Source organism: Bubalus kerabau, chromosome 7, assembly GCF_029407905.1.
Source record: "Bubalus kerabau isolate K-KA32 ecotype Philippines breed swamp buffalo chromosome 7, PCC_UOA_SB_1v2, whole genome shotgun sequence".
NCBI lineage: Eukaryota > Metazoa > Chordata > Mammalia > Artiodactyla > Bovidae > Bubalus > Bubalus kerabau.
The window spans coordinates 7970463-8547178 of NC_073630.1; the positions used below are offsets into that span (position 1 = coordinate 7970463).

Consider the following 576716-nt stretch of genomic DNA (forward strand, 5'->3'; position numbering starts at 1 on the left):
CTGGATCATCGAAAAAGCAAAAGAGTTCCAGAAAAACATCTATTTCTGCTTTATGCCAAAGCCTTTGATTGTGTGGATCACAATAAATTGTGGAAAATTCTGAAAGAAGGGAATACCACACCACCTGACCTGCCTCTTGAGAAATATGTATGCAGGTCATGAAGCAACAGTTAGAACTGGACATGGAACAACATGGAATAAAAACTGACCTTTTCCAGTCCTGTGGCCACAGTTAAGTTTTCCAAATAGGAAAAGGAGTACGTCAAGGCTGTATATTGTCACCCCGCTTATTTAACATAAGTACATATAAATGTAGAGTACATCATGAGAAATGCTGGGCTGGATGAAGCACAAGCTGGAATCAAGATTGCCAGGAGAAATATCAATAACCTCAAATATGCAGATGACACCAGCCTTATGGCAGAAAGTGAAGAGGAACTAAGACACCTCTTGATGAAAGTGAAAGAGGTGAGTGAAAAAGTTGGCTTAAAGCTCAACATTCAAAAGACTAAGATCATGGCATCTGGTCCCATCACTTCATGGCAAATAGATGGGGAAACAGTGGAAACAGTGTCAGACTTTATTTTTTGGGGCTTCAAAATCACTGCAGATGGTGACTGCAGCCATGAAATTAAAAGACGCTTGCTCCTTGGAAGAAAAGTTATGACCAGCCGAGACAACAGAGACATTACTTTGCCAACAAAGGTCCGTCTGGTCAAGGCTATGGTTTTTCCAGTAGTCATGTATGCATGTGAGAGTTGGACTATAAAGAAAGCTGAGCGCCGAAGACTTGATGCTTTTGAACTGTAGTGTTGGAGAAGACTCTTGAGAGTCCCTTGGACTACAAGGAGATTCAACCAGTCCATCCTAAAGGAGGTAAGTCCTGTGTGTTCATTGGAAGGACTGATGCTGAAACTGAAACTCCAATACTTTGGACACCTGATGCGAAGAGCTGACTCATTTGAAAAGACCCTGATGCTGGGAAAGGTTGAAGGTGGGAGGAGAAGGGGACAACAGAGGATGAGATGGCCAGATGGCATCACCAACTCAATGGACATGGGTTTGGGTAAACTCCAGGAGTTGGTAGTGGACAGGGAGGCCTGGCGTGCTGCAGTCCATGGGGTCGCAAAGAGGCAAACATGACTGAGTGACTGAACAGAATTGATTTTAAAATGCTTAAAAAAAAATGGCCTGTAGTATAGCACAGAAATCCTCATTATGGCTTCCAAGACAATTCACACCCAAACAATTCTTGGAGCATCCTCCCACTGCCAGCCATCAGTGGTCCCCTTCCTGCTCTCACAGAGCCTCCCTTAGAGAAGTCTGCCACTGGTCTTGCTCATTTCCTCTTCTATGACCCCACCCATACCTGCTTCATGCATTAGACTAGTAATAGTCTTTTATAAACTATTGTTTATGTGTCTGTTTGCCTTGCTCCTAGAGAGAGGCATCATAGTTATTTTTAAACCTCTGACGCACAGCATAGTAACTCTGAGTTTGACCAAAACACTCAGCTTCTGTGAACTTCATAACCCTCTGTGATGACTTGCTATCTCTATTTTGCCATCTCTGTTTTACCAGCTCACAGTGACCTCCAAGCCTCATGTCACTCTGTATGTAAGCCTGGATATGAAATTTCGAACCTATCAGAGGATCCACAAGTAATCTGATCCCTGCCATGAGTTTCTCATGATTTGCACAGTCTGTCCTGAACATTTGTCGGGTCATGGGGATTGAGTTCATAGCATCCCACTACAGGTTCATGTCCAGTACTTAGGTACCCTGCCTTGCCCTCTACTATAGCTTTTTGCCTTATTATTTTTATTTTACTTTCTCTTCTGCCTTTTTCCACTTTGTATTCAGTCTCTGTCCTTGATTTCCAAACATTTATTCCATTATGTTTTTGGAGTACTGCACTAATATCATTTAGGAAAATTATTTTTTTCTCCACTGGACCCAATTTGATCGAAAGTGTCCTGTCCTGTCCTAGACAAGGAACAACCTTGTGATCCAAACCAGGCCAGTTGCACTCTCCTTTGCTGGAATTTGATCTTCAAGCCAACAGAGTGCCTTGAGGAGGCAGTGGCTGCTCTATTGGCCCCTTAAGATTGACCATGCTCTACAGCTTCCCTGTTATTCATGTCAGTAACCCATATCTCTCCAATCAGTTCTTTAAGTCAGCTAGAGTTAGTTTCTCTAGTTTAAAACAAAAGAATCTTAACCACAGATGCGGAAGATAAAGCTCAGAGTTTAAGTCCATGGTCTTGTGAAGAATATATGTACATATCCAATTGCCCTTTTCTTTATTATATTTTAGAAAATCAAAAGTAGCATTGGTGGTAGCCTTAATATAATGAGATGAGTTAAGTCAAATGTTATGCTTCCAAGTCTGACAAAATATTACCTAGGACCATTGCACAGTACATTTTAATATATTTTAAAGGGGAAAACACTGTAATACAAATAAAATACAATTATTCATTTGAATTTCCTCCAAAATCTGACAAAGTCCCTTAAGAAAATATTTTAATGAAGCAACTTTGGGAAAAGTTCCAATGAAAGAAAACCACCAAAGCCCATGTCTAATTTCCTTATTTCTTTTGATGAAGTACCTGCTTGTATATAACTGATAATTTACATTTTAATAGGTTGTTAATAAATAAATTATAGGAAATAGTATTCCTTTGTGAAAGCACTATACCAAATGGGTTCTGCTTTAAAAATCAGTGAGATGATGGTGCTACATTCCAGCAAAGTTAAACTCTAGCATTGTAAGCTTTGAGTTATTCTGTAGCAAAACATTAATTCAAATACAGTGCAGCTCCTCAATGAGAAGGTAAGGTAAAATTCCCAATGGTTTCAAAATTTTCTGTCATCAATACATTTTTGGACATTTGGCCAGTTCTACACATACCCTAACTCACATCTTGATAATTATCTATTTTGGATGCTATTATTTATCAGTGCCATTTTACTGAAAATTTCTTTTGTTTGCATAAAACTGTACTGTGTGTGGCATGATGGGAGGGTAATATCAACCCGAGGCAGTTCCTGTTGTTTCTGGGGTCTAAGGAAAAATATTCTAGCAGCTGTGGGGAGAATACATTGAAGCCAGGGGAGACTAAATCTCCTTTTAATTTCCAACCTATTCCTTGGCCCCTCAATGTCTCTAGAAGGTATAAATATTCTCTTCCTTCCATAAATCACAGGAGACAGTCAAAATTTGGCAATTTAAATTGAGCAAACTATAATGATGTTCAAATATGCTAGCAAAATTTTGTAAGACTTTTATCAAAATGTATTATTTCAATAATTAGCAATGTAGACCTGTTTTCCCCAAAAGGATAACTAGGTTTTAATTTATTTTTATGGTATTCTTAGTTTAATAGGGCTCTACCAAACAGTATGGCGTAAGTGTATATTTCTCATAAAACATTAAAGTTAACCCCACGATATGGATCAATCACTAAGATAATTTACAAAGTTAAAATGAATTTTTAACTATAAGGAAGTGATAGGCCAATGTTTCTGATATAACTTTTATTTATATTCATAAATTTAATTTTTCCAGGTTTATATGTTTTTCAAAAGAAATTATCATTAACAATATTTAGCAAATTTTTAATTTATCTTTGGACACTAATTCTTGCTTTGTTACCAAATAATTTAGCATCTATTTTCTTCACCCTCCACTGATTGCTTTCCAGTAAAATGAAAAAAAAAAAATCAGGTAAAAATAAGTTTTCTTCCCAATAGGAATAGTTGAGATAGTTTAAGAGCTTTTATCTGAGGTCTTATAAGAGATTCACTTTTGTCAAATAAGAATGTAATGAGTGAGCAAATTTTGTAGAAAGAGCACTGAACTTGGTGGGTTGTTTTTTCTCCTGATAACTTTCTGAAAGTTCTTTTGCACCAATAAACATGCCACCTGAGTGTATTGCAAATTCTTTATAAGCAATGATTGTAAGGATGTTACATGGCAGCTTGTAAAACTTAGCGACAGTCATGCCAGTGTGGCATTTACACATCCTAGGATTGAGAATTGCTAGACTAAGAAGCAGAACTCAGAGTGTGGTAAGCTTTAAAACACTGTTCTCCCATTCTTATCTAAACTGACCTCTTCACAATCTTCTGATTTTACTAGACTTTGACAAGGGGAAGGAGGCAGTTAGCAGAAAGAGGGTTTATTAGTGAAATGGAAAAAAGATGACCTCAAAGAACGTCCATCCTCTGACACTCCAGGAACAAAACCAATCACCTTCCCTTCACTGGGAACTCCAGGAACATTACAGCCAGAAGTTCCTTATTCTCAAGTGTCACTGTCTGAAGCATTCAGGTCCTCTTTGGTAAATTAACAGCCCATACATAACTATGTCATAATCATCAACCAAGCCAGCAGGGAACGCTTTTCTGAAAAAGGCCATCTGTGATGGCTCTTTATGGGATAAGGGTCATCAAGTACTTTTTTGAAGTTTCTGTCTTGGCGCACATTTCACGGCCTAAGATGCTTCTCCATGTTCCTTACTAGCATTACGTTAGCTCTGAAAGTCCACCCAGAAAGGGGCTCCCTCTGCTCTGATTCTTCACTTGAAATCACTGGGCTTTCTTTTTCCACTCTTTATAAGCTTTCTTAGGAAAAAAAGCTTCTCTTCTTTCTTCAACTTTTCATCCACTTGAAATTACTGTCTTTGGTTTTTTGAAGATATTTCTTGGCTAAGAACCTGCCTCAACTGACCCAGCAACCACAGTGTTGGACCACGTGGTCCCCCCTGACAGGGTCAGGCCTCTAATCCTAAACCTTCCACACGGCTGAGAGCAGCTCTCTGAGCCAGACTGGCTCCCAGCAGTCAAAAAGGATCCTCACGTTGTGAAGAGACAACGATGAAAACCGATGTACCTGCTGAAATCTTATACCATTGCAGATGCTCATGTGTGTATAGCTACAGCATCTATATATCTATAATATCCATATAGCTACAGCGTATCTTTAAAACATGTTTTGCAAGCTACACTGTAGCTGAAGAATATATTCTAGATGAATTGAGAGGTAAAAACCTTAAAAGTGATATTGAACATAATAGAAGAAAGGAACAACTAAAAACATCCATAGATTTGGTCTACAAATGCAATCATAATCATGTGGACACCACAACATCGTATGTGGTATTAACATGTAATATATTTAAATATTTTTAAATAGCATAAATATGTAAACTTAAACTAGGAAAACACATACACATCAAATATGGTGAACAATTGGCTCATATGCTTAATATTTATTTAATAAATTTTTAATTTGTAAGCAATTTTGTCACTATCAAAAAGGTTTACAAAACTTTAACATGATAAGAAAATATAATAATAATATAACTTTTTAATTTTTTATAATATAACGTAAGTAAAGGAAAAAAGTGCCTTTTCAGCAATATGGTAGCAGCTAATTTGCACATTTCTGAGCCTGGCTTGGCTATTTGCTATCATAATGATCCTTACATAATTTCAGTTCTTATTTTTGCCAACTTCAGTCTATGATTTCATTTTGAAGGATCATTTGGAAATTTTGGCATGATCTATTGTTAGGCCATATCTAAGTTCTTTTGCTTTCTGATAAAGCGAAGTAGAACACATCTATGATCCCCAAAATCTGGATTAGTCAGTCAGTTCAGTCACTCAGTCGTGTTCAACTCTTTGCGACCACATGAATCTCAGCATAACAGGCCTCCCCATCCATCACCAACTCCCAGAGTTTACTCGAACTCATGTGCATCGAGTCGGTGATGCCATCCAGCCATCTCATCCTCTGTTGTCCCCTTCTCCTCCTGCCCCCAATCCCTCTCAGCATCAGGGTATTTTCCAATAGTCAACTCTTCGCTTGAGGTGGTCAGATTATTGGAGTTTCAGCTTCAGCATCAGCCCTTCCAATGAATATTCAGGACTGATTTCCTTTAACATGGTGCGGTTGGATCTCCTTGCAGGCCAAGGGACGCTCAAGAGTCTTCTCCAACACCACAGTTCAAAAGCATCAATTCTTTGGTGCTCAGCTTTCTTCACAGTCCAACACTCACATCTATACATGACCAATGGAAAAACCAAAGCCTTGACTAAACAGACCTTTGTTGGCAAAGTAATGTCTCTGCTTTTTAATATGCTATCTAGGTTGGTCATAACTTTCCTTCCAAGGAATAAGCGTCTTTTAATTTCATGGCTGCAATCACCATCTGCAGTGATTTTGGAGCTCAAAAAAATAAAGTCTGACGCTGTTTCCACTGTTTCCCCATCCATTTCCCATGAAGTGCTGGGACCAGATGCCATGATCTTAAGTTTTCTGAATGTTGAGCTTTAAGCCAACTTTTTCACTCTCCTCTTTCACTTTCATCAAGAGGATTTTTAGTTCCTCTTCACTTTCTGCCATAAGGGTGGTGTCATCTGCACATCTGAGGTTATTGATATTTCCTCCGGCAATCTTGATTCTAGCTTGTGCTTCTTCCAGCCCAGCATTTCTCATGATGTACTCTGCATAGAAGTTAAATAAGCAGGGTGACAATATACAGCCTTGACATACTTTTTTTCCTATTTGGAACCAGTCTGTTGTTTCATGTCCAGTTCTAACTGTTGCTTCCTGACCTGCATACAGATTTCTCAAGAGGCAGGTCAGGTGGTCTGGTATTTCCATCTCTTTCAGAATTTTCCACAGTTTGTTGTGATCCACACAGTCAAAGGTTTTGGCATAGTCAATAAAGCAGAAATCGATGTTTTTCTGGAACTCTCTTGCTTTTTCCATGATCCAGCGGATGTTGGCAATTTGATCTCTGGTTCCTCTGCCTTTTTTAAAACCAGCTTGAACATCAGGAAGTTCACAGTTCACATATTGCTGAAGCCTGACTTGGAGAATTTTGAGCATACTTCGCTAGCGTGTGAGCTGAGTGCAATTTTGTGGTAGTTTGAGCACTCTTTGGCATTGCCTTTCTTTGGGATTGGAATGAAAACTGCCCTTTTCCAGTCCTGTGGCCACTGCTGAGTTTTCCAAATTTGCTGGCATATTGAGTGCAGCACTTTCACAGCATCATCTTTCAGGATTTGGAATAGCTCAACTGGAATTCCATCACCTCCACTAGCTTTGTTCGTAGTGATGCTTTCTAAGGCCCACTTGACTTCACATTCAAGGATGTCTGGCTCTAGGTGAGTGATCACACCATCGTGATTTGCAAATCAAGTAATATAGATTCATTAGTAGTCTTATTTTAAAACTATTTTTTGAACTTAAAAATTTGTCCTAAATTTGAGTGTCCTTCATTTTATGGATTAGATGTATTTCATAATGCAGACTGTGCTATAATGTTAATGCTGGTGATTTATTAACTGTCTTACATAATAAAATTACAGATATATTCATAACCAAAAATTCCTCTGGGAAGAATTGAAGTTTATCTTTCAGCAAAAAGAAGACATGCTTGCTATTGGAATCACTAATGTCACTCAGCCCTTTAAGGACTTGCAGAATTTCTCCCATGAGAGATTTTTATTCTAGCACTGCTACCAATTTTCAGTGATTCTAAGGTTATAGAAATTCTCATATTTTCCAAATTCTTTTGACCCAAAATCACAAGTTTGTAATTCCCCAAATTGAATTTTTTTTGCTACTTTAATTGGGTATATGCAATACAAATGGGGATCCTGTGGTAAGTTCAGATGGAAAGAATGAAAAATAAGAGTCTGGAACTCTCTCTTTCATGAGCTTGTCTAGACCCAGAGCTGGAACATGGTTTTCTCATGTTTCATACAAAGGGAATGAGCTAGATCCAATATTTCTAAAAGTTTTCCACTGAAGAACCTCTAGTGGCAAGATGAGAATGAACGTGTTTGAAACAGAGACACTGTTAGAAATTTTCCATCATAGATTTTTTTTTAATAGGCTAATTGTGCATCCTGTGTCACTACTACTACTAAGTCGCTTCAGTCGTGTCCGACTCTGTGCAACCCCATAGACGGCAGCCCACTAGGCTCCCCCGTCCCTGGGATTCTCCAGGCAAGAACACTGGAGTGGGTTGCCATTTCCTTCTCCAATGCATGAAAGTGAAAAGTGAAAGTGAAGTCGCTCAGTCATGTCCGACTCTTAGCAATCCCATGGACTGCAGCCTACCAGGCTCCTCCATCCATGGCATTTTCCAGGCAAGGGTACTAGAGTGGGGTGCCATCGCCTTTTCTGATCCTATGTCACAATATGTATTTATTTTCATATAAAAATGTTGAATAAAATTGAGATGTCAGAAATCTGTTCAATGCATATTATGTAACTACTTATACTCCAGACATACTATATTTCTCCAGGAAGATGCATTCTATAATTCAAAGAACCTGACAAAACGGTTCTTCCTGTACTAAAGTCTTCAGAATTTCTGAGGCCAGACTGCAATATCGTATGTCGTCAGTAGATGCCGCCACTTCCCATAATATACTAGAAGGTGAAACTACCTTAGTTCACTGTCCATCAGCTAATTAGTACATTTTAAAATTAGTGCCATTAATGTAGAAGATGCAGAAAGCAGCTTTGCTTAAAATGGGGATATTTTCCACTAGAAGTCTAGGAAAAAATTTCTATAGCTGAATGCGCTGCAGAGTCAATGGAGGAGAACGGTAGCATCCTTCGGAAAGGCGTCCATTGTTTTCCTAGAGTTTGGGGTACCGAACATACTTTTATGATAGATTATGTTCTTGCCTGGAGAATCCCAGGGACGGCGGAGCCTGGTGTGCTGCCGTCTGTGTGGTCGCACAGAGTCGGACACGACTGAAGCGACTTAGCAGCAGCAGCAGCAGCATGTTCCTTTTATGACTTGCAAAACTTTAAAATAAAAAAAAAGTTTTCAAATATATCAAAATAATTTTCCTTCATTTTAAAGAAAAACTCCAAAATAATAACAGTGTTGTGGAAACTCATGGAATTTGGAGTCAGACAGATCTCAGTTTGGACCCATCTCTTCTGCTTACTACTTGGACAGTTGGAAGGAATTAACTTGGGCTTTTTTTGTTTTCTGTTTTTTTTTTTGTTTTTTTTTTTTTTGCCAGTCCCTATTTCTTAATTCCAAGGTTTACACATTTAATAGAGCTTTTAGATGATTAATAATGTATGTAAATTCCCTGGCATATAGTAGGCATTAATAAAGCAGTAGTTATTAGCAGTAGTCAGTCATGTTTCAGCAAAGCCTCAGAAACTGTATTACCCCCATGGCATTAAACGTGGTAATATTGACCATTAGTATTAACAGTAGTAATATTAAGTTAACTTTCATTTGTTCTAATGCACTATAACCACCGATGTTCTTGCCTGGGAAATCCCAGGGACAGAGAAGCCTGATGGGATATGGTCCGCGGGGTTGCAAGACAGCTGGACATGACTTAACGACTAAACAACAAACAAAACACACGACAGAGCTAACATTTAAGAAATAAACATATTTCCTTGCCAAATCAGATTTCATTTAACCTTGAGTCTGATCTGAAATCCGGCCTCTGAGTTGAACTCATTTATAATAGGCACACTGTCTGGAGGCCACGCAGTAGGAACACACTGCAGGGACCAGCTCATTCTCCACGAGGGAGAAGCCCAAATACTCACAAGCACTGAGGACAGAAGCGTGCTAAATGCATCGTAAGTGCTTTAAAGAACAGGAGATGCTTGACTGAAGTGGGTTAGAGTGAATTTTTGCTATCAGCCCATCTGGGATTTACGGTTACCTAGTCCTATGGATGGAGGAGCCTGGTGGGCTGCAGTCTATGGGGTCGCTACGAGTCAGACACGACTGAGCGACTTCACTTTCACTCTTCACTTTCATGCATTGGAGAAGGAAATGGCAACCCACTCCAGTGTTCTTGCCTGGAGAATCCCAGGGACAGAGGAGCCTAGTGGGCTGCCGTCTATGGGGTCGCACAGAGTCGGACACGACTGAAGCGACTTAGCAGCAGCAGCAGCAGTGGCAGGAAAAGTAGGAGGCAACAGAGGCTAAGATGGTTGGACAGTATCATCGACCCAATGGACATGAGTTTGAGCAAGTTCTAGGAGACAGTGAAGGACAGGAAAGCCTGGCATACTGCTGTCCATGAGGTCACAGAGTCAGACACGACTGAGCCACTGAACAACCAGCTCTACCCCACGGGCAGAGTAGAGAATAGCAACCATCATAATACTTAAATCATGGGAAGAGGTCTAATTGAGGAGCCTCTGTGTGCACAAGTTAAAACAACACTCTTTATTGGTCTTGACATTTTGCATATACAGGGGCACATTCAAGACACTCACATAACACGAGCAAAGCGTGTAACTAGGAGGGGAACTCATGTTTTCCCGGAAAAACAGAGCCATAACTAAAGGCACAGTGAAGGCTCTGTCACACTGATCTCAGCCAGTCTTTATTTCACCATCTGGCTCCCTTTCCAGGGCTCCCTCCAAAGGGGTGTCCTTAACAAACCCACCAGGGCCTTCTCTCCTATACATCAGTCCACGTAGAAGCAACAAAGGAAGCCGATTGTGATGGTTTTCTCTGTAAGGCCTCACACCAGGCTTGTTAGCAGAAGCATCCTCCTTCACCCAGTCTGGCTGGCCTCCCCTTCACACCCAGGAGTCTTCATTCAAGTCTCCTTTAATGAGAGAAGCTGAGAGCGCACTCAGTAGTCCCAACCTTCCTCTTAAAGGAATGGAACTCCACCCTCCCGTCACAGCTACTTCCGGCAGCATTCCTAATGGGGCTCGGGCATGTTTCCTGCAATAGTTCTTCAGTGCCCACACGGTTTTATTTTGGAGTCACCATGGCTGTTGGTTCACCAGTTTGAGCTTACTCCATCCTAGTTCTGAACCATTTATCATTATGTTGGCTGGAATCTGTTTACTGAAGAGATGAGTCCTGAATCAAATAAAGAAGGACAGTGTGCAAAAGCTCTTCCTGCTTCCAATTATTTCAGTGATTCCTTTGGGGCCAAATAAGGCACTTAATCTAGGCATGCTTAAATAATGCACAGGAGAGCTATAACCCAATCTCAGCGGTGGCTCTTTTGATTTCCAGGCTCCCAGACCTTCTGTGGACGTCACCACAGTCCATAGCGTCACACAGAGTCAGACACGACTGAAGCGACTTAACATGGCACAATATTGTTTCTGTTTTATGTCCTGGTTTTTTTGGCTGCAAGGCATGTGGGATCTTGGTTCCCCAACTGGGGATCAAACCCGCACCCCCTGCACTGGAAATCAGAGTCAACCGCTGGACTGCCAGGGAAGTCCCCGAGATGCTGTCTTAAAACTTCAGGCATTTAGACATTGATTTGTTGCTTGTAAGAAGTGATATTATTGCTGTTTCCAAATGGTGGCTCTCAAAGTGTGGCCCCCAGACTAGCTACATCAGCATCAGCTGGGACCTTATTAGAAATGCAAGCTTTCAGGGCATACCCAGGAAGGTGAATCAGATGCTCCAGAGGGTGTCAGAACAATCATCCCAGGGCCTTGATTCCTGCTGAGCTTTCACATGTGGGATCCTGGGCAGACAGCAGATTCTAATCACAGTAACTAGATAACACAGAGCAGAGTCTCTCTCGTGCTGAGGGAAGTCTGAACAAAGCAGCTGTGGAGGACCTTAAATACATCTTTCTGAAGCCTTTTGCCTCTACTACAGGAAGGTTGATATTTCAATATTTTCTTGTTCTCACCCCAATCTATTGTATCACATGAATCTTATTCCCTGAAACCAAGTCCTGTTGAAAAGAAGCAGGTGAATAATTCCAGGCAGTGGAAGTGCTCTAGATACGTAAGTGAGTGTGGTTCCCACACAGTAACCAGCAGGCTGTGTTTCTTTTAAGTATTTAAAAAGTCCTCGTCTGTAGGTTATTTGGGCTTGTCGGTGGCTGTTCTCTCTCTTCTTTACTAAGCTAGATCTCTTAAGATGTTGTTTTGTCCAAGGACTCTAGCCTTGTCTTAATAGGCTTTCTTCTCAGGCAGCATTTTGCTAATCCTCTCAGGTCAGTTCCAAATGCAGCCACTCTGATCATCTTTTCTGTTGCTGTTTCTTGACTTAACATGTGAGTAATCTCCTTCCTCTTTTCTCATTAATCACCAGGCTCATACCTTGAGCCCTGATGTTCTCGGTAATCGTCAGGCTTCTTGTTCCTGTGCAGTCCATCCATTCACCCTCTTCAGCCCAAACCATTATTTTGTTAGTTTCCTTTGATCAGTCCTTTGAGTCCCTCATCTCTGCCTTTCTCTGGCATCTATTTAGCATCTGATAGCGTCACCTGGCGGAGAAGGCAATAGCAAAATGGAGAAGGCAATGGCACCCCACTCCAGTACTCTTACCTGGAAAATCCCATGGACAGAGGAGCCTGGTGGGCTGCAGTTCATGGGGTCGGGAAGAGTCGAACACGACTGAGCGACTTCACTTTCACTTTTCACTTTCATGCATTGGAGAAGGAAATGGCAACCCACTCCAGTGTTCTTGCCTGGAGAATCCCAGGGACAGGGGGAGCCTGGTGGGCTGCCGTCTCTGGGGTCGCACAGAGTCGGACACGACTGAAGTGACTTAGCAGCAGCAGCAGCAGCGTCACCTGGCCTAAATGTAGGCAAGCTGAGGGGCTGTCCACAGTGACAGGATGAACCCAAGAAAGGCTGAGAGGCAGACAATCTCCTTGTGAGTGGAATAGCTGAACCCAGAATCCATCTGTGTGTGGAAAAGGATGGAGACGTTTGCATGAAATAGACCACAGCGGAAGTCAGGAACCATGGCCTCATCTCGCTGCTCCATTCTGGGCGAGCTGAGCCATATCCACTTCCCTCTCACATGCCCTGCTTTGCATGTTGCTTCCAGCCTTTGATTTACCCATGCCTTTGTGAAAGTTACAAAAAAAGTGGTCCCTCTGAGCAGACACACCCACAGGGCAGACATTTAACAAAGGGGCCCTTCTGGGAGGACAAAATACAGACAGGTGGCCCTTCCCTTATGTCTACATGGCCCTAGGGGCTTAACCAGCGCAACTGGGGCTGGATTTCAAGCTCACTGCCACCCCACAACCCACGCTGCTGCCTTTGTTTCATGGTAACATTGCAAAACCCGACAGTTGGCACTGCTTATCTTTTCCCCATTTCTTATTGCTCTGCCTAAATCAGTGGTTCTCAAAGTACAATTCTTGGATCAATAGCACCCTCGTCTAGAAATGTACGCTGCAGACCTGCCTTAGCGAGCAGCAATCTGCGTTTAACCAAGCCCTCCGGATGATTCTAATGTTCACTAAAGTTTGGAAACACTGTACAAATACCTGACACATAACCTGTAACTGTTTGTTGGCTGGATGAGTGAAAGAATGTCTCCCTCAAAATCAAGCTCAAGCATCATTCCCTGAGCCTCGCGGAGCCTCCATCTCCTCTGGCTACCCCCGCTCTCTGCTCTCAGCCGAGCCTGCATCCCTGCATTGCAGGGAGATTAAACACCCTGCAGGAAACCACTGGACCACTTGGCTCTTCACATGACTTAACTCCTTCAAAAGGAGGATTGGGTAGGAACTGTGTTTACTGAACTCCAATTTTGTAGCAACTCAACATAGTGCTTTGCAGTAGGGACTCATTTCACATAGAACGAAGCAAAGGAGGAAGATTCAAACAAACCAGCAGGCAGAGAATAAAATAGTCACCAGGCTAGGAACTGGTAACTCCCCAAAGGACCAGGGACTAGAAGCTTTCTTTCTATGAAATTCCAGTCATGACTTCCCTGGTGGTCCAGGGGCTAAAAAGTCCCCTTCCAATGCAGGGGGTACAGGTTCAATCCCTGGTTGGGGAGCCAAGATCCCACATGCCTTAGGCCAAAAAGCCAAGACATAAAAGACAAAAGGAGTATTGTGACAAATTCAATAAAGACTTTTTAAATGGTCCGCATCAAAAAAGTCTTTTAAAAAATTCCAATCAATTAAAAACTCATTCAAAAAGGTCTTTGAATCTTTGAAAAATGAATATGCTGTTTTTTCTTGTTCAGTTGTTTTGCATACTTTTAGTTTAATAATAAAATTGGTTTTGTCAGGTATTTAAGCCACTTGTGGCTAGGGCAGCGTTTGCTTCCGTTTCCAGGTCTGCATGGGAACAGGGTCAGAGAATGAAGATGGCTGGGCCCTGACGATGCTCACCCCGTCAGTCGTAGGAGCACAGGGACACGGGGAGCTGGCCTCACAGGGGTGGATCTCCAGCTGAGAGGATGTGACAACGTAGAAGATGCTCCTCACAACGTCCTGTCTAGACAACTGCTCCTCAAGTCACCCCAAAGGCAATGTTCATCAGGCTTGTTCCCCTTCACTTCCCCTTTAGTCTTCTTCAGCACAGCCTGTGAAGGGTTAGGGGCTTCCCATGTGGCGCTAGTGGTAAAGAACCCACCTGCCAGTACAGGAGACATCAGAGATGCAAGTTCAATCCCTGGGAGGAAGGTTCAATCCCTGGGCTGGGAAGATCCCCTGGAGAAGGAAATGCAACCCACTCCAGTATTCTTACCTGGAGAATCCCATGGACAGAGGAGACTGGTGGGCTTCAGATCAGAGGGTCACAAAGGGTCAGACATGACTGAAGCAACTTAGCACACATGCGTGAAAAATTAGTGCCTATAAAACTATTCTACCATAGAACAAGAATACCTCGAGAAACACATTTTGTACTTGTTTTAGTTTGCTAGGGCTGCCACAGCAAAACCCCACAGACTGGGGGGCTTAAACATCAGAGAGCTGCTTTCTCACAGTTCCAGAGGCTGGAAGCCCAGGAGAATGTGTCAGCAAACTTGACTTCTGGGCTTGCAGATGGCAAGCTGTCCTCACGTGGTCTTTCCCCGAAAGGTGAGCATCCTAAAGTCTCTTGTGTGCCCAAATTTCCTCTTCTTAGAAAGACACCAGTCAGATTGGATTAGAGCCCACTAGAATGGCCTCAATGGCAACCCACTCCAGTACTCTTGCGTGGGCAGAGGAGCCTGGTAGGCTGCCGTCTATGGGGTCACTAAGAGTCGGACATGACTGAGAGACTTCACTTTCACTTTTCACTTCATGCATTGGAGAAGGAAATGGCAACCCACTCCAGTGTTCTTGCCTGGAGAATCCCAGGGATAGGGGAGCCTGGTGGGCTGCCGTATATGGGATCGCACAGAGTCAGACATGACTGAAGCGACTTAGCAGCAGCAGCAGCAGAATGGCCTCATTTTAACTTAATAAGCTCTTTAAAGGTCTTAACTTTAAATATAGACACATTCTAAGGTACTGGGCATTACTGACTTAATATATAATTTAGGGGGAGGATATAATTGAGCCTATAACATATGGGAAAGCAAAACATGTCTCCTGTTCCTGGCTCGATTTGGGAGCAAGTCCATCCTTCACCAGGCTCTTGGGCAAATACATGCACTTTGTCAGGTAGGTTATGTGCAGTTTGTCTGTCCTCTTTCCCTTGATGATCTGTACCCAGACTGGGCTGAACCCCTGAAGCCCAAATGTGTCCCAGAAACGTTCAGGATCTGTCCTCTGACTTTTCTGGATGTACCAGCTAGCATTTTAACCATTTCTAAGTGTTCAACTCAGTACCATTAAATACGTTCAATGTGTTGTATAACCACCATCACTGTCTATTTCCAGAATTTTTCCTCACCCCACACTGTACTCACTGAATAGTCAACCATTTTGGTCTTTTGAAATAAGAAACCCACTGACACCGAGCAATCTGTAGGCTAGGTTTCAAGTTCTTGAGAGCAGGATAACAGTAACAAGAACTGTGACTTCAGACCTCCTTTATTCCAAGTGGTTAGAGGTATACTCTGTGGGCCTCCAATCTGCTTATACACATACTGTGATTAGAAGTAAGACTCTGCCAAATCAGTAAAAAAGAAAAAAAAAGAAAAAATCCAGCCACATTAATGTCTTGGAATCATCCAGATGATTAATATTTAAACGAAATATCTGACTAGACTGGCCATCTTCCTACTGTATTGCAAATGAGAGCCGTTGTCTGAGGTAAGCTTTGCACATTGCCAATGGATCACTTCAGATGGGCTCTGATATTGATAGGAAGCCCTTCTGTGCTATAGGACAAAAGCAATTGTCAGTATCAGAAACGCCAGGAACTGAACAGCAAACATTTGACCTTGAAGGCCAATAAATATTGTTGTTGAAATGAATGCATGCGGGCTAAGTCGCTGCAGTCATGTCCAACTTTGTGGGACACCATGGCCAGGCTCCTCTGTCCATGAGCTTCTCCAGGCAAGAATACTGGAGTGGGTTGCCATGCCCTCCTCCAGGGGATCTTCCCAACCCAGGGAATGAACCGGCATCTCTTACCTCTCCTGCATTGGAAGGCGGATTCTTTACCACTAGCCACCTGGAAAACCACTTTGAAAATGAATAAATGAATGATTTCTATTACTCTGTATTTTTGGAAACAAGTACCAGATTTTTAAAAATTCAAGTTTGTAGTTTGTTTCTTATCATAGTCATTCCAGTGTTACCTAGTTTGGCTCTCTGCACGGATTAAATTATCTTTCTTTTTCTTTTTTTTTTTTTTACCAAACTTCTAGTGTGTCAAGCATAGGAAAAGTGTTGTATTTAAAAGCAGATATTTTTGTTTTCTAGCTTAATTATTTGGTTTCTACCTTGTTACTTTTGAATTTAGTATTTTAAACAAATTATTTCTGCTATTATCCTTATTATTTTCCTTTAACGCTGATTTCATTCAAGAAAAAAAAAAAAACTAATTTTTGGAATCGAAGCTTTGTTTCTAAGTTAATGTCCACTAGATGGAACTATTGCTTCAAAAGAAGAGTCTGATGTCTTGTAAAGGATCCATTTCTAGAGCTTTCCCACTGAACTAAAAACTGATAGATGATAGACAATGCCATTTCTTTCTTTCTTTTTTAACTAACTCTTCTCTTTTTTTTTTTTTAAATAAATGACATTATCATTTAAAGCACATGCCACTTGAAGACATATTTTGAAGCTTTGCATCTCTAAGACTTTACTTATTTAAGCTGTCTCGATGCAGAGTTCTCTTTTTAAAACTTTTTTTTCTATATATTTCACCAAGTTTAATGAAACAAATAAAAGTATCTTAGCTGTAAATGTGCCTTAAAAACAGAGGGAACTTGCTTAATGGGTCAAAAATTTTAAAATACAATTCATAAAGGTGTAAATACAGTGCTTAACAAAACGATAATAAAGCCTCAAGTGTGAAAACACATACAAAAAGATTAAATGTGAGTGATTATTCTATGTTTCTCAAGTTTCCAAAAAAAGTTATGACTGTGTATTCACACATATTTTAATATTTGCTAATGCAAATAGCATAGTAAAATTGTAGATTACTTTCCATTCCTTTTTGCATTTGCTGACATGAATATAAAAATTCTCTTTGTAAACTGAAATTTGTCATGATTTACCCTTAGTTTAGCTTAAGCTTATAAAGCAGTTTATTCATTTTCCTACTATAATGTTTATCAGTAATATTTTAAAAGTATTTACTTAATGTTTTATGGCATATTACGTTTTATAATTAAACATGGCTTTTGAATTAACTATTAATTTATTACCTGTAGGAGCTACAGTTCTAAGAAAGAGAAGTTATGATCCAATTTAAAAGCATTTTAGTTCAAACCTTCAACATGATGATAAGTTTCCTCTCATGTTATCCCACAAGTGTAAGTTTTCAACAATTGATAAAGAGAAATCAATCAACTCCTTGGCAAATTCTTTGAGGAAGTGATTGGAGACATCAAAGTGCATATTTCATAAAGCAAATCTGAGTCACCATGATGTCATTGAAAATACCATGATTCCTTTTTTTTTCTCTATTACAACTTAGGGGGAATTTTTATCATTATTATGTAAGTTTCAGGTGTACAGAATCACAATTCAACATCTGCAGATGCTACAAAGGGATCCTTACCATAAGTCCAGTTACCATTCATCCCCATACAGGTGATCCTAAGAGGACTTTTTAAAATTGAAATAGTCATACTTTATTATTTCTTCAGATCTCTCACAATTAAAAAATACTTTTAAAGTTTTGAAAGTAAAGGTTCTTCCTTACATAACTTACTTAACTGTAAAATTTAGCAAATAAATCGAGGTACAAACTGGCAGCAGTTACATAGCAAGGAGCGTGTGTGCTCAGTTGCCACCGACTCTTTGCAACTCCATGGACTGCAACCTGCCAGCCTCCTCTGTCCATGGAATTCTCTAGGCAAGGATACAGGAGCGAGTTGCCATTTCCTTCTCCAGGGGATCTTCCCAACCCAGGGATGGAACCCAAGACTCCTGCATTGGCAGGCAGATTCTCTACCTCAGAGTCAACCTGGGAAGTGGTTTTATAGACTTCTCCTTAATCATTTGTCAAAATAAAATTTTAGATATTAGGGTTTTTCCAGTTTATAGAGAAATAATTGACAAAGATCACTGCATAAGTCTAAGGCATACAGCGTGATGGCTTGATTTACATATTTTGTGAAATGATGACCACTATATATTCAGCTAACATCCGTTTTCTCATATAGATACGATAAACAGAAAAGAAGAAATGAAAAAAAATTCTCCTTGTGATGGAAACTCTTAAGATTTACTCTCTTAACAGCTTTCCTGTATATCACACATCAACATTAGCTATGGTTATCATATAGTACATTGCATCCTTAGTATTTATATCTCTAATAATTGGAGGTTTGTATCTTTTGATTTCCTTCCTCCAACTCCCCTTCACCCTGCCCTCCCACCTCTGGGTAATCACAAGTCAGATCTGTTTTTCTATGATTTTTTAAAAATATATTCCACAGTTAAGTAAGATCATATAGTATTTGTCTTTGTTTGTTGATTTGTTTCACTTAGCATAATGCCTGCAAAGTCAATCCATGTTGTTACATACGGTAGGATTTCTTTGTATTTTACAGCTGAATAATATTCCATTATATATATAGATGTATATATATGCTGCTGCCAAGTCGCTTCAGTCGTGTCCAACTCTGTGCAACCCCATAGACAGCAGCCCACCAGACTTCTCTGTCCCTGGAATTCTCCAGGCAAGAACACTGGAGTGGGTTGCCATTTCCTTCTCCAATGCATGAAAGTGGAAAGTGAAAGTGAAGTCGCTCAGTCATGTCCAACATAAATATCCCATTATATATGTGAGTATATATACATATATATGTATATAATATAACTTCTTTATCCATTCTTCCATCAGTGAACACTTAGGGTGTGGGTCGTTTCCATGTCATGGCTCTTGTAAATAACGTGGCTATGAACACTGGAGTGCAGATTTCTTTTCATGTTAGTGTTTTGTTCCTTTGGATGTATTCTCTGAAATGGAATTGCTGGATCATATGGTGGCTCTATTTTTACTTTTACAGGGAACATCTGCACTCCCAGCAACGGTGCCCAAGGGTTCCTTTTCCTCCACATCCACACCAGCATTTATTATCTCTTATCTTTTTGATAATGGCATTCAAATAGGTAATATCTCATTGCGGTTTTAACTTGCATTTCTCTAATGATTAGTGATATTGAGCATCTTTCCAGGTTCTGTTGGCCTTTCATATATATTCTTTGAAGAAATGTCTATTTGGCCCTTTGCCCGTTTTTCAATTGCATTATTTGTTTTTTTGCTATTGAGTTCTTTATATATTTTGAATAGTAACCCCTTATCAGATACATGGTTTGCAAATATTTCTTCTCATCCTTAATGTTGTCTTTTCACTTTGCTGATGGTTTCTTTTTCTCTGCAGAAGCTTTTTAATTTGATATAATCCCACTTGTTTATTTTTTTACATTTTATTAACTGTGCTTTAGGTGTTATATCCAGAAAACCATTACCAAGAACCATGTTAAGGAATTTTATGTCTTTATCTTCCAAGAGTTTTATGGTTTCAAGTCTTAGATTTAACTCAACACATTTTGAGTTAATTTTTTTGAGTATAAGATATGGGTCTAGTTTCATTCTTTTTCATGTGAATATACAATTATCCCAGCATTAATTATTATATTCTTGGCTCCCTTATCTACTGTTGCCCTTCTATGTGTGGATTTATTTCTGGGCTTTTGATTTTGTTCCATTAAAATATTTGTCTGTTTTTACTCCAGTAATATTGTTTTCATGACTATAGCTTTATACCATGAATGGTGTTGAATTTTGTCAAAAAGCTTTTTCTATATCTATTGAGGTTATTGTATGATTCTTATCATTCATTCTATTAATGTGCTATATTGACTTGTATATATTGAACCATCCTTATAGCCCAGGGATATCATACATTAGGTTTTGATTTAATCTTATATGTACAAAAGCAGTTCACATACTATGTATTTCACTTATAAAATAGAAACTCATTTTCCAGTTCTAAAACTAGACTAAAATTAATTAATCTAAATTAAATTAAACTAAATTAATCTCCTGTGAGATGGTGGGCCAGTGTGTTATAGATTGATAAGTGACAACACTGTTGGTGTTTGGCATAAACGGCAGAGATCAAACCGAAGTCAGCCCTACACATAACTTCATGGGAAAATGCAGGACAGTGTGAGCCCTTGACTCCAGTGTTTGAATGGTTACATGGTCTTTATTTGTTCACCCATCCAATTACCCCTCTACTCGTTAATCAATATTTATCAAATTCCTAATATACCTTTTTTAGTACCTGATGTGTCCCAAGTCTTTATTTTTATACACTGTCATGCCTTTCTAATTTGATTCCCAAATGTTCTACTTTTTAAACAGAAAAAAATTCTATAATTTCCCACTGCCTACAGACAACAAATTCAATTCCAAACTCCTTGGTCTGACGTGATAGCTCTCCTCAATGCAGCTCCAACTTTTGAGGTTTATCACCTATCATTCCACCTATTTGACATTTCACTCAGATCTTCTGTGGTCTCCATTCCCTAAATATCACTTTCACTTCCCTTGTTTAAACTACTCTCCTGTAATGTAATGGCCTATGCCTCTGAGTTCCCACATACTTCCAGGTTTATCTCAGATTTTACCTCCTTTATGAGAGTCCACTCCATCCCAAGTCAAAAACAGCCTTTCCATTCAGTAAGCTACCATTCTTTGCCTTTTATTTCTAACTCTCTCGTGTCATCTATCACTTTCTACTTAATAGCAGAATTATTAGCATATGTTTTATCTCCCTCTTTCAAACTGAGGGAGGGCTGGGGTCCTGACACGTTCGTCTTGGCGTCTTGAAGGCTCCTATCACACTGCCTCTCAGTACCCAGCCTGAGACAGGCTGGGCCAGCGGCCCTGCATGCCCCTGATCTTCAGAGGGCCTGCCTCTCCCTGGTGAAGGCCAATGCTTCCGCCAGAATCTCATACCTCACCCCCTCCTTCCCACCCACTCGCTAGTCTCTTTTCCTTCTTTACTGAATTCTTCCCATCTGCATATAAACATGCTTAAGTCTCTTCCAAAACCTGTTCAACCCAATTCAGTTTCAACTAGCACCCAATTTCTCTTCTCGCTCACCAGTCACACTTCTCGAAGCTCGCTGTCACCATGTCCACAGTTCCCACTCATTTCTGAGCCCGATGTGATCTGACTTTCATCCCCTTCACTCAAGTGAGACTGTTATCACAAGGCACACTATGACCTTCTGGTTGCTAAATCCAAAGGGTACATCTCAGAACTTCTGGGAGGGGAGTATTCTCCACATCACCTAATACTATGGACCATTCAGTACTCTTTCAAGTGCCTCTTCCCTTGAGTTTCTGTAACCTGGGTTTCTTCCTGAGTTTCAGCCATCTCTTAATATGTGGATTTTGATTTGTGCTCTGGCCTTGGCCTCCCTCTCAGATTCTAAGTCTACACACTTCCCTGAATGGCCATCTAATCCACAGCTTCAGATGCCTTTAGACTAGTGACTTTTGTATTTCTCTTTTATCTCCAGCCTAGACTTCTCTTCTAAACTTCTAAACTACCTACATAAAGCCTTCTATTTGGCAGCAGGAGTTCTGGGTTCTGCCATTCTCCTTGGACTTGGAGAGAGTTGGTTGATATCGCAAGGCATTACTTTGGCATTCTGTGTGTTTCAGTAGTGTTTATTTTTTTAACCACAATCAAGCATTGAATAATTACTACAGTAAGATAATATTGTAATTCAGAGCTCATCCAAAATGATAGAAAATTGAGAGTAAGAGGGTCTCATGCTTTCTTGCCTTGTCATCATACATGCATTCATTCAACAATTTAAAAATAGTTTATTTATTTATTTTTGGTACTATTTTCCCTGGAGGGGCTTTGGTCACCAGCATCTCAGTTAGTGATCCTGCAACTTACAAACCTGTCCTAGCGGAGCCAACAGACAGATTTTCTATTAACATAATTTATGTTACAAACACCAGCTAATCCTTACAACATTCGCACATTCCAGTTGCCTTGTTTTGCTTTCTTCCCATTCATAACTCCTGCTGCTGCTGCTGCTAAGTTGCTTCAGTCATGTCCGACCCTGCGCGACCCCATAGACGGCCATAGACGGCGGCCCACCAGGCTCCCCCATCCCTGGGATTCTCCCGGCAAGAACACTGGAGTGGGTTGCCATTTCCTTCTCCAATGCATAAAAGTGAAAAGTAAAAGTGAAGTCACTCAGTCGTGTCTGACTCTTAGCGACCCCGTGGACTGCAGCCTACCAGGCTCCTCCATCCATGGGAATTTTCCAGGCAAGAGTAGTGGAGTGGGGTGCCATTTCATAACTCCTAGCCTACTCCATATTTCAGCTCCTAGTAATTGCTCAATGTTTATTTCACCCTTGCTCTCTCATGAATGAAGACATGTCTAACTCACCTGAAGATTAAGTTTGCTTGTTCCTTTAAACCCTTATGGCATTGGCTCAGGCCTCTTATGATACTTAGATACTTATGATACTTAGATTCATCACTTTTGTCCTTTTCACAGTACTGGTTTCCTCTCTGCCCCATCATCCACTCCTCTCCACACCCCACAGAAAGCTGTTTCTGAGACACCAGCTTTCTTACTTACCTATGTGTCCATCGGACAAACCAGCCCAATGCTTTTAAAAATTGAACGAGCTTTGGGAAAGATAAACTGAAGACAAATCCTTGCCTTTTAATTTTTTTAATTAATGTGTTGGTTAGGTAACTTCTATGTATCTCAATTTCCCCATCTGCAAAATGGGGAGAATACCTGTTTATAATCTTTTGGTTAAGACTGCATATAATACCGGAGAAGGAAATGGCAACCCACTCCAGTATTCTTGCCTGGAGAATCCCGTGGACAGAGGAGCCTGGTGGGCTGCCGTCTATGGGGTCACACGGAGTCGGATATGACTGAAGCGACTTGGCAGCAACAGCAGCATATAATACAATATGGGTCCTCAGCCCTGGGCTAGTCGAGGAATATGTGAATTAATTCATATGGCATGGAGCTTTGGTCCACAGGTCTCTGAGGCTGCAATGAAAGTCTTTCCACCAGGTGTACAAACGTTACAGGGGTAGATACCCAGGCCAGTACTTGACCTGTAAACTCTGTCTTGTTAAGGCCCATTGTCTTTCTACCTAATCTGTTTTGCAGTCCTGAGCACACATAAGGCAAGAATACTGGAGTGGGTAGCCATTCCCTTTTCCACAAGATCGCCCCAACTCAGGGATCAAATCTGGGTCTCCGGCATTGCAGGCAAAGTCTTTATCATCTGAGCCACTAGGGAAGCCCACATATAAGGCAGTGCAACATAATGGAAAAAACTACTTGGAGCAAGAAAACCTTGTTTTTAGCCTAAGCTTTAATTGTTTGTATGATACTGAGGAAATCAGACATTTATACCTTCAGGTTTTCAGGCATAAAATGAGAAGAACCCTGCCATTTTGCCTCACAGGCTTTCAGTGAGAAGTATAGAGAATTTCAGAAGTGAGAGCTATTTGAAAACTGTAAGGGGAAACACAAATATAAATTAAACATTTAATTGGCTTCTTAAAACTTTTGGATAGTTACTATATAAACTTTGTACACCGTTTTAAAAATAGGAATAGGTAGACAGTGAAAGGCAAGTCTTTCTCCCCCTCCTGTCCCCCAGCCATGCAGCTTTCCACAGTGGGAGCACAGATGTTATCATTTTTGTTTATCTTTCCAATGTAGTCATATGCAATATATTAGGTAACTTTCTATTAAACTCTCTAACAGCCCCCGTACTTTCTTCCAGCTTAAGGTTCAACTTTACACTTTTGAAGCCGGCAGCGCCCAGAGCTGACGCTTATGGTTGACCAACTTGCACTGCTGACTGTATTCACTATTAAGAGGTACTTAGTTACGGAGACGGAGAAGGAAATGGCAACCCACTCCAGTGTTCTTGCCTGGAGAATCCCCGGGACGGAGGAGCCTGGTGGGCTGCCGTCTACGGGGTCGCACAGAGTCGGACACGACTGAAGCGACTTAGCAGCAGCAGCAGCAGCAGTCGCCGAGAATAAGTCTAAGCCTGAAAAAGCCGTGGTTCTCAGCACACAATCCCCTGCAGGGAGCAGAGGGCACAGTGAAGTCCAAAGTTGCTCCGTCTTCTGCTCAGAACCACAGTAACTAAAGGGTCGCTCTTTTCGCACATCCCATCTGAAGCCCCAAGCCACTGAGAATCAATTGATTTTCTTCTATCTCCTACATGCCTTTGCTCAACTTGGATACATATGAAATGACTTATTTGGATTCCCCCTATATTTTCTTGAAATAGTTGTGTGTATACTTGAAACAATCTTAATCTTTGACTGACTTTTACGTGATATTTACATCCTATCCCATCCACAAAATTACCGTGAAGATTAACTAAAAGTGTCATTGTTATCAAACTCTTCCACATTGTTAGGTGAAAAATCTGCTTATCTTATGTATGTGGCTTTAATACTAGACAACTTCTTTAATATTAAACTACTTTAGATGAGGGTTGTAAACCCTGAAACTTAAACATTGTATTGTTTAAAGTCTTCTGGTAGGTACATCCTGAATTTTGACGATCACACTTAAAGTTATCAAGATTAAAGTTTTAACGATCATTTGTGGTACTTTTCCATCACTTATTCAGTCAGGGTCCAATCAGAAGATAGAAACTCTGTCTGCTCTTTAAATCGAGAGTACTTACTATAACCATGAATCAGAGAACTGAAAGGGCAAGCTAGGAGCAAAAAGGGAATCTGGAGGTCTCCCAGAGGCAGCAACTGAGAAGGCAGAGGTTCCTGCTGAGCACAGAAGTGGCACTGTGAAAACCTGCGAGCCCGGGGCCAGAAGCATAAAGGACCCAGTGCAGTTGGAGCTCAGACCCCTGCGCACGAGACGCACACTCACGCTGCCGTGTTAGACCTATGACCTGTGACCTGGACCTGTGAGGTCAGGACGCCGGTATCCGTGACCGGCCGTGTTGAGGGTGGCTCTACAGGCTGGGAAACCGCGAAGGGGCATCCATTGCAGCTACTGCAAAATACCACTACGGGCAAGTGGTGAAGACCGGCTCCTGAAGCCGAAGCTGCAGGGGGGTGAAACAGGAAACGCTCAGGAAGGAGGTGCTCCTTCTCCCTCCTCCAGCCTTGCACTCTCGTCATCATCCATGCAGAAACAAGCCCGAAGCTGATAGCAAGCCCAACCTCGACACCACAAAGTGGAGAAGAGGAAGAAGGTGGGCAATGGGACGGAGTGAAAAGAGCTTAGTATAAGGCATGCTGTGCTGTGCTTAGTTGCTCTGTCGTGTCTGACTCTTCGTAACCCCATGGACTGTAGCCCCGCCAGGCTCCTCTGTCCATGAGATTCTCCAGGCAAGAGTACGGAGTGGGTTGCCATGCTCTCCTCCAGAGGATCTTCCCGACCCAGGGGTTGAACCTGCATCTCTTAGGTCTCCTGCATTGGCAGGTGTGTTTTTTACCACTAGTGCCACCTGCAAAACCCAGTATCAGGCACAAGATGTTATCTATTCAAAGGGGAACCTCATACAAGATAAGACTTCGAAAAGAGAATCATTCCCAAACCCTAGGAATGAGGTGAAAACTGAAAAGTCCCTCATCATTTTAGGAAGACCTGTGAACTTTCTACAGCTTCTCAAACATTTGTTAGTAGAATTTATAAATTATTCTCTTCTATGTTTTTGAGATAACAAAACTCTATTAAACGGGTCTGATAAAACACCATAATATTACTCTTTGTTAAGTATGAATTAGGTGGAATGTAAATCCTCTCTCCATCTCCACTCTGAAGCAGACTATTCCTCTACCCTAAATGAATATCTGTCTATTGAGATACCCAAATTAGGTGTTTCACCCATTGAGGGATAGCATACAAAAATAAGTCATTTTGTGTTTACTTTTGCTTAAATCAATTGTTGGCCTTTAATTTCGTTCTTCCCATTCATATTATAAAACTGATTTTTCTAGTCCACTTGAACAAAGATAGTGCAAGAAACCAATAATAGACCTGGAGGTGTGTGTGTGTGTTTCTGTGTGTGTGTATGATCTACAAGAATTGGCATCCCCAAAATAAAAGTGAGAGTTGAATAAAACTGTGGCTATAGTCATCTCTTACCTGACCTAATTTGGTAAAACTTAGCCTCAAATATTTTATAGCTTCAAAAGAACACAAAAATAACGTTCCAAATTAATATCACTCTTTTGAATTATGTTGATGATTCACTGTTGAGTTTTTAAGCCTGTGATTATGTGAGTTGAGCTGGATTAAAAATGGCCACAAATTCTTTACAGATTCTTCCATCAAGAAGTGGAGTCTACTTATTTGCCTCTTGACTCTGGGCTAGCTTGTGAGTGGCTTTGATCCAAAGAATGAGGCAGAAGTAGCTCTGTGTGACCTCCATGATCTCCAGATCTCAGGGGGCTATTTTCTCCTCTCTGCCCCCTTTCTTTCAGGCCTTGGGGGCTCGCTGTCCATTGCTCTCCTATATTTCCTGCCTTGTTAGGGTCTTCCAAGGAGATCCAACCAGTCCATTCTAAAGGAAATCAGTCCTGAATATTCATTGGAAGGATTGATGCTGAAGCTGAAGCTCCATTATTCTGGCCACCTGATGCAAAGAACTGACTCATTTGAAAGACCCCGATGCTGGGAAAGATTGAAAGTGGGAGGAGGAGAAGGGGACGACAACAGAGGATGAGATGGTTGGATGGCATCACCAACTTGATGGATGTGAGTTTGAACAAGCTCTGGGAGTTGGTGATGGACAAGGAAGCCTGGTGTGCTGCAGTCCATGGGGTTGCAAAGAGTCATACATGACTGAGCCACTGAACTGAACTGAATTAGGGTCTTTCAGGAGCTTCCCACTGCTGTAGATCAGACAAGAGTCCCTCCTGCTTTCCCCCTAGACTAAGACTACCTCACTTTTCAAGCACGCAAAGCAGGAAATGGCATGAGATATTATTTTAAGTGGTTCCATAGCAATTATTTTATTTACTTTAATGTGTATGAGAAAAAAAACATAACCAGCATGTGAAACAGATATTACTGTTTAGGTTGTTAATGTTATTTTTAAATAAGCTATTTTGTAAAAAAAAAAAAAAAGGACTACAGTTTAAACAAATCCAGTAAGTAATAGTAAAGACTGTGTTGAAATATGGCAGACTTTTGGGAAATTCTGGTTTACGACATATTGGCTCAAATTCCACTTGGTGTAAATACACAATCCAATTTACTTTCTCTCCTTTTACCAAGACTTCCCCTTTAATTTCAAAGTCTTCCTCACTTCAGGTTTCCATCATCCTTCCTTTCACTCAAATTGTCCATGAACATCAAGCAACTCTTGGAAGCTTTTCTCACTGGTAGTGAGATGGAAATTCTTGAAAGGTGTTACTCTGCCTCCCAGTAAATGTTGTTATACCTTGTTATTTTCTCATTACATTAATATGACTTCGTGATGTTACCTCTAGACTGGGGGCTAATCATACACAATCCCTTATCTTTCGGGCTTCTCAGCTCCTCTGACACACTTGCTCCTCTCTATTTCCTGCCTCATTCTTGTCTCAAATCCTCTGTCTGCACGCCCACTACTGACTATCCTTAACCCTAATGATCTTACTACCTGTCTTTATTTTCCCATCGACCTTTAATTTCTTAACTACTATCTCTTCTTCCGGAGAAGGCAATGGCACCACACTCCAGTATTCTTGCCTGGAAAATCCCATGGACAGAGGAGCCTGGTGGGCTGCAGTCCATGGGATCGCTAAGAGTTGGACACGACTGAGCGACTTCACTTTCACTTTTCACTTTCATGCATTGAAGAAAGAAATGGCAACCTACTCCAGTGTTCTTGCCTGGAGAATCCCAGGGACAGAGGAGCCTGGTAGGAGGCCGCCTCTGGGGTCACACAGAGTCGGACACGACTGAAGTGACTTAGCAGCAGCAGCCGCAGCATCTCTTCTTTTCACTCTTTTCTCTCCTGTTTATCCCTATCTCCCATTACCTTTACTCCTCATTTTTTTTCTTCCTTGACATGTGTTTTGCTAGACTTGCCTTGAAACACAGAGGACGAAAAAGTGGGGAGTTTGGAAATATGTAAAGATGAAGAGAATCAGACTTTTTAGCACTTCTAAAGCGGGGTTTTTTTGCACTTGGATCCTGCTTGATTTGTATCACCTATTCCCTTAAGAACATTTTCACTCAAAATAAATTACAAAAATTCTGGTCTAGAATTGATCAGATGTAAGATTATCTTTAGTTCTTGAATGAGACTTTGTGTTCAACACAAATTACATATTCCTCATAGGTGGGTGTGAAATTCCCCACATAGATAAGGTCTTCAAAAAGTTCTTTCAAAATCAGAATGATTTTTCTATGCTTTGACAGATGTATAAATGAATTCTTTGGAGTTTAGTGTTTCAGATGACCACTAAGTTTCCAACCAGTTTGAATTTTCATGATGTTTGTCTCTTCAAATTGCAGAAAAATGTCCAACCCATAAGTTTTCACTCCCTCCCTCTGAGAATTCCCTTAGATTTTGACTGAGAAGTTTAAGGTTTGGGGATTGGAAGTGATATGATACCAGTATGATTATCACATTAATAGAAATTTATGGGCTTGGAAATATAGATAGTTACTGATAAAATGCTTGGAAAGCAAAAGAGAAAAATTCAAAGTTGTAAAATGGTAATATTTTATGCTGAGAATACGTCATATAAGGATTAATCTGAAGAAATGAAGTTGATTTAGACTAGATAATCTAAATTTACATTAGTTAAAATCAAATTTTTCTTTCATAACGCCTAGAATTTTCAACAGAGAAGGCAATGGCACTCCACTCCAGTTACTCTTGCCTGGAAAATCCCATGGACAGAGGAGCCTGGTGGGCTGCAGTCCATGGGGTCGCTAAGAGTCGGACACGACTGAGCGACTTCGACTTTTCACTTTCATGCATTGGAGAAGGAAATGGCAACCCACTCCAGTGTTCTTTCCTTGAGAATCCCAGGGACAGGGGAGCCTGGTGGGCTGCCGTCTATGGGGTCGCACAGAGTCAGACACGACTGAAGCGACTTAGCAGCAGCAGCAGAGTTTTCAAAGTCATATCAGAATCTATCAGAATAAAAGTTGTTTTCCCAAAGTAATTTCAGTGGTTCATTTACAATTTATTATCTAGAAAAATGGTTTTACTCCTTTTAAATGACTCGAAATACCACAATTTTTTCCTTCAGTTGAACATATGAGAGCTGAGCAGTTCTGCTCAGGACATGAGCACCAATGCTGTTTATCATTACCTTGCACATATAGATTTTGAATTTTTTGGGTAATGATTTGTATTTGATTTAGCTTTATAATAGAATCTGATTTGGTACAATGCAGTAAATATCAATACATGTGTTTCCTAGATGTGGTATTTTAAAGTAGAAATGTGACAAAATTTTCATTTGTTAAGTGGTCTAATCCAATAAAGAATTTAATATGTTTGAGTCTGTTAATGCACACCAAGAAACCTAACAGAACTTTGACATAGTGCTATTCTATTCAAGAAAAGTTTTATTTTTTCAAAGGAAAGATTTTAATAAGCCACACTACTTTGTTTTTTAGTTGCCAAGTCATGTCAAGAAATAGTTAAAATGGGTGTTGATGTGGCTGGACTTGGTTTATTCTTAAATTCTTCAGTTCATTCTCCACATTTGTGAGGGAACTACCTTGAATCCATCCCCAAAGGGGTGTCATAACCAAAAGTACTGCCTGGGTTCTCATTTTTTCTTGACAAGAAATAGGACAAGCTCTGATAGTCTCAGCAGCCCCCTCTCTGAAATGGGCATCACATTGAAACCTACTAAGAATGGCTCTCGGGGACTAGTAAGCAGTGACGATAGCAGGCACACGGAGACCACCCAGTTAATAATGGGACTGCGACTGTCAAAAGGTTAATGCAGGATGTCCTTTATTTTTAAGCAATAGAATTCTAGGGTTAACAAGTTCCTTGTAACGGAAGCTGGTTGAATCGAAGGTGCATATAATCATACGTGTGCTTTCTATGAGCTGCACATGTGAAGGTTCTGAAAAATCACGTTAGCCTTCCTAGCCACGCTGTTTTTCACGGGCAAGCCATTGTCAAGGACCATTAGGAAGGACCCATACTGTGTCAACTGGATGGAGCGTAAATGGTTTTCAAGGAAGAGACTCAGGCGGCTAAATGAGGTTGGACCATGCTACTTCCCTCTGGTGTAATCTTCCAGACTTGTGACTGGAGAAGTCTGTGGCTAGAACTGATGAACTGGCACACTTTGTGAAAACAGAACTTGTGGTTAAATTTGCTCTTACAGAGTGCCGAGGAGCCACCAATTCAAATTCTGTGGTAAAATCTTTTTTTATAATTATTATTGCCTATTAACATGACAGAAACAAAAAGAGAAATGAATATGTGAAAATAGTTGTTTGAAAGGTTCCAAGTAACCTACCTGGACAGTCAGAGGAGCTGGTTAAAGAGCAGAGGCTTCAGGGTCAGACAGAGCGAGGTGCAGGTCACTTGTGTCCCTAAACTTCAGTGTCCTCATGTGTGAACTGTGGAAAATCATGTTTTTCCGTCTTTGTTTTAAGGAATAAACTAGGTAAAATTTGTAAAGGGAAGAGTACCATATATAGCACATTTTATAAACTTGAAATTGTTCATTTTGTTCATCCTAATAACCAGGTTCTAGATGATTCCATTAATTTCTTTTTTTTTCTTTTTCACTTATAAATGGTTTTCTGATTAGGCCAGGGCAAATGTTTTATGCATTTTAAGGCAAGATGAATCCAGGGAATAAGAAAGGGCAATTATATAGTGCCTATTTATGTATCCAGCATGTGACATATTCAAAACAGTGTAATTCTGACAATAAAATTCCTCTCAGGAAAATTTTATTATTCCCATTTTACAGATGATAAAACAGAGCTTGAGAGAGATTAAATAACTTCTCAAGTCACACAGTCTCCAAGCTGTTAAGGGGCAATGTAGGAAACTGCACAAGACCTCTGATTCAGAAGCCTGTTTTCTTTCCATTCTGTCTGATGCCACTGGGCTTCACAACATTTAAAAAGTAACCTCTGCCATGCAGAGGGTGGGGTAGGGAAAGGATGGAAACTGAGCCAGCTAACAAAAGAATGCCTGGCACTGGTTCAGTAGAATGCCCAGGCATGATACTGTTTTATCCAAACTTCAAGATTTATGTGATTGTTTCCACCAGCTCATTGGTTCCAGCCGCCAGTGTAGACATGTCTACTGTAGCACTTACAGAGTTTAGTGTACAAATTTGTTGTTGTTTTTGTTCAGTGGCTAAATCATCTCTGACTCTTTTGCAGCCTCATGGACTGTAGCCCGCCAGGCTCCTCTGTCCATGGGATTTCCCAGGCAAGAATACTGGAGTAATTGCCATTTCCTTCTCCAGGGGATCTTCCTGACCCAGGGATCAAACTCACATCTCCTGTCATTGGCAGGCAGATTCTTTACCATTTTATGTTTGTGTTAAGTAGAAATATGTTGGACAAATAAATGCACGTGAGGTGGTGGTCAATCATTAGGCAGAATACTATGATAAGCCTTTGATGATCTTTCAATCTATTTTCATGATTAGGCCTGTTCCATAAGGCAGTGGTTCTCAGGAACCACTTAAAATCACTGAGGATCTTAGAATTATTAAGGATCCCGAGCAGTTCTTATGTGGGTTATTTCTGTCAGTATTCAATATATGAGGAATCAAAATGGAAAGTTTTTAAAATTTATTAGTTTGTTTTAAAACAACTATAAGTAGCTTCTACATTAACATAAATAACATCATTTTTCTGAAAATAGCTAAACTTTCCAAAGAAAATAATTCAGTAAGAAAAATGGCATTGTTTTACATTTTTGCAAGTCTCTTAACTTAGTAGAAGAGAGCTGAATTCTCCTATCACTTCTATATTTAACCTGTTTCAATATAATGTTTGAAGTAAATCTGGTTTCACACAGATATGTAGTTGGAAAATGAGGTAACAGCTTAATAACTTTTTCAAATAATTCTGTATATTTTTCCTTTGGTAATACACCAAAACTCAACAAGGGGTAGTCTCTTAAGCTTTATAATTGCAATATGAAATATGAAATCATACAAGCATACTATTCATATTATTATATTCAAATTCACTGGTCTATCTTGTGTTTTGAATAGATCTTTAACTCATGCCTGATTTTAGAACATCATGAATTATTGATCATGGGAAAATACTGGTTCACTGCATTATGCAGATCTTCCAAATGACAACACATTTCATGGTGTAATATCAAAAAATCACATTAACTAAAAAGACCACAATCCTATTATCAAAATAGTTAATGTATTGGAAAGCTGTCAAGTGGCAGATACAAGTTTTCTAAATTCTATATTGTTTTACTTGAAAGCTCAAAATTTTCACTTAAAACTCATACTGCCAGTTGTTTACCTTGAAGTGACAAGCTCACATAATTAAAAACAAAAAGTCTGCCAAATATCCAAGTGTGAATAACCATAGTTCGTCTGAGTTGTTCTCTCAAGAAAAAACATGTTTTGTGGGGAAAAATTTTTTTTAAAAATTAAAAGAAAAACACCTAGTTTAGTTCACAACTCAGTTTCACAGGAGTTTTAATTCAGAACAAATACTGTTCTTTGGTGCGTGGCAGAAAAGGTTTACATGTGCCTCCCACTTCGCTATTGTTTGATCACTAAGTCATGTCCAACTGTTTGAGACTCTATGGACTGCAACTTCTCTGCCCGCTCTGACTATACAGACCTTTGTCAGCAAAGCGATGCCTCTGCTTTTAATATGCTGTCTAGGTGTATCATAGCTTTCCTTCCAGGGAGCAAGCATCTTTTAATTTCATGGCTGCAGTCACAATCTGCAGTGATTTTGGAGCCCAAGAAAAGAAAATCTGCCACTACTTCCACTTTTTCCCCTTCTGTTTGCCATGAAGTGGATGCCATGATCTTAGTTTTTTGAATGCTGAGTTTTAAGCCAGCTTTTCCACTCCCCTCTTTCACCTTCATCAAGAACCTCTTTAGTTCCTCTTAAATTTCTGCCATTAGAGTGGTTGGTATCATCTGCATATCTGAGGTTATTGATATTTCTCCCTGACAATCTTGATTCCAGCTTGTGAGTCATCTAGGCTGGCATTTTGCATGATGTACTCTGCATACAAGTTAAAGAAGCAGGGTGACAATATACAGCCTTGACAAACTCCTTTCCCAATTTGGAACCAGTCTGTTGTTCCATGTCTCGTTCTAACTGTTGCTTCTTGACCTGCATACAGATTTCTCAGGAGGCAGGTCAGGTGGTCTGGTATTCCCATCTCTTCAAGAATTTTCCAGAGTCTGCTGTGATCCACACAGTCAAAGGCTTTAGCATAGTCAATGAAGCAGAAGTAGATGTTTTTCTGGAATTCCCTTGCTTTTTCTATGATCCAAGTGATGTTGGCAATTTGATCTCCTGTTCCTCTGCCTTTTCTAAATCCAGCTTGCACATCAGGAAGCTCTCAATTCAAGTACTATTGAAGCTTAGCTTGAAGGATTTGAGCATTACCTTGGTAGCCTTTGAAATGAGCACACGGTAGTTTGAACATTCTTTGGCATTTCCCTTCTTGGGATGGGAATGAAAACTGACTTTTTCCAGTCCCGTGGCCACTGCTGAATTTTCCAAATTTGCTCACATATTGAGGGCAGCACCTTAACAGCATTATGTCTTAGGATTTTAAGTAGCTCAGCTGGAATTCAGTCACCTCCACTAGATTTGCTATATAGAATATTAAAAAGACAGGGTCAAGGGTTAAATTTAATAAATAATTTTCACTGCTTTATCGAAGACATTCTTAAGTGATACTGACATTTGGGACGATGGATTTGACAATAGCTCCTAGGACATCTTGGTGTCACTGCCTTGATTCGTGCTTAGGTGCTAGCAGCTTTATGCACCATTGCTTTGGTACTATTAATGGAAATGGCAACACAGCAAAAAAAAGAAAAAGGCAAATTACCATCTTAGAGTTAATATGATAATAGCTTTAGCCTTACAGACCTCCTTGAGAGGGTCTCATGCCCCTACCTGGGGTCTGCGGACCACACTTTGAGAACTGTTGCCTTAAGACATGGGATTCAACGAGGACGTCTCTTAAATAAGTCTTTAGTTACACTTTTAAGTTTATAAAGTTTTGGACTTTTAATTTTTTCCCAACAACTGGATATTTATGAATTTCATAGTGTAAAAGTAAGTTGAAATATAATCAAATATCTTTGAAATACTTGAATACAGTCTACTACCTAATCCTCACAAAACATTTGTAAGTCAGCTATAATTTGTTCCATTTTTATATTTGAAAAAAATAAACACTGAAGCTCAGTGAGATTAACCTTGTCCCACAGCAAATAATTACTAGGGTTTAGAATTAAATACTAGTCTGTCTGACTAAATAATGCATGTTCTAACTATCACACCCAAATGTCTCAAAACACACTGAGGATATGTACATATATAAACATAAACATATACAATGCCATTGGATTTGCCAATAGCATATATTTAAGACAGCTATATTGATATATGCAAATCCTGATGTTCAAAATCAGAGATATTTGGGAGAACTTTCATAAAAAATATGTTTCACCAAGCTCTTACAGAACTTTCCCTAGAGACTCGGTCATTAACTGGCTGACTCGATGACAAGTCACTTCGATGTGTATGGACTCGGCTCCTTCCCAACAGCAGTCTTAAGCACCATCTCAATGCCCTGTTTATCCACCCTCCACCAACGCTGTGAGACCCACAGGACAGGTTCTGCTGCCACCACCGCACTGAGGCAGGCGCTGATCCTCAGAGAGATTCACAGGCTTTCCCTCTCCACCGCCTTCTCCCTCAGCTTTGTGAAATTAGGAACAGGTGTCTCACACAAGGAACACAAACAAAAGTACAACTAGGAAAATACTCTTCTCGCCACCCATTTCTCGCCTTCCCTCCAGGGCCAAAGTACTCGCGAAGTGAGCTTCACCCTCTGTCCTCATAACTAACTGCACCTTCTCTCCCTGCTGTAATCTGGGCCCGTGGCACACATACAACAGAAACGATTCCTTACGTCCAGATCTCAGACTTGCAGACGGGATCACAGTCCCCTCGCAGCCTGGTTGCATTGGTACCCCTGCCACCTTTCCCCCTTGTCGAATGTCCTTTGCTTCCTCAGCTCCATCAGCACTGCCCCTCCTTGGCCTCCTCTTCCCTCTCGGGTCTCCCATCCGGTTCTTTGGAAGGCTGCTCTCACCCCATCCAGCCCTAGAACATCAGTGTTCTGCCAGCTCCTTCCTCAGTCTTCCCTGCCTGACCGTGTTCCCCTGCTCTCTGGCTTCAAGAGACACCTGAACTCCGCTGACTCCTGATGGATGCATCTAGCTTGGACCCTCTGTGCTAGGAATGTTGTTTCTGGCTGCTTTTACGGTGTTGCATCCAGACATCCCCCAGGCCTCCCGAGCTCAACAAGTCTAAGACAACTCATCCCATCCCTCCTCAAACTGCTCCTCTCTACACACTGTGTCTCTTGGCAAATGCCTGCTTGCGTGCCCCCGCCAGAAATCGGGGAGGCAGTCTAGACTCCTCCTCCTTTCCAGGATGCTCCGTGTCCAATCAATCACTAGGTCCTGCTATAGTTCCCTAAATATCTCCTGAGCTGTCCTAACATTCCCACTGGTGCTTCAACTGCCTTAGTTGGGGCCTAAGTTTCTCTCTGGAAATAGACCTCTTCACTGTTATCTACTTGTCTTCCACAGTGATTCCAGGGGTAACTTTTCAAAACTGGGATTTGATGACATTTGAAAACCTTAAAATCTGTTCTTGCTTAAAACCCTTAGTGGTTTCCCCAACCATGTACCACCTACAGAAAGTTCTGGCTCTTTGGGCCTAAAGAGTGTGGTGTGGCCTGGCCTTGCTTGCTTCAGCCACACCTAACTTCTGCCACTTTCCAGGACAAGCCATGTACTTGGACGCTTTTCTGACTTTTTCATTTGCTTCTCTCAGTTTGTAGGAACTCTTTCCTCCCCCATCCTTGTTTGCTTGGGATTCTCTTCCTCATTCTTCAGAACTCTATACTAAAATCTCTACTAAAAGAAACTTTTAAAAGGGAGTCAGCTGCTTCTTTTTCCATGTTCCTACGGAAACAGGCACAAACATACCTTATGGAACTAATCACATTTTCACTGATGCTTCTGTCCCCCCACTAGGCTGTGAACTTCTTAAAGGCTAGCATTATCTCCTACCTTGAAATATCAGCACCAAGACATATATGGTACACAGTAGGCACTTAGTAGGCAGGAGACAAAAGAGACCAGGGTTTGATCCCTGTGTTAGGAGGATCCCCCGGAGAAAGAAATGACAACACACTCCTGTGTTCTTGCCTGGAGAATTCCATGGACAGAGGAGCCTGGTGGGCCCCAGTCCATGAGGTCGCAATAGTCAGACTTGACTTAGCAGTTAAACCATCACCAACAGGCACTTAATAAAGGTGTGTTACTGAGTTCTCCAGTGACCTGTTTGGGACCATATCTCAAAAGTGCAGAAGTCATTCTTGCAGATCTTCTGAGCAGAGATCCACTTCCTCCATTGTCTCATCTGCTAAAAATATATGTGCAATGATCTCAGCGTCCCTTTTAGCGTTTAAAAATTCTAAGGCTTTTATAAAGTGATTTTGTGAAGTAAATCAGTTTAATAAATCCATCTACTGCACTGTTCTCATCCAGGAGACACAAAACTTAAGGAGTTGCATTGGACTGCTCTCTCTGGTGACCAAGTATTTAAGAACAATATGATCTGGGTAAGGCTGATTTTCATCTTATCTTTGTTTTTCTGTGTCAATGAGAAGCGGGCAAGTATTTTTCATGGTTTCATTACTGACGCTATATCTTAATAAACTGTATGTTCTGAGAACTTAAAATCCAAGGGTCTAAAAACCAGGTTTGCAGAAAACTAGGCTCGCAGTTGCGAAAGTGAGATCACTAAATCACCCAGGTTTTTTGCACACCACCCCGCTCGCTTCCCCTACGTTTTCCTGTGCCCAGGCCAGGTTGCTAATTAGGTAAGTTCTTATCATAATTGCCTAGTCAGCCTTAATGGCTTCACACACTGCTCTGTCTCTCACTGGTCCCGTAGGGCCGCTTTTCAATTGTTAAAACAGCTGCTGAGTTTCCAACCGGAGGAGGCTCTGAGTGCGCCGAGGGGGAAGCGCTCCCCGGCTGAAGACTGTGGTAGGCAGGCGGCCGGGGGGAAAGTGGGACATGCATGCACAGTTTGCACACTATGCTTTCCGCTTCCAACCTCGATTTTAGCTCGTCTCCCCACCCCGCCCCCAAATCAAGACGAGTTCCCCCTTATTGTGCACCCGGGTCTCCCTGACAGTCCGATGCCCTTGGACGCGTCTCTTTGGGTTTCCCAGCTCTGACCAGGTCTCTGCGGGCCTCCTTCTGCTTCTCTGCCGCTGGCTGGGAGGTCAGGAGGGAAGTACGTCTCCCGCGATGCCGCCCGCGAGAGTCTCCGTTTGAGGAGCGCTGGGTCGCCGGGTGTGTGTGTGTGTGTGTGTGTCTGTGTGTGCGAGCGCGCGCGCGCGATGGCGCGCAGCGGGAGGGAGGGAGGAACTGAGCGGGAGAAGGTGGGCAGAGGCGGGAGGGGGCGGGCGGGCAGCGGCGGGGCGGGCGGGGAGCGGCTCCGGGCTTCAGCAGTGACACTCGGGAGAGATCAGCACTCCCGGCTCAGCGGCGCGAGAGAGCGGAGCGAGCCCAGCCGCGCCCCCGCCGCCGCCGCCGCCGCCGCCGCCGCCGCCGCCGGGTGCGCCCGACCCTCCCCGCGCAGCGCTCCAGCCTGGCGCCGGCGTCCCGAGCGGCCGTCCGCCGAGCCCGCAGCCGCTCCCAGCTCCACCGCAGCCTCCTTCGGCCTCCTGGCCCCCCGCACCCCCCCGGCCTTTTAAAAGGACCTCCCGCCGCTCGCGCGCTCTGCCCCGGGGTTTCCCCCGGCCCCGCGCTTCGCCCCGCTCTACTTCTCAGCAACTTCGGCGGCCGCGCGCCGCCGGTTGTCGCCCGCCTTTGAAGTTTGCAGCGCCGGCCGCAAAGTTAGGGCACTTCGGGCGATTTCATTTTTCCCCCCTCTTTTATCTGCCTCCTCCTCCAAGTCCTTGTGGTTCCTGAGTACCGGTGTTCAGCATCTTGGCCGGAGCAGCCGAGGACGTGGACTTATTCGCACACCACACCTCGGGGAGGGATCTTTCCTCTTCCCCTCAGAAAAACATGCATTTTGTAAGGTAAGTAGCGAGGAGGAAAAAAAAAAAAAAAGCCGACGTCCCGCTGCCTCGCCCCGCCACCCGAGACCTGGCGCAAGGAGCGCCCACCCGGGCGGGCTGGTCGGGGAGAGGGCGAGGCGCGTATGCCGGGGCCCGCCGGGCGCTCGGTCCTCGCTGGGCGAGGACGCCGGCTCCCGAGGAGCTGAGGGCAGCAGGGGCGTGGAGCAGGTCCCCGCGGGTGCCCCAGGCGGGCTTCGCGCTGGGCGGCCCCGGAGGTGCAGGGACAGCGTGCCCAGGCCCAGGACGCGGGAGCGGGTGCCCGGGGTGCGGCGGCGTCCTGGGAACCGCGGAGCCTTTACTCCCCGACTTGGCCCGCCAGCCCCGGGTTCGTGCCCTCCGCCCGCCGCTGCAGGAAGCCTGCGGGACCCGGGGTCTCGCAGGGTGCGTCTCAGCGTGAAGCGAGAAGCCAGGGCTCTGGCTGGTGCGAGGGGCGGGCTCCTGGCGGACTGTCCCGTGGTCTCTGCCCGGCCTTGCCCCGGAGGACCTCCCACCGCTCCGGCTCCTCAGGCGTCCTTGGCGGGTTAAGGCGAGCATCGTCAGAGAAACTTCCTCGAGCCGAGCGGGGTGGCCCGGTGACCCGATCCTACTTTTGCCGGGAAAGCAAAACTGCCACCGAGGGCACGCTTCTTCCCGCCGCAGATGGACCGCCCCAGTCCCGTCTGTGCGGGAGCCGGGGTTCGCCCGCCCTTCGGGCTGCAGTCGGGCCGGCTCTGACCCTTTGGAATCCGAACGAGCGGCTCCAGGTCCCAGCTGTTCTCTTGGATCTGGGGGCACTTCGCAAACTGCTGGTCTAGGGGTACGGTTTCGGTCCACTCTGCTCCTTCGGTGCCCCCTTCTCACCGCACACTTCCTCCCGCGGAGGTCGAGGCGGGAGGACTCCGCGCAGCCCCCGCGCAGCCCCCGCGCCAGCTGCGCGCGGGTCCCCGAGGCCGGCGGAGCTCAACGCGGGCCCCTCTGCGCTCGGCTCAGCTGGCCTTCGGGCGGGTCGCGGGTCCCCTCCCGGTCGCCTTCGGGGCGCTGCCCATCTCCCGCTCCTGGGTACAAGTCGCTCCCAGAAACCGAGACCTTGAGCGGGAAATGAACCTGAGAAAACGTTTCTGGGTGTGTTTGTTAATTGGTGTAACAGAATTCTTTTTAGCAACTTAGTTGGGTTGTAAATTTTTTTTTACTTCTCATCTTTCGATCGCGCTAAATCGCACAAAATACATGTGTATGTATTTTCGTTGCTGATCTCTCCGAACACACTAAGCTCTCTTTCCCCCCTCCACCCCTCCTCCTCCCGCCTCGCTTCCTGAACCTTTTTTTCTTTTCTGAAGGAGGGAATCTCCGCACCTCCTCCTCCTCCTCTCCTCCCACCCGATCCCTGAGCGCCTGTGAGAACCAGGGGAGTCGTCAATGGAAATAAATAGGACCCCGCTCCATTCTCCGCCCCCTTCAAACAAGTAAAATCCTCCCCGGGCTCGCAGAAGTAGAGATAAAACATCCCTCCCGAGGGAGCGGTTGTCGGCATTTGATGGGATTGAATTGTTTTATTATCCTGAAAGACGTGACGGATGGATGCGAGAGCAAAGATGCGAACAGACCAGAGTGTACTGAGGGCTATCGGTATTTATTACTCATTATTGTTTATTAAAAGTGATAATAAGGCCCGTAACCCTAGCTGAAGGCTGTGTTTATAGTTGGTTTTGATTCTATGTCAGTCTCTTATTACAGTGGTTTCAGAAAGTGAAAACACCAAAAGGATATTAATTCCTCACACTCATTCTGCATATGGAATTAATCAAATGTCAAAAAGATTCTGTCAGTTTACCAAAGTTTTAACCCATGAACTTTCATAAGGTTGCAGTCATATAAATGTCCTCATTTGCCTCAATTTGTCTTCTTAAAGTTCAAAAAACTTGGCAACATAATTAATTATGGTCCCAATTCCCATTTTCAATCTAAACCTATATTCAGGATTATATTAAAATATCCCATCATTTATCCTTTAAAAGTGACTTAAGAGTTTAAATTCTTGACGGGGTGGGGGTGGCTGTGGGGAGCTGGGAATGAGGAACCCAGAAATTTTGAGAAATACTATTTCATATTTCTCTCAAAAGCCCTTCACTTCTTCCTTAAAAAAAGAAATAAGTTTTTTCCTTTGCGCAGTTCTTAACTTCAGTGAATGTACTTAATCTTTACCACACACTCGAAACATAACAGCTGGCAGCTTTGTCTGTATTATTGTTTTCCTTTTTTACATCCGAACATTTTATTCATTAAACCTGTATGTTGAAGTTGAAGTCGCAGGCTCAGCGTGATAGTAGCACTGTTTTAATTAGTAACTATCATAAAAAAGAAGCTAGAACTCTGTAATGGGCCTAAATTACTATGAATTATGTGTGGTTTAAATTACACATTTATTTCAGCAGAGATGAAACCACGAATACAAAACATCTTTTAATCACTTGCAGATACAGCTTTTATCTCTTTAAAATGTAACAAATTATATAATTGAAAAATGCCTTTCTGCTAATGAGAGAAGCCCCCTTCCTCAGTTTATTTGTCCTGAGTTTATTGAACATTCAGGTAGTAAAGTATGAATGTTAAAGAGTAAAGAATAATGGCATAGAAGGGAATGCTACATTAGAGGTAGCCACAGTGGGTCAGATAACAATGTTGCAACTTTTTCAGTTGGCTTCATGAGCCTGGTGATTCAGATTTTCATTTTGTCACTTGGATTTACTGACCAGACTGTGTGATAGTCGGGGAAATGTGTTGTCAAGCTCCATGATTTGAAACGAAGGTGGGGCAAGATAGAAATAAAGTGTTTCTGTGTTATCTTCCTATGTTCATTTTTCGATTCAGTCTGTCTACACATTAGAATTTTTATTTTAAAGCCAATTGTGTTTTTGTCATTTTTAGGACAACTTATTTTTCATTTTGCTCTGACGGATGAGTAGATAGTAGAAATGAACAGTTATGTCTGAATTAACAGTATGAGTAGGTGATTTCACATAATTTGCCTTGATTCAAATTATTCTAATCCCTCTTCCTTAGTCTTCCCCATGATTAGGTGGTTGGCTATAGTAACCAGGTTGTGTTCTCTGAAACTTATTTGCTCCCTGTCTTCTTGTCAGGTGTTGCTTTGGGGACCATTCATAGTAGCAGCCTGGTAATACATGAAACTTGCCAACGTCAATAGCCTTTAGGCAGACACCAGAAAGAGAGAGTGCTCTATGATCTTCTGTACGGGGTCAAAGGCAAGCATAACCTGCAAAGATCAGTCAGATTATTCATTTGACCTTGAAACAGTATCTGATACTCTAAATATTTGTTCTGGAATGATTATTCTGAAAAATGTAATTTATTCTTCCTCATTGGTTCACAATTATTTAATAGAAGCAACAGCTTAAAAAGTTTTAGTTGGATAGTCAGTCACACCAAATCTGTGTTGAAACAGATTTTAAAATTCAAGTCCTCCAACATTTAAATTCTCCATTTAAAAATACTTTGCAATTTAAATCCTGAATTAGGCTAAGTTCTGCTTTATTTTTCCTCTGTATTGCTCCATTTAAAAATACTTTGCAATTCAAATACTGAATTTGGGCTAAGTTCTGCATTATTTTTCCTCTGTATTGCAATGCAAATCGATACCTAAGATGCATGCAATTGTGCTTCCACACGTTAATTTCTACCTGGAAGAAAAGTAAATACTGCTGCTGTTGTCATTGTGGTTAAAGAAAAAAAAAAAAGAATCATATAGTATGACATGGAAAAACAGAATTGCTAATATTTTATTGAGCCACACAGTGGTATATTGACCATAAATTCAGTTTATATTCCTTGGGAAACCAGCACCATTTTAGTGTGAAATCTGTGTTTATTTGGATGTGTGTGTGTATCTATTGCCACTTCTGAGTTGACACCTGAAAATGTATGGTTCTGTGTCCCACCGATGCCCATGCCAGTGTCAGAAGTAGGTGGTTTCTTGGCTGCTTACTTCCTAAACACACTTCTTAAACTCAAAGATGCTATATCTATATCTGCCCCCTCCATTTTGATTTTTTTTTACCAAAAACCGCAAACCAACACATCCAGACATTTTAGTCTTTTGAAATGTTTGGAGCATATATATATATATATGAAATATATAATATTAAATCACCCAAAATAAAAAAGGCATTGCTTGTTTTACATTTTAAAAAGTAAGAGTAAGGCATTTGATCAGTATGGAATAAAAGCAAACTAGCAATATGTTTCTGCAGACTTTTCCCTTTGGGATGAAGAAACAGATTTGACCACAGAACAGCTGGATATTGGGTCCCATTACAATGTCAATTTTTTAAAGAACTCACCAAGCTAGATTTGATTTAAACTTTGCTTTAAAGTCTGCAAACTTCAAGTTTATAAGTATAGAAACTTCCAGGATTACATGTTATTCCTTCAGTAAGTTCTGGACCCTTTGGAAACTGATTTATTTTAGTAAGTTGGTGAATAGATTTTGGCTTTCATTTGTTAATTTTTCCTTGTAGCATATTTGGAAGTGACACATATTTAATGTTTCATATATTTCTCTGAAGTATTTATTTTCAGTTTCACTTATAAAAATTCTGAAATAACTCTTTTGAGAAAGAAAAATGTGGCAGAATGTATATAGTTAAATTATCAAATGTCTCTTAAAATTATTCTTTTGAAAGAATAATCTGCCTTTTGCATAGTTATAAGAAAAGAAAAACATTTTTAGAAATAATGGGGTTATGTAAAGTTTGAAAGGAAGATAACAAAAATATGATTATACAGGATTGAAAATCAACTCATTTGAGTGGAACTCGTAAGACACGCTCAGTCGTGTCTGACTCTTTGTGACCCCATGGACCGTAGCCCGCCATGTTCCTGTGTCCATGGGATTCTCCAGGCAATAATGCTGCAGGGTAACCGTTTCCTTCTCCAGGGGATCTTCCCAACCCAGAGACTGAACCCGGATCTCCTGCATTGCATGCAGATTTTTTCCCCTCTGGGCCACTAGGGACGTCCACCATTTTCTCTTAGACACTGCCTCTGCAGTGTGGAGATCTCATATATAATAACCAAATAACAAAAATCAAGTTAGCAATATGTACTCGTGTCTGTTTTCCAGCTGAAATGATTTCAACCAATAGACTAAATGGTTTCAGCTGATACTAAAGGAACGGATAACTGTTTTAAGTTTTTGTCTGTTAGTCTATCTTCTCTCTAACATGAAATTGAGGTCAAAGCCCTCTTCTTCCAGCTGCACACTCAAACAGCAATGTATTCCACAATCAAAAGATATAGCCAAAACACATGGGTTATATTCAAATGGGCGTTTTACTAACAACAAAAGATTTCATAGCTACCTCTTTCTGTCTGTGGCAACATCCATATATATATAGAGCTAGACAAAATATGAAAGTTTATCATTTTCTAAAATAAGTAGTAAAAACTGAATCCATAATTAGAAAGATTTGTGAGGCATGGTACCTTCTTTTGGAAATCACCATGATTATTTTTAAAGTTATATAAACTATGAACAAGTGTTTGTATGCAAAGATAGATAATATCATATCTCGACAGTTGACGAAATGACAAATGCTGTGGTACTTACATGGAAATATTATGTTTAAAAGGGGAAACTCTAATGTAAAAGAGCTTGATTTATTTAGGGTTAATTTCTCCAAGGTAGGTGCCTCTTGGAGTAGATAGATGGTTACAACTTATAACACATCACAATGAAAAGTAAACCCTAGCAATGCATGTGCGGAGAAGGCAATGGCACCCCACTCCAGTACTCTTGCCTGCAAAATCCCATGGACGGAGGAGTCTGGTGGGCTGCAGTCCATGGGGTCGCTAAGAGTCAGACACAACTGAGCGACCTCACCTTCACTTTTCACTTTTCTGCATTGGAGAAGGAAATGGCAACGCACTCCAGTGTTCTTGCCTGGAGAATCCCAGGGACAGAGGAGCCTGGTGGGCTGCTGTCTATGGGGTCGCACAGAGTCGGACATGACTGAAGCGACTTAGCAGCAGCAGCAGCAGCAGCAGCAATGCATGTGAACCTAGGAGACGGCTTTCATTATTTTCTTGTGCTCAAGTCATACGTACTCTAAGTCCATAGGCATTGCCAAGTGTAACATTCTTGCCTGCAGAATCCCAGGGACGGGGGAGCCTGGTGGGCTGCCCTCTATGGGGTCGCACAGAGTCGGACACGACTGAAGCGACTTAGCAGCAGCAGCAGCAAAATGTGTTTCTGATTAAATTATCGGTCATACCAAACACATACCCATGATCATCAATGTAGTTGATCCTTCTTAGTTATCTTGTTTAAAATACATGTAAAGGTAGATAATAAATACTAGTGTATATATCATGATTTAAATCTAAATGTTGTTCATATGTTGATAATACTCAGTAAGTGTTGTAATTTCACATTATCACATGCACTAAAATTCCCCGATACTATCAAAAGCTTCGAATCAGGTTGATTCAGAAGCAACTAGATCCTGTAATTGAAGCGATATTTGTAGCCAGCAGTGGCAACAGAGATCAGAAGCAGCAGTGTTGGCTATAACTCCTGGCAAACAGAAGACACAGCGGCCGCTTGACCCTGGCCCCTGCAAGTCTCAGCCGGAGAGCATCTCAGTTCTAGCGCTGATCCTTCAGAGTTTGCTAAAATCGCTATGAAAATACATTACTTTCTGTGGAAAAATAAAATTGCCTGTTTAACGGGAGATGCAAATTTAACACTCTAACAATTGCAGTAGCAGAATTAACTGTACTAGTAGATAAACTAACAGACAGGACCGCCAAGACGTGTCCTGAGAGCTACTGGGGACCCTGCCTCAACGAGGTCTCTCACGGTACTAAAACACCACCTGAAAACATTTGATTGTTCATTTTTAAAGTAGTTTTGTTTTTCACTGTCCTCTATAAATATGAAAATATCCCTGGGATGGGAAACAGGGTAAGCAGCAGTTGGCTAGTATCTTCCAAAGATGTTAATAGCTAGATAAAGCCAGATTGGAATGTGGCTAGTTTAAGACAGAATTTTAGAGAGGGTGTGTCTTGGGCTCTCTCAGCCTCTCCTTTAGACAGCCTACCTCTGCATACCTCTTCTGTGTTCTCTTCCTCTGGTGATCGATGCTCAGTTTCTTATACTCTAGTGTAAGTTACACCCAGGGCCAGCTTCTTGGGCTGCATTTAGGAGACCCCAGTGCTCAGTTGCAGAGAAGGCAATGGCACCCCACTGCAGTACTCTTGCCTAGAAAATCCCATGGACGGAGGAGCCTGAAAGGCTGCAGTCCATGGGGTTGCTGACGGTCGGACACGACTGAGCAACTTCATTTTCACTTTTCACTTTCATGCATTGGAGAAGGAAATGGCAACCCACTCCAGTGTTCTTGCCTGGAGAATCCCAGGGATGGGGGAGCCTGGTGGGCTGCTGTCTTTGGGGTTGCACAGAGTCGGACACGACTGAAGTGACTTAGCAGCAGCAGCAGTGCTCAGTTGAATGCTCTGCCATTGCTGAAATTCTGTTGTTGCAATCTTAAAATTCTTTATTTATGAATAAGAGATCTTATATTGGGTCCCACAAACTGTGTAACTCACTTTCATCCTACTTTGGTGGGAATTTAAGACAGAATCTTGATGTCAAGGAATTGAAAAGGACATTTGATATTGTTTTTACAAGGTTAGATCCAGTGAATATTTGATTTAAAAACACATCAATATTTGATTTTAAAATATTTTAACTAAAAGATATAGGAAACTCTTTTAAACCACTGAGGCAGAGGATTCCCATTGCCTCTAAAATTACACTGACTAGTTAGTTATCCAGTTTCTAATAGTGTCAGTCTTGTAGACCAGCATTCCCTAAAGGTGTTCTTTTCTCCTTTTTACAGAAACACAATGTCTCATTATGATGAAAGGAGAAAATAGAAGATGCTTTATTTGTATTTACTTTTATGTATAAAGAAGGTAAATAAGTTTTGTTAATATTATTTAATATATCTATTGAAAAAGACAGTGTAACTTACCTTATCATAAGGCCATTGAACAATTAAAAAAATAGCCAAGGTGATAGCTTCTATGAAGTAAAAATAATGTGAAGTGAAAATGACATTCTAATCAGCCTTTACAAGAAGTAAGCTCTGCTCACAAATTAACTAGAAAAAAATTAAAATATACAATTGAATCCACTATAATTAATTATGATATTTATCTCAGTATGGAATGGCTTAAGTTATTTTATATAAATGAAATATGTATATGTGTGTATATATATATATATATATATTTTTTTTTTTTAATCGCAACTCTAGGAGATTTGGAGACAACACATTACGGAGCCAGAGATACTGAAAGTAGGTGAACAGGTAGCTTAAAAAGCCTCAGTTACACTAGTCATCATAATCTTCAAAAGTATTCTTATTTGTGCAAACATCTCATAATTCCTGTTATCAATAATCAGCTATTGTACTCCATTATGTTCTGAATATTTCAGTATTTTAAGAGTTAAAAAAGTCTCATCTTCATGCTCATAAGAACATATATTGTGTTACTGCTACTGCTAAGTCACTTCAGTCATGTCCGACTCTGTGCAACCCCATAGATGGCAGCCCACCAGGCTCCCCCGTCCCTGGGATTCTCCAGGCAAGAACACTGGAGTGGGTTGCCATTTCCTTCCCCATTTGAAATTTTTTTACATTTTATTGTTTTACAGTGTCAGTTCAGTTCAGTTCAGTCGCTCAGTAGTGTCCGACTCTTTGTGACCTCATGAATCGCAGCACGCCAGGCCTCCCTGTCCATCACCAACTCCCAGAGTTCACTCAGACTCACGTCCATCGAGTCAGTGATGCCATCCATCCATCTCATCCTCTGTCGTCCCCTTCTCCTCCTGCCCCCAATCCCTCCCAGCATCAGAGTCTTTTCCAATGAGTCAACTCTTCGCATGAGGTGGCCAAAGTACTGGAGTTTCAGCTTTAGCATCATTCCTTCCAAAGAACACCCAGGGCTGATCTCCTTTAGAATGGACTGGTTGGATCTCCTTGCAGTCCAAGGGACTTTCAGGAGTTTTACAGTGTAGTCAGTTATTAATGTATTAAGGTTGTTTCTGTGCTTTGGATTTCACAATGTAAATGGAAAAGATTCTATTTATTAATATTATCATAGCCCTTGACTGTTTGTAAGATATTTCCACATCTATCATTTTCCTTAATCTTCACAGGAACCCAGTGCGGAAGTTATTATATCCTCCTGAGAAATCTGAGACTCAAGTTTCAGACAAACTGAGATAAACTTATCTGAACTTACAAACTTTTAAAATAAAGTGATAACTCTTTGGTTTCAGAAGTAAAATTGATAGAAATAGCTAAATGTTTAAAGTGAAAGTGAAGTCGCTCAGTAGTGTCCAACTCTCTGTGACCCCCATGGGCTATATATATAGCCCTCCAGGCTCCTCTGTCCATGGGATTCTCCAGGCAGGAATACTGCCGTGGGGTTGCCATGTCCTTCTCCAGGGGATTTTCCTGACCCAGGGATTGAACCCGGGTCTCTTGCATTGTGGGCAGACGCTTTACCCTCTGAGCCAGCAGGGAAATTTAGATTAATTGCCAAATTAATTTGCAAGGACACAATCTGCTTAATTTTTTAAAATAATTTAATGATTAAAAAATAGCATTATTATCATATAAGTCCACAAGACCTCAATCATAGGCTGCCTATGTGCTACATGTTTCTTTATTTGTTTTATTTGTTTCTTTATTTGATATTTGTTTTGATAGTTTAACTTATTAGGAAATTTTTTAGGGGAAAATGATTACATTTTCCACTTTAAAATCTGTGTTTAAGGTCATGCTAAACAACTTTTCTTTGAGAGTAAACACATTCAATTTAAAATAACACAAAGCTTAAGGAAGGATAAGTAAATAAATAATGCCCCACACCTGTCCTTTGAGAAGGCTAAAGGCTTTCTTTTCAATAAGGAGAATTTTTGAAAGTGAAAGTGAAATGGGGTAAAGATTGCTGACTGTATATAAGGTCTGGGTAAACCTCTCCTGTCTCCCCACATCCCCAAACACTGCACAGATTCTACCCCAATCACAAAAGGCAAACTAGTTCATCACTTTGCTTTATTAAGTCTGCATATAGCTAAGAGTACTGGAAACCCACTCCAGTACTCTTGCCTGGAAAATCCCATGGACGGAGGAGCGTGGTAGGCTACAGTCCATGGGGTAGCAAAGAGTTGGACACGACTGAGCAACTTCACTTTCACTTTTCATTTTATAGCTATGGAATCAATTCTTGTAGACAAATCTCTTTTCCTTTCTTTAGCCCTCCTCTTAAATAGTTACACTGACCAGCCATCCAAATCTAGATGTTAAAATGCACTAAGATACACTATTTGTTGTGTCTGATGTATATATGTGTGTGTAACAGACAAAGATTTAACATACTTTAGAAATAAGTTGTCTGGAAAAAGAAACAATAAAACATTTTCCTTACAAAGTGGAGTCTAATGAGAAAATTAAAGATTAAAAAATGAGTTATAAGTGTATTAGAAACATATACCCTCTAATTTTGAAACATATTCCAAATATATATGGTAGGTTTCAATTCAGTTCAGTCAGTCAGTCGTGTCCGACTCTTGGTGACCCCATGATCACAGCACACCAGGCCTCCCTGTCCATCACCAACTCCCAGAGTTCAACCAGACTCACGTCCATTGAGTCAGTGATGCCATCCATCCATCTCATCCTCTGTCGTCCCCTTCTCCTCCTGCCCCCAATCCCTCCCAGCATCAGAGTCTTTTCCAATGAGTCAACTCTTCGCATGAGGTGGCCAAAGTACTGGAGTTTCAGCTTTAACATCATTCCTTCCAAAGAACACCCAGGGCTGATCTCCTTTAGAATAGACTGGTTGGATCTCCTTGCAGTCCAAGGGACTCTCAAGAGTCTTCTCCAACACCATAGTTCAAAAGCATCAATTCTTTGGCACTCAGCCTTCTTCACAGTCCAACTCTCACATCCATACATGACCACAGGAAAAACCATGGTAGGTTTAGTACTGAAAAATAAGTAAGCTGCAGAGCCCGTCATTAACATCAGTAGTCAGTCAGTTCACTGGCTCAGTCGTGTCCGACTCTTTGCAACCCTATGGACCGCAGCATGCAAGGCCTCCCAGTCCATCACCAACTCCCGGAGTTTACTCAAACTCATGTCCATCGAGTTGGTGATACCGTCCAACCATCTCATCCTCTGTCGTCCCCTTCTCCTCCTGCCCTCCATCTTTCCCAGCATCAGGGTCTTTTCAAACGAGTCAGCTCTTCACATCAGATGGCCAAAGTATTGGAGTTTCAGCCTCAGCATCAGTCCTTCCAAAGAACACCCAGGACTGATCTCCTGTAGAATGGACTGGTTGGATCTCCTTGCAGTCCAAGGGACTCTCAAGAGTCTTCTCCAACACCACAGTTCAAAAGCATCAATTCTTCAGCACTCAGCTTTCTTCACAATCCAACTCTCACATCCATACATGATCACTGGAAAAACCATAGCCTTGACTAGACGGACCTTTGTTGGTAAAGTAATGTCTCTGCTTTTGAATATGCTGTCTATGTTGGTCATAGCTTTTCTTCCAAGGAGCAAGCCTCTTTTAATTTCCTGGCTGCAGTCACCATCTGCAGTGATTTTGGAGCCCCCAGAAATAAACTACTTGTCACTGTTTCCCCATCTATTTGCCATGAAGTGATGGGACCAGATGCCATGATCTTCATTTTCTGAATGTTGAGCTTTAAGCCAACTTTTTCACTCTCCTCTTTCACTTTCATCAAGAGGCTCTTGAGTAGTTCTTCACTTTCTGCCATAAGGGTGGTGTCATCTGGATATCTGAGGTTATTGATACTTCTCCCTGCAACCATGATTTGGGGCTCAGTGGTAAAGAATTTGCCTGTGAATACAGAAGATGCAGGAGACACCGGTTTGATCCCTGGGTCGGGAAGATTCCTTGGAGAAGGGGGTGGCAGCCCATTCCAGTATTCCTGGCTGGAAAATTCCATGGACAGAGTAGCTTGGTGGGCTACAGTCCATGGGGTCACAAAGACTCAGACACAACTGAGTGACTCAGCATGCAAAAAAAAAATAGTAATTCTACACTACAATTATTTTATTATTTCACTCATAATGTGACATTTTTGAGAGGTAAGATTTGAAGTTAGTTCAATTTTTAGGTTTTTTTTTTTTTAAACAGTGATTTCTAAGAAAGTTGGATGGAATTGCACATTTCAGTGGAATAATGAGAGCTATTATAGACATGTATACCACATATTCCAAATATCCTAAACTTTTAAAGCCCTTTAAAACACAATGAGGAATAAGTAAATTCACAGAATGAAAATATTTATACACACACACACATATTAATGCTTCAGCCACCAAATTTAGTCTTATAATTGAAAAAACTCTATGTTTAAAGTTTATTCACACTTACAAAAGCAAGGACCACAAAGAGGCAGTTTGGAAACATCCTTTCGTCTTGGTGGGTTTTATCTTGTAATGAACACCCTAGACCCCCAAGACTCACCAGCTGCAGCTTTTCCTTAATGATTCCCTTAAAAAGATATTAATAAGACTGAAAGCCACACCTAACTATATCTCTTACTTTTGAGGTGGGGAGGAAGGAATGAAACAATTGTGGGTGTGAGCTCCCACACTGGATCAGTATTCTGTAGTCTGTCATCTTTCTAATGGTTCTAGGGGTATATGTTTGTATTATTTCATCATAATTTGCTATAAACTCTTCATTAAAAGTGACTATGAGGCCTGTCTGCATCGTCTGCCTTTTGAGTGTCCTGTTCTTCAATCATCTCTTAATCCAGAAATAATAATGCAGAACATGCCGGAAACTGAGCCTAATCCTCAGCTCTCTCATCTCAACACATGCCTCTTAAAGCCTTTGCTGGATCTAGTGCCTAAAAAGCCTGCGTACACTCACCTTTGAATCAGTTATAGCCCACCTTTTTTTATTAAACAATATTGATGTTTTCAGATAAGGCATATCTAGGGTAACAAAAGGAATAATAACCAATTCCTACTGTCTGTGTGATTATTGTTAAAAACTTAACATCTCACCCTTTCCTCTGTGTTTCTAGTCAGTCTCTTATTCAATAGGAACCTAACCTTTTACCTGATTGATTAGGTAAATAAAGGTAGAATAATCTGATGCTGAAACTCCTTCTCATATCTCTGTTTTAAGAGCAAGTCAAAACATGTGTCTTTTGCTGTTGAATAAAATTTTACAACTAGTTGGACAGCTGGCTTATAGTATTTGTTAATGAACGGAACTTTCTTTACTTTTAAAAGAGCACGGATGTCTACCATTTTTAATCTTATTATAATCCTGGGAATAATTGTCTTCATTTTGTAGATGAGGGAACTGAAACTCAAAGAGATTAAGTAAGAGGCTTGCACTTTTGCTTAAAGTACAAAAGCCAATAACTGTTCAGTCAGAACTTTTCCAACTCTGATCCTCTTCCTCTAAGTCCAGTGATTATTTTCTATTTTAGGTAACTTTCTTAACAGTCCCCAAATGTTAATGAATAAATGAATACATACATAAAAATTGGACAACAGGGGAGAATGGAAGAGAGTAGAAAAACAAACCAAAACTTAAATTCAAGTGTTTGTAGAAACATATAATCCTGAATTGATAGAAGCAAGAGACAGAAGAATGAGACAGTGAAAGACGAGAGTCTCTAAACTACTAGATTGTCAGGAGCCAGACACTGATTCGATCTCTGGGTCAGGAATAACCCCTGGAGCAGGAAATGGCAACCCATGCCAATATTCCTGCCTGGATAATTCCAGGGACAGTGGGGCCTGCCGGGCTACCGTCCACGGGGTCGTAAAGAGTCAGGACCGAGCACACATATTCGGTGTCCTTGAAGAACGTTCTCTCTCCACAGGCTTGGCTCTGAGTGTGCAGTTTGTTTTGGGCCTTGGATTTGAAGGCCAAAGAGTTTAAATACTTCATTTTATCAGAACAAGATACTCGTGTGCCCCCTTTCTTCTGGAAATAAGACTAATCTAGTGTTTAACCATGGCCACTGTTGAAGGTCGCTGGTATATCTGTCTTACCCACCTATCACTGGATTACAGGATTGTGAGTACAGTTTTTTTACATTACTGTTGTGATTTTGTCCTGGGCTTCGGCACAGAAGCCAAATCCTCTTTGGCATCAAGCAGGCTTTAGTGCTGACATTACCAAAACAACTGCTGGCGGGGAGGAAGGACTAAAGCTTCAGGATCATCAGATACTGGGGAAAAGAAAATTGTCAAAGGCATTCATAACTTGTGTCCTATTTAGCTTTTATTAGCATTTGTGAAACAGATTCCATAAAGCAGCAACAACTGTCCGTGTTGTTGTCATTTGTCCATGACAAACCCATGAAACGTCACGCACCTCTGCTTGGAGTGGGTTCTGTGTCACTGCCATAGAGGGACACGTGGCTTGCCGCTCTTGGGGTCTCAAGAAGACACACAGACAGAATGCAAAATGGTTTGCAGTAGGAGTATGAGCGCAGAAAAGTGCGCAGCTCGATTTCTCTGCGGTTGCAGACACTGGAGTGAAGAGGGCGCGGTATTTTGCCCCCAGAGAGGGGGCGGCAGGTCCTCCTGGAGCCGGCAGGGTGTAGAAGTGAGTCTGCAGGAGCAGAGGGGCTGTGACCCAAAGGGCCTCGTGGGCGTGGCCTTCAGACTCTGCTTCATGGGAAGCATATGATTTTTTTTTCAGCAGAAGAATGGAATCGATTTCGTTTATCAAGGGGACCGAGCAGTGCTATATAGAAGGACTGAGAGATCCAGGGGACACGGGTGTGAGGGCAGGCAGGGGAGGGTCAGTAAGTGGACGGCGAGGTGCTGGACATTTGGGTAGAGAAGAGAGCACCTTTGAGAGGAGATATAGCAGGGGAGGGGTGGGATGTGATGGGTCATGCAACGTGGGGATCAAAACCTCAGGGAATGTTGAGGTTCCTGGTTTAGCAGCTGGCAGGACGAGTGCTGCTGAAGTGATACCAGTGCGCACAGATTTCAAGGCAGCCCTTCAGCAGTCTCGCCAGGTCTGTTGTCTGAAATGGCACCGTGTCTCGGGTACTGTGCCCTTTCAGACAGCAAACTTGGAAACCAAGGTTCAGAGTGGTCCCACCTATTTAATCTGCCCACAGTAGCGGTGGTATGGAAGGGTTCCGGTAACAGAGCCCAGATTCAGGTTGGCCACTCCACACCTTGAGGGTTAGATGCCTGAGAAAGGAAGGAAAATGGGTCTGGAGCTAGCAATCAGCCTGGAGGAAGCAGCCAGCAACCATCCCCAGTGGCCTTGCACGGCCCAGAATGTTCAGGGATCTTTCTAATGGGAGACATTTCAAGTTACCTTCCGACTCTTAGCAATCCCATGGACCGCAGCACGCAAGGCCTCCCTGTCCATCACCAACTCCCGGAGGTCACTCAAACTCATGTCCATTGAGTCGGTGATGCAACCCAGCCATCTCACCCTCCGTCGTCCCCTTCTCCCTCTGCCTTTAATCTTTCCCAGCATCAGGGTCTTTTCAAACGAGTCAGCTCTTCACATCAGGTGGCCAAAGTATTGGAGTTTCAGCCTCAGCATCAGTCCTTCCAATGAATACCCAGGACTGATCTTTAGGATGGACTGGTTGGATCTCCTTGCAGTCCATGGGACTCTCAAGAGTCTTCTCCAACACCACAGTTCAAAAGCATCAATTCTTCAGCACTCAGCTTTCTTTATAGTCCAACTCTCATATCCATACATGACTACTAGAAAAACCACAGTTGACGAGATGGACCTTTGTTGACAAAGTAATGTCTCTGCTTTTGAATATGCTGTCTACGTTGGTCATAACTTTCCTTCCATGGAGTAAGCATCTTTTAATTTCATGGCTGCAATCACCATCTGCAGCGATTTTGGAGCCCCCCAAAATTAAGTCTGCCACTGTTTCCATTGTATCTCCATCTATTTGCCATAAAGTGATGGGACCAGATGCCATGATCATAGTTATCTGAATGTTGAGCTTTAAGCCAACTTTTTCACTCTCCTCTTTCACTTTCATCAAGAGGCTCTTTTGTTCTTCACTTTCTGCCATAAGGGTGATGTCATCTGATATCTGAGGTTATTTACCTTGCTTTCATCTATAAGCTTCTCGAAAGCAGTAAAATTAAGCAAATATTTATTTAGTGCCTATTTGTGCAAGAACTAAAAAAGTCTACATAGAGGATATAAAGAGTAAAAAAGTAATTTCTGTCTAAGGGGCACTTTCTTGGGTAAACTTATATAAGCTTCATGAAGAGTTTTTTTTTTAGGGACAAGGAAAAAACCAAAAATAGCTATAATTCAAGTGAGATAAGAAAGTACAGAAGAACCAAAGTCTCTGGTTTTTACAGGAGAACTGTGGTTCTGCCTTATCCGCCTTCAAAGTCCCCAAGGAGCTCACAATAGGCACTTAATAAACACCAGCTCACTTTCTGACAGTGTACAGAGAGAGCTCAGATAACAAGCCATCTAAGTAAACACCACACTGCTGCAATCCTATTAGGAATCTCCCTAGGGAAAGTCAGGCAGCATCCTTTCTCTGTCGGAACACCTCCTACTTTTTAAAGTGCTCTGTTCAGTTTCACGGCTTTATCAGATAAGTAATTCACCACTTTCCAGCCTCCTTCCCTGTCATGCCCTGCCAGCCCCTGGACTAGCTGGGCTAGCCACAGAGCTTCTAATCTTTCTTTCATCTGATAATGGACCTTGAAAAAATGTGGTGTTGCCCTTCCTCACCGCCCCCCACACCCCACCTCGGGGTTAACATTGGTCAGCTGTTCCCCACCTGATGTGATTGTCACTGGGGTCCCTGAGGCTTGCCCGTGTGGGTGCAAGCCTTTGGGTGGCTGAGGGTTTTACTGTTTGCGACCCCATGGACTGTGGCCCACCAGGCTCCTCTGTCCATGCAATTTTCTGTGGCAAGAATACTGGAATGACTTGCCATGCCCTTCTCCAGGGGATCTTCCCAATCCAGGGATCAAACCCCAGTGTCCTGAACTGCAGACAGATTCTTTAACACTGAGCCACAGGGTAGCCCAGTTCATGCAGGCAAATTCCTGAATGTGAAGCCCAGGAGACGAAGCAGGCTCTTCCCCTCTGTCTTCCTCAGTTTCCTCATCTGTAAACGTTCCCTCTAGGCCCAATATTCGGTGGTTCTCCAGGGCTTAGTCTCTCCATCAGGTCCCTGTTGAAACAACGCTTTCTCAGAGAGGTCTTCCTGGCCACTCAGCTAGCTCTGTCCCCTCCAGCCTTCCCCTCTCTGTGGCTTCCCCTCCAGCCTCTTCACCACTCTCATTTGCATCACAGTGCTCCTGCTCTCAGGAATCTTTATGTGGAGCCTCTCTTAAATCCAACAAAGTGTAAGCTTTACAAGCATGAGAACCTCACGCAAGCATCTTGTTCACTGCTATATTTCCAGACTTCAAGGAGTGCCTAGCACAGAGTAAGTGCCCAATAACTGTTTGTTGAATCAGCCAGTGAGCTCTGCAATTCCACCATGCTTGCTCTCCTAGAAAGGTTTCTGTTGTCACTGCCTTGTGGATGAATATCACTTTTTATTACATCACTAGAAGCTCAGGTATAAAAGATTTCTTTGATCATAACCTGTAGAAGATGCAGCCCATGTGTTCAGCAGACAGAGCTGGCAGAATTGCCAAAGCAAGTTTTAAAACCAGGTTTGTCCTGAGAACAGGAATATCTCTGAACTCAGATAATTGAAGTACCTGGTTTTGTTAGTATGATGAGTAGAACTAAAAAAAAAACCTTTTAGATTTTGAAGTTCTTTTGAGAAGATAGTATGTCTGCCCTGGGATAGATGGGAAGGACAGAAAGTTTCAAGGTTGTTGCTGATGCATGAGTCAAGAGATGGATGGATTTTTAGAATCCTGCTACAGTATTTTGCTTTCATCTTTTGGTTTTTATCCTTGCTGTCACTAACACAAAAAACCAGCAACAAGGGGCTTCCTTTGTGGTCTAGTGGTTAAGAATCTGCTTGTCAATGCAGGGGACGTGGGTTCGATTCCTGGTTGGGGAAGATCCCACACCTGGTAGAGCAAGTAAGCCTGCAGACCGCAACTACAGAGCCTGCTCGCCCTAGAGCCTGGGTTCCGCAGCAAGGGAAGCAGCCCCGAAGAGAAGCCCATGCTCCACAGCAAGAGTGGCCCCCGCTCGCCACAACAGAAGGAAGCCCGGGGAAGCAACGGAGACCCAGCAGTGACCAAACAAATAGTGATGGTCTCAGTTCAGAAGAGGTACTCCTTATTAAATCTGGTCCATTGGTCAACCAGTAGTTAGTGACTGCTTAATACGTGTATTACAGGATGTCTGAAAAGAGGGCTCATTTTCCTCCCTCAGACTGACACACTTCAGAGCTTGGCATCTGTCCAGGGACCCGCTGGGTCACATCGCTGCTTTCTCCACTGCCTCTTCCTGCCCATCAATGAGTGCACAGCCTGCCTCTCTCTTGCCCACACTGTGGAGTCCACCTCATCTTATCCCTCTGTCTTGGAATTCCTCTGCACTTCCTGTACTGTGCCAGAAAAGGGCCTGGGAGCATCCGTTAGGTGACACTTGGCAGATGTGGGTTCATTAGGAAGTTCTAAGTTTTATTTTGTCTATGCATTGGGACACAGCTTATGAAGAGGTCTGGTCATATATGCCAAACTGCAGTGTTTTCTTGTCAAATATTCTTCATAACTTCTATATCTGTCTTCCTTGGTTTCCCACTTACTACTAAAAACAGCCCCTTACCAGGACTTTTGACAAAGTAGGCGGCCTCAAATATCATGTGTGCTTCCATTCGAAATGTAAGTTCAAAGAAACAACTACTGGGGTGTGGGTGTGGGTGGGTGTGTCTATGTGTGTGTGTGTGCGTGTGCATTGCCTCTCCCCAGTGTGTGTGAGTGTGTGTGTGCACGCATGTGCATGTGTGTGTGTGTTGCCTCTCCCCAGTGTGTGTGCATGTGTGTGTGCACGTGTATGTGCATGTGTGTGTGCGCACACATGTGTATGTATGTGTGTGAGCATGTGTGTGTGCACATGTGTGTGTGTGTCCGTGTTGCCTCTCCCCAGTGTGTATGTGTGTATGTGTGTGTGCACACAGGTGTGTGCATATGTGTGTGTGCATGTGCATGTGTGTGTATTGCCTCTCCCCAGTGTGTGTGAGCGTGTGTGTGTGCACATGTGTGTGTGCATACATGTGTGTGTGCATGTGTGTGTTGCCTCTCCCCAATGTGAGCGTGTGTGTGTGCACGTGTGTGTGTGTGCATGTGTGTGTGTTGCCTCTCCCCAATGTGTATGTGTGTGTGTGCAGGTGTGTGCGTATGTGTGTGTGCATGTGTGTGTGTGCGCATATGTGTGTGTTGCCTCTCCCCAGTGTGTTTGCACATGTGTGTGTGCATGTGTTGCCTTTCCCCAGTGTGTGTGCACATGTGTGTGTGCATACATGTGTATGTGTGTTGCCTCTCCCCAGTGTGTATGCATGTATGTGTGTGCACGCAGGTGTGTGCGTATGTGTGTGTGTGTTGCCTCTCCCCAGTGTGTATGCATGTATGTGTGTGTGCACGCAGGTGTGTGCGTATGTGTGTGTGCGTGTGTGTGTGTGTGTTGCCTCTCCCCAGTGTGTATGCGTGTATGTGTGTGTGTGCACAGGTGTGTGCATATGTGTGTGTGTGCATGTGTGTGTGTGCGTGTGTGTGTGTGTTGCCTTTCCCGTGTGTGTGTGTGTTGCTTCTCCCGTGTGTGTGAGAGTGTGTGTGCACATGTGTGTGTGCATACGTGTGTGTGTGCGTGTGTGTTGCCTCTCCCCAGTGTGTGTGTTTGTGTGTTGCCTCTCCCCAGAATGTCTTACCACCTTTTCCCAACCTGACAACTGAAATCAACCCACACATCCAGCTACTTCGCACCCTGGCCTGTGTATCTTTATGTTTCTCCTTTTTCTAATACTTTATCCAGTATAAAAATTAGCTCTTAAAAACTGCATCTAAGACGGCCAACACCTCAAAAATTATTTGATGCCAGCTTGAAATTCTGCTGACTAATCTCCTTTCTCTCTGATTCCTTGCATCTCTCCATTACTTATGTTTGTCCTTTTCTTGTATCTAGGTTCACATCATCAAGGTGTTACCTTTGATTGCTTGCTCCCTACCTCCCGCTCACCTGCACATTCTGTTGACCCTGCCTGTTAAACACATCCCGAATCTCCCCACTCCTTCCCACCTCTGCCATGAGCTTTAAGCCATCAGCATGTCCACCGTGAACAACTGTAGTAGCTTTCCCTTCATCGGTTCTTTTTGCTCTTACAGAGATGAGTTTGGTCTTTGCTTTAACGATGATCCCGTCCCCCAAATCCATTTTCTATGTAATAGACACAGTTTTTCCTAAAACCATGATCATGGTTCCTGGCCTGCTTAAAGGGCTTTCCATCACGCTCAGGATGGAATCCTAACATTCATATGGTTTGCAAGGCTGTGTGTGGTGTTCCCTTTGCCTCAGCTTTCCCCGTCACCCACTCTGTTCTGCATGGATACCTTTTCCTCTCAGCGGTACCCACGCCTGTGCCACCTTAGGGCCTTTGCACCTGCTGTTTCTGAGCCAGGAATGCTCTTTCCCCTGACATTTGTTTTACTGGCTTCTTTTCCTTTATATCTCAGAGTAAATGCCATTTCCTCCAAGAAATCTTCTCTAAATATACTATCTAGAGGACTTCCCTGGTGGTCCAGTGGTTAAGCCTCTGTGCTTCCAATGCAGGGGGCACAGGTTTGGTCACTCGTCAGAGAAGATTTCACATACCACATGGTGCGGCCAGAAAAATAATAAAATATGTAAATAAATGTACATCTAGAATAGGCATCACCACACTGTCGTTCCCACAGGCCTCTTAATTCTCTGCATGGCAATGAAAACCGGCCAATAGTGTTTTCTTATTTATGCATCTGTATATTGACACTAGAACATAGATTCACAAGGTCACCCCTGTCCCCAGAAGAGTGCCAGGCATGAGCAAGGACTCATTGCATATATGTTAAGGAACAAGACAGTGAATGAGTGATATGGACGTGACTGGACTCTGGTGTCTGGGTATGTAACTTTTGTCTTCATAAGTAGATTATATATTCCTAGGATATTTCTTTTGAATCCTCATATTATTAACCTGGAGGCTCAGGCAGTAAAGAATCTGCCTGCAGTGCAGAAGACTTGGGTTCGATCCCCAGATCGGGAAGATCCTTTGGAGAATGGAGTGGCTACCCACTCCAGTGTTCTGGCCTGGGAAATCCCATGGACAGAGAAGCCTGGTGGGCTACAGGCCGTGGGGTCCCCAAGAATTGGACATGGCTGGGCTACTAACAATTTGACTCTCACATTATCCACTTTGGTTTGGAATATAGAATCAGAATTTAGAAAATTCTCGTTCTTTTGAGTTTTAGCTCCTTTGACCATATCTTGTTTTTGGTGTTCTAAGAAATCTATGGAGTATCTTCCTGAAAAGTTCCTTTCCTGGAGCTTTCCCAGGAATTTATTTGATAGGCTGCTGCTGCTGCTAAGTTGCTTCAGTCATGTCCAACTCTGTGTGACCCCATAGACGGAAGCCCCCTAGTCTCCCCCGTCCCTGGGATTCTCCAGGCAAGAACACTGGAGTGTGTTGCCATTTCCTTCTCCAATGCATGAAAGTGAAAAGTGAAACTGAAGTTGCTCAGTCGTGCCCGACTCTTAGCGACCCCATGGACTAGAGGCTACAAGGCTCCTCCGTCCATGGGATTTTCCAGCAAGCATACTGGAGTGGGGTGCCATTGCCTTCTCCGTTTATAGGCTGAAATAACTGTAAAAATATCAAATTTGTAACTGATATACTATAGTCCCAACCTCCAGTACGTCTACAACAACCCACCTCTAGTGTGTTAATGATCATCTCCAGGAAAGGAGAATTGGGTTGACTTGCCAGTAGACTTTCACACTGATATTCTTCTATGCTATTACTGTGGTTGTGGAAACCCTTTCTCAAGGTTAACCTACAGCAGTAACCACTCAGTTCATGAAGTGGATGGCCATGTTTCCATAAAAGCAGGCTGGTTTTCCTTCACTCTGTCCGTAGCCTGTTCTTTCTTGCCTGAGAATTAGATACAGCGGAACCCAAGTTGCAGTGTGTCCTGGAGGAGCCTCGCTTCTGCCCTGTGCTGCCGGCTTCTGTAAGAGATGGGATGGACTCACCCTAGATGGACCCACAGCCGCAGGGTACCTTGAGAACAAGCCATCATCGTGGATAGTTCTCCTGCCCACAGCGGATGTGCCTTAACTCTCAGTCTGTGATTTTTTCCCCTGAACCATGCTTCCTGACCTTGGGGATGGAAGGGGACAGAGATTTTGTGTGGAAAAGAAAATAGTGATTTTTGAAACAGTAGCCTGTCTTGAAGAAATACTTGTCCTTGCCTCTGGGGTCTTTCTCCATGGTCTTAGGCACATGAGGTGACCTTTTAAGGACCCTCTTCAAAACTCATCCCAGGAATTTCACTAATGGCTAAGAAACATAGGTTGTAAACCACAGGACTTTATAGTCTTTTAGCTAAGTTTTCACACCCTTTAGAAAGGTGCATTTTGCTTTTACAGATCTTTGCCATTAGTTCCGTACTGATCTCTCTTTGTCTCTGCATAAGAATATTTTCTTCCTCACTTCTTGCTAGACTGTAAATACCTCAAGAAGAGAGGAAGTCTTGTATAAGTGGCATATCATTCAGCGTCCAGCGCATGCAGGGGCTCAGCTGACATTTGTTTAACTCCTCCTGATGCGGTTCTCCATTGAATCAATTCCCTGTCCTCCCTACCTCCATCTCCCTTTCCTGAGTCTAGTTAATTCTTCTCCTCTTACTTCCATTGAGTCCTATTCTCTCCTCACCAGTTCTTAGGGATTTTTCACTCCAGCTCTCATTAGCGCTTGTTTATAATCTCAGCCACCCTTTCCCTCTTGGTAGATGTTCACTTACTCTTATGCATAATTAACATCAACTCAACTCAGTGCTAAACAGTGGACCAGTATGGGGGGGTAGTCAAGGTCATCATACTTTCAGGGTATTTTTGGCGTGTTCCACACGGCAGGGACTCTGTTGACCATGACAGTTCATATCCCATCTTCAAGGCTGATGCGTGATGCTGCTAGGTGCTGTTACACATTGCCACGTTCCATCAGCTGAATTTCTGTTGAGGATGGCGTGTGCCGTTTATGAACAACTTTGGGGAACATTGCACGGGAAGTCATTTCCATTTTGTTGCAGATCAACAGGAAATAAGGCTTAGCTGCCAAACTAAAGTAAGAAAAGCAACCGAGCATATTATTCCTCCCTTAGGAGCATTCATTATTCCAGGAATCATTAGTTTCTAAGATAGTGAAAATGAGCCCAGCGATTACAGTTGTAACTACAGAGGAAATTCTGATTGGAGGAGGAGATTTAGAATCTTGTTTCCGTTTTACTTTGCATTATCTTCTAAATTGCTTTTGAATTTATCATACCTTTGAATCACCTATCAGATGCATTTTAGGAGATTAACTCCTTCCTTTGGTAAAATGAATCTGCCTTCTTAAATCAAAGACTACTGTCTATCTGTAGTACATTTATTTTGGCCGTTTCTATTGTTCATTATTCTATTGGCATTAATGGTGCTGGAATACAAGGTTACTTCATTTAAAACCTGATCCTCTTTCAAGCTATTCTTATTATGTAGGCTTGGCTATCTTTTAAAATTAAAGTGCCCCAGCCTTGGCCCTGCTGTGAACTGCATACCATGAAGATCAGAGGGGAGGGGATGACAGAATGGAAACTTTATTCAGATCTTTGGCATGTTTTAATTTTACATTGCTTTTTCATACTAATTTAATTTCCTTCCAGAATGAAAGTTGGCAATCATTTAGAGAAGTGGTAGAGGAGGTTGGAATCATTGCCATTGAAATGCCTGTGAAGGTCCTTAATCCATAGATTATTGACATAATGAACTCTAAAACCCTTAATAATCATTCCACTCTGTAATGACAGCCCGCATTTAGAGAGCTTTAGCCTATGAATTCTGTGCCCAAGGCTGGCTCTGCTCTATAGGGCCATAGGAGTTGGAAATATTGCAGCTGCATTTGAGGTTATCAGGGAACAGGCGCTTACCCAGCCTGGGCAGAGGACCAGTCAGTGCTGACCGGGGGCCCTGGACTCCTACTTGCTGCTTTCACCCTTACCAAATATGGAAACATACAAACCACAATATGCTCTGTTTCCCTCAAATTTTCAGCCATAGCAGAGGCTGTCTATACTTACAGGGACAACCAATTAATTTCAGTTAATATTCTCATTGTTTACAAAAGACAGGAGAACAAAACAGCTTCTGGAAATTCAGTTGTTGTTTTTTTTTTCTCCTTTTTTTTTTTTTCTGTCTTGAGGGAATCTGTAGATCCAGGATGGGCATTTTACTTTGTCAAAGACAGAGCACCCCTGGCACCCCTGCCCTGCCACAACCCCCCCCTCCTTGCTCACAGAGCAGATCCTGGCAGACATGGGGGGCCTTTCCTCTGACCAAAGCTACATTTTTTTCTTTACAGCTAGATCAGATGCTTCAGATTTATTATCAGATGTGGCATGGATGATTCGAAGAAAAACAAATGCCCTCGAGTTTAAAAATAGAAGTTAAAAGACTACATGTTTGCACTTAAAAAGGAAAAGAAAAGAACAGAAATCTCTGCGGCAGACCTTTCCTTAAAATTATCCTCACTAAATTATAATCATGCACTTTCCAGTCTCTGTAATTAAACATTAGATTTTATTTATTCCAGATGTGTTTGTCTCAAGTAAATTCAGAATGCCCATCCTTCTTTTTGGTCATTGTAAATTTATTTCATGTTTGTGGCAGAGAACATGGTTGGGCACACTGGATAGTTTTTAAGTGAATCTTAATGACTCGATGAATTTTCTGATTGTGTACTACTTGTGGCCTATTTATCCTGATGAATCTGATCTTATTAAGTCTTATACCGTGTGATGTCTATAAGAGCTTGATGACATTTCTTACAAATATGCTCACATGTTCTACGGGAATTTGCAGGGCCTTGGTTGGTGGGAAGGTGATGGAGGAGTTTGCTTTTATCATGTTTCTCCTAGGCGGGTACAGCTGTCGCTGCTGTTCTGAGGAATCCACAAAAATGGGAAAGGTCACGATGCCTTAATTTGTATGACATCTTTTATTCAGAAAGCCTTGGACAGTTCCATGAAAACCTGAAAGAACGTTTTATTTACCAGACTTGCAAATTTATTACATTAGTAAGATAATGTAACTAAACAGGAGTCTATAAATATTAAACGCAAGCTTTTTAGTGGTTTGAAATATCTCTCTACTCCTAAGACAAGATTCTCAATTAGGATTTGTGGTTAAATGCATTTAATACATATTTCAAAGAAAAAATAATTAACCAGACTTATTTACTTATTATCCTTGTTTACGCCATTTCCAATAGTACATTTTCATTTTCACTAAGTGAATCAGTGGCTTAACCAAGTTGACTATGTAATTGGAGATAAATTTTGCAAAACGACAGTGGAGGAGCTGCAACTGACTCCCTTGGGAGCATTTTATTTGCTTTTCGGCCTGTTGTGGTTTTTCTGTGGTGACCAGGGTCATCCTGGGTTTTTAGTCAGTACATTGATAAATTGTTCAAGGTCCCTTTAAGTTTTTTTCTTGCTTACCATATGACTATTTTACAATTCTCAAGGTGTGTGGGAAAAGGATATGCCAGGTCAATTTGACTATTTCTTTTAACTATACTGAAAGCCCCATAGAATAAAAAGTTCAAGTTAATGCCAGAAATAAAGTCTTAGAATTCTTTCTGTGTCTTCAGTTATCCGTCAGCTGCTCCACTCCCTACTTCTTTTAGAATAATACAAATGCTTCCTATCTCTTCACTGGCATTTTCTTTATTTTTTTTTAAATTTTATTTTATTTTTAAACTTTACATAATTGTATTAGTTTTGCCAAATATCAAAATGAATCCACCACAGGTATACATGTGTTCCCCATCCTGAACCCTCCTCCCTCCTCCCTCCCCATTCCATCCCTCTGGGTCATCCCAGTGCACCAGCCCCAAGCATCCAGTACCCTCAGTTCATCTTCTGTGGTCCACTCTCCACTTTCCCTCTCTAGGGTGGGCAACAGAGGGCCCAACAGAGAAGCTAGGAGAGCAAGTGGGAGAAGCAGCTCCAGTCATCACGTCCTCAGACATTTAAAGCAGTCCCTCTCCATCCTCCTAGAGCAGTAGGGCTCACTCACGTTCCAGAGAGGGGGCAGCAAATATAGAAGTAAAATGGCGTGTATAAAAGGTGCTTCTTTTAGAACGTCTGCTCATATACTCTAACATCAACTTTGACAGTAAAGAACCCATGTGTCAATGCAGGAGAGGGAGAGCTAAGAGATGCAGCTTGATCCCTGGGTTGGGAAGATCCCCTGGAGGAGGGCGTGACAACCCACTCCAGCATTCTTGCCTGGAGAATCCCATGGACAGAGGAGCTTTGCGGGCTGTGGTCCATAGGATTGCAGAGTTGGACACGACTGAGGCAACTTAGTGTGCACACGCGCGCGCGCGCGCGCACATACACACACACACACACACACCCCCCCACAGCACCAACTAATGGGATTCATATAGTGTGTCTGAATTATTTACTTTAACTCTGTGTGTATATGTATCCTATAAACTAATAACATTTAAAGTTATTTACTTTTCAGTGTCCAAACCTCTCTCTACCTTTCTATGTATTTCTAAGTATAGAATATATGATACATCTCACTGAACAATTATATTTCAAAAATAATTTCTTCTTTGACTCTAGGATGCATTGGCACTCCAAAGGATAAAACTGTTTCTCATCTCCAATATCTAAATTACAGTAATCTAGGTTAGAGACCGAGGTATATAAAATCATTAGGTCATTTTTCTTTTTTCACCTCAGCCTAGGTAAGATAGGAAGGAGTGTGCCAAATACGGAGAAAGCCTTTGCCAGAACAAACAATCTCAGAGTTTTGGATTAACATCCATGTACCTGATTCATCAGAACTTTACAACCGAAACAGTTTCAATCTTCTCAGTTTAATAGGATAATACCACTTAGTTTTTCTGGGCTGAGAATCATTGTGCAACCAAGTTGATCACTCTGTCTAGCAAAATAAAAACATTTGCAATCATCTTAGCAACGTTGTACTTCTGTTGGAAATAGACCTTTGATTGTAGAAACACAGCAAGATTTCTTGATGTGCAGACACATTTCCTAGATTACCCACCATATTACCCATTACAGACGTAATAATTCTGAAAGAGAAATTCTGAGAAATATTATTTACATTAAACTTTAAACCTAGATGAGCTCTAGGTACCTAGAAGGAGCAAAAAGAAATGAAAGGAATAGTTATGCCATTAGAGGGCACTTTTGTAATCTTAGAAGAAAAGTCTGTTACAGACTTGCTTACCCACAGCTTATTCTTAAGAATGTATTTTCCCTTACTTATTTCAAGTGACTAATTCTTAAGTTGAATGTTTAAGAACTTTTTTTGGTAGAGAAAAAAATTCTATAAAATTTCATCCTTTAAACAATGCTTACATAAAGCTTTAAACTTGAATCAGTGAATATAAATTGTAAAAATATGCACAATATGTCTGCATAATAGTTTTTTGGTTAACTATATTCAATGCTCCTTTTAAATACATTTTGTTAGAAAAAATTCTGCCCATAACCTGATCAAATTGAACAAATTATTAGGTTTCCCTAATAACTGAGTATGTTTTTTTCCCCAGCAGTAGACAAATGCTATTAGTAACATTCTGAAAACAATAATCCTATAGATATAAATTCCAGTGTCTGGATGAATCATTCTAACTTTTTTCCAGTTTTGTTGAAGAATGATTGACATACATCACTGAGTAAGTTTAAGGCATACAGCGCGATGGTTTGATTTACATACCTTGTGAAATGATAGGTTCAGTTAACACCCATCTTCTCCTGTAAATACAATAAAAATAAAAGGAAGCATACTAATTTTAAACACTTTTCTGAAAAGTGTCTGTTTTTCCCATAACTGATGTACCAATTAGAATGGTTAAAACTGTTTCAGAAACAGAAAGTGTGGCCTGATAAAATTTAAGCTGTGGAAATATGATATTTGTATAAAGAAAGCAAAAGATAAAGTTTAGTCTATTCTCTGTTGGTGATTATCTAAATACAAATGTCTACCTGAGTCAGTAAAGTCAACAAGCCAGTAAAGTAACTTAACAAGTAAAAGCTTGGGGTCAAGACCTGAAAAGTGTTTGAGATTTTACCCTCCTTGCAAGCTAGCAAGTTAGCCTGCCATATTTTCATGGATGTTAGATAGCATGAGACTCCTGGGTCAGTGACAAAGGACTTTATTACTCAGAGTAATAGCAGGAGCCACAGATTCACAGCAGCATCATTTTCTGCCACTCGCCCCCTGACCCCCGAATCTCACAGGGTGATTCAAAGGGGACCTGTAGCACCAGTACATACAGTGGAGATTATTACAAGAGAGCAGCCCTGAGCTTAGGGAACTCGGGTTTTCATAATGGGTAATAATCACGCCTGCTCTTGGCTCCAGAAGCGTTATCTTCAAGGCTATGAATTACACAAAACATCCTTGAAAAGATGGTAATCTGGAACAAAAGCAGTCAATTCTTCTGCTTCCCACCTATGCACAGACAAGTACAGAGTCCCATGGAGAACTATCTTTAACACTTACTCTGCATAAGCCTATCATCTGAAGTTGTTCACTTACCTAGCATTACATCGCTAAGTAGCTGATGCTGAGGAATGTACAATAATCATATTCACCACACTTTTAAAGTCACTCCTGAGACTTTACATTCATCATATCGTGTTGTAATCACTATGTGATCGTACTCATCCAAGCCTCAATTTGGTTATTTTTGAGGAGAGATAAAAATATTGCCTACACCATAGGGCTGTTGCTAACATTATATGAGATAATAGATATAAAGCACTTAGAAGAGTGCCTGGCATGCATCACATACACAGCAAAATATATTAAAATTGTTCTTATTAATTTAAAATTCATCTCTTACAATTAGCTGATTTAATAAGAGCAAGTTCCTCCCATGGGCAGCTGAGGATGCTGGAAAAATTCCCACCAGTCATAACTAGCTAGCCCTCTAACCCTGGGGCTGACCTAAATATCCCAGATATCCTGGGGCATTGGGCAGCTTGTCCTGCTCAGTTGTGTGCTGTTGACAGCTTTCAGGGCAAATACAGGGCTAATGAGGGAAGGCTGCCCTTGAGTGGTTCTAGGGCAAATACGCCTGAGTATCTCACACACAAGTGCTTCCCTGGCATGTTGGCTCTCCATTCCTAATAAACATGGAAAGTCAAACTCTAACCATTTCTAAAGAGTTGTATCCAGATGTTATCTGGACTCCTCTGCTACAGTTTCAGAGATGCCGCTGCAAAGTAAACTGAATATATATTGAAATAATGAGTATTTCTTTACAGGGTGTGTGCTAAATTACTTTAGTCATGTCCAACTCTTTGTGACCCTGTGGACTGTAGCCTGCCAGGTTCCTCTGTCCCTGGGATTCTCCAGGCAAGAATACTGGAGTGGGGTGCCAGGCCCTCCTCCAGGGGATCTTGCTGACCCAGGGATCAAACCCATGTCTCTTATGTCTTCTGCATTGGCAGGCGGGTTCTTTATCAGGTTCTTTATCTTTGCCAACTCTTTTACAGGAGCAGCGTATCAAATCCCATTTGGATTTTACATTTCTGTTAGCTACAGGACAAAGGGCATTGGAAGGGGAGGGATTAGGTGTCATGAATGGAGATTCCATTCAGTTTTCTCCACCATGTCCCTACTTATTTGGAATAGGTTCACTGAGTTTTGATTTTGATCCACCAAGCCATCTTTCATAGATATAACATTTGTCTAAGTAAGTCACGTGAGCTCCCATTAACACCCCCAGCCACACCTGGGGGCTCCCCTCCTTGACAGTCAGCTGGGTATCTGAGGAACAGATTATTTAATGAAACTTAAAGAGGGCTGGTTTTATTCCAAAAGTGAAAGTGAGGTCACTCAGTTGTGTCCGACTCTTTGTGACCCATGGACTGTAGTTGGCCAGGCTCCTCCATCCATGGGATTCTCCAGGCAAGAATACTGGAGTGGGTTGCCATTTCCTTCCCCAGGGGATCTTCCTGACTCGGGGATCGAATCCAGGTCTCCCACATTACAGGCAGACTCTTTACCGTCTGAGCCACCAGGGAATCTGCTAGCTATTTGGGAAGAGGATTTTAGTGCTCAGTCATTGTTCATTTTCAGATTTTAGAAAAACCTTCCATCCAAACCATTCATAAAATTGAGGTCCAGAATGTGAAGTGAATTGCCTAAGATTACATTTCTAATTAGGAGCTGAAACTAAAAAGCCAACTTTCTTAACATTCGGTCATTCAATGACATTGAATTTCCATTCAATCTCAATACAATTGAGAAATAAGGATGGGAAATAGGAACCTCTATTGCTTTCTTGAGAGAGATTATAGAGGATAAATGTTTGGGCTTTGCAGTCAGATTCTCCTGGGTTTATATCCTTTCTCTGCTTATGTTAAAGGAGGTTTATTCTTATATAAGACTAGTACATACTTCATAAGGTTACTGTGAAGATTAAATGCAATAGTGCAGTTAATGGACTTAGCACCATGTTTCGCACATGCAGGTGGGTATGCTCAGTCATATCTGACCAACTCTTTGTGACCCTATGAACTGCAGCCTGCGAGGCTCCTCTATCCATAGGATTTTCCAGGCAAGAATATTGGAGTGGTTTGCCATTTCCTTCTCCAGGGGATCTCCCCGACCCAGGGATCAAACCCACATCTTCTGCATTGCAGGTGGATTCTTTACCTCTGAGCCACCAGGGATGCTTGCGTATTTTGCACACAATAACTCTTAAATACTGCAGATATTTTATAAGGAAAATTACAGAGCAATGATAGATAACAACTTTTGAAAAAGCAAGTTACATGAACTTTCTGAGCAAGCAAGCAAGCTCACTGGGAAAAATTATTTCTCAAACTCTCATTTAAAAAAAAGAAAAGCATATTCCCCTCAAAAAATATGTTCAGTTGTATGAATATATTTTTGGTAGCCCTCAAAGAAGGATAAAATTAAAGTCAAGTGATGGTTTAAGTAGAAGTGACCTCATAGCTATAGCAATGGCCTTTTAGAAACAAAACTGGCATTCAGATCATCTCAAATTATTGCAAATATTTGCATTTGACTCTCGCACTATTTAAAGTACTTCAATGTAAAAATAATATATTTCCCTAATGCTTGAATTCGCTGATGTATGTTATCAAAGAGATAAGGGAAAACAACTCCTTTCAGAGGTTTTTTCTGAGGAAAACTGGCACCAAATCCTCAAAGGAAGCAAAGCCTTTCATAAGCACTTGATGTGAAAAGAAACTCACCTACCTGAAGCTTCCTGTTGGGAGAAGATGCAGAAGATGCATGCAGAAGAACATGCAGAAGATGGTGTCCTTGAAAACATCCCTCCAGCAAGGGGCCCTAGAGGGTGATCCATGACTGCTTATGTTTTTTAATGGAAAGTCAGTGATTAATGCCAAAATGTAACTCAATGAAAACACTAGACTGGGATGGTAAATACATAACTCTGCCCGAGATTAAGGCAGATGACCTAACTATAGAACTTTCCAATGGTCTTTCTTGATTTGAAGTGGGAATCCAAGCCTGCTTTTTAATATGATGAAGGTTTATATATAAATGTTGTGTTTAAGAGTCTGGTAAATCTGTAATACTAGACACTGGCAAATAGCTCCCCTTGTGATTTTGGACAAATTGTTTCACCTATAAGAAAATTAAACTTACAATGTCTTAAAATCTCTGATTTATGAAAATTTGATTTGCAGACTAAGAATATTTCTATATATGTAGGATCCTTAGTCAAATTTTAAGGAAGAATAAAAATAACCGTGTAGTGGTAATTTTCTGGCTCTCAATGGGTCTCTGTGATTTGTGTCAAATTTCAAGCTTTGAGGCAGTTGTATGGAGATATCTATAGTGACCACTTCTGCCATACTGAAGGGGAGATTTTCTGTCTCAATAACCAATGAAATTAATGCAGCAAGGGTTCTTTTGTTTCAAAATCTGTTTAGTATCTGAAATTCTGGTGAATTCATCATCAACTCGATGAAATGCTTTGAAAAACAAACTAGCAAAGTTGCCCTCAAGCTCATGTGTATGTATCCAAAGTACATAATACAGTTCTTTCTGTGGAAACCAAAATAGTGTTAACCATCAGAAAGTCTGCAAATTGCCCAAGTGTTTTGCCTATAGAATTAACATAAGCAATTATTTTTGTCACCCCAGGATGGTGCCTCTCCACTGGTGTATGCTGTGCCTGCTGTTACCACTCAGCTCAAGGACCCAGAAGTTGCCTACTCGAGATGAGGAACTCTTTCAGATGCAAATTCGAGACAAGGCATTTTTTCATGATTCGTCAGTAATTCCAGATGGAGCTGAAATTAGCAGTTATCTCTTTAGAGACACACCTAAAAGGTATTCTCCCTGCAGTACTTCCTTTATCAATAAACTCAGAAAGGGTGTCTCTAAGAAAGAAAGTAAACGTTTAGACTTACTTAGTTTAGATAATTTGCAATCAGTCTCTGAATGAAAGTGAAAGTGTTGGTCGCTCAGTTGTGTCCGAGTCTGTGTGACCCCATGGACTATAGCCCTCCAGGCTCCTCTGTCCATGGAATTCTCCAGGCAAGAATCCTGGAGTGGGTTGCTATTTCCTTCTCCAGGGAATCTTCCTGACCCAGGGATTAAACCTGGGTCTCCTGCGTTGCAGGCAGATTCTTTACCATCTGAGGCACCAGGGAAACCCAGTCTCTGAATAGCATTGTGTATTTTTCTCTAAGTAAGAAAAAAAGCCACCTCATGCAAAGAGTTGACTCATTGGAAAAGACTCTGATGCTGGGAGGGATTGGGGCCAGGAGGAGAAGGGGACAACAGAGGATGAGATGGCTGGATGGCATCACTGACTCGATGGACGTGAGCCTGAGTGAACTCCAGGAGTTGGTGATGGACAGGGAGGCCTGGCGTGCTGCGATTCATGGGGTCGAAAAGAGTCGGACACGACTAAGCAACTGAACTGAACTGAACAAAAAAAAAAAAATGGTAGTGCCACTTCTAGTCACCAGGTAGCTCTTTGATTCTCACTGATTGTGATCTTTTGGGGGGAGAGAGCAGATTTTCTTTTCTTCTGGGTGGTAGGAAATTTCTAAGTATGACTCTGGAGGATAAATGAAATTATTTAATACATGTGATTCTTCAAGGGTTTACACTCTTCTATAAGGATATTTCTTTGATCAATATGATAGGGTTTTGAAAGCATCAAACCAAACAGTGATGAGAAGTGACTGCTCATTTATCTTCATACCAACATCAACAAATTGAGTTCATATCATGCTTCTAAATATTTTGACCTTTAAAAATTACATATAGATCATACAAATATATATATATATATCATATAAACTACATATATTTAAAGATACTTATTTTGCAGTGCCCAAACTCCTCTTTATCATATTTCAAAAACAATTTCTCCTTTTAACTTGGGCGCCTTGGTATTCCAAAGAATAATACTATACGTCATCATCAACAATTCATTTTCCAAAGATTGAGGTATAGCAGATCATTAGGGCACTTTTCTCTTGTCACTTCAGTTTTGATTGACACGAAGAATGGAAGGTGGTTCTCTCCTTCCACTGAGTGGCAGAGTCATGTTGCCATCTGGACAGTCTGAATGAGAGTAAATAATAAGTTTACTTGTGACTGATGTGACCTGTTGTTTGGGTATCATTTCAGCACCACCTGAATGAAATTATTCATTTTAATGAAGGTAATAGATTAGGAACTGATTTGTCAGTAATACGTAAAATAATTATGGCTCTTTCAAGGACATTCATAAGAATAAATAAAGGCACAAAATGCAAGGATAATTACACTGAAGGAACTTGATGTCTTAGTATTTATAGAGATTTAGTCTGTGAAAACAGGGGAGGGCAGGGAAGGCAGTTCTAATGATTCAAATTAGTCTTAAATATCAGCTGAATTCATGCCAAACCATTTTGCTTTTTATATCCTTTTGTCTCTTGAAATTTTTGAGTGAATCCAAATTTTTCTTTAATGATTTCTTTGATTTCCCATATGGACTTGTACACTGCTTTGCAGCATTCTTGAAAAGACAGCATTCTTTATTATGTAATCATATCACTTAATCAAATAAATAGTTTATCCTTGATCTTCCAGTCTCTTAAAAATTAAATAAGTTTTGGTTTTAAGAGCTGTCTTAAAATTACATTTTTTTCCTTTCAAGTAACATGTTTGTATTATAAGACGTTTCAGAACAACACATGCTCCTTTCCTCCCTGTGTTTTCAGTCTTTTCATTTGTTCATTCTTTCGGTCTTTTCTTCCCCACAACAATGACTGGAGACTTGGATAGCTCCATTTGGATGTAATGTTAACTTGCACTAGTTAAAGAGTTGAAGCCACAGTCGTTTCTAGAGCTAAAACATGTGACAGGAGATACACATAGGCATTGTTGATATTATAGCTAAAGATGAAATTCCAGATAAAGTTTGGCAGCAGAGAACAGCAAAAGAAAACAGATTCATTAATTATTCTTTTGTTTATACATAAATTCCAGAGTCTAAATGGTGCATGGAGTGTTTATCCCTCACTCCCGCATTATAATTTGGAGCATATTTATCACATTTCGGCCTCTCTCACTAGCCAGTGAATACCTGAAGCTCGTAAATCATATTCTATCATCTCTGATCACAGCTCCCTTCCACAAGTGTGCTGTGCATGGTAGACAATACATGTTTGTCAAATTGCTAAAGTTTATTCAGATTATCTTTTATCCCTAAATCATAAGTGTTTCCATATGAAAATGTTGACTTAGAGGGACTCCCTGAAGTTTTATATGTATAATGATTACCTTGTGGAATGCAGGCATTGTTTTCTTTGTTATTGGTTGCTTATGGCCTGGATTCAAGTTACTAAGGCACAGTTGCTTACTTTGGGAAACAAACTACTTTCTTGACTGAAACGAGAAGAGAAGATAATAAATGAACTTGCACGTGGATTTCAGCACAGGTTAGCTCTGCTACTCACATAAAAACCAAAAACAAAAGCAGAAAATTTTGAATACCTTTTATATTACATGATGCTAAAGAAATTATTTTGTCTTACCTAATTCTTTGTAATGTAGATGGGTTCAGTTGTGTCTATGTGCTTAATATCACCTATGCAACCTGGTCAAAGGAACAAAACTCTACTGTCCAAATCTGATGAATTGAAAATTAAACCATTTGACCCCCATCTTTATGGATGCTTAAGGTACAGAAAATTTCCATACTGTGAACAATTCAATCATCTAGTTATTTTGCCTGGATGATCGTCTATCTTTATTCTAAACAAGTCGTTTTTACTTTTATAGGGGCTTCACTTTATTTGTCCTTCTACAGCCCTAACTCCACCCTCCAATTCCTAATTCATCTTTGAATAGGGGTGGGGGGGCACATTTATTTCCATTCAGATTTTGTATCTTCAGGTAGATTCTAAGCATAGGTATCTTCAGGCTAGAATAAGGTGGGTGTTATGATTCTTCTGTTCTATTTATTCGTTTAGTAATTCATTAATTAAAAAGGTTTATCAAGACCTTCTGCATGCAGAAATCTGTGCTAAATGCTGGGAATAAAATGACATGGAAAATGAACCCTAAATGGGCCTTTGTGGGGAAAATGATAAATCAAATAATAATATAAATGTATATTTATACATTACATGAATTAAACAGGTGCCCCAAGTGAAAAGTGTAGGACACTCAGAGTATGTGAGAGAATCTGAGCCACACCAGTAAGAGAAAGTGAAGTGAAGAAGTGATACAGAGTAAGGGCATGTACATTAACTATATTTCAATTAAAATTATTTACTTTTTCATATATATTAGTAAGGACTAAAGGGTGTGTTTCAGGCAGAGAAAACATCCCAGTGGCTCAAAGATGGGATTGAGTCTGGAAAACAAAAGAAGCCCTACGTGGTCCAAGCACAGAAAGCAAAAGAGATAATGACATGACCGTGACATTGGCAGAGATCCCACCACTGAGGAATTTTCAGGCTCTCTGACCAGTTAAGCACTTTTTTCCCGAAAGCAAAAAGCTAAACCTATTCATTAATTAATTCAACAAATATTTATGAAGAATTATTTTGTTCCCTAAGTTTTGAACCAAATGCTCTGCCCTCATAGTTTGCATTCTAGTCAGGAGAGGTGGAAAAAAAAAAAAAATAAACAAAGGCATATGTAATATATCAGGTAGTGATATAAGTGCTTTGAAGAAAAGAGTAAGAGAACTTCACGAGTAGGAAGGTAATATCTTCTATAAAGAGTCAGAGTAGGTCTGTGGTGAGATAGTGCTTGAGAAGGGAACTGATGCAGTGACTGATCAAGTAAGGTCAACAGCCAGAGGATGAGCATCTCAGGTGGTTGTTACTCAGTTGCTCAGTGGAGTCCTACTTTTTGTGACCCCATGGACTGCAGCACACCAGGCTTCCCTGTTCCTCACTATCTCCCAGAGTTTGCTCAAACCCATGTCCATCAAGTTGGTGATGTCATCCAACCATTTCATTCTCTGTTGTCCCTATTGCCTCCTGCCCTCAATCACTCCCAGCATCAGGGTCTTTTCCAATGAGTCGGTTCTTTTGCATCAGGTGGCCAAAGTATTGGAGCTTCATCTTCAGCATTGGTCCGTCCAGTGAATATTCAGGGTTAGTTTCCTTTAGAATTGACTGCTTTGATCTCCTTTTAGTCCAAGGAACTCTCAAGAGTCTTCTCCAACACCACAGTTCAAAAGCATCAATTCTTCAGCACTGAGACTTCTTTTTGGACCAACTCACACATCTCAGGTGGAGGAACAGCAAGTAAGAGGCCCTGAGGCAATAGTGTGCCATAAATACTCCAAAGAGAGCAAGGAGCTGAGTAAAGAAGGGTGTGGATGGAGGAGCCAAGTTTAGAGGTTTGGTTGGGGACCCAGATCACGGCAAGTTCTACAGCTTTTACTCTGAATGAAACAAGCTCTTGGAGGGCTTGCAGCAAGTGTGTTCAGATTTAGGCTTACAAGGATATCGCCTTCTGCAAGGAGGTAAATAAACTGAGGAGCTCAAAGTAGAATAAGACCATTCAGAAGGCTACTACAATGCTCAAGAAAGAAAAAATGATGACTTGGATCTGATGTTAACAGAGAAAGTGGAACAAAGTGATGGAGTCACTATGTTTTCAAGATGAAGCCAAGAAATGTCTGCTGATTCAGTGTCTGTGGAGTGGAAGAGAAAGAAAACATCAAGAATGACTCTAAAATGTTTGTCCTGAGCAACTGGAAGGTTAGGGTTGTCATTTACTGAGAAGAGACAGACTACAAGAGAGGCTGATTGGGGGAGAGAGTGAGAAGCTTGGATTAGACACCCTAAGTTTGACATTTTCAGTATTATCTAGGAAAGGAAAAAATGGCAAGAAGATTTGGTTTGGTCGCTAAGTTGTGTCCTATTCTTTGCAACCCCATGGACTATAGCCCACCAGGCTCCTCTGTCCATGGAATTCTCCAGGCAAGAATACTGCAGCAGGTTGCTATTTCCTTCTCCAGGGGATCTTCCTGATGCAGGGATAGAACTTGGGTCTCCTGCATTGCAGGTGGATTCTTTACCAGCTGAGCCACCAGGGAAACTCAGAAGAAAATAGTTATTTCTAAAACTTAGTTAAGAATTCAGGCTGCGGCTTCCCTGGTGCCTCAGTGGCAAAGAACCTGCCTGCCAATGCAGGAGACAGGTGTTCGATCCCTGCTCCAGGAAGATCGCACATGCCATGGAGCAGCTAAGCTCGTGCGCCACAAGAACAGAGCCAGCGCTTTAGAGCCTGGGAGCTGCAACTGCTAAAGCCCGAGTGAGCTAAAGCTCAAGGCTGTGCCCTGCAACAGGAGACTCAACCTCAGTGAGAAGCCTGTGCTCCGCAACAGACTGTGCTGCAACTAGGCAAAGACCACACACGGCAACAAAGACCCAGAGCAGACATAAATGCATTAATTCAATTATATGAGAAAAAAAGAATTCAGGCTGACAATTTAAATTGGGGAACCATTAACATACAAGAGGTTAAAGCTATGAGCCTGGGTGAGCTCACACAGGGCATGAGCATGGGTAGAAAAGTGTTCTGGCACAGGGCCTTGGCTCACCTGGCGGGCTAGAGATCAGGGAGGGGAGAGGAGCCACAAAGGAGGCTGACAGAGCCGACGGACGTGGGAGTCAGGCGGGAGAAGGTGTTGGGGTGCATGTGGAGAGAAACAAAGGCGAGAGATACTGAGGAGGTACCATCCTAGGAGGTGAAACCAGTGAGGAAACTACTGTTTCCTCCCTTGCAAGATTATGGGCTTTGAAAGATAAACGTAATCATCTAAATTATTCAGAGTAAGAAGATATAGCATTGTTATACATAGGCAATATTTTTTTATTCTCCCTAAAAAGTTCTTTTGAGACCATCATTTAAAAAAATCTAAGGAGAATGTGTAGAGCAGAATGCTTTAATCTTTCAAAATGTTGTTTTAAAATCACTCAACTCTTATGACACACTCAGTTGTGTCCAACTCTTTGTGACCCCAGGGACTGGCGTCCCCACATGGGACTTCTCTTGTCCATGGGACTCTCCAGGCAAGAATAATGGAGTGAGTAGCCATTCCCCTAGCTAGAGAATCTTCCCAACCCAGAGATTATAACCCAAGTCTCCTGCACTGCAGGCAGATTCTTTACCGTCTGAGTCACCAGGGAAGTCCAACTTTTAAAATCACTAGGTTATTTACATTAACAGAAAATCATAGTGATAGAGAAATGTGTCTTTCCACTGACTAACACAGTAATCTTTACCTTTTAAAAATATTTCTCAAATGGTGATTAGATACCTATCTCCAAAAAGATATGGAATAGTAAAGCTGTGAGTAAAAGTCACTAATGTAAAAACCTGATGCGAAGAGCTGGCTTATTGGAAAAGACCTCGATGCTGGGAAAGATTGAAGTCAAAAGCCAGGGGCAGCAGTGAATGAGATGGTTAGAAAGCATCACTGACTCAATGGACATGAGTTTGAGCAAACTCCAGGAGATGGTAAAGGACAGGGGAGCCTGGCCTGCTGCAGTTCATGGGGTCACAAAGAGTCACACATGACTGATCGACTAAGCAACAGAACAACATCAACAATGTAAAAACATGAAGACAGTGTCATTTTGCTAGAGATCAACATGCATTCTAGAAGGGCATAGCTGTAAAAATGATCTTTTGGAATAGTTAGTGCCTTAGAATGCCCTCCATATCTTATAAATTTATCACTAAATTTTTGAAAAATGCAGTACCTGTAGGGTAATGTCCCTGGAAATTCCTTTGTTGTGACTTACACTGCACTGGCAGGGCCTGGGCTAAATAACACCCCCAACCTGGGTTAATTGTTTATTCTTAACCCAAGTGACATGCAATCAACACATTTTGGTTCAACATCTAATTATGTCATACCATGTTGATGGTAAATCTGGTTGCAGAGCTTCGGGCTATGGACTTCCACAGTTAATGCTGAAAATATCATGATTTGTGGCAGATACCCAGTTTGATTTTCTGTTAAATGAACACAAATTAAACCAAGTGGTTTTTCCAGTAATCTTGGTTGTTCAGTGTGAGGACAAGCTGTCACCGTCTGAAGTGGTCCGCTCTCACACAGGTATTTCTTTGTGGTTGAAGAGGACAACACTCCATTGTCCGTCACGGTGACGCCCTGTGATGCGCCCTTAGAGTGGAAGCTGAGCCTCCAGGAACTGCCAGAGGAGGCAAGCGGGGAAGGCTCAGGTGAGTACCCCGACAGATCTGGTCCCAGACCTCTGGATGGATGGATGGATGGCTGAAAGACATGAGACATATAGCCTTCTCTTCGTAAGACAGAACAGCATGGATGCATAGGAGAAGTTGGGCATTGAGGAAGGAGATGTGGGAAATGGGGATGACATCAGATGACCATGATTTGGTAAAAAAAAAAAAAAAAGATTGAGACAGGTGTGGGGACTGAAGGTGCAAAGAAAGGCAAGAGGTTCGGATTAACTTCCCTGGCTGTGGTTTGCAGTCCTGCCTGAACCTTGGAATCACCAGTGGGGCTTTAGATGCTGGATCCTGCCTCAGATGTTGTGATTTAAATGCCTTGGTGTGTGATCTGGACAGAGGTGTGTTAAAAGCCCCTCTAGGTGATTCTAATATGCAACCAGGATGAGAGTATCTGATCTCTGGGGAGTAAAGGGTAGATAGGAAGAGAGAACAGAAGGGCATTTAGCACCTCCTGAAAGTCCAGGATGAAAAGAAAGTCAGAAGGAGGAGTCGGTTAGGCATTTAAGGAAGAGTCAGATGATGGAAAGCAAATAACGAGATACAAAGAAATGAGTAGAGTTTGTCTGAGGCCCTAGGTTGGTGCTGCCCACGGCAACCCCCACCCCCACCCCCACTTAAGGGGCAAAGGCATCCTAGCTTTAAGTAAGGCTTGAGATTGATGGTGTGACAGGATGTTAGCAAGCTGGATATTTACAGTGATGGGGGAACTGTAATTAGGAAAATATTGAAACAGCATATGGGGAGCGATGAGACAGAGAAAAGGAATAGTCATGTGATGATTGTGTTCATCACATGGTTCAGGACTATGAAATTCTACATACCTCACTCTCAACCTGTGCTCGGTTGGGAAAGATCTACTTGCTCTGGCTATGCAATCATTTTCTGGGTCCTCTCACATATGTGCACACTGATATCTGTGTGATATCTGATAACAAAAATAAAGGAAAACATTTTAGTTTCAATGCTTTCCCTTCATTCCTCCTGGGCAAGTGTTCTACACATTGAAAATTATATCCTCTTACTGGTGGTTTATAATCTAACTCTAATGAGACTGTCTGGTCCTACAAATAAAAGTGAAATTAGTTAAATGGCTAGCCATCCAAGTGCAAACTGGTAGAATCTTTTTGGTAAGCAGATTGACAGTAGGGATTAGTCTCTAAGAGGTTTGCAGCCTCTGACCTAAAAATTCCACTAATTGGAGTCTACTCTGAAGAAATCATTTAAAATCAGAAAGCCTTACATATATAAGAGCATTATTATAATGCTCAAAAGTTAACCAACTGTATTATTTCTATTATATAATAATAAATGAGAAAAAAGGGAGGTTTCTCTAGGTACCTATGTACATGATAATAAATGTTATAAAGTTACAGAGAAAAATGGAATAGTATCAATTGCATGAAACATGTAGAAGAAAACCTGATAGAAATCAAACTATTAATAAAGGACTGTCTCCGGATCATATATTAATGGATAGTCTTTTTATCTTCTTGTATCTCCCAGTTTTCTACAGGAACATGTATTCTTTTTAAAATGGATAAAAACTAAATTGAATTGTTTTACAAACACCATTTAAGGTTGTGCATATGTCCTGACGTGTAGCCTGTGCCTCTTTTGTGTCTTTTAGGTGATCCAGAGCCTCTAGATCAGCAGAAGCAGCAGATCATTAATGAGGAAGGCACGGAGCTATTCTCCTACAAAGGCAACGACGTGGAGTATTTCATATCTTCTAGTTCTCCGTCTGGTTTATATCAGTTGGAGCTTCTTTCAACAGAGAAAGACACGCATTTCAAAGTCTATGCCACCACAACTCCGGAGTCTGACCAGCCCTACCCAGAACTGCCTTACGACCCGCGAGTTGACGTCACGTCCCTAGGACGCACCACAGTCACCTTGGCTTGGAAGCCGAGCCCAACCGCCTCGGTGCTGAAGCAGCCCATTCAGTACTGTGTGGTCGTCAGCAGAGAGCACAACTTTAAAAGCCTCTGCGCGGTGGAAGCCAAGCTGAGTGCGGACGACGCTTTCATGATGGCCCCCAAACCCGGCCTGGACTTCAGCCCTTTCGACTTTGCCCACTTCGGGTTTGCTTCGGAGAACTCAGCTAAAGAGCGCAGCTTCCTGACGAAGCCTTCCCCCAAATTAGGGCGGCATGCTCACTCGAGGCCCAAGGCGGACGTTCAGAAGGTCTGCATAGGAAACAAGAACATCTTCACGGTCTCGGATCTGAAACCCGACACGCAGTACTACTTCGACGTCTTCGTGGCTAACAGCGACAGCAACATGAGCACAGCTTACCTGGGTACCTTTGCCAGGACCAAGGAGGAAGCCAAACAGAAGACGGTGGAGCTGAAGGACGGGAAGGTCACCGATGTGTTCGTTAAAAGGAAGGGGGCGAAGTTTCTACGGTTTGCCCCAGTCCCGTCTCACCAGAAGGTCACCTTCTTCGTTCACTCTTGTCTGGACGCCGTCCAAATCCAAGTGAGAAGAGATGGGAAGCTCCTTTTGTCTCAGAATGTGGAAGGCATTCGGCAGTTTCAGCTGAGAGGAAAACCAAAAGCCAAATATCTCATCCGACTGAAGGGAAACAAGAAGGGTGCGTCTATGCTGAAAATACTGGCTACCACCCGGCCCAGTAAGCAGTCGTTTCCCTCTCTTCCTGAAGACAGGCGCATCAAAGCTTTCGACAAGCTCCGCACCTGTTCTTCGGTCACGGTGGCTTGGCTAGGCACCCAGGAAAGGAACAAGTTTTGCATCTACAAAAAGGAAGTGGATGATAATTACAATGAAGACCAGAAGAAAAGAGAGCAAAACCAATGCCTGGGCCCAGATACCAGGAAGAAATCAGAGAAGGTCCTCTGTAAATATTTCCACAGTCAGAACCTGCAAAAAGCAGTGACCACAGAAACAATTAAAGGTCTTCAGCCTGGAAAATCTTACCTGCTGGATGTTTATGTCACAGGACATGGAGGGCACTCGGTGAAGTATCAGAGTAAAGTGGTGAAAACCAGAAAGGTCTGTTAGTCACCTTGTATGGAGATGCATCACGTAGAACTTTAGGAGAGACAGAGTCACGTTAAGCAGAAACTGACTACTGGTCCCCCAGCTAAGAGAAGTTGTGACCTATACTTGTACTACGGAAGGAAGGATATCAACGGGTGTATGTTGGAGTTTATGTAACTAATTGCTGGAGGAGCCTTGTTTGAGTGTGCCCCAGTGGTACCATGTGTGACTGATGTCCGCTGATGTCAGAGAGGACGTCTTGAAGGAACTGCCATCCCTTGCTTTGACCACTGCATGGACTGCTTCTAAATTATTTTATTACCTAAAAATTTAAAATATGCCATTCATTGCACACAGCCACAAATGAAAATCATTCCTCTCAATAGATGCTAGGATATATATATAAATATATATATATATAAATTATTTTATAAAGTCTTGTTTCAAATGTCAGTGTTTCTATGATTGTAAACTATTCAATTCTTTTCCTGTTAAAGTACAGATCTAAGTATATTGAGTGGACAGCTCTTTAGTCAGTTATATTGTTATTGTAAATTCTTATCTGTTGAGTAAAATGTTTAAATACTATATGTATCTCATGTACAAAGTTGACATACATTATATTCATGTATATAAAATTAAAGATATTAGATTATATACTGATCATTTTCCCAAGTAGCAACCTTGGTGTATTCAATTTCCACTCTGTCCCCAAAACTGCGCCTTTATATGATTTGGCACCAGATTTGACCTTTTTCTAACAGAAGGCATGCTGCATCTCTCTAAACTTACTGTGGCATTAGAGAGTTACTGCAACTTGTATTTTGATTTTGAATAGGAGCTAGCTGTTAAGACTTGAAAGCACGCCAATGGACTTAAAAGGACAAGCCCCGAATACTATAGCTCGAGAAGTATTCCTTAATGACCTGAAATAGATTACTTCTATTTTAAAAATAAGCATCTCTTTTAAGTACAAAAATTGGGATATGACAAAATTTTCCAACTGCTTGAATGTTAGCAAAATAACTGTTTTGATTTCTAGTGGAAGCAGCGGAGCAACCATCAATTAGGACTATAATGAGAAAACTAGAAGTTATCAGTGGTCTCATACTTTTAGCTTTGATTGTTCACAAATCTTTAAGAAGTAATTTAGATATAAGGTAAAATGTAGGCAAATCAGAATAGAAACCATTTATCAAAAATTCTGGGCAAGGAGCAGTTTTAGATAGTTTCACTAGGCACAGGTTCTCCACAGGTTCTCCACATGAGGTGTCATGAGAACTTTGAAGGATTCACAAGAGTCTGGGATTTAAGTCAACTAGGCTGTGTGGCTTCAAGTAAACCTGTTACCTCCCGTTGTCCCTCTTTGCTATTTATAAGATTAGGTGTGGCAGATTTGGATAAGATGATGTTATAGGATACCTTCTATAATATGACGTTGTCTTTTGTAGAATTCTGTGATTCTAAACTACAAAATGTTTCTGTAACTACAAGGGGGACAGGTGTAATTCCTTAGCCACAACCTTTCACCTCCATGCTGGACTACCTTTCCTATGGTGGGCATGCATGAGCAGCATTCCTGTGCGTACAGAATCACTGTGGCTTGGGGAGTGTAAGTGGTGGTCTTTATGAAAAGACCTCCTTAGCAGAGAATATCCCCCCTAAAAATGTGTCCTCTAATTCGTGAGTGTTAAGGTATCAAAACAAAATGTACCATTGTTTTTTGGTACATTTTGTACCAAACTGTACCAAACTGTTTCAGTTTGACAACTGAAACAGTTTGACAACTGAAATAACTTTTGAAAAGGAAGAAAGAACATGTCCCCAATGGCTACGTAACTAACCAACTTGAAAGAACTTTAAAACTGACACTGTCTCAGAGATGTTCTATCCTAAGTTATAAATTCAGTGCCTTTGGAAGGAGAATCAACTTTCTCATATTATTCACAACTATGTTATTATAGAGCAATGTGCTAAATGGGACTACAGTGAATCAAAGAGTTATTGTAGCTTCTGAAAGTGATGGACTTAACTCTCAGATATTGCTAAAGGCCTGGGAACCAGGCCAAGTCAATTTAACCAAGCCTTTACTTTTCAGCCAGCTGGAATGGTGGTTTCTATATAGTCTGGATATATCAGAAAATTCTTTCATGGTCCCAGAGAAATTTGCCTTTTAAAAATTACAGGAAAATTAAATACACATTGTGAAACTTCTTTCACTCATAAAGGAAGAGAGCAACCTATTAAAAATAAAGCTCTCTTATTTCCTGATGTGTTTAGATTTTAGGAGCATTCAGGTGAACGGAGGACAAGAAAGGAAAATTTGTTCTTAATTAATAAAAGAACTAGAACATAGCTAATATGAAAGCACTATCTTTTCTCCATTAAGCTCCAGAATAGCTATATTGAGAACAGGGCATTTAGAATCCCAAGAACAGCCATAGTACCATGGAGGAGACAGGATCTTTGAGAATATTTCATTCAAGTTCAGTATCTTTATTTTTTAGGCTCAAAAATAAATTGAGGACCAGAGAAATGAAAAGAAATTTCTCATAGTCAAAACAAGTAAGTAGTGGAATTGCTTTGACTCCAAAATGCTTACTAGAATATAAATCACCGATTCTTGGGGGGAAAAGTCATTTAAGGATCATTTTCCAAAAGGAAATAAAAATTTTTTCGTATTTATGATTTCAAAGCCACTTGTTTTTACAGACCATTTCAAATTTCCTTAAGAATATGCATGTAACCTTAACTGACAACTTCAAACTTGTAAAAAAAATACTGTTATTTTTAGAGACAAAGTATTCTAATCTAGGTTTACATGTGCACACAAACAGAGGCTGTAACATCATTAGTCAATTGTTTTAACCTAAGACTATTTAAATCTATTTTTAAAAAGTACATAGCAGGTGATTTTCCTAGTTAAAATACTTTATAATCAATGTTTAGATTAATTTTTAAAACATTCATCAAAGGATTACTGCTGGAAAGGACATATGCATTGCTTATTTTAGTTCCTAAGAATAAACTTGAAAAAGTTATGATTTTTATATCCTGAAAAGCCAAATGAAGAGTGACTTCAAGTAAAAAATTACTTAGAGGAACTTTAGAGTTTGAAACAGGTTTTAATGGTTCTGAATAGTTCATCTTCAATGAAAACACATACACACAAGTTTTAAATACAAGTCAAGGAATCTGTTTGACCGGGAACAAATTGGGATCTCTTCCAACACTTTACTAACACCTCTTAGAGATCATCTGGTTCAACTCTCATTTTGTAGATGAGGGTGTTGAGGTCCAACCGAGACCAGACCCCAGATCCCTGCACTCTCCATTTAATGATCACCCAGTGCGTTGTAAGCACGTCTTCACAAGGCATGCAACAGCTTACCCAGACTACACGCTTTTGCCTCTCTTCACTGACTGGCTTCAGAATAAAACTAGCATCTAACTCGAGGAGCAAGGCCATTTGGAGCATCTCCATACACTTCCTTTCCCACTGAGATAGAGTGCAATGGAGGTAAAGTCAGCTGGGAAGTCGCTTTGGGTCCTGCCCCCAGGACCAAGCAGAGTGACCGTGGCCAGATTTCAGCTGTCCTTTGTTTGAAGTTGTCTGGGGGACCTGGGAGACATCAGGGCACACTCATCATTGTGTTTCTCCCAGAGAGTTTTGGCCAGAAAAATATGCAATGGCTTGGGATTTGGGTATCTGTTATTGTTTTGAAGGTGGGAAATGGGAGAGATGAGAGGAGAGAGAGGAAATGGCGTGTGAAGGCAAACATGTTGTTGTTTAGTTGCTGAGTCGTGTTTGACTTTTTTGTGACTCATGGACGATAGCCTGCCAGGCTCCTCTGTCCATGGAATTTTCCAAGCAACAATACTGGAGTGGGTTGCCATGCCCTCCTCCAAGGGATCTTCCCAACCCAGGGATCAACCCACATCTCCTGCATGTCCTGCATTAGCTGGTGGATTCTTTACCAATGAGCCACCAGGTAAGGCTTCCAGAAGAGAGTATAGTTTTTCTGTTCTTTTCTTTCTCTAACTGGCCTGAGATATCAAGGAAAGTGAGAGAGCTAACATAGCTTAATTTTATTAAGAATTTGGATTCTGTCCAACACAGAACCTGACACTAGAAAATTTGATGTAGATCACCCATCCACTCTATTAAAATTGCATCACACTATTTGCTAGGAATGATTGATCATGTATCTGGGTAAGATGTCCTTCATTTCTATTTATTTGCATTCCTCTTCCTCCATCTTTGAGAACTAAGTTTAGTAATCAAAGTTTAGAGATGAAGTTACTTAGAATGACTTTTCATATCCACCCTCATAACCTCTTTCAGATATTTTCTAATATTCTTTTAAAGTATAAAAGAAATTGAAGGCTATCAATCACCATCATGGGAAAATAGTTGGTTCCAAGACTGAAGAGTGCAAGGCCCTAGTTATGTTTCTATATTGTCTTTATCCAAACACTGATGAAGATTGTGTGGCATCAAGTGTTAGAGGGGAGGAGAGTCATACAAGGTGAGACACTTGAGTCCTTGGAAATAATTCCTTCAAAAACAGAAACAAGAATGAATGTAACACCTCATCCCATTGCTCTACAGGAGAGAATTTTCAGAAAAGTGTAAGGTTTTCTGGAAACTTTTAGAAACTTACAGGCTAGAAATTTTGAAGGAGAAGCACATCAAGCAGCCTCCCAGGATGTGGACATGTCCCGAGACTTCAGAATTTGAAATAACTTTATAAATTGAGACTAATGTGTAAAACAGAGAAGTCACAGAATATGGGTTCTTGTTATGCGTGATGAGATCCATATAGAACAGTTAAAAAAAAAAAAGCCATCTTACAACTATTAATAAGAGAAGTGATGAATGCATTGTTTTGTTTTTGAGTCCAGTATTATTGTCGGAAACTGGTGAGCTTTAGGAAGCAAAATGTTTCCAGTCTCTTCTTGCGTAAATACTGCCAAGATTAATAGCCAATCAAATGACTATTGGAAAGGAGCAAATTCGGAAAGGAGCAAATGTTCATTTCTGGTCGATAGTTAGCCCTTGGTGTAATCTTCCTACATTGCAGAAATCTGGCAGCACAGAATAACAAAAACAATTATTTTAAGATACACTTGACAAGACCCTTAAATGTGCATATTTAGTTATAACTTGGACAGGATTTTGCTTCTGAGAAAAATCATTTGTGATAAATAGAACCAAGTATATTAATACATAGCAGGGTTAGAGGTTTGACTGTTCAGTCTTGTCTCTTCCTATAAAATGAACTTAGACCTGTTAAAGAAAGTTAGTATGTAGCTACTTTTACCATGCAGGCTGTAAAAGTTCCCCAATGCCAAAGCAACAAGCAGTTTTTGGAAGCCGTTTGTTACCCTCAAAAGCCACAGTGATGTCTCATAGGCCTCTGCCTTTATTTGACCAATTTTGTGCCCTTCTGTAGATCCCTATGACAAAAATAAGCGGATTGTGGCTGGACCATTAAGAGTTATAAGAACCGATATAGTTTTCTGTGTTAGCAATTTGCTAAGATCAACTGGTGTAGTCAAAAATACAGCCTATTTCCAGTGGCTGTGTTTCCATGTATCAGCAGCCACAAGTGGCCTTAGAGACAGTTAAGGCTTCCTGGTGCTTCTGGACAGAGTAAGAACTTGACTTGAGACTGGTAAAGAGGCGACTGAAACAACTGAGAGAGATAAGTTAATATACATATTTTTTAAAAAACAAAATTCAACCAATTTTACTATGGTAATATGTTATTTTAAAAACATGTTTTTAAAGAAATAACAGACTCTTTTAGCTATTTTTAATGGCAGTATTGAATATCTCCTTTGTGCTGAAGAAAGCTTGCCATTCTTCCTTAAATGAAGAGGCCAAGAGCTAAATTACAGGTTGCCCAATTTTGCCTTTTTTCCGTCATGCACATGATCATGGGTTCTCTTGGCTTATCCATGTGTGATCTTCAGGTTTGGGAAAAGATGACACAGATATGAAAGCAGGGTAAGATCCCAACACTTAAATTTAAATTACTTGCATTTTGTGCAAGTTCTGTTGACTAATGGAAGAGAGCTGGACTTCAAATACAGCTGTGTCTGCGCAAACTTGACCACTTTGAATACTGAAGTCTGGTTCCTCTGCCAATTCCATGGGCAAGAAATTCCAGAGGCCTGAGTTGAAATGTGCAGATAAATACTCAGTGCTGGGGTTCTTGGTGCCAAAGCACACAGAATACTTACGTCTGCTATGGAAATCTTGGAAGAACAGAACTTCTGTTTTTAATATCTCTGAGGATTTAGAACAGTTCTTAGACGACTTATTACCTTTCATAAAACTGACTCCTACTTTAAAAGTCTCTTGGTGGCTTACCTATATTAAAAAGAGGAAAATAATACTTTTTGATTCCACTGAGTTTTCTCTTCTCTATTGAATTTAAACAAGCTAATAAGAGAAAGGACAGCAGAGGAAAGAGTGTAGAAATGGGACTTCAGATGTGTGGGTTTTTTTTAACTTCTGTGGTCTTAAGCTTTCTCATTTGTCAAACGAGAAGGGTGATGATCTCTAAGATTCCTTTTGGAAAAGCAGGGAAACTAACAACCTTTAAGCTCCTACTGAGTGCCAGGCATGTGAAATACAATTACTTAATCCCCATAACAACCCTGAGATGAAGACATTATTGTATTCCCCTTGAACAGACAAAGAACAAAGAAATTGCATAATGTGCTCAAGGTCACGAAGTGAATAAAAACTGGATACACCTCTAGCTCCAACTGTATGCATCCTTCTATTTCCATCTCTGTGGTGTGAGCTCTGTACTTATTAGTGAACTTATAGAATAGAATACAAGGAGGAGAAAATTCATAAACATGGGGAAAGCTAAAATGTATTTAAAGGCTAGCCTGGACATTTATCAACAAATTATCTTTGACATGGATACATATGAAGAGCTAGAGACAGAAGAAAAATAACACACAAGGATCACTAGGTTCCTCTTCCTGTGTAGAATTTCTCCATTTAAGGATGTCTTATGCTATATCACAACCTTTCTTGGTGTTTGTTTCTGTATCTCATTATACAGAACTTGCTGTAATGCTTACATATGATAAAATGTGTCTGTAATGTGAGACCAATAAACCCTTATTTTGTGTTTTAGCTTATAGAATTGTCTGTGGTTGTTTGGGCTTTTGTACATATTCTCTTTCTTTTGTTATTTTTTTTTAAATTTTAATTGGAGGATAATTACAATGTTGTATTGGTGTCTTCGGTATAACAACGTGAATTAGCTCTAAGTGTACACACGTTCCATCCCTCTAGAGCCTCTCTCCTGCCCCCACCCCCATCTCACCCTTCTAGGTCGCCATAGAGCTCCAGGCTGAGCCCCTTGTGCTGAACAGCAACTTCCCCCTAGCTATCTATTCCTCAATTGCAATGTATGTATTTCAGTGCTCTGCTCATGGGAGATATTTACTGGGCCGTTTTTATGTGCCAGGCCCTGAGCTGAGTCATAATGTGATAATCCACAGGGCAATCTTCTGAGGTCGATATTTTCCATGTTTTACTGATGAAGAAACCAGGTGTCAGAGAGGTTAGGCAACTCCCCTGATATCACACAGCTGATAAGGAGCACAGCCCACAATCAGACCCAGGGCTATAAATAATGCCAACGTGAGAAGAGGCGATTCTCACTTCCTGCCTTTGGGAGAGAACTCCTGATTGTGCTTTGCCAGGAATCTACTGTCACAAATTTACTTTTAAAGTTTGCTGGACTTGTGCTCATTCTACTAAGGACTTGCTTTATTGGCACATTGAGTATCTGCTGACAGTCTCCTGATTCCCTGCTTTATGCCTTGGTTCCCATATGAATTTTTCCTATGTACTTGGCATTTAAGAAGCTCACACAGCCACCCCTATGGTCTCAGTTTGGAAGCTGGTGAACTCCGTGTCCTGCCTGGGGAAATGGCACCTGATGAGAAGATTCCAGAATCACCTTTGGGGTCGGTGAGTTAGCTGATATGGCTTCCTTGTTTGAACTCTTTCCTAGACAGTGCCAGGAAGAGATGAGGGCTCTGTTGCCCCTTTAGCCCCTCCCTCATTTAAAAAAAAAATTTTTTTTTTCTAATTGCTAAGGTAGGGTTTGTTATAAAAAATAAAACACAACCTAAAAACTTTCTAAAACATAACTTGAAACTTCACTCTAATTGTATTCCCCGAAGAAAACTATTTTTAACAATTCTTAGTTTACATTGATTTGCGTTCCAATACTTTTTCCTTCCCTGTATATAAACTAATATTATTACCATTCATTTTTATCAAATATGGAATTGTACTAAACAGATAAGTTTTGCAACTGGCTTTTTTCATTGAACTTGGTATTTGGGCCCACATTCTGTGTCAGCTTGAGCTCATTCTTGTTTTTGTTTTTTTTTAAGTTTTAGCCATATTTTTATTTATTTCAGCATACCAAAATTATTATCATTTCAAGTGAAATTAATTTTTACAATTGAAATGCTGTACATTCTTTATATCATACCCAGCTCGGAAATTCAGCGTGTCTGTTACTCTTAGCGCACCTCAGTTAGGGCTTGCCACTTCTCAAGCACGCAATAGCCATCTGCACAAATCTCCATCATATTTGCACAGAACCACACCTCTCCTGCATCATGCTTGTAGCGCATCTGCAACTACATCTACAGTTTCTCTGCCAAACCTTCCACATCATCTGCAAACACAGCCACAGGTCAGGGACCCACCCTTATCGATCTCATTCTTTTTTTGAATTGGAGTATAGTTGCTTTACAATGCTGTGTTAGTTTCTGTTGTATAACAAAGTGTATCAGCTCTAGGCATACATGTATCCCCTTTCTCTTGGGCCTCCCTCCCTCCCGCTCCACCCCCACTCACCAATCGAAGTCACCGCAGAGCACCACGCTGAGCTCCCTGTGCTCTACAGCAGCTTCCACTAGCTCTCTATTTTACATACAGACACGACTGAAGCGACTTAGCAGCAGTAGCAGCAGTATACATACCGGAGAAGACAATGGCACCCCACTCCAGTACTCTTGCCTGGAAAATCCCATGGACGGAGGAACCTGATAGGCTCTAGTCCATGGGGTCACGGAAGAGTCGGACACGACTGAGCGACTTCCCTTTCACTCTTCACTTTCATGCATTGGAGAAGGAAATGGCAACCCACTCCAGTGTTCTTGCCTGGAGAATCCCAGGGACGGGGGAGCCTGGTGGGCTTCCGTCTATGGGGTCACACAGAGTCGGACACGACTGAAGGGACTTAGCAGCAGCAGCAGTATACATACAGGGGATTCCCTGGTGGCTCAGATGGTAAATCATCTGCCTGCAATGCGAGACCTGGGTTCTATCCCTGGGTCAGAAAGATCCCCTAGAGAAGGACATGGAAACCCACTCTAGTACCCTTGCTGGAAAACTCCAGGGACGGAGGAGCTTGTTAGGCTACAGTCTAAGGGAATGCAAAGAGTCAGACACGGCTGAACAACTTCACTTCACTCACACGCGGGGCTTCCCTGGTGGCTCAGCGGTAAAGAATCTGTCTGCAGTGAAGGAGATTCAGGTTCGATCCCTGGGCAAGGAAGATTCCCTGGAGTAGGAAATGGGAAATACCACGGACAGAGGAGCCTGCAGGGCTACAGCTCATGGGGTCGCCAAGAGTTGGACACGACTTAGTGACGAAACCAACACTACCACATAGGTCAGTGCTTCTCTCCCAACTGGCCACCCTCCCCTTCCGCCCCTGTGTCCACATGCCTACCCTTCACATCTGCGTCTCCATTCCTGCCTGTGGATGCACCTGGAGTTTGTCATGCAGAGTGAAGTAAGCCAGAAAGAGAAGCAGATCTATCGTATATTAATGCTGTATGTACAATCTAGAAAAATGGTACTGATCTTCTTCTTTAAACATTGGTTCTTCCCAGACATTCTCCTCAGATGTGTAAAATGTGTATCAATCTGAACACACAATGATGGTCTCTGTCAGTTACATATTAAACTATCCTCAAATTCAGGTCTGAATCATCACTGACGTCTCCTGTGTTCATTGTTGCATATAGGCATCCTTTCCCAAGTGACAAACTTGCTCTTTGACCTCTCATTAGGCTTATCTGAGCTGCCTAGTCCTGGATATTCTGTTTCCATCCCAGGAGGGCCTGCATCACCCAGTTTTAGCGAGCATCCTGATAGGTCAGTCTAGCAGGAATCCCTCATCCTAGAATCGGAAGACTCTGGCCAAACTTCTCATCCTTTTAGTTAGTCAGTCCCTCGGTCATGTCCAGCTCTTTGCGATCCCAAGGCCTGTAGCCTCTGTAGTCCGGCTCCTCTGTCCATAGAATTCCCCAGACAAGAGTACTGGAGTGGGTTGCCATGCCCTTCTCCAAGGGATCTTCCTGACACAGGGATCGAACCCACATCTCCTGCATTGCGGGCAGATTCTTTACCGACTGAGCTACTAGAGAAGACTCTCATCCCTTACCACCTGCCAGATAATAACTTTTCACCCCAGCCTGCTTTCAACAAGAATCTCAGTAGATCAGTTTAGCAGGAATCACCATGCATGTGTGCTAAATTGCTTCAGTCATGTCTGTTGTGATTCTCTGCAACCCCATGGACTGTAGCCCACCAGGCTCCTGTGTCCATGGGGTTCTCAAGGCATGAATACTGGGCTGGGTTGCCGTGCCCTCCTCCATGCCCTTCCTGACCCAGGGATGGAAGCCGTGTCCTGTGTCTCCTGCATTGGCAGGAGGGTTCTTTACCACTATTGCCACCTGGGAAACCCAAGAATCACCATCCTCTCATCACAATTTTTCCTCCCCTGACTCCTCCTCCCACCCTGCTCTTTGACTGTATATCCCCACTTGTCTTTGTTGTATCTGGAGTTAAGCGCAATCTCTCTGTACTATGCTACCCCATTGCAGAAGTCCCTACATCTACTGCAACAGTCCTGAAAACAGTCTACCTACTATTTGAACAAGTATCAGAATAAATGTTTGTAACACTCCTAAGTACTTTCAGACCTTGACTTTCCTGTAGCCTCATCAGTGTCTCTGTGGGCGTGCTCACCACAGTGTGGAATACTGCTGAGGGTTTCACACACATGATACTGACAACCGGGTAACTATATTCGATTATAATTTCAAAGGAAATGTTTCTAAAGCCCAGTTTAAGTGATTTTTATATTAACATTTATATCTAACACTCTTTGGGAGGATCTGTGTTCCAGCTTCATACCAATCAAATTGACATTAGCAAGGAAAGCTGAGATTCCATGTAGAAATTGTCCCTGAGTCCACGGGACATGGAGGTTGGGTTAAAGCAGGTCATCTCCTGCCTTCTCTTTTACGATCACCCTCATAAACCTCCACCCTCCACCCACTTAAAACAATGAGAGCAAGGAACCAAGTCATTTCAAAGCAGTGCTTCAGTCTACATGTGTCTTGAATTGTAATCAGTTTTGTGTGAGGGGTAAGAATAGCGAGGAAAATGTCTCTTATGTATTCACCCAGCGCTCTCAAACAATTGGAGGGAAAACAACAAACATCTTCAAGCCATCTTGAGACTTTCTCCTCCACAGGCAGCTCTTTGGAGTGTTCAGGTAGGGGACTGAACTGCGGGCATCAGTGAGGGCAGAGACTGGGCCAGCAAGGGCAGGGTCTGATCCTCTCGGGATTAAATGTTACAGCTCTCTTCTCTGTTGGGAGCTTGAGCAAATACCTTAAAAAATCCCATTTCATGCTCATTATAAATTCTGGTTAAATGAAGTAACCATAAGAAGTAAATTGAAACTACTCTCAAGGGATCTATAGAAGACTGAACTAAGATTTGGAGAGTATTTTTAAAGACTATATAATAAAAATGATTATTGAATCTGCATTTTGGGTAAGATAAAATATAAACTTATGCCAACATCTGGTTTCTTTTACAAGTCCTGATTTTTATATATTTGCAAAAAAAAACAAAACTTTTGTGTATCTATATAAATACACAGAGGATATAAAGTTATTTATAAAACCATATATGGAATATAAACAAAAAAATATCTGTCTTGGATTTATGCTTTATTGTCCCAGAATGAGAATGTTTTTGCCTTTGTTTGGTTTTCTTATAATGATTTTCTTTGCTTCATGAAATTAATCAGAGTGCTTTCCTTCTCTCTATATCCTCAGAAACAATCTGTAGACTATTAGGAGTTATTGGTTCCTTGATAAAACACACTGGTGAACTATATGGTTCTGTTTTCCTTTGGAGCAATGTGATTATTTATTCTATTTACTGATAGTATTCACTCAGGTTTTCTATTTTATCTTGAAGCAAAATTTAATCTGTATTTTCTTTAAAATTTGTCATTTTACTTAAATTTCCAAATGCACTGTTTCACATTTGTTCATAGTATTATGTTCTTTAAATATTTTATATCTTTATCATTTTGTGTCTTATTTCTTCCCAAGAGCTTGTCAATTGTTTTATTCCCCTGCAAAAGCAGTTTTTAATTTTATTACTCTTTTAAATTGTTTCTTTATGTTTTGTTAATTTCTGATGTTATCTCTATTGCTTTCTTCCTTCTGCTTTCTTTATATTTAATTGCATGAGTTGATCACTTAGCTTATTTATTTTTACTTTTTTCATTTTGTAACAGTACAGTTTAATGTATGCAAATTTTAAGAAATCATTTAGGAGGTCAGGGGATCCCAGAAGGGAATATAGATTTTGGCCAAAGGATCTAACTGTATTACAAATGTATGAGCAACAACACCATGGAAGGGGCAGGTTGCTAACGTAAGTAACTTTGCAAATGAATGGAGTTTGTAAAACTAAGGGCAAAAGAAATATACCTGAGCACTATAGTCCAGCTGGTAGAGTTGCTTCCCATGGGGGTAAGTATTAACAATTCTGATGCTGCTGTAAATAAATCCTAGAATCGGACAATAGGATAAATGTATTGCAGATGGGCAAGCAGGATTCTCACTGTTGGAATGGGAGTTTACTAATAAACAAGGAGAGGAGTCTGGGATGATCCATATGATGGTGATGAAATAGAGCTGGAGCATAAACTCATATTTAGAAAAATAAAGATATGGTTGGTCACATACAGAAAAATGTATCAATATGTGTATATATATGGATTAGTACTGTTGTTGTTCAGTCATTCATTTGTGTCTGACACTTTGACACATGGATTGCAACATGCCAGGCTTCGCTGTCCTTCACTATCTCCCATACTCAAACTCATGTCCATTGAGTCAGTGATGTCATCCAACCATCTTGTCCTCTGTCGTCCCCTTCTCCTCCTGCCTTCCGTCTTTCCCAGCATCTGGGTCTTTTCCAATGAGTCAGCTCTTTGAATCAGGTGGCCAAAGTGTTGGAGCTTCAACTTCAGCATCAGTCCAGTATACACACACGTATTTCTATACTCTGTCAGTGAGAGAGCGTAGAAGAAATGTCACCTCTGTAGCAATCAGCACAACTCTCAGCCAGATCTTGGTTTCTGTCTTAGTTAAATGGAACTGGACTCTATGACCCTTGCTTCCCACGTTCTCAGCCTGCCTTTTGTCTGTGGAAAAATGTAAACCAAAGCATAAGTTTAATCAGAGAACTGAGAAGATGCAGAAACAAAGGAAAACAATCCAACAAGATTAATAATAGTTTAGTCATTAAGCCTAGTCAGGGGCCTTCGTTCCTCTTTAAGGGCTATAGTGGAGAAGGCAATGGCACCCCACTCCAGTACTCTTGCCTGGAAAATCCCATGGACGGAGGAGCCTTGTGGGCTGCAGTCCATGTGGTTGCTAAGAGTCTGACAACTGAGCGACTTCACTTTCACTTTTCACTTTCATGCACTGGAGGAGGAAATGGCAACCCACTCCAGTGTTCTTGCCTGGAGAATCCCAGGGACGGGGGAGCCTGGTGGGCTGCCATCTATGGAGTTGCACAGAGTCAGACATGACTGAAGCAACTTAGCAGCAGCAGCCGCAGTAAGGGCTATAGATAATATTCTGAGCCTTATCCTTGGAGCTATATTGGAAATCAGAGGCCCCCAACCTTTTGGGTACCAGGGACTGATTTCGTAGAGGACAGTTTTTCCATGGACCAGGGGTTGAGGGGGATGGTTTCAGGATGATTCAAGCGCATTGCATGTATTATACACTTTATTTCTAATCTAAGGCTGCCACTGATTTTACAGGAGGTACTGGTCTGCAGTCCAGAGGTTAGGGACCCCTGTTATAGATACTGAAACCCCACCAGGAGGACAAAGTTAACCATATAATGACCAGACTGTAGCCATGACTTGAGCTGCCATAATTCCCATGACTGTCAGAGCCCACTGTGCTGTTTATGTATGTAGCCCCCTCCCTCTGTCTATAAAAGCTCTTGCCGGCGTTTAAAATAAAGCAAACTTTCCTTCAAACCAACCTTGCCTCTTTATTGGACCCCACTTTGGGGAACAGCTCCGGCGCCCACACGGGGCGACTGTCCTCTCGCGATATTTGGCTGCCCGGGTTTCCCCGGTTGAGCCACAGCCATGACACCACGCTCGGAGGGCTGTGAAGAGCCTGCTGTCCCACGGCTAGCTGGCCCTGAAAGGGAGATCGTGGGGGTAGTTCCTAGTAGCTACCGAAATCATTCGTTTCTGGGCTCCTCCCTATTTCTCACCTGCTCTGCTTGACACTGGTTACCAACTCATGATTTTCCTTGGTGGAGGAGCATGCACCTGGACGAGCTGATGAGTGTTGAGACCAAGTGAAGTTCGCCGGTGTGCACCCGGGCAAGCTTCCCGTTTGCACCCTGAGTGTCATGTGGGCATTTTGCTAGTTAGTTCTGACGTGTGTCTAATTTGAGGGCCATTTGAGTTGCTGCTTCTGCTGCTGCTAAGTCGCTTCAGTCGTGTCCAACTCTGTGCGACCCCATAGATGGCAGCCCACCAGGCTCCCCCATCCCTGGGATTCTCCAGGCAAGAATACTGGAGTGGGTTGCCATTTCCTCCTCCAAAGCATGAAAGTGAAAAGTGAAAGTGAAGTCGCTCAGTCGTGTCTGATTCCTAGCGACCCCATGGACTGCAGCCCACCAGGCTCCTCCATCCATGGGATTTTCCAGGCAAGAGTACTGGAGTGGGGTGCCATTGCCTTCTCCCCATTTGAGTTAGGAAAGTGTATACCCGCTATCCCCTTAGTGGATTTGTGACATCTGTCTTCTGGTGCGTGAATGTGCATTCCATTTTTGTGACTGGTATTCTTTTTTTTAATTTAATTTTAATTAGAGGATAATTGCTTTCCACTGTTAATGGTTAGTTTCTGTTGTATAGCAATGAGAATCAGCTTTATGTATTCACATACCCCTTCCCTCTGGAGCCTCCCTCCCCACCCTCCCACCCTCCTCTCTGGGTCATCACAGAGCACCGAACTGAACTCCTTGTGCAATACAGCCCCTTTCCACTAGCCATCTGTTTGACACACAGTAGCTGTGTATATGTCAGTGCTGCTCTGTCAAATCGCCCCACCCTCTCCTTCCCACATGTGTCCTCAAGTTCAACTGTTCTCTATGTCTGCGTCTCCATTCCTGCCCCTGCAAATAGGTTCATCAGTACCATTTTCCTAGGTTCCACATGTGTGCCTTGCATGCCAGGTTGCTTCAGTTGTGTCTCTCTGCAATCCCATGCTCCACTGTCCATGGGATTCTCCAGGCAAGAATACTGGAGTGGGTTGCCATCCCTCCTCCAGGGGATATTCCTGACCTAGGGATCAAACTGTGTCTCTTACATCTCCTGCATTGGCAGGCAGGTTCTTTACCACTAGCACCATCTTGGAAGCCCTTGTATAAGCCTTAATATACGATATTTGTTTTTTCTCTTTCTAAATTACCTTACTCTGTATGACAGAGCCTAAGTCTAACAGACTCTAGATTCATCCTCACCTCTATAAGTTGATACAGCCAGTATGGAGAACATTATAGAGATCCCTTAAAAAACTAGGAATAAAACTACCATGTTGCTGTTGTTCAGTTGCTAAGTCCTGTCTGACTTTTTTGACGTGGTGTACTGAAGCACACCACGCTTCTCTGTCCTTCACTATTTCCCAGAGTTTGCCCAAACTTATGTCCACTGAGTCTGGGATACTCTAACCATATCATCCTCTGTCGTTCCCTTCTCCTGCCTTTGATCTTTCTCAGCATCAGGGTCTTTTCCAATAAGTCAGCTCTTCACATCAGGGACCAAAGTATTGTAGCTTCAGCTTCAGCATCAGTCCTCCCAATGAATATTCAGGGTTGATTTCCTTTACGATTGACTGGTTGGATCTCTTTGCAGTCCAAGGGACTCTCAAGAGTCTTCTCCAACACCACAGTTCAAAAGCAGCAATTCTTCCATGCTCAGCCTTCTTTATGGTCCAACTCTCATATCTGTACATAACTACTAGAAAAAACACAGCTGTAACTATATGGACCTTTGTTGGCAAGGTGATGTCTTTGCTTTTTAATACTCTGTCTAGGTTTGTCATAGCTTTCCTGCCAAGGAGCAAGTGTCTTTTAATTTCATGGCTTCAGTCACCATCTTCAGGGATTTTGGAGTCCCTCAAAATTTAAACTGTCACGGCTTCCAATTTTTCCCCTTTTATTTGCCATCAAGTGATGGGACCAGATGCCATGATCTTAGTTTTTTGAATGTTGAGTTTTAAGCCAGCATTTTTACTTTTCTTTTTCACCCTCTTCAAGTGAAAATCCTTTAGTTGTGTCTGACTCTTTGCAACCCCATGGACCTCCATGGAATTCTCCAGGTCAGAAAACTGGAGTGGTTAGCCATTCCCTTGTCCAGGGGATCTCCCCAACCCAAGTATTGAACCCAGGTCTCCCACATTGCAGGTGGATTCTTTTCTAGCTAAGCCATAGAGGAAACACCCAGGAATACTGGAGTGGATAGCCTATCCCTTCTTCAGGAGAACTTCCTGACCCAGGGATTGAACCGGGGTCTCCTGCATTGCAGGAGGATTCTTTACCAACTGAGTTCAAGAAGCTCTTTAATTCCTCTTTGCTTTCTGCCATTAGAGTGGTATCATCTGCATATCTGAGGTTGTTGATATTTCTCCCCGTGATCTTGATTCCAGCTTGTGAGACATCCAGCACAGCATTTCACATGATGTACTCTGCACTTAAGTTAAATAAACAGGGTGACAATATACAGCTTTGACATACTTCTTTCCCAATTTTAATATCTCCAATTTTCTTGAAGAGATCACTAGTCTTTCCCATTCTATTTTCTTCTATTTCTTTGCACTGTTCATCTGAAGAAGGCCCTCTGATCTCTTTTTTCTATTCTCTGGAATCTGTATTTGGATGGGTATAGCTTTCCCATTCTCTCTTGCTTTTCTTCTTTCCTCAGCTATTTGTAAAGCCTCCTCAGATAAACCACATGCCTTCTTTCATTGGGATGATTTTGGTCACTGCCTCCTGTACAATGTTACAAACCTCTGTCCGTAGCTTATCAGGCACTGTGTCTACCAGATCTAATCCCCCTCTGTCCGTAGCTCATCAGGCACTCTGTCTGCCAGATCTAATCCCTTGAATCTGTTTGTCACTTCCACTGTATAATCATAAGGGATTTGATTTAGGTCATACCTGAATGGCTTAGTGGTTTTCCCTACTTTCTTCAATTTAAGCCTGAATTTTGCAATAAGGAGTTCAAGAGCTGAGCCACAGTCAGCTTCCGGTCTTATTATTGCTGACTGTATAGAGCTTCTCCATCTTCAGTTGTAAAAAATATAATCAATCTGATTTCGGTATTGACCATCTTGTGATGTCCAGGTATAGAGTCATCTCTTGTGTTGTTGGAAGAGGGTGTTTGCTATGACCAGTGTGTTTTCTTGGCAAAACTCTGTTAGCCTTTTCCCTGCTTCATTTTGTACTCCAAGGCCAAACTTGCCTGTGATTCCAGGTATTTCTTGACTTCCTACTTTTTTATTCCAGTTCCCTATGATGAAAATGACATCTTTTCTTGGTGTTAGCAATAGAACATCTTGTAGGTCCTCATAGAACCATTCAATTTCTACTTCTTCTGCATTAGCATTTGGGGCACAGACTTGGATTACTCTGATATTGAATGGTTTGCCTTGGAAATGAACAGAGATTATTCTGTCATTTTTGAGATTGCATCCAAGTACTGCATTTCAGACTCTTTTGTTGACTATGAAAGCTACTCATATGACTCAGCTCAGTTCAGTCACTCAGTCGTGTCCGACTCTTTGCGACCCCATGAATCAGCACACCAGGCCTCCCTGTCCATCACCATCTCCCAGAGTTCACTCAAACTCACATCCATCGAGTTGGTGATGCCATCCAGCCATCTCATCCTCTGTCGTCCTCTTCTCCTCCTGCCCCCAATCCCTCCCAGCATCAGAGTCTTTTCCAATGAGTCAACTCTTCGCATGAGGTGACCAAAGTACATGAGTTTCAGCTTTAGCATCATTCCTTCCAAAGAACACCCAGGGCTGATCTCCTTTAGAATGGACTGGTTGGATCTCCTTGCAGTCCAAGGAACTCTCAAGAGTCTTCTCCAACACCACAGTTCAAAAGCATCAATTCTTCAGCACTCAGCTTTCTTTATAGTCCAACTCTCACATCCATACATGACCACTGGAAAAACCATAGCCTTGACTAGACCAACCTTTGTTGGTAAAGTAATGTCTCTGTTTTTGAATATGCTCTCTAGGTTGGTCATAACTTTCCTTCCAAGGAGTAAGCATCTTTTAATTTCATGGCTGCAATCACCATCTGCAGTGATTTTGGAGCCCCAAAAAATAAAGTCTGACACTGTTTCCACTGTTTCCCCATCTATTTGCCATGAAGTGATGGGACCAGATGCCATGATCTTCGTTTTCTGAATGTTGAGTTTTAAGCCAACTTTTTCACTCCCCTCTTTCACTTTCATCAAGAGGCTCTTTGGTTCCTCTTCACTTTCTGCCATAAGGGTGGTGCCATCTGCATATCTGAGGTTATTGATATTTCTCCCGGCAATCTTGATTCCAGCTTGTGCTCCTTCCAGGCCAGCATTTCCCATGATGTACTCTGCATAGAAGTTAAATAAGCAGGGTGACAATATACAGCCTTGACGTACTCCTTTTCCTATTTGGAACCAGTCTGTTGTTCCATGTCCAGGTCTGACTGTTGCTTCCTAACCTGTATATAGGTTTCTCAAGAGGCAGGTCAGGATTTTCCACAGTTTATTGTGATCCACACAGTCAAAGGCTTCGGCATAGTCAATAAAGCAGAAATAGATGTTTTTCTGGAACTCTTGCTTTTTCCATGATCCAGAAGATGTTGGCAATTTGATCTCTGGTTCCTCTGCCTTTTCTAAAACCAGCTTGAACATCTGGAAGTTCACAGTTCACATATTGCTAGAGCCTGGCTTGGAGAATTTTGAGCATGACTTTACCAGCATGTGAGATGAGTGCAATTGTGCGGTAGTTTGAGCATTCTTTGGCATTGCCTTTCTTTGGGATTGGAATGAAAACTGACCTTTTCCAGTCCTGTGGCCACTGCTGAGTTTTCCAAATTTTCTGGCATATTGAGTGCAGCACTTTCACAGCATCATCTTTCAGGATTTGAAATAGCTCAACTGGAATTCCATCACCTCCACTAGCTTTGTTCATAGTGATGCTTTCTAAGGCCCACTTGACTTCACATTCCAGGATGTCTGGCTCTAGGTGAGTGATCATACCATCATGATTATCTTTGTCATGATGATCTTTTTGTGCAGTTCTTCTGTGTATTCTTGCCACCTCTTCTTAATATCTTCTGCTTCTGTTAGGTCCATACCATTTCTGTCCTTTATTGAGCCCATCTTTGCATGATGGGCTTGGTATCTCTAATTTTCTTGAAGAGATCTCTAGTCTTTCCCATTCTGTTGTTTTCCTCTATTTCTTTGCATTGATTGCTGAAGAAGGCTTTCTTATCTTTTCTTGCTATTCTTTGGAACTCTGCATTCAATGCTTATATCTTTCCTTTTCTCCTTTGCTTTTCAATGACTACTCATGGTTATTTGGAAAATCCATAACCCCAACCTAATCATGAGAAAATCATCAGACAACTTTCAATTGTTGTCTCAAAATGCCTCAAAACTCTCAAGATCATCAAAAACAAGGAAAATCTGATTACAGTCAAGAAGAGGCTAAGGTACAATAAATAATTGTAATGTGGTATCCTGGATGGAATTCTTGAAAAGAAAAGGGACATTAGGTAAAAACTAACAAAATATCAGTATAGTATAAACTTTGATTAACATAATGTAACAATATTGGTATATTCACTGGCTTCCCAGGTGACTCAGTGGTAAAGATTCCACCTGCCAATTCAGTGGATGTAGGTTTAATCCCTGAGTGGGAAAGATCCCCTGGAGAAGGAAATGGCTTACACACTCCAATATTCTTGCCTGGGAAATCCCATGAACAGAGAGCCTAGTGGATTACAGTCCATGGGGTCACAAAAGAGTCAGACATGACTTAGTGACTAAACAGCAACAATTGGTTTATTCATTAAAACAAATGTGCCATACTAATATATATGCTAATAATGAGAGAATTTGTGTGAGGGGTATGTAGGAACCCTCTGTACCATCTTCATACCTTTTCTGTCAATCTAAAGCTATTCTAGAAATAAAGTACATTAAATAATGTTGTTTCATGACCTTAGAAAAATCTCCAAATGCTGCCAGCACATGAAATTGAAAAATTGTATTGAAAAATTGTTTTCTGATAAGCCCAAGTCTTCTAGTTCTAAATATACCCCTAAGTACCTAAATTAATGTATCCAGTCTTTGAAGTTGCTAGATGTTTGCTGAATGAACGAATGAGTATATAAACCACTCTAACACTGAAGGCAGTATTTTTTATTAATTTGTTTACTCAATGAATATTTAGTAAGTGCCCTTCATGCACTAGGCACCATGCTGGGTATTGGGTGTAAAAGGGGAAAAAAACAGACATGTTCACTGCCTTCCCAGAAAATCTAGTCTAGGAAACACTAAACCATTCTTCCTGACAGCCAAGTGGAGGCAGATGCCTCTTGAGGTTACCTTTAACTCCAGCAGTAGCAATGTACAGCCAGCAGAGAGAAGCCCCCAAATTGTCTGAATCCCAAGTATTTTAGCTTGGCAAGGAAAGGGAGAAAAAGATGTTTGATTCTTTAGAAGCAGTTTCAATCATTAAGATATAAAGTTATATAAAATAAGAAAAGGAGAAAAAACCGATACAACATAGCCTTGTTTTTCAAGGATTAGGGGACTATGAACCTGATTCTGTTTGCATATCGGTTAAAAGGTAGAATTTCTTCCCCTCCGTGTTTCTCACCTGGGCTCGACGTGCATACTGCAGAACCTCAGTCATGGGAGCAGATGGGAGCAGCAGAGAGCATAGACATAGACCACTCAGTCAGAGCCGAGAGCTATGGCATTGCAGGGCCAGCTTGTTATGAAGTGAGGAGCAGCTAGACTTGAGAAGGGTTCAGGAAGGAAATAGAGCCTTCTAATGAAACTTACACACATTTAAACCCACCTATATTGACTACATGCAAAGACATGCTTCTTTGAAAAGAAAATAAAACAAATTAACGTGAGCTTAAAGCCAGACAGCCTTAAGTACCAATGCCAGCTCCTCCAGCCTACTACAAACAAATTGCTTAGTTAAGCAAACTGCCTGATTACAGTTTAGCCGATCCTTGAACTCAAGTCTGACTCCAACACAAAGGTCCTTTTTTGCTTCCCAAAGCTGCCTCCCTGAGCAGAAAGCCCTGAGAAACTGGGCACTGCCAGCACGTGTGGTCAGGTCTCTGTCCCTGAGAAAGGGAGGCCTAGCGTGAGTGTAAAGAGCCACATCTTGCCATGAACTGTTTGGTGAGTCAAAGTGCTTAGTTCTTCAGGCCTCAACAGGAGTGATTCTCTTTCCTTTTGCAATATATGATGGAATATTCAAGAAGTGGATCAACTGTAAATATGCCTGTAAAAAATAAGCTCAGGTTTTCTGTTTAGTCCTCAAACCTGACTTTTCTCTTTTCTTTTGGATTTTGTATTATTTTACTACATTGAAACCATCTGAGAAAATCTGTGACACTCTCAGTTGACACAACAGTGTTTTGGGTACTCATCCACAAATCTGGACTGCTCATTAGAGGACTGATTAATAAGAGCATGATTTAGGTAATTTATCCAAGCTCAACTGTAATCTTCATATAAAAGAATCAGAAAGAGAAAAGTATATAAGTCCTCTTCAAATAAGGGGGGAAAAGTTTTATTTAAAATATTCTGTATAAGTCGAGTAGTACAAAAACAATGACAATAAAGAATAATATCACATTCCCATGGTAAGTCAGAGAATCAAGATAACATATCCTTCATAAGTGGGGAACGTATACAGGGCTTATGAGAGCCTGGGCTGAATGCTATCCTGCTTTCCCAGATTTGTGACGGGCAGTTTATGTGAAAGATTATTTCCTATTTAATCTGGGATCACACACACTCACCGGAATCAGGTGCTGCAGAGAAGTCTGGATCAGCACCCTCACCCAAATTAAAGGCTCTGTTTTCCCTCATGTGTTGTTGTTGATTGCTTGGAAAGCCAATATTTCCAGCCCATTTACTTTAAATTCATTCCACTCCAAGGTGTTATTTTGCATGGGCAGCACTCCTGTGTTCCCCCTGGCACAGCTGTTGATTTCTCTGTGGTTAAAATCCATGTGGGGAGAGCAGAAAGCTGGCCTTGTTCATCATTACCCATTAGTTTGGCTTTTCATTCCTACTGGGTCATTGTTTAGGCTTGTCACAGGGAAACTTTCATTAGGGTCTTTTGGCTGTGATGGTGCTTTAACAGAGCAAATGAGATTCAGAAACCCAAGCAAATATCTTTTCATCATTTTCAACTGATAAAAGAAAGATGCTACCAAACAAAAAGCCCTTTAAGTGTGTTATGTCAGCTGTATTTAATATTTAATATTCAAGTTTAGATAAAGACTATTGTTTAAGAAAACTTTGTAAATATTAAGTCAAAATTTTAAGAGTCAAATGAGTTTTCTAGTAGGTATTGAATCTAAGTGCCAGAAACTCAAGAATGTGGAAACTACTTCTGCGCTGTTGACTTCATTTCCTTCGTTATGACATTAGCTTTGATTGCAGATCCAAAGGTACAACTCTAAATTGCTGATTTGGGGCCATTGAAATCCTTTGATTTTTACTAATTTTTACGTCAGTCATCTCTTCCCAAATTCAAATACCATATTTAAATGCCTATTTAGGTTATTTGTGTCTATCTATAGGGCTTCCCTCATGGCTCAGATAGTAAAGAATCCGCCTGTAATGCAGGAGATCTGGGTTCGATCCCTGGGTGGAGAAGATCCCCTGGAGAAGGGAATGGCTACCCCTTCTAGTATTGTTGTCTGGAGAATCCCATAGAGAGAGGAGCCCGGCAGGCTACAGTCCATGGAGTCACAGAGTTGGACACAACTGAACAACTAAGCCTGCATATATCTATCTGTAAAAAGGTCCTTCCCAGATAGCGCACTGGTAAAGAATCTGCTGCCAGTGCAGGAGATGCAGGAGACCCAAGAGGCATAGACTCGATTCCTGGGTGGGAAAGATCCCCTGGAGAAGGGAATGACAGCCCACTCCAGTATTCTTGCCTGGAGAATTCCATGGACAGAGGAGCCTGGCAGGCTATACTCCATGGGGCTGCAAAGCGACATGTCCTATATAGCCACCTCTAAGTTTTTATCTCTTGTAGAAGCCCACTTCTAACTCTAGTAGATGTGTTATTGCTCAAAAGAACAAAGATAGCTCCTTCCCCCTGTGATTCTGCTCTGGACTGACCTTTATCCCCAAGACATTAGGAAAGCCTGGTACCAGGCTTTCACACATAGTTAGATTATACCTAGGAGCCATAAATAAGCTCAAGGTTACTGACACCACTGCAAACATCAGGATCAAAAGAGGAAATCGCATTGAAACTTAGCCTGATTTCAGATAAGAAAACTTTAGCCTTCAATTTTTTTCTTTTTGTTGACATTAGTTTTACTAAAGTTTCCTCTTACACTGCCTTTACATACTTTTAAACCAGAATGAAGCCCCCCTCCCCCTGCTGCAAACACAGCTATAATATAGTCTTAAAAAGTGCATGCATTTTGCAGCTATGAAAATTCAATGACTTCCCAGTGCCTATATCACAAAATAACCATAGAAAATGTTTTACTTTGATAAAAGAAGAAAAAGTATGTTAGTAATAACCTATGCATCAGGATCTGGCAAACTTTGCCATTTAAATATATTGTCCAAACATTATACTCTACCAAGAGCCAACTAAAAATGACTATTTGCAAATAAAAGGTAAATGCCCCTCTTCTGGGTCTGCTTAATGTCATGACTTGAGCTCCTGTGATTAATTTCTTTAGCACATGCCTGTTCTAAGAAGCTTATGCAATGGTCCTGCTATTTCAGTCATCACTTATTAAAAACATTCTGTGATCTTCCACATTTATAATATAGATAATGTGGGTGCCTTGAAACAAGAGCTGTAAATCTGCAATGTTATGAAGCAGATGGGCTCAAATGATGAGAAATGAACAATATATCCTGTCAACAACACAGAAACATGGTGGAAACACTCTCATCCCTCCACACCAAGTAATTTCTAGCAAGTCATAAAACCACAGAAAGAGAACACTATAGATAATTAATCCTGGAAGAGCTCTCAGCTAATCCAACCGCCCTAAGTTTAAAGCTAATGAGACAGTCTTAGAACGATGAAGCAGGTTGCCCAGGATCAGACAGCAAGTTACAGAGGCCATTCTACAATATTCCACAATTCTACAGTATTCCTTTGTTTGGCTCCTGCATTCATTGGCACAATTTCAAAATTAGCAAACTTTGACCTGATAGTCATAATTATTTCTCAAAAGTATTTTCAATAATCAAAACTTCATGCAAAGATAAATTTCAGATTTCAATGGTAAATTTGATGGTCAGGAGGATAGACCTCTACTCCCCTCCATGCTTCCAATTCACAATAACATTGATCATTAAAAATATGTGGAGCATGAATTCAGAAATAGCATATGCTGCTGCTGCTAAGTCGCTTCTGTCGTGTCCGACTCTGTGCGACCCCATAGACGGCAGCCCACTAGGCTCCTCTGTCCCTGGGACTCTCCAGGCAAGAATACTGGAGTGGGTTGCCATTTCCTTTTCACTGAAACATTAAAATGAGATATTGGCCTATAAATCAATTTTCTATTTTAGACTTTCATGTCTCATCAATGTCTCTTTTGGTAAACAATTCTGACCCGCTCTTACTTATTGAGGGTCTGAGGAGTAATAATCACTAATAACAACTGTGTGAAACTTACAAGGTACTGGTTGATTTGCAGGCCTCTGGATGAAACCCAAAGCATTGCTTGCCAAAACTAAAGGCAGCGAGGCCTGATGAGTGCCAGCGCCGGTGCAGAAAGGGGAACTCTACATTTCCCATCCTTCCAAGTAAGAACAAGCCACAAGCAACACAGCAGGAGAAGGATGGGCTCCTCAGAGAGGATGCTGCTGAGGATTTTGGTCACGTGGGAAGTAATGCAGAGGGCTTGCAGAGCAAGAACAAGATGAAGCCAGCCCAGGGCTCTGAGTCTCCCATGCTACAGGGGTTTGAGTGAGAGCCTGAAGCAGGCCAGGGGCAGGCTCTCACACCATTGTAAACAGTCAGGAGTGAGACTGGAAGGTTTTGTTATTTGCTTTGTTTGTTTTTTCCTGTCTCTAAGATATAGATTTGAGGGACTTCAAATAACAGTAGTGGGCCAAACCAGAATCTTAGTGATAAGCTAATGGCATGGGCTGCTTTAGAAGTAAGTATAAAAGTTTATAGTACAAAAGATATCCTTTAATTTCCTTCTAAATGAAGATATAAATCTAACCTAAAAGGAGAGTGGAGGGTGAGATGTTTTATTGCTCTGCTCTTGAATGTCAGGGCAGGATTGTTAGAAGGGAAGCAGTGGAGTGACAATTAATACAACTTGGACCAAGAAAAAGAGAAGGAACAAGTTCTACTAGGAAAATTCTTAAAAACTTCAACCCCAGAAGTATTAACATTTCAATGAAAGGGGGGGAACACTAATGTTACCTAACAGTAACTGTTAAGTTTTCATTTCCTATACCACTGGTCATGAATCATGGGAAACTTATAGAAGGGTATAAACGGTTCAGAAGCCAGGCTATACTGGATCAACATCTAAGCTGCCAGTCCTGAACTGGGAATCAAAAGCCAAGGGGCTCTGCCCAGGTGGAAACCTCACTGACTGCGAGTGGAAGTCACCTCCTTTTTCAGGAGCTTCACCTCCTCAGTGTAAAAGGAGGGGTTCCTTTGAATAATAAAATAAAATTCTGTGATTCATAATGTAAGTCCATGAACTCTGTACTTGCCTGAGATCACTAAAAGAAATATTTGGTGAAAATGAAAAAGCAGAACAAAAAAGCAACATTTTATGTATTCAACAATGTTTAAGTCAAGGGAATCTTATTACCATTTAACTTGAATAGAATTTTTAGCAAATTAGGCAAAATTTAGGGAATTCTTTTCAAGATTGGAATCAGATATCTTTCCTGGATAATAAAAACTTCCACTATGAGCATTATCCAAATGCTCTTTCATATTTTCAATTTGAAGCAGTAAAAGAAGTCTTGGACGTTTCAGTGTCCAATCTCTTCATTGCATAAAACTTGAGACACAATGCTTCATTCATACAGCACTTCACCCTATTAAGCAAATATTGTATCATTCAGTACTTCCTATAGACACAATTTGTCGTAAAAATAACTTGATAATATTATTCTTAACCTAGAAAAGTCCACAATAATAACACCTTATATATTTGTACGATGAGTCACACTTCAGAGCAGTCACATCAATATTTTACTCAGTTGTCACGGTCCCTTTTCCACATAGGACTTTGACCCCTCCCCTTAGGTCAGCATAGTAAGGCTCAGAGACATTCGGTGACTCTCAGGAGGGCACGCAGCTGAAAGGAGAAGTGTTAAGATTGTGCTGAGAGGTCTATTATCAAATCCAGTTCTACTTCTCTTAATTTTCAGTAGAGTGCTCTTGTCCTTAGAATATGAGCCCCTCAGGACAGAGAGATTTTTTGTCTCTTGCTTACTTCTCTTTCCCTAAAGCCCAAATGAGTGCCCAGCTAGTAGGCAGCCAACAAGATTTTATTGAATGTACTATTGGCGACTTTATTAATATAAAGGTGATATACAGATGACAGTGTTTAAAACAGAAGAATTGAGAAAAGATGCCAATATTCAACCATTCAAAGACAATCACTAGTACATTTCTTATCAATGGCTTTTTTTCTCATTGCATCTTCATTCATATTTTAACTTTACGTTGTACTCTGTGATTATGACAGGGTGTATTAGACATATATGTGTATGTATGCGTATGTTTTTAGTTGTTTTAGCTGCCAAGTTGTGTCCGACTCTTTTGCACCCCCATGGACTGTAATCTGCCAGACTCCTCTGTCCTGTTGGGATTTCCCAGGCAAGAATACTGGAATGAATTGCCAATTCCTTCTCCAGGGGATCTTTCCCCCAAAGACATTGAGCCCATATCTCCTGCGTTTCTTGTACTGACAGGTGGATTCTTTACCACTGAGCCACCAGGGCACCAGGGAAGCCTGTATGTTTATGTATATGTACATACACACATATATACATACATGAAATTTTTATTCTTTCATGCATACTTTTTGAGAAACTACCATTCTCAACCCATATAGTTGAGATGGGCTTATTTTTCTCTTTCAAGAGCAATTAACCCTAGTCATGGTGATTGGTTCAGCAATTATTTAGAAAAACAACAATAATAATCAAGATATTATTTATTCTGTGCTTACTATATTCCAGGAATTCTGGTAAACATGCATTAGTAAATTGCATGTATAATCTCATTTAATTCACCCAAATAAACCTATAAAATAATAATTATGTTTACCCTCATTTTCAAAATGAGGCAACTGAAATATAAAGCATGTAGGAACGTCCACAAATCACACAACCCAGTAAGGGGTAGATCCAAGATTTAAGCTTGTGGAGTCTGACTGCAGAGCCCACACCAGGCAATGTGGAAAAAGCCAGCTCAAGACTAAAGAAGAGAGAAAGAAGGAGAGCTGGGCCCAGGCCAAGAAGCAGGCTCTGCCAGCAGTTTTTTTTGCCCTGCTCCAGCAATTTCTGAAGCCATATCCACTCTTAGTTCAACTGGGACACATGTGGAATAGTCAAGGTAATTCAGACTTTACTACTTAGTAACAAAAGACCAGAAAAAGCCCAATGTTTACAATAGGAAACTAGTTGTGATATTGTGATTTATAAGAATTTATACTTGATTATTTAGATGACCAAAGTATACCTCTCATATATTTGGTCTTCATCCACAGATCTTAGCTCACAGCTCCCAAAACCTCTGGACTTTCCTAAGTGTTGAGAGTGATTGAAGTGTCTTGTTTTGTGAATGATGTGACTTTTGGAAAGCATCTAAGGACAGGGACTGGTTGCCAAGAGAACCAACAATGTGATTAGAGGGTTGGAACTTTCAGTTCCACCACCTGACCTCTGGGAGGGGAGCAAGGCTAAAGGTATAATCAATTATGCCTATGTAGAGAAGCCTCCGTAAAAACCCAAAAGGTCAGGGTGTGAAGCACTTCTCGGTTGATAAACACACGGAAGTGCTGGGAGAGTGGCTCAGAGAAGGCAGGGGGGCTCCACGCCCTTTCTCACACCTGTCTTAAGCATCTCTTCCATCTAGCTGTTCCTGAGTTACATACTGGTTTATAAGAAACCAGTAATCTAGTAAATAAAATGTTTCCCTGAGTTCTGTGAGCCTCTGCAGCAAATTATTCAAACCCAAGGGTGGAGTCTTAAGGACTCTGATTTACAGTCATTTGGTCAGAAGTGCGCGGGTCACAACCTGGGCTTGTGACCAGCGGCTGAAGTCTTATAATGGGATGCAGCGGAGCAGCCTTGTAGGACTCAGCACTCAACCTGTGGAGTCTGATGCTATCTCCAAGTAGATAGTGTCAGAATTGAGATGAATCCTTGGACTCCCTGCTGGTGCCTGAGAATTTCTCTTTGGAGGTATGGGGAACCTCCCCCCACCTTCCCATACGGAAATTGGATACTCAGAACATCAGAAGAACAATAAAAAGATGTATGGATTTCTTGCACAGTGGACACATGTGGCCATTATAAATACCTCTATCCATTGATATAGTACCTCAAACCCAGCAACTCTCTGCCCAAGGAAGCATAATATTTTAATTTTTTGATCTTATGGGAGAATTTTTAAAAATTATTTTGGATAATCCTGATTTCATTTGTTTGTACCTAAAATTGAGGGGAAAAAAACCATGTTAAACAGGCTAGATTTCATCAATCAAAATTCACCATTAGAATGAATTTCTGTTGAGTTGAATCTGCCAAGTGCTGAATTAATCACTCTCCCCTGAGACAATCAAGTCACAAGAATTTAAAGAGCAAATATTAATATTTACTCCAATGGCAGGTAAGCTTACAGGATGGGCCATGATGAGGTAATGCTCCCCAATCAAAGAGTTGATCTCTTCAGAAACTCACATAGAAGTGTAAACAAGTTAATCACTTAGCCGTAGTGAAAGTGGAGACTCATTCAAAGCATAATTTTCAGAATCTCATGATAATGATCTAACTGATCACTATGTTAAAAAGCAGCATTAACTAAAATCATTGCACCTATACCACTTAAAGAGATTCAAAAAGCCCATCATTAATTGCTGAAGATAAGCCCCTGATTCAGAGAAAAACTTTGGGGAAGATCAGAATGCCCACTACTTAAAAATAATTGTGTTCACAAAACTGTTTTCTGGTCATACAAAATGATCTTCTTAGTTTAGAAACAAGTCAGAAGCTTCATTATTTTGCTCATAGCAGCATATCTAAATTGACCTGGATATTGAAACATCATTGGCTAGGTAATTTTAAGAGTGTTACCAAGGATGTTTCCAGTGTATGTCTTTCTTGCCACCAACGTAATCCTGACAAGACTGTAAAGATGGGACGGGGACAAAAGTCAGAGCCTTGGAGCTCCTTTGCATACTTTCAATGCTCTTTACCTCTACAAATTGGGAGTAAGTATGTTTTGGTCATTGTTTGCTAATTCTCAGGATGCTTTCAGGTTTTTTTGTTGCTGGAAATGAAGGCTTTGATGATAGTGAAAAATTAGTTTGATTTTTGTTTGTTTCTAATGTGTGGAAATATTCATATCACCCGTCTCTCAGTGACAGAACACACATTTCACTGGGGCTCTTATTAAAAAACTCTGCAAAGCCTTGGCTTTTATGAACAAAAACTTTACCCTCAATCTTCAAGAAAAGTAGAGCAAATAAATGAAGTTCTCAGACTAAGGTTAGCAATGATTTCAGAGATATTCAACTTCCCTTGGCCTAAGACATTTCATTAGCTTTAATGACAATGAAATCAATTACTTTCAGCTTTATATTTTTACATTAACACGTGGCTGTTGCATGCAGGAATGTCACATCCAATCCTTGTTACAAACCAATATGGCCCAGCACTGCCATGGGCTCCTGCACATATCCAGTCTTTTCATTTTTTAATTTTTATTGGAGTATAGTTAATTTACAAATTTGTGTTAGTTTCTGCTGTACAGCAAAGTGAATCAGATGTACATATACTTGTATTGACAAGTATTGCTTTTTTAGATTCCTATCCCTCATAGATCATTACATAGTGTTGAGAACAATTCCCGGTACTATTCAGTAGGTCCTTATTAGTTATCTATTTTACAAATGCATGTGTGCCAAGTCTCTTCAGTCGTGTCAGACTCTTTGTGACCCCATGGACTATAGCCCAGCAGGCTCCTCTGTCCACGGGATTCTCCAGGCAAGAATACTGGAGTGGGTTGCCGTGCCCTCCTCCAGGGGATCTTCCTGACCTAGGACTCAAACCCCTGTCTCTTATGTCTCCTGCAATGGCAAGTGGACTCTTTACCACCAGCGCCACTTGGGAAGCCCATTTCATATATAATAGTGCTTATATATCAATCCAGATCTCCAAATTTTTCCCTCCCTCTCTTCCTCCCACTCCAGTTTCTCTGCTGGTAACCATAAGTTTGTTTTCTACATCTGTGATTCTATTTCTATCTTGTAAATACATCCATCTGTACCATTGTTTGTTTGTTTGTTTGTTTAGATTCCACTTATAAGCGGTATCATATGATATTTGTCTTTGTCTGATTGACTTCATTTTAGTACGATAATTTCTCTAGGTTCATCCATGTTGTTGCAAATGGCATTATTGCATTATTTGTATGTCTGGGTACTATTTCATTGCTTATACGTACCATGTCTTCTTGATCCATTCCCTTATTGGTGAGCATTTAGGTTGCTTCCATGACCTGGCTATTGTAAATAGTGCTGTAACGAACACTGCGGTGCACGTATCATTTCAAATTATGGTTTTCGCTAGATTTTTGCTCAGGAGTGAGATTTCAGGATCATATGGTAACTCTATTTATAGTTTTTTTAGTAACCTTCATACTGTTCTCCGTAGTGACTCTGCTGCTGCTGCTGCTAAGTCACTTCAGTTGTGTCCAACTCTGTGAGACCCCAGAGATAGCAGCCCACCAGGCTCCCCCGTCACTGGGATTCTCCAGGCAAGAACACTGGAGTGGGTTGCCACTTCCTTCTCCAATGCATGAAAGGGAAAAGTGAAAGTGAAGTCTCTCAGTCGTGTCCGACTCCTAGCAACCCCATGGACTGCAGCCTACCAGAAGCCTCCGTCCATGGGATTTGCCAGGCAAGAGTACTGGAGTGGGGTGCCATTGCCTTCTCTGACAGTGACTCTAGCAGTTTACATTCCCACCAACACAGAAGGAGGATTCCCTCTTCTCCACCCTCTTTCCAGCATTTACTGTTTGTATATTTCTTGTTGATGACCATTCTGACTAGTATAAGGTGACATATTATTGCAGTTTGCATTTCTCTGATAATTAGTGATGTTGAGCATCTTTTCATATGCTTTTTGGCCATTTGTATGTCTTCTTTGGAGAAACATCTATTTAGATCTTCAACCTGTTTTGTGATTGCATTGTCTGCTTTTTTTTAGCTGTTTTGAGCTGTTTGTATATTTTGGAGGTTAATCCCTTGTCGGTCACTTCACATACCCAGTCCTAATATCAGCAAGTATAAGCAGCTTCCATATATTATTCCCCATCCTACTAACTAGCCTCTGAATGATTTAAAACCCAGAGATTTAGTCTTCTAGCAGGAGATGGCCCTCAAATTTTGATTAAAATTACCTTATCAGATATTGTTAACAATAGTACCATGGTAAGCTCCTAGGAACCCTTGGATTTCTGATTTCTAATTTAAAAAACACAAATCATCTTCCCTGGACCTCTGGACATCCATTCCATCAGGACACTTTAAACCAAGGATTCTTCAGAATCCAGAAGATTGAAGGTAATCATAACAAGATTGTTAGCCCAGGATCTTTAGATCAAGCTGATGATAAGACAAAGTAGATTGTTCCCATCTTAGAGTATGCAGCAAGATTATCCTTCTGATAGGATTGCTCTCCTATTTATCCTTTCTTTATTGTTAGTCTTATTTGCTTTTGTACTCTGGAAAACCCTAGAATTGCCCCCAAATAGTTTATCAATATGTTTTTACATATACACATTATTTTCAGAAGTTTGGCCTCCCATACCTTTTCTCTGTCAGCAAAGTAGAGAGACTCTAAAGGATTACTGGATCTGTTATTCTCCCATATGATCCTACTGACAAATATTTAATAACTATTAGTTTGCAGTATCAGAAAGAATATTTCCTCTCAGTGGTTTTTTTAGGTACTTGAAGTTTCCTCACATTATTAAGCCAATCTTCAGCCTTAGGAAATTAGACATGGACCACAGCACAACAAAATAATTCTCCTGAAATCTATACAGCCATTTCCATGGCACTGACTTCACCAGATTGAGAATAAGTATTGGATTGACCATTTTGGCTGTCATAGTCTATTATTATTATTATTCTCCAGCCAGCTTTGTAGGACCTATTTAATTCCACTCGTGAAATTTACCAACCAATGCAGGGGGTCAATAATTGACCCTCTCCTTTTCTGGTAACCTGTGCCATATTAAGAGACCGTATCTTATGTGGACATGTGCCCTGAGTGTGCTATGTTGCTTCAGTCATGTCCAACTCTGTGCGACTCTATGGCCTGTAGCCCACCAGGCTCCTCTGTCCATGGGATTCTCCAGGTGAGAATACTGGAGAGGACTGCCATGCCCTCCTCCAGGAGATCGTCCCAACCCAGGGATCAAACCCATATCCCTTAAGTCTCCTGCATTGGCAGGCGGGTTCTTTACCACTAGGGCCACCTGGGAAGTCCCTCTTATGTGGACACCAGGCTTTAATTACTTAACATGCTCAAAACTCTATTGGGTATACAGCATGATAGCTAGAGCCTTTCAGGGGATACCTAGATACCTCCATAATGAGTGAAGTAAGGACCGCTTAGGAGAGCTACATGAGGGTACATAAGGGTGTCAGGATCCCACTCCTGTGTAGTGCATGGAGTGTTATTCCAACAGTAGGCATAAATTAGAAAAAATGGATGAAATTTGTTTCTAACCAGGAAGAAGTTGTTTGTAGCATTGCAAAATACTCTTGAGGTGCTTCCAAACTGAATTTAAACTTACTAGCAAGGATTATCATGGATAATCACGTAGCCTTTGATTTGTCTTGGCAGGCCTGGGGGTAATATGTGTTATAACTAACACTCCTGTTGCACCTGTATAAATACCACTAGTTAGGTGGAAAAGTCTGTGACTGGAATTAGGGAAAACTCAACCTGTTTCTCTAGAACAGACCTTGCTGTATTAGGGGTCTTGTTTTTGTGGCTTGGATGCCATAATCTAGTGTCCTGACATCTCAGTAACTTACAATAAATAATAATCACTCTGGTTCTGGAAAATGTCTGTATTTAAGTTAGCCTTTGTGACCTGCCCTGAATCTTAGATGCTATTGGACAAACATTGTAGCATCAGATGATTCAATAACCCCTTCTACATCAAAAGGAGTGTTAGGAATGGCCCTGTTCTATGAAAGAAATACATACAAAGAATCCTTCCATACCCATTTTTTATCAATAACTATTTCTACTTCCTTTATGAGGAGTAAATAAAGTTATTCTTTGAAATCAATTATCTACCTTTCAATATAAGAGTTTTTACACCTTTAAAACTCTGTCTACGATAAGAAATATATTTACATTGTGACCCAGTATATATATGTATATGTATAAAACCGAAAAGGAATTTTTAAAAATAATGCTCACCTCTACTATGCACGATGCATTGAATTTTCTATTTTATTTTAAATTATGTTTTATTTATTTTAAAGATGCTGGATGCAACACATAAAATTGATACCCTCTAATGAGTTGCATCGCAACATTTGAACTACAATATGTTACCACATGGGGTATTTTACCCAGGCATATTCAGTTGAGCAAAAAGTTTTACTTTTTAAAGATTTTTCTACAGGTTCTCTACCTCTTACTGCTGCTCATCATGATAGCAGAGCATATACTCAAGGAATCCCAATTCTTCTCACATATTTCAGATTTAGAATGAGTTACATCTTTCTCACTAGGAAAACACCTAGGTTGTAGGTATTCTTACAGAGCATCATGGCAGATGTTTGGAGGCAGGGCATTTATAGAATAAGAATAGGAAAATAATAAAGAGATAATCAGAAAAGGGGTAGTTCATAGTGACCAAAGCTGCAGAGAAGATGAATATAGGGAGGGTAAATTTTTTAAATGATTATTGGCTATTGCCACCTTTAATAATCCAACCTCAGAAGTCGAGTGGGAGATGGATTCCAGCAGGATAGACAGAGAGGGGGAAGTATATGAAAGTAGTAATGTTAAAGGTTAGTAAAGTTAAAGGCACAGGATGAGGAAGTCTAAGGATTAGACATTTTTCTTAGTTAAAAAAAAGGGGGAGAGGGTTTCTTGTTTGTTTGCTTCTTTCTTTTAGGATGTTGTTGTCCAAAGAAAGGCAGCCAGCAGAGAGCGTGTCACTGAAGATACAAGCCAGACATGAGATAATTTATGGGCAAAGGATTCAGAAAACTCGGAAAGGAAGGTGTTAGCATTGACTGTTTCCATGAAGTGGGATAGTTTCCCCCAATGAGGAGAGTGACGAAATTTGTTGACTTTTCACTTCACTAGAGTGAAGAAATTTCTTTTGAAAGGATAGAGATGAAACATAAGTAAAGTATTAATTTCTTTCATTTACAAATTATTTTCACACTTATTAGCTTATGTAAAACTAGTACTTATTGGGCGAACAGTTGCAGTTTTGCAACATGAAAACTTTCTAGAGATCCACTGCACAACAATGTGAATGTACAGAAAAATAAAGATGGTGAATTTAATATCATGACTTTTTTACCTTGATAAAATAATTTAAAATAAAATAAGGAAAAAATAAAACAGATAAAAGTCTTTGCTATACATTAAAATAATAGCCACATTTTAATGGAATCACCAACCTCACAGGACATCCTGCTGATCAGCTACACTGATGATATCATTCAATAGGCCATTAGGAGCAGGATGTAGCCTAACTTCCTAAACACCTTAGTAAAATAGCTATGTGTCAGAAAGAGATACAACCTAGGAAAGTGCAGAGTCTTTCAATCTGGAGGATCTTTTTGGAGCCTGGGAAATATCAGAATATGATCTCCAAAGTGCAAGTATGAAACATAAATTGCTGCCCCACTCCCCACGACCACGAGCATGAAGAAGTGTAAGACTTGAAAGGCCTTTATGAAGGATTTGGATTTTGAAAGCAGTGTACATCACAACTGTGATGTGTGTGTGCGAGTGTACCGGTGGGGTGGAGGGTAGGCAAAAAGTTTGTTAAAGTTTTCCCATAACATCATATGGAAAAACCCAATCAAACATTTTGGCCAACCCAATATATACTCTTTCTCTACACACACACATACACACACACACATATAATATTAAACATATTTTACACATTACATACATAAATATGTGTGTGTATTTCTCTTTCCCAGGTAAGTCATAAAGCTGCCAGCTTTGATCGGCTCTGGGCAGGAGAAGTCTTTGCAGCTGGTTCAGTGTAAGCATTTTCCGAATCGATGGCTGCGTACCAGATGCTAACAGCAGCCCCGTCAACAGAGCACATCTGGAGCAGCGAGTATGATTTGAGTCAGTGCCTTATTAATTTCAGAAAAATTCCTTTTTATTCTCTAAGACCAAAAATCAAGTTGAAAGGGAACATGCTAGGAAACACCATTTCTGCTTGTTTCAAGTGTTTAAAGATGACATTAATGTCTGTAATCACCCAGAAAGTCTATATTACACTTAGTTAACTCTTTTGATAGGGCAGGGCGGTTACTAATGCTTCCTCTTGGCAGTTTCAGCAAAATAACCTTTACTTCAGAAGTTAGTGAGCCAATGTACATATTCTACTACTTGCCAAGTGTTCCTATTTTAAGATCTACATTCATAAATGGGGAAATAACCAGGGTATGTTTGTGGAGTCACTGTGTCCACTAAGACAGCCTCAAACCAAAACTCCGTTTGTCACCTGAGCACCATAAGCCCCAATTGTACTTGGTAGAATGCAATGCTATTTAGACAGTAAGCCTCAGCATCCAAATAGAGCCAGTAGTTCTTGAAAAGTCTAGGTACACAACAATTTTAATAAACAGTCACAAGTTCTTTTAGTGAAGTACAACCTAACTGGAGAAGGAAATGGCAACCCACCCCAGTACTCTTGCCTGGAAAATTCCATGGATGGAGGAGCCTTGTAGGCTACAGTTCATGGGGTCACAAAGAGTCGGACATCACTGAGTGAATTCACTTTCTTTCTATAGTTCCTTTTGGAGAAGGACATGGCAACCCACTCCAGTGTTCTTGCCTGGAGAATCCCAGGCACAGGGGAGCCTGGTGGGCTATAGTCTGGGGTTGCAGAGAGTCGGACACAACTAAGCTACTAACACACACACACACACACACACACACACACACACACAGCCTAAATAGCTACAAAACCAACTTTATGGTTCATCACAGTGCTTTTCTTTTAACGTACTCTTAAACGTACTTTAATGAATTTCTGCGAATTGCATGAGAAACCATCCCTCTCTCTGCTGAGATCATTCAAGTCAGATTGCTTTTCTGGTGAGATCTAGGGTACTATAGAAGATTTGGGACAATTGCTTTTCTATTTCAGTTTGAGGATGCCTAATGACCCAGCAGCTATTGCCAAAGTTTTCTGCAGGTAAAACCTTTCTGATGACCACTTCTACCCTGCTGCCTACTGTGATAAGCACACCTATCTTAGCCCTGGTGATTAAGAGTTTCTATTCAGCCTTTGCCACCATCATCTGCGTTGAAAGCAATAAGCTCATTTCAGTAGCAACATTTTCTGTGTTCATCCCTAGGAAAAGGGAGGGGAGATTTTCCTCTACTTTTGACAAGTAGAAGTGCACTGGAGCTTGGGCTCAGGGTGCTATATATAATGTGTGTGTGTGCTAAGTTGCTTCAGTTGTGTCTGACTCTTTGCGACCCTATGAACTGTAGCCCACCAGGCTCCTCTGTCCATGGGATTCTCCAGGCAAGAACACTGGAGTGGGTGTCCATGCCTTTCTGCAGGGGATCTTCTTGACCCAGGGATTGAACCCTCAACTCTTATGTCTCCTGGACTGGCAGGCGGGTTCTTTACCACTAGTGCCAACTCTAGGGAGATGGAATTGGGGACTTGCTATTTAATGGGTATAATGTATCAGATTGGCAAGATGAAAAAGTCCTGGAGATTGGTTGCACACAATGTGAATACATTTAACATTACTGAAATATAAACTTAGAAATGATTAAGACAGTAAATTTTTATGTTACATGTATTTTAGCACAGCTAAAAAGAAAAAGCACCCCGCCTTAGCTGAGATCCAGGTATGAGGTCATGACACTGTTACGGCCATAACTGCATCTTGTCAACAAAGTGCATGACTGGAGACTGGATTTCTCTTAAAGAAAATCCATGCCTCAACGATTGTGCTTCTGGCAGAAAAGCAGAACAGTAGACAGAATGCATCTGCCTCTTTGGCCTTAAATGGTTATTTCTGATAGCCACATCCTCAAACCAACCTCTAGACATTTTTGCAGGCAGGATAGGAAGATTCACCAGAAGAAGTTTAAATGGATGGCGAGTGCCAATCCACCCTATTCACCACAGAAAAATATTTTTCTACAAAGAAAAAAATATTTGAAGTACATTTTAATGACTTCTGTTTCTAGTAAGAACAAATGAAATGTGTTTTTGAATTGTCCTGCATCTCCTCAAATCTGTATAGACAAATAAGGGGGTGGGGCAGAAAATTGAAACAAAAAATTCCCACACACTGCATTTTCTATACAACAAGAAAATTGAGAACCCCCAAACTACAGATTACAAATAGGTGTTGCCATCAGTTCAGTTCAGTTCAGTCACTCAGTCGTGTCCAACTCTTTGTGACCCATGTATTGCAGCACCCCAGGCCTCCCTGTCCATCACCAACTCCCAGAGTTTACCCAAACTCATGTCCATCAAGTCAGTGATGCCATCCAGCCATCTTATCCTCTGTCATCCCCTTCTCCTCCTGACCCCAATCCCTCCCAGCATCAGAGTCTTTTCCAATGACTAAACTCTTCGCATGAGGTGGCCAAAGTATTGGAGTTTCAACCTTAGCATCAGTCCTTCCAATGAACACCCAGGACTGATCTCCTTTAGGATGGACTGGTTGGATCTCCTTGCAGTCCAAGGGACTCTCAAGAGTTTTCTCCAACACCGCAGTTCAAAAGCATTAATTCTTCAGTGCTCAGCTTTCTTCACATTCCAACTGTCACATCCATACATGACCACTGGAAAAACCATAGCCTTGACTAGACAGACCTTTGTTGGCAAAGTAATGTCTCTGCTTTTGAATATGCTATCTAGGTTGGTCATAATTTTCCTTCCAAGAAGTAAGCATCTTTTAATTTCATGGCTGCAATCAGCATCCTCAGTGATTTTGGAGCCCAAAAAAATAAAGTCTGACACTGTTTCGTTTCAAGCTGGTTTTAGAAAAAGCAGAAGAATCAGAGATCAAATTGCCAACATCCGCTGGATCATCAAAAAAGCAAGAGTGTTCCAGAAAAACATCTATTTCTGCTTTATTGACTATGCCAAAGCCTTTGACTGTGTGGATCACAATAAACTGTGGAAAATTCTGAAAGAGATGGGAATACCAGACCACCTGACCTGTCTCTTGAGCAACCTGTATGCAGGTCAGGAAGCAAGGGTTAGAACTGGACATGGAACAACAGACTGGTTCCAAATAGGAAAAGGAGAACGTCAAGGCTGTATATTGTTACCCTGTTTATTTAACTTCTATGCAGAGTACATCATGAGAAACGCTGGGCTGGAAGAAGCACAAGCTGGAATCAGGATTGCTGGGAGAAATATCAATAATCTCAGATATGCAGATGGAGAAGGCAATGGCACCCCACTCCAGTACTCTTGCCTGGAAAATCCCATGGAGAGAGCAGCCTGGTAGGCTGCAGTCCATGGGGTCGCAAAGAGTCGGACACGACTGAGTGACTTCATTTTCACTTTTCCATTCATGCATTGGAGAAGGAAATGGCAACCCACTCCAGTGTTCTTGCCTGGAGAATCTCAGGGACGGGGGAGCCTGATAGGCTGCTCTTTATGGGGTCGCACAGAGTCGGACAGGACTGAAGTGACTTAGCAGCAGCAGATATGCAGATGACACCACCCTTATAGCAGAAAGTGAAGAGGAACTAAAAAGCCTCTTGATGAAAGTGAAAAAGGAGAGTGAAAAAGTTGGCTTAAAGCTCAACATTCAGAAAATAAAGATCATGGTATCCGGTCCCATCACTTCATGGGAAATAGATGGGGAAACATTGGTATTGCCAGAGCCAGAGGCAAGAAAATGGCAAGATGAAAGAACAGAGTGCTGGATGCTAGTGGGAGCAAATTCCAGAGATCTCTAGAAAATATCACTCCCAGAAGGAGACAGCATCGTCATGAGAGAGAGTTGCAGAGATCTGGACTGAGTGTAAATAGAGCTCACGGCTGAATGAGACTCACACTCAGCCAAACGCTGAGGAGAGAGGCTGAGAAAGCAAAAGGTGAGGACTGTAGCCAAGGGAGCACATAGGTGGCAGACCTTTAAAAGATCTAGCAAAGCACAAATCTGATAGATGCACACTCATCACCTTGGGAGGTAAACTTATAACTTTTGATGATGCTCAAGAGGAGGCCTCTCAGGTAGAGAGAGGGGAGATGGGGGAAAAGCCTTGGCTGGTGGCAAAAGCCCTCCTGAATCGAATATGACTCTGGCTGTCAGAGAAAGTGGCACAGATTAAAAAGAAACAGTTTATCACTCTAGCACAGTGATTTTCAACCCAGCCCAATTTTGTCCTCTAGAGGATATCAGTCAATGGTAGGAGACATTTTGGTGGTCACACTGGAGAGAGCATCATACAGTGCGCAGGACAGCCTCCATGACAGAGAACCATCCAGTGCTAAATGTCAACACTACCAAGGGGGACAAACTCTGGTCTAGTAGCAGAAAAGAGAGCCTCTAAGCTGTGAGTTTTAAAATGCTACTGCTGGGGTCCAGCCCCGGTGGATCCAGGGAATTTGAAGCGGGGACGGCGTCGGCGAGGATCAGGAAACAATTGCTTAATTAAATATTAATTAGAGATATAAAGAGTAATAGAATAAGGATAGCTCAGTGAGGAAATTCAGTGGAGAAAAGAGGCTGAATAATTCAGCCAGAAGGTGAGAGAAAGAACGACATGGGGAGACCAAGCTTCGGTGAACAAGGCCCGCACTTTATTTTCCAAAGTAGTTTTTATACCTTAAGTTATGCATAGAGGATAATGGGGGAAGGGGTAGAGTCATGCAGTAAGCCAGGCTTTCTTCCTGCAAACTTATCATATGCAAAAGTTTAGGTGATTTACATCATCTTCTGGCCTGGAGGCCTGTTAATATTTTAAGATCCTTTTTTCAGGAAACTTATTTTTCTCTAAAGGTGATTAGTCAGGTGCCACCCTCCAAAAGCATTAGATAAAGTTGCATTCCTATAGGGGAAAGGTGTGGTGGGCTATAACAAGAAAAAGAATTAAGTCAAGGGTCCAAGGTTACAAACATTAAAGCTACTACTTACACCAATTATATTAATCAATACACTGCCAGGGACACAGTAGGTAAGGGATATGGAAACTTAGCAGCAAACATTGGCCCAACAAGTGAAAAACCCTTCACCAATACAATTTCTAATCAATCTTTTAACTGCTCAAAGGAATCTGTATTTAGACAGTTTAGAACCTCTCATGCCTCTCACAGTTGGGAGGCTCTGAGCAATCACGTGGCGGGAAAAACCTATTCAGGCAGGCTAGAGGACTTCCAAAGGAGTTTGTAGGTTGAAACACTATCACACCCAGGAACTTTATTAACTGGAGCTGTAGGTTAACCCTTTTTTCAGAGAGAGGTAGTGGGGGACAGCCCCCTGTAAAGTCAGAGATGTAGGTGAGAGCAGAAAGTAGGCAGACTCTGGTTTTGGGGGTAGATGCTCGAGAATTTCCAGGGGGACTCCTGAGGCTCGATACCGCCTTTGTGTATGTGGAGCCTCCTTCCTCATGACCTTTGCCACGGACGGAGTTCCTCACACTGGCTCCCGGCATGGTACCTTGGCTCATCTCTTCCTCCACTGGAAGCTCCTGCCAATGGTCCAAGAAAATCAAATAATTTCCAATAATTTGAAAAAATAATAAGCACAGAATCATATGAAGAGGCCACAAAGGAAACACTGAAAAAGTGAGGCTCAGTGTTTCCATTTTCAGTTCAGTTCAGTCACTCAGTCATTTCAGACTCTTTGCAGCTCCATGGACTGCAGCACACCAGGCTTCCCTGTCCATCATCAGCTCCCGGAGTTCACTCAAACTCCTGTCCATTGAGTCGGTGATGTTATCCAACCATCTCATCCTCTGTCATCCCCTTCTCCTCCCGCCTTCAATCTTTCCCAGCATCAGGGTCTTTTCAAATGAGTCAGTTCTTTGCATCAGGTGGCCAAAGTATTGGAGTTTCAGCTTCAGCATCAGTTTCCATTTCAGATAATGACATGAAAGATAATAACATTGTACTCCAACTCTCTTCGGAGAGGGCAATGGCAACCCACTCCAGTACTTTTGCCTGGAAAATCCCATGGACGGAGGAGCCTGGTAGGCTGCAGTCCATGGGGTCGCTAGAGTCGGACACGACTGAGCGACTTCACTTTCACTTTTCACTTTCATGCATTGGAGAAGGAAATGGCAACCCACTCCAGTGTTCTTGCCTGGAGAATCCCAGGGACGGGGAAGCCTGGTGGGCTGCCGTCTATGGGGTCGCACAGAGTCAGACATGACTGAAGCGACTTAGCAGCAGCAGCAGCCAACTCCCTTACAGAGATTTTGAAAACTCATGGAAGACTACAGAACATAAGTACAATAAGTAAAGTGAGAGATGGACACAAAAAGGGGGAGGAAAATTACAATCTGAAAATTCGAAGTAAATCTGGAGACTGTAGGTGATTTTGAAAATGCAGGAACTGATGAAACCACTAGAACAAAAATAAAAACTTCCTAAGATTTATAACTATATATATATATATTTAAAAGTTAACAGATCACACAGTGAAAACTTTATAGATAGAAAAAATGTTATAAAAGCTAAGACCAAATATATAACTAGGCAACTCTCCCATCCTTTTAAGATTTAAAGATAGATCTACAAAACTGATTCAGAAAAGTTAAACATAAAAAAATTCAGAAAGGTAAAATAGGCAAATAAAAGCAAATTAGGAGTTAAGATATGCTGTTATATGGGGAAAGTTTTACAAGACTCTAGAGGACACAAGGTAGATCCAAGTAAAAACATGATATGGAACACATGTTCTTTAGTAGAAAATTTTAATATTTTCAATATGTAATTTTCTCTAATTTACGAATTCAGTGCGACTTCAGTTAAATTGCAAATGTTTAGAATCCAATAATTTAATCCTGAGGTTATTGTGTAAGAATAAACTAAGTAAAGAAATCTAGGAAAACTGAAAAATAAGTACAATCAGAACTGATTAGACCTGTTAATCATTAAAAGAAAAAAAATAATGTTCAAATAAATAAAATAGAAACATGTTAGGGCAGGAACAGGTAGACAGACCAATCACACAAAATAGAAAAACCCAGAAATAGACTCAAATACATACAATTGTTTAGGATATGTCAAAGGCAGTATATGTCAAAGGCAGTATTTTTAATTAAAGGAAAGTGAAAGTGAAAGTCTCTCAGTCATGTCTAACTCTTTGTGATCCCATGGACTACAGTCCATGGAATTCTACAGGTCCAGAATACCGGACTGGGCAGCTTATCCATTCTCCAGGGGATCTTCCCAATCCAGGGATCAAACCCAGGTCTCCCGCATTGCAGGCAGATTCTTTACCAGCTGAGCCACAAGGAAAGCCCAAGAATACTGGAGTGGGTAGCCTATCCCTTCTCCAGAGGATATTCCCAACTCAGGAATTAAACCAAAGTCTCCTGCATTGCAGGCAGATTCTTTACCAATTGAGCTATCAGGGAAGTCTTTTCAATTAAAGGGGTAGACTTTAAAGAGATCTTAAAGTTATCATCTCAAGAAAAAAAAATTATAACTATGCAAGTGATGAATATTAATTAGACTTACTGTGATTATCATCTTGCAATGTATACAAATACTGAATCATTATGTTGTATACCTGAAGCTAATATAAAGATATATGTCAATTATATTTCAATTTGAAAAATTAATGAAATAAAGAGACATAGTATTGGAACAATTAGATAGCCATCTGACAAATAAAAGATAAAGTTGAATCCTTTATTCATAGGGTTCTATGGAATTAATTATGAATGGACTTTAAATGTTAAATATGAAACTTTAGAGTTTCCTATTTAGGAGAGGAGAGGAAGAGTTGGGAAGGGAAGGGAGGAGAGGAATATGGTCACTTTCTCTTCAATGATACAGGAAGATTTTTAGATGCGATTTCACCCCTCTCACTGTTTTGCTGGGACTTCTCCTTTGCCCTTGGAGGTGGGGTATCTTTTTTTGGTGGGATCCAACGTTCTCCTGTCAATGGTTGCTCACCAGCAAGTTGTAATTTTGGAGTTCTCACAGGAGAAGATGAGCACACCTCCTTCTACTCCGCCATCTTGTCAATTTGCCTGTAAATCTCTCACTCCTGACCTAAAGGCTGTCCTCAAAGCGGCTTACTAGTCACACTGCCTTCTGCCAGCCTGCATGCTCTCCCCTCCCCTCAAAAGAGTCTGAAATGCAGTACTTGGGAGAAATCTCAAAAATGACAGAATTATCTCTGTTCGTTTCCAAAGCAAACCATTCAATATTACAGTAATCCAAGTCTGTGCCCCAACCAGTAATGTTGAATAAGCTGAAACTGAATGGCTCTATGAAGGTCTACAAAACCTTCTAGAACTAACACCCCCAAAATATGTTCTTTTTATTATAGGGGACTGGAATTAAAAGGTAGGAAGTCAAGTGATACCTGGAGTAACAGGCAAATTTGACCTCAGAGTACAGAATGAAGCAGGGCAAAGGCTAATAGAGTTTCGCCAGGAGAACGCACTGGTCATAGCAAACACCCTCTTCCAACAACACAAGAGAAGACTCTACACATGGACATCACCAGATAGTCAATACCAAAATCAGATTGATTATATTCTTCACAGCCAAAGGTGGAGAAGCTCTATACAATCAGCAAAAACAAGACCAGGAGCTGACTGTGGCTCAGATCATGAACTCCTTATTGCCAAATTCAGGCTTAAATTAAAGAAAGTAGGGAAAACCACTAGACCATTCAGGTATGACCTAAATCAAATCCCTTATGATTATACAGTGGAAATGGAGAATAGATTTAAGGGACTAGATCTGATAGACAGAGTGCCTGATGAACTATGGACAGAGGTTCGTGACACTGTACAGGAGACACTGACCAAGAAAATCCTCAAGAAAAAGAAATGCAAAAAGGCAAATTGGTTGTCTGAAGAAGGCTTAGAAATAGCTGAGAAAAGATGATAAGCAAAAGCAAAGGAGAAAAGGGAAGATATACTTATTTGAATGCAGAGTTCCAAAGAATAGCAAGGAGAGATAAGAAAGCCTTCCTCAGTGATCAATGCAAAGAAATACAGGAAAACAATAGAATGGGAAAGACTAGAGATCTCTTCAAGAAAATTAGAGATACCAAAGGAACATTTCATGCAAAGATGGGCACAATAAAGGACAGAAATGGTATGACCTAAGAGAAGCAGAAGATGTTAAGAAGAGGTGGCAAGAATACCCAGAAGAACTATAAAAACAAGATGTTCATGACCCAGATAACCATGGTGATGTGATCACTCACATAGAGTCACACATCGTGAAATGTGAAGTCAAGTGGGCCTTATGAAGCATCATTATGAACAAAGCTAGTGGAGGTGATGAAATTCCAGTTGAGCTATTTCAAATCCTAAAAGATGATGCTGTGAAAGTGCTCCACTCAATATGCCAGCAAATTTGGAAAATTTAGCTGTGGCCACAGGACTGCAAAAGATCAGTTTTCATTCCAATCCCAAGAAGGGCAATGCCAAAGTATGTTTAAACTTTGGCACGATTTCACTCATCTCACACACTAGTAAAGTAATGCTCAAAATTCTTCAATCCAGGCTTCAACAGTATGTGAACTGAGAACTTCCAGATGTTCAAGCTGGATTTAGAAAAGGCAGAGGAACCAGAGATCAAATTGTCAACATCCCTTGGGTCAGAGAAAAAGCAAGAGAATTCCAGAAAAACATTTCCTTCTGCTTTATTCACTATGCCAAAGCTTTTGATTGTGTGGATCACAACAAACTGTGGGAAATTCTTAAAGAGATGGAAATACCAGACCACCTGATCTGCCTCTTGAGAAATCTGTATGCAGGTCAAGAAACAACAGCTAGAACTGGACATAGAACAATGAATTGTTTCCAAATCTGGGAAGGAGAATGTCAAGGCTCTATAGTGTCACCCTACTTATTTAACTTATATGCAGGGTATATCATGTGAAATGCCAGGTTGGATGAAGCACAAGCTGGAGTCAAGATTCCTGGGAGAAATATCAGTAATCTCAGATATGCAAATGACACCATCCTTATGGCAGAAATCGAAGAGGAACTAAAGAGCCTCTTAATGAAAGTGAAAGAGGAGAGTGAAAAAGTTGGCTGAAAACTCAGCATTCAAAAAACAAAGATAATGGCATCTGGTCCCATCAATTCATGGCAAATAGATGGGAAAATAATGGAAACAGTGAGAGACTTTATTTTCTTGGGCTCCAAAATCACTACAGATGCTAACTTCAGTCATGAAATTAAAAGACATTTGCTCTTTTAATTGGAAGAAAATGTATGACCAACCTAGACAGCATATTCAAAAGCAGAGATATTCTTTGCCGACAAAGGTCCATCTAGTCAAAGCTATGGTTTTTCCAGTAGTCATGTATAGATGTGAGAGTTGGACTATAAAGAAAGCTGAGCGCTGAAGAATTGATGCTTTTGAACTGTGGTGTTGGAGAAGACTCTTGAGAGTCCCTTGGACTGCAAGGAGATCACACCAGTCCATCCTAAAGGAGATCAGTCCTGGGTGTTCATTGGAAGGACTGATGTTCAAGCTGAAGGTCCAATACTTTAGCCTCCTTACGTGAAGAACTGACCATTTCAAAGTCAGTTTGGAAAAGACCCTGATGCTGGAAAAGATTGAAGGCAGGAGGAGAAGGAGATGACAGAAGGTAAGATAGCTGGTTGGCATCACCAACTCGATGAATATGTGGTTGAGCAAGCTATAGAAGTTGGTGATGGACAGGGAAGCCTGGCGTGCTGCAGTCCATGGGGTTGCAAAGGGTTGGACACAACTGAGTGACTAAAGTGACTGACTGATCTGTGAACATAGGATGGAAAATTCCTCAACAGGGTGTCCTTGGTGGCCCAGTTGTTAAAAGTCTGCCTCCCAATGCATGGGACATGGATTCAGTCCCTGGCTCAGGAAGATCCCACAGCCATGGAGTGACTAAGCCAGTGGACCACAACTAGTGAAGCCTGCATGCCTCGAGCCCACACTCTGCAGCAGGAGAAGCCACCACAATGAGAAGCCCACGCATTGCAGTGAAGAGTAGCCCCCACTCACTGAAACTAGAGAAAGCCCATGTGCAGCAATGAAGACCCAGTGCAGAGAAAAATGAATAATTAAAGTAAATAAATTGTTTTTAAAAACCTCAATAAAATATTATCAAACATCAAAAATATTTTGGATGGAGTATACACCCTGATTAAATAAGATATTCAGGGATGCAAGGATGGTTTAATATCCACAAATCAATCAATGTGATTACCACACTAACAAAACAAAGGATAAAAATCATAAGATTATCTCAATAGATTTGGAAAAAAAACATGTGGCAAAACTCAGCATCAATTACAAAAACTTTCAGTGAAGTAGGTATAGATAGAACCAACTTGAACATAATAAAGGACATATATGACAAACCCTGGCAACCTACTCTGGTTCTCTTGCCTGGAGAATCCCATGGATGGAGGGGCCTGGTGGGCTGCAGTCCATGGGGTCGCTAGGAGTCGGACACGACTGAGCGACTTCACTTTCACTTTTCACTTTTCACTTTCATGCATTGGAGAAGGAAATGGCAACCCACTCCAGTGTTCTTGCCTGGAGAATCCCAGGGACGGGGGAGCCTGGTGGGCTGCCGTCTATGGGGTCGCAGAGAGTCAGACATGACTGAAGCGACTTAGCAGCAGCATGACAAATCCTTGCCTAACATCACAGCTAAACTGTTTTGACTTTATATTATGTGCCATGGAAAGCCATGAAAGTGTTTTAAACAGGAAGTGTCATCATCAGACATCAGGAAGTATCATCATTATCATATTTTTAAAGGAGCCTTCTGACTCCTCTGTACAGGATAGATAGAAGATATAAATGGAAATGGGGAGACTGGATAGGAGGCTATTTTGGTAATGCAGAGTGATGATGATAGCTTGCGTGGCTTCAGTGAAATGTAGTTTAAGAAGTATTAGGGAGTAGTATGGACTTCCATGGTGGCTCAGTAGTAAAGAATCCGACTGCAAAGCAGGAGACTCAGGAGACTTGGGTTCAGTCCTTGGGTCAGGAAGATCTCCTGAAGAAGGGCATGCCAACCTAGTCCAGCATTTTTGCCTGGAGAATTCCATGGACTGAGAAGCGTGGCGGGCTATAGTCCATAGGGTTGCAAAGAGTTGGACACAACTGAAGTGACTGAGCAGACAGCCCACAAGGAGTAGGATCCCCAGAATTTATAGATTCATTTGACGTGAGGATGAGAGGAGAAGGAGGTATTAAGAACTTGATTTTTCTTTCTGGTTATCTTGCCTCAGGAATATCAACTGAAATTAGAAGATATGATTTAGAGGTCCTTGAGAGCTCTTAGTTGTAAAATTTTATAATTTTGTAATCTTAAGCTTGTACATTAATAGCTTTGTTATTTATGGTTATTATTACTTTAAACTTACAATTTAGGGCCTGTTAAATACAATTATCAAACAGTTTAAAATTATGAATTTTAAATGTAACTGAATATGTATTAAAGATGTTATTTAATTCTTTAATAAATGAAAGATATTTTAATTGACTCAAAACATTTAAGAAATATCTACCTGAAAATTTAAAAAGAAATATTAGGATAAAATTGCTAGATTAGATACTAAACTGGTTAATATCTTCCAATGTGATAAACTTTTGTGGTTATCTGTTCCACCAGACAGAAACTATTCATAAAACTTTTGCTCCTACAGAGTTGTAATATATCCCAGTCATTCAAACATCAAATTTAGTGCTACACTGAAGGACATCAAATCATCTCTTTTGCCTATTTTCAAATTTCATGTAGTTTTTCTGTTAGGCACATTATGGCGTCCACAATGGAAGATAGTGCAGTGGTAAAAGAATCTGCCTACCCGTGCAGGAGACACAAGGGATGTGAATTCCATCCCTGGGTCCAAAAGTTCCCCTGGAGGAGGAAATGGCAACCCACAGGAAATGGCAACCTGCTCTAGTATTCTTGCCCGGAAAATCCCATGGACAGAGGAGCCTGGCAGGCTACAGTCCATGGGGTCACAAGAGTCGGACACGACTGAGCACACACTCACAACAAGTGGAATAAATGAAATTACTCATTTCAGCATAATATAGATTTATAATAATTCTAATATATTCTAATTTCTGTCATATTTGGATCCTAGTGAAAGTGAAAGTCACTCAGTCATGTCCGATTCTTTGCAACCCCATGGACTGTATAGTCCATGGAATTCTCTAGGCCAGAATACTGGAGTGGGTAGCCTTTCAGTTCTCTGGGGGATCTTCCCAATTCAGGGATCAAACCCAGGTCTCCCACATTGCAGGCAGATTCTTTACCACCACAAGGGAAGCCCAAGAACACTGGAGTAGGATCATAGTGAGGGATAAACAAATCATTAACATAAAAATAATACCAGGTGGAAAGCAAGGTTTATATGGAATAATGTTAAAATACTTCCCTCAGATTTAAGTGCACGTTTTCCATTCCTGGTTAGTCAGTAAACTTTTATTTTAAATTCAGAAGACTAATTGTAAATATATAAAATCGAATTTGTAGTAGGAAAAAAAACACTCTTCTTAAAACTGAGAGCAAAACTAATAATGACCTACTGCAGCCAAAAATAAGATTTAAGGATATTTTCCTTAGCTGATTCGCGTGACCTTGGCTTGCCTAGTTGGCAGGTTCAAAATTTGAGCATGTCCTGCTGTGAACTGAAAAGTTGATCAGAATTTTTTGAAGAGCAGATTATCAGGATAGCAGTTTATAGCACCAGCTACAGCTACATGTAAACCTCTCACTCTTGTCATCTATTAGTCACACTTAAGGACTCATTTTCTTTTCAATGACTAATTATGAAGCTTATATAATTGAATGCTTTAATACTCATATTTATTTTAAACTTTTGTATTTTCTCAATGCATACCTTTGTGGGCAGTAACTTGTGTCATTATTCATCTGACTTGCCGGTGGGAAGTCTGAGCAAGCATCATGCCAGGGTTTCCTCACTAAACAATTCAAAGAAGCTCAGAAAGTATATTCCCCGGGGAGCCAAAGGAATCAAGTCAGGAGTCAAATTCTAGTGGTGGCCTAGAATTTGAGTTCCTAAAGATATATTTGGAGGTCAAAAATTAAAATTCTGAGAAGAATAATTTTATAGAGGTATTCTAAGAATCCAGCTTTTTAATAGGTGTTGTTCATGACTAATGAGGTGTTCTATTGTGAACTTGGAAAAGGTAACTCCCCAAGGTGCTTTCATACAATAGGTGGGAAGGAGGCCATATCATTCTAGTATCAGATTTGGGAACTGGAAGCGGAATTACTCCCAGGGCTAGGATTTGTCTGTCATTTACTGCTGAGTAAGCTCAATGGCCCAATTCTCTTTCTCTTCCTGGTAAAACAAATACAAAAGGCAGAAGAAAATTAACTATTTCTTGCTGAATTCTGACAGTTCCAGATGTAATCCAAATGTTCAGATAATTTCTTTGGCTTGTGGCATGCATATTGGTTGTCCTCAAAAGTTAGTTAGATTATAGTCAAAAGGCTCCCTCATTTTCTACCAGCCATGTGGGAAAAACAAAATGGTACCCTCTCATAAGTACTCAGAAGACGAGGGTACTTGGAGCAATTCTCTGCTGGGGAGAAGGCATTCATGTTGGTTTATACCTATCTCAAAGCTAAAAAGTAGAGTTTTCAATCAAAAGCATTTGCCATTATCTAAGACATTCAAAGTTTCATTATGACATGCCCAGGGGGCTTTAATGTCCGAGTGTATGGTCCTCGGTTTTTGTCTCGTCAATTAAAATACCAAAAGTATTATTAATAAATAAAATTATTCAAAGCAACTTGTTTCAATGTCTTAGTTTTTTTTGTTGTTGTTGTTTGTTTTTTAAGAGTAAAGTTAGAATTCTATGTTGTATCTAAGGGGAAAAGCTCCAAAGGCAATTTCACTTTCTTTAGCAATATTCATAACTAGAAAGAATCTAGTGCATATATCTAAATATTTCAACACTAAGGTATGCACCCGGAGAAGGCAATGGCAACCCACTCCAGTAGTCTTGCCTGGAAAATCCCATGGACGGAGGGGCCTGGTAGGCTGCAGTCAATGAGGTCGCGAAGAGTCCGACACGACTGAAGGACTTCGCTTTGATTTTTCATTTTCATGCATTGGAGGAGGAAATGGCAACCCACTCCATTGTTCTTGCCTGGAGAATCCCATGGACAGAGGAGCCTGGTGGGCTGCAGTCCATGGGGTCGCTAAGAGTCGGATATGACTGAGCGTCTTCACTTTCACTTTTCACTTTCATGCATTGAAGAAGGAAATGGCAACCCACTCCAGTGTTCTTGCCTAGAGAATCCCAGGGATGGGGGAGCCTCATGGGCTGCCATCTATGGGGTTGCACAGAGTCGGACACGACTGAAACAACTTAGCAGCAGCAGCAGCAGCAGCAAGGTATGCACATTGTTAGGCAACAGTCATACATGTTTACTTTATTTTAAAATTCTAGACATAATTACTGGGGGAAATGCTTCCCTGAAGCCTTAAGAGAATACATACTTGTATCCTTACAAATTCAGAGTGAAGCTACATCACCTATTGTGATATGCTGCTGCTGCTAAGTCGCTTCAGTCGTGTCCGACTCTGTGCGATCCCATAGATGGCAGCCCACCAGGCTCTCCCGTCCCTGGGATTCCCCAAGCAAGAGCACTGGAGTGGGTTGCCATTTCCTTCTCCAATGCATGAAAGTGAAAAGTGAAAGTGAAGTCGCTCAGTCGTATCAGACTCTTTGCAACTCCATGAATGGCAGCCTAACCAGGCTCTTCTGCCCATGGGATTTTCCAGGCAAGAGTACTGGAGTGGGGTGCCCTTGCCTTCTCTGTATTGTGATATAGGAGAATCCAATACTGCAATTTTCTTCCTTTTAGACAATAAAGAGGTATCACAGCAGGCTTCCCAGGTGGCACAGTGATAAAGAATCTGCCTACAATGCAGGAGATGCAAGAGACGGGGTTTCAGTCCCTAGATCGGGAAGGTCCTGTGAAGAAAGAAATGGCAACCCACTCCAGTATTCTTGCCAGGGAAATTCTATGGGCAGAGGAGCCTGGCAGGTTACAGTCTGTGGGGTTTCAAGAGTCGGACATGACTGACCATGCAGACATGCACGCAGGAGCGTGCATAAATGAATAAGCAGGCTCAGAAAGAAAATTTTCCCTCCATGGAGACTGAGGGAGTGACCAAACCTAAGATGCCAAAATCTGTGAAGCAAAATCATCTTTTCTACTTTGATAACAATCATGATGACAGTGATGATGTTGATAACGAAGCTTACCCAGTTTTTTGGTATGCACCAGAGTGCTGGACTTTAGCATTAACTCACTTACTCTTATCCACCTCATCTCTGTGAGTCTACCCACATGAAAAACAAACAAAAAACGACACTCTTGTTAAGCACAAATAATCTAAGAACTTACTTTAAAAGGATCTGTAGACATACCTGAAACCAGATCACTATATTAACAGAAAATCTTTAAAACATGGTTCATTATAAACAGAAGGCAACGGCACCCCACTCCAGTACTCTTGCCTGGAAAATCCCATGGACAGAGGAGCCTGGTGGGCTGCAGTCCATGGGGTCGCGAAGAGTCGGAGACGACTGAGCGACTTCACTTTCCCTTTTCACTTTCATGCATTGGAGAAGGAAGTGGCAACCCACTCCAGTGTTCTTGCCAGGAGAATCCCAGGGAGGAGGGAGCCTGGTGGGCTGCCATCTGGGGTGGCACAGAGTCAGACATGACGGAAGCAACTTAGCAGCAGCAGGTAAATTTTACATTCCATTTCATGGGCATAGTTTTGGACTTCCTTGGTGGCTCAGACGGTAAAGCATCTGCCTACAATGTGGGAGACCTGGGTTCAATCCCTGGGTCGGGAAGATCTCCTGGAGAAGGAAATGGTAACCCACTCCAGTATACTTGCCTGGAAAATCCCATGGACTGAGAAGCCTGGCAGGCTACAGGCCATGGAGTCACAAAGAGTCAGACACGACTGAGCAACTTCACTTTCACTTTCATAATATATATGCCTATATTTTATAATTAAATATTTTAAATGGCTGAAAAAATAGGAATTTTATATTCCCTATAATTAATATTCTTTACATGATATTTGAACTTCACTTTCATTGAAACAGTTTTGCTTCATGAAGTAATATACCACCAGAAATTTTCTAATGTTAGATCAACTTAATGAGCTAAAAATTATCATTAAAATGAACAATGAATTAATTCATCTTATTTAAGATTTTTGTGTTCTTTTCTTCTACACTTGAAAATTTCCCCATGAGTTCAAACACTTTTGATCAGCACCTTTCACAGCTTAATCATATAGAGTAACCCAAAGCTAACAGAGTAGTAAAGGACTTGGAGGCTTCAGTTCACCAACTTCTCCAAAGTTCAGTTCACTGACTGCCTCCTGTGTGAGTCTACCTGGTTAATTTCTTTCTCAGTCCCTATGAAAGAGTCATCCTGGACATGAAACAACCTTAATCATGCCCACATTCCCCTTTAATCATCCTCGATTTAGATCAGTGGAAGAAAAGTGAGACTTTGGAAACAAAGGCTGTGCATGTTCAGGTTCATCGTCTTTATTTACCTTCTAACAAAAGTAGGTCTTCATGTCCACTCTGCCTAGCTCAGCAAAGGAAAAAATGCAAACTTGCTTGTAGTAAAAATTTTTTGGTGTGTCTAACATTAAAACATTTTTTACTTTTGACCTTTGAATAAACCTTTGAATTAAATCCTTCTAAAAGGATTTGTTCCATTGCCTTCTTATATCCCTGAGGTTCACTGCAATGTCCTGGAGGCTCTAATATGCAAATAAAGATGTCTTGGATCAAATTTGGTTCAGCAAATTGCCCAAGACAGCTGCCAAGCTTTGGTCAAGTAGCTAAGAGGATACAGGATAGAGAAGAGCAGTCACTTTAAGAGAATTCAGTGGAATAAGAGCACTTATATTGCAGTTATTTCTTCCTAGGACTTGAGACCAGTATTTAATACATAACGAAATGAGGCCCTTAGAAATGCCCTTGAAGCCTGCCATCCTCTCCTGCATGAGTGCTAAGTCGCTTCACTTGTGTCTGATTGCAGCCCGCCAGGCTCCACTATCCACGGGCTTCTCCAGGCAAGAACACTGGAGTGGGCTGCCACGCCCTCCTCCAGGGGTCATCCTCTCTGGCCAGGACACGAACAGTGGCAATAGGACTACTTTTTTTCCACACTGTGTTATTGTCATATGCGGATGTACTGCTTCCAGGAATAAATGGGCAATAATTAAGGTGATTGTTGGGTCAAAACCTGGGGAGCCTCCTGAGAGTAATCTGAAATGGGCTGGAGGGCAGGGAGAGACCAAAGAAAGAGGCAAGCCTTCCAGATTGCTAGACAGCAGTTTTAATGAGCATGGAAATTTCCATAAGAGGTTTGTCTTTGGTAGCTAACAAGATGAGGAGTGAACCCAGTGGCCAAATTTTAAGAGTTTCTAAAGAACTTGAAAGGACAGGTTCACGTACTGCTGAAGCCTGGCTTGGAGAATTTTAAGCGTCACTTTACTAGCGTGTGAGATGGGTGCAATTGTGCGGGAGTTTGAGCATTCTTTGGCATCGCCTTTCTTTGGGATTGGAATGAAAACTGACCTTTTCCAGTCCTGTAGCCACTGCTGAGTTGTCCAAATTTGCTGGCATATTGAGTGTAGCACTTTCACAGCATCATCTTTCAGGACTTGAAATAGCTCAACTGGAATTTCATCACCTCCACTAGCTTTGTTCATAATGATGCTTCATAAGGCCCACTTAACTTCACATTCCAGGATGTCTGGCTCTAGGTGAGTGATCACACCATTGTGATTATCTGGGTCATGGAGATCTTTTTTGTACAGTTCTTCTGTGTATTCTTGCCACCTCTTCTTGATATCTTCTGCTTCTGTTAGGTCCGTACCATTCCTGTCCTTTATTGAGCCCATCTTTGCATGAAGTGTTCCCTTGGTATCTCTAATTTTCTTGAGGAGATCTCTAGTCTTTCCCATTCTATTGTCTTCCTCTATTTCTTTGCATTGATCGCTGAGGAAGGCTTTCTTATCTCCTGTTGCTATTCTTTGGAACTCTGCATTCAAATGGGTATATCTTTCCTTTTCTCCTTTGCTTTTCACTTCTCTTCTTTTCACAGCTATTTATAAGGTCTCCTCAGACAGCCATTTTGCTTTTTTGCATTTCTTTTTCTTGGGGATGGTCTTGATTCCTGTCTCCTATACAATGTCGCCAACATCCATCCATAGTTCATCAGGCACTCTATCAGATCTAGTCCCCTAAATCTATTTCTCATTTCCACTGTATAGTCATAAGGGATTGACTTAGGTCATACCTGAATGCTCCAGTGGTTTTCCCCACTTTCTTCAATTTCAGTCTGAATTTGGCAATAAGGAGTTCATGATCTGAGCCACATTCAGCTCCCAGTCTTGTTTTTGCTGACGGTATAGAGCTTCTCTACCTCTGGCTGCAAAGAATATAATCAATCTGATTTTGGTGCCGACCATCTTGTGATGTCCATGTGTAGAGTCTTCTCTTGTGTTGTTTGAAGAGGGTGTTTGCTATGACCAGTGCATTTTCTTGGCAAAACTCTATTAGCCTTTGCCCTGCTTCATTCCGTATTCCTAGGCCAAATTTGCCTGTTACTCCAGGTGTTTCTTGACTTCCTCCTTTTGCATTCCAGTCTCCTATAATGAAAAGGACATCTTTTTGGGGTGTTAGTTCTAGAAGGTCTTGTAAGTCTTCATAGAACTGTTCCACCTCAGATTCTTCAGCGTTACTGGTTAGGGCATAGACTTGGATTACCCTGATATTGAATGTTTTGCTTTGGAAATGAACAGAGATCATTCTGTCATTTTTGAGATTGCATCCAAGTACTGCATTTTGGACTCTTTTGTTGACCATGATGGCTACTCCATTTCTTCTAAGGGATTCCTGCACACAGTAGTAGATATAATGGTCATCTGAGTTAAATTCACCCATTCCAGTCCATTTTAGTTCACTGATTCCTAGAATGTCGATGTTCACTCTTGCCATCTCCTGTTTGACCACTTCCAATTTGCCTTGATTCATGGACCTAACATTCCAGGTTCCTATGCAATATTGCTCTTTACAGCATCTACATTTTAGGGTCAATGACCTCTAGGTTACAGAAGGAACGTCCAGAATTAAGAACTATTGCCATTCCACTAAGATGACTTTACCCTATTCTGGACACCCACAGCATTCTTGGTGAGTTAAAACTTTTCCCCATTACCAAAGAAAGAATGGGGAAGTGACACCAAGGAAAACAGAGGGAATGCTAGCTTACATTCTCATTGGCCACTGATCAGCTTTGTAAGCAAAGCTAAAACAGGAAAGAAGAGCTATTTGCACAGTCTCTTCTCTCTCCTCACACCTCCTTCCACTGACTAACAATTCTGAAGTCCACTCTGCAAGCCCATTGACTTTGGGCATTCTTGACAAAAGACCTGTTGGAATTCATTCTGCTGCTATAATGTGATATTTCCTATCACTGCATGGTTGTTCTCTTGCCTCTATCATTTGAACTTTATAAGTAGCAGATAAGACCTGCGCAAGACAGTTTAGAGAAGTCTAGCAGAATAGAACTGTGTAGACAAAGAGTTTGAAGGGTACCATCCCGACTACAGACAGGTACACTTTCTTCAGATATTCCCCATGGACCCAGAGCAATGGAAAGCTGTCCTTAACACGAGTACAACTGACAAGCTTGCTTTTCAATTTCAATTATTTTTAGACTTGTCAAGCACTCCAGGGTTGTTATGGAGTTGCATACTGTATTTTCAAAGCATCTCTTTCTGTCAGTATGCAGGGACTCTGCACTTCATCTATCATCTAGACAAGTCTCTCCTGGGGTCAGTTTTGCATGGTGCTTTTCATAATGTATAGAAGAATCTGTAAAGGTTTGAGGTCATTTTTTAACATGAAGTACATCCTTCAAATGTCTTTTCCAGTGTACTGTTAGTTATGAAAACACTCATAATGTGTCCATTTTCAAGCCAATATGAATATTACCTCTCTGGCAGCTATTGAGTAAAGTCTCTTACGAATTGTATCTATCCTATACAGCTATTTATCAACTTCCAATTATAATTTAATAAATGATGGAGTGGTCAGATTACTTAGCACTTAACACTGAATATAGCCCAATTGGCATTTACCAATTAGGAACCCTTCAGCTCTACAATAGACTTATTTCTTGGGGAAATTTCCAACATGGAATTTAAGCTCCCGTGTCCTATTCATTACAAAAGCATTACTTCAGACTGCTAAAGCTCTTTCAAGAGTTAGTAATGAATTTATTGTACAGTTGTGTACTGCCAAATGCAGAGAGCTAACTGATGGACCCAAATAGTGCCTTGATCAGTACCTAATTTATAGTTTTCCAAAAGGACAATCTGTGCATAGGGAAAATAAGCCAAGGCTTCTGAAACACACAGGAGCCACTCGATCACTTGGTTATCTTTTCTACAAGGGAACACACCTTGTGACTTTCACGATTACACGCACTCTTTTTGTGATTTCTCTTCCTGCACCTGCACCTGCACTTGTGTTGTGCTTGGATGCACAGCAGACTGCTCTGACTCGCATCATCAAGAACTCTGTGCGATTTGGAGTTCTCTCGTTTCCTTTCCTACTCAGTTTTGTCTGGCCTTAGTGACCTAGTTGTAGGGTAGCACCGCATTTATGGACTTTCATAATACTCAGTATGACTGAAAGGATAACCCACGAGAACTTTATTCTTTGCTGTTGTTCAGTCGCTAAGTCGTGTCCAACTCTTTCTGAATCCCATGGGCTGCAGCGCACCAGGCTTCCCTGTCATTCATTGTCTCTCGGATTTTGCTCAAACTCATATCCATTGAGTCAGTGATGCGATTTAACCATCTCATCCTCTGTCACCCGCTTCTCCTTCTGCCCTCAATCTAGGCTTCACTCTTATAGACTTTTTAAGAACTTGGACAATCTCTGATCATTGTTCATTATTCTCAAAGTTATCCAGTGGGGAGTATGACAGTGTCTGTAAGAACACTAACTTTCAAATCTAGTTGGAAAATGATATTCATCTATCACATATTTGGTGGCTACTTCTTGTATTTAAACAACTATGTGTTAGGTGTTAGGGGTCTTATCATACTGTAGAAGATAGTTAAAGAGAGTATGATTCTTAGTTTGCAAACTCAATGAGCAAAATCTTTTAAAGTTGTATTTCTTTATTTCTTATAAAGCTGGAAGAGAATTCAGCTTCAGTCATTACCATGTCCCCATGGGCAAAGGTGTGGAAAGGTTCTAGAGTTTTATGTATACTCCAGAGTTTTATGTAAACATATGTATATGTTTTATTTCATAGCACATCATAAGGTTCTATGGATCACTGTTGCTCATTTTTCTATACTGGTCACTGAAAAGACACCAAGGATTATAACCTAAATTGACCAACAGTACTGGCCATTCTGATCCTGTGATGTCACCCTTGGCAAGGATATTTTAGGGAAGTTTTAGTCCCTCAAAACAGGCCTCCCAGTGTCCTGTGGGGCTATTCCTTCCAAGGGCTTGGTCAGGGAGCAAAGTGCAGCTCCCTTGGACCTCTATTCCTTCCCCAGTCAAAACGATCACTTTCTTTACTGTCCACTCCTCCAGGGTAGTGGTCACTGGCTCAGGCTTTGGGAAAATGAGCCATAAAAGGAAGCATCAAGCAGACAGTTTGTGCTTTTTGCCTTATAACATCGATCTCAATCCCAAAAGGGGGAAGAGAGATGCCAGAGTCCCCAGAAAATGTCCTGATTTTTGTGCTGACATTCACCTTTTATTGCCCCAATTGAAATCAATGGAACAAAATGTAACAGTTTCTATGACAGAGGTTGTGCATGTCCCCATAGCCCTTGACATAATCTCTATGTCCAGGCAAATGTCTTACACTCAGCTGGTCTAAGCACGAGTCACTTTTGTGGCAAAGAAGATAGAACTAACCTGATTGATTATCAATCAAAGTTCACTTCTGGAATTTAGAGGTCAGCCCTCCAAACTGAATAGCTACTACATAGCGGAGAAGGCAATGGCACCCCACTCCAGTACTCTTGCCTGGAAAATCCCATGGACAGAGGAGCCTGGTAGGCTGCAGTCCATGGGGTTGGGAACAGTCGGACATGACTGAGCGACTTCACTTTCACTTTTCACGTTCATGCATTGGAGAAGGAAATGGCAACCCACTCCAATGTTCTTGCCTGGAGAATCCCAGGGACGGGGGAGCCTGGTGGGCTGCTATCTATGGGGTCGCACAGAATCAGACATAATTGAAGCAACTTAGCAGCAACAGCAGAGGAGAGTTTAGGTAGAGAGGTTTAATGTGTCCATTATGCGGTATAACAAGCTATCATTTTCATCCCCAAACCTCATATTATTTTTTGGTACTCTATATATTGTTGTTGCTCTTTAGTCACTAAGCCGTATCCAACTCTTTGACAACTCCATGGACTGCAGCCCACCAGGTTCATCTGACCATGGGATTTCCCAGGCAAGAATACTGAAGTAAATTGCCATTTCCCTCTCCAGGGGATCTTTCCAACCCAGGAATCAAATCTGCATCTCCTGCTTGGCAGGTGGATTCTTTACCACTAAAGCAACCCAGCTTCTCTAGTGGCTCAGTCGGTAAAGAATCTGCCTGCCATTCAGGAGACCGGGGCTCGATCCCTGGGTTGGGAAGATTCCCTGGAGAAAGAAATGGCAGCCCACTCCAGTATTCTTGCCTGGAGAATCCCTATGGACAGAAGAGCCCAGAGGGCTGCCATCCATGGGGTTGCAAAGAGTCAGATACAACTGAGCGACTAAGCACAGCACAAGCCACCTGGGAAGCTCCCTCCGTGTATAGAATACTTAAACACCAATTTCAACTTTGGTGGCCATCCTTGGGAGCTAAATGAAGTGCAGGAGTCAGTAAATAAAGAAACCAAAGATTTGCTTACTAACCATTCTGTTGCTGAGCAAGCATGTTTCTATTATTTGCCATTCTCTGGGAACCCAGTATGTAACAAACTCTGTGCTGGGCATAAAAAATACAAAGATAAAATAAACAGTCCCTGCCCTCAATGAACCCAAACTTGCATCTTTTCCACGGATAGTTTTATATTTAGCATGTGTATTGAAGATGAAAATATTTCCTACACATTTCTATGTGCATCTTGCAATTGAAGCAAAGAAAAATCTTTAAAGAAAGCTAAACTTAAGACTGCAGCTTCCCTGATGGCTCAGTGGTAAAGAATCCTCCTGCCAATGCAGGAGACATGGATTTGATCCCTGGATAGGGAAAATCCCTTGGAAAAGGAAAGGCCCATCCACTCTAGTATAGTTAGTCGTTCAATTGTGTCTCACTCTCTTTGTGACCTGTGGACTGTAGCCCACCAGGCTCCTCTGTCCATGGGATTCTCCAGGAGTAGATACTGGAGTGGGTTACCATGCCCTCTCCAGGGATCTTCCCGACCCAGGGATTGAACTGCATTGCAGGCTGGTTGTTTCTTGACTGGCAAATTCCATGGACAGAGAAGCCTGGCAGGCTACCATCTATGGGGTCTCAAAGAGTTGGACATGACTTAGCGACTAAACAGCAACAAAACTTAAAAGGTAGGAAGATATGTAAAATCTTGCATGAACATCCATGATGTAACTTCTGACAAATGGAATCCCTTTATTCTCAACTCTTAAAATCCTAATACAATTACAAAAGCTCTGACCACGTCTTGAAAAATTGAAATAATCCTTCCTTAGTCCCCATCGTTCAGTCTTTCTAGGTATTTGCTTCTTTGTGCCACACAGACTTTATTCAATTCTTTTTCTTATATTGCCTTGCCTTCCCACTCTCTCCAGTGTTTCAATTTGCTCTTTGTTCCAATTCTTGCTGTTCCATTCTCTTTACTGACACCTTCTCCCTTCATCCCCAACTTCCCTGGTAGGATCTCTTATGCTGGCTTTGCACCCAGTTTTATCCAAGTACAACTTAACATCCTTCTATAAATGCCCAACCTTCAGTTCAGTTCCTCAGTCGTGTCTGACTCTTTGCGACCCCATGAATCACAGCACGCCAGGCCTCCTTGTCCATCACCAACTCCCGCAGTTCACTCAGACTCACGTCCATCGAGTCAGTGATGCCATCCAGCCATCTCATCCTCTGTTGTCCCCTTTTCCTCCTGCCCCCAATCCCTCCCAGCATCAGAGTCTTTTCCAATGACTAAACTCTTCGCATGAGGTGGCCAAAGTACTGGATTTTCAGCTTTAGCATTATTCCTTACAAAGAATACCCAGGGCTGATCTCCTTTAGAATGGACTGGTTGGATCTCTTGCAGTCCAAGGGATGCTCAAGAGTCCTCTCCAACACCACAGTTCAAAAGCATCAATTCTTTGGCGCTCAACTTTCTTCACAGTCCAGCTCTCACATCCATACATGACCACTGGAAAAATCATAGCCTTGACTAGACGGACCTTTGTTGGCAAAGTAATGTCTCTGCTTTTCAATATGCTGTCTAGGTTGGTCATAACTTTCCTTCCAAGGAGTAAGCATCTTTTAATTTCATGGCTGCAGTCACCCATCTGCAGTGATTTTGGAGGCCAAAAAAATAAAGTCTGACACTGTTTCCACTGTTTCCCCATCTATTTCCCATGAAGTAATGAGACCGGATGCCATGACCTTTGTTTTCTGAATGTTGAGCTTTAAGCCAACTTTTTCACTCTTCACTTTCACTTTCATCAAGAGGCTTTTGAGTTCCTCTTCACTTTCGGCCATAAGGTTGGTATCATCTGCATATCTGAGGTTATTGTTATTTCTCCCAGCAATCTTGATTCCAGCTTGTGCTTCTTCCAGTCCAGCGTTTCTCATGATGTACTCTGCATGTAAGTTAAATAAGTGGGGTGACAATATACAGCTTGGATGTATTCCTTTTCCTATTTGGAACCAGTCTGTTGTTCCATGTCCAGTTCTAACTGTTGCTTCCTGACCTGCATATAGGTTTCTCAAGAGGCAGGTCAGGTGGTCTGGTATTCCCATCTCTTTCAGAATTTTCCACAGTTTATTGTGATCCACACAGTAAAAGGCTTTGGCATAGTCAATAAAGCAGAAATAGATGTTTTTCTGGAGCTCTCTCGCTTTTTCCATGATCCAGCAGATGTTGGCAATTTGATCTCTGGTTCCTCTGCCTTTTCTAAAACCAACTTGAACATCTGGAAGTCCACGGTTCACTTATTGCTGAAGCCTGGCTTGGGGAATTTTGAGCATTATTTCACTAGAGTGTGAGATGAGTGTGATTGTGCAGTTGTTTGAGCATTCTTTGGCATTGCCTTTCTTTGGGATTGGAATGAAAACTGACCTTTTCCAGTCCTGTGGCCACTGCTCAGTTTTCCAAATTTGCTGGCATATTGAGTGCAACATTTTCACAGCATCATGTTTCAGGATTTGAAATAGCTCAACTGGAATTCCATCACCTCCACTAGCTTTGTTCATAGTGATGCTTTCTAAGGCCTACTTGACTTCACATTCCAGGATGTCTGGCTCTAGATGAGTGATCACATCATCATGATTATCTTGGTGATGAAGATCTTTTTTGTACAATTCTTCTGTGTATTCTTGCCACCTGTTCTTAATATCTTCTGCTTCTGTTAGGTCTATACCATTTCTGTCCTTTATTGAGCCCATCTTTGCATGAAATATTCCCTTGGTATCTCTTATTTTCTTGAAGAGATCTCTAGTCTTTCCCATTCTGTTGTTTTCCTCTATTTCTTTGCATTGATCGCTGAAGAAGGCTTTCTTATCTCTCCTTGCTATTCTTTGGAACTCTGCATTCAGATGCTTATATCTTTCCTTTTCTCCTTTGCTTTTCGCTTCTCTTCTTTTCACAGCTATTTGTAAGGCCTCCCCAGGCAGCCATTTTGCTTTTGTGCATTTCTTTTCCATGGGAATGGTCTTCTTCCCTGTCTCCTGTATAATGTCATGAACCTCAGTCCATAGTTCATCAGGCACCCTATCTATCAGATCTAGGCCCTTAAATCTATTTCTCACTTCCACTGTATAATCATAAGGGATTTGATTTAGGTCATACCTGAATGGTCTAGTGGTTTTCCCTACTTTCTTCAATTTAAGTCTGAATTTGGCAATAAGGAGTTCATGATCTGAGCCACAGTCAGCTCCTGGTCTTGTTTTTGTTGACTGTATAGAGCTTCTCCATCTTTGGCTGCAAAGAATATAATCAATCTGATTTCGGTGTTGACCATCTGGTGATGTCCATGTGTAGAGTCTTCTCTTGTGTTGTTGGAAGAGGGTGTTTGCTATGACCAGTGCATTTTCTTGGCAAAACTCTATTAGTCTTTGCCCTGCTTCATTCTGTACTCCAAGGTCAAATTTGCCTGTTACTCCAGGTGTTTCTTGACTTCCTACTTTTGCATTCCAGGTGTTTCTTGGCTTCCTACTTTTGCATTCCAGTCCCCTATAATGAAAAGTCCATCTTTTTGGGGTATTCTTGCCTTGAGAACCCCATGAACAGTATGAAAAGGCAAAATTATAGGATGCTGAAAGAGGAAGTCCGCAGGTCAGTAGGTGCCCAATATGCTACTAGAGATCAGTGGAGAAATAACTCCAGAAAGAATGAAGGGATGGAGCCAAAGCAAAAACAATACCCAGTTGTGCATGGGACTGGTGATAGAAGCAAGGTCTGATGCTGTAAAGAGCAATATTGCATAGGAACCTGGAATGTCAGGTCCATGAATCAAGGCAAATTGGAAGTGGTCACACAGGAGATGGCAAGAGTGAATGTCGACATTCTAGGAATCAGTGAACTAAAATGGACTGGAATGGGTTAATTTAACTCAGATGACCATTATATCTACTACTGCAGGCCGGAATCCCTTAGAAGAAATGGAGTAGCCATCATGGTTAACAAAAGAGTCTGAAATGCAGTACTTGGATGCAATCTCAAAAATGACAGAATGATCTCTGTTTGTTTCCAAGGCAAACTGTTCAATATCACAGTAATCCAAGTCTATGCCCCAACCAGTAATGCTGAAGAAGCTGAAGTTGAATGGTTCTATGAAGACCTACAAGACCTTCTAGAACTAACACCCAAAAAAGATGTCCTTTTCATTGTAGGGGACTGGAATGCTCAACCTTAAGCTCATCTAATTGCAGATCTTCAACCATCACCTTTTCAGATAACTCCTAAATGAGTATCACATCCCCTGTCTTTTGCCTGCGTTCCAGTTCCCTATTTTTTTGAGTGCTGATTGGACATCTCCTGTGACAAGTCTCAGCATTAGCAGGACAACATCATAGCTGAAAAGCTGGTGCTGCCTCTTACCACTTGATAACTTTGAAGAAGCCGAGCCACCTTCTAAGTCTCTGTAACCTTCCATTATAGAATGAGCAGGTTGGACCAGATGATCTCAGAAGTCTTGTGGAGTTCCGAAGATTTAATGCTAATTTATTTCCATATCTGAATTGATCTTCTGCCTCATCAAAGCACTATTCTTATCCGACACTCCAGTTTCCATTTCACTTTACATTGGACTCTTATCTTTGATAGCATCTTTCACCAAGTTCTCTTTTCAAACCTTGTCTATGTTTTTTATTCTGGGGGCTACTTTCCTCTGCCACTTCAGCTATGCCCTCATTTAGCCTCCTTTCTCCTCCTAATCCAAACTTTATTTATGCCTTTTCTAAAACAGTGTTCTTATCATGCTGTTTCCTGGGTAAAAATTCACAATGCTTTTATTGTCAATGTCAACTTTCATCAAATCAGACCTAATAGATAAAGACAGTGTGTGCTTATCCCTTACAAGAGATATGAGAGCCTAGTTCAAGGAGTTCTCTGCAAGTGCAAAATTTCTCTTTAAATGTTTTATTTTAAAGTGGTCTTTTCAGTTTATTTCATAATATATCCATATAAAAGTCATGATGTTTGGGAATTGAGTGGAGGGTGGGGAGTGGGGGTTGGTGCTGAAGTGGTTAACTGTTTGGACCCCAAAACTTGTGTTTGAATCCCACTCCACAGTTGAGTGACCTTGGAAAGATAAGAATCTTTGCTCCTTGATTATCTCCATCTACCAAATAGGAATAATAACAGTACATATAATATGATATTGTTATGAGAATTAACTAATGAATATAAAGTGCTCACCATAACTCCTGGCCCAAAGTAAGGGGACTTAATTACAATCTGTGCTCCATACTCAACCACCTGGGGTTAAATCTTGGTTCCAGCTGTTGCTAGCTATGAGACCTTGGGCAAGTTGCTTAACCTTCCCAAGTTCCCTTGTGTAGAGGTAATGATAGTTACTTATTTCATAAAGTTGCCATGAAGGATAGATAAACTAATCTAGGGTGGATTTATCATGAAACCATGCCTCTCATTTCCAAATGTTCTCTGTAAGACTCCAAAAGCTTGGCAGGGGAGTGAGGGAAGTGACTAGAAATCTGCTTATATGGGTATATGTTTTTACAAAATTTACAAAATAAGATGTTTTATATTTGATTAAGATGGATGATTCTTTTCACTCCAACTTCCTCCATCACAGTTTCTTTCTGGTTGGGTGAGGTTGGAGTGGCCCAAGGCATTTTGGGGGACATGCATAGCTCTTGCTATATATATATATATAATTATATATCAAATTACATATAATTCAGGAATACAGCTATCCCTACTTGTGCCATGACAGAACCCTGCAGGGTCAGAGGTCATAGTATGAACATGTTCTATAGTGCCTGGTTCTGAAGTATGTGGATAATGGTGGATAAACCAGGTTTGAATGCATAGCACCAGAAGCCAATCTGTGGAAATTTCTCTCCTGTCAAGAATATACTCCATAATGCATAGTATATAATTATAGAGATATTAAACTTTTATTTTTATTTTTGGTGCCTTATTCAATAATGCTCTTAATACACCATTTTAATTGGAAGTTGTGAAGACATTTTGGAGTATTTCAATAAAGTAAGTGAAAAAATTATAAACTTCTGATTCTGTAATATCTTTTATTATTTTTAAATTTACCTATTAAAGAACTAAATGAATATTCAGATAAAAATTATTGAAATATGACAAAACAAAATATGATTCAACAATAGTGTTGAGTGTCGTAGTCTGTGTGCAGGGTTTGAAAACAATTTCCAGACTTGAGGCAGAATGAGAGGAGAAGAGAATTTATTAGAGCAGAAGCCAGAGCAGGGGCCAGCGCAAGGGGGAGCTGTCACCCTTCATGGGCTAGTAGCTAATTTTTATGCCTCAAGACAGAAAATTCCTGCTGTAAGAGTGGCATAAGATGACCAGTTAAGATGCTAAAGGTGGGGGGAGCCTAATAAGATGGATATTTAACCTAATATGCTTGGAGATAGTGAAGGACAGGGAAGACTGGCATGCTGCAGTTCATGGGGTTGCAAAAAATCCTACACAACTTAGTGACTTAACAATACCATAACAACATTTTCTCTAATATGGGGTCAGAGAACTGATCAGTTTAGATCCAGAAGCTCATGGTAACTGTTGCTATGGGGCTCTGTCAGTTCTGGAGATTTTTGTCCTATAACCTTGGTATAGGGCTCTACCCCTGTGACCTTGCTATAGAGTTCCACATTAAGGTGAGTGATGAAATCTAAATTATTTTTATGTGGAGAAGCAAATTGTAATAAAAGGTACCTTGAAAAGTTGCAATTAATTAAAAGGAAAATACAAGTTTGAATATAATAATAAATAGATCCTTGGATTGCTTAATAATCAAATTCATGTAGAGAAGTGAATTATATACAATATACACACTGGATGTGATATGTGGGTCCAGTTGTGGATGTGACTAGAGATGGAAGTAAAGTCTGATGCTGTAAAGAACAATACTGCATAGGAACCTGGGATGTTAGATCCATGAATCAAGTAAATTGGAAGTGGTCAAACAGGAGATGCAAGAGTGAACATCAACATTTTAGGAATCAGTGGACTAAAACAGACCAGAATGGGTGAATTTAATTCAGGCAACCACTATATCTACTACTGTGGGCAAGAATCCCTTTGAAGAAATGGAATACCCTTCGTAATCAACAAGATTCTGAAATGCAGTATTGGGTGCAACCTCAAAAGCGACAGAATGATCTCTGTTCATTTCCAAGTCAACCATTCAATACAAGAGTAATCCAAGGCTATGCCCCAACCCCTAATGCCAAAGAAACTGAAATTGAACGGTTCTATGAGGAACTATAAGACCTTCTAGAACTAACACCAAAAAAAGATCCCCTTTTCCTCATAGGGGACTGGAATGGAAAAGTAGGAAGTCAAGAGATACCTGGAGTAACAGGCAAGTTTGGCCTTGGAGTACAAAATGAAGCAGGGCAAAATCTAACAGAATTTTACCAGGAGAACACACCAGTCATAGCAAACACTCTTTTCCAACAGCACAAGAGATGACTCTACACATGGACATCACCAGATAGTCAATACCGAAATCAGATGGATTATATTCCTTGCAGCTGAAGATGGAGAAACTCTACACAGTCAGCAAAAACAGGACTGGGACCTGACTGTGGCCAAATTCAGACTTAAACTGAAGAAAGTAGGGGAAACCACTAGACCATTCAGGTATGACCTAAATCAAATCCCTTATGATTTTACAGTGGAAGTGACAAGTAGATTCAAGAGATTAGATCTGATAGCGTGCCTGAAGAGCTATGAATGGTGGTTCTTAACATTGACAGGAGCTGGTGATCAAAACCATCCCCAAGAAAAAAATGCAAAAAGATTGTCTGAGGAGGCTTTACAAATAGCTGAGAAAAGAAGACAAGCAAAAGACAAAGGAGAAAAGGAAAGATATATCGATCTGAATGCAGAGTTCCAAAGAATAGCAAGGAGAGCTAAAGCCATCCTACATGATCAATGCAAAGAAATAGAGGAAAACAATAGAATGGAAATAACTAGAGATCTCTTCAAGAAAATTAGAGATACCAAGGGAAGATTTCATGCAAAGATGGGCACAATAAAGGACAGAAACAGTATGGACCTAACAGAAGCAGAAGATATTAAGAACAGGTGGCAAGAATACACAGAACTATGCAAAAAAGATCTTCACAACCCAGATAACCACGATGAAGTGATCACTCACCTAGAGCCAGACATCCTGGAGTGTGATGTTAAGTGGGCCTTAGGAAGCATCACTATGAACAAAGCTAGTGGAGGTGATGGAATTCCAGTTGAGCTATTTCAAATCCTTAAAAATAATGCTGTGAAAGTGCTGCACTCAATATGCCAGCAAATTTGGACAACTCAGCAGTAGCCACAGGACTGGAAAAGGTCAGTTTTCATTCCAGTCCCAAGGAAAGGGAATGCCAAAAATGTTCAAACTACCGCACATTTGTACTCATTCCATATGCTAGCAAAGTAATGCTCCGTATTCTCTAAGCCAGGCTTCAACATTACGTGAATGGAGCACTTCCAGATGTTCAAGCTGGATTTAGAAAAGGCAGAGGAACCAGAGATCAAATTGCCAACATCTGTTGGATCAGAGAAAAAGCAAGGGAATTCCAGAAAAAAAACATCTACTTCTGCTTCATTGACAAAGCTAAACCCTTTGACTGTGGGATCACAATAAACTGTGGAAAATTCTTCAAGTGATTGGGAATACCAGACCACCTGACCTGCCTCCTGAGAAACCTGTATGCAGGTCAAGAAGCAACAGTTAAAACCGGACACGGTACAACTGATTGGTTCCAAATTGGTAAAAGAGTACGTCAAGGCTGTATATTGTCACCCTGCTTATTTAACTTCTATGCAGAGTACATCATGCAAAATGCCTGGCTGGATGAAATTATAAGCTGGAATCAAGATTGTTGGGAGAAATATCAATAACCTCAGATATGCAGTGACACCACACTTACAGCAGAAAGCAAAGAGGAACAAAAGAGCCTTTTGATGAAAGGGAAAGAGGAGAGGGAAAAAGCTGGTGGAAAACTCAACATTCAGAAAACTAAGATCATAGCATCTGGTCCCACACTTCACAGCAAATAGATGGGGAAACAATGGAAACAGTGAGAGACTTTATTTTGCGGATCACTGCAGACGGTGATTGCAGCCATGAAATTAAAAAATATTTGCTCCTTGGAAGAAAAGCTATGCCCAACCTAAACAGCATATTCAAAAGCAGAGACATCACTTTGCCAGCAAAAGTCTGTATAGTCACCGCTATGGTTTTTCCTATAATGATGTATGGATGTGAGATTTGGACCATAAAGAAGGCTGAGCTAGGAAGAATTGCTGCTTTTGAACTGTGGTGTTGGAGAAGATTCTTGAGAGTCCCTTGGACTGCAAGGAGATCCAACCAGTCGATTGTAAAGGAAATCAACCCTGGATATTCACTGGAAGGATTAATGCTGAAGCTGAAGCTCCAATACTTTGGTCACCTGATGCAAAGAACTGATTTAGAAAAGACTCCGATGCTGGGAAAGACTGACAGCAGGAAGAGAAGGGGTCGACAGAGGATGAGATAGTTGGATGGCCTCACTGACTTGAAGGACTCGAGTTTGAGCAGGCTCCAGGAGTTGGTGATGAACAGGGAAGCCTGGAGTGCTGCATTCAGCAGGGTCTCAAGGAGTCACATATGACTGAGTGAATGAACTGAACTGACTCACACTGGAAAAAGATTTAAGTTACATATCTTGATTAAATATTAAATACTGACAGTAATATATGTATATACACATACATATATATAGAAAACACTCATAGTCACCATAACAACCAAAGACACCAATTAAAAGCTTGCTAATCATCAATTTAATTAATGAGATCTCTCTGTGCACACATGTCCACACAAATAGGACACGCTCACACACACACAAACAACTTTAAGTGCCCCAACATCTTATAGTTTACAGTTGTTTAAAAGCAGGAATCTTTAGCAAACAAAAATTCCAGGATATTTATATGATTTTATTAATAATAATTTGTGAAGCTGAAAAATAGCTTTTCCAAACTCTTGGTACTTAAAGTCAACTTCAAGTAATCATGCTAGAGAAAAGTTTAAATTATCTTTCTCGTCTCTCTGTGGAAAACATCACTAATTCTTTGCTATAAGAAACAGCAATCAAAAAGAATGCACCAAAATTGAGGAAACAAAATCACAGAAGTGTGTCTGGCATATCGTGTTTTTTACCTAGATTTTAGATTGTTTTTGGTTTCATTGAAAAATTTTTATTTGAAGTATAATTTCTATGACTGTACAATGCACTTATCTGTACTTTCAGCTATTTAAAGCTTATAATTTATTATTTCTTTTTCATCTAAATAAATGTTCACTTCATACCTAATAATGTCTTTTTCAAAATTCATTTGTTTTTAATTGGAGGATAATTGCTTTATAATATGCGTTGGTTTCTGCCATCCATCAACATGAATCAACCACAGGTATGCACATGTCCAGGGGCTTCCCTGGTAGCTCAGTCAGTACAGAATCAGCCTGCAATGCCGGAGTCTGCCTGCAATCAGATGTGGGTTCAATCCCTGGGTAGGGAAGATCCCCTCGAGAACAAATGGCACCCCACTCCAGTATTCTTGCCTGGGAAATCCCACGGACAGAGAAGCCTGGTGGGCTACAGTCCACGAGGTCACAGAGAGTCGGACATGACTTAGCACCTGAACCACCACCATACATATGTCCCCTCTCTCTAATTTTGTGTCTTAATTTTTTTTCCCCTGGAGGTACCCCCCGCCCTGCAATTGCACACGAGTGAGACCCCACAAAACCCAGCTCCACCGCTGGCACTTTGGGAGAAATAGACAGCAGGAACACAGGACGCCCTCAGTCAATGGTCACTGCATTTTCTCTCCTGCACGTTTCCAGTTTCTCAGCCTTGGTGATACCATTCACGAAAAGATAGGGGCATTCAGGTTTCTGAGTGATTGTTTCGTTTACCAAACTGAAGTTCCTCTGCTTAATAGTCAATGTCTTCATTTTTCTGATTCTAGGCTGCATTTATGCAAACATTTGCCGCTGTCCTCAAGCTGTACCCTTGGTACTATTCTGTCCATGTTCTTTTCATGACTGACACGTTGCCTCTGCTATCATTGAGGAAAAAAATAAACTAACATGAAAATGTGTTATGTATGTAATGTATATTTCAGTGGAAAAATATTTACAAATCTCAAACGTACTCACAAGTATGTAAATAAAGTAAAAGTAAATTTTTGTACAGAAAATGTGCAGTTATGTACAATTTGACTAATGGCTACCTCTGAATGGTGAGTGATTATTATGTTCAGTTCAGTTCAGCTCAGTCGCTCAGTCATGTCTGACTCTTTGCAACCCCATGAATCGCAGCACGCCAGGCCTCCCTGTCCATCACCAACTCCCGGAGTTCACCCAGACTCACGTCCATAGAGTCAGTGATGCCATCCAGCCATCTCATCCTCTGTCGTCCCCTTCTCCTTTTGCCCCCAATTCCTCCCAGCATCAGAGTATTTTCCAAGATTATTATGTTACTCTTTATATATTCTTGTTTATTCAAGTGTTCTACAATAAACATTTATTCAGAAAAAATACTTAAAATTAAATAGGTCAGATGTATTTTCTTTGGTTATTTTTAAAGAAGAGAAAGTGTCTTGAATAAAATGTGCCCTTATTAAGACTTTTCAATGGTCCATTATTATGAAAGTTGTATTCTAATTGGAACTTAAAGGCAGGAACCTGGCATTCCTGTGATCAGCTCCCAGAAATGGTATTAACTTATTCAGTAGCCTTAAGCTCTTCACTTAACCTTTTAGCTCACCCTTTGTAAAGAGAGGATAATAGCCTTTCTTGGGGAATTACGATGGCAAATTAGCTTAGGTTTGTAATGTGTTTTAAGGTACCTGAATTAAATTGCTTTATATTTTTTGCCATTATTTAATGAGGATAATAATTAACTATCTTAAGTGTCTGTGTTCCTATGGTAAAAGAAAACAGAACTTTTTAATAATGTATAGAGTAAAAACTTGAAATGGAGGTAAAATGACTTGAATGAAAGCCACGCATGTCTGAAAATAAAAGTCAGCGGAAAACATCAGAGGACCCACACAGTTGGTTCTTCTTAAAATTTTGTCTCTGTATGTACTTCTGAGGCTGACTGGGAGTCAGGGAATCTTGGATGAGAGGAAAGACAATATTCTTTGCAACATTAATTAAAATATGAATAGGATGGGGGAAAACACAAGAAAACTGATCAAGGTTTTTCATGAAAGCGTCTTCCTTGTGAAGTAGCAAATTGACAGCATCGTATGACTGTAGTAAGCATGTTTATGCCGATCAAAAATAAAATTCTCCAAACCTGAATTAACTCAGACTTTTAATTGGGGGTGATGGTACTTGGGTAAAGAAGAAATTAATGGCCTAGATTGAAATACTGATGGAAGTAAAATGGTTTTGAAATCACTTCTAGATGTAAATGCTACCAATTATTATCTTTATAAATCATTTGTTCATAGCAAATCAAAATAGAGGGGAAAACATGCTTTTCACATCACCAAAAGTGTAGTCAAAGAAAAAACAACATTATGAAACTGAGGGGGGAAGGAGTAGTATTTTCCCTAAGGATGGAAGGGCCCTTTTAAATACTGACAAAAGGCCTGTTTAATTGTTAAAGAAAGTAACAATTGTCAAAGTAACTAATGTCTTTGATTTCTTTTGAGGAACACAAGTTTGAAATCGGTAGGGAACATGTGGTTTGTGTTGAGTTCATGTCAATGAAATTCGTTCCAGGCCTTATATCTCCAACTGTCCCATTCCTATCAAGACCAGACTGTGAAGAAAAAAAAAAACACAAACAAACAGTCATGAAGCTTGATCTATCAGAAGCAGAATGTAGTATATAGGATATTATGTACTCTACATAGTACATCCTATGTGGTACACAGGATATAGTACATAGCATGTTATATACCACATCCTTGCCTTAATCCTCATCCCTCCTAGTGTCACAAGGGGATGCCCCCTCGTGCTGAGCTATTGCCAGGGAAGCACAGGAGCTGTCAAAAGCAATTTGATAAAGCAGGGTGTCACCTTCCAGACCCAAGCCCTGAGACTCAGCCAAAGACTGACCCAGCAGTTTCATGCACTCTCACCTGCACCCAAGGAAACTTTCTGCCCATTATAAAGGCTTAGCGAGAGTTTGTCTTGCAACTTCTGGCTCCAATTTTGTCCTTTAGAACATTAGCTTAAACCTTCCAGAAGTTCCTTCCCAGTTTACTAAAATTTTCTTGACCTTACTTAATTTGCTTTGCCATTTTAATGGACAATGAGTGGAAACAACTGAGTGTCAGAAAGCATAATTCACATATTTGTTGAAGAAATTGTTTATGTTGCTCTTTTAGATATGAATGAAAAGAACCAGTTTTTCAAAACTCATGGACCTGTAGCTTTCCTTATGTTGTGAAAGCAATGCACATTTCTAAGGATCTCTGACTCTGTTTCAAGAACATGTATCAGATACTCCTTGTCTGATTTTCTCTGTCAGAAATGTCCCAGTCACTAAAATAAAAGGAAAGTGTAAGTATGGGAGAAAAGTTTAGCACCGTTATTTCTTACCATTCTTACTACTAAATGCCTTGTCTCTGGGATATAGATTTTTGGCCAGTTAGTCAATAGAGAGAGAGTCATTATTATATAATGAATATCAATAATAGTAAAAGATTAAGTGCTATGAGATAATATTTGGATGCAGTATGATGTGTATTTTAATAACCTAACAGCTTTTGCAGTTTGGCATTTATACTAAAGAGCTTGACCTTCTGAGATTTCTGTCTTATCTTTCTCAGAGGGTTTTTCATGTGTTTTGCATAAGCAAATGAATTTGAATAGAAAGTTAAAGTTGAATTAAACTCTGGAAATTCTTCACACACTTTTTTAGAAAAATCACTAACTATCCTTACTAATAAATTCCCTAAATAAGTTGATTGGGAAGTTGAGGAGTACAACAGTTCAGCTACCAGAGAGAGGACATTAATATTACCTGTTTCAGTTTAAGAGGAGGAAGCTTATTTTCACTGGTTCAAAGGTGTAATCTTTCCCTCTACCATATTAATCCACTAAATGTTATTATCATATATTCATATGCATAAGCCATTGGTCATAGATAATAAAAGGGCAAGGGTTGAAAGTCTGAAGCTTTTCATTTAACTCAGCTTCAAGAAACATCTTTTAAACCCAAATGTTAAATATGGTGGCTTGTCTACCCTGAGCAGACTTGTCAAAGTGTTCACTAAGACTTTGGAGGCCATATGTTTTCTTCTATTTGTTGTCTGCAAAAGGAGGATTAGCAAATGCTAATTTTATCCACATATAAGTAAAGCTGATCTTTCCAAGGGAAAATTGCACATTGTCTTACATTTTTCATTTTAGTTGCACACTTACTTTTGTGGGTTATTAATACTTGCCAATATCACCGTGAGTTCCAACCAATCACGCTTCTCTCCCCTTCTTTGAATAACTTGTGAACCAACCATAAGTAAAGCTGCCCGTGGTTAAAGTCAAGTAAACGAGGTGAATCACTTTTGAAGAGGATAAGTACTATCATAGTCATATGTTCTTAATTGAAAGAAAAATCTTGACCATAGGCTACCATTTATTTGCCTCACATTTATAAGTGCCACTGGGGTAAAACCTCCACCTCTTTTTAAAGTCTGGCCAAAGATATTGTTGGATTTTTAAATACACAGAGACATCTGAGAAATTGTATACATACTCCAGTAAATTACAAAGTGAAACATGGCTATGAACTTCCTTTTGGAAGGTACGTGACAAATATGTGAGTCTGTTAATCCGAACAGAAATATATAGGCATTCTTCAGAGATACTGTAAGTTTGGCTCCAGACCACCACAATAAAGCAAGTCACACAAATATTTTTGTTTCCCAATACATATTAAAGTTATGTTTTGGGGTTGGGAGGGAGGCTCAAGAGGGAGGAGATATATGTATACTTAGAGCTGTTTCACATTGTTGTACAGCAGGAATCAATACAAAATTTTAAAGCAATTATCCTCCAATTAAAAATATAAATATAAAGATACTTATAATCAGAATTTTATTTGTTCATGGAAATAGGTTATCTGCAGTAGAATTAAAGTGTGTACGTGTGTTAGTCATTCAGTCATATCCGACTCTGTGGGACCCCATGGACTGTAGCCTGCCAGGCTCCTCTGTCCATGGGATTCTCCAAGCAAGAATACTGGAGTGGGCAGCCATTTCCTTCCCCAGGGGAATCTTCCCAACCCAGGGACTGAACCCAGGTCTCCTGCATAGCAAACAGATTCTTTACCATCTGAGCCACCAGGGAAGGCCCAGAACTAAAGGGTGATACCATATTCACATCTAAGCAGTTGTTTAGATATTAACCTACTTGTACAGAAAGAAGGCTTTGTGGTCTGATGAACCAAGGAAGACTTAGAGTTCAGATTGGTAAAGAGAAATGGAAAGAGTGCTCCAGACTGATTGATTTAGATGAGCAAAGACAAGAAGAAAATATTGTAGACTCACTGACTATGAGAAGAGGTATCTAAGGAAAACAGGAGAAAGTGGTGGTTTAGAACCAATTAAAGGTGGGCTATGCCACCAACCCGGAGAAGGCAATGGCACCCCACTCCAGTACTCTTGCCTGGAATATCCCATGGACGGAGGCGCCTGGTGGGCTGCAGTCCATGGGGTCGCTGAGGGTCGGACACGACTGAGCGACTTCACTTTCACTTTTCACTTCCATGCATTGGAGAAGGAAATGGCAACCCACTCCAGTGTTCTTGCCTGGAGGATCCCAGGGACAGGGGAGCCTGGTGGGCTTCCGTCTATGGGGTCGCACAGAGTTGGACACGACTGAAGCGACTTAGCAGCAGCAGCATGCCTCCAACCATATTAATTCATGAATCACTTAAAGGTTACTCATATTTGGTATTTATAATTATTCTTTGTAATAGTTTGATTGAAGAAGGATGGATACATGTTTACAGTTTATTTTATTTTTAATCATTAATGTGTTTTTATCTTTGGTCTCAATGGGCCTTCGTTGCAGCGCGGAGAGCGGGGGCTGCTCCTGGTGGCGGCGCGCCGGCTTCTCGTCGCAGCGGCTTCTGCGCTGCTGATCGCAGGCCCTGGGCTCACTGGCGGCAGGAGCTGCAGTACTGGGGCTCAGCAGTTGTGGCACTCGGGCTTACTTTCTCCGTGGCCTGTGGAATCTCCCCAGACTCACGTCCCCTGCGTAGGCAGGCTAATGCTCATTCACTTTAAATGGGGAAGTTCTATTATTTATTGAACAAAGAGATTGATATAACAGATGAGCTCACCATTGCAGTTAATTTCCCGCAGCATTTGTAAACTCCAGTGTGTGGAAGCTGTGTTTCCCTTGGGTTCTGGGAAGTTTGTTGAACATCATTGAATGTGAAAGCAATGAACAGTTCCATAAGACTTATGCTTTTCAGGGAAAATAACCTAGATTGCTACACTGTATTTGAGCCATAAGAGTAACATTCGGGTGATGTTTAGATGCAAAGCCATTAAGTTAAATACTGTATTTACTGGAATTGCTTCCTATTGCTTGGAGGGAAAATGAGGGAGAATTTTATATTAAGGTGATAACTTCTTGTGTGAATCTGATTTAAATTGTCTAATTTAATGAATGACTTACCTCCAAAAGAAGATCATTCATACTTGCTCACTGTAGAATCAAGCATAACAAAAACTTCACTACTGCTTTTTTACATTATCAAGCAATATTTATTTTATTGAAATAAATATAAAACAGCATATATCTATAAAAATTAACCTCCACAGTGGATTACTTCATCTAGGGATGAGCAATTTCTGTAGTTGAATGCTAAGCAATAGTTGACTTCTGTGATTTTGTTTTAGGAGGGGAGGTTGCAGTTTTGTGTTGTAACACTTTTAGTAACAAAATCTGTTTGAAAAAAAGTAGAAAGGAAAGGAAAAAATTATTAGTAGCTTTACATGTAATTATTAGAATTGGCAATCAGTTAAGGTTCTCTCTTTACCAATGCAAAATGGAAGTGACTTTTAAATTACTACACATTATATATATTCAGAGAAGGCAATGGCACCCCACTCGGGTACTCTTGCCTGGAAAATCCCATGGACGGAGGAGCCTGATAGGCTCCAGTCCATGGGGTTGCTATGAGTCGGATGACTGAGCGACTTCACTTTCACTTTTCACTTTCATGCATTGGAGAAGGAAATGGCAACCCACTCCAGTATTCTTGCCTGGAGAATCTCAGGGACAGAGTAGTCTAGTGGGCTGCTGTCTCTGGGGTCTCACAGAGTCGGACACGACTGAAGCGACTTAGCAGCAGAAGCATACATATTACAATATTTTAATTAGCAGAGAAAATCAGCCTCAAAATTGTCTTCAGCAAGTTAAGTATGCCATTAACTATGAACTAGAAAATAGATGATAGCAATTTTAAAAAATCTAGTTGATACCTTTCATGGGTGCTGTACTTTATAAGATCTAATTTTGTAGTAAATTTTTTTTTTATTTTTATGGAACTTAAACTATTTGAATAAAAGTTTATGCATTTTTGCACATTTAGTTCTTCAAATTATGGATAATGCCATTCCAGAAAATCGTTATATACTTACCTGGTTAGTAAAACTGAAATGCTGAGTTGTATATTTGTTCGTGTGAGAGTATATATTTTATTTTTCTATGAATTTCTTTGAATCCAAGGTGAATGATTTAACAAAGATAGCCTGAGGAATATTGGCACCTTGGCCAACCAGAGGAGAGCACACACTCCACTTGTATGGAGTTTGGCCAGGGTGCGTCTCCCAGTTTTCTCTGTGAAAGTGAAGAATAGGGATGAGGAGATGTGGTGGGACGTGTGTGGGGCTGGGGAAGGCAGAACTCAAGGAAAGAGCAGCCCTGTGGCCCAGGTTAGACCACAGGGCTCTGGACTCACATTCCACACTTGTGGAACCATTGACTTCTTTTACCAATCTCATCTAGTTTCTCTGGCACCTTAGAGTCCCTTGGAAAATTTGTTTTCAGAATCTGACTGATTGATTCAGAATGCATATTTTCTTCTTAAGAAAACACTGACAAACTGTCCAGGCTTCAGTAAGAGCTTCACACCACTTCCTGAAATTTGACATCAAAATTTGCATGCATCGCTACAGAGGTTGAGGGCTGTAGGAACACTGGCAGACCCCAGTGTGAGTCTTGGCTAGGTTTCTCTAGTTTCAGAAATGAATGTGGATTTATTAAATCCACAAGCTTTGTGATGGACTTGAATGATCCAGAAAAGAGTGGAAAGACAGAAACCACAGTACTCTGACAATAGGTTTATTAAAAATCCATCAATGTTACATTTATAACATGAGAAATGTACTTCATATTTGGTATAAATCCATTCTCAAATCTTCATCACCAGATTAGCTGCACAAAGATATTGCATTTTACAAATTCCAAGCGATTAAAAGGGAGCAATCAGACTGGAGAAAGAAATGCAATACAACTTGACACTTGTTTTTCACAGAGGATCAGATTTTCAAAGGGATCTTTTGATTAAGTATCATTAGAGTTAGGCTTAACATCAGGATCCATATTACTACTCCCATTATTATGGCTTGAAAAAGTTAACATGTCCTCGAAACAAGAATAATTTAGCTCCTATTTATTGGTAGGGTCTGATAAATGGTCCCCCAATGTGCTTTAAAATCCTTCTTATTACATTGTTCTCATTATATTCTTTTGAGATAGCTGATTATGGCCAACTGTTAATTACATAAGTAATAGAAGGCAAGGGTACCAGAAAATTGAGGAATGTTGTTACGCCAGCCTTAGGAAACTAATACATTGAGTGAAAAATAAGAAATCAGAAAAATTTTATGAATTCCAGTAACATACTACCATCAGTAACTTTTAGACCTCAAAGTCAGAGAAGGCAATGGCACCCCACTCCAGTACTCTTGCCTGGAAAATCCTGTGGACGGAGGCGCCTGGTGGGCTGCAGTCCATGGGGTCGCTAAGAGTCAGACACGACTGAGCGACTTCCCTTTCACTTTTCACTTTCATGCATTGGAGAAGGAAATGGCAACCCACTCCAGTGTTCTTGCCTGGAGAATCCCAGGGATGGGGGAGCCTGGTGGGCTTCCGTCTATGGGGTCACACAGAGTCGGACACAAGTGAAGTGTCTTAGCAGCAGCAGCAGCAGACCTCAAAGTGATCTTTTTATTTTAATCTTTTTTTGGACACACCTTGAGCATGTGGGATCTTAGTTCCCTAGTTCAGTTCAGTTCAGTCCCTCAGTCGTGTCCAACTCTTTGTGACCCCATGGACGGCAGCACGCCAGGCCTCCCTGTCCATCACCAACTTCCGGAGTTCACTCAAACTCATGTCCATTGAGTCTGTGATGCCATGCGACCACTTCATCTTCTGTCTCCTCCCGCCTTCAATCTTTACCAGCATCAGGGTCTTTTCCAGTGAGTCAGCTCTTCGCATCAGGTGGTCAAAGTATTGGAGTTTCAGCTTCAACATCAGTCCTTCCAATGAATATTCAGGACTGATTTCCTTTAGGATGGACTGGTTGGAATTCCTTGCAGTCCAAGGAACTCTCAAGACTCTTCTCCTACTCCACAGTTCAAAAACATCAATTCTTCGGTGCTCAACTGTCTTTATACTCCAATTCTCACATCCATACATAACTACTGGAAAAATCATAGCCTTGATTACACAGACCTTTGCCGCAAAGTAATGTCTCTGCTTTTGAATATGCTGTCTAGGTTGTCATAACTTTTCTTCCAAGGAGTAAGCGCCTTTTAATTTCATGGCTGTAGTCACCATCTGCAATGATTTTGGAGCCCCAAAAGATAAAATCTCTCAGTGTTTCCACTGTTTCCCCATCTATTTCCCATGAAGTGATGGGGCTGGATGCCATGATCTCAGTTTTCTGAATGTTGAGCTTTAAGCCAACTTTTCCACTCTCCTCTTTCACTTTCATCAAGAGGCTCTTTAGTTCTTCTTCACTTTCTGCCATAAGGGTGGTGTCATCTGCATATCTGAGGTTATTGATATTTCTCCCAGCAATCTTGATTCCAGCTTGTGCTTCATCTAGCCCAGCATTTCTCATGATGTACCCTGCATATAAGTTAGACAAGCAGGATGACAATATACAGCCTTGAAGTACTCCTTTCCCTATTTGGAAGCATTCTGTTGTTCCATGTGCAGTTCTAACTGTTGCTTCCTGACCTGCATACAGATTTCTTAAGAGGCAGGTCAGGTGGTCTGGTATTCCCATCTCTTTCAGAATTTTCCACAGTTTATTGTGATCCACACAGTCAAAGGCTTTGACATAGTCAATAAAGCAGAAATACATGTTTTTCTGGAACTCTCTTGCTTTTTTGATGATCCAGCAGATGTTGGCAATTTGATCTCTAGCTCCTCTGCCTTTTCTAAATCCAGCTTGAACATCTGGAAGTTCAAGGTTCACATATTGTTGAAGCCTGTCTAGGAGAATTTTGGGCATTACTTTGCTAGCGTGGGAGATGAGTGCAATTGTGTGGTAGTTTGAGCATTCTTTGGCATTGACTTTCTTTGGGATTGGAATAAAAACTGACCTTTTCCAGTCCTGTGGCTATTGTTGCATTTTCCAAATTTGCTGGCATATTGAGTGCAGCACTTTCACAGCATTCTCTTTTAGGATTTGAAATAGCTCAACTGGAATTCCATCACCTCCACTAGCTTTGTTCGTAGTGATGCTTCCTAAGGGTGACTTGACTTCATATTCCAGGATGTCTGGCTCTAGGTGAGTGATCACACCATCGTGATTATCTGGGTCATGAAGATCTTATTTGTATAGTTCTTCTGTGTATTCTTGCCACCTCTTCTTAATATCTTCTGCTTCTGTTAGATCCATACCACTTCTGTCCTTTATTGATCCCATCTTTGCATGAAATGTTCCCTTGGTATCTCTAATTTTCCTGAAGAGATCTCTAGTCTTTCCCATTTTATTATTTTCCTCAATTTCTTTGCACTGATCACTGAGGAAGGCTTTCTCATCTCTCCTTGCTACTCTTTGGAACTCTGCATTCAAATGGGTATATCTTTCCTTTTCTCCTTTGCTTTTCGCTTCTCTTCTTTTCTCAGCTATTTGTAAGGCCTCCTCAGGCAACCATATTGCTTTTTTGCATTTCTTTTTCTTGGGGATGGTCTTTATCCATGTCCCATGTACAATGTCAAGAACCATTGTCCATAGTTCATCAGGCACTCTGTCTACCAGATCTAGTCCCTTGAATCTATTTGTCACTTCCACTGTATAATCGTAAGGGAGTTGATTTAGGTCAGAAAGTTATGACCAACCTAGATAGCATATTCAAAAGCAGAGACACTACTTTGCCAACAAAGGTTCGTCTAGTCAAGGCTATGGTTTTTCCTGTGGTCATGTATAGATGTGAGAGTTGCCGAAGAATTGATGCTTTTGAACTGTGGTGTTGGAGAAGACTCTTGAGAGTCCCTTGGACTGCAAGGAGATCCAACCAGTCCACTCTGAAGGAGATCAGCCCTAGGATTTCTTTGGAAGTAATGATGCTAAAGCTGAAACCCCAGTACTTTGGCCACCTCATACAAAGAGTTGACTCATTGGAAAAGACTCTGATGCTGGGAGGGATTGGGGGCAAGAGAAGAAGGGGACGACAGAGGATGAGATGGCTGGATGGCATCACTGACTCCATGGACGTGAGTCTGGGTGAACTCCGGGAGTTGGTGATGGACAGGGAGGCCTGGCGTGCTGCGATTCATGGGGTCACAAAGAGTCAGCCACGACTGAGCAACTGATCTGATCTGATCTGATCGGAATGGTCTAGTGGTTTCCCCCACTTTCTTCCATTTAATTCTTAATTTGGCAATAAGGAGTCCATGAGCTGAGCCACAATCAGCTCCCGGTTTTGTCTTTGCTGACTGTGTAGAGCTTCTCCATCTTTGGCTGCATAGAATATAATCAATCTGATTTCTGTGTTGATCATCTGGTGATGTCCATGTGTAGAGTCTTCTCTTGTGTTGTTGGAAGAGGGTGTTTGCTATGACCAGTGCGTTTTCTTGGCAAAACTCTATTAGCCTTTGCCCTACTTCATTCTGTACTCCAAGACCCAATTTGCCTTTTACTCCCAGTATACTCTTGACTTCCTCCTTTTGCATTCCAGTCCCCTATAATGAAAAAGACATCTTTTTTGGGTATTAGTTCTAGAAGGTCCTGTAGGTCTTCATAGAACCATTCAACTTCACTTTCTTCAGCATTAGTGGTCATGACCTAGACTTGGATTACTGTGGTATTAAATGGTTTGCCTTGGAAATGAACAGAGATCATTCTTTCATTTTTGAGATTGCATCCAAGTACTGCATTTTGGACTCTTTTGTTGACTATGATGGATACTCCATTTCTTCTAAGGGTTTCCTGCCCACAGTAGTAGATATAATGGTCATCTGAGTTAAATTCACCCATTCCAATCCATTTTAGTTCACTGATTCCTAGAATGTTGACGTTCACTCTTGCCATCTCCTGTTTGACCACTTCCAATTTGCCTTGATTCATGGACCTGATGTTCCAGGTTCCTATGTAATATTGCTCTTTATAGCATCTGACCTTGGTTCCATCACCAGGCACATCCACACCTGGGTGTTGTTTTTGCTTTGGCTCCGTCTCTTCATTCTTTTGGAAGTTATTTCTCCACTGATCTCCCGTAGCATATTGGACACCTACCGGCCTGGGGAGTTCATCTTTCAGTGTCCTATCTTTTTGCCTTTTCATACTGTCCATGGGGTTCTCAAGGCAAGAATACTGAAGTGGTTTGCCATTCCCTTCTCCAGTGGACCACATTCTGTCATAACTCTCCACCATGACCCAACCCCAACCAGGGATCAAACTCGTGCCTTCTGTGTTAGGAGCACAGAATCTTAACCACTGGACCTCCAGGGAAGTCCTAAAGGTATCTTAAAGATGAATTGGCCCAATCTTCTTGTTCTACAGTTGAGGACACTGACTTACAGAGAGAACTCTGCAGCACATATGTCGTAGAAATTGAATAAGGCAGGTCCATTCATGTCAGTCCTATTCCTGGTCCTCTTTTCTCAATTCCTTACTATGTTCAGAGAGAAAGAACCTGTAACCAAAGTCCAGAAAGATTATAAGTAAAATACACAATATAGATGAGTATACCTGATAGATTAGATGAAGATCATTTCTCTGGGAAGATCAAGGAGGGCACCAAAGAAGAAGTCAAATGTGTGTGTGTGTGTGTGTGTAGTTTTGTCTGTGTTTCATTTTAATTTTTAAGTTTGAAGGATAACCCCGTTGGTAGGCAGAGTAGTGAAAGGACAACATTGCATTTTCAGGTGGAGATGATAGGAGGCAGGGATGTACTGCATATGTTTGGAGAAGGTGAGGGATCCATTTGATTGCTGGATAAGGCTCCTATGGAGGTTTAGTAGCAAATAAAATTGGAAAGGTAGCAGAGGCCATGCTGCTAAGAGTTGGAGTCTGGGGAAGGAGGGCCATGTTGTATGGATAGCAACATCAGGCTTTTCTGGGTAAGGATTTTGCTTTGATTTTGAGCCCAGGTGTCCCATCTGTCAGGATTCATTACTCTTCTCCCTTATAGGAGGTTCTTGCCAATGGGTAATTCAGATTTGATTATAACAGCATCTGGGAACTACTATGATGTTCTGTCTGCTTTTGATTCCTCAAACCTGGTTATTTGCGTGAATGTGTGTGTGCTTCTATATGTATGTGCACAAGACAGATGCCCCCAAGCAAAGCCCCAAATTAGTATGCTGCTGCTGCTGCTGCTAAGTCACTTCAGTCGTGTCTGACTCTATGCGACCACATAGACGACAGCCCACCAGGTTTCCCTGTCCCTGGGATTCTCCAGGCAAGAACACTGGAGTGGGTTGCAATTTCCTTCTCCAATGCATGAAAATGAAAAGTGAAAGTGAAGTCGCTTAGTCGTGCCCGACTCTTAGCGACCCCATGGACTGCAGCCTTCCAGGCTCCTCTGTCCATGGGATTTTCCAGGCAATGGTAGTGGAGTGGGATGTCATTGCCTTCTCCACAAATTAGTATACATTGGTTCAAAAAGTGTCAGGATATTCTAGCTGATCCCATGTCTTTCTGGGCATTAAAATGCCATGAAAACCACCAAGAGAAAGTGAATCATAGTTCTTGAAGCCATGTGTTTTTTGACACAGAACGTTTTTAACTTTCAGTATTTCCAAGAGGCAGAAGCATTTTTTGAAGGGGGTTATATCTACTTAGGAGAAGGAAATGGCAACCCACTCCAGTACGCTTGCCTGGAGAGTCCGGTGGACAGAGAAGCCTGGTGGGCTGCTGTCCAGGGGGTCACACAGAGTCAGACATGAGTGAAGCGACTTAGCATGCATGCATGAATTGGAGAAGGAAATGGCAACCCACTCCAGTGTTCTTGCCTGGAGAATCCCAGGGACGGAGGAGCCTGGTGGGCTGCAGTCTATGGGGTTGCACAGAGTCAGATACGACTGAAGCGACTTAGCAGCAGCAGCAGCAGCATATCTACTAATCCTTGTACATCTCTAAAGGGAGAAATAGTAAAACAAAGATTTATTTTGTGCAACTACTCATTAATAGCCATTTTAATTGCATGTACATTGAGTTCTTGCAAGGTCAATGGACAAATTTTGTATTTAGTGGTAAAGAATCTGCCTGTCAAAGCAGGAGACTCAGGAGATGCAGGTTTGATCCCTAGGTGGGGGACGATACCCCGGAGGAGGAAATGGCAACCCATTCCAATTCCCAAGTATTCTTGCCTGGGAAATCCCATGGACAGAGAAGCCTGGCAGGCTATAGTCCATGGGGTGGCAAAGAGCTGGACACAACTGAGCAGCTGAGCACACATCCTTGTAAGCACTTCTCACAAGCCATTCTGACCATGTAGCAGTTACTATAGAATGATGGTGGCTTATTTTTTCATAAATATACAGGTTATCACAAGATGAAATGTTAATGACTTTAGGATACCTAAAGTTGTTGTGTGAGGGAAAAAGCTAATTTTTAAACCATGAACTAATCAAACTCAAGTTAAAACAATAATACTTAATCTTTAAAAGTAACACCTCTGTCTTCAAAATCCCAAATTGTCAAAGATTTTATAAATATTAGTTTATTCTCATTCTTCTCAGACTATATTTATTTTTAAAGAAAAATATATGGGCCAACTTAAGCCAAAAATATTCATCTTCCATCAATAATTGTATTTGGACATACTCTTCTCAAGGCCTAATACTTTTTTAGGCAAATTGTCTTCATTGCTACTTGTACAATGGTACATTTATGTTTTTAAAGTATATTTTCTTGCTATATATATATATTTATTTATTTTTATTGCTCTGTAGTATTTATTCAAGTACTTTGCATCTAACTCAAGTTAAAATAGTACACAAATAACTGAGAATCAGTTTAGTCCCAAATGTTTATCTCTAGGTTACAGATATTTTCTTTCTTCATTTTTCTGCCTTAGATGCATTTCATTCCTTTTTAACTTTATGACTGGAGTTAAATAAATAAACGTTTCCATTGGGGAAATTAGGAAAAAGGACTTACCAGTTGCAAGCTTCACTGCATTGGTAAATCTATGTTTATTCTGTATTAAAACAATAATGCATGGCCCTGGCCGGAATTCACAGCTAAATTTTAATCTGTTTAATTGGGGAAGTTCAGTCTGAGGTCCTCTTGTCCTTCATAAAACTGTACTTTGGCAGTTTACGATTCTAACAAACCTCCATGAATGAGTTATGGGTTGGTGCTCAAACTGGGACTACCCGCAGGATTATTCAGAAAGTAATATCCCAATTGGGGACACTTTATCTTTTTACAGTGGGATATTTTATTTTACCATGCCTAGAAATATTTGTCAAAGAGACAAAGGCAATGTTTTTTCAAAGACCTTTTTGGCTCTTTCCTCTTGTTTTCTAAGATAATTTGTATAATAATGTTTCAGTTCCTTTGCCTGAAGAATGTGTTTTAAAACTTTCAAATGAGTTTTAAAGAGAAGTCAAGGCTATATACAGGTTAATGAACCACGTCTGAATTTAGGATTTGGGATCTTTCCCATTCTCTTGGTCAAGTATTTCTCAGACTCACTGAAGAAAGAGTGAACCCACAAGTTAGGTGCACCCTCCTGAGAGGCCTACGCACCACTGTGCACGCTTGTCTTCACTGAATGGAGGGGAAGGAAATGGGCGTGGTTTGAGCACCTGCTACAAGCAGACACGGCGCTCTGTGTCACGTGCATTAACTCACTCCACAGACGCTCTCTCTTTTTACACATGCATCTATATGCCCACATATATATATCGTTTTTCTTTATTTTCAGACATTAAATTTTTTTTCAGTGTCGAATCAGAAGCTAAGAGCTAAACCAAATCTTTATGGCTCCAGAGTCTATTCTCTTTTAAAAGTCTACCTTCACTTTTACTGTAAGATTTTTTTTTTAATCATTTTTTAAAAATTTAAATTTATTTATTTTAATTAGAGGCTAATCACTTTACAATATTGTATTGATTTTGCCATACATCAACATGAATCCGCCATGGGTAATAGAAAAATCCATTCCTTTTGTAAAAAAATTAGATTGTTGTGATTAAGTTTTAAATGCCTTTGAAACCATCTCTAATCCCAGTCTCTTTCTTCTCTCCACTGACATAATTTTATGCATTTAATGTGTATTTTTCAGAACTCTAAAATATTTGGTTCACATATATGTACCCATAAAAATGTATAGGGTGGTTTGGTATGTTTCATTATGTTTTATGTAATAGTGTACAAACAATTGTGTAAGTCATTTTTTATCACTCAACATTATGAATTTGAGATCTACTTATCTTGAGACACACATATCTAGCTTATTCATTTGAACAGCTCTATGACTGTATCATATTTGAATTTATAATTGCAGTTAGAATAACTATTGTGACAACATTCTGTTACACTTCTCCTTGAGCATATGTGCTGGTGTTTCTGTTACAGGGGGAACCCATAAATAGGACTGCTGGGGTTTAACAGCTCCTGCTCAGTTTCTCTTCAAAGTGCATCTCCTGGTTTATGCACAAACACTATGAGAGCAGCCGTTTCCCTGCCCCTCACCAAGTTTGGGGGCCGTGTTCAGCTTTTACATTTTTGCCTAACTAATGAGACTAGAAGTGTTATCTCACTGTTGCTTCAATTTGTCTTTCCCTAATTACTAAAGAAGGTAGATATCCTGTCAACGGCCATTTCTATTTTTATTCCTATTAATTACTTTTTCACTTTTGTCCATTTTTCTTTCAGGTCTTTTTCCTTACTGACACATTGTCTGTTACATAGATTGCAAATATTTTTCCTAGCCCATAGTTTATCTTTTCATACTGTAATGCTTTCTTAAATTCTTCAGAAATTTTAAACAAATGTGCTCCATCGTGTTAATTTTTTGCATTAAAAATTATTCTTTAAGAATTTCTCTACTCTAGGGCCATAGAGATATTCTCTATTTTCTCCCAGTGATTTTAAAGCTTTCATTTTTATACATAGTGATGTTAGAGGATGGTGTGAAGTATTTGAAAAATTTCCTGGCTTTTGACATTACCAAATAGTGTAAGGCTAAAAGTACAGACATCTGTGTACAAGATCTGTACACAGATCTTGTACACATCTGTACACATCTGTACAAGAGCAAAGTTACTAATTTCTGCAAAGTCAAGCTCAAAGATAGCCTTAGGAGATTCCTAGTCTGACCTTGGGTGCCAATAGGGCTAACTTGCTTTGACAGCATTTATCAATAAAAGAAAGGAGAGGGAATTTGGAAGGAAAGGGTACTTGCTACAAAGTGTTCTTCATGCTTAGAAGTATAGCATTTTGTTCTGATCCCTACATGTTGGGGGCAATGAAAGTGATGTATATCTATTGAAATTTAATGGTATGCTAAAACATAAAGACTAAAGCCAGTTTCCTGTCTGAGGGTTTCTGAAGAAGTGACAGGTATAGCAATTCACACTTGCTAGTCATGAAGAAACCAGAGTTTAGAATGCATGAGTCCAAAGGTATACCCTGGAAAGGCCACAACACCCTATTTCCTTATGAAACTGAGTATCTGGAACAGAACTCCAGTAGTTTTTGATGGCTTTCCCCAGAAGAGCATTGAGACTTGCAGAGGGGGGTGAAGGACATGGGACTGCCCAGGTGGTCCCTAAACCAAGCCTGGCGAGCATGCACATTGGCAGGGGAATCCAACACGGGTGCTGCAGGGAGGAAGGTTGCCCCTCTAGAGGGAAAGAGATCCTTCGATAGAGGCAGCCTAGGTAAAGCTGAATCAGTCCTTGAGAAAATGGAGCTCAAAGACATATACAGAGCATCACCATGGATCCAGTCTCTCCTCCCTCTTCACCTCATCATTTGCTACATGGAGAGAGGCCAGTAAGGGAACTCAGAGGGAAGGGAAGGGCGTGTGCACGCTGTCGTTTCAGTTGTGTCAGACTCTGAGAACTTTTGGACTGTAGCCCAGCAGGCTCCTCTGTCCATGGGATTCTCCAGGCAAGAATACTGGAGGAGGTTGCCATGCCATCCTCCAGGGGATCTTCTCAACCCTGGGATTGAACCCACGTCAAGATCTGAGGTCTCCTGCATTGGCAGGTGGATTCTTTACCACTAGTGCTACCGGGGAAACTGAAGGGATGAGAGGGCTGCTCAATTAGAGAAAGAAAAGAGATGAGTAGAAAAACATAACTTCCACTTCTTCATTTCCTGATGCCAGAAATGTAAAACAGCTAGGAGGTGGGGTTGCCAGGTTCAAATTCAGGAAGACACACTTCCACATTGACCTCTCAAAGACTGAAACGTGTGATTCCCAAGTGTGATGTTTGCTCTAAATTTCTGCTTTACATCCACTTTCTGATTAAGAACATTTGTTTGGAGTTCTAACTTGCTAAAGATTTTCTTTTTAGAAATTATTGGATGTTGGCTTTTGTCTGAAAAATAGGGGCAACTGTTATGATAAATTTTTCTGTTACTTTGTTAATGAAGGGAATCAAAATGATAGATTTTCTGATAGTGAATCATATTTGAAGTCTTTTCTTATTTGGGGCCTCACTGTGTGGCCTGAGGGATCTTAGTTCCCTGATTTGGGGTTGAACCCTTGCCCCTTGCAATGGAAGCAGAGAGTCTTAACTGGACTGCCAGGAAAGTCTTAAAGCCTATTTTAAATATGACATATTCATATATATATATTTTTTTTCATACACAGTTCAATTCTTTTTGTTAGTTTATTAAGAGTTTTGCATTCATGTTCAAAGTGAAATTGAACTATATTTTTCTTATTTTGTAGTATATTCATTCATTTTTAAAACAGAATATCATAGGCTGTGAGATTAGTTGATTAGATCTGATATTTTTCTAGACCTATTTACCAAAGAAGGGTATTGTTGGTCATATCCCTGATGTTGGATATGTCTTGAGTCAGGTGACTTTTGTATAAGTAGATCATTAACTACCTGTTGAACTTATTGTTGTTCTACTGGGTTTTCTGTTACTTCTTGGATCACTTTTGGTACTGTATGTCTTCCTGGGAAAATTATCCAGTTCTTGTAGGGTGTATCCAAATTAATTGATAAAAGACCACTGATGGTAATCATCAAGATCTAATAACATGATAAAAGTCTTTGAACCAGGACTGTTCTCTTTTATGACCTCATTGTTATCAGGTCATTGTTATCGTGTGTGTTTCTTCACATTTTTCTTCATTGTAATTGGCCTAAATTTTTCTTTTAAAAAGTTTTTAAATACCATTTTTATTTTAATCAATTGTATTCAATTCTTATTTTCTGTTTTATTAATTTATCCTTTTACCATTGTTGTGTTTGTCCTTCCACTTTCTTTGAGCTTATTTTCCTTTTTCACCCCAATGCTTCATGATTATAAGATACAGTCTATTTATTTTCAACCCTTCTTTATCCTTTTTTAATAATCAAGGGTATGCTGCTGCTGCTTCTAAGTCACTTCAGTTGTGTCCGACCCTGTGTGACCCCATAGACGGCAACCCACCAGGCTCCCCCATCCCTGGGATTCTCCAGGCAAGAACCCTGGAGTGGGTTGCCATTTCCTTCTCCAATGCATGAAAGTGAAAAGTGAAAGGGAAGTCGCTCAGTCGTGTCCAACTCTTAGCGACCCCATGGACTGCAGCCTACCAGGCTCCTCCATCCGTGGGATTTTCCAGGCAAGAGTACTGGAGTGGGTTGCCATTGCCTTCTCTGATCAATGGTATATATCTTTCCAATTAATTACCACTGTGCTTCACCTATGGCCTGTTTTGTAAGTATTTTCTTTAAGAAATTCTGAAGTTTATTATTATCATTCACATTTAATTTCATCGTTCTGTTCAGTGTGTTCAGTCTGTGTGACAACTTTCAGTTGTTTTTTTCTTAATTAATATACATTCTAATCAGTTTAGCCCTTAGGCTCTGGCAAGAGGAACTCTGTTTTGAGCCTTGTGCTTTAGAGGGCTCTGCTTTAATTTCTGAGTCCAATCACTGATTCTGTCTTTTACAGCTTTTTTAAGTTATTATAAATAACACACAAAAAATTACCATCTTAACTTTATAAGTCTGCAGTTCAGTAGTGGAAAGTATATTTCAATTCAGTTCAGTTCAGTCGTTCATTTGTGTTTGACTCTTTGCGACCCCATGGACTGCGATGCATGGACTCTAATTCATTCTTTTTTTTGCAGCTGAGAAATATTTCATTGTATATATGTATTACAAATTCTGTATTCATTCATCTGTTGATGGATATCTAGGTTGCTTCTATATGTCCTCAGCTGAGTTCGGACACTCAGTCTTGTCTGACTCTTTGTGACCCCATAGACTGCAGCACAGTAGGCTTCCCTGCCCATCACCAACTCCCTGAGCTTGCTCAAACTCATGTCCATCGAGTCTGTGATGCCATCCAACCATCTCATCCTCTGTCATCCCCTTCTCCTCCTGCCTCTAATCTTTCCCAGCATCAGGGGCTTTTCCAATGAATCAGTTCTTTACATCAGGGGGCCAAAGTATTGGAGTTTAGCTTCAACATCAGTCCTTCCAATGAATATTCAGGACTGATTTCCTTTAGAATTGACTGATTTGATCTCTATGCAGCCCAAGGGACTCTCAAGAGTCTTCTCCAACACCACAGTTCAAAAGCATCAATTCTTCAGCGCTCAGCTTTCTTTATAGTCCAACTCTCACATCCATACATGACTACTGGAAAAACCATAGCTTTGACTAGATGGACCTTTATTGGCAAAGTAATGTCTCTGCTTTTGAATATGCTGTCTAGGTTGGTCATAGCTTTTCTTCCAAAAGAAAAGAGCCTCGTGATGAAAGTGAAAGAAGAAAGTGAAAAAGTTGGCTTAAAACTCAACATTCAAAAAACTAAAATCATGGCATCCAATCCTATCACTTCATGACAAATAGATGGGGAAACAGTGGAAACAGTGGCAGACTCTGTTTTTTTGTGCTCCAAAATCACTGCAGATGGTGACTACAGCCATGAAATTAAAAGACACTTACGCCTTGGAAGGAAAGTATATGTACATTATGCAACGTATCTATAGAACTTTTTTTCGCCCTGCAGAATGAAACTGCTTGCCCATTAAAAAACAACTTCCCATTTCTTCCTCTCTCCATGACTTTATTTTGTGTTTCCAGAGTTTGACAATTTTGTATAGATCATACGACTAGAATCATATAGTATTTGTTTTCCTGTTACTGGCTTATTTCACCATAATATCCTCAAGATTCACCCATTCTATAGCGTATGTCAAAATGTCCTTCTTTTATAAGGTGGAATAATATTCCATTACATATTTATACCACATTTTGTTTATACATTCATCTGTTGGACATCTGGGTTGCTTCCATGTCTCACAGATTATTTTCAACTCATTCATATTGATTGCAATTATGTCTTTAACTTTTTCTGGTTATTTATGTATATGTTTTATATTATATGCTTTCTCTTCATTACTCTTTTTCCCCCAATATTTTTTTTTTATTTTTTCTACTTCTCAGTATCCTAGAGAACTTTAACAGATACATCTAAACGTTTTCCCTAATAACATTTTGAGCCAATCAAAATAAGCCTCCAAATTTAACATGCATTTACTCACCTTTGTTTCTCTCTGCATCCTCCACACACACATGCACACACACACACACACACACACACACACAGCTTTGGCTGTGTCAATAATAAAATTATAAGTCTTCATTGACTTTAAACAATTACTAAAGTTTTATAACCCATAATAATGTAAATTTACTTATATTTGCTTATTGTTTATTATATTATTGGGTTTCCCTGGTGGTTCACATAGTAAAGAATCTGCCTGCAATCCAGGAGACCTGGGTTCAATTTCTGAGTCAGGAAGATCCCCTGGAGAAGTGATTAGCTATCCAGTATCCAGTATTCTTGCCTGAAGAATTCCATGGATAGAGGAGCCTGGTGGGTTACAGTCCATGGGGTCACAAAGTATCACATCCAATTGAGTAACTGACACTCCACTTTCATTTTCTCTATTATATTATTGCTTTGAATGCATGTGCTCTGTCATGTCCAAAACCTCCTGCACTGCAGGCAGATTCTTTACCACTAAGCCACCTGAGGAAGCACTATTACTTCAGTTCAGTTCAGTCACTCAGTCGTGTCTGACTCTTTGCGACCCCATGGAGTGCAGCACACCAGGCCTCCCTGTCCATCACCAACTCCCAGAGTTTACTCAAACTCATCTCCATTGAGTCAGTGATGCCATCCAACCATCTCATCCTCTGTCATCCCCTTCTCCTCCTGCCTTCAATCTTTCCCAGCATCAGGGTCTTTTCAAATGAGTCAGCTCTTCGCATCAGGTGACCAAAGTATTGGAGTTTCAGCTTCAACATCAGTCCTTCCAATGAACACCCAGGACTGATTTCCTTTAGGATGGAATGGTTGGATCTCCTTGCAGTTCAAGGGACTCTCAAGAGTCTTCTCCAACACCACAGTTCAAAAGCATCAATTCCTTGGCGCTCAGCTTTCTTTAGAGTCCAACTCTCATATCCATACATAATTACTGGAAAAATCAAAGCTTTGACTGGATGGACCTTTGTTGGCAAAGTAATGTCTCTGCTTTTTAATATGCTATCTAGGTTGGTCATAACTTTTCTTCCAAGGAGTAAGCGTCTTTCATTTCATGGCTACAATCACCATCTGCAGTGATTTTCAAGCCCCAAAAAATAAAGTCTGACACTGTTTCCACTGTTTCCCCATTTATTTGCCATGAAGTGATGGGTCCAGATGCCATGATCAGAGTTTTCTAAATGTTGAGTTTTAACACAACTTTTTCACTCTCCTCTTTCACTTTCATCAAGAGGCTTTTTAGTTCTTCTTTGCTTTCTCCCATAAGGGTGGTGTCATCTGTGTATCTGAGGTTATTGATATTTCTCCCAGCAATCTTCGTTCCAGCTCGTGTTTCTTCGACCCAGCATTTCTCATAATGTACTCTGCATATAAGTTAAATAAGCAGGGTGACAATATACAGCCTTGACATACTCCTTTCCGTATTTGGAACCAGTCTGTTGCTCCATGTCCAGTTCTAACTGTTGCTTCCTGACCTGCATACAGATTTCTCAAGAGGCAGGTCAGGTGGTCTGGTATTCCTATCACTTGAAGAATTTTCCACAGTTTGTGGTGATCCACACAGTCAAAGGCTTTGGCATAGTCAATAAAGCAGAAATAGATGTTTTTCTGGAACTCTCTTGCTTTTTTGATGATCCAGCAGATGTTGGCAATTTGATCTCTGGTTCCTTTGTCTTTTCTAAATCCAGCTTGAACATCTGGAAGTTCAGAGTTCATGTATTGTTGAAGCCTGGCGTGGAGAATTTTGAGAATTACTTTGCTAGCGTGGGAGATGAGTGCAATTGTGCAGTAGTTTGAGCATTCTTTGGCATTGCCTTTCCTTGGGATGGGAATGAAAATTGACCTCTTCCAGTCCTGTGGCTACTGTTGCATTTTCCAAATTTGCTGGCATATTGAGTGCAGCACTTTCACAGCATTCTCTTTTAGGATTTGAAATAGCTCAACTGGAATTCCATCACCTCCACTAGCTTTGTTCGTAGTGATGCTTCCTAAGGGTGACTTGACTTCATATTCCAGGATGTCTGGCTCTAGGTGAGTGATCACACCATCGTGATTATCTGGGTCATGAAGATCTTATTTGTATAGTTCTTCTGTGTATTCTTGATACCTCTTCTTAATATCTTTGCTTTTGTTAGGTCCATACCATTTCTGTCCTTTATTGTGCCCATCTTTGCATGAAATGTTCCCTTGGTATCTCTAATTTTCTTGAAGAGATCCCTAGTCTTTCTCATTCTATTGTTTCCTCTATTTCTTTGCACTGATCACTGAGGAAGGCTTTCTTATCTCCCGTTGCTATTCTTTGGAACTCTGCATTTAAATGGGTATATCTTTCCTTTTCTCCTTTGCTTTTCGCTTCTCGTCTTTTCTCAGCTATTTGTAAGGCCTCCTCAGACAACCATTTTGCCTTTTTGCATTTCTTTTTCTTGGGGATGGTCTTGATCCCTGTCTCCTGTACAATGTCAAGAACCATTGTCCATAATTCTTCAGGCACTCTGTCTATCAGATCTGATCCCTTGTATCTATTTGCCACTTCTACTTTATAATCATGAGGGATTTGATTCAGGTCATACCTGACTGGTCTAGGGATTTTCCCTAATTTATTCAATTTAAGTCTGAATTTGGCAATAAGGAGTTCATGATCTGAGCAACAGTCAGCTCCCAGTCTTGTTTTTGCTGACTGTATAGAGCTTCTCTACCTCTGGCTGCAAAGAATATAATCAGTCCGATTTCTGTATTGACCATCTGGTGATGTCCATGTGTAGAGTCTTCTCTTGTGTTGTTGGAAGAGGGTGTTTGCTATAACCAGTGTGTTCTCTTGGCAAAACTCTATTAGCCTTTGCCCTGCTTCATGCTGTACTCTAAGGCCAAATTTTCCTATTATTCCAGGTATTTCTAGACTTCCTACTTTTGCATTTCCGTCCCCTATAATGAAAAGGACATCTTTTTTGGGTGTTAGTTCTAGAAGGTCTTGTAGGTCTTCATAAAACTGTTCAACCTCAGTTTCTTCAGCATTACTTGGGGCATAGACTTGAATTACCGTGATATTGAATGGTTTGCCTTGGAAACGAACAGGGATCATTCTGTCATTTTTGAGATTGCAACCAAGTACTGCATTTTGGACTCTTTTGTTGACTATGATGGATACTCCATTTCTTCTAAGGGATTCTCGCCCACAGTAGTAGATATAATGGTCATCTGAGTTAAATTCACCCATTCCAGTCCATTTCAGTTCGCTGATTCGTAGAATGTTAACACTCACTCTTGCCATCTCCTGTTTGAACCACTTCCAATTTGCCTTGACTCATGGACCTGACATTCCAGGTTCCTATGCAATATTGCTCTTTACAGCATCGGACCTTGCTTCTATCACCAGTCACATGCACAACTGGGTGTTGTATTTGCTTTGGCTCCATCTCTTCATTATTTCTGGAGTTATTTCTCCACTGATCTCCAGTAGCATATTGGACACCTACCCACCTTGGGAGGTCACTACTTCGCTTTAACCTAGTTTTATTTTATTCTTGCTGAATTGTATCTTTCATGTTGCAGAGTTTTAGGGTAATAAGTGTGAATCCATGTATATTTGAAAATGTCATTATTTGCTTTTAAGTTTGAATGATAGTTTGGTTGGAATAAAATTCTAGGTTCACTTCTTTTATCTTTTCCCTTATTAGTTACTGGTTTTAAGTTTTTGCTTAATTTCCTTACTGTGCCCGGTACTGCTACCGAAAGAACTTATGAGAATCTGATTCTTGTTCCTTTTTGAGCCTTGGGTTTTGTTCCTATTATAGTTGTATTTCTTTATGTATTATCTTCTGAATTTAATTATGATGTGTGTGCTTACTGAATGGGCCCTTTCAATCTGAGATTTTATGGCATTCATAATTGCTTCCTATTAACTACTGACAAAATCAGCTCTCTTGACTTCAACCTCATGCTCTTTATAATATTATTGGGAAATATATCTTATAGTTTGTATTTTAAAATTTTAGTATCAAGACAGGTGAATAATACAAAACTCCACTAGTTTATAAATAAAGAACAATTAAATCCAAATTGTGTTTCTGACAGATAAAATAAAATGTCCTGCTCAGATGGCTAAAGATTTCTATTAGTATTTGTGGAGACTTATTGATTTCTCATTTATTTAGTTTCCAAATAGTTCCTTTTTCCCTTCTGATGAGAAATATCTCTCAAGTCCTAGAGGAGACATGGTAGAAAATTCATGTCAAAGGCACAGAGAAAATATATGTTTCCTCCAAGAAGGAGTTTGGTGTATATCTGCCTCTTATCAGAGGTCTAAGGTAATTACTATGAAAGTTTTTCTTTTTTTCTGTGTCGGACAGTACTTATCCTGACATCCTGATCTTTTACAATTTCAGCAGTGTGAATGATATCAAAAGGCTGACCCCTTCACCCACCTATACTTTCTTCAGTTTGCTTCTTACACTGTGGAGAAATTCTCCAATTAATATGGAAGGCAAAAGATTTATATGTTCTGAAAGTAGAACTGTATGTCTTGAATGTTTTAATAAATTGTTCTACAAAAGATTCAGAATGTTTTCCTTTCCTCTGGGTACATAGTTTCATTTCAGTTTAGAAGGGAATGCTCTCCCAAAAAAGTTCCTACTAGGCTCTGAATATCAGCTTGCAATCATGCCAACTTCTGATGTTAGAGCTACTTAAAAAAAATACTTTCAAAGATTTCACTATCAAGTTTCATTCAGGACAAACAGTAGAATACTGGCAATACTGAGCTTTTAAAGTTATTTTTTCTTTTTTTTTTTTAATTTTTTAAAACCAAAGTTATGCCTATCAAGTGACTTGAATCTAGAACCAAAAATCCTTTTATGATCCTTAAACATGGGTGTAAGAGGCATCTCCAAAGAACGTGCAAAAGTTGCAGTTCTCTCAAGGTCTTGGAGCCACCCCCAAGGGTAGCGCAAAGAAAGAAAAATAGTCCTCTGAGAGCTGGTAACAGTTCATAGGATGCTAATCTCAAATGAATACAACCCACATATCTGTTGAGTCGTATTTTTGGGTTTCCAAACTGATGGTTGAGACACCTGCATATACAAGAACCTGACAACATGCATGTTAGTGGGCAGAAAGCCAAGTTCTTAGGACAATAAGGAAAGCAAAGCTATTCTTGGGAGGGAAAGGATCAATAATCAATGGGCACCCCAAAAGCAAATTCACAAGAGTCACAATTCAAAGAACTAATTCTTACGAATGTTTTCTCTCCTGTATGAATTCAAACAAGCTAATCAAAGTGAAACTTTATCTTCCTTTCTAGACTGGGCACTACAGATGGCTATCTGGAAGAGCTGACTTTGGTAAGAGTTTTTACCCTTTGATGGCTTATGATAGTTTTCCAAGGATCTCATTGTTAATTTAATTGAAGAAGGGGGCCATTAGACCAAGGTAGCCTTCCACTGAAGAAAACCAAAATCTAAGCCTGTAAATGCCCCATGTGTGCGTGCAAAGTAGCTTTAGTTGTATCCAACTCTTTGCTATCCTATGGACCGTAGCCTGCCAGGCTCCTCTGTCCAAGGGATTCTCCAGGCAAGAATACTGAAGCGGATTGCCATGCCCTCCTCCAGGGGATCTTCCTGACCCAGGGATCCAACCCACCTCACTTACGTCTCCTTCATTGGCAGGCGGCTTATATACCACTAGTGCCACCTGGGAAGCTGGTAAATGTCTCAAGGTTTACAAAATCGAAACTCTAACTACAAGCAATCACAAACAGTCAAGTAGGCTTTAAGTTACACCCAATCAATAATTATCTTATTTTCTCTATAAAAGTCCCCCTCACTCCTATTGATGAGATTCTCTTAAGCACTACTGAATTGGCACTGCCCAATTCAAATTGATTTTTGTTCAGATAAACTCTTAAAATTTTTAGTTTGTCTTTTAACGGCATCTTCAGGCTCTAGAGCAAGTGAGGTGTCACAATGGGTCCCTCTCTTGTCACCAAAATTGTAAGTGAGGAAAAATAATTTTTTCTCTACCTTTCTGAATTCTTGACTGAGAAGCTCCACTAATAAAACACAGATCACAAGAGAAAAACAAACAGAAGTTTATTAACATCTATGCCTCTTATGATATGCAGATGACACCACCCAACAAAGGTCCTTCTAGTCAAGGCTATGGTCTTTCCTGTGGTCATGTATGGATGTGAGAGTTGGGCTGTGAAGAAGACTGAGCACCGAAGAATTGATGCTTTTGAACTGTGGTGTTGAAGACACTTGAGAGTCCCTTGGACTGCAAGGAGATCCAACCAGTCCATTCTGAAGGAGATAAGCCCTGGGATTTCTTTGGAAGGAATGATGCTAAAGCTGAAACTCCAGTACTTTGGCCACCTCATGCGAAGAGTTGACTCATTGGAAAAGACCCTGATGCTGGGAGGGATTGGGGGAAAGAGGAGAAGGGGACGACAGAGGATGAGATGGCTGGATGGCATCACTGACTTGATGGACGTGAGTATGAGTGAACTGCGGGAGTTGGTGACAGACAGGGAGGCCTGGCATGCTGCGATTCATAGGGTCTCAAAGAGTTGGACACGACTGAGCGACTGAACTGACTAACTGAACTGATGCCTCTTATATACATGGGAGATACCAAGGAAAACTCAATAATTCCCAGCAAAGCCCAAGGCATCACCTTAAATGCTTTCTTTAGTTAAAGACAAAGGAAAAATGCTGGGAGAAGTGGGGAGAAGCCAGTTATAGCAGGTTAGCAGGAAAAGCCTGGTAAAGGGTTAGATTTGTTACTCAGATTCAAGTAGCTGCCTTTGCATCAGTAGGTTTCTTGTGATTTAGAGTCTACTTTCTCTTACAGGGACATGGAAGGAGGCACCTTACAAATGGAGATTTTCTTTATAAATGTAAATTTCCCTTATAGAAGGGTAACTTCTACTCTGTTTTCAGAGTTTCTTCTGTGAAGGCTGTTTCTCAAAAATTACCAGCTCAAAGCAATCATTTGTGCCCAAAGGCCATATTTGGGGGTGGCATTTTTGGCTATCCACTTCAGTAGTAAGAGTTAAAGGAAGCTGTCAACTATGGAGAAATTTTGGTTATAAAACATTAGAGAAATAACACAAGAGAAGTAGTATCATACGTCAAGAATACGTCGATGCTGTGTTATGTGCAAGTGGGTTGGCATTTACGACCACGCTGGTGGTGTGCTGCCCAGCTCCACAGGGAGCCATTCACGCTAACTACAGTGTGACCGAAACCTCTTCGAGGTGTAATGCATGACCTGCCTTGCTCTGAACTGCGGCACTATCTACAGTGAGATGCTAGATAAATAAGGGTATGACGTGTAAGAGATAGTACATACCTTCAAAGACCTTAAAATCTGGTTAGGTAAATATGAGAAACACACACGCACAGGCACATGCACACACCTAGCAGTATAAGATAATGCTTGGCTATGTAAAGCAGGAGAGACCACTTCCAACTGTGATGATCAGAAATGGTCTCATGGAAAAGGAGAAGTACAGATTGGACTGGGAAGGGTGGCAGAAGTTAAATGAGAGGAAAACAATGAAGAGGACATTTTAGACAATGGAAAATTGTAAGCACAACAACGAGCCAGGTTTCATAAAGTTTTAGAGAAGAGAGAAATTAATTGAATAGAGGATTCTAAAAGAATAGAGGGAGTTATGGGTGGAAGGGCAGGATGGAATATTATTGTGGATAGGCCATTGATTTCTGGAAAAGGATTTGAGATATTCAGCTGAGCTCCTCTGATAGCTCAACTGGTAAAGAATCCACCTGCAATGCAGGAGACCCCAGTTTGATCCCTGGGTCATGAAGATCCCCTGGAGAAGGGATAGGCTACCCACTCCAGTATTCTTGGGCTTCTCTTGTGGCTCAGCTGGTAAAGAATCCATCTTTAATGTGGGAGACTTGGGTTCAGTCCCTGGGTTGGGAAGATCCCCTGGAGAAGGGAAAGGCTACCCACTCCAGTATTCTGGCCTGGAGAATTCCATGGACTCTATAGTCCACGGGCTGGCGAAGAGTTGACACAACTGAGCGACTTTCACTTTCACGTGGATTTATGGGCTTCCCAGGTGGGTGGCTCAGTGGTAAAGAATCTGCATGCCAATGCAGGAGAAAAAGGAGACACAGGTTCAATACCTGGGTCGGGAAGATCCCTGGAGGAGGGTATGGCTATCCACTCCAGTATTCTTACTGGAAAAATCCCATGGACAGAGGAGCCTGGTGGGCTACAGTCCATGGGGTCACAAAGAGTCGGATGTGATTGACTGAATGACTGAACATGATATGGATTTATTCAAGTTATTGAGAAGTGTCAAGATAATATATAAGGAATATTAATCTAGCTTTATTATCTACCATATATTCAAGCAAAAAAAAAAAAAAGCCAGCGTATGAATGGTATATAAATAATAGATGTGAGGCTTTGAGGGTCTAAACTATGGAAAGCCTCCATGGTTTACATGGGAAGAGGTAAGACAACAATAAAGTGAATCTAAATCCAAGACATCTGGGGAATTTCCTGGTGGTCCACTGGATAGAACTCGGAGCTTCCACTGAGGGATCATAGGTTCGATTCCTGATTGGAGAACTAAGATCCCACCCAAAATGAATAGCAAGGCCAAAAAAAGTAAATACATCTAAGAAAGCTGGTAAACAGGGAGTTCATATTTCAAGCAGAGATGTTGGCAGAACTGTTTCTAAAGTAGGAAAATTGGAGTTGTTAAATATAATAAGGTTGTATCACTAAAAGTCTAAAACAAGCTTTGGCACGTGAAGCCAGTGAAGAAAATAATTAAAAATAATCAAAGCCAGTTTTTCTGTAGTTTTAAAATTATTTTAGTTATTCAATATTTATCTCTAGTTCTAGAACAAGTGTGAGGATCATATGAGGCAACTAAATATTTCACATGGACCAAAATATCTCTTTCTTAACATAAGCAAGAGTTGGAGCTTTTTCAGATTTTACATTAGAGCTAATCACCATATGGAATATTATTGTGCTAGGAAATACTTATCCTTTGAAAAAAATGATGTTGGTATGAATAAATATTTTTGAATGAATGAATAAAGCATTCTTTATTAGATGTTTTATTTCAAATGAGTTTAAACTCTCCAAAGCTAGTTAAATTAGCAAGTTGTTTTTAGTAGAATTTTGCTATACTATAGGCTTTTAAGGTCTTCCTTTTGAAAGTTTCACAGCTACTATATAATCATAAGTATAGAAATATTTTACTTACCCAACAACCATTTTAAATTTCATGGGCCAAATTCTCCCATCAGATGTACTTTTTAATAACTCCCACTGAAGTGGGTGGAAATTTAGTTAGACTATCTGAGGGCAAAATTTGGAAGCACATTTACAAAGATAGCAACTTTTCCTGATTCATGTTTTATTGAGAAATTGGACATTTAAATTGGCTAGGATTATCTATAATAAAGTATTTGAACTTGATGCCATTTAGACATGTTGGGAAAATAAGAAAAATAATGTTTTACTGCAGGTTGCTACTTTCCAGATTTTGACTTTCATTTCCCATAAAAAATAAAAAAAACCTGGAGAATTAAACACCTCTACATTTTCCCCTACTGAGCTTGCAAGTTAAAAAGCATTTCAGCTGCATGAGTAAAATATTTTTTATAGCATATAATAATACTGGCGCTCCAGGAGACTGGCAGGAAAAGGGAAAGGAAACAGAGGGTGGAAGAGGGGAATATATGTGAAATATTGGACACAGGAATCCAAAATAAATGAGCCAAACAGTTTAAAGAGTAATTCATATTATTTCATCTTTACATTCACACTGTGTGAAAACTATTCCAAAAGTTTTGGAATCCAAAGATTCCAAATAGTTCTATTTCTTTGGTATTGACTTTAATTATCTTTTCTAAAAATCTTGGAGTAACATAGTATACCCAGAAAAATTTGAGTCCTATGTACTCAGAATTCTGCAAGGGATGGTGCTTATGGTTCATTGTTTACTCTGGGCATCAGACTTATGGCAAAGGATGGGTAAAGATCATTCAGTTCTGTGTTGATATTTAAATAATTTTGGAGAATTTTTTTTAGTACCTAATGAAAGATCTGTTTAAGATGATAGGGCTCATTCTTTTAATGAGAACAGTCTTCAGTTTAGTCCTCACACCAATATATCCTGGGCTATGTGTACAATTTACTACACATGCTTGATGTGTTGAGTTCAAGTATTTGTTCCATGTCTTTCCATTTCCTGATGTATAAAGAATCAGCTCTGGCCACTTTAAGTCCTCTTCTATCTCTATCGTCTTTCACATGTTCCTTACAATTGTTCGTTACAGTTAAAATGTCCCATCAACTTCTACTTTTAGGCATTTTGCAGTCAAGTCTCTTCTTTGCCCATGTACTTGCTCAGAAACAGTGTGTTGCAGCTGAGTTGTTAGCAGCTGATGCTCAGAAAAGGCTTTTTTCTTTCCCGTAGGCTCTGCAGGATGCTTGCAGTGTTCATGCAAGACTATGGTGCTCTGTCTCTAAGGTGACTTCTCTTCCCTTTCTACTAGTAAAATAAAGGCCATAGTGACAGAAATAATGTTGAAGCCTCCTTGTCAGGAAGATGTTGTGCTGCGTATGTGTTAAGTCATTTCAGTCGTGTCTGACTCTTTGCAACCCCATGGACTGAAGCCTGCCAGGCTCCTCTGTCCATGGGATTCTCCAGGCAAGAACACTGGAGAGGGTTGCCTTGCTGTCTTCCAGGGGATCTTCCCAATCCAGTGATGGAACCCGGGTCTCTTAGGTCTCCTGTATTGGCAGGCGGGTTCTTTACCATTCGTGCCACCTGGGAAGCCCCAGAAAGCTGTTATTTCCCCCAAATTCACTGTCTGCAATTGGATAGAAGCAAGATCTCCATGGGACATCTCTTGTACCACATTAAATAGGCTCCTTTTCTCCTTGTCTCACCCTGAAGTAGTGTCTGTTACAGTGATATTTCCATGCACCCTTTAATTTGCAAAGTCTGATAACTTGGATTACATATTCCTTGTGCTTGGCACAGTCCTTGGTTAGGAGTTAAATACTTGTTGCAGGAATATATAATGATTTTATTTATTAATTTTTTAATATAAATTTATTCATTTTAATTGGAGGATAATTACTTTACAATATCGTAGTGGTTTTGCCATACATTCACATGAATCAGTCATGGGTGTGCATGTGTTCCCCATCCTGAACCCCCTCCCACCTCCCTCCCCATCCCATCCCTCAGGGTCATCCCAGTGCACTGGCCCTGAACAACCTGTCTCATGCATTGAACCTGGACTGGCGACTCGTTTCACATATGATAATATACATGTTTCAGTGCCATTCTCCCAAATCATCCCCGCCTCGCCCTCTTCCGCAGAGTCCAAAAGACTGTTCTATACATCTGTGTCTCTTTTGCTGCCTCGCATACAGGGTTATCGTTACCTTCTTTCTAAATTCCATATATATGTGATAGTATACTGTATTGGTGTTTTTCTTTCTGGCTTACTTCACTCTGTATAACAGGCTCCAGTTTCATCCACATCATTAGAACTGATTCAAATTCTTTTTAATGGCTAAGTAATATTCCATTGTGTATATATACCACAGCTTTCTTATCCATTCGTCTGCTGATGGACATCTAGGTTGCTTCCATGTCCTGGCTATTATAAACAGTGCTGTGATGAACACTGGGGTACACATGTCTCTTTCAATTCTGGTTTCCTCGGTGTGTATGCCCAGCAGTGGGATTGCTGGGTCATATGGCAGTTCTATCTCCATTTTTTAAGGGATTGCCACACTGTTCTCCATAGTGGCTGTACTAGTTTGCATTCCCACCAAAAGTGTAAGAGGGTTCCCTTTTCTCTACATCCTCTCCAGCATTTATTGCTTTTAGACTTTTGGATCGCAGCCATTCTGACTGGTGTGAAATGGTACCTCATTGTGGTTTTGATTTGCATTTCTCTGATAATAAGTGACGTTGAGCATCTTTTCATGTGTTTGTTAGCCATCTGTATGTCTTCTTTGGAGAAATGTCTGTTTAGTTCTTTGGCCCATTTTTTGATTGGGTCGTTTATTTTTCTGGAATTGAGTTGCTTGTATACTTTTGAGATTAATCCTTTGTCAGTTGCTTCGTTTGCTATTATTTTCTCCCATTCTGAAGGCTGTCTTTTCACCTTGCTTACAGTTTCCTTTGTTGTGCAAGAGCTTTTAAGTTTAATTAGGTTCCGTTCATTTGTTTTTGCTTTTATTTCCAATACTCTGGGAGGTGGTATAATGATTTTAAAGATTTATTTTTAAAATGGATGACACATAATTTGAGTTAAAGATCAAAGAATTTATGAAGTTCTAAATAAATTGGGACTAAAACCAAGAACTTCAAACTGACAAAATATATTTGACACAATTTAACTACTGGTGGGTTTATTTTTGTGTTTCCCAGGTGGTGTTAGTGGTAAAGAATCTGCCTGCCAATGCAGGAGACATGAGGTTTGATTCCTGGGTCAGGAAGATGACCTGGAGAAGGGCATGGCAACCCCTCACTCTAGTATTCTTTCCTGGAGAATCCCATGGATAGAGGAGCCTGGCTGGTTGCAGTCCACAGGGTCGCAAAGAGTTGGACATGACTGAAGCGTCTTAGCATACATGCATGCAGGCTTATTTTCTCCTCCTTTGAGAGACAAAAGGGATGCATGAACCCAGGGAAGAAAAAGTTTTATATAAGCTCTCATTAGGAATTTTTACAATACATCTTGTCTCGGTGGAAGCAGTATTGTCTTATAGGAGTGTTATACAGATATTAAAGACATCCTTCTTGCCCTGGAAGGATGATTGAGTCTGTCATGTGCCACAGTAGAAGTTCATAGACTCACTTCTGTGTAATTCTAGCAAAATCCAGATGGCTTGTTGAAAAACATTGAAGTATAGCTATGAGGCTTAGTTCTGATCCATGATGATAATAACTTCCATTTATTTTGAAACTATTTTGTGCTTGGGTCTCTGCAAAGTAGGCATTGTCAGCATCATTGTTCAGACAAGGAAGTAGAGTTTTCCAGGGGTTATTAACTTTTCCTATGGTCTCATGTTAATATGTCTCAGATATGTGGTTCAAAACTCCAGATTTCCTGATTCAAAAATTCTTGCTGTCTCCCTGGCTCCTCACCACTCCAGCAGAGAGACTGGAAGCTCTTCTAACAGGAAGGGAGTTCCCATGGCAGGAGCAATGGAGGGACAATCTTCTGGCAGTTCTGTCTGGAGGAAGAGGTTTTCAGAAGCTCTTTTTGTGGGTAGCCGATATAATTTAGCACAAACTCTGGCATGATCTGTGTGATTTTTTTAAAAAAAGTCTTTTTGCTTCCTTCGGGCCTAAGGTTCTTGGTGGCAAAATTTTGCAGAAACATTCAGAAATGATGACTTGAGGAATCAGCATGATGCCAATTTTTTCTTCGCAGCTGCAGAAACTTACAATAACTGAATTCCTCAGGCAGAGAACAGCAGTGCAAACACTGGCTGGATTATAGTTCATGGAGGAAACATCTGACCCCATGGCATAAGTGCTGTTTTTACGTTATTTATTTATTTTTGGTACCTTTTCTCTAGAGAATACACCCATCACATAGCCAGAAGTCTTCCAATTTGGTTTTCTGTATGTTGACAAGCTTTTTTACAACAAAAATTTTAAATTACCTTTAGGGAAAGCAGTATTAGTAACTTTCAGAAAAAAAACATTGTTTCTTATTTCAGTCACATCTACCATTTAAATATTATACTTCACAACTTAGGTTTGGATATAAAACCTTAAGATCTATGGACCTATTTCAGCAACAGAAGATTATGTTGATGTGTTAGAAATAAATGACACTCATATTCCATTGCTAGTTACAAAGACTTTGAAGCAGGTAAACCAATGGTGATGAACATTATTTTCTTCAATTCACCCAAAATGCTACGAAAAATAACATATTCTTCATCCATATGTAAATTTATGTTACTATGGTTCAGTTCAGTTCAGTTCAGTTCAGTCGCTCAGTCGTGTCCAACTCTTTGTGACCCCATGAATCGCAGCATGCCAGGCCTCCCTGTCCATCACCAACTCCCGGAGTTCACTCAGACTCACGTCCATCGAGTCAGTGATGCCACCCAGCCATCTCATCCTCTGTCGTCCCCTTCTCCTCCTGCCCCCAATCCCTCCCAGCATCAGAGTCTTTTCCAATGAGTCAACTCTTTGCATGAGGTGGCCAAAGTACTGGAGTTTCAGCTTTAGCATCATTCCTTCCAAAGAAATCCTAGGGCTGATCTCCTTCAGAATGGACTGGTTGGATCTCCTTGCAGTCTAAGGGACTCTCAAGAGTCTTCTCCAACACCACAGTTCAAAACCATCAATTCTTCAGCGCTCAGCTTTCTTCACAGTCCAACTCTCACATCCATACATGAGCACTGGAAAAACCATAGCCTTGACTAGACGGACCTTTGTTGGCAAAGTAATGTCTCTGCTTTTGAATATGCTATCTAGGTTGGTCATAACTTTCCTTCCAAGGAGTAAGTGTCTTTTAATTTCATGGCTGCAGTCACCATCTGCATCTTGGAGCCCCTCAAAATAAAGTCAGTCGCTGTTTCCACTGTTTCCCCATCTATTTCCCATGAAGTGATGGGACTGGATGCCATGATCTTCATTTTCTGAATGTTGAGCTCTAAGCCACCTTTTTCACTCTCCACTTTTACTTTCATCAGGAGGCTTTTGAGTTCCTCTTCACTTTCTGCCATAAGGGTGGTGTCATCTGCATATCTGAGGTTATTGATATTTCTCCCAGCAATCTTGATTCCAGCTTGTGCTTCTTCCAGTCCAGCTATGGTACTTGGCTGTAAATGGAAACAACAGAGGAAGTTCTAAAATTAATGATCTTCAAACAATATTAATTTGCCATGACTGCATTAATACTCAGCATAACAGGATAGAGTTAGAAGCTTACCTCTCTGATGATGAAATACTATGTGAAACATCAATCTGCCAAATCTAAAAAGAGACAACGGGCAGAGGAGGAGGCCTTATGGAGACTCCAATTCAGTAGGGAATTACATCATCAGTTGCGTATGCTCCCCTTTTTACTGAGAGGTCACCAAGACATCAGGACTCAGGTGTGATCTTTATTTTAAATTAACATTTTATACAGAAAAAGTTGATTTTTGCCTCCATACTAAAGAGTTAGTAAGCATTATAATAATAATTATTGTGTTTACTCCCTGCATTATATCAGAGAGTTTATAGAAAATAATCACTTAAACTAAGTTCCTCCTTACTCATTTGAATGGTGTATTAAGGTGACCCACCTATTTTTAACAATGTTTCAGTAACAGTTTTATTTTAGCAAGGGGAAAAGGAAACCAGTAGAACATATTGAGTGGCTCTGACAAATGTAAGAGCATTGGTATTTCTTTTTGGTTAATTACCGATTCTTTTAAATCTTATTTCTGTGGATTAAAAATTTGTGGATGAGCTAGGCTGTGGTTATGAACTGGCTAATCCTCAAAATATCTGTCAGGTTCAGAGAAACGTTTCATAAAAGCGGGGTCTTAGAGTCCTCTCTGACTAGAGATACCCCTTGGAGAATCACATAACTCTGTCTTTTCTTAGACACAGTCACTTGGATCGAATAGGAGCATCTGAGTGCAGGGTAACTATTTACTTGACCTTGGCCAGATTTTCTGCTCAGATCTAGAGGCGTTGGAGGAGAACTGGAAAGGAGATATGAAAGAGATGAGAAAGAGGGAGAGATCTGTTTGTTCTGGAGGTGCTTGTGTGTGTGTGTCTGCGTGTGTGCGCTCAGTGGCTCAGTTGGGTCTGATTCTTTGCCACCCTATGGGCTTTGGCTAGCAGGTTCCTCTGTCCATGGGATTTTCCCGGCAAGAACACTGGAGTGGGTTGCCATTTCCTCCTCCAGGGGGTCTTCCTGACCCAGGGATCGAACCTGTGTCTCCTGCGTTGCAGGCAGATTCTTTGCCACTGGGAAGCCCAGAGGTGCTACTAAGCCTCACTAGAGAGTGAGTCAGACTGAATTAGCTGGAGATAAGATCAAAGACATTGGAATTAGTCAGTTCTGAGTTTTTTGTTTTTTGTTTTTAACCTCCAACACTTCATGGGTGCATGAAATTGAGTAAGATCAATCACCTATCTCTTGTGTATAAAATGGGGCTAATAAATTTTCTTTGCAGGGCTGTTATGTTAGGACTGTTTTAGGTCTTTAAGATAATGAATAGGAAAAGCCTGGTCCAGTTTCTGGCATATAGTAGGAAATAATTATCCTTCTTGGTTTCACTTTCCATAACTGCTCCATGAATAACATCTAACTTTGGGGGTGGCTGAGATGACCCCTGATTTGTCCTTTGGCTTTTCTTTTTACAACATCACTCACTCTAGTCCCCAAAACTTCTAGGTTTCTTCTAATCAAAGAATTTTATGGTTTTTCTCTGGTACTGCATACAGAGAAGAATTTTATGATTCTTCTCTGGTACTGCATACAAATCTTTGCTGTCATCATTCAAAATCGAGAGACTAAAGAAAATTTAATGGGCAGACATTTTCAGGTTTCAGTGTCATCTTTTCATGGCACTGTTGTTACTATGGAATCAATGCTATGGAAAGGATGGTTTCAGAGCAAGAATCCAGCAACCAATCTCTGCTGCTGCTGCTAAGTCACTTCAGTCGTGTCCAACTCTGTGTGACCCCATAGAAGGCAGCCCACCAGGCTCCCCTGTCCCTGGGATTCTCCAGGCAAGAACATTGGAGTGGGTTGCCATTTCCTTTTCCAATGCATGAAAGTGAAAAGTGAAAGTGAAGTCGCTCAGTTGTATCCAACTCCTAGCGACCCCAGACTTGTAGGACTGCAGCCTACCAGGCTCCTCCATCCATGGGATTTTCCAGGCAGGAGCACTGGAGTGGGGTGCCATTGCCTTCTCCGAACCAATCTCTAGATTTTATTTTTAAGATTTTTTTCTTTCTTCCTTTTTTTTGAGTCACAAAAAATACATCTTTATTCTTTTCTGCTCAAGCAACTTGGTTTTATAGTCATTCACTACAATCCTTTTGACTCTAAGAAGACAAAAGATAAACAAACTTCTGCATTTTTTTCTATCAGGCTTTTAATCTATCATGAGAGTTGGTAACAGTAATTAATAACTGAGACACAATGAAAAGATTTTATAGTATGTATGGTAAAATAATTAACTATTACAGAATTATAATTTAAGTCTCCCCCCTGTAGTAAAAGAACAAGGCCTGCACCAGTATACAAATTTGAATTAAAAAACTAGAGCTTGATTTAGGCATACCAATGAAAAAAATGTCCTCTAAAAACAAATGTGAAAGTAAGGAAAAACTTATTTGGAGTCATTTTTCTTGTGTCAAGATTGTGTAGTATTTTCTAGAATAAGTAAATCAGGTACATGGTAGTAGTTTCATGTCAATGTTTTGATTTTCTTATTTTTTTAAGACTGGATTTAAACTCTTGATATAAAGCAGACTTTTAATTTCCCATTTTTCAAAGACAATATTGAAAGGTCATCTTCTAGCTTCAAAAGCTTAAAGAAATGACTCATTCTACCACTACTGTCTTAAGGGCTTCAAAATCAAATTTCCGGTTAGTATTGCTCATTTTGATTTGGCAAATATGTATCCCTTTTTATGTGTTGTAAGATAGATTATTTTTAAGAGCTTTTGTTTCTAGTTTCTATGTTTTACGTAGTAGATTTTCAGAAAAATCCAACAGATAGATAAAAAGAAGACTCCATCCTTTAATGAAATATACTGTATGTGTTAGCTGTAACAAAATCTCTGATAGAGATTCATAGATGATCTGGAAAGTTTCTCATTTTATTACTCTCAGATTTATCTTTAAAAACTAATTTATTTTTTATTGCGTCCTAATTAATAAAGACAGCTACTTTCAGAAAGATGAGCATTCTCAAGATGAAGACTTGGTTCCCCCAGAAATGTAGCAGCAATAAAACGGGAGCTATGCCAGAGTATGGGTCATCAGTGAATGAGGCTTATATCAGATTAAGTCCAGAAAACTTTTCTTTTTCTCTCTAGTAATCAGAAACCGTGGAAGCTTCTGTGCCCAAAGAGACATGGTAGAGCATTTGGCAGAGAACCCCGGGATGGCCTGAGGGTCAGGGCTGAAAGGCTGTGTGTGACAGGGACTGAGTGCCCCGGGGAAAGTGCCAGGGTCACCTCCGGATTGTGGTCTGGTTCCAGCTGGGTTCAGTGGACCCGCTCTGGCTGAAAGGACTCCAGGAAAACCTACTTAGTCCAGATTCTTTGAGGAACAAACAACAAAGGGATTCTTGGCTCACCATTGACTAATTAGAAAATCTCGGATTATCCTCAGAATTGACTTTTCAAAAACTATTTATTTTATTTATTATTTAATTATTTGGCTGCACCTGGTCTTCACAGCAGCACCCAGGGGATCTTTAGTTCCCCAACCAAGGATTGAGTCTGGGCCCCCTGCATTGGAAGCACAGAGTCTTAGCCACTGGGCCACCAGGGAAGTCCCTCAGGGTTGACTTTTAATCAAGACATATTTATTAAACAATATCACATGCTTCAAGGCCATCTAATTTCAAATTTCCCCCAAACTTCGTTTATTTATTGGTATGTGTGTACTCAGTCGTGTCTGACTCTGTGACTCCATTGACTGTACCCTGCCAGGCTCCCCATTCCATGGAATTTCCCAGGCAAGAATCTGGAGTGGGTAGCCATTTCCTCCCCCAGGGGATCTTCTGAACCCAGGGACAGGGACTGAACCCCTCCCCCAGTCTCTGGCACTGGCTGGTGGATTTTTTACTACTGTGCTATCTGGGAAGCCCAAGTTAATGCACAGAGCTCTGTGAAAAGTTAGATGTCTTCAACTGTAGGTCAAAGAGATCAGAACTCAGAGAATGATTAAGGCAATTGTTCTTCTCATCCCTAGCCACCTACCCTTCAGTCTTTTTTTTTCTTCATAATTTATTTAATTCTTAAAAATTCCCAAATATCACTATTAACATGATTTTCTTCATGATGCTTTTTCAAAAACCTTTTTCTGAACTTTAATAAAATTTTCCGACTTAGGAAATTAGGACTCTTTATGTTCCAAAGTTTTCCTTATCCTGGAAGACAGGAATCATTTTCACCTGTGTCGCTAAAAACATGATTGCTGCTACTGCCAAGTTTCTTCAGTCGTGCCCAACTCTGTGCGACCCCATAGACGGCAGCCCACCAGGCTCCCCCGTCCCTGGGATTCTCCAGGCAAGAACACTGGAGTGGGTTGCCATTTCCTTCTCCAGTGCATGGAAGTGAAAAGTGAAAGTGAAGTCGCTCAGTCGTGTCCACTGGTAGCGGTCCCATTGACTGCAGCCTACCAGGCTCCTCCGTCCATGGGATTTTCCAGGCAAGAGTACTGGAGTGGGGTGCCATTGCCTTCTCCGAAAAACATGACAACAGGCCCCAAATGGAGTTCCTTATACTAAATTCTCCATCAAAACTGAGACAATCCCAAATTTTGGCTCTCCTAGAAAATGGGAGCTTTGGCCAGCCAATAGGTAGGTGCTTGATCAGCATTAGTTTAGGTGATATGCCTAATAGACCCCCACTATCACCTAAAAGAAAGATACCTTTCAATAGTCAATCCGTTTTTTGCCTGGTATGACTTCCTTGTTTCTAAGCCCTTCTGCTCATAAAAGCCTTTCATTTTGTATAGATCCTCAGAGCTCCTTTCTTTCAGTCACAGTGGATGTTGGCTAAATCATGACTGGTTGAATAAAGCCAATAAGATATATTTTTTATTTTTTTTAATTATTTTTTTAAATTTTATTTTATTTTTAAACCTGAAAAACTGTATTAGTTTTGCCAAACATCTAAAATGTATTCGGATGAGTGTTTCTGAACAGTGTGCCTTTAATTTTGTCAAAGTTGTTATTATTTTATCTGTTTATAAGAAACAATATTTATTGAGAACATCGAATACTTTCCGAGAGAAGAACCCAGTATAGAAAATGATCAAGAATATCCAGACAAATGAGTACAGAGATTCCAAATCTTTCTGAAGAAACAAACATCCTTTTGAAATTCTGAATGCCACTGCAGTATCTACTAACTTTATTAAAAACACTAAAAGACGACTTGTTAATTTACGGTTGCAATTCCAGATTCCATTGTTTGGTCACTCCCTTTTATTTCCCCCATCTTACATTTTGACTGAAAATCCATAATTGGCCTAGTGATTTTCCAGGAAGAGAAGACACGGGGATAGTTTATCTTTGGAAGTGTAAGAAATTTCCAGGGATTAGGACGCCACAAGAGAACTAATTTCAACTGGATTTAAATATTACTTCAATTGTTCACAACAAATTTCGAGTTAACTTGAAATGGATTACTTGCAGGCTGCGTATACCCTCTTTTCTCTGAACGTTAATCAACGTATTTATTACTCCCCTAGGAGCTTAAGCCTCTGAAATAAGCATGACGTGGGGTCGCCCAGAGTCGGACACGACTGAAGTGACTTAGCAGCAGCAGCAAACCAAAGATGCGGACCTCACAGGTAAAAGGGCTGAAATTTCAGGGACTGCTCTCAGTAGTTAGGCAGTAAGTATGCTCTCGGTCTGAAACTTGTAAAGTTGTTTTGGAGGATGGCCCCAGCTCTGTCAAGACCCATTTAGTTTTGCATCTGAAGAGTGTAAAATCCCCCGACTGGGAGCACTAGTTCAGAGTCGAACCCCAGAGGCCAGAGAAGGGCGGGCACGTCGCTCAGCCGGGCGCAGCGCGCGGGCGGGCGGCTCGGCTCCCCGGCCTCCGGGTTCGAGGCTCCGCGCCGCGCGCGGGTGCGGGCCGCTAACTTCGGGCCAATCAGCGCGCGGCGTCCCGCCCGCGGCGTCCCCGCGCCCCCGCGCCCGCCGTGGCAGCCGCGGCCTCCGCCGCTCGCGGCCGAGCCGGACCCGGGACGAGGAGGGGCTGGGCCGCGGGGGATCCTGGAGTCGGCGGGGAGGTGGGGATTCTGGGAGGGAGGCTCCATTTCCTCCTGCCCGCCGGCCTCTCCCCGCCGCCCCGGCACCCCAATTCCCCGGTGCCGGCGCTGAGGGCGGCGGCGGCGCGGCGGGAACATGCTGGGCATGTACGTGCCGGACAGGTTCTCCCTGAAGTCCTCCCGCGTTCAGGACGGCATGGGGCTCTACACGGCCCGCCGCGTGAGGAAGGTGGGTGACCCGGCGGGGGCCCGCGCGCGCCCGCTCCCGCCGCGCCTCGCGCCCCTCAGCCGCGCCCGCAGGCTCCGCGCGCGTCGCCTCTCTGCGGGAGCCCCGCGGGGAGCCGGGCCGGCGGGGCGGCTTCCGAGCCCCGCTCCTCCCGAGCCGGCGGCGCCACGTAGGTGCTGCGGGGCGCGCTCCGCCGCCGGCCGCCCTGCGGCAAGATGTCTTTCCTCCGCTGCAGGAAGTGGGGCGGGATGCTGCCTCCCTCCGCCTCGGCCCCGGCGGGGGGCTGTGTCCTGGCGCTGGCAGAGGCACGCGCGGGCGGCTGTCTCTCGGGCGCGCACGCAGCTCCGCCGCATTTCTTGCTTCAGGATGTGGAAATGTGACCAGAGACGCCTCGCTTTCCCGGTGGGGATGGATGGGGGTGGGGGCGCTGCCCACAGCGCCGCGTTACCGCAGGCCTCAGCATCTCGTACTGGCATCCAGCAGTTCTTCCCCTCTTTTCAAACTGTGTAATGTAAGTTCTGGGAGGTGCCCTCTAGATAATGTTTGAATCTCGGCCCCTTTCTCTCAGTTTTTCTGGATTTTTCTCCCTCTCTCCTTCCAGAAGTTTAGAGACACGTGAGTAGGACCAGCACATGGCAGTTCTGGTCAGGGAATGGCCTGGAAATGCTGGAGGTTGAAAGCAAATGCTTAGGAGGAGAGATTACGGGAAAATACCAAGCCTTTGTATCTGCTGAGACTGTTACAGCCGCCATTCCGGAGGATAGGTAATATCTGAAACCAAGGAGGCAGCGCTGAAGTGCGCAGGACAGTGAGAGCCAGCGTTTACTGAGCAGCTACTTGGTGCTAGGGTCCATACGTGTTATTGTATCTCTGTTGGTAGCTTCACTGGCTTAACACTCCTGCGAGAACAGTTTTAATCTGCGTGCAGGAGAGAAGAAAACAGAAGGACTTGGAGGTTAAATTTCCTGCTGAGTTAGGCGGCGAAGCCCTTGCTTCTTGGTCCAAAGAAGCCCATGTTGTTTTCAGGTCTTTTTCTGCCATCTTCCCAGCACCAGTCACCCCAACTCTGTTAGGGGTGAGGTTTGGGCGAGAGCAGGTTGGTTCTGTGAAAGTGGGCTAACAGGAGCTTCGCAAGATGCACCTGAGACACAGGGATGTCTTTCATTTGAGCATGAGTTTTCCCCACCCCCTCACCTAAGGAGCAGGTGAAGGAAGGTGCAGAGGTACTTCAGAAGGCCTTCACTGACAGCAGGGCCTGTAAGCAACACCCAGGGTAAACTTGGGAGTGATAAACCCCCTATTTACTCTTATAAATAGGGGAGTGGGAGAATGCTCCAAGGTGAAAAGCAGGTGTCAGTGCTTTATCTGGATAGGTGTTTTTGCTAAAGTGGTACATTTCTGCTCTTTCACAGAAGTTGAGATTCTGTTTTTAATTTTCTCACAAGACATGAAAATTCCCAAGTGGATTTTTCTTGAAGGTCTCAGGACTGAATGTAAGTACTTAAAAAGCATAGTTCTTAAACAGTAGTTTAATGGTGGTGGTTTAGTTGCTAAGTTGTGTCCGACTCCTGCGACCCCATGGACTGTAGCCCACCAGGCTCCTCTCTTAATGGGATTTTCCAGGCAAGAATACTGGAGTGGGTTGCCATTTCTTTCTCCAGGGGATCTTCCCAACCCAGGGATCTAGTAATAAACTAAAATTGTAGAAATATTAGAGTTACTAAATTATTCTTATTTTGCCATACTAAGATTTCTAGAAAGAGCTGGCTGATATATATTCTTTTGATATTTTTATTCCAAATGATTTTTCCAAGAATTAAGTTATTTGGAAGTTTTAAATTATTTTGTGGTGTAGAGTGAACGGCTCCCAAAATTATATATTACTGCATTTTATTACTGCAGTACTTACTGATGTTTTCTTGGTTTATGTAACTTCAACATGTAAAACACATGGTTTCATCTAGGTCATAACTAGAATTCTTAGCCTGTATTTCAAGTGAATCTGCAGATGTTTGCAATAAGTTCAAATGATATACTGTTAGTGACAAAATTTGGTTGTGATCACAAGATACTCAGTTGTAAGGTAATTGATCATGGGCAAGTTTATTGATGCCAAAAATGACCTTGTAGGTTTCAGCTCCTTTGCCTTCCAAAAACAGGTCTAAAGCTGAAGCTGAATGGCAGATTTTAGCTGTGCTGTAAAGCTAAAGCTGAATGTCGGTGCATCCCTTACTTGTTTAAATATACTTTCCTGATGCTTAAATATGTTTCAGGTTACCTTGTACTAGGTGGAACTCTGGCCTCAGATCTTAAGGATCTGAGAAAAAATATTTTAGCAGCTATATTAAGGATCTTACGTAAAAGTCTTTTGTTCTTTATTCTGAACAAATTTTGGAATCTCATTTTAGGTTTTTAAGTTGGAAGTTATAGATGTTTTAGTACACTTTTATAACATGTATACTTGCATGTTATTATTGCCAAATTCAGACTTATATTGAAGAAAGTAGGGAAAACCACTAGACCATTCAGGTATGACCTAAATGAAATCCCTTATGATTATACAGTGGAAGTGAGAAATAGAATCAAGGGATTAAATCTGATAGAATGCCTAAAGAACGTATGGACGGAGGTTCATGACATTGTACAGGAGACAGGGATCAAGACCATTCCCAAGAAAAAGAAATGCAAAAAAGCAAAATGGCTGTCTGAGGAGGCCTTACAAACAGCAGTAGAAAGAAGAGAAGCGAAAAGCAAAGGAAAAAAGGAAAGATATACCCATTTGATTGAAGAAGGAAATGGCAACCCACTCCAGTATTCTTGCCTGGAGAATCCCAGGGACGGGGGAGCCTGGTGGGCTGCCGTCTATGGGGTCGCACAGAGTCGGACACGACTGAAGTAACTTAGCAGCAGCATACCATTAGAATGCAGAGTTCCAAAGAATAGCAAGGAGAGATAAGAAAGCCTTCCTTAGTGATCAGTGCAAAGAAATAGAGGAAAATAATAGAATGGCAAAGACTAGAGATCTCTTCAGGAAAATTAGAGATACCAAGGGAACATTTCATGGAAAGATGGGCTCAATAAAGGACAGAAATGGTATGGACCTAACAGAAGCAGAAGATATAAAGAAGAGGTGGCAAGAATACACAGAACTATACAAAAAGATCTTCATGACCCAGATAATGATGACAGTGTGATCACTCACCTAGAGCCAGACATCCTGGATTGTGAAGTCAATTGGGCCTTAGGAAGCATCACTACGAACAAAGATAGTGGAGGTGATGGAATTCCAGTTGAGCTGTTTCACATCCTAAAAGATGATGCTGTGTAAGTGCTGCACTCAATATGCCAGCAAATTTGGAAAACGCAGCAGTGGCCACAGGACTGGAAAAGGTCAGTGTTCGTTGCAATCCCAAAGAAAGGCAATGCCAAAGAATGTTCAAACTACCATACAATTGGACTTAACTCACACACTAGTAAAGTAATGCTCAATATTCTCCAAGCCAGGCTTCAGCAATACTTGAATTGTGAACTTCCAGATGTTCAAGCCGGTTTTAGAAAATGCAGGAGAACCAGAGTTCAAATTGCAAATATCCATTGGATCATCAAAAAAACAAGCGAGTTCCAGAAAAACATCTATTTCTGCTTTATTGAGTATGCCAAAGCCTTTGACTGTGTGGATCACCACAAACTGGAAAATTCTTCAAGGGATGGGAATACAAGACCGCCTGACCTGGCTCTTGAGAAATCTGTATGCAGGTCAGGAAGCAACAGTTAGAACTGGACATGGAACAACAGACTGGTTCCAAATAGGGAAAGGAGCATGTCAAGGCTGTATATTGTCACCCTGATTATTTAACTTATATGCAGAGTACATCATAAGAAACACTGGGCTGGATGAAGCACAAGCTGGAATCACGAGACATACTGCCAGGAGAAATATCAATAACCTCACATATGCAGATGACACCACCCTTATGGGAGAAAGCGAAGAAGAATTAAAGAGCTTCTTGATGAAAGTGAAAGAGGAGAGTTAAAAAGCTGGCTTAAAGTTCAACATTCAGAAAACTGAGAGCATGGCATCCGGTCCCATCACTTCATGGCAAATAGATGGGAAACAGTGGAAATAGTGACAGGCATTTATTTTTTTGGGCTCCAGAATCACTGCAGATGGTGACTACAGCCATGAAGTTAAAAGACGCTTTCTCCTTGGATGAAAATCTATTACCAACCTAGACAGCATATTCAAAAGCAGAGACATTCCTTTGCCAACAAAGATCCGTGTGGTCAGTTCAGTTTAGTCGCTCAGTCGTGTCCCACTCTTTGCGACCCCATGAATTGCAGCACGCCAGGCTTCCCTGTCCATCACCAACTCCTGGAGTTCACCCAAACTCATGTCCATCAAGTCAGTGATGCCATCCAGCCATCTCATCCTCTGTTGTCCCCTTTTCCTGCCCCCAATCCCTCCCAGCATCAGAGTCTTTTCCAGTGAGTCAACTCTTCACATGAGGTGGCCAAAGTATTGGAGTTTCAGCCTCAGCATCAGTCCTTCCAATGAACACCCAGGACTGGTCTACTTTAGGATGGACTGGTTGGATCTCCTTGCAGTCCAAGGGACTCTCAAGAGTCTTCTCCAACACTACAGTTCAAAAGCATCAATTCTTCGGCGCTCAGCTTTCTTCACAGTCCAGCTCTCACATCCATACATGACCACTGGAAAAACCATAGCCTTGACTAGACGGACTTTGTTGGCAAAGTAATCTCTCTCCTTTTTAATATGCTATCTAGGTTGGTCATAACTTTTCTTCCAAGGAGTAAGTGTCTTTCATTTCATGGCTGCAATCACCATCTGCAGTGATTTTGGAGCCCCCCAAAATAGTCAGTCACTGTTTCCACTGTTTCCCCATCTATTTCCCATGAAGTGATGGGACCAGATGCCATGATCTTTGTTTTCTGAATGTTGAGCTTTAAGACACCTTTTTCACTCTCCTCTTTCACTTTCATCAAGAGGCTTTTGGCTATGGTTTTTCCAGCAGTCATATATGGATGTGAGACTTGGAGTCTAAAGAAAGCTGAGCGCTGGAGAATTGATGCTTTTGAACTGTGGTGTTGGAGAAGACTCTTGAGAGTCCCTTGGACTGCAAGGAGATCCAACCAGTCCATCCTAAAGGAAATAATTCCTGAATATTCATTGGAAGGACTGATGCTGAAGCTGAAGCTCCAGTACTTTGGCCACTTGATGCGAGAACTGACTCATGTGTAAAGACCCTAATGATGGGGAAGATTGAAGGCCAGAGCAGAAGGGGATGACAGAGGATGAGATGGTTGCATGGCATCACTGACTCAACGGACATGATTTTAAGTAAACTCCGGAAGTTGGTGATGAACAGGGAGGCCTGCTGTGCTGCAGTCCATGGGGTCACAAAGAGTTGGGTATCCTGAGCAACTGAACTGAACCTATGCTTGCATAATAATTGTTATTTTTTGAAAAATTGCAATTTAAGTCGTGTTGATTTCAGAGAATCTTATTGTAGACCTGTACTGATCTTGGGGGATTTTGCTAGGCTTCTACTCGCAGTGCATCCATCATACTGATCTGGAATTCCCTTACCAATTGGATTCTTTAATCCTTTTCTAGACCCATCCCTTTTTGTGTGGTGTTTCCTAGAGTAGGGGGGCAGGGGCGGGGGAGGGTCTCTGCAGTCAAGTCGCCTAATACCCTGGTTCCACCTTTGTTCTCCTAGGTTTTTCCTTGGCAGATATCTTGTTTTTGTAGGCTTGGTTCTGCTGCTGTTGCTGTCTGCATGCCCCACCCCCCCCTTTTTTTTTGCTATAAAGTGTATAAAATGACAAGAAGAAGAAATGGAAGGGACTTCTTTTTCTTTTTTGGCCATTATGGAGTGCCCTTTCCTTTTCTTCTTCTTGTTTATTCGCCAGGTCATGTCCCACTCTTTTGCCACCCCATGGAGAGAGGAGCCTACCAGGCTCCTCTGTCCATGGGATTTCCCAGGCAAGAATACTGGAGTGGGTTGCCATTTCCTTCTCCAGAATATCTTTCACACCCGGGGATTGAACCTCTGTCTCCTGCTTGGCGAGCATATTCTTTACTACTGAGCCACCTGGAAAGCCCCTTTTCTTACCATTATGGAAATTAGAAATTGAATGAAGAGAGGGTCATTTGTTAGATATTTTTATGTGAGCCATTATTGCTTTTGAGAGAAAGAATGGATGTGAGTCTGTTGGAAAGTTCTAGAGTAGAAAAAAGAGGCCTGAGTTCATTCACACTTGTACTCATTGCAGTTTTCTAATGAAAAGTGTAATAAGAAAAAGTAAATTTAACACTTTAGCTTGCCAGACCCTGTTCTAAGTGCTTGTCAAGTGTTAATCTCACGAACAGTTTGATCTTGCAAAAAAGATGTAAAATTCTAAGTTACTATGCAGATTAAAGTTAATGTTAGGTATTCAAAGCTAATATAGTAAGTAAACATACAATAAAAAGTTATGTTAACAGCTCACTGCAATGCATTTTTTATATCATGACTATATTTTCCATTGCCAGATTATGTGATTAACTAGAGAGTGGTGTGTTTGATACTGTGTTTGTACTCAAAAAGTAGAAAGGTAAATAATAAGATTTCTTTGGCTCTCAGATTCTGATTTTATGCAAAGGGTTAGAGTAGCAAATATACCACTACCAGTCTTTGTTTCCTTGAGGTTTGTTGCAGGCTGTTTTCCTTTCTTCCCTTCTGATTTTCAGTCATTTAATCTTTCAGTTGTGGCAGGCACTGTGCTAGGTCTTGGGGATATATAAGTTGGCAGAAAAGGCAAGGTCTTTGTTCATATGGAGCTTGTTTTCTTGTGTGGGAAGAGAAGCAGTAAGCAGGTACAGAAGGGAAAGTTTCCAAAATAATTACAGCATGTGTTAAGTGAAAACTGAAAACAGGATGATGCATTAGGGAGTGAATAGAGGTGGAGCCTCCTCCTTTAGGCATGCCGGCAGGGAAGACCTCTCAGAGGAGGTGACATCTGCATGGACATGAGGGAGCTGAGCTAGCTAGAAGAATATGCAGGGAAATATGCAAGTGAGCCTGAACTAGGGTCGAACTGAGGATGGAGGAAATTGTTTGGCTTCGAGGTATAGTTTAGAGGTTAAAATAAAACCAACTAGACTCTTCCAATGGGTTGAATGAGGCTCATCATGGAAGGAGAATCTAGGATGACTGTTTTTGTCTTGACCAGTTGGTGCCAACTTGTCTTGGTGCCATTTGCTCTCATGTGATGTCTACTATGTTGGAAATGGTACTTTCAGTTGTAGAATATGTTGGTAAAAGTACATCAAAAGCAACCAACCCTGGCTAAGCATCGAATTAAAATAGGACAGTGCACTAAGCAGTATTGATAAAAAGAATTTCTTTTTCCATACTCTGGGACTTACAGCGTTGTTGGGAAAATGGAAATAGAGTACAGAATTTTTAAAAATACATTTTTTATGTATCAGATGTCCAAATTTACACGGTTTGTATGGATCAATTTTGCATATACCCAGCTGCTGCTGCTGCTGCTAAGTCACTTCAGTCGTGTCCAACTCTGTGTGACCCCATAGATGGCAGCCCACCAGGCTTTCCCATCCCTGGGATTCTCCAGGCAAGAACACTGGAGTGGGTTGCCATTTCCTTCTCCAATGCATGAAAATGAAAAGTGAAAGGGAAGTCGCTTAGTTGTGTCCGACTCCTAGCGACCCCATGGATTGCAGCCCGCCAGGCTCCACCGCCCATGGGATTTTCCAGGCAAGAATACTGGAGTGGGGTGCCATTGCCTTCTCCGTGGCATATACCCTGAGGAAACCAAAATTGGAAGAGACACATATATCCCATTTTTCATTGCTGCACTATTTACAATAGCTAGAACATGGGAGCAACCTAGATGTCCATCGACAGATGAATGGATAAAGAGGTTGTGGTATATATACACAATGGAATAGTATGCATCCATAAAAGGAACACATTTGAGTCAGTTCTAACGAGATGGATGAACCTAAAACCTATTCATCAGAAAGAGAAAAGATAAATACCGTATTCTAGCACATACGTATGGAATCTAGAAAAATGATACTGAAGAATTTATTTACAGGGCAGCAATGGAGAAATAGACATAGAGAATAGACTATGGACATGGACATGGGCAGGGGGAGGAGAGGGTAAGATGTATGGAAAGAGTAACACGGAAACTTACACTACCATATGTAAAATAGATAGCCAACGGGAATTTGCTGTATGGCTCAGGAAACAAACAGGGGCTCTGTACCAACCTAGAGGGGCGGGGTGGGGAGGGAGGTTCAAAAGGGAGGGGATATATTTATACCTATGGCTGCACATTGAGGTTTGATGGCAAGCAGCAAAATTCTGTAAAGCAATTATCTTTCAATAAAAAATAATTAATTTTTAAAAAAAGGTACTTAAGAGGGAGAAACCTTAGTGGTCGTTATAGTAAGTCATAGAGAGTGCTGGGGGAATCAAAGAAGGCCTTATGGAGTTGAATTTATGGGGTCACATTATTATTGTCTTTTTATTAAGCACTTTAAGTTTGGCTGTGTTAGTACGTTTTACTCTTCTCTCAACCCTATGAAGTAGCTATTGTTACTGTACCCATTCTCAGATAAAGAAATTGAGGCAAAAAGTGATTGGCTAGTGTGACTGATTAAGTATTGCCTGGGCGACAGAGTAAATGGTGGACCCATGATACTAATTTCATTGAGTCTGACCCAATTTTGTGCTCTTAATCAGTTTGGAGTTGAATGATTTGTAGGTAGAATTACTGAAAATAAAACTGAAACAGTCCTTTAAAGGGTAGACCTCGTGACATACCTTATTTCAGACCGAGGAAGTTGTTAAACATTTCCACTGAAGCAAGCGCACCTTGTACCTTGGAGCCTGTGGGCCCGCCTGGGATTGTCACGCACAGTCAGACATTTTGAATTCTGCTTTTTTTTGGTTTCCTATGCATTTGCATTATTATTTTGTTGTGTAACAGTCTTCAAGGGTTTACTATTATCCCCAGTTTATAAATTACATATTTCCTCAATGATTACTTCTTGTCAAAATTTTCAGTTGTCCTAATGTAGACTTTAAATTTTTTTCTCCTTTCCAATTCCTTCTTCATTAGCAGGCTAAAGCCTACCTGACCTCCTGACATGTAGTTGTTTTCCTTTATATGTAGAAGCCCATTAACTTGCATGGCCTTAGCATAGCTGAACGGGGTTTGCATTTCTAAAAAGAACTAAAGACTGAAAGGAAAGCTGAAGACAAGCAAAAAAGGAAAATGCCTAAATATAAATGAAGTGAGTATAGTATCTTTCTCATATTTGGCCCCTAATTCTGGTAGAAGCTGTTAAGAGCATTGATGAGGCTGAGGTCTCCTTACCTTGGTATACAGTGGCCGCAATGAATTGCCCACTCTGGGATAGCTCAGTTCCTGGCTTGCTTCCCTCTCATCACTGCTTTTTTGCCCAAGGGGTTCCTGAGTTGCCTCCTGTGCCCATGAACCCCAGGGCAGTCTCCCAACTTCCTCAGTCTGAAATAAGGGGTGTCATGAGGTCTAATCTTTAAAGGACTGCTTCAGTTTTACTTTCAGTAATTCTACCTACAAATTATTCAACTCCAGACTGATTAAGAGCACAAAGTCGGGTCAGACTCACTGAAATTGGTGTCACGGGTCCACCATTTACTCTGTCACCTAAGCAATACTTAACGAGTCACACTGGCCAACCACTTTTTGCCTCAATTTCTTTATCTGAGAATGGGTACAGTAATACTATCTACTTCATAGAGTTGAGAGAAGAGTAAATCGTACTAACAGAGGTAAACTTTGCTCTTCTCATGAACAAATACAGGTTCCACAGACGGAACTGCGTCTGTTCTGATCGTCCTGAAGTACAGTGTTAGTTTCCTGTTGCTACTGTGGCAAATTATCTGGCTTAAAACGAGAAATTTATTCTTTTCTGTTCTGGACAACATAAATCTAAACTGGGTGGTCAGGGCTGGTTCCTTCTGGAGGCTCCAAAGAGAGAGTTTACTTCCTTGAATTTTGCAGTTTTCGAGAGGCTACATGGCGTTCCCAGGTGGCTTGGTGGTAGAGAATCTCACCTGCCAATGCCAGAGACCTGGGTTTGATCCCTGGGTCCGAAAGATCCTCTGGAGGAGGAAATGGCAACCCAGTCCAGTATTCTTGCCTGGAGAATACCATGGACAGAGGAGCCTAGTGGGCTACAGTTTAAAAAAGTCAGGCATGACCGAAGTGCCTTAGCACACACACACATTATACACTCTACCATAGCTCCAAAGTGTAATTCTTCTTGTCTATGTTATAGACAACGTTTTGCAGTGAATTAATGCTCAACTGGAAAAGGCAATGGCACCTCACTCCAATACTCTTGCCTGGCAAATCCCATGGACGGAGGAGCCTGGTGGGCTGCAGTCCATGGGGTCGCTGAGGGTCGGACACGACTGAGCGATTTCACTTTCACTTTTCACTTTCATGCATTGGAGAAGGAAATGGCAACCCACTCCAGTGTTCTTGCCTGGAGAATCCCAGGGACAGGGGAGCCTGGTGGGCGGCCATCTATGGGGTTGCACAGAGTTGGCCACGACTGAAGCGACTTAGCAGCAGCAGCAGCAACCCTCAACTACTGGTCCCAATGAAATGTCCACACTACACATCTACCATATTGATGAGTGTTCTGCCTTGTGTTCAGTGTTGATTCTGGCAGAGGTCAACAAGGTTGGCATTCACGCAGTAAAACCTGAGTGAGTGGTTCTCTTGTAGAGGAAGAGAGCACGTGTAAGTTATAGGAGGAAGAATAGATTCTGATCACGTTCTAAGTGATGGTGTTGCAAAGGATGTCAGAGGGAATCCAGTTCGCACATTCCCATCTGACAGATGAAGACACTGAAGCCGAGGTGAGCTTTGCCTGGAGTCCTGCTCCTTCTGCAGTGCCATCTCCCTTATGCAAGGCAGGCACCTTGGTTCTCTTTGAGGGCTTTGTAGTGGAGACTTTTGGTAAGGTAAAATCCAAAGAGAAAAATCTCTGATATTTAAATCTTGAATTTGTGAAAATACAGGAAGCTAAAAATAAACAAAGACAGGCAAGTTGTGTAGGGTTAGAAAAACATGGAAAAGAGGAGAACACCCATTATCTGGGTGGTCCCCAAAAGTAGTAAGTGAAAGCACAGAGGAAAACTCAACTTTGCATAAATGTTAATAAAAGAGTAGGTTTTGTGGAATAAGGTGTTTCGTTGATCAGCTTAGAAGGTGGCTCTTGTGAGGAAGTCATAAGGGGTCTTTGTGCCCCAGCTAAAATTCTGCTGGTAGATGTTTGTTTATGGTTCCTGGTGGCTGGTGAAATCTAATCTGGAAGCATAATCAGAGGGAAAATAGTCACCACTGACGCCTGCCCTATGTGCTCTCTCTTTTCTGTGTTCACACGTTCACCCTCTACAAATGACTGAAGTTTTGTATTTCTTGGTGTCCTTACAGATTCCGATTTGGTTGGTTTTTGTGACTGTAACAGCTTCAGTTAATTCAGCAAATGTTTACTGAGCAACTGCAGTTGTTAGGCTCTGGGGCAGTCACCAGAGACCGAAGGAGCAGTGACAGAAGCAGTCACTAGCGGTGTCCTGTGGTCTGCGGTTAAGCCCTCCAGTAAGTCTGCAAGGTGGCCGTTATTGTCCTTGTTTTATAGATGAGGAAACGGATTGTGAGGAAGGTTATATCCCAAGAAGGAAATCAATCAGAATCTGAACTCAGATCTTTCCATATACCTTTTTCACGAAAAAAGACCAAAAATTATTTTTCTGCATACTGATAAAATGCTTTATCCATGCTCATTTCAATTAGTATAGACATACCTATACATAGTCTTTCATAAAGTTAACTTTCAGTTCAGTTCAGTCACTCAGTCGTGTCCGACTCTTTGCAACCCCATGAATTGCAGCATGCCAGGCCTCCCTATCCATCACCAGCTTTCGCAGTTCACTCAGACTCACGTCCATCCGGTCGGTGATGCCATCCAGCCATCTCATCCTCTGTCATCCCCTTCTCCTCCTGCCCCCAATCCCTCCCAGCATCAGAGTCTTTTCCAATGAGTCAACTCTTCCCATGAGGTGGCCAAAGTACTGGAGTTTCAGCTTTAGCATCATTCCTTCCAAAGAAATCCTAGGGCTGATCTCCTTCAGAATGGACTGGTTGGATCTCCTTGCAGTCCAAGGGACTCTCAAGAGTCTTCTCCAACACCACAGTTCAAAAGCATCAATTCTTCAGTGCTCAGCTTTCTTCACAGTCCAACTCTCACATCCATACATGAGCACTGGAAAAACCATAGCCTTGACTAGACGGACCTTTGTTGGCAAAGTAATGTCTCTGCTTTTGAATATGCGATCTAGGTTGGTCATAACTTTCCTTCCAAGGAGTAAGTGTCTTTTTATTTCATGGCTGCAGTCACCATCTGCAGTGATTTTGGAGCCCAAACAAATAAAGTCTGACACTGTTACTTTAAAAAATGAGAAAAGAGTAAACTCATTTCATCATCTACCATTTCAGCAGCCACTTATAGAGATCCCTCTAAGTAATGTACTTTGGCTCTAATATTTTTAATCACATATTCTATAAGGGGGATATGATGTAATTTTCATTTGGGGTTGTTTTACACAATTATTCACTAAATGTTTATTGCCAAGATCTGTACCAGCTGTTTGGAATGCAGTAGTGAACAAAATAGAAATTCTGGCTCTTGCTTAGCTTGCCTTTTAGTGACAGGAGCCAGGACAGAAAATTGACAATGAAAAATTAGAAACATTTTATACTGTGCTAAAATGTTGAAAGTCCTTCAGAAAAAAAGAAAAAGTAGAGCTGGGTATTGTTGACTTGGCAGAGTGTGTGGGTGTGTGGATGGATGTTACTCTAAATAGGTGATAGGTCCAGGTATGGGCAATGACTTAAAGGATGGGAGGGAAGGAGCTAAACGTCACTAGAAGAAGAAAGGCCGCAGTTGGAGCAAAGGCCCTAATGTGTGCTGTGTTCAGGGAATAAGAAGAGCAGTGAGGTGGAATGGTCTTGTCGGGGGGCTGGGCACCAGGAGAGGAGGCAAGAGAGACCGAGAAGGCCCTTTCAGGCTACTGTGAAGCCGTTGACTCTACTTTGAGTGGAGTAGGAAGCCACGGCAGGGTTTTAGGCCAAGGAGGGACATGATCTGACTTGAGTTTATCAAGGATCGCTTTGACTGCTGTGTTGAGAATAGTTAGCCTCAGAGTAAACTAGGAGACTTGTTAGGATTCTTCTGCAGTAATCCACGTGAGAGGTGATGGTGGTTTAGACCAAGATGGTGGCAATTTGGAAGTGTAGTTTGAAGACAGAATGTGCTGATGAGATAAGTGGAAGAAAGGTAAGGATCAAAGCTGATTCCAAGGATTTTAGCCTGAGAAATTGGAAAGATTGGATTGTCAGCAACTGAGATGGGCAAGATTTTGGTGCAGCAGATTTGAAGGGGGGAGATCTGGAATTTGGTTTAAGGCATGTTGATTTTGACAAGTTTATTAGATAACAGGTATCAAGAAGGCAGTGAGATAACGGCTGTTGCACCAGTTCCTCCTTCCCACCCTTTATAATATCATTTTCGTCTGCTTTACGGGTCACAAACCTTACGGTACACTTTCACTCCTTTCCCTTTACATCATCAGTTATCTTTTAGAGCGATTAAAAAATAAGACAGATTGTGTTATTTACCTTTATTTTGGTTTCTGGAGCTCATCATTTCTTTGTTTTGAATTACGTTTTTGTGTGGTATCATATTCCTTATGTGAGAACCATATCCTTTGAACATTTTTTGTATCACAAGTCTAATGGCAATGAGTTCTCTCAGTTTTTGTTTTCTGAAAAAAGTATTGCATTTGGGTTTGAAAGATACCTTCTCCAGATTGACAGGTTTTTTTCTTTCTCGTTATATTAAAGATAATTGCTTCTTTTTTTTTACTGACAACATTTCTGGAAAGTTTGCTTTACATAGGTTATAACATATAAGTGTTATGTTCTTCACACATTCTCTTTTTTCCCCCTCGGCTTTCAAGATTTTTCTAGTTTTCTTTGGCTTTTAGCAGTTTGAATATGATGTGTTTAAAATTAAAAAAAAAATTCTTTTATGTATAGTTTGATGTCTTTTATCATTTTTGGAAGATTCTTAGCCATTTTCTCTTCAAATATTACTTCTGGCCAAAACTTCTTCTGGGGCTCCCAATTATGTGCATGTCAGACCAGTTGATGGTATTGTCTCACAGCTCTTAGATACTTTGCTCTGCTTTATTTTTCCCATTTTCCCCTCTGTTTCCTTTTACTAGGTAATTTCTGTTGCCTTCAAGCTTATTGCTTCTTTTCTCAGTGTGTCAAGTTACCTGGTGATTCTGTCAAAGGAATTCATGTTTGAAACCATGTTTTTTATTTCGAGCATTTCCACTGGTTCCCTTTTGTAGTTCCCATGTCTTAGTTGAAATCTACTATATTCTTGCATGTTATCTGCCTTTTCTAGTAGATTCTTTAACAAATTAGCCATAACCACTGTTCAAGTGCTTGTCTGATAGTTCTAATGTCTGTGTCATTTCTGCATCTGATTCTGCTGCTTGCTCTGTTTCTTCACGATGGGCTGTATTTTTTCTCCTTGCTTCCTTGTATAGTTTTTTTTTTAATTGAAGGATTATTGCTTTACAGTATTGTATCGGCCTCTGCTGTACCGCAGCATGAACCATGCCCAAGTATACACGTCCCCTCCTTCCTGAACCTCCCTCCCGCCTGCCGCCCTATTCCACTCCTCTCGGTGGTCACAGCCCTGGTTTGAGCTCCCTGTGTCACGCAGCAAAGTCCCACTTGCTGTCTATTTTACATATGGTAATGTATGTTTCCATGCTATTATTTTTTTTAATTAATTTATTTTAATTGGAGGATAATTATTTTACAGTGTTGTGATATTTTTTGCCATACATCAACATGAATCAGCCATAGATACATATGTGTTCCCCTCCCCCATCCTGAACCCCCCCCTCCCCCCCACACCCCTCCCTCCCCACCCTGTCCCTCTAGGTTGTCCCAGAGCACTGGCTTCCTGCACTGAACTCTCACTGGTCATCGGTTTTACATATGGTGATGTATATGTTTCAGTGCTATTCTCTCAAATCGTCCCACCCTCTCCTTCCCCCTCGTGTGTCCCCAAGCCTGTTCTCTATGTCTGCATCTCCGTTGCTGCCCTGCAAATAGGTTCATCAGTACCATCTTTCCATGTACGTGCTTTAATATACGATATTGGGCTTTCTCTTTCTGATTTACTTCGCTCTGTATAATAGACTCTAGGTTCATCCACCTCATTAGAACTGACTCTGATGCATTCATTTTTTGTGGCTGAGTAATATTCATTGTATATATGTACCACAGATTCTGTATACATTCATCTGTTGATGGACATTTAGGTTGTTTCTATGTCCTCAGTTCAGTCCTGTCGCTCAGTCGTGTCTGACTTATTGTGACCCCATGGACTGCAGCACGCCAGGCCTCCCTGTCCATCACCAACTCCAGAGCTTACTCAAATTCATGTCCATCGAGTTGGTGACGCCATCCAGACATCTCATCCTCTGTCATCCCCTTCTCTTCCTGCCGTCAATCTTCCCCAGCATCAAGGTCTTTTCTAATGAGTCAGTTCTTCACATCAGGTGGCCAAAGTATTGGAGCTTCAGCTTCAGCATCAGTCCTTCCAGTGAACATTCATGACTGATTTCCTCTAAGATTGGTTTGATCTCCTTGCGGTCCAAGGGACTCTCGAGAGCCCTCTCGTATGTCCTAGCTACTGTAAAAAGAACTGCAGTGAACAGTGGGCTACATGTGTCTCTGTTACAGTTTTCTCAGTGTGTATGCTCAGTAGTGGGATTGTTGGGTCATGTGGTAGTTCTAGTCCTAGTTTTTTAAGGGGATCTCCGTACTGTTCTCCATAGTGGCTATATCAGTTTGCATTCCCACCAGCGGTGCAAGAGGGTTCCCTTTTCTCCACATCCTCGCCAGCATTTATTGTTTGTAGATTTTTAATAATGGTCATTCTGACTGTGAGGTGATAACCTCGTAGTTTTGATTTGCACTTCTCTAATACTGAGTGATGTTGATCATCTTTCCATGTATTGCTGGCCATCTATATGTCTTCTTTGGGGAAATGTCTGTTTAGGTCTTCTGCCCATTCTTTGATTGAGTTGTTTGTTTTTCTGGTATTGAGTTGCATGAGCTGCTTGTATATTTTGGAAATTAATCCTTTGTTATTGTTTGCAATTTTTTTCTCCCATTCTGAGGGTTGTCTTTTAATCTTGTTTTTCGTTTCCTTTGCTGTGCAAAGCTTTTAAGTTTAATTAACTCCCGTTTATTTACTTTTGTTTTTATTTCCATTATTCTAGGAGGTGGGTCAAAAAGTATCTTGCTGTGATGTATATCAAAAAGTGTACCACCCATGTTTTCCTCTAAGAGCTTTATAGTTCCTGGCTGTACATTTAAATCTTTAGTTCATTTTGAATTTATTTTTGTATATGGTGTTAGAAAGTGCTGTAGTTTCATTCTTTTACCTGTAGCTGTTCCAAAATCTTAGCACCGCTTATTGAAGAGGCTGTCTTTTCTCCACTGTATATTCTTGCCTCCTTTGTCAAAGATAAGGTGCTCATAAGTGTGTGGGTTTATCTCTGGGTTTTCTGCCTTGTTCATTTGTCTATATTTCTGTTTTTGTGCCAATACCATACTGTCTTAATGACTGTAGCTTTGTAGGATGGTCTAAAGTCAGGAAGATTGATTCCTCCAGCTCCATTCTTTTTCAAGATTGCTTTGGCTATTCGGCGTCTTTTGTGTTTCCATATAAATTGTGAAATTTTTTTGTTTTTGTTCTTTTTCTGTGAAAAATATCATTGGTAGTTTGATAGGGATTCCTTTGAATCTGTAGATTACTTTGGATAATATAGTCATTTTCCCAATATTGATTGTTCCAATCCAAAAATGTTATATCTCTGCTTCTGTTTATGTCATCTTTGATTTCTTTCATCAGTTTTTTTTTTTTTTTAATAGTTTTCTGCATACAGGTCTTTTGTCTCTTTAGGTAGATAAATCCCTAGGTGTTTTATACTTTTTATTTCGGTGGTGAAGGGGATTGTTTCCCTAACTTCTCTTTCTCATTTTTCATTATTAGTGTATAGGAGTGCAAGGGATTTCTGTATGTTAATTTTATATCCTGTGGCTTTACTATATTCGTTGATTAGCTCTAGTAATTTTCTGGTGGAATCCTTAGGGTTTTCTTTGTATAGTATCACGTTACCTGCATCTAGTAAGGATTTTGCTTCTTCTTTTCTGATCTGGATTCCTTTTATTTCTTTTTTCTTCTGATTGTTGTAGCTAGGACTTCCAAAATTATGTTGAATAATCGTAGCAAGAGTGGGCACCCTTGTCTTGTTCCTGATCGTAGAGGAAATGCTTTCCGTTTTCACCACTGAGAATAATATTGGCTGTGGGTTTGTTGTATATGGCTTTTATTATTTTGAGGTGGGTTCCTTCTATGCATACTTTCTGGAGAGTTTTTTTAAATCATAAATGGGTGTTGAATTTTGTCAAAAGCTTTTTCTGCATCTATTGAGATGATCATATGGTTTTTCTCTTTCAGTTTGTTGATATGGTGTATCCCATTGATTGATTTGCATATACTGGAGAATCCTTGCATCCCTGAGATAAATCCCACTTGATTATGGTGTATGATCCTTTTGATTTGTTGGAGTCTGCTGGAATTTTGTTGAGGATTTTGCTTCCTTGTATGTTCTTAATTTTTTTTTGAATGCCAGTGTCATGCAAAACAATCAAGAGTGTAGTAAATAGTATTTATGCTCTGAAATACATGCTTTTGTTTTGTCCGGTTATTAGTGGAGGAGTTTGGATCAGTCTGGGTAGGAGATAAGGTGGGTTTACGTTATGTTGTTTTTGTTTCAGTGAACCACGGGCTTCAGGTTCTTCTGGGCGGCCTTGCGGCTCGGGCCGTGCTCCAGGTCTCGGTGTCTGTGGCTGCCTCAGTCAGTCTGGTAGGAGGTCAGGCAGGCCTACTTCTCTCAGTGGCCCCAGGCTCCGGGCTCTTCTGGGCTGCCTTGTGGCTTGGGTGGTGCTCCGGGTCGCAGTGTCTGTGGCTGCCTCAGTCAGTCTGGTAGGAGGTCAGGCGGGCCTTCTTCTCTCAGTGGCCCCAGGCTCCGGGCTCTTCTGGGCTGCCTTGTGGCTCGGGCAGTGCTCCGGGTTTTTCTCAGTGTCTGTAGCTGCCTCCGTTTCCTCCTGTCCCTGAGTGCCTGCACCATAGAGGGGTCCTCTCACCCAGCTGCACGCTCTGCCCTAACCCTGTAGTAGACTGCTGTGTTGTTATTTGAGGTCTCTGTTCTCTGGTTCAGCTTCACTCTTATCTGGGGTTGGTTTATCAGCTTGAGCTCTGGGAGTTGAATTTCCATAGCATTCCTATCTCTCTTTCCCATGAGAGCCAAGCGTTTGTCTTGCATCAGTGGTTGATGTTTTGTGGGAGAGTGCTTCCTGTCCTCACCCAATGGTAGGAATCCTCTGAGCGTTGTGGTACAGGTTCCTGAGCCTCCTGCCCCTCCTTCAGGGGCAGTGGATCTTTACTCGTGTCTTGGAGGTGACAGAGTTTGCTGCTTTTCTTCTTACAGGGCAGAAGGGTCAGGGTGGGAGATGCAGGGAGCGCATGTTTTGCAGCAGCTGCCGTTCTCTTATGCCTGCACCACTGAAGGGCTCTGTCCTCCCTTCTGTCCCCTGGTTTCCCTTATATGGGGACATCCTTGGAAGGGAGTCTAAGCATGTGAGCTCCCCTTGGGTCTGCGGCTGCCATTGGTTCTAACACAGGCAAGCTGTTTCACTTGCATTCTTTAGCAAACTTAAAATGTTAGTTGATTTCTCGCTTGTATGGTAGTGGGCAGCTCCTCCTTATGATTTGCTGTAGATAACCTAGTGCTCTCCTCAAGAAAAGTAATTATTTTATAGTTAATCAACCTTTCTTATTTTTAGGGTAGGAGTGAATCCTTGATGAATATTGAACTTTGAAAAATTTAACATTAATGGCATTTCTATATATTCTTACTTACTGTTTTTATTACTCAACAAATCTATCAGTTTTGAAAAATATTTTAAAATCTCCCACTCAGGTTCTTCTTGCATTTCTCATATTTTTATGCTGCTGGTTTCTTACTGTTCTGTATTCTTCATACATACACTTTATATCATTATGTAATGTTCTGTTTTACTCTGGTGAGTTCAGCCATTAATTGAACCTTGTCTGATACACCATTGCCTTTGTTTTCTTTGCTTTTATCTGTATATTTTTGTCTACCCAGTTCAATAAATTTTTTTATTACTTTCTTTTATCTTTTTGTAATCATGTGTAGCTAGGTTATATTTCATAATACAGATTTATAATCTCTTCATTTCATAAGAGATTTAAAACTTCATATTTAGTGTAATGACTGATATAACTGATTTTTATTCTTGTCATCTTTATGCTCATCACTTTATCGTTGTATTTTAATTTTCCTTATTTTTGCTGTCCAAGTCACTGTTCATCCTTTTTCCCTCTCTTCTTAAGTGCAACTCACACCTCAATTTGATGATTTACTTTTCCCCTTTCATAATCAGATGCATGTGACTTTTATTTGATAGCTGGCGCTCAGCCATTTTCTCCACACACATGGTTTTGCCCACAGGATGCTCATTTCTGTGTTACTTCCCTCTTCTCCTCCCTCACCCATTGCTCCCCCCAACCTCCGCCTACTGTACAACCTTGGAATTGCTTTTATCTTCCTGCCTGCCCGCCACCCCCCCTAAGTTTTGACAAAATGGTGTGTTACTTAATCTAATTTCTTAAAAAAATTTTTTATTGCTTATACATATTAAGTTTCATAGAAAGAACATGTCTGTGTATCTTTCTTTTGGTGATGACAGTTGAACAATACTCATAAAACATAACTGTTCTTGAGTAACTAATAATTACCAAAGATCATAATTGTACAGTGTTGAAAAATATACAAAAAAATACGATTATTGGAGAACAGTTGCTCTACAGTGTTGTGTTGGCCTCTGCCGCACATCCTCATGAATCAGCCACAGGTACCCGTACTTCGCTCCCTCTGAGTCCCCTCCAAGTTCCCAGCCCACCCAGCCCTCGGGGTTGTCACAGAACAGAGTGGAGCTCTGTGTCACACCGCGAATGCTCCCAGGCTGTCTGTTTACATGCGTGGTAGTGTGTGTATTTCCACGCTGTGCTCTCAGTTCATCTCTCTCCACTGTTCTCTGTGTCTGTGTCTGCACTCCTGCCATGCAGATAGTTTCATCAGTACCATATTTCTAGATTCCACATGGATGCTTTGATATACAGGATTTGTGTTGCTCTGACTTCTTTCACTTCGTATAATAGGCTCTAGGTTCATCCACCTCATTAGAACTGACTTGAATGAATTATTTTTTATAGCTGAGTAATATTCCATTGTCTGTATGTACCACAGCTTCTGTATCCATTCATCTGTTGGTGGACATCCGGGCTGCTTCCATGTCCTAGCTCTTGTAAGATTGCTGCAGTGAACGTTGGGGTACACGTGTCTCTTTCAATTATGGTTTTTTCATGGTATATGTCCAGTAGTAGGATTGTTGGGTCATATGGTAGTTCTGTTCCTAGTTTTTTTAAGGGATCTCCATACTGTCTTCCATAGTAGCTGTGCCAATTTACATTCTCACCAGCAGTGCGAGAGGATTCCCTTTTCCCACATCCTCTTGAGCATTTATTATTTGTAGATATTTTAATAATGGCCATTCTGACCAGTGTGAGGAGAAACCTCTTTACCCAGTTAATTGTGTTTCATTAATTTTGTGTGTTTGTGCACCATCTATTCATTTTCTTCTTCTGATTTCTGTCATTTATTCTGGCTCATTTGTTTAGAAACTTTTCAGTTCTTTTTCTCATATCATGTGGATACTCTGTCTGAATCTGTGTGTATCGTCAAACAGCTCTCCTTCCCATCAGACTGTGAAGGATTTCCTGACTGGATATGTGATTCTCAGGTTGTTGTGTTTCTCTTTCAACTTATTCTCCAAAAATATTTAACTAGACAATTATGTGTTTTCAGTTTTAGAAGTTTCTTTATTGAGTGCTGCACTTGAATCTCCTTAAATTCCCTTATGTAATTGACATATTCCGTTTATTTATTTATTTCACCATGCTTCATGGCTGGTTGGATTTTAGTTCCCCAACCAGGGATTGAACCAAGATCATCAACAGTGAGAGCATGGAGTCTTAACCATTGGACCACCAGGAAACTCCCAACGTAATTCCCTTTAATTAAAGTACTCTCTCCTATAGATGTTCTGTTTTACAAATATGGATCTTATTTTTCTGTTTGGTCTCCCTCGTAGGCAGCTGGGCCCTTGTATAGGCAGTCTGCTGTGGTGGTTTTACTGATGCTCACGACGACGGGTTATTGGGGAACACTGTGGCATCAGTCCTGCCCTGGAGGCAGAAGGCTGTTTGTGGCCTGCAGCGGCAGGTGGGCTCTCAGCTGCCTCCTGGCTTTCTGGTCTCCTTGCACTTTGCTGGGCTGCAGGGATAGGACGGACTGTGGGCTGTGGCCCTGCCTTCTGTGACTTCCAGCTTCTTTACAGGATCCCCTGGTTCCCAGTCCTCAGCACTGCCTCTTGTGCTGTTTTCCAGTGAAGTACTCAGGCTATTTGGGAGAATGCCTCACACCGGTTCTGTGCCAGTACCTAAGACTTCACTTATGCAGCTTCCCATGCATGCTCGTGGAAGTTGTTTTGCTCAAGAGAACAAGTGGCTTAGAGCTGGGGTTGAAGGAAAAGGTGCTCCTTTCAGGTTACTGTATTCCAGAATCGCTTCTCCTTCACAACTCTGCTGCATTTCCCATTTCATACTCCTTTTATAACTGATGCATTTTTCTGCTTTATCGTGGGCACTAGTGCAGTTCTTTGCTGATGTTTGCTCTGTCAGCTCAGAGTAACAGGCACCTGCAGTAATCTAAACCTCAGAGGTTATGCTCTCTCAGTAACAAGGTGGGCATTTGCTGCTATCAATTCAGTGGCTGCAGATGTCAGGGTGGAAATTTTTGCGATTCTCTCGGGCTTAAAATGGCTGCTTTAGCCCCAGCTATCATGATCTTATTCCAGATGAGGATAAAGAGGAAGTAACCAAGGCATTAGGGTGTTTGTTACCTGCCGACTCAGCTCTCATTTACGAGCTTTTGTGGTTGGTTCATACTATGATTTCTGCTTTCAGGTTGTTAGCTCTCCTCTCTGCCTAAATGCAGAGCTGATAATGCAGTTTTTCTACCTAGATACATTAGTGCCCTCACAAAGGTCAGTGTTCTAATACTAACGAGAAAGGAAAAGAAGATTGGATATTCTTCATATTGAGCTTTTCAGAAATGCGCTTTTTTGGTGGCCTGCTTGAATTGCAAGAGCACACACATGCACAATAGTTGGCCTTGAAATATAATTATATTCTAAGTGGGGACTCTAGCCTCCTTTTGTGAAAAACATTATTTTACATACAAATGATTCAACTGCAGATTGATTCACTTTAATATAACTTGTTTCATTTATATGCATATGTGTTTTATTTGCTGAACCATTTCAAAGTAAATTACAGGCATTATGACCATTTGTTCCTCCATATTTCAGCGTAAGGACATTTTCCTAAATAGCCATACTATCATTTTAGCATCCAACAAAAATAAGTGATTTCTTAATGTTTTCTAATTTCAGCCCATATTCAAATTACTCTAAGTACCTCCAAAATGTTTTTATAGCTGTTTATTTTTGAACTAGAATTCTCATGGACCACCTCTTATACTTAGTTATGTCTATTAAATCTCTCTTAACAGTCTCCCTCTTCCCATTCCCTTAAAAACAAAACAAAGCAAAAAAAAAAAAAAAAAAGTTACTCTCTGAAGAGAGCAGGCTCTTTGTTTGTGGTATTTGTTTTCCCAAGGCACATTATTTAATGTGTTTCTCTGTTGTTGGTGGTGTTCAGCTGCTAAGTCATGTCGACACTTCTGCGATACCATGGACTGTCCAGGAGAAAGGCTCCTCCGTCCATGGGATTCTCTCAGTAAGACTACTGGAATAGGTTGCCATTTCCCTGTCTGGGGGTTCTTCCTGACCCAGGGATTGAACCCATGTCTCCTGCATTGCAGGTGATTCTTTACTGCTGTGCCGCCCGGGAGCCCTATTTGTTTCTTTGTCTTCTGTATTTCTTCTAATATGAGAGTTAGATATGTACTTTAAAAAAAAACAACACACAAAAGACACCACCACACAGACATATGTTAAGCACTTCTCTCTGCCCTCAGGATCCTCAGGAAACAATGAGTCTCGGCCGTGGGAGGCAGGAAGGAGCACAGGCGGCGTCTCCCGCTTCCCGCTTACGTGGTGCACCTGTGCTCCCTTCTAGATGGTAGGGTCTCCCCAGGCGCCTGGAGACAGACAGGGCAAGGGGAAGAGGTCTGTGCCCTCTGGAGGTGCCTGGAGAGCCTAGCAAACGCCCCTGTAGCATGTCCCTGTGACAGACACTGGGAAACGAAGGGCTGGGATGATTTACTTCATTCTGTGTTTTAGTAGCAGGCATCTAAGATGGTCTTTCTCTTAGTAATGCCAACACTGCGCTGATGCAGCTTTCCACTGTAAAGATGTAACATAATCTGTAGGTTCATACTGTATGTGTACCTATTTTACTGTCATGCTTTTACCTAATGGTTTTAGCATTCATTTGATAATCTTTGCCTGAATCAGTTCCTCCTCCTTTTATAAATTAGATTCCTCTGTAAAGAAGAGCTTTCCTTCATCATCTACTGCTGTTTGGTTATCCTGCTGTAGTATTATTGTTGAAAAGAGGAGAAAATGCTTAGTTCTTTCTCTTTATTATTTTTTATAGGCTAATATGGCAAATGAAGTGTTTAAAAATTCTTTTTTTCTCTTTCTGACAATCACTATGGACTTAAGAATGTGTTAATATTTCAATTACACTCTTGTTCTCTTTGATTCTCAAATTGTTCTACGTTTGGCCTATGGACGCTAGGATTTGAAAGCTGAAAGGAATCTTCCTGCTGCTGCTAAGTTGCTTCAGTCGTTTCCGACTCTGTGTGACCCCATAGACGGCAGCCCACCAGGCTCCCCCATCCCTGGGATTCTCCAGGCAAGAACACTGGAGTGGGTTGCCATTTCCTTCTCCAATGCATGAAAGTGAAAAGTGAAAGGGAAGTCGCTCAGTCGAGTCCAACTCCTAGCAACCCCATGGACTGCAGCCCACCAGGCTCCTCTGTCCATGGGATTTTCCAGGCAAGAGTACTGGAGTGGGGTGCCATTACCTTCTCCTAGAAATCAGCTAATCCATATCTATGACTTCCCACGTGCTTTAGTTGTAAAGGATCTGCCTGCCAGCCCAGGAGACACAGGTTTGATCCCTGGCTCGGGAAAATCCTCTGGAGAAGGAAATGACAACCCACTCTAGTATTCTTGCCTGGAAAATCCCGTGGACAGAGGAGCCCGGCAGATTACAGCCCGTGGGGTCACAAAGAGTCAGATATGACTGAGCGACTAAACAACAAGGAATCTTAGAAATCAGCAAATCTGGATCTCCAAGTTTTATAGCTGAGGAAACTGAAGCTCAGAAGCTTGTCCACTCTGTTGTGTCACAGGTAATTAGCGGCAGAGCAGGGGTTAGGATCCAGGTCTCTGGAATCCTCAGTGCTTTCCTCACTGAGCAAAGCTTTCTGCAGTAAAGCTTGCTTTTACATTCTTGCTAATAATGTTAGTCAAAATGACAGAAAATGGCCCACATGCTTCCAGTCATACATTTTTTTATTAAAAGTTATTGTCTAGTCTGGTGGGTCCCAAGTTGAATGGCTATTTATCTGCATTGTTTAGAAAGCAAAGAAGCACAGTTGCAGTCTCAGCATTGAGCTAGTCGGAGAAGTGAGTTTGACTTGGACGATTTGGTGTTTGCAGGTTGAATTTGTCTTACAGTCACATTTTATTTGATCTGCACAGAATTTTGGAAACTTGAAATTCATTGCCTATCTATATCTATATCTATATATATATAGAGAGAGAGAATACTAGTGATTTCATATACAAATTTAAATTGTTGGTTTCAGTAAAATATTCAGTTGGAGTTGGAAAGCTTTTAAATGTGCATGTCCCTCCATCTCCCCTCTTGGCCATTCCCTGCTCTATCCTGTATATATTTTTGTCTGATGTTGTGCTGCTTTCCTGCCTCATCTTGTAAGCATTTGGGTTGGTGATTCTTTAGATTGTTGGAAGCAAGGAATTCTAGGAAGATTTCTTGAATATAGTCATAGGTTGAAGGTAGTAATAATCAGACACACAAACAGCAAGAAAATGGCAGAGTTGATAGTATTTTTTTTTTTTTTTTGCTGCTAGTATGAGATCTTCAACAGCTAAATCACAAAGTAAAACCAATGATGACAAGAAGTCAGCTAGAAATTTTTGAAATTTTCAAGGAGATAGTTAGAAATGTTGCTTTCCTTCTAGTCATTAATTATGAACCTCACATTGGGTGTTGAATAGGCTCATGCACCTGGTCAGAAATATCCCCTAGAGAAGGGAATGGCAACCCACTCCAGTATTGCCTGGGAAATCCCAGGGACAGAGGAGTCTAGTGGGATATGGTCCATGGGGTTGCAAAGAGCAACTGAAAACACACATGCATATATAATTTATATTATGATGAATCCTATGAAATTTTCATATATCAAACATCAAATACTAGCAATTTCATATAGTTCAACCAAAAGAAAAAAGTTACATGTATATGGAGGGTGCACCCTAAATCTTCCTTCCATCAGTACATTACCCAAGCAATTTGAAGCCTGCTGAGGTAGGAGAGACTTACTCTTAGGTTAGAAGTATCATAGAAAATGGTGAGTGAATAAAGCTGTGTATACATTGAAATTACGATTATGAGGAAGTGCTGCTTGTGTAGTAGAAATGACAGTGAACAGAGAGAGAATGGAGCTGGACAGCAGGTGCTGGGATTCTTAGGGGAAGGCTAAGACTGGGTCCAGTAAGGATAAAAATTTCATCAAAAGCCAAATATAAATTGTTTTAATTGTCTTCAGTGTTTCTTACCACAAGTATATGGGAATCTAAGAGTTAACTATTGATATTTTATAATCTTGCAGCCACAGAAACTCAAGTTTATTTGATCGCATCATCCCAGTATACTCACTAGTGTGCCTTGAAGGCAATTTTACCCAATCTAGAGAGCTAAATATAAATTTATCTCCTCTATCTGAATTTTATGTCAGTGTATTTCAAATTGAATTGCAGCCCATTGGTGCATTGTGAAATTAATTTGATTATTCACTTCTGTCAAAACTAGTGTTTTTTCAAAAGTGAAGTAAAATCGAGTAGAAAATATGAAATACATTGTACAGAGTAAGGGCAGTGTTACTTCAAGACGTTTACATTTTAGTTTTTAAAGCGTGTGTTTCTGTGCACAGCTGACCTTTGACCAACATGGGAGTTAGTCCACACATAGTATATGGCTGGCCCTCCACATCTGCAGTTCTTCCACACCTGTGGATTCAGCCAACCAGGATGACGTGATTAAAATGTCCGTTTAAGTGGACCCACACAGTTCCAACTGTGTTAAGGGTCAGCTGTGTATATGTGAGTATACTAGAACAAGATGCAGAATGTATTTCTTGGCTCAAGTGAGAAATTTGAAAGCTGTATTTATTATAGTTTGGTAGTTTTATTTTATGACAAAGTGATTGCTCACTGTTAGTAGCAAAGCTTTAAACTCAGATTCCTGATTCTTATTTGAGTTTTCAAAGCTTAAGAACTTTAATAATCTTACTCGGTCTGCATCTAAGCAGGTGTTTTCCCCCTAAATGCAGTCGTTTCCTTGGGTTTCTGTCTCTTTTCAGGCATTTGAACCCTGCTTAAGTGCCTCATACAGTTTTCCGTGTCCTCTGGGTTTGTGCCGTGGAGAGGGGCTGACTGGCACGGGCACATCTCTTTGGAAAGTGTATTCTCAGATGGTTTTCTTCCGCAGTAGTTGATGAAGGCTAAATATATGATGAAGTGGAGTGAAAAGTTGAACTATATATGCATTAATACCAAATCCTCAAATTTATTGCTCAAAAAACTGTGTAATACTTGGTTTTTGTCTTTGAAGTTGGCTGAAATAGCCAAATAGCAATCTGCCTGTTGGTGTACTTGTTTTTGGTTTATTTAGGATTATAGTTTTGATTTCAGGAGTCTTTCTAGCATTTTCTGCCTCCTAGTTAACATTCAGCAATAGATCTTCCAGACTGCTGTTACTTGTGACTTCTCAGAACCTCTTTCCTTTATCTGTCAAGTGAGGGCCTGGGTTGTTGTTACCGTGTAGTCGCAACGTCGTGTCTGACTCTCTGCGACCTCGTGCACTGTAGCCCACAAGGCTCCTCTGACTGTGCGATTCTCCAGCCAAGAAGACTGGCGTAGGTTGCCATTCCCTTCTCCAGGGGATCTTCCTGACCCAGGGATTGAACTTGCGCCTCCTGCATTGGCAGGCAGATTCTTCACCACTGAGCCCCCAGGGAACTGTGTTAGCTAGTTGTGCTTTCGTTAAGCTTTAACACTTACCTGTTGCCAGGAGTTGGGTTTTCTGTTGTTCATTAAGTCATTTATATTCCTTGAAACACTATTTTGGTGGCTTTTTCCCCCCTTAACAGTGTTCATCAGAAGTTCCGCCATGTCCTTATGGAAGGAAGGGTTCTACTGTAGAATAGTCACAGAAGGTTTGGGGGAGACTCACAAGGACGTGCGGGATCCCGTGTCTTCTCTGAACCATGTCTGTGGCATGTTTGGCTGGACAAGCATGACCCCACTCCCAGTCCCTCCAGCCCCTGCTTGATTGCCTTATTGTGGAGACAGTTTTGCTCACCATCCACCCTGCCTCACAGATCCCTCCCTGTGGGGACCACTCCTGGTTTTGCCAGCGGTTCTTACCTGGGAATTTGTCCCTACACAGCTTTCCACATCCCACTCCTAGAGATTCTGATTTTAATAAGCTCAGGATTCTGAATTTGAAACAAGTGACCCTGGTGAATGAATCTCTTGATGGTGATTCAAAGCTCGTGCTTGGAGAAGCCCGGGTTCATGGAGTGCCTCCTTGGTTGATTGAAGGATTGGCAGGAGAATTTAAACTTTATTTATGAACAGTCTTCCTTTGAGAGTGGCAAGCCTACTTCTTTTCTGTTCATAATTGGGATGAATTTATGGTTTTTATGGAAATCAGGTGATTTTCTGCCTGGTAGGCTTGTCTCTCAAGTCAGGCAAGACTCTGCTTCTCATGGCTGCAGAGGTTTGAAACACTAAAGTATGATGTTCAGAGTCTTGTCAGAATGTAAATGTTGAGCAATTTAACTCTTTTATGTTGGCTTCTGTGTTGTGGTTTCAGGCTGTTTGGCTAAAAATAGATTAAGTTGGATTTTAGATATGTAAATATTTTATGTTAGGTAAATTATTTAATATTTTAAATGTGTTTCAATCATTGGGCAGGAAGATTTAGAGACAAATTTTTTCCAGAAGAGAAATAATAGTTTATTTTTGTATCTTGATTATTGATTATTGTACTAATTCATTTTCAATATAATTATTACTACCAGGGTGAAAAGTTTGGACCATTTGCTGGAGAGAAGAGAATGCCTGAAGATTTGGATGAAAATATGGATTACAGGTTGATGTGGGAGGTGAGAATCTGATTTTAAATATTTAAAATATGTTTCTCTTTGTACTATTTAATTCATTTATAAGGTTAAGTTAATAGATATTGATATTAGTTGACTGTTTAAGCATTGAATGTTTCAGTTTTAAGGAATCTGAGTACCTTGAGAGTTTAGCATTTAAAAAAATTGTTGCAATATATAACTAGATAATTATTCTATAACTCTGAATCAGTTTATAAACTTCATTATTAAAATTGTTTAATTAATTGATTTATTTGTCTGACCTCGCCAGTTCTTATTTGCAGCCTGTGAGGTCTTCGCTGTTTGCTGTGGCATGCGGGGTTTTTTAGTTGCTGCATGTGAACTTTCAGTTGTGCTGTATGCGATCTAGTTCCCTGACTGGGGATTGAACCTGGGCCCCGTGCTTTGGGAGCCTGGAGTCTTAGCTACTGGACCACCAGGAACGTCACTGTACTTCATCATTAAAAATAAGTCATCCATGAATAAGGATGTTTGGATTTCAAGATAAGCATATTCTTTTTATGCATTTAGAATTTGATTTCTGAAAATGAAATTATGTTTTTTGTTTAACTTTTATTTCCCAATTGCAGTTCTAATTGCACAGGAACAATTCCGAGCTTTATATTGGAACAGAAATCCCAGCTTAAAATGTACCTTACTTTTAAAAACATATTTAAAGAACTATGACACTGTAGATAGTCTTTTGCAATCTAAAGTCTCTCTAATGCAGGAATTTATATATGCAAATACACATACATATATATTATGTATATATTTGGAGAATTTTCATCCTAGCTTATGCCACTTACTTTCATTACTGTTCTTTTCTAATCTTTAGAAAAAGAAGGGCCTGGGGGTGGAAATGGAAAAACAGAGGTGTGGATATTGTTCAACAAAAAGCTGGAAATGGAAACTCAGTCCCAAGCATTTTATTTGGTGGGTTCCATGAGGGGGTTGGGAGCTGAGGTATGTGTGGATGGGGCTGAGAGAAGTATGATCGTTAAATCACAGAGGGATGCAGTGCTGGACCAGAGAACGACGCATACGCTGTCTTTCTGAGTGTGCATTTATCAGTTAGGGTCACCAGAGGTGTGGGTGGGGGTGTGTTTCCCCCAGGGGATTGGCTCACATGATTGTTGGGGTGCCACTCTGGAGCCTGTAGGCTGGAAACTCAGACGGGAGCTAATACTCTGGTCTTGAGGAAGAACTTCTCGAGCATACCTCAGTTTTTGCAGTTGAGTCCTTTCGTTTGGTCAAAGGCCACACACAGTGTTGACAGTAATCTCCTTTATTTAAAGTCAGCTGACTGTAGATGTTAGCCACATCTGTAAAACCCCTTCAGTGAAACCTGGGTTACTATTTGATTAAATAACTGGGTACTGCCATCTGGCTAAATTGACACATAAAACTGTACTATCTGCAAGCAAAACAGATTTTTAAGCATCACCGTATTGCTGAAACTGTTGGATGTGTAGGGAGTAGGGTTGCTTGAGAAGATTCTTGAAAGATTTCTGAAGTGCAGGTGATGGAAAATGGAAATTTTATAATAATAGTCTTTAAGTGGAAAATGTTACAGGTTTGCCTTAATTTAATATACTGTTTTAATTGTTTATGTTTATAAACCTAAAAAGATTTCTAATGCCCTTAACTGTTTTTTGGGCTTCCCTGTTGGCTCAGACAGTAAAGTGTCTGCCTATAATGTGGGAGACTTGGGTTTGATCCCTGCATTGGGAAGATCCCCTGGAGAAGGCAATGGCAACCCACTCCAGTATTCTTGCCTGAGAAATTCCATGGATGGAGGAGCCTGGTGGGCTACAGTCCATGGGATTGCAGAGTCTGACACGACTGAGCGACTTCAGTGGGTTTCTGTTTTTCTATAAGGTGTTAACTTTCTTAGCAGTTAATTTTTTTTACCATAAAATTTTTCAAAAATCAAACATTTATATGACAAAATAACTTCGATAAGCCATACATGATAAAAACATAAGTTATTAAAGAGGTCATTAATGACTTTTGATATTTTATTGTCTCTAAAAGTTATAATGTCGTGGTCAGGTTAATATCTTGCACAGCTGGTAATGCTAAGCAGATAATGATTATCATTTTTATTTTGAAAAAGAAGTCTTCCATGTGGGCAACGTAAGGAGGCTGCCAGTGCCACAGTAGACCATCTCTGCATTCTGTGTTCCTGTGGTTCTATGGTATCTTTATTGTTTGTTTTTACATTTCAATAATATACCCAGTTCTCTCACTTTTCTACCCAAAGAGCTATTGATTGTTAAATCATTCTGTATTCAGGTGGTGTTATACTCACGTAATGATTGCTGTTCTCTGTTTTCTTTTACTTTTTATTTTATGCCTGTTTTGATTAAACAATATTTGTACTTGTGACCCAGTTCAGAAGGGTACTGGTGAAGAGACTCCCTGTGCCCCACAAGCCCTCTCTTCTCACCTAACAGCTTGGATTCCTTTAATCAAGGGTTCACGTGCTTCTCCCTCATGGACTCCTTCCTTCCGAGTCTGGTCTTCAGGGTGGCTTGTTGCTGGGCTCTGCGCTGCACTCTTGCACTGCTGGGCAGGGCAGAGGATGCTCTCAGTGTTACAGCTTCTTGGGGGAGCATTTGAAAACAATCAACACACCATCTGAACTGCAGCAAAGGTTTGCTGTTGGCTAGCTTTAGTTCTGTTCCTTATTGTGTTAATGGAGAGAGTGGCTTCCTATCCTTGAGATGCATTCTTCAAGTCCATTTTTGATGTTTTAGCTTTGGAGCTGCCAGGATTCAGAGGGTGCACAGAGAAAGGAGGATGACTGGTTCTACTGCAGTCTTCCCCTCTTGGAACCCTTTGACCCCTCTCAAAGGGAGATAGTGAGCCTTCCCTCCTCTGGTGGGTAATTTGGGACCAGTTACTTAAGTCATTTCTAACAGTGGTAAAGAATACGCCTGCCAATGCAGGAGATGCAGGTTCAACCCATGGGTTGGGAAGATTCCCTGGAAACGGGAATGGTAACCCCCTCCAATATTCTTATGTGGGAAATCCCATGGACAGAGGAGCCTGGCAGACTGCAGTCTCTGAGGTCACAAAAGAGTCAGACACAACTTAGTGACTAAGTACACCCAGTGGCTCTGGAGTGAACCACTTGCAGCTCTCAGATATGTGGTCCTTCTCCAGCCAGTGGTTGTCTGTGCTGTGGTTATGGAGCGGGAGCCAGGTAGTGCTGTGGTGTCTGCAAAGTGACGCCATGCAAGGAAGCACACGGCATGACAGCTCTTTGTCAGTTTATATTTTGGTTATGGTGTCGGCAGTTATGGTGGACAAGGCCACGGGCCCCTAGGGGGCATTTCACACCAGAAGGCTTGGAGGTACGGATGAGGATTGTGGTTACTGGTGTGCCTGAGTCCCTGTTAGTGTGGGACTGCACTGAGTCCCAGGTGTAGAGGGGCCTGAGGGTTTCAGTGGGGAGCGTTGACTTTGTCTGCTGCAGCCTCCCCTCTCCCTGCTGAGGGGCAGCTTGGTGCTCACCGATGCCCACTGCTCAGGGCATTCACCGGCACCTCAGCCTCCCTTTGTGTTGGCCACCAGGATTTGAGATAGACTGTCTCCTCTGTCCTTAAGTCTCCTTGATACCTCAGGGTTCTCATTTGAAATTAACTGCGTTAGCAAAGGAATTCTGGATTCTGAAGCCTCAGGCCAATTACAGAGTATGAAGTTGGAAACCAGTGCTCCATTGTGAATGCTTCTCATTGTTAGTTTGTGGAATGTGCGCAGTTGTCTGTATTGTATTCTGTTCCTTCCTTAAGTAGAAGTCTTTCTGCATACTTTTCCCCAGGTGGTTTGGAGTCTGAGATACATTTTCTTCTGTTCTCTACCTGCTCAGACTTGGTCTAAGACCAGCATCCATTGGAGTAATGTTAAAACTCTCAATAATCTTTGTTTTTAAACCTCCAGGATCTTCTCTTTTTGTAATATTTTCTTCATTATTTCAAACTACAGCTCGAATACCTTTTCTCCAGGCACTGTCTCTTATTCTAACATGTATCTTTAAGTTTTGGTACCTTTATATTGTGTGGGCTTCCCTAGTGGCTCAGTGGTAAAGAATCTACAAGAGATATGGGTTTGACTTCTGGGTCAGGAAGATGCCCTGGAGAAGGAAGTGGCCACCCACACCAGTGTTCTTGTCTGGGAAAACCCATGGACAGAAGGCGTCTGGTGGGCCACAGTCCATGGGGTTGCGGAAGAGTCAGACACAACATAGTGACTAAGCATAAATCACCGACAGATTACAGCACAGACTGCATTTCATTGCTGCCTGCTGTTCTTCAGGTATTCCACAGTGGCTGTTGGTGAATCCAGTGTCTTCCTGAAGCCTCCAAATGGCTCTGCTCTGTTGGCAGGGCATCTTCCCTTCTTTTCCCAGAGCATCCTCTTGCATTGTCTGTAAGGGATTTTTTTTTTGTGTGTGTGGAAACTGGCCTGGGAAGTTCTCAGAACTTGGCCTTGTTCTGATGTTTCCAGTTGAGTCATTTATTCCCAAACTTTCCATCTATTCTGAGATCACAAAGTTCTCAACCCCATTCCTCCGTCTCCTGCTCAGGATGGTTTTGTTTTCTGCTCAGTCTTTGAACACTTCCACTGAGGTAGGGTGTTCAGTGGTGTGACCTGAGCCAGGTTGAGCCAGGATGCCATGCCCCGGGTTCAGTACTCCTGGACGGTCCCTCTGTGGGCAGACAGTTCTTGCGGTTAGCCAGCTATGAACTCACATGCAGAATCCCAAAGAACCAGATAGCAACCGGAGACTCCAGTGAAATATGCCAGTCCTGGGTGATGTTTTTATTAAAAAAAAATCAAATTTCTTTTACTTAGATTGATGTTTTTTTTTTTTGCTATTGTATCATCTATAACTTAGTAGAAAAATAGCTATCTCAATACAAGAATAGGAAAAAAACATAACACTGTTTGAACTTTGGTGCTTAAATTGTCATGCTCTTAACATAAAGGAGCTGCAGTCTTGTAAGGGTTCCAGAGGTAACTCATGGTGGGATACCACGAGTACAGTAAGAATAGCCTGCTTCATCTGCATGAGCCTGACTTAAAGGTGTTTAAACAGTTTTACTGTTGTTTACTTTCTGAATCTGTTCCCTTGAAGATTAATAGAGGAAAGCTGTATTTTGTACATCTGAAACTGGATCAGTTGTGTCCTACTCTTTGCGACCCCATGGACCATAGCCCACCAGGCTCCTCTGTCCGTGGGGATTCTCCAGGCAAGAATACTGGCATGGGTTGCCATGCCCTCCTCCATGGGATCTTAAGGCTAGGGGAATTACCAGGGCAATTAGTCGTTACAGTTTACTAGATAGCTGCATATTACAAAATGCAGAATATCAAATTATCATAGCTTTATTTATTTTAGTCAGCAGAAATGATTTTGTACCTCTGAATAAATGTTTTTAAAAATGTAGCTATCAGAATTATAAGATGACAAAATTTGCAGGTGTATTTGTAAGAATTAATATCCTACAGTTATAGTAAATTATTATTTCAAAATGTACATACCAGATGAACTGGGCCCCTTTTGTTATTGGCCAGATAAATGTAGATTGTTCTTGGAAACTTCTTTCCCAACCTCCATTCTCCACTTCACTTACACACTGGTGATGCTTACTAATTAATAACTGCTCTGTGGTTCTAACAAAGAAAGAGCAGATAGGAGCTGGGTGAAGACTAAAATAGCCACCTTACTAATGAGGTGTATGTGTGGTATATATTATATGAGCATATAATAACTCTTTTAAGTTCATGGCTCCAAAAAGTTGAATTGGTGAATCTGACTGGGATCCTCGGTTTGAATGGAGACTTTATACTCTGTTTCTTGAATCTTGCCCTGTGGACCAGAAGTGTACAAAGTGGACACTTGATACTCTGCTTCTTAAATCTTGGTCTTTGTGGCAAGAGTTGAGCCTGCAGTTTAGATTCTGAATGTATATGCCATCAGTCCTCTCATGGAGAATTGTGGCCTGACTCACACGTTCAGTTTGCAGCACATCAGAGAGCATGGGAGAGAGACAGGTGTGCAGCCTGTGGTGAAAGGCATATCCCGAGTCTGATGGTAGGTGTGCTTCCTGCACAGTAGGGAGCTGGGCATGGGAAGGAGGAGCCCTCAGTGTCTTAACAATCAGCTGAAGAGAAGGAATCAAAAGGAGAGAAGCTCAATCATTTCTCTCCCATGGAGGAAAAAGTGAGGGAATGTTTGCTGAGAACACACACACACACAGAATTAGCCTTTCTCTTTTTCTCATACTGAGAAATGACGAGGTTAGAAATTCTTCACAAAGCAGAAATAGGCATGATAAGTGAAACATGGTAGAAAGAGCAAGGATACCAGGGTCAGGCAATCTTCAGTGTGATTTCACGCTGAGGATCCAGTAAAGCTTTTGCTTTCTTGGAGTTTATGTTTCAGCAGGGAAAGAGAGATATAAAACACCTTTAATGAGTAATACAAAGAAAGGTAGTGATATGGATATAAAGAAAATAAAATAGGGCAAGAAAACTTACTTCATATGAGAACTTGAACACCCTGTTATTACTGATGAGAACAGCTACAAAAGACAGATTAAATATAAAAGTGATTTGTGTAAGGCCATCGAAGAGCTGATAAAGAGAAGATTCCTAGGGTGACTAAGGCTCCAGAGAGAGGAAAACTTTGAACAGATGAATTGATAATCTATAGCCTTTTTTTCCCCATCTTGGGGAAGTGGTCAGAGCTTTGCTGATTCTGGGTATGGGCAAGAGGCTGAAAATTCGACCTCAGCCCAAGAAGAGGGTTTGTGTTTGAGCACATAGTAGCAAGTAGAGCTTTGGGCAGTGTTGTGGGGTTGGAGTGACATTATTGGAGACCCAAAGCAACTCAGAAACATTGTTGGCACCTCCTCAAAACATTTGCAGAATTGTGAAGCTGCATGACAGAACGCTATAAAGTTAAACCATGTATGGTACTTCTAAAAGGCAGTGTTCTGCAGTCTCGTGTTGCCGTGGAGGGGCCCTCAGTTGCACATCATACTTCAATTTGGAAGGAAGCACCGTATGGTGGTGCTGTAGGGATAGGATCAACTGAGGCTGGCTGAAGTCTGCCTTAACTGCAGCCAGCTTGAATCAGCCTTCATAGCTTACAGTGAACAGTTTCCATGTTGTCTGGCAGAGGTTGGGGTGAACCCTATAATATCTGCATCCTCTAATTTTTTTTTTACTACATAGTGTCCAACATTTAATAAAATGACTAGATGCTAAGAGATAGGACCATATGACTAAAACCATAAGAAAGGCTGGACAATGGAAAGTGACTTAGGAGGATTCAGATATTGATTGGAGTTAGCAAATGAGGACTCTTAAGATAAGTGTTACTGGTATGTTTTAGCAAATAGAACGGAGAAGGCACTGGTGACCCACTCCAGTGCTCTTGCCTGGAAACTCCCATGGATGGAGGAGCCTGGTGGGCTGCAGTCTATAGGGTCGCTAAGAGTCAGACAGGACTGAGCGACTTCACTTTCACTTTTCACTTGCATGCACTGGAAAAGGAAATGGCAACCCACTGCAGTGTTCTTGCCTGGAGAATCCCAGGGACGGGGGAGCCTGGTGGGCTTCCGTCTATGGGGTCATACAGAGTCGGACACGACTGATGTGACTTAGCAGCTTAGCAGCAAATGGAAGAAAAGATGAAGCAAACAGATGAGAAGATGGAAAATTTTACCAAAAATTGGGAGGTATAAATACCAGGTGGACTAGACAAATATTCAAACTGAAGTTGTGAATTCAGTGTTTGAATTAGGTATTAAATATGACACAGCAAAAGACAGGATTAGTGATGAGTAAAAGAAGTCAATAGAAAATATTGAAAATGAAGCACAGAGACTAAAAATAGATATATGAAAAGTGAATTAATGTATCTGTGATGTTAGGATCTTTTAGCACTTGACGAAGAAGGAGAAAATGAGGAAGATGCAAGTTTGATGTAATAATGGCTGAGAATTTTCCAAAACTTACTCAGGAGACTTTGGTTTGATCCTTGGGTTGGGAAGACCCCCCTGGTTACTGGAATGGGTTGCCATGTCCTCCTCCAGGGAATCTTTCCAATCCAGGGATCGAATGCAGGTCCTCCTGCATTGCAGGTGCATTCTTTACCACATGAGCCCCAGGGAACCACCTCCCCCCCAAAAAAAATTACCAGGTGAATTGAAGCAGCTCTGTGAGCCTCAAATACCACCACTGTAAAGAAAGCCACACTTGTTAGATATATCTTGGTAAGACTATAGAAAACCAAGACAATCTTTAAAGCAGGCAGGAAAAAAAAAAAAAAAAAAGAGACATTACTTTCAAAAAAGAAACAGTAATACTGAAAGCTCTCTTTTAACAGAAAAGATAAAAAAAAAATCAACAACCAAAATATGTCTTTAAGAGAACATCATTGCAATCCAGAATTCTATACCCAGTAAAAATATTTAAAATGAAGGTATAGTTCTCCGGGCCTCTTCACTTGTGATCGTCTCCCTCACGAGTGTGCTTTGGAATTGCCTTGCAGCATTAGCCCCAGCATTGTCTTCACTTACTTTTCAAATGTGGGAACTGAGATGGCTGCCAAATCCCACCCAGTGGAAAAATTTGCTACTCTGAATTCACAGAAGGGAGGCAAAGAACAATAAGAACATTTAAATACACAGGTATTGTTTGAATTTATATAGATAGGTTTTACTAACAACAGTGAGAAAATTTTCAAATAGAACTAAAGTGTAACAAATCCTGCAGTCTTTTCAAAGGAAGTAATAATTGATCTCCCAGATCCCAATTTTAGGGGTAATGTTTGTTGACCATGTGCACATAACTCCCCTGCATAGGGATGAGAATGAAGAGATGTCAATATATTTTCTCAACTGAAGTGACAGAACTTGAAGACATTAAATCATATACTGAACATATTTTCATTTTGCTAAAAATCCTTGCTTTAAAATACTTTTTCCAGTGTATTTTTTCTCAGTCAGAGTGGCAACCCATGTTCAGTGTGAACTGAAATCAAATGGGAATCTGGAAAGGACCTGATGAAATGTTTGTGTCAGACACAACGGAAAGAGGTAGTACTGAACATGTTTTAATTTTGCTAAAAATCCTTGCTTTAAAATATTTTTTCCAGTATATTTTATCTCAGTCAGAGTGGCAACCCATGTTCAGTGTGAACTGAAATCAAATGGGGATCTGGAAAGGACTTGAGAAAGAGGTAGTATCTTGAAGAGCTAGTGTGAAAAATCTCAGACCTTCTTCACTTGGTTCACTGATGATTTGGATGCAGGTGGAGGCAAATTAAGAGAGTTAGTCAAAGATGATATTTGGCCAAATCTATTGAATTTGTTGATAATAAATTAGAAGCAGCTGAAGCTCATAATGATGGAGACTTGGAACATTTTGATGATGAGGAAGGAGGTGAAAGAGAAGATGGAAGATGGTGACAATATGAGGAAGAAGAAACGTTGTGGAGGAAGATGAGTAAGAGAATATTAGTAGACTCCAGCTTTCCTTTTAGTTTTAAATATTTTATATTCTCTTGGTGCAAGTTGCCATCTCTGGTTTTTCCCTTTTATGCTCAGTTGTCTTGTCCTAATGAGGTGCCTTTATTTTTTTGTCTCTTTATTATATGATTGCCCACTTATTTTGTGGGAGACTATATTGAGCAAAATATAATGGGGAACCATCTCTAATTATTTTTTAATTCAAATTCCTTTTTATTCCTTCTTGTCTCAAAATATGTGAATGTAGTGATGTGGAATTAACACATCAGCATGCACTGTGAGGAAGAAGAAAATTTTCTGCCCTTGTTCTGCCAGAAGCTGGAGGGTGTTCATCCTCCTTGTGCTTAAAATTCTTGATTTTTACTTGTTTTTTAATTTTATTTTTTAAAAACTTTTCATTTTGTACTGGGATATAGGCAGTTAACAGTGTTGTGATAGTTTCAGGTGAAGAGACTCAGCTATACATTTTACATGCATCCAGTCTGCCCCAAACTCCCCTCCCATCCAGGCTGCCACGTACATTGAGCAGAGTTCCATGTGCTTTGCAGTAAGTCCTTGTTGATTATCCATTTTAAAAACAGCAGTGTGTACATGTCTCTCCTAAACTCCCTAACTGTCCCTTCCTCCCATCCTTCCCCTGGCAACCATAAGTTCATTCTCTTAAGTCTGTGAGTCTCTTTCTGTTTTGCAAGTAAGTTCATTTGTATCATTTCTTTTTAGATTCCACATATAGAGGGTATCATATATTTCTCCTTCTTTGCCTGACCTATTTAATTCAGATTTTTACATCTTTAAAGTGCTCAGAGATTTCACTGTGGCTCTGTAATATGGGCGTTTAACATTATCACCATATAAAATCCCAAAGTGCATTTTTTGCACTTTGTGAAAAAATCGAATAAAATGGAATTATGTCAAGTGAGGAAAGAATGAGTTTGAATTGTTAGGGCATTTGAGTGTTGGTAGGAGAGGAGAGAGATAATGGGGCAGAAGTAAGTTTGAAAGATAATAGTATCAGAGTGTGTATTTTCAAAAATAAGTTGCAGACCTTCCAAATTAGATTTGTTTAATAACTGGTACTGTCAAGAAAATTAAAGATATATTCAGGCAGCAAGAGCCAGGAGACCTGCATCAAAAGGAATACTAAAGTAAAGGTAATTCTTCTGGGAGAAGAAAAATGAATCTTGATGGGGACTTGGAAATCCAGAACAGATTGAAGATCAATAAAGGGTAAATATATGTATATATAAACATAAATATTGATGATACCAAACAGTTATAGAAGTGAAACCGTATATGTTTCACTTCTATGCGTTTGAAATTGTATACAATTTATATAATGGTAAGAGCAATTGACTTCACATCCCAGGATGTCAGAGCCAGACATCCTGGAATGTGAAGTCAAGTAGGCCTTAGGAAGCATCACTACGAACAAAGCTGGTGGAAGTGATGGAATTCCAGTTGAGCTATTTCAAATCCTGAAAGATGATACTGTGAAAGTGCTGCACTCAGTATGCCAGCAAATTTGGACAACTCATCAGTGGCCACAGGACTGGAAAAGGTCAGTTTTCATTCCAATCCCAAAGAAAGGCAATGCTGAAGAATGCTCAAACTACCGCACAATTGTACTCATCTCTCACGCTAGTAAAGTAATGCTCAAAATTCTCCAAGCCAGGCTTCAACAGTGCATGAGCCAGGAAATTCCAGCGGTTCAAGCAGGTTTTAGAAAAGACAGAGGAACCAGAGGTCAAGTTGCCAACATCTGTTGGATCATTGAAAAAGCAAGAGAGTTCCAGAAAAACATCATTTCTGCTTTATTGACTATGCCAAAGCCTATGACTATGTGAATCACAATAAACTGTGGAATATTCTTCAAGAGATGGGAATACCAGACCACCTGACCTGCTTTTTGAGAAATTTGTATGCAGGTCAGGAAGCAACAGTTAGAACTGGACATGGAACAACAGACTGGTTCCAAATAGGAAAAGGAGTATGTCAAGGCTGTATATTGTCACCCTGCTTATTTAACTTCTATGCAGAGTACATCATGAGAAATGCTGGGGTGGATGAAGCACAAGCTGGAATCAAGATTGCCGGGAGAAATATCAAAACTCTCAGATATGCAGATGACACCACCCTTATGGCAGAAAGTGAAGAAGAATAAAGAGCCTCTTGATGAAAGTGAAAGAGGACAGTGAAAAAGTTGGCTTAAAACTCAACATTCAGAAAACGAAGATCATGACATCTGGTCCTATCACTTCATGGGAAATAGATGGGTAAACAGTGGAAACAGTGGCTGACTTTATTTTTCTGGGCTCCAAAATCACTGCAGATGGTGATGCAGCCATGAAATTAAAAGATGCTTGCTCCTTGGAAGGAAAGTTGTTACCAACCTAGACAGCATATTAAAAAGCAGAGACATTACTTTTCTAACACAAGACCATCTCCTCAAGGCCATGGTTTTTCCAGTAGTCATGTGTGTATGTGAGAGTTGGAGTATAAAAAAAGCTGAGCACCAAGGAATTGATACTTTTGAACTGTGGTGTTGGAGAAGACTCTTGAGAGTCCCTTGGACTGTAAGGAGATCCAACCAGTCCATCCTAAAGATCAGTCCTGAGTGTTCATTGGAAGGACTGATGTTGAAGCTGAAACTCCAGTACTTTGGCCACTTGAAATGAAGAGCTGAGTCATTTGAAAAGAGCCTAATGCTGGGAAAGATTGAGGGCAGGAGGAGAAGGGGATGACAGAGGATGAGCAGGTTGGATGGCATCACCGAATCAATGGAGATGACTTTGAGTAAACTCCAGGCATTGCTGATGGACAGGGAGGCCTGGCATGCTGCAGTCCATGGGGTCATGAAGAGTTCGACATGACTGAGCAACTGAACTGAACTGGAGCAATTTGAAAGGCGGTAGGGAAGCTAATGGAATTAAAGAGTTTTGAGGTTCTAGCATTATCAGGTAAATTTATCTAAATTGTGTAAAATAATAAATGATTGTTTAACAAGTTAATAAAGGGAAAATGGGATAATAAAATAATTTTATTAATTAAAAGCCCAGGAAGTAAGGAAAAAAGAGCTAGGTCATATACAAAGTAAATAACCAAAATTGTATCTATAAATCCAACGCAGTCAATAATTATATAAAACTTATGTAGATTGAGTACTAAGTACTTCCAGTAAAACACTGTTCTGCCTTGGATCCCCAAACCAACCAATGTCCCTTTAATAGACAATTTTAAAATGCAAAGACACAGAAAGCCTAAAATAGAAGCATGGATAAATGTATATATCATGCAAATGCAAATGATAGGTAATCAGGTGTCACTTCACTGGTATTTGACAAAGTGGACTTGAAGGAAAAGGCATTACTAAAATAAAGATGGTCCATACAAGAAACGATGTGTATGTTTCACATGTGAAAGCAATCCAAATGGAAGACTGAGGCACATCTTTCTCAAATGCTGATAGAATAAGTGGAAAGATAAAGCTGGGAAGGACAGAGAGAGAATCTGGTCAAGTTAACATCCGTGTTCTAATTAACATATAGAACTTTGTACTCAGTGCTAGTTGACCAAATGATGCACGTGAAACACTTTTCAAAATTAACTGTATGCTGAGTCATAAAGCACCAGACGATTGATTTCAAAAGGTGCAGTCTCATTAAAAAATTTTAGCAATTTACTGTTTTTTGTGTGTGTGGAATTTGATTCTGAAATTTATGTGAAAATTCAAGGGGTCATGAATTCTCAAGGGAGCCTTACAGAGACAGAACTGGAGGACTTATTAAACATCAAGGTATATTAAAGAGGAATTCTAATTTAATACTGTTATGCTCACACCAGGATAGACAGATAGACATTATTTCTGACAGAGATGTCATTAACAATATGGTGGGGAAAGGATGGTGTTTTCAATAATAGTGTCAGGTAAAAATAACTTTCTTATGGAAAAAGGGTATTTTATCCAAACTCATATCATATATAAAAGAGTCAGTTTAATATGAGTATAAATGTAAAAGTCATATTAAAAAAGTTAACCTTTAAAGGAAAATATTAAATAGCATTTTCTTAGGTTACTTGGCGTTTTCTTAAATAATGAACACTGTGAGGGGTTTACTGTTATTGTTCAGTGGCTGAGTCATATTCGACTCTTTGCAGCCCCATGAGCTGCAGCATGCCAGGCTCCCCTGTCCTTCACTATCTCCCGGAGTTGGCTCACTCATGTCCATTGAGTCAGTGTGCTGTCAAACCCTCTCATCCTCTGCCACTCCCGACTCCTCTTGCCCTCAAATCCTTCCCAGCATCAGGCTCTTTTTCAGTGAGTCAGCTCTTTGCATCAGGTGGCCAAAGTATTAGAGCTTCAGCATCAGGATGCTGAATGCAAGTATTCCTTGCAATGAATCTTCAGAGTTGATTTCCTTTAGGATAGACTGGTTTGATCTCTTTGCTGTCCAAGGGACTCTCAAGAGTCTTCTCCAGCATAATTTGAAAGCATCGGTTCTTTGGAGCTCAGCCTTCTTTATGGTCCAACTCTCACATCCATACATGACTACTGGAAAAAGCATAGCTTTGATTATTTGGAACTTTGTTGGCACAGGGATGTCACTGCTTTTGAATATGCTGTCTAGGTTTGTAATAGCTTTTATTCCAGGGAGCAAAAAATCTTTTACTTTCGTGGCTGAAGTCACTGTCCACAGTGATTTTTGGAGCCTAAGAAAATAAAATCTGTCACTCTTTCCACTTTTTTCCCCATTTTATTTGCCATGGAACTGGATGCCATGATCTTAGTCTTCTGAATGTTGAGCTTTAAGCCAACTTTTTCACTCTCTTCTTTCACCTTCATCAAAAAGCTTTTTGGTTCCTCCTTGCCTTCTGCCATTAGGGTGGTGTCATCTGCATATCTGAGGTTACTGATGTCTCCAGTCTTGACTCTAGCTTGTGATTCATCCAGCCTGGCGTTTCACATGGCAAATAGATGGGGAAACAATGGAGACAATGACAGACTTTATTTTCTTGGGCTCCAGAATCACTGCAGATGGTGACTGCAGCCATGAAATTAAAAGACGCTTGTTCATTGGAAGAAAAGCTATGACAAACCTAGATCACATATTAAAAAGCAGAGACATTATATTACCGACCACGGTCCATATAATCAGTGCTATTGTTTCTCCAGTAGTCATGTATGGATGTGAGAGTTGGACCATAAAGAAGGCTGAACGTTGAAGATTTGATGCTTTTGAACTGTGGCGTTGAAGATGGCTCTTGAGAGTCCCTTGGACCACAAGAAGATCAAACCAGTCAATCATAAAGGAAATCAATCCTGAATATTCACTGAAAGGACTGATGCTAAAACTGAAACTCCAATACTTTGGCCACCTGATGCAAAGAGCTGACTCATTAGAAAAGACCCTGATGTTGGGAGAGATTGAAGCCAGGAGGAGAAGGGGATGACAGAGGATGAGATGGATGGCATCACTGACTCAATGGACATGCGTCAGAGCAAGCTCCGGGAGATGGTGAAGTACAGGGAAGTCTGGTGTGCTGCAGTCCGTGGGGGTCACAAAGAGTCAGAAACAACTGAGTGACTAAACAACAGCAACTCTGCATAGAAGTAAGCAGGGTGACAATATATAGCCTGATGTACTCTTTTTCCCAATTTTGAATCAGTTCGTTGTTCCATGTCTGGTTCTAGCTGTTGCTTCTTGTCCTGCCTACAGGTTTCTTAGGAGAATAGGTAAGGTGGTCTGGTATTCCCATCTCTTTAAGAATCTTCCACAGTTTGTTTTGATCCTCACAAAGGCTTTAGCATTGTCAATGAAGCAGAAGTAGATGTGTCTTTTTTTTTTTTTTTTTTTTTTGAATTCCCTTGATTTTTCTATGATCTCGTGGATGTTGGCAGTTTGATCTCTGGTTCCTCCCCTATCTCTAAATCCAGTTAGTACATCAGGAAGTTCTTGGTTCACATACTCCTGAAACCCAACTTGAAGTATTTTGAGCATAATCTTGCTAGCATGTGCCTGCAATTGTATGATAGTTTGAGGATTCTTTGACATTGCCCTTCTTTAAAATTGGAATGAAAATGGATGTTTTCTAGTCCTGTGGCCATTGCTGAGATTTCCAGATTTGCTGTCATACTGAGTGCAGCACTTTAACAGCGCCATCTTTTAGGATTTGAAGTAGTTCTGCTGAAATCCATCACCTCTGCTAGCTTTGTTCCTGGTAATGCTTCCTGCAGCCCACTTGACTTCACACTCCCAAGATGTCTGGATCTAGGTGAGTGACCACACCGTTGTGGTTACCCAGTTGTTAAGACCTTTTTTTGTATTGTTCTTTGGTGTATTCTTGCTACCTCTTCTTAATCTCTTCTGTTTCTGTCCTTTATGTGCCCATCTTTGCATGAAATATTCCCTTGGTATCTCCAGTTTTCTTGAGTTCTCTAGTCTTTCCCATTCTATTGTTTCCCTCTGTTGGAAAACAGTAAACACTATAAAGGAAATAACAGCAAGTAACTGAGGGAGAGAAGATATTTGTAATGTATTTGTTGAAATAGGACCTGTGTTCAGAATGTATTTATAACCACAAATTGATTTTTAAAAAAATAAAGAATGGCAGAACACTAGAACAAATACTTCACAAAGGAAAATATCTAAATGGCCAGTAAAGGTGGAAAAATGGTCAGCTTTGTCATCAGTGCAAACCAAAAGCACAGTGAGGCACCACGATATACTCACCAGAATGACTAAAATTAAAAAGGTAATGTCACATATTTACAGGAATTATCTGAAACTCATATGCCAGTGCTGAATGTTTAAATTGGTATAGGCTGTTTGAAAAACCACTTAGTCGTTTGTCCTAGAGCTGAATATATGTCTTTGATGAGATTCAGCAATTCCATTGGACATAATCCTAGTAGAAATGCATTCATACATTTACTAAAAGATTTGTACAAGAACTTTCAAAGCAGCACCCTGGATAGTTCTCTCAAACTGTACAAATGCATATTCATGAAATGGAAGATTATAAAGCTTTGTGATAATGAAAGTGTTACAACTCTGCTTAGCAATATGGGTGAGTCTCAAACACAGGACTGAGTGAAAGAAGCTGGAGAGAAAGTTCATACTGTATGATTTTATTTATATATAGTTCAAAACTGGGTCAAGGTAATCTATAAATCCGAGTTGTAGTTACCTTGTTTTGAGGATAGTGACTGGACGTGGGGACCTGCGCAGACTTCTGGGGCACTATTTTTTGATCTGTGTGCTGGTTTGTGAGTTAGGTGTGTTTACTTAGAGAATTCATTGAACTGTGCACTTGAAGTTTCCTTTTTTTTTTTTTTTTTGTTGCAATTATGCTTCCACAAAAAGCTTACTTTAAAAGAACAGAAGAATGGGATAAAATGCTCCTGCCTTGAGTTTCTGCTTTAGCACTCTGGGTGGGCTCTCGGGGTGGGGCCGTAAGAAGACCTGGATGAGAACCCAGGTAGTAGCAGAGATGGCAGCGAACTTCAAAAGACAGAACAGCAGAGGCCAGTGGTCACTGAATGATGGGCCCAGGGCGGGGCGTCGCATTAGAGAGGTAGGCATAGGTCGCATCACGAGGTGTCACGGCAGCAGAAGGGAGTCGTGGGAAAGATGTAGTTAGACTGGTGTGATGCCGCTGATGCTTTGAGAGGGCACTGTGTGGCCGGATGGAGAGCAGGCTGGAGAGAGCAGACGCACCAGGCAGGAGCTGGTAGTGGAGGAGTGCTTCGACTGTGACCTGGACTCTTGCCTTTGCAGTGGATTTGTTGAGAAGTGCTTGGCTTCTGGTTGTATGTTAACTAGACACTGAGGGTAACTAACACCAGTAAGGCTTACCAATGGATTGTGTGTTGAAAGAGAAAAATCCAGAATGACTTTTAAGTGTTTGGCCCTGTCATATAGGTGGAAAGTGAAACTCGCTCGGTCGTGTCCAACTCTGCTACCCCTGAACTATACTCTCCATGAAATTCTCCAGGCCAGAATAGGTGGGTGTCCTTTCCCTTCTCCAGGGGATTTTGCCAACCCAGGGATCGAACCCAGGTCTCCTGCATTGCAGGCAGATTCTTTACCAGCTGAGCCACAAGGGAAGCCCCGTATATACATTTCTAAGACAGGACAGCATTTCTAAGATAGGACAGTTGCAGAGGGAGAGTGAAGGGGCTGGGAGGATTGGGGTGCTCTACTGCATTATAGACTTTGGAAGACACTTTACTCCTCAGGTCTTACCACAGTATCTGCGACGTAAATATAAGTGGCTGAAAGTTTGATTAATTATGTAGTTAATATTTAATCATTCACATTCAATAAACACATTGAATAAGTGCATGTAATTTTTACCATTGGCATCCTTAGAAAAGCTTTAAAAGTTAAAAAACCAATTTATTGATTCTCGTGATATTTTGCTACCTCGGGTTTGTCTACTTTGTAGATTTCTTTTTTGTCATGAAGATGGTGATTTGAGTGAAATAAGGTTTTTAAAGAACCTATTGGTTGGATATTAGACTGGACATTTTGTTTAGATGTTTTTCTGTTTCTTTGCAGTTACTTTGTGATTACAGCTGTTCTGCTGTTTGGGAATTTGATTCAGTATCAAGTTTCCAATGTGTTTTAGTTTTTGGAAGAAACGTTTTCAATTGTTTAACATCTTTTATTTTTCTTTATTGTTGATGGAAGTCCTTTTAGGTGTTTGGAACGAAGAATTTTCTTTACCAAATGTTTTTCTTTTGCAGATGATAGCATTTTGTTTTAGGTTCCAAATGGAACCACTTAGTGTAGACATTAGTGGAAAAATACCACCTAAGAAGCCTTGAAGAATGTCGGGAATCCCAAAACAAATGTCATAGAGTGTTCCTCCTGACACTAATCCTTTAATTTGGAACACAGCAAAGCAATTCTGTGTTACACGTCTTCCAGAAGTTCTGCGTTTGTGTTGTGGTGGTTTGTTTGCTTGTCACAAGATGGCGCCTACTTGGGTATGTCAGCCAACTTTTGGTCATTCAGGCAAAGCCGAGGTGTGATTAGAAGAATGTTGGGAATCCAGGCTGAGTAGTTTGATTAAAAAGGAAAACAAAACAAAACAATATTTGTATTGTTAGAGTACTTTGATTATTTTTGTGGTTCTGATCACAACTTACAGCCCCCATAGGAAGTTATGAAATAGATGCATTTGACTGCAGACAGGGGCAACTCCAGTTCATTTAAATAAAGAGAACACTATGTTAAGTAAGAGGAAATTCAACAGTCTGGCAGGCTTTTGAGATGGTTGATTAGTTAGCTTTATGGTGTCACGAAGAGAACTCATGTAACTTGTATTTTAGATGTTAACTCCATGTCAGATATGTGATTTGCAAGTACCTTCTCCCATCAGAGGTTCTATTTTTATTTTGTTGATGGTTTCTTCACTGTGCAGAAACCTGTTATTTTGACATAGTTTCATTTGCTTATTTTAGCTTTTGTTTCAGTTGCTTTTGGAGTGAGATCTCAAAAACATCTCTAACATTATGCTCTCAAGGCCAGTTCATATTGTCATAAGTAGGAAGATTTTTTCTTTTTTGTGACTGAGTAGTATTCCTCTGTGTGTGTGTGTAGGGGGGTGGGCCGGTCAATGGAGTTTACCACCAGTGTTTTCTTCTAGGAGTTTTATGTTTTCTGGTCTTATGTTTGAGTCTTTACTTTATTTTGAGTTGCTTTTTGTGGGTGTTGAAAGATAGTGTAGTCCAGTTTCATTCTTGGGTGTGTGGCTGTCCAGTATCCCCAACACCATATACCGAAGGGACTGTTCGTGCCTCCTTTGTTGTATTAATTGACCAAATGTGTGGGTTTATTTCTGGGCTCTCTCCTCTGTTCCACTGATCTGTGTTTCTGTTTTTAGGCCAGTACCATACTGTTTTGATTACTATATTGTTGCAATATAGTTTAAAATCAGGGAACATGATGCCTTCAGTTTTATTCTTTCTCAAGATTGCTTTGGCTAATTACACTCTTCTGTGGTTCCGTACAAGTTTTATGATTGTACTGTTTCTAAGAGGCATGGATTGCATCAAATCTAATTACTTTGGATAATATGGACATTTTAACAGTATTCATTCTTCCAGTTCATGAGCGTGGAATATCTTTCCATTTATTTGTGCCTTTGATTTATGTCAACTATTATCAATGTGTAATAGTTTTCAGTGTACAGATTTTTTACCTCCTTGGCTAAATTCATTCTTGAGTATTCTTTTTGATTCAGTTGTAAATAGGATTCTTAATTTCTCCTTCTGATAGTTTGTTGTTAATGTATAAAAGTATAACAGATCTCTGTACATTGATTTTATACCTGCAGCTCTCCTGAATTTGTTAAGTCTTAACACTTTTTGTAGAGTCTCTAGATAAAGTTTTATCATCCACAAATAGTGACAGTTAAAATTTTTCCTTTCAAGTTTGAATGTCTTTATTTCCTGCCTAATTGCTGTGGCTAGGAGTTTCAGTACTGTGTTGAATAAAAGTGGTGAGATGGGCGTCCTTATCTTGTTCTGGAAGGAAAAGCTCCGAGCTTTTCTCTTTTGAATATGTTATCAGCAGTGGGCTTGTCATATGTGACCTGTATTATGTTTTGGTAAGTTCCATTTATACATACTTTGTTGAGAATTTTTATTGTAAATGAGTACTAAATTTTGTCATATGCTTTTTCTGCATCTGTTGAGATAATCATATGATTTTATCCTTAATTTTATTAATGTTTTGTATTACATTGATTTTTAGATGTCAAACCATCTCTGTATCCCTGGAATAAATCCAACTTGATCATGGTATATGATCCTATGAATGTATTGTTGCATGTGGTTTGTTAATATTTGGTTGAGGATTTTTGCATTTATATTCATCAGAGCTTTTAGCCTGTAATTTTTTTCTTGTGGCATGCTTGTCTGGTTTTGGCATCAGTGCAGCGCTGGCTCGTAAAATGAGTTTGAAAGAGTTCCTTCCTCTTTAATTTTTTGAAAGAATTTGAGAAGGATTGGTCTTCTTCTTTGAATGTTTGGTAGAATTCATCAGTGAAGGCTTCTGATCATTGGCTCTTGTTTGTTGGGTGGCTTTTGGCTATTGATTAATCTCCTTACCTGTAATCAGTTTGTTCAGACTTTCTGTTTCATTATGATTAAGTCTTGGGAGGTTGTATATTTCTGGGAATTTACCCATTTCTTCTAGATGATTGAATTTTTTGGTGTATAGCTATTCATAGTAGTCTCTTTTGATCCACTGTATTTTTTAAGTATCACTTTGAACATCTCTTTTGTTTTTGATTTTATTTGAACCCTTTATTTAAGTGAAGGTTTTCAAATTTTATCTTTACAAATATTTGTCTCTTAGTTTCATTATTCTTTCTATTGTCTTTAAAATTTGTATATTATGTATTTTTCGCTTTGATCTTTCCTCTTCCTTGTACTAACTTTAGGATTCATTTGTTCTTTTGCTACTTTGTTTAGATTTAAAGTTAGTTTGAGATTTTTGTTTGCTTTTGAGGTAAGCCTGTATCACTATGAAGTTCCCTCTTAAGACTGCTTTTGCTTCATCCCCTCAATTTTAGAAAGTTGTGTTTACCTTTTTATTTGTCTGAAGGTATTTAAAAATATTCTCTTATTTCTTCATTGATCCTTTGGTTGTATAGTACTGGGCTGTTTAAAGTCTTTGTGTTTATTTTTTCCAGTTTTCTTATAATTGATTATTCATTTCATGCCTTTATGCCCCCAAAAGATGGTTGATATGATTCTAATATTCTTATGCTTATTGAGATTTGTTTTGTGGCCTAACATCCTGGAAAATGATGTATGTGCACTTGAAAAGAATATATAATCTGCAGATTTTGGGTGGAATGTTTATATGTATATATCTATTAAAGTTTATCTGATATGTCATTTAAGGCCAGTGTTTCCTTGATTGTCTGGATGATCTGTTTATGTTAGTGGCATGTTAAAGTCCTTTACTATTTTCGTATTATTGAGAACTTCTTTCCTTATGTCCATTAATACTTGCTCTATATACTCAGTTGCTTCTGTGTTGGATGTATAAATATTCAAAAATGTTACATTGTCTTGTTGGATTGACCCCTTTATGATTGTGTAATGCTCTTGTATGTCTTTTGTTAATAGTCTTTATTTTAAAGTCTATTTTATAAAAGTATTGCTATCCAAGCTTTCTTTTCATTATATTTACATGGAATTTCTATTTCTATCCCTTCATTTTCAGTCTGTGAGTCTTTAGATCTAAAGCAAGTCTCTTATATTCAGCATATAGGTAGGTCTTTTTTTTTTTTTTAAATCCATCCAACTATCCTGTGCTTCTTGATTTGAGAATTTGGATCATTTATATTTTTAAAATTTTTTTGTTGGAGGAATATTGTTTTACAATGTTGTGTTGGTTCTGTACAACAACATATATATATATATGTCTCCTCTCCCTGCGTTCCGCTCCTGTAGGTCGTCACACGGTGTTAGGCTGGGCTCCCTGTATTACACAGCAGCTCCCCACTGGCTGTTTTACACATGATGACGTATGTATGTCAGTGCTACTTTCTCAATTCATCCTTCCCCCATTTAAAGTAATTATTGATAGACATGCACTTATTTCTGTTTTGTTAACTATTTTCTGGTTGTTTTTGTATTTTTCTGTTATTTTCTTCTCTTGGTCTGTTCCTTTGTGATTTGTTGATTTTCTTTAGTATTATGTTTGGATTCCTTTCTCTTATATTTTTGTTTTGGGATTTTTATTTATCTTAACAATGAAGTTCATATATAACACTCTATATTTAAAGCAGTCAGCTTTAAGTTGATATTTGCTAAAGTTAATTTTATTCTAAAACCACTACATTTTTAATTCCCCAGGCCACATTTCATGTTTTTTAGGTCATTATGTTTTTATTTTGTGTATCCCTTTACTACTAGCTATTATAGTTGATTTTACTACTTCTATCTTTTTTTTTTTTTTTCCCGGGGGTTAACAGTTCTATCTTTTAATCGTCATACTAGCTTTATAAGTGGTTGAGTCACTACCTTCACTGTATATTTTGCCCTTACCAGCGAGAAATTTTTCTCTCATGTTTTCTTATTTCTAGTTACAGGCTTTCATTTTTCGTGAGTTCTCTTTAACTTTTCCTATAAGGCTGCTTTAGTGGTGATGTACTCTTTTAGTTTGTGCTTGTCTGAAAAGCTCTTGCTCGCTCCTTCAGTTCTGAATGGTGACCCTGTTGTATACTCTTAATTTTTTTCCTTTATACATTTGAACATATCATGGCACTCCTGTCTGGTTTGTGCAGTTTCTATTCAGAACTCCACTGATGGTCTTAACGAGTGCTTCCTTATACCTGACTAGTTGTTTTTCTCTTGTTTCTTTTGAAATTCTGTCTTTCACTTTTGACATACTAATTGTAATGTCTTGGTGAGGATCTCCTTAGGTTTATCTTGTTTGGGATTCCCTATGCTTCTTGGACTTGATTGTCTGTTTCCTTCCCCAGATTAGGGATGTTGTGAGCTGTATTTCTTCAAATAGGTTTTCTGTCCATTTCTCTCTCCCCTTCTCTTCTAGGACCCCTGTAATGCAAATGTTAGTATGGGTGGTGTTGTCTCAGAGGTCCCTTAAACTGTCCTCCTTTTAAAATGTTCTTTTCTTTTGACTGATCTGATTGGGTGATTTCCATTACTCTGTCTTCTATATTGGTGATCTATTCTTTTATCTAATCCACCGTTGATTCCATTTAACGTATTTTTCATTTCAGTTACTTTATTCTTAAACCGTGATTTGTTCATTCTTATATTGTCTATTTCTTCTTTGAAGTTCTCATCGTGCTCATGTTTGATGAGTTTGATCAAACTCATGATGAGTAATTTTATGAGTAATTATGTGAGTTTGATGAGTAATTTTATGACTATTACTTTGAGTTCTTTATCAGGTCGATTACTTCCTTTCATATCACTGAAGTCTTTTTCTGAGATTTTGTCTTGTGTTTTCATTTGGAACGTTTTGTTGCTGCTGTTTCCTCATTTTGCTTGGCTGGCTGTCGTTATTGCTGTGCTTTAGCAAAACTGCTACCGTTGTCGGTGTAGGCAGAGTGTCCTTATGTAAGTGATGATCCTTGTTCAGTTCTGCCCTAGGTCTTGATTGTTTCATGATTCTTTATGGTTGTGTATACCACATGATTTATTCTCCATATGTCACTGTTGAGGGCATGTCAAGACCTGTCAGTGTTCCAAGGGGAGGAATCTGATTTATCGCCTAGTTTCAGGATGATTAGAAGCCAGACCCTCAGGCAGCAACTTTTAAGCTTTGCAGGTATATACAATCCTGTGTAGCTGCAGTTATAATCCATGATGGCCTCCAGACTAGGAGGACTAGAGTTGACCCCTGGGTGACAGTGGCAAAAATCAAATCAAGCCTTTTGACAAGTGTATAAGCAGCTTTCTGGGGAGTCTTGTTGTGCATTCGTGAGGCCAAGGGCATGTGGAGGATGGTATTTCCTTACTTACATTCCTTGGGAGGCTGCTCTTACTCTCTAGACATGGGGAAACTTGAATCGTATTCCTTAGGGTGAAGCTCCAGGCTTTCACAGAAAGACAGGGGTTGTGTTTCAGTCTGCGGTCTGGGCAGTGCGCTGGTGGTAGTGGCCCGTCAAGAGCTTCGTTACCTATTGTTGTAGTCTTGTGGGGAATGCCAGCCCCCTTGGCCAGCATGGCCAGGTATTCACGCGGTGTCCCCTGTGTGGATTGCAGCCCCCCTGGCTTTAGCGAGGCAGCTGGAGAGTAAGGGGCGGGGCTTGCACTCTTGCTTCAGGAAGGCAGCAGGAAAATGAATTGAGTATGCCAGCCTGCAGGCTTCAGTATCACAGCTGGAGAGTGAGTGCCCATTCTGTGCACGCATGTCAGTCTAACCAGGGAGTGTGAAAGCACCGTGACCTCTCGCCCCTGCCAGCCCCAGCACAGGGAAAAAGGTAGAGCTGCAGCTGCCTGGGCACTCCGGCTTCAGCAGAGGGGCCGGCCAATCCTGCAGTCACTGCCCAAGTTGAGCTCGCGTGCTAGCAGATTAGGTGGGAAACACAGCAACAGTGTCTGCTAGGGCCTCCTCCTGTCTGTGCGGAGCATGTCCACCATTCCTCACCCCTTCAGCTGATGCTTGTAGATTCAAAGATGGCTCTCCATCACGTACTCTTGGCATTTTTCAAACTGCTGTTGTTTTGCTGTGTTTCAACTCAGTGAGGCTACTTGAAAGCCCTTTAAGAAGAGAGTCTTAGTTTCCTGTAGCACTTTGGGACCCTTAGAGGTCAACCCTTTGGTTCTCTATGGCAGGTGTTTCTCTAAGGCCCCAGTGTAGACCATAGGGGCCACGGTGCACGCCATGGGGACCAACCCCTCAGTCTTCCAGGAGAAGCGCCCACCGAGGAGCTCCCTCCTATCATGTGCCTTCGGGCTGGGGTGGGGATTCTGGCAGCAGCCCTTCTTGCCCCTCCTCTCTGTCTTGATGTGGTCCTTCTTATCCTTTGTTGTGGAGCAGCTGTTCAGCTAGTTCTCAGGTTCTTTCCAGAGGAGGTTGATCCAGATGTAGCTGTGTATTCATTGTGTCTTTGGGAGGCGCTAACTTCAGGTTCTTCCTGTGCTGCCGTCTTGAAGAGCTCCCCCATCACCATTTTCCATGTCTTTCACAGTAGCCGTCCTAATGGGTGTGTAGGAGAGATACTATTTTGAGACATGTACTCACTATCCAAAAGCAGTTAGTAACTAGAGTGATAGACCAGATGCCTCTATGTTGAAATTAAACAAAGGTCAGCGTAAAGTCAACTTTCCAAGTTCAAGATGGGGGATACCGGACTTGACATTGACTCATATGCAAATGTCTTAAGGGTTCACTTGCTTTATGTGGACATTTTGGTTAGCAATATTACTTGGTGGCTAGATCAAAAATCTAGACTGCAAATACAGAAATAGAATTGTGCGATCATGGGAGAGAAGAATGCCATTTTATTACATGCTGGTCAGACCACATCAGGAGGGTCATGTCAAGTTCTGGAAATGGATAAACAGCTGACATTCAACAGAGTACAGCCACAGAACAAAGGGTTTGAAAACTGTGACTTGGAAATCAGTAAGTAGGGAACTGGGTTTCTTAACCTGAAGAAAAGCAGGAGCAGAATCAGATAGCTGTCTTTATATGTTTTAAGGTGTTGTTGTATGAGAAGGCTTTCGTGGTGGTTCAGTGGTAAAGAATCCACCTGCCAGTGCAGGAGACACAGGTTTGATCCCTGGGTCGAGAAGATCCCCTGGAGGAAGAAATGGCAACCCATTCCAGTATTCTTGCCTGGGAAATCCCATGGACAGAGGAGCTTGGTGGGGTGCAGACCACGGGGTCACAAAGTTGGACACGACTGAGCAACTAAACCATGCAAGTTATTGTGTGAAAGATGGTGAAGGGTTAGCTTTCCTGTTTGAGAACAGAACTGAACAAAAAAATCATTATGTGAAAGTAGAGAGAAACATGTTTATAATCAACATGAGAAAAGCCTTTCTGGCAGAGAGTTCCTGTTGTGGGCAATGTTTGAGTTAAGCTGGGTGAAGGTAGGAGCTTTGCTGGAAAGGGTGTTCCTCTCCCAGTTGGAAACTGGCACAGTGGATCTATGTGAAAACTTCTGTGTCTTCTTCCATGTACTAGAGATTTTGAAAAGCTAGACAAAAACCAGTCCTGTACACAATAGCCTAGAACATAGTAGGTGTCCAGTTTTGCCTGTTCAAGGTCAGCTCTTCCTGGACTTGCTTCACACTTGCTTCACCCTGAACTCTTCAGTCTTACGTCTCATTAACCTCTACATGTGCCTTTGCTTCTGCCACCAGGGCTTCCCTTGTGGCTCATCTGGTAAAGAATCTGCCTGCAATGTGGGAGACCTGGGTTGGGAAGATCCGCTGGAGAAGGGAAGGGCCACCCACTCCAGTATGCAGCCCTGGAGAATTCCATGGACTGCATGGTCCATGGGGTTGCAAAGAGTCGGACACGACTGAACGACTTTCACTTACTTTCCTGCTTGTGTCCCCTCCACTTTCCTACTGAACTGATGATGGTGGAAAGGGGCCTCTCCTCACTGCTCTTGGAACACCTGAGGCAGGTCACTCTTAAAGTGTTTATTGGGGTGTCTGTCGCTGCTCACTGGGTCCTAAGCTCGCTCACAGGGATTGAATATGATTTGTTGTTGATCTTTGATTTCTCAGTATAGACTAAACATGTTCACTGAATGCAGTGAAAAGGGGCATAGTTATTATCTGTGTGCCTCAGTGCCTAGTACAGTGCTTGACACACTGAGTGGCTTATCACTTTGAAACAATGGAAAAGTTGACTGTGTCTTCTCTTTTCAGTTTAGGTCGCTGCATCTTTGTGTAGCTCTGCGCACAGTCTAGTTGGGGTATGTGGGCTTGGTGTCAGAGTAGGGGCCTGGCGGGCACTCCCCTTCTGCCCTCTCTTTGCTCCTCTCCCTCCTCCCCTCTCGTCTGCTAAGCTGTGCTCCCTCCTCTTCCTCACTGCCGGCCTCCCTGCTTCCTGTGGCCTCTGTCTCCACTTCCCCCCTCTCCTCCTACCTCCCTCCTCGCCCTCCTTACACAGGGTTCTCCTGCAGAGTTTGGTAGGCTTTTGCACTCTGTAGTTCATGTATCAGTTAACCAAGCCTGGGTATTTCCCCAAGACCTCAGATCATAGATCCTAGCAGAGATTCCAGATCACTTGTGTGTTGACAAGGAGGATTTTTTCTCCAAAATGGCAAACGAGGTTCAAACATACCTTGTTGAATCTGTACACATGTATCTTTTTATTTACCTTTCTTTCTAGTATTTTACTCTTTTGTATATGTGCTGGCCTCCTGGTGCCAACCATCTGTTGATTCTTTAATATCACAGCAGCACAGGCTGTTTGTATTCAGTGTAGTTTACATTTTTATGTTTGCCAAGACCTTTGGCTATTATTATGTAGTAAATTAAATGTGAGAACAACAGGCAAGCTAGAATTCTCTTTATGAACAACTTGATTTATTTGCATCTGAGTATATAAGCTGTGTAGTTACTTAGGTCTGTTTTTTAGTAACAAATTGAAACTCTAATTTGTTTTGAATACACAAAAGCTAATTTAATGAATTTTTTCTCAGGACAGGTATTGTATTTCTACAAGTCAGAAACACTAGCATGATGTGACCACTCTGTACACAGTAGAGACGCTCCAAACACTACTAAAAGATGTAGAATTTTGTGCTTTCTTTTTATATAAAGAAGATTAATGCGCATGGGCTTGAATAAATTCCATTTAATACTTTGGCCTATAATTTCCTTACTCTAAGATGAATGACTGCTACAAAAGTTCTTTGTTCTCTGAAGAGTTTTTAGGACAGCTTAAGCAATTAATGTTTTGATGTGCATATTGGTTATTTTTAAACTTTTGATTAATGCAGCATGTTTTTAAAGTTATACTTTTTCTTCTCTCTGGCCCCAGAGATCAGTTGAAACACATAGGTCGTCTTTTGTCCTGTTGAAGATGATGATATTGCATTTTGCAAGTGTCAGAGCTTTCAAAGCCCAGAGGAGGGGATGTTGCATCTTGTCTTCAGTTTGCGTATTAGAAGGTGGATTGTAGGTGACCCGAGAGGAATGCATTCTTACGTAGATAGAGACTGTAGATCTTGTGCTCAGTTTTTAGTCTATGCGCTTCACATCTAGGTCATAGAGAATGTGGGGATAATCCTCCACAAAGAAAATCTATTTTTGTAGCTCTTTTATAGATTTTCTGCTGTCCATGCAACCTTTCACAGATTTATCACAAAAAAGGTCTTTGTTCCTAGGTAAATTAGCATATTTTTCTTTAATTCTGCTGCACTGTACTAAGTGTGCCAGAGCACCTGTTATCATTCTAAGACACTTATGTCATTTCTGTGGAGAAAAAAGACTTATGGATTATTTAACTACTCATTTTAACCTCTAGGTCTATAGATCTTTACCTGGAAATCAGGAATCTAAAAAGCTCTGAAAACCAAATTATTTTTTAGATAACTTGTTTAGTAGTACAGTCTAACTTAAACCAGTGTGAGGCAATTTAGAGCCTTCTGTTCTTAACCTTGGCATGGCTATTGGTACTTCTAGTTGCAGAAACATGAGTATGTTTGATTATGGGTTGGTATTCAAAATCCTGTAGAAAACATTATGTAAATGAAGTATATGCACGAAATTACTTTCTAAAATAAATTTTAAAAAAATCAGCTTTTAATAACGTATAGTCTTGTGATATTGTATAGGGACATTTCCAGTTCTTATTGAGGTAAAAGACCAAGAACTACAGATACTTCTGTAGTAGAGATCTATTAAAGGCAAGTATAATTGTGTCACAACAGATGAGTAAAGCAGTGATTTTAGAGTCAGTAAGGGACTTTTTTGTTAATGAAAGTAAAATCTTATGTATTTATGATACAGAACATAATACCCACATGTGGTAAGTTGTTCTGACTTGCAGGAGTTCATTGCAGGCAACTTTCCAATGTTTCCATTTCACCCGCTGCCGCCGCTAAGTCGCTTCAGTCATGTCCGACTCTGTGCGACCCCATAGACGGCAGCCCACCAGGCTCCCCCGTCCCTGGGATTCTCCAGGCAAGAACACTGGAGTGGGTTGCCATTGCCTTCTCCAATGCATGAAAGTGAAAAGTGAACCAGTGAATGCATTTGGAAGGTAAAGTCCTGGGCCCAATGAGATGGTCATTAGAGTTTAATATTAGGGTTTTTGTATGTGCATGGGACAAGTGTTTCTTATTTTTGAGCTAACAGCTGCCAGTAAAATGAGGTATCTCTGGACAAAGAAGGTGTTTTTGTCACTTTGTAATTTTAGATGACTTAGTCCTAGATTTGTAAGTACACTTTAAAAAACTCAAGCTAATGTTACATAATACCTTTTAGGCTTCAATTTCCCCAACTTCTCTTTAGTGGGTTCTGCGTCTGTATTTTTAATGATTTAATATGTCTTTATGAGGTGAAAAAGTAATAGAAAAATATTTACGGTCAATAGTTTCCTTACGTGTTAAATTCTTGATACATGTTTGATATCTCTATATACACTAGTGCAAGTGTACTCACGCAGCTCTATAATGAATGTAAAAAGCGTAATTTAAAGTGTAAGATTTAGAGAGAACTGATGAAATGGGATATGTAGAAGCATTTACTTTTTATTCTGTAAGAAGAACTGATTGTTTCTGTAACCCAAGGATTAGTATTAAAATTGAAAAAGAATACATAGTAGGTCCCTTCTCTATTCTTTCTCTCCCCTTCTTTCACTTACTGTGAGACTAAATTCCTTACATTAAACATGTTTATATTTAAAGGCATTCACATTCTTTTTACATAAAAGAGAAAGTGTTAGTTGCTCACTCTTGTCTTCCCTCTATTCATAGAATTTTCCAGGCAGGAATACTGGAGTGGGTTTGCAGTTCCCTTCTCCAGGGGATCTTGACCCACGGATTGGACCTGGGTCTTCTGCATTGCAAGCAGATTCCTTACCGTCTGAGCCACCACGGAAACCCCGTTTGTAGATTATAAATAATTGTTTGTCATCTCATCTGAAGAAGCAAGAAATTGAGGCCTCTCTTTGTCCTACAGCTTCATGGAACTGAATTTGTCCAACTGAGTGAACTTGAAAGCAGATTCCTGCATACAGTCTTCTCCAAAAACTCTAAGCAGAGAATCCTGTCAAGCTCATCCAGACTTCTGTCCTATAGAACTCGGAGAAGAGAAATAGGTATAGTTTTAAGCTATTTGTAGTAATTGTTCAGTGATAGAAAACTAATGCAGATTTTGGTACCAAGAGAAGATTGTTAGTTTTCTGCTTTTGCCTTTAACTACTCACTTTAAATTTAGTGGCTTTAAAGAACATCCCCACCCCTTTTTTTAATCTTACAGTTTTAATAGTGAGAAGTCTGTGTGAATTCTCTATGTAATGGTCTTTCAAGGTCATATCAAGGTGTTGGCAGGGCTGGGTAATCTTAATCTGGAGGCTTTGAGAATAAGTTTGCTTCAAGCTCTTGAGGTTGTTGATTGAATTCAGTTCCCTGAAGTTATAAGACTGATTTCTCTACTCTGTTGCTGGGATTGCTTTTAGTCCCTGGATCTCTTTGGAGGTTGCTCTCAGATTGCCTTGATGCTTGTCCATCTCAGCTGTGGAGAATTCTCTCTTGTCAATTCTTCTCATGTTTTCTGGGTTTCTGACTTCTTTTCTGCTATCAACCAGAGAAAACTCTGCTTTTGAACATCTCTTGTGATTAGATTAGGCTCACCAGGATTAATCTTCCATTTGCAATACAACATAATCATAGTGATAGCTTGTCATACCCAAGGTTTCGCTTACACTCAAATAGGAGGGCCTTCTACAGGGTGGGAGTCCTGAGGAGTTACTCTTAGAATTCTGCTCATCAGTCTGCAGCTGGTGACCCAGGTGGTAAGTGTATCGAGGTGGTGTGATGTGGTGGTGGGCACAGGAATCAGATTCTCTTGGTTGAAACTCCAGCTCTAGTACTTAACTTCCAAGGGGTGGGCTTCCCAGGTGGTGCTAGAGGTAAAGAATCTGCCTGCCAATGCAGGAGACATAAGAGGCCCAGGTTTGATCCCTGAGTTGGGAAGGTCCCCTGGCGGAGGGCATGGCAACCCACTCCAGGATTCTTGCCTGGAGAATTCCAGGGACAGAGGAGCCTGGCAGGCTACAGTCCGTGGGGTTGCACAGAGTTGGACAAGGCTGAAGCGACTTAGCACACATGCACACAGGTACTTGACTAGCTGTGAAACAAGATATTCTCTTTGTGCCTCAGTTTCCTTATCTATTAAATGTAGTTACTATGTAATACCTACTTCATAAGATTGTTTTGAGGAGTAAATTATGACATCTATAAAGGTACTCAGCAAAGTGCCTAACATAATAATCACTCCGTGGTTAGCTGTTGTATTTCTATTATTGTTATTTAAAGCAGTATCCTTTTCTTTCATATTTCAGTTTCCATAGAATGAATTTGAGTTAATCAAAGACGTGTTCAGTAAGAGTGGCATGGTACCCAAATGAGAGCCTTCTGTCTTTTTGGAGCCTGACTCATGCGAGCTACTCTGCCTTCACCCGTGGGTGACGTGTGAGTGCTTTCCCGCGTTGCAGGCTGTGGACATGGTGTTCTTCGGTGATCCGGGCTAGGAATGTGTAGGTGTGCGCCTGGACGCAGTGCTGTGGGAGATAGAGTGAGCTGAGCTGAGACAAGGCATGCCAGCGTGTCATGCCAAGGAGTTTGGGCTTCTGGCAGGAAATGGGCAGCTTCTAGGTAGGCATTAGCACGGGGAGATAGGCGAATTACAGAGAGAAATCAGGACAGTGAGGAGGATGGATGTGAAGGTTTTTGAGTCAATGTGGAAAAATACTCAGTTGGCAAATTTTCTTTATGTTCAGTTAGTAGATCATGGTCAAAACATGCCTCAAGTCCAAGAGCTTTTCTTGACATCTGAACAAGAGTAGTTTAGGATGCTCTGATTGAGGGGAGGGGAGGGATGGTCAGATCCTGTGCTCTTGGTCAGGAAAAGGCAGAGCAGGTTCAGGTATGGGATTTGAGTCCCAAGGTAGAGAAGAATGTAGAAGATCGGTCTCCGAGGAGTCTCTCATTGGCTAGGCCAGGAACCGTAATCTGCCATCTGGATTACCCATCTCAGAAGAGTGGGACTGTTGGCCTGTAGAGGACCAAGGAGCACCAGCTGGCAGGGACCAGCTCTGTCCTTCATCTGATTTGGGATGAGTTTTAACACTGCATGACTGTGCCTTATTTAAAAAGGTTGGGGTTGAGGGAAAGGAATCCAATGACTAGAGTGACTATATTGAGTATAAAGCAAGCTGGATAGGATCCCAGTCACTTGGGGAATAGGTTGGGCATGAGGTATCAGGTATTTGTCCCATGGAAAAATAAATCAAAAATGAAAGTGTAGGATTCTGTGTTACCAGAGTTGGAACGGGATTGACATTAGGGCTGACTTGGCAATGTGTGTGCTCAGTTACATCTGACTCTTTGTGACCCCGTGGACTGTAGCCCACCAGGCTCCTCTGTACATGGACTTTTCCAGGCAAGAATCCTGGAATAGGTCACCATTTCCTTCTCCAGGGGATCTTCTCAGCCCAGGGATTGAACCCCAGTCTCCTGTGTCTCCTGCTTTGGCAGGCAGAATCTTTACCACTGAGCCACGTGGGACTTAGCAACAGCAAGGACTGAATCATCTCAGTGTCCTCCCATCTTCTTCTCAAGCAGAACGCGTGCTGTTCTCAAAGGCATGGCGATTTGAGAGTGAGGACTCAGTGGCCTGAGTGGGGGAGTTGGAGCCCACAGAAACAGCCCAGTAAGCTCCAGGTCTCTGAAAGGGGTCACATTCCTGATGGGTCCCTTGGAACACCCAAGATTCTTTTTCTGACGGGCTCTTACCTAGGGGAGTTCTCATTTCTGTCAGCTCCCTAGGCCCCAGCATTCGTGGCCAGCTACAGAGAAATCAGATCAGGGGAAAACCCCCAGCTTTCTTTATCAGAAAACATCCTCTGCTGCAGGATTTGTGTCCCAGTTTTGAATGCATTCCTTGCCAGGCCTTTGGTTGCCAGAGCATTATTGATGCCAGACCTGTGGTCTGTAGCAGGGTGATGCCCCTGTGCCAGTGATCCTGTTCCTGGCAACTTGAGCCTTTTGGAAGGATTCTAGAGAGTGAGCTACAGTAAGAGCATGTGTAACATGGGTGTTGGGGCGCCTTCCGAGGCCATCCTTCTCTTCATGTTCAGGTGATGGGAAGTAAGGACTTCAACTGGAAAGTGTTTGTTTGTATATATTTTTAAGTACATAATTAAACTTTTATTTATTTTTAATTGAAGGATAATTGCTTTACAATAGAGTGTTGGTTTCTGCCAGACATCAACCTGAATCAGCCTTAGGTATACATACCTACGCCCTGTTTCCACCTGCCGCCCACCTCTCACCCAGTGCCGCCCTCTAGGCTGTCCCAGAGCTGGTTTGATTGCGAGTCTACAGCAGAGCCCCCTGGCTGTGTACCTTACACGTGCTAGTGTGTCTGTGTCCATGCTGCTCTCTCCATCTGCCCCACCCTCTCCTCCTCCAGCCCTGTGCCCATAAGCCTGTTCTCTATGTCTGTGTCTCCACTGGTGCCCTGCAGATAGGTTCATCAGTACCATCTTTCTAGACTCCATACATGTATTAATATATGATATTTGTTTTTCTATTTTTTACTTCACTCTTTTGTGTTCATCCACCTCATTAGCACTGACTCAAATGCATTCCCTTTCATGGGCAAGTAATATTCAGTTATATATATCTGTACCACATCTTCTTTATCCATTCATCTGTTGATGACATCTAGGTTGCTTCCATGTCCTAGCTATAGTAAATAGTGCTGCAGTGACCCATTGGGATATATGTGTCTTTCTCAATTATGACTTTCTCAGGGTATATGCCCAGTAGTGGGATTATTGGGTCATAGGGTAGTTTTACCGAAAATCCAGGTGGCACAGTGGTTAAAGAATCCACCAGCCAATACAGGGGATGCAAGAGATGCAGGTTCAATCCCTGGGTTGGGAAGATCCCCTGGAGTAGGAAATGGCAACCCCCTCCAGTATTCTTGCCTGGAGAATCCCATGGACAGAGGAGCCTGGAGGGCTATGGTCCATGGGGTTGCAAAGAGTTGGACATGACTGAGCACAGCACAGAACATGGTAGTTTTATTGCTAGTTTTTAAAGGAATCTCCATACTGTCTTCCATAGTGGCTATATTAATTTACATTCCCACCAACAATGGAAGAGGGTTCCCTTTTCTCCGTACCCTCTCCGGAACTTACTGTTTGTAAATTTCTTGATGACGGCCATTCTGACCAGTGTGAGGAGATCTCGTTATAGTTTTGATTTGCATTTCTCTCATAACGAGCAGCATTGAGACCTTATTAGCCATCTGCATGTCTTGTTTGGAGAAATGTCTGTTTAGATCTTCTCCCCACTTTTGGATTTCGTTGGTGGTTTTTCTGGTATTGAATTGCATGAGCTGCTTGTATATTTTGGAAACAGCTGGAAATTTTGAATGAGGAACCTACATAAACTTTTAGGAGCAAGTAGAGATCCGCTCCTTGGAGAGGGCTTCTTTTTCTGAACATTCTGTAATTTGGAGGGTAATTTGTAATTCCTTATGAATACTGTCCGGTGGCACTCAAGGGCCTTCTGTGAATTATGTGTGAGGGTCATACTTCAGCATTTTTCTGCTGTATCGCGAGAGCTATAGAGAGTTAGGAATCCTTGGCAAACCCACCTGATGGGCTAGATGTGTAGGAGGATTTGAGAAGAATTTTCTGCTGTCTTCTTTGCTTGCATATGACATAAACATTATTTAAATTTTGTGTTTGTATTCCTTCTTATAACTACATTAAATATGCCTATCTGGTTTTGTCTGTTTTGGATTCAAACCTTCTAGAGGAGTGGGCTTTCTTATTTTCTTCTTCTATACTCTATTTTTCAGGTATTAGGTTCTAACTTTTAAGACATAAGCTTCCCACCCTTATCTTTCATCCTCTGCTTAACTCTGTTTTCTTATCTCAAAAGAACATTTCTTTTTAAGTCCTCTTTTTATACATTAAAATCCCCAAGTGGAGTGTCAGACTAATCTCTTCCTGTTTATTATTCCCTTTCAAATAGTTATTACCTTTTCAATCTCCCATTAGTATCAATGAGACTGATCTCTGGAGCTTGCAGTTTTGGAGTATTTGCCACTTTTTCCTTGGCTTGTATCTTAAATCAGTTCCAAAAACAGATTCTCTCCAGCTGTTTATTTTGCAGTTACCCATCGTTTTCATTTTTATAGCCATTACCTCTTTCCAGAGCCTTATTACTTCACATCTAGGTCATTGTAACAGCCTGTTAATTCTTTTTCCTTTCATAAAATTTTTCCTCTGTACACAGTCCATCCTGCGTATTAAAGTTGTTGGTTGCCTCCCATCATCCATTCTCCTTCATCTTTCCCAGCTAAATTATCTTTTCTACTTTTCCCTCTTTCTTCATATGTATATTGTTACTGAGGAGCTAATCCCTGCTGGGGTGGATCCTGATTTGTGGTTATGTTTGACGTTTGTTTTTTATGAAGCACAAATCTTCCTAATGGATACTTTTCCCATTTATTTCCTATTATTTCTCTGATTTTACTGTTTGAACCACCAAATTTGAGTTCCATCATTCTTTACTCTCTTCCCAACCAAATTTACTAGTATCATTTATCTTGCCTCTTCCTCACAAAATGACTAAAATGCTCTGCTGCTGCTGCTGCTAAGGCTTTAGTCGTGTGCGACCCCATAGATGGCAGCCCACCAGGCTCCCCCGTCCCTGGGATTCTCCAGGCAAGAGCACTGGAGTGGGTTGCCATTTCCTTCTCCAATGCATGAAAGTGAAAAGTGAAAGTGAAGTCGCTCAGTCGTGTCTGACTCCTAGCCCATGGACTGCAGCCCACCAGGCTCCTTCGCCCATGGGATTTTCCAGGCAAGAGTACTCTACCATTCTTCTATTGTGATAATATTCTCTGGTGTAGAGTCACAGCCTATACAGGACTTAGAACTAGTTCATAAGGCAGTAATCTCATATCATTGCCATTATGGGCCATGAAAAGAAATGGTCCCTACTGTCTAAATTTATTTTCTTTCTTTGATTTTTCTTACTTATTTTTTCCTTTCATTGAATGGTTGTAGTTTAATTTGTGGAAGTTACATATAAGTATGATAAAACTGTTGATCTCCAGATGATTTTCTACCTCTCCTGTTGACAAGTGTGTATGCCGTCCATTCAGCAACTGGAACTATCTTATATGTTCGGGAATCTCAGGATCACCCCCACATTCTGAGATTCCCTGAAGGGACTTGTGAGACTCAGCTTGTAGTTGTACTCATGGGGAAGATTTTCTTCAGTGATGGACGCAGCTGGCTCACGAGGGAAGAAGGCACGGGCAGAACCTGCAGGAACCCAAGCGTCAATTTCATCACGCTCCCTCCTTCCTGTGAGAGGTCACACGGAGCTCACGCTTTTCCCGGTGATGAAGGAGGAGCACACACATGTGAGGTTTCTGTACAAGGAAGCACATTAGAAACTTAGTACCCAAGATTTTTATTTGGGGCTTGTAGCCACCTTCTGCCTAGCATGTACCACGATTCCAGATTCCCAGAAGAAAAGCAGGTTTTCAGCGTAAACCATGGTGTTTATACTGCTAGGAACAGTGAACCACCCTTATTCATTAACTATTGACAGGGGACATCCTGGGAACTCCAAGTTCCCACATGCCAGGCAAGGGCCAGTCTTACTTCCAGCAGGCCCTTTGTAAACACGCTGGTCTCGGGCCTGCTGGGTTTACTCTGTTAGCAAACCTTGTCTGTTGGAAGCTTTTTATAACATACTCTTTGCTAATATTTTATTTTTACTTTGGTCCATCCTCAGGATCTCAGCAGAGTTTCTTATTTTACACCTGTGTGTACTGTTTTTGAAATGAATGAAGTTTGTGTGTATATCTACCTTATGATAATCAGACTTTGCTTTGTTATTTCTTTTAAAAATTGTGTTTTCTGTGTCCTTATTAATACTGAGGATGTTGGATAAAGGAACAGTATTCTAGAATTTCATTTGTAGCTTCTCATGGCATACTTTAAAGTAACCAGTAAAGGACTGCATAGTAGATGTTGTTCAATAAATGTTGTTTACTGATGACTGTTACCTTTTTAGAATTCTTCATCACAGAACTGTGATTGTTGGATGATTTTAAGAAAGGAAATGATGAACGTTAGTGATCGGGAAATATTTTATTTTTTAGGTGTATTCTCATACTGCTGCTGCTGCTGCTAAGTCGCTTCAGTCGTGTCCGACTCTGTGCGACATTTGTTTGTTTATTGAGTTGCATACATTTTGAAGATGTAAATGTAAAGTACAATTAATTTAAATAGGCTGGGTAGGTTCAATATTAATAGCTGTAGAAAAACTGTGTATTTAGGAAAAATCTGAAAACAGTGACTACCAGTGCAATTTGGGTTAGGAAATAACTCAAATTAGAATCAAAGGAAACCTGGATCTTTCTTTTTCTCATTTTTTTCTCCCTGTGGACTGCACAGAGCTCTTTGTTATTCAGTGTGTCTATTAACCTTGCCCAGAAATTTTCAGTTACCAAGCATCCTCTTCTAAAAACAGCATCAAGACTGCGATCTTAGGATCTTGGAGATTATCATTGTTTTTTACACAAAGAAACCTTTGAAATGTTTTTGTGTCTGCTAATTAGAATTTTGCTACTAAAATTTTCTTATATTTGGCATATTTTGTGTACCTTTTAGTATACCATAGGGAGAATTCTCCAGAAGCTGACTTCAAGGCTCTTGTCTGTATAAGTCTCAAATCTGTATTAAAATTTTGACAACACTATAGGCTCATAAAATGTTAACTAGATTTAAAGTTTTCTGAATTGTATATGATGGATTTGATGGATTATACCAAATTGGGAAATGACATGCTAACTTTATTAATATGGTTTTCTAATTCCTTAGTGAAATAACACTTTACTTATGGAGAAGTCACCTGCTTAGGATGTTGACAAAATCAGGAAGTAAACCAAAAGGCCACTAAGCAGTCAGAATGGATGCCAGCATTTATGCACTGACCTTTGTACGTTCTTTATAGAAAACCCCTAAAGCAGGGGGTATCATAAGCTAATGTCAGCTAAATGTTTTATATTTTATTTTTTATGCAGTAAAAAACTTGCCTATCCAAAATATCACTGAAGTCTGACTGCCTGAACATGTTTGTAAAAGTGTAGGAAGGGACAGTGGTTACACTGCTAAGGCTCTTTCATGAATTTACTGTGAAAATGATGATGTGCTGCTCACGGTGTCTTTCACGTTGTCATGTCAGTTATTTCTTCTTTAAAAAAATTAGTCCCATTTTACAAGTGCTTTGAAAGACAAAGGTCCGTCTTGTCAAGGCTATGGTTTTTCCCGTGGTCATGTATGGATGTGAGAGTTGGACTGTGAAGAAGGCTGAGCGCCGAAGAATTGATGCTTTTGAACTGTGGTGTTGGAGAAGACTCTTGAGAGGCCCTTGGACTGCAAGGAGACCCAACCAGTCCATTCTGAAGGAGATCAGCCCTAGGATTTCTTTGGAAGGAATGATGCTAAAGCTGAAACTCCAGTACTTTGGCCACTTCATGCAAAGAGTTGACTCATTGGAAAAGACTCTGATGCTGGGAGGGATTGGATGCAGGAGGAGAAGGGGACAAAAGAGGATGAGATGGCTGGATGGCATCACTGACTCGATGGACGTGAGTGTGAGTGAACTCCGGGAGTTGGTGATGGACAGGGAGGCCTGGCGTGCTGCGATTCATGGGGTCGCAAAGAGTCGGACATGACTGAGTGACTGAACTGAACTGAACTGAACTGAAAGACAAGGTATGGAGTGCTTTTGAAGTCAAGTCTCCCATTACCTCTTATAAAATATTTTCTAACTCTTAAAGGAAATGAAGGCAATGGCAGTTTTAAAAAAGAAGGCACATTAGCTGAGCTTTTAGTGAATAAAATATTTATTGAGACAGGACCAGACAAAAGATTTCCATCTCTGAGTGGTCAGGTGCCCAAGCGCAGGATTTGCTTATGTATGTAAACCTGACTGAGTTCCTCAGTTAGAACTTGCCTTCACATCTTTGACAGTATCAGGAGAGCTTTCTTGATATAGATTAGGTGATTATAAAGGCAACCTCAGTAAATATAAGATGTGGCAATCAAAACAGCTTTTGTGATTTTAAATTGCATCAGTAGAAAAGTGAATGTGAAAATCGCTCAGTTGTGTCTGACTCTTTGGAACCCCATGGACTGTAGCCTGCCAGACGCCTCTGTCCATGGAACTTTCCAGGCCAGAGTACTGGAGTGGGTAGGTAGCCTTTCCCTTCTCCAGGGGATCTTCCCAACCCAAGGATCGTACTGGGATCTCCTGCTTTTCGGTGGATTCTTTACCAGCTAAGCTACTGTGGAATAGTGAAATAGTGCCCACATCACAGTAGTCCTGTGTGTGCTGAATTCTGTACTGTGTGAAGGGAGTTTTCACAAATCATTGTACATCTGTGAGAGGGCAGCCAGGATAGTGGAGGAACATTTATCACCTTAGACAAGGAGAGAGTTATTTTCTGGGAGAAGAGAAAGTGTGGGAAAGAGGTACATACTGCTGCCTCCAGAAATTTGAAGGGCTGTAGTTGGGAGAGAAATTCAAGCTACTGAAGGGAGGGCAGCACGCTGGAATCTGACTTAAGGAGGAAGGTCAGCTAAGCTGACCTACACCTGGGTTAGCTACTGCCTGGTGACGGTGCCTGCTTTCACTTCAGGCGTCCAAGCAGAGGTGACTTGTGTGTGTTTGGGTTTGATGCTATTCTTAGGGTATCCTTCATGTATATTCCTTGAACAAGTTGACATGGCAGGAGGATGGTGCATGTGTGCCCTGCTGTGCTGTTGGAAGCAGTGTCCTCTCTGAGAACGTGTTAGTTGCCGTGAGCCTCGCCTACCTCAGTGGGCCGTGCTGTGCTAAGTCTCTTCAGTCATGCCTGACTGTTTGCCACTTTCTGGATCGTAGCCAGCCGGGATTCTCTGTCCCTGGGGTTCTCCAGACAAGAATCCTGGAGTGGGTTGCTGTGCCCTCCTGAAGATGCAGGGGATCCTCCCGACGCAGGGATCTAATCCGTGTCATGTCTCCTGTGTTGGTAGGGGGGTTCTCTGCCAGTCATGCATCTTAGTCCTTTGATGCTCCCACAGTGCGGTCAGCACAGGGACTGTCATTCCCATCTTAGAGGTCAGGAGACCAGGGCTTAATTCAGCGGGAGGAAATGAGTCTCCCATGACGCACAGTCAGAGTTTGGATCACATCTGGCGTTTTGAATTCTAGTCCAGCATTTTTATCACCCTAGAATGCCAGCTTGAAATATTTAGGGCAGTAATTATTGGTAATGAAAAAGAGACTTTGCTCATCGGCCCTTTTAAGTCATTTACTCTTGTGTGTATTATATTCTGGATGGTGCTCAGTCAAGGCCATTACTGAAGGCCTGTCCAGGCCTGTGTTTTCTCTCCGTGTGCTTTCCCATCTGAGGATGGGTTTCTGTGACTCAGGACTATGGGATAGTGTGTGGGGGAGATAAAGGCGGGTATGCTACAGTCATTGTGTGTGTGTGTTTAAAGGCACCAAAGCTAGGAAGAATTTGAGACCGAAGTCTTTGAAAAATCAACAGGAAAAAAAACCACATAGCTTTCGCTTAGAAACTCTAAATCGTTACAGTCTCCTAGGGATGGTCTTTGCTGATCCCTGAAAGTGCATCTCTCTAGTTTAAATCTGACAACAGCGTGCTGTCGGAATCGAGTATTTGAGCACACTTAGTTTTTTGTGGTCTTAAAGATGTCCTGAAGTCTGGGTAATAAAATACTGAAAGCAGGGCATCTGGCCTTACTTCATTTAAAAACAATTGCAGAAATATGCCTGTAATTTAAATACAAAAACATGATGACAATTTATCCTCTAAATACATCCATGCTCTAAATCTTACTTCTTTAAAATTCTTTGAAAAGTCTTGTTGAAAGACAGAAAGGAAAATATATTTTCTTTAATAAATTATATAACATAACATATTGTGACTTCTAATTAAGGAAATTATTGCTGTATTTTTGGAATTAATTATATTTCACTGTCATTAAATTTTACCATATGTTAAGTAAAATTCCATTGGTTACATATTACCATGTCTGGGGACAAATCTGGCTATTAGCTTTGCCCTGGGAAGGCTGATGCCTTGTATGTACTAAGTGAAAAATTTCTCAGGCATTCAAAATAATTGAAGGAAAATAATAGAGTAACATTGTAGACCCTTCTACTATGAACATGAACCATCCAAAAAATAAATAAGCTTCTCTGTTTATAGTTGACCCAATTTAACAGAATATTTAAATTGAAGGAAAGAAAAACTGTTTATATATATTTCCAATTTTTTCTTTCATTTACACGTTAGGGTTTTTTTGTTGTTGTTGAGCTGAATCTTTTTGTGGTTTCTTCTGTCCTTTGCTGGATGGGAAGGCAAACTGTGATATATTTAATTCCATTAATCTTTTTTTTTTTTTTTTTTTACTGTTCAAATTGGATTTTAGTATATAGAGTTTTACAATCATTAAAATAATCAATTTTAGAATGTTTTCATCAGCCTCAAGAAGCCCCTGTACTCTTTAGCTATGACCCTTTTACCTCCTAGTCCCCACAGACCTAGGCAACCACTAATTTACTTCCTATTCTGGACATTTTGTATCACTGAATCATATAATATATGGTCTTTCAAGAGTAGATTCTTTCACTTAGCATAATGTTTTCCAAGTTCATTCATACTGTAACTTCATTCCTTTTATATGAATGCCATTAATCTTTAATCTGGAAATAAAGACAGGTCCGGCACAGTGTCTTGGACCTTGAGAAGTGATGTCAGAAGCATTCGACAGAGACAAGAACCTGCCAAGTTCCTGCACAATGATAACTTTCATTTAATGTACAGTGACAGAGTCCTAGAGAGAATGACTTGATTAAAGGGAGGAAGGTTTTCATTTTCACGTGAAAGTGTTTTTTCCTTTCCTAATTTAGCTAACTTATTTTTATGTAACTGGCTTAGGAAGCCTGTGCAAATCAGAGTTTGGAATTGAGATGGTTTTTATTGTAAGATGAAAATTTAACTTCCATATTGTTGTTGTTCAGTTGCTCAGTTGTGTCCCACTCTTTCCACCCCATGGACTGCAGCACGCCAGGCTTCCCTGTCCCTCACCATCTCCCGGAGCTTGCTCAGACTCATGTCCATTGAGTTGGTGATGCCATCCCACCATTTCGTCCTCTGATTTCTTTATAGACCCTGGTATTCAGAAGACAGTCCTCAATAGGACATTAACCAATACGCTTCATTTCCATGAAAATTCAAATAGAATAAGATGGTATTGGGAAGACTAGTTTTGAAAGGAAAAGCAATACACACTCACTGCAAAGGTCAGATGCTGGAACATGATACTAACAAGAATTTTGAGTCTTCTTTATTCATTAGTCTTTAAAAAGGTTCACCCATGGCGAATTCATGTTGATGTATGGCAAAACCAATACAATATTGTAAAGTAAAAAAAAAAAAAAGTTCAATTTATATTACTCAGGGTTCAGTATCAAAATAGATAAATGGAGCCTTTAATAATAGCCATCTGTCTGGAGTTTTTTTTTTTTTTTTTAGTTTCTTTAGAAAGAGGAACGATGGATTAGATTATCCTTGGATGTCTCTCTTAGGTATTTCAGTGAGGAGAATGCTGGGGTTAGGGTAGGAAGGTAAGAGTCATGTGAGCAATAACCCAACAGCTTCAGTCAAATGTCAGAGACTGGGATGGAGGAAACGAAGAAAGGACCAGCCACTAGAAAACTAGAGAAAGCAGGTGGCCTGTAAAGACTGCACGGTAGGAACTTAAGCGTCATTTGGATAAAAATGTTTAGAGTAAAATAAATGAGCAGCAGCTCTGTTAGTGAACAAAAAAGTTATCTCAGATGTAAATGTTGTAGGGCACTATAGTCTGTCATTATAGTGTTGTTAGGAGACTATAAGCAATAATATATAGATTTAGATTATTGAAAGTGACAGTCTTGTAATAATTTACCAAAAAATTAAATTGTACATGTCTCTTAAGATGAAATATGATGTGAGAAGATAATAGATAACCAGAAAGTGCATACATCTAATGGACTGGAAATGAGTTACTGAGTCATTCAACATAGCTGGAGCCAGAGGACCTGGGGAAAAGCTGAAAAAATAAGGAACAAGCAATGCCCTTCGTAAAATGGGCTTATTGTAGTAAGTCATGGAGAAATCTTTGTTATGTTACACATCTTTGAAGAATGAATTTCAAATGTCAAACACATCTGATATATATTGTGCTTAATTTGTTGTTGAGTTGCTCAGTCGGGTCCAACTCTTTGTGACCCCATGAACTACAGCACGCTAGGCTTCCCTGTCCTTCACTATCTCCTGGAGTTGGCTGAAACTCATGTCCATTGAGTCCATGATGTCATCCAACCATCCCATCCTCTATTGCCCTCTTCTCCTCCTGCCCGTAGTCTTTCCCAGCATCAGGGTCTTTCCATTGAGTTGGCTCTCTGCATCAGGTGGCCAAAGTATTGGAGTGTCATACTTAATACTGAGTAACAAATTTATGATTAAGAAGGATCATTAACCGTTTCTGTAAGTAGTGGTAGTCTCTCAAATGCAATATGCCATGGCAGTCATGCTGATGTTTCCTGATGTAGAATTAGCTGGGTTGTGTGGATTTCAGAAACAGTTGTAGATTTTAGATTTCACTTCTGAGATAATTTTTTTTTTTTAGTATCTAGTGGCATTGCTACCTGTTTTGGTTAATTTAGCTGTTTGTCATATAAACAGTTCTGTTACTATAGCTATGGCGGAGCCTGGAAAGGAGAATTTATACTCAGATGCTTAGAGTTACTTCTTTTACTCTGCTTAAAGAAATGTGGCCTGGGGTCCTCTTGAGGAAGTGTTGCCATGTCACTTCTGTCTGTGTCAGCAGTGTGGCTGGACACTTTCAGCTTTACGCAGTGGGCGTCAGGATTCTGAACTGATGGGTGAGCAGGCGGGGAGGGCGGTTTTCAGGGCCTCCCAACACAGATTTCAGAATGAGGTTGTTATTTAGTGAGAAATCCCCATAGCTTCACGCCTAAACATACAAGACACAAGCAAGAGGTATTTATAGTCTTAAATTCTTTGAGCAGTTTCAGTATTGAAAATTAAATCCCTGCCTTTTGAAGGTCTGCTGTTTATTACAGAGATTTTTAAATGATTATTGAGGATCCTTGGACCCTTAAGAAAACAAGAATTGTTTGAGAAACATGGCAGATATGAAATACAAGGAGAAGGCTAACTGTATTTTTTCCCAGAAAATATGTGTTAGAATCTTGAGATAGTGGTCTTTGTAGAACGTGCAGCAGGCGCTTTTACACAGCAGCTTTTGGGTCACTCACCGTCTGGGGTAACTTTCCTGTCTCCAGTCAGTGCCTGTGATCTGGCCTGTGTCAGTCTGTCTGATCTCAGCACCCACCACTTTTTCCATTGCTCCTTCTGTCCTAGCTTTATGGCCTTCTTGCTGTTCTTAATTTGCTTCCAACTCAGGGCCTTTCTACGTGTCCTTTCCTGGCTGTTCCCTCTGGCTTGGAAACGGCCTTCCTGAGCTCTCACCTGGCCTGTGCCCTGTCTTCACTTAGAACGCTTTTCTGGTCACCTCGTCAGCACGGCTCTGCCTGACCACTCCATCCTGAAGAGCCCTTCTCCCCTTACTCCACGTCCTCCTCCTGTGACTGAAGCTCTAGTCTGTGCTCATTTGCTCCTGAGTGTTGTGGGGCCCAGGCTTCGTCTGTCTGTCTTGTTCACTGAAAAATTCCTAGGGCATTAGCAGTATCTGGCACCATGGTATGTATGTGCTCAGTCACTTCAGTTATGTCCAACTGTTTGCGACCCTCTTCTTTACTTTATAAAATAAAATTTTTGAAATCTGGAGTTTGTTTTTCCCCACCCTGAGTCAGTAAAGATATAGTCTTCATATTAATATTTTTGTTACTTTGTGTTGGAGATATGGAGTGCTAATCACTCACTCCTTCCCTCGTCCTGTACTTGATTCCAGTTGAATATAAACTCAAAATGAGCATTGGGTAAAGATTGGTGTATGTTTTATTAAACTGAGCAAGTGGCTGTAGCTTTACAGTGCAGCAGTTTTAAGAAGTTAGATTCAAAGCAACTTGGATTCAAGAGTGTCCAGTGGAGTCCTTGGTCCTGTGGCAGTTACAACCCTCCCTCCATTGAGAGTTGAGTAGATCTGAACAGCAGTGTTATGGCATGAAACAAAGCCAACTGTTCGCTCAGCAAGACTTCAGCAGGCCATGAAACGACAAAATTGAACTTTTTTATTTACCCACTGGTAACAATGTGAATGGTAGCCCAGTGGATGTCCAATTCCACTGGTTAGATTAGCAGATTGTCCACATGTGGAAATGATTCAGTAAGCAGGTGGAGAGAGAAATTGAGATGCTTGTTCCAGCCCCTGCCACTTGAGGAACCAAGCCTCACTGCCCTCTTGTGTGGGAAAAAACACGTGTTGCAACTATGGTTATCCCCTAAACAACTGCATTTGCGACACATGTATTAAACTGTACCTACAAATAAATAATTTTGACCAGAAAAGAGCTATCAACACAGGATGTTTTGAGAATTGATTGCATTTGTGAGTCATCTAGATCTATCAAATGAAAGTGCAGGCTCTATTTGTATGTATGTTTAAGGGATGGATGTTAAATTCAGCATCTATTCAACACCTGTTAATAGAAAGGTGATACTTATGAAAAAATACCGTGTTATTTTTAGTTTGGCTAATCTGTTTAGTACGGCTAATACTAACTTCAAGTGTAAATTCGGGCACTCTTACATTTCAGGTTCGGGGGAGTAAGGGAGAAGTCCTGTACATTTTGGACGCTACCAACCCGCGACACTCCAACTGGCTTCGCTTTGTTCACGAGGCACCGTCTCAGGAGCAGAAGAACCTGGCTGCCATCCAGGTGAGCTTATTTGCTTCTTATTTGTACTCTGTACATTGAGGGGAATGAACTAATTTATAACTGTTCTCCCTGTTTTAAATTTATTTCCAAATGACCTGCTTCAAATAACAGTAACTAACTCATAAAAGCAGAGAAGTCTCATCTAGTCAGCATATGCAGGAAGGGGCAGGCCCAGCTGTAAATAGACACCAGATCACTGACTTTATGAGAATTCTTGAGGGGATGAGTTACATGGTCTGATATTATCCTTGGCAGATTCTGCTTTCAAGTACTTTTAATTCATTCAGTGAATGTTTGTTGATAGTTTTTCTGTTTGATGGCTTATTTGGCTCATGGCACAATGTTCTGTGTTATTGTTTGGGAAAGGCATTATGGAGAAAGTTTATTTGGGTGTGTCTCCCTATGGCTGTACTCTGAGCTTCTTGAAGGTGTTGTATTCCTCAGAGTTTTCAAAGAAATAGGGCCGATAGGATCTATATATCTGTATCTGTGATGTAAAGAACCCACCTGCCAGTGCAGGAGACATAAGAGATGTGCGTTCGATCCCTGGGTCAGAAAGATCCCCAGGAGGAGGGCATGACAACCCACTCCAGTATTCTTGCCTGGAGAATGCTGTGGACAGAGGAGCCTGTGGGCTACAGTCCATGGGGTCACAAAGAGTCAGACACGACTCAGTGACTTAGCACATATCTATCTATCCATCCATCCATCTAGAAAGAGAGAAAGAGACAGAGATTGAGAAAGAGATTTATTTTAAGGAATTGGCTTATGTAGTTATGGAGGCTGGCAAGTTCAGTCTCTTCAGAGCCAGTGTCCCACCTCAAGTCCAGAGGCCACAGATTGCTGTAGAACAGTGAAGAGCAGATGTTCTATTTCAAGTTTGACAACATGAAGGCTGCTGTAGAATCAGCAAGAGCCAGTGTCCCACTTGAAAGGCTGTCAGGCCTGAAGAGTGGATTTTCCAGTTTAAAAGCCATTAGGCAAAAGAATTCTCTTGGAACTTCCCCTGTGCTCCAGGGGTTAAGACTCTACCTTCCAGTGCAGGGGGCACAGGTTTGATTCCTGGTCAGAGAACTAAAGTTCCACATGCCATGGGTTGGGGCCAAAATTAAAAATAGAATTCTCTTTAACTTGGTGGGGGAAGGGAGACCCTTTTGTTCTTTTCAGGACTTCAGCTGATTGGATGAGGTCCACCTGCGTTGTAAAGGGTAGTCTGCTGCTGCTGCTGCTGCTGCAAAGTTGCTTCAGTCGTGTCCGACTCTGTGTGACCCCATAGACGGCAGCCCACCAGGCTCCCCTGTCCCTGGGATTCTCCAGGCAAGAACACTGGAGTGGGTTGCCATTTCCTTCTCCAATGCGTGAAAGTGAAGTCACTCAGCCGTGTCCGACTCTTCGCAACCCCATGGACTGCAGCCCACCAGGCTCCTCCATCCATGGGATTCTCCAGGCAAGAGTACTGGAGTGGGGTGCCATCGCCTTCTCCAAGAGGGTAGTCTCACTTTACTCAAATTCATGTATTAAAATGTTAATCTCACACAAAAACATCCTCAAAGAAACAAAATAATGTCTGAATAGCTATCTGGGTGCCCTGTGGCCCAGTCAAGCTGACATAGATAATTAACTGTCCCAGGTGGGAACAATGTTTTATTGAATTCTGTACCCTGTATTTTAGGATAGTGTTAAACACAGCATCAGGCTCTGATACTAACTGTGACTTAAACACCATTGATCCCTCAGTAGAAATTAAGGGAAAGAGAAAAAGAGTCAAGACAAGGAGTTTTTAGAAGGACTCGGGAAACGGTAACAGATTTTGTTTTCTTGGGTTCCAAAATCACTGCAGGTGGTGACTGCAGCCATGAAATTAAAAGATGCCTCCTCCCTGGAAGAAAAGCCATGACCAACCTAGACAGCATATTCAAAAGCAGAGACGTTGCTGACAAAGGTCTGTCTAGACAAAGCTATGATTTTTCCAGTGGTCATGTATGGATGTGAGAGTTGGACTGTAAAGAAAGCTGAGCGCCAAAGAACTGATGCTTTTGAACTGTGGTGTTGGAGAAGACTCTTGAGAGCCCCTTGGACTGCAAGGATATCCAACCAGTCCATCCTAAAGGAAATCAGTCCTGAATATTCATTGGAAGGACTCATTCTGAAGCTGAAACTCCAATACTTTGACCCCCTGATGTGGAGAGCTGACTCATTGCAAAAGACCCTGATGCTGGGAAAGACTGAAGGCAGGAGGAGAAGGAGACAACAGAGGATGAGATGGTTGGACGGCATCACTGACTCGATGGACATGAGTTTGAGCAAGCTCGGGAGCTGGTGACGGACAGGGAGGCCTGGGGTTGCACATGAGTGAATGACTGAACTGAACTGTAATTAAAGATCATTGGGCAGATGGTTAAGAGAATTAAAGAAGCTTTATATTGTGTTTGGGAGTTGACAGACCACATGTGAAAACTCGGCTCCTGGACCCCAAACTACAGAAGTGAAAGCAGGGCGGAGGTTGGCAGGAGCAGGGGGGAGGGAGCAGAGCAGAGGGGCCCACAGCTCCTCCAGTGTGTCCACGTGCACTGCTCTAGAGGCTTCACGTACATCATGCCATTTGCTCACGACAAACCCTTAGTTTAACGTGAGGGTTAGGCTGATTCACTCAATCTGAGTCTGAAACCAACAGTGGCAAGAGGAAAAATGCAAGGGAAAATGTACAGAATTAGGTTTGCAAGTAACTGGAAAATAGTCGTTTAGGATTTCCTAATGTTATTAGCTAGCCTGGTTGTTTCAGTACAAATAGGTAGTGGATAACCAGTGTGATTACTGCTCTTTTTGTACGGGCAAGTTAGTGATGACTTACCGAAGGGTTTGGAACAGGATCTTTCGGCAGCCAGCTGTATTCAAGCCACTTTTTAGGTCGTTCATGATATGTATTGATCCAACCACACATTTAAATTGATTTCTTATAAAAATGTGTAGACATTATTTTCAAGTATTTTATATTTTTTCATGGTTTTCTGAGGCATACTAATCTCACGGGATCTTCAGGTATATCCTAATTATAACTTATGGGCTCAATTTCAGTTCAGTTTAGTCACGTCCAACTCTTTGCAACCCCATGGACTGCAGCACACCAGGCCTCCCTGTCCATCACCAACTCCTGGAGTCCACCCAATCCCATGTGCATTGAGTCAGTGATGCAATCCAACCATCTCATCCTCTGTTGTCCCCTTCTCCTCACGCCTTCAATCTTTCCCAGCATCAGGGTCTTTTGCAATGAGTCAGCTCTTCGCATCAGGTGGCCAAAGTATTGGCGTTTCAGCTTCAGCATCAGTCCTTCCAGTGAACACCCAGGACTGATCTCCTTTAGGATGGACTGGTTGGATCTCCTTGCAGTCCAAGGGACTCTCAAGAGTCTTTTCCAACACCACAGTTCAAAAGCATCAATTCTTTGGCGCTCAGCTTTCTTCATAGTCCATCTCTCACATCCATACATGACTACTGGAAAAACCATAGCCTTGACTAGATAGACCTTTGTTGGCAAAGGAATGTCTCTGCTTTTCAATATGCTGTCTAGGTTGGTCACAACTTTTCTTCCAAGGAGTAAGCGTCTTTTAATTTCATGGCTGCAGTCACCATCTGCAGTGATTTTGGAGCCCAGAAAAATAAAGTGTGACACTGTTTCCACTGTTTCCCCTGTTTCCCCATCTATTTGCCATGAAGTGATGGGACTGGATGGCATGATCTTGGTTTTCTGAATGTTGAGTTTTAAGCCAACTTTTTCACTCTCCTCTTTCACATTCATCCAGAGGCTCTTTAGTTCTTCACTTTCTGCCATAAGGGTGGTGTCATCTGCATATCTGAGGTTATTGATATTTCTCCTGGCAATCTTGATTGCAGCTTGTGCTTCTTCCAGCCCAGTGTTTCTCATGATGTACTCTGCATAGAAGTTAAATAAGCAGGGTGACAATATACAGCCTTGATGTACTCCTTTTCCTGTTTGGAAAAGGGCTCAGTTTGTTTCTGTGTCAGTTACCAATATAAAAATTGCCTGTAGACCCATGAAATCTAATTTAGGCAAACCCATTGTTTTATAGAGGCTTCATTAATTATATTTTAGAGAATATTATTCTGTTTAAAGTTGATTCTTTTCTTCTTGTGCTTAAATAGTGATTTTAAGCTTTTCTTAAATTCCGTTTTGGGTATTTCTTCCTGTTGTCTGTTATTTCTTTAGACTTGGTAGCTCTCTCTGTTTTTCCAAACCTTCAGTGTTGTATGCTCAGCTGTGAGCTTTGCCCCCAGAACCCCTCAGGTTGTCTCTAAGAGTTCCCTTAACTGTACAGTTTGCTTGTACTGAGTCCTTTAGCTAATGGAATGCTGTCAGTAAGTATTTGTCTCCATCTCTTATTGCTACTCCCCATGTTTGCTACTCTATGCCCTTTTCGTATTTTTTTTTTAAATCATATTGTAGCTACCTACACTTCTCTCCTCCTTAGCAACCATGATTTCTAAGAAGGCGTTTATGCTCACTTGGTATATTCAGTGCAGTACTTTTCTTCCTCTATATCAGCTGTATTTCTTTCCTTGCAAGAAAATAGGAATCTATAAAAATTATTTTTGCAACCTTGATACACCAAGAAATTATTATTTGACTTAATAATGGGGGGTGAAGTGGGAGTGGGGATAGAGTAGGACTCAAAAACTAGCTAGAGGCTCTGTGCAGTTTCACACTTGCATTAGTGTCTACGCCTGTTAGGCTTCTGTGTGAGAGTCATGGTGCGGCAGTGCTGCCTGTGCCCTTGGCTCCTTTTGACACTGTCTCCTCCTTTCCTAGGAGGGGGCTGAGGGCGCTGTTACCATGTTTCTTGCTATGAGAACAGTGTGGAACTTTGCTAGCTCCCTTGAGGTGACAGACTTTCTTATGGGAACAGTAGCTGGAGAAGCAGATTGCTTAGGGTTCAAAATCACCCTGAGCTAGGGCAGAGAGCTTAATATTTGGGTCACATGGCTGACAGTGATTCAGCCTTCTGATTTGTTGGGGGTAATCTCCCAAGGATTGCATTCCAGAAACACTGAGTTGGTAAAAGAAGATCATAATGTTTCCTGCAAAACATTATGAATCACTTGCATTCCAAATTGCATCTGAAATTTGGGGTATTCAGGAAATTTTTTATTTTAGCTGTATGTCCCAGGAGTGGAGTAAATGAGAAACATTTGTGGTTATGTGGCTTGCTTGGTGGAAAACGTCAACCCTTGGTCCAATTTTTTTGGACAAGGGATTAAGAATTCGAGGTCTGTTTTGGCAAAGGATTGGAGCTCCTTTTTGGAGACTCAGTTATACTTCTAGTTCTGCAGTTTATTCGATTTTGGAGAATTTGCTTTGGAAACGATGATTTAAGTGTCTGAATAATTGAAGAAGGATCTCATAAGCAAAGAGTTCCTCCCACATGTACACATTTCAGAACATTCAGTTGAAATGCGTGTTCAGGTCTATGAAAGATACTTATAGCTAAACCAGAAAATTCTGAACGTAAAAGAATTGGCTTAAAATGAACCAGAAGAATTCTTAGGCTCCATAAGATATGGGTGATTCTTTTTAAATGCTTATTTTACTACACTAAAGAAAAAAAAATGCAGTATTTGAAAGAGTAACTGAACTACTTAGTATTTTGCAACCTTTTGAAAATTCCTGATCCTTCAGTAGAAAAGTATTTGTTTAAACACAGAATTATGTCATTTGAAGTTAAAACTTGGAATTCTTTGGTTATTATATCTCATGTTCTTAATACATGTTTCTGAACATACTTTGCTTGGGAATTCTCACAATATATTATCAACATAACAGCCAGGTGGCTTGCTGCTTTAAGAAAAAGGCGCATATGGAAGAATAGTCTATGAGGGCGTCAGAGCGCTGGGATGGTCTGAAGTCTAGAGGGCGCTGAGCTTGAAGCTGCGCTTGTGACGGTGGCACCGCTCCGCGCGGCTCCCATGTCAGTTTGATGTCCTCACGAGCAGAAGGGCTGTTCTGTTATGTATTATTTGCCGTCCTACCTCCGCCTTGTGAGAGGATGGACAGTTTCAGGCAGTTTATCCCAGAGTCTTTCCTGGCGCCACCTGACATTTTAGTACAGCAGAGCTGGGAGATCAGGTACGGGTCTCCAAGGAGAGCAGCGGCCTGGATTTTTTAGAGCCCAATAGAAAAAACTATGTCCAATGTTATCAAGCCACCAAGATCAACAGGCCTATAAATAGCATTGATGCAAAGTCCAAAGAGCAGTGATACCAACCAAGCAACCAACAAAAAGGAATATCAAAAGGATTTCTCACCTATACCCAAAATTATACTTCAGTTCAGTTCAGTCACTCAGTTGTGTCCAACTCTTTGCAACCCCATGAATCGCAGCACGCCAGGCCTCCCTGTCCATCACCAACTCCCGAAGTTCACTCAAACTCACGTCCATCGAGTCGGTGATGCCATCCAGCCATCTCATCCTCTGTCGCCCCCTTCTCCTCCTGCCCCCAATTCCTCCCAGCATCAGGGTCTTTCCCAATGAGTCAACTCTTCGCATGAGGTGGCCAAAAGACTTCACTTTCAGCTTTAGCATCATTCCTTCCAAAGAACACCCAGGGCTGATCTCCTTTAGAATGGACTGGTTGGATCTTCTTGCAGTCCAAGGGACTCTCAAGAGTCTTCTCCAACACCACAGTTCAAAAGCATCAGTTCTTTGGTGCTCAGCTTTCTTCACAGTTCAACTCTCACATCCATACATGACCATTGGAAAAACCATAACCTTGACTAAATGGACCTTTGTTGGCAAAGTAATGTCTCTGCTTTTGAATATGCTACCTAGGTTGGTCATAACTTTCCTTCCAAGGAGTAAGCGTCTTTAGTTTCCTCAAATTCTGTCTCTTACCTATTTGTTTTTTCCTATCACATTTTTACAAATTATGTTTCTACAGTATGTTGTAGACTCAGTTACAGAATTGTAAGGTTCAGATCTCTAGCAATATTCTTAAATAAAATATCAGTTAAATAACTTACCGGTCTGTCTTAGTTATCTTCCAGTGAGGTACATATTTGTCTTTCACTAAGGTTAAAATTTAAATTAAATTAAAACTATAAGTAATTGGATCTGTGAGGTTTTAAATACCAACCCTACTGTTGCTGTGTGTTCCTGCAGGGAGTAGGATATTTTATTACTTATCGATTTTATTACTTTCAATTATGTTGTAGTTTATTCATAGGGAACATGAATATGTATAGAACTCACTTTAAGATATGTATATAGTGATAGCCTTGAAGGATAAGTTGATTCTTAATAATGATGATGATGGCAGCTGGCACTTCCTGAACACTTAGAGTGCACCAGTAAGTGGGGATATGTATTGAGAACTTACACGTTTGAGTTCACTGTGTACCCCCTTGCTGTGAATGCCCAGAATTGAGGTTTCAAGAAAGAACCCTGAATCAGAGTGAAATTGCAATATAGCCCAGCTGGTATTTCTGATTTACTGTCGCTCATGTCTGAAGTGAAATTGCCTCTGGGAAATCGCTTTTCTTTGTGAGAAAAACTTTGCCTGGGTTATATGAACAGCCTCAGGGCCAAGACGATAGTTTCAGGACCTGACTATATAATTACATGTCAGAGTGCCCGCTGGACACTGTGACGTATGCTGTCGGGATGGTTGCAGAGTCATGCTTGCCCATAGGCCACTCTGGCAGCTTTCTTAAGTCTCACCGCTCTGTCAGGCTTATTTCACGATCCATGATAAATTGAACTGTCATCTGATTTTTGCATCAGATCCTCATCGTATATAAATGTTCCAATGAAAAGGAGGATGGTAGATAATACTATTTAGGAAAATAATAATCAGGTTTCTTTAAAGAAGGAATCTTTTATCACAGATCTATAACCACATATGAATGGACACCCCCTGCTCTTGGCTCAGCTGCACGTCAGCATAGAAACTGCTTTCTGGGTAACTCTCTGTTCTCTTTTAGAATTTGAGCTGAGAACTTGGTCTTGTTGTTGAGTTTCAACAGCAGCATTTTCAAGTTTCCTGTGCCTTCAGTTCTGTGTACAATGTAAAGTCATTCACAGGAGACCAAGTTTAAGATAGCAGTCACTGCCTGCTACTTCAGTGAAAGACCCTTGGGGAGTCCATTTCTTGAAAATTTGTCAGTGTCCTCTGATCACTTGTCCGTCGTTCTCCCTTGAGAACATGGAACAGTTCTTGAAGAATGAAGATATTTCAAGATGGGAGGTGCTATTGCAGGGGTGTAGCCTCAAGTCTCGAATATCTCAGAGTAAATCACTTTCACTTTTTTCGTCCACATCCACCATGGTGGGGCTTCCCCAGTGACTCAGTGGTAAAGAGCCCGCCTGCAGTGCAGGAGACAAAGGAGATGCGGGTTCGATTCCTAGGTTGGGAAGATCCCCTGGAGAAGACAACCCACTCCAGTATTCTTGCCTGGGAAATCCCATTGACAGAGGAGGCTGGTGGGCTACAGTTCATGGGGTCGCAAAGAGCTTGACATGACTGAAGCAGCCAAGCATGAGGAAGATACTATAATTACCGTTTCTCTTTGTCACATGAGGACACTGAGAACACAGAGAGTCTGAGTAACTTGCCTGAAACGCTAGGCCTGTGGTAGCTGGATAGGGTTTGAACCCTGGTGTTCTGGCTTCCCTGCCTACTCTCTGAGTCTGTTCTCTAATACCTTAAGAGTTGAGACAGATTATAAAGGTGTAACTTCAGATTTAAGAAAAACCTTCCATATATCTGAGCTTGCTATTTAGGTATTTTGAAACTGCTGAAAATTTGCAAACTGATTTAGTTTTTTTTAAATAAATTTTTAAAGTTATTTCTATCACATATTCCTTGGACTTTTTAAGTTCCCAGACTATCCATAAATCATGACAAAGTGTTGTACCACCTTCTCATCATAAAAGGTGCTGTCTGGGTAGTATCTGTCCTGTCCTCTTTTTCCCCTTTGGTTCTGTTCGCTTCATCTTAGTCGCTAGCTAGTGTGTTAAACATGAGAGAAAGTTAATATTTAGATCTCTTGAAATGAAAGACAGTAAAGTTTCAGAATAGGAGCATGTCAGGTTGAGCGTGAGGGGGACCATTGAGCAGGCAGGCTTTGCTGTGTCTCAATCCAGGAACCGCTCAGCCAGTTTTCTCCACGGCCCCCTCTGAGGACCGGCTGCTCCCCCGCACCCTTGTGCCACCCAGCAACAAGGCAGAGTGTGCTGTTGCCTTTTGACTTAGCTGAGGCTTCTTCCGTCACTGGAGAGCTTCATTAGAGCTTGACTTCTGAGCCGTTTCTCAGAACGGTTTTTACCTAACTTATCTTACCTGTGTTTGTGATTGCATTAGTTATATGTTTGCTGTGTAACAAATTTCCCCCACATGTTAACAAATTCAGCCTGCAAACATTTATCATTCATACATATTCTAAGGGTCAGGAAGAACTTAGCTGGGTGGCTCTGGAGTTCTGGCTCGCGCACTCTCACAAGGTTGCAGTCAGGTTAGGGTTAGACTCCACTTCCAAGTTCACTCACATAGCCTTCAGCAGGTGGCTTCATTTCCTAACCATGTAAGCCTTCCCTAGGGCTCCTCATGACAGAGAAGCAGCTTGCTGCTTCCTGAGAGAGTGATGTGAGAGAGAAAGCAGCAGTCTTTTATAACGAACTTTTGGACATGACCTACCATACTGCCATTTCTTTAGGATGCTGCGAGTCACACAGATGCAGATGCAGAGCAGCATGGTACCGTGCAGGAGACTGCACCAGAGTGCAGGCACCGGGAGGTGGGTCGCCTTCCGAGGTCATCTTCGAGGCTGACTACTGCAGTGATCGGTGCGGGGGCGGGGAGGGAGGGAAATGTGCTTCATAGAAGGACGAGGTGAGGCTAGAATGAGTGATGAAGCAAAGTCTTGGTATAGAATCAGAAAGAAAGCAGAACCCAGCCCAGCTCAGATAATATTAAGGAAGGCAGTTTTAAGCAGTAGATTCCTGACCCTTAACCTCACTGGCTGAGCATATTTGACCTGTTCAGTCGGTCAGCTGATAGCTCACAAGTGTCTGCTGGGAGCCAGGGCCTGTGCTCAGCATTGGAGATATGATCGTTGAAAAGATGATCTTACTCCTGTGTCCATAGCAGTAAAAACAATCTATAACATTCTGTTCCTTTTTGTGATAATGACACCCACTTCACTGGATTTTTATGGGGATTAAATTAAATGAGATAATATATGCAAAAGCCCAGGCCTCTGTATGTGCCAGGATACGTTAACAAGTATTTTCATCATCACTGCCCCTGCCAGGTTCATAGTGCTTGTCTTTATATAGTTTTGTCTCTGTGTAAATCAGAACAAACTACATTTTATTTCTTGTAAATCCCTCTCAAGGTAGCTACTGTAACTCTAAGCATGTAGAAGACTTCTCAGTGAATGCTCACTGGACGGAATGACGGGGCCTCAGGGGCCCGTCCTGACGGGCGCAGCAGCCCGGCTCCCGGGCACCTCGGTTGTTGGAGACCCAGGTGTGCGTGCGTCTGCCTAGGCCGACCGAGCACGGTTGACTGTGTGTGGTGCTGGCTGTGGCCGTACGCTCTGGCTCCTCTTTGCCAAGATAACTCGGGCTTTATAGACACGAGAAATGTCCTGAGGAGAAGGTGTCTCCCTGTGCTGTTCAGGGAGCTTTACTGGATACTGCGGTTTGGCAACCTTAAGAGTTAGCTGTGAGATAATTATGATATTTGTGCTAAGCCACTTTTTAGCTTTTCAGAGAAGCAGCTTTTGTGCAGATCGTTTGCTACGTAAAGAACATATCTACATTCTGCCTCCTGTGAGAAGTCTTTCAGAATGGAGAATGCTGGATTCTCGAAGGGAGTGTCCCCAGAAATCATTTAAAAGGCTCATAGTTTTGCAACCCAGCAAAGCATTAACCAAAAGGAAGCCAGAGGGTTGAAGAGAGTGTGTTTCCTAATTGATTTGGGGCCTTTGGTAACAGGGTTAGTGACAGTGAATGTATGAAGTCGACTTGAAAATAGAAATTCTGTGAAGTGGTTCTTCTCAGAGGACCAGAAGTGCTGAGTCCTCTATTTAATATTTAAATTAAATTTGTTACTCATTTAAGATTAACTTCAATTTAATATTTAGTGTAAAACTTTTAAAACTGAAAACTTAAAAAATGTTTAATTAAAAATGCTCCCTTTACCTCTAGAACAGAAACCCAAACTATGTTTTATATCGATGGTCTCACTTAGAGTAATTATCTATTTACACACGTATTCCCGCCACTGGTCTGAGTTCCTCAAGAGCGGTCTGTGTCAGTTCTGTTTGCTCTCCCACTGCCCACGCTGCACAGATGCGTCTAGTGGGGGCCCAGCGAGTGCCTACCGACCTGGCGCCCCTGCTAACTCTGCGCCTCTCTCCTGATGCGGTGCGCCTAGCTGCACGTGACTTGTCAGTTTGGAAAACCCTCATGTCTGTGTCCTTTGGAATAACATAAAGCAAATGCTTGCACTTGAACTCTGGCCTGCAGTTTACGTGTGTGTGCATATTTGGTCTGGCAGAGTGTTCACTTTCACTCTGTCCACGCTGACTGCGTATGCTATGTGTGTGCACGTATCAGCCTACAGTGTAGGCATTTTTATCTCTTAGCCAGACGACTGTGTGGCCAGTAGCACCTCATCACTATGTCAGGTCTTTTTACACACATGACCACAGACCATCAGAGGCTTAAATTCAGATACTCTGTCGTGTAATAGCAAGACAGTCCAATCTGGACTAACCAGAAACTTGGGATGTAGAGTAATGAAATGGCAAAAGTTAAAGGGAAAGGAGGCCTTTGCTGTGAAGTGGTAGGGTTCTTTCAAATCATACCTAACAGATGGAATAATGAGAGATTGATATTTGAGAATTAATTAGTATCGCTTTAAATATACTGGAACCTGGCTACATCATTACAAGGTTTAAGAAGAGATACGGTAGATATTAAAAAAAAAAAAAAGTTTAAAATCTTTCCGCTACTAAAAAATATAGTGAAAAGAAAAGGCATTTGTTATTGATGCAGTGAAGCAAACAACATGAATACCTCATTTATCAGAGCAAGAAATGAAACTAACGAATATGAATGTTATATAAATTTATATGCATATTAATATGAAATAAAGTGTTAAAACTATAATCTGCTGCTGCTGCTGCTAAGTCACTTCAGTCGTGTCCGACTCTGTGCGACCCCATAGACGGCAGCCCACCAGGCTCCCCCGTCCCTGGGATTCTCCAGGCAAGAACACTGGAGCGGGTTGCCATTTCCTTCTCCAATGCATGAAAGTGAAAAGTGAAAGTGAAGTCACTCAGTTGTGTCCGACTCTTAGCGACCCCATGGACTGCAGCCCACCAGGCTCCTCCGTCCATGGGATTTTCCAGGCAAGAGTACTGGCGTGGGGTGTCATTGCCTTCTCCGAAAAACTATAATCTAGACACCTACAATTAAATATACATATGCCAATTGCTGCCAGGCAAGATTTTTTTGTATGTGTAACCATAAAGAAGGAAATGGCTTTGTTTTTGCTTTTCAGAATTGGAGATACATTTTATGATGAGTTTTAGATTTATTTTTTAATTAATGGTATTAAATAATTAATAAACTGCAAAGTACAGGCAGTTTAATGCATATAAAACAAAACACTAGAATTATCAACATTTAGTTCTTTATCAGTGGAAGTTAGGTTTTCTAGTGTAATTTCTATTCAGAGAAAACTATCCAGTTCCTGAATAGGTTCTCATAAAAGGTTCAGCCACTACTAAGCAATAAAAAGTAAAATGTGAAGTTCTGCATTCCGTCATTAAACTGATGAAATATTCAAAAAAAGGTGTACAGTTTTTCTTATAATTTATATCTGTCAGTTAATATAAGCTGCACAGCAAAGTTACACTGTATTCAGCTAAGTGTGTTGAATTCTAGACTTTGAAGAAATTGTTTCCCAAAGCCCTAGGAGAAATGTTGCTGTAGAACCTAATCTGCTCATCCTTACTTGTGTCTTAGTCCTCTTGGAGACTCTCCCAAGATTCAAAGCTGGCAGGTTGGGAGAAGGGGAAGGAAGCCTCTTGACAGTGTTGTCGGTTACTGTCTGCGGCGCTGCAGTGCATCAGGAGGGACAGAGTCCAGGAGAAGAGGTGCTCCACGATTCAAGTGTGGCCTTTCTTTTCACTTGAAACTTTAAAGGGATCTGGACAGTAATTAAGTATGTCATTATCATGACTGATTTATGTCAGGACTATGCACATCTTTTACTGATCAGTCATCCTTCAGCATGGAAAAGGGCATGGCAGCCCGATCCAGTATTTTTACCTGAAGACTCCCATGGACAGAGGAGCCTGGCAGGCTACAGTCCATGGGGTCACAAAGAGTTGGACACGACTGAGCACATTCTTCAGCATCCACTGGGGAGTTGGTTCCAGGACCCCTGTGTACCCAAACCCACAAGTGTTCAAATCCCTTATGTATAAAAGGGTACCGTATGGGCAGCCCTGTGTATCCTTCGATGTAGAACCCATGGATATGGGATACAGAGGGCCTACTGTATTTAATTAAATGGGCAGTCAGGCTAATTATCTATGATCTCTTAAGTTGGTATTTAATGAACATTTTATTAAAGTCACCTCAGTGGGCAGAGATTAAAGCAGCACTTCCTGGTTTATTTTCCTGGGGTTAATGAAGTCCTTTGAGATATGGCTGGGTACACTTTATGGTGGTTTACACAGCTGTGTGTTCTATTAGCTTTTTTCATAGGAGACAGGAGCAAAAAGGGGCATGGCATTCCGGCTGAGAGTTTATCCTACTCTTTTTCAAGCAATAGCATGTAAAGCCAGCTAGACTTACAAGAGCTTTCCCTATCTGACTTAATTCTGTGCCCATTTCTGGACTATGGAATGCAGTGTGCTTATATATAGCTTTTCTTTTTCTACTTTAAGTTCAGCTCAGTCGCTCAGGCATGTCCGACTCTTTGTGACCCCATGGACTGCAGCACACCAGGCCTCCCTGTCCATCGCCAACTCCCGGAGTTTACTCAAACTCATGTCCATTGAGTCGGGGATGCCACCCAACCATCTCATCCTCTGTCATCCCCTTCTCCTCCTGCACTCAATCTTTCCCAGCATCATAATCTTTTCAAATGAGTCAGTTCTTCATATCAGGTGGCCAAAGTGTTGGGAGTTTCAGCTGCAACATCAGTCCTCCAATGAATATTCAGGACTTATTTCCTTTAGGATAGACTGGTTAGATCTCCTTGCAATCTAAGAGACTCTCAAGAGTCTTCTCCAACACCACAGTTCATAAGCATCAATTCTTCAGCACTCAGCTTTCTTTATAGTCCAACTCTCACATCCATACACGACTACTGGAAAAAAAACATAGCTTTGACTAGACGGATCTTTGTTGGCAAAGTAATGTCTGCTTTTTAATATGCTGTCTAGGTTGGTCATAACTTTTCTTCAAAGGAGCAAGCGCCTTTTAATTTCATGGCTGCAGTCACCATCTGCAGTGATTTTGGAGCCCCCACAAATAAAGTCTGTCACTGTTTCCACTGTTTCTCCATCTATTTGCCATGAAGTGATGGGACCAAAAGCCATGATCTTCGTTTTCTGAATGTTGAGTTTTAAGCCGACTTTTTCACTCTCCTCTTTCACTTTCATCAAGAGGCTCTTTAGTTCTTCTTTGCTTTTTGACAAAAGGGTGGTGTCATCTGCATATCTGAGGTTTTCTACTTTACCAGATCTAAAATACATATTGCATTTATATGCTTGTATTCAACTTCTTTAAATATATTCTGATTTGTTTCAATTCAGTAGATCCAATATTGTGTTGTATACAGGGGCGATACATAATAATCCCTTGATATCCTTTGCACATTGCTATTGAGTAACATATGTTAATACTGTGTTGAACTCATTTAAAACCCATAGGACACCCCATGGGATTTTTACCTTTAGAAAGTCAATCACGAATGAAAATAAAACAAGCGAAGCTAGTTATCCATGCTTATGAAATGAAGTTTCAAACTGTGGCACTTTGACCCATTATAAAAATGTGTAGAATTTTGGCATCGGTATTATTTCATTTAAATCCAACAGTTCCCCCTAAAGTACTAGTATTACACCCATTTTGAAGGTGAAAAAGCTGAGCTCAAGTTTGTAAAAACCTAGAATTGGTAGATCAGAGCTTTCTGCCCGTTAGTCTGACTTGCAGTTTTGGTATTCAGATCTTCCCAGAACGAGGGGGATGCTGAACCTGGTAGTCAGTTTTTCTCCAGAAGACTCAGAGGAATACATGCACATTTTAAAACAGTGATGAATATATACTTCAAATAACATTTTAAACTTCACCATTCTGTACATATGTCTCCAGGACTTAGTTATTTCATAACTGAAAGTTTGTACCTTGTTTACCAGCTTCATGCATTTAGCCATTAAATACATTTTTTAATAAATTGCAGTAATGTTTACAGTTGACCTATTGCCAGTATTAATGAGATATGTAACTATGAAACATACAGGAGAAATCTCAGGTGGAAGTTATTTCGGATTGACTATACTTTATTTGGGAGGTTCGGTGGTCAGGGGTGTGTTTCTATAAAAGAATGTAAGTAACCTGTTATAATGTTTGGAAATACTTGAAAATTAAAAAGATGTTCTAAGAAGATACGTTTTGCATTTATTTTGGTGAATGTTAAGAAAAGTGACATAAGTATTACTTATAGATTATCCCAACTTCTGACATCAGGCGTGCACGCCTACTTAAAGCTACACCCATTCTCACTGCTTTCTCCCACATAGAAAAAGGTCCCTCTTCTTTCTTAAGAACAAGCCTTCCATCTGTGTTCCGCCCCCTGATGAATATTTACAATGTAAATTATCCGTTTTCTCCATTTGATACTTACCCTCTCACACTCAACAGGATTCTTCTCATTGCTTTTAGATATTCAGGCTTTTCTTTCTTTTTTGAAATCTTTCCCTCTTGATGCCATATTCCCTTCCAGTGTGGATCCTTTCTCCTTCCCTGAATTGTCCCTTTGCCGTGTTTTCCTTTTTCTCACCATCGATACACTCCTCAACCCACACTGACCATGGTTTTGCCTTTCTCAGGTCACCCCTCCTCTCCAGGTCACTTAGCCCCTTGAGGCTTTTTGGACCTCCTTTTGCTGATCTTTGCAGAGCATTAGGTTTTTTTGACAGGTGACTCCTGAAACATTTCTTCCTTTGGCTTCTCTGAATCCATCTACCATCCTACCCACTCTTTTTCTTTTTTTTCTTTCTCTCCTTTCTCCTTTCCTTCCTTGCTTCCTTTCCTCCTTTCTTTTCTTTCCTTCCAGCTTATATTCTTTAGCCAGCTATTAAATGTCTGAGTTCTTTTCTTTGCTAGGTTCTTCCTATTCGTGTCCTTTGAATCTGAGCTAATTGTCCTGAATCCTGGACAAAGTCAGCTCTCTCCCATTACTTACTCCAAAAGCACCATTCCTTTCTGTCTTCATTCTCATAAAGTCATTTCCCATTTCTCTGGTGGTTGATTAATGGCACTGAGAGTTGATTAATACCACTCTCAGTCTGTAAGCCGTTTGAGGATAGGCAATGTATCTGTTTTATTTCACTACATTATACTTAGTACTTCCGTAGTTCTTGGTACATATAGTGCTCAATTTTTTTTTTTTCTCAAATGAATTATTTACCTCTATCAGAAGTTTCATTTTAGTTAAAAGAAAAATTAATGTCTAGGTTTTACTTTAGTTTTTTTCCTGTAGATTCCATGGTAGCAGTATAACAAACATCTTAAATTTTAAGTTTGATTTTATTGGGGTTCTCCAGAGAAACAGAATGAATAGGATGTTTGTTGTATGTATATAAAGAGACACCTTGCAGGGAATTGGCTTCACATGATTGTGGAGGCTGGCAAGTCCCAAGAGCTGCAGGGTGAGTCAGCAAGCTGCAGACCAGGGGAGCGGATGCTCCAGCTCTGGCCTGAGTCTGAGGGCCTGAGACCCGGATAACCAGTGGTGTAGTGTAAGTCTGAAAGACCCTCAAGCTTGAGACATGGGAAGAGCCAGTGTTTCACCCTGAGTCCAGTGTCCCTCTTTGAAGACAGTCAGGCAGGAGGAATCTTTCTCACTCTCTGGAAAGTTGGCCTTTATTCTATTCAAGTCTTCAGCTGATTAGATGAGGCCCACCCATACCATGCAGGGCAATCTATTTTACTCCATCTACTAATCCACATGTTAATTGCATCCGGCAACACTCACATTGACACACCCAGAATAATGTTTGATTACACGTTTGGGCATCCTGTGGTCCAGTTAAGTTGACACATGAAATATACCATCACATTTTTCAAATATCTTATAGGTTTCTATTTTCAATCTTTTTTCCTGTCACTTGAGCGTGATCAGATTACCTTGTATTTTTCCTCAAATGCTGCAGTTCACAGGGCAGGTTTATTCTGTGCCTAACTTCTCAGCTCTTCCATGTGTTGAAGCTGCTTTTTCTGTCTAGTGTTCTGCAACTTTCCTGTAATCCCCAGTGTTCTACCTAGGATTTTTCTTTTCATAGCATGACTGTATACTCTGCAATGCAGGGACTTTGTTATTGTTGTTTTCCTTACTTTAATAAACCCATTTCCTCATGATCTTATCTTGCCCAAAGCCCATCCAGCTTGTGAATTTCAAATGCTGCTGTGAAACTACCTCCTAAAATTCTGCAGCTGCTACTCTGTATAACTGTCTTGGCCCTTTCTTGTTCTTCATGTTAATTTAACCAGATTGTTCTGTTACCACCAAGCGCACTTAAAGCCCTTAAGGGCCGGAACGAAAATGGGCTTTCTTGTGAGTGTGAGTATCCTGAAGTCCTCTGCACATTATGTACTAATTGTGTTGGATGAATCTTCAGTTTCTCTAATAGGTTTTCAGACTAACTCTAGGTTTGTTGAGTTGAGTATGCTTGCTCTGACTTAGGTCTTCTTTTTGGGGAGCACATCTGCTTGTCTAATTGGTTCTTTTATTTCCAGTTGGTTAAAGTATTCCCATTGTTGGCAAAATTTTGAATTCTTAAGAATGTGTTAGGAATGGGAAATGGATTCTGCAACTCTTTTTGTGGTGAGTTTCACTTTCCTGAATGACATTCTTGCTTTTACGGTCATATTAATTCAAAAGGAAATTACAGTTTTTTCCCCTCCTTTTTTGATAGCCTTCAGTAAGCAAGACATTGCATCAGTATTGAGATTCATACAAGGAGGAATATGATAAAGGGTCTGCCCAAAGAGAGCTAACAGTCTTTGGAAAAGGGAGGATGCAGGAGAAAAGAGAGGTCTGTGCTTAGCTAATTTTTATGCAATTTGTACTGATTAATATTTGGTGAGTGATAATTTTATATCATATGGGTAAATCATCTCTTCCCCTATACCACTTTACAGCCCTAATGGGGATACAGCTAAATAAATGCAGATCATGGTGGTAAATACTTTGAGAGGGCCAGCCTAAATGGTTAGGGAGGAATGTTTGCAGGACCTAGAGTCTAGCTTGCTTATATCATAATTCGGTTGAAACTCTCTTTTCTGATGTGATAGGGACAGTGTGTCCTAGTAGGAATCGTAGAACTGATATTTCAACCAGCTTATCGTGTTTTATGAATATACATTTATTTTCCAGTTTTTTTGCTTCTGCATTTAGGTTCTTTCACTAGAGTTTGCTACCATATTTTTTTTTTCATAGCCACTCTATATAGTATCCAGTTTTAGTAAAACACCAAAAAGTAAGCCTTAAAAAACCTGTCAAATTACACAAAACAAAGCAATTATAAAAGATGGGAGGAAATCATAAAACTGGACAGATTCTGCACTCAGGTTACTTTGCAGGGTTCTTTTCAAAACTGTCAGTTGATTTTCTTAGAAACTATTGAGTTTTTTCTGACTCATACATTTCTGCTGTATGTAATGTTTAGCTAAGTTACATCATTGTAGTAACTTTTACCGGTGGCATAAACAGGTGTGGGAACAGACACAACTGCCTCTGGGGACTCCGGCGAGCAAGTCAGGGTGGAGACAGCAGCGCGGCACAGCGGGGAGCAGGCTGCTGAGCAGGGGCCCGGCCGGGCCCACCCGGCACGACGGCGCGCGCACAGGCCGGCAGCGGACCTGGGAGTCGGTCAGCTGAGGCGCAGCTAAAGAGGCTCTAATACGGAGTAGAGCAAATACAGGCATGAAGTCTTGCCTTTTGCAGATTGGATGGAACTCAAATGGCCTTATGCTAAGTGAAATAAGTCAGACAGAGAAACACAGATGCTGTATGCTATATCACTTACATGGGGAATCTAAAAAATAATACAACAAACTACTGACTATAACATGAAGATGCAGACTCACAGAGAGAACAGTGGTGAGAGAGGGGAAGGGCTGGGGAAGGCGGAGGTACAAACTGTTGGCTGTAAGATAGGCTCACAATTATATTGTACAACACAGGGAGTATAGCCAGTATTTTGTAGTAACTGTAAATGGAAAGTAACCTTTAAACATTGAACATACCAATAGTACAGATATACTGTAGGAACAAAATATGCCTTCTAACATATATAAAATATTTAATAGGTACCCCATTCTCCATAGTATTGCCTTCTAAAATTTTTTAGCCTGTCAATACTGATAACTTATCTTTAGATAAAATAGCTGAAGTATACATTTTCCCCCTGTGAAGAATTAGTTTCTTTTTTTTTTTTTAATTTTATTTTATTTTTAAACTACATAATTGTATTAGTTTTGCCAAATATCAAAATGAATCCGCCACAGGTATACATGTGTTCCCCATCCTGAACCCTCCTCCCTCCTCCCTCCCCATTCCATCCCTCTGGGTCGTCCCAGTGCACCAGCCCCAAGCATCCAGTATCGTGCATCGAACCTGGACTGGCAACTCGTTTCATACATGATATTTTACATGTTTCAATGCCATTCTCCCAAATCTTCCCACCCTCTCCCTCTCTCACAGAGTCCATAAGACTGTTCTATAGGAGCACTTTGCTTCTTTTCTATATAGCAAATTTTTCTTTTTATTCTTTTCATTGCTTCTGTTGACTTTTTTTCTCTATGATGTCAGATTTGTTTCTTAAGATGCCTCAAACATAACTGTCTTTTCTTGAACCCCTCAAAGGAAGATATGTATATTTGTAATTGATTTTCTTTGTTTATAGACTTAATTTTTGTTTAACATAGTATCCTGTTTCTTGGAATCATATTAAATTTTTTTCTTGCCATGTGACTGATTATGAGCTGGGATTAGAAAAGAAACAATGTTATTTGCATTTGTTTGAAACTTCATTTTTCTTACAGAACCTTTGATGCATTCTAAACATGAAATTAGCTTATCCTGCACTGTTCACTATTACTTTCCTTGATTGCAAGATGTTTTCTTCTTACTCTTAAAGAAAATATTTTAAAAAAATATTATTTTGCTTAAGTTATTGTATAAGTCTTATTGTATAAGACTAGGCTTCCCTTGTGGCTCAGACGGTAAAGCATCTGCCTACACTGCGGAAGACCTGGGTTTGATCCCTGGGTCAGGAAGATCCTCTGGAGAAGGAAATGGCAACCCACTCCAGTACTCTTGCCTGGAAAACCCCATGGATGGAGGAGCCCAGTAGGCTGCAGTCCATGGGGTTGCAAAGAGTCGGACACGACTGAGCGACTTCACTTCACTTCATTGTATAAGTCAACTTTTGTCAAGAAAACTGCTCTAAAGACAACCCTAAACTCTTAGTGGCTTATAGCAATGGAGATTTGTCTCTTGTTCACACAAGTATGGGCTGCTGGAAGCTGCAGTTCTATCCACAGCTCGATTCCACATAGGTTTGAAGGAACAGCTCTTAATGGGGCCTGCATTTTCCTGGCAGAGGGGAAAGAGAAGTGACCCAAACATGTGATGGCTCTGAAAGCTCTCTCTTGGACATGGTTCACTTTGATTCTGATCACATTTCATGAGTCAGTGCAGCTCACCTGGTCAGGCCTGAAACAGTCAGCCCCACCCCCCAGGCAGCACTCAGAGAGCCGCAGGCTTGGGATGCTGTGATGTGTTACGTCTCATTTTAAGGATTTTAGGTTTTATTGTTAGATCAATATTGATAGACATGTTTGATGAATTTTGCTATGGAAATGATTTTTTTCCTGATTTTTTTTTCTTTTTTTTTTTGGTTTTGTGTATGGAGCTCTATAGAACTGATGTGGAGACTGATTCAGGACTTTAGTAAGGAAAAGTTAAGTGAGAGGATATTAAATGCAAAATCCTTACTGTTTCATTATATTTTCTTTTCTCCACCTTCATCACTTGTGTTCTACTTGTATTGACTATTGAGTAGAAGTCCAAACTTTGGAAGTGGAAGTCTCCTCATGTTAGCATTGACTGCTTGAATGTTTAAGACTGAGAGTTGTTCTGAAGCTGTTTCCTTTTGTGCTGATTACTCATAAGTCATCCTAGCTAGATAGTTTGAATTTTCAGTTTACTACCTTTCTGATACACAATGAATTGGGCCGTTGCCAATTTAAGAATCATGGTTTTTCTGGCATAGTCCACATGTGAACTATAGTGTGCCAACAAGTAAACAAAAACCAAGTTACAGACCAACGCAGCTGGAATACCAAGTCACCGTGGCCACTCCTGAAGTTAACGTTTATTTGCACACAGTGAGGATTAGTTTTTTCTTCAAAACAGGAGACAGTTACTTCTGCTGTTTTGAAATAGCAGAACTGAACCTCAGATGCATGAGTTTAGGAAGTCTAACTTCATGGGGTCTGCTACTTGAGAAGGGACAATGGGTAAACTGTCAGAGAAAGTTGAAGTTTATAAGTAATGTTGGATGTTGAAGGGAGATAGGGAATTTGGTTACATCTCTTAGATATCCAGGAGTAAATGTTTTGAGATGGTGATAGAATTAGAAGGGTCTGAAGGCACGGTTAGTTTATTTGATCCTAACTATGGCCACAGTACAGAAGCAGTCACATTGATAAAATCTTATCAAGTGATGCCTTATCTGATGTCATTTTCAAAGAGGGGCCCTCTAACATCACAAGGTTGTATATTCCAGCTTTTCCTTGACATCCTCGTTAATGTTTCTCTCAATTCCATACCAGCCTTCCTTCCAGTTGGGTGAGGCCCAAGAGGAAAAGCAATGATCACGTCAGCCTGTAGGCATACTGTTCCCTTCAGATTCATTGACTTGGTTCTCAGAAAGATGAGTGTATTTTATTTGTGCTTGAATCCAGCTCTGGAAGGAGTGAGATAATAAAGTTCACCTCCATCATTTTCCAGAGGTGATAGGAGACGTGCCTGTGGAAAAAGAACCCCGGAGTAGGAGAGCCAGCGTCGTCTTTGCCTCCTGATTAAGTGTTCTTTCTTTGATGACTACCGTTCATGTAAGCAGCTACTCTAAGAAGATATTCAAATCAGGTGTAGATAGACAGTGGAGTGGAATTGTTTTCCTATACATGAGATTGAGATAACATAGTAAACAGTAGTTTCTGAGCCAAGTGTGTAACCAAATAAAGAAAATTATTTTGTGAGTAATTGAAAAATAAAAAGAAAGAACAAAAAGTTATATGGGAACAAATTCCCTTTAGCCTTTAAATTCATTGGGTTATTTTAGGTTCATTGGAAAACGTTTTGTTCATGAAAGCGTTTTATTCATGAAACTTGTAATTGTAACTGCATACATTAAGTAATTCTCCATTCATGGCTTAATCACGTGAGTTCTTCTCATTGTGATTCTGGTGTCAGGTTCTAGACTGGCTCCAGTATTTACTGTGTATGATTCTTTACGGTTTATTTCTCATCTCTGAGCCTCAGTTTTTCCATATGTAAAATGTGGGCTGATCAGAGGAGTTTCTGTTGGAGATGGGACCCTGATGCCTACAGTCTCCTAGATACACTTTATATAGTCTGTATTTTTAAATCATTGAAACAACTCTTTGAGCTATATGTACTGTTGGCTTTTTTTTATACATTAGGTGACTGAGAGAAGTTAAGATAAGCTTTCGGAAGAATGTATAGCTAGTAGGTTATGTCTTTGGGTCCCAAGCCATGTTTTTCTGCCTCCAAAGCAGAGTCTCTCTGTCCAGTGTACCTGACATTTCTGTCCGTATGTCGCAGGGCTATTGTGACTATCTGATGAAATAAGGTACCTGAAAAAGTGAGAACACGGCAAGTGCTGTGTCAGTGTGGGATGTTATTTCTTCTGAGTGTTTTTAGCCACTGTCAGAAGCTAGCAGTTAAGGGCCAAGGCATAAAGAAGTCTAGGAGTGTTGTTTTTTCCTGCTCTGTGGATGCGGACGTTGAGGCCCACGGGGATGAGGAAGGTGTCCACACACCGGAAAGTGGCAGGATAGCCTTAAGTTCCTAGTGCAATTACAAAGCCCACTGTCCTTGTGGTCCTCTCCAGGCCTGAATCCTTGCTCCAGAGTGGGGCTGGGATTCCTTTGTCCACGGATTGATTCCTGTGAGGAACTTCTTATTCACTGTGCAAGATACCTTGGTATGGCAAGAACAGGTTACTAGTGTGGGATGAGATACTGATGTTGATAGTGGTGTTTTTATTGAAGACCATTTCCACTAAGTTAATCCACTCAAAATTCATGACAGTGAATACATCTGTTTATATGGCTATCCTTCTATACTTTCTGAATTCAGAAATGATTCTTTTGGTGCATATGAATTTTGGAGGAGCTTCCGCCCCACCCCCGCCTCAAGAAAATGCTCTGTAGTGGCCATACCACATAAAACTGCCCCTGACTTTCCTGTTGAATCATCCCAGCCAGATTATTGCTTTTCTCTGGATTTGTCTTCATTATATAAATTTGTTCAGAAAGTCTTGACATCAGAAAATATTCCCACCAGAGAAGTTTTGTGTGTGTAAATTTGTCTGTAAATCTGAATTCTGTGATGATATCAAAGTGATGAATCTAATGAATTCCAAGCCGCCATTGTTTTTTCAGCTGTCTTAAACAGATCGACATTCTAGTATGCTTTTTTATCAGAATGTATTGACTGTCCAAAGAGCTTTGCAGCTAGGTTATTATCCAAAATAATTTCTTTCCTGTTGGGTATTTTGAATGACTCTAACTTTGCAGATTTGTTGAAGAACAGTAATTAACTTGAGGGAGTTCCCTGGAGGTCCAGTGGTTAGGACTCTACACATTCCCTGTTGAGGGTCCGGGTTTGATCTTGGTCAGGGAACTAGATCTTGCATCCTGAGCTGTGTGGCCACAGGAAAAAAGAAAAATGGTAGTTATTAGCTTTGTAACAGCTGAATTGACTAATATTCTTGGGCACCTGAGTGAAACCACATGAAAATACATTTGTATATACAGAGAAGGTATGTCTTTTAAAGCAAGATTTTTTAGTTGGTGTTTCAGTTTGAATCTGTAAGAAGAAGAATTACTAAATAGAGTAACATCTGTGAATGCTTGAGGGAAAACCCGATCACCTTGTACTCCTCCTTGACTCTTCTCCTCTCACACTCCATATTCAGCCTGTCAGGAGACGGTGTCAGCTTTCTCTTCATATCATACTCAGGATCTGATTCCTTCTCGCCATCTCCACTATTTCCCCGCCATAATCCTCCCAAGTTACCATTATCCATGACCTAGGTTACTGTAATAGCCTCCCACCAAAAGTAAACGAAGGAGGATATTAGTAATCTTTTTACTAATAAGTGCTTTTCTTCTGTAGACACAAATATTTTAGTGTTTACTTTTACTGTGCATTATTTGTAAAATACTGAGCAAATTAGGAGTATAGGTTATGTCGTGGGGGATACATGGCAATTCTTGTTCATTTCCTTGAGGAAACCATCTTTGGGGAGACAAGCGACAACCATCTTTGGGGAGACACATTAGAATGTCATTGATCACATGAGTTAATGATGAAAACCACAGAAATAAATTGCAGGTGTCCAATTGAAGAGCTCCTAGAATCTACGTGAGTTTAGTAGATTAGAGAAGGTTTCGTGGAGGATGATCATGAGCTGTGTCTCACACAATGCTGAGGAGTTGCGGTGGGAGGCCAGGTGGCGTGTCTGCAGTTGTATCAATATTAGGTGGAATGAGCTCAGTCTTTTCTGAGAGGCATTACACCCATTGGACTGAAGAACAGGAGGCAGGTTCATTTGAAGGATTGTTGCGGGGGAGAGGACGAAGTGGGTTTAGATTACCAGTTGGCAAGCTGTTGGAGCCATGTCTGGGGACTGGGCCGGTTCTTTACGTTAGAATCCTGAGCTGGCATTGGATGTGGGCGCTAGGGCAGATGAGCACAGTAGATGTTGTTGTTAGGAAGTCGTCTTTATTTTTTTACCGCACCGTGCAGCATGTGGGGTGTCAGTGTCCCGACTAGAGATTGAACCTGTGCCCCCTTGCCATGGAAGCACACTGAGTCTTAACCACTGGACCACTAGGGAAGTCCCAGGAAATCTTGATTAGAGCTTAGGAGGTGGTTTTGGAGAGTGTCATGGGTGTTATCTAGAGTGACCTGGTAACAGATCATCTAGATATCTAGACTGTGTTCTCCAGAGTCCCGATTTGCCCAGGACTCCCTCGTTTTCAGCCCTGAAAACCACATGTCATGGAAACCCCACAGGCAAAACAGATGGTTGGTCATTTAAGGATAGCATAGTTCAGACAAGCAACTGGTATCAGAGGTACAAACCAGAGTAAAACATTAGCACATTATCAAGTGAACAGAACTTGAGGATCAGAGATCCAGAGCGTTTCAGAGGTCTGATAGGCAGGCAGTGGAGTTGAATTATATAAATATCTTGGCTGACAGAATTTGGCCAAATGAAATTTAGCATTGTCATAGCGACTTTGTTTATGTGACAGTCTAATTTAAACAGATTTTGAAAAATGAATATTTTAACCAATGGTTTTTGAGTTTTGTATTATAATAATAATAATAATAATAATAAGAGCAGTAGTTATCAGCAATGGATACTTAACTTGTACCAGGTACCTTGCTAGATTTTACAGATATTTTCATGTTTAATTCTCACAATCAGCCTATGAGATAGGCAGCATTGTTTTCTTTCCTTTATAGATGAGGAAACTGGTGGTTTGAGACATTAGGCTGTTTACTTAGTTACACAGCTAATTAACAGTAGAAGGAGATTTGAACCCTGGCCAGCCCAAAACTCTTAGCCACTGTGTAGTACCATTTCCTGGTATCAAGGAACCTGTTCTGTTTTATTAATTTTTCTCCTTTTACTACAAAAGTTAACACTTGTTAACTCTAGGAAAATTGAAACACAGGGACTAGCAGAAAACTATGCAAAATACAATTCCTTCTATTTAGAAACAAAGTCTATTGACATCTTTGTTCATATCTTTTTCTTTGGAGGGCACATTGATATATAATTTTTTCTATAAAAAATAAAATTTGATAAACCTTTTAAAACCGGTTGTTAGACATTTATTCTTTTTCAGTGTATTTTGTTGGATGTTTAGCTTCTTGCAACGTTTTGATAATACAAACAGCTTGCAGTAAACATAATTAGCTGAAGATGATATACAGATAAAGGAAAATGAAACAAGACTGAAAAACAAAAATTTACAATGATGGACAGTAATGCAGGAGATGCATAACGATTGTAAAATCCTCACTCTATTTTGTATTTGGATCACCAGTACAATGAAAATCAGTGACTGAGGAATATTTGCTTTTGAACAGACCATTATGTTGAACATCTCTCTTTCAGTTAAAGTTGAATTTTCAACAAAATCACCTAGAGCTGGTGCAGGAACCAAACTAGGACCCCAGCCCCTGGGCAAAGTCCCAGGAAGGTGCCTGATCCCTAAAATGTAAATTCAAGTAGTGATTCTGCTGCTGAGGAGCTCACTTCATGGGTTGGTGTCCGACTCTGTGCGACCCCATGGACTGCAGCACGCCATGCCTCTTTGTCCATCACCATCTCCCAGAGCTTAGCCAAATTCATGTCCGTTGAGTCGGTGATGGCATCCCACCATCTCATCCTCTGTCGTCCCCTTCTTCTCCTGCCTTCAATCATTCCCTGCATCAGGGTCTTTTCCAATGAGTCAGCTCTTTGCATCAGGTGGCCAAGGTACTGGAGCTTCAGCTTCAGCATCAGTCCTTCCAATGAATATTCAGGACTGATTTCCTTTAGGATTGACTGGTTTGATCTCCTTGCAGTCCAAGGGACTCTCAAGAGTCTTCTCCAACACCGCAGTTCAAAAGCATCAGTTCTTCAGCTCTCAGCTTTCTTTATAGCCCAACTCTCACATCCATATGTGACTACTGGAAAAGCCATAGCACTAACTGTAGGACCTTTGTCAGCAAAGTAATGTCTCTGCTTTTTAACGTGCTGTTTAAAAAACCAGAGAATTCTAGAAAAACATCTGCCTCATTGAGTACGCTAAAGCCTTTGACTGTGTGGATCACAAGAAACTGGACAATTCTTAAAGAGATGGGAATACCAGACCATATTACCTGCCTCCTGAGAAACCTCAGGAGGTATGCAGGTCAAGAAGCAACAGTTAAAGCTGGACATGGGACAACTGACTGGTTCCAAATTGGGAAAGGAGTACGTCATGGCTGTATGTGGTCACCCCGCTCTTCGGGGGACTAAACCACAAACCCCATAACCAGAAACTATAGCTGAAATAAAGAGAAGTAAATTTCAGGATCAGAATATTACAGCAGGGGCTTCCCTTGTGGCTCAGTGGTAAAGAATCCACATGCTGATGTAGGAGACACAGGTCTGATCCCTGGTCCAGGAAGATGCCACGGGCTGCTGGAGCAGCTAAGCCTGTGAGCCACCTCTAAGGAGCCTGTGCTCTAGAGCCTGGGGGCCGCAGCTACTGAAGCCACTGCAGTGAGAGGCCCGGGTGCCGCACTAGAGGAAAGTCTGTGAAGCAGCAAAGACCCACACAGCCAAAAAAAAAAAAAAAAGAATGTTAAAATAGTTATCAAAGCTGGAGGCCATGGCCAGTTAATGACAACTGGGAGTTGATGCTCAGTCCCTGAGTGTTGGGTCAGGCTCTTTAAACCCTTCTTGCCAAAGGGCAGGAGATTGGGCCTGGGATGAGCCTGAAAGTGAAAGTCGCTCAGTTGTGTCCGACTTTTTGCGACCCCATGAACTATACAGTCCATGGAATTCTCCAGGCCAGAATACTGAAGTGTGTACCTTTTCCCTTCTTCAGGGGATCTTCTCAACCCAGGGATCAAACCCAGGTCTCCTGCATTGCAGGTGGATTCTTTACCAGCTGAGCCACAAGGGAAGCCCAAGAATACTGGAGTGGATAGCCTATCCCTTCTCCAGTGGATGTTCCCGACCCAGGAATCAAACCTGGGTCTCCTGCATTGCAGGAGGATTCTTTACCAACTGAGCTCTCAGGGGGATGAGCCACGGGTGGGGAAAAACACCCCAAGAGAGCTTGAGAGAGCTCCAGGGATTGGAAACCTGGTAGGTTCTGACAGCCGGAGGTTTCGAAGAAGGAGAATGATGTAATGAAAGGTTAGTGAGTGATTAAATCAACTATGAGTAGGCAAGGAAGCAGTTTAAGAGGATGCTTCTTAAATGGCCAATGTAAAGAAAGAGGTTCTTGGTCTGGCTACTGGTAGGAATTATATGTAAAGAAATATCTAAACATCTCCATTAAATAATTAGGTTGGAGACATTCCTGTTGTGACATACCTCTTCTTATCACAAGTTTGGAGTACAGATGGAACATGTAGTTTTGATCCTTGGGGCTTGTAATGCTGCCATTACTTTCATTAAATTGAGGCTTTAACTGGTATATTAAAATTTTCTTTTATCACAGAACCCCTAAATAGGTATGCTGTATCTTATGATTGCAGTTTAAGTTAACACTATCACATTTTAAAATTAAAAATTATTATCTTCTCTTGGTGCTTTGAAGGTCATCATAAAATTAATGACAAATATACTGGAAAGACATTTCAATTAACTTTCTTGGATATTGATCAGATAAGCACTAAGATTTATAATTATTTTCTGAAGTCTTCATTAGATGAGTCCTTTGTTGCTTTGGGTGACTGTTTTAGTAAGTACTTTGCAAACCCTGGAAAGTGTTGCTTCTGAGTTAATTTAAAGAGAAATCTTCATTTTGCTGCATGTCCACATTGGTTTTTTGTTTAACAATTGTATAGAAATTTACTGAGTTCTTAATTAGAAATAACTTTTTTGTGTGTTTCTGGAGGTATTAAATGTATAAACTTCCAAGAATCTCTAAATGATATAGAAACTTCCATTTAATTAACTGTAGCTAATGGTTAGATGTGTTTCATTGCTTTGAACTTTTGAATCAGTCCTCCCTTGCACAGTATTTGATAAATGTGATCATAAGCTCTGTCTCACCCATGGAATTTTCTAATATTTATTATTTTCAAAATTGCAAAGAAATCTTTGTTGTAAGAAGTAACTGAAATAGTATTCGATATAGACTCCTACTTCTCCCAGCCTCAAAATGATAACTCTATAACAATTTGACACATATTTTCCAGTTTTCCATGGAGTTCTGCTCTGTGTACATGTGTGCGTATTACACATCCCTCCTCCTCCTCCCCTCTCCCCTCTTCTCCTTCCCTTCTCTCCCTCCCTAGCTTAGACTCTGTGGTACTGTCCGAGGAGAGGAGGCTTTGTTCTGTGCTGGATTTCACTCCCGGGTGAACTCATTGTCCTTTTTCTTTCCTTCACGTGGTTACCTTGAAAGTTCAGTAAATTCAATCTGTGCTTTCCTTCTCTTTATCCTCAGCAGTCAAACCAGGAGCCCTCCCAGAACAAATCCTCAACTCTGTAAAAGGCAACCGTTCTGAGTGTTTCTCCCAGGGCCAGCCAGCTAAGCAGCCCCGTTCTGGCTTCCCTGGTGACTGGCCCCAGGCCCAGAGGGGCTCTGCTGGTTCCAAGTATGAAGTTTCTCTGGGGTTTCCCTAGGCTATTCTTTGCAGCATTCCTTTTCTCGGTCTATTGTGGGTTGAGATCTCTTCTGCGTTAGCAACCCTGGCTGATTTCTGTCTCCTTGAGTTTTCTGAAAAATGGTGATATGTTGATGGCAGAACTTGTTTCCTCTTTCTTCTGTTGTTTTAGTGGGATTTAGGTACACATGATTACCTATGTACACGATGCTTTGAACCTCCCAGGCGCCTAGTGTTTTTTCTGTTTTTGGAAATTCTTTCCAGGTTCATTTGCAGTTTCTCTGGTTTGTGTTATAACTTGACAGTTTTTTCCTTCTTTTAGTTTTGCATTTTATAATAATTATAATTAAATCATTGATACCTCATTGCTGTCTTTTTGGGTTCAGAAATGACATCATTGCTTAACAGATTTATTTTCTACTGCATTTAGAGACCTCCACAAGGTGTTAAGGTATAAAGCCAATTAATGGTGCAAAATTTATTTTTAGAAATTTAAATAATTGTCCTTATTTCATTTGTTCGGTTTAAATGTCACTATCTTTAATATATATTTGTATTTTATTTGCCAGGTGACTAAGTATTGTCAGTTTCCTTTTTTCAGTGTTCAGATTAAAAAAAAAAAGATTTAAAAAAGTAATAGTAACTTTACATGAGCACATGGGACTCAGTGTATTTTAAAATGATTTCTTACTGTCAGAAATGATTTAGCATTTTTTTTTATTGAGATGCATTGATCCTACAACAGCATATATTTTTAATTTTGTCTTAGGAAGGAGAAAACATTTTCTATTTGGCAATTGAAGATATAGAAACAGATACAGAGCTTCTGATTGGCTACCTGGACAGTGACATGGAGGCCGATGAAGAAGAACAGCAAATTATGACAATGATCAATGAAGAGGAAGGTAAAAATTCTAAAGGACAATCAACAGCTAGCAGAAAAGGTATTAACTCTAACTGGTGGGCCAGGAGAATGCAAGTTGTAGGAGAAATAAAGTTTGAAATGTGCTTGAATTATAATGGCATTGTAATAGCGTGTCCTCAAAATAAAGTTAGTTTTTGTCAGAATTCTCGGAGGATATCCAGCCGTGAGCCTCTCTTCCAGCAGGGAGGGAATGGTGGGCTGGAGGGGGCAATGGATGTGTTCTGCAGGCTGCCAGGGTCTGCAGCGGCTCCCTGCTCTCACTGGTAGGGGACCAGTAATGGGGATTTTTGTGCTCTAGCCCTGACTTTGTCGTTCACCCGTGTTGTAACCGGGCTGGTCACTAACTCTGAGGCTTTATTTTCTCTTCTGCACATGGGGAAGGGCGAGTGCAGAGGTCCTGTTGGGCCCTGTGGGAGTTTTCCTGGGCCTCGCTCTTGTTTAAGATCCTTTGAGAATCTGGAGCATCTGGAAATGTTCCTCCGTTCTGGTTGTGGAGACCCATAGCATTGCGGGGTTGTACTAGTAGGGTCACCGTCAACGCGCAGTGACTGGGAATGGACTTGCTTCTGTCAGCCCTGCAGTCTAGGATATGCATGTCGCTTGCCTGTCCTCTGCCAGTGGATATCACTTGTCATCAGGGCTTGTTTCTCTCATTTGTGTTTTGCTGTTGATCGGTCACGAGGGAGTTGTGAAGGGTGGTGTAGGTGTTCACGTTTTGTAAAAGGCTGGTCTTTTCTATAGAGTATTTTCCCTTCTGTTCAACAAAGCCACTTCAGAAGTGACATGGGTTTCTTTAGTCACCGTGGTATTAATGTCTTTTATGTGAATTTTCTGTTTTAACTGTATGTCATTGACTGAGAAAGTATGAGTGTTCTGAGTATTGCCAGATTATGCCTCTGTTTAGTTTGGCTGGAATATTTAAAAGGAAGGTGAGGACAGGCTATCGGTTTTGTCTTTCCATTATGCATTATGTTGTTGGGATGTCAGATTTGGGGTGATGGGAATTATTTCTGTATAATTTTGTGTTTTCTTTATTTTTGTATGTATTTTCAACATTGCCCCAAGAGTATGGTACTACTGTGTCCACTGTTTTGCCTTAAAAATAAGTCTCCTACTTTTTACCACCATGACTTATATAATAAAATGTTTCTTTTGTAAAAAAGAACCAATGGAAACTTAAATAGATCTTTAGAATTTAGTTTTGTTTATAAAAGCAAACATAAAATCCCCCAAACAAACAAAAGAACCCCCCAAAATAGATGCAAAAACAAACAGCAAAAGAAACAAAGAATCCACTCAAATGTCAATCAGTGGAGAGTTTGGTTAAATAAGTAAATTATGGTACCTTAAAGTTTAAAAAAAATTGACTTAAGAAAATACTAAGTGGAAAACATAGCTATGTATGAAACTACATAAAAAGTATGATCATAAAGGTAGCTATTGTTATACTCTATAAAATACAAATTCACAAAAGATAAGTCAGTCATGGAAAGAGATTACAATAGTTGTCTCTTTGTTATGGGGTTATTGGTGATTTTTATTCCTTCATATTTTCTGCATTTTATCTAAATCTAATTGTATTTGATAATCAAGAAACATATGTAAATTAACTAGTGCACTTTGAAATGAGGGTATAGCCATGGAAGTCCGCGTGGGACTGACGGCCGGAGAGACAGTGGAGCCTCACTCCGCGTGCTGCAACGAGTGCTGTTTCTAAGACCCTGGTCTTTTTTCACATATGTGTGAGAGTCCCCTTGGTGATTCAGCATAGTTCGCCTTGGTTGGGTTTCTCTCTTCTTGCAGCTAAAAGTGAACTCAAGATGACCTGTTTCAGGGAAGACTTTGGCTTTCCAGTTCAACGTTTGTAATATCTCTTTGATGTGAAAGGTTAATGTTACAGGGTAAATTAAAATTTGATTTTGAATTGCTGAAAAACAATGGTTTTAAAAAAATGTTCTCATAACACTTCCTGTTATTTTTCATGGGCAGCCTATTCATACTTATAGAGATCATAAAATTTTACTAAGCTGGTACCATTAGCACAGTTAATTTTGATTTTGAGGGCAAAACTGAGCAGTTCTTGGCTCTTCATTTTTGTCTCATAATTCTGCTTGCTTGTAAATATGCAGATCGCTTTGGCTGTAAAGAGGACTATGCCTGTCCCTACTGTGAATCAAGTTTTACCAGTGAGGAAATTCTTGCCGAGCATCTTCAGACATTGCACCAGAAACCCACAGAGGAGAAAGAATATAAGTGCAAGAGCTGTGGGAAGAAATTCCCAGTTAAGCAGGCTTTGCAAAGACAGTGCGTACATTAAAGATAATCTCTGAAGTTATAAGCTGACATTTTAACTCTTTTATTTGGTTTGTCTTATAGTTAGTTTCTAACCTGTGTGCCTGTGTGATGGTGTGTGTATAGAAATTAAGCATTCTTTATTGTCATTGTCATTAACTTTTCTTACATTGATTTTTCAAACATTCTGTTTATGGAGTTTAATAACTTGCCATTAAATATTAAGCTCATTGGTGTACTAACCTGAAATCTGATATGCATAATTTAGCTAGTGCTTTGAGGGGGCAGATCAAGTTTCAGTGATCTGCATGTGATACTCCTCTGAAATCAGGTAAAAAAAAAGTTAATGAAATGGAGAGAGTTTGGAGTATAAAGAATACAGGGACATTTTGGGAAGCAGTGTGTGTTTCATAGCAATGTTGGAGAAATCACTTTGAAGATGAATATGTACAGGATCTAACGATGAAGTAAATTAAATGGTCCCACTCATTGCTCAGCGCCCTTTATTTTAACTGTTTATATTAACAGTGTATAAATTTATCCTTTTAAGTATTTTACAGTATCATGAGTTACTAAAAATGAGAAAGTGTATACATGTATTTATAAACTTTTATTTTTAACAGAATGTCACCTTGCATATGAGCAAGAACTCTTTAACATAACCTTAATGTTTCATTTTTTATTCATTCAAGTAAAATTTTGAAACATGCTGTATTTCATATTAAAATAATTTTCATATATTTACCCACTTTTGCTTATGATATTTGAGATTAAAAATTTCTGTTCAAAACTTGAAAAATCAACTATTATAATTGCAGATTATACATTTAGAAATTCTCTTATACACTTTTAAACAAGTAAAGGCTATATACTTTTTAATGAATATATTTTAGAACTGCACTCCAGTCAGTTTTTATTGAATTTATGTTATATATACTACCTCAAGCATACTTTAGCTGAGTTGAGTCTTACTGCTAGGTGCTACTAAAAAGTTTAAAGGGCAAAAGACAGAATAAAAAGAAGAGATCATGAATGTGACTCTATTCAAAGTAGAGGTATTTTCATAAGCTTTTGTCCTAGACTTCCAGTTTTTTTTTTGTTTGTTTTTTTCTATTTCCCCTCAGTGTTCTTCAGTGCTCAGCGAAAAGCAGTCTGAAGGATTCTTCACGAAGTTTTCAGTGCTCTGTTTGCAATTCTTCCTTCAGTTCAGCATCGAGGTTTTGTGTCTGAGTTATCAGATGGCTGTTACACGATTGTGGGTCGTTATTGGCATGCATGCTTTCATGCTTCTTAGTGGTTTAGTATCATATGGCTACAGAATTTCAGTGCTTTCCTTCCTCCCTGCCTAGGTAATGCTTACAATGACCCTGGAGCTCTGCTGGGGAGCATGCATTACAAAAGCCAGCCAGGATGCTAGAAATGAGTAGGTGTCCTCACCGTTTCCTCTCCCTGTTCCCCTGTCCTGCTTGTCTTGCAGTTTTGAACAGCACCAGGAGACATGCCAGGGAGATGCCAGGTTTGTGTGTAAGGCAGACAGCTGTGGGAAGAGGCTGAAGAGCAAGGAAGCCCTGAGGAGACACCAGGAGAACGTCCACACCGGTGAGGAGTCATCAGAGGGCTGTGTTTAAAGAGGCCTCCTCTCCCCAGGCTGCTGTGGTCTGTTCTTAATTCGCGCTCTCAAGGACAGAGCTTGCTTTTCCATTGTATTTCACACAGATGTAGAGCTCTGGAAGTGGAATTTTTTTTTCTTTCACTGAACATTATTTCTTTTTAAGTTGATTTCCGTGATTGTCATCATTTTTCCCATTTCTGAATTAATCATAGCTGGAAACCTAAGCTAGGATCTGTTTGTGCTTGGTAGCCAGATGTATTAAGAATTAATGTTTTAAGTAGTAATTTTAATGCTTCAGCATGTGAAATTTCTCTCATGGTAGATATATTTAAAAACTACTAACTGATGGCTCTTCTGCCTTAATATTTTCACAGTAAAATTCATTTTTAAAAACTCTTACATTTCTGCTATATTGGAGAAGATATACTGGCTACTTTTTGACCTGCAAATTGAATATATTTGGATTTATAAAGCAGATACAATTTGAATTTTTTCAAATGGCTAGCTAAACAATAGCTAAACAGTTAGAAGCTTTGTTACTTAGATTTCATCTGCCTAGCACACAGTGAATGCATTTTGGTTTAGAGGTTGAATCTGTTGCACTAAATTGAACAGGTTAATATTTTCAGAGTTAATGATCTCTTTCCTTCAGTGTCTTTTCCTTAAAGGAGACTGAGGTTCACGGCACTTCTCATATCCTTCTGTACTGATATTTTTCTCAGGTGATTACTATTGCTATTGGCTTAAAGGTGGAAATGTCTTTTTGGATAGGAGGAAAGTGTTATTTCTTTTCTTCTATCTTGTTTATTCTCACATGCAGGGGAAAAGAATAGTTGGAACTCAGCTTCTGTTTCCTATATTTATTCAGTGTCCCCAAAGTGTCTCCTTTAATGCTAGTTGGGAAAGCTCGTATCAGCATGACTGCTGGGTCCAACTTCACATCACCGCTTTGGGCTGACTGTCAGTACCAGCCATGTATGAAAGCTCAGGGTGGCAGGAGGTACGGCCTTGTGAAATACAGCTTCAGAATGAGGTACAGCACTTAGACTTCACAGTGTCCTGACCTCTCTCTCCTTTTGAATGATACATGACTGATGTAGAAAAGGTGGCAATTTTTCTGATTTCTTTATACTTGGGCCTTTTCTATGTCTGCAAAAGGCAGTCATGACTTTTTGATAGACCTGTCTCTTCATAGTTTTTGCTTTTTAATAGCTGTTATGGTTTAAAATGCTGTTCTTAATTTCCCCCATCTTTGTCTGCAATGTATTATAACAAATCTTTTATGTCATTTTTAAAGTTAACTTTGCTGAACTAAGTAAAAAACCAGATGCACACTAAAACTCTGGAAACTTACATTCTTGTTATTGGGCATGTGGTCTTCAGACTGTGCTATAAGCATAATTTCTCTAAGACTTCTTGTAGTTGGTCTTGGATATTAAAATATGCTGATTCTGAAAACTCATGGTGATTTTGTAGGAGTGAATTTATAAAGGGAAGTTTTTTGTTTTTCTATGTTGTGGATTCTATAAAATATGAAACTTACTGTATTTCAGCCAAAGGCCACATGCATATTTTTTGCTGGAATTGGTACACAGTCTGCCTCTCATTCATAGCCTCTCTCTTGCTTCTTCTCTTTTGTCTGTGAGCTACATGGCCATTTGGGGAAAGAATATTCCATATTCAGAATAATGAAAAAATGCAGTGTTTGTACATATGGTTGTAGAACCCTTTACTCTAGAAAGACAAAGGTATTCAAGGAAAGAGAAGGTCTTGCAGCTTTACCACTGACAAGGACATATGTTCCTTGTTAGGTGATATGAATTGAAGATACTGAGAAGAGAGAAGCTGAATTTTTAAATATGAATCACATTTTTCCATAGCACCTGTAACATATGGTGGGTAGGTTCTCAGACCAGCTCCTGGAGGCACACTTAACCTACATTGTGCTGAAACTCAACAGTACTTAAGTAGCTGTGTATTCAGTATCGTTGAATTAATTTTTCATGCATCTCCCACATTAGGTAGTAATGTGTTCCTGACTCTTTTTGAAAGCTGAATCGGAAAGTCAAATATGAGACTTACCTGAATATAATAAACTAAAATGGCATAAAATCTGGTTGTAGCTTTGTAGTTGCTCTTGTCCTTGACCCTGGGGAAACTTGTAGGGTGGTGTCCTTTCCAGTTACTCAAGAGGAAGCAGTGAGGGGGTTGATCCCTTTAAACCCACCTTAACCATCTTAACCATTCTTTCTCTTTTGATTTGATTCTGTGGTTGCTGACAAGAGATATTGATTTTACAGGAGATAACATTTACCTACATTCTCGGGCAAACAATCATAAACTTTCCCCATATTTCTTCTGAGGACTAGGATTCTAGTTCTGAGATAAAGACTAGAAGCTATGAGGAGGAGAGAAAAGGTTGAAGAGGAGGGATAGTATATTGTCTCTGACTCCAGCTGGTAGAGCAGTGGCAGAAGTATTGGGAAAGGTGGAGTGGATGATTATGGAAATCTCACTTCTCTTTCTCTTCTCTCCCTCAAGCCTGACCTAACTGGTGGGAAAGAAAAAAGGTCTAAACTCAAAAAGTAGCTGGTTTAAGGGATAAGCGGGGACAACAGAGGACTGTGGGTTAAAGTAAGGTTGTTGTGTTGTTCAGATGCTCAGTTATGTCTGAGACTCTTCGCGACCCCATGGACTGCAGCGGGCCAGGCTCCCCTGCTCTCCACCATCACCAGGAGTTTGCTTGAACTCACGTCTAATGAGTCGCTGATGCTATTCAACCATCTCATCCTCTGTCGTCTCCTTCTCCTCCTGCCTTCAATCTTTCCCAGCATCAGGGTCTTTTCCAGTGAGTCAGATCTTGGCATCAGGTGGCCAAAGTATTAGAGCTTCAGCTTCAACATCAGTCCTTCAATGAATAGTCAGGGTTGATTTCCTTTAGGATGGATTGGTTTGATCTCCTTGCAGTCCAAGGGACTCTCAAGAATCTAATCCAACACCACCATTCGAAAGCGTCAGTTGTGTGGCAGTCAGCCTTCTTTATGGGCCAGTACTCACATCCATACATGACTATTGAAAAACCATAGCTGTCACTAGATGCACCTTTGTTGGCAAAATGATGTCTCTGCTTTTTAATACACTGTCTCGGTTTGTCATAGCTTTTCTTACAAGAAACAAGTGTCTTTTAATTTCATGGCTGCAATCACTGTCTGTAGTGATTTTGGAGCCCAAGAATATAAAAGCTGTCACTGTTTCCATTTCTCCCCTTCTATTTACCATGAAGTGATGGGACCAGATGCCATGATCTTGGTTTTTTGAGTGTTGAGTTTTAAGCCAAATTTTTCAGTCTCTTCCTTCACCTTCATCAAGAGGCTCTTTAGTTCCTCTTAGCTTTCTGCCATAAGGGTGGTATCATCTGCATATCTGAACTTATTGATACTTCTTCTGGCAGTCTTGATTCCAGCTTGTGCTTCATCCAGCCCAGCATTTTGCATGATTTACTCTGCATGTAAGTTAAATAAGCAGGGTGACAATATACAGCCTTGATGTACTCCTTTCCCAATTTGGAACCAGTCAGTTGTTCCATGTCCGGTTCTAACTGTTGCTTCCTGACCTGCATACAGGTTTCTCAGGAGACAGGTCAGGTGGTCTGGTATTCCGATTTCTTTGAGAGTTTTCTATAGTTTGTTGTGATCCACAAAGTCAAAGGCTTCAGCGTAGTCAATGAGACAGACTTGGATGATTTTCTAGAATTCTTTGGCTTTTTCTATGATCCAGTGGATGTTTACAATTTGATCTCTGGTTCCTCTGCCTTTTCTAAATCCAGCTTGTGCATCTGGAAGTTCTTGGTTCACATACTTTTGAAGCCTAGCTTGAAGGATTTTGAGCATTACCTTTCTAGCATTTGAAATGAGTGCTATTGTGCGGTAGTTTGAACATTCTTTGATATTGTCTTTCTTTGGGATTGTAATGAAAACTAACCTTTTCCAGTCACATGTCCACTGCTAAGTTTTCCAAATTTGATGACATATTGAGTGCAGCACTTTAATGCATCATCTTTTATGCAAGTTGGAAAAGAGGGTATATTCTTTCTCAGTGGCCCTTAGTGTTTTAATAGATATGTATAAAGAATTGGTGACCAAATGCATGCTGTAAGATACTCATTTTGCTCAGGAGACTTTTCTCCATTATTGGCCATATTACTTGTCAATCATCAAGAAAATTTTTCTTGGCTGTACTATTTAACATGCTAAGAATAGTGCATTATATGAAATAAGTATCTTGAATGATAAGACAACAATTAATATCTTACTTTTTCTGAAGGTATTCCTCTCTCATAAACACAGTCTTTTAAAAAAATAATTTTGTTACCTTGTTTTCTACTGATTTTAGATTTCTTGCAAAAAAAGAGAGAAGGAGAGGATTGGATAGGGTTGAGGTTGTGACAGGAATAGGCATGGATTAGTCATTTGGGAGCCAAGTGATGGATGCATGATAGTCATTTTATTAATTGTTTATTGATTCTTTGAAATCAATTAAAAGTTGAAAAAATATCCTGTGGTTATATATATGATATTGTTATTACATTGTATTTGAAAATCTTGTTTTATTCATTCTTTTGTTTTCTATAGCCACTGTGAAGTTTGAAATGACCTACTATAATTATAATCACTATGAAGAAGACAAAAATTGAACTTTGTAGGATTTGTGTAATATTATGAATGTCACGTAATGTTTTACTATTCTTGATCTTACTTTATTCTGGTTTTTAACATTAAGATGGTTAATTATATACTCAATGATCTTGCAAGCTTGTAGTGCTGAAAAGAATAACCTATGAATTCCATTTTTAAAAACCCAGCTGATTAAATAAAATATTCTGTTAAAATACAAAGCAAGTGGCAAAATCAGCTTGTAAGTGAATAAATCCAATGTTTTATGTACACATTTGATTAATTTTAATTTTTCATGGAAGTGTGCTTTACTCTTTTTATACTAAATTAGTATATGCAGAGGTGAAAAGCCCGTGTTATATATGTAGAAAGTAGTATACCAAGCTAAATAGTACTCAGATTTTGAAAGAAAAGTTTCAAAATATAGCCTATTCTTTATCTGAATTTAATGGATATATTTACAAAACTGACAATTTTGGAGTTACAAGTGAAGAAGATGAAATACCCTTTTAGAAATTATATGTCACCTAGAAACACTTATCTAATGCCCCTGTTAATAGTTTCGTGTAAATCATGATGATATTTTATTTTATTTCATTTTTGTTTTTCTTTAGGGGATCCTAAGAAAAAACTCATATGTTCAGTGTGCAATAAAAAATGTTCTTCAGCATCAAGCCTACAGGAACATAGGAAGGTCAGTAAAATAAAAACTAATGTTCATCGTAGTGTAAGATCTTTAGTCATAGTGTCTGCCAGGAAAAATGTTAATTGCCTTATATATTGTGAAGACAGAGCTTTGTCATTAATTTTATACTAATGTACTCTAAGGGGCTTCCCTGGCAACTTAGCTGGTAAAGAATCCGCCTGCAATGCAGGAGACCTCAGTTCGATTCCTGGGTCAGGAAGATCCCCTGGAGGAGTGCATGGCAATTCACTCCAGTATTCTTGCCTGGAGAATCCCCATGGACAGAGGAGCCTGGCGGGCTGCGGTCCATGGGGTCACAGAGTCAGACACGACTGAGCGACTGGGCACACAGTGTACTCTAAAAAGCAAGACTGATACACAGAAAAGCCAACTCTTGCAAAAGAATATTTTGAGTTGTTTATTGTTATTCGGAATAAGTAGAAATATTTCTCCAATGCGGGATAGTGTCTGAGCCCCTCATCACAACAGCTCATACTGGTTTCATGCTTCACCAGTTGCTGTTGCTCAGGAAATATTATACATTTGAGGAAACCACAATATTTTTGTATATTTATAATATACTCTACAGTGACGTTTAGCCTGAAATGTATGTGTATTATATTTAAGTCTGAAAAAACAAAGACAAGAGCTCTGTTATTTTGAAGAGCTTAAAATAATGTACGAAAATGTCAGAGTGTTGTCAGCGGAAACAAATGGTTATGCAGTTGACGCTTGAACAGCACAGGTTTGAGCTGTGCTGGTCTACTTACAGCGTTTTTCAGTTAATACGTACTCCAGTACCGTACAGCCAGGGATTGGTTGCATTTGCAGATGTGGAGGGGTCCACTGTAAAGTTACACAATTTTTCCACTAGAAGGGCGGGTGAGGAGGAGTGGGAGCGGTGGAGCAGTGGGTCTAACCCCCAGACCCCCCCAGTTCAGTGGTCAGCTGTATTAGGAGAAAATATATTTAATACATTTTGTAATAAACATAAAACAGTTTACTAAATTACTATTTTAATATGAAAGTTAACCTGAAAAAAATGGCAGCTATTAACCCTAACAGCATTAGCACTTGTTAATCAAATTTATCACAGAATAGAGTTAAAATAGAATTTAGATTTTTGTCCATATCATGGGAGAGTCCAAAATTTTATTTTATGTATTACTATAACAAAGATACAAATGATTATTTCCTGATTTCACATGTGATTTTTTTCAGAATATCTATGAGCATATGATACTGTTTCTTAATCATTTAATACTAAAGAGGAGATGGTACCAGTGGAAGTAAAATTTTACATTATAGTTTATAAATTGAATTTGTCTCTTTGTTTGTGTATATATATATTCCAATATAACTTGACAGATCTTAAAATTCATATATTCAGTACAATATCTTCAACCATTTAGGCTGTGGATTTAACCTGTAACATATAAGATAGTTAAATTATTGTGATGTCTAGGGCTATACCCTGCATGTTAAGTGATTGGATCTTTAGGGAGAAAATATGGGACAAGCAGTGGACAGAGTGAGGACTGTGGGTGTCACAGCCTGTCACTAACCCTCTGTGGAGCACGGGGCCTCTCATTAGGTGTGACATGGAGCTGACCGCTGTTCTCCAGTTCCCTAAGTGCCATGAAGCTACTTTGTTTTTTCAGTTTCCAAGAGGTTATCTCATCAGCTTGTTTAAAAATAGAGCGTACCTCAGGAATTGACATGTAACTCACATTTGAGGCCCATGCTTGTCTTCTCTGTCATTCCAAATTTAGCATAAGTGCTACTGGAGCAAGTACTGAAGATACTTTCTAAATGAAGTTTAGCGCAGAATCCAGTCCAGATATTGCATCTTCTACGTTTCTCTTTCTCCCCATCACCCTGAAAGCTTCTGAAGCAGAACCTAGTCTGAGACAAAAAAGTGTAAAATCCAGCTGAATAGACATTTTCTAAATATCCTCATGGTGCCATAATTCTTTGTTTTCTTTCTCTGATTTTAGAAAGTTGAAAATTAAGATATCTTACCAAATTTAAGATTGTGCCAAGTAGAATATTTCCGCAAAGTTGGTTGTGGGTCATAGTTCTGAAAAATGTCCTCTTTTCCATTTATATTCTTCATAAGAACTTTTCCCCCAGGGAATATCTCTATAGATAGATTTAAATCCCACCTGGTGATGGAATACAGTCTCCAAGTTGTCTCTGCAGAATGTTAATAACTTGGTAGCTCAGTGTAGCTCTTTGTCTGTCACAGCATAGATCCTTTGACTTACCCTTTCTGAATCCACAGGCAGCTTCTACAGACTCCATTTTTGAGTCTGTTCTTATCGTTGTTGCTCTTTAGTCACTAAGTTGTGTCCTACTTTTGCAACCCCATGTACTGTAGCCCACCAGGCTCCTCTGTCCTGGCATTTCCAAGGGAAGAGTACTGAAGTGGTTTGCCATTTCCTTCTGCAGGGAATCTTTCCAACCCAGGGGTCAAACCCACATCCCTTGCATTGGCAGGCAGATTCTTTACCTCTGAGCCACCGGGGAAGCCCCATTTTTATAGTTGGGTATGTCTAATGTCTAATAGAGTTTGGTGGTAGTATTTCACCAAAACAGCAGATAGTGATCTATGAATATGCCACATTTACATTATAGTCTAGACTCAACATTCAAAAAACTAAGATCATAGCATCCAGTCCTGTTACTTCATGGCAAATAGACAGGAAAAAAGTGGAAACAGTGATATGTTTTATATTCTTGGGCTCCAAAATCACTGTGGATGGTGACTGCAGCCATGAAATTAAAAGATGCTTGCTCCTTGGAAGAAAAGCTATGACAAACCTGAGTTCAGTCACTCAGTCATGTAGGACTCTTTGCAACCCCATAGACTGCAGCATACCAGGCTTCCCTGTCCATCACGAAAATTTGCTCAAACTCATGACCATTGAGTCGGTGATGCCATCCCACAATCTCATCCTCTGTTGTCCACTTCTCCTCCTGCCCTCAATCTTTGCCAACATCAGGGTCTTTTCCAATGAGTCAGTTCTTTGCATCACAGGGCCAAAGTATTGGAGTTACAGCTTCTGCATCAGTCCTTCCAATTAATATTTAGGAGTGATTTCATTTAGGATTGACTGGTTGGATCTCCTTGCAGTCCAAGGGACTCTTAAGAGTCTTCTCCAGCACCACAGTTCAAAAGCACCAATTCTTCAGCGCTCAGCTTTCTTTGTAGTCCAGCTCTCACATCCATACATGACCACTGGAAAAACCATAGCATTGACTGGACAGATCTTCGTTGGCAAAGTAATGTCTCTGCTTTTTAATATGCTCTCTGGGTTGGTCATAGCATTTCTTCCAAGGAGCAAGTGTCTTTTAATTTCATGGCTACAGTCACCATCTGCAGTGACTTTGGAGCCCCCCAAAATAAAGCCTGTCACTGTTTCCACCGTTTCCCATTGGTTTGCCATGAAGTGATGGGACTGGATGCCATGATCTTAGTTTTCTGAATGTTGAGCTTTAAGCCACTTTTTCACTCTCCTCTTTCACTTTCATCAGAGACTCTTTAGTTCTTTGCTTTCTGCCATAAGGGCGGTGTCATCTGCATATCTGAGGTTATTGATATTTCTCACAGCAGTCTTGATTCCAGCTTGTTCTTCATCCAGCCCAGCGTTTCTCATGATGTACTTTGCATATAAGTTAAATAAGCAGGGTGACAATATACGGCCTTGATGTACTCCTTTTCCTATTTGGAACCAGTCTGTTGTTCCATGTCCACTTCTAACTGTTGCTTCCTGACCTGCATACAGGTTTCTCAGGAGGTAGGTAAGGTGGTCTGGCATTCCCATCTCTTTAAGAATTTTCCGCAGCTTGTGGTGATTCACACAGTCAAAGGCTTTGGCATAGTCAATAAAGCAGAAGTAGATGTTTTTCTGGAACTCTCTTGCTTTTCTGGTGATTCAGTGAATGTGGGCAATTTGGTCTCTGGTTCCTCTGCCTTTTCTAAATCCAGGTTGAACATCTGGAAGTTCATGGTTCCCGTATTGTTGAAGCCTGGCTTGGAGAATTTTGAGCATTACTGTCCTAGGTATGAGATGAGTGCAATTTGTGGTAATTTGAACATTCTTTGGCATTGCCTTTCTTGGGGATGGGAATGAAAACTGACCTTTTCCAGTCCTGTGGCCACTGCTGAATTGTCCAGATTCAATGGTGTATTGAGTGCAGCACTTTCACAGCATCATCTTTTAGGATTTGAAATAGCTCAACTGGAATTCCATCACCTCCATAGCTTTGTTCATAGTGATGCTTCCTAAGGCCCACTTGACTTTGCAGTCCAGGATATCTGGCTCTAGGTGAGTGATCGATCACACCATTGTTATTATCTGTGTCGTGAAGATCTTTTTTGTACAGTTCTTCTGTGTAGTCTTGCCACTTCTTCATATCTTCTGCTTCTGTTAGTCCATACCATTTCTGTCCTTTATCGAGCCCATCTTTGCATGAAATGTTCCCTTGGTATTTCTAATTTTCTTGAAGAGATCCCTAGTGTTTTCCAGTCTGTTGTTTTCCTTAATTTTTTTTCATGGATCACTGAGGAAGGCTTTCTTACCTCTGTTCTTTGGAACTCTGCATTCAAATGGGTATAGCTTTCCTTTTCTCCTCTGCCTTTCACTTCTCTTCTTTTCTCAGCTATTTGTAAGGCTTCCTCAGACTATCATTTTGCCTTTTTGCATTTCTTTTCCTTGGGGATGGTCCTGATCCCTCTCTCCTGTACAGGGTCATGAACCTCTGTCCATAGTTCATCAGGTACTCTGTCTATCAGATCTAATCCCTTGAATCTATTTGTCACTTCCACTGTATAATCATAAGGGATTTGATTTAGGTCATACCTGAATGGTCTAATGGTTACTTTCTTCAATTTAATTCTGAATTTGTCAATCAGGAGTTCATGATCTGAGCCACAGTCAGCTCCCAGTCTTGTTTTTGCTGACTGTATAGAGCTTCTCCTTCGGCTGCAAAGAATATAACCAGTCTGATTTCAGCAAACATAGCATATTAAAATGGGGGAGACATCACTTTGCTGACAAAGGTCCTTGTAGTCATATCTATGGTTTTTCCAGTATTCATGTACAAATGAGAGTATTGGACAGTAAAGAAGGCTGAGCATTGAAGAATTGATGCTTTCAAACTGTGGTGCTGGAGAAGACTCTTGAGAGTCCCTTGGACTGCAAGGAGATCAGACCTATCAGTCATGGAAGAAATCAACCTTGACTATTGGAAGAACTGACTTTGTGTCTGAAACTCTAATACTTTCCCCACCTGATGCTGAGAGCTGACTCACTGGAAAAGACCTGGATGCTGGATAGATTGAGGGCAGGATGAAGATTAAGGGAGGAGAAGAGGATGACAGTGGAGGAGATGGTTGGATAACAAAACTGACTCAATGGACATGAGTTTCAGCAAACTCAGGGAGATAGTGAAGGACAGGGAAGCCTGGCGTGCTACAGTTCATGGGGTTACAAAAAGCTGGACACAACTTTGACTGAACAACAACCAGACTAATTCTTTATATTACTATGTGCTGTCCTATATTACAATAAGATATAGTATGATCCTTCTTGGAACTTATTTAATTTGAGACATCAGATTATGAGTTGTTCTTCATATCAATTTAGTAAGCTATAAACATATTATAAAATGCTTTACTTAGCATTAGGCATAATTAGTATCATTGTCACTTTAAATCTGTTTTATTAAACTTTTATAGGAGTTTTTCCACTATGAATAAGAGAGTCAACACAAAAATGCTTTCATGTAAATACTGTATTTTATAATTCTAGAAATATCAAAGTTCAGTTCAACCCTTAAAAATGTTTCATGTTTTGAAAGCTGTGTGCGCTCAGTCACGCAGTCCTGTCCAACCCCTTGCCACCCCATGGACTGTAGCCCACTGTCCATCGAATTTTCTAGGCAAGAATACTGGAGTGGGTTGCCATTTCCTTCTCCATGAAAGCCATGAGAGTTAAGTAAACCAGTATATTTTGTAGTAGTTTAACAGCGGCCATAGGAGAAGACAGTGGCACCCCACTCCAGTACTCTTGCCTGGAAAATCCCCTGGATGGAAGAGCCTGGTAGGCTGCAGTCCATGGGGTCGCTAGGAGTCGGACAGAACTGAGCGACTTCACCTTCACTTTTCACTTTCATGCATTGGAGAAGGAAACGGCAACCCACTCCAGTGTTCTTGCCTGGAGAATCCCAGGGACAGGGGAGCCTGGTGGGCTGCCGTCTATGGGGTCGCACAGAGTCGGGTATGACTGAAGCGACTCAGCAGCAGCAGCGGCAGCAGCTGTCATTTTTGTATGGATAAATAATTTTAAATTTGTATATACTAATATAAATAGAACATTGAAAATAAAAATAAATATGTTTTCATTTATGTATGTCTCAGAAGGCATGTCATGAGTTTATAGCTTGTTATTGTAAAAGATATATGTTACAGAGTTTAAGAATATGAATCTGTTCTTACTATCTTTAAATAAACATTGCACTTCATATCATGCTGTGAGGATCTTTAATGGTTGAAGATGTACCCTTTAAAATTTCTTAGACTGAAGGCTTCCCTTCTGTACTGTGTCGTCCTTGCCTTCTGAGTACTTGTGTACAACCCACCCTGTTTTCTGATTAACCATAGGACTCTTTGGACCCTGTACATCTCCCTTCAAGGTTAGAAGCCACCGTATATAAGTAAGGATCTACGTCAGAGTCCAGTGGAATGACTTCATTCTGCTGTGTCTTGTTCATCTTTTCCCTGCTTTTCCCATTTTTGTTCACTGACTCGCCAAGAATCAGACCTGACAGAAGCAGAAGGCTGATGGCAGCCTCAGACCGCCGTGTGGTTGGGTATAGGATTGAGACTCACACCGCAGACTAGGGATCTGTCAGCCTTACACCAGCTTCTGTTTCCCTTCCCAGTGTCGTCGTCTGCGTGTCCCTGTCTTGAGTTCTTCCGTGGTCACTTAGGTCAGGAGAGCTGTTTTCCAGTCCTCCTCTCTTTATTCATTGCTGTACCAATTCAGGGTCTTCTCCCTTGACTTTTACTCTGTAGTGGCCCTTAGATATTCTGCAAGGATAGCCATAATATCTTGGTGTCCTGTAGAATGGCCAGTGCTTGTATGGGGTTTAGTTTTGTGAGCTCTACCTTGAATGAGTTTGAAACAAAAACACAACTTCACCGAGATGATTTTTCAGTCTTCAGCAGAACACTAGGATGCTCTTCTTCATTGGGATGGTCAACAGTTCTAATACTAGGCTGCTTGCAGCACGTCGCTCTTTTCACATAGTTATGATAACAAACTAAACTTCTTTTCATACGCCTATCCAGTTTCTCTAATTTAGTATCTGGGAGAGAAAGAGCTGAACTTAGTTGTAACCTTTATTTAGCTGGCTGATTGCTAAAGTTATAGCCCTTATATATATATTTTTGATGAAACTCATAAAAACTAATAAAACTTGAAGATTTTTAACCTCCTGTCCTGTGGGAATATTGTTGTGAGCTACACTCACAGTTTTCAGAATCATATCTTTGTCTTTCATGGTAATTAATATTTAGATCTTTACTACATATGTTTAAGTTTTAAGTCATGTTGACTACTGGAAAGGGAATATTTTTAATGGCAAGTTTTTCCATTCCATTTCCATATCCATTCCAAACATGCCAAATTTTGGTATATTTCCAAGTCTAAATTTGTGTATAACAGACTTAATATATATTAGGTATAATTTTTTGCAGAGTATAAACTTTATATGTACTTCAAAAATAGGTCATCTGTTTTACATATTTAAATATCATACAGTTTTACATTTTTTAATGATCATGTTCTACTAGGTAACTTATGTTCATTCAGTTCAGTACAGTCGCTGAGTTGCATCCAACTCTTTGCGACCCCATGAACCGCAGCACGCCAGGCCTCCCTGTCCATCACCAACTCCTGGAGTTTACTCAAACTCATGTACATTGAGTCGGGGATGCCATCCAGCCATCTCATCCTCTGTCGTCCCCTTCTCCTCCTGCCCCCAATCCCTCCCAGCGTCAGGGTCTTTTCCAGTGAGTCAACTCTTCGCATGAGGTGGCCAAACTATTGGAGTTTCAGCTTCAGCAGCATCAGTCCTTCCAATGAACACCCAGGACTGATCTCCTTTAGGATGGACTGGTTGGATCTCCTTGCAGTGCAAGGGGTTCTCAAGAGTCTTCGCCAACACCACAGTTCAAAAGCATCAATTCTTCGGTGCTAAGCTTTCTTCACAGTCCAACTCTCACATCCATACACGACCACTGGAGAAACCATAGCCTTGACTAGACGGACCTTTGTTGGCAAAGTAATGTTCCTGCTTTTTAATAAGCTGTCTAGGTTGGTCATAACTTTCCTTCCAAAGAGTAAGCATCTTTTAATTTCATGGCTGCAATTACCATCTGCAGTGATTTTGGAGCTCAAAAAATTAAAGTCTGACACTATTTCCACTGTTTCCCCATCTATTGCATTTTTCAGTTTCTTATATAGGATAATGTGAACAAATCAGGGCTGAATTATAATGCATAGTTTAGATATTTTAATGGCAACTGTCCACATGTTTATACTTGAGTCCTATACAGTTTTGTGGCTCAGCCGGTTAACTGTTAATTTACCCTTTGGCAGATTCATGAGATATTTGATTGTCAAGAATGTATGAAGAAATTCATTTCAGCTAATCAGCTAAAGCGTCATATGATCACCCACTCAGGTAAAACACATACTTTTCCATTTATACTGACATCAGTACAAAAGCTTCACCTTGTCCTTTTTAGAAGTTCTGAGAGGTGGGTAATCAGGAGACCTGGCTATTAATTCTGGCTTGGCCACTGACTGACCACATGATTCTGAACAAATTACTTAACTTCTCTAGACCTTAGTTTATTTCTGAAGCAAATGTGGTTGGACTAAATGAAATAAAAAATCTTCATATTTATCATTTAATTTGTTATGTACTCTATGACTGAAGCTGAAGCTCCAATACTTTGCCCACCTAAATGCAAAGAGCTGACTCACTGGAAAAGACCCTGATTCTGGGAAAGTTTGAAGGTGGGAGGAGAAGGGAATGACAGAGGATGAGATAGTTGGATAGTATCACCAACTCAATGAACATGAGTTTGACCAAGCTCTGGGAGATGGTGAAGGACAGGGAAGCCTGGCGTGCTGCACTCCATGGGGTCACAAAGAGTCGGACGCCACTGAGCAACTGAACAACAGCAACAAATCCTCCTTGAGCCTTAGTTTCCGTGTTCTTCATCTGTGTAAAGATATCCTACCTTTCAGAATTGCTTTGTTAAATGAGGTCATCTACGTACCTACGTACCCAGCAGAGTATCTGACATTTAGCAGGGATTCAATAATTAGAGTCCCAACATTTCTAGATACATTCACGTTGTAACCTAGGTACTAATAAATGTTAATGAGAAATTTACAAATACATTTTGAGAATCTTAAGTTTTCAATGCTGTAATTTCATTTTAAGCATGTTTGAAGGATAGGTCTGTTATACAGACTTAAAAACATCCAGCTCTGAAAGTAACTTTTGCTTAATGAAATCTCTGACGTTTAGAATGTCTGTACTTTGAGGCCACTGAAGTCAGGATGTATTTGAATGGCCACTTTATCTGGAGACAGATACAGATATTTTTGGCAAATGAAAATAGAAGATCAAAAACCAGTGGCCTTCAGATATGCTTTGCTTGAAAAATCTAGTTGTCAACATTACATGGATATTGTATACATACGGGTTTTACACAGCAACCTAAGTGTGTAATTCCTGCTGAGGTTGGAAGCTTGGCCTCATGGGACCCTTGGCCGTGCAGGAGGCAGGTCTGTCCTTCACCTCCATCTCTGTCAGACCACTCGCCCTTCATGTTCGGAGTTGTGACCTGACCTCAGCTCATACCAGTCAGCAGGGTTTTCATCTGGAAGTAGAATTTCTTCCTTGAATTAAAACTTCATCTTTATACCTAAGCTACTTTATACATTTAGTTGGCAGAATATGTCAGTAAAAGAGCAAGTTCATGTTCTGTGAGTTTTGAGTTGGCTCACATATCTAACGGATTGGGTAATAGACTTTTTTCCAGTTGTTTGATATTTTTGTCGACTTGTCTATAAGAATTAATAATGCAAGGAAGGCTGTTTCCCTTTTTATCCTTTACCTGTATAGATATGAGATTGTCGCCACTCATTTTTTTTTTTACAGAAAAACGACCCTATAATTGTGAGATTTGTAATAAATCTTTCAAGAGGCTTGACCAAGTGGGTGCCCACAAAGTGATACACAGTGAAGATAAACCTTACAAGTGCAAGCTCTGTGGAAAGGGGTTTGCTCACAGAAATGTTTACAAGAATCACAAGAAGGTAAAAGCTTGTTAATGTTATAAATGTGTTTGCTGGTTGGCCGATAGAATTGTCAGTTGTTTATCTTTTAAAGAAGTTTTGACTGTCTGAGGCATATCTGAGGCTGTACATATGAAATAATTGGAGAATATCTTGCTTCTGCTTTCTAACCACTCGGGCCATCCCCACTGTGGCTTTGTATCTGTCTAAATTCTCTTCTGAAACAATTCTCCTAACAAGCAAAGTGTTATCCAGTGTTTTCCAGCATTGTAATAATTGCAAAATCTTTTCTTCCTTCTTTCTTTAAAGTTTGACACTCTTGTTCATATTACCATTTGGAAATCCTCTTTGTCTGTGGTGGCATTTTAGCAACTTTGCTAGGTCTTCTACCAATTTCTCTGAACGCTTCTTTGGTCTCGGGGTTCCCAAAGGATTATCCTGGATGCTTTGGCTGTAGGCTTATTCTGTGTCCTCTATGTCAAGTACATCCATGAATTATGCTGCAAACTCTGTACTTATGAATTCCAAATGATTTATTTTGTTAATCTCATGCTTTAGGCTCACACTTGTCACTACTTGTTTGATATATAACTGGGCATCTTTTTGACCTAATGAATTTAGCATGCTCCAGATAATGGTTTCCCTGGTGGCTCAGTGGTTAAGAATCTGCCTTCAATGCAGGAGACCTGGGTTCAATCCCTGGGTCAGGAAGATTCCCCTGGAGAAGGAAATGGCAGGAAGGAACTGGCAGCCCACTCCAGTATTCTTGCCTGGAGAATTCCATGGAAAGAGGAGCCTAAGTGGGCTGTATTCCATAGGGTTGCAAAGAATCTGACACAACTGAGTGACTAACACACACACAGATAACTTCACTTTTGGAAGCATCTGTTAATTTCTGTTAATGACAAAAGCCTGTATTTATCCCTATCTCTTTATTTAATTTTAACCCTTTTTTAGAATTAGTAGCTAATTCTTAAAGATTCTGCCTTCTCCATTGTCTGACCATCTTCATAATCATTGCTTTACCATTTTCATGTCCGGGTCATGTCTCATTTTCATCACTTTAATAGCCATTTCATTCAGCTTCTTGATATTTAATCACTTCTTACTTATTCAGACAACTAGATAAATTGTTCAAATCACAGCTCTATCACTCTTGTACTCTTAATATTATAAGTAGATTTCCAGCACTTATGTACAGTCTGTCTTCTTTTCTCTGTCACTTTGGGGTTCTCTGCACCATGACCCCAGCTTCCTTTTCCAGCTTTATGTTCTCTTATTTTCTGCTTGAGCCATATCAACTCAGCATGACCTGTCTAGCTTCTCAGCAGGATCTCTCTAGCTTCCCTCCTTTGTAGTAAAACCCTCAAGTTATAACCTCTTATTTCCTCTGTTGATTTTGTTTGCATTTCCTACTTTACCGTTACTCTTGTTTCAGAATGTTAGTTTTATCTAATCTATTTTCTGTAGATAGTAAATAATGTTTGAATTGAACTCAGGAAATCTGTGCAAAGATAGTCAACATCTTAGAAATGTGTGTTTAAATTTATGATGTGATAAACACTTGCTTATTAATTTTGGTTGACATATTTCATGATGGTATTAAGCAACATACATATATATTTTCAAAGAGCTTCTTACCTTTTTATTTGCATTATCCCATGTAATTATAGTTATTTTAGTATTTATTGGGACTTTCCAAACATATAATTTTATCTGTTTTGAAATCATTTAAGAAGTTATAATATCAATTTCAGCTTCAGTCCAAAAAGAAAAAAAAGGCAGATTAATGAAAGAATAAATAGGGTTGATTGATGGTGCACCAAATCATCTCTGCCTAATTTCTTGCTGACTGCCCTTATGTTTAACTCAAGCGTTGTATGTTCAGAGGCAGGACCACATTCATTACTGCTGCTTTGGAATTACATGCCTATTAAAAATTATCTGGCTAGTTTCCTGCTCAGTCTCTGGAACCCTCTTGTTCCTTTCTTTGATGAATCTGATCTCCCTGCATTTACAAGTTTTTCATAGTTTGGCTTGTATTATATGCCATATGGGAATTTGGCACAGGATCTTTGTACCATCTCTCATACTTTTAGCCATAAATCATATGAAAGTAGTAATGATGTCTTGGGAAGGATAGAAACAACGATGCCTGTAATTTCCAAAGTGGAAAGCACATTCAGTCCTTCTGCTGTGGACAGTGTGCTTCTCACTGTGTTATGATCCTAGCATGTATTTGGTATGTGGACAGTGTGCTTCTCACCGTGTTATGATCCTAGCATGTATTTGGTGTGTGGACAGTTGTGCTTCTCACCGTGTTATGATCCTAGCATGTATTTGGTATGGTTACGTGAAAATGTCTAAAATATTTATCAAAAGTTATGGTGAAAGAAACAAATCAACCTTTTCTTCCATCATTATTCACTAATGGCCAGTTACAAAAATAAAAAGTAAAAATATGCAAGGAAAGCAGAAAAAAAGGTCATTAAAAGAACAGTCTTCATCATATAACATGACCAAAGTTGGTTATTTTAAATGAATTATTCTTTGAGGTTTTGATTATGTAACTTGTGCATTTTTATTATAGCTATTTGATTTATTTAGCTGATTCTTTTACATATAGATTTTCATGAAAAGGGGATATTTCATTATGATTATGACAGTATGGCATGCAGTTGCAAGGGAGTGATTTTTTTTATAAGGGGTGATAAGTGATGGGGAATGTTGAGCATTGAGAGACTGCTTTTTCTGTTTTGAGATAGGTTTTATTTTTTATCAGATTAGCAGTCATCTTTTAAAAGATACGCATTTGTTTGTTTATTTTTGGCTGCATCTTGTCTGAGTTGTGGCAGGTGGAATCTTTTGTTCTAGTGCCCTGGTTTCTCTCTAGTTGTGGCAAGGGTTTAATTGCCCTGTGTCATTAGTTTTGCAACCAGGGATTGAACCCATGTTCCTACATTGGAAAGCAGACCCTTAACCACTAGACCATCAGGGAAGTTCTGAAGGAGTGATTTCTATTTCTAAATCTTAGTTACTTGTTCTGTCATCTTGGACTTCCCTGGTGGCTCAGATGGCAGAGAATCTGCCTATAGAGCAGGAGACCTGGGTTTGATCCCTGGATTGGGAAGATTCCCTGGAGAAGGGAATCACAATCCTCTCTAGTATTCTTGCCTGGAGAATCCCAAGGACAGAGGAGCCTGGCGGGCTACAAGTCCATAGAGTCGCAAAGAGATGGATACGTCATTTTGCCAGTTATATAAGCTCAGTAGGTCAGAATTAGTTTTTCTTTTCCCTAATCCTCTGTGACAATCACTTAACCTTATTACAAGGTTACATGAATTTTGTAGGGTCTACCTAAAATTAAGATTGTTTATCTGGACCCAACTATATTCTGTAACTTTTTAAATCACTATTGGACAAATGTCTTAGAACCACAGGAAACAGAAACTAGTTATTCTTCAACCTCCATTTGTCCCTATCAAAGTTAATGCAAAGCCAAACTGAGAGGAGTGTACAGTGCTCTCCTCCTCCTGTGGTGGGTGGCGTGTCTAGGTGGCCTGAACCGTCTTGATCCTGGAGCTGGTACTATTTGCTTGATGATGGAAATGAGTACAGAGAGGTTTTGTCCTGACTAAGTTCATAAACAAGCTCTTTGGGAGGCAGAGCTGCGTCTATTCAAATAAAAGACCTTTGTTCCTGACATTTTACATAACCTTCCAGGGATGAACACTAGAGGCCTCTGAAGGATTCTGGTCACAAACCTCTCTGAAAATAATTCCATTGGGCATCTTATATTAATATCTCATCCAGTGATTTCCCAGTTCTGGGCCATGACTGCTTTGTGGTCTTGAAATAATTTACTGGGTCATCAATAGCCACAAAAATAGAATAGAAAATATGAGAATAAGAGTCATTTAATGAAATAATACATGAGTGTGTGAGTAGCTGTATATATATATATCTTTTTGATATAAAAATTATATTTTTGGTCATAATCAAACAGTTTGAAAAACTCTGCAAGTCAGACTTTGCTCAGGTGATATTTTATTAAACCTTAAAAAAAAAAGGACAAGTCTCTCCATAAAGAAATCATGGATTCAATTCTAAAACCATAATATGTAGCATATATTTTACATAATAAAAAAATCTTTGACAGTTAAGGAAGGTGCCAGGTTGTAGATTGAAAGACAGTTGTTCAGTTATTCCATCACAACCACTTTTTCCTTAAACTTTGCATCAAATTTCTCTTCTTCAAGTGAGCTGTAGGTGAAGTAACTGGTGGCTCACTTAAGATAGTATATATCCAGAATTACCTGTTTTTGTGATCTAGAAAGCATGTTCACAGAGATGAGACGCTTACCCTAAGGGACATGTAGGAACTGAATCTGAAAGAGGGAAACAACAGATACACATGTTTCTCTGAAGCTTGTTTAGCTAATGGCAAATTGCTTACCATATTTAAATTGTTTTTCTTAGATGGATATTGAGATAGCATTGTATAGTTTCCAATGTAAACACTGTATGTCCTATAACTAGACAGTAAGCTTTGAAGACAGATGCTCGACACACAGCACCTACTGACCTTATTGTGCTTTGAATGTGGCAGACACTTTCTGAATGAATAAAGGTTTGTGAAAAGATTATCTCAAATAAGAGTTAATGTTCTTAGTTATAGTAGTTGTAATATGAGAAGTGATTTCTCTAAATCTATATTTGTAATATGTGTTGCATCAATTTTGCCATTCTGAGCACTCTCTTTCTTGACTTTATGAGCATACTAGAGATCAGTGATACACTGAAAAATTACTGTTGTATTCCTTCTGCACTGAGTTTATCAGCCCAAGATATCTAAGAACTCTTCAGACTTTTCACTTGAAGATAACTGCACTGTTTTAATTTTCTGAACCCTTTTCTGGCTCTGAGTTACATATTTGAAGTGTAGCTCACTTACTGCCAAATCAGTGATGAACCTTTATCCTCTGAGGAGCTTTAATAGAGGAACCTCCCTCCCAACTTGCTTCTACTTCCTCCACTCTCCCAATCCCCAAATATTAACTGAAGAACTATCAGCTAAAGACTGTACCTTGGTGCTTGCCAGAACAAAAGCATCGCTTATTGCTCTTGAGAGCTTTCTTCCCCCTGGCTCCTGTAAGCACAAGGCCTTGCCTCCCAAACCTCTAGCCTCTGATTCTTGCCTGTGCCTGAAAGCTTCAGGCTGCCTCCTCGCCTCCAGAGCTCAACCTATGTGGAATATTGCCTTTGCTGTCTGCTCTTTACCAGCCTAGCCCATGCCAGGGTTCTGAGTTCACCTCACTTGACCTGCTTGATTGAGTGCACACCAGTAGCCTTCTTAAAACCACAAAGGGAAATGTTCTATTTTAAAAACTAATTTTGTCTTGCTTATTTTCATTTGTAGCAGACATTGTATGAAAATAACCCCCAGAGGGCATGCATGAATGCATGGGTGGTCAGGTGCGCAGTTTAGGTGAGAATCCTGCCCACCGCAAGTCAGTGAGAGCCTGGAAGGGACTGAGCAGGCTCAGCTGATGGCCCCGGCTTTCCCCAAGTATGGTAAAGACCATACCCTTGTACAAACTATTTGTTCATTATTATGCATCTGCTTCTATATTTAAAGGCCGGTGATCCTAGTACCTGGAGGATATTTTCCAGTCTTGAGTAAAATTCAGTGTTTATCCTCAGCATAAGGCCTTTGACATGCTTTAAGTCACTGTCATGGATTGGAGTAGGGCATATTAGAAATGGAAAGGTGTAAGTTAGAGGTGGTTAGGTGACTGAGTTGGCAAGGTAGGGAAGAAACTGGGAAAGGTGACCATTGAAATGAGAAAGCGAATAGGAGAAGACAGCCTGGAGTGTGAGGTTGGATGGGAAGTTTTCAAATGCAGTAATAACTTCAGAGCACCTCCTTCACCATAGTGAATGGCCAGGAACTTCCACTCTGCACACTGGTGTTTCTGTGTAAGAGGTTGTTCTTTTGAGTGGAGCTTAGAAAAAAAAAAAAACTGGAAAATTCTTAAAGAGATGGGAATACTACACCACCTTACCTGCTTCCTGAGAAATCTGTTTGCAGGTCAGGAAGCAACAGCTAGAACTGGACATGGAACAACAGACTGGTTCGAAATAGGAAAAGGAATACGTCAAGGCTTTCTATTATCACCTTGCTTATTTAACTTATATGCAGAGTACATCATGAGAAACGCTGGGCTGGAGGAAGCACAATCTGGAATCAAGATTTCCGGGAGAAATATCAATAACCTCAGATATTCAGATGACACCACCCTTACGGCAGAAAGTGAAGAAGAACTAAAGAGCCTCTTGATAAAAGTGAAAGAGGAGAGTGAAAAAGTTGGCTTAAAGCTCAACATTCAGAAAACTAAGATCAGGGCATCCGGTCCCATCACTTCATGGCAAATAGATGGGGAAACAGTAGAAACAGTGGCTGACTTTACTTGGGCTCCAAAATCACTGCAGATGGTGATTGCATCAATGAAATTAAAAGACGGTTACTCTTTGGAAGAAAGGTTATGACCAACCTAGACAGCATATTAAAAAGCAGAGACATTCCTTTGCCAACAAAGGTCTGTCTAGTCAAGGCTATGGTTTTTCCGGTGGTCGTGTATGGACGTGACTGTTGGACTATAAAGAAAGCTGAGCGCCGAAGAATTGGTGCTTTCAAACTGTGGTGTTGAAGAAGACTCTTGAGAGTCCCTTGGACTGCAAGGAGATCCAACCAGTCCGTCCTAAAGGAGATCAGTCCTGGGTGTTCATTGAAAGGACTGATGTTGAAGCTGAAACTCCAATACTTTGGCTACCTGATGCAAAGAGCTGACTCATTGGAAAAAACCCTGATGCTGGGGGAGATTGAGGGCAGGAGTAGAAGGGGATGACAGAGGATGAGATGGTTGGATGGCATCACCAACTCTATGGACATGGGTTTGGGTGGGCTCCAGGAATTGGTGATGCACAGGGAGGCCTGGCGTGCTGTGGTTCATGGGGTCGCAAAGAGTTGGATGCGACTTAGTGACTGAACTGAACTGAAAATCACTGCAGATGGTGACTGTAGCCATGAAATTAAAAGACGGTTGCTCCTTGGAAGAAAAGCTATGACCAACCCAGACAGCATATTAAAAAGCAGAGACATTACTTTGCCAACGAAGATCCGTCTAGTCAAAGCTATGTTTTTTCCCAGTAGTCATGTATGGATATGAGAGTTGGACTCTAAAGAAAGCTGAGCACTGAAGAATTGATGATTTTGAACTGTGGTGCTGGAAAAGACTATTGAGAGTCCCTTGGACTGCAAGGAGATCCAACCAGTCCATCCTAAAGGAAATCAATCTTGAATATTCATTGGAAGGACTGATGCTGAAGCTGGAACTCCAGTAGTTTGGCCACCTGATGTGAAGAGCTGACTCATTTGAAAGGACTCTGTTGATGGGAAAGATTGAAGCTGGGAGAAGAAGGGGTTGACAGAAGATGAGATGGTTGGATGGCGTCACTGAGTCAATAGACATGAGTTTGAGTAAGCTTGGGGAGTTAGTGATGGACAGGGAAGCCTGGCATGCTGCAGTCCATGGGGTTGCAAAGAGTCGGACACAAGGGAGTGACTGAACTGAACTGGAAAAAACACTGCTGCCCATCTGGGAGAAAAGTATATTTAAATGTAAGTGGTTTTATGACACAGGTATCATTCAAGACCTTATTCTTTGCCTTAACATTAGACTTGGCGAGTGTTTCGGGTAGATTCATATAAAGCTATTCATTTTTTTTGACCACCACTATTTGATACTTTAGTGAACATCCTTTTACGTAAAACTTGGTAAGTTTGCCAAGAGTATTTATGCAGGTAGATCTTAGGTATGGAGTGTATAGGTCAGATACCAAGTTTACTTTAAATTTTGATCACTCCTGCCTAGCTGTCTTCTGAAAAAGCTCTGTTTTCACTTAGCAGTGGTGACAGTGCCCTTTATCTGTGCCATCACAATTGTCTATTTTATCAGCCTTTTTTTCAGTCTGAAAATTGACAAGTGATATTTTAGCAATAGCAGATGTAATTCTATTCTTTTTATGTTTGTTTTCCATTTCTTCTGAGAAATGCTGGTAGGTATTCTTTGTCCTTTTTCTACTGGCCTGTTTGGTTGTTTTTCATTGATTTCTAGGAGCCCAATAAAGATTATTATTAGCAGTTTGCTGTTTTTGTTTGTAATATTTTCCCCCATCTATCAACTTGCATTTTTTTAATAAAGAAGTTTTACATTTTTATATATTCAAGTATGATATGGATTGTGAGTTTATGACTTCTGAGTATAGCTCCTGAATTTTATGTCTTCTTTCCTTTTCCAAGATGATGCAAATATTCACTAATGCGTTTAAAAGTTTTGTTTCTTTTTTAATTGGTATTTTAATCCATCAATACTTTATTTTTAGGTCTGATGTTTGAAATATTGCTTCATAACCGAGCTATAATGATGAATGCCTCTCATATAAATAAATCTATTTTTGCACTCCATTCTGTCCCATTTAATCTGTATTCCCTTGCAATATCAGAGTATTTTAATAGTTGCAGTTTATAATGTTTTTTAATATCTTTTGAACAAAGGCTGATTTGTAGTTTCCCTTTTTCAAAATTCTCTTACATGGTGTATGGGAAAGTTAATAAGCAGACATCTTATCACCACTTCCTTTTTATCTTCCTGGAAATCAACATTGTATATTAAAAAACAGCTCCTCATGACAGAAATTCTTCATATATACTCTTGCTCTTGTAAATGATTTGGTTCAGAAATGTTCAGGGTAGAAAAAGCAGGAAGTAAAAAGAGTTCATTTTCCTCTGTTATTGTTAAATTCTCCATTACCAGTATATTTCTTATTTTTTCATGTTTTAAAAGATTTAATTTCATACAACCTTGAGATCCTTCCTTTATCCCTTCCATTTCTGTTCTACCTGAAATTCTGCCAAGCTTGGGTTGACTTGTTTTCCAGCCCAAAGGATCTATTAGAAGATTAAGTAAAAGAGGATTGAAAAAAAAGCTCAGGTTAGCCATAGCAATGGCACCCCACTCCAGTACTCCTGGCTGGAAAATCCCATGGACGGAGGAGCCTGGTAAGCTGCAGTCCATGGGGTCGCTAAGAGTTGGGCACAACTGAGCGACTTCAGTTTCACTTTTCACTTTCATTCATTGGAGAAGGAAATGGCAACCCGCTGCAGTATTCTTGCCTGGAGAATCCCAGGGACAGAGGAGCCTAGTGGGCTGCCGTCTGTGGGGTCACTCAGAGTCAGACATGACTGAAGTGACTTAGCAGCAGCAGCCATAGCCTAGACTTAGTGATGGTTGATTACACCCAGAGAGGGAAAAAAAAAAAAAAAAAACTTTGAAAATAAAGTCTGTGACTCATAGACACAGGGGAGGGAGATTTAGCATGAAGGCAGCCAGTATAGTTATGTGAACCCTCAATACACAAGGTAATGAATTTTAAGTAATGCAAAAATATTAGTGAGTAGGTAGTATAAATTTAGAAGGTAAGTTAAATGGAAACTTTTAACATTTTTTAAAAAGAGATACTCTTCTCTCTACTATAGCAATTTGTATTATACTAGAAAATGCCATAAACCTGAACCAATGAAAATGAGAAATGTACAAATGAGAACTATATGTTATAATTAAGATATGCTGAAGTACAGTATTCTCAGTAAAAAATAGGCTTTGAACCTAATATCCCATATTGAATATTTAAAGTTAGAAACCATAATCAGTTTAGAATCAAGCTTTGATCTTTTGACTTAGTTTGCATCTGTGTTATGTTGAAAATAGCTTTGCTTAGTTTTTATGAAGGTTTCAGTTGAGACTATGTCCTCTAGTGATGTTTACAGAGAATTGGGTAGTGGTTTAAATATATGTGTGCATATGCACACGTGCACACACACACACACAGGCGTTTTAGTTTCTATCCCAAATATTTGGATCCTGTTGTCATTCTATGTTCTCTTTATCTATTACTTTCTAGGAATTTGTACTATAAGAAAACTATGTCCTGTAGAAGGACGGGTGTTAAATTTTAGAGAGGGTGATTTTTAGATGGGACTGGAGCTGATCCATTGTTGTGTATGTGTCTGTTTCTGCTTTAGGAATCTGTACTCGTTTCTCTTTGGATGTCACATAAAGTTCAGTGAGTGATTACCAATTTACCTAGCCACGTTTCCTAGCAAACAAGTTGTCCACCAGAGAAGCCAGTATAGCTGCTGTGATTTCTTACATATGAGTTATAAACACGAGGACACCTACTTAATGCAGAAAATTCTGATTCACAGTTACTGTGATGCATCTGAAAGCTGTGTCTTCCTGAGTAAAGCTAAAGGTGTCTGTTAGCTGGACAGTTTCTGAAGGACGTGGTTGCTGTCTCCAGATATTCAAAGAGCTTCATTTGGAAGAGAGAATAACTTGTTCTGTATGGCGCTAGCATAGTTGTAGTAAGTAGTGGCCATACAGAGGCAGAACTTTTAAATTGAGGGTCAAACCCGCAAGCCTGAAAAGTCACATGTTCGACACCATGTTTGCTAGAGGCATCCTTGGTTAAGAAATATGTAGGGGGGAAGTACCTTGAGTGGGAACCTTAAATTGCTACTCTCCAAGAAAGACTTCATCTGCAAGCCTGGGATTATTTCCTCTTTTCGCAAATTCCCTTTGCCTTGATGAGGGTAGGTAGTTGGCCCTTTGTGTCTGTAGGTTCCACATTGATGGATTGAATCAAAGCAAATGGAAAGTCTTTGGGAAAAAATTCCAAAGTTTCCAAACAATAGAACTTGAATTTGCTGTGCACTAGCAACTATTTACATTGTATTGATATTAGGTATTATAAATAATCTGGTGGTGGTGAGTTAGTCTCTGAGTTGTGTCCAACTTTTGAGACCCCATGGACTGTAGCTTGCCAGGCCTCTCTGTCCATGGGATTCTCCAGGCAAGAATACTGGAGTGGGTTGCCGTTTCCTTCTTCAGTGGATCTTCCTGACCCAGGGACCAAACCCAGGTCTCCTGCATTACAGGTGGCTTCTTTACGAGCTGAGCCACCAGAGAAGCCCACAAGCAATCTAGAGATGATTTTAAATGTATGAGAGGATGTGCATAGGTTGTATGCAAATACTGTGCCATTTTTTCTAAGGGACCTGTGTATCCTCAGACTTTGGTGTCCTCTCGGGTCCTGGAGCCAGTCCCCCGCCGGTCTGGAGGGAGGGATGCACCAAGGACTGTGGGCACCTCTGTAGTTGGTGCCTTGGGCTTATGGATTTGTACTAGTAAGTTGTGGCTTCCCAGCATTGAAAAGGCTGGGCTTGGCTCTTCGAGGCTGTCCTTCTATAGGAATATCACCTGAGTTTTATTTCTAAACTTCTCTGTGTGAAATGAGTTACCTTTTCCTATACTGAGCTTAAAGAGACTGATTTCTTCTACATTTCTTCAGGTTCTATTCATTTTTGTGAGGAGGAGTTCTTTTAAGGAAGCCAGTTGTAAGTCTTACAGTAAAAATTTAATCCACAGACCTTATAAATGACCGGATGACATAGGTTTTATGTAGCCTTAGGTTTGTTATGTGACCCAGTGGAACAGTAATATACTTACGATATGCAGACTTCAGTAATGAGATTTTTTAAAGAATAGTTTTAACACATATACCTCTGGAATATTTTTCCAGTTTTATTTAATCTCTGGTTGTTTTCTCTGAATTTATCATGTTTTTCTTGCTTTGCACATGACTGAAAGAAATGTAATTTCCGTAATATTGTTAATTCTGGAGCAGTATATATCACTTATAGTGAAAGTTACCATTTTTAAATGCGAATGGGCCTGATAAAAATGTTAATCTGCTCTCATGAAATTAATGTTTGGTTTGAGTGGCTAGAAATGTGATAATTTGTTAACTGCTTTATAAAATTATGTTATTAAGTTTCTGAAGCATTTTGAGACATTTTATCAAGTGTTATAAATAGTACAACACATTTTCTTATGTACTTTCTACATCTGCAACAGTAATCAGACATGGGGCATAAAAGATAAATTTCATCTTACTACTTCATTGAGTAGTTCATTTGTTACATCATCAGATAGTGGTTTCTCAGTGACCTGGCATTTAAAAGGAGGAAGTTCTGTAACTCAAGGATAATGTGATTAATAAGTTGGTGGAAAGTTTGGCACCCTGTTAGATGAAAAATTGAAGGGTAAGACACCTTTTAAAAGGTATAATTTTATTTGGTAATTGTAAATGTTTCTTGGAGACAGACATCTTCTGTCAACAACTTACAGGCATTTCACTACGGCCTCACTTAAGTGAGACAGTGCTGAGACTTTCATGAGTTATGCCATCACAGCTCGGTGGTGTTGGGTTGGGATCTTTTTAACAGGGTTTATTCACCAGGCTCTGCACTGACTGCTTACTACTTGAAACATGCTGTTGACTTGAGACCAGTATCTAGCCACCGAGGCTCTGGTTTGGTTCACATAGATCCAAGGCATCATGCTGTCCCCAATTCTTTCATCATCAAGCAACTAAATTATATCCACAGGTTGTTTTGTCCTTGATTTAGAGAAAGAGAAAGAAAGGGTTGGCGTGGAACATATTTTTAGAAGATTAAAGCAACCCTGCTTTCCAGTGTGGATGCTTTAAAAATGAAAGTTTCCTTCTCTTTATACTGACATTATCTACTTATTGTAGAAAAATTAGAACATCAAAGAAAGGTCTGAAGAAGATAGCAAAAATTCTGTCAATTACCACTGTCCACTTTACTATGAAAACCCTCAGAAGTGTTTTGTAAAACATCTTCCTAGACCCTGTTCTCTGTGAGTATGTATGTGCCATCAATAGTATTCTATTAGATAATGCTTTGCATTGTGCTTTTGGCACTCAAAATATGTTATGGAGGCTTTTCCATATCAAAGAAAAAGTATTTATGTAACAGTCACTAGAATTTAGTTAACTAGGTTTATGTCTATCAATGGACATTTATGAGTTTTCCTTTTTAAAAACGTTGTGCAAAAATTGTCATATATATATATATGATTATAAAGGGAATTGATTTGTCAAAAGGTATACACACATTTATCATTTTGTAAATAGAGCCACACTACACTCAGAAAATTTACATTCCCATCTACCAGATGTGAGATTACTTGGTCTTACCCTTTAGTCAACACCAAATGATGTCTATTTTCTTCACTTTTGCCAATCTGATAGACCACAAGTCGTATTTTGTTTTAAATTTTTCATTCTCTAACTGCATTCATGGCTTGAAATACTAATACTGTATGTAATATGATATCCCCAAGTTTTATACCCATTGTGATGCAGATGTGAAATATTCAGCTGCCTGTTGACATCTCTTAATAGTCATCTGAAGCTGTCCAAAATCGAGCCCCTTATCTTTTACCCAAGCTTGTTCCTTTCCTGCTCTTTCATATATTAGTTAATGATTGATCTATACTACCATTGCTCAGGTCACAATTTTGGAGGCATGCTTGCTTGCTTCTTTCTGTGTCTTATGTTTCATATCCAAGTCCCTCTGAAAGCCTGCTTGCTTTCATAATATATCCAGAAGCCTCCTACTTCTCTTCAGATTAGTGGCTACCACCCTGGTGTAGGTCTTAATCATCTCTTGCTTACTTTATTGCTATTGCTTCTCTGGTGTCTCTGCTTTTCCTTGTCTCCCTTGCACCCTCTTCTCAGCTCAGCCACCTTATTAGCATCCTAAATGCCAAGTGAATCATACCTCTTACCTGCTCAAAATACACTATAAACATTTTGTGTGTCTCTCAGTGAAAGACACAATTCCTGCAGGGGACTCACCATCCTCCATGATTTATCTGTCCTCTGGATACTTCTCCCATTTGTCTGACCTCATCTCCTCATTTCTGTGTGTTGTCCTCTCGGCTCCCATCACACTCGCCTCCGTTGGTTTCCTGCCTGGAGCACCTCGGAGCCCTGGCCCAGCTCCTCCACCTCCATACCGCTGACATGTCATCCTCTCAGCAGGAATCCCCATGGCCACTGCTTAAACTAGCTCCCCATTCTCTGAGACCTCTGCCGTCCTCTGCCACACTCTGTTTTTCTCTGTAGCGTGTGTCTGGTATTTCATCGTTTGTTAGTTGTTGTCTCTTTGCTAGCATAAGAGCCCAGTGAGCACGGGGACATTTGATTTTCTTTGCACAACTGTATCCACAGAATATAAAACAAGACTGACGTGAAGTGCATGTCATAGACTTGGCACAAAATAAATAATGAAAGACGTGTGAAGAGTGCTATTTGGAGGAGAGTCCTTTTGCCCTTTTGGAGGGAGTTTTTATGTTTTCTTTTTAATTTGTTATAACCCTTTATATTAGCAATTTAAAACTTTTGGTTTATGTTGCAGATTTTTCTTTGTCCCAAATATTTTTGCTTTGCAGTTTTAAATTTAATTCTTTCTCTCATCTTAATACCTGGATTTCCGCCATCCTTAGAAACATTTCTGCCATCCCTACACAAAAATTATTTAAATGTTCACTATTTTCTTCTAGTATCTTATTTTTCAGATTTGAGAAAACATCTGAATTGAAATGGGATTTGTCTCTTGTAACAGGTGGGGAAGAGGCACAACTTAATTTTTTCTGAATATCTCAATTGCCTTACAACCATTTACTGAACAATCCAGTTGTTTAGTCGCTAAGTCATGTCTGACTCTGAGACCCTGTGGACTGTAGTCTGCCAGGGTCCTCTGTACATGAGGTTTTCCAGGCAAGAATACTGGAATGGTTTGCCATTTCCTCCTCTAGAACAATCCAGTATTCTTCACAAATTTGAAATGTCATATTTTCCTACACTAAATGTTCCTATATCGTGTATTGTGAAACTCTTTGTTCTATTTTGTTGATGTATTTATTCCTTCCTCTCATTTAAATATCTCTATAACTAGTACATTTGAACACCTGTAGTTTATGCTGTGGAGAAGGCGATGGCACCCCACTCCAGTACTCTTGCCTGGAAAATCCCATGGACAGAGGAGCCTGGAGGGCCGCAGTCCATGGGGTCACTAAGAGTCGGACACGACTGAGCGACTTCACTTTCACTTTTCACTTTCATGCATTGGAGAAGGAAATGGCAACCCACTCCAGTGTTCTTGCCTGGAGAATCCCAGGAACGAGGGATCCTGGTGGGCTGCTGTCTATGGGGTCGCATAGAGTTGGACACGACTGAAGCAACTTAGCAGCAGCAGCAGTTTATGCTGAGTTTTAAATATTTGTTCCTCCATGCTTTATGTGTATTTTTCATAGTCAAAAAAGGACAACAGTCTCTTTTTCACTAACATTATGTTAATAGGTAGTATTTATATCTTTAATATTATAATGTCCATTAGACTAAGAAAGTGTATAAATAGATAATGCTGTAAATAAAGTGACTTCTCTTTAAGTTATTCCCTTTTATTTTTATACCTCAAGTATCATGACACAGCCCATCAATTGTATGCTTTACTTTAACAAGATAATATAGTTCAGTTTTTTATATATTAGCATTTATGAGCATTGTTATCTTGCCATCATACATGGTAGAATGTATCTTTTTTATGAATTTGTAACAAATGGGTGAATACTGATGTGTAATGGAAAACAGGGGAGGTGATAAGCTGTTTTTACCGTTGTTTTATTTTTTACCTAGCAGGTAGTTTTCTGTTTTTGTTGTTTACACATATATTTTTGTCTGTCACGTAATCAATGGTGTTTACCACATGTATGCTGCTTGACATTTAGCACATTACTGAAACTTTCTGAACCTTAGTTTACTCATCTATAATATGGGGACCCTAATAACATTTTATTTATTAAATTGCTGTTAGATTTAAGTGAAATAAATTCATGTAAAGTGTTTAGTATAACATTTGACTCAATAAAAATAATGTATTTTACCTGCTGTTAATTATAACATGAGTAAATGCTCTAGTTTAATTCAGGGGAAAAGCAGCTCTTAGGACTGAAAATTATTTGAAGTTAGTGAAGTTGAGAGAAAGGATGGAAACAGCCTTCCTCACACCAGTTTCCTTTCTGTTGAAAATATTGGACCAGCATAAAGTCTGTCCAGTTGTAAAGGGGGTTTAGGCTTTAGAGAAATCACATATCATTTCACTCTGCAAAGTAGATCTTGAGAAAGCTCATTGTGTATTTAGATTAGCCTTTGAGATTATAGGAACAATTTCTTTTACTGCTTATCAAGTGTCTAATTAATATGAGAAGTTAAAAACACAGTTGTTTTTCTCCCGTGAACACAGCGTATTTGAGTTTCTGATTTTATGGAAGAATGTTCCGAGAAGAAACAGAATGTTGTCTGCCTTCCTCTCTCTCCTGGTTCCCATTGTGAATCCAGGCTCTGGTTACTGTAATGACTGGTCGTTCTAGAGCCTCCTGACTCAGGATGTCTTCCTTCTGCAGACCCACTCGGAGGAGAGGCCATTCCAGTGCGAGGAGTGTAAAGCTCTCTTCCGGACTCCATTTTCTTTGCAGAGACACCTGCTTATACATAACAGTAAGTCACAATCCTGGCAGATGAAGACCAAAGGAATTGTAACCTATTAAAATGTAGACATCACAGAAGCAGGACTATAAAGTAGTTATGTAGTCTGCTTTTGAACTTAAAAAATAAATGGATTACTGCCTTTTACCTTTTCTTCCTCTATTCTTGCTTTATTTTTGCAAGCTGATTAATCATTTTATGAGGCATATAATTTTATATCATTTTTCCCACTCCTTAAAGCTTGTGTATAAAAACATGTCATGGTCAATAAAATATCTTTGAAATTTGCTCTGAAACAGAAATTTATGTTCTCTTTTAAATGTAATTATAAAACATGCAGATACCTGGCATGATTTTATTAGTTCACAGGCTTTTACAGTGGGAAAGAATCAGAGTAAATGTATAATTTAAGCTCTTAATTTGAGGGGAGTTGGGAAAATTGAGGCTCAGAGAAGCACAGTGATACACTCAGGGTTGCACAGCATGCTCGGGGAGCGGGTGTAGCATTCAAGCGTCAGTTAGTCTGCTCTGATTTCTTATTTCTTTTGGCAAGGGCATTTTTTTGAGAGGAAGTGAGAATTACGTTATTTACATACATACCGTGAAAGTGTGTCTAGCAGTTATACTGAGAGCTGATTTTAGAATACCACACTTTAAAGAAAATGTAATTGCAAAATGAACTTTTATAGTGAGTTGTGCTCAGATGTTAAAGTAACCAGAGAGGTGTATCTCCTGTGCTATATATAAAGTTAAATAAAAATGGTATAACATAACTAATACTTACATGTCTTGCTTTTAATTTGAGTTGTTTAATCAGTAGAACATCCCCTAACATGTAATTTCTAATGCTGCTTAAATTTTTAATATTTCTGAGGAAAGCAAAACAATCAATCTTGACATTTTATTGTACAGATAAGATATTATCTTGGAAGAAATTTTCTCTGGTCAAGTCAAAGTATCTAAAATGTAAAATAGAAGATCCTGAAGTTTCTATATTTATGGAGTGGTAACAGTTGTGATGGACTGCATCTTTTCCTATGGAAAAGACAGTGCTGTGATTTCATGTCATTCTATAGTCACCTTACAGCTCTGGAGAAGTTGTCAGCACCACTTGCCATTTTCCTGATAAAGAACAGCTATGCATTTAAGAAATAAATTTTGTCATTAACAGCAGGAATTTCCATCTCATTTCACTGTCATTTGATTAAGAGAAAACCTGTTATGAGCTGAAGGAATTTTAGAATAGGGATTCAGACAAGGGAATCTCATTTATATTGTTAAGACTTCCATGGCTGATCTTGGTCTGATGCTCAGGAAATTTTTTTTTGATGGATGAAATTTTTTGTAGCAGCAAGGAGCCTTTAATTGAAGCAGATATTTTTGATGTCAGCTTTTTGGTTCTCACCCTCTTGAGACTGAGATGAAGTGACTGAGTGTAGACAGTGCTTGTGCATTCTGTATTTTACATGATGCCGATCTTCTAGTCAACGCGTCAGTCCGAGGCTTTATGAAGCCACATCAAGACATTTAGCCAGGAAGGTCACCTTGGGTAATGGGTGAGCAAAGGTGTCCTTTAAGGTAAACATCACTTTAAGGCTAGTGAGCTGAAAGAGAGGGAAAACCAAAAATGGCTAAAATAAAGAGGACAAAAGACTAGATCTTGTCTTATCCAATATAAAAGTTATAGCCCGTTTAACTTCAAAATACGAGATTTGTTTTAGAAACTTATGTCAGCATTGTGGCTCCAAATATGAAGAATAAGCTGTCATAATTATTTTGGAAATTATTGTTATTTCCTAATACACTGAAGACCAAAAGGCAGGTTGCTAGCTTGCTTCTTGGTTTTTTTTTTGTTTTTTTTTAAATTTTATTTTATTTTTAAACTTTACATAACTGTATTAGTTTTGCCAGATGGGGAAAATTCCTGATAAATTTAAGATAAAGAAATCTGATAAAATAAATCAGAAAAAATCTCACGTGAGGATTTCAAAGTTCTGATAAACTTTAAAAAATCAGGAATTAAAATATGAAAACAAAAAGGTATGCACTACCTTGGTATAGCTTGATGAGATTTTTGTACAGAAACCAATATTTTGATTCACTTAATACTTTAAGGGAAATACTTTGATAAGAGCAATCGTGGAGTAGTTTTATCCAGTGCCTGAATAGATTGGGTATTGTTAACTTTTAGAGTCTTATGTCAGTTGTCCTTTTACTCTCACTGGTTATACGTTTTATACAAATAAAATTTTAAATCATGAAAGATACATGGAGAGAAACAAGATGACAGTAGTAACACCCTGCAACAAAAATGCAGAAAGGCAAGACACAAACACACCTCTCGGAGTCTGCACAGCCCATGTTCAGTTCGGTTTGACTATTTCAGGTATCAGATTCAACAACTCAACAGCTTCCTTAAAGGCTTTGAGACTTTCAAGAGCTAAACTTCTGTTTGAAAAGATGAAGGGAAAGTTATTTGCCATTTCCTTTTTATTTTCTTTCTTCTTGTCCTCCCTTAAATTGATGTGAAGAGATAATGGGGTCTTCAAATTTCTAAATATATGCTAGTTAAAATGGAGGGGAAGGTAAAGGATCTTGGTTGAAATTGAGGTAATCTCATATTTAGGTAAAGAATTTTACCAACATATTTTGTCTTATAATGGATATAATTTGTGAATTTGGGCTATTATAATTGGTCTCTAAAAAGGGAGACTATATGCAAACACTAATCTGTCTTTATACAGGTTACATATGTTTTCTGACTTTTTGGGAGAGATCGTTATCTTCTAATTGGGCACATGGATCAGTTAAAATGTATTTAAAATGGACTTTAGACATAGCTTGATATAAAAGTTTAAGTCCTGCCATCTCCCTAAACATAGCTTTGGGAGTACTTGCCTGCAAGGGGAGGCTGTTTAATGCGAAGATGAGAACCCTCCCAGGCACCCAGGGTTCCAGGTAGGAAAGGGTGGTTGCCTCTCTGGTATCCCTGCCTCCATGCAGGTACCTCTCTGAGATGTAGCCTCCAGATGAGCACCTGGACGTGGAAGCCCTTCCCCAGCCTTATCGCAGTGAACCAAGGACAGTGTTAGTGGGCTGAGGGAGAAAGGGGGGATGCAGCCCGCTCCTGTCCCGGGGTGTAGGACCCACTCTGACCTCCTCCTTTGGGGACTTCACACCAGCTTCCTGTCCGAGAGCCAGCTCATCCCTGCCTCTGACGCCCAGAGGGAGAGTGGTGATGGGAGGGGACTTCAGGAGGGCCCGCAAGGCAGCTCACTGCTGAACACAAGTGCCTGTGCCCCTCACACACAAGCCCCTTCCCTAGAAATACTGCCGTTGAAGTTCTTACAATCTTTAGAAAATTAGCGGATTTAGTCCCTACATCTTCCAGTTAAAGGCACTGAGAATCCAGTTAAAGGTTAAAGGATTCCCCCTTGCCCCCCACCTAATTGACACAGGGGATAGCAAATATTGGAACTGAAAAAGTTGTTGGAGGAATGACCTTTTATGATTACGATGAATTGTTAGAGCTGTAAAGCTCCGGTTTTGGAGAAAACAACACTAAATCCGGTAGACGTGAAGGGGTGTTAACAGCACCCTGTTGTTGCATCTGGTTCTGTAATTTGATTTTTCATTTCTAAGGTGAGAGGACATTCAAGTGTCATCACTGTGATGCTACCTTTAAAAGAAAGGACACCTTGAATGTTCATGTCCAGGTGGTCCACGAAAGACACAAGAAGTACAGATGTGAGCTGTGTAATAAGGCATTTGTTACACCTTCAGTGCTTAGAAGTCATAAGAAAGTAAGTAGAAACCTTCTGTGGCTTTGAAAGGATTATGTATTTTAACTGTACAGGTGTATGTGTTAATTATATGATAATCAATTTTATATTAATCTATCAACACATTTACTCAGAGCGACAAATAAGGAACCCATGGTTGATACTAACTCTTGAGCGTGTGTCTGTTTCCTTCATTTCATCAGAAGACAACATGTTTGAAAGCAAACCTGGATTTAGGTATGATGCTGTGTAGTCCCAAGCTGTGCTGACAGTTACACAGGCTGCTCAGTGAATGAGAGTTCATTCACTTCTGTACATTTTTTGATTAATGTAGGTTTCTTTTTTAAAGCTATTGAGTAGGACTTTTAATAGCTTTAGTTTTGAAAACTAGCTCAGATACTTATTGACAGTTTATTAGACTGAGCTCTTCTGGGATTGGAGTGGTCCTTCTACGTCTTGCGTTGCTAGGACCTAGGGAAGTTCCTGGTACAGAACAGGGACTTGATAAGTATTTGTTCAATGCGAATAAAATGATGTTCATACTGATGGTGATTTGGAGATTATCATAGTTGTGTTATCCTAATTACCTCCAGCAGATGAACTCTGCTTGTTGATTAAATGCATTTTAAGTGTATTTTTAAAATAGCAAAATTCATACTATGGTTAATGAAGCTGAAGGTCTTAGGGTTGACTTTAGAAATGACTGTGACGTGTGCTGGCTTTCTGTTGCTCAGCGTGCCCTGCTGAATGAAGGTTGAAGTGACTTCTGTCATTATAACGCTTATTTTGGTACCTATCCTTAATACAGCTGTTTCAAAAGGACTGAACTGAGTAACTTTCTTTTATTGCATCTTTAATGCTCAGTAGTAATGATAGTCTTCTCTTTTTAAAACTCTGAAAAGAATAATGTTTTAACTTCCATTGATTGAATTACTTTTTCATAAATTTATTAACCTTTTGTTGTGTTTTAATCAATGAGAGAAAATGTAGTGAGTTTTCAAGAAAGATATAGTTGTTTGTCTGCAATAACAGATTGTCATAGAATGTATTTACTAGTGCATTGTTCATTTTCGACTCCTGTATTTACCCAAATATTGTTCTCATATGGATTTGTTTCCATGCTTTCTTATCCATATTTAAGATTTTTAGTGTTATACTTTCAGTATCTTTTAATACCATCCAATCAAATTCTGCACCTAATAATACATATTTTTGAATTAAGCTGAAAGGAACATTTTAATTCTTTTCATTACTATTGCCTTAATGGCCTTTAATTTGAAATTTATACCAGTGAAGTACACATAACTGAGTTATAAGTAAGGGAACAATGAAATACTTATGTAACAGCAAGAGAGATCTTGTGGATTTTATAAAGATATTACAAATTACTTGGTAGTTGCCTGTTTGGAATAATCCAGTGTTGAAATAACTACATTTTATAGCTGTATAAAATTTCTAAACAGTGTTACATTAATCAGAAAGAATGGCCATATTTTGCCCCTTCTGTCAGGGACTAAGAAGAACACAGGTCTGTTATATGTTAAAATGTTATACCATTTCTTTAAACTGAACCATAATGCGGACCATGGGAGTAACAGTTCTCGCTGAGGTGTAAAGAATGTATACCTGTTTTGTACAAGAACTTGTAGGGAAAATGGAAAGTTAAGTGCCTGCCAAATGCGGAATCAAGGAGCCCTCTGTTGTAGACAGTATTATTGGCTATTATGGCTGTCGATTAGACTGTATTCCTCAAACTTGCGAATAATACACATCTTTTTCAATGGAGAAAACCTAAAGGACACTGAAGTTGATGAAGATATTTCACTTATAACTCTTTTACAAAATACAAATATTATATCCAAATACAGATCATAATTCAAAAATGAGAATTTATAAAGTAAATATCAACCAGTAAGTTTATGAAACTGATTATATTAAGATTAACAATCAATTTGGGGCTTCCCTGGTGGCTCAGTGGTAAAGAATCCACCTGCCAATGCAGGAGATGGAGGTTTGATCCCTGGGTCTGGAAGATCCCCTGGAGGAGGAAATGGCACCCCACTCCAGTATTCTTGCTTGGAAAATCCCATGGAAGTAGAAGTCTGGCAGGCTACAGTCCATGGTGTCACAAAAGAGTTGGATACAACTTAGTAACTCAACAGTAGCAACAATAGTCATTTTAATATGGAAGATGAGAATGTTTGGCTAGGTTTGTGATTCTTCAGGTTTATCAAGTTATGACATAAATGCTCCATCCCTTTTTCTGTATTCCAGCCAGCCTGTCTTTCCCTTCTGGAAACACATCATTTTTAAAAACTTTTCCTGTTCTTTTTACATTTTCTTGTTGTTATTGTTTAGTTGCTAAGTCACGTCTGACTCTTCGCAACCTCAATGGCAATTCAAATAATGATACTTCTAATAATTTGCATAAAAGCAAATGCTTCCAGACACAGGTCCTGGAAGTTCTGTTTTGTAATTGTGGTGGTAACCCAGATGATCCACGATATGCTTTTATTAACATTTGGGTTATCACTGAAATAAAAAAATCTAAAAATGATTTGAGAGAATGTACAGGTATCTGAAGTGATTGCCTTCTCCTCCCTTCTTTTCCCTTCTCTTAAGTTTGAAAAAAACAATGAAACTTGAAGAGTAGCTCTGACCCCTCATTTATTGAAATGACTTATTTTGATATTGGTAGAAACCCTGGTCACCTGATGAGATCGTGAGACAAGTTTTAAACATTCCATCTGCATCTTCTTTTGGGAAAGGTCACTCTTTTTTTTCTTTCTTTGAACTCTCACATTTTATCAAAACTGGCTTTTGATGATACTCATTCACCTTTTCTTGTGTGGTAGTTTTATGCTCAGATAAAAGATATGTTGAAGGCAACAGTGATCTTTGAGATTGGCTGTTCATTTAACACTTTCTGATTTTCGAGCTGAAATCAAATTTATTCTTTTTCTTTGCTTTGTAGTAAAATCAGTTCAGTCGAACAAACATGATGCAAGTAACAGAGTACTTTATTGAGATTAATTCTGTCCTCAAGCATTAAGTGCACACAAAGAATGTGGAAAAATGCTTCTAAGGAAGTGTTTCTTGGCACAGTCAAGGGCAGCTGTAGCCCATTTAGATTATGTGGTTTTGCTAGCGTATACTAGTTTTGTATAACTTAATCACTTTTAGATGGGGGCTCCGAAAGGCTTAAAATGTAAACTGCAGAATTATTTTCAAATTTACACTAATGCATGATTCTAAGAGGTTTTTTTGAACCAGTGGGAATACCCATGATAAATTGTTTAAAATCTCATTGTGATATTAAATCATTTTAAAGAAACGTAATCCTGGGAAAAAAGGATTTACTGTTGTCAGAGATACTTAATCATTTTTACCTAATTCTTTACATTTATCCTCAACCCTTTTTATTTCTTTCTGTTTAGACGCATACAGGAGAAAAGGAGAAAATCTGTCCATATTGTGGCCAGAAATTTGCCAGCAGTGGGACACTGAGAGTTCACATCCGTAGCCACACAGGTATGTGGGTTGTAATTGGCGATAAAGACAACACAGAGAAATCAATTGCTCCAGGATAAGGAATTTATAATTTTACAAAATGGCTCCAAGTTTAAGAATTAATCTTGACTGTTTTCTCTCTTACAAAGTTCTATAACATCTCGGTTCTTACTCTAGAAAAATTTTGAATAAGTATCCTTTCCCAAACTAAGTTAAATATCTAAAGTGGAAACTTTTTTATGTTTGTTTATGATTTAACTGTGATTTACTTTGTATACTAGGCTAATGGATGGAATAGGGAATAGCAGTTTCATAGAAGGCTGAGGGTCTCCTCTTAAAACTCTTCCTATAACTTGCATTAGATCTGCCCTTTTAAAATGTTAGACGTCCTTGGAATGTGGTTTGAATGCTGTAGGATTTTGTTGAACACAAGGGTGATGTGACCACAATATCTGTTATGCCATGAATTGCTTCCTAAAGGGTTTCTTCATCTCTTATGACTTCCTATGTAATTTCTCTCCTGAAAGAGGGCTGTGCCCTAGTGAAGGGTGAAGGAACATCTGAATACTCTTGTAAGAATTTTGTTTGGATTTTGTCTGTCATATAGAGAAGTGCTTGAAAAGACTTGAAAGAATGCTCTTAATTTTGATAGCCAGATGTCACAGATGTATGTGACTCTTAAGGGCTCCTCAATAGCTGGAATGTGTTTGGTAAACTGTGTAACCGGATTACATTGCTGAAGCTTTATATTCAAGGGCCACAGTATTTGACTTTACCATTGTGTCCCAGCACCTAACTTAGTGTTTAGCACAGTAACTCTGTGGTGAATGAGAAAAAGTTAGTTTAGGCAGGTCAAAGAATCAATACGGTGATTATTATGCATAGATTGAGAAAAAAGGACAGCCGTGAAGCATGATTTCTTATTTGGCGGCATAATTTCTAATTTTCTGGCTAAAGCTGAAAGACCTAGGTCAGCTTAGTAGTTGTCATCTTTGAATAGCCTCTTCAGTACAGTTCAGTTCAGTCGCTCAGTCGTGTCCGACTCTTTGCGACCCCATGAATTGCAGCACGCTAGGCCTCCCTGTCCATCACCAACTCCCGGAGTTCACTCAGACTCACGTCCATCGAGTCAGTGATGCCATCCAGCCATCTCATCCTCTGTCATCCCCTTCTCCTCCTGCCCCCAACCCCTCCCAGCATCAGAGTCTTTTCCACTGAGTCAATTCTTCGCATGAGGTGGCCAAAGTACTGGATTTTCAGCTTTAGCATCCATCCTTCCAAAGAACACCCAGGGCTGATCTCCTTTAGAATGGACTGGTTGGATCTCCTTGCAGTCCAAGGGACTCTCAAGAGTCTTCTCCAACACCACAGTGCAAAAGCATCAATTCTTCGGCGCTCAGCTTTCTTCACAGTCCAACTCTCACATCCATACATGATCACTGGAAAAACCATAGCCTTGACTAGACTGAGCTTTGTTGGCAAAGTAATGTCTCTGCTTTTTAATATCCTATCTAGGTTGGTCATAACTTTTCTTCCAAGGAGTAAGCATCTTTTAATTTCATGGCTGCAGTCACCATCTGCAGTGATTTTGGAGCCCCAAAATAAAGTCAGACACTGTTTCCACTGTTTCCCCATCTATTTCCCATGAAGTGATGGGACCAGATGCCATGATCTTCGTTTTCTGAATGTTGAGCTTTAAGCCAACTTTTTCGCTCTCCACTTTCACTTTCATCAAGAGGCTCTTTCGTTCCTCTTCGCTTTCTGCCATAAGGGTGGTGTCATCTGCATATCTGAGGTTATTGATATTTCTCTCGGCAATCTTGATTCCAACTTATGCCTCTTCCAGCCCAGTGTTTCTCATGATGTACTTTGCATATAAGTTAAATAAGCAGGGTGACAATATATAGCCTCCTTTTCCTATTTGGAACCAGTCTATTGTTTCATGTCCAGGTCTTACTGTTGCTTCCTGACCTGCATATAGGTTTCTCAAGAGGCAGGTCAGCTGGTCTGGTATTCCCATCTCTTTCAGAATTTTCCACAGTTTATTATGATCCACACATTCAAAGGCTTTGGCATAGTCAATAAAGCAGAAATAGATGTTTTTCTGGAACTCTCTTGCTTTTTCGAGGTTCCAGTGGATGTTGGTAATTTGATCTCTGGTTCCTCTGCCTTTTCTAAAACCAGCTTTCACATCTGGACGTTCACAGTTCACGTATTGCTGAAGCCTGGCTTGGAGAATTTTGAGGATTACTTTACTAGAGTGTGAGATGAGTACAATTGTGCGGTAGTTTGAGCATTCTTTGGCATTGCCTTTCTTTGGGATTGGAATGAGCACTGACCTTTTCCAGTCCTGTGGCCACTGCTGAGTTTTCCCAATTTGCTGGCATATTGAGTGCAGCACTTTCACAGCATCATCTTTCAGGATTTGAAATAGCTCAACTGGAATTCCATCACCTCCACTAGCTTTGTTCATAGTGATGCTTTCTAAGGCCCACTTGACTTCACATTCCAGGATGTCTGGCTCTAGGTGAGTGATCACACCATCGTGATTATCTGGCTTGTGAAGATCTTTTTTGTACAGTTCTTCTGTGTATTCTTGCCACCTCTTCTTAATATCTTCTGCTTCTGTTAGGTCCCTACCATTTCTGTCCTTTATCAAGCCCATCTTTGCATGAAATGATGCAAAGTATCATTTTGGTATCTCTAATTTTCTTGAAGAGATCTCAGTCTTTCCCATTCTGTTGTTTTCCTCTATTTCTTTGCATTGATCACTGAGGAAGGCTTTCTTATCTCTCCTTGCTAGCCTCTTAAATACCAAGGAGAGATAAGAAAGCCTTCCTCAGGCTAAATACGTTAAATACCTTCAAATAGCTTCTTAAATACCTTTAAATGAAATATGTGAACTAGAAGAGATGAAGTATTATATATGATGACTGTGGAATAATGGGCAGCCTAAAGAAAAAAAGAGGTCTGCTTGCTTAGAAGTACCTAGAGAAAGTGAGGTTTTCAGGACAGCATCCAGGAGAAGAATATAACAGAAAGCAGACTAGGGAGAATAAAAAGGAAAAGGCAGGAGAGAACCATGTTTAGGACAGGTGGACTTAAACTAGCGCCTACGACTGATAGCATCACGTCCTGGTTGTACAGAAGAGGCAGGTGGATGATGGAGAGCAAGCAGAGAGCACTCCACAGCGCCGAGCCTGCCTCTGTAGCCTGGCAGTGTGGTCTTTGATGCCACCGGGTGCCATTCTCTTCTGTGCATTGGAGGCCATGTGGGGTTGTGGTAGAGACAGGGAAGGGCAAGAGTGAGACTAGCCTTCCATTGCGAATCAGTAATGCTTGGAACTGCAGCTTTGCACCGCCATCCTGGAAATGTAACTTACAGTTTCCTCGGCAGATTTTATGTCTGTCTTTGTGTGCTTGTGTATATATTGATAATTTGTGTGTGGAAGGAGGGCAAGTAGAAATGGGAAAAGTGTGTTTTTTCTTCATATCATAGTAGTAAGTTTATAATAATGCCCTAAGCCATTACCGTCTAATTGAATTATGGTTGGTATAATATGTTTTTATTTTTCTAATATTTTATTTGTTTATTTGGCTGTGCTGGGTCTCAGTTGTGGCATGCAGAGTCTTTAGTTATGGCACGTGGGATCTTGTCCTCTGACCCAGGATGGAACCCGGACCCCTGCGTTGGGAGGGCAGAGTCTTAGCCCCTGGACCAGCAGGGAAGTCCCAAGTGCATTTTTATTTATTTCAATGAGTTTGTTTATTTCTGGCTGTGTGGGCTTTCTTTGGTGATGGAGAATGAGGGCTACTCTCTCGTTGTGGTGCCCGAGCTGCTCACTGCAGTGGCTGCTCTGCCTGGGGGGCTCGTGGTCTCAGGAGCTGCGGTTCCCGGGCTCCGGCACAGGCTCCACAGTTGTGGCACGCAGACGTAGCTGCCCTGTGGCAGGTGGGTCTTCTCGGACCAGGGACTGAACCCATGTCTCCTGCATGGGCAGGTGGACTTGTTACCACTGAGCCACCAAGGAAGCCCACAAGTATGTTTTTAAAAGGCGGCAATTATTGTTCAGAATGCATTAAAATGTGTATTCTAGCACAGAAAAGATGGATCCAATGATAGCTCAGCTGGTAAAGAATCCTCTTGAAATGCACGAGACCCCAGATCGATTCCTGGGTCGGAAAGATCCGCTGGAGAAGGGATAGGCTACCCATTCCAGTATTCTTCTTCCTCTAGTGGCTCAGCTGGTAAAGAATCTGCCTGCAATGCGGGAGATCTGGGTTCGATCCCTGAGTTGGGAAGATCCCCTGGAGGAGGGCATGGCAACCCACTCCAGTCTTTTGGCCTGGAGAATTCCATGGACTGTATAGTCCATGGGGTTGCAAAGAGTCGGATGCGACTGAGTGACTTTCATTCATTCATTCAATCATAGAACACTCGATTATTCAAAAATATTGCATCCTTGAGAATTCCAAGTGCCTGCATTTTATTTTACTTGTAGGTATGATGGCAGTGGACAAGAATAACCTTAAATGAGTAATTTCTTCTAAAATTTTAATCAAAAAGTTGTATTAATAAGATTTTTGAGCTCTAAGAGTTCTGTCCAATAAAAATATTAAATAAGTGTAGTGGTTTTTGTTGTCATATATTATGTTCTGTATTATATGTAATCTAAATAATACTTAATCGTAATATTTTATACATGATCTGGCTATTTAAATGCTGTACAGATTCTGTTCTGTTGGTTTCTGATCAAGAAAACAGGCCACCTGAATTCAGCCAACAGTGCTAAGACACAGTCAGACACACATAAATTTAAATAAATAAAGTGAAAATATAAAGGTGGCTTATGTGTTTGTGTATGTCCACACAAATAGTTGTGTGTTTTTTTATACTTGTTATTTACGAACTGACTTAGCACGCACATTTACTTATAACTAGATATTTTTTTTCTGCTTAAAATCAGACTCATCTTCACATTTTGCAGTGCTGCTTTGAGTCACTCTGATGTGAAGCCAGTGTTTTTGGTGACAGCTGCCTGGCAGCACGGCCGGGACTCTATTTGAAATGGTTGGTGCCAAGCAGTTTGTCAGTGACTGCAGAGCTGGTATCTGGGTTTCCACAACAGTCCTGGCATGGATGTGTTTTTTTGTGTGGACAGATGTTGCTTTTGCTTCTGTTGTATTTGCTTTGTCCTATTCTCCAAATCTTATGCATCCATTTGCTCTTCTTGGAAGCTAGCTCAGTGACCAAATGAGTTTGTGTAGTTAGTTATTTTGCTTCTTTGATGATAAAGCTTTCCTTTATTTTGAGTTCTGTAAATTCATTTTTCCCTCCTTTTATTATTTTTTCTTATGAAATCATGTGATTTAATTCAGGCCTTTCTCACACTAGATTTCACAATTTACGTTTGTGCTACAGTTTAACGGGGGCATGGGGTCATAGCCTATTCTATAGGAAGCATTTAGGTATGTACAGTTAGGGACTGTGCAGTGAGGTGAGGAGGACCCTGAGTGAAGATGGGTGGGACGGTCAGGACAGACAGCTGATGCAGCTCTGAGGAAGAAGGCACTCTGGATCATTGGCACTCGCACTTCAGCCTCAACTCTCCTTACTATCTTAGAAATCACTGGGGGCCTGGGAACCTTCTGTTTGTGTGGGTTATATTTGTTTGTTGTTGTTTAGTCGCTAAGTCATGTCCAACCCTTTTGCAACCCTGTGGACTGTAGCCCATCAGGCTCCTCTCTCCTTGGGTTTTCCCAGGCAGAATACTGGAATGGGTTGCCATTCTCTTCTCCAGGGGATCTTCCTGATGCAGGGATCAAACCCATGTCTGCTGCATTAGCAAGCGGATTCTTTACCACTGAGCCACCAGGGAAGCCCAAATTGAGAACATTTAAACAGTACATCCATTACGTATTTATGTAAACAACACAGTTTTACAGAAAGTAGCTACATTTTCCTAGTCGGAAATAACGTAGTGAGAAGGGACATGCTGTTGTACATCTCTGAAACTTTAGTGTCTGGTTCAAGAGGAGACAGCTAGGTTCCTATGTCTGTTTCTTAGTTCATCCTGCTGCAGCAAGTTCTTTTGGTTGCAGAATTTAAAGAAAATTTGGCCTCACACAGATTTACAGTTAGAGTTCTTAATTATCCTTTGTAAGTAATTCTGCATGTTGTTTATTACTACAGTAAAACTCAAAAAGTAGTAGTTTTTTTTTTTTTTAAGGCTTATATTGTGGAAATTCAAATCTTCTCAGTGGGCTTCTCCTGTTCTGTTACTTTAAAATCCATTGGTGTGTCTTGTACTTTGAATGATCTTTTACCCGCGCATGATTCTGTAACGTGATGCACAGATCATGTGGAAAGTGTTGGCTCACCGAGTTACATAGATCCTGCACGCATGTTAATGTCATCACTGATCTCATTAGACAAGTCTGAGTGTTCAGAAGCCTTCAAGCATGGTAGCACATACAGATTTTCCAAAATTCTCCATTTTGCTTTGACTACTCTAATTCTTAGGTTTGGTAAGGCATATTTCCCTCCCTGCCTGCCTTTCTTCTTTTCTTTTGAAATGACAGACTTTTTATTAAAAAAAAAAAAAAGAAAGTTCACCATATACCCAAATCTGAATAACCATATTTTGTCATCATTTTGTTTCGAGTAAAAATGATGTTCCATGAGAAAAAAACTGTTAGTTCAGCTCATGAATCAATCATACAAGTGCTTTTTCTTGAGACAACTTTTCATATATAATATGCATTAAAGGAAGTTATTTCGCACTTCATAGCTAAAAATATTAAAACATGGTACTCGGGAGTTAAGGTTTAATAAAATTAATGTTAAGGTCTTAAAGGTTAAATAATAAGTTGTTAACCGTGGTTATTTCTTTGCATTTTAAATATGATAGATTAAATTTTCTTCATGATTTTCTGTATTTTATAATTTTTCTATAATTTTATTGTGTAAGCAAAATATTTAAAGTATATTAATGTTATGATTATGCAGGAAACTTATCAGAATGTTCATGTTTAACTATCTAGGTATTACATATCTGAATCTTATTATCAAATGGACCAGCATGAAGTACATATAAAAATGCATTTTGAAAAGAGAAATGACAATGAGAAAGCAAATATGGTAATGTTAAACCTAAATGAGTGTCTATAGTGTTCATTGAACCATTTTTCTAATTTTTCTTCATGTTTGAAAATTTTCATAATTAAAAGCGGGAGTGTTTTATTCCATGAGAACCAAGGAATGTACACGGATACCAAGTAGGGGCAACTGAGATCTATCTCTTGGACATCCAGCATCACAGCTCACATCTTACTCATGCCTCCCTCTCCCTCAGGGCCTGGCCCTTTCATCAGGGAATGCTATATTCTTTAAACATAAGCAGACTTTTGTTGTTTCATTTTTTTGCTTACAGTTGTATTGCTCAGAGAGAAGCCAGATTCTTCTGAAGGAACAAAATATCACTGCTTCATGCTTAATCATTTTAAAAAAGGAATTCCAGGAAACTTGCAATTCTCGTGGATTATTCAGAAGTTTTTTTAAATACATTTGAAAGCATATGTATTCTTTAAAAAAGAAAATGTAAAGAATTGAAAATAGCCAGTCAAGCTGTTATCCTATTGGAGACCTTTCGGTGGTTTCCCTTTACCATGTGCTGATGACATCCTGTGTGAATACTTGGCATCCCTGGGTCCGTCCCCTCCAATCTCCAGTTGAATGTCACTTTCTTCCTGGCGGGTTACCTGTCCTTCCCTTCGCTCCCCTCCCATCGTCCATTTTGTTTGATGAGTTAATTCTGTAGGAACTGGAATCATTACAAACAATTGTGTGACATATTACAGTCTCTTGCACTATGATGCTTCTCACAGGAGAATTTGAGGGCTCCCATTGTTTGGTATAAATGAATATCTCTTCTCAGTTATGATATTAAACTTTATCTGTTCCCTGACTAGATTCTGAGCTGAAGGGCAAGACAGATCTGGCTTTTTAATCAAGTCTATTGAAGGAGGGAAGCTTTCTCAGATATTACCTGAGTTAATCCTTTCATAGCCAATGTGATAGGTTTCTCAGACCATTCCTTCTCATTTTCTAAATGAAGCTGAGATTCAGAGAAGCAAATGACCTATCCAGTCAGAGTAATAAGATTCAAATTCTTCTTACTTCAAAGTCTATTTTATTTTTGTGTCATCTCTTTTTTGCTACAAAGCTGTAAGCTGCTACAAAACTGTTATCACCACAAAAATTAAAAAAAATTCAATAACTTCTTCAGTATATAAAGTTGAGAAGTGGAATCCTGGAAGTAGTGTTTTATTTCTGCGGTATGGCAAGTTTATGCTTTAGAACCAAGTGAAAGGCGTTTTGATTTTTTTTTAAAGCAACCATCACTTGTTCATTTACTCCATAGTCATCTTTAGAGTGGGCAATAACAGATAATGATGATTAAATTTAGTTTCACCAGATTCTTTCTATTTTTCTAAATGACTTTATTTTTAGGGCAGTTTTAGGTTCATGGCAAAATACAGAAAGGTACAGAGATTTCCCCATCTACTTTGCCCACTCCACCCATGTGTAGTCTCCCCTAGTATCAATATTCCGAACCAGAATGGTACATTGGTTACAATTGATGAACCTACACTGACAGCTTATAAGTCTTTAGTTTACATTATGGTTCACTGTTGATGTTGTACATTCTTTTAGTTTGGACAAATGTGGATCCACCATTATAATATTCAGAGACTTTTCACTGCCCAAAAATTCACTTTGTTCATCCAACCATTCTCAACCCCTGGCAACCACTGATCTTTTTACTGTCTCCTTAATTTTTCATTTTCCAGAATGTCGTATGGATGGACAGATTACTTCTTTTATTTCTGGGAAATGACTTTATTTATAGTTGACCCTTTCATTTAGATGGATGTACATTTGAATGCACTGCAGTGTGATGAGATTTTTATAGAGGCAGTAGGCTTTTCATCATTTTCCCATTATGTTGAAGGAGTCAGTTTCATTTTGTTTTTATAGTATTCAAATTGTCCATCAGTATTTGGGGAAGCCAGTTTTCTTTGTTGTAACATTAGATAACACTGAGCTTTATGAAGAGGAAATATGACTTCAGATTATCATTCTTTCCAGTTTGGCAGTTGGTAGCTTTCATCATTTCCTATCTGATTCAGGGACACTTGCTTTGTGTAGCATTAAATGCAGTTTTCTTCATGTTAATTTTCTTAGAATAGGTTTTATTTTATTGACTCGTGCCTGTGGTCATTCTATCAGGCAGTGATCACTTAGCTGTTGGATTACTACTGGTCTTTTAGTGCTGGGAAGAATCTTAGTATTTATGTCTCTGTTGTATTTTTTTCTTAATGTTGTTGTTGTTGCTCAGTTGCATCTGACTCTTTGTGACCCCATGGACTGCAGCACACCAGGCTTCCCTGTCCTTGACTATCTATCAGAGTTTGCTCAAACTCATGTCCATTGAGTCGATGATGTAATCCAACCATCTCACCCTCTGTCATCCCTTTCTCCTGCCCTCAGTCTTCCTCAGCATCAGGGTCTTTTCTCATGAGTCAGCTTCCCACGTCAGGTGGCCAAAAGTATTGGAGCTTCAACATCAGTCCGTCCAATGAATATTCAGGCTTGATTTCCTTTAGGATTGACTTGTTTGATCTCCCTGTAGTCCAAGGGATTCTGAAGAGTCTTCTCCAGTACCACAGTTAGAAAGCATCAATTCTTTGGCACTCAGGCTACTTTATGGTCCAAATCTCATATCTGTACATGACTGTTGGAAAAACCATAGCTTTGACTATATGGACCTTTTTCAGCAAAGTAATGTCTCTGCTTTTTAATACACTGTCTAGGTTAGTCATAGCTTTTCTTCCAAGGAGCAAGCATCTTTTAATTTCATGAAGAAGAGAAGTGAAAAGCAAAGGAGAAAAGGAAAGATATTCCCATTTGAATGCAGAGTTCAAAAGAATAGCAAGGAGAGATAAGAAAGCCTTCCTCAGTGGTCAATGCAAAGAAATTGAGGAAAACAACAGAATGGGAAAGACTAGAGATCTCTTCAAGAAAATTAGAGATACCAAGGGAACATTTCACACAAAGATGGGCTCGATAAAGGACAGAAATGGTAGGGACCTAACAGAAGCAGAAGATATTAAGAAGAGGTGGCAAGAATACACAGAAGAACTGTACAAAAAAGATTTTTATGACCAAGATAATCACGATGGTGTGATCACTCACCTAGAGCCAGACATCCTGGAATGTGAAGACAAGTGGGCCTTAGGAAGCATCACTACGAACAAAGCTAGTGGAGGTGATGGCATTCCAGTTGAGCTTCAGCAATACATGAACCGTGAACTTCCAGATGTTCAAGCTGATTTTAGGAAAGGCAGCGGAGCCAGAAATCACATTGCCAACATCCGCTGGATCATTGAAAAAGCAAGAGAGTTCCAGAAAAACATCTACTGCTTTATTGACTATGCCAAAGCCTTTGACTGTGTGGATCACAATAAAGTGTGGAAAATTCTGAAAGAGACGGGAATACCAGACCATCTGACCTGCCTCTTGAGAAACCTGTATGCAGGTCAGGAAGCAACAGTTAGAACTGGACATGGAACAGCAGACTGGTTCCAAATGGGAAAAGGAGTACGTCAAGGCTGTATATTGTCACCCTGCTTATCTAACTTATATGCAGAGTACATCATGAGAAATGCTGGGTTGGAAGAAGCACAAGCTGGAATCAAGATTGCCAGGAGAAATATCAATAACCTCAGATATGCAGATGATACCACCCTTATGGCAGAAAGTGAAGAACAACTAAAGAGCCTCATGATGAAAGTGAAAGAGGAGAGTGAAAACGTTTGCTTAAAGCTCAACATTCAGAAAACTAAGATCATGGCATCTGGTCCCATCACTTCATGGGAAATAGATGGGGAAACAGTGGAAATAGTGTCAGAGTTTATTTTTTTGGGCTCCAAAATCACTGCAGATGGTGATTGCAGCCATGAAATTAAAAGACGCTTATTCCTTGGAAGGAAAGTTATGACCAACCTAGACAGCATATTAAAAAACAGAGACATTACTTTGCCAACAAAGGTCCATCTAGTCAAAGCTTTGGTTTTTCCAGTGGTCATGTATGGATGTGAGAGTTGGACTGTGAAGAAAGCTGAGCGCCAAAGAATTCATGCTTTTGAACTGCAGTGTTGGAGAAGACTCTTGAGAGTCCCTTGGACTGCAAGGAGATCCAACCAGTCCATCCTAAAGGAGACCAGTCCTGGGTGTTCATTGGAAGGACTGATGCTGAGGCTGAAAGTCCAATACTTTGGCCACCTGATGCGAAGTGCTGATTGATTGGAAAAGCCCCTGATGCTGGGAGGGATTGAGGGCAGGAGGAAAAGAGGATGACAGATGATGAGATGGCTGGATGGCATCACCGACTCAATGGACATAAGTTTGAGTGAACTCCGGGAGTTGGTGATGGACAGGGAGGCCTGGCGTGCTGCAGTTCATGGGGTCACAAATAGTCGTACACGACCGAGCAACTGACCTGAAGTAATACTTGGACAAAATACAATGATTTGCTAAGATTGCATAATTTACATGTGATTCATCTTGAGTGAAACTTGAGGCTTAAACTTTCTCCAGTGTATCACATTGCTGGTATTTTTATTTCTTATTCTTTTCCGTGCTTCCTAACCCTTAGTATTACTCTTGAACTTACCCTAGAATTATATTCCTTCCATAACTCATAATGTTGGTTGATATTATCCTGTTGATAAACAAGCAGTTGAGGATAAAATCATCTCATCTTGGAAGCTTGAGGGTCTGTAGTTTGTTATTTATGGTCTAACTGAGATCTTTAAATATGGAGAAACTTCTGCATCATATAATCAACCATCAGCGATACTTTTTTTTTTCGTACCTGGTTCATATCCAGAGCTTCCCTGGTGGCTCAGACAGTAAAGAGTCTTGCTGCAATGCTGGAGACCCTGGTTCGATCCCTGGGTTGGAAAGATCCCCTGGAGAAGGAAATGGCACCCCACTCCAGTACTCTTGCCTGGAAAATCCCATGGATGGAGGAGCCTGGCAGGTTACAGTCCGTGGGTCTCAAAGAGTCAGACATGACTGAGGGACTTCACTTTCATATCCATATCCATATCACTTTCATAGCCAGGATCCATGGCTCATACGGGTGAGTCATATGGCTCATAGCATTCGTATGGGTGAACCATGGATAATCTGTGTTCTGATAGATTACGTTTTCAAATTCCATTTTATTGATTTCTTCCTTTTATGAGCTTTTATAAATTGCTTAACCTCTTCAAATCTTAGTTTCCTCACCTGAAAAGCAGGCATAATAAAAGCACTGACTTCATAACATGTTTCAAGGTGCAGATTAAAGTGTAGGCAGAGAACTTTGCACAGTGCCTAGCCTGGTGTAAGCTCGCTGTAATGTGAGCTGTTGCTGCCAACTGTGCTGCGTTTTGTTGTTGTTTTTCCTACTTGTATTTAATCACAAATAGATTCATACTCCCTCAATATACTCTCTAACCCTCTAGTCCCAGTGTGGTCATCAGCATCTTTTCGTAACCTTTAGCAGCAGCATATAGATCATCTCTGGAACATGGATGAGGGTTTGCTGTCAGACAGCCTCGTTTGGGCGAGTGAGTGGTGCGTGGACTGGGTTGCCTTCATCGTTAGCGAAGGTGAGCGTTTAGGTCCATGCCTGGCAGGCAGCTCTGTAATTTATCATCCAGCTTTCTATGCTGGACTGACAGAGATGGCACTCTGAGGGTCAGCTGAAATAGGAGAGCACGTTTTCCTGTTGGTTTATAGCTTCTTAGGGTCAGTGAGAGCCGGGGTTAATTCCACAAGGTAATCCACGGACTGTGACATGAATTCCATCAACTGTTCATAAGTTACAGAAGAAGTTCTAGGAACTGCCTTTGGGCCTTTAAATCTCTGGGCCAGAAGGTTAATTACTTGCCTGCAGTTCCTACCAGCTTTCCATGTTAATAGATACCGGCTGTGTTGGCCCTTCTGTTCTGGTCTTGCTTGAATACTGTTATTTGAACGTGGTAATAAATCACTGTCTTAGGAAATATTTAATTTTTTGGTAACTATCTGCTGTCATCTTAGAAATACAAAGAGTTGGTATATTACGGTTTGATTATGCTTGGATTTTTAGCCACTTTTTCTTCTCTAATAGTTTTTCCAGTGGAATTTAGCATTCTTTGTAGAATACTTCTTCAAAGTTGTGAAAACAATAGGTATAACTAATTATAAGTAACTATAAGACAGTGACAATTATTCATAAACAAAAATAGACAAAAAAGACACTGTATACACAGATGAAAATTTAAACATGTCTTTTCACATTTTTATAATTAAATAACCTCTGTATGTTGAGAGAGAATTTATTTTGCTATATTTATTTTCTAAGTGGTTAATTACTAATATGTAGGCCAAACTAAATATTCTTTTACCTACAGGTAATCTAAGAGTTAGCAGAATAGTTGAGTGTAGAATCTGCATAGAGATAAAATTTCCTCTTCATCCCCATCATACTTCAGAGATTGATGTTGAGAGCTTCAGACTTTTCCTAAGAGATCTTACTCATAGGTAAAATCTTGAGCTGTATGTTTAATTCTTATTCTCTCAGTGTGATTTTGACACTTGAAATAATTTTTGATCAACCACATCTGTGGAATAAACCATTTCCCCCCCCCCTTTTTTTTTTTTCTGTATTCATCTCTTCCCCCGTTGATTTTGAGCTAATAACAATCATATATAACAAGTGAGAGAGACATTCATTTTGACTTTGAATAGTAACATGATTTTTTTTTAACTTTTTTGGAAAAATATCAAAGGACTTAGTTTTTTTAATGCAAAGATTATAATGCTCATGTCAAAGTCACAGGCATCCTATCTTAATAGGAGGTACATAGGGAAGAGGGAGGGAGTGACAAGTGTCTTGGAATAGAATGTGATGAACAGTTATCAAATGAACAGCACAGTCACAGAGACTCTGGTAAGATGGATCGTTTAAAATATACCATCATTTATGTAACTCTATTTTTATTATTTCTTTTTTCCTTGCTTTGTTGGGACCCTCAAAAATGAAAGTGGCCTATGCAACAGTTTTCACTGTTGAAACTGTAATTCAACATCTTTATTGTAAATTATTAGCTAGTATTATCAATAGCTGCTGCTGTTAAATTTAGAACGCAGCATATTCCTTTAGGAAAACCAAAGGAGATTTGATTTCCTCTGATATGTGCTTCTTCCTACCATTGCTACCATGCCAACTCCCCACCCCCACCCCATCCCCCCAAGCAGCTTCTCTCTGTGCTGTTTTTCTGTAGCTCTGAGTTGTGCTTCAGGCCTGAGGAAGGTTTTATATCTTTTATAGGTTTTGGATAAGAGAAGAGTTTTCTGGGCTTCTTGCTACTCAAAGTTTGATACTCTTGATTCATCCTTGCTGGCACTGAAACAGGAAATCCCCTCTGTGTGCAGGCACCTAAGGTTTAACTGCTTCATCACTTCATGACCACTGTTTGCAAAGTACGCTCTTAAATACTGGGTTAAATAAAACTTAGGGTAAAAATTCTTAAAAATGGAAAACCACTTGGTAAAAAGATGCATGGTTTTCCACCAAAGTCTGACTCCCTTATAACAAAACCAAATCAGTGGTTACCTTACTTTACTTAGTGACCTTACTGTGAAGTGTCTCATGTATCAGTGTGGAGAATTCACATAGGAGTTTTTCTTTCTTGGTCAGAACCTTTAAAACTTTCTTAGTGTCTGGATTGTTTCTGATGCTTCTGCTGTTTGTGGAACAACCTGCTTTGCTTCTGGCAGCACTCAAGTCAAGGACCTCAGGAAGGACAAATCACATGGAATGGGTGACATTTGCATCTGTTTCCTGCCCAAGCCAGGGCTTCTTGAGTAGGAAACCTTTTACTTTTTCTTCCTGGTTAATTGTATTTTTAAAGTATTCGTGAAGTCTTGTCCTTTTTTGTTTTGCATCTCATATCCTATTTTGTTAGCATCAGTAAAACATTTTGTTTTGCCCTCAACCGATACATAGGTCTGGCTTCTTTTTATTTCGGACTAGAAAGTTAGAACATGGCTCTCCTGTTTAACTTCCTCCCAGTGAACCCCGCCTCACTTGCTTTGCCATCTTTTCAGAAATGAACTGTTGATACTGAAACTGAAGGTTCTTAAGGGAAAAAAAAAATGCATCTTTTACTTTCTTGAAGTGCTGTAGAAACTTGCATTTTTTTTAAAAAAAGACTCGATTTGTTTTGGTTCAGTATTTTGGGACGCAAAGGTCCCCCTCGGTCATCTTTCAATTTTTACATTTTATGGCCCACTTCATTACAAATAGTGAACTCTTTAAACTTTAAAAAGTAGAGTATCTCTAAATACTCAAGGAGTAAATGTCAAGTTCAGATTTCTGTTGTCTTTCTAAGATGACAGTGAAATTCCACAATATTTGATTAATAGCAGCATCCCAGGAGTAACAGTTTGGGGTTCAGTGAAGTAGGGTTTTGTGACTCTTTTGGCTACAGAAAAAAAAAGTATTTCAGTTCATAGAAAATTGCCAAGAATGAATTTGAGCTACTCCTGTTTCTCAGTGTAGCATTTTACTTCTCTCTGTACTGTACTGCTAATTTATTAAATTTCTCCATTGGTTAAAGGGATTAAAATGGTGAAATTGGAAAAGTACTTGGGTAATGGTTATACAATTCTAATTTTTGGTTTAATTTTCATTTAGAATGAGTCACTTTGATGTTTTGTAACAATTTCGTTAATAGAAATATAAGAAATATAATTCATAAATAGAAAAATAAGCCAATCCTGTGATATTGATGGAAAACAAATAGCAAGTTTTAAAGAATTCCCATATAGTATATATATGTTAAAGTTCAACCACGTGGAACCATCTGACAGTATTTTTCATGAAACATACACTTCTGAGGCTTGCTTTCTTCATTTGAAATTGCCATCTCCAAAACTTGATTTTTGTTAGAAAAATCAAAGTAAAAATTAAAATTATGGCTCAAAACTCCTTAAACATTATTCAATTCAATTATTTAAACATTATTTAATTTGAATTCATCAAAAATGAGAGTTTGACCTTACTCCATCTTAAATTACATTTTCTCTGTATATATATCTTTTCATGTTTTCAGAGTTATGGGAATTCCTGAAATCTATATAGGTATTAAAAAATATACTGATAAAATAAAAGTTAAAGTTATTAAAATGCTTCCTGGAGATAGTTTATTTTGATTTTAATAAAAATCTCTTAGGACATTCATTGATGTTTTATACTTGTTTAGAAATCTCTAAAAGTATAGGGCTCGTTAGCTGTACACTTTTTTTAAAAAAACAGTATGGTAAAATATACATAACATAAACTTTATCATTTTAAGCACTTTGTTCTGTACATTTTAATTTTCAGAGTTGATCATGTCCAGATTATTAAGTCTTTTGCATTCAATGTGTTTAGTGGCATTAAATAAAATTTGATGAATTTCTGATAGAGTGATCAAGTTCGTATCTAAATTTAAATCCATGGTCTAAATTTAAGAATATCAAAATATCTAATATAGGTTTATCGAAGTTTGCAAGATTTTTCTTTACTAACTTTTGTTGCATAAACACATATCTTTAGAAAGGACTTGTCAAGGTGGACATTGGAGTGATTACATAGCAGTAGATGGATATTCAGTGATTCGGTGGCTTTAAGTCTTTTCCATTTATCATGAAGTTTCATGCTAACCTGAATTCCCTTCACAGATTTTAAGATTCCATTTTATTTTACTTTTTTTTAAACTTTCTATTTTGTATTGAGGTATAGCTGATTAACAGTGTTTTGATAGTTTCAGGTGAACATCGAAGGGACTCAGCCATACGTATATATGTATCCATTCTTCCCCAAACTCCCCCGTTTTAATATTAGCATGTTAATCCTTTAGTGAGGCCTGGAGTTCTTCTGATGTCTTTAAAGCACAAAAAATGGTAAAGTCAATAAATTATAATCCTAATGGCATACATTAAACAAATAACAATGGCATATATTAAACTAGAATCAGATTTTTCCTGTTGTGTTTGACCATACGTGCCAGTGAATGGTTTTGGTCATAGGGTGTTTTCTTTGTTAAAGATGCATGGTAGTGTGTTTGGGGACCAGGCGAGACTCTGGGTACTTCATGTGGCATCCATATGTCCCCCTTTCATTACCACCAGCTGCCTTTGCAAAGCCATCTGCAGTTTTTGGAGTTCTTTTCTAAATATCCACACTCACCCCCTTTGTGTATTTCAAGTACTTTTAGGCTACGTCCATCTCAGATGTGGCAGCAGTGGGAATTTGGGGGCACCCATTTCAAGTCCAGTAAGTTAAAAAGCTTGTAATTCTACAATAAAGAGTTACAGAAAAAGTCACTTAAATTGGCATCAAGAAATTACATTCAGTTCTTTTACCTTTCCTAATGACCTTTCCTAAGTTCTTTTCCTGTCGTCACCTACCAGAGGTCTTTCTTCAATCCATCTCCTTGTTCTATTTTCTTCTTATAGTGTCAGTATCTGAAATTATCTTGATTTTTCTTTACCATTTTCTTGTCTTACTACACTAGTAAAATTGAAGAGGCAGTGATTTTGTGAATATATTCGCCAACTGTGTTCTTAAAGCCCAGGGCAGTAAATAGAAGATGGTGTGTGCTCAAAAAATGTCTGTTTAATGAATGAATAAATTAGCTTCCAGGATTATCTACTTTGTGACACCTGTTCAAGTCAACTTAAAATCAACCTTCTACAGTTGTCATCATGTTTCTGTGTGTTCCTTGATGTGTTTGAAGAAAACAGAAGTGGACTTTAATGATATTCAGTGTCAGAATAATTTAAAGAAAGAAGCAGATGCAACATGCTCATCTATTTTCCTTAGTTAAGTGAAAACATTTTGCTGTTAGATATGCTTCAGTATTATTCATGCTACTACGCTCATTGAATCTTAGCTATTGGTAGCTAAATCTCATAATGTAATATGGGATGCTTGCCAATACTATTTTTCCTTTCTAAATCTTGAAGGTAGTTACTTAAATGTGGTTCTCAAGGCGAGGTTCAATATTAAGTCAGTATGTGCATCCGCTTGGGATCTGCTTTGAGATATAACATGCATTCCTAGCCTGCCCCTGACTTTTTCCTGATGAGCTTTGATAACTAAAGGAATGCCTCATTCTCCCAGTCAGAAAGATCTGGTCAATGTCAGCTGTAATTGCAAGAAGCAGAGTTTTTGACAGTAACTTTAGAAAGTCTAACCTCATTTATATAAAAACTAGCCATATTATTAATTTATGTGATGGTCTAAGGGTTAAATATTAAGCATTAAAATTCTGATTCTACCGTTTAACAGCTGTGTCATCATTAACAAATCACTTATCTTCCCTGTGCCTTACTTTCCTCACTTGTAAACTCAAGCTATGAATTCCTAGATCATAATGTTGTTACAAGAAATAAAATTACTAATTTACCTCAAGTGTTCTGAACAGTATGTTTCAACCATTACTTTTCCATTTACGTTGGTTTTTAGCTCAGTTTGTTTGTTTGTTTGTTTTTAGCTAAGTTTCAGATGAGCTAATTTTCATGTTAGTGAGAATTTGAACATTGCTATTAACTTATGCAAAATGTGAACAATCAGTCTTCAAATCTACTAGAGGTGTTTAAAAATAATCATTGTTTGGATTCACATCATATTGTACATCGGAGCTTATATACTGGCAGTGATCATGTAAGAAAGAAAGATCTATATTCTTAGAGTTAACCAAAATTGAAGGATAATTTTCACTTACGCCATAATAATTTTATGTGTAGACAAAAATATTTCCTGGAAACATACTCATCATAGTACTTGCAATAATGACAGAAAATATCACATGCATATTGTGAAAAAAAATAACCTAGAAATAACAGCTTGTCTTTAATTTTCAAGTTAGACAAATGACTTTAATATTTAGCAGCATGTTGGCTTATACAGGTAACATTCAGCTTCTGATTGTGTGAGAGAGCAGATAGCTTTGTCCATGGAGTCTAGAGAGACAGGATTGCTTTAAACATGCTCCAACCAAAAGGGTGACAGCTTAATGTAGTCTGTCAAGGCTGATTCTCAAATCACACACTCTGGTTTTTAAATGAATTTATCAAAGCCATTTACCCAGTGACAGCCTTTAAAACTGGAGGTATACCCTGGGGTGGTAGAATGAGTGGAGTGGAACTTACTCAGTACCCAGACCTGTCAGCTCAACATTGCGGGATCTCAGGGTTGGAAGGAGGTGGAAACACTGATAGTCTAGAGTACGGGTTTCTCTTCTGAGCATTCTACTTAGGTCTCAGGAACAGCAGACAGAGAGACATCAATGATGATAATAATTGCCTCCACTATGAACAAGGTGATTCTATGAGTTTGCTAGTACTGCTGTAACAAAGTACTGCAAACTGAGTGGCTTAAACAACAAAAACGTATTGTCTAATACCTTCTGTTATGGAGGCTAGAAGGCTGAGATCAAGGCGTTGGCATGACCTCACTCCCTCTGAAGGCACCAGGGAAGCATCTGCTCCAGGATTTTCTTCTGGCGGTTCTGCTGTGGCAGCGTAACTCCACTCTTCACAGGGCCTTCTCCCTGTGTCTCTGTCTCTTCATGGGTATGTTCTTGTATGGACACCAGTCACATAAGATTAGGGATAACACAACTCTAGTGACATTTGCAACAGCTGTATTTCCAGATAAGGTCATTCTGAGGTGCTGGAATTAGGACTTTAATATGTGGATTTTTTTTGGAGGTGGGGAGCACAGTTCAATCCGAAATAGGTGGCCATACATTTTTATTGTCCCAACTGGATCAATTGTCTCAGTGCAAAAGAGTGCTGTTAATAATTGTTCCATGGTTGCCGACACAGAGACTGCTTTAAACAAACCTGAATGTTTGATCAGAATATCTTGGAGATAGGTAAAGTTTATTCCATTTTTCAGAGGTTCACTAAGGTTGCATGGCTTCCCCAGAGTTACACCTAGAAGAGGATGAGCAGTATTCAGACTCAGAACAATCAGACTATAGAAGAGGAGAAAAAGCTCATGTCTGTAGTGGAAACTTCTGCATTATGACACCAGTTAAAATAGGGAATTAACTTGTTTTGCCCCATTCTCTAAAATTCCTTAGCATTTGTTATCTCGTTTTCCTTGCTTAATCAATTTTGGCTGTCATGAAAGAAAATAATAATTTGATGTGTTTCATTAGGTTTAATTCATGTAACCAACAACTATAAATCTTTGATTCTTTCATATTTTCCTGGCTATTCTATTTGTATTTGGAGAGCAATCACACACATAAAGTTCTGTCTTTGATAGAAAGAGAATAGCTATGAATATTAAGTTAATTCATGATTGCTAAAAATTTCTGAAACATCTTTACCAACAATTTTACTGTTTATCATGCTTTATCTGTAATCTAGATTGATTTAATTGTTAATAGATAAGGAAATATTTTAGCACTCTTCTTCTGATAAGAAAATTGAAAATCTAAAATGTAAAAGATTTTACATTGAAAATCTAAAAAGTTACTTCCTTTTCATACTTTCTGAAGAAGGAAATAAAATTATCTGGACTTCTGGGATATAGGAGTTACCTCCATGAGCATTAGCAACTTGCTCTTTTCTTCCAGTCTTTTTTCAGTGAGTTTGCATTGTTAAAGTTCAGTGATTACAAAATCAATAAATGATGATTTCTGTTATTACTTCTGTCACTGATGCTCTTACTATTATGGCTGAGGCTATGAATATTTTTTTCATTCTTGTCGAAAAAAAAATTTTACAAATATCAGAGAACTGAAAATAATAAAACTTAAGAGGTTAGATGTAGGGAGAAGTAAGTAAAAAATGGCTATTTAAGTTTCTCATTTGGTAAGTGGATGAATGTGGTATAACTAATCAGGACAGGACACACAGTGGCGGAGGATAAATTTCATTAATGCTGAATTTTCATTGTTGGTGAAATATACAAATGAAGGTACCCAATGGGTATACAGATAGCTCAAGATAGGAGCTCAACAGAGATCTGGAATGAAGATAAACATATGCTATCATTTTAGGGTTAAAATAGGATTATCTTTTCCTAGTTGTTCAAACAAATTGGACCCTGCTAAGTCTTTATTTTTTATGTGTATGAAAAGCCACACTTACCCAGGTTCACAGTCAAGAACTCTCAGTTGATTTACTTAGTGCAGAAGTTGATTTTGTCTCCCAGAAAAAAATTGGTAAGCCTAGATAGTTCGTTGAAGAGTTCTGTTCCAGTCTGTGCTGCCTTTGTTATTTTTCGGTTTTTCTTTCTTCCTCCTTGAGTGGTTGTCATTGTTTCACACTGTCCACTTGAGAGAGAGTTCAGAGGGAGTGTCCTGGGTGTGTCTCAAGGAGAGGCTGGGGAGCTGCTGAGCTGGCGGCTCTGCCCCAGTTGTTTGCAGGTGACGTTACTGTTGACAAGGGTTCAGAGAGCAGGGCGAGTCCCCCTGTGCCTCAGGGCCTCCAGTCCCAGGAACGTGGCTGGACACTTTATAAAGCAGCTGGGCAGAGGTCAGGCAAGGCCGTGATGAGAAATGACCATTGGTTTAAGCCGCAAGAAGCTCATTGTCGACCTGGTGGACATGTTCACCGGCATGACTCAAGTAGCCTGTGCTTGGATGAGACTGAGTGAGAAGAGAATCAAATGGGATGTAAGGGAGCAGAAGACCAGCATACTACTTGTCCAAAGGCCTGTCTCTGAGGGGGAAAGGGAGACAGAAATTTTACATGTGCTGAAGGCACATATTTTATTGTATTAATGTCTGCTTGCAGCCAGGATCTAGGATCCTGTCATGTAAGTACATTCTCATTTCTTCATACTAGTGATTTTGAGTTACTGTCCATTCTGAATAACTAAGCTTTGACGAGTGAGTAGCTTCACATTCGTCCTGGAGATTAAATTTTGTTGTATTTTTTTATTTTTATTTTTTACAGTAAAACTTTTTAGAAATTGTGATGTGGATGAGTATGCTTGCTTGTTTTAAAAAAATGGGTTTACCTGTTTTCTAGATATAACCTCTTCTCACTTGTAATAGAAAGTATGAATCAGTTATTATTTAGTTTAACAAGTTCTGTTTAACATATATCAGATTTATTAAATCCTTTTAAAACTCATAACCTTATTGAGGTAGACTATGAAATCTTTTTTAAAAAACAAAGTATCAGTGAAACAAAGATCCCTATTATGTTCAGTACAGAGCACATTGATGCAAAATCTTTTTAACAAATTCTTACAATTAGGAGATTTAATTTGGTCTGAAATATTAAAAGGAAGGGGCTTCCCTGGTGGCACTAGTGCTAAAGAACCTGCCTGCCCGTGCAGGAGATGTAAAGATGCAGGTTCCATCCCTGGGTCGGGAAGATCCCTTGGAGGAGGGCACGGCAACCCACTCCAGTATTCTTGCCTGGAGAACCCCAGGCTCCCAAGGAGAATCCCGGGCTCCCAAGGAGCCTGGTGGGCTACCATCCTTGGCGTCACAAGGAGTCAGGCTTGACTGAAGTGACTTAGCAAAGGGAGCGAGCCTGCTGCTGGTAAATGTGGCTGGTATCTGATGCAGGAAGTGCTCCGGGCTCACTGCCTCTCCACAGGAGGGACAGCTCCTCCTCTGCCCTGAAGTGCCCTGGGGTCGCCTGGCCGCTCCTGAGTCTCTTCTTGGCCATGCACTAGTGTTTGTGAAGGCCTGCTGCAGGAGGAGTGGTAGTACGTGCCTGCTTTGCTGCTGTAGACTTTTCTGACAGGAAGCCTGCCTTTATCTTGTAGGTGAGCGTCCCTATCAGTGCCCTTACTGTGAGAAAGGATTCAGTAAAAATGACGGCCTGAAGATGCACATTCGTACTCACACCAGGGTAAGACAATATTCTATCTCATTTCTTATAAGATCCACACTTATTTTAAAGATATTTAACTTTACCTGAGAAAGCAAAGGTGGTATATCTGAAACTTTATGTTTGTGGTGAATATTTGAGGATATCTTTTTTTTTTTTTTTTAAGACATAACAATGAAAGAAACAAAAATCCAAATCCCCAGAGCCTTCCCATTCTTTAACTTGTGAACTAGTTCTTAGGAGTAACAGGAGTTACAACTGTCAAACAGCCAAGTAAGTGAATGTAGCCGAGTATTTGCCAGAAATGCAGATGCCAGCCCTTCCCGAACAGAGGTGCACCTGTCAGCCTGTGACCGTTAATTAACGTATGTGAGCGAGTATATTTGCAAGAAAGACGTTGAAGACAATTTGAATTCTCGTGGGAGGTGGCAGACAAGGGAGCCCCTGGCTCTGCAGGGTGAGCCCGGTACCCTCCTTCATTCTTTTGCCAAGGGTGCCCTTTGCGCCTCTGCTGTCAGCGCCTCCCTGGATCATTGTCTTTCTGTGATACACAGCTTTTTCAGACCCCAGCCTCTGTGTCCCACGCTAGAAAAAAATGGCAGCAGCTCACCCTCTGTCTAGCTGCCTTTCTTAGCTCACTGTTCAGTTTAGGACACCAGCTTTACATGGACTTCCCACTTGAACATTTGATGTTTTTAAATAGCTCTTCTTGATTGTGCTCTATCCATCTTTTCCACTGCATTACCTTTCACACAGTTCTTTTCAGTTCGGCCTTTTGAAAGTCTTATGGTCTGTATGTAAATGCCAAATTTTTTCAGATTTTGAGAGATGTGCCTAATCCCCTTAAGAGCAGTTCTAATTTAGGCTTCTCCTGAATTCATTTTTTACCTTAGCTGTAAAATAAGAACTTTAGAGGAAACAAATAATGACATCCTTGCCAGTGTAATAATATTCCAGCTTTCCACTTTAGTTCTGTAGGCTATAAAAGATAACCTCTGAGGTCCTGTTAAGAAAACACTCCTCTTGTGTTCGTGGTGGAGAAGGGAGGCAGCTTCTGTGCTCTCTAGAGTAAACCCACATTGGGTTTCTCATTCTGATTTAAAATACAGTACTCATATTATGTGGATATTTGGAACTGGAGTAACTGCTAAGTACTTCATAGACAGTGAAGGGTTAGATAAATATTACTCCTCTTAATATGGCTTATGTACATATTCAACTATTTATTACAGAGTGAGCACTATTGAAGAGGTTGAATGTTGTTTAGGAGGTTATTCTGGGTACGTTTCATTGTTACAATAGTGCCAATAATGTGTTTTAGACCAGAGCAAAAGAGTGCTAATCCCTTTTATCAAAACTAATGATGTTAACCAAAACCTGGGCCTTATGAGTGCATGTTAAACTGTTTTACAGAGTTATACCTCAGAAAAGGATGTTTGGATTCAGGGAAAAAATACCTTTTGGGTGTTCTCAAGAATGGGCAATATTTCCAATTTAAATAATATGGTTTTTACTTTGCTTATTCATGAGAATAATACTAATAGTTAAATACAAAGGCCAGTAATCACATGTCAGGTACTATATTTTAGATGTTCAGGTTTATTGATTCACGTAAGGCTCACAACAGTTCGTGAATGCATTCAACCTCAATGCGGTAGGTATTATTGTGATCTGTTCTTTTTTAAATATGTTTATTTTTAATTGAATGATAATTGCGTTACAGTGTTGCATTGGTTTCTACCAAACATGAATCAGCCATAGGTTTACCCATGTCCCCTCCCACTTGAACCTCCCTCCCACCTGCCTCCCTACCCTAACCCTCCAGGTTGTTACTGAGCCCGGTTTGAGTTCTGAGGCATACAGCAAATTCGCATTGTGTCTGCTTTACATATGGTAAAGTATGTTTCCATGTTACTCGGTCTACCTCCCACCCTCCCCTGTTTCCCTGCCCACCTGTGTCCATGGGTCTGTTTTCAGTGTCTGTGTCTCCACTGCTGCTCTGCAAATAGGTTCATTAGTACCATCTCTCAGGATCCCATGTATATATGCATTACTATACAATAATTGTTTCTCTCTTTCTGACTTACTTCCCTCTGTATAATAGGCTCTAGGTTCATCCACCCCATTAGGACTGACACAAATGCCTTCCTTTTTATGGCAGGGTGATATTCCATTGTGTATATGTACCACAGCTTCCTTATCTATTTATCTGCCAATGGACATCTAGGTTGCTGCCATGTCCTAGCTATTGTAAATAGAGTTGCAGTGAACATTGGGTTATATGTGTCTTTTTCAATTTTGGTTTCCTCAGGGTATATGCCTAGGAGTGGGATGCCTAGTAGTATATGCCTAGCTGGGTCATATGGTGGTTTTATTCCTAATTTTTTAAGGAATTGCCATTTTTTAAGAGTTGCTAACTGCTCTCCTTAGTGGCTGTATCAATTTACATTCCCACCACAGTGCAGGAGGGTTCCCTTTGCTCTACACCATCTCCAGCATTTATTGTTTGTAGACTTTATGATGATGGCCATTCTGACCATTGTGAGGTGATAGCTCATTGTAAATTTGATTGGCACTGCTCTTAATATTGAGTGATGTTGAGCATCTTTTCATGTGTTTGTTAGCCATCTGTATGTCTTCTTTGGAGAAATGTCCTTTTAGGGCTTTTGCCCATTTTTTGATTGGTTGTTTCTTTTTCTGGTATTGAGTTATATGAGCTGATTGTATATTTTGGAAATTAATCCTTTGTCAGTTGTTTCATGTGCTATTATTGCTCCCATTCTGAGGGTTGTGTTTACTCCTTGTTTATAGTTTGCTGTGTAAATCTTTTAAATTTAATTAGGTCCCACTTGTTTACTTTTGTGTTTATTTCCATTACTCTAGGAGGTGAGTCATAGAGGATCTTGCTGTGATTTATGTCATCGAGTGTTCTGCCTATGTTTTCCTCTAGGAGTTTTATAGTTTATGGCCTTACATTTAGGTCTTTAATGTGTTTTGAGTTTATCTTTGTGTGTGGCATTAGGAAGTGTTCTAACTTCATTCTTTTACATATAGCTGTTCAGTTTTCCCAGCACTGTCTATTAAAGAGGCTGTCTTTGCCCCATTGTATATTCTTGCCTCCTTTGTCAAAAATAAGGTATCCATAGGTGCTTGGGTTTATCTCTGGGCTTTTGATCTTGTTCCATTGGTTTCTGTTTTTGTGCCAGTACCATGCTGTCTTGATGACTACAGCTTTGTAGTATAGTGTAAAGACAGGAAGGTTGATTCATCCAGCTTCATTCTTCTTACTCAAAATTGCTTTGGCTATCCTGGATCTTTTGCGTTTCCATATGAATTGTGAAATTTATTGTTCTAGTTCTGTGAAAAATGCCATTGGTAATTTGATAGGGATTACATTGAACCTGTAGATTACATTTGGCAGTATAGTCATTTTCACATTATTAATTCTTCAGCCGAGGAACCTGGAATCTCTCTCCATCTATTTATGTTGTCTTTAATTTCTTTCATCAGTGTCTTATAGTTTTCTGTTTACAGCACTTTTGTCTCCTTAGGGAGGTTTATTCCTAGGTATTTTATTCTTTTTGTTGCAATGGTAAATGGTATTGATTCCTTAATTTCTCTTTCTCATATTTCTTTGTTAGTGTATAGGAATGCAAGTGATTTCTGTGTATTGGTTTTGTATCCTGCCACTTTGCTGAATTCACTGATGAGCTCTAGTAATTTTCTGATGGTATCTTTAGAGTTTTCTATATATACTATCATATCAGCTGCAAATGGTAAGAGCTTTACTTCTTCTTTTCTAATCTGGATTCCTTTTATTTGTTTTCCTTCTCTAATTGCCATAGCTAGGACTTCCAAAACTATGACAAATAATAGTGGTGAGAGTTGGCATCCTTGTCTGGTTCATGATCTTGGAATGCTTTCAGTTTTTCACCATTGAGAATAATGTTTGCTGTAGGGTTAACATATATGGTCTTTATTATATTGAGCTAGGTTCCTTCTATACCCATTTTTGAACAGTTTTTTTTAATCATAGATGAGTATTGAATTTTGTCAAAACTTTTTCTGCACCTGTTGAAATTATCATATGGTTTTTATCTTTCAGTTTGTTAATATGGTGTATCACATTGATTGATTTGTGTATATTGAAGAATCCTTGCATCACTGGGATAAACCCAACTTAATCATGGTGTGTGATCTTTTTAATGTGTTGTTGAATTCTGTTTGCTAGAATTTTGTTGAGAATTTTTGCCTATATGTACGTCAGTGATATTGGCTTATTATTTTCTTGTTTTGTGTTGTTTTTGTCCGGTTTTGGTATCGGTGATGGTGGCCTCATCAAATGAGTTTAGAAGTGTTCCTTCCTCTGCAATTTTGGAAGAGCTTTAGAAGGATAGGGATTAGTTCTTCTCTAAATGTTTGATAGAATTCACCTGTGAAGCCATCTGACCCTGGGCTGCTTTTTGGGGGGAAATTTTTTTATCACATTTCAATTTCTGTGCTTATTACTGGATTGCTAATAATTTCTATTTTTTCCTGGTTCAGTCTGGGAAGATAGAACTTTTCTAAGAATCTGTCCATTTTTTCTAGGTTGTACATTTTATTGATACATAGTTGTTTGTAATAGTCTCTTATGATCCTTGGTATTTCTGTGTTGTCTGTTGTAACCTCTCCTTTTTCATTTCTAGTTTTGTTGATTTCATTCTTCTCTTTTCTTTTCCTGATGAGTCTGGCTAGTGGTTTGTCATTTTTTTTTTTATATTCTCAAAGAACCAGCTGTTTGTTTTCTTAATCTTTACTGTGTTTCCTTCATTTATTTTTCATTTATTTCTTCTCTGATCTTTATGATTTCTTTCCTTCTACTAACTGGGTTTTTTGTTGTTTTTGTTGTTCTTTTTACAGTTGTTTTATATGTAAAGTTAGGTTATTTGTCTGACGTTTTTCTTGTTTCTTGAGGTAGGATTGTATTGCTATAAACTTCCCTCTTAGAACAGCTTTTGCTGCATCCAATAGGTTTTGAGTTGTTGTGTTTTCATTGTCATTTGTTCTAGGAATTTGTTGATTTCTCCTGATTTCTTCAGTAACCTGTTCATTATTTAGAAACATACTGCTTAATCTCCATGTGTTTGTGTTTTTTGTAGTTTTTTCCGCTGTGATTGATATCTAGTCTCATAGTGTTGTGGTCAGAAAAGATGATTGATATGATTTCAGTTTTTTTTAATTTACTGAAGTTTGATTTGTGACACAAGATATGGTCTGTCCTGGAGAATGTTCCATGTATACTTGAGAAGAAAGTGTGTGTGTTCTTCTGCATTTGGGTGAAAAGTCCATAAGACATCAATTAGGTCCATTTGGTCTAGTGTTTCATTTCAGGTTTGTGTTTCTTTATTAATTTTCTGTTTTGATGATCTGTCCATTGGTGTGAGTGGGGTGTTAAAGTCCCCTGCTATTATTTTATTGCTGTCAATTTCCCCCTTTATGTCTATTAGTGTTTGCCTTATGTATTGAGGTGCTCCTATTTTGGGTGCACAGATATTTACAATTGTTATCTCTTCTTGGATCGTTCCCTTGAACATTACGTAGTGCCCTTCTTTATCTCTTAATAATATTCTTTATTTTAAGGTCTATATTGTCTAAAGTGAGAATTGCCACTCCAGCTTTCTTTTGATTTCCATTTGCATAGAATATCTTTCTCCATCCTTTTGCTCTCAGTCTATATGTGTCTCTAGGTCTGAAGTGGATCTCTTGTAGACAGCATATGTATGGGTCTTGTTTTTGTATACATTCAGCCAATCTGTGTCTTTTGGAGTGTTTAATCCATTTACATTTAAAGTAATTATGTATGTTCCTATTGGCATTTTCTTAATTGCTTTGGAGTTGTCTTTGAGGGTCTTTCCTTTCTCTTGTGTTTATTGCCTATATAAGTCCCTTTAATATTTGTAGTAAAGCTGGTTTGGTGGTCCTAAATTCTCTTAATGTTTGCTTGTCTGTAAAGCTTGTGATTTCTCCATCAATTCTGAATGAGATCCTTGCCGGGTAGAGTAATCTTGGTTGTAGACTTTTCCCTTTCTGTACTTTAAATACATCCTGACATTCCCTTCTGGCCTGCAGAGTTTCTGCTGAAAGAGCAACTGTTAATCGTATGGGTTTTCCCTTGTATGTTACTTGTTGCTTTTCCCTTGCTGTTTTTAATATTCTCTTTTTGTGTTTAATCTCTGTTATCTTGATGAGTATGTGTTCTGACATGTTTCTCCTTGGGTTTATCCTGTAGGGGACTCTCTGCACTTCTTGTCTTGGACTTAACTGTATTTCCTTTCTCATGCTGGGGAAGTTTTCACTATAATCTCTCCAGAAATTTTCTCAGTGCCTTTCTGTTTCTCTTCTTCCTCTGGGACCCCTATAACTTGAATGTTGGTGTGATTAAAGTTGTCCAAGAGGTCTCTGAGGCTGTCGTTGATTCTTTTCATTCTTCTTTTATTCTGCTTTTCAGGGATTATTTCCACCATCCTGTCTTCCAGCTTACTTATCTATTCTTCGGCTTCTGTTAATCTACTATTTATTCCTTCCAGAGTATTTTTAATTTCAGTAATTGAGTTATTCATCTGTTTGTTTATTCTTTATTTCTTCTGTGTCCTTGGTAATTGTGTTAATTGTGTTGATTGCTTCTTGCATTTTCTCCATTCTATATTTTAACATCTTTACTATCATTACTCTGAATTCTTTTTCAGATAGTTTGCCTATTTCCTCTTTGTTTGGTTGCTCTTGTGTGTTTTGAGTTTGTTCAGTCATTTGCACAAAAATTCTCTGCCTTTTCATTTTCTAAAACATGTATTGTGTCTCAGATCTTTTCTCAGGCTTTGAAGTTGGATCCTTTCTTCCTTTTGGTTTCTGCTCTTGGTGGGTAGGGTTGATCCAGTGGTTTGTGTAGGTTTTTGTTGGGTGTGACTTGTGCTCTGTTGGGAGGAGGTAAGCTTCCCCCAACTCTGGTGGGCACAAATATGAGGTGGTAATCCCTTGTGCCTAGGGTAGGGGTTTGTGTTTTTGTCTTGTTGTTTCGGTGAGATGTCCTGCTCTGGGTGCTGCCGGCAGTTGGGTGATTCCGTGTCTTGTATACAGGTGGAAGCCTCTGTGGGAATTCTCACTAATTAATACTGTCTGGGGTTATGAGTTTTCTGGTAGTCTAGAGTCTTGTTGTCAGTGCTCCCACTCCAAAGGCTCAGGACCTGATCTCTTGCCAGGGAACTGAGACTCCACAGGTGGTTTCTTATGGCATAAAGGGGGATTAAAGCAAACACACTAAACACAGGAAACAAAATGCAAACCCCAGACAAGTGGCAACTACAAAATCAGGCAAATGCTAACAAAAATAATGGAATATATATATATACACACATAAAAAACACCAAAACAGTCCCCCAAAAAAAGAAAGTAGAAGAGATTGACCAAGCGAGCAAAGGAAGGCAAAAATGATACCAACCAGTTAAAAACAAAACTAATTAAAGCATAAACTGAAAACAAAACCAAAGTAGTATGCCAACTGGGGAGTAAAGAAACAAAAGCAAAACAGACTAATAAACATGGAGAGAAAAAGAGAGAAAAGAAAAGATAGTATAGAAAAGCAAAGTTAAATAGAGATAAATAAAGGAGATTTACATATATTAAAGAATAACTACAACAGGGAAAGAATAAGAAAACAAAAGAATACATGTACAGAAGAAAAATAAATGCTTAAAAAATTATTTTAATTAAAAAAAGAAAAAAGGGTAAAACCCCTCCAAACTGCAAAAGGCCAATGTGGAGGCAGACATATTTAAAGGAAATAAAGAGTGTGATTGACAAAAAAGATTCTCAAAAATGTAAAGAGATTTAACAGTACTAATAAAATCAACAACTGTAGCAACAGAGGGGGAAAAAGGGGAAAAAGAAGAAAATCTACAAGGAACCACAGAACATGTTAAAATAGAATAATAAATGTTTTCCTCAGATCTCAGCTGTCACCGTCTTTTCCCTTGCTGTGAGTCACAGTCACATTGTCTCCCTGGGATGCCCTCCAATAGTGAGCTGGTCTGGTCTCTAGACCTGTTGTGGGGGCAGCTCAGACTCTGATCTGGTCCTACTTTTGCATGTTCTTGCCTCTGATGTCTGAATCTGCCCATGCTGATGCATTTCTTTTGCAGGACCTCTCATTGTCCTTTTATATATTCTGTAGATACAAAGTCTGCCTAGTTGATTGTGTGGATTTAATCTGCAGCTTTTACCACTGGTGGGAAGATTGTGTGTTCTTTTCCTCAGCCCCCCTGCCCCTGGTTTCAGTCATGGTTTTACCTTCACCTCTGCATGTGAGTCATCCCCTAGGGTTTGCTCCTGAGGCTGCCCTGGAGCACTTGGGTCTGCCCCCAGGAAGTTCTGGTGTGGAGGTGTTACAGCCGCTTGGGTCCCAGGGGCCCTGGTAGTATCGGGTATCCGGGGAGCCAGCAGCTAGGACGTTGGAGAGTAGGGTGCTCTCAGAGTCTATTCTAGCCCCTGGCTGCTCTATCCCAGTGGGGACCCCTTGAGGGGGTGGCATGTGAGCTTGGATCACGGGGACCCTGGCAATGCCAGATACACAGGGTTGCTGGCAGCAGTTGTCACAGGAGGTAAGGCCCTATTCGGGTTTTTCCTAGCTTATGGCAGCTCTGCCCCAATGAGGATTGTTTACAGAGGTGGCACAGCTTCTTGGATCATGGGAACTCTGATAGTGCCAAGTGTGTAGGGACACCAGCTGCCTTAGCCACGGAGCTGTGGTCCTACTTTAGTCTTTTCCTAGCCTCTGGCAGCTGGCAGTCAGAGGGCCTCTTTGGCTGGTCCTTCTCTGTTACTTGGTCCATTTCAGGCACTGACAGGACCCTGCCTGGGGTCCTCTTGTTTCTCAGCACACCAGGCTCTTAAAGGGCCACCCCGCCTGGGGTCCTTCTCTGTTGCTGGGCATGTCAGGGGCTTAAAGGGCCCCTTCCTCTGGGGTCTTTTCAGCTCTCTAGCACTGACACGTGTGTTTGGCTGGGGGCGGGGGGCGGGGTGTGGGGGGAGGCAATAGAGATGGCTCCACTCCCTGTGTGTGACTCAGCAGTGTTGCCCTGCCTCCTTGTTTGCCTGTCTTTCCTTTAGAAGCATTTCCCACTGCGATCTCTCCCCTCAGGTCCTCTTGGGCCGTCTGTCCTCAGTCAACAGCAGACCTCGCCCTGGGATTGCTCAGCAATCACTGTGCTCCAGCTCCCAGCCTCTCTGCCTTCCAGAGGACCCATGACCCTGTTCAGGGTATGTAGGGCTACGACAAGGATTTTCTGAGTGATTCTCATTCAATTCAGACTGCCACAGATCAGCTGGTTCACTCTGCAAAGCCTCAAATGCTTCTCCTCTGTCCCAAACAGGTGTCCCATTGTGGGGGCTTGGGTGATTATTTCTGTCCCCGATTTAGGGAAGTTTTCAACTATTATCTCCTCAAGTATTTTCTCATGGTCTTTCTTTTTGTCTTCTTCTTCTGGGACTCCTATGATTTGAATGTTGGGGCATTTAACATTGTCCCAGAGGTCCCTGAGATTGTCCTCATCTCTTTTAATTCATTTTTCTTTTTTCCTCTCTGCTTCATTTATTTCTACCATTCTATCTTCTACCTCAGTTATCCTATCTTCTCCCTCCATTATTCTAATGTTGGCCCCCCCAGAGTGTTTTTGATCTTATTTATTGCATTATTCATTATATATGGACTCTTTTTTATTTCTTCTAGGTCCTTGTTAAACCTTTCTTGCATCTTCTCGATCCTTGTCTCCAGGCTATTTATCTGTAACTCCAATTTGTTTTGAAGATTTTGGATCATTTTCACTATCATTATTTGTAATTCTTTATCAGGTAGATTCCCTATCTCTTCCTCTTTTCTTTGGTTTGGTGGGCATTTATCCTGTTCCTTTACCTGTTGGGTATTTCTCTGCCTCTTCATCTTGTTTATATTGCTGAGTTTGGGGTGGCCTTTCCATATTCTGGCAGTTTGTGGAGTTCTCTTTATTGTGGAGTTTCCTTGCTGTGGATGGGTTTGGACAGGTGGCTTGTCAGGGTTTCCTGGTTAGGGAAGCTTGTGTCGGTGTTCTGGTGGGTGGAGCTGGATTTCTTCTCTCTGGAGTGCAATGAAGTGTCCAGTAATGTGTCAGTGGATTCCGAGTGACTTTGGGCAGCCTGTATATTGAAGCTCAGGGCTATGTTCCTGTGTTTCTGGAGAATTTGTGTGGTATGTCTTGCTCTGGAACTTGTTGGCCCTTGCGTGGTGCTTGGTTTCAGTGTAGATATGGAGTCGTTTGATGAGCTCCTGTTGATTAATGTTCCCTGGAGTCAGGAGTTCTCTGGTGTTCTTCAGGATTTGGACTTAAGCCTCCTGCCTCTGGTTTTCAGTCTTATTCTTACATTAGCCTCAAGACTTCTCCATCGATACAGCACCAATGATAAAAAGTCTAGGTTAAAGATGATAAGTTTCTCCACAGTGAGGGACACCCAGAGAGGTTCACAGAGTTACACGGAGAAGAGAAGAGGGAGGAAGGAGACAGAGGTGACCAGGAGGATAAAGGGGGGAATTAAAAGGGGAGAGAGCAAGCTAGCCAGTAATCACTTCCTTATGTGCACTCCACAGTCTGGACCACTCAGAGTTCTTCACAGAGTTATACAGAGAAGAGAAGAGGGAGGAAGGAGACAGAGGTGGCCAGGAGGATAAAGGGGGAATGAAAAGGAGACAGACAGATCCAGCCCGGATCTGTAATCAGTTCCCTGTGTTCTCCACAGCCCGGAACACACAAAGAGATTCGCAGAGTTGGGTAGAGAAGGAAAGGGGGAGGGGGAAGATAGAGGTGACCTGGTAGAGAAAAAGGAGAGTCCAAAGGGGAATAGAGCAGTCATGTCAGTAATCTTGCTCCCAAGTAAAAATGGGTACTGAAGATTGGGTTCTTAAAGGTACAGAATTGATAACAAATACCAAAAAGCAAAGATTAAAAACCTAGAGTACAGGCTGGATTCTCAAGAATACAATATTAAAGAAAAAAAAAGACAAAGTCACAAAAATTATGAAATATATATATATATGACGTTTGCTTAAAAAGTAGGGTTTTTTTTTGCAAACTAATAGTAGGTTATAAAAGTGAAAATTAAAGGAGTAATAGAGGACTTAAAAATTAAAAAAAAATTTAAAGAATGATAATAGTAAAAATATATCTAGGACTTTCTCCGGTGTTGTGGACAGTGTCGGGTCAGTTCATTTTCAGATAGTTCCTTGATCCAGCTTATACCTCTCAAGAAGGCCGCTTCCTATGTAGTCGATGCTACATAAAACTTCAGGGTTTTAATCTGTTGAACCTGTCACTTCCAAGGCAGTTCCCTCTGTTTATTTTAGCTTCTTCTGTTTCCTGGTCTCTTCAGTGTCTAATTTCCGCCCTGACACAAGGGGGTGGTGGTAGACACTTTTTAGGCTCACTTGTTCAGTGGTGCTGTGGGGAAGGAGGAACACTGCAAACAAATATCACTGGCATGTGTGGGGAGTGCTCCCAGTGTCTCAGCCACACTGGGCCTGCCCCCGCTCACAGCGCGTGTGCCCTCCCTGCCCACACTGCTCAGGCTGTAGGTTGCTCCACCAGGAACCCTCCGAGGCCAGCCCTGGGCTGCATGCACCTCCCAGGTCTAAACTGCTCAGGTTCAGGCACTTGGGTACTCCTTCCTCAAAGGCGCAGACTCGGTTGGGCCTGCATTTTGTGCCCTTCCCAGGTCCAAGCAGCTCAGGTGACCAAATGTTTGGAGAGCACAGTTGCTGCGACTTATCAGCTCCCCTGTCCCTGCCGATCGGTTTTCTGAGCGTACAACCCGCGCACCTTCTCAGGCGGATGTCGACCGTCCAGAATCCCAAGAAGTCTTGATTAGCAATGAAGCCTGCTTGCAGTTTGGTAGATAATGCCTCTCTGGGGCCACGATTGCCCCCTTCCAGCTCTGGCTGCCCTCGCCTGCCTGTCTCTGGCAGGGGATGGGCCTGTCCACAGCCGGCTAGCTCTAGTCAGTCCTTTGTTCTGTGAGCGGGCCTCGCAGTGTCTTAGGTTAGGGCTTTTCCCAGGGTAACTATCCCACAGTCTGGTTTGCTATCTCAAGTTAGTTCCCTTAGATTCCCCTCAGGGCATTCAGGACATGTCCTTACCCTAGGCAATGCAGCCCGTACCTCCCTGCCCAGCCCCTGCTTGCTAGTGGCGGATGCAGGCGTCTGCATTGCTTCTCTGCTGGGAGTTACCATTGGACACGTAATCTGTGAGTTTTAATTATTTATTTATTTTTCCTCCCGGTTATGTTGCCCTCTGAGGTTCCAAGGCTTGCCACAGATACTCCGGTGAAAGTGTTTCCTGGTGTTTGAAAACTTCTCTCTCTTTTAAGACTCCCTTCCCAGGACAAATCTCATCCCTGCCTCTTTTGTCTCTCTTTGTATCTTTTATATTTTTTCCTACCTCCTTTTGAAGACAATGGGCTGCTTTTCTGGGTGCCTGATGTCCTCTGCCAGCATTCAGAAGTTGTTTTGTGGAATTTACTCAGCATTCAAATATTCTTTTGATGAATTTGTGGGGGAGACAGTGGTCTCCCTGTCATATTCCTCCGCCATCTTAGGACCGCCCCCCAACTCTCACATCCCTATATCATACTGGAAAAAAAAATAGCTTTGACTATTTGGACCTTTGTCTGAAAAGTGATATCAGTGCTTTTTAATATGCTGTCTAGGCTGGTCATAGCTTTTATTCCAAGAAGCAAGTGTCTTTTAATTTCATGATTGCAGTCACCATCCATAGTGATTTTGGAGATCAAGAATATAAACACTGTCACTGCTTCCAGTTTTTACCCATCTATATGCCATGAAGTGATGGGACCAGATGCCATGATCTTAGTTTTTGAATGTTGAGTTTTAAAACACCTTTTTCACTCTCCTCTTTCAGACTTCATCAAGTGGCTCTTCACTTCTTCACTTTCTGCCATAAGGGTGGTGTCATCTGCATATCTGAGGTTATTGATATTTCTATTGGCAGTTTTGAATCCAACTTGTACTTCATCCAGCCCTGCATTTCTCATGATGTACCCTGCATATGAGTTAAATAAGCAGGGTGACAATATACAGCCTTGACAGTCTCTTTTCCCAGTATTGAACCAGTCCATTGTTCCATGTCCAGTTCTAACTGTTGCTTCTTGACCTGCATACAGGTTTCTCAGGAGGCAGATCAGGTGGTCTGGTATTCCCATCTCTTGAAGAATATTCCACAGTTTGTTGTGATCCACACAGTCAGAGGCTTTAGTGTAGTCAATGAAGCAGAAGTAGATGTTTTTCTGGAATTCTTTTGCTTTTTCTGTGATCTTGTGAATGTTGGCAATTTGATCTCTGGTTCCTCTGCCTTTTCTAAATCCAGGTGTACATGAAGTTCTTGGTTCACGTACCTTTGAAGCCTAGCTTGAAGGTTTTTGAGTATTACCTTGCTAACATGTGAAATGAGCACAATTGTGTAATAGTTTGGCATTCTTTGGCATTGCTTTGAGTATTTCTTTGGGATTGGGGTGACAACTAACCTTTTCCAGTCCTGTGGCCACTGCTGAGTTTTCCAAATTTGCTGGCATATTGAGTGCAGCACCTCAACAGCATAGTTTTTTTAGGATTAGAAATAGCGTCACCTCCACTATTTTTGTTCATTGTGATGGTTCCTAAGGCCCACTTGACTTCACATTCCAGGATGTCAGGCTCTAGGTGAGTGACCACACCATTGTGGTTATCTGGGTCATTAAGAGCTTTTTTGTACAGTTCTTTTTTTGTATTCTTGCCACTTCTTCCTTTTTTTATTTTATTTATTTAAATTTATTTATTTATTTTAATTGGAGGCTAATTACTTTACAATATTGTAGTGGTTTTTGCCGTACTTTGACATGAATCAGCAATGGTTGTATATGTGTCCCCCCATCCTGAAACCCCCCCTGCCTGCCTCCCCATCCCATCCCTCAGGGTTGTCCCAGTGCACCAGCTTTGAGTACTCTGTTCAATGCATTGAACTTTGACTGGTCATCTATTTCACGTATGGTAGTATGCATGTTTCAATGCTGTTCTCTCAAATCATCCCACCCTCGGCTTCTCCTACAGAGTCCAAAAGTCTGTTCTTTATATCTGTGTCTCTTTTGCTGTCTTGCATATAGGGTCATTGTTACACTCTTTCTAAATTCATATATATGCATTAATATATTGATTGGTGTTTTTCTTTCTGACTTACTTCACTGTGTATCATAGGCTCTGGTTTCATCCACCTCACTAAAACTGATTCAAATGCTTTCTTTTCAATAGCTGAGTAATATTCCATTGTGTATATGTACCACAGCTTTCTTATCCATTCATCTGCCAATGGACATCTAGGCTGCTTCATGTCCTGGCTATTGTAAACAGTGCTGTGATGAACATTGGGGTACACATGTCTCTTTCAATTCTGCTTTCCTCAGTGTGTATGCCTAGCAGTGGGATTGCTGGGTCATATAGCAGTTCTATTTCCAGTTTTTTAAGGAATCTCCACACTGTTCTCCATAGTGGTTGTACTAGTCTACATTCCCACCAACAGTGTAAGAGGGTTCCCTTTTCTTCACACCCTTTCCAGCATTTATTGTTTATTGCTTGTAGACTTGTTGATAGCAGCCATACTGACCAGCATGAGATGTTACCCCATTGTGGTTTTGATTTGCATTTCTCTGATAATGAGTGATGTTGAGCATCTTTTCATGTGTTTGTTAGCCATCTATATGTCTTCTTTGGAGAAATGTCTGTTTAGTTTTTTGGCTCATTTTTTAATTAGGCTATTTATTTTTCTGGTATTGAGCTGCATGAGCTGCTTGTATATTTTTGAGATTAATTCTGTCAGTTGCTTCGTTTGCTATTATTTTCTCCCATTCTAAAGCTGTCTTTTCACCATGCATATAGTTTCCTTTGTTGTGCAAAAGCTTTAAAGTTTAATTAGGTCCCATTTGTTTGTTTTTGCTTTCATTTCCATTACTCTGAGAGGTGGGTCATAGAGGATCCTGCTGTGATTTATGTCAGAGAGTGTTTTGCCTATGTTTTCTTTTAGGAGTTCAGTAGTTTCTGGTCTTACGTTTAGATCTTCAATCCATTTTGAGTTTATTTTTGTGTATGGTGTTAGAAAGTGTTCTAGTTTCATGCTTTTACAGGTAGTTGACCAGTTTTCCCAGCACCATTTGTTAAAGAGATTGTCTTTTCTCCATTGTATATTCTTGCCTCCTTTGTCAAAGATTAGGTGTCCATAGGTGTGTGGATTTATCTCTGGGCTTTCTGTTTTGTTCCATTGATCTATATTTCTGTCTGTGCCAGTACCATACTGTCTTGATGACTGTGGCTTTGTAGTAGAGCCTGAAGTCAGGCAGGTTGATTCCTCCAGTTCCATTCTTGTTTCTCATGTTTGCTTTGGCTATTTTTTTTTTTTTTTTTTTGTATTTCCATACAAAATTTTTTGTACAGTTTTTTGTATTTCCATACAAATTGTGTAATTATTTGTTCTAGCTCTGTGAAAAATGCCATTGGTAGCTTGGTAGGGATTGCATTGACTCTGTAGATTGCTTTGGGTGGTATACTCATTTTCACTATATTGATTCTTCCGATTCATGAACATGGTATATTTCTCCATCTGTTTGTGTCATCATTGATTTCTTTCACTGGTGTGTAATAGCTTTCTATATATAGGTCTTTTGTTTCTTTAGGTAGATTTATTCCTAAGTGTTTTATTCTTTTCATTGCAGTGGTAAATGGAATTGTTTCCTTAATTTCTCTTTCTGTTTTCTCATTGTTAGTGTATAGGAATGCAAGGGATTTCTGTGTTTTAATTTTATATCCTTCTTACCACCTCTTCTTAATTTCTTCAGCTTCTGTTAGGTCCTTGCCATTTCTGTCTTTCTTTGTGCCCATCTTAGCATGAAATGTCCCCTTGGTATCTGTAATTTCTGCCTGGCAGTAGGTACACCTCTTCTTCCAGGCCATTGATATGAGAGGTTGAGCTAATCCAGTCAGTAGTTAATCTATCTTTGGGTTGTGTTGTTGCTATAGTTACCATAGGCTTCCATCTCCTCCTGGGTGGTGTGCTGTTTCTGTGGTCTTCGTGGGAGGTCTGCATGGCCAGGGGATACCCGTGCTGATCCCTCTTCTTCATCAGTCATGAGGTTTCAGCAGTCCCTGCATTGTCTCTGCCACAGAAGCCATCTCTCTGCCTTTGCCCCTTCCAGCAGGCGGCAGCTGGAAGGCTCCTCAGCTCAAGACCTGAGGTGGTGGCCGGCTCCAGTTCTCCTGCCCCAGCATTTGTGTGGGGAAGGCCCGGTGCACCAGATCTTCTGGTGGGGCGCTCAGCTTTCCTTCCTGTCCATGGTGGGCACCTTCTGGAGCTGCAGTGTTCCAGCTGGCCACATGTGGCTCTTTAAAATTTAACTGTAACTAATTGAAATGAAATAAGATATAAGATTTCACTTTTCCATTCACAGTAGCCACTTTACTGGTCCTTAGTGGAACCCGTGGCCTGTGGCTGCTCTGCGGGCCACATACAGGACGGCCAGATACAGGACGATCCTGTCATCACAGAAAGGTCTGCTCTGCAGCCCAGGTATGGAGCTGGGTGGCTGAACTCAGCCTTGTCTCAGTGGAGGACTCCTGCTCCTGTTCTGGCAGTGCTGTGGATCAGTGCTAGGACCTCTCCTCTTCGTGCCAGCACTGGGTATGCGCAGTGGGCCAGGTTCTGTCCCTCCCCAAGGGCAGAGGCCTTTGCCTGGACTGGAGGGTTTCCTATCTCACCTGTAGCAGCAGGTGACTTTTGTCTCCTGAAAGGAGGTGAGAACTAGGGCTTAGCAAGTGCCTTGCTCCTCACTCAGAGGCAGAAGGCATTTGTTTCCCATGTCAGAAGGGTCTGTGGCCTTGTGGTTTGTGCTTATTCCCCAGGAGTGGCTGATGAGCGCCTCGTGCCCATATGGGAGCCAGCATGCAGATGGGTTCCCTCCAGCACTCTTGCTTCGCCTTCCAACCCTTGTCAGGCCCAGCACACCTGGGTCACTGAGGGGGCCTCTCCAGACCTCCATCTCATTGCTCTCAGCAGCACTGGTGGAGCCCATTGGAAAGAGGTCGTGAATGGTTTGGACTTGCAGTGTATCTGAGTCCCCAGGAACCTGCAGTGTCTCTGTGGCCCACCATGGACCTTTGAAATTTAGTTAAAATTTGTCTTGTTTCACCTGCCCACTTTTACAGCAGCTGCTCCCCTCTCTGCTCTAACAAAGGTGCAGCAGTTTTTGTCTCCTCTGTAACGTTCACATCCCCTGCTTGTGTGCCAGCCTCAGCTCACCAAGGTGTCTCATGGCCTGAGGTTTAAATAGTGATGCTGATGGCCCAGGTTTTTCTCTCACTCTCGGCCGTGGGTGAGATGCCTCGTGACTTCCCGCATCTTGAGAGCAGGAGTTTGTTTTCAGCTCTCTAGGTTTGTTGGGACAGCTTCTTCCCCTTCATGGCGCTAGATTAATTCTCTGCCTGGGGTCTGATAAAAGCAGGAATTCTTACCCTGAGTGCCAAGCACCTTCGTTTAGTCATGGAAGCACCACTGTGTGCAGGACCTGTGTGCTCTGGTTAGAGTTAGGTTTCTGAGGGAGGCTCCTGTCTGCTAGGTGCCGAGAGAGCAGTCTGCCTGGGGGCTCAGGGTGGCTTCTGGGAACTGCGGTGAAGGCCTGGCCTGGGGAGTTCTTCTTTCTCTCTGTAGCTTCCTCACCCACTTTCTATCCTCTGTTGGCTTGTTTCTTTGTGTGGGTGATGGAGGAAATGCTTCTGGGAAGCAGTAGGGTCTCTTTTAGGTGGGAGTGGGCATCGGGTCTTAGTCTGGACAGTGTGGCTTCAACCAAGACTTAAAACACAGCCTCAGTGATGGCACCAATTTTTGCAGGCCTCTTAGGCCCGGCGATGCACCAGGCATCGTGCCAGCACCCTTCCACCCATCTTGTCTTTTGTCTAAAAAGTCTCCTTGACCATCCTAAACTATGTCTGAGGTATAAATGTCATGTCTTAACTCTTTTTGGGTAATCTCTTGAGTCCATTTTAGTACGATACTTAGGTAAAGATCATCTGAAAATTATGGACCTTTGGTTTATATTGTTTAAAACACATTGAAGTAAAATACCATCAGTGAGTTAGTGTACATGTTCATAAATATCCATTTTGTAAACATTAAGTTCAAAACGATTTTTTTTTTTTTTAGTAACTATTTACCACAGAAACTCCATGTCTTGTTTATTCACTTTTGATTGTTAGCATGGAAAACACCTGGACCAATTAGAAAGTTAGTTCAGATACCCTGTCTTTTGAACACCAGTTAGAACACCCAATTAGCTCACACAGGTTTCAGGGTTCTAAGGTCACATCTGTGTCTCCAGCCTTGTTTGTAGGAACAGCCAGATTAGCTTTTAAAAATATTTAAAATGGAATTTATTGCCCATGGTTAAAGATAATGACTAGTCTTTTATATCACTTTGCATTTTGTCAATTGTCTTCCGTGAAACTCCTATCCCTGATCCTCGGGCGGTTCAGGTTTCTGGTGGGTTCTCGAATGTGTGCACGCTGCACTTTGTTCAGACACCATACATGAGACCTTGGGCCTCCAAGCTCAGAGTGGAGTGGGTGACTCACAGTTCCTCAGTGTCAGGCACTGCTAGATTTAGCTGGGGGCTCCGTGGTGGTACAGCAGTGTAGCAACTGGAAAACTGTGCAGACCAATCTTGCCCAGAGCATCCTGCAATCATGTGGGAGCTGTGTAAGCTTGTCATCAAAGGAAAAATGAGAGTTATTACGGGTGAAGATACTGGAAGGAGAAGAGAAGTAGTCGGCAAGGGGAGGAAGAGGCTAGAAGTTCCCTACCTACAGAGTGTGGACTAGGATTTCGGTAGCCTTAATTAAGAACAGAAAGAGGTCTTCTAAGGATGAGAGTCAGCTTGGAATCCTCATGAACACATTAGGCAGCAGGCCTCCAAAACATAGGTGCAGAAGCAGATCTGTTGAATCAGGTAGGGGTGGGCAAGTTGATTCCAGAAATGCTGGGGTGGGGGCGGGCATTTGAGTGGAGCTCTGAGGCCTGTGGGGAGGGGGTGCTGGCAAATGTAGGCCCTGGGGCAGTGAGCATGGTCCTCGCGGGGCCAGGGAAGATGGCCTGTTCCTGAGGCCAGGTCCACGGGTGCATGTTGAGTCTGACTGCAGTTGAGACAGGCCAGCACCGAGGAGTTGGCCTGAGTCTTAGAAACATGTTTTCTTTTGTGTGATGCATTTATATTGAGTAGGAGGTATGACATAATCAGCTCCCTTTGGAAAGGTTGCTCCCAGTCATCCTCGAAAGTGGATTGAAGGAGGCAGGACCGGAGCCAGGGAGGCCCCCAGGCAGGCATGCTGGACGCAGCTGAGCAAGACAGAGCACCCACACCAGGCGGCCGTGGGGTTCAAAAGTAGGAAACGTGAACGAGAGACACCTTTGAAACAGTCTTCAGGGGTTTGGGAATGTAGTGTAGGTGGTGAGAAGTAGGGAAGAGGCTGAACCTGCAGTGCCTGGAAGGGGCACTTTGGGGGTGGGAGGTCCCTCAGAAACAGGAGGAATATAGTCCACTTAGAGATAGGGTGGGGAGGGAAAGGAGGGGTTCTAGGTTCATACTTGTGTAGGCTAGTATGTGAGGAACATGCCCAGTATTTTCTGTTCTTATATTTAGATGAGAGGAAGAGATTTTTTTTTAATTTAATAATAAGTTGATTATGATTTTAGAGAAAACTTTGAATTTTTTGATTTTTGTTTTTCTAAACATTGTGGTGTAGGGGCAAGAGGATATGGCTCATTGCCATCATTTGGAACCATCTTTAATTTGGTTTTGGAATTAATAAATCTTTTGCTTCTAGAACCCACATATTTCTTGGGGTGTTTTGTATGGCTTGCAAATTAATTGTTCAAGTTCATTGTATTTTATTTGGCTCAGAAAACACACCTGCATGAAATTGAACATTCTTATTCTATCACACTAAGCTCTCTTTTCTCTGTAAAAGGAAAAATCAGACCATGTAAAAAATAACTTTCTTTTTGGGGGCTGACAGCATCATTTGCTCCCTTTTTCCATTTTTTTTTGTGAAATTCTTTCTGATGGTCATCAGCCCACTCAGGAGAGTGCCCCCCACCCTTCTCATTCTGTGTGTAACTATGCTCTTGAGCTAGTCAGCTCTTTTAAAATCACCAGCAAAGAAAGTTTTTAGTTTCTTGGTTAGGAATACTTTTTTGGCACACCAAATGATGGTCCTAAAGTTAGGCCTTTGGTCCAGGCATTCTCTGCATTTCCCTAGGCTTTGAGAGCAAGATGTAAAAATCCTAAATTGGGTTTCATACTCTTGACAAACTTATTGGATGGATAAATTATTCTAATAGAAAAAAAAGGCAAAAGCCTTTTTTATGGAGTGAAATTCTGTTTCCCTTTATTTAGGGTTTATAAGAGTAGGGTTCCTTCAGTGTGAGGGAGTGAACTGACCTGGCATCATGTGTGATTTTTCTGCAGTGCCTTGTTTTTTTTTTCTTTACTAGCACTTACAGTTTCATTGAGTATTGTTGTACCGAACTTGATTTTCAGGAGAAAAGCCCGTGCTGTCCATCTAAAACCTAGCATTCCTTAGTTGACAACAATGGTGTTGACAAGGTAGTCTGCAAGGTGGTTGCCCTTGGTCTTTTCCCTCCCTGTGTGCGCGTGCTGCTCTTTACATCAACAGTAGAGCCTCACTTCCCTTTCATTGCATCTGAGTTGGCCACAGTGACTTGCTTGACCAATGAAATGCAGCAGAGGTGATCCTCTGACTCCTGTAAGAAACCTTGCAGTTTGGGCCTGCCTCCCTTGGAACCAAGCAGCTGAGAGGCCCCGCGGTCATTCAGAGAGGGCACAAAGGGCACCACGCAGCAGCCCGCAGGGACTGCCAACCGCATGGGGGACGCCTGGTGACTTCCGCTTCAGCCGCTGACCACAGCTGCAAGAGAGACGCGGAAATCTTAGTCTCTCCTTGCCTCTGTAGCAGACAATCCACAAACCCAGTCAGTGCCCCCACACACGGAAAATAACCTCCCAGTCAGTCCATAAAACCATGAGAAATAACTTCCTTTAGGTCACTTAAGTTTTGAGGTGGCTTATTATGCAGCTACCTCATAATGGTGACCCAGGCTACGTATCACATAATGTTGAATAAGTACAATTTTAATTGTGAAATATACTTCTGTATGTTAGTCCTGAACACTTCTGGACAAAGTGTTAAAATGAGCACACACAGAGGTTAGTTGTTGAATCACAATATCATTGCTTAGCAATGAGAGCTGTATTTTGTAATTGGAAAAATATAATTCTTAAAATTCAGTTTAAAAAATGATACAGTTGCTCAGAAAGGCATACACTGTTCTGGAAAAAAAAAAATTGAGAGACCTTGAAAAATGTAAAGTTCTCATGATACTTTCATTGTATTTAATTCATACGTCAAAAGTCTGGTGGCAGATTTACTTATGTAATTCTGAAATTTGTATAAATGAGCTAAATTAAGAGCTTTCATTTAAATAATCGGCCTTATAATTGGTGTGGCAGTAAGCTGGCTAAAGTGACTAGACTCATAACCATCCTAACATTTTCCCTTCTATACTTTTTAGGAAGATAAATGATAACCAAAGAGTCTAAAACTATCGGTATTACAATCAGGAATGATACCTGTTTGGGGGCCTTTGGTGTGTAATTCTTGCCTTTGGAGCTGGTGGTCTGGCAAACTTGTTTAGGGGTGGTCTCTGCTCAAAGATAATGAATGTGAGTAGACAGTTGGGTCTTTCCCTATTTAGGACTTTCTGTCTGATTTGAACACTTTCTTATTGCAGCTGCTTAAAATGCACAGACCTCTATTTTTGAATTTAATGAACTTACTGTTAGGATTTATTTTTATGTTTCTCTTTTCTAGATCTTAACTTTTCTGTAGATAGGAATTTTCACCTCTTTTCCTCAGCATCTGTGTGTGCCCAGAACTTAGTGGTTTATGGAATTTTTTGAATGAATGAAGTTAAATTATATCAATAGTAAACTATATTAAATTTATCAAATTAACTCAGCAAATATATCAGTAAACAATATATATGAATTCATTCTTTCATTTATTCAACAATTATTAAATGATTGAGAATATAGCAATTAGCAAGTTAGACATTGTCCCTATCCTCAGAAGAACTTGGAGTATGTTTATTGTAATAAGTATAAGTTCCCTTCAATTCAGTCGCTCAGTTGTGTCTGACTCTTTGTGACCCCATGAACTGCAGCACGCCAGTCCTCCCTGTCCATCACCAACTGCCAGAGTCTACCCAAACCCATGTCCATTGAGTTGGTGATGCCATCCAACCATCTCATCCTCTGTGGTTCCCCTCTTCTCCTCCTGTCCTCCATCTTCCCCAGCAATAGGGTCTTTTCAAATGAGTCAGCTCTTCGCATCAGGTGGCCAAAGTATTGGAGTTTCAGCTTCAACATCAGTCCTTCCAATGAATATTCAGGACTGATTTCCTTTAAGATGGACTGGTTGGATCTCCTTGCAGTCCAAGGGACTCTGAAGAGTCTTTTCTAACACCACAGTTCAAAAGCATCAACTCTTCAGCAGTCAGCTTTCTTTGTTGTCCAACTCTCACATCCATACATGACCCCTGGAAAAACCATAACCTTGACTAGATGGACCTTTGTTGACAAAGTAATGTCTCTGCTTTTTAATACACTGCCTGTGTTGGTCATAACTTTCCTTCTAAGGAGTAAGCATCTTTTAATTTCATGGCAGCAATCAAATGAGTCAGCTCTTCTGCAGTGATTTTGGAGCCCCCCAAAATAAAGTCAGCCACTGTTTCCCCATCTATTTGCCATGAAGTGATGGGACTGGATGCCATGATCTTCATTTTCTGAATGTTGAGCTTTAAGCCAACTTTTTCACTCTCCAGTTTCACTTTCATCAGGAGGCTCTTTAGTTCTTCTTCATTTTCTGCCATAAGAGTGGGGTCATCTGCATATCAGAAGTTATTGGTATTTCTCCCGGCAGTCTTGATTCCAGCTTATGCTTCCTCCAGCCTGGCATTTCTCATGCATATAAGTTAAATTAGCAGGGTGACAATATACAGCCTTGATGTACTCCTTTTTGTATTTGGAACCGGTCTGTTGTTCCACGTCCAGTTCTAACTGTTGCTTCCTGACCTGCATACAGGTTTCTCAAGAGGCAGGTCAGGTGGTCTGGTATTCCCATCTCCTTCAGAACTTTCCACAGTTTATTGTGATCCACACAGTCAAAGGCTTTGGCATAGTCAATGAAGTATAATTCTTACTTAATCCTCAATGCCTTCTCACACTCATAAGGTCTGAAAAGACAGGACTGGGTCCCTTTATCAGGTATTTGTCATGTGTCCATCGTGTGCCAGAAACTGCTGTGTCACAGGCTCTCTCTGTGTCCAGCAGGACAGGTGAACACTAAAAACATCATTTTAAGTAATAAATAAAATGTACAAAGTGATAGAGCAGTAAAACACTGGATCCTAGCGTGTGAGCAAATGCTATGCCTGATCCTCAGGTCCTGGCAAACTCAGTGTGGCACTGCCATGTCTCAAGGTGGTCCTCCCAGCTGTGTTGGTGGTCTTCTGTTGCATGTGCATCTCTGAGTTTGCTCGTGTTACAGTGAATGAAAGCCAGTTTCCCCGTCTAGGCAAGAATGGGCCCGTCCTCCTCTTGCTCTGTGCTTGATGGACTGCGTTAGTGTACACTGGGCCCACCTTTCCCCGCCTGTGTTCTTGGACTGTTCTTGTCATCTGGCTTTAGAGACATTGTTCTGAGAGCTCTGTTCACCACGGAGGGAAGCTGGAGGTCTGTGGTCCTATGGTGGAGCCACTCGCACCCTTCTTATCTGCTCTGACACACCTGGCAGAGGAAGCTCAGGTGGACTGTCCATCTCCAGCCACAGTGTAGTCAGTGGACAGTGCTTCAAGCTCCAGCCTGCACCCCTTCTGTGTGTTTGCTCACTGAAGAAAGCATCTGGGATGGACATGAGTGATCACATTATTAGGGGATAACATTAAAACTCATCTCACTGGTAGAAAAGGAAGTAGAGCTTTTGCAGACTGCTGTAGTACTACTTAACTGGTCATGAGAAATCACTTTACCACTGTTTATAATATATCACTGTGCCTAGGCTTTGACATTGTGCCAGTTGATCTAAAGATTGTCCCTCTTAGATCACAGGATACAGGATTATTAATTTATTCTGTAAGACTTTATTAACCCTACTGTGTGCCAGCACTACACAGATCCCAGGGTTATATAGTTGACTGTGTAGTACAAGGTGGGCTTCTCTGGTGGCTCAGTGGTAAAGAGTCCGCCTGCCAGTGCAGGCAATGCAGATTCGATCCCTGGGTTGGGAAGCACTCCTGGAGGTGACAATGGCAACCCACTCCAGTACTCTTGCCTGGGAAATCCCACGGACAGAGGAGCCTGGCGGGCTACAGTCCATGGGGTCGCAAAAGAGTTGGACATGCCTTAGCGACTAAACAACAACATAGAACAAGGTGTCTGGGAGTTTCAGATCCTTCCGTGTGATGTATGGTGGTGTAGAGAAGGTCTAATGAAAAAAGGGACCTCTGGCGTGAGTAGAGGACAGATGATGTGGGCTCTCTGCACGCTGGATGGAAGTGTTCAGACTTTACCCTCAGGGCTATTGAGAAGCCCTGGAAGGTTAGTGGCCTCAGAGGTTTGGCATTTTCAGGTTCCGCAGCCTTTCCTGCCACCTCTGCCATGGACATGTCTTACTTATACATTAATCATACTATATTAGCTCAGTTTTTTTTCACTTTTGTGACATAGTTTCTCTTTTTTCCTTAGCACTCCGTTCATTTATTCATTCAGTATTACAGCAGTGTAACTGTTTGTCTTTTAATTGTCTACTCAGCCTTATTGATGGTTATATATCTTTTAACTTGTTTCCATAAAAAGGGAAACTTTCTAAATAGTAGGAACTCATTCGATATTAGTTGATCTGATCACTGAGTGTCAGCTAATCATAAGTGTAAGTCATGGGGCTTTATGTCAGTGGCGTTTTGGTCCAGTTATCTCTTCCTCTCTCCTGGCAGCCGTGGTAGAAGCCCGGTGTATTGGCTCAGGGTTCCTGGGTCCTCCTGAACTTGTATGGGAGGCTGGGCTCGGCCAGAGTGCTGTCAGAGAGCATCAGCTCTTTGTAAGGAGACTGCAGGCATTTCAGAGATGTCTGCTGTACTCCTTCGTGAACTCCATGTATCAACAAGGGGTATTTGGAGAGCAGTTTGCAGATTTAGCGAAACTTTAAAATATTTCATAAAACTTTATAAATATTTAGCATTTCAGCTGATTGCTGCTTTGCCACCACTGTGTTATCTTTAGACTTAATAACATGCTTCAGGAGTTAAAGGAAAGCACACGCTGTTGGAAATGTGTAAAGAGAATTTTTCTTTGTTTTTAGGATAGGCAGTATACAATTAACTTTTAAAAGAAATGAGGCCATTAGTCTTAGAAAAGCAATACTTTTCTATACTATTTTCTCTCTGAAAGAGAGTTTTATATTCAGTATGCACTCTACTCAGGGAGTTTTAATTACTAAAATATCATATGAATCATGAAATAAAGGACCGCCTATTTATGTGAATATCCCATTAATGGATTTCAAGAACAATGCTGTATTGAGACTCATACATAATTTCCTTTCTTTATAAAGTCACCTCATTTATATTTTCATGATTTGTGTGCTTTTTCAATTTTGAATTATATTATTCATGTGCATATTTTGATACCACATAGAAGAAAGCAGGTTAATACCCTTATTGAATTCTTACTATGGGGTATGCCTTATGATAAGCAAAATCCTGTGAAATAGGTATAATATCTCATGTTAAAAATGAGAGAAGTGAGGCTTGGGAGATTAAGTAGCTTGTTCGTAATGAACAGTGCAGAGATTGGAAATCAGATCTCTTTATCCCTGGAGATCTTATTCTTTATTACTGCATATGTAGCTACCAAGGAAGGCTCAGATGGTAAAGAATCTACCTGCTATGCAGAAGACCTGGGTTCGATCCCTGGATGGGGAAGATCCCCTGGGGAAGGGAATGGCAACCCGCTCCAGTATTCTTGCCTGGAGGATCCCATGGACAGAGGAGCCTGGTGGGCTACAGTCTATGGGGTTGCAAAGAGTTGGACACGATTGAGCGACAAACACACACACACACACACACACACACATCTATCGAGATGTTCTAAAGGATTACATTCCATATTTGATGAACCAGTCTTTGACAAAAACTCTAGGAATACTGGTGTTGATTTCTCATTTAGTTCAGAAACCATGGCTACTACTGACCAGCTACATCCTCTGGACTCTTCCCTTGACAGCCCCCACTGCAAGGCCCCCAGGATTCATGCCATAAGGTCTTGCTGGAGAGTGCTCCTAGATGACTGTCACAAAGGCGCCCCTCATCGAAAATTATTCAGCAGTACCAGTATGACCTCTACAGGCATCTTCCAATCATTTGCACTTGTAAAACCATTTTCAAGAAAATATTGCTAATATTTTGAAAACCACCAGAGAGAGATATTTCATGTCCCTTGTAATTTATTTTAAAAAGTGAAATTTCAGTGTGGGAGATACATTCCACATTTTATCTAAATCCCTCATGTTGCAGTTACTCTGCATCATTGGAAATTAAAACAGTATTTTCAATGTAATGACCTCCCAGATCTTTGAAGATGGCTAGTTTAGGTATAAATATTTTTCCAGGAAGACACGTCTTGGCCAAGAGTGACTCACAAGGCCGCATAGCAAGTTGATACCAAGATTGGTGGTCAGGACCTGTGAACCACAGCTTGAAGGACCTGTCGGGCCTGCCAGTCATGGTGCCTTCATCTCCAGGGGCTGGGAATATTTTTAAAATGCTTTGACTTCAATATTTCTGGGTATTACAGTGAAATTTATTCCTCTGATCCTGAAATAAACAGGGTTTTAGAATAGAAGTCTTTTGTTTGGATTCAGTTTAAATGATCACGTGGATGTTTCCTTTTTCTCCATAAAAGAAGCTATATTCTTTTATTTTTCACCATAAAAGAGGCAGGTAGTGGTTCTCAGAACATGGGTATCATTTATAATTTGACCCAAATCATAGTTACTTTAAAGTAAAAATCTGCTTCCCCTGAGAAACACTGAGGCTCTAGCTGTCTCTTTCTTTACTTTTCCAAGACTAAATCCTTATGCTCTGTATTAGTCATGGTTCGATAGAGAGAAAAATCACCTCCTCCTGGGGTCCTGGATGCAGAGCTTCTAAGGATGCTTTAGCACTGCTGCTTTTGGGGAATATTTAGCCATGCTACTTTAACATTCTTTATTAAAACATTTTAAACACTAAACATGTAAAATTCCATTTTTTATTGTCAGTTCTCATCTCATTTTTATTTCTGTTCTCAATTGTAAATGATTTTTTTTAGTCATAGATTTGGCTATTTTCCAGTCAAATACTGTTTCTTGTGTGTACCTTCAATTTAGTTTATCTCCTCATTATGTGAAATCTATGTGTTGTGGGTGCTACCCTTCCTTGTGACTTCATTTCTCCGAGAAAGAATTTAAGTACACATATTAAAAGGTTAATGTCATGCCTGTAATGTGACACTGGGCAGAGTATGTACATGGTGGTGGTGGATGTTACTTGATGGGAAGGTTGAAGATGAGTTTATACCAAAAAAGTGAGTCTACCATTTCAGCAGTGTTGTGTCCTGGCAAAATGAAATCAGGCATTCACTTAAAGAACAAAGCCTGTGGGTCTTTTTCATTTTTATGAATACTTGGACATAATTAAATGTAACTAAGTCTTCTCTGAAATCATTATTGCATGGAAACAGAATATATATAATATTTAATATTATATATGACATAAATATATAATTACATAGTTAGATGTAATTTATATGTAATAGCAAACTAGATGTCCATCAGCAGATGAATGGATAAGGAAATTGTAGTACATATACACAATGGAATATTACTCAGCTATAAAAAGGAACACATTTGCGTCAGTCCTAATGAGGTGGATGAACCTAGAGTCTATTATACAAAGTGGAGTAAGTTAGAAAAAGACAAATGCTGTATATTAACGCATACATAAAAACATCTATTTCTGCTTTATTGACTATGCCAAAGCCTTTGACTGTGTGGATCACAATACACTGTGGAAAATTCTGAAAGAGATGGGAATACCAGACCACCTGACCTGCCTCTTGAGAAACCTATATGCAGGTCAGGAAGCAACAGTTAGAACTGGACATGGAACAACAGACTGGTTCCAAATAGGAAAAGGATACGTCAAGGCTGTATATTGTCACCCTGCTTATTTAACTTATATGCAGGGTACATCTTGAGAAATGCTGAGCTGGAAGAAGCACAAGCTGGAATCAAGATTGCCAGGAGAAATATCAATAACCTCAGATATGCAGATGACACCACCCTTATGGCAGAAAGTGAAGAGGAACTCAAAAGCCTCTTGATGAACGTGAAAGAGGAGAGTGAATAAGTTGGCTTAAAGCTCAACATTCAGAAAATGAAGATCATGGCAACTGGTCCCATCACTTCATGGGAAATAGATGGGGAAACCGTGGAAACAGTGGCAGACCTTATTTTTTGGGGCTCCCAAATCACTGCAGATGGTGACTGCAGCCATGAAATTAAAAGATGCTTACTCCTTGGAAGAAAAATTATGACCAACCTAGATAGTATATTGCAAAGCAGAGACATTCCTTTGCCAGCAAAGGTCTGTCTAGTCAAGGCTATGGTTTTTCCAGTGGTCGTGTATGGATGTGAGAGTTGGACTGTGAAGAAAGCTGAGCGCCGAAGAATTGATGCTTTTGAACTGTGGTGTTGGAGAAGACTCTTGAGAGTCCCTTGGACTACAAGGAGATCCAACCAGTCCATTCTGAAGGAGATCAGCCCTGGGATTTCTTTGGAGGGAATGATGCTGAAGCTGAAACTCCAGTACTTTGGCCACCTCATGCGAAGAGTTGACTATTGGAAAAGACTCTGATGCTGGGAGGGATTGGGGGCAGGATAAGAAGGGGACGACAGAGGATGAGATGGCTGGATGGCATCACTGACTTGATGGAAGTGAGTCTAAGTGAACTCCGGGAGTTGGTGATGGACAGGGAGGCCTGGAGTGCTGCGATTCATGGGGTCACAAAGAGTTGAACACGACTGAGCAACTGAACTGAACTGAACTGATATATATATTTATATGGAACATATGTATGAAATTCCATATATGTATGTATAATGCATACATATATATGAAATTTAGAAAGACAGTAATGATGATCCTGCATGCAGGACAGCAAAGGAGACACTGATGTAAAGAACAGACTTTTGGACTCAGTGGGAGAGGGCGAGGGTGGGTGATGAGAGAGACTAGCACGGAAATATGTGCATACCATACGTGAAACAGATGACCAGCGCAAGTTCAGAGCATGATGCAGGGCACCCAAAGCTGGTACTCTGGGACAACCCAGAGGGGGAGGGTGGGGAGGGATGTGGGAGAGGGGTTCAGAATTGGGGGGACATATGTATACCTGTGACTGATTCGTGTTGATGTATGGCAAAACCGTCACAATATTGTAATTATCCTGCAATTAAAATAATTTTAAAAAGAATTGTAACCTTGATCAAGTGAAATATATATATATTTTTATATAGAATGTATAAATAAAATATTTAAATATATAGTATTTTCAGTTTAGTGTCCTCTATAGTTATATGCTCAAGATAGAATAAAAATAATAGGAACCAGAATTGAGAGAATTTTCTCAAATAAACTTTTGTCGCTAAGTGTTATTTGCATGTTAATGTTCATAGTATAAGATTTTAAAGACATCTCAGAGGGATTGTGTTTCTAAGGCTTTTTTTCTTTGGTAAAACTGACTTACAGTGATGGTGATGGTGCCGATTTCCTGTGGCCTTGATGCTGGATTGTCTCACCGGGGTAGGATAGATTGCTGGTTTGAGATTTGGTGTTCTGGACATCATGAAGCGGGTAGACTGGGCAAGAGGCTTTGGGGACTGGTAATCAGATCTGTAGCCCTTCACTCCAGGGTCAGTAGTTGAGCTCGGACAAGTTGTGAGTGATGTAAACCATTCATCCGAGAAGACCCATCCTTATAATGATGGAAAGCCGGTGATCTGAGGTTCCTCAGTGCTCCTTTTCAGAGTATAAATTACTTTCTGCCTCAGCAAAATCTGAAGACATTTGAGAACCTCCTTAAGCTTTAGGACTACCCCTGAGGCTCCCTGAGTGCCTGGCTGCTGAGCTCGAAAGCCTGTGGCACCAGACTTGACCCAGTTCTCAGACACTCTGCTATTCCTAACAGAGGCGGGCTGAACCAGCCCCCAAACTCAGCACATCAGTAGGGGAAGTTCTAGAGGTTTTCCTGGGACTAGTCTCGATAAGCATTACAGTGAATTAATTGAATTTCCTTTAACTCAAACTTCTGTCGTTACCATATATAGCATATACACATGTTTACACATCATGTGTACATGCACATATACATGTACCTTTCTTACGTGAGTAGTTTACTGTTGCAACTGAAGCTCCTCCTTCTATTCAGTGAATGAACATATCTGGCTCACTGTGCCAGGGTAAGTTAAAACGAACATTTTGCTAGAATGGATATGCCTGACTGCTGTGGATCTATTATGTGTGTGTATGTGTGTGTTTATTTGGCTTTGTAGAGACAACAGAAGTGAAGGAACTAAAATGAACGTATTGTTCGACATGTAAGCTGTATACCAAGTCATTGCCAAAAAATGACATTCCATCTACAGTACGGTCTTTTTACATCCTGAGCAGTTTGTCACCAAGGAATATATGACTGAATGCCTGAATTTTGAATTTGTTAAATACTAAATTGTTTCTGTTTCCCCACTGGTGGGCCATGAGTGAGTTCTCAAACATCTGTCCTATTAGGAGCCGTTGCCAGTTCCAAGGCTGTTGCAGGCTAGACGTCTGTTCCTTCTTATGCAATACTGGGCTTAGAGCCCCGGGATCTGCTCTCCTCCCTGCCCCCAGCCTCAGTTTTGTGTCTTGAGATGATCGATATCTGTTTTCATCCCTGTCTGAAAAGAGGTCCTTGGAGATTGGTGCTGTCCTTTTTTCATAGGAAATAAGTGCATGCACTCACTGAGCTCTCTCTGACCATTTGAGCCTCACTGTGGCTTAGTTCCTTTCTGTGCAAAATAAGAATTATGTTAACTGACTCTCCCACCTAGTGTATTATTTATGTTGGTTTGACTTAGTACCTGGCTACTATAGAAAAACCATTGCCACTGCGCTTATAAATAGAGAAAAAATTTCTGAGAGATTGTACTGACAGTTCCTTTCCTAAATGTTAGTGTATTCTGAAGGGACTGAATCTCTAAATCAAAGAGCAAATGTAAAGAATCAAATCAATAAAACAAGATGAGTATGCAAAGAAATGGTTCAGAATTGAGATCTGTGATTCCATCAGGTTCCTTGTGTCTTAGAATTTAGTAAAAAGAAGGAAATAGCCTCAATTAAATCTTTTTTAACCTAATATATTCTGAGAGACGGAGTAGAACAGTTTCTGAGTTCTTTGACAGTTCATCTCTGTCAATATGCTCTTCCTTAACATAAAACAATGAAATAAAAGCCAAATTCTTCAGGGAAAAGCATTTTGTTTGGCTTGAGCAAAAACTTGGCACTCTGCTCCGAGGCACTGCTTTTCTTTGTGCTTGTGACCCCAGGACCCTACTTAGGCCACTGGGACGGAAGCCACTTTGCTCAGTGGGGACCATCAGTGCTTCTCCTGGTAGCTGGGCTCTTCCTACCAGGAGAGGGTAAACTGTGGCTCTTCATGCATGGGATGAGAGCGCAGGAGAGAGGAGGAGGGGGTGCTTCCAAAGGGCTTCTGGTAGCAGTGTCTCCTGTTCAGTATGTTGCTCTCTAAGTGACAGCTGAGTGCATTTTCAGGGGTGATGCACATAGTTCCCTAGATGGTATCTAAACGGGACATTATATTTGGCAGTTGTTCCTAAATTCATGTAGTGCTGTTTAATAGAAAAAGCAGCTTGGCATCATCTTGCTATTTGCCGCTGGAATGTGGGACTTAAGGGCTAAAATAAGGCTGTTGCTGCTACTGCTGCTGCTAAGTTGCTTCAGTCGTGTCCAACTCTGTCTGACGCCATAGATGGCAGCCCAACAGGCTCCCCTATCCCTGGGATTCTCCAGGCAAGAACACTGGAGTGGGTTGCCATTTCCTTTTCCAATGCATGAACGTGAAAAGTGAAAGTGAAGTTGCTCAGTCCTGTCTGACCCTCAGCGACCCCATGGCCTGCAGCCTTCCAGGCTCTTCCGTCCATGGGATTTTCCAGGCAAGAGTACTGGAGTGGGGTGCCATTGCCTTCTTCAAAATAAGGCTATTCAGGAGTAAATGAGGACAGTTAATCATGGTTCTCAAGATAAGCTGTTGGGAAGTCCCTTCTTAAGAAACATGCATGCGTGCTGTCACTTCATTCACGTCCAGTTCTTTGTGACCCCGTGGACTGTAGCCTGCCAGGCTCCTCTGTCCATGGGATTCTCCAGGCAAGAATACTGGAGTGGGTTGCCATTCCCTTCTCCAGGGAGATCTTCCTTACTCAGGAATCGAACAAACATCTCTCATGTCTCCTGTGTTGGCAGCCTGGTTCTTTACTACCTGTGCCTCCTGGGAAGTCCCTCAAGGAACATACTGAACCCAAAACACTCAGAAGCTATTAGGTAAAAAGTCACCACTATTACCAAAAAAAGTAGCAGGATATAATTTGTTTCTGGTTACTCTTGATGGTTACTCTTCCAACAACACAAGAGAAGACGCTACACATAGACATCACTAGATGGCCAACACCGAAATCAGACTGATTATATTCTTTCCAGCCAGAGGTGGAAAAGCTCTATACAGTGAGCAAAGACAAGACTGGGAGCTGACTGTGGCTCAGATCATGAACTCTTTATTGCCAAATTCAGACTTAAATTGAAGAAACTGTGGAAAACCACTAGACCATTCAGGTATGACATAAATCAAATCCTTTATGAGTATACAGTGGAAGTGAGAAATAGATTTAAGGGACTAGATTTGATAGAGTGCCTACTATGGATGGAGATTTGTAACATTGTACAGAAGACAGGGATCAAGACCATCCCCAAGAAAAAGAAATACAAAAAAGGAAAATGGCTGTCTGAGGAGGCCTTACAAATAGCTGTGAAAAGAAGAGAAGAGAAAAGGAAAGATATACCCATTTGAATGCAGAGTTCCAAAGAATAGGAAGGAGAGATAAGAAAGCCTTCCTCAGTGATCAATGCAAAGAAATATAGGAAAGCAAGAGAATGGGAAAGACTAGAGATCTCTTCAAGAAAATTAGGGATACCAAGGGAACATTTCATGCAAAGATGGGCTCAATAAAGGACAGAAATGGTAGGGACCTAAGAGAAGCAGAAGATATTAAGAAGAGGTGGCAAGAATACACAGAAGAACTGTACAAAAAAGGTCTTCATGAACCAGATAATCACAATGGTATGATCACTCACCTACAGCCAGGCATTCAGGAATGGGAAGTCAGGTGGGCCTTAGGAAGCATCACTACAAACAAAGCTAGTGGAGGTGATGGAATTCCAGTTGAGCTATTTCAAATCCTAAAAGAGGATGCTGTGAAAGTGCTGCACTCAATATGCCAGCAAATTTGGAAAACTCAGCAGTGGCCACAGGACTGGAAAAAGGTCAGTTTTCATTCCAATCCCAAAGAAAGGCAAGGCCAAGGAATGCTCAAACTACCACACAATTGCACTCATCTCACATGCTAGTAAAGTAATGCTCAAAATTCCCCAAGCCAGGCTTCAGCAATACGTGAACCGTGAACTTCCAGATGTTCAAGCTGATTTTAGAAAAAGCAGAGGAACCCAAAATCAAATTGCTAACATCCACTGGATCATTGAAAAATCAAGAGAGTTCCAGAAAAACATCTATTTCTGCTTTATTGAGTATGCCAAAGCCTTTGACTGTGTGGATCACAATAAACTGTGGAAAATTCTGAAAGAGATGAGAATACCAGACTACCTGACCTGCTTCCTGAGAAATCTGTATGCAGGTCAGGAAGCAACAGTTAAAACTGGACATGGAACAACAGACTGGTTCCAAATAGGAAAAAGAGTATGTCAAGGCTGTATATTGTCACCCTGCTTATTTAACTTATATGCAGAGTACATCTTGAGAAACGCTGGGTTGGAAGAAGCACAAGTTGGAATCAAGATTACCAGGAGAGATATCAATAACCTCAGATATGCAGATGACACCACCCTTATGGCAGAAAGTGAAGAAGAACTAAAGAGCCTCTTGATGAAAGTGAAAGAGGAGAGTGAAAAAGTTGGCTTAAAAAAACTCAACATTCAGAAAACTAAGATCATGGCATCCAGTCCCATTCACTTCATGGCAAATAGATGGGGAAACAGTGGAAACAATTTCAGACTTTATTTTTTGGGGCTCCAGAATTACTGCAGATGGTAATTGCAGCCATGAAATTAAAAGACGCTTATTCCTTGGAAGGAGATTATGACCAACCTAAACAGCATATTGAAAAGCAGAGACATTACTTTGCCAACAAAGGTCCATCTAGTCAAGGCTATTGTTTTTCTTGTGGTCATGTATGGATGTGAGAGTTGAACTATAAAAGAAAGCTACTCTGAGTACTGAAGAATTGATGCTTTTGAACTGTGGTGTTGGAGAAGACTCTTAAGAGTCCCTTGAAGTGCAAGGAGAACCAGCCAGTCCATCCTAAAAGAAATCAGTCCTGAATATTCATTGGAAGGACTGATGTTGAAGCTGATACTCCAATCCTTTGGCCACCTGATGTGAAGAGCTGACTCATTTGAAAAGACCCTGATGCTGGGAAAGATTGAGGGCAGGAGGAGAAGGGGACAATAGAGGATGAGATGGTTGGATGGCATCACCGACTCAATGGACATGGGTTTGGGTGGACTTTGGGAGTTGGTGATGGACAGGGAGGCCTGGCGTGCTGCAGTTCATGGGGTTGCAAAGAGTCAGACAGGACAGAGCGACTGATGAACTGAACACTTGATGATAGTAGGTTATTATTTTTAGGAGTAGGAATGATATTTACAGAAGCTATTTAGTACACATCAGTCTGCTGGATCTGTGTACTAACAGCAGAGAAGACAAAAAGTTTTCAGAAAGAACTCACCCAGTTGTGAAAGATTGAGTTTCAATTTACTTACTGAACAAAACAATCTGATGAAAAGGGTAAAAATGCTAATTTTATGATTTCTTCCTTTTTTAACATTTTACACAGACCTACTTTTTGTCACTACACTACGACTTGAGTACATTCAAATATTGTGAGATGTCTGCCAGGACAACTGTGGAATCCTCACCTGTGAAAATAGACAGGCTGTTTTTTCAGCATTTGAGGTTTGAAAGTGGCAGGTTTATGCTACTAGCCCCTTCCCATCTGTGCAGTGTGTTGATTCAGAGAGGTAATTTATATTGATGATATGAATTCCTCTGACTTCTGCCCACTCCTTGATGGTTTTGTTTCCCCTGCTGACATGAACTTGGCTGGAATGACCGCTGTGTTGGTCATGGGTGAATTGGTTGCATGTGTGATAGCACCTTTCTGCTGTGTTCTGATTATTTTCAAAATTGTGTAATGGGATAAGTATGTTACTCCTTCACAATTAAATACCTCTTTTCTGAGGCTTTGCATTTACATAATCCTTTCTCCTGGAGACCTCTGAATAAGCTTTATGGTTTTATTCAAGATGGATTATACTTGCAGCCTTCACATCTGTCAGAAAGCATGCTTGTTATTTTTGGAAGTAGGCAAGTTGAATCAAGTAAATTCTCTGTGGACTGATTGTATCTTCCTTTTAAATGTCATCTGTGACTGTATTGAATTCTCATTCCCATTATTCTCTGTACCCCTACATTATGCCCCCTAAATGGCAGGGATATTTGGTGTGTGCTGAATGTGCTCTTTGCTCAGTTGTGTCCAACTCTGCCACCCCCATGAACTGTAGCCCACCAGACTCCTCTGTCCATGGGGATTCTCCAGGCAAGAACACTGGAGTGGGTTGCAGTTCCCTCCTGCAGCGGGTCTTCCCCACCCAGGGATCAAACCTGCATCTCCTGCATTGGCAGGCAGATTCTTTACCGCTGAGCCATCTGGGAAGCCCTGTGCTGAATACCATATTTCAGCTTGTGTAGCCATGAAAGCTCAGGTTGATAGGTAAGTACCCCCAAGTCCGTCTCCTCCCTCTGCCCTGTCTTTGCTTTGCAGATCTGTTGGACTCTCTTGAGAATAAGGGCCACATTTTAAACTTCCTGTGTTTCCCACAGTTCCTAACACAGTGTCTTGCTCATTACACCTGGGGACTTTTGCTGATAAGTTTATCCTCAGATACATCATCATCTGATCATGGCAATTGTCTTGATTGCTGTCAGCTCACTTATAAAGCTTGAAATATTTAAATTAATAGGTTTTTAACCTTAAAATACTAGTTCAGATATAGGAAGGGACCTTTTTAGAGGAAGTGGTTGCTATTTTTCTCCCTAAATTTGCCTTTAGAGATGGATTACTGTGGCTGAGGCTATACATTTCTTAGGAACATTCCATTGGTAAATGAAGCTCCCTGAAACATGCAGAAATAATATTAGGCTGTCTGAAAATTGTAAGACTTACTTTGATTTTCAGTAGCAGATTTGGGGGATATAACAAATAACAATGTTGAAGACGGTATGTGACAAGAGGAAGTCAGGTGCGTCAGAACCTGTCACAGAGTTGTGACCTCACAACTCTGACGATTTGTTCTCCTGGTTGGGTTCCATTTAAGTTGTTATTTGAAATTCAGCATTTTTGCCTTGAACACAATATTTATATTTTAGATCGTATGTATTTTCCTTCTGTTATCTTTCCTTTATATTTTCATTGATTTGCATTTAATCTTGAAATTTAAAGGTGATGAGCATAATTTTTTCCTTATTATAAAGTTTTCCTTTTCATATGATCAGTTGTCTTTTGTATGATTTTTGAGGATAAAAAACTGAACAGCTATTATGCAGAGAAATAGTTTCCCTTTAGATTATTTAAATAATACTCTTTCACTTAAACAGTATTCTTTTTCTTCCAAAGATTACAAAGAAAATTCTTTACAGGGCACAGATCTCATATTATTCTCAGAATTTTTATCAGCAAATATGTTTTCAGCTCCTTTTGAACTCCATGTGTATGAGAAAAACACTGCTGTCCAAAAGAAGACTCCCTTCCGTTTTCAGAGCTGGAGTCTCAGACTGTGTTGTATGGTATCACTGTCGATAGCCAGCCACCGACTTAGGTTTCTTGTTCATTGTCATATATGCTTCAGTGTGAGTGTGACATATTCTTTGTCACTGGAATAGGGATGTTGGAATATGATATGATGATTGGGAAATGTATTAATTGAAGGCAGAATGATTTCATACCTACATAACCAAAAGCCTAAATTAAAAGGGCTTAAACTGCAATGGTTATTAAGTCACATGACAAGACTTTGAGAGGTCAGGCCAACCTGTGACCGGTTCACGCAGGGGCTCAGCAGGGTCTTCCATAGCCCAGGGCCTCCCATCTCTCTTGCTGTCTTCAGCCGACTCCTCAGGCACCACCTCTACACACAGAGGCCTCAGCAGACAGAAGAGGTCTTCTTCTGAATCCCTTTTTTTTTTTTTATTCTTTATCTCTTCCATTTATTTCTTTTTTTTTCTTTTTTTTTTTTAATTTTATTTTATTTTTAGACTTTACATAACTGTATTACTTTTGCCAAATATCAAAATGAATCCGCCACAGGTATACATGTGTTCCCCATCCCGAACCCCCCTCCTTCCTCCCTCCCCATTCCATCCCTCTGGGTCGTCCCAGTGCACCAGCCCCAAGCATCCAGTATCGTGCATCGAACCTGGACTGGCAACTCGTTTCATACATGATATTTTACATGTTTCAATGCCATTCTCCCAAATCTTCCCACCCTCTCCCTCTCTCACAGAGTCCATAAGACTGTTCTATACATCAGTGTCTCTTTTGCTGTCTCGTACACAGGGTTATTGTTACCATCTTTCTAAATTCCATATATATGCGTTAGTATACCCCTGCAGTTTTCCTTTCTCTTCAGTAACCGCCAGCATGACATGTGCTTCAGTCTAAACCTATCCAAAGGAAATGGAGTTGCATTCATTGGCTTAGCCTAGCAGTTCCCACATGGGTTTGCATATGAGAACCTCCTGGGATCCTTTGAAAACGCCGGACCCCAGATCCCAGCCCAGTGCAGTCGTACTCCCTGGGGGCTGGGTCACCAGCAGGCGCAGGTTTTGAAGCTCCCTGGGTGATTCCAGGGCAGGCCGGATCGGGGCCAAGGCTGCGCCTGATGCACCTTCCCGCTCTTGGCTGAGCTCTCAGTCATCTGTTGTGAGTTTGACCATGGGAGTGGGGGGTGTGGGGACAGGGGGGCACAGGGTCACCACAGACCCCAGCCCTGGAGCAAGAGGGGCTTATTTTGAGTTCTGTACTCTCTGTCCTAGCATGTAAACCTTGGTCATATTTTAAACTAATATTTCTGTGTATGAGAATAACCATACCAAGTTTGCAGCATTGCTTAACAATTAATGGGGGGAAAATCCTCCTCTAAAGTTCCTAGCACTTTGCCAGCCACAAAGTAGGCAGTCTGTTAGCATGACCACAGTGTCCTTGTGGTAAAGCATAAGTAATAGAAGGGGACATAGAAGTTATTGCTGCTGTTGTAATTATTATTATGATAATTGTTACTTGAGAGGATGGAGGGCCAGATCAGAAGTTTTCACTGCTGGCTGCACATTCGAAGTACCTCAGGAGCTTTTAAAAAGCGCCAATGCCTGGTCCCACTCAAGACCAGTTAAATCATTCTCTCTGGGGCGAGACCCATCATCAGTATTTTAGAAAAAATTCTCACATGATTTGAATATGCAGGCAGTTATGAAATCCTCTAGGCTGGAGATTACAAGAGTGAAGGTGTGAAGGAAATTCTGGTTCCCTTGGCTTAGCTGACTGTCCCAAATGGACCAGGTTGAGTGCCCCCTGTGATGGCAAGAAAACATGGTTTGTGAGCTAGTTCAGGCAGTTCTTGGCTTGCTTTATGCCAGGCCAGCTCTTTGTCACCTCTGTGCTGTCAGTGGTAGGACCTTTCTTCCAGCCATGTCACTTCCACACATTATTCTATGGGCCTCCAGAGTGGAGGAATTAAAAAGCCATGGAGTGCTTCCTTGTTGCTATTTAAAGTCTATATACAGCACTTCAGTATAAAAATTATGTTCTGTTTACCATGCACATTTTAAATTTTCTGTACGTGAATTGTGCTATATATTTTCCTAGTTTTCAGAAACTGTGTTTTCCATTAGCTACAATGCAAGATCAGTTATGGATGTGTTGTGCAGAAACCTGCTCTAAACATTCTCCTAGCTTTCTTCAGGCTTCCCTAAGAGTTACAGTTTTTAGGTGCATTGTTTACTAGGCCACGGGTATGTTTTGTCATGTGTTGAAAGATCACACTAGCTATTAAAATAAGATGGTGACTAAAAAGCCACAAAAGCTATAAACATCTGTAAAAGAAGTTTTCTAGGCAAGTCTGCTCATTAGCGGGAACCTGGGAGCGTGTTGATTGTGTGCAGCTGGTGGCCCATGCACGCTCAGAAATGGGGCGGTTAGGAGGAACTGTGGGATACACAGCCTGCTGTCTGGTGAGCCCACCCTGTCCATTTGTCCTGTGTAATATAACCTGCGGGGCCACCCTCAACCAACTGCCTCAAAATTCCACCTGCAGTTCGGTTGCAACTTAGATGTTTTATAGAACCAAGTTGTCACCTTTTGGTCACAAAGCTGGTTATTACGGAGAATCAGGTGGCTCCTACAAACAGTCTGGAAATTTCAGCGTGGGCGTCCCAGTGTCTGCCACGCTGAGAAGCGCACGTCTTGGCTGACCTCTGGTCGCGGTCAGGGCTGCTGCAGGGCGCTCCTGGTGCTTTCTGTTCCTCGGAGGGTCTGGCACGTGGAATCCCACGTGAGGTCCAGATGCTAACCCAGGTATATAGATGACCCCGGTCTATAGGAGCACAAGACGCCCCCTGCTCTGGACACATATCTGAGCAAACAAGCTGGGCGTGCAGGGCTGGGAGAGCAGAGCTGGGTTTTGGACTCTGCTGCTGGCCAGACTGTGTCTTGTGGCTGATGTGAGGATAGTCAGGGGTGCACTGGGCCGTCTCTGAGAAGCCATCTCTGAGACAGGGTTTCTGACTTTTGAGGGAGCCAATTTTTACCCAGTTCATCTTCCTGATGTCAAAAGTGATCCCTCTAAAAAAAAGACAATCTTTCAAGCAGAATGGTGATGTTTTAAGTTTTAAAATAACATAAAAGCAAAAAAAAAAAAAAAAAAACCCCTTTTAACTTTTTATGAAGAAAATTTCAAACCTGCAGAAGCAGAGAGAATAGGATAATGCAGCTCCATGTACCCTCGTCCAGGTTCAAACAAACTTTTCTTTCTTTCTCCATTTATCACCTCCTCACCACCTCCAGCCATGAAGCTTGGAATTTTTATATGTAATATTAAAATGATATTTAATTCAAGAATTAGGTATAATTATATTTTAGAATTGAACACCTAGCTGATGATAAAATGAAATCATGGACATCTTATGATCATATATTTTCATTTTACACTAGTATTATTCAAAGTGTGGCTGAAAAAAAGAGTACCAGCCCATAACTCTTTGTTTCTAGTCTGTGATAACTATGAAAATTGTGAGGAAGTGTCTAGAACTTTTATAGCATTTTGACATTGTTGCACATCTAACTGCATGATAATTTTATTTCAGTAATTAAAATGTGTTTTAGAAAAGTATCAGTCATCAGCAACATTGAGAAAAATACAATCTTTGTGGATAGTTTCAAAAGCTCTCTCTTATACAGTGCTTCTGTGATTTTGCCACTCAAGATAAATTTGGTGTTGGCAAAATCCAGAGATCTTTTATAAAAAACTTTCTGTTTCATCTTGGATTTAGCTGATTAATAGTATGTTTGTTCTCTACATCTGTGTTTGTATTTCTGCTTTGAAAATAGGTTCATCTGTACCATTTTCCTAGATTCCAAATATATGTGTTAATACATGATATTTGTTTTTCTCTTTCTTACTTACTTCACTCTGTATGATAGACTCTAGGTCCATCTGTGTCTCTGCAAACGGCACAGTTTCATTTTTTATGGCTGAGTAATATTCTGTTGTATATATGTACTACATCTTCTTTGTCCAGTCCTCTATTCATGGACATTTAGGTTGCTTCTATCTCCTGACTATTGTAAATGAACATTGGGGTATATGTGTCTTTCTGAATTGTGATTTTCTCAGGATATATGCCCAGGGATAGAATTACTGGGTCATATACTAGTTCTATTTGTAGTTTTATAAGGAACCTCCATACTTTTCTCTACAATAACTGTTCCAGTTTACATTTCCAACATCAGTGTAGGGGATTGCTTTTTCTTCACAGCCTTTCCAGCATTTATTGTTTGTGGGTTTTTTGATGATAGCTGTTCTGACTGGTGTGAGGTGAAAAACTTAACTGTAGTATTGATTTGGATTTCTCTAATAATTAGTGATGTTGAACATCTTTTCATGTGTTTGTTGGCCATTTCTATGTCTTTGGTGAAATGTTTATTTAGATCTTCTACCCGTTTTTTGATTGGGTTGTTTGATTTCTAGATGTTGAGCTGCATGAACTGTTTGTGTATTTTGGAGATTGATCCCTTGTTAGTTGCTTCATTTGCAAATATTTTCTACCATTCAGAGGGCTGTCTTTCATCTTGTTTGTGGTTTCTTTTGCTGTTCAAAAGCTTTGAAGTTTTGCTGCTGCTGTTACTGCTAAGTCGCTTCAGTCGTGTCCGACTCTGTGAGACCCCATAGATGGCAGCCCAACAGGCTCCCCCGTCCCTGGGATTCTCCAGGCAAGAACACTGGAGTGGGTTGCCATTTCCTTCTCCAACACATGAAAGTGAAAAGTGAAAGTGAAGTCGCTCAGTCATGTCCGACTCTTCCCGACACCATGGACTGCAGCCTACCAGGCTCCTCCGTCCATGGGATTTTCCAGGCAAGAGTACTGGAGTGGGGTGCCATCGTCTTTTCCGTGAAGTTTTGCTAGGTCCCATTTATCTTAGTTTGTATTTTCTTAACTCTAGAAGGTGAGTCAAAAAATCTTGCTGTGATTTATGTCAAAGAGTATTCCTTCTATGTTTTTCTCTAAGAGTTTTACACTATCTATCCTTATGTTCAAAATTCTCTAAGCCAGGCTTCAGCAATATGTGAACCGTGAACTTCCTGATGTTCAAGCTGGTTTTAGAAAAGGCAGAGGAACCAGAGATCAAATTGCCAACATCCGCTGGATCATCGAAAAAGTAAGAGAGTTCCAGAAAAACATCTATTTCTGCTTTATTGACTCTGCCAAAGCCTTTGACTGTGTGGATCACAATAAACTCTGGGAAATTCTGAAAGAGATGGGAATATCAGACCACCTGACCTGCCTCTTGAGAAATCTGTATGCAGGTCAGGAAGCAACAGTTAGAACTGGACATGGAACAACAGACTGGTTCCAAATAGGAAAAGGAGTACATCAAGGCTGTATATTGTCACTCTGCTTATTTAACTTATATGCAGAGTATATCATGAGAAATGCTGGACTGGAAGAAACACAACCTGGAATCAAGATTGCCGGGAGAAATATCAATAACCTCAGATATGCAGATGACATCACCCTTATGGCAGAAAGTGAAGAGGAACTAAAAAGCCTCTTGATGAAAGTGAAAGTGGAGAGTGAAAAAGTTGGTTTAAAGCTCAACATTCAGAAAACAAAGATCATGGCATCCAGTCCCATCACTTCATGGGAAATAGATGGGGAAACAGTGGAAACAGTGTCAGACTTTATTTTTTGGGGCTCCAAAATCACTGCAGATGGTGACTGCAGCCATGAAATTAAAAGATGCTTACTCCTTGGAAGGAAAGTTATGTCCAACCTAGATAGCATATTGAAAAGCAGAGATATCACTTTGCCAACAAAGGTCCGTCTAGTCAAGGCTGTGGTTTTTCCAGTAGTCATGTATGGATGTGAGAGTTGGACTGTGAAGAAAGCTGAGCACCGAAGAATTGATGCTTTTGAACTGTGGTGTTGGAGAAGACTCTTGAGAGTCCCTTAGACTGCAAGGAGATCCAACCAGTCCATTCTGAAGGAGATCAGCCCTGGGATTTCTTTGGAAGGAATGATGCTAAAGCTGAAACTCCAGTACTTTGTCCATCTCATGCGAAGAGTTGACTCATTGGAAAAGAGTCTGATGCTGGGAGGGATTGGGGGCAGGAGAAGGGGACGACAGAGGATGAGATGGCTGGATGGCGTCACTGACTCGATGGACGTGAGTGTGAGTGAACTCCAGGAGTTGGTATTGGACAGGGAGGCCTGGCGTGCTGTGATTCATGGGGTCACAGAGTCGGACACGACTGAGCGACTGAACTGAACTGAACTGATCCTTATATTTAGGTCTTTAATCCATTTTAAGTTTGTTTTTGCGTATAATGTTAGAGAGTGTTCTAATTTTATTTTTTTTAATGTGTAGCTGTTCAGGTTTGCAGGCACCACTTCTTGAAAAGGCTGTCTTTTCTCCATTGTATATTCTTGCTTCCTTTGTCATAGATTAGGTAACCATAGGCATGTGGGTTTATCTCTGGGCTTTCTTTTCTGTTCCATTGATCTATATTTCTGGTTTTTTTTTTTTTTTTTTTGCCAGTACCATGCTGTCTTAATTACTGTAGCTTTGTAGTATAATCTGAAGTCAGGGAGCCTGGTTCCTCCAACTCTATTTTTCTTTCTCAAGATTTCTTTGGCTCTCAGGGTCACTTGTGTTTCCATACAAATTTAAAAAAAAAAATTGTTTTAACTCTGCGAAAAATGCTTTTGGTAACTTGATAGGAATTGCACTGTATATATAGATTGCTTTGGGTCAGTCAGTTCAGTCACTCAGTTGTGTCTGACTCTTTGCAACCCCATGGGCTGCAGCACGGCAGGCCTCCCTGTCCATCACCAACTCTCGGAGTTCACCCAAACTCATGTCAATTGAGTCAGTGATGCCATCCAACCATCTCATCCTTTGTCATCTGCTTCTCCTCCCACCTTCGATCTTTCCCAGCATCAGGGTCCTTTCAAATGAGCCACTTCTTCACATAAGATGGCCAAAGTATTGGAGTTTCAGCTTCAACATCAGTCCTTCCAATGAACACCCAGGACTGATCTCATTTAGGATGGACTGGTTGGATCTCCGTGCAGTCCAAGGCACTCTCAAGAGTCTTCTCCAACATCACAGTTCAAAAACATCAATTCTTCAGCACTCAGCTTTCTTTATAGTCCAACTCTCACATCCATACATGACCACTGGAAAAACCATAGCCTTGACTAGACGGACCTTTGTTGGCAAAGGAATGTCTCTGCTTCTTAATATGCTGTCTAGGTTGGTCATAACTTTCTTTCCAAGGAGTAAGCGTCTTTTAATTTCATGGCTGCAATCACCATCTGCAGTGATTTTGGAGCCTAAAAAAGTAAAGTCGGCCACTGTGTCCACCATTTCCCCATCTATTTGCCATGATGTGAAGGGACCAGATACCATGATCTTCGGTTTCTGAATGTTGAGCTTTAAACCAACTTTTTCACTCTCCTCTTTCACTTTCATTGAGAGGCTCTTTTGTTCTTCTTCACTTTCTGCCATAAAGGTGGTGTCATCTGTATATCTCAGGTTATTGATATTTTTCTTGATTCCAGCTTGTGCTTCTTCCAGTCCAGCGTTTCTCATGATGTGCTCTGCATATAAGTTAAATAAGCAGGGTAACAATATACAGCCTTGACGTACCCCTTTTCCTATTTGCAACCAGTCTGTTGTTCCATGTCCAGTTCTAACTGTTGCTTCCTGACCTGCATACAGATTTCTCAGGAGGCAGGTCAGGTGGTCTGGTGTTCCCATCTCTTGAAGTATTTTCCACAGTTTATTGTGATCCACACAGGCAAAGGCTTTGGCATAGTCAATAAAGCAGAAGTAGATGTTTTTCTCGAACTCTTGCTTTTTCGATGATCCAGCGAATGTTGGCAATTTGACCTCTGGTTCCTCTGCCTATTCTAAAACTAGCTTGAACTTCTAGAAGTTCATGGTTCGCTATTGCTGAAGCCTGTCTTGGAGAATATTGAGCATTGCTTTTCTAGCATGTGACATGAGTGCATGTGTGTGGTAGTTTGAGCATTCTTTGGCATTGCCTTTCTTTGGAATTGGAATGAAATTTCCTTTTCCAGTCCTGTGGCTACTGCTGAGTTTTCCAAATTTGCTGGCATATTGAGTGCAGCACGTTCACAGCATCATCTTCCAGGATTTGAAATAGCTCAACTGGAATTCCATCACCTCCACTAGCTTTGTTCGTAGTGATGCTTTCTAAGGCCCACTTGACTTCACATTCCAGGATGTCTGGTTCTGGGTGAGTGATCACACCATCGTGATTATCTGTGTCATGAAGATCTTTTTTGTACAGTTCTTCTGTGTTTTTTTTCCCACCTTTTCTTTATATCTTCTGCTTCTGTTAGGTCCCTACCATTTCTGTCCTTTATTGACCTTGTCTTCGCATGAAATATTCCCTTGGTATCTCTAATTTTCTTGAAGAGATTTCTAGTCTTTCCCTTTCTGTTGCTTTGGGTAGTATAGTCATTTTCACAGTATTCTTCCAGTCCATGAACATGCTATATCTCTCCATCTCTTTGTGTCAGCTTCAGTTTCTTTCATCAGTATCTTATAGTTTTCTGGATACAAGTCTTTTGCCTCCTTATGTAGGTTTATTCCTAGGTATTTTATTCTTTTTGTTGCAATGGTAAATGGGATTGTTACCTTGCTTTCTCTCTGATCTTTCAAAGTAAAGAAATGCGAGAGATTTCTGTTTATAGTTTGTTCAACATTAATTTTCTTTTTATAAGTATTCATGTGGCTGCATCGGGTCTCAGTTGTGGCACATGGGACTTTCATTGCCTCACGCAGGGCCCTTTGTTGGGGTGCGGGGACTCTCTAGTCCTGGCTCCTGGCTCAGTTGTTGCAGTGCATGGGCTTGTTTGTCCCTCATCATGTGGGATCTTAGTTTCCTGACCAGGGTTTGAACCTGCATCCCCTGGGTTGCAAGGTGGATCCTTAACCACTGGACCACCAGGGACATCCTTGTGCATTAATTTTGTATCCTACGGTTTTACCAGATTCACTGATTACCTCTAGTAGTTTTCTGGTGGCATCTTTAGGATTTTCTATGCATAGTATCATATCATCTGCAGACAGTGATGGTTTTACTTCTTTTCCAATTTGGGTTCCTTTTAGTTGTTTTTCTTCTCAAATTATCATGGCTGGGACTGCCAAAAGTGTGTTGAATAGTAGTGGTTACAGTGGACATCCTTCTCTTGTTTATGGTCTTAAAGGAAGTGCTTTCAGTTCTTTAAAATGAAAGACCAGTATCACTAGTGAACATAGATGCAAAAATCCTCAACAAAATACTAGCAAACAGAATCCAAAAACTCCATTAAAAGGATCATATCATGATCAAGTGGAATTTATCCCAGGGATTCAAGGATTTTTCAGTATATACAAATCAATCAATGTGATATACCATAATAATGAATTGAAGAATAAAAACCATATAATCATCTTAATAGATGCAGAAAAAGCTTTTGACAAAATTCAGCACCAATTTATAATAACTCTCCAGAAAGTGTGCATAAAATAATCTACCTCAACATAATAAAGGCCGTATGTGACAAAGTAACAGCAAACATCATTCTTAGTGGTGAAAAAACAGGTATTTTGAGTAGTCCTAATTTGGGTGGGGGTGCTATTTATATCTGCTGGATGCATAGACAACCCCCCGCTCCATCACTATACAAAAGATTACCTGCCCTAGATATCAGTAGTGCTGTGGCTGAGAAACCCTGCTCTAGACCCCGGTGGAACCTTATGCCTTGTCTAAGGAAGGTTTGGCAAATGGGTCTTTGTCAAGGTGGTGCAGATTCTTTACAATCTGCTTGCCAGTGCAGGAGATGCAAGGGACACGAGTGTGATCCTCGGGTTGGGAAATCCCCAGATAAGGATAGACAACCTACTCCAGTATTCTTGCCTGGAGAAGTCCATGGACAGAGGAGCCAGGCAGGCTGCAGTCCATGGGGTCAGAAATAGTCGGACGCGACTGAGCATGCATGTCTTGTTAAGGTGCAGGCTGGACAGAAGCTAAAATTGTCTGTAAATCATCTGGAGGCACCATATCCACTCTGGAAATTAGTGAGACATTTTGCAGATGGAAAAGTTTGAGGATTATATGACATTGCCCGAAATCCTTTAAAAATATAATGCAGGCCTTTTATTTACAAGTATTCCATTTTATCTCTGCCAAGTTTATAGTTTTTTCAACAGGAGGAGGTCAACCACTGCTATGTTGCTATTGCTGTTCAGTCACTAACTTGTGTCCAACTCATTGTGACCCCATGGAAAGTAGTACACCAGTCTTCCTTGTCACCTAGAGTTTGCTCAAACTCATGTCCATTGAATCTGTAATGCCATCCAACCATCTCATTCTCTGTCGTCCCCTTCTCTTCCTGCCTCATTCTTTCCAGCATCAGGGTTTTTTCCAGTGAGTAGGCTCTTCACATCAGGTGGCCAAAGTACAGGGTTGATTTCCTTTAGGATTGACTGGTTTGATCTCCTTGCTCTCCAGGGGACTCTCAAGAGTCTTCTCCAGCGCCACAATTCAAAAGCATCAATTTTTCAGTGCTCAGCCTTCTTTATGGTCCAACTAGGGCATCCACACATGACTACTGGAAAAACCATAGCTTTGACTACATGGACTTTTGTCAGCAAGGCAGTATCTCTGCTTTTAGGTCTTGTCTAGGTTTGTCATAGCTTTCCTTCCAAGGAGCAAGCGGCTTTTAATTTAATGGCGAAAAAATAAAATCTGCTTCCACTTTTTACCCTTCTATTTGCTATGAAGTGATGGGACCAAATGCCATGATCTTTGTTTTTAGAATGTTGAGTTTTAAGCCAGCTTTTTCACTCTCCTCTTTTACCCTGATCAAAAGGCCCTGTAATTCTTCTCCACTTTATGCCATTAAAGTGGTATCATCTCCATATCTGAGGTTGTTGATATTTCTCCCAGAAATCTTGATTGCAGCTTGTGATGCTTCCAGCACGGCATTTGGCATGATGTACTCTGCATATGGGCTTCCCTGTTGGCTCAGACAGTAAAGCATCTGCCTGCAATGTGGGAGACCTGGGTTCGATCCCTGGGTCAGGAAGATCCTCTGGAGAAGGAAATGGCAACCCACTCCACTACTCTTGGCTAGAAAATCCCATGGATGAAGGAGCCTGGTAGGCTGCAGTCCATGGGGTTGCAAAGAGTTGGACACGACTGAGTGACTTCACTTTCACTCTGCATGTAAGTTAAATATGGGTGACAATAAATAGCCTTGACATACTCCTTTTCCAATTTTGAACCAGTTTGTTGTTCCACGTCCACTTCTAACTGTTCATTGTTATCTGCATACAGATTTCTCAGGAGACAAGTGAGGTGAGTTGATATTCCCATTTCTTTAAGAATTTTCCACAATTTGTTGTGATCCACACAATCAAAGGCTTTAGCATAGTCAGTGAAGCAGAAATAGATGGGTTTTTTCTGGAATACTCTTGCTCTCTCTATGATCCAGAGACTATTGGAGATTTGATCTCTGGTTCCTCTGCCTTTTCTAAACCTAGCTGGTACTACTGAAAGTACTTGGTTCACATATTGCTGAAACCTAACTTGAAGGATTTTGAGCACAACCTTGCTAGCATGTGAAATGAGGTGCATTTGTATCATAGTTTGAATATTTTTTGGCACTGCCCTTCTTTGGGATTGGAATGAAAACTGACCTTTTCCAGTCCTATGGCTACTGCTGAATTTTCCAAATTTGCTGACATATTGAATGCAGTACATTAACAGCATCATCTTTTAGGATTTTCAGTAGTTCAGCTGGAATTCCATCACCTCCACTAGCTTTGTTCATGGTGATGATTCCTAAGGCCCACTTGATGTCATATTCCAGGATATCTGACTTTAGGTGAGTGATCACACCATGGTGGTTATCTCAGTTATTAAGACCATTTTTGTATAGTTTTTCTGTGTATTCTTGCCAACTCTTCTTAATCTCTTCTGCTTCTGTTAGGTCCTTACTATTTCTGTCCTTCATTGTGCGCATCCTTGCATGAAATGTTCCCTTGGTATCTCTAATTTTCTTGAAGAGATCTCTGGTCTTTCTCATTCGATTGTTTTCCTCTATTTCTTTGCACTGATCACTTAAGAAGGCGTTCTTACCTCTCCTTGATATTCTCTGGAACTCTGCATCCAGTTTGGCATATTCTCTTTCTCCCTTGCATTTTGCTTCTGTTCTTTTCTCAGCTATTTGTAAGTCTCCTCAGAAAACCACTTTGCCTTGTATTTCTTTTTCTTTGTGATGGTTTTGGTCACTACCTTCTGTACAGTGTTATGAACCTCCGTCCATAGTTCTTCAGGCACTCTGTCTACCAGATCTGATCCCTTAAATGTATTTGTCACTTCCACTGTATAATAAAAAAAAAAATTGATTTAGTTTATACCTGAATGGCCTACTGGTTTAAGCAATAAGGATCTGATGGTCTGAGCCACAGTGAGCTCCCAGTCTTGTTTTTGCTGACTATATAGAGCTTCTCCATCTTTGACTGTAAATATAATCAATCAGATTTCTATATTGACCATCTGGTGATGTCCACGTGTAGTTGTCTCTTGTGTTGTTGGAAGAGAGGACATTTACTATGACCAGTGCGTTCTTTTGACAAAACTGGTAGCCTTTGCCCTGCTTCATTTTGTACTCTAGAAAATCAGACTTGCCCGTTACTGTATCCAGGTATCTCCTGACTTCCTACTTTTGCATTCCAATCGCCTGTGATGAAAAGAACATCTTATTTTGGTCTTAGTTCTAAAAGGTCTTGTAGGTGTTCACAGAACCATTCAACTTCAGCTTCTGGGACATAGACTTGGATTACAGTGATGTTGAATGGTTTACCTTGGACATGAACTGAGATAATTCTGTTGTTTTTGAGATTGCAACCAAGTACTGCATTTTGGGGTCTTTTGGACCATGAAGGCTACTCCCATTTCTTCTAAGGGATTCTTAACCCACAATAGTAGATATAATGGTCGTCTGAATTACATTTGCCTATTCTAGTCCATTTTAGTTCACTGATTCCTAAGATGTTGATGTTCACTCTTGCCATCTCCTGCTTGACCACATCCAGTTTACCCTGATTCATGGACCCTAACATTCCAAGGCTCTGTGTAGCTTGGTTCTTTACACCATTCGACTTTGCTTTCACCAGCAGGTACATCCATACTGAGCATCGTTTCTGCTTTGGCTCAGCTGCTTCGTTCTTACTGGACCTATCAGAAAGTGCCCTCCACTCTTCTCCAGCAGCATATTGGTTACCTTCCATCTGGAAGTCTCATCTTCTGGGACACATTTTTTTTTTTTTTTTTTGCCTTTTCGTACTATTAATGGAGTTCTCACAGCAAAAATACTGGAGTGGCTTGCCATTCCTCCTCCAGTAGACCACGTTTTGTCAGACCACTTCTCACTATGACCCGTCCATCTTGAATGAGCCTGACAGTATGGCTCACAGCTTCATTCAGTTACGCAAGCTCCTTTGCCACAACAAGGCTGTGATCCATGAATGGGATCCACTGCTATAGCAGCTGAGAGAGTGGAGAACTAAAAACTTAGAGAATTTTTATTTAGATATTTCATATCTAAAAAATTTATAACTTACCAAAATGAAATCCATGCATCTCAGAGTTTCATAATTCATATATAAGAAATTCATGAACCTCTGCTTCATGAGGGGTTTTGGATTTCTTTTTAAGCTTAGATACAGGAAATGATTATCTGGTAAAAGCCTTTTTTCCTGAACTCTAACAGGGTAAACACTAACAGCTATGTGTGTGCTGTGCTTAGTCGCTCAGTCATGTCTGACTTTTTGCAATCCTATGGACTGTAGCCTACCAGGCTCCTCTGTCTGTGGGGATTCTCCAGGCAAGAATACTGGAGTGGGTTGTCGTGCCTTCTTCCAGGGTGTCTTCCCAACCCAGGGATCGAATCCAGGTCTCCCGCATTGCAGGTGGATTCTTTACCAGCTGAGCCACAAGGGAAGCCCAGGAGCACTGGAGTGGGTAGCCTATCCCTTCTCCAGTGGATCTTCCTGACCCAGGAATTGAACCGAGGTTTCCTGCATTGCAAGTGGATTCTTAACCAGCTAAGCTACCAGGGAATAGCTAGCTGTAAGTTACCTTAATCTACAAAAAGTAATCAAATTTGTAACAAAAGATAATTTAATTTTTATACATGTGTGTGTATGAGAGTGAGTCAGAGACACTTGTTTCTATATCTGATTCCTCCTTGTGAATTTCTTTTAAATTGACCTCGATATGCAAGTTGCTCACATGGAAATTATTTCATTAATAGCAGAGACACTCTTGGTCTCGTTGCAGCTTTGAGCAAGACAAATAGAAAAAAAGCTTTGTCCATCAAGTGCATTCATGTAAGATATAACAACTGAGTGTTTCACAGTTTGAACCCACTCATAAGCAAACTGTATGTTCAGAACACCACAGACTCTGACAGTCCTCACCATATATCAGTAGTTATCCTGGGTTCTTTTAATTGCTTACTAGGTTTTCTTTTTAAATGTATTGGAGTCAGGCTACCAGTGCCATGAAAAAGTTACTAATCAACATTGCATAATTTTCTGACATTGTTTATATTGACCTCTGACAACAAGGGAAAATGCTTATTTATGATATGTCATGTTTCTGTTTGATATGGCCTAGCCTGGAGAATCCCAGGGACGGGGGAGCCTGGTGCGCTGCCGTCTCTGGGGTCGCACAGAGTAGGACACGACTGAAGCGACTTAGCAGCAGCAGCAGCAGCAGCATGAAGACAGTCCTAGGGAACCTTCGGGTGATGTGTCTGCAGCATGTATATAATCTATCCGTGATCCTCCTTGTCTTTGGTAGTCTGTGTGATAGTGGGGCATGCTTCTTTACCTCCTGGCAAGCAGTTCTTAACTACGAGGAAGCCTCCAATAAATTTCTGTTTCAAAGAACTTCAGCACTCAGATCCCTGCAAAATTTACAAACAGTGTGACTTTTTCTTTCTACAGAGCCCTCTCATGATGTTGATTTTTTAAATTCAGTTTGTTTTGGCAAAAATGTAACATTTGAAGTTTCTGTTCTTTTAAGAGATGGGTGTTTGCTCAATAATATGACCTTTTATTAGCTGCATCACAAGGTGTAGAGTATAGAGCTTTATAAATCCTACCTTCTGAATGAATTCTGCCAAATGTTATTTGATTAAAGCCTGGCTAATTAGACTGTTGATGAATTCTGCCTTTGATAGATGATGCTGTTTAACTGACAAACAGATTGCCTCCATTTAGTAATGACTCCCCAGTTAAATGACAAAGGACAAGCTATTTGTCAGGTAATCTGTTTAATCATTCAGAAATACAATTAATCAAGAACCTAATCATTTTGTCTCTAGTTAAATCTAGCTAATGAATTAAAACGTGTGATTTGTACTATTCATTCCACTCCACTCTGAAACAGTGTTATAAACAATTTCCTTACTACTTCTTTGGATTAGATTTTGTGCCCAATTTAAATGTTTCATAATGGAGAGAAAGAGAGAAGAAGAGCAGTAATGCAGTTGGGATATGACTAATGTTGAAGCGATGGTGCTGTGTGTGTTCTCTGTGGCAGAGGCTCGGCGGGGCCTTCGGAGGCCCAGCGGCAGCCAGACGTGCCCGTGCCCACCCCAGCCACACGAGCCTGCAGGAGGTTTCCTGGCATGCCCTCGAGAAGGCGGCATTTATTAACAGATACTCTGCTGCCTAACCTGATAGTAAGAAGTCAGAAGCCTGTTATGGCTTCCTAAGCTTTCTCCGTCACATGGGCCCCTGTCTTGTCACCACTGATTATCCAGCCATCATCTCCAGTGCACCTTATGGCAGGGATAGGCAGTGAAAATTAGAATTGAAGTTCTTGTGCACCCATGCACACAAGCCTGTATTCGTCTGGACTGTTAGGTTAGGGTTAAGTGTATGCATGAACATTCTAGAGCTGCAAAGATTATTGTCACAATTTTCAGAGAAAGGAAAAGCAATAATAGAGCCCTTGTAATAATACACCCTGGACTACTCAGCTTACTCTCTCTGCTCCTCTGTGTTTACCACGTGAAGGGCGGTGTTTCTTTACCTTAGCTTGATTGGGAGGAATGGAAAAAATTAGGAAGGAACAGAGATGAGGGTTTCTTTTTTGAGAAATAAAATGCATTTATTTCCTTCTATTTGAGTTCATTTGATGTTCTTAAATTTAAAATAAGTCACCTGTAATATCCTGGCTCTTCCTGTGGTATAAACGCTCCCCCCACACCCAGCCCCTGGCCCAGAGGAGGAAAATTTCTGATCTAAACACTTAGAACTGCATTTTTCCTTTTAAAATTTTTCTTTAAACTGGGCAACAGTTGAAGAGATAATAGATGCTAAGAATAATGCAACTTTTGAAAAGAGATTGCTTTTATTCAGACTAGAGGGGGAAAGCCATAAACATATTCCTTAGATTGCCAAGAAAACACAGTTACTTCTTTGTTGACTGTGTACAGCTAATTAAAATGTATTTTTCATATCCTGAAAGTTAGATGTACTGTTACTTAGATTTCTGGCAATCTGGTAGACTTATATTCTGGAAAAGATGCTCTATACAAAACACCTGTCAATGCTGGATAAAAATAAAGCAAACAGTAAATATCTGAATCTGTAAAACAGTAAGAGTGATCTCCAGGACTGAACAGACAAAGCTGGAACCTGAGTCCAGAGTGCTGAGGTCAGGCTGAGGATGCAGTACCTTGCAGGGTATCTGCAGTTTCAGTAAACTCAAGACTTGATTTTTCACCATGATAGAAATGGAGACAAGCTTTGAGTTCAAGTTAGAATGCAGGATGGAGCAATTATTCCACCATAGTTCTAGGATCCCAGAGAGGCTATGCTCAAAATGAAATCAGAGACTGGAAATAATCTACCTTTGACAAACAAAGATGCTTAGGACATTCAGTTGTTTTGAGCTAATTGCTGACTAGAGAAAGAGGTCTCCTTAGAGTTTGTAGCCACAACCTTTCCCTCAAGTGTGTTTGGAGTTCAGACTTAAAATGCTTGCATGGCTAGAAAACCCTCAGGCAAGAAATAAACTTAAAATGGTCTTTGATTGATAGCAGCCTATGGTGCCTGGCAGAAGCAAACACAAATGCTGTCTGGAGGGACTAATCCTCAATCTAAGGGGTCACAGGATTTTAACAGATAGGGACCACCAAACATGAGCTCATGATTCCAAATTCCAGGAACACCCAAGGAAACAAGAACCATGAGCCAGAGACAGAAGAAACCACAAGAAGCAGAACTGAACTTCAAAAGTACATAAGATAAGGGTTTATCTGATAAAGAAAATTGTATAAATGCCTAGAATATTTTAAAATAGGAATCAGCAGCATGAAAAAAGGCAAGATTGTATTAAAAATTAAGCATAATTGAAAAGAGTTAAATGGAAAGTTCTAGGACTTAAAAATACAATAATGGAAATTAAAAACTCAATGATCCTGTTAGGTAGTTAAGTTATTCATAGCTGAAGAGGATCAACTGATTCTAAAGAAATACATAGAGTGCAATACAAAGAGATGGAAATGGCTAAGACAGGTTGAGAATGAAAAATAAAAAGACCTAATTGAGTTTGTAGGCTTTCATTCAACAAAAATGAGAAACAAAGCCATTTTCAGTCAAAAACAGAATTTACTCTCAGCTGATCCTTGGAAATTCAAATACATAAGAAGGCGTGAAAAGTAAAAAAATTGTTAGCGTGTAGATCTTCACAAGCCAGATAATCACAATGGTGTGATCACTCACTTAGAGCCAGACATTCTGGAGTGGGAAGTCAAGTGGGCCTTAGGAAGCATCACTACGAACAAAGCTAGTGCAGGTGATGGAATTCCAGTTGAGCTATTGCAAATCCTATAAGATAATGGTGTGAAAGTGCTGCACTCATTTTGCCAGCAAATCTGGAAAACTCAGCAGTAGCCACAGAACTGGAAATGGTCAGTTTTCATTTCAATCCAAAAGAAAGGCAATGCCACTCATCTCACATGCTAGTAAAATAATGCTCAAATTTCTCCAAGCCAGGCTTCAGCAATATGTGAACCGTGAACTTCCAGATGTTCAAGCTGGATTTAGAAAAGGCAGAGGAACCAGAGATCAAATTGCCAACATCCACTGGATCATGGAAAAAGCAAGGGAGTTCCAGAAAAACATCTATTTCTGCTTTATTGAGTATGCCAAAGGCTTTGACTGTGTGGATCACAATAAACTGTGGGAAATTCTGAAAGAGATGGGAATACCAGACCACCTGACCTGCCTCTTGAGAAATCTGTATGCAGGTCAGGAAGCAACAGTAAGACCTGGACATGGAACAACAGACTGGTTCCAAATAGGAAAAGGAGTATGTCAAAGCTGTATATTGTCACCCTGCTTATTTAACTTATATGCAGAGTACATCATGAGAAATGCTGGCTGGATGAAGAACAAGCTGGAATCAAGATTGCTGGGAGAAATACCAATAACCTCAGATATGCAGATGACACGACCCTTGTGGCAGAAAGTGAAGAAGAACTAAAGAGCCTCTTGATGAAAGTGAAAGAGGAGAGTGGAAAGTTTGCTTAAAACTCAACATTCAGAAAAGTAAGATCATGGCATCCAGTCTCGTCAGTTCAGTTCAGTTCAGTCGCTCAATCGTGTCCAACTCTTTGCGACCCCAAGAATTGCAGCACGCCAGGCCTCCCTGTCCATCACCAACTCCTTCATGGCAAATAGAGGGGGAAACAGTGGAAACAGTGGCTGACTTTATTTTGGGGCTCCAAAATCACTGCAGATGGTGACTGCAGTCTTGAAATTAAAAGATGCTTATTCCATGTAAAGAAAGTTATGACCAACCTAAACAGCATATTAAAAAGCAGAGACATTTCTTTGCCAAAATAGGTCCATCTAGTCAAGGCTATGGTTTTTCCAGTAGTCATGCATGGATGTGAGAGTTGGACTATAAAGAAAGCTGAGTGCCGAAGAATTGATGCTTTTGAATTGTGGTGTTGGAGAAGACACTTGAGAGTCCCTTGGACTGCAAGGAGATCCAGCCAGTCCATCCTAAAGGAGATCAGTCCTGGGTGTTCATTGGAAGGACTGATGTTGAAGCTGCAACTCCAATAGTTTGGCCACCTGATGTGAAAAACTGACTCATTTGAAAGACCCTGATGTTGAGAAAGATTGAAGGCAGGAAGAGAAGGGGACAACAGAGGATGAGATGGTTGGATGGCATCACCGACTCGATGGACATGGGTTTGGGTGAACTCCAGGAGTTGGTGATGGACATGGAGGCCTGGCATGCTGCGGTTCATGGAGTTGCAAAGAGTCAGACATGACTGCGCAACTGAACTGAACTGACCTGAGAGCTGAACCACAGTGATTGTGTAAAATAATAATGATTCCATACCAGGCATTAAAAATCAAGACACAAATAAGATACTGAAGCCAGGCTTCAGCAATACGTGAACCGTGAACTTCCAGATGTTCAAGCTGGTTTTAGCAAATGCAGAGGAACCAGAGATCAAATTGCCAACATCTGCTGGATCATTGAAAAAGCAAGAAAGTTCCAGAAAAACATACATTTCTGCTTTATTGACTATGCCAAAGCCTTTGACTGTGTGGATCACAGCAAACTGTGGAAAATTCTTCAGGAGATGGGAATACCAGACCACCTGACCTGCCTCCTGAGAAACCTGTATGCAGGTCAGGAAGCAACAGTTAGAACTGGACATGGAACAGACTGGTTCCAAATGGGAAAAGGAGTACGTCAAGGCTGTATATTGTCACCCTGCTTATTTAACTTATATGCAGAGTACATCATGAGAAATGCTGGGTTGGAAGAAGCACAAGCTGGAATCAAGATTGCCAGGAAAAATATCAATAACCTCAAATATGCAGATAATATCACCCTTATGGCAGAAAGTGAAGAGGAACTAAAAAGCCTCTTGATGAAAGGGAAAGAGGAGAGTGAAAAAGTTGACTTAAAGCTCAACATTCACAGAACTAAGATCATGGCATCTGGGCCCATCACTTCATGGGAGATAGATGTGGAAACAGTGTCACACTTTATTTTTTTGGCCTCCAAAATCACTGCAGATGGTGATTGCAGCCATGAAATTAAACGACGCTTACTCCTTGGAAGGAAAGTTATGACCAACTTAGCATATTCAAAAGCAGAGACATTACTTTGCCAACAAAGGTCCGTCTAGTCAAGGCTATGGTTTTTGCAGTAGTCATGTATGGATGTGAGAGTTGAACTGTGAAGAAAGCTGAGCGCCAAAGAATTGATGCTTTTGAACTGTGGTGTTGGAGAAGACTCTTGAGTGTACCTTGGACTGCAAGGATATCCAACCAGTCCATTCTAAAGGAGATCAGTCCTGGGTGTTCATTGGGAGGACTGATTCTAAAGCTGAAATTCCAGTACTTTGGCCACCTCATGTGAAGAGTTGACTCATTTGAAAAGACCCTAATGCTGGGAGGGATTGGGGGCAGGAGGAGAAGGGGACAACAGAGGATGAAATGGCTGGATGGCATCACCGACTTGATGGACATGAGTTTGAGTGAACTATGGGAGTTGGTGATGGACAAGGAGTCCTGGCGTGCTGCAGTCCATGGAGCACCAAAGAATCGGACACGACTGAGTGACTGAACTGAACACATAACATAAAAGGGCATTCTGTACAGGGCATGCTAATTAGTACATGGAAAGAATATAAATTTTAGATTATGTTAAACATACATAGTAGAGCTTCCCTGGTGGCTCAGACAGTAAAGCATCTGCCTGCAATGCGGGAGACCTGGGTTCGATCCCTGGGTTGGGAAGATCCCATGGAGAAGAAAATGGCAACCCTCTCCAGTACTCTTGCCTGAAAAAGTCCATGGATGGACTGAGGAGCCTGATATGCTACAGTCCATGGTGTTGCAAAGAGGTGGACATGACTGAGCCACTTCACTTACATAGTAAAAAAAATTTTAAGGATAATCACTAAAGTGTGGAAATAGAGTCTGTAAGTTCTATAATAGCACAGGATCAACCCAATCATGTAAGAAAATATAAGGGAGAAAAACTTAGGAAACAGCAAGATAAAAGCAAAGCACAAAATAAAATGTTAGAAACTTATTTAAATATATTATTAATAATGATAAATATTAATAAATATGTTGTATTTTATTATAATGGTAATATATTCTAACAATATAAATTTTAAATAATAACAAAAAGTAATAAAAAGCAAAACTCACTAACTTGAAAAAGTGACATAAGTTCGGATTAAAATTTTTCACTTGTATGATATTTACAACAGATGCTCATCGTACCTAAGATATAGACTGTTTGAAATTTAAAAAGATGGAAATACTAGGCAAATACTATTTCCTCTATTTTTAAAGTGAGATATAGTTGACATATAACACTAAGGTGTGCAGCGTTGATTTGGTATGTGTGTATATTGCAATATGATTACATCATAGTGTTAGCTAAAACCTCAATCATGTCATGTAATTATCATTTCTGTGGTAAGAACATTTAGGCTCTAGTCTTTTATCAGCTTTGCAGTATATACTACTGTATGGTTGACTATATTCACATTGTTGTGCATTGAGTCTCCGAACTTACCTTCTAACTCATAAATTTGTACCTTTGACCAACATTTCAACAAGTCTCCCGACCCTCACAAAATACTAATTTTAAAAAGCTTTTATAGCTATATTATTAACAAATTATTTTAATGGGAAAAAGATGATAATAGATAAAGAAGGTCACTTTAAAATGATAAAAGGTCCTATTTTCCACGAGTGTCATAGTTTTAAATTTATATGTACTCATTGTGTACATGAGTTTCAAAATTTTTGTTAACTACAGCAATAGAATTCTAAGAATATACTAGATATTGAAGTGTAAAGTTGTTTTTAAAATGATGCATCTTTCTTTAAAAATACGTGTTTATTTGGCTGCTCCGGGTCTTACTTGTGGCACATGGAATCTTTGTTGCCATGAGCAGGCTCATCGTTGCCACACGTGGGATCTTAATTCCCTGACCGGGGATCAAAACCTCTGCGCCCGTGCTGGGAGCACAAAGCCTTAACCACCGAACCACCAGAGAATTCCCTAACATGGTTATTCGCTTTGTAGAGCTACTTGGCCATTCCGTTTTCTGGGAATGCTGAAGGTGCAATCCCACCTCTAGATATACATACTGTAGGAAATTATGATTGCTCATCTGTGTTCACGGAGAAGGCAATGGCAGCCCACTCCAGTACTCTTGCCTGGAAAATCCCATGGACGGAGGAGCCTGGTGGGCTGCAGTCCATGGGGTGGCTGAGGGTCGGACACGACTGAGCGACTTCACTTTCACTTTTCACTTTCATGCATTGGAGAAGGAAATGGCAACCCGCTCCAGTGTTCTTGCCTGGAGAATCTCAGGGACGGGGGAGCCTGGTGGGCTGCCGTCTGTGGGATCGCACAGAGTCGGACATGACTGAAGCAACTTAGCAGCAGCAGCATCCGTGTTCAAGTATACACTTGTAAGAATGTTCAGAATAACATTATTTATAAGAATGAAAAATTGGGGAAAACTTAAATATCCATCTCAGCAGAATGTACATAAGCAAATTGTGGTGTTGCCATTGAATGTAATACTATACTCATTAAGAATGAATAAATAGAAGGTACATGTGTTCACAAAAATATTCCATTTCTTAAGCTAGCTGGTGGGTATACATATGTGATTATTTACATACTGTTTTGTAGGTCTGAATATTTTCACAATAGTCTTTTAAATACTAAGGAGAAAATATACATAGAAACATGAAATTTAAAACTATATACATACTACCTCAATTCAAAAAGCATCTATAGCAATATTTTTAAGCTATATTTGAAAAAAAATCTTATTGCAGTTTTACTTTAAAGAAATCTTTTTATCAATGCTCTGTTTAGTAACTGACCAGCTGTTTTAGTGAAGCAATATGAATAATTTATTTTGCAGTTTATTTCAAGCTTAAAAGATGATGACTTAAGTTTCTGGTATCAAAGATGGCTAAGGAATTTGGGTATTTTTTCCCTTGTTCTGTGGAGACACTCTTTTCCTTAAGAGTCTATGTCAGCTATAAATAATGCCTCACTTTTAAAAGTAATTTAGATTTTTTAAAAGAACATCTTTCCTAGGAAAAAAATATTGGACAATAAAAATGAAAATACTTAAAGTCACAGACAAGTTCTAAGGTCTTAAACTTACCCTCAAAACTTGTTAAACTTTGGTGTGGCCTTTCATTTCCAGGAGTCCCTTTGAGACAGTGAACAGTTTGCAGCATGTAAGCCAGGGGTCCCAAACTGTTTTGTTCAATGATGCCCTTTTAGCAGGCTCTCCAAGATGAAAAGAAAACCTCAGAGTTCAGTCTAGCAAGTGGTTAGGTCATAGCAATCCTGCAGAATCTCCCTTTGGACAGTCAGGACTGCATGGAAAGAAAGATAGTGACTCTGATGCTGGAGCTGTGAGCCACCTGGTAGTCTTAAGGCTGCCCAACAGGTTTTGCGTACTCCTGTTTTCCCCCGAAAATTTATAAGAATTCACGGCACCTCTGAATGTGCTGCCGCACCCTGCAGAACTAGCTAAAATGCGCTCCTGTGTACCCCTTCCTGAGGATGACGCTGCACTCACTCGCATTCCTGGCCTCTTCCCTGACTGCAGGAGAAGCCATACAAATGCTCAGAGTGCGGCAAGGCCTTCAGCCAGAAGCGCGGCCTGGACGAGCACACGAGGACACACACCGGGGAGAAGCCTTTCCAGTGCGACGTGAGTGTGCCTCCCTGCTTCCTGTGGTCCTCCTGTAACCTCCAGAGACAGGAGATACATTCGTGGGGATGTATCCATGCATGCTTTTGTGCACGTGTGAGTGTGTATGTGTGTGTGTGTGTGTGCACACACTTTACAGTGCTAGTCTGTCTATTAATGTCTTGTGCTCTTTATTCCTTTTGATTGCATAATCTGTGTAGCCACGTTGTAGCATGTTTTTTTACCCTAGTTTTCTGGCAGTGCATGAACTTTGATTTTCTTTAAGACATACTTGTACCCTGTTTTAATGCAGTTGAGTTGTTATTCCAAGGTATAAATGTATGATGACTAAGACAGGTTTCGTGTGTCTGGCCAAGTCTTTTGACAGATTAATTATAGTTAACCAGAGATTTAACTGGTTATAGATATTTTTATTTATTTTGTTAAAGCCAAACAATGAATCTCTAAAACAAGTATGCTGCTGCTGCTAAGTCGCTTCAGTCGTGTCCGACTCTGTGCGACCCCATAGACGGCAGCCCACCAGGCTCCCCCATCCCTGGGATTCTTCAGGCAAGAACACCGGAGTGGGTTGCCATTTCCTTCTCCAATGCGTGAAAGTGAAAAGTGAAAGTGAAGTCGCTCAGTCGTGTCCAACTCTTAGCGACCCCATGGACTGCAGCCTACCAGGCTCCTCCGTCCATGGTATTTTCCAGGCAAGAGGACTGGAGTGGGGTGCCATTGCCTTCTCCGAAAATAAGTATAAACTGCTTTAAAAAGTGCCGCTGCTGATTGTTTAGATTTTCTGCTTATGACATTTGAAGTGAAATGAAATTATCAACATAGTTGTTCACATTATTAATGAAAGGACAGAAATACTACCCTTGTCTGTAAAATGAATTGGATCATTGATTAATTTAGAGAAAAATGGTTTATTGATGAAGAGTGTCACCATTTTCTTCTGTAAGATTGACAGTGGACAGAAAGTTGACACTGGCATTAGGGAAAACACTTACTTCTAACACAAAAATAGCAAAAACAGAGAATTGCTGTAGTTTAGTGTAAAAAGCAGAGAAGGCAATGGCACCCCACTACAGCACTCTTGCCTGGAAAATCCCATGGATGGAGGAGCCTGGCGGGCTGCAGTCCATGGGGTCGCTAGGAGTAGGACACGACTGAGCGACTTCACTTTCCCTTTTCACTTTCACGCATTGGAGAAGGACATGGCAACCCCCTCCAGTGTTCTTGCCTGGAGAATCCCAGGGACAGGGGAGCCTGGTGGGCTGCCGTCTATGGGGTTGCACAGAGTCGGACACGACTGAAGTGACTTAGCAGCAGCAGCAGCAGTGTAAAAAGAAACTTTGAAATTGTGATGTGTGATGTTGCCCAGTTAACAGTTATCTTTCAGTGTCAAGGGAAACTGAAGGACTCATCCCCTTGGCATACTTTGCAGAGTAAAGGGTGGGGTAAGCAGTCTGTATAAATAGAAATCACAGACATATGCTGCTTTCCTTGTCTTTCCATGAAACTATGGTGGTAAGGTTAAGGCAGCAGTGTACTCCCAGGGGACTGCTCACCTAAAATACATTTATCAACAGTGAACTTCTGTTAAGGAGAGGACTATTGGTAGAAAATGAAATGCACACATGGGGAGCTCTATCCTGAACAGGGGGTACAGTCAGTTTAACAACTTAATGGATTGAGCATTCAATCCATTGGTGCTTTCACTGGAATCATTTTCATAAAAACAAAACTTATTTGGATCATTTAGTTACACAACTACACAAGTGATACAAGAAATGAAATATTAACTGTATAATGACGTCTTTCTACCATCACACTACCTGACTTTTATTTATGCTGAATATCTTCTTCATAGACTACTTCCTTAGTCCACTATTTACTGGACCATGGTGTTATTTAAAAAAAAAAAATTATCCTACAAGCATGATGTTTTCCATCTACTTCTATCCCATTTATGTCTATCAGATGTTCATCTCTCTGGGCCTTATCTGCAGTCCAGACTGGTTTACTGAGGAAAGATGCAAGTTTAATGCCTCCAAAACTTCCCTGAAATTCAGCCTGCTCAGGGAACTGGCTGGCTGTTCAGTCTTGTCCTCTTAACCTACTTATTCCACATAGAAGTCATCTTTTCTCACCCCACTGCCAGCCAGCTCCTTCCTAAGTATTAATAGTTCTCAAATCCATTACCTCCTCTGTTTTGGTTCCCAATAGCAGTGCATAGCCTAGACCCTCACTATTTCTTATTGCATCCAGCCTTCAATGTATGTGTTCTCCAGCGCCACCAAGATGATTTTTTTTTAAATCAAAATGAAATTCACATAAAATTAACTATTTTAAAGTGCACCATTTAGTGGCACTTAGTACTTTGACAGTAATGTGCAGCCATCCCCTTTGTTCGAAAACATTTTACCATCTCTAAATAAAGTTCCATACAATTCCCTCACTCTCCCCAGACCCTGGCAAGCACCAGTCTGCTCTTCTCTATATATCTACCTATATTTTGTATTTTTACTATAAGTGAATCATATAATATGTGACCTTTTATGACTGACTTCTCTCACTGAGCACAATGTTCTCAAGGATAATCTACATTGTAGTTTATTTAGCATATTACCTTGTATGGCTGAATGATATTCCATTGTATGTATATGTCACAATTTGTTTACCTGTGTCAGCTGATGAATGTTTGGGTTGTTTTTACTTTCTGGCTATTGTGCATACTGCAGAAACAAAGGTGTTTATACATGTTTTAAGTACCCGTTTTCAGTGATTTTGGTTATGTACCAAGAAGTGGAATTTCTGTGTGCATATGGTGATTCTGGGTTTGGGTTTTTGAGAAACTGCCATACTCCTTTTCACAGTAGTTGCACCATTTTATATTCCCACCAGGAATACATGAGGATTCCCATTGCTCATCATTCTTGTCAACACTTAATATTTTCTCTTTTATAAAATTATATTCATCTTAGTAGATGTGAACTGGTGTATCATTGTGGTGATTTACATTTCCCAAAGGATTAATGATGTTGAATATCCTTTCAGCAAATGTGTGTACTTGTTTTTTTGTTTATGTTCTTTGGAAAAATGTCTGTTCAAGTCCTTTGCCCATTTTAAAATTATGTTGCTTGTCTCTTTGTTGTTGAGTGCGAGAAACTAGATATTACACCCTTATCAGATATGATTGCAAATATTTTCTTTAATTTTATTAAATATATGTCCTCTTTTCACTTTCTTTGTTCTTTGATACGTAAAACTTTTCAGTTTTGATGTTTAATTTATCCATTTTTTTCTCTTTGTCACTATGCATTTTTGGTCCTATTTGAGAATATACTGCCAAACTCAAGGTCATAAAGATTTACCTTTATGTTTTTTTCTAAGAGTTTTCTAATTTTACCTCTAAGGTTTAGATAATGTAAATCCATATCAAGTTAACTTTGTGTGTATGGTGTGCAGTAGAGATCCATTGTTTTCCATTTTTTCAGTCTTTTACTATTGAATATGATGTTAATTATGCACTTAAAAATAAGTTCCCTTTATTATGTTGAAGAAGTTCTAGTTTCCTGAATATTTTTATCAAAACAGGATTTTGAATCTTGTCGAATGCTTTTCTGAATCACTTGACATCATTTTCTTTTCGTTTTGTCCTGTTAATGTGGTATTTTACATTGTTTGATTTTTCCCCCCTTTTTTTTATGTTGAACTACCATTACAGGCCTGAGATAAACACTGCTTTGCCGTGGCTTTGTGTGTGTGCGTGCTCAGTCATGTCTGACTCTTTGTGATCCCATGGACTGTAGCCCACTAGGCTCCTCTGTCCATGGAATTCTCCACAGCAGAATACTGCAGTGGGTTGCCATATCCTCCTCCAGGGGATCTTCCCAACCCAGGGATTGAACCTGTGTCTCTTGCATTGGCAGGCAGATTCTTTACCACTGAGCTGCCTGGGAAGCCCCTTGTCATGGCTCATAACGCTCTTACTATGATTTTGGATTCAGCTTGTTAGGGTTTTTTTGTTTGTTTCATCTTGTTTTCTGATTGTTCATTTGAAGATTTTTTCATATATTCTCATAGTTTTCTTTCATTGTAATATCTTTGGCAGTGATATCAAGGTCATGCTGACCTCATAGAGTGAGTAGCAAGTGTTCCTCCTCTTCTATTTTTTGGAAGAGTGTGAGAGAATTGGTGTTCATTTTTCTTTAAATGCTTGGTAGAATACATCAGTGAAACTACTGGGTTCTAGACTTTTCTTTGTTGAGAGGATTTTTGATTTGGTCTTTTTACCTGTTACAGGTATCCTGAATTTTTCTATTTCTTGTTGAGTCAGTTTTAGTATTTGTGTATTTCTAGGAATTTGTCCATGCTGACTAGGTTATCTAGTTTGTTGGCATGCAGTTCATAGTGTTCTCTTATAATCAATGGGCTTTCCTGGTGTCTCACATGGTAAAGAATCTGTCTGCAGTGCAAGAGACCAGTGTTCAATCTGTGAGTCAGGAAGGTCCCCTGGAGAAGGGAATGGCTACCCACTCCAGTATTCTTGCCTGAAGAATTCCACGGACAGAGGAGCCTGACGAGCCAAGAATCAGACATGACTGAGCAACTAACACGCACTTGTAATCAATCCCTTGTCTTTCTTTGGGTTTGGTATTAATATCACAGTGTGACTTCCTCAATATAAACTCAATCTTGCTTCTCTGTGATGACTTCTCACAACGTGAAAGGTAAAATCCACCTTCCTACTTGACTGAAAAATTACTCTGGTCTTTGTCATTTCTTACTATTTTGTATCTTAATAATCCCTTATGTGTCAATACTCTGCAGCTTCTTTGCAGTGACTTATAGTTTCCTGAAGCAGCAGTATTGTTTCGTATCTGTGTCTCTGGTTGCAAGTAGCTTGCATACACCATTCCTTATGCCTAGAATGTCCTTTTCTGCTTCTGGTCCCACTGCCATGTGTATGTCTATATGTGCATATTTATTCTATATACATGTGTGTATGTATATATACATGCGTATGTATATGTGTATGACATTTGAGTGGCACTTGTGTGGCACTGAGTAAAACTGTGAAGAATAAACTGATGTGCATCTATCTCAGTTCTGGAGATAGCACAGTCGTGCTTCAGTATGCCACTGCACTCATCAAACTCCCCTAACCCCTTAGGGCCAGTCACTGCATGCAGTGCAGCTCCCCCACATGCGGTACCCACTGAAATTTACATGTCTTTACTACTACACATACGGCACATGACTGCCAAATTCTTCTTTCTCCTGCCTCGATCTCTCTTTCGGACTCTAGGCAAATACTGTGAATTGCCTATACAGCATGTCTCCTCTCTCTGAACATGTTTCCTTCAACTGCCCAACTCTCTCTGAGAATTCCATCTCCAAATAGCCCAAACCAAAGGTCTGAGCCTCATGTCTCATCGCTTTTTCCCGAGCTATAATCAGTAGCATCATCTAGTTGAGATTTTGTAGTAGGAAAGGCACAGTGATCCACAGTTTTTATGTATTCTCTGTGAGTTCAGTACAGTCCAGAAATGCTGTATCCAACTCTTTGCAACCCCATGGGACTGTAGCTCGCCAGGTTCCTGTGTCCATGGGATTTCCCAGGCAAGAATACTGGAGTAGGTTGCCATGCGCTCCTCCAGGGGATCTTTTCAACCCAGGGATCGAACCCACATCTCTTTATGTCTACTGCATTGGCAGGTGGGTTCTTACCACTAATGCCACCTGGGAAGCTCCTTTCTAGGAAGCAGTTGAGGCTCCCAGGGATTGGGTGGCTTGCCTGTCATTCACTGCTCATAACTGGCCAAGTCAGGATTCCAGGGATCAGATCCGGGCAGCTGCCTCTCAGCCCAGTGGTTCCTGACCCTCTTTGCTTCTCTGTGCTTCTCAAACCTGTCACCCTCTCTAAATTTCCACTGCGACCGTCACTTTTTTCTTTCTCACTCCCTGCATCCAGTGCAGTAGCAAATCTGATTGACTCTGTAAATAAATAAAGAGTGAACAGTTCTCACACTTCCCCAGCTACCAGCCTAGTTTCCTGTAATAGTGCAATAGCTGTTTTTATTTTTTAGTAGGAGCATAATTGGTTTACCACGTTGTATTATTTTCTGCTGTACAACAATGTGAATCAGCTGTAAGTATACATATATCCCCTCCCTCTCACCACACCCATCCCACCCCTCTAGGTCATCACAGAGCAGGTTAGGGGATGAATTGAAGCTTAGCATTGACGCATATACACGACCATGTGTAAAGCAGCTAGCTGGTGGGAGCCTGCTGCACAGCACAGTGAGCTCAGCTCAGGACAGCGGCTTCTTAATTGGTCTCTCTGCTTCTGTCTTTGCTCCTGACCAAGTGTCCTCAACTGGCCACCCACAGGGATCTTTCCAGCACCTGAGTCAGGTTTCATATATGCTTGTAGATTGTGTATGCTTTATGTGAGCCTCGTTTGCTCAGACTCACTTTAGAGTGAAAGCCACGGTCTTGCCGGAGTCTGGATTACCACGTGATGAGCACCCCACGCTGCTGCCCCAGCCTCTCTGCCCTCAGCACCACCTCCACTCGCTCCGCTGCCTGGCTTCCTTGCCATTCTTGCAGATGTACTGAGTGCGCCCTGTGAACCGGTCTTGGCACCTGCTGTTTCCACAGCCCGGAGCGCCCTCCTCAGGTATCTCCATGGCCTGTCCCTGCGCTGCTTTCCGTTCTCAGCTCAGGCTTCTGTCTCTCTCACTCCCATTAGTCTCTTAACCCTCACCCCATAGTCGTCGTCTTCACTGTACTCACATTCCCCTGAAATAGTACACGATTTTAAAATCATTTATCATCTGTTATAAGATCCTCGACAACAGTGTTTCTCTTCTTTGTTTACTGCTGTATTTCCAGCCCTAGAACAATGCCTAGCATGTAAGAAGCCTTCAGAGAGTATTTTCAAGGAATGAACAAATGAATTCATGACCACTCTCTTAGTGTCCAAATCATTTCTGACTTGGAGAGGAATAATACTTGCTCTCCGTGACCCCAGTTGTGTACCCTGTAGCTTGCTGACTAAATTATACCTTAGCGTCTGTCTCTTCTTCAGTTCCCACCACTTACATCCTTCCAGTCTTCTGATTGCCAAGGTCTCTGGGGTTCAGCTCCAGCCTTCTGACTTCCTTCTCTCAGGCTACCCCTCTGGCAGCCTCACAGCCTCAGCCTGAGGGAATGGTTTTCACTTCCCCACCTGAGCCTTGCTCCCTGCTCCTCTGTACCTGTGTGTGTCTTCTTCCCTCTCCCTGCAATGTCACTCCCCACCTTAGGACACTGTAACCCCTGTGCATCTGGGCAGAGTTCACCGCACCCTCCTCTGTGTCTTTCTTGACATTAAGTTCATGGCATTGCAAGCATTTCTCCGTGGCACCCTGGACTCCACAAGGGCAGGAGAGAGTGGTCTTTGTCACTGTGCTCCTTACTGAAGTAGTAGACACTTACCTCTGTGTGGTAAGTACTTGGTAACTGAAAATGTCTGTATAGAATTCTAACACTGTATCCAAGGACTCTCTGTTAAATATGTTGTTTCACTTTTAAGACAAAATCACTTTACCTTCAGCCTAGAGAAAGAATAAAAATTTTTCCCCATTTTTGGGCCTATGAATTAATACTAAGGTGGCATAGGTTGAAGGGTTATATCTCAGGTGGAAAGACAGAAAAGGAGGCATCTCTGTTGGAAGTCCTTTCTGCTCCCCCATATTTTTAAAAGACTATAATCATCCTTATGTTTGACCGATTTATACAGAGCATCAGTTTGAAGCCTCTTAATGACTGCATTTAAGTTCATGAAAACATAGCTTTTAACATGTAGGTAGCGACTTAGCAGCAGCAGCAGCAGTCAGTTTCACAGCCATGACATCACTGCTCTGCTGACATTTAATCTTCTGTCTTGGCCCTCCTTCAACAACCTGTTGGATCGTTCCTGTCCCGTGTCCTGTTGGAGCTTCCAGGACCCTTAATTCTGAGCCATCATCAGTGACTCAGCATCCTGCTCAGCTTCCTTTCTGTTCCTCCGGCTTGCCGATGCCATAACTCTCCCGTGGTGACTGTATCGGTGGGCTTCCTCTTTGTATCCTTCACAGCACACTGGTGAGATGAGCTGTCTGAGAATCTTTTTTTTTTTCTCAAAGACATTTTCATTTCTGAAAAAATGGAGTCAGCCAGGCAAATGGAAGAAAGTACAGGGGGCTCACATATCTGTTTGAAGTGAGCGCCTTTAATAATAGCTGGCCTGTGGGAGGTGGTATAGACGCTGAACCCAGATTGTCTGGATTTAAATCCTAGAAACCACTTCCTAGTTCTATGACCTTGAGCAGCCTGCTTGAAACTGAAGTGTGTGTCAGTTTCCTTCTGTAAATTGGGGATAATAGTACTGGTATCTATCTAAAAGGGTTTGAGAACTGAACAAGCTGATGTTTAGAAATTGCTAAGGGTGGTTCCTGGCACACGGTGAAAGCAGCTGTTAGTGCTTAAACCTAGTCCCTGTGCCAGATACTGAAGTAAAACAGTGAACAAGATGCTGTGTCCTCTGCTCTCATGGAAATCACGTTCTTGTGGAGTATAGCCTTAAATCAACCTAAATAAATGTCTGATTGCGTTTTATGATAAAGACTGGGCAAGGGGGAAAGGAGGGTGCTATGAAGGAGTAGTTAGGGAAGAATTCTCTGAGTAACCTAAAAGATGGAATCTCAGCCATGGGGGAAGGAGCATTCTAGGCTCAGGGAACAGAACAGAGCCTGATAGTGGAAAAAGGAAGGGGAGTTAGGGGAAGTAAGAAAGCAGGTGGAGCTAGAGCTTGGTGAGAGAGAGAGGGACCAGTACAGTTGGAGAGCAGACTGGGACCCTTTTAGCCACAGCAAGGAATTTGTTTTGAATCTAATTTCAACAGGGAACCATTGAAGAATTTGGTATCTGTTGTTCCTTTGGACATCAGGTTTAGAGTAAGGAGCCAGGGGGAGAGAAAATAGGGAACACATTTTAATTCTTTCTTATTTTTGATCCCAGTTGTTCATTTAGACTTATAAGACAGTTTAGAGTTTCATTTACTTGAAAATAATCTCTAAAGATACCTTTTTTGGTTTTTCCAGAATTATTCCATAGCCTTTAAGTTACTTATATGGCTCATAGGGATTGTATCAATCATCTAACTTCCTCCTCCTTTCTTTTCTTTTAATAAATATTAGTGGGGTGACTACTCTTGCCCTCCTGTTCTTTAGACTAGTAAGGAGAGACATTAGAAAGCACACAATTAATTGATTACACTCGAGGTAAGTGTTACCAAGAAACCGTAAAGGCTACTATGAGAGCGTTTGGCGGAAGACTTCTCCTGGCAGACAGACCCTGAGGGACACGTGGGAGGCAGCTAGAAAAGAGGAGTGAGAAAGTCCTGAGGTTGGAAGGTGTGGTGTCGCCACCAGCCCACACTAAAGCTGAGCAGTTGGGCTAGAGTTTAGTGAGTTTCCATCAAAGTAAGGAAGGATCCGGGGAACAATTTGTAGGTAGCAATATGATATTTGTCCTTTTGAAACTCCTCCAGCTGCTGTGTGGAGCTAGGACAATAGGGGATAAGGGTGCATGCAGAAGGATCCAGGTAGTGTTTATAACCTGGGTACTTCTGACAGTGTGAAATTGTCCACAAGTCACAGGGAATTTGCCTCTCTGCCCCTATACAATATGCAGGCAGTAACCCCCATTCTTGAGGACGGTTACACATCCCCCCTAATTCCGAACACTTTCCTGAGAGGAGGGAAAATTGTACCACTGTTTGAGAACCAATGACATTGGCTGTTGTAATAATCTACACTTTGGTTTCCAGAGTGAGGCGCTGCATATCCCTGGAGGCTAGGAGACATCCTTGGGGCAGCAGGAAGGAAACGTTACAGCTTTAATCCCTGCCCATCATATATGATAAAAGTGGGGACAGAATTAAGCTTTGTATCACTGAACAGAGGGCTTGGTGCCCTGGTGCCCAGGTAGTCTCAGGTGATGCGCGCGCTCTGATGTAAGAGCAGCAGGTCCACAGTGACGCAGGCTGTCACTTGTTCGTTTCTGTGCATTGTCAGCGTTGTGATTTATGTGTGCCCATGAAGTAGAGATGTGGATAATGTTATCTGTTTTAAAATAGAGTATAGAAGAGTCCTATACAGAAACCACAGATTGAAAATGATATTAATAATATAAGCACAGAGTAACAAAAAGAAAACAGCAGAGTTAAAATGACTAGTTAGCAGTAAATTTAGATTAAAAAATGACACCATCATATCTGGAGAAAAGTAAACCAAAAATTGAAATTATCCAGAAGAGACACTTATTTGTCTACACTTTTGTTAAAGATGACTTTGAGTCTAAATATACTATATCATATCTTAGATTTTGCCTAATGAAAGTATGAAGTCATAATTATTAGCACAAAACTTGGCTTCATCTTTTTCACATGCTTTTAAAAGTTTGTCTTTAATAGTATAACTTACAGCTTAGTACACTTGGTATATTTTATTGACAAGTACAGATAAGTGGTGCCTGCTGAAATCTTTTCTTTTGGCTGGAGAAGCACTGGTTTCAGCAGATAATAATTTGTGCTCAGGCTGTGGCAGCAGAGATGGAGACAATTACATGTCTTCTAGAAACGTGTATGGGGAAGACGTGGTGGTGACTCAGTGAGGTGGGAACCAGGGAGAAGCAGATCGAGGCTGAGCCAGATCTCCAGCAGATGTCAGACAGGTGGCACTTTTTTTTTTTTTTTTTTAAGAGAATTAGATTTGGGAGACAGTCTTTTTTTTAAATTACAGTTGATAAGTTACAGGTATACAATACAGTGATTCACAATTTTAAAGGTTATATTTCATTTACAGTTATTATAATATATTTGCTGTACTTTCTGTGTTGTAAATCTTGTAGCTTAATATATACCTAGTAGTTTGTACCTGTTAATCCCCTGCCCCTGGATTGCCCCAGCCTCCTCCTCGCTCTCCACTGTTAACCACTGGTATGTCCTCTCTCTGTGAGTCTGCTGCTTTTTGTTAGAGTCATTAGTTTGTTGTACTTTTTAGATTCCAGTTCTGTGTAAGACTTAGTAAATTTGAAGTGTCTTATTCAACAAGCATTTAAATCCTCCACTGTACAGATCAGGAGAGAAGACTGAGTCAGAGATAGGTATTGGCAAGTGAGCTCCATATAAACAGTCACAAAAAGCATGACTATGATGAAGATAACCAGGGGAGAAAACAGTGAATGGAGACGTGGGCTAAGGAACAGACACTGTGATGAGGGGGAAATGGCCAGAAACACAAAAGGAAAACAAGGAGAATCGGACCTTACAGAAACTAAAAGGCAGAAGGAAAGGGCCAGGCATGCCATGTGATGCTGGAACTTCACACCAAATGAGGTTTCAGGAGTCCCTACTGCCATGCGGAGGTTGTCGGTGATTTATCAAAGTAGTTTAGAGAGTTGAAAAGGACTTACTAAGGCAGAATTCTGGTGGGAGTGGGCTTGAGGCACGGATGGAACATGAGGATGTGCACCCTTCAATCAACCAAGTGTACTTTTTCCATTCCAAAGTAGTATTTGCTTTCTAATTATAAAAGTTTCCCTTTCTGTTTCAGAAAAATTAGGAAATACGGAAGGGAATAAAGATAGAAATAAAATGATCAAATTTCTCAACTGATGTCAACTAATATTAATGTCAGTCTCTTGATATTTTCCTCCAGTACTTATTTATATATAGTTATGATCTTTATTTCAGTATTATAAATTAAATTGTACATTACTATTATTCTGTTTTCTTGCCTTTACATTTTCCCTTGCCTCTAAGTATTTTTTGAAGTATGATTTTTTTTAACCAGCTGAGAAGTATTTCTTCATCTGGCTATATAAAAAATGAATATACTCTTAAACTTTGGGCAAGTAAGTCATTTGTAATACTCCACTTCTGTGAATAATTCTGTGATGAACATGTTATTTGTACATCTTGAACTAAAAGCTCTTCATACAGATAGCACTCCTGGTTCTTTTAAGGCTTGTGAAAATACTGATAATCTCTGTTTGTCCAAGATGCTTTGGGGTAAGGGCGTCTCAGTACCATTACACTCCCATCAGCATCATTTTCTGTAATTGTGCATATTCTATTCCCTGTTTTAAAATCATGTTTGGGCATATGTCTGTGTGTTAGTTAATCAGTGCATTCCTTGAAAATCACATGAGTTTGTGTTTTCCTTTTTACCCTAATTTCAGTCTTAAAGGGTACTCAGTATTTTATATCACTTATCATAACTTAAGTATTATATCATCTGTCCTTGTATTTTATGCACTTTCATATTCTTGAGTTTTTCCTTTTTATCCCCTGATTTTTACTACATGAAACTACCCAGCTTTGTTTCTCAGAGACTGTTTAAAGGTATGTACTCTGTTTTAAATTATGGCTGTAACACTTTTTTCACAAGAAGAAATGTCCTTTCCTAAGCTTGATTGGAAGCATTGTGTTTGTTCTGGAAAATTATTCTATTTGCCTTAAAATCATCTGTATATTACAGGGAACTGCTACTCTTGATAGTAGCTGTGTTCTGTTATCACACATGGTGACCGCTGTGGTTTCTTCTTTCCAACCTGCTGATGATTCTTCTTGACAGAGAAGATGAAAGAGAAGAAAACAGGCACTAACGTTTATTGAGTGTCTGCAATATAGCATCTATTTGCATAGGTTACCTCATTTAACCTTAATTCTGGGAGGTAATGTTCATTGTGATCATTTTATAGCTGACAGAACTGAAGTTAAAAGGCATAACTTGTTCATCAAAATTTCCTTAGTAAGCGTTAGAATCAGATTGAAACTCTGTGAGTTAATTCAACGAATACTTAGTGCTTAGTCTGTAGGCACTGTCTGCCCCTTAGGATATATGAGTGAATAGAACATACGCAGATCCTCTGCCTTCGTGGGCCTGAGGTCAGGGTGCCAGGGTAGTTGTAGGTTTAGTGAGGGGCTTTCTTCCTGATTGTGTCCTCACACGGCCTTCCTTGGCGTGTGCAGGCAGAGAGACAGAGAAGAGAATCTGTATCTCTTCCTGATTTTGTGAGGGTGTGAATCCCATCACAGGACTCCATCCTCGTGAGCTCATCTGAACCTCAGGATCGCCCAGTTCCTGCACTTCCGTAATCATCACCTTGAGGATTAGGGCTTTAACTTTGGAGTTTTGAGGGGACACAAGCATTCAACCCACAGCAGACTAAAACTTACTTCCTTTAGATCATCCTAGGCTGCTACTTCTGTATAATGCAAAATACCTTGTTGGATTACTCTCTCTCCTTACCACCCTGGGGGCTTGCCCTTCTGAATTTCTTGTTGCTATCAACATAAAATCCCCCTTCTCCCATGAAGAGAGAGGTGAATATTTTTATTTGCTTTTGTATTTTCACAAGCTTCACCTCATTCAGAATCTCAGCTTTCATTCCAGTATTTTGCGGGCCTTTACCTCTCCCAGTGTATTCATTGTGTTTTTCATGGAATTTTCACATTATTTAAGTGTGCCTTATTTTACAGTGCATGTGCTTTTGAAGAATTCAAGTAAGTGGAGTTTTTGTGAATAGCACCAAACTTTTAGTGAAAACTTGGTACTATAAAAGATTTCCATTTCATTGTTACTTTTGTGTAATTATGGCTTACATCTTCTGGGATAATTTAATATTTTCAATTATTCAGCTATTTAATTTCTGTTGAGCTAAGTGACAATGTGGCAGAGATTACATGAAGCAAACATATTAAATGAAGTATTTTTACTGGAATCCTGAGTATGTCAGGATGGTTAAAGCAGTGTTAATCTTTTACTTCACAGATGGGTCCTAATTAATCACTAGTGAGACACATCTTGTGCTTCTTATGCCAAGTTCTAGATAGATGCCCTCTAGCCCATAAGACATTTTGTTTAATAAGAGGTTTAATATGAAATCATTAATACACTCCATTATGAAAAGAAAAATACTGTTTCCAGGGAGTTGTTTCTCTAGAGATGTTTAAATATAGTAGGTGGGGAAAGGAGGCATTTTGGTACACAGAAGACACATAATAAATGCAAACACCTCTTGGAGCTGTAATTGTCTTTACTTCTGACCTTGCGTGTTAAATTCCATTTATTTCAAGAGCACTTTCTTGTTGTTATGCCTGTCAGCACATATTGATAATAGGAGTTTGCATAATGTATATTGTGTAAGAGTGATATTGTTGTTCAGTAGCTAAGTCGTGTCCGACTAAGCCTAACCCACTGGGCTCCTCTGTCTCTGGGATTTCCCAGGCAAGAGTACTGAAGTGGGTTGCCATTTCCTTCTCCAGGGGATCTTCTCAACTCAGGAATCAAACCCATATCTCCTGCTTGACAGGCAAATTCTTTACCTGGTAAAGAGATTCTTTACCAGGTGGATTCTTACACCGCTACCTGTGTAAGTGATGAATTTGTGTATTTTCAGATTTTTTTTTAATATAATATGAGTGGTATCTTTGGGTCTTTTCTAGGTTTGTGATTTGGCTTTTAGCCTGAAGAAAATGCTGATCCGACACAAGATGACTCATAATCCCAATCGTCCGCTGGCAGAATGCCAGTTTTGCCATAAGAAGTTTACAAGGAATGACTACCTCAAAGTGCACATGGACAATATCCATGGGGAGGCTGACAGCTAATGGCAGCTGCAAAGGAATTAAGCCATTCAGAAGGGCTCCTGATAGGAAACCCAGGTTTCTCTCACCTGATTAGTGTAGCAGAAGTAGCCAAAACTCACTCACTGGTCTCACAGTTCTTATTTGCCTACCTTTAGAGTCTGTACATACATATGCAAAAAAAGACAAAAAAACACTACTTTTATTAAGAAATAGTAAAAATGGAAAAAAAATAACTTTATAACCTTCCTAAATACTATTTTTGTTAAGTCATATAAAAATGGAAAAGGAGCCATGTCATCTTCTTCTTGGCCAATCTCTCTGTAGTGAAGTTTATTAACATACTCTTTATCAGGCTTTTTAATTTTATTTTTATCTTTATGTGTGTGTGTTTGTACATGCTGGTTATCACAATTGGTTATTACTAATTTAACCAGAAAGGAATTAAGATGTCCAAGATATCATTACAGATAAGGATGAGAGGTAAGAGTTTCCAAAGTCTCAAGTGTAGTAACAGTATAAAACTCACTGTTTGTGAAACAGGCCAAAAGTTGATGGTCCTTCATAGCTCCTTACAACAGATGAGTTTAAAAAGGTGTTTAAGAACTAAAACATCTACTGAAATTTTCCTTATTTTAGACAATCCTCAGGAAACATTTCCTCATCATTCAGTTGCCGGCATTCACGGTCTAGAATACTTATATCAACACAGAAGTGGCCATAACACTTAAATTTGTCCAGGTGATTCTCCTGAGTTTCTACTAGCTACCTTTAGAAATTAACAACAGATGACTAACTGTGGAAACCAAATGGGCTTTCAGTACCTGCTGACTGATGGAGCAGCAGGACGGCAGGTGCATCAGGGGCTGACCTGGCCCTTTACCTGTCGTTGCATCGGAGAGCACAGGGCCTGTCCGTGCAGATGCAGCAGTCCTCAAAGCATCTACATCCTGTTTCTCAAGAGACATTTTCCAGAATCTTGGCAGTAGGTGATTCTGAAACACTTTTGAATTACTCTCAATCCTTTATAATTAGGAATCCAGAATAAAAAACACAACCCTGGCAGTTGTTATGACGACATGATCGCCAATGTTTAAGAGAAGTTGAAGCAAGAAGCATAATTTCTTCCTTTAGGTTATATTTCAGTTCAGTACTTGAAAACAACATACAATGAACAGCTTGTCTTGGGAGAAGATATGATAAAATGTAATAATATGTTAAAGTAGCATAGAAGAATCCCAACCAGCAAAAACTTAAAATGAATCCCAATTCAAGAACTTTTCTATTTGGAGCCCATTCAAAAGAGAGAAAGTATAAGTTTAAGGAAGTTATTTAATTCTAATCATTTGTGGAGAAAGGTTATCTGAAGACAAAATTCTCTGAAATCAGGAATCTTGTTTTAGAATTATATTTATGCTCAGTTCCAGTTCTAAAAAGAAACAACGATTCATTATAGATATTTAAACTCTGTGAAAAATACTAAATTTGAAATTCACCAGAGATAATTTTTAAAAATATAAATCCCTGGATTATAATTTAGAAGATGTCTGAGTATGGCTATATGAAGCATTGGTTCTGAAATTATAGACTATATTTTACACAAATAGATTTTGGTCTTGTTTCTTGCTATGTCATTTGTTTCAGTAGTATATTTTTAGATCTAAAGTATTTTCATTTTAACATAACTGTGCTTAATCTTGTTTGAATATAAAAGGACAGCTGTAAAATTTAGTAGATGGTATTATTTAAACATGTTCTGCTCATTCCTTTGGGTGCTGCCTTCTCTGTATGGGATGCTTCATAGCCCAATTGTGTGAAACTTGAAGCCAGACCAACTGTGTATCATCTCGATGACTCACAATTTACAGGGCTGCTGAGGAAGTTACCCTGGAAACCATGTTATCAACATGCTGTGGAGAGGACTGATGACGATTGAAGTGCTGGATGTGATCTGGCCCAAGGTTTGCAGTCAAAAAAGACTTCAGAAAATGGCGTGCAGAGACCTGCTGGTACACCATCCTTTCTTTTCAAAGCACTGAAACCAAAACAGACCCTTAAAAGATCATTTCCGTGCCATCACCTTTTATCTGAAAGATGATTATTTATAAAACATTTCAGATATCTTAGAGTTTGTGTCTTAGAACTTTAAAATCACTTAGCAATAACAAAGAGATAAGAATTCATTTAGTTTGAGAAATTAAGAACAGAAATAAGACAGTCATAGAGGAAAAGATCAGGCATGCTGGAGTGCAGGTACTCACTTTAAAGAATCTTCCTCTTAGGCTGCAGAAGGTTACGGCTCCCATATGCTTGTGGGAAGAGGTCAAACTCTTACCCTGAGGTCAAGACTGATGGTCAAAAGTATTTAGTAATACGGGTAGGTTCAGATATACTTTTATAGTTACTATCTTTGTATAGTAACATTTAACATATTTGTATATCTAGAATTTTTTTTCTTGTTTTACAATCACTGGCTTCTGTTTTCTTTTTTTTCCTTGCCTTTTTTACTGGGGGTTGTCTTTGGTGATACAAAACAGTTTGTTAATCATATTTGCAGCATAAAAGTATTCATTGGTGATTTGTTTTGGGAGTTACACAAAATAGTTAAAATACTACTTTTAAGAAACATTTTTATATGTTTTATTGGTGTGTGTATGCATAGAATCACTCTTACGAGATGCTTATATTGTATGTGCAAATACAGTACTTTGTTCAAAATTCTTCAGACTTGTTGCAGCCAACAGGTGTGGATATGAATCACAAAAACTCTTTTAACAGTAGTTTGTGCATTCAGTTTTATGGGCTGCTACTCTCTCAAAGCTGGAAGGGAGGGAGAGAGGCTAGGTACTGGAAATACTAACTTTTTCCTTCACAAACTTAAATGTTACTTGTGAAAACTTGTCTTGGGGTTGTAAATATATGGAGATGGACAGGTAGGAGGAAATGTGCCTATTTAAAACCCTAAAATTTTGTCATTAATAATGAGATTTACTTGCCTGTACATATATAAATGCAGTATTTGTGAATACAGTAGAACTTTAGAACCATTTTTATTTTATTATAAATCTGTAATCTATATAATCACTACCACAGCTGGAATCAGCATTGTATTTTCAATAGGACAGTTCTACAGTAAAATCGAAATGAACATTTAAAGTTGTTTTTGATGAAAGAAGAAAATATAATTGTCATTACTCCCAGACTCCTGTTTTGCAGTTTTATTTCTAAGCATTTCTAGATCTGGAAAATCTCTATAGTTAAGCCAAGTTGGTTTCAGGGCCACAGAGTGAACACCATCTTTAACTCTCATCTCACTTTTGGTCAAACGTAAACACCATGTGAAAAGAAACATTACTAATAATGAAAAAAACTTGATTTATAATATTATCTCTGAGCATAAATATCCTGATATTCACAAATATAATTTAAAGATGATTAAAGTTATGTCTAATATTTTGCACGTTCCTTCTTTTAAAAGTGGTGTTTTATTATTATGGTGGTGTTTCAATCTTGTGAGGTTTCCCTGATACAAAAAAATTATCATCATCATACTTATCATGATTCTCCAAGTAGTTGATTTAGAAATGATACATTCATTTACCTTTGATCTGTCAGAAGTCATTTAATTAGCTGAGGCTCTAGTTCTTTGGAACTTCCGTAGTGTTAACTACTTTGGGCTCAATATTGTTATCACTGCTGGTAGTTAATTTGTTATATGACAGGAAAAAAATTAACACCAGAGCCTTCAGTCTGGGCCATGTTAGAATAGTCTAGATTTCCTAGGCCCATGGACTGGCACAGAATGCAAAGAGGATCTTATACCAGAATGGTGCTGCTAATCCTGTGTCCAAGTTCACATTCTCTCTTTAAAGAATGCGTAACATAGTACTGGAAAACAGCATATATAAAAATGTTTATATTTATTTCACAGCAGGCTTCCTAAACATTTGATATAGTTTTCTAACCCTGTAAGCATTTAAGCAAGTAGAGGAAGTTTTTATGCCACCTTGGCATGTGACTCAGCAGAAGGAAACTAAGATTTTAGGTACTACTCATATGCTGAACATTGAGAAAGGAGATGAGACCAATGAAACTCGATGATCTAAATTAGTGTGAAGGAGTTAATATTAGAATATCACAGTTCCTAGCAAGTCATTATAGACTTACTAGGAATTAATTACTTAATAATGCATTTGCCTTTGTAAAATCATATAAAAACGAAAGGAATTCCAGCTTGTAGTGGATACCTCATTTTAAAATTTTGTCTTCTTGGAGAAAAATAATGAATGGTCTTTTCCTTAAAGTAAATTTCACCTGACATCTTTTATATGATGTTTGCCTGGCCTACCTTTTCCTCCCACTCTTCTACTACAGACTATTCCTTAAGTATATGTACATTTTAGATGTGTTTCTAATAAAGGACCTATGGTAAGATTTCACATATTTTATCCTGTCTGAAAATACTGTGCGTCTGTGATCATGAATCTGTCCTGCCTTTCCCAGTCTTACCTAGCCTTCATATGACACAGAGGGCTTGTATTAGACGCTGTACTTAGGGAAAAATTTGTTCTTTACACCTAACATACAAAATTCATCATCACCAATATGTACAGCTGATTAAAGCCTGGCGTTGTAGACATAATTCAAGACCCTCCTTTGTATGGTTCTCGCTGACCCATGGCAGCTGGTGATGCACAACTTGAAACAAAGGAGATTCCTTAAAAATATTCCTGGGACTTTGATACCATGGATGTAAGTATAACTGCTGAAATCTGAAAGAATACACCACCATTATTGGGATTTAGTTGTTGAAACAGTATGTCCTTTGTTCGTTCTTTAATATTTGATAATGCAACTCATAAAAAGGGAAGTGCATTGACCTCCAACTTGATTTTGTGTTTCCTTGCTAAAGTATTAGCATCTGGAGAGCTGAAACTGTATTTGATGAACAAAATAAGGTCTGAAATTAACTTTTATGAAATCAAACTGTATAGTTCCTATGCTAAGTAGGAACATAAAAGTATGGGAAACAAAATCACATTGAATTGATTCTAAAACCTATTTAAATTGGAAAAATGAGTCTTTTATGGAATATTGCCTTTAGTCATTAGAAATTCTGAAAAATTAAATTTTGGGAAAATTAACCAATCACTTACTTTTGACTGCCTAAGTCTAGTTTTACTGTTCAGATATAGGGAAATCTTCTGATGTTACTTTCTGGTACTCTCATTTACCTATATAACTGCTTACAGCTCACCTTCTACCTAGCAAATACACCGCTTACTCAAGAAGGTAACATACAGTAAAGCAGCGTCGAGCACCCACTGTTCAGCATCACTTCGGCCTCTCCAGCTCCTTGCATGTGGAATCCACTCCTTGTGCCCTTTCAGCTGCTGCGTGACTTCACGTCGTCCCCAGTTCCGCCTTCCGCTGGGTTCTGAGAGTGACAAGTTGGTGTTGTTCCCAGACTCAAATTATGATATTTAGGATATTAAGTTGTATCCTTTCTGTTCTGGCTATAAAATATGAAATTGGGGCAGACGAATTTAGTTGATTAGGGTATTATTAGACTAAGTATTTGAGTTGAGCCAACTGGCTTTATACTGAGCAAAGCTATTGCTCAGTGTTCTGAGTTACGGAAATCACCCCTAACCATGTGGACTCTGCCAAGGGCATGTGGCTTGTTTCAACTGCAGATCCTGAGAGACAGAGAAAGTCATGAGGAATAAAAGGAATTCTGCAGGTATGTGCTACAGACTGGAGTGTAACAATGCCCTTCTAAAAATGGGTAGGTTGGAATTAAAAATCTCAGGTAAGGGTACTACAACTGAAGAACTAAGATGGCTTTCCTAAGGCTTACACGTGATGGAGCTGAGATTAAACCTCCGTCTCTCAACTTCTCTTTCTCTCTCCACTTACTGGACGTCACTCACATCACGCTTAGACAATACCATTCTGAGTCTGAGTTTATGCATATCTAGAGAAGAATGCCATCTTCTAAGTCTCACAGTAAGTACTCCTTTAAAGGAATGGTTTATAATGTATGTACATACATACAATGGTGCATATGGATAGTCAGTGAGCAAGTTAGTCAGAAAAATAAGGAAATTATATTTTGGGAAGGGGGACCAAAGTCACTGAATTTGAGATAAGCATTATGTATAGTAAATAATCAGAGACAAATCTATAAAAGTTTATTTAAATATTAAATTAATATCATATTTCTACATTTCTTGTGTATATCACTTTCTTTATAAATAATGTTTTTGACTAGTTTCCTGGATGGTCTGTTGCAAATGCATACATATCTTATGGGAATTTAAATACACATACAAGATTGAGCAGTACATAACCAAATTTTATGTTTTAATCAGACAATAAGATAATTATTAGAGCCACAAAATATCCTGTACACTCTGCTTTGAGTGAGGAAGTACTTTAACAAAGGTGTAGTGTAAGAAATCACTGAGAATTTAGTTACAAAATATATTTTACCTGAAATTCAAAGCTATGTAAATCCACAATTTTCTCATACTTTAAAGAGGAAAGGAAAAGTGGATACAGATAGAAAATTAAACCTATTTTAGACATGGAAAAAAAAAATCCAGAGATGAAAACAGGTATTTTCCCACTTGAAAGGGAAGGATGGGCATAAGAAAAGGGTGGAAGGATCATAAGTTTGGCAAGATGATAAACTGTAACATCATTTGTCAGCTAAATTATGTTCATTTCCTTAGCAGTAAAATGGATTTAATAGTATCTACTAGTTGGTTCTATTATGAGAAATAAGTCAGAAAAAATTCATTTATTTATGCAAAGGATGCCTGGGACATTAACTAGAGTTCAAATTAATCCTACCCCAGTATTCCTCCAAATTAATTCCTTGTCATCCTATATATGCCTTCAGAAAATTCTAAAATCCCCAACATTCCATCTCCTACTTTGAAGCAAACTTGTCACAAGGCAAGTCAGACAAGTTTTAAACTGTGTATCACTGATGTAAATATGGTGATAGAAGCATTTCATTTAGGAATGTTTTGAAAATTCTCATGTCAATTTAGCATACATACTTCTAGAAATGAACTGTTTTTTTAACCCAAGCATAAAAATAAGATTTTTAATTCCTAGATTATTAGGTGTTTTTTGTTTTGCTTAAACTACATTTAATATTCTTTTAACGCACAATCAATGATTTTGGATTTGTAATTGAACTACCTACCTCTCCACTAATGAAATAATAGCACCAAAGTGTTCAAAGGGGAACAACTCTATTTTATGTTCATATTTTAAATGCCATGAGTGACATCAAAATGGAACTCTGCTATAATATCAAGTAGCAAAAACTGGGTGATTCCATATAAATTTTAGGACTATTTGTTCTAGTTCTGTGAAAAATATGATGGGTAACTTGATAAGGATAACATTAAATCTGTAATTGCTTTGGGTAGTATGGCCATATTAACAATATTCTACCAATTCCAAGAGCATGGGCTATCTTACCATTTTGTTGAATCATCTTCAGTTTCCTTTACTAATGTTTTATACTTCTCAGCGTGTAAGTCTTTCACATCCTTAGTCAGGTCTATTTCTGACTCTTGTGCATTCTGGGATATAATGTCCTGCAAATATCAATTAAGTTTAATTGTTCCGTTGTATTATTTAGGGTCTCTGTTGCCTTGTTGCTTTGCTGTCTAGAAGACCTGTCCATTGATGTGACTGTGGTGTCAAAGTCCCTCCTGTTACAGTACTCCTGTAAATTTCTCGCTTTATGTATTTGGGTGCTCCAGTATTAGAGGCACCTATGTTGATGAATGCAAACTCCTCTTGTATTGACCCTTTCATCATTTATAGTCTCCTTCTCTAAATTTCTCTGTCCTTTATTTTGAAGTCTGCGTATCTGATTCCAAGTATTGCTGTCCCCGCTTTCTTGTCATTTTTGTTTGCATGAAATATCTTTTTCTGTCCCTCCTGTCACTTTCAATCTGTGTGTCTCCCTTGCACTAAAGTGGGTCTCTTGTAGACTCTTTGTTTTTTAATCAAATTGCCCCCTTTTTTTAGTTTATGTTGGAGTGTTGTATTAGGTATTAGGTATACAGCAAAGTAATTCAGTTATACATATACATGTATCTATTTCAAATTATTTTCCTAGTTAGCTTATTAAAGAGTATTGAGCAGAGTTCCATGTGCTGTACAGTAGGTCCTTGTTGGTTATCTGTTTTAAATACAGCAATGTGTACATGTTAGTCCAAACTCACTATCTATCTCTCCCTCCCACCCTTCCTCCCGAGTTAGTATAAGTTCATCCTCTTTGTGAATCTGTTTCTGTTTTGTAAATAAGTTCCATTTGTATCATGTTTTAAGATCTGCATATAAACAATATCATGATATTTGTCTTTCTCTATAACCTGCTTCACTTGGTAGAATGTCCAGGTCCATCCATGTTGCTGCAGATGGGGTTGTTTCATTCATTTTTACAACTGTAGACTTTGGCCATCTGACTGGTGTGTAGTTTTGACATGCATTTCTCTAATTATTATTAGTGGGGTTGAGCATCTCCTCATATGGCACATCTCTCTGTTTGAGGCACAATCTACTTGGAGAGGGTGTGGAGAAAAAGAACCCTCCTACACTGTTGGTGGGAGTGTAAATTGGTACAGCCACTATGGAGAACAGTATGAAGGTTCCTTAAAAAACTAAAGATAGAGCTACCATATTACCCAGAAATCCCACTACCGGGCAAATACCCTGAGAAAACCATAATTCAAAGACACATGCACCTCCAGTGTTCACTGCAGCGCTATTTTCAATAACCAGGACATGGAAACAACCTAAATGCCCATCAACGGATGGGTAAAGAAAAGGTGGTACATTTATAGAACGAAATATTACTCAGCCTTAGAATAAAAATGCCACCTGCAGCAACATGGGTGGACCTCGAGATTATCATACTAACTAGAAGTAAGACAGAAAGCAGATTTCTTATGATGTCACTTACACATGAAATCTAAAAATATTGATCAACTGGGAAATTGTCTGGTGGTTTGGACTTCCACTTTGACTGCCGAGGGCCTGAGTTCAATCCCTAGTTGAATCCCTAAGATCCTGCAAGTTGTATGGTTTGTGCCAAAAAAATGATACAAATTAACTTATTTACAAAACAGAAATAGTAATAGACCTTGAAACTTCTGGTTGCCAAAGGGGGAAGGTTACAGGTAAGGATAAGTTAGGAGTTTGGTATTAACATATCCTCACTAATATATATAAAATAGATAATCAACAAGGGCCTACTATATAATACAGGTAACTCAGTGACCTGTGATAGTCTATATGGGAAAAGAACCTGAGAAAGAATATAACTAAATCACATTGCTATACACCTGAAGCTAACATAAAATTGTGGATCAACTCTATTCTAATACAAAATAAAAATTAAGACAAAATAACAACAGGCAAGAGAGAACCAAGTGTCACAAATGAACTCTACCCCTAGCCAACCCAGCATCCATCTGTGGTCACATGGTTGAGCCCACACAAGTCTAGCAGTAGATCTACCTCAGACTAACCACAAAACTGTCAGGGGTAATAAACAGCAGTTACTTTTAAAAGATACTCTGTTTCAGGTGGTATGTTACACAGCAGTAGGTAACCAATAATGTGCCCTTGACAATGTTGAGAAGAACCAAAATTATAAAGTTAAGAACAAATGTAGTGTGGTTTTTCCAGAATTTTTATCCACAGGTGAGTGTTTAAGACTTTTTTTTATTTAAAGTTTACAAAGCTGGCTCTACAGCTGGGCTGCACCCTAGACGTTTGTCCTCTGGCTCTGTGTGTGTGCATGCAATGCAAAGTTTTCTACAGAAATGTCCTAAGAGAGTTTCAAGTAAGTACAACCATTTTCTTAGGTTCTTATCCCTGGAAGATGGTAATATTCTCAAAATTAATTTCACTAAACAGTATTTCAGAAAACCAAAGGTTTGAAAGTATATTTTAAAACAACTCATGAGACCCAGCCTAAAGTGGTTGGCACAGAATTTTAATGTGTTCCCATGTGCTCTATGACTATAGATTTTGCAGCTTGTGCGAATTTTGGTAAGGAGAATTTACCTTGCAGGGTTTAGAAGAGGAAGCCATTAACTGTTCTCACCAAGAGACTTTCAAATGCTAAAGTCAGAATTTTTACTTAATTTAGCAATTAATTAGTAAAGAGGAAGGTCTTCAGGGAGTCACTACCAATATTTAGGTTCCATTGAGGACATAACACAGTGAGTTCCAGAGCACCTAGCACTGTGGAGTTCCCCTTACCTTGAGCCGAGCTGTTGCACCCGCCTCTAGCCCCCACATGCAGAGGACAGCCTTCAGCACAGACTTGTCCAAGATTTCCTGCTGACCTGTCAGCCTGAATACACACAAATTCCAGATTTCTGTGATACTCCACTTGATAAGCTTTTATAGTTTCTAAGCAATAATTAGTTTAAACAATAACTAGTGACTGATCTAAAAGATACTAGCAAATACTGATTGCAGTTTGGGGGCTCACCTGCACTTTGATGAAGTCAGGAAATCCCCAATGATCTGCTAGCCCTGGAGGTTAGGCCTTTTGGGTAGCTGTAGTGTTCTTGCTCCAGTTGTGTCCCATCTGAACATGGCATTTAATTCTGAAATAGATCAAACTCAGTGCTTATTCTTCTCTTTGTCTACTTGCCTTTATATGCGAAAGACTGGGCTGAAGTTAAGGTAGTTCTGTTTACTCAGGTTCAACATAGTAATTCCTCAAGGTGTAACTTATATATTTAGATATAAGTGCAGATAAGTATATTATTGATTGTATAGCTATGCAGTGTTAACAATGGAAGAGAGACATGGCAGAGAATTCTAAAATATAATGATTCAAAAAGATCTTTTTATTTTGCAATGTAAATTTCTATCTTCAGATTCAGTTGGATACAGTAAAAGCAACTTCAGTGGGGAATGAAAGTATAGATCCCCAGCTGTTAAGGTTCAGGGGTGGATAGCAGAGCTAAGGGAGAAAGGCTTGTTTGGAGGTTATGTTCACAATGACCTTCCTCAGAGAAGGAAAATAAATTGGTATGAGGAAATGAGTTAGGGAAAGGTGCTGCTGCTGCTAAGTTGCTTCAGTCATGTTCGACTCTGTGCAACCCCATAGATGGCAGCCCACCAGGCTCCCCCATCCCTGGGATCTCCAGGCAAGAACACTGGAGTGGGTTGCTATTTCCTTCTCCAATGCATGAAAGTGAAGTCGCTCAGTCATGTCTGACTCTTAGCGACCTCATGGACTGCAGCCTACCAGGTTCCTCCATCCATGGGATTTTCCAGGCAAGAGTACTGGAGTGGGGTGCCATGAAGTACTGTGAATTACTACTCCCTGCCTCCCTCAGAAAGTTTGTCTTGTTAACCCAGGGGTGGTGATGTTGCATTCTGAGGTTATGGTTTATTTTCCAGGAGTAAGTAACAGAACTCCTTGCTTTGCATTATTTCGGGGTGCCCTTGTAACAACTCCCATTACTTAGCAAACTTTTTTTTTAATATATTTTTGCTTCCTTGTACATTTTTACTACATATTTTTTGACTTCAGAAGAATAACTTCTTTAGAATTGTTTCAGAGCCAGTGATACGCGCTTTAAATAATTATTCAGTTCAGTTCAGTTCAGTCGCTCAGTCGTGTCCGACTCTTTGCAACCCCATGAATCGCAGCACTCCAGGCCTCCCTGTCCATCACCAACTCCCACAGTTCACTCAGACTCAGGTCAGTGATGCCATCCAGCCATCTCATCCTCTGTCATCTCCTTCTCCTCCTGCCCCCAATCCCTCTCAGCATCAGAGTCTTTTCCAACTCTTCACATGAGGTGGCCAAAGTACTGGAGTTTCAGCTTTAGCATCATTCCTTCCAAAGAAATCCCAGGGCTGATCTCCTTCAGAATGGACTGGTTGGATCTCCTTGCAGTCCAAGGGACTCTCAAGAGTCTTCTCCAACACCACAGTTCAAAAGCATCAATTCTTTGGTGCTCAGCCTTCTTCACAGTCCAACTCTCACATCCATACATGACCACTGGAAAAACCATAGCCTTGACTAGACGGACCTTTGTTGGCAAAGGAATGTCTCTGCTTTTGAATATACTATCTAGGTTAGTCATAACTTTCCTTCCAAGGAGTAAGCATCTTTTAATTTCATGGCTGCAGTCACTATCTGCAGTGATTTTGGAGCCCCAAAAAATAAAGTCTGACACTGTTTTCACTGTTTCCCCATCTATTTCCCATGAAGTGATGGGACTTGATGCCATGATCTTTGTTTTCTGAATGTTGAGTTTTAAGCCAAGTTTTTCACTCTCCTCTTTCACTTTCATCAAGAGGTTTTTTAGTTCCTCTTCACTTTCTGCCATAAGGGTGGTGTCATCTGCATATCTGAGGTTATTGATATTTTTACCGGCAATCTTAATTCCAGCTTGTGCTTCTTCCAGCCCAGCATTTCTCATGATGTACTCTGCATAGAAGTTAAATAAGCAGGACGTCATCCTAAATCATATTTTGAATTCAAATCAATTTCTATGCTGCTAAAAATTTTTTTTTGGTCTTACTAAAATGACACAGGAACAGAAGTTCAGATTCAATAGCTACTGTATCAGGCTTCGTATGTGGTCCTTTGTATGTGGCCTTCTCTAGCCTGGGTCATGTCAGAAACCACAGTCTCTGGGACCTGCTCCATCCTACGAACCTGTACACAGGGAGACTACAGTGTCTGCACCATTGTTCAGAACACCCAGCTCTCAAGCATTGTAGATACTGCAGTTGCTGCAGCTGACACCTGACGAAAGATGATTTTGGTTCCTGGACCCTCAGAGCACCTGTGTCATGCATTTTTAGACAATGCCCCTGATGCAAGGCTTCCAAACAACTAAATACTCTACAGTATTTTATCCCTGTAATGCTCTGGACCTTTTTGTTCCTAATACAGCCCATATTGTTCATCAGTGGTCACCCCATAGGCCCTGCCACCCACTGCCCTTATGCTTCTCCTGTGTCTTCTGATACTGCCTGTTTCAGCATACTCTCTTATAGCTTCCAGTTTTTTTTATGTGTATATGCTCACCTTCCAGCTCCACTGATATATGTCTCATATATATGATGGAGGCTTTTTCTCTTCTGTCTCACAAACCTCTACAGTCAGTAATGCGGTTGGTACCACAGGATGCAAGGTTGGCCTAACATTCAAATCTCAAGGAAATTCACAATATTAACAAAGTAAAAAAAGTGATGTCATCTCAGTAGACACAAAAAACAGGTTTGACAAAACAATACCTGATAACATTTTTGGCAAATTAGAAACAGAACGAGACTTTTTCAACCTGAGATAGATATAAGCAAAAATCAATAGCTAGCATCATCAGTTCAGTCGCTCAAGTCCTGTCTGACTCTTTGGGACCCCATGAATTGCAGCACACCAGGCCTCCCTGTCCATCACCAACTCCCGAAGTTCACTCAAACTCAGGTCCATTGAGTCAGTGATACCATCCAGCCATCTCATCCTCTGTCGTCCCCTTCTCCTTCTGCCCCCAATCCCTCCCAGCATCAGAGTCTTTTCCAATGAGTCAACTCTTTGCATGAGGTGGCCAAAGTACTGGAGTTTCAGCTTTAGCATCATTCCTTCCAAAGAAATCCCAGGGCTGATCTCCTTCAGAATGGACTGGTTGGATCTCCTTGCAGTCCAAGGGACTCTCAAGAGTCTTCTCCAACACCACAGTTTAAAAGCATCAATTCTTTGGTGCTCAGCCTTCTTCACAGTCCAACTCTGACATCCATACCTGACCACTGGAAAAACCATAGCCTTGACTAGACGGACCTTTGTTGGCAAAATGATGTCTCTGCTTTTGAATATGCTATCTAGATTGGACATAACTTTCCTTCCAAGGAGTAAGTGTCTTTTAATTTCATGGCTGCAGTCACCATCTGCAGTGATTTTGGAGCCCCAAAAAATAAAGTCTGACACTGTTTCCACTGTTTCCCCATCTATTTCCCATGAAGTGATGGGACCAGATGCCATGATCTTCGTTTTCTAAATGTTGAGCTTTAAGCCAGCATTTTCACTCTCCACTTTCACTTATGGTAAATAAATACTTTCTCCCCTGAGGTTAGCAAGAAAATAGAATGTCTAAAGACTTCGAGTCAACATTGTATTCAAAGTTCTAGTCACTATTATTCTCAGACAATGGGTCATTAACACAGAAAATCTGATAGAATCTACAAAAAAACAACTCACAAATGCACTTAGTAAGGTTGTAGGATACAAGATCATTATACAAATATCAATTCTATTTCCATACATTGAATAACGAGAAACTGAAAATCATTTAAAACAGTATCAAAAATATAAAGGGACAATTCTAATAAAAGATGTGCAAGATCAGAAAACTATAAATCATTCCTAGAGCAATCTTAAATATCTAAATAATGAAATAATGCTTTATTCATGGGCTGAAAGACTAAATATTGCTAAAATGGCAATTCTTCCTAGATAGATCTATAGCTTCAACATAATCCAGGCCAAAATTTGAGTGTTTTTTTAAATCAATATGGTGATTCTAAAATTCATATAGGAATGCAAATGATAAGAATATTTGAAATAATTTTTAGAAAGTTAAAAACATGGAAACCTTATCCTACGTAGTTTTAAGCTATATTAGTTAATAACTGAGTTTGACACAAGTATTAAACAGATGAACAGAAGAAACAGAAATCCACATATTCAGGAACAATTGCTTTCCAAAGAAGTTGCAAAGGAAATTCAGTGGAGAGAGGGTTGTCTTTTCACCAAATAGTGCTAGAACAATTAGATACCCAGGTAGACTCATGTGAGCAGGAGCATAGATGCAGACCAAGCCAGATATGCTGTGCTGATGAGGGAAAGGCCATGAACAGCACTGCCGTCTCCAATCTGATTTTGAGAAATGGTGAGCAACTCCTGGAAAACTTAAGAACAAAGAACAAAACAAAGCAAGCCACCATATTTTGTATGGTAGCTATGTTCCCAGAAAATTCAGTACATATTAAAACTATGCAAGATGATTTATATTTACATATAAGAAGAAATTAGGCTCGGAAAATTAGAACAGTGGCTGGTCCACACTGTACGTTCGATAGTTATTGAAGGAACTAACAGGCTGCTTTCTACACCCTTTCCATTTTTAATTTTAAACTTTCTCAAAGGCTGTGAAAGGAAAGGAAAAAGTGAAATGCTTCAAATCTCATTTATTGAAGTGTATATTTTGCTCTGGGAATTCACTAAATATCCAAGACTCTCCAGACTTATCTCTCCTATAAAATATAAGCTGAAGGAGAAATCACTGCTGATCCTGAGCCACAGCTCTGTGTTCATCTCCCTGCAGAAGACTGCAGGGGACAGTATTTCTGTCATTGCTAAATAACAGGACACCTTCTTAAGACTAAGATGCAGAGTCTCGCTAAATTTGACATGCTGGTTTTCACTGTAATTAATCTACTCACCTATTGTCCACTGTTTATCTTCAGCCTCTTCCTGCTACAAGCCCATGGTCAGTTACAATCTGTCCCACTGCAGGAAGTTGGAATCAATAACCAAACTCAGTGTGATTGAAATAAAATTTCCCCTAGGTTGCAAGTACATCAACTTTGCATATCAACTCTGATGACTCTGATTCTTATTTCCCATCCTGAAAAAACTTGGAGAACTATTTTCACCATTCCTTTGCTATTTCAGTGCAACAACCAGATTCAATCCAACAAGATCTACAAAAGTCCTGAGAAATAAGTTTCATCACTGAGAAGTACAGTTGTAGCATCTTAAGGGGGCACCTCAGGTGTCACAGTGGGAGAGAATCTGTCTGCTAAGCAGGAGATGCAGGTTCAATCCCTGGGTCAGGAAGATGCCCTGGAAAAGGGAGCAGCAACCCACTCCACTATTCTTGTCTGGAGAAATCCATGGACAGAGGAGCCTGGCGGGCTACAGTTCATGGGGTCAAAAGAGTCAGACACGACTGAAGTGACTGAACAACAAAGAGGGGCACTGCTAATTCTGAAAATAGCACAATCCCCAAGCAAGACACAAAGGCTCCCCACAGCATGCAGTCACCCGCACCTCGGCCATGGGGTGGTGGCGGAGGGCCCTGGTTATACATGTTGGCAACAGTCAACATCTACGGGGCTGCAAAAGTATAACATCTTCTTTTTTTTTTTTAAATAAATCTTCCATTTTCCAACAAGGATTTAGGTGGCTTAGAAAGGATTTTATCTGTGGAAATGTTTGATGGAAGTTAGTTAAGAGCATTAAGTGACTGGAAACCTCAAAAAGCCTGGGATGGACAGTAATTCTCCAGGCAACATCTGCTGGATGATGTGGGATTTTCTTTTTTTAAAGTTGAAAATAAAAAGATACTATTCTAAGAGGCTTCACTTCACATCAGTGAATAAACTCACATTATTCTTGCTCATACATCAGTTTTTAATTTTCACTGATGTTTTTGCCCAACAATTGTCAGTTTCTTCCAACAAAAAAGCAATCTACATGTTTGTGATTCTGGTGGGTACAGGATTCAGCATTTACATGTAAATAGGTTTCAGCTAGTACATCCTTGCATTTTACACATCACTGAAGAGAACAGATTAATTAGGTCTCCCTTGTGCGTGCTTTGCAGCTTGTCCTTTACCAGATCACTGTTTTTGCCAGTTGCTTATATGCCATTAGTTCTGCCACCTTCGCTATTCCTTTGCAGCCCGTAGCAAGACACTTACTTTAAACTTTGAAGAGGTACAGCAAGTGGGGCTTGTTGGTCACACTCTGGACAAAACAGGTGGGGAAGCAAAGAAGTGTGTGACATAGACGTGTAGAAATTTGGATCACCCTAATCATGGTTCAGAGATGACAAAAAATGACAATAACTGATGTGACCCTTTGAGAAACAATCTGGAACCTCAGTGCCCAGGAAAATCGCATTCGTTTTTGCTCAGCTACTACTGTGTTAACATATGTTATAACTTGCTCCTCAGTGGGGCACTTCGTAGAGTTTCTGGGACAAGTCCCACACCATGAGACATTCCCCAAGTCATTCATTTTTTCTCTAGCTTCTCACCACACAGTGTTGTGTCCCCAAGTAAAAGATGAGAGTGCCCATGCAGTGCCTTTTGCCAATGTAGATAGTCTTCAGTTCAATCTCTAGGAGGTTTATTTGTAGGTAGAAATGTCTAAACTAGTTGCCTGTCTTGTTAAAATCTGATGGCATATGTATCTCCTTCACTGGCTCTGCTGCCTCTACTCTTTAACATGTAGCCTCAGGGGCTTCCCAGGTGGCACTAGAGGTAAAGAACCTGCCTACCAGTGCAGGAGACAAAAGACATATGGGTTTGATCCCCCGATGGGGAAGATCCCCTGGAGGTGGGCATAGCAACCCGCTCCAGTACTCTTGCCTGGAGAATCCCATGTACAGCAGAGCTTGGAGGACCACAGTCCAGAAAGTCACAAAGAGCCAGACATGACTGAAGTTACTTAGCATGTGTGCTCACTCAGTGTAAGTGGCCTCCCTTCAAATGACGATGCAGACTATCGGCTGGGCATTTCTCTTCCTACAAAATGTGGGAGTGTGTACATAGACAGTACCCCTCCAAGCTGTTCACCTCAGTAAGGCAGAGATCCCTGTGTAACGCAGCACAAGAGCTCCAGAGCAAGCTCAAACCTAAGAAAGAGGATTCACTGGTGCTGCAAGAAAATACTCAATTCCTGTTGGCCGTTGATTCTTAACTAAAAAAGAAAAAGCCCAGTTCTTTTTCAGTACAGACCGACACTACTTACTCAGATCATATACCAGAAAGTTTCATCACCCAAAGAAGGTGAGGTGAGAGTTCCACATCTGGGAGAGAGCATCCTTTGGTTCTTACTCACATTTGCTTGCAGCACACTGCCAGGCACTGTGGTTAAACAGGTTGATGGGTCATTATCTAGTTTCAATTACTATACTTCACAAAACAATTCATCCCTTAACAAAGCTCTATGAACGTGGATTAACAACAATACCAACAAGCCAAGTAAAACCCGATAAGGAAACAGGAACACTGACACCTATTGTTGCTATTATCTTTTTGTCAACTATATCACAAAAACAGTGACTAATCAGATCCTCTGATATAAAGGCCACAGCCATTTGAAATTATCAAAGATCTGAAATAAAGACTTCTACCCACTATCTTTAACTACAGTTAATAAATTAAAGCTTACATACTGTATTTCAAATTTAACTCCCCTTTAAGTTTCATAGTTTTATATGTCTTATAATGTATATAGTAGGAAATGTGTTTTGTGAATGAAGGAAAATTTATGAGTATACATATTAAAAATATTTAAGACATTGAGGGCATATTCAATATAGATTTCATATTCAAAATAAGTAAATTGCAGTCAAGTATGAAAAACTGGTGAGATTCTAACTACTCAAGTTGTATAGCTCTAAAGTTTTATATATATATACATACACACATTTTTTTTTTTTAGTTAAAATTTAAACCTCACCACAATAATTGTTTTTTCTTATCTCAAGCATCAAAGCTTAAGATACTTTATTTGGAGCCATACAAAAGTGATAGACTGAACACAGGTATTTCACTAGTGGAAGGTCTTAACATAATACGTTATCTAAGAGTAAAGGAAAGACTCCCATTTTCCAACAGAAACTTCATGCTATCTTCAAACCGAAATCTATAATCAATAGAATATTACAGCTGAGACTGTTTTAATATGAACTTGGGTGGTGGCTGTAATCCAGCAATGGAGTGGGATGTGCTGTGACGCGCTGCCCACTGGACCAGACTGTCACCCTAACATCATCACGGGACAATAACTGCTGTCACCTGTAGGCATCCCATAAAATGAGGGTAAGGAAAGCTGTAACCTCTACCTCCTGCGCACTATGTGCTAAAGCTCATTGAACCCTCACATTAGACATGGAAGAGGCTACTGCTGTGCCCATTATACAGATGAAGAAACTGATGTTTAAAGTCATTGATTTCACAAGCTGGTGAATGCCAACAAACCATTGCAATCCATTATTAGAAATTTGATTCCATCAGAAGCAGAATCAAATGTGAAATTCAGGGAAACAAGTATTCCTTCAATATAACAAAGGGTTCAGAAAATTTTGTCTGTCAAATATTCATATGCGGGTAGACCCGGAGAATTGAGTTTTCTCTTTCTGGAGGTGGATGTGGTGGATAATTTCTAATAAGTGATTTTCTAGAGGGAGGTTCAGATACTGGATAGACCTTGGGACCAGATGTTGTCTGTGACTGTCCTCACTGTATAATACCATAATTTTATCCCGCAAAACCTTTTTTGAAGGTTCAAAGTTTTCTGGAGCTAAGGGGTATTATGTTTATTATTTTTATATTTATCATTATAACTACTCACACCAATGTCACTTTTTTTTTTTTTTGTATGTGTGAAGTGTGAAAGTAGCTCAGTTGTGTCCAACTTTTTTGTGACTGTAGCTTGCCAGGTTCCTCTGTCCATGGAATTCTCCATGCAAGAATACTAGAGTGGGTTGCCATTCCATTCTCCAGGGGATCTTCCCAACCCAGGGATTGAACTCAGGTCTCCCACGTTGTGGGAAGATTCTTTACCATTTGAGCCACCAGGGAAACCCATATCTTTTTAAGATAAATAAAAATAGCCTAAGATAAAATTATAATGGATTTTCTAATTCAAATTTTAAAAGGACATTCATTTGCTATGTACTTTTGACAAAAATTGTTCATTGTTTCCTTCTTGTTGAAGCTAAGTAACTATTTATTGCAACGATCAGTTCAGTTCAGTTGATCAGTCATATCCGACTATTTGCAGCCTCAATGACTGCAGCATTCCAGGCCTCCCTGTCCATCACCAACTTCCACGGTTTACTCAAACACATGTCCATTGACTTGGTGGTGACATCCAACCATCTCATCCTCTGTCGTCACCTTCTCCTTCCACCTTCCATCTTTCCCAGCATCAGGGTCTTTTCCAATGAGTCACTTGTTCCCATCAGGTGGCCAAAGTATTGGAGTTTTAGCGTCACCATCAGTCTTTCCAATGAATATTCAGGACTGATTTCCTTTAGGATGGACTGGTTGAACCTCCTTGCAGTCCAACTGACTCTCAAGAGTCTTCTCCAACACCACAGTTCAAAAGCATCAATTCTTCGGCACTCAGCTTTCTCTATAGTCCAACTCTCACATCCATACAGGACTACTGGAAAAACCATAGCTTTGACTAGATGGACCTTTGTTGGCAAAGTAAGGTCTCTACTTTTAAATATGCTGTCTAGGTTGGTCATAACTTTTCTTCCAAGGAACAAGCATCTTTTAATTTTATGGCTGCAGTCACCATTTGCAGTGATTTTGGAGCCCCCAAAGATAAAGTCTGTCACTTTTTCCACTGTTTTCCCATCTATTTGACATGAAGTGATTGGACTGGATGCCATGATCTTAGTTTTCTGAATGTTGAGTTTTAAGCCAACTTTTTCACTCTCCTCTTTCACTTTTATCAAGAGGATCTTTAGTTCATCTTCGCTTTCTGCCATAAGGGTGGTGTCATCTGCATATTTGAGGTTATTGATATTTCTCAGGGCAATCTTGATTCCAGCTTGTGCTTCTTCCAGTCCAGCGTTTCTCATGATGTACTCTGCATATAAGTTAAATAAACAGGGTGACAATATACAGCCCTGATGTAATCCTTTTCCTATTTGGAAGCAGTCTGTTGTTCCATGTCCAGTTCTAACTGTTGCTTCCTGACCTGCGTACAGATTTCACAGGAGGGAGGTCAGGTGGTCTGGTATACCTAACTCCTTAAGAATTTCCCATAGTTTGTTGTGGTCCACACAGTCAAAGGCTTTGGCATAGTCAATAAAGCAGAAGTAGATGTTTTTCTGGAACTCTCCTGCTTTTTCAGTGATCCAACAGATGTGGGCAATTTGATCTCTGGTTCCTCTGCCTTTTTTAAAACCAGCTTGAACATCTGGAAGTTCACGGTTCACATATTGCTGAAGCCTGGCTTGGAAAATTTTGAGCATTGCTATACTATTGTGTGAGATGAGTACAATTGTGCAGTAGTTTGAGCATTCTTTGGCATTGCCTTTCTTTGGGATTGGAATGAAAACTGATCTTTTCAAGTTCTGTGGCTACTGCTGAGTATTCCAAACTTGCTGGTATATTGAGTGCAGCACTTTCAGAAGCATCATCTTTCAAGATTTGAAATAGCTCAACTGGAATTCCATCACCTCCACTAGCTTTGTTTGTAGTGATGCTTCCTAAGACCCACTTGACTTCACATTCCAGGATGTCTGGCTAAAAGTGAGTGATCATATCACTGTGATTATCTGGATTGTCAAGATCTTTTTTGTACAGTTCTTCTGTGTATTCTTGCCACCTCTTCTTAATATCTTCTGCTTCTGTTAGGTCCATAACATTTCTGTCCTTTATTTTGCCCATCTTTGCATGAAAAGTTCCCTTGGTATCTCTAATTTTCTTGAAGAGATCTCTGCTGCTGCTGCTAAGTCCCTTCAGTCGTGTCCAACTCTGTGCGACCCCATAGACAGCAGCCCATCATGCTCCACCATCCCTGGGATTCTCCAGGCAAGAACACTGGAGCAGGTTGCCATTTCCTTCTCCAATGCATGAAAGTGAAAAGTCAAAGTGAAGTCGCTTAGTCGTTTCTGACTCTTAGCAACCCCTTGGACTGGAGCCTACCAGGCTCCTCCGTCCATGGGATTTTCCAGGCAAGAGTACTGGAGTCAGGTGCCATTGCCTTCTTCGGAAGAGATCTCTAGTCCTTCCCATTGTATTGTTTTCCTCTATTTCTTTGCATTGATTGCTAAAGAAGGCTTTCTTATCTCTTCTTGCTATTCTTTAGAACTCTGCATTCAAATGGGTATGTCTTTCCTTTCTCCTTTGCTTTTTGCTTCTCTTCTTTTCACAGCTATTTGTAAGGCCTCCTCAGACAAACATTTTGCCATTTTGCATTTCTTTTTCTTGGGGATGGTCTTAATCCCTGTCTCCTGTACAATGTCATGAATCTCCATCCATAGTTCATCAGGCACTCTGTCTATCAGATCTAATCCCTTGAATCTTTCTCATTTCCACTGTATAATCATAAGGGATTTGATTTGTTATTCCTGAATGGTCTAGTGGTTTTCTCTACTTTCTTCAATTTAAACCTGAATCTGGCAATAAGGAGTTCATGACTTGAGCCACAGTCAGCTCCAGGTCTTGTTTTGGCTGTCCATATAGAGCTTCTCCATCTTTGGGTTCACATAATATAATCTATCTGATTTCTGTATTGACCATCTGGTGATGTCCATGTGTAGAGTCTTCTCTTGTGTTGTTGGAAGAGGGTTTGCTATGACCAATGCGTTCTCTTGGCAAAACTCTATTAGACTTTGCCCTGCTTCATTCTGTACTCCAAGGCCAAATTTGCCTGTTACTCCAGGTATTTCTTGACCTCCTACTTTTGATTTACAGTCCCTATAATGAAAGGACATCTTTTTGGGGTGTTAGTTCTAGAAGGTGTTGTAGGTCTTCATGCTGCTACTGCTGCTAAGTCACTTCAGTCGTGTCCGACTCTGTGCGACCCCATAGAGGGAAGCCCACCAGGCTCCCCCGTTCCTGGGATTCTCCAGGCAAGAACACTGGAGTGGGTTGCCATTTCCTTCTTCAATGCATGAAAGTGAAAAGTGAAAGTGAAGTCGCTGAGTCGTGTCCGACTCTGTGCGACCCCATGGACTGCAGCCTACCAGGCTCCTCCATCCATGGGATTTTCCAGGCAAGGGTACTGGAGTGGGGTGCCATTGCCTTCTCTGGTAGGTTTTCATAGAACCATTTAAATTCAGCTTCATCAGCATTACTGGTCAGGGCATAGACTTGCGTTACTGTGATATTGAATGGTTTGCCTTGGAAACAAACAGAGATCATTCTGTCATTCTTGAGATTGCACCCAAGTACTGCATTTTGGACTCCTTTGTTGACTCTGATGGCAACTCCATTTCTTCTAAGGGATTCTTGCCCACAGCAGTAGATATAATGGTCTTCTGAGTTAAATTCACCCATTCCAGTCCATTTTAGTTCACCAATTCCTAGAATGTCGATGTTCACTCTTGCTGTCTCCTGTTTCCCACTTCCAATTTACCTTGATTCATGGACCTAACATTCCAGGTTCCTATGCAATATTGCTCTTTACAGCATCGGACTTGACTTCCATCACCAGTCACATCCACAACTGGGTGGTGTTCTTGCTTTGGCTCTATCTCTTCATTCTTTCTGGTGTTATTTCTCCATTGATCTCCAGTAGCATATGAGCACCTACTGACCTGGGGAGTTCATCATTCAGTATCCTATCTTTTTGTCTTTTCATACTGCTCATGGGGTTCTCATGGTAAGAATACTGAAGTGGTTTACCATTGCCTTCTCCAGTGGAGCACATTTTGTCAGAACTCTCCACCATGACCAGTCTGTCTTGGGTGGCCCTACAGGGCATGGCTCCTAGTTTCATTGAGTTAGACAAGGCTGTGGTCCTAGTGTGATTAGATTGACTAGTTTTCTGTGATTATGGTTTCAGTGTGTCTGCCCTCTGATGCCCTCTTGCAATGCCTACCATCTGGCTTGTGTTTCTCTTACCTTGGACGTGGGGTATCTCTTCACGGCTGCTCCAGCAAAGCACAGCCACTGCTCCTTACCTTGGAAGAGGGGTATCTCCTCACCACCACCCCTCCTGACCTTGAACGTGGAGTAGCTCCTCCTGGCCCTCCTGCACCCACACAGCCACTGCTCCTTGGACGTGGGGTTGCTCTTCTTGGCCACTGCCCCTGACCTCGGACGTGGGATAGCTCCTCTCAGGTGCCCCTGTGCAGTTGCTGCCTGGCACTCACTGCCGAGGCCCCCCCCCCCACCCCCCATCAGTAAATCTTTAATCCAGTTTTCTGTTGATGGGCGTGGCTGTGTTCCCTCCCTGTTATTTACCTGGGGCCAAACTGTGGTGGCCACAAAACCAACAACAATTGAATTGATTTCTAAAACTAGCATAGAATCAGGCCTATGATAGAAAAGCATTTGATTTATATGCAGAGGTCTAAGAAGTCAAGAAAACATAAATGATCATACAAATCATAGTTTTAAAATCAATTCAATTGTTGGGTTTGTGGCCAATAACCTGTGTCTAGTTCTGGGTTACCCTGTTAAATTTCTCTGCTACAAGACTCTAACTGGTTGGCCCTGAGAAAATTTACTTTAAAAAAAATTATAGTCATATTCAGGTTACTGTGATATTACTAGATGGGATCCCCTCACTGGGCCAATTAATTATGCCTGCTCTGACTCTGGCCATAAATTTGAGCTTTTTTCTATTACTCAAGCTCAATCAGAGCAACAAGAAAAGTTTCAGCAAAGGAGGAAAAAATCTCCCACAATTATGGGATGGATTTATATAGATAACACCAGGCTATGGTAATTTAGGTTTAAAGTCTCCTCTGTGTTGGAAACAATTAGATCATACTAAGGGCAGACACACTGAAACCATATTCACAGAAAACTAGTCAATCTAATCACACTAGGACCACAGCCTTGCCTAACTCAATGAAACTAAGCCATGCCCCTGGGGCAACCCAAGACAGGCCGGTCATGGTGGAGAGATTTGACAGAATGTGGTCCACTGGAGAAGGGAATGGCAAACCACTTCAGTATTCTTGCTTTGAGAACCCCATGAACAGTATGAAAAGGCAAAATGATAGAATACTGAAAGAGGAACTCCCCAGGTCAGTAGGTGCCCAATATGCTATTGGAAATCAGTGGAGAAATAACTCCAGAAAGAATGAAGGGAGAAAAACAATACCCAGCTGTGGATGTCACTGGTGATAGAAGCAAGGTCCCATGCTGTAAAGAGCAATATTGCATAGGAACCTGGAATGTATGGTCCATGAATCAAGGCAAATTGAAAGTGGTCAAACAAGAGATGGCAAGAATGAATGTCGACATTCTAGGAATCAGTGAACTCAAATGGACTGAAATGGGTGAATTTAACTCAGATGACCATTATATCTACTACTGCAGGCAGGAATTCCTCAAAAGAAATGGAGTAGCCATCATGGTCAACAAGAGAGTCCAAAATGAAGTACTTGGATGCAATCTCAAAAATGACAGAATGATCTCTGTTCGTTTCCAAGGCAAACCATTCAATATCACAGTAATCCAAGTCTATGCCCCAACCAGTAATGCTGGAGAAGCTGAAGTTGAACGGTTCTATGAAGACCTACAAGACCTTTTAGAACTAACAGCCAAAAAAGATGTCCTTTTCATTATAGGGGACTGGAATGCAGAAGTAGGAAGTCAAGAAACACATGCAGTAACAGGCAAATTTGGCCTTGGAATATGGAATGAAGCAGGGCAAAGCCTAATAGAGTTTTGCCAAGAAAATGCACTTGTCATAGCAAACACCCTCTTCCAACAACACAAGAGAAGACTCTACACATGGACATCACCAGATGGTCAACACCGAAATCAGATTGATTATATTCTTTGAAGCCAAAGATGGAGAAGCTCTATACAGTCAGCAAAAACAAGACCAGGTGCTGACTATGGCTCAGATCATGAACTCCTTATTGCCAAATTCAGACTTAAATTGAAGAAAGTAGGGAAAACCACTAGACCATTCAGATATGACCTAAATCAAATCCCTTATGATTATACAGTGGAAGTGAGAAATAGATTTAAGGGCCTAGATCTGATAGATAGACTGCCTGATGAACTATGGAATGAGGTTCATAACATTGTACAGGAGACAGGGATCAAGACCATCCCCATGGAAAAGAAATGCACAAAAGCAAAATGGCTGTCTGGGGAGGCCTTACAAATAGCTGTGAAAAGAAGAGAAGTGAAAAGCAAAGGAGAAGAGGAAAGACATAAGCATCTGAATGCAGAGTTCCAAAGAATAACAAGAAGAGATAAGAAAGCCTTCCTCAATGATCAATGCAAAGAAATAGAGGAAAACAACAGAATAGGAAAGACTAGAGATCTCTTCAAGAAAATTAGAGACACCAAGGGAACATTTCATGCAAAGATGGGCTTGATAAAGGACAGAAAAGGTATGGATCTAACAGAAGCAGAAGATATCAAGAAGAGGTGGCAAGAATACACAGAAGAACTGTACAAAAAAGGTCTTCATGTCCCAGATAATCACGATGGTGTGATCACTGACCTAGAGCCAGACATCCTGGAAGGTGAAGTCAAGTGGGCCTTAGAAAGCATCACTACGAACAAAGCTAGTGGAGGTGATGGAATTCCAGTTAAGCTATTCCAAATCCTGAAAGATGATGCTGTGAAAGTGCTGCACTCAATATGCCAGCAAATATTGAAAACTCAGCAGTGGCCACAGGACTGGAAAAGGTCAGTTTTCATTCCAATCCCAAAGAAAGGCAATGCCAAAGTATGCTCAAAGTACCGCACAATTGCACTCATCTCACATGCTAGTAAAGTAATGCTCAAAATTTTCCAAGCCAGACTTCAGCAATATGTGAACCGTGAACTTCCAGATGTTCAAGCTGGTTTTAGAAAAGGCAGAGGAACCAGAGATCAAATTGCCAACATTCGCTGGATCATGGAAAAAGCAAGAGAGTTCCAGAAAAAACATCTATTTCTGCTTTATTGACTATGCCAAAGCCTTTGATTGTGTGGATCACAATAAACTGTGGGAAATTCTGAAAGAGATGGGAATACCAGACCACCTGACCTGCCTCTTGAGAAACCTATATGCAGGTCAGGAAGCAACAGTTAGAACTGGACATGGAAAAACAGACTGGTTCCAAATAGGAAAAGGAGTACGACAGGGCTGTATATTGTCACCCTGCTTATTTAACTTCTATGCAGAGTACATCATGAGAAATGCTGGACTGGAAGAAACACAAGCTGGAATCAAGATTGCCAGGAGAAATATCAATAACCTCAGATATGCAGATGACACCACCCTTATGGCAGAAAGTGAGGAGGAATTAAAAAGCCTCTTGATGAAAGTTCAGTTCAGTTCAGTTCAGTCGCTCAGTTGTGTCCAACTCTTTGCTGCCGGGGTCCAGCCCCGGTTGATCCAGGGAATTCGAAGGGGAGATGGCATTGGCGATCAGGAAACAACAGCTTATTTAAATGTTAATTAAAGATATAAAGAGTGGTTAAATAAGGATAGCTCAGTGAGAAAATTTAGTGGAGAAAAGAGGCTGAATAATTCAGCCAGAAGGTGAGAGAAAGAACGACATGGGGAGACCAAGCTTCGGTGAACAAGGCCCGCACTTTATTTTCCAAAGTAGTTTTTATACCTTAAGTTATGCATAGAGGATAATGGGGGAAGGGGTAGAGTCATGCAGTAAGCTATGCTTTCTTCCTGCAAACTTATCATATGCAAAATTTAGGTGATTTGCATCATCTTCTGGCCCGCAGGCCTGTTAACATTTTAAGAACCTTTCTTCAGAAAACTTATTTTTCTCTAAAGGTGATTAGTCAGGCGCCACCCTCCAAAAGCATTAGATAAAGTTGCATTCCTATAGGGGAAAGGTGTGGTGGGCTATAACAAGAAAAAGAATTAACTCAAGGGTCCAAGGTTACAAACATTAAAGCTACTACTTACACCAATTATATTAATCAATACACTGCCAGGGACACAGCAGGTAAGGGATATGGAGACTTAGCAGCAAACATTTTGATTTGGCCCAACAAGTGAAAAACCCTTCACCAATACAATTTCTAATCAATCTTTTAACTGCTCAAAGGAAACTGTATTTAGACATTTTAGAACATCTCATGCGTCTCACAGTTGGGAGCCTCTGAGCAATCACATGTGGCCGGAAAAACCTATGCAGGCAGGCTAGAGGACTTCCAAAGGAGTTTGTAGGTTGAAACACTGTCACACCCAGGAATTATTAACTGGAGCTGTAAGTTAACTCTTTTTTCAGAGAGAGGTAGTGGGGGACAGCCCTCCGTAAAGTCAGAGATGTAGGTGAGAGCACAAAGCAGAAAGTAGGCAGACTCTGGTTTTGGGGGTAGATGCTCGAGAATTTCCAGGGGGACTCCTGAGGCTCGATCCCGCCTTTGCCTATGCCGAGCCTCCTTCCTCATGACCTTTGCCACAGGCGGAGCTCCTGCTCCCAGCACTTTGCGACCCCATGAATCGCAGCATGCCAGGCCTCCCTGTCCATCACCAACTCCTGGAGTTCACTCAAAATCAGGTCCATCGAGTCAGTGATGCCATCCAGCCATCTCATCCTGTGTCATCCCCTTGTCCTCCTGCCCCCAATCCCTCCCAGCATCAGAGTCTTTTCCAATGAGTCAACTCTTCGCATGAGGTGGCCAAAGTACTGGAGTTTCAGCTTCAGCATCATTCCCTCCAAAGAAATCCCAGGGCTGATCTCCTTCAGAATGGACTGGATGGATCTCCTTGCAGTCCAAGGAAAGTGAAAGAGGAGAGTGAAAAAGTTGGCTGAAAGCTTAACATTCAGAAGACGAAGATCATGGCATCTGGTCCCATCACTTCATGGGAAATAGATGGGGAAACAGTGTCAGACTTTATTTTTTTGGGCTCCAAAATCACTGCAGATAGTGACTGCAGCCATGAAATTAAAAGACGCTTACTCCTTGGAAGGAAAGTTATGTCCAACCTAGATAGCATATTCAAAAGCAGAGACATTACATTGCCAACAAAGGTCTGTCTAGTCAAGGCTATGGTTTTTTCTGTGGTCATGTATGGATGTGAAAGTTGGACTGTGAAGAAGGCTGAACGCTGAAGAATTGATGCTTTTAAACTGTGGTGTTGGAGAAGACTCTTGAGAGTCCCTTAGACTGCAAGGAGATCCAACCAGTCCATTCTGAAGGAGATCAGCCCTGGGATTTCTTTGGAAGGAATGATGCTGAAGCTGAAACTCCAGTACTTTGGCCACCTCATGCGAAGAATTGACTCATTGGAAAATACTCTGATGCTGGGAGGGATTGGGGGCAGGAGGAGAAGGGGACGACAGAGGATGAGATGGCTGGATGGCATCACTGACTCGATGGACCTGAGTCTGAGTGAACTCTGAGAGTTGGTGATAGACAGGAAGGCCTAGTGTGTTGCGATTTATGGGGTTGCAAAGAGTCGGACACGACTGAGCGACTGAACTGAACTAAACTGTGGTGGAGGTAATGAAGATAATGGTGACCTCCTTCAAAATGTCCCATACATGCACTGCTGCACTCAGTGCCCCCGACCCTGCAGCACGCCACCGCTGACCCACGCCTCCACTGGAGACTCCTGAACACTCACGGGCAAGTCTGGGTCAGTCTCTTGTGGAGTCATTGCACCTTTCTCCTGGGTCCTGGTGCATGAGGTTCTGTTTGCCCCCTCCAAGAGCCTATTTCCCAGCCATGTGTAAGTTGTGGAGGCTCTATGATGGGGTTAATGGCGATCTCCCTCAAGAGGGCTTATGCCATACCCCAGTCGGGTACACCCAGAGCCCCTGCCCCTGCAGCAGTCCACAGGAGACACTCAAACACAGTTCTGTCTCAGTCTCTGTGGGGTCTCTGGGTCCTGGTGCACACAAGATTTGTTTGAGCCCTCTGAGTGTCTCTGGCAGGTATGGGTTTGATTCTAAATGCAATTTCACCCCTCCTAGCGTCTTGCTATGGCGTCTCCTGTTCCCTTGGATGTGGGGTATCTCCTCAAAGTTGCTCCAGCGCTGCACGGCTGCTGCTCCAGCGCCTACCATCTTGCTGGGACTTCTCTGCTCTTGGACGATGAAGTACACCTAGCAAAGGTAAGGACATTTTGTAAAGAACTGAATGTGATTCTGAATTCTGTGTTTATAAATAGCTCTAAAAAAGTATGCACTGTTCTTTTTTCAAGTGATGACAATGCAATTGTCATATTTAAAATTATAAGATTTTTATATATACATTCATACATATACATAACACTAAAATCTTACTACACATGCAGGAATGTAAGTAGATAATATATATACACATTCAAACATGTAACACATATGTCTTTATAAAATCATAAGGACTAAAAGCTGTCTAATATTTTGAAGGGTCTAAAATTTTACCCTACTTAACAGGGTAATAAACTAAACTACCAGTCTTACCTGATGGCTCAGCAAGTAAAGAATCTGCCTACAATGTAGAAGACATAGGAGACAAGGGTTTGATCCCTGGATTGGGAAGATCCCCTGGAGAAGGGCATGGCAACTCCACTCAGTATTCCTGCCTGGAGAACCCCATGGACAGGCTGCAGTCCATGGGGTCGCAAAGAGTCAGACACGCCTGCAATGACTGAGGACGCACACACACAAGTCTTCAGGGATGCTGGCAGAAGAGCCAGGACTCCTGGGTCAGGAACAAAAGGCAGTTTACTACTCACGGCAGTAACAACAGCCAAAGTATCGTAATTTTCGCACCAAGTCCTGCTCTCGAAGTTATACAGACAGTGTGAAGAAGGCCAGGTGACACCTTCTGCATGTGCAGTAAGCTGTGTAAGGGAAGAAAAACCCTGAGTTCAGGGAAACCAAATCTTTTGTAACAGGCAATTCCACTGTTTTATTATACTGGATAGAAATCAAGCGTGCCCTTTCCTCGTGAGGGAGCACAGTTTCTGTCTTCCAAGGCTGTTTGCTACACTTATATTCTTGAAAAGATAGTCCAGAACAAAAGGAATCAATGCCTCTGTTCATAAGACATGTGGAAATCAGGATATGCATGGAGAATTTTCTGCCAACACCACCAGAAATAGTTATTGTCAGCATTTGGTTTGAGAAAGGGCACTTGGCACACTGCTTGTGAAAATCATCTGGCCTTTGATCCTGTTATGACCAAACAGAACATTAAAAAGACAAGGCAAACGTATGGAGTTTCCCACTTTGCGTTTCCTGGAAAGCACGTGTTTCCTATTCAGCGGTCACTCTGACTTCACTGGAGAGCATCACAGCTGGACTTGGGTCTGTGTCACTTGCCGCCAGTCTGCCTCCTGAGCCCGTGGAGAAGGCGGAGTAATGGAGCGTTCAATACCAACAATCTGTCTATCACAAGAGTTTAATCTCCTTAAGCCCTACAGGGATCTGGGTGAGCATCAAAATAAGCACACCAAATGTGATTTCCACTGACTCCGCAGGCAAAACAGGCCAGTGCACCGGTGTGCGCGTGTGAGGCTCGGAGTGTTTGTCTTATAAATGGCATATTAAGAGATCCTCCTCTAAGGCAGAAACATAGGAAAGTCAGTGCCAGACTCCCCATCAGGCTGCCATGCGCTCCCTCGCCCCAGCAAACGGGAACTAAATGGAAACAGTCACAAGCCCACATTCAATGAGTGTATCCAGGAATTTACAGAGCTCGAGGATCAAAGTATTTGCAATTTTGGCTTAGACTGTAGTCTTGTGAGATCTTTAAAAATATTCTTTTATCCGAGTTACATATTATGGGTGCTCGTTAGGTGCTCCAGGGCATAATTACGTTTTTCAATTCTTTTGGCCTCTGAATATGTCCTGGAGTCCAGTAGAGGGAGCATACGTTCTAAACTGTCTAGAATCCTGACTAGGCAAGTGACTTTATGAACCTCAGTTTCCTCACTGTTAAGTACAAATAATTGTTTATGCATATATGAGTGTGTGAGGATTTAAAGAAAAAGTACATTTAAAACAGTATAATAAAAACAAATGCGTATAACAAAACTGGAGAAGGGAATGACAACCCACTCCAGTATTCTTGCCTGGAGAATCCCATGAACAGAGGAGACTGGCAGGCAAAGAGTCAGATGTGGCTGAGCGAATAACACTGCTGCTACTAAAAGAACAGAACAGACTCACAGATATAGGAACAAACTAGTGGCTGTCACTAGGGAGAGGGAAGGGGGAGCATGGGACTAAGAGGTACAAACTACTACCTTGAAAATAGATAAGCAGCAAGGATATATTGTACAGCCCAGGGCAAAATAGCCATAATTTTGTAACAACTTTAAATGGAGTATAATCTATAAAAACATTGAACCAGTATGTTGCACACCTAAAACTAATATAATATTTTAAACCAAATATATACTTCAATAAAAAAGGGAAAGGAGTCAGTGACAAACTTGAAGTATGCTAAAGAACCAATTCTATTTTTTTTCCTGAAAATTGTTAAATAAAAAATTATTCCACCAGCTTTTTCTATTCAACCTCAGGTAACTAAGTATCCTGAGGTTTATTTTTATAAAAGTATCCCAGCTAACAAATAACAGAAAACATTAGAAGATCACCATTTTGCAAACCTCTAATAAAATAATGGATCTAGGTAACTATAATCAATGGCTTCTAACATCACATGAAGAGAAAAAGTGGACACTATGTGCCTCCTATTGGAATTACAAAATACATTCTATGAAGTATTTTTGGCCAATTCAATGACCTAAGTCAAACGGAGGTTCTGGAGATAACTATCAGTTTATGGGAAACACAGTGCTCAGATCAGATCAGATTAGTCGCTCAGTCGTGTCTGACTCTTTGCGACCCCATGAATCGCAGCACGCCAGGCCTCCCTGTCCATCACCAACTCCCGGAGTTCACTGAGACTCACATCCATCGAGTCGGTGATGCCATCCAGCCATCTCATCCTCTGTCGTCCCCTTCTCCTCCTGTCCCCAATCCCTCCCAGCATCAGAGTCTTTTCCAATGAGTCAACTCTTCGCATGAGGTGGCCAAAGTACTGGAGTTTCGGCTTTAGCATCATTTCTTCCAAAGAAATCCCAGGGCTGATCTCCTTCAGAATGGACTGGTCAGATCTCCTTGCAGTCCAAGGGACTCTCAAGAGTCTTCTCCAACACCACAGTTTAAAAGCATCAATTCTTTGGTGCTCAGCCTTCTTCACAGTCCAACTCTCACATCCATACATGACCACTGGAAAAACCATAGCCTTTACTAGACGAACCTTTGTTGGCAAAGTAACGTCTCTGCTTTTGAATATGCTACCTAGGTTGGTCATAACTTTCCTTCCAAGTGCTAGAAGAACATATAAAATATTACCATAGAGTCAGAAATCAACAAAGTCCAGAATGTGAGAAATACTACAGAACATCACTAATGACTATTTCTTTACAAATAAACTGCAAGGAAAACAAAAAGGGAGGGCAAGTTTCATCTGATCTGAGAAACCCATAAAAATGTAATGTGTGGATCTTGATCTTTTTAAAAAACATTCATAACAAATTTATGAAATAATTAGGAATATTTAACACTGGAATTTTTATGATAGTGAAGCTATTATAAATATGTATGTAGATTTATAAACACAGTTTCGGGTATAACACATTGTCAGTACTTAAGATAGCCGTGTGGGGTGGCCCAGTACCCACGGCCTGCCTCTTGTTTGAGTCTGAGCCACTAATTCTGTGGAGCTGTAGGCTTTTATGTCAATGGCCATGCCAGCTAAATACTCAATTTTCCCAATTTAAACTAAGCTTGGGGAAAACAATGGTTGATAAAAACCACCACACTCACTTCCTCTCCTGGAACTATAAACTTCTGTTCCAGTGTGTGTTTATGCTGTAATCGTCTGTGCAATGAGTTGGGGGGAGGAGAAGGCATTTGATAGGAGTTGCAGCAGCCCCTCAAGGTAGGAGTACACATGGAGAGAAATGTGCTGATGAGCCCAAATCCACGAGGTGTCCCTCAGTGTCAGCTGCACCCCCTCGGCAGCAAAGATGTAGCGTGTGCGTGTGTGATTAGCAAAAGAGCTTTAATGTGGATATAATTACCATATGCCCCACGGATGAAACAATGTCTCCAGCCCACATTATCTACACATTTATGGTATGAACTAAACAGCGTTAAGTACTGTGGTTTATTTCATCAGCATGGGCCCTTTTCTTTGAGCTGAGACTCACTTCCTTCTCTTCAGTGGGTGAGTGGAGTTTATAAACTCCTCTTGTACTGTCCTATTCACCCTTCCACTGTAAGAATATGCCTTTGTTTGCACAGTTACTGTGCTTTGTATTTTATTCTAAATCCCCATGTGGAAAAAGTATGCTTAGATGCAGCATATTGAACATGTTTTCAAAAGATGCTCTAATAAGACAAATGTGATTCCAGTGTGTCAGTACAGGCTTATTTGGAAGATGGTTCCAATTAAGTGCAATATCCTACATGTGTTATGTGGCATGAAAATGGATTCCATCATTCTATTCTGAATGTTATGACATTCGATTCATTTTTGTCAAATTATGAAGGTAAATATGGAGTAAAATATTTAAAGACATGAATGATAACATCTATTAATATTTTACAGTATTGATGTTTCCTCAGTTAATCACCTGTGAATCAAAATGGGAAATATTTTTTCTGTATATTTTTAAAATGCTATAGCCATACATGTTTCAATGCTTTGCACTAAGTCAGTGTTCAAAAAATGAATGAACAAGGATCTAGGTTAATGCTTAATATCCTACTGCTATGTAGTCATCAACTGATTTATGCTACATATAAGACATTGTAATATGTAACATTCCCTGGAACTTCCTCCAGCTTTTCTCGTTGACGGTGTAAATTCGCATGCTAGTCCTGCGTCGTTTTGCCTCATCTCCCTTTCTTCCCCGTCATTTCCTTGCTGGCTTTTCATTCACTCTTTATGCTGCCCCAGCTTCACGTCCTTTTGCTCTTTCTCCCTCCTTCTGGCTTCAGTCCTCACTTCTCCCCGCTCTTCTCCTCGTATTTGTGAATACTTTCAGGACAAGGATCATAGGTGATAAATATCCAGGACTGCATTTTTCTATTTTATTTACAGACACTGCAAGTGATGACTCCTTGTGGTTTTGTGTTATCAATGTGTCTGTTAATTTCATTATTTTAAATAATACAAAGTTGGCCCACCTTACTATGAACTTGAATCTTGCCTAGGACAACTTATGAAAAAGAGCTGGAAAGCTAGGCATTTAATTCCAATATTCTGGTGGATTTGAGAAATAAAGCCTCTTTGCAGTAATAAATCAATCAACAATACCTGCTTGGGGCTGAAATATGAATCTTTACAAAGTTCACAGTCATAAAGGAATATCCTTGGGCTTAAATATTACTATTTAAGATGAGTTCTGAACACTGTCTGCATTTATGCCCTGTGAGGAGAGCTTGCTGTGATTATATATGATATTTGAACATGGGATCAGACTTAATTAGGTGATATATTAATGTAATTTTATTTTTGTTTGCTAAAAACATACAGTATCTCTGTTTTGTTTCCCTTGTTCATGAGATCTATCGGAAAGTGTTCAGGGGTAATAACACCAAGTTGAAATCATCTATGAATAATTGCAAGTTGCCTCTGAACACCACCAGAACTCATATTTCCTTTCATATTAAATTCTATATAATTCACTTGGCTGCAATATTCTAATTGCAGCCTGACTTTTTCTTGCATCAGTCAGTCAGTTCAGTCGCTCAGTCGTGTCCGACTCTGCGGCCCCATGAATTGCAGCACGCCAGGCCTCCCTGTCCATCATCAACTCCCGGAGTTCACTCAGACTCACGTCCATTGAGTCAGTGATGCCATCCGGCCATCTCATCCTCTGTCGTTCCCTTCTCATCCTGCCCCCAATCCCTCCCAGCATCAGAGTCTTTTCCAATGAGTCAACTCTTCGCATGAGGTGGCCAAAGGACTGGAGTTTCGGCTTTAGCATCATTCCCTCCAAAGAAATCCCAGGGCTGATCTCCTTCAGAATGGACTGGTTGGATCCCCTTGCAGGCCAAGGGACTCTCAAGAGTCTTCTCCAACACCACAGTTCAAAAGCATCAATTCTTTGGCGCTCAGCCTTCTTCACAGTCCAACTCTCACATCCATACATGACCACAGGAAAAACCATAGCCTTGACTAGACAGACCTTTGTTGGCAAATTAATGTCTCTGCTTTTGAATATGCTATCTAGGTTGGACATAACTTTCCTTCCAAGGAGTAAGCGTCTTTTAATTTCATGGCTTCAGTCACCATCTGCAGTGATTTTGGAGTCCCCAAAAATAAAGCCTGACACTGTTTCCACTGTTTCCCCATCTATTTCCCATGAAGTGATGGGACTGGATGCCAAGATCTTCATTTTCTGAATGTTGAGTTTTAAGCCAACTTTTTCACTCTCCTCTTTCACTTTCATCAAGAGGCTCTTTAGTTCCTCTTCACTTTCTGCCATAAGGGTGGTGTCATCTGCATATCTGAGGTTATTGATATTTCTCCCGGCAATCTTGATTCCAGCTTGTGCTTCTTCCAGTCCAATGTTTCTCATGATGTACTCTGCATATAAGTTAAATAACTTGGGTGACAATATACAGCCTTGACGTACTCCTTTATGCAAGGACCTCCAAGGAAATTAAATTCAACTTAGTATGTACTTGCCAGGAACATATTTGTAGTCAGGTTATAAAAGTGACACTGGAAAGAAGATGACAAACAGGAAGTTTCAGGTCCTTTTTCCCTAACAGAGGGAATGAAATAACAATGTAAGCACCAACACATGCTTTTGAGACCAGTTGAGAAGCTATAGCACTCAGGCCAGTGTTTAACCAAGAAGGGATTTCAATGAAAGGGGCATTGTAACTCCACCTTGGTCTCTTGGATCCTCGGCTCTGGGGGAAGTCAGACCCCACATTGTCAAAAGACCCTCAGGCAACACTCTGGACAGGTCTGGGTAGAACAGAACTGAGGCCATGTCATGCCAATAGCCAGTGAGGGAGTCCGTAGTGAGTCAGTCAAGCTTGAAAGTGGATCCTCCAACCTCAGTCAAGCTTGAAATGATATCTGATGGCAGACTCAGGAGAGACCTCAAGCCCAGACTGTCTAGCCACATTGTTCACAGACTCACAGACACCACGAGAGAGAATATGTTATTTATTTGAGACACTAAATTTTAGAGTAATTTATTATACAACAGTAGATAACTGCTATCGGGTCAACTGTATCCACCTTCCCAATTCATATCTTGAAATCCTAACTCTCTACCTCAAAACGTGACTGTATTTGGAGACAAGTCTTTATAGAGGGAAAGTTAAAGTGAAGTCATTATGGTGGGCCTAGTAAGACTGATCTCCTTGTAAAAAGGGGAAATTTAGACACAGATATGTACTCAGGGAGAGTGCAATGTGAAGGTGAAGAAAGATTAGGGTGATGCTTCTACAAGTCAAGGAACACCAAAGATTGGCAGCAAACCATGAGAATCTAGGCGAGAGGCAAGGAACAGTGCTTGAAGGAATCAAGGAATCCCTCTCACAGTGCTCAGAAGGAATCAACTTTTCCAACACCTTGATTTCAGGTATCTAGCCTCCAGAACTGTGAGGCAATTTATATTGTTCAATAAAAAAAAAGTGACCCTGGTCCAAATATATCTTAATGTGAATATCATCCTTTTCAAACTTTCTTCATACTGAGGACATCGATAGCCTGGAAACTACATTTCCCAGATTTCTTTGCAAGTAGGTTCCATACGTTTCCGAGGTTAAGAAGCGCTCCTAGAGGTTTATAGAGCAGATGAGCAGAATGAGGCATAATTCCCACAGTGGCTGCTGTGGTCGGGGTATGGACTTCAGCATGTGGCCTTGGTGGATGCATGGCATTTGGATATCTTCCTGAGCACCATCCACTTTGGTACTACCTGCAACTGAAGTTACTGGTGATGATTTTCTTATCTCTGCTGTTTGGAATTTGCTAAAAGTGGCACCCTGACCTTCACTCATTAAGTCTCTCAATGCCTGAGTTGTAGAACTAAAGAGCCTCTTGATGAGGGTGGAAGAGGAGAGTGAAAAAGCTGGCTTAAAACTCAACATTCAAAAACTAAGATCGTGGCATCTGGTCCCATCACTTCATGCCAAGTAGAAGGGGGAAAAGTGGAAACAGTGATAGATTTTATTTTCTTGGGTTCCAAAATCACTGTGGACTGTGACTGCAGCCATGAAATTAAAAGATGTTTGCTCCTTGGAAGAAAAGCTATGACAAACCTGGACAACATATTAAAAAGTAGAGACATCATTTGGCCAACAAAGGTCCATATAATCAAAGCTGTGCTTTTTCCAGTAGTCATGTATGGATGTGAGAGTTTGAACATAAAGAAGGCTGAGTGCCAAAGAATTGATTCTTTTGAATTGTGGTGCTGGAGAAACGTCTTGGGAGTCTTTTGGACTGCAAGGAGATCAAACCAGTCAATCCTAAAGGAAATCAACCCTGAGGATTCATTGAAGGACTGATGCTGAAGATGAAGCTCCAGTTCTTTGGCCACCTGATGTGAAGAGCTGACTCACTGAAAAAGACTCTGATGCTGGGAAAGACTGAGGGCAGGAGAAGGAGGTGACAGAGGATGAAATGTTTGGAGAGCATCACCGACTCAAATCATTTGAGCAAACCCTGGAAGATAGTGGAGGACAGGGGAGCCTGGCACACTGCAGTCCATGGGGCCTCAAAAAGTCAGACACAACTTAGAGACTGAACTACAACTACATCATTTTATTTAACCTGTTCCAGTTCCTGACCAACCCCTACTGCGTGCATTTAAACTGCCCTTTAAGATCAGGAAAAACAAGAAACATGAACCATTACAACATGAGGCTGAAGAGTGTAAACAGCGAGAGTGCTATAAAAAAAAGGCTAAGAAGCCTCTATTCTAGAAAATGCCTCTGTTTGTGGAAATCAGCAGAAAGTTCATGACTGACTTATCTGTGGAGAACCAACTCCAAGTGAAGGACTTGGAGCTGTAATACTTCAAATGTATATAATATTGAGAAAATGACATTAAATAAATAAATCATTACTTTGTTCTGGGTCTAGGAATTGTTAGCTATGTGATGTCTGTTAATTAAGCAAACAACTTTTAATCTTTAAGATGGAGATTATAACCCCTGTATCTCCCCTATATCTCTCTATATAACTGGTAGAACTGTTAGGAAAATAAGAGATAAAGCCTATAACACCAACACAGGGTGAGTATTAAACAACTAGTAGTCATGGCAGGAAGTGAAAGGCACTATTCTAAATCTAAAAAGCAGCAGCAGTATGATATGGAAGAAAAACTTTATATATTAAGAAAAGAGGGTCTGTTAAGCTTGGCAGGGAACGTACTGAGAGAAGCTTAGTCTGTTACTATTTATGGGATCATGTTCTATTTGATCTCTTCTATGGAGAAGGCAATGACACCCCACTCCAGTACTCTTGCCTGGAAAATCCCATGGGCAGAGGAGCCTGGTGGGCTGCAGTCCATGGGGTAGCTAAGAGTCGGACATGACTGAGCGACTTCACTTTCACTTTTCACTTTCATGCATTGGAGAAGGAAATGGCAACCCACTCCAGTGTTCTTGCCTGGAAAATCCCAGGGACAGGGGAACCTGGTGGGCTGCCATCTCTGGGGTTGCACAGAGTCGGACACAACTGAAGTGACTTAGCAGCAGCTACTCAGTATATTCTCATAATGATAATTAACCTCACACTGATCAATAAACATCTGTACCTTACTTTCATTCTAGGACTGTGGAAGTAGATTCAAGAGTTTTCCCCCGAAACCCTATAGTGCACTGCTGATAGGAAAATGAAAATTACTTTTCAAAACCATGCTCATGATTAATAGCAGCTATTAATAGCATTAAAAAGATCTCTTAGACAATCTTTACTACTATTTTCCATATTATCAGCATACATTATGTCAACAGAGGAACACAAAGTGAGATTTTATGTGTTTTGTGATTTACACACAGATTTAACAAAATATGCCACAATAAAAGAAGTATGAAAGTAAAGCAGAAGTATTGCTAATGTAGTTGCTAAGTCATGTCTAGCTCTTTTGCGACCTTGTGGACTGTAGCCAGCTGGGCCCCTCTGTCCTTGGGACTTCCCAGGCAATACTGGAGTGGGTTGCCATTTCCTTCTCCAGGGGATCTTCCCGACCCAGGGATCAAACCCAGGTCTCCTGCTTTGCAGGCAGATTCTTAACCACTGAGCCACCTGAGAAGCCCTAAACCAATATTGGTTAAAGTTAATATTTTATAATATAAAAAAATATGTGGCATATAAAACTTTTGTATTTTTCTTTAAATTTCCTCTATGTATTTATTTCCACTAATTCTTACCAGTTTTTTTCTAAACATTATATTGCTTAATGTAATTATGGCCAAATAAGTGTTCAGAATGCATTCATTAAAAACAAAAGCCTTAGGATGATGAGCCTTAAGGTAAGTCTTCAGGAAAATAGGCTCCTACTTTCAACTTGAGGAGGAGCAGAGTCCCCTTCCCTTTTGTTTTTGGCTTCTAAGTTTCTTCTAGTTTTGATTGCTACTGACCATCACTAATAACATGTCACATGTACTATCATCCTCCCTAACAGATATTGTTCTTAATCTTATATTTGTAAGACCTTGAAAAACATACTTTTAATTGTTAAAAGTATGCATATGCATTTTGAACCATGAATTAACTAGTTTTAAAATAACACTGTTAACATTAATAGTTCATTTCTAAGAACAAAATAATGTCCCTAATTTTTCCTTTACTTTTCGTAGGCAGAGTAATTCATCTAAACATTTTAATTATTTATGTGTAATTACAATGAGATATTCAGAAATATATTTTAAATTACTCACCACAGAGCAACATGAATGTTAAAATACCAACTGCTTAGTGAATCTTATTTTCTAAAAGTTTAGTGGTGGATGTCTACTCTAACAGAATATTTTGGAATATGAGTTACAAATAGCTTTTTTCAATTGGGTCCACATAAATGATTATCAGTTAATAGCTAAAATACTAAGTATACTACATAATCAATGGAAAGTAAATGCAGAAATTCTCATATGTTCAGCATTTTGGGAGAAGTTATGTAAGTGAATTTCTAGGGCTAATAACAATTTTTTTAAAACAATTTTATTTATTTATTAATTTTTTACTTTACAATATTGTATTGGTTTTGCCATACATTGACATGAATCTGCCATGGGTGTACATGTGTTCCCCATCCTGAACCTCCCTCCCATATCCCTCCCCATCCCATCCCTCTGGGTCATCCCAGTGTACCAGCCCCGAGCTGCTGCTGCTGCTGCTGCTAAGTCGCTCCAGTCGCGTCCGACTTTGTGCGACCCCAGAGACAGAAGCCCACCAGGCTCCCCCGTCCTTGGGATTCTCCAGGCAAAAACACTGGAGTGGGTTGCCATTTCCTTCTCCAGTGAATGAAAGTGAAAAGTGAAAAGGAAGTGTCCGACTCTTAGCGACCCCATGGACTACAGCCTACCAGGCTCCTCCATCCCATGGGATTTTCCAGGCAAGAGTACTGGAGTGGGGTGCCATTGCCTTCTAGCTAGTATATACTAAAACCATAGTCAGAATTATGCTAAATTCTAATAGAAAATAATTGTCTCTTCCCAGGATCAATCTTTTGCTGACAGCTTTACTCTCAAGACAGCTACACACTTGTGATCTACTGCTTCTAATTTTCTATGATTTGAGAATCAAATCTCCAGTATTGTTTGAATTAAGTATAAACAAGGACTCCATGTATTCTAAATAATGGCCTGAAGGCTCTTGTAGGGGGAGCTGGGTTAGAAGTAAAAGTATGTTATAACATCAGATACATTAAAATATGTATCATTTAGATTATAGCATAAGTGTACAATTTTAGCACCGTGATTTATCTGTCCTTCTGCTGACCCAGAGATGTCTCCTGCACTGCTATCCTCCTTAGTTTTTGGTACTCTCCTGAACTTGGCAAATTTTTTAGACAACCAGGTTGTGTGTGTGTGTATGTGTGTGTGCATGTGTGAGCTGTTGTATGTGTTTATGTGTGTATAGTGAGTGGTTGAGTGAGGTAGTTTTTAATCCAGTAAAATTTTTCAATTTACCATTTTAATCCCAGTACTTCTACCAAATACAATACATTACATTCTTTACTCTTTGTCATAAAATGATGTTTTGATGCAGGCATTCCAAGATTTAATATACTGTGTTTTGAAAAGGTTGAAATCTAGTATTCTGAATCTCAAATATGACAGAAACTTTAAACAATTTAGCTTAGTTGGAGAAGGCTGGGGCATTTTTGAGGGTATAGTACCTATATTCCTCAAGAAACAGACTTTCTGGATAATGGCTGTAACACTTGGCTCTGTTATATATCACACTAAGACTAAATAATTGAAGTTGAAGGAACCTGACCCTGGAAATAACAAAGACAAATTAGACAGAATGTACTGATTTCTGATATCACAGATGGCCACCTGATGGAACTGTTTTTATTTATAGAAAGTGAAATCAAAGTATTTTATTTTTCAGAGACACTTTGTAACAGCTCAACTGTTACATGAATACAGTTTTTAAAAGATTCAAAGCAAATGTTACCAATCATTTGAAGTCCGAATATCCCAGTGGACAGGGTCACTTCTAAAACTTGTATCCAGCCTTCTGATCAATGGATGCTGGCTCTGTATGTTTGGAAGATAAAAGGGAACTCAGAGTGGCAGAATCATAAGCATCCTCTAACCTCAGAAGAGTAAACAGATTACTCAATATTCTGTGTCTTTTCTCCTTTCTTCCCTGGATGTAGTTATAAACACCAACATGTTCTAAAAGATAGCTTCTCAGACTTAAGGCTTAATCTTCTGATTTTTCATAAGAAGATAGAAATTCAGATTTCATATATATTCCTCTTATTTTAAAACACTATGAATTTAAAGATTTTACAGCACTCCTTGGGCCAAGCGTAGTACATCCACAGGTTAGATGTACCTGCCAATTAGATGTAACTCTAACCTGCCAATTTTTACCTACTTTGTTGTTAAGGATCTCAAACCAAAATGAATAAGTAAGACTCTTCTTCTACTCAAGTAAGTTCTCATTTAATAGTATAAAGAGCTATTTTAAATGTTTTTGAAATTATAACCAGAGGCAATGTGCAACACAGCCTAGTGCTTTATAGCTCAGACTAAGGAATACATTAGTCCAGGCTGTAATCCAGGTTTTCTCACTCAGCTGTGTGGATAAGGAAATGCAAAATGCATAAGGAATTTATTTGAGGAATAAATAATATTATATGTAAAGTGCTAGCAACTGGCATACAGTAAGCACTTAATACATTTTAGCAACTTTAGTTATCAGAGTAACCATAAACAAAAATGGATAACCTGCAGAAGTTCTGCAAAAGAAAGCATTTTAATTTAATAAGTTAGATATTTTTAAAATCGTTTTAAAATTGGAAACAAGCTGTTTTCTGTTCTTTTCCTTCTCATTTGTAGTTTATTTTCTAATACCAATTCTAGGGCTAATTTCATGGATGTAAACTCTGGGACGTGAAGTTCTGGCGGCCAGCCCCTTGATGTGATGTAAGTCGATGGAGTAGTGCAGGGAACAATGCCCAACTACTGGTGAGAACCAGGAGTAATGTGTGAGTATCTCTAACTGTGAGTAGACAATCAGTGAATGACACACGGATACACTCTTCTGCTCCGCTACTGAGTGGTAGTTCTCTACTACCTTTTCATTTCTCTTCTCAAACGAAACTCCAGACACACTGGAATGGTTTTTGGAAAATGATGGCCTGGATTTCTGTAGAGAAAAGTTTACTCCAATTTGATCCACTGAGAATCCAAGGGCGAAAATCAAGATAAACCCTAACTGGCCATATTTAGGCATCTCACACAGTTTTATACGTAGAACAACCACAGCGGCAACAGCAAAAACGGACGGGTAAATACACAGAAGCTGAACCCAGCGGAGATGATACTGTGTGATCCAGAAGTAAACCACCCAGATAATACTTTCTTTCAGCCTCCCTGGCTAAGGAATGTGAGTTAAATCTGCTCTGTCATGCGTGCTGGAAATACAAGGGGATTCTTCTCTGATACTCACCATGAAGACCGGGCAGAGCCCCGAGAGGGAAACTCAGAAACGCGGGGCCCTCCTGGAGTCTAAATGCTCAGCCTCGTCCACACTGAGCCTCTGCTGCTGCTGCTGCTAAGTCGCTTCAGTCGTGTCTGACCCTGTGTGACCCCATAGACGGCAGCCCACCAGGCTCCCCCGTCCCTGGGATTCTCCAGGCAAGAACACTGGAGTGGGTTGCCATTTCCTTCTCCAATGCATGAAAGTGAAAAGTGAAAGTGAAGTCGCTCAGTCGTGTAGGACTCTTAGCGACCCCATGGACTGCAGCCCACCAGGCTCCTCTGTCCATGGGATTTTCCAGGCAAGAATACTGGAGTGGGGTGCCATTGCCTTCTCCACACTGAGCCTCTGCTGCTGCTGCTGCTGCTAAGTCGCTTCAGTCGTGTCTGACTCTGTGCGACCCCATAGACGGCAGCCCACCAGGCTCCCCCTTCCCTGGGATTCTCCAGGCAAGAACACTGGAGTAGGTTGCCATTTCCTCCTCCAATGCATGAAAGTGAAAAGTCAAATTGAAGTTGCTCAGTCGTGTCCGACTCCTAGCGACTCCATGGACTGCAGCCCACCAGGCTCCTCTGTCCATGGGATTTTCCAGGCAAGAATACTGGAGTGGGGTGCCATTGCCTTCTCCACACTGAGCCTCTGCTGCTGCTGCTGCTGCTAAGTCGCTTCAGTCGTGTCTGACTCTGTGCGACCCCATAGACGGCAGCCCACCAGGCTCCCCCTTCCCTGGGATTCTCCAGGCAAGAACACTGGAGTGGGTTGCCATTTCCTTCTCCAATGCATGAAAGTGAAAAGTGAAAGTGAAGCCGCTCAGTCGTGTCCAACTTTTAGCGACCCCATGGACTGCAGCTTACCAAGCTCCTCCTTCCATGGGATTTTCCAGGCAAGAGTACTGGAGTGGGGCGCCACTGAGCCTCTAGCTGTGCGTCAATCACAGGTCAGCTTCCCTGCCCTGGCACTGGTTCCAACAGAGGGTTCTGCTGGTGGGTTTCTGCTCCGGTAAATTGTGATTCCCTCTGCCTCTGTGTCTCTGTGATTTTGGGAGCAGTGGTTTGCCCTGTGACCTCACTTTTCTGATGGATCTGAGAGGAGTTGTTGGCTTTTCGATTTGTTCAGCTTTCTATTTGCTGTTAGGGTGGAGTGGCAACTCCTCAACCCCTTCCATGCTGGACTAGAAACCGTAAATTTATGTCATCTCTCTTTGTGAAGAATCAATAGCAGAATTTTTAAGATAAAAATAATATCAAGATTTCTAGTTAGGATTTTTTTTAACACAACAAAAGATTATTCCTCATTGTGCATATATAGAAGTAATTGTGTGTATTATTTATATTTGTTTAAGAAACAAGAACATTTCTTCAAGTCAGGTGAGCCTAGCAGCAATCAGTTTTAAAATCGAAGTGGATAACCTTGAACTGTGTTGGGTCGGGTGCAGAAGGAACAAGGAAGTCAGAGAAAGTGTCGCAGACCATCTTACCCACCGCTGCTGCTCGGCAGTTCTCATTTGGCTTGTTGGTATGGCTCAGCTGGTGCCCCTCTGACCAGCAGGAGGAGGAGGGAAGCATAACCAGTGCTTATGATATATACGGTGGCAAATGAAAACCAGAACGCTGCTGCTACATGGCCCCAGCCACGGAAAGATGTGGGTGAGGGGAGGCGTTTCCCAGAGGCAGTGCTCTGGACAGGGCAGCTGCCTGGCCAAGGGAGGTGGTTGGATACAGGCATATACTCCAACTCAGAGGTACTTTCAGCAGGCTTACTGGTTGGTTGGTCAGTGGTCCAGATGCACCTAGACTGGAATACCACAGACAGAGAATGCTGGTGGAAAGGCATGAGGGGTGACCCAGCTCAGTCTTCCTCTATCGGGTCAAGGAAGGCATTTGTCCCTGCTTTTAGTGTTGGCAGCTAAAAACACTTGGTTGCTTCCTTTGCCAGAGAACTGCCCTCTGCCAAAAGGTTTCTTTGCCTTTGCCTCAGAGGTGTACACTCTCCCTGTTCCCCATGGGGAAATCTAAAACCAATGACTAGTTTACATGGAAGTAAGTCAACTCCCTTGGCTAAAGGTGGGAGCAGAGTGGAGTGCAAGTTATGCTCCAGAGCTCCCCGTGGGGTCGGAGCGCTGGTAGACGCCACCTGAGAACATGTGCTTCTTCAGTTCGATTCTCTGCCGTGTCCTGCTTCTCTCATCCTGTTTCTCTTGAGAACACTCCCTCAGTGAGTCACACATGCGCAAATACTTGCCTAGGGCTCTGATCCTTAACTGAGCCAGAGAGAGAGTCAAGCATGACACCAAGAACCCTGGTTTGGGCAGCTGGGAGACCGTGTCTAATGACAGTATTAAAATGACAGAGACTGGGAGAAGAACAGATATGGAATGAAGTAGAAATCAGAGCTTAGATTTGTCACGTAGCACTTTTTATATGCATCTGGATTGTCAAAAAGTTTGATATATGGCTTTAAAGTTCGGGCTATAGGTGTAAAACTGGAAATCACATATAAATGCTATTCGGAGACAATCTTCTTGCAAAATTTATACAAAAAGAAGAGGAATTCCATCAAGTAAAAGTTAGAAGTTAGGTGAAGGAGGTTTTAAAAAGTCTAAGATGAAGGAGTCAGAAAGGTAGAAGAAAGCCAGAAGGGCACGTTGTCTCACAAGTCATGTGAGGAATACTATGTGAAAAAGTGACATCTGGAACTGTCATACCGCCAACATGTCACATATCACCGGCGCAGAACATCGCACCCTGACATCTGCAATATGGAGGTTTGTGAGGACCTTGAAAGAGAAATGTCACTGAAGTGACAGGAGATAGAAATGAGGCTGGAGAAGGCTGAAGTGTGTATAAGGGTGAGCATGGGAGATGCGTGCGGGCCGACGGCTCTTTGGGTAAGCTAGCTGTGGAGAGTGGCAGAGGAAAGGGGCTATCATTAGGACAGCTGGTGTGGTCAGGTAAGGCAATTTTTTAGGAGTGAAAATACTACATTAAGAATAACTATTAGCCATAAGTTCCCTACTGTATTCTTGACATATAATAACAGTTAATCCTCAGAACAACACTTTAAGATATCTTGTTATTATCCACTTACAAGTGAGGGGGTTTAGTCATTTGGTTAATTGTGAATCCGGGTCTGAAGCTGAGCAGTCTGAACCCATGCTCTAATCTCCATGTTATTCTCAAATATTAGAAAATATATTTGATGGGGATGACCTCATAGAAAGGGAGAGACTAATGATGAAAGAAATATACAGATGATCAAACAGACGACTGTCTATAGGAATGTAGGAGATGGGCCATAGACTACATCCTGTAGAGAGTTTTATAATAGGCCAAGGACTTGTTTCTCACAATTTTAATGAGAACAAAGGAAATAGGTGCATATACATACAGAGGTTGTAGTTTGGGGATGGGAAGATGAGGGTCTGAGGAATTTTCTGAGTTCATAATCTAAGACTGAAGATCAGAGGAGGATGGATGGAGTTTTCATGAAAATAAGAGGACACAGGAGAAGGTTTTAATTAACTATCTCAAAGGATGGGAAATATTGTAGGCTTTCCAAATAGTATTAAGAATGAACTTGAAGTGAATGAATTTAGAATGAAACCAGCCTACCTAACTGTGCCCTTTTCTCCAGCTGTATTTAACTACTGACACAGAGAAGGCTGGCGGTTGACTGTTTCCAGAGCTGGGAGACTGATAAGCTAGCACTATGGAGGGAGAGATGGGCAAGCGAGTTGTGGGTATTTGCAGTCGATTGATTACAGCAAATGGCCATAGACTCTGCTCTGGACAAGAGTGGAAGTGAAGATGTTAGGCAGTTAATGTGCAATGAAAAAGCTGGTGAGATCAACATGCAAGAGGTTAGGTCTCTTAAAGATTGGTCATAATAGGGGAGTCTGAACAAGTATGCATGATACAGGTTGTGACCAAACAATAAGAAACTGGACTGAAAGATTTTTAGTGGAAGCAGTTTGGAGTCATGATCCAGGGTGTGACCCTGAGAGTGGAGGTCTGATGTGAAAGGTTAAGAGGAAACAGACAGCAGCTCTTAGAAGGGCCGGAAACTGAGAGGGCGTACCTAAGGTGAGACAAAGGTGCTGCAGAGTTTCGTTCAGGCTCACTTTCACCCTGCCTCACGCCGATGGAAGGGTTCTAGAAGCTCCAGCTCCATCAGCTCTGTGGGAGCTTCAGACCTGGGCTCCTTCAGTTGACTGTGCACGCTCCTCTAGTTAACAGTATAAATTTCATGACTCCCAATCGTGTTTGCCTCAGGTACGAGGAAGACATCACCTTTCCTTTTCACACATCCTTGGCAGCCCTAATTTCCACTCCGGAAATATAAACTTGATCAACTGTGTACTAACCCTCTCCTAGGAATGTTGTCTTTATTTTGCACAACAACACTGAGTTACTAATGATTACACATATTTTACAGTTGGGAACACAGAGGTTTAGATTCTCTGTAAAGATCATCCAGATTTGAAAGTGTTCTGTTTCCAAGACCTTTTAAAGCTAGTAATCCAGGGCTTTCCTGGTGACACAGCGGATAGGAATCCACCTTGTAGTGCAGGGGACACAGATTCCATCCCTGACCCAGGAAGATTCGACATGTCGCCGAGTAGCTACACCCCCAGCTGCTGAGCTAGCACTCTAGAGCCTGTGAGCAACGACTAATGAGCCCATGTGCTACAGCTGCTGGAGCCCGGGCACTCGCGGGCTGTGAGCCACAGCTCTGAGGCAGTGCCTTACCTAACGAAGCCCGTGTGCCTCGAGCCTGTGCTCCAGAACAAGGGAAGCCGCCGTGCGCCGTGATGAAGAACAGCCCCCGCTCATCACAACTAGAGGAAAGCCCGACAGCAACAGAGACCAGCTTCACCAACACCAGTAAATATATATATATATATATATATATATATATATATATATATACTTTTTAAAAAACTACTAACCCAGAAAATGTAAGTGCTGTAAGAAAAAAGGTGTTTCTACTAAATTCAGTAATAATCAGTTGCGACCCCATGGACTGTAGCCTGGAAGGCTCCTCTGTTCATGGTTTTCTCCAGGCAAGAATACTGTAGTGGGTAGTTATTCCCTTCTCCAGGGGATCTTTCTGACCCAGGGCTCAAACCTGGTCTCCCACATTGCGGAATTCTTTACCATCTGAGCCACCAGGGAAGCCCTAGACTAAGGTACATATTATTCACAATGTTATTAATATTTCTAATTAATAATATCTAGCCATGCTAGTATGATGATAATCAGATTGATAATCTAAGGTCTATGTTACTCATGGTCAATGTTATAATTATTTAATAATGCCAGTGAAAAGCATAGTTGCAAATTCTTAGGCATTGTTTCCATCTATAGCTGGGATATGTATTTTGTTCCCCCTGAATCTGGAGGCTCTGATACATTTATAACCAACAGAATGCAGCAAATGATACTGTGTGACTTCTGAAGCTATACTTCTGTATTTCTTTTCTATTGTTGCTGGAACAAACTGTCATAAACTTGAGGGCTTAAGACAATATGAATTTCTTATTGATATCTTATAAGAGGCCAGAAATCCAAAACTAGATTCACTGGGCTGAGGTTGGTACATTTTCTCTGAAACTTCTAGGGGAGAATGTTTCCTTGCCTTTTCTAGCTTCTAGAGTCATCTATATTCCTTGGCTCAGGGTCCTTTTTTCAATGTTCAAAGCACTTCACTCCAGCCTCTCCCTCCATCGTCTCATCCCCTTTATCCGCCTTTGATCTCTTGCCTCCCTCATGAAAACCTTTGTGATTGTATTCAGAACCTACTTAGATAATCAAGGAAATCTCCCCATATCAAAATTCTTCAGTAATCACATATGCAGATTTCCTTTTTCCATTCTAAAGTAAAGTCATCATAGGTTATGGGGATTAGGGATGCAAAAATCTTTCTGGGGCAATTCAGTTAGAAAAGGTCATGCAGATTCCACACGGTTTCTCAACACTCTTATGTAAAAGGTAAGCCCATCAAGCTTGACTAGTCACCTATGGGTGCTCCGGACAACAGTCTAGCTGAGTTCTGAGCTGACCGCCAGTACCCACTGCCAGCTAGGTGAGGAAGGAACCCTGCGTGTTCTGCCCAACTAACTTTCAGGGGACTCATCCCCAGGCAACATCCGGCTGCCACTGTGTGTTCTTAGCCTTAGATGAGTTAATACAAACAATGTGCTTTGAATGTTATGTGGATTTTACAGCCAGTTCATAAAAGATGGCACAGCTTCTTCTGCCCGCTTCTCTTTTTACTCTCACAATGGAACTCACCTGCCTTCCTGTAAAGAAGCCCAAACAAGCCCACATGGAGAGACCACACGGCCAGGCCACATGAGGGCATTTGAAATGGGGGCTGCCAGCGACACGTGGGAAGGAGTGCCAGCTGACAATCTGCAGTATCCGCATGATGGGAGTGAAGACACTTCCACACGGATCCAGCCATCAAGTCACCCCAACCTTCACGTGTTCCCCGCTGAGCCCCAGAGCAGAGACCAGTCAGCCTCCATGTGTCCTGTCTAGAAGGCTGCCCGCAGAATCTGCGAGCCACTCAGCTGGGGGACTCTTTGTTTGCTTTTCTTTCACACAGCAATAGTTATTACATGAAAAATAAACTCAGGAAGTTAAAGCATTTTTTAAATCAACTCTCCCAAACCATGTAAGAGAATGATTAAAAACAATAGGGAAATAAAATGCCGTATTACCTAATACCTTTGTAAATATAATACCCACTTATTTTCCCATTGCATGTTATAATGTTGAGTGTTTACAGCCTTGAATACTATACAAACTGTAAGTGTGCATACAGATTTTGTGGTGAATATTTTATGGTCACTATTTGTATGCAAGAACAATTATATTTATGGCCTAAGTCTGAACATCACAGGAACACAGAATTTGTGTGTTTCCTTTTCTCTATGTTTCACACAGACCACAAGTCACATTCATCTCAAACAGAAGTTGCGTCGCTTATTAACGTCGCTGTTGGGATTTTTAAACATTAAGAATGCTTAGGGGTAGAGCACTGCCACTGTTAAAATTTTCTCTCCCCTTTTGAAGGACATGCACTCTAAACCTTGTTTCTCTTAATATTAGCTTTAAAAGAAATTTAACAGGTTTCCTTTTGAACTTTAGGAGAGAAAACAAAAATCCTAATGGTCTGCTCCTGATGTTTCTTCTTTTATATCCCTCAGGCCACTCCTAAAAATCTCCAAATATCTTTGGAAGAAACAGTCTCTTGTTAGAATATATTAATGTTATTGATATCAGTAGCATGTCAAAAATGTTATATAAAAGATAATAACATTTTTTGCAGAGATTAGCTTCTCTCAGCCTTAAGGGGAAAAAACCGTGGTGGTAACACTAACACACACGGAGATGAATGGTGTTAGGCTTACGGCATTTGATGTACTCGGATGTACTTGTAAAGTATATGCTAACCTGTCATTATTATTCTTGTGATTTAATCATTCAACACGCAATGTTATGTGCCCCCTAGTGTTAATAAGGACAATCTAATCTCATTTGTATTATGTAATATTGTTTACCGTGTCTCTGTGTATTTAAAATCCATACTGGGCATAGGTAAAAGAGTAACATGGAAAATCAAAGTCGGAAAATAAGTAAAAGTGTATTATTTGTCAGCAAGGAATAATGTATCATCTCAACATTTTTAAGTACAGAAATAGTTTATTTTGCCATGACTCTCTAAGCCACAGCATTATATTTTTTCAGTATTTCGAATATATTTTAAACAAATTTACTCTTAACAGTGAAGAAAAGAGAGAGAAAGGGGACTTCAGAGCTTTACATGTCTCACTAAAGGAGCACAGCTAAAGTTGCCTTCATAGCTAGAAATGCAGGTAACGAGATCACCAATACAAGTGGCATATATGTGGACAGAAAGTGTATACTGATTTCGGATACAGTCTTTCTCTTGGCTAAATACAATGCTTCTTGTTAGAGAATGACAGGAAAGTGTATCTTCAAGACACAATATGCTGAGGATTCTTAGTGTCTACTTAATAGACATTTAACCAGAAACACTTAATTAGAAAATAACAGATTAATTACACACATATATGTATGATTGCATATACTGTGAATCTATACTATCGTTTTAGTCAGTTTGGGCTGCCGTAGTAAAGTACCATGGACTCAGTTCAGTTCAGTTCAGTCATTCAGTTGTGTCCGACTCTTTGCGACCCCATGAATCACAGCACGCCAGGCCTCCCTGTCCATCACCAACTCCCAGAGTTCACTCAGACTCACGTCCATCGAGTCAGTGATGCCATCCAGCCATCTCATCCTCTGTCGTCCCCTTCTCCTCCTGCCCCCAATCCCTCCCAGCATCAGAGTCTTTTCCAGTGAGTCAACTCTTCATATGAGGTGGCCAAAGTACTGGAGTTTCAGCTTTAGCATCATTCCTTCCAAAGAAATCCCAGGGCTGATCTCCTTCGGAATGGACTGGTTGGATCTCCTTGCTGTCCAAGGGACTCTCAAGAGTCTTCTCCAACACCACAGTTCAAAAGCATCAATTCTTTGGCACTCAGCCTTCTTCACAGTCCAACTCTCATATCCATACATGACCACAGGAAAAACCATAGCCTAGATTAGACGAACCTTTGTTGGCAAAGTAATGTCTCTGCTTTTGAATATGCTACCTAGGTTGGTCATAACTTTCCTTCCAAGGAGTAAGTGTCTTTTAATTTCATGGCTGCAGTCACCATCTGCAGTGATTTTGGAGCCCCAAAAAATAAAGTCTGACACTGTTTCCCCATCTATTTCCCATGAAGTGATGGGGCCAGATGCCATGATCTTCGTTTTCTGAATGTTGAGCTTTAAGCCAACTTTTTCACTCTCCACTTTCACTTTCATCAAGAAGCTTTTTAGTTCCTCTTCACTTTCTGCCATAAGGGTGGTGTCATCTGCATATCTGAGGTTATTGATATTTCTCCTGGCAATCTTGATTCCAGCTTGTGTTTCTTCCAGTCCAGCGTTTCTCATGATGTAACCTGCATAGAAGTTAAATAAGCAGGGTGACAATATACAGCCTTGATGAATTCCTTTTCCTATTTGGAACCAGTCTGTTGTTCGATGTCCAGTTCTAACTGTTGCTTCCTGATCTGCATACAAATTTCTCAAGAGGCAGATCAGGTGGTCTGGTATTCCCATCTCTTTCAGAATTTTCCACAGTTCATTGTGATCCACACAATCAAAGGCTTTGGCATAGTCAATAAAGCAGAAATAGATGTTTTTCTGGAACTCTCTTGCTTTTTCCATGATCCAGCAGATGTTGGCAATTTGATCTCTGGTTCCTCTGCCTCACTCTCTTCCAACAACACAAGAGAAGACTCTACACATGGACATCATCAGATGGTCAACACCGAAATCAGATTGATTATATTCTTTGCAGCCAAAGATGGAGAAGCTCTATATAGTCAGCAAAAACAAGACCAGGAACTGACTATGGCTCAGATCATGAACTCTTTATTGCCAAATTCAGACTTAAATTGAAGAAAGTAGGGAAAACCACTAGACCATACAGGTATGACCTAAATCAAATCCCTTATGATTATACAGTGGAAGTGAGGAAATAGATTTAAGGGCCTAGATCTGATAGATAGAGTGTCTGATGAACTATGGAATGAGGTTCATGACATTGTACAGGAGATGGGATCAAGACCATCCCCATGGAAAAGAAATGCAAAAAAGCAAAATGGCTGTCTGGGGAGGCCTTACAAATACCTGTGAAAAGAAGAGAAGCGAAAAGCAAAGGAGCAAAGGAAAAATATAAGCATCTGAATGCAGAGTTCCAAAGAATAGCAAGAAGAGATAAGAAAGGCTTCTTCAGCAATCAATGCAAAGAAATAGAGGAAAACAACAGAATGGGAAAGACAAGAGATTTCTTCAAGAAAATTAGAGATACCAAGGGAACATTTCATGCAAAGATGGGCTCGATAAAGGACAGAAATGGGATGGACCTAACATAAGCAGAAGATATTAAGAAGAGATGGCAAGAATACACAGAAGAACTGTACAAAAAAGATCTTCACGACCCAGATAATCACGATGGTGTGATCACTGACCTAGAGCCAGACATCCTGGAATGTGAAGTCAAGTGGGCCTTAGAGAGCATCACTACGAACAAAGCTAGTGGAGGTGATGGCATTCCAGTTGAGCTATTTCAAATCCTGAAAGATGATGCTGTGAACGTGCTGCACTCAATATGCCAGCAAATTTGGAAAACTCAGCAGTGGCCACAGGACTGGAAAAGGTCAGTTTTCATTCCAATCCCAAAGAAAGGCAATGCCAAAGAATGCTCAAACCATGGACTGGATGGATTAAAAGAGCAAGCATTTTTTTCTCACAGTTGTGGACACTGGCAGTCTGGGGTGAGGATGCCACCACAGGTTCTGTTGAGATCCTGCCTGAGATGGCTGCCTCTGTGCATGTCCCCACACAGCAGAGAGGCAGCGGGTGGGCCCTGGTCTCTACGTCTCCATGTAAGGACACAGATGCTATCGTGGAGTCCCGTCCTCATGAGCGTATCTAAACTAATCACCCTTCACAGGCCCCACCCCCAAATGCCACCTCACTGAGGGGTAAGGCTTCAACATATGGATTTTGAGAGAACACATATATTCAGCCCCTAACACAGCTGAACAACTAACACTCTCACAATAGCTATGTCTTACCTATTAAAAATGATTTAACAGCTGATCCCTACATCTCTCCATCTATTTTAATTTACACATCCAGCATCTATTTTGGGCTAGGCATCAACCCTGAACTCTAGTGTTTCTGTTACAGAAAACAGCATGCAGAGCACATTTATTTTATTTTTTTTTTTACAGTATTAAAGCCATAATTAAGGATGAAAGGGAGCACTTTTTGCTTTCTGGTTTTGGGTTATTTTTAAATACCAAAGGTTATGTAATCTTCTCTATGGTGGAGGTTAGCACTGTACTTCTACTATTTTCAGAGACCACAGAGGGGAGCATAGTTACCTAATTATTCACATACTGCCTGTAGGTGATGCTTGGAAAAAAACTAATAGCCTGGGATTTGGCCTCTCTGATGTCTGGCCCTGTCTCCAGACCCTCCCACCTCCAAGCCACACACCACCTCTATTTGTTAGCTTTGGGTCAGAGCATGACTCACCAGTCTTTGGAGTCATATTGTTGCTGAAGGAAATGGCAGAGTGGTTAGAAAAATCTGTCAAAGTTTCCATGACTTCACTGAAAGGTTTTAGTGAATCTGATCCACTAAGGGGATTGACACTGGTAAACAGAGTGAGCTGATGGGGGTTTTCAGATACTGACACTGTTCCTTCATTACCAGGCCTTCCTTGGCTAAGTTTCCAATCCATTGTCAAAATTTCACTCTTTTACCCTCTAGTCATTACAGTAGATACCATCTGTTAATTTATTATCAACCACTAATGAGTATCAGAGCTGAGTTGAAACCTTGAACTTATTTCTCTATTAGAGACTAGCAACTAATGCTGGTTGTTCCTTAACAACTTTCATGATCAGTTAAAAAACAAGGGACAACTAACAAGATATTAGGCAAAAACTCATCTTTTAAAGTTTTTTAAACTTTAAAGAACACAACCTTGACTGTTGCATTCAAACTGTGATGCTGGAGAAGACTCTTGAGAGTCCCTAGGACTTCAAGGAGATCAAATCAGTCAATCCTAAAGGAAATCAACCCTGAATGTTCATTGGAAGGACTGATGCTGAAGTTGAAGCTCCAAGGCTTTGGCCACCTGATGCAAAGAGCTGACTCATTGGAAAAGACTCTGATGCTGGGAAAGATCGAGGGCAGGAGGAGAAGGGGATGACAGAGGATGAGATGGCTGGTTAGATGGCATCACCGACTCAATGGACATGAGTTTGAGCAAACTCAGGGAGATAGTGAAGGACAGGGAAGCCTGCTGTGCTGCAGTTCATGGGATCACAAAGAGTCAGACAAGACTTAGCGACTGAACAACAACAACAATCTTGACTATTTTACTATGAGTTCTTAGGTAATTTCTTTTTAATATAAAGGATAATTTTTAAATGTTTCTGAGCAGAGGGAAAATACTTCAGAATTTATATCAATCCAATAAAATTCCAAATTATTCAACTAATGATTATAATATAATAATTTTAATGATAATAACATTTAAAGAGTACCTCATATAGATAGCCCTGTTGCTGGGAACCCACATGCATTATCTCCTGAGTGAAAATTGCAGCACTCTCAGATTTTATAATAAATGTTGTATGTATGTGTGATTGTTTTCATAACAGTATGATGTATCATGTATCTTTAACTGTACAAGAGCCACTTACGTATTTTTCCATATATAAAAATATGTTTACGTTTTGGAAATAATTGTGAGGTGAACATTCATGTAATTACTATCCATGGGACTTCTTGGTGGTGCATTGCCTAAGATTCTGTGCTCCCAATGCAGGGGGCTTGGGTTCAGTCTCTGATCAGGGACTAGATTCCACATGCCACAACTAAGAGTTTGTGTCCTGTAACTAAAAGAATCTGCATGTCACAACGAAGATCCCATGAGCCGCAGCTAAGACCCAGCAAAGCCAACCAAACAGGTATATAGAAAACTTACTATACAGAACGAGAGAGAGAACACTGCCACTGCCATGTTGCTGATGGGCTGTTTTCCTAAGAATTCCAATTCAGTTGATCTGGAATAGGGCCTGACCTGATAATTTGCATTTCTAACAAGTTCCCAGGTCATGTTGATGCTGTGGATCTGGAGGTTATACTAGATGTCATCTAGATTGTATAAATAACAAAGACTAGAATTGCTCAGAGCATAGAAGTATATTCAATCTTATAAAATTATCCCAAACAGGAACAAGATACCATGTTCTAGGATTAGAAGAATCAATATTGTGAAAATGACTATACCACCTAAGGCAATCTACAGATTTGATGCAATACCTTTCAAATCACCAATGCCATTTTTCACAGAACTAGAACAAAAATTCTAAAATTTGTATGGAAACATAACAGACCCTGTATAGCCAAAGCAATCTCCTGAGAAAGAAAAATGGAGCTGGAGGAATTAGATTCCCTGAATTTAGCCTATATTACAAAGCTACAGTCATCAAAACAGTATGGTACTGCCATAAAAAACAGAACAGGACAGAAAGCCCAGAAATAAACTCACACACCTATGGCCAATTACTTTACAATAGAGATGGCAAGAAAATACAATGTACAAAAAGACAGTCTTGTCAATAAGTAGTGCTGGGAAAGCTGGACAACTATGTGTAAACAAATGAAATTAGAGCACTCTCTAATATCATGTAAAAATAAACTTAAAATCTATCAAAGATGTAAGTGTAAGATTGGACACTACAAAATTCTTAGAGGAAAGCATAGGCAGAACACTCTTTGACATTAATCATAGTAATATATTTTTAATCTGCCTCCTAGAGTAATAAAAATTAAAACAAAAATAAACAAATGGGACCTAATTAAACTCAAAAGGTTTTGCATAGCAAAGGAAACCATAAACAAAATGGAAAGACAACCCAAAATACAGGGGAAAATATTTGCAAATGCAGTGAATGACAAGGGATTATCTCCAAAATATATACATGCAGCTCTGTCAAAAAAGCAAACAAAAAACCAACAATCCAGTCAAAAAAATGAGCTGAAGATCTAAATGGACATCCCCCAAAGAAGACACACAGACCACCAAAAAGCACATGAAAAGATACTTGTATCACTAATTATCAGAGAATTGCACATCAAAACTACAGTGGCTTATCACCTCAGAACAATCAGAATGGCCATCATCAAAATGTCTGTAAGTGATGAATGCTGGAGAGGAGTGGAGAAAAGGGGAACCCTCCCTTTTCTTGGTACAATCAGTATGGAGAACAATATGGGGGTTCATTAAAGAACTAAAAATAGATCTACCACATCAATCACCCCAGGCATATATTGCGAAAAAACCATAATCCAATCCACCCCAACGTACACTACAGCACTGTTTACAACAGCCAAGACATGGAAGCAACCTGTGTCCACTGATAAATAAAGATGATGTGGTACACACATACAATGGAATATTACTTAGCTATAAACAAAATGACATTAATGCCCTTTGCAGTAATATGGATGCATCTAGAGATTATCATACTATGTGAAGCAAGCCAGAGACAAATATTGTATGATATTGCTTATATATAGAATCTAAGAAAAAGTACAGATGAACTTATTTATGAAGCAGAAATAGTCACAGATATAGAAAACAAATTTATGGTTACCAGTGAAGAAAATATTAAGAAATCTTTCTCTATTCAAGATTATGTTATCTTCTGAATCTTTACTGTTTCACCTAAAATTATTCATAAGTTGTACACATTTTTTTCTTCTTCTCTTTTCATATAAAAACCCAATTATCCAGGCAACTTTTACTGAAAAATCTGTCTTTTCCTTATAGGTCTATAATACCTATAAGGTCATATGATGAGTCTATATATGTGTGGATTCATTCTTGGGATCTCCGATTTGTCAATAGGTCTATTTAGTTAGTTATCCTTTTACCGTTAAAACATATTACCCTTTCCTGTGGTTCAGAGATTGGCAAATTTTATTCTGTAAAGGTCTAGAAAGTATTAAATTTAGACTTTATAGCCCACATACAATCTCTGTGTCTTTTTTCTTCAACAATTCTTTGAAAACTCAAAAACAAGTTTTAGTTCAAAGACTGCACTAAGTACTAAAACAGGCTGTGGTACAGATTTGGTCTCTAGCCATAACTGCTTAATTTTGCTAAAGGTTTACTTTAAAATTTTATAGCTGTGTAAGTTAGCCATTGCTATTTTAAAATCATATAAATAAATGGGCTAAAACAATGAGCATTTTTCCCATGAACCTCGGAGTGAGAAGGGAGGCTCTCTGTGGGTCAGGTAGGCAGGTTCTGCTGATTTGAGTTGGTCCCTGCACATATTTAGGTGTTGGTTGATATTAAGTTGCTTGAAGGACTTCAGCTGACATGGGTCAGCCGGGGCTTGTTCACACGGCAGCAGCATGTCTCTGAGCAGGGGTGGGAGCCCGGAAAACTTCCTGAGGCCTGGGCTCGGAACCGGCACTCTGCCCTGGCACTGCGCTCTACTGAACTGTCAGTCAAGAATCCAGGCCAGGGGGAAGGGGCGAGAACACAGACTCGACTCCTTGACGAGAGAATCTGCAAAGTCAACTTGACAACAGCGACAGTATGTAGTAGATTCTAATTTATCTACCAAAATATCTGGCAGAGAAAATTCTCCTATTTTGTTCATTATGCTCACTAAGTCATTTGAGTTGAGTTTTAAAGTATGAGTTTGTCATGCAGAAAAGAGGAGGAAAATCATTTGAGTAGATGGAAAAAGGATCCCCAAGGCATGCAACTGCAAAGGGACTTCTCATTTGCAAAGAGGAGAGGCAGCACTATAGGCTGAGTGAAGAGTTCAAGGACCATAGGGTCCAAAGGTGAATTCAGAAAGGTAGTTTGGGGATGATTTTTAAAAAGTTTACTCTTACAAGAAATAAGTATTCCTAAGGTATTATTCTTAATGGCTGAATCACATGATATAATCAGATTTATGTTTTAGAAAACTTTCCAGAGGGACACAAAAGAGTAGACAAATTGATTACTTGAATTTTATAGGAAAAGGCCAGGTGAGAAATAATGGAAGCATGAACTAAAACAATAGTAGAAATGAGAGTAGAGAGACATATGGAGATATTTGGAAGGTACAATGAATGAGAAATAGAGAACTGTCAGATATGGAAGGCAGACAGAAGATAGAACCCATAATACATATTAAGGATTCATGGTCAGGTGTTGTTTGTAGTAAAGCTCTTTACCAAAATAAAGGACATAGGCAGAGAAAACTTTGAGAGGAAAAGGGTACGTTTATTTTTTAATGCACTGAGGTTGAGCCTGGCAGATGTGTGGGTATAAGGAAGTTGATAAGACTGTCTGCTGCTGAAAGAATGTATGGATTAGGGTCACTGGAATCGATACCACACTCTTAATGAGACTGGAGAAATTTACCAAGTATTGGTTCTTGAGAACAGAAGCATTATCCCATCATGGGGGTATATTTAAATTCATCGCTTTGCTATACAAATCTTATTCTTCTAGGGTTTTCTTTGCAAACTGGAATGCCACATGAAGATCTTACAGAGTTAAGGGAATATTTTTCAAATTTTAATGTGCCTTTGTGTAACTTGGAGATTATACATCTGAAACTATACATATTATATCAATGAAACTATGAGCCATGCTGTGTAGGGCCACCCAAGATGGACGGGTCATGAGGAGAGCTCTGACAAACTGGACAAGGGAATGGCAAACCACTTCAGTATCCTTGCCTTGAGAACCCATGAATAATATGAAATGGCAAAAAGATAGGACACTGAAAGATAAACTCCCCAGGTCGGTAGGTGCCCAATATGCTACTGGAGGTCAGTGGAGAACTAATTCCCAAAAGACTGAAGAGATGGAACCAAAGCAAAAACAACACCCAGCTGTGGACATGACCGGTGATGGAAGTAAAGTCCAAAGCTGTAAAGAGCAATATTGCATAGGAATCTGGAATGTTAGGTCCATGAATCAAGGCAAATTGGAAGTGATCAAACAGGAGATGGAAAGAGTGAACATTTTAGGAATCAGCGAACTAAAATGGACAGGAATGGGTGAATTTAACTCAGATAATGATTATATCTACTACTGTGGCAAGAATCCCTTAGAAGAAATGGAGTTGCCATCATAGTCAACAAAACAGTCCAAAATGCAGTACTTGGATGCAATCTCAAAAACAACAATGATCTCTGTTCATTTCCGAGGCAAACCATTCAATATCACAGTAATCCAAGTTTATGCTCCAACAAGTAATGCTGAAGAAGCTGAAGTTGAATGGCTTTATGAAGACCTACAAGACTTTCTAGAACTAACACCTAAAAAGATGTTCTTTTCATTATAGGGGACTGGAATGCAAAAGTAGGAAGTCAAGAAATACCTGGAGAAACAGGAAAATTTGGCCTTGGATTATGGAATGAAGCAGGGCAAAGGCTAATAGAGTTTGGTCAAGAGAACGCACTGGTCATAGCAAACACCCTCTTCCAACAACACAAGAGATGACTACACATGGATATCACCAGATGGTCAACACCAAAATTAGATTGTTTATATTCTTTGCACCCAAAGATGGAGCTCTATACGGTCAACCAAAAGACCTGGAGCTGACTGTGGCTCAGGTCATGAACTGCTTATTGCCAGAATAAGGCTTAAATGGAAGAAAGTAGGGGAAACCACTAGACCATTAGCAATGACGTAAATCAAATCCCTCACGATTACACTGTGGAGGTGACAAATAGATTCAAAGGATTAGATCTGATAGACAGAGTGCCTGAATAACTATGGACAGAAGTTCATGACATTGTACAGGAGACAGGGATCAAGATCATCCCCAAGAAAAAGAAATGCAAAAAGGCAAAATGGTTATCTGAGGAGGCCTTACAAATAGCTGTGAAAAGAAGAAAAATGAAAAGCAAAGGAGAAAAGGAAAGATATATGCATAACAATGCAGAACTCCAAAGAATAGCAAAGAGAGATAAGAAAGCTTTCCTCAGTGACCTCTTCAAGAAAATCGGAGATACCAAGGGAACATTTCATGCGAAGATGGGCACAATAAGGAACAGAAATGGTATGGACCTAACAGAAGCAGAAGGTATTAAGAAGAGGTGGCAAGAATACACAGAAGAACTGTACACAAAAGATCTTCATGACCCAGATAATCATGATGGTGTGATCACTCACCTAGAGCCAGACATCCTGGAATGCGAAGTCAAGTGGGCCTTAGGAAGGATAACTACAAACAAATCTAGTGGAGGTGATGGAATTCCAGTTGAGCTATTGCAAATCCTGAAAGATGATGCTGTAAAAGTGCTGCACTCAATATGCCAGCAAATTTGGCAAACTCAGCAGTGGCCACAGAGTGGAAAAGTTCAGTTTTCATTCTAATCACAAAGAAAGGCAATGCCAAAGAATACTCACACTACCTCACAATTGCACTCACTCAGTTCAGTTGAGTTCAGTCACTCAGTCGTGCCTGACTCTTTGCGACCCCATGAATTGCAGCACACCAGGCCTCTCTGTCCATCGCAAACTCCCAGAGTTCACTCAAACTCATGTCAATGAGTCGGTGATGCCACCCAGCCATCTCATCCTCTGTCGTCCCCTTCTCCTCCTGCTCCCAATCCCTCCCAGCATCAGAATATTTTCCAATGAGTCAACTCTTCACATGAGGTGGCCAAAGTACTGGAGTTTCAGCTTTAGCATCATTCCTTCCAAAGAACACCCAGGACTGATCTCGTTTAGAAAGGATTGGTTGGATCTCCTTGCAGTCCAAGGGACTCTCAAGAGTCTTCTCCAATACCACAGTTCAAAAGCATTAATTCTTGGCACTCAGCTTTCTTCACAGTCCAACTCTCACATCCATACATGACCACTGGAAAAACCATAGCTTTGACTAGACAGACCTTTGTTAGCAAAGTAATGTCTCTGCTTTTGAATATGCTATCTAGGTTGGTCATAACTTTCCTTCCAATGAGTAAGCGTCTTTAAATTTCATGGCTGCAGTCACCATCTGCAGTGATTTTGGAGCCCAGAAAAATAAAGTCTGACACTGTTTCCACAGTTTCCCCACCTATTTCCCATGAAGTGATGGGACCAGATGCCATGATCTTCGTTTTCTAAATGTTGAGCTTTAAGTCAACTTTTTCACTCTCCTCTTTCACTTTCATCAGGAGGCTTTTGAGTTCCTCTTCACTTTCTGCCATAAGGGTGGTGTCATCTGCATATCTGAGGTTATTGATATACCTCCCGGCAATCTTGATTCCAGCTTGTGCTTCTTCCAGCCCAGCGTTTCTCATGATGTACTCTGCATAGAAGTTAAATAAGCAGGGTGACCATATATGGCCTTGACATACTCCTTTTCCTATTTGGAACCAGTCTGTTGTTCCATGTCCACTTCTAACTGTTGCTTCCTGACCTGCATATAGATTTCTCAAGAGACAGGTCAGGTGGTCTGGTATTCCCATGTCTTTCAGAATTTTCAACAATTTGCTGTGATCCACACAGTCAAAGGCTTTGGCATGGTCAATAAAGCAGAAATAGATGTTTTTCTGGAACTGTCTTGCTTTTTCAATGATCCAGCGAATGTTGGCAATTTGATCTCTGGTTCCTCTACCTTTTCTAAAACCAGCTTGAACATCTGGAAGTACATGGTTCATGTATTGCTGAAGCCTGGCTTGGGGAATTTTGAGCATTACTTACTGGCATGTGAGATGAATGCAATTGTGTGGTAGTTTGAGCATTCTTTGGCATTGTCTTTCTTTGGGATTGGAATGAAAACTGACCTTTTCCAGTCCTGTGGCCACTGCTGAGTTTTCCAAATTTGCTAGCATATTGAGTGCATCACTTTCACAGCATCATCTTTCAGGATTTGGAATAGCTCAACTGGAATTCCATCACCTCCACTAGCTTTGCTCATAGTGATGTTTTCTAAGGCCCACTTGACTTCCCATTCCTGGATGTCTGGCTCTAGGTGAGTGATCACACCATCGTGATTTTATGGGTCATGAAGCTCTTTATTGTACAGTTCTCCTGTGTATTCTTGCCACCTCTTCTTAGTATCTTCTGCTTCTGTTAGGTCCATCCCATTTCTGTCCTTTATCGAGCCCATCTTTGCATGAAATATTCCCTTGGTATCTCCAGTTTTCTTGAAGAGTTCTCTAATCTTTCCCATTCTGTTGTTTTCTTCTGTTTCTTTGCATTGATCATTGAGGAAGACTTTCTTATCTCTTCTTGCTATTCTTTGGAACTCTGCATTCAGATGCTTATATCTTTTCTTTTCTCCTTTGCTTTTCACTTCTCTTCTTTTCACAGCTCTTTGTAAGGCATCCTCAGACTTGCTTTTGTGCATTTCTTTTCTGTGGGGATGGTCTTGATCCCTGTCTCCTGTAAAATGTCATGAACCTCTGACCACAGTTCATCAGGCACTCTGTCTATCAGATCTAGTCCCTTAAATCTATTTCTCACTTCCACCGTATAATCATAAGGGATTTGATTTAGGTCATACTTGAATGGTCTAGTGGTTTTCCCTACTTTCTTCAATGTAAGTCTGAATTTCAATAAGGAGTTCATGATCTGAGCCACAGTCAGCTTACGGCCTTGTTTTTGCTGACTGTATAGAGCTTCTCCATCTTTGGCTGCAAAGAATATAATCAATCTGATTTCAGTGTTGACCATCTGGTGATGTCCATATGTAGAGTCTTCTCTTGTGTTGTTGGAAGAGGGTGTTTGCTATGATCAGTGCATTGTCTTGGCAAAACTCTATTAGTCTTTGCCCTGCTTCATTCCGTATTCCAAGGCCAAATTTGCCTGTTACTCCAAGTGTTTTTTGACTTCCTGCTTTTGCATTCAAGTCCCCTATAATGAAAAGGACGTCTTTTGGGGTATTAGTTCTAAAAGGTCCTGTAGGTCTTCATAGAACCATTCAACTTCAGCTTCTTCAGTGTTACTGGTTGGGGCATAGACTTTTATTACCATGATATTGAATGGTTTGCCTTTGAAATGAACAGAGATCATTCTGTCGTTTTTGAGCTTGCATCCAAGTACTACATTTCGGACTCTTTTGTTGACCATGATGGCTATTCCATTTCTTCTAAGGGATTCTTGCCCGCAGTAGTAGATATAATGGTCATCTGAGTTAAATCCACAGATTCCAGTCCATTTTAGTTCGTTGAGTCCTAGAATGTCGACTCCTGTTTGACCACTTCCAATTTGCCTTGATTCATGGACCTAACATTCCAGGTTCCTACGCAATATTGCTCTTTACAGCATTGGACCTTGCTTCTATCACCGTCACATCCACAGCTGGGTATTGGTTTTGCTTTGGGTCCATCCCTCATTCTTTCTGGAGTTATTTCTCCTCTGATCTCCAGTAGCATATTGGGCACCTACCAACCAGGGGAGTTCCTCTTTCAGTATCCTATCATTTTGCCTTTTCATACTGTTCATGGGGTTCTCAAGGCAAGAATACTGAAGTGGTTTGCCATTCCCATCTCCAGTGGACCACATTCTGTCAGACCTCTCCACCATGACCTGCCCGTCTTTGGTGGCCTCACACGTCATGGCTTAGTTTTGTTGAGTTAGACAAGGCTGTGGTACATGTGATCAGATTGGCTAGTTTTCTGTGATTATGGTTTCAGTGTGGTGCCCTCTGATGCCCTTTTGCAACACCTACCGTCTTACTTGGGTTTCTCTTACCTTGGACATGGGGTATCTCTTCATGGCTGCTCCAGCAAAGCACAGCTGCTGCTCCTTACCTTGGACGAGGGGTATTTCCCCATAGCCGCCCCTCCTGATCTTGAACGTGAAGTAGCTCCTCCTGGCCACCGCCCCTAACCTCGGGCATGGGGTAGCTCCTTAGACCACTCCTGTGCCGTTGCAGCCTGGCACTCTCGGTCGCCGCCCCTGACCTTGGGTGAGAGGTGGCTCCTCTTGGCCATGCTTCTGCATGGTCTGTTGCAGCTGGCGCTCATCTCACATGCTAGTAAATTAACGCTCAAAATTCTCCAAGCCAGGCTTCAACAGTATGTGAACTGTGAACTTCCAGATGTTCAAGCTGTATTTAGAAAAGGCAGAGGAACCAGAGTCAAATTGTTCAAATCTGGACAAAGCTGGATCATTGAAAAAGCAAGAGTTCCAGAAAAACAACTACTTCTGCTTTATTGACTATGCCAAAACCTTTGACTGTGTGGCTCACAACAAACTATGGGAAATTCTTAAGGAGATGGGAATAACAGACCACCTGACCTGCCTCTTAAGAAACCTGTATGTAGGTCAGGAAGCAACAGTTAGAACTGGACATGGAACAACAGACTGGTTCCAAATAGGAAAAGGAGTACATCAGGGCTATATATTGTCATCCTGCTTGTTTAACTTCTATGCAGAGTACATCATGAGAAACACTGGGCTGGATGAAGCACAAGCTGGAATCAAGATTGGTGGGAGAAATATCAATAACCTCAGATATGCAGATGACACCACCCTTATGGCAGAAAGTGAAGAACTAAAGAGCCTCTTGATGAAAGTGAAAGTGGAGAGTGAAAAAGTTGGCTTGAAGCTCAACATTCAGAAAACGAAGATCATGGCATCTGGTCCCATCACTCCATGGGAAATAGGTGGGGAAACCGTGGAAACAGTTTAGACTTTATTTTTTTGGGCTCCAAAATCACTGCAGATGGTGACTGCAGCCATGAAATTAAAAGATGCTTACTCCTTGGAAGAAAAGTTATGACCAACAAATCAGCATATTATGAAGCAGAGACATTACTTTGCTAACAAAGGTCTGTCTAGTCAAGGCTATGGTTTTTCCAGTAGTCCTGTATGGATGTGAGAGTTCAACTATAAAGAAAGCTGAATGCTGAAGAATTGATACTTTTGAATTTTGGTGTTGAAAAATACTCTTGAGAGTCCCTTGAACTGCAAAGAGATCCAACCTGTCCATCCTAAAGGAAATCAGTCCTGAATATTCATTGGAAGGACTGATGCTGAAATTGAAACTCTAATACTTTGGCTACCTGATGTGAAGAACTGACTGATTTGAAAAGACCCTGATGCTGGAAAAGATGGAAGGTGGGAGGAGAAGGAGACGACAGAGGATGAGATGGTTGGATGACATCCCCGACTCAATGGACATGAGTTTGAGTAAACTCTGGGAGTTGGTGATGGATGGGGAAACCCTGGCTGCAGTTCATGGGTTCTCAAAGAGTTGGACATGACTGAGCAACTAAACTAAACTGAATATATAACCTGGAGATCTTGGGGGGGAAATGCAGATTCCTATTCTGTTAGTCTGGATTGGGATTAAATTCTGCATTTTCAGTGAGTTTCCAGAATATAGTGATAATGCTGGTCTATGGGCCACTCTTTGAATAGTATTCTTACAACCAGCATTCTTAGCTCATGATGTTTCTAATTAAGTGACATTTACTCTTGTCCATAATAGGCAGTAGCTAAGTGTTGAAGGAACTACATAAATAAAAAGCCTCTTTTAAAGTCTCCTGTGTCTTAATAATATCCAGGTTATACTTTCCCACATTAAGATGAGCAAAGAAATAATCCTTAGCAGTCTTGACCTTTGCTCCCTGCCTAAAAGCCAAAAGTAAAGAACATGAATTCTCCTAGACAGGCCAAGGTGTGTGTGTCCACATGTGTTAGGTGCCTCTGACCTAACAGCTGTCACTAAGTACATCCAGTGCTCAAGAAACAGCAAGGTAAGCGGCTCAACAGTCCACAAGGCTAAAAGTCAAGAGCAGATACAGAAATTGATGTAGAGTGATTTCTGCCACTGGAACTAAACTGGCTGTGTATTCCTCTTCTCTAATCAGAAGCAGCTTCCCTTCCAGCTGTACCGGATACTCTGTTTATTCACTTTGTATTTTAGTAGCAAGTGTCCTTTAGTGAAAACTTCATTTCCCAGCATATCTTCAGGGATCGCCATTAGACTGGTAACAGATCATCACCAGCTGTTGGCCATCATTTCCACTATGTGACCGCCTGATCTAAGGGATGTGTCGTCTTTCACCAGCAGAGCAACACCTAGAACGAACTCGGTCAGTCTCAAGAGGAGCTGGAAGAATTGCAGCTAGGTGTAGACAATCAATATTAAAACAGCCTGAGGGCTTCTACTTCTAGGTATAGTTTTTTATTTTTTACAAGATGGGGAAGATAAGTTTTTCCCCACGTTTTTGTTTTTAGGAATCTGAAACAGGTTCGAGAATAATAACAACAAAGAAAAACGATGCCATTATTTCTGAAAGATTTAACACCCCCGTCATTTATTGGTTTTCCACTTTAACCATATCAGAGTTCTTAAGTGATATATTTATTGCTTCAGTACACTTACGATTAGTGTAAATTCACAAAGCAGAAATATAATCATGCTGTAAATATAGAACATGAGCTGTTAAACCAGCAAAAGTCTGCTTGGAGGCATAGAGATTAAGGGTAACGTTTGGAATGTGACTGCAGATTAAATAGATATTTTATATAGCATTTAATAACTGCACTTGAACTATTAATTCATACCTACTCACTTAAAGTGTATTCACTGAGTGTCCAACGGTATGTCTGTTTCAGGTATGGAAGATATCCTTTGCATGGAGAAAAATGGTGGAATATCTGCCTTTATGTTTTATGCAGCTTTATGTTTTAACTGTTGGAGACAGACAAGCTATCAAGTAAAATGTGTTCTATGTTGGTGGTCCTGTACATTTATTTTAAATAAAGTGAATTGTATTTCTGGACAGTCACCCCTACCCAAATTTTAGAGTTATTTGAGAAACATTTCAAAGGCATTATTTAGGATAATTTTAGATGATGGTGATAGTATATTGATTTTTGGTTAAAGAATGGGAAGGAATAGAATTATTATTCCCTAGAATAATATTAATGTAGTATAAGGTATATACAGTATGTTGAGGAGATGTCCAAGGTACTGAGTTCATGGCAATTTCCATACAAGGCAGCCTTCAGAAGCTCCTTGTCGGTCAAATGGTGAGACTGCCTAAGTTACTCAGCTTCATCCTCTTTCTGGGGTGGAAGCTTCTAGAAACATTACCCAAAACTTTATTTATTAATTTATAAACTTACAAAAGCTCTTAATGAGCAATATTTTTTTCTTTATATCTTGGTCATTGAAAATGGGATAATGTATTATTCTCTAAAAAGTTCTGCTTTCTGAAATTAAATTTCAACTTAAAGTAAGAAGCCATTCAGAGTGAAATAAATCTAGGTTCAAATTCTGACTATGTTGTTTCCTCTACATAGTAAATATTTTATATTATGGTACATAATTTTGGAATCCTTTAATTCACCTAAAGTGTTTGGCTTCATTTGATTATAACTATATGAGATTATAGGGCTTCCTGGTGGCTCAGAGGATAAAGCATCTGCCTGCAATGCAGGAAACCAGGGTTTGATCCCTGGGTTGGGAAGATCCCCTGGAGAAGGAAATGGCAACCCACTCCAGGATTCTTGCCTGGAGAATCCCATGGACAGAGGAGCCTGATGGGCTACAGTCCTGGGGGTTGCAAAGAGTCGGACACGACTGAGCAACTTCACTTTTTCACTTTCATTTCATATAAGATTAACGCAGTGAAACTTATAACAGTTTTCCATCAAAAATCCAGAACTGTTACTTACAGAGTAGTACTATTGATAACTTTGTAGGCATTTTTTTTCAGTTAAGCTTTATATTTCTAAATTAGCTCTGTTATTAAAAGTAAAAGCTCAGCTATTAAAAATAATACATTTGAATCATTTCTAATGAGGTGGATGAAACTGGAGCCTATTATACAGAGCGAAGTAAGCCAGAAAGAAAAACACCAATACAGTATACTAACGCATATATATGGAATTTAGAAAGATGGTAACGATAACCCTGTATGCGAGACAGCAAAAGAGACACTGATGTATAGAACAGTCTTATGGACTCTGTGGGAGAGAGAGAGGGTGGGATGATTTGGGAGAATGGCATTGAAACATGTATAATATCATATATGAAACGAGTCGCCAGTCCAGGTTCAATGCACGATACTGGATGCTTGGGGCTGGTGCACTGGGACGACCCAGAGGGATGGTATGGGGAGGGAGGAGGGAGGAGGGTTCAGGATGGGGAACACATGTATACCTGTGGCAGATTCATGTTGATATATGGCAAAACAAATACAATATTGTAAAGTTAAAAATAAAATAAAATATATATAAAAGAAAACAAACAAACAAAAAAAAGTAAAGCTCTTCTAGAGCAAGAGTATAACATAAAAGGAGCTTCTATACTATGACCAAAATGTCTAATTTCAACTCAAGAAAAGCACTGGCATTTCTCATTAGAAGTATTTTTATTTTATGTTATACAACTTCTCAATGGTAGGACACATAAAAATATAGCTGAAACTTTTACTCAAGCTTATAACTCATGCACAAAAATCTTGTTTAGAAAACCAATAAAATGTATTTCCTCTCCCATTTTTGTAATTTAGCTCTATTTGAATAGTTTGAAGATACATGTGGAATAAGAATAAATTTGGAAAAGCAGAATTTTAAATATTTTTCTCTGTCTTTAAATAATAAAGCTTTAGGCACTATTGGAGAAGGCAATGGTACCCCACTCCAGTACTCTTGCCTGGAAAACCCCATGGGTGGAGGAGCCTGGTGGGCTGCAGTCCATGGGGTTGCTAAGAATTGGACACGACTGAGCGACTTCACTTTCACTTTTCACTTTCATGCATTGGAGAAGGAAATGGCAACCCACTCCAGTGTTCTTGCCTGGAGAATCTCAGGGACGGGGGAGCCTGGTGGGCTGCCATCTCTGGGGTCTCACAGAGTCGGACACGACTGAAGTGACTTAGCAGTAGGCACTATTACCAAGAAGAACCAGGAAAACATTTGTTTTAGCACAGTTCATAAAATACGGGGGGTGACCATAGGAAAGTAGGGGAAGTGAAAGTTCCCAAGGCAGAAATTTCACTTGCACTTAGAGAAGGAACCTGCTGTGAACTGTCTGCTGATGGGAGAGGAGAAAAGGGTTTGGAAAATCAAGACCTACTTATTTAGTGTGTTGAACACCCCATTTCTTCAAAGTGAGGGGGTTTCAATACAAAAATAGAAGGTCAACACTGCTTTAATAAAGTCTGTAGACTTTATTTTTAAAAAATTGAAACTCAAGAAAACTTTTATAAAAATGACATTTAACTCACCCAATTTAAAATTCAACTTAATTTATTTTTATTAGCTGGAATCCTGGCTAGTTTCCACTTAACGGGCCTTGTTATTCTAAGTTTATTTTTAAGACTAATTATCCTCACCTACATAAACTTCCTGGTTTTCAGAATATTTAATTGGCCGGTCAATTGTCTCTGCTCTCCAGATGACAGTTACCTATCATGCATCTTCAAAGCGATCCAAAATTCAGACCAGATGACATCTACTCAAGGGTACAGGAGGAACTGAGACATTAAACTGTGGCAGTACAGCCAACATGTGCAGCTCATCATTGCAAACAAGTGCTCAACCAATGCGGTTGTGTATTGTCATCGTGACACGGAACTGTTGGCAGAGTTCCAGAAATGGCATAAGGAATTCTGCACAGAGCAGGTGGCAGAAGGGCACCCGAGGTAGGTTACATGACTATGACTTACTCTGGAAGTTGAATAAATTATAGATTGGCATAACTTGGATATGCAGTAATTCTTGGCAAATAAAAAGATTATTTGTATTTATGTTCTCATTATTTAGAAGTTGATCTGCTGCTGCTGCTGCTAAGTCGCTTCAGTCCTGTCCGACTCTGTGCGACCTCATAGATGGCAGCCCACCAGGCTCCCCCGTCCCTGGGATTCTCCAGGCAAGAACACTGGAGTGGGTTGCCATTTCCTTCTCCAAAGCGTGCAAGTGAAAAGTGAAAGTGAAGTCGCTCAGTCGTGTCCAGCTCTTAGCGACCCCATGGACTGCAGCCTACCAGGCTCCTCCGCCCATGGGATTTTCCAGGCAAGAGTACTGGAGTGGGATGCCATTGCCTTCTCCCAAAGTTGATCTGGAACTTCACAAAGAAATTGCATTTAAAGTGTAATTAACTGTCATACAAGATTTGCCTTTTTTAAATCACAAATCCAGAATTTCAGGATAATTTTTGCTTTTTCTATATAAAGGGAAATAATAGTAATTTTATAACTTAAAGGAAAGGATAAATTCTTCAATATATCTTTCTGAAAATAAAATGATTGGCAGGAGATATTCCTATACCTTCAATCTGAATCATCTGAATAAAAGAAAATCTCACATCCCTTTAGATTTCACAGGCTCAAGGAAATGTGAAATATTTGACATTTTCACCTTAGTTTTTTCACACATAGAAGAGACACCTTTCAAGGGTAAATAACAAATTTTCTTTTCCTGTTGAAAGCTAGTTTGCAACTCAAAGGGCAAATAAGGCAAAATGTTCTAGAATTTTCTGAAATGCTATACAACTCACATGCAGTAATTCCTCATCCACTGACTATGTCTGCACATTGCCCCAAGTCACAGTCTTAGTTGGTGAATTGCTGAGAATTTAGAAATTATGCCTTCTAACCAGTCTACCATGTAGGTGAAAATCAGAAAAGGTGTAAAACTTGTGCATTGACAGAGTTCACGTCTTTCAGTCTTAGTTACACATTTAGTTGTCACTTAAGTTTTAAATGGCTAAAATTAGGCCCCTTCTTTTCATTGAAACTATGCAAAGTTTTAGTTGTGCAGCAGCTACTTCATTTGCTCTGGCAGTGACCCTTTGGAAATGAAAGCCATGTTGACTTTGGCATACAGACTTGTGCTAACTAGTGCTAAGTCATTTCATTCATGTCTGACTCTTTGCGACACTATGGACTGGAGCCCACCAGGCTCCCCCGTCCTTGGAATTCTCCAGGCAAGAACACTGGAGTGGGCTGCCATGCCCTCCTCCAGGGGACCTTTCTGACCCAGGGATGTTATCCACGTCTCTTATGTCTCCTGCATTGGCAGGCCGGTTGGAAGCCCGTATTACTATTTAAAAAGAAATTCAGAGACAAGATGGGGCTAAGATTTGTGGCCTATTCGATGTTGAAGCCAGAAAATGTGGTGCGTTTCTAAGCAAGAGCAAGGTCCTGTGGGAGCAGAAAAGGCACTTAGAGAAGCAGTGAGAAAGGGCTAGGAAATTGTCAAAGGCCTTCAACATCCAAGAGGAGAATATGTTTGAAATATCAGTCAACAAGGAATTTGAAAAACTTGGTCAGTGCGGCGGTAGGGAAAGCATTTTGGCAGCCGTGGGTAGAACACAATGCAGAGAGGGAGACAGACGGGAATTGCGGAACCCATTGCGCAGGGCTTCCACATTGGGCCCTAGTTCCTCACAGACCGGGTTTGGGACCCACGCCGAGAAAGCACGGGCTCCAACCTCCCGTTTCTAACAGGATTTCTGTGCCGGTCACATCCTGTCCCACAGAGGCGCCGGCAGGCCGGCACTCGGTGCTGCTCCGCGGAGCTCTGAGCTCCAGCTCCACAGACGCTGGGCCTCAGCTCCCGTGGTTCTAGCCGCGGCCAGCGGGATCCTCTTCTCAGAGGTGTGAGCGCCAACGCTGTGAACCTCTCCCTCCAGTCCTTGCCCCTGAGACTCCCAATCTCTGCTTTTAGCCCTAAAGGAGCTTCCTCTGCAAGCAGCACTTCTGGATGACCCCAGTGTCCTCCTGCTGCCCTTTGAGGCCTTCAGAGCATGTGTCAGCTGACCTCGATACTAAAACCCTCCGCAGCAGCCCCTAGCGTCATGTCCATGTTCCTGCTGAGCCCTGACTGATAGAATGAAGGTGAGCAGGTGTGTAACCTCTGTAGACAACATGTCTGGGGCACTGGCGCATAAAAGTTTGGGCATGGTCAGGGAAGAGTAGTAAATGGATGTAATTAGACCACGTAGCTAAATATGACCACGTAGCTAAATTTTCCCAGCTGAAAATTAAGCTGGGAAAAACTAGGGTGAATTTTAGTTAGCAGTAGGTGTCTCTTTATGTACTAACAAACCTGACTTCTATAACATGCATCATCTATCCCAATAATTTCCTCAGGAACATACTGATCTAGACTAATTTTTAACATGTGATAATCTTCAAAAGGGTTTCCCTGGTGGCTCAGATGGTAAAGAATCTGCCTGCATTGCAGGAGACCTGGGTTTGATCCCTGGGTCAGGAAGATCCCTGGAGAAGGGAATGGCAACCCACTCCAGTATTCTTGCCTGGAGAATCCCATGGACAGAAGAGCCTGGTGGGCTACAGTCCATGCATGGGGTCGCAAAGAATCAGACATGACTGGGAGACTTACAGACATAAAAATCTTTAAAATATATGAAGACTCCTGAGCATCGCCATCAGGTTAAGTGGCCTCTAAGGCATCCAGGGAGATGTGTAGGGGTTGATGCATATGGTTCAGAAAATCATGAAAGCAGCCTGAACTAGAGATATGTGGTTTGGAATTACTCATTTACACAGATGCCAATTGAACTTTGGGGTATTCCCGAGGTCACCCAGAAAGATGGCAGAGAGTGAGAGAACAAGAGCGTATAGCAAGACGTGAGAAGTTCCCATGATTTTTCAACAGAATCCCTGTGCTTTAAGCAAGTCAATCTGACGTCTGACTCTCACATATCATTTACTACTTCCTGGCTGTATCCTGGGAATTAGTTGTCTGCTCTTTTCTGGAGACTCTGGCTGAGAGGACAACATGGGATAGGAAACCAGGCTTGGGCTTCAGATCTGAAGTCCTGGGCTTGACCTGGGGTTGGCAAAAGCCAGCTTCTTCATAGTTAGGAGCTCTTTAACCACTAGGGTTCTCTGCTTTCTCCCTTGCACCATGATAATGATATTAATTACTGATAATGCTTTCATCTCAGGGCTACTGTGTGCATTGAGTCACACAAAAAGCGGCTGTTGGTCAGCTGCTAAATGGTAAGTGCTGCTTGGTTGTCACTGTGGGGAAAAGAGGAAGAGCTCACAATCAAATGGGGCAGACAGAGGAATTACAGGATGGATAATGATGCAGTGAACACAGTGAAACAATAGAGAAGGTGTAAAACTCAGAGGCAGGGAAGGAATCTTACAGTCCTTAGCTGTTTAGGCTGAATCCTGAGGAAAATATGAGTATCAGTTGAAGGAAATAAAATAGTATACTATCTGGAATTTAATGTCAGAGGTTTAGCAAAAGAGTTTATTTTCTTCTCTTTGATGACCTCCTTCCAGTCTTGGTTCCAAAGTCAGCTGTTTCAGAGAGATCGCCTGAGCTTGCTGGCTTCCTTTGCACTTCCATTTAGTCCTCTATTCTATTTGACTTGGACACACATTAACTGTTTTGCTTTCATCGTTTTACTTTTGTGGATATAATTGATAATCGCTCTTATATTTTAGTTAGTGTCCCTATTTTGTCTTTTTAAATAGAAAGAAAACTGACTGGGATTAGTATTTAGTATTCTTTTGATGTCTATAATAGTGTTTGATATATCGTCAACCCTTCATAAATTTTTCCATTCTTTTTATCATATAAATAGCATGCAATGAAAAGATATATGCAAAATAATCCTTAATTATGAATTCTTTTTTTTAATTTTATTTTATTTTTAAACTTTACATAATTGTATTAGTTTTGCCAAATATCAAAATGAATCCGCCACAGGTATACATGTGTTCCCCATCCTGAACCCTCCTCCCTCCTCCCTCCCCATTCCATCCCTCTGGGTCATCCCAGTGCACCAGCCCCAAGCATCCAGCATCGTGCATTGAACCTGGACTTGGCAACTCGTTTCATACATGATGTTTTACATGTTTCAATGCCATTCTCCCAAATCTTCCCACCCTCTCCCTCTCTCACAGAGTCCATAAGACTGTTCTATACATCAGTGTCTCTTTTGCTGTCTCGTACACAGGGTTATTGTTACCGTCTTTCTAAATTCCATATATATGCGTTAGTATACTGTATTGGTGTTTTTCTTTCTGGCTTACTTCACTCTGGATAATAGGCTCCAGTTTCATCCACCTCATTAGAACTGATTCAAATGTATTCTTTTTAATGGCTGAGTAGTACTCCATTGTGTATATGTACCACAGCTTTCCTATCCATTCATCTGCTGATGGACATCTAGGTTGCTTCCATGTCCTGGCTATTATAAACAGTGCTGCGATGGACATTGGGGTACACGTGTCTCTTTCCCTTCTGGTTTCCTCAGTGTGTATGCCCAGCAGTGGGATTGCTGGATCATAAGGCAGTTCTATTTCCAGTTTTTTAAGGAATCTCCACACTGTTCTCCATAGTGGCTGTACTAGTTTGCATTCCCACCAACAGTGTAAGAGGGTTCCCTTTTCTCCACACCCTCTCCAGCATTTATTACTTGTAGACTTTTGGATCGCAGCCATTCTGACTGGTGTGAAATGGTACCTCATAGTGGTTTTGATTTGCATTTCTCTGATAATGAGTGATGTTGAGCATCTTTTCATGTGTTTGTTAGCCATCTGTATGTCTTCTTTGGAGAAATGTCTATTTAGTTCTTTGGCCCATTTTTTGATTGGGTCATTTATTTTTCTGGAGTTGAGCTGTAGGAGTTGCTTGTATATTCTTGAGATTAGTTGTTTGTCAGTTGCTTCATTTGCTATTATCTTCTCCCATTCTGAAGGCTGTCTTTTCACCTTAAAAGCTTCTGCACATCAAAGGAAACTATTAATTATGAATTCTTAATTATCTATCAACTTTTCTCTTACCTAAATCGTAAAGAAGGGTAAAAGCTAGGTGGGAGAGACATGAAGACTCCTGACGACCTGACAAGAGCTGCCTCCAAAGCATGGTTGGAAGTGGCGTGTGAGTGCAGAGCATGGAGGAGACGTGCTGACGTAAGAAGGTCAGGACAACATCAAGGATGGCTCTTTCCAGAGGTTTGCTGTGAAGGTAGCAGAGGAATATAGTGATGCTTAAGGAGAAACAGAGGAAGGAAAAGGGAGCTGTTTATTGTTCAAACAGCAAGAGGATCCCAGAACGCGGTTGCATATTCATGGGGATGTGCCAGTAGGAAAGGGGAGCTCAGTGATGGAGGAGAAAGCCCTGAGGCTTCTGGCAAACACCTTTTCTCTCCTCTCTAAGACAGAAGACCATCAAACCTTGCTAGCAGTTCTGTGAGTCTTCATTCTTCTGGTTTTTCTGATGAATCATTATCCCACAACTGATACACTCTATGTTATTATAATGTTAGAATTTCTATACATAATTGTGTTCCTAAAGTAACATGTCTACTTCTGCTTCATTGACTACACTAAAGCCTTTGACTATGTGGATCACAACAAAATGTGGGAAATTCTTAAAGAGATGGGAATATCAGATCACCTTACCTGCCTCCTGAGAAATCTGTATGCAGGTCAAGAAGCAACAGAACTGGACATGGAACAGCAGACTGGTTCAAAACTGGGAAGGAGCATGACAAGGCTGTATATTGTCTCCCTGCTTATTTTACTTCTATGCAGAGTACATCATGTGAAATGCCGGGCTGGGTGAGTCACAAGCTGGAATCAAGATTGCTGGGAGAAATACCGACAACCTCAGATATGCAGATCACACCACTCTAAGGGCAGAAAGTGAAGAGGAACTAAAGAGCTTCTTGATGAAAGTGAAAGAGAAGAGTGAAAAAACTGGCTTAAAATGCAGCATTCAAAAAACTAAGATCATTGCACCCAGTCTCATCAGTTCATGCAAAATAGATGGGAAAAAATGGAAACAGTGACAGACTTTATTTTCCTGGGCTCCCAAATCACTGTGGATGGTGACTGTAGACATGAATTTAAAAGATGCTTGCTCCTTAAAAAGAAAGCTATGATAAGTCTAGACAGATAAATCACTTTGCCAACAAAAGTCCAATTAGTCAAAGCTATGGTTTTTCCAGTAGTCAGGTATGGGTGTGAGAGGTGGACTATAAAGAAGGCTGAAGACTGAAGAACTGATCCTTTTGAATTGTGGTGCTGGAGAAGACTCTTGAGAGTCCCTTGAACAGCAAGGAGATCAAACCAGTCCATCCTAAAGGAAATCAACCCTGCATGTTCATTGGAAGAAATGATGCTGAAGCTCCAATACTTTAGCCACCTGATGCAAAGAGCTGACTCCCTGTAGAAGACCCTGATTCTGGGGACGATTGAAGGCAAAAGGAGAATGGGGCCTCAGAGGATGAAATGGCAAGACAGCATCACAAATTCAGTGGACATGAATTTGAGCAAACTCCAGGAGACAGTGGAGGACAGAGGAGCCTGGCGTGCTGCAGTCCATGGGGTCACAGAGTTGAACATGACTTAGCAACTGAACTACAACAGCAAAAAATGACCATAAAGTAAACCTGTAGTAGAATGTTACTCTGGTTTTGTATTGGTGGCTGCACCTATCACAACTCAGTAAGTTTCTACTCAATGAAATCTCTCGGAAACATATAAAACATGACAGGCCTTTCGGAATAGCTGGCTCAGGGAATTTAAATCTAGGGGACAGTATTTTCAGTGATAACTCAGGCGGTGAAGGAGAGTTGTGTGATTTAGTCATGTCTGCAGGAATCACTGGATGGGCTTTCATCTCATCACTCATGACATGAAGTGGACAATGTACCCATTACTACCCAGCGTTGCATTATCTGTGGAAAGGGGCAAGTCCCTTGACTTTAGGGTAAGATAAGACGTGCATTTATCTGTTCACCCATGGAAGGGCAGCCTGGGTATCATGTTCCCCACTCGACTAAAAGTCAGGGTTGTGTCTGCAGATTTTTCTGTCTAGGTGACTCCAACTCTTTTATCACCTTACATAGCAAGAGACTGAGAACTCAATGGATACATCTTAGACATGAAACAGGATCTGCTTGACTCCTGAGAGAGGGAAGGGAGTTTATTTGCCTGATCCTTTTGGCCTCCTTCTGTTCTGTTTTGGAAACTCTTTTTAGTGCAGGGTGTTCTCCAAACCACACTCACCTTCACCCCCGAATGTGCTTCACAAAAGACTGGTGCAAAGCAACTCTATTGAAAATGCCCTCACATGATCAGTGGTTTCAATTTGGAATCTGGTGCTGGTTTATAGAAGAGATGAGAAGGAAATTTTTCCTGTCCTGGGGATTTTGTTTGTTTTTTCTGTCTCTTAGATTTTTCCCCTTAAAATGTGCTTGTGAAAAGCAGATGTTCAGGAAAGCTCAAAGTCTTGGAAATATTAATCATTGCCTGGTAACTCAATACCTCAGGGTAGACACTATCTGCCGTAGCAAAATAGATCTTTTTTTTCCCCCCTAAGCCTACCAAGGAATTGTAACTATTGAACTGGTGCAAAATATACCCTCTGAACTTAGCCTACATTCAAATCCATTTATTATTTGAAGAAATCATTCAATGTCAATCAGAGGGTTTTTTATCTTTCATATTTATTTTGCTGATAAGACATAGTCAGATAAAGCATCCAAAATTAAACCTTTGCCCTAAATATCAAAAATGAATACAAAGACCTCCTTAAAAACTTACTTAGATCCAAACTTTGCCTAATAATATTGTCCAGTGTCCAGCATTTGGCCACATACAGCAAAAAGTAACTGTAACTGCTGTTTTGGTACAGCAACCTCAAATGCCCAGAATACGGATTATAACCCACTGTTGTGAGCCTCATTCAGAGAGCTGCACACATTCAAAGTTTCTCACCTAAACTTGAGAGTGTTTGTTTAAATTATTCTTCTAGTAACAATATGTATTGAAACCACCTTTATTTTCTGGCATTTGTCTGTGTAAGGCATGTGATTCATTACACTGGTATTATATTAGAGAAATAAATTTGGAGCAAACATTTGGTTACAGCAGAGGCTGATATTCACAACTGGTTTCTGGAATACCAGGTAACTCATCAGTCATGGTATATTAACAGGTTTTTCTTATATTCACTCTGAAGTAAATAAAAAGAGGCCCTTTGGCTGGGATGTCATTGATATTATAATGATATAGTGTTGCTAATAATTTCTACTGGGGAAATATAGTATCTGCCTTTACATTCACCAGAGTAATAAATAAGCAAACTCCCAGCTTACATACAGTCTTTCCTCAGTTTGTATCTTTCTGAAAATTGCTTTAGAAGTTAATTAGAACTGCATAAATTATGGCCAGCATACCAACCCCTAAGAATAGCACACAGCTGGGAAATACTTTATTAAGAGCAGAATGTTAGCTTCACTGGCTAGACTTGGCCACTGTGCCCCTGTGGCTGCAAGTCTTCTTTGAGTAACCCGGACTCCTCCCCTCGCCTCCACCACGTTTCCTCTTAAGTCTGTACATTGAGCACTGTGGCTGTACACAAGTGAATGTGTATTTGAGAGGTGTCTGGTTTATAATTTTAGCAGCATTACATTGACTATTTGCATAATTCATAACAACCAACACAGTGCCTCCTCCCAGAATGTGCTCAGTCCATAACCTACCACCTGATTTTACTTATTGGCCAAAGACTATTGTCCTGTAGAGAATGTCCTTTTTAGTCAAAATCATCCTGTAGTGAATGAGCAACACACAGTTTGAGGCTGTGCTAGCAATGGTCCTTTTTGATGCTGTCCTACGCCACGGAGAAATGAGGGCCGTGTGTATTCCATGCTATAGGCTGTTGAGGGGTGTGGGTGGCAGGGGATAGGAGGGACTGTAACCAGTGGAAAGAGGGCCAGAAAAAGCTACAGAGGCAAGAAAGGAGTGCCTTATATGGGTCTTATTTCACAGAATAATCAATTTCAACCATTTCCCAAGCATCCACCATTTGAGATATTCCTTAGATCAAAGCAAATACACACATATACAAATATTTTTGCATAAAATTTCTAACAGTTGCTAGGTCTCCTGAAATCTCAGGTTAAGACTTCCCACTGGGACCAATGGGGTTTCAGAGCAGAAGAATTTCGGCGCTCATTATATTAAACTGGTGGGAATCTCTAAGGAAGAATGCATATGTAGGAGTGTGTGCTCAGTCGTGTCCAACTCTTTTCAACCCCGTGGACTGTAGCCCACCAGGCTCTTCTGTCCATGGGATTCTCCAGGCAAGAACACTGGAGTGTGTTGCCATGCCCTCCTCCAGGGGATCTTTCTGACCTAGGATCTAACCCTCGTTTCCCACAGCTCCTGCACTATGTCCGATTCTTTACCACTGAGCCCCCTGGGAAGCTCTCCAAGAAAGAAAGGAGGATAGTAAGATAATAATGAGAGGAAGAAGCAAAAGGGTTCATGTAAAACAAACAAACAAACAAAAAAAAAAAACAATGGGAGTGAAGCAAGAAGTGATGGCAAGATTTAGTGAGAAATAAAGCTGCAGAGCAATATCTAGACAACTTATTATCTCATGGGATGTTAAACTGTTGGGAAATTTGTTCAGCAGATCCAGGGTGTTTTCAGAACTTGCTCTAAAAAATATGAGAGGTCTTGAGGGTTCTCAGCAAAACCTTAGAAGGCTTTCCAGGATGCTGGAGTTGCTGACATCAGAATCTGAAGTGCTGTGGTCCCTCTGGATAAGGCAGAGTCTATTCCGTTTGTAAAGAGAGATGTTATATCACCTTAGCTTTGACATCTACTGAACAACTGAAAGTGGGGGACTGGAGTTCAGAATACAGGGAAGCCGTATTTGAGCAACTGCTAAGTCGCTTCAGTCATGTCCGACTCTGTGTGACCCCATAGACGGCAGCCCACCAGGCTCCCCCGTCCCTGGGATTCTCCAGGCAAGAACACTGGAGTGGGTTGCCATTTCCTTCTCCAATGCATGAAAGTGAAAAGTGAAAGTGAAGTCGCTCTGTCGTGCCCGACTCTTAGCAACCCCATGGAGTGCAGCCCACCAGGCTCCTCCGTCCATGGGATTTTCCAGGCAAGAGTACTGGAGTGGGGTGCTATTGCCTTCTCCATTTGAGCAACAGGTGAAATCAAATAGTTTCAAGTGTGCTTTGTTCACTGTAAAGGGACACATGGTGGGCGGAGCACAGGGCCCTCACTTGAACTGAGGGCAGGACATAGTTGAAGAGTGCACCTATGCCCCGATGATGATTTGGCGACACCAGAATTGAGGCCTAGCTCTGAATTTACCATGACCTAGCATTGTGAATCTGAGTAACTTACCTTACATCTCCGGATTTCTTTTCCTTGTTGAAAAAGGGCCCTAGAAGGCCTAAATCATCTCTAACATTCCTTCCAAATCTAGAAATATTTGATTATTCCACAGAATGAAAATCAACAGGAAGAAGAGTCATAATGCTTCAAGAATGCTTTACTTATTTTCAAAAAGTTTTCTCTTTTATGTCGATTCTGATACTTTGGGTATATTGATTAATACTTTGAAGTTTATTAGTATCAGGGCTTTCCTGGTAGCTCAACTGATAAAGAATCTGCCTGCAATGCAGGAGACACCGGTTTGATTCCTGGGTTGGGAAGATCCCCTGGAGAAGGGATAGGCTATCCATTCCAGTATTCTTGGGTTTCCCTGGTGGCTCCGCTGGTAAAGAATCCACCTGAAATACCAGAGACCTGGGCTCAATCCCTGGGTTGGGAAGATCCCCTGAAGAAGGGAACAGCTACCCACTCTAGTATTCTGGCCTGGAGAATTCCACTGTATAGTCCACAGGGTCACAAAGAGTAAGACATGACTGAGCGACCAATTTCATTAAATACAAGAATCACAATTTTCCTAGGGAAATGTTGACAACTATATTTTTCTACCAGCAGCTGGAAACAAGCAATTTTAGCTAACTTTTAAAAAAGCAAACACTGCATGTATTTACTCTGTTTGCTCTGTGGAAACTTTACCCCTGCCAGCTTCAGCCACGGAACATTCTATAAGAAGCAGTTGTGGTTTCCAGATGAGGGTAAGTGAATGGTGTTTTCTGAGGCTGCTTCAGGGAGCATCTGAGATATCTTGGCACAGTGAATCTGTCATGAATTCTTTGAGCCTGGCTGTCTGTCTCCTACCACAATTATTGCCTTCTTATTTTGGCAGACATGGACAACTGGGAACTTGTGTGGGATGAAAGAACTGGTTCCAATGGTCCTGGCAATGCCTCAAATCTCCTGTTGGGTAGATTCTTGCAGAATGAGGCTAAAAGTGCCACTTAGGAGGATCTGACTCTAACCTCTACAATAAGCAAACACCCAATCCTCATATTCATCAACTGGAACCTGCACTAGGTAAGACATTGCTCAGGTCATACTTTGCAAGTCTGTCAGCCCATGTGTCTTGAATAAAATGTTGTAAATAATTGTCCTGTAATATTTTAAATAGGATGGGGTTATTTGCCTGATTACTAAAAAACTATTTTTAATGGAGCATAGAATCTGAGGTCCTTTAATTCACTTGGTGGTTAAAATGTGAGACAAACACTCTAAGCCATATGAATTCAGACTAAAACAAGAGATGAGAGTCCATTTTATTCTCTACTGGATAGATGCCATTTAGAGCAGTGCCCAATGTGGCTTTTCTGGGTCTCTAAGCACAGAACTGGTTAACAATATTTGTTACTCAATATGCATAGTGATTATTAACTATACTCAGATTAAATAAAAGTATTAGTTCTTCAATGTGAAAGGTCTATAGAATTATTTTTTAAAGGAAGTACCCATATTCCTAAAATTGTTAGTTCCAGTTGTCATATATAAAATGTGTCAATAATAAGATACTGATTACTCAGCTGTACAGTTGACTAAAATTCATAGAACTACACTACATGTACTTTCTATATGTTTATTGTGTTTCAGTGAAACATTAAAGCACCTAAATGCACATTAAAAAACTATTTGTCTTGAGATTTAAAAATTAAAATTATGTAAATAATAAAAAAGTATTTAAATTTTACAAATGTAAATTAAAAGAAAGCTTACATAAATTTGTTTTAAAATTTTATTTAAATTTTACTAAATATTTTAAAATCATAATTTTAGAGTTAAACCAGATGAAAGAATTGAAGAATTTTATACTCCATGTATTTTGCATCTAGTTCCACATTTATTTAAAGAGTAAAATGATTTTTGGAGTATTGCAAACTATTATTCAGTCACCATCTGCAACTGATATGAGTTCTCTGCTAATTCATGAGTCGTTGCAAAGCCACATTGAAACACAAAATTTAAGGACAGATGCTCGACACTACTGTAAAATGATACACTATTCAAGAATTGTGTATTGAATTCTTTACAATATTCAATACTGTAAATATTGAATAGACTTTAAAGACTGTTATAAGGAACACTGCTGCTGCTGCTGCTGCTAAGTCGCTTCAGTCGTGTCCGACTCTGTGCGACCCCATAGACAGCAGCCCACCAGGCTCGCCCGTCCCTGGGATTCTCCAGGCAAGAACACTGGAGGGGGTTGCCATTTCACTACATAATGAAAAAGTGATCAATCCAAAAAGGAGATATAGCAATTGTAACTATAACTGGACTCATAGGAGCATGCCAATATATAAGACAAATGCTAACAGCCATAAAAGGAAAAATTAACAGTAATGCAGAAATAAATGGGGGCCTTTGAAACCCTACTTTCATCAATGGACAGAGCATCCAGAGAGAAAATCAATAAGGAAACACAGGACTTAAATGGCACATTAGACTCCCATACTTTAGCTACCTGATGTGAAGAGCCGACTCACTGGAAAAGACCCTGATACTGGGAAAGACTGAGGGCAGGAGAAGGGGGTGGTAGAGGACAAGATGGTTGGATGGCATCCCCAACCTCAATGGTCATGAGTTTGAGCAAACTCCGGGAGATGATGAAGGGCAGGAAGCCTGCTGTGTTGCAGTCCATGGGGTCACAGAGTTGGACACGACTGAGTGAATGAACAACAACAAGACCAGATGCCTTTAGCTGATATTTGTAGAGCATTCTGTCCAAAAGCAGCAGAATACATATTCTTCTCAAGAGTGTATGTAACATTCTCCAGGGTTGATCACATGCTAGGCCACACATTGAGATTCAGTAAATTTAAGAAAATTGAAAAACCTTTAGCCTGACTCATCAAGAAAAAGAGGGAAATAGCTCAAATCAGTAAAATTAGAAATGAAAAAGGAGAAGTTACAATGGACACCACAGAAATACAAAGGATTGTAGGAGATTACTACAACCAACTATATGCCAATAAAATGGACAACCTGGAAGAAACATACAAATTCCTAGAAAGGTACAATCTCCAAAGGCTGAACCAAGAACAAACAGAAAATATTAAGAGACCAATCATAAGTATGGAATATTTGAAACTATGATTTAAAAACTCTCAGTAAACAAAAGTCCAGGACCAGATGACTTCACAGGTGAATTTTTTTCATACATTTAGAGAAGAGTGAACACCTATCCTTCTGAAACTATTCCACATAATTTGAGAGGAACCCTTCCAAACTCAGTATATGAGGCTACCATCAGCCTAATACCAAACCGGACATATATATTTTTTTTAATTTTTTTTTAAATTTTATTTTATTTTTAAATTTTACATAATTGTATTAATTTTGCCAAATATCAAAATGAATCCACCACAGGTATACATGTGTTCCCCATCCTAAACCCTCCTCCCTCCTCCCTCCCCACACCATCCCCCTGGGTCGTCCCAGTGCACCAGCCCATATATTAAAAAAGGAAATATGAACAAGGAGAAAAGACAACCCTCAGAATGGGAAAAATAATACAAAAATGAAACAACTGATAAAGGATTAATTTCCAAAATATACAAGCAGCTCATTCAACTCAATATCAGAAAAAACAAATAACCCAATAAAAAAAATATGGACAAAAGACCTAAACAGACATTTCTCCAAAGAAGACATACAGATGGCCAACAAACACATGAAAAGATTCTCAACACTGCTCATCATTAAAGAAATGCAAATCAAAACTATAATGACATATCACCTCACACTGGTCAGAATGGCCATCATCAGAAAATCTCTAAACAATAAATGCTGCAGAGGGTGTGAAAAAAAGGGAACTCTCTTGCACTGTTGGTGGGAATGCAAATTGATACAGCCACTATGGAGAACAGTACGGAGATTTCTTAAAATACTAGGAATAAAATCACCATATGATCCACCAATTCCACTACTAGGCTTATACCCCAAGGAAATCAAAACTGAAAAAGTCACATGTACTCCAATGTTTATTGCTGCTCTATTACAATAGCCAAGACATGGAAACAACCTAGATGTTCATTGACAGATGAATGGATAAACAAGCTGTGGTACATATATACAATGGAATATTCAGTTCAGTTCAGTCGCTCAGTTGTGTCTGACTCTTTGTGACCAGGCCTCCCTGTCCATCACCAACTCCTGGAGTTCACTCAGACTCACGTCCAACGAGTCGGTGAAGCCATCCAGCCATCTCATCCTCTGTCGTCCCCTTCTCCTGCCCCCAATCCCTCCCAGCATCAGAGTCTTTTCCAATGAGTCAACTCTTCACATGAGGTGGCCAAAGTACTGGAGTTTCAGCTTCAGCATCATTCCTTCCAAAGAAATCCCAGGGCTGATCTCCTTTAGGATGGACTGGTTGGATCTCCTTGCAGTCCAAGGGACTCTCAAGAGTCTTCTCCAACACCACAGTTCCAAAGCATCAATTCTTCGGCGTTCAGCTTTCTTCACAGTCCAACTCTCACATCCATACATGACTACAGGAAAAACCATAGCCTTGACTAGATGGACCTTTGTTGGCACAATGGAATATTACTCAGCCATAAAAAGGAACACATTTGAGTCAGTCCTAATAAGGATGGCAAACCTAGAGCCTATTATACAGAGGGAAGTCAGAAAGAGAAAAACAGTTATTGTATACTAAAGCATATATGTTTAGAATCTAGAAAAATCATGATGAACCTATTAGCAGAACAGCAGTGGAGACACAGACATTGAGAACAGACTTATGGACATGGCTAGGATGGGGAAAGGAGGAGCGTGTGGGAGGTATGGGGAGAGTAACATAGAAACATGCATTACCATGTGTAAAATAGCCAATGGGAATTTGCTGTATGACTCAGGGAACTCAAAGGGGGCTCAATAACAATATAGAGGGGTGGAATGGGGGGGAGGTGGGATGGGTATTCAAGTGAGAAGAGCCATGGGTAAACCTACGGCTAACTCATGTTGATGTTTGGGGGAAACCAATGCAATACTGTGAAGCAATTATCCTTTAATTAAAAATAAAAAAGGCTTTCCTGGTGGCTCAAATGGTAAAGAAGCCACCTGCAATGCAGGAGACCCAAGTTCAAGCCCTCGGTTGGGACAATCTCCCAGAGAAGGGAATGGCAATCCTCTCCATTATTCTTGCCTGGAGAATTCCATGGACAGAGGAGTCTGGTAGGCTGCAGTCCGTGGGATCACAAAGAGTCAGACATGACTGAGGGACAAACACACATACGCAAATAAATAAATCACAAAAAGAAGAAAAAAAGAAAATTACAGGCCAATATTACTCATGAGCATAGATTCAAAAATCCTCACATACTAACAAATACTAACAAACCAAATTCAACAATACATTAAAAGTTTCATATACCATGATCAAGTGGGATTTAACAGGATTCAAGGATTTTTTGATAACCACAAATCAATCAGTGTGATATAACAGATCAACAAATTGAAGAAAAAATCATGTGATCATCTCATTAGATACAGGAAAAAGATTTTGACAAAATTAAACACCATTTATGACAAAATCTCTCCAGAAAGTGGGCAGAGAGGGAATATATCTCAACATAATAAAGGCTATACATGCTAAGCCATCAGCTAACATCATACTCAATGGTGAAAAGCTGAGCTGAAAGCATTTCCTCTAAGAAAAGGAACAAGATGAGGATGTCTACTCTCATCACTTTTATTCAGCATAGTTTTGGAAGTCCTAGCCATGGCCATCAGAGAAAATGCAATAAAAGGAATCCAAACTGGAAAAGAAGTAAATCTGCCAGTGTTTGCTGATGGTGCAGTACTGTACATAGAAAATCCTAAAGATGCTACAGGAAATCTACCACAGTTCATCAATGAATTCAGTAAAGCTGCATGATATAAAGTTAATACACAGAAATCTGATGCATTTCTCTATACTAACAACAAAAAAGCAGAAGGGGAAATTAAAGAAACAATCCCGGCTACCATCACATTAAAAAGAATAAAATACTTGCACATAAACAGACATGAGGGAGCAAAACACTTGAAAACTATGACACATCGAAGAAAGAAATTGAAGATGACACAAAAAGATGGAGAGATATACCATCTTCTTGGATTGGAAGAATCAATATTGCCAAAATGACTATGCTACCCAAGGCAATCTACAAATTCAGTGCAATCCCTATAAAATTACCAATAGCATTTTTCTCAAAACTAGATAAAAAAAAAACTTAAAATTTTTATGATGACACCAAAGATTCCATAGCTAAAGCATCCTCAGAAAGAAAACACAGAGCTCAAGGTATCAGCCTCCCTGACTTCAGATTACACCACAAAGATACAGTCATCAAAACAGTATGGTCATGGCAAAAAAAATAAAAATAAACAAAAATATAGGTCAATGGAACAGAATAGAAAGCCCAGGAAGAAAATTCACAGACATGTTAATTAGTCTATGACAAAGGAAGCAAGACTATACAACCGAGAAAAGAGAGCTTTTTCAATAAATGGTGCTAGTAAACTTGAGTTGTACATGTAAAGAAATGAAATTAGAACATTCTTTAAAAGCATACACAAAAATAAACTCAAAATGGATTACAGATCTAAGTACAAGCCTGGGTAATAAAACTCTCAGAGGAAAAAAGGCAGAACACTCTCTGACATAAATTGTATCAATAATCTTTTTTGATGGGTTTCTACAATAATAGAAAACCAAAAAAAACAAATGGGACCTAATTTAAACCCAAATCTCTTGCATAGCAAAAGAAATCACAAACAAAACAAAACAAAAAAAACAACACTTAGAATGAGAAAAATATTTTCAAATGATGTGACCAAAAAGGGATTAATCTCCAAGATATACAAGCAGCTTATGCAGCTCAATATCAATAATAAAACAAAAAACAATACAAATGGGCAGAAGACCGAAACAGACATTTCTCCAAGAAGATATACGATGGCCAAGAAGCACATGAAAAGATGTTCAACACTACTAATTAATAGAAAGATGCAAAACAAAACTACAGCAATATATCACACCAGTCAGAATGGCCATAATAAGAAAGTCTAAAAATAATAAATGCTGATGTGGAGAAAAAGGAGACCTCCTACACTCTTTGGTGGGAATATAAGTTGGTATAGCCACTATGCAGAAAAGTATGGAGGTGCCTTATGAAACTCAAAACAGAGCTACCATATGATCCAGCAATCCCACTCCTAGACATATATCCGAAGAAAACCATGGTTTGAAAAGATACATGCAGCCCATTGTTCACTGGTGCCACTGTTCACAATAGCCAAGACATGGAAGCCACCTAAATGTCCATTGACAGATGGCTGGATAAAGAAGATATGGGGCATGCATACGATGGAATATTACCCAGCCTTTAAAAAGAATGAAACAGTGCCCTATGCAGCAACATGGTTGGACCTGGAGATTATCATACTACAAGTGAAAAAAATCAGAGAAAGATAAATATCATATTATACGGCTTATATGTGAAGTCTAAAAAAATGATACAAATGAACCTATTTACAAAACAGAAACAGACTCATTGATTTAGAGTATGAACTTATAGTTACCAGGACGGAGGGGTGGGTTGGGGGTAGATAGACTAGGAGTTTGGGATTGACATATACACCCTGCTATTTTAAAATAGATAACCAACAAGGACCAACTGTATATCACAGAAGACTACTCAGTACTCTGTAATAACCTAAATGGGCAAACAGTTTGAAAAAGAATAGATACATGTATAACTATATCACTTTGCTGTGCACCAGAAACTAACAGAACATTGTTAATCACTATATTCTAATGTAAAATAAAAGTTTAAAAAAGAATCAACTGTGTTTATATCATCTATAAGAAAGAATTTTCAAATTAATTAGCCTTTCTCTTAACTAACCACCCCCATCACCCACATCCTCTCCAACCCCACAAAACATTACCCTATTTCTGATATCAGCAAATGCACAACCTACAAATCTTGGCATTTAAATGCAGTCGCCCTTTGTTAAAAGGACAAATGGACATAGATATGAGAAATAATTCACTGGCATCTGAACAAGAGATGATATGTGGAGTTCCAAGACATTTTGTTGGCACTGGGAGCTGGATCCCATGTGCAGAGGTGTCCTCATGTTCTTTAGTAAATGTATTCTATTTGTTCTTTAATTTTGTATGAAATATGTGGGTTTTCTGAAGTATAGAGCCCAAAGTGGAAGCCTTTTTGTCTGTGTCTAGGGGCAGGACTGAGGGCCAACACTAAGGATTTTTTTTTTTAATTCATCATTTTGAAGAGGAGAGATTCATGATGTCATTCAATGCTATAATAGAAGAGAAATGTAATTTACTGTATGAAATATTTATGTACTGGAAAATTATCATTCAGCACCATCAAGTTTATGCTTTGTATTTAACAGCAAAGTTATTTGTTTTCTTTCCTCACCTGCACTGCATTTTCTCATTTATTTTCAAGTTGATATTTTTCTTAGTGACTGTTCCTGCTTATTAATATTCATCAAAACAAAACATTTTTTCTTTCCATACTTTTCTTATTCATCATTCACATTGTAGCCATATATTTCCTAATATGACTTTTTTAGAAAAATGCTTCCTAATATCAAATATTGCCCCTACTTCCTAATAGTGAATATTGCCCATACCACTCACACTCATAACTGGCTCCTTTTTAAGGCATTTCAGATTTTTCCTTCTTATTATGATTAATAAATATGATATTATTAGAGAGATTATTCTAATTATTAAATGAAAAAAGTGTCCATGATTTTATCAATTGCTGAATTCTAATTATAACATTAAGTTCAGTTGGACAATTATATAACCGGAAACCTCAATTCAGGAGGTGCTCTGAAAAGATTGTTCCTGGCATTACTACTGCAATATAACAGAACATTTCTCAATAGATTGTGGATGAGCCCTGTCTATTATATAAAAAGAATATAATTGTTAGTCTAATAAATTTGATAACAAAATTCATAAGATAATAGTAGTGATTTTGGTATAAATGGGTTTGTGTTCTATTGCAGATGTTTCTGTTAGGAGGGAAAACATTCAGAAAAGTTATTTATTTTTCAAGAATTTCATGGTAAAGTAGAATTATATAATGCTTATTTATTTTGAAGAGGATGTTGCTTCTTTTAGAGGGAAAAGATTATATCACTAACTAGAAATTGTACATATATATGAGTGAAATGAACCTGATTATTTTTCTGTGCTTATTCTCTTATGCTATGGAATCTCTTATTATAAGCTTCAAAATTTATGCTTTATTTATTTCTTCATTATGAAGATATAATAGAAGCCAACTTACTTTCCCACCTGAAACCAGCTTTTCAGAACTGTCTACTATAAGAACATTTTTCAGGCTTTGGGTAACAGGCAGCTCACACAGCCGTCTTCAACAGAAGAGAACAAATGATACAATGAGAACAAATGATACAAGCACTATAGTTGTCTCCAGCTTACTGCCTGCAGAGAGTTTCTAGGCCACTGAGAAGAGATTGGGAGGCGGAAACCAAACAGAGCCCAGTGATTGCTACACTTTCAGGAAACAAAGTTGGATTTTGGAGGTGAAGTCAGACATGCTGTTTAGTTGCTAAGTCATATCCGACTCTTCTGTGATCCCATGAACTGTAGCCCACTGGGCCTCTGGACATGGAGGGCCAAATATCAAGAAGAAAGGAGTTAAACAGAAAGAACTCTACAAATTTCCAGAGGGGTCTCTCAAGTCTTTAGCCAAGCACCAACAAGCACATATGCAGTAGGAAATTACCTGAGACACGAAGAGAATCACATTAAAGAAGAGGCAGAATAATCCCCAGAGTTGATGGCCTCCAGCTCTGAAGATTTCATTAGTAAATTCTACCAAATACTGGAGGGAAAGGTAATACCAATTCCATATAAACTTCCAAGAGACAGCAGGGGAGGAAGCACATCCCAAACATCCTGCATCCCAAATAAGGCAGACACCAAAAGCAGAAAAAAAATTATAAGAAAATTAAAGACTAATATTCCTCACTAAAAGGACATAATAATCCTTAATCAAACAGTAGAAAATATAGCAATATTAAAGCAAGATAGCATATCATGTTCCAGTGGGTTTATCTCAGGAAAGCAAAGTTGTTTCATTTTAAAATCAGTCAGTATAATTAACAAATTATCTCTTTAGGTGAAGAAAAAATATTTGACATAATTGAATATCCCTAACTCCTGCATCCTATTCTGTGATACACACTTTCAGTTTGTTTCATTACTGATGATGATCACTTTGGTCCAGTTTTTCTCAAGCAAAGATTCTATGAGAGAATTAACCTCTAATATGCTAAGACTGGGCTTGGCAAGTTTTTTCTGTAAATGACCAGACAGTAATAACTTAGGCAATTGTAACATGAAATAGCCATAGATAACGTGGGAACAAATAACTCTGGTTGCACTTCAGTGAAGTAAGTGAAAGTGAAAGCTGCTCAGTCGTGTCCGACTCTTTGTGACCCCATGAATCACAGCACGCCAGGCCTCCCTGTCCATCACCAACTCCCGGAGTTCACCCAAATTCATATCCATCGAGTCGCTGATACCATCTAGCCATCTCATCCTCTGTCGTCCCCTTCTCCTTCTGCCCCTAATCCCTCCCAGCGTCAGGGTCTTTTCCAATGAGTCAACTCTTCGCAGGAGGTGCCAAAGTACTGGAGTTTCAGCTTTAGCATCAGTCCTTCCAATGAAAACCCAGGACTGATCTCCTTTAGAATGGACTGGTTGGATCTCCTTGCAGTCCAAGGGACTCTCAAGAGTCTTTTCCAACACCACAGTTCAAAAGCATCAATTCTTCAGCACTCAGCTTTCTTCATAGTCCAACTCTCGCATCCATACATGACTACTGGAAAAACCATAGCCTTGACTAGATGGACCTTCGTTGGCAAAGTAATGTTTCTGCTTTTGAATATGCTATCTAGGTTGGTCATAACTTTCCTTCCAAGGAGTAAGCGTCTTTTAATTTCATGGCTGCAATCACCGTCTGCTGTGATTTTGGAGCCCAATAAAATAAAGTCTGACACTGTATAGTCCCTGGAATTCTCCAGGCCAGAATACTGGAGTGGGTTGCCTTTCCCTTCTCCAGGGATCTTCCCAACCCAGGGACTGAACCCAGGTCTCCCACATTGCAGGCGGATTCTTTGCCAGCTGAGCCACCAGGGAAGCCCAAGGGAAGCATTTCATTAAAATTCTATTAAGGGACAATGAGACTTGAATTTCATACAATTTTCACATATCACAAAGTCATATCCTTGTTTTTCTTTCTTTTTTCTTTGTTTTTTCAACCATTTAAAAATGTAAGAAGTCATTTTAAGTTCATGATAAATATCAAAAAATGATAGCTGCCTCGGTTTGTCTTGTACACTGTACTTTGTTAAGTCCTGCTCTAAACATTCATTGTATGTAGTGAACTCACTTATTTCTTATGCATTTAAGAATGTACCATTCTTGGAAGAATTGAGAAAATAATCACTCAAATGTGTGTTCTTTGACTCAAATGTTGGGTCCTAATTGAGAAAGGCTAGGCAGTGCCCTGGGATTTCTTTGGAAGGAATGATGCTAAAGCTGAAACTCCAGTACTTTGGCCACCTCATGCGAAGAGTTGACTCATTGGAAAAGACTCTGATGTTGGGAGGGACTGGGGGCAGGGAGGAGAAGGGGACGACAGAGGATGAGATGGCTGGATGGCATCACCAACTCGATGGACGTGAGTCCGGGTGAACTCTGGGAGTTGGTGATGGACAGGGAGCCCTGGCGTGCTGCTATTCAGGGGTCGCAAAGAGTCAGACATGACTGAGCTACTGAACTGAACTGAACTGAACTGAGGCAGTGTTGCCAAGTCTCTCTACTATAAAGTTACTGCTTTACAAAGTAAGTTTTGTTGGGAGAGGTACTTTGAGCTATGTAAATATCCCTTTATATTAAAAAATTTCCATTTATTCATGTATTTGTTTACACGTGTAAGGACTCCAGATTTCCAATTTTATTCAATGTTCAATACACTGTTATCATTTATTTTGATGCTTAAATTTTTCCTCATTTATCCAGTGGGAGCCCATTGCTGCTGGCTTCGGTTTCTTCTGGACATGTCCCTATCATTCTTTCCTGGAGAAGGGAAAGGCAACCCACTCCAGTATTCTTGCCTGGAGAATCCCCATGGACAGAGGAGCTTGGCAGACTTCAGTCCGTGGGGTTGCAAAGAGTCAGACACAACTGAGTGACTAAGCACTATCATTCTTTGAGCATTTCCTTTCTGGAAACCAGAGCTCTAGACTCATCTTATTTCGGCTTGTTACTCCAGCCTTGAAATTAGCCATTTTTCACCCCCAAAATTTGATTTCCTTTTACTGGACAGTGGGATGTATAATTCAATATCTAAGAACTAAATGTGTTCATTATTACTGGGGTGTCATTGTACCCAGGCCTATCAGTGGACAGGCATATAAGCATGCTCACACATACATGCATTTACCTCTACACTGAGTTCACTCTCTATTTACCTACTGAAAGCTGTGGGATTGTACCATATTTAATACTACATGGTTTGTGCTGCTGCTGCTGCTGCTAAGTCACTTCAGTCGTGTCCGACTCTTAGCGACCCCATGGACTGTAGCCTACCAGGCTCCTCCATGCATGGGATTTTCCAGGCAAGAGTACTGGAGTGGGTTGCCATTGCCTTCTCCATTGGTTTGTGCTAGTTTTTTCCTTTTATACATCTGACTTGTCAGACAATTAGAAACTTGGCTACCTTTAACGATTTCCCTCATTTGTCACCAGTCTCTCCCATCTGGCACCTCCAGTCCTCCCCAGATAGATGCCTTTCTCACACTGCTGTCTCCCAGGCCAGGATGTTCCTCTGCATGCATGCCCTTCTCACGCTTCTCGGGCTCTACGACTCCAGAGGTGTTGGTCCCGGGACACACCCTCCCCTTTGATGCAGTGCAGCACCCCGTTTGGGGCTGCCTTATGTATGTCTGCTCTTCCTGAATGGCCGAGGCTCTGGCTCTCCTGTGGGCCCCTACCCTGGGGCAGGAAGCTCTTTTTACAGCTCAGCCACCCCTTTCTAAGCAGACTTCCTCTTTATTCTGCTTGGGCTCTGCTCCTCAGTCTGCTCCGTCCACATGCACAGTACTTGTATACCCTAGTCTCCATGTCAGATGCCCTCCCCCAAGTTCTTCTATCCGCATGGCCCTGACATCCCAAGCCCGGCCACTCCCTGCCCGGAGCCGGCTTCCCTCCACGGCTCTGACAGCCGGCACTGGGTCACCTCTCGTGAAGGTGCCCTCTACAACCAGCTCAGGCTCTGAACCTCCAAGCCAGTCTTCATCGTCCCCTAGACATGACCCCTCGCTTGGGCTCTGTGAGCTGATGCGAGAACAGCCCCGTGTGGGGGAAGCCTCTAATACTGCATGGCAGGCTGCCCTCGGGCGTGGATGCCTCCTTACACCACTTAGTTCCAACACCAGGTGCCAGCCTGCTCCCACACCTCACAGCCTGCTTCACCCTCCTGGGGACCTGACTCCCCACGTGACAGCACTCCTATGGAAGGGGACCCTTGCCCCTGCTTGGGCTCCATCCCTCCGTATGCCTCTTGTCTCTGGGGCCACCCTGTTGACCCTGCTGAGGCTTCGACACCTATTCTGAGCCGCTGCAGCACTTGCGCCTGCTGGCCCGGGGGCGGCAGCGGTAGGGAGAATAAGCGCTCCCCAAATATGTGCGCATCCTAATCTCTGTAATTTGTCAACATGTTAGGGAACCTGACAAAAGGGAATTAAGGTTTTTAAACAGGGGGCCTTGATATGAGGAGATTAGTGTGGATTATCCAAGTGGGCCCAATCTAATCACAAAGGTCCTTATAAGCAGAGGAAGGGAGAAGGATGAGAGCACAAAACACATTCAGTCCAACACGGCTGGGTTTGAAGATGGAAGGGGACCGTTAACACAGATGGCAGCCACTAGGAGCTGGAAATGGTCAAGAAATGGATTTTCCATTAGAACTTCCAGAAAGGAATGTGGTCATGTTGATAATGATTTTGGAAAGTGAGACACATCTTGGACTTCTGAGTTCCAGGATCTGTAATAAATGTGTGTTGTTTTGAGGCGATGTGTTTGTGGTAATTTATTATAGCAGTGATAGAAGCTAATCCTGCTCTGCCTCACCTAATGATGGCATTAGGGCTGAATCGTGTATTTAATATGTATGCTCTTCTGCATGAACATAGAACTGAAGGAACTTAGAAAGCACAAGCATGGCTCTTAAGGATAGGAATTTTAGTGTTTGTCCTTCCCCTGGTAAATTATGTACTTTGCCTGTTACGTGGGTTTTGCCTGTTATGTGCATTTTCATTTCCAGCGCTTGGAAGAGAATATGGTACACATTATGTTCTTAAATCTGCTAAAGGGGGAAAAAAAAACACTACAGTTTTGCGAAGCACATGTATGGCCACCCCGCGGCTTTTCCATTAAAAGACTATTGAAAGGCAATTTAATTCAGTTTAGCCTAAGTTGAGCATCTTAATAGTGGTAATAAAGAAAGTCATAAGGATATTCATTGTCTCTGCATAATCTCAATGGCTCTCTCTAGAATTTTAGAGAGAAAATTTAAGTTTAGCAATTTGCTTTCAAGTTTTCTTCTGGGGAAAGGTTCACTGTACCCTAAAACATGTATCCATAGTTTTGCAAAATGTATTTTGATAAGGAATTTATTAACATGTTAGGGAACACGACAAAAGGGAATTGTTTGCTAAACAGGGGGCCTTGATATGAGGAGATTATCATGGATTATCCAAGTGGGTCCAATCTAATCACAAAGGTGCTTTTAAGCAGAAGAAGGGAGAAGAAACATATACTCAATATTGCTGAATATGTAAATTTGCTTTTTTTTTCCAACTGAGGTGCAAAGTTAAATTGGGAAAATTTTTATAATGTTAACATTACTTTTTAAGAAAAGCAGCCTAAAAAATTTAAAAAAAAAGAAAAGTAGCCTACTACAATACTGGAGGTGATGAGAGATAACAGAATCCTACTTTAGTGAATAATACAATAGCCATTTTATAACAAGACTATTTCTGTACCCAAAATGTCTGTAATATTGTTGATATGGGGATTGCATATTTGAAAGAGAAATTAAATATAAACAGATATATTTCTATCCCAATTAGTTTTGAAGCAAGTTCATGGAAATGGAGACTTTAAAGCACCCTTTATTTGTACACGATATTAATAAGTGTAAAGAGACCATCAGATTATTTAATTGGGACTTTGTAGTTTTCTATTCGGAGAAGGCAATGGCACCCCACTCCAGTACTCTTGCCTGGAAAATCCCATGGGCGGAAGAGCCTGGTAGGCTGCAGTCCATGGGGTCGCTAAGAGTCAGACACGACTGAGCGACTTCACTTTCACTTTTCACTTTCATGCATTGGAGAAGGAAATGGCAACCCACTCCAGTGTTCTTGCCTGGAGAATCCCAGGGATGGTGGAGCCTGGTGGGCTGCCATCTCTGGGGTCGCACAAAGTCGGACACGACTGGAGCGACTTAGCAGCAGCAGCAGTTTGCTATTAGGCATTGAAGAGATTGTCTTAGGCATACAGCCTCTTCCTCAATGCCATGAGGACTGATCTTAATGGGCAATTTGTCTTGAGCTATTCAGGAAACCAAATTCAGGATTCGTTCCCTGCCTGCCACTTCATTTAAAAGCAAAGGGACTGTCCTGATGCTCCATCAGTCAAGAATCTGCGTTCCAATGCAAGATTCGATCCCTGCTCAGGGAACTGAGATCCTACATGTCATGGGGCAGCTAAGCACATGTGCCCCAACTACAGGGCCTGCACCCTGCAACTAGAAAGCCACTCGCCACAATGAAGACCCAGCACAGCTTAAAAGAAAGAAAAAGAAAAGCCTTAGAACAGTCTCCCAGGCTGTCATAGTCGTCCCCTCCACCACCTCTCCAGTCTTGTACCCCGTTCCTCCCATGTGCTACTCCACTTCAGTCTCTTTGTCTGCTCCTACATACATCAACGTGAACCCTTCTCAGACTTATGCTCTAGTTCCTCCCTCTACTTAGAACTCTTTGCTTCCAGAGAAACCTTTGGTGAATTACTTCACTATCTTCAAGTCTTTCCTAAAATTACCCCTTCTTATCAAGACTTTACTACAAACTAATTTAATATTGTATGATTTCCCTCATCCCTGGGCCCTGTGGTACTCCTGATCTCATGAACTCAAGTTAATTGTCTTTTAAAATAGCATTTACCACCTGCTAACATAGTATACATTTGACATATTTATCATACATTTATTTTTTACTATGTGTCTTCCTACACTGGAATAAAGGCAGGGATCTCTTCTAGTTTATGCCCTGAGAAATCTCTCATGGCCCAGACAGTGCCTGGCATAGCAGATGCTCTGTATGGATTTGTTGAATATCACAACTTGTGAGATGAAGCTAAAACACCCAACAAACCAATTGCAGCCTACATGCTTATTTTAGGGGAAAAAGACAGGAAATAAACAAGCTGAGTATGTAACTGTGATTTCCAGCTCAGATGCTGACCCATTTTTTCCTGGTTATCTTCTCTCGGTTATTCCCCATACATCTAAAATCATCATACCCAAAAGAGAAATCATCACCTTCAAACTCTTCTTGTAGTCCTCGTACTGGGAATAGAACCAATATTCACAGTGATTTATGCTGAATGCTTACAGAAGCATTTTTAACTCCACTCTCTCCCTGACCCAGCCATCCAAACAATGACCAGTATTTGCAAATTTGCATTCCTAAACAACTCTCACATCCACTTATACTTTTATACAGCTATGTCCAAGAATCCAGACCCACTTGCAGCATTTCTCACCTGTTTTACTCACTGCCTTTGTAACCGTTCTTGACTCCAACTCAAAACTCCACCCTAATCCATTCTCTGCATGGGCTAAATTGTGTCCCCTCAGATTCATATATTAAATTGTTAATCTCCAGTAACTCAGAAAGTGACTTTATTTGAAGACAGGGTCTTTACATAAGTAAATTAAAATGAGATCATTAGGGTTAGCCCCAATCTGATATGGCCAGTGTCTTTATAAAAAGTGAACTGGACTCAGAAATAGCATAGAATGAAGATGACATCAAGAGACGCATGGAGAAGGTGGCCATCTACAAGGCAAAGAGAGGGGCACTGGAACAGGTCCTTCCCTCACAGCCCCAAGAAAGACCCAACTCAGTCAACACCTTGGTTTTCACTTCCAGCCTCCAGAATGGAGAGAAAATAAATTTCTGTTGTTTAAACTACTCAGTCCATGGTATTTTCTTACAGCAAACCCAGCAAACTAATACGGTAGCCAATAAGTATTTTTAAAATGTATTTTGAATATCTTTAAATTTTTTAATATCCACTCACTGTTGTTACAGAAACACAAAGCCTTCATCCTCAGGATGTTTTCAGCATCCTGTATCTCATTTCTACTTCTCTCACCCTTCCTCTTGAGTTTCTCCCTGACCTCTGCACCAGCATCTGTTAACAGCAGGACCACAGGGATAGAGGGTGAAAAATGCTTCTACAGATGTGTACCATTTTCCCACTGAGCCACTTTCCACTCTATTAAACAAAATGTCAAACTAAATGAATACCTGACCATTGCACCTCAATACTCTTGCCTGGAAAATCCCATGGATGGAGGAGCCTGGTGGGCTGCAGTCCATGGGGTCGCTAAGAGTTGGACACGACTGAGCGACTTCACTTTCACTTTTCACTTTCATGCATTGGAGAAGGAAATGGCAACCCACTCCAGTGTTCTTGCCTGGAGAATCCCAGGAACAGAGGAGTCTAGTGGGCTGCCGTCTATGGGGTCGCACAGAGTCGGACACGACTGAAGCGAGTTAGCAGCAACAGCAGCACCTCAATAATAATCTGAAGGATAAAAAAATAACACTCGGGAAGATTTTCTCTCCTTTTACGATGTTATCACAAGATTCCTTAAAGTAACAGGTTCTCAAGGGGTTGTTTACAGGTCATGGAGTAGTTTACTGGAGAAAAACCTAGAAACTGAAGTGTGCTATGACACTGCTGATTAAGTGTCAATTGGAAATTAAAGTTAAATAAACATATAATTATAAGAAGTATTGAACAATCAGATGCATATGCTTTAAAATATTTTAAGCCAAACCTAAAGCTAAAATTTGGAAAACTCAGCAGTGGCCACAGGACTGGAAAAGGTCGGTTTTCATTCCAATCCCAAAGAAAGGCAATGCCAAAGAATGCTCAAACTACCGCACAATTGCACTCATCTCACACGCTAGTAAAGTAATGCTCAAAGTTCTCCAAGCCAGGCTTCAGCAATACGTGAACTGTGAACTTCCAGATGTTCAAGCTTTTTTTTTTTCCTTTTGTTTTTTATTTTTATTGACATATAGTTGAGGTACAATATTAAATAAATTATAAGTATAGTGATTCACAATTTTTATTTTTATTTTTTTAAATTTTATTTTATTTTTAAACCTCAAACACTGTATTAGTTTTGCCAAACATCAGAATGAATCCGCTACAGGTATACATGTGCTCCCCATCCTGAAGCTGGCTTTAACAAAGGCAGAGGAACCAGAGATCAAATTGTCAACATCCACTGGATCATTGAAAAAGCAAGAGAGTTCCAGAAAAACATCTATTTCTACTTTATTGATCATGCCAAGGCCTTTGACTGTGTGGATCACAATAAACTGTGGAAAATTCTGAAAGAGATGGGAATACCAGACCACCTGACCTGCCTCCTGTGAAATCTGTATGAAGGTCAGGAAGCAACACTTAGAACTGGACATGGGACAACAGACTGGTTCCAAATAGGAAAAGGAGTACGTCAAGGCTGTATATTGTCACCCTGCTTATTTAACTTCTATGCAGAGTACATCATGAGAAACACTGGGCTGGAAGAAGTACAACCTGGAATCAAGATTGCTGGGAGAAATATCAATAACCTCAGATATGCAGATGACACCACCCTTACGGCAGAAAGTGAAGAGGAACTAAAAAGCCTCTTGATGAAAGTCAAAGTGGAGAGTGAAAAAGTTGGCTTAAAGCTCAACATTCAGAAAACGAAGATCATGGCATCTGGTCCCATCACTTCATGGGAAATAGATGGGGAAATAGTGGAAACAGTGTCAGACTTTATTTTTTTGGGCTCCAAAATCACTGCAGATGGTGACTGCAGCCATGAAATTAAAAGACGCTTACTCCTTGGAAGGAAAGTTATGTCCAACCTAGATAGCATATTCAAAAGCAGAGACATTACTTTGCCAACAAATGTCCGTCTAGTCAAGGCTATGGTTTTCCAGTGGTCATGTATGGAAGTGAGAGTTGGACTGTGAAGAAAGCTGAGCACTGAAGAATTGATGCTTTTGAACTGTGGTGTTGGAGAAGACTCTTGAGAGTCCTGGACTGCAAGGAGGTCCAACCAGTCCATTCTAAAAGACATCAGTCCTGGGTCTTCTTTGGAAGGACTGATGCTGAAGCTGAAACTCCAGTACTTTGGCACCTCATGGGAAGAGTTGACTCATTGGAAAAGACTCTGATGCTGGGAGGGATTGGGGGCAGGAGGAGAAGGGGAACACAGAGGATGAGATGGCTGGATGGCATCACTGACTCGATGGACGTGAGTCTGAGTGAACTCTGGGAGTTGGTGATGGACAGCGAGGCCTGGCGTGCTGCGATTCATGGGGTCGCAAAGAGTCAGACACGACTGAGCGACTGAACTGAACTGAACTGAAAGTTAAAACACTGACCTATTGTACTGTCCTTTTAAAAATGTTTAAATGACAGATGAGCCAACCACCATACCACCCCCTTGCCCTCGTCCCTCTAAACACCCAGTCTACAAATGTCTTGCACGTGCCACACCTTCTGCCTATAATGGAACATCTTCTCTTTACTAGGTCACCCCCTACCACCTAGACTACCTAGATAGTCTTCCTTCAGCACACACATTGGCTCCTTCCTGCAGACATCTTGGTTGGACACTCCCGAGTCCTGGTTAGACATCAATCATTCCTTAATCAAATACTCCCAGAAGATCTACTTAAGTGTCAGCCCTGTGATACGGACTGAGGATATAGTGATGAAGATAGAAATGGTGTGGCTTCAGAAAACTTAAAGACTAGTGGCAGAGTCAGGAAAGGGGCTTCCCTAGTAGCTCAGTTGGTAAAGAATCGCCTGCAATGCCAGAGACCCCAGTTTGATTCCTGGTCAGGAAGATCCCTTGGAGAAGGTAAAAGCTACCCACTCCAGTATTCTTGGGCTTCCCTGGTGGCTCAGATGGTAAAGAATCTTCCTGCAATGAGGGAGACCTGGGTTCAATCTCTGGGTTGGAAAGATCCCTGAAGAAGGGCATGGCAACCCATTCTGGTGTTCTTTCCTGGAGAATCCCAATGGACAGAGGAGCTTAGCTAGCTACAGTCCATGGGGTTGCAAAGAGTCGGACATGACAGAGCTACTAAGCACAGCACAGCATAAAGAAAACAAAGTGAGTAGACCAAATAAAGTGAATGCAGCTGACCCTTGAAAAGCGTGGAGGGGTTAGGGGCTGTTCACTCTGCACAGGACAAAATCTACATATAACTTATAGTCAGCACTCTACATATGTGGTTCCCCAGTAGTCACGGTTCTGAATCCATGAATTCAACCAATCATGGGTCTGATTACTGCAGTATCCACTATTGAAAAAAATCCGGGTATAAGTGGACCCTGTGGTTCAAACCTATGTTGTCCAAAGGACAACTGGCTCGGTCACTGTGAACAGTATGACCTGTTAGCAGTCAATGAGGATATTACAATATAAGCTGACACATGAAGGTTTAGTAGCATGGAAAATGCCAGCAATGAGAACTGCTGGAGAGAGAATGTTAATTAGATTATTACAAATTTATATATTATAAATTATTTCATTATTAATCTAAATATATTTATGATTCAGAATAATAGTATTTAAAACCATAGGATTGATATGATCACCTATGAAAGGAATACACACACACACATGTGTGCACGTGCACACACACACACACACATATATATGAAGACAGAAAGACAGAGAAGAAAGAGGAGGAAGAGCGGAGGAGGAGGGGATGAGTGAAGAATACCCAAGAGTAAACCTTGAGGAAAACTCACATTTAGAGGTTCAGAAGAGAGGAAAGAATTAGCAAAGGAATCTGAGATAAAGTGTTCTCAGAAGCAGGAGAAAATCCAAGAGGCCATGATGTCATAATATTTCAATAGGGAATGAATGTTCTGGTATGTCATAGACAACTGAGAATTTACGTAAGATGCAGACATAAAATCACCTAGTAAATTTGGTAACATGGTGGGGTCATCAATTGTCTTGACAAGTACCCTTTCTTAGGAATTGATGGAGTGGAAACTGGATACAAGTCGGCTGAAGAATGAACAAAAGATAAAGACAAGTTTGGCTGTGAAGAGGCGCAGAGAAAATTGTTCTTTGCTAAGGGTTTCTTCTAAGTGCCTGCATAGCACAAGACCATATCTCCACCCTGAGTCACAACATGCTGTGTGGTAAATGCTTGCATTCATTCCTTCACTCACTCACTCACTCCTTCCTTCTTTCATTCATTTAACCAGTATATTTTGGACCAGACACTGTCTTCACATTGTGTAGAATTAAACTATAAAAACAGATCTGCATCTATCTGTTTCACAGCTGCATCTCAAGCCCTGAGCACAATACTTACTCATGTAATGAGTGCTCAGTGAGTTTCCTCCTGCTTGGCAGTTGGAATTTTGAACAAAAGAGCTTGCACTAAGGATCACTGTGTTCAGCATGGTGCTTTCAGCCAAGCTCAGGAGCTCTGGTCTCCTGAAGCTAAGAAGACTCAAGAAGGCCTTGTTCCTTGTCTTCCTGAGGCTAGATTATACAACATTCCCCTGGATCATCTGAGACAATCTCATAAATTCCCATTTTGCTTAAACTGATCTAAACCAGATCATCTAATTTAAAACTATATGGGGACTTCCCCGATGGTCCAGTGGTTAAGAATCTGCCAAGCAATGCAGGAGACACCAATTTGATCCCTGGTATCGGACGATTCCACATACTCAGAGCAACTAAGCCTATACGCCACAACTACTGAGTCCCTGCACCTAGACCCTATGCTCTGCAGCAAGAGAAGCCACCACAGTGAGACGCCACAACTAAAGAGTAGCTTGTAGCTACCAGAGAACACCTGCAGTCAGCAACAAAGGCCCAGAGCAGCCAAAAAGAAATGCTGTGCCGTGCTAGGTCACTTCAGTCATGTCTGACTCTTTGGAACTCTACGGACTGAAGCCCCCCAGGCTCCTCTTTCCATGGGGATTCTCCAGGCAAGAATACTGGTGTTGGTTGTTATGCCCTCCTTCAAGGGATTGGCCTTACCCAGGGATCAAACCCACATCTTACATCTCCTGCATTGGCAGTCAGGTTCTTTACCACTAGCACTGCCTGGGTATACAAAAAAAAAAAAAAGTTAATAAAAGCACAATTTCTTTCATTTGTGGAGTAAATTAGGCTTTTTTAGTCTGGGGTTCATAAATAACCTGAGAAGGTGCACATCAGGAAAGAGGCACTGAATTTGAAGAAACCTGCTTAAGGTCACTGAATTAGGGTGGGGCTGGCCCAGGACACAGCCAAGCGGTCTAGCTCCAGATTCCTCACTCCTGACCATGGGCTGTGCTAGGGTGATGCTCTAAGAATGGATGCAGAACATGCCCCTGCATGTGCGTGCAGGCTCACTCTGGGGAGCTGTTCACAAAAGGTGGTCCTGCAGAAACACGAAAGAGCTCAGCTCCTCTTTTAACCCAGCTTGCTTGACCATGCGTCTCATTTATAGTATCTGGAAGCACGTTCTTGAAATGATTCTCCTGAATATTTATTCTATCCAAATGCTTTTGACAAACACGATGTAACACTTTGTACTAAGTTGTATTCAGGGTCAAGTGCCTGGAGTGGAACTCTTTTCTTATTGTCAGCTAAATACACACCCGTAGGCCTTTTCAGATATTTGTGCAGATTTTTTGAAAGTGCGTAAAAAGGCTAAGTAAATGCCTGATGACTACTCCAAGATTCTCCTTCGAAAAGTGGTGTCAATCCACTTTAGTGAGCAAATGCATGGGCTTAACTACATAGAGCATGGCTGCAAAACCACACACATCTGCAGATTAGAATGCTGGTGCTTTTAAGGTTAATACTGCTTTCAAGCATAGTAAATTAAAAAGGGATAAACCCAGGCACAGCATTTGTGATCAGCAAAACATGTTTTTAAGCAGGACACCTTGCTTGCTACTACAGTGTAACTGAATATTTGCCTAAATTTTATTTTTAAAAGGATTCCCTGATGGCTCAGCAGGTAAAGAATCCACATGCCAATGCAGGGGGCACAGGAGATGCAAGTTCGATCCCTGGGTCAGGGAGATGCCCAGGAGAGGGAGATGGCAACCCATTCCAGCACTCTTGCCTGGGAAATGCCATGGATAGAAGAGCCACATTCTAGCAACAGAGGAGCCAGATGGGAGGAAAGGCATGCAGTACTGGTTGGTGGGGAAAAGTCATGTTACTCTTTGCCTTTCTTCTCCCTGTGTCCCACAGTGTGACAGTTTCTTAAGGCTTCTTCCAAAGCTTTTCCTCTTAATCTTAGCTGCTATCATTTCACATACTACTGTAGCATCTGTTAATCCAACACATGTGCTGAGAAAATTCTCAGATGCAACCATCCATCTTTCCCTTCCTGGGTGACTACTTTTGTGTAGCTCTGCATTTACTGAGGCCTGGGTACAACAAAATTTAATTACATTCAAGGCAATTCAAATGTGATTCTACTTGCAAACATCTTCTGGGATGTGAGAAAAGAAATAATTAAAAAATCATATAAACATGGAGGGCATGCTAACAGAAAATGCGTCTTCCAAGTTCTTTTATATTTGTTTACCACATATAGTTTTTCTTTGCCAGAAATTGGTTTTGCTGACAAAAGTAATAAGCACAGAAGGAAATGTCCATGCAGTTTTGAAATCTGTGTCTTATAGAAGCTTAGGGAAAATAGAACTTCTTTTTCACTGAGAAAAATCTATTGCTGTTGTTCAGTTGTGTCTAACTCTTTCTGAGCCCATGGCTGTAGCCCTCCAGGCTCCTCTGCCCATGGGATTTTCCAGCAAGAATACTGGAGTATGTTGCCACTTCTTCCTCCAGGGAATCTTCTGAACCAAGAGACCAAACTCACATCTCCTGCATTGGCAGGTGGATTCTTTACCACGGAGCCACTTGGGAAGCCTGAGGAAAATCTATAGAACACATTTAAATCTTAGAACAGCTCTGATCATAAAGATAAGTATAGATTGTAGGTCAGGGAAAGGTGCTGGTGAAAAATAATCTGTAGGACACATTCCATCTTCCCAGATAAACAGAGAGTAGTCTTGTACCCAGCTCCTGTCTCTTTAGGGATGAGTGTTTGGGTGCATTTCCTTGCAGATCTGAAGCTCTTGAGATGACACTGTGTGTGGCTGCACCCGGAAGGCTGTGTTCCCCTCTAGCTTGTATGTATCTGCACTAAGAGCCTGAAAGGGTTATATGGGTATTCTTTTCCCTCAGTGATTCACAAGGAAGCATGACTATATTCTAAAGCTTAAAGGACACTGAAGGCAAGGATGCAGTCTTTATTTTTAAAATATAACTTCATTTTTATGGAGAAACACAAATGATATTTTCCTTATGAGGTGCCAAGCACAGTTTCAGAAAGAGAAATGTGTGCTGTGTCTTTAAAATGGTTCCTTCAGGTCATATCCTCCTGGGGGCCCCTATTCTACTTGGAATTACCCCTAAGATCCCTTGTCCAGTTTTTACATCAGACACTTAACTCCATAAGGGTTTCTACAATTTTCCATTGCCAAGTGAGTTGAGCTTTCACTCATATTTCCACAGATGTGAGATAGTATCAGTGGGAGGAAAAATAAAACTAAGTGGTCTCTAGAAGTGGATATGATTTTTATAAGCATGAGAGGTATAATATATGTTCAATATTCCAATATTTCTTTGAGTTCACCTTTCAGTGTAAGCTCACATATGTATTCAAGAATTAGATGATGTCATTTAGCTAGAGGGGAAAATGACAGGTGTGTCCACTGACATTATAAAGGTGCAAAATGATTAAAAAAATAACTAGACTTACTTAAATCCTGTCTTTTAGAAGATATATATCAGAATGAATGAGGAAAGGATATATGATATGTTACATCATTGCCTATTATTTTACTCATAAGGTATCTTAGCATTCATTTTTAAGTACATACATGCTCTTTTAGCTAGGGAAAACTGAAGAAGAAAAGTAATAGATACTATGACTACATTTTGCCATGGAGAGTTTCACTGTGTTTCCATTGTGGCTCAGAGGTAGACCTACAGAACTCTGTCAGCATTAGTGAATTGCAAAGGATGGTTTCTGGACCATGCAGTCAAAGCACTGTGTGATATGTAATTGAAGAAGATAATTTAGAAGACTGTGTTTCCTTTAATTAATTGTAACCTTGTAGGTGGGGGAAGTGTAGATCCAAATACTTTATGAAGAGAGTAAATGCTGTGTCTACAGAATTAGTCTAGTAGTGCCCATTAAGTGAATATTACTGATGCCATTGTGGGTCATGGCTGTGTCCTCAGGCTAAGAATAGTCATATCTAAGTTTGAACTGTTTTCTCTTTAAATTTTAACTGCTTTGAAATGCTTGTCATTTCTTGAGTGTGTTTACTTTGTTCCCAACGTTTTCTACCAGGGTATCTTTCTCTCCCTCTGAAAAGACAATTACAACAAAATGACCAATGAGTCTCACGCGCGTTTCTTTATTTTTTTTTTTTTCGTTTCTTTATTTTAAATGTCATATCATCTCTCAGTCTATTTCTAATTCTTCTCAATTCCCACCATTGCATGTCTTAGGGAGACTTAGGCAACTTGCAATAATGGAAAGAATATGGGGCTGAAGTTTGACAAATTCATCGTGGAATTCATACACTAACGTTTTCTAGCTATGTGACATTGGTCAAAGTCCAAGATTTCTATGAACTCAATTTCTATGGGCCTGGATGGTTGTAAAAATTAAATGAGAGTTTTGACTGTAAAATGGTTGCACAATGCCTAGAATACAACAGGAATTCAACCCAACCCTGCTTTACTTCTGTTGTTTCATAATAACTTTCAGTTCAGTTCAGTTCAGTGGCTCAGTTGTGTCCAACTCTTTGTGACACCAATTCCTGGAGCTTGCTCAAACTCATGTCCATTGAGTCAGTGATGCCATCAAACTATCTCATCCTCTGTCATCCTCTTCTCCTCCTGCCTTCAATCTTTCCCAGCATCAGGGTCTTTTTTAAGGAGTCAGTTCTTTGCATCAGGTGGCCTAAATATTGGAGCTTCAGCATCAGTCCTATCAATGAATATTCAGGACTAATTTCCTTTAGGATTGACTGTTTTGATCTCCTTGCAGTCTAAGGGACTCTCAAGAGTCTTCTTATCTTATACCTATATTGTGATATTTATCACATTGAACTATGATTATACATTCTGGAATGTAACACCCTTGAAGGCAGGGACTATTTAATATTTATCTCTACACATTCATTGCCTCACACAACCTCTGCACTTATTAGACACTCCAAAATTTGTTTTGTTTATTTTAATTGGAGGCTAATTACAATACTGTGGTGGATTTTGCCATACATTGATATGAATCAGCCATGAGTATACATGTGTTCCCCATCCTGAACCCCCCTCCCACCTCCTTCCCCACCCCATCCCTCTGGGTTGTCCTAGAGCTCCAGTTTTGAGTGCCCGGCTTCATGCATCAAACTTGCGCTGGTCATCTATTTTACATATCATAATATACATGTGTCAATGCTGTTCTCTTATATCTTTGCACCCTCACCTTCTCCCACATAGTCCAAAAGTCTGTTCTTTACATCTGTGTCTCTTTTGTTGTCTTGCATATAGGGTTGTCATTACTATCTTTCTAAATTCCATATATATGCATTAATATACTACATTGGAGAAGGAAGTGGCAGCTCACTCCAGTGTTCTTGCTGGAGAATCCCAGGGATGGTGGAGCCTGGTGGGCTGCCGTCTATGGGGTCGCACAGAGTCGGACACGACTGAAGCGACTTAGCAGCAGCTTAGCAGCATACTACTTGGTGTTTCTCTTTCTGACTTACTTCACTCTGTATAATAGGCTCCAGTTTTGTCCACCTCATTAGAACTGACTCAAATATGTTCTTTTTTATAGCTGAGTAATATTCCATTGTATATATATACCACAACTTCCTTATCCATTCATCCGTTGATAGACATCTAGGTTGCTTCCATGTCCTGGCTATTGGAAACAATAGCCATGAACAGTGGGATGAACAGTGGGGTACAAGTGTCTCTTTCAATTCTGGTTTCCTTGGTGTGTATGCCCAGCAGTGTGATTGCTGGGTTGTATGGCAATTCTGTTTCCAGTTTTTTAAGGAATCTCCACACTGTTCTCCATAGTGGCTGTACTAGTTTTCATTCCCACCAACAGTGTAAGAAGATTCCCTTTTCTCCACACCATCTCCAGCATTTATTGTTTGTAAACTTTTTGATGGCAGCCTTTCTGACCCGTGTGAGAAGGTACCTCATTGTGGTTTTGATTTGCATTTTTCATGTGTTTATTAGCCATCTGTATGTCTTCTTTGGAGAAATGTCTGTTTAGTTCTTCGGATCATTTTTTGATTGGGTTGTTTATTTTTCTGGTATTGAGCTGCTTGTATATTTTGGAGATTAATTCTTTGTCAGTTGTTTCATCTGTTATTATTTTCTCCCATTCTAAAGGCTGTCTTTTTACCTTGCTTATAGTCTCCTTCATTGTAGACATTCAAAATTTGTGGCATAAATGACCAATTATAATCTGCTTACATATAAGAATGAAGATATTAACTATTACAAGGCTATGTGTCTGTAAACAAATGAGGAGAAAAGTTCAATGTTTTATCAACAATTATTTTCTATGTTAAAGGAGCAAATAGGGGACTTAAGAATGATGGAAAATGATAGTGGTAAATTTTGAAACTGAAGATGTGCTTTACAAATCATATAGATGTCTCTCCAAATTGTACTAGTGAAAGCTACTCGACAACCTCAGTTGAATCAGGCAGCTGGCAAGAATGAGCCTCTCTCAGCCTCATTTTCTGTGAGAGAAAATATAGGAAACAAAGTATAGTTCATTGCTAAGGAGTCTAACGTGTTATTGATACAAATGTATTTTTGATAGGAAACGTTTGTGACCATTGAAACTACACAAGCTCTTCCAATTTGATATGCATAGTTACAAAATGACACATATAAACTGTGCATTTAGAACCAATACTGGTTAAAAGGCTATGTTATACTAAGGACTGCTAAAATAGAAGATAGGAATTATATAAAACACCCTTACTGAGGAGTACAAAAACAGAAATCAGGATTGGTGTTCAGTCACTCACTTAACAAAAAAATAATCAGTATATATTAAATACCTACTATATTCACATAATGCTAGATTTGGAAGAGAAAATGTGTAGAGAGGTCATAGGCATTGTTGCCACAGAGCTTATGTTCTAATGGTGAAGACAGACAATAAACTAGGAAGCAAATAAATAAGACGGCAATTGTAGTTTGTAGAAGGACTTTCATAAGATAAAAAGTGCCGTGATAGGTATAAAGTGAGAAAACAAATGGGGGAGTGATGGGGATCTGGAAGTGGGACAGACTCCCGTCCTCTCAGTGGCCAGAGGGCCAGCATGCCTGGAGAATGATGGACAAATGCAGAGTCGCACCAGACGGGTTTAGAGAGATGAGCCGAGGCCAGTTATGTGGCACCTTACAGACTACGGTAAGAAGCTTTATTCTAGGTGGAGAGATAAGAAAGGAGATATCTTTTAAAGGAGTAACTTATCCAGTTGAAAGATATCACTCTGGCTTCTGTGTGGTGAGAGCAAGATCAGAAGCCACAAACCTGGAAAGGGCAGGCACTGCTTTGGCTGGGATGAAGGATTAGATGGAGACGAGTGGCAGGGAGAGACACGAGACAATGGATTTTACATGCTCTTGGAGAGAACAGACAGGGGGTGCTGCTGAAGAAGGTTTAGGAAAGGGAGATTAGCTGGAGCCACAACATGGATGGTGAGGTTATGTCCTGAGGCAGAGAAGACAAGAAGAGCAACCGTGTTGGATGCAGGGGACAGAACACGACAGTTCTCTTTTGGTCAAGTCTGAGAAGTGTGTGTATACAAGCAGGCATCAGATTTCGAAATTACGGTCTCAGAGAAGCAGTTCTGGGCTGCAGTTCCAACTGTGTGTGTCATCAGAATGTGGTGTGAGTTGCTCAGTCATGTCTGATTCTTTTTTACCCCATGAACCGTCATCCGCCAGGCTCCTCTGTCCATGGAATTCTCCAGGCAAGAATACTGGAGTGGGTTTCCATTTCCTCCTCCAGGGGATCTTCCCAACCCAGGGATCAAACCTGGGTGTCCTGCACTGAAGGCAGATTCTTTACCTTCTGAGCCACAAGGGAAGCCCTGTCATCAGAACACATATGGCCATTAAAGCTACGATGACAAAGGAAGAAGCGAACGGCCAGACGAGTGTATTCTCCTCGGTTCTGTCTCATCTCAACAAAGATTTGAAGCGACGGACATTAGAGCTCTAGGCGTGTCATAGCTCTCAGACAGACCATGTTATAGCGCTAGGGTCTGGAACAGACCGTGTTATAGCTCTTACACAGATCGGTGTTACAGCTTCATGTTACAGCTTTGTGTTACAGTTCTATTTTATTTAGAAATAGCAGGAAAATACATCCTAGAGGCATGAGGGGATGCCGACCCAAAACTGCGAAGAGAAGAGAGGGGCACCCCGGCCCTTTGGCTCCAGTGTAATCTCCTCGGTTCTGTCTCGTCTCAACAAAAATTTGAAGCAGTGGACATTAAAGCTCTACACACGTCACAGCTCTGGGACAGTGTTATAGCTCCCTCAGTTTTATTTAGAAAATAAAGGAAAATACATCCTCGAGGCATGGGGGCATGCCGAGCCAAAAGATGCAAAGAGAAGAGAGAGAGACAGAGAGTGCACACATGTGGGATAGAGAGACCCCCGGCCCTTTGGCTCCTCTTCTATGTTTTTTTCCTCCCCTGGACCTGCCCTATGTAAATTGGGCTAGCCTGGAGTGCTGTTTGTTCCACCTGAGGTCCTCACTCCTGTCCTCGGACCTTCTTTTGCTCTATTCTAGTGGGCTTTTCCCTTCCTTGTCTTTTAGCCACCACCATTCTGGACTCCTGCTTCCTATGATGCTAAGTTGCTGCTAAGTCGCTTCAGTCGTGTCTGACTCTGTGCGGCCCCATAGGTGGCAGCCCACCAGGCTTCCCCGTCCCTGGGATTCTCCAGGCAAGAACACTGGAGTGGGTTGCCATTTCCTTCTTCAATGCATGAAAGTGAAAAGTGAAAGTGAAGTCGCTCAGTCGTGTCCAACTCTGTGCGACCCCATGGACTGCCGCCTACCAGACTCTTCCGTCCATGGGATTTTCCAGGCAAGAGTACTGGAGTGGGGTGCCATTGCCTTCTCCTGTACTAACTCCTCTACTGCTTCCTGTACCAACTACCTAACAGAACCAAGGGTTCCAAGATCAGGCAGTAGAAGTGGAGCCACTGAAGGACACTGTGGAACAGAAAGACATCAATGTGTCCTGCTGAGGAAGCCAAAAGAGGTGACTCATTCAACAGGATGGAAATGCAAGTTAAAAAAAAAAAAATCAGGAGACCCATTCACTCCTTTTCCAAATGGGAAGAGGAGTACGTCAAAGCTGTGTGTTGTCACCCTACTTATTTAACTTATATGCAGAGAACATAATGAGAAACGCTGGGCTGGGAGAAGCACAGCTGGAATCAAGATTGCTAGGAGAAATACCAATAACCTCAGATATGCAGATGACACCACCCTTATGGCAGAAAATGAAGAAGAACTGAAGAGCCTCTTGATGAAAGTGAAAGTGGAGAGTGAAAAAGCTGGCTTAAAACTCAATATTCAGAAAACTAAGATCATGGCATCCAGTCCCATCACTTCATGGCAAGTAGATGGGGAAACAGTGGAAACAGTGACAGAATTTATCTTTGGGGGCTCCAAAATCACTGCAGACGGTGATTGCAGCCATGAAATTAAAAGACACTTACTCCTTAGAAGAAAAGTTATGACTAACCTAGACAGCATATTAAAAAGCAGAGACATTACTTTGCCAACAAAGGTCCATCTAGCAAAGGCTATGGTTTTTCCAGTAGTCATGTATGGATATGAAAGTTGGACTATAAAGAAGGCTGAGCGCCAAAGAATTGATGCTTTTGAACTGTGGTGTTGGAGAAGACTCTTGAGAGTCCCTTGGACTGCAAGGAGATCCAACCAGTCCATACCAAAGGAAATCAGTCCTAAATACTCATTAGAAGGACTGATGTTGAAGCTGAAACTCCAATACTTTGGCCATCTGATGAGAAGAACTGACTCATCTGAAAAGACTCTGATGCTGGGAGGGATTGGGGGCAGGAGGAGAAGGGGGCGACAGAGGATGAGATGGTTGGATGGCATCAGTGACTCAATGGATATGAGTTTGAGTGAACTCCAGGAGTTGGTGATGGACAGGGAGGCCTGGCGTGCTGCAGTCCATGGGGTCATAAAGTCAGACATGACTGAGCAACTGAACTAACTGACTGTCTGATTCAGTCCTGAAGGAAAGATTCCAAGCTTTAAGCAGCTTGTCTTACATGGAGCAAAGGGACCTAAGCAAGTCTTGGAGGTTTCATGCTGTATATGACCAGGGTGCTGATGAAGAGAAGATTGGAGGTGCAATTGCCATTAAAAAGACTCTAGAGGAGGAGTAGAAATTAATTTTCTTCTAGAAATTCTTAACAGATCAGAAAATGGCCCTGTAAATTCCTTGCTACAACATTAAAAATGGTAACGTGCATACAGGCTCAGTCGTGTCTGACTCTTTGCAACCCCATGGACTGTAGTCTGCCAGGCTCCTCTGTCCATGGGGTTTTCTTACTGGAGTGGGTTGCCACTCCTACCCCAGGGGATCTTCCGAACCCAGGGACGAACCTGCGTACCATGTGTCTTGTGGGCTGGCAGCCAGATCTTTACCACTGCGGCGCATGTGAAGCCCTACATAGAGAGAAACATAATATAGATCTTTTCACCTAGTGCCCTTTTTACACCATTTGAGAGTAGATCTTTGGCCAGAACTTTTCTATGTCTGAGGGTGATTTTAAATTACCCAACAAATCATTTCAAACCCCACAGTTTGCAAAGTCAGGGTTTGAGCGCATAAAAGATTGCCAGAGCTGACTTCTGAAACTACTAAACCTTTTCCCAAAACATTTACTCCTGGCAGTGCCTGGACTTTTGTGTTCTGGAACGTGAGATGCAAAGGCAGCAGAAAGACAGTATCAAACAACATGACACCTCAAAATTTGCTCTGATGATCCTCAGATGGCAATTTTGATGATAATTAAGATGAGGCATTCACTGGCAAGTGACTTGCCTGAGGTTATACAGATGCTTCTAAGCCAAGGTAGATTCTATGACTCCTGATTCCTCCTCTTCTACTATAAACACCCCATCAGTTTCATTATTAAAATACAATTGCTACCACATGGAGGAAGTGCCTAGAGGACTCAGAGATCTTCAGTCTGAATATCTTGAGATCTTGTGAAATCTGAATAATTTTTCCTGTTGATCAGGCCCCCAACAAAAGACAAAACTCCTTTTGTTTTTCAACAGATCAATCTTAAAAATTGACCTGCCTTTATAGGGTTGCTAAAAACTGACCTTGTTCTTTTTAATAGGCAAGACATTTTCTTCAGACATGAGGTAGTAAAATTTTTGAGTGCACTTGGCAACTCTTCCCAGGAATATTTAAGTTTTCCACAAAAGGCAAGAAGTGTTCATATGAAAGATTCGTTTCAATTTGCTGCCAGCAGAGAGTTGTTTCTCTGCAGAGTATTTGAGGTATGAAAGCAATGAAATTTACAGTGAAAACCTTCAAACTAAAACCTAAAATTTTGAATGGGCAAATGTTCTTCTCTGGGCTAGGGGAAATCTGGTTAATGTAAATTTGGTGAAGACAGCCTCAAAAGAGAGAGCTGGGAAAGAGGGAGTATTTTCCACTGACTCAACTTTGGAACAGTGTGTGTAGTAATGTGGATTTGATTGTGCAGCCAGGCCTACACCTACCCAACATGGTCAGGAAATTCAGGAGGGATGGACAAAGCTTCCAAGTAGCTTTTGTTCTATTTACTTATGGCTGCGCTGGATCTCGCTTTGTGCGGGCTTTCTGCAGCTGCGGGGCACGTGGGCTCAGTGGCTGCGGCTCCCAGGCTCTAGAGCACAGGTTCAATAGTCGTGGCACACAGGCTTGGTTGCCCCATGGCAGGTGGGATCCTCCTGGCCAGGGATGGAACCCGTGTCCCCTGCACTCTGCAACCAGGGAAGTCTGCTTGTGTTCTTTAGGTTATCACGAGTGGAACCAAATTGAAGGCAGATTCCTGGATCTCAGCTGGTTCTGCTTTTGACTCTTCTTTGAGCAGATAACACGGGTTTAGCTTCAGTTTCTCAGACAAACCCCTAGATGACTGCTGAGGGGGCGCAGTTCATTATGACTCAGAACCTGAACCAAACTTGAATATTCACATTGGTCTATTAAATATATCAAGTCCTTATTTGACTTCTGTGAATCTTAGAAAAACATTATAAAAGGGCACTATACACCACATAGTTCTCTTGCTATACAACCAGTTAAGTAAAATCAACAGCAAGTTAATTAAAATCACATAATATAAATACAATTACGTGTGAATAAAATTTCTTCAAAGACATTACACAAATATCTCACTTAGAATTAAGCAAAGATATCATATTCTACAAATTATGAAATGCAGACTTTTAAAGTCTGTGACTCTATACAGAGAAAAGTAATAAAATTTAAAGTCTATCACGTGGCTTGTATATCCACTTCTTTGTGCTAATGCTTTCAATTTAATTCACTGAAGGAAAAAAAAATGTGTGTTGGACTATTCCACTGGGTAATTCGATAAGTAAATGAGATAACAAATGAAAGGAGACTGAAATTTATAATGTAAAGAGGACAGGAAAGAATTCTAAGAGGTGGAAAGGGAAATTTTACATCGAGACTGTATAGGGCTTGGAGTGTCTTTAAAGTTTTTATTTCATAGGTAATTAAAGTACGATGAAAAACCTGTAAGTGGGGAGACACAATTAAACTATAAATGGAAAAATCCACCAAATAGTTGCTTTCTAGCTAAGTAAAAAAGCGGGCAAAGGCTATCTCGGCTAATTGAAGTTTGGATGGGGAAGGACCGCACTCTGGCCTCAAGGGTGACTAGAACCAAGGACACGAGCTTTCCTCATCACACTCGACCTCTCATGTCTTCCTCACTTAATAGTTTTATTTCCTCTTATAGTAGATGGACTCGTGGGTGACATATGGCAGTGGAACATGTCTGTAGAATGTTCTGGCCTTGCATTTTCACAATTTCACAATCAGAAAGGAAATGATACTTCTGTGGTTTTTTTGAACACTTGTGGGGAAGGACTCCATTGCTCCATCTTGTGAAGCTGTCACCCTTTAAGGGATGGAGTGTCTTTACATTTTTATTGGTCGGAAAGTAAGCCTGATCAACTCATTAAAACTGTAGAGTAACAGATGAATGGTATGTGGGGGGTGTTTTCCTCATAAAAGAGCAAGTCTTACTGGAATAATGAAGGATGAGATAATAATTAGGGGTCCGTTTTACTCCAGTATGATCTAATTTTAACTGAATGCATCCACAATGATTCTATTTCCAAATGAGGTCCCATTTTGAGATACTAAGGTTTAGGACTTTACCATACAAATTTGAGGAGAAAGGGAAACGATGTAGCTCAACCCATAACTCATTGAAGCTTTGCATGGCACACAAAATCAGTCTCCTCAAACCCATATGATGTACCTTCTCTCTGGGAGAGCTCGAGCCAAGTAATGCCAGGAAGCAGAGCTAGATGTTGCTACGGCAGACACCACAGTGGTGGTGTTCTAGAGGCACAGAGGTGGTAGGGTGGAGGGGAGAGGGGCTCTGCGGGGAGGGTAGAGACGAGGCTGCAGCAGGGGTAGCATATGACTGCGCTTGTGTTCTTGGTGACCAAGCCGCTCTTTGATCCTTCTTGTTCCCTTAACCTTATTTGCCAACAGGTCTCCAAATTTGTGAGTTACCGGAAATTTTTCCAATAAATCTATTTGATTTCACTTAGCCAGACTTGATTTCTACTATATGCAACCAAGAAACCTGTCAAGTACATACATGTCATCATATACTGCATCTTTGAAGTTCATTCTATATTACAAAGTGAGACAATCATTACATTGTATAAGCTCACAAAATTCTTTAAATAGCTTTTTAAAGGTAAACAGCCATTTCAATGAACAGAGTCTAATCGAACTAAAATGGTTTTGCTTTTAATTGAATTTAAGGTAAGTTAGTAACTTGTGTTTGAGTATATGAGTCCTTGGTTATGATTAAGAAATATACCTCATTTAAGAAGACATGCTGCTGCTGCTAAGTCGCTTCAGTCGTGTCCGACTCTGTGTGACCCCATGGACAGAAGCCCACCGGACTCCTCCATCCCTGGGAGTCTCCAGGCAAGAACACTGGAGTGGGTTGCCATTTCCTTCTCCAATGCATGAAAGTGAAAAGTGAAAGTGAAGTCGCTCAGTTGTGTCTGACTCTTCGCGACCCCATAGACTGCAGCCTACCAGGTTCCTCTGTCCATGGGATTTTCCAGGCAAGAGTACTGGAGTGGGGTGCCATTGCCTTCTCTGAAGAAGACATAAATCATACCAAAATTTTCTTAAGTCAGTCTCCCAAGGCAAGAGAGGTAAATACAAAAATAAACAAATGGTACCTAATCAAACTTACAAGCTTTTACACAGCTAAGGAAACCATTTTTTAAAAATGAAAAGACAACCTACAGAATGGGAGACAATATTTGCCAATGATGTGACCAACAAGGGCTTAATCTCTAAAATATACAAACAGCTCATACAATTCAACAACAACAACAAATAAATAATCCAATCAAAAATGGGCAGAAGACATTAACTTGACATTTCTCCAAAGAAGACATAACAGATGACCAAGAGGCACATGAAAAGATTATCAATGTTGCTAATTATTAGAGAAATAGAAATCAAAACTACAATGAGGTACCACTTTACATCAGTTAGAATAGTGAAAGTCAAAGTCACTCAGTTGTGTCCGACTCTTTATGACCCCATGGACTATACAGTCCATGGAATTCTCCAGGCCAGAATACTGGAGTGAGTAGCCTTTTCCTTCTCCAGGGGATCTTCCCAGCCCAGGGATGGAACCCAGGTCTCCCACATTGCAGGTGGATTCCTCACCAGCTGAGCCACAAGGGAAGCCCAAGAATACTGGAGTGGGTAGCCTATCCCTTCTCCAGTGGATAATCCCAACCCAGGAATCGAACCGGGGTCTCCTGCATTGCAGGCAGATTCCTTACCAACTGAGCTATCAGGAAAGCATCAGATCAGATCCGATCAGTCACTCAGTTGTGTCCGACTCTTTGCGACCCCATGAATCGCAGCACGCCAGGCCTCCCTGTCCATCACCAACTCCCAGAGTTCACTCAGACTCACATCCATCGAGTCAGTGATGCCATCCAGCCATCTCATCCTCTGTCGTCCCCTTCTCCTCTTGCCCCCAATCCCTCCCAGCATCAGAGTCTTTTCCAATGAGTCAACTCTTCGCATGAGGTGGCCAAAGTACTGGAGTTTCAGCTTTAGCATCATTCCTTCCAAAGAAATCCCAGGGCTGATCTCCTTCAGAATGGAACGGATGGATCTCCTTGCAGTCCAAGGGACTCTCAAGAGTCTTCTCCAACACCACAGTTCAAAAGCATCAATTCTTTGGAGCTCAGCCTTCTTCACAGTCCAACTCTCACATCCATACATGACCACAGGAAAAACCATAGCCTTGACTAGACGAACCTTTGTTGGCAAAGTAATGTCTCTGCTTTTGAATATGCTATCTAGGTTGGTCATAACTTTCCTTCCAAGGAGTAAGTGTCTTTTAATTTCATGGCTGCAGTCACCATCTGCAGTGATTTTGGAGCCCCAAAAAATAAAGTCTGACACTATTTCTACTGTTTCCCCATCTATTTCCCATGAAGTGATGGGACCGGATGCCATGATCTTTGTTTTCTGAATGTTGAGCTTTAAGCCAACTTTTTCACTCTCCACTTTCACTTTCATCAAGAGGCTTTTGAGTTCCTCTTCACTTTCTGCCATAAGGGTGGTGTCATCTGCATATCTGAGGTTATTGATATTTCTCCTGGCAATCTTGATTCCAGCTTGTGTTTCTTCCAGTCCAGCGTTTCTCATGATATACTCTGCATAGAAGTTAAATAAACAGGGTGACAATATACAGCCTTGACATACTCCTTTTCCTATTTGGAACCAGTCTGTTGTTCCATGTCCAGTTCTAACTGTTGCTTCCTGACCTGCATACAGATTTCTCAAGAGGCAGGTCAGCTGGTCTGGTATTCCCATCTCTTTCAGAATTTTCCACAGTTTATTGTGATCCACACAGTCAAAGGCTTTGGCATAGTCAATGGCCATCATTAAAATGTCTACAAATAACAAATACTGGAGAGGGTGTGGAGAAAATGGAACCCTGCTACACTGTTGGTGGAAATGTAAGTTAGTGTAGTCACTATGCAAAATAGTATGGAGGTTCCTTAGAAAATAAAAAATAGAATTATGGTGTGGTCCAGCAATCCCACTCCTGGGGATATACCCAGACAAAACTATCATTCAGAAAGATACATGCACCCCTATGTTCATAGTAGCACCATGCACAATAGCCAAAACATGAAAACAGCCTAAACCTCCATTAGCAGGTGTATGAATAAAAGTGATGTGGTACGTATATACAACTGAATGCTCCTCAGCCTTATAAAGGGTGAAATAATGCCATTTGCAGCAACATAGATGGGTCTAGAGATTATCATACCAAGTGAAGTAAGCCAGACAGAGGAAGGCAAATACTATATGGTATCATTTACATATAGAATCTGAAATATGGCACAAATAAAATGATCTAGAAAATAGAAATAGACTCACAGACATAGAAATCAGATTTGTGGTTGCCAAAAGGGTGGGGGTGGGGAGGGGAGGGAGAAGGATGGATTGAGAATCTGGAGTTGGTAGATGCAAACGATTACGTTTAGAATGGATAAACAAGGTCGTATTGCATAGCATATGAGATTATATCCAACTTCATGGGATAAACCAAAAGGGAAAAGAACACTTTAAAAAAGAATGTGCATGTGTGTAAAACCGAGTCATTCTGTGGAACAGCAGATATTGGTACACTATTGTAAATCAACTATTAAATCCCAATTAAAAAAATGGGAAAAAAGAAATATATCTCATGTAATTTAATGTCACTTATGTTTAACTCCATGTAAAGTTATTGGGCCAATGACTTATTTTCATTCTTTTTTATTGTTAGAATTTAAGAATACTTTCAATTCTTTTCACTTAAAAACATTTATTGTCTAATCAAATATTATCAAGTAAATCCCATATTTTAAGTTAAAATATACAATTAGCAAATATGTTTTAAGTTTCTTCATATTCAGCAAAAATGTTTTTGATTGTAGTTAAAAATAGTTTATGTGTAATATTTCTATAGTATTTCAATATAATGTTTCCATTTTTTTACTGTATAATTTTTCAGAGATATATTGATTGGGTTTACAGAATGTATTTGAAATTATAAGGCAATTATTTAAAAATTGACTAAATTAATGTTGAAACAACTTTTTATCTGATGTAGAAAATTCACTGTTGAAGAAGTAAGCTCTTATTCCTTGCTGAAACAGAACAGGAAAAAAAATTATTCACTTTTAAAATTATTGTTATAGTTCATATATGAGGTAAGGAGTTTATAAAATGAAACAGTAAGTATCACATTTCATGTCAATTCCATGATATAAATCAGTTGCATTTGTAGATTCAAAGCTAAGCTTGAAAAAAATCTCAGGAGCTAAGGGGCTGATGACCATATAAACTGTAAAATGTGTTAGCAGCAATAAATTCCACCTCCTTGGTTCAAAGGGCATTTGATTATATTCTGCACTGTCAGGGTCCCTCCCGTCAGAGCTCATCTCAGAATGATAAACAAGGCAGGCCTGTAATGTACACCAGAGAGGGACAAGACGCACCTGTCACTACAAGTTTTGAGACAAAACAGTAGGGCTTGCAGACAGCTGTGTCATCCATGAGTGAGTCCATTTGCAGGCTCAGCAATGGGTAGCAGAAAAAAACGCTCCATTCAGTCCAGATGGCAACTTCACAGTGTTTGCAATGTTACATTTTTTAATTTTATGAGATCTTTTGAATTGAAAATTATATCAACTAAACTCCATCTTTATAAATGTTCTTCGTGTATTATAAAAAGCTGTCGACCCCAAATCATCTTCATTTGTGTATACAATTGTAATGTATTATCATAAGTGTTTCATAAATAAATGTTGATATTTAATTGACAAGAAAATGAATTGTGATATAACATGTTAATAGCATATGGTTTTTTTTATTAGTATGATCTTTACATATTCTATGAATTTGATATACATCTCTTTAAGATGGAAGTTTTTTGGCCTTAGCTGAAATTTCTCTAGCCTAGAATGTTTTACTTTTGTCATTTATGTCTAATCATGCACACCTCTTATAAAGAACCACCACAACAAAACCAATTGTCCTCTAAAACCACTTTCAAGGTGATTAATTGAAATACATATTTTTAAAACCTTGGGTTCTTATTTTTAACACATGTGCTGGTTTGTTATTCAAGGAATATTTGTTGAGCGTTTGGTATTACTTACTATTGGAATATATGAGGAAAATGGTTTCTTTTTTTCTCATTATTTTTATTGTAGGAAAATCTGTGTAACCTTCTGTAAAGAATGTGGTATTTTGTTGGTTTATTTATAGCTACATTGTTTTAAAAAACTGAATATCTGGCATTCTTGAAAAGTTTATTTCTATTTCTTTGGACTGATTCAGTGAGCATTAAAATCTAAAACGCAATTTCATATTCTGCTCTAAAAATTTATCTTGACCAAATTATTCCTTTAAATTAGAGGTTTCAAGTTTCTGTTGCTGTTATATTTTGGCATAAACTATTAAAATAACTTTCAAACTTAACAATTTTTATTGAAAATGCTTCTCTTCAAATGATGAATTAGTGACCAAAAAATGGTGGTCTAGTGGTTAAAGATCCACCTGCCAATGCAGGGGACACAAGTTCCACCCATCCCTGGTCTGGGAAGATCCCACAAGCCATGGGTCAAATAAGCTCCACGATTACTGAGCCTGCGCTCTAGAGCCGGGACCCCACAAATGGTGAAGCCACGACAACGAGAAGCCCAAGCACCATGAGGAAGAGCAGTACCCACCGCCACAGCCAGAGAGTGCTGTGCACAGTGACGAAGACCCAGGGCAGCCAAAAGCAAACCACCTTTTTTTTTCTTTTTTAATGCCCTTGCTGCTGTTAAGTCGCTTCAGTAGTCTCCGACTCTGTGCGACCCCATAGACGGCAGCCCACCAGACTCCCCCGTCCCTGGGATTCTCCAGGCAAGAACACTAGAGTGGGTTGCCATTTCCTTCTCCAATGCATGAAAGTGAAACATGTTGCTAATTCAGTATTAAGTGTTCGAGTGTCAATCATTCAATAATAATTTTGCATGTTTTGTAGCACATAGTATTGAGTTGGATTTTAAGTGTTACGATTTGCTACTTTCTAAAAGGAGATTTTCCAGTCATGAGCTAGATTTAATAAATTAAGAAATTCTGTGAACCAACAATTAGAATTTTAAGGTTTAAAATAAAATTAAATAAAATGAGTACTATATGTTTACTATCAAACACTGTTTCTAATGCTCAAATAGGACAAACATGAAAATTATGTTAGTATTCGTTATATGTTTACACTGACAAAGCTAAATAATTTTTTATTTATGTCTTATAGGAATACAGTCTCAACTGACAGTAGCACATTCCCATACCAAAACTTTTAAAAAGAGTCGCTCTGATAAATGTTTGCTCAGTGAATACAACGGCGGCATTGTTATGATTATTTTATGGAGTGTTAATTTATTTCAATTTTACTATACTTTAGATATTGAGAATACTCATGGTACTCTTGGTAAGTGAAAAGATGAAACAATTCATGAAATTTAGACAGTGACTTTACCCTATATTTTATGATAAAACTTATTAACATAAAGCAGTCATGTTCTTTCCTTTAGGGAAGAGTATTCAAATCTAATTCCATCTCCTGCATGCATTAATGACCCAAGAAAAGTAGAGGCATAAGTCTCTTTCAATTGTATGGGATTTATTTGTGATTTCTCAATGTTATTCAATGGTTACTATAAAGCTCATATTTGAAGTTAGTACTGAATTTGATTTTTTAATACTTTTATTTCCTTGTCAGCACCTTCTCAAAAGTCAGATCTTTATGTTTCTTTGGTAGATTTTGAAAGAGGGCAGTTGTCATCTATGGCAAATCACCAGACAATATTTACTATGTCCGTTGAGAAGAATTACAAAGGTGTGTGTCAAACTCACACAGGAAATGTGGAATCAGTACAAGCACGGATCACATTCCTGTCCTCTCACAAAGATCTTTTTTCTGTTTCATGTAAATGGTGCATTCACTAGGACTGCTTCTGCCATGTGCAATGCTCACCATGTTTCTGGCTTTCAGTGGATACTGGAATAATAAGAGTAGAATTTTTTTCTGTTTGAATGTAGTGGCTCAGCAGATGTTTTCAAACAGCCTCTCATAACACATATATTCAAACCATATTCTTTTGGATACTGTTTAAAATGGCTCTTTTGAATCTCAAGAAGTAACTTTTCAAATCTTTTGAAAATTTGAAACTAGCATTTCTGTCTCCCACCAAAATAAATGACTCTTTCTGCTTGGCCCTTGCAATGTAACAATCACCTCCCCTGCCACAAGGGTTTATAATGCTTGTAATACACATCTGCGGTCTACAGATGAATTTCTCATCATGTTCAGTCATAATAGGTGTAAAAAACCTAATTTTGGGCAATTTGTCACTAGAGAAAGTGAAAATAGTTTACATTAATAAAAGAAATGATGAGATACGTCCCACGTGTTCTGCAGACCGTGGAGTTGTGTGAAACTCTTGTAAAAGCAACATGAGCGTATCCAGATATAGTTCAATGGGGCAGTAAGACCACAGCCATCAATTACTTAAAGAAAGCCTGTCTGGAGGCAGCCATGCCAAGCACCTGAATTCACTTTAATGGTGGAAGTGGACACATGTGCTTGGGGAGTTCAAATCCTTTATGAGTAACACTCACTTATGATATATGGACAGAATACAAAACTAAGAATTTTTTTTTTTCTTTTAGCAGTGTGGTTGTTGTGAAAGACATGCTTTACACACATCCTTTTGAATGTAGTAACACTGTGACTGCTATTTAGAAATGCTTAGAATCTGCTTTCTAGTATGGTATTGACTATAAGTGGAATTGATGTCTTCATAGAATCTGACAGGTATAGCTGTTTCTATTTTTCTTAACTAAAAATATAGGAACAGTAACTGATGAATACTGAAATAGTGTTTCTCTTGACTAACCTTGTTGGAAGATCCTCATAACTTGTGGCCAGACTCATTCCGAGGAGCACCTGTATTGTCCAGTACAGTCATCCCTCTATGTGTGGGGGAGTGAGGAGCGTGGAGGAGGGGGATCTAGGACTCCTGTTGATACCAAAATCCATTAATGCGCATGTCCCTGACAGTCGGTGCGCCATGCCTGTGGGCTTGACATCCCTGAATACTGAGGTTTGACTGTATTTATACCTCATTCTCAACTAAAAAAAAAGATGATTGAATACTATTTGATGGTAGAGTAACATGATTTAAAGTGAATCAATAAATGCAGACTGATTAGGCTTATTCATTTTATAATGAGGAGATATGGAAAGTCACTGTTAAGTCTTAGGTTCAGAACACCTCTGGACATAAACATATTCATGCTATTCTATGCACAATTTCCATTTTTTACTTTATAACAAAATTTAAAAATGAAAGATTGTAGACTACCAGGCTCCTTCATCCACGGGATTTTCCAGGCAAGAGTACTGGAGTGGGTTGCCATTTCCTTCTGGAGAGGATCTTCCCGACCCAGGGATTGAACCCAGGTCTCTCATATTATAGGCAGATGCTTTACCGTCTGAGCCACCAGGGAAGTCGAACTGAAATGTGTAAATGACTACAAAGGAGATCACATAGTATATTAATAGATAAAAATCATCATTTACAACTGAAATATATGTACTTTTTCAGAAAAGAATTAAATAACACTTTTTATTCTGACTTACTGATAAATTAATTATAGTAAGTTGCCAGAATACATATTTGGGCTTTTATATCCCTACTCTTATAAAACAAATAACTAAATTAATTTTTTCCAGTTGTTGAATATACTCATCATAATGTATCAGGAACAAAAACATAAATATTTAATCTCAAACTACATTGAATAGTAATAAACAAAGCACAGTGATTAAACCATGTTCATATGTTCTACTACAGTTTCCTAAAATTCTTCTCTGGTCCCAAAGAACCCATTATCACCTTTAGAGACTGATAAACTAATATAATGTTCTTTGTTCTTTCCAAATATTTCCTAACCAGAAAATTTTGACTTTTGTTTTGCTGTTATTTTTGCTTTCTATTACCTCAATTTCGGCAATGAAATAATTCAGTGGAAACCCTAGGAACACAGAAATGAGGCCTATGAGGTTTGTGGAATCTAATATAGTCTCACTGCAGGGGATTTTAATGTGTAAATCCTAAATGTAGCAAAGAGGTGACAGGTCCCTAAAGGTTAATATTTGCAAGGATTTCAATTTTTAAAATACCAGTTTCCCCTCAAAATCTATAAACATATGGGCAGCACCAAAGTCTCTACATGGAGACAAATAAAGTGAAACTAAAAAAACAAATCATACAACCTAGGTACTTGTGTACAACTTGAATAATTATGGATACTTTTCTTTCTTGATCAGTTTGAGAATGTTACACAGACATGGTTGAAAATTTCCCCTCTTATCTAAACCCCCAAAGTTCCTAGAGGAAAACAGTTGTTCTTTTTTTTTTAAATTAGAACCTCACTTCTAAGTATTATGGTGGCTCTGGCCTCGTGTGCATGCTACGGTCCACTACCATCCTAGCTGATGCCTTCCGCAGGGAACCACTCACTCGATGATCTTTCTATGCTGCTGGAAGGCAGCAGTATTTATTTCCTGCTCATTTTGTTCTTTGCTTCTCAAATCTTAAAACTAGCATCTGAGGAATCCTAAGTTATGTCAAGAAAGAAAAATAAAGAAAATCATGACTATAATTTAGTTAAAAGGAGGAATAAAACAGTACAAATATTTAATTTTTAGTACAAAATATTAAAAGAAAACAAAATGAAGTTGATCATATTAATACTGAGTCCAGCTGAATAGGATACACAGAAAAAGAACTATGCCCTGTAGGAGCACCAAACCACAAAATTATTACCAACTGGAAATCGTAGAGTCCTATATTACTCTCAAGTGACTGAAAACCAGAAAAATTCAGGAAGTTGTTTGGGTGATAAAGCTAGTCAAAATTGAGTATTTTTGTCTTCTGGCTATCATATAATGGCATGAACTTCAGTTTAAAGAAAAAGAACAGAACAGAGAGATTGTGAGAAGTGTTCAAATTATTAGTCTTCTAAAATACTGGAGTAGAGATATCCTATGAACATTAGGTAATTCTCTTCTTATTGTTACTGTAAGTAATTACATAAGGGCATAAACTAAATATAAGGAAAAGAGACTGATAATATCTACCATCAATTTAAGCATTTCCCTTTTGTTATTTTCACTTTGAATTTGAAGCAAAGTCCTTAAATCACTTTAATGTCTATATTTATGGCTGGCAATACGCAGGCCATGAGGGAACGGCAGGGGGCTTAGGGCTCAATGTTGAACTCTCATAATGATTCATGAAGAAACATTTCATCTTTGGTGTAACTTCGGAATTTAGGGACAAGCAGAGCCTCTACAGGAAGGGCTCCAAGCAGATCAATGTTACACCAAGGTTATTAAGGTTTAATCCTTAATGCTAAAGATTAAAATCGTGGCAGGAAAAGTTGGGAATTAAAAACTGTGGGAAAAGTTACAGAAAAGGAAAAAATACTAGGTTCACATTTACAAAGGCTGTGCTAGAGTAACTATGCTTATAGCAAAAGGGAGTGCAGGAGCAAATTATCTCTGATTGTACAATTCACTCACATCAAAGGTTGTATTGACAAGTGATTCAGAGACTTTTAAAAATGGAGCCATTTGATGGAATTACAAAATGGTACCGCCAATAAGCATGCTAATGTTCCTAGGCATATTCTTCTAAGAGAAATGAAAATATGCCCATACAAAAGCTTGTACATGTATATTCATAGAACATTATTCATGATAGCTAGAAAGTGGAAGCAAATGTCCACTAACTGAGGCCTGGCGTGCTGCGATTCATGGGGTCGCAAAGAGTCGGACACGACTGAGTGAACTGAACTGAACTGAAGAACAGATAAACAAATGTGATATATCTATATACAGAATATTATTCAGCCATAAAAAGGGAGTAAGCACTGATTCAGGCTACAACGTGAATGACCCTTGTAAACGTGCTAAGTGAAAGATGCCAGTTTCAAACACTAATAAAAAATGTCCAGATAGGTAACTGAACAGAGATAGGAGTTGATTAGAGGTTGCCAAGGGCCAGAGCGGCAAGGGACAGGGAATGACTGCTAGTAACTATTGGGCTTCTTTTTTGGGATGATAAACATTTGAAAATGTGATGAAAGTTCCAAAACTGAATTCATTAAAAATCACTGAATTGCAAACTTGACAATCACAATGAATACGCATCTCGACGGGAGCTGTGTTATGATTAGTGATATTTCTGAGTAAAGTATGCTACAATTAATGTGACTAAATGGAAAAAAAAATTTGTCTTTGAGGAAAAATATAAAAAGTGCCATAAGAACACAATATTCCAGGCACAAGGATTACTATAAACTGAATGTGAAGCCATTCCTAGCTTAAATTATACCAAAGCTGCAACCGTTATGTACTAATAAGCATGTGATAAGGCCAATGAGTTCAAAATGAAAAGAGTTTGGAAAAATGAAAGATGTGTTATATAATGATCATGATGGAATTTAATTATGCCCCAAAAGTAATTATTAAAGGAGAGATCTAGGGAACAATGAACATTTTAGAGCAAGTATTTATGAACTTGAAAGAAAGAAAACTATTTTAGATTGGGACCAGGAATGATGCAGGAAGTAATTGTGGGTGAATTACTAGGAAATACTGATTAGTATACAACAAATGTCAATATTCTAATAATGCAAGGAAGAATCTAAAGAAATTCAGTTGTGGTTATGCAATTTTAGACACAATGATTAACAGAAAATGTGGGCAACAATGGAGGAGAACAGTGAAATTGAAAACTAAGGCAAAAAGGGAAAGCTTAAAAATGATCCAAAATGCTTCAGAGGAGGTCTAAGAAAAATGATCAGTACGGCCCACGGACTTGAAAAATGACCAAACATGCTCAACACAAAAATATGCCAAATATGATGAAAAGGGCAGCTTTTTTTTTTTTTTTAATGTGTAAAGGAATAACATCAAAGTAAATAAGAACGCTCACCAAAAGTGGCACATAAGATGCAAAGTTGGACAGAGATGAATCAAAAGCAAACAAAAACATCAAAAATCACTTTTAAAGAAATTCTTTGGTTTGTTTTTGATAAACAGTATTCTGTTGTATGCATATAACACAATTTATTTATCCATTCCTTTAGCGACATTCGGGCGGTATTTGGATTGGAATTGTTATGAAAATATCTTAATGTCTATTTTGTTTAGATTCTTTTCATGGATATATATTTTAATTTTTCTTTAGATGCCACATTCTAGACCTAGGAGTCTAATTTTTTTTTATAAGGAAAGTATGCTATTAACTTTACAAATATTGTCAAATGTTTTCCTAAGGTGGCTTGTTCTTTTACTTTTTGACCAGAAATATACTGGAGCTGCTCTTGATCTGCATACTCACCATATTTGATTTTGCCAATATTTATAGTTATACCCCAAGGAGTGTACTCCAAGATAGCAGAATAGAAGGACACGTACTCAACTTCTCCTGCAAGAACACCAACATTGCAATTAGCTGCTGAACAACTATTGACACCAAAAAATGATGCCCCACATCCAAGCACAAAGGAGAAGCCACAATGAGATGGTAGGAGGGCACAGTCACGTCAAAATCAAGCCCTATACCAGCCAGAGACTCTTGAGGGAAACAAACAATACCTTGTGCACACCACAATTGTGCTCATTCCACATGCTAGCAACTGCTAAGTCGCTTCAATCGTGTCCGACTCTGTGCGACCCCATGGACTGCAGCCTATTAGGTTCCTCCGTCCATGGGATTTTCCAGGCAAGAGTACTGGAGTGGGTTGCCATTGCCTTAATGTTCAAAATCCTTCAAGCTAGGCTTTGTGAACCTAAGTACATGTACCAAGAACTTCCAGATGTACAAGCTGGACTTAGAAAAGGCAGGGGTACAAAGATCAAATTGCCAACATCTGTTGGATCACAGAAAAAGCAAGGTAATTCCAGAAAAACATCTCCTTTATCGACTAAACTGAAGCCTTTGACTGTGTGGATCACAACAAACTGTGGAAAATTCTTGAGGAGATGGGAATACCAGACCACCTCAAATGTCTCCTGAGGAACCTGTATGCAGGTCAAGAAGCAACAGTTAGAACTGGACATGGAACAACAGACTGGTTCCAAACTGGGAAAGGAGTATGTCAAAGAGGAGTATGACAAAGGAGTATGTCAAAATTGGGAGAGGAGTATGTCTGCTTATTTAATTTATATGCAGAGCACATCATATGAAATGCCGGGCTGGATGAAGCACAAGCTGGTGTCAAGATTGTTGAGACATATATCAATAATCTCAGATTTGCACATGACACCACCTTAATGGCAGAAAGCAAAGAGGAACTAAAGAGCCTCTTGATGAAGGTGAAAGAAGAGGGTGAAAAAGTTGGCTGAAGACACAACATTCATAAACTAAGATCATGGCATCTGGTCCCATCACTTCATGGCAAATAGATGGGGAAACAATGGAAACCATGACAGACCTTATTTTCTTGGGTTCCAAAATTGCTGTGGACGGTGATTTGCAGCCATGACGTTTGCTCCTTGGAAGAAAAGTTATGACAAACTTAGCATATTAAAAAGCAGAGATACCACTTTGCCAACAAAGGTCTGTATAGTCAAAGCTATGTACTCATGTGAGAGTTGTATCATAAACAAGCCTGAGTGCCAAAGAATTGAACTGTGGTGCTGGAGGAGACTCTTGAGAGTCCCTTGGACTGCAATGAGATCAAACCAATGAATCCTAAAGGAAATCAACTCTGAATACTCATTGGAAGGACTGATGCTAAAGCTGAAGCTCAAATACTCTGGCCACCTGATTAAGAGCCAACTCATTGAAAAAGACCCTGATGATGGGAAAGATTGAGGGAAGGAGGAGAAGCGGGCGACAGAAGATCAGATGGTTGGATGGCATCAACAAATCAATGGACATGAATTTGAGCAAACTCCGGGAGATAGTTAAGAACAGGGAAGCCTGCTGAGCTGCAGTCCATGGGGTCACGAAGAGCTGGGCACAACTTAGTGACTGAACAACAACAGTAATTATACCCATTTCTGCTGAGTGTGAAGTGACAAATTATTATGGTTTTAATTGTATATCCTTGATAACTAATGAGGATAAGCAACTTTTCAAATGCTAATTGGACATTTGTATATCTTCTTTGATGAAGTACCTGTTCAAGCATTTGCTCCCATTTTAATGGGTTACTATCTTTGCATTATAGATTTATAGATGCATTTTATAAGCTCCAAGTATAAGAACGGCATATTTCTATATAACTCTGTTTATACATATTTTGTCATGTGTGTGCTGGAAGAATTATCTCCCAGTTTATGATTCTACTTTTCATCTTCTTAGCAGTAATTTTGGTGGCATCATCATGTTGATGAATATTAATTTACCAATTTGTGGTTTCCTAGCTATTGCTTTCTTGCTGCTGCTGCTGCTGCTAAGTCACTTCAGTTGTGTCTGACTCTGTGCGACCCCATAGATGGCAGCCCACCAGGCTCCCCCGTCCCTGGGATTCTCCAGGCAAGAACACTGGAGTGGGTTGCCATTTCCTTCTCCAATGCATGAAAGTGAAAAGTGAAAGGGCAGTCGCTCAGTCGTGTCCGACTCTTAACGACCCCATGGACTGTAGCCCACCAGGCTCCTCCATTCATGGGATTTTCCAGGCAAGAACACTGGAATGGGGTGCCAGAGTTGCTTAAAAAATTTCTTTGCCTCCTCCATGTTCATGAAAATATTCTTCCATATTTTCTTCTAGAAATTTTATAGTATTAGCTTTTATGTTTAAATATATGATTACCTCATATTAATTTTTGGTTATGGTATAATGTATAGGTCTACTCAATTTTTAAATATATTATCTAGTTGTTTCTGCACCATTTTATGCAAGGCTTGTTTTTCTCCTTTGAATTGCCTTGACTATTTTGTTGAATTGATTGTTAACGTGTAGATATAGATCTAAGTTCTCTATTCTGTCCCATTGTTCTATACAGCATCCTTATGTCAGTACTACAGTTTTAATTATAGTAGCTTTATCCTAAGTCTTGAAACAAGATAATAAAAATCTCCAACTTTGTTTTCTGTTTTGAGAATGTTTGAGCAAAAATTAAAATAACATAAATACTATCTGTGCGCCGCCCCCCCCAAAAAAAAATGCCTTGGCTATACTAGGTCCTTTCATTTCTATATAAATTTTAATATCAGCTTGCCATTTTATTTTTTAAAAAACTGGAATTTTTATTGGAGTTGGAATCCAAACAGTATTAGTCCTTCCAATCTATGAACATGGTATATATCATCATTTGTTTGTCTCTTTTAGTTTCTTCCAGAATGTTTCATCAACATAAATGAAACATCTTAGGATATCTTTTGTTAAGTTTTTTCCTAAGTGTTTTTAAATAAAGTAAACATTTAAGAAATTGTTCAGTTTTTTTTTTGAGAGTATTTCATAGAAAAGATTTTTCCTCCCAGCCAAACAGACATGATTTCCAGTTGTCTTTCTCTCTGTGATATTAGCAGCTCTGTTGAATTGCCTCTTGTCAACTTGGCAACATTGCTACACTTTTCTAAAGCTGGGAACTCTATTTTCCAGAAGCCTCTTCCCTGAATGATTTCCCATGGGATTTGAAAATCTCACGCATGACTTGGAAGATGAAAGTAAAACAAAAGTCATTCTGGTGGTTTTGGCAGCCAGGCATGAACCCACAATGATCTTAGCAATCATAGTATCCAGACATAACACCATCAGGGATCTCTCATGAACTTGTACTTCATGACAGATGCAGCAATTTCTTGGACTTTTTCATGAGCTCTATCTTCTACTCCTACTTTAGGTTGAT

General features: G+C 40.5%; 2 protein-coding genes and 2 long non-coding RNA genes across 8 annotated transcripts; 3 read left to right on the forward strand and 1 right to left on the reverse strand.

Moving 5' to 3' along the window:
* The first annotated feature begins 9337 nt into the window (after positions 1-9337).
* LOC129657151 (uncharacterized) lies at positions 9338-14311 on the forward strand. Its single transcript, XR_008716561.1, has 2 exons — positions 9338-11789; positions 14093-14311. It is a non-coding gene; the product is annotated as an uncharacterized LOC129657151 (long non-coding RNA).
* A 56958-nt stretch (positions 14312-71269) lies between these two features.
* NDNF (neuron derived neurotrophic factor) lies at positions 71270-82256 on the forward strand. The gene is made up of 3 exons (XM_055587440.1): positions 71270-71457; positions 78719-78843; positions 80501-82256. Exons 1-3 carry the CDS (start codon positions 71270-71272, stop codon positions 81892-81894), a joined length of 1707 nt encoding a protein of 568 aa, XP_055443415.1. The 3' UTR covers positions 81895-82256.
* A 7289-nt stretch (positions 82257-89545) lies between these two features.
* PRDM5 (PR/SET domain 5) lies at positions 89546-447365 on the forward strand. 5 transcript variants are annotated; one of them, XM_055587591.1, is made up of 17 exons: positions 196324-196479; positions 197128-197208; positions 224482-224565; positions 270705-270827; positions 301564-301738; positions 303849-304023; positions 305136-305228; positions 305489-305610; positions 310911-310990; positions 319651-319735; positions 321230-321387; positions 337824-337917; positions 341548-341708; positions 345125-345218; positions 368090-368175; positions 429388-429492; positions 444023-447365. In XM_055587591.1, the coding sequence occupies exons 3-17, from the start codon at positions 224518-224520 to the stop codon at positions 444185-444187; spliced, it is 1764 nt and encodes a 587-aa protein (XP_055443566.1). In that variant the 5' UTR covers positions 196324-196479; positions 197128-197208; positions 224482-224517; the 3' UTR covers positions 444188-447365. The 5 variants fall into 5 exon arrangements, with proteins under 5 accessions (XP_055443563.1, XP_055443564.1, XP_055443562.1 ...); XM_055587589.1 differs by lacking the exons at positions 196324-196479; positions 197128-197208 and adding an exon at positions 194057-195066; XM_055587587.1 differs by lacking the exons at positions 196324-196479; positions 197128-197208 and adding an exon at positions 195455-195718.
* An 11529-nt stretch (positions 447366-458894) lies between these two features.
* Positions 458895-460970, reverse strand: LOC129657153 (uncharacterized). Its single transcript, XR_008716562.1, has 3 exons — positions 460943-460970; positions 459680-459746; positions 458895-459145 (listed from the first exon to the last, which is right to left on the reverse strand). It is a non-coding gene; the product is annotated as an uncharacterized LOC129657153 (long non-coding RNA).
* Between the last annotated feature and the right edge of the window lie 115746 nt (positions 460971-576716).

Excerpts from the sequence above, each read along its gene's own strand:
- NDNF (XM_055587440.1), top strand. The coding sequence starts at position 71,270 with ATGGTGCCTCTCCACTGGTGTATGCTGTGCCTGCTGTTACCACTCAGC. Across the intron at positions 71,458-78,718 it reads TTTAGAGACACACCTAAAAG|GTATTTCTTTGTGGTTGAAG; the intron begins GTATTCTCCCTG and ends GCTCTCACACAG. Across the intron at positions 78,844-80,500 it reads GGCAAGCGGGGAAGGCTCAG|GTGATCCAGAGCCTCTAGAT; the intron begins GTGAGTACCCCG and ends TGTGTCTTTTAG.
- PRDM5 (XM_055587587.1), top strand. The coding sequence starts at position 195,626 with ATGCTGGGCATGTACGTGCCGGACAGGTTCTCCCTGAAGTCCTCCCGC. Across the intron at positions 319,736-321,229 it reads TCATATGATCACCCACTCAG|AAAAACGACCCTATAATTGT; the intron begins GTAAAACACATA and ends TTTTTTTTACAG. Across the intron at positions 368,176-429,387 it reads ACATTCGTACTCACACCAGG|GAGAAGCCATACAAATGCTC; the intron begins GTAAGACAATAT and ends CCCTGACTGCAG.